This window comes from Anopheles coustani, chromosome 3 (assembly GCF_943734705.1).
Source record: "Anopheles coustani chromosome 3, idAnoCousDA_361_x.2, whole genome shotgun sequence".
Classification (NCBI taxonomy): Eukaryota; Metazoa; Arthropoda; class Insecta; order Diptera; family Culicidae; genus Anopheles; species Anopheles coustani.
Window position 1 is genome coordinate 11,823,844 of NC_071288.1, and position 489,775 is coordinate 12,313,618.

The 489,775-nt window shown below is 45.6% G+C and overlaps 47 protein-coding genes and 1 non-coding gene across 56 annotated transcripts; 26 read left to right on the top strand and 22 right to left on the bottom strand.

Annotated features, from left to right (window-relative positions):
* The first annotated feature begins 33,871 nt into the window (after positions 1-33,871).
* LOC131260195 (tyrosine-protein phosphatase 99A) lies at positions 33,872-72,601 on the top strand. Of its 2 annotated transcripts, XM_058261875.1 has the most exons (16): positions 33,872-33,968; positions 43,994-44,160; positions 46,468-46,594; positions 47,591-47,714; positions 51,007-51,188; positions 53,696-53,883; positions 56,480-56,594; positions 63,860-64,066; positions 64,152-64,429; positions 64,527-64,643; positions 64,758-64,900; positions 68,880-69,172; positions 69,257-70,023; positions 70,104-70,400; positions 70,483-70,751; positions 70,824-72,601. In XM_058261875.1, exons 1-16 carry the CDS (start codon positions 33,872-33,874, stop codon positions 71,449-71,451), a joined length of 3,999 nt encoding a protein of 1,332 aa, XP_058117858.1. In that variant the 3' UTR covers positions 71,452-72,601. The 2 variants fall into 2 exon arrangements, with proteins under 2 accessions (XP_058117858.1, XP_058117866.1); XM_058261883.1 differs by lacking the exons at positions 33,872-33,968; positions 43,994-44,160; positions 46,468-46,594; ... (2 more) ...; positions 53,696-53,883; positions 56,480-56,594 and adding an exon at positions 61,708-62,989.
* Positions 50,164-187,853, top strand: LOC131260251 (mediator of RNA polymerase II transcription subunit 7). Its single transcript, XM_058261931.1, has 3 exons — positions 50,164-50,174; positions 186,929-186,949; positions 187,034-187,853. Exon 3 carries the CDS (start codon positions 187,074-187,076, stop codon positions 187,731-187,733), a length of 660 nt encoding a protein of 219 aa, XP_058117914.1. The 5' UTR covers positions 50,164-50,174; positions 186,929-186,949; positions 187,034-187,073; the 3' UTR covers positions 187,734-187,853.
* On the bottom strand, positions 75,198-76,457 carry LOC131260237 (probable methyltransferase-like protein 15 homolog). Its single transcript, XM_058261927.1, has one exon. It carries the CDS (start codon positions 76,455-76,457, stop codon positions 75,324-75,326), a length of 1,134 nt encoding a protein of 377 aa, XP_058117910.1. The 3' UTR covers positions 75,198-75,323.
* On the bottom strand, positions 76,467-76,946 carry LOC131260262 (ubiquinol-cytochrome-c reductase complex assembly factor 2). Its single transcript, XM_058261942.1, has 2 exons — positions 76,870-76,946; positions 76,467-76,806 (listed from the first exon to the last, which is right to left on the bottom strand). Exon 2 carries the CDS (start codon positions 76,773-76,775, stop codon positions 76,467-76,469), a length of 309 nt encoding a protein of 102 aa, XP_058117925.1. The 5' UTR covers positions 76,776-76,806; positions 76,870-76,946.
* Positions 77,792-86,435, top strand: LOC131260210 (C-1-tetrahydrofolate synthase, cytoplasmic). The gene is made up of 9 exons (XM_058261896.1): positions 77,792-77,881; positions 79,307-79,542; positions 79,619-79,829; positions 82,009-82,133; positions 82,196-82,542; positions 82,854-83,085; positions 83,170-83,343; positions 84,476-85,913; positions 85,971-86,435. Exons 2-9 carry the CDS (start codon positions 79,499-79,501, stop codon positions 86,211-86,213), a joined length of 2,814 nt encoding a protein of 937 aa, XP_058117879.1. The 5' UTR covers positions 77,792-77,881; positions 79,307-79,498; the 3' UTR covers positions 86,214-86,435.
* LOC131260184 (probable ATP-dependent RNA helicase spindle-E) lies at positions 86,620-92,271 on the bottom strand. Its single transcript, XM_058261863.1, has 6 exons — positions 92,043-92,271; positions 90,802-91,960; positions 88,191-90,697; positions 87,759-87,880; positions 87,467-87,688; positions 86,620-87,377 (listed from the first exon to the last, which is right to left on the bottom strand). The coding sequence occupies exons 1-6, from the start codon at positions 92,235-92,237 to the stop codon at positions 87,245-87,247; spliced, it is 4,338 nt and encodes a 1,445-aa protein (XP_058117846.1). The 5' UTR covers positions 92,238-92,271; the 3' UTR covers positions 86,620-87,244.
* Positions 94,878-104,953, bottom strand: LOC131260175 (protocadherin Fat 4-like). The gene is made up of 20 exons (XM_058261852.1): positions 104,771-104,953; positions 103,473-103,662; positions 102,961-103,405; positions 101,904-102,169; positions 101,046-101,140; positions 100,153-100,977; positions 99,732-99,919; positions 99,303-99,644; positions 98,751-99,238; positions 98,473-98,685; positions 98,280-98,389; positions 98,045-98,202; positions 97,846-97,973; positions 97,624-97,733; positions 97,414-97,534; positions 96,733-96,840; positions 96,051-96,655; positions 95,215-95,762; positions 95,089-95,152; positions 94,878-95,006 (listed from the first exon to the last, which is right to left on the bottom strand). The coding sequence occupies exons 1-20, from the start codon at positions 104,801-104,803 to the stop codon at positions 94,878-94,880; spliced, it is 5,166 nt and encodes a 1,721-aa protein (XP_058117835.1). The 5' UTR covers positions 104,804-104,953.
* On the bottom strand, positions 108,516-120,582 carry LOC131260860 (uncharacterized). Its single transcript, XM_058262697.1, has 11 exons — positions 120,495-120,582; positions 118,732-118,932; positions 118,431-118,593; positions 116,368-116,549; positions 112,648-112,829; positions 112,302-112,504; positions 111,978-112,224; positions 111,758-111,869; positions 109,157-109,316; positions 108,902-109,029; positions 108,516-108,776 (listed from the first exon to the last, which is right to left on the bottom strand). The coding sequence occupies exons 1-11, from the start codon at positions 120,580-120,582 to the stop codon at positions 108,721-108,723; spliced, it is 1,722 nt and encodes a 573-aa protein (XP_058118680.1). The 3' UTR covers positions 108,516-108,720.
* On the bottom strand, positions 127,199-174,994 carry LOC131260226 (tachykinin-like peptides receptor 86C). The gene is made up of 10 exons (XM_058261920.1): positions 174,801-174,994; positions 169,927-170,072; positions 164,734-164,947; positions 150,512-150,646; positions 149,861-149,941; positions 142,653-142,803; positions 132,309-132,505; positions 132,094-132,230; positions 129,092-129,440; positions 127,199-127,879 (listed from the first exon to the last, which is right to left on the bottom strand). The coding sequence occupies exons 1-9, from the start codon at positions 174,992-174,994 to the stop codon at positions 129,190-129,192; spliced, it is 1,506 nt and encodes a 501-aa protein (XP_058117903.1). The 3' UTR covers positions 127,199-127,879; positions 129,092-129,189.
* Positions 153,663-163,396, top strand: LOC131260219 (phenoloxidase 2). Its single transcript, XM_058261908.1, has 5 exons — positions 153,663-153,960; positions 158,348-159,030; positions 159,392-159,831; positions 162,682-162,863; positions 162,948-163,396. Exons 1-5 carry the CDS (start codon positions 153,663-153,665, stop codon positions 163,394-163,396), a joined length of 2,052 nt encoding a protein of 683 aa, XP_058117891.1.
* Positions 187,854-188,395: 542 nt separating the features above from the next.
* Positions 188,396-192,832, top strand: LOC131261302 (uncharacterized). The gene is made up of 4 exons (XM_058263304.1): positions 188,396-188,535; positions 188,635-190,345; positions 190,410-190,530; positions 190,605-192,832. Exons 1-4 carry the CDS (start codon positions 188,528-188,530, stop codon positions 191,966-191,968), a joined length of 3,204 nt encoding a protein of 1,067 aa, XP_058119287.1. The 5' UTR covers positions 188,396-188,527; the 3' UTR covers positions 191,969-192,832.
* LOC131261303 (TM2 domain-containing protein CG11103) lies at positions 192,690-193,597 on the bottom strand. The gene is made up of 2 exons (XM_058263305.1): positions 193,002-193,597; positions 192,690-192,934 (listed from the first exon to the last, which is right to left on the bottom strand). The coding sequence occupies exon 1, from the start codon at positions 193,564-193,566 to the stop codon at positions 193,015-193,017; it is 552 nt and encodes a 183-aa protein (XP_058119288.1). The 5' UTR covers positions 193,567-193,597; the 3' UTR covers positions 192,690-192,934; positions 193,002-193,014.
* Positions 193,598-193,779: 182 nt separating this feature from the next.
* LOC131258571 (uncharacterized) lies at positions 193,780-195,669 on the bottom strand. Its single transcript, XM_058259920.1, has 5 exons — positions 194,917-195,669; positions 194,721-194,856; positions 194,506-194,650; positions 194,248-194,440; positions 193,780-194,174 (listed from the first exon to the last, which is right to left on the bottom strand). The coding sequence occupies exons 1-5, from the start codon at positions 195,631-195,633 to the stop codon at positions 193,818-193,820; spliced, it is 1,548 nt and encodes a 515-aa protein (XP_058115903.1). The 5' UTR covers positions 195,634-195,669; the 3' UTR covers positions 193,780-193,817.
* Positions 195,670-196,334: 665 nt separating this feature from the next.
* Positions 196,335-198,675, top strand: LOC131260611 (DEAD-box helicase Dbp80). Its single transcript, XM_058262420.1, has 6 exons — positions 196,335-196,681; positions 196,754-196,914; positions 196,981-197,839; positions 197,905-198,067; positions 198,148-198,261; positions 198,336-198,675. Exons 1-6 carry the CDS (start codon positions 196,577-196,579, stop codon positions 198,473-198,475), a joined length of 1,542 nt encoding a protein of 513 aa, XP_058118403.1. The 5' UTR covers positions 196,335-196,576; the 3' UTR covers positions 198,476-198,675.
* Positions 198,676-199,351: 676 nt separating this feature from the next.
* Positions 199,352-202,169, top strand: LOC131271365 (inorganic pyrophosphatase). Of its 2 annotated transcripts, none has more exons than XM_058272771.1 (4): positions 199,352-199,670; positions 200,424-201,090; positions 201,156-201,265; positions 201,815-202,169. In XM_058272771.1, exons 1-4 carry the CDS (start codon positions 199,376-199,378, stop codon positions 201,844-201,846), a joined length of 1,104 nt encoding a protein of 367 aa, XP_058128754.1. In that variant the 5' UTR covers positions 199,352-199,375; the 3' UTR covers positions 201,847-202,169. The 2 variants fall into 2 exon arrangements, with proteins under 2 accessions (XP_058128754.1, XP_058128753.1); XM_058272770.1 differs by lacking the exon at positions 201,815-202,169 and adding an exon at positions 201,485-201,684.
* A 1,312-nt stretch (positions 202,170-203,481) lies between these two features.
* On the top strand, positions 203,482-284,471 carry LOC131260826 (proteoglycan Cow). The gene is made up of 11 exons (XM_058262656.1): positions 203,482-203,610; positions 253,955-254,066; positions 261,564-261,666; positions 264,087-264,119; positions 264,981-265,486; positions 270,718-270,853; positions 276,485-276,620; positions 277,159-277,387; positions 281,136-281,525; positions 281,600-281,737; positions 282,229-284,471. The coding sequence occupies exons 1-11, from the start codon at positions 203,482-203,484 to the stop codon at positions 282,339-282,341; spliced, it is 2,025 nt and encodes a 674-aa protein (XP_058118639.1). The 3' UTR covers positions 282,342-284,471.
* A 1,169-nt stretch (positions 284,472-285,640) lies between these two features.
* Positions 285,641-286,822, bottom strand: LOC131259276 (cilia- and flagella-associated protein 36). Its single transcript, XM_058260729.1, has 3 exons — positions 286,720-286,822; positions 285,965-286,641; positions 285,641-285,904 (listed from the first exon to the last, which is right to left on the bottom strand). The coding sequence occupies exons 1-3, from the start codon at positions 286,820-286,822 to the stop codon at positions 285,641-285,643; spliced, it is 1,044 nt and encodes a 347-aa protein (XP_058116712.1).
* A 2,950-nt stretch (positions 286,823-289,772) lies between these two features.
* LOC131261154 (serine/threonine-protein phosphatase 4 regulatory subunit 3) lies at positions 289,773-299,818 on the bottom strand. The gene is made up of 11 exons (XM_058263086.1): positions 299,299-299,818; positions 296,734-296,839; positions 295,780-296,518; positions 295,512-295,699; positions 294,093-295,034; positions 293,822-294,008; positions 293,462-293,717; positions 293,070-293,336; positions 292,845-292,954; positions 291,366-292,603; positions 289,773-290,629 (listed from the first exon to the last, which is right to left on the bottom strand). Exons 2-11 carry the CDS (start codon positions 296,746-296,748, stop codon positions 290,537-290,539), a joined length of 4,035 nt encoding a protein of 1,344 aa, XP_058119069.1. The 5' UTR covers positions 296,749-296,839; positions 299,299-299,818; the 3' UTR covers positions 289,773-290,536.
* Positions 299,819-300,194: 376 nt separating this feature from the next.
* LOC131272638 (uncharacterized) lies at positions 300,195-300,998 on the top strand. 2 transcript variants are annotated; one of them, XM_058274454.1, is made up of 3 exons: positions 300,195-300,647; positions 300,709-300,786; positions 300,858-300,998. In XM_058274454.1, the coding sequence occupies exons 1-3, from the start codon at positions 300,267-300,269 to the stop codon at positions 300,933-300,935; spliced, it is 537 nt and encodes a 178-aa protein (XP_058130437.1). In that variant the 5' UTR covers positions 300,195-300,266; the 3' UTR covers positions 300,936-300,998. The 2 variants fall into 2 exon arrangements, with proteins under 2 accessions (XP_058130437.1, XP_058130438.1); XM_058274455.1 differs by having other exon boundaries at positions 300,195-300,635.
* Positions 300,950-301,472, bottom strand: LOC131272639 (uncharacterized). The gene is made up of 3 exons (XM_058274456.1): positions 301,379-301,472; positions 301,186-301,313; positions 300,950-301,114 (listed from the first exon to the last, which is right to left on the bottom strand). The coding sequence occupies exons 1-3, from the start codon at positions 301,380-301,382 to the stop codon at positions 300,950-300,952; spliced, it is 297 nt and encodes a 98-aa protein (XP_058130439.1). The 5' UTR covers positions 301,383-301,472.
* A 2,079-nt stretch (positions 301,473-303,551) lies between these two features.
* Positions 303,552-315,072, top strand: LOC131261036 (adenylosuccinate synthetase). The gene is made up of 8 exons (XM_058262923.1): positions 303,552-304,310; positions 308,496-308,598; positions 312,940-313,219; positions 313,400-313,474; positions 313,644-313,774; positions 313,869-314,023; positions 314,108-314,292; positions 314,370-315,072. The coding sequence occupies exons 1-8, from the start codon at positions 304,077-304,079 to the stop codon at positions 314,611-314,613; spliced, it is 1,407 nt and encodes a 468-aa protein (XP_058118906.1). The 5' UTR covers positions 303,552-304,076; the 3' UTR covers positions 314,614-315,072.
* Positions 315,073-317,026: 1,954 nt separating this feature from the next.
* Positions 317,027-317,857, bottom strand: LOC131259584 (homeobox protein MSH-D). The gene is made up of 2 exons (XM_058261110.1): positions 317,503-317,857; positions 317,027-317,424 (listed from the first exon to the last, which is right to left on the bottom strand). Exons 1-2 carry the CDS (start codon positions 317,855-317,857, stop codon positions 317,027-317,029), a joined length of 753 nt encoding a protein of 250 aa, XP_058117093.1.
* A 3,562-nt stretch (positions 317,858-321,419) lies between these two features.
* Positions 321,420-321,491, top strand: Trnaa-cgc (transfer RNA alanine (anticodon CGC)). The gene has a single exon. It is a non-coding gene; the product is annotated as a tRNA-Ala (tRNA).
* A 2,823-nt stretch (positions 321,492-324,314) lies between these two features.
* Positions 324,315-327,591, top strand: LOC131261534 (1,5-anhydro-D-fructose reductase). The gene is made up of 7 exons (XM_058263595.1): positions 324,315-324,581; positions 324,735-324,915; positions 325,026-325,210; positions 326,544-326,660; positions 326,808-326,923; positions 326,989-327,240; positions 327,325-327,591. The coding sequence occupies exons 1-7, from the start codon at positions 324,507-324,509 to the stop codon at positions 327,365-327,367; spliced, it is 969 nt and encodes a 322-aa protein (XP_058119578.1). The 5' UTR covers positions 324,315-324,506; the 3' UTR covers positions 327,368-327,591.
* Positions 327,592-328,116: 525 nt separating this feature from the next.
* On the bottom strand, positions 328,117-332,418 carry LOC131261533 (transmembrane protein 245). Its single transcript, XM_058263594.1, has 7 exons — positions 330,858-332,418; positions 330,528-330,779; positions 330,276-330,454; positions 329,803-330,203; positions 329,584-329,745; positions 329,401-329,448; positions 328,117-328,380 (listed from the first exon to the last, which is right to left on the bottom strand). The coding sequence occupies exons 1-7, from the start codon at positions 332,302-332,304 to the stop codon at positions 328,248-328,250; spliced, it is 2,622 nt and encodes an 873-aa protein (XP_058119577.1). The 5' UTR covers positions 332,305-332,418; the 3' UTR covers positions 328,117-328,247.
* A 398-nt stretch (positions 332,419-332,816) lies between these two features.
* On the top strand, positions 332,817-333,661 carry LOC131271672 (protein lin-37 homolog). Its single transcript, XM_058273177.1, has 2 exons — positions 332,817-332,917; positions 332,988-333,661. The coding sequence occupies exons 1-2, from the start codon at positions 332,875-332,877 to the stop codon at positions 333,593-333,595; spliced, it is 651 nt and encodes a 216-aa protein (XP_058129160.1). The 5' UTR covers positions 332,817-332,874; the 3' UTR covers positions 333,596-333,661.
* A 128-nt stretch (positions 333,662-333,789) lies between these two features.
* Positions 333,790-335,364, bottom strand: LOC131271671 (uncharacterized). Its single transcript, XM_058273176.1, has 3 exons — positions 335,231-335,364; positions 334,721-335,167; positions 333,790-334,656 (listed from the first exon to the last, which is right to left on the bottom strand). Exons 1-3 carry the CDS (start codon positions 335,263-335,265, stop codon positions 333,918-333,920), a joined length of 1,221 nt encoding a protein of 406 aa, XP_058129159.1. The 5' UTR covers positions 335,266-335,364; the 3' UTR covers positions 333,790-333,917.
* A 301-nt stretch (positions 335,365-335,665) lies between these two features.
* Positions 335,666-336,227, bottom strand: LOC131272735 (small ribosomal subunit protein eS28). The gene is made up of 2 exons (XM_058274570.1): positions 335,889-336,227; positions 335,666-335,810 (listed from the first exon to the last, which is right to left on the bottom strand). The coding sequence occupies exon 1, from the start codon at positions 336,139-336,141 to the stop codon at positions 335,944-335,946; it is 198 nt and encodes a 65-aa protein (XP_058130553.1). The 5' UTR covers positions 336,142-336,227; the 3' UTR covers positions 335,666-335,810; positions 335,889-335,943.
* A 341-nt stretch (positions 336,228-336,568) lies between these two features.
* On the top strand, positions 336,569-337,980 carry LOC131261164 (alanyl-tRNA editing protein Aarsd1). Its single transcript, XM_058263099.1, has one exon. The coding sequence runs from the start codon at positions 336,609-336,611 to the stop codon at positions 337,842-337,844; it is 1,236 nt and encodes a 411-aa protein (XP_058119082.1). The 5' UTR covers positions 336,569-336,608; the 3' UTR covers positions 337,845-337,980.
* Positions 337,895-339,094, bottom strand: LOC131261166 (3-hydroxyacyl-CoA dehydrogenase type-2). Its single transcript, XM_058263100.1, has 2 exons — positions 338,962-339,094; positions 337,895-338,889 (listed from the first exon to the last, which is right to left on the bottom strand). Exon 2 carries the CDS (start codon positions 338,820-338,822, stop codon positions 338,055-338,057), a length of 768 nt encoding a protein of 255 aa, XP_058119083.1. The 5' UTR covers positions 338,823-338,889; positions 338,962-339,094; the 3' UTR covers positions 337,895-338,054.
* A 271-nt stretch (positions 339,095-339,365) lies between these two features.
* Positions 339,366-340,526, top strand: LOC131263233 (glutaredoxin-3). Its single transcript, XM_058265776.1, has 3 exons — positions 339,366-339,503; positions 339,564-339,995; positions 340,071-340,526. Exons 1-3 carry the CDS (start codon positions 339,454-339,456, stop codon positions 340,246-340,248), a joined length of 660 nt encoding a protein of 219 aa, XP_058121759.1. The 5' UTR covers positions 339,366-339,453; the 3' UTR covers positions 340,249-340,526.
* Positions 340,382-341,412, bottom strand: LOC131264236 (probable prefoldin subunit 5). The gene is made up of 4 exons (XM_058266845.1): positions 341,139-341,412; positions 340,949-341,079; positions 340,792-340,870; positions 340,382-340,728 (listed from the first exon to the last, which is right to left on the bottom strand). The coding sequence occupies exons 1-4, from the start codon at positions 341,238-341,240 to the stop codon at positions 340,546-340,548; spliced, it is 495 nt and encodes a 164-aa protein (XP_058122828.1). The 5' UTR covers positions 341,241-341,412; the 3' UTR covers positions 340,382-340,545.
* Positions 341,413-345,421: 4,009 nt separating this feature from the next.
* LOC131258558 (TBC1 domain family member 5) lies at positions 345,422-361,600 on the bottom strand. Of its 4 annotated transcripts, none has more exons than XM_058259902.1 (7): positions 361,504-361,600; positions 347,558-348,094; positions 347,435-347,485; positions 347,096-347,368; positions 346,890-347,032; positions 346,323-346,810; positions 345,422-346,176 (listed from the first exon to the last, which is right to left on the bottom strand). In XM_058259902.1, the coding sequence occupies exons 1-7, from the start codon at positions 361,515-361,517 to the stop codon at positions 345,577-345,579; spliced, it is 2,106 nt and encodes a 701-aa protein (XP_058115885.1). In that variant the 5' UTR covers positions 361,518-361,600; the 3' UTR covers positions 345,422-345,576. The 4 variants fall into 4 exon arrangements, with proteins under 4 accessions (XP_058115885.1, XP_058115888.1, XP_058115887.1 ...); XM_058259905.1 differs by having other exon boundaries at positions 347,558-348,089; positions 361,504-361,524; XM_058259904.1 differs by lacking the exon at positions 361,504-361,600 and adding an exon at positions 348,251-348,652 and having other exon boundaries at positions 347,558-348,089.
* Positions 359,629-365,078, top strand: LOC131258562 (acyl-CoA Delta-9 desaturase). Its single transcript, XM_058259911.1, has 4 exons — positions 359,629-359,802; positions 359,883-360,057; positions 364,076-364,598; positions 364,691-365,078. Exons 1-4 carry the CDS (start codon positions 359,629-359,631, stop codon positions 365,076-365,078), a joined length of 1,260 nt encoding a protein of 419 aa, XP_058115894.1.
* A 798-nt stretch (positions 365,079-365,876) lies between these two features.
* Positions 365,877-366,746, bottom strand: LOC131260863 (uncharacterized). Its single transcript, XM_058262700.1, has 2 exons — positions 366,664-366,746; positions 365,877-366,579 (listed from the first exon to the last, which is right to left on the bottom strand). The coding sequence occupies exons 1-2, from the start codon at positions 366,744-366,746 to the stop codon at positions 365,877-365,879; spliced, it is 786 nt and encodes a 261-aa protein (XP_058118683.1).
* A 3,450-nt stretch (positions 366,747-370,196) lies between these two features.
* Positions 370,197-371,680, top strand: LOC131258566 (protein apnoia). The gene is made up of 3 exons (XM_058259914.1): positions 370,197-370,317; positions 371,324-371,457; positions 371,549-371,680. Exons 1-3 carry the CDS (start codon positions 370,197-370,199, stop codon positions 371,678-371,680), a joined length of 387 nt encoding a protein of 128 aa, XP_058115897.1.
* A 1,549-nt stretch (positions 371,681-373,229) lies between these two features.
* LOC131260870 (uncharacterized) lies at positions 373,230-374,422 on the top strand. The gene is made up of 2 exons (XM_058262709.1): positions 373,230-374,019; positions 374,112-374,422. The coding sequence occupies exons 1-2, from the start codon at positions 373,230-373,232 to the stop codon at positions 374,420-374,422; spliced, it is 1,101 nt and encodes a 366-aa protein (XP_058118692.1).
* Positions 374,423-377,806: 3,384 nt separating this feature from the next.
* LOC131258557 (endoplasmic reticulum metallopeptidase 1-like) lies at positions 377,807-381,502 on the top strand. Its single transcript, XM_058259900.1, has 4 exons — positions 377,807-379,643; positions 379,757-380,281; positions 380,358-380,566; positions 380,637-381,502. Exons 1-4 carry the CDS (start codon positions 378,156-378,158, stop codon positions 381,115-381,117), a joined length of 2,703 nt encoding a protein of 900 aa, XP_058115883.1. The 5' UTR covers positions 377,807-378,155; the 3' UTR covers positions 381,118-381,502.
* Positions 381,503-381,938: 436 nt separating this feature from the next.
* LOC131258555 (exocyst complex component 2) lies at positions 381,939-385,293 on the top strand. Its single transcript, XM_058259899.1, has 5 exons — positions 381,939-382,124; positions 382,189-383,018; positions 383,086-384,725; positions 384,793-384,849; positions 384,918-385,293. Exons 1-5 carry the CDS (start codon positions 382,016-382,018, stop codon positions 384,991-384,993), a joined length of 2,712 nt encoding a protein of 903 aa, XP_058115882.1. The 5' UTR covers positions 381,939-382,015; the 3' UTR covers positions 384,994-385,293.
* Positions 385,294-385,595: 302 nt separating this feature from the next.
* On the top strand, positions 385,596-388,481 carry LOC131258559 (nicastrin). Of its 2 annotated transcripts, XM_058259906.1 has the most exons (4): positions 385,596-385,762; positions 385,842-385,937; positions 386,005-387,958; positions 388,192-388,481. In XM_058259906.1, exons 1-4 carry the CDS (start codon positions 385,675-385,677, stop codon positions 388,217-388,219), a joined length of 2,166 nt encoding a protein of 721 aa, XP_058115889.1. In that variant the 5' UTR covers positions 385,596-385,674; the 3' UTR covers positions 388,220-388,481. The 2 variants fall into 2 exon arrangements, with proteins under 2 accessions (XP_058115889.1, XP_058115890.1); XM_058259907.1 differs by lacking the exon at positions 385,842-385,937.
* A 127-nt stretch (positions 388,482-388,608) lies between these two features.
* LOC131258564 (RIB43A-like with coiled-coils protein 2) lies at positions 388,609-389,857 on the bottom strand. The gene is made up of 2 exons (XM_058259912.1): positions 389,735-389,857; positions 388,609-389,631 (listed from the first exon to the last, which is right to left on the bottom strand). Exons 1-2 carry the CDS (start codon positions 389,855-389,857, stop codon positions 388,609-388,611), a joined length of 1,146 nt encoding a protein of 381 aa, XP_058115895.1.
* A 236-nt stretch (positions 389,858-390,093) lies between these two features.
* LOC131258560 (adenylyltransferase and sulfurtransferase MOCS3) lies at positions 390,094-395,998 on the bottom strand. 2 transcript variants are annotated; one of them, XM_058259908.1, is made up of 6 exons: positions 395,898-395,998; positions 395,685-395,822; positions 395,015-395,401; positions 391,213-391,425; positions 390,659-391,131; positions 390,094-390,581 (listed from the first exon to the last, which is right to left on the bottom strand). In XM_058259908.1, exons 2-6 carry the CDS (start codon positions 395,802-395,804, stop codon positions 390,311-390,313), a joined length of 1,464 nt encoding a protein of 487 aa, XP_058115891.1. In that variant the 5' UTR covers positions 395,805-395,822; positions 395,898-395,998; the 3' UTR covers positions 390,094-390,310. The 2 variants fall into 2 exon arrangements, with proteins under 2 accessions (XP_058115891.1, XP_058115892.1); XM_058259909.1 differs by lacking the exons at positions 390,094-390,581; positions 390,659-391,131; positions 391,213-391,425 and having other exon boundaries at positions 394,069-395,401.
* Positions 392,155-393,992, top strand: LOC131258561 (inactive peptidyl-prolyl cis-trans isomerase shutdown-like). The gene is made up of 2 exons (XM_058259910.1): positions 392,155-392,330; positions 392,393-393,992. Exons 1-2 carry the CDS (start codon positions 392,290-392,292, stop codon positions 393,675-393,677), a joined length of 1,326 nt encoding a protein of 441 aa, XP_058115893.1. The 5' UTR covers positions 392,155-392,289; the 3' UTR covers positions 393,678-393,992.
* Positions 395,999-396,322: 324 nt separating the features above from the next.
* On the top strand, positions 396,323-397,729 carry LOC131258565 (large ribosomal subunit protein uL1). The gene is made up of 3 exons (XM_058259913.1): positions 396,323-396,594; positions 396,678-397,296; positions 397,371-397,729. Exons 1-3 carry the CDS (start codon positions 396,398-396,400, stop codon positions 397,650-397,652), a joined length of 1,098 nt encoding a protein of 365 aa, XP_058115896.1. The 5' UTR covers positions 396,323-396,397; the 3' UTR covers positions 397,653-397,729.
* Positions 397,730-398,486: 757 nt separating this feature from the next.
* Positions 398,487-418,042, top strand: LOC131259722 (uncharacterized). Its single transcript, XM_058261295.1, has 12 exons — positions 398,487-398,642; positions 400,288-401,042; positions 401,126-401,283; positions 401,370-401,609; positions 401,690-401,877; positions 411,768-411,883; positions 412,027-413,194; positions 413,272-413,402; positions 413,496-413,655; positions 413,724-414,134; positions 414,207-414,531; positions 414,597-418,042. The coding sequence occupies exons 2-12, from the start codon at positions 400,392-400,394 to the stop codon at positions 417,568-417,570; spliced, it is 6,522 nt and encodes a 2,173-aa protein (XP_058117278.1). The 5' UTR covers positions 398,487-398,642; positions 400,288-400,391; the 3' UTR covers positions 417,571-418,042.
* A 21,578-nt stretch (positions 418,043-439,620) lies between these two features.
* On the top strand, positions 439,621-440,226 carry LOC131260878 (twist-related protein-like). The gene has a single exon (XM_058262721.1). It carries the CDS (start codon positions 439,621-439,623, stop codon positions 440,224-440,226), a length of 606 nt encoding a protein of 201 aa, XP_058118704.1.
* A 22,775-nt stretch (positions 440,227-463,001) lies between these two features.
* Positions 463,002-463,967, bottom strand: LOC131259726 (protein atonal-like). The gene is made up of 2 exons (XM_058261300.1): positions 463,487-463,967; positions 463,002-463,447 (listed from the first exon to the last, which is right to left on the bottom strand). Exons 1-2 carry the CDS (start codon positions 463,965-463,967, stop codon positions 463,002-463,004), a joined length of 927 nt encoding a protein of 308 aa, XP_058117283.1.
* Positions 463,968-469,101: 5,134 nt separating this feature from the next.
* Positions 469,102-473,100, top strand: LOC131260884 (uncharacterized). Its single transcript, XM_058262728.1, has 5 exons — positions 469,102-469,237; positions 471,094-471,256; positions 471,332-471,474; positions 472,327-472,468; positions 472,610-473,100. Exons 1-5 carry the CDS (start codon positions 469,102-469,104, stop codon positions 472,848-472,850), a joined length of 825 nt encoding a protein of 274 aa, XP_058118711.1. The 3' UTR covers positions 472,851-473,100.
* The last annotated feature ends 16,675 nt before the right edge of the window (positions 473,101-489,775 follow it).

Consider the following 489,775-nt stretch of genomic DNA (forward strand, 5'->3'; position numbering starts at 1 on the left):
GTAATACTGTCGTAAACAACAAAATCCCCCACCGGTGCAGTGAAAAGATAAATTCCTCCATCGTCGAAATGTACGTCTGTAGGTATGTGTGAGTGTGTGGATATGAGAAGCGAAATAAATCCTCCCCGAAAGGTGGTAATGCACAATTGTACCGGGTTTTCCTTTCCAGCAAGTGCCAGTGCGCCAGCATTCGAGTGCAGCGAAAAATCAGCCTGGGGGGGTAGCAAAAAAAAGAAAGGAAGACAAATAGAATAAATGGACAGTAAAAACGACGAAGCCCATCTCGCTGGGTTGGCCAGGACCTGCCAGGCATACGACGAGACCCTCGCGTGAAGTCGGCCCGGCAGGAGGACGCTGCCGCTGGCTGCCTCCGGGGCAACCGGGTCGGCCGTGTCTATGGTCGAGAAGAAACCATAAATTATGCTTCCACCAGCAGCATCGTCCACCGGTGTGGTCTCGCTGCACTTAACCGAGCGAGACTTTTGCAGGAGACCCCCGGCTCCATCGGTGCAAAATCTCGCGGACAGCCTCGAGTCGTTGGGTTCCGGTTTGGACGAAGCGCCTCCGAGAGGGGGCGGAAAAATGTAAAACATTTCTTAAAACACAGCAGCAAACGGTGGGCATGTTCGGCATCACAGAAGCCGGGCGGCGTGCGGTACAGATTACGCAGGAGTAATTTATTTGTTTCACCTTCGTGCACTGGCCGGGAAACATTATTTAGCATCTGTGATTTAACGTGTCGGGGCCGGTGATGGGGAAGCAGCTCCGTGCCTCGAGGGTGTGACCGGCGGGGGAGGAGGGAGCCGTTTGTGTTGACGGGAAAATCGGGAGCCTTAGAGCTGCGAGTGGAAAAATACAATCCACTTCCATTCCAACGCGTTCGTTTCGCGCGGGATTGTTGTTTGTCCGATTTGTGTTGCTCCGTTTGTGGCTCCAGAGGGTCCGGAGGGTGGTGCCGGGTGAAAAAAGCATAACAAACATGAAATCAGTATCGCCCTACCCGACGTGCCCTAGGCCTCGGCACACTGGTTGGCTGTGTTTTGTAAATTAACTGTTTCAATTAACGACTTCCCCGAGCGGGTGTTCGTTCCCTCTGGCCTCCCTGGAACTGGTGTTCGCACGTGTGTTAGGCCACAGCGTCTGTATTTGTGCCGCCAGAACACCCGGCAAGCTGCTCCAGGTGATGATGATGATGATGATGCTGATGACGATGCCGATAATGATCACGATGATAATGATGAAAACACTCGTATGCCACTGCATTTCGTTTCGGAGGAGCGAAACCACAAGTAGAGCCACGAAGAGTTTGTGCCCCTAATATATCGCAGGACACTAGTGATAGTAGTGGTGGTAGTAGTTGTAGTCGATGGTTCGAGCCCGCGGCCCCACTAACGGTAAGCTAATTTATGAGAATAGTAATTATCTGTCAGTACAGTAATGGTTAGGAATAGGCAATTTAACGTCTGCGGTCGATAGCGCCAATAATGAGCATTTGATGAGATCGGCATCGATCGGATTAGGCGCGCAGCCCGCGGTTTGCAGCCAGTGTGATCGCGTGTGTTTGTGGCTTTGTTCGTGTCGGCACGCCCGGTGACTCCACAATCGATGCGGATTTACGGAAAGTGGAGCGTAAATAAACACAACGTTCTAGCGGTTCGTTTTCCCCGATTGGGGACCGGCTTAGCTGCGGATAGACTGAGTGCATAACATATCTTAATTTCGGTGCCCCTCGGAACACTAACCGAATGGAGCTGTGTGCAGGACAATAGAAATGTGACACCCGGCAAAGCAACTTATCGTTCAATTGCTGCCAGAATGTGTTAGGCGCTTGAAGCAAGCAGTTGCGACTTAAATTGTTTTGCTGAAATGAAAGCATATAGTTAAATTTGGTCTAGATGGAACATGCAATTTTATATAAGATCAAAGTTGTTTATATAGTTGAACAGTTTTCCTTCAATTACCATATTTTTACGTGAACTTATTACCCTTCTATTTTTTAACCGCTTTGGTGTGTAGTACAAACAATTATAAAAATAATTTCTTCGATTTGAGAAATGATATTATTAAGGATAAGGAATCCTTAGTAGTTGCAGTGTCAATAATCTTAATTACATGGTCATTTTTATCATATCTATGATACCTAGATTTTACAACTTATTTAATGTTAGGATATTTTTTCTAATTTAAGTGTTTTAAGTGATTAAGATTTTTTCTAATATAGGTTTTGGTTCTCTATGTTTACAATCCGTTCGTGCCACTAGACTACAAAAGTATAAATTTTCTAGTTTTCTACAACTTGAATTTTCGACAAACAGATCCCACAAGAATACGATAAGTTTCGTGAAAAAAAAAGAAAAGAAAAATGGCGCGAAAAAAGAGTTACATTTTATTACGTGGATGCAAAGGAGCAAACTGAATGTTGCATGAGTAAATTGAAACACTTTAGGCTCATTTATTGGGATGCCCGTCTACTGTAGCAAAGCTGCTACCACAGAAATTGGGGCGAATTAGTGACCTCAAAGACTTTCAGCGTAAGCGCATTAGCGTTGGTAGGGAAAGCCTTTCGAACCGGCGAAAAGTTCCGGCCAGGAAGCGGCCCATCTTTTCCCGTATACGATCCCTCCCTCGCTCTCGCTCCCGCTAGAATCCACGTGTTACCGTGGGTTCAAGAAACCAGCGCACCCCGAATTAGTCATCTAGGCAATTTGATCGAATTTGAATTCACTCACGGGGTCGAAAAATGGGGCTTCACGACCGAATTCATTATTCATGACGATTCGCATGCGGTGGGGCAAGGCGGGCAGAGGAATCCAGGCCGAGAGCGTATTGATTTTGATGGCCTTTCCAACTCCCACCCGCCACTTCCACGTTGTCCACGGGTTTGGTCCGGGGCGCAAAAGGGAAAAAGTCATTAGTCAATAATTAGCATCGATAAAAGCGGTCCATTTGGAGCAAATCTGGTAAAGGAAAGTTTTCCTCCCCCCCGGGTGGACGGATGATAGGTCAGGGCAGCCCGGAGCGTAATGGAGCGTGAGGGCAAAGTCTGCGACGGCGAACGGTGCTTAAACGGTTCGGAATCGTGCGGAAAAGGGAAAAAGTTTTATCCTCGAATTCGAATATTGATTTCGGCCGGCAGGAGGATAATCGCGCCGCCGGTCGAATTTGCTTTCGCCTCGTTCGGTTTCCTTTTCGACGCGTTTGTTTCGGAAATGCAAATAAAGCGAGCCCGGTAATTTTGTATCCTGCCAGGGCGAGCGGACCAGCCGGAGCGCTTGCCATCGATCTCAACGGGTCAAACAACTTGACCGGATCTCGAAGGCCAGAAGGATCATCGAAGGAAGGAGAAAAATAAACCCGAATCAAGTACGCCGGGCCTTGAAAGACGCTGTCGGATCGTATTGCCATGTGCCATGGATTATAGTATATTTATTTGGTCTTCGCTTTCGGAACCGGGGCATCAACTATTCTCAAGTGGATCACTGTGGTTTCTCTTTTCCACCCAATAACAGGTAAAAATATTATAATTTATTTTTAAGAGAATGAGAACAGTTTGGTATTTAAAAATTATTTGGCTCGAAGAACAAAACAGTTTGGAACAACAACTAAATGATTTTATTTTGTTAGACTAATATCATTTGCTTTGATTTAGATCAAAAGGCCTTCTACTCGACAAACACCTTAAACAAATTGGAGAATTATAAGCTCGTATTTTGCCTTTCCAAAACTGTCCAATAACTTACGTGGCAGGGGTAAAAGGAGGTCGTAATTGAAATAAAATACACAGCAGCCCACCACCGCACACATCTTTGTAAAATCCACCTGTCAACCGAACGAACCGGTATTTGCAGCAACCAAATCCGCCGTGAATAGTTCATCATGTGCGCAGTTTGCAATATTTAATGCATCGATCGTTGATTTAATTACATTAAATTTTCACCAGCGGGTTCCGGAAGACTCGAGGACATTCGGTCGGCTCGGTTGGGAAATGGTTTTCCCTTCGCTGGGGCAACGCTTTTCCGGACCGGGCGAGGAAGGGAGGATAGCAACAGTCCGGCGTGGCGACGCTACTATTCAATTAGCGCCCACGTAAAGCATGATAAACGGGAGCGTCGATTTATGATAGCCGACGTTCTGGCGGCTACTGATGGTTGTTAATTTTCGGTTTACAGAAGCCCGGAAAAGAAAGGGGGAAAAAAGCAATATACTAGGCTGCATGGATGGATGTTTTCAAACGCAACCGATACACTGTAAACAATCTCTTTTTCGAGAGGATCGGGCGAACAAACGGAGGCTTTTGAAAAAGGAATTATCCTCTGTTTGACTCCACCGTGCCGTGTAATCCTTTACACGCAATACGGAATAAAACTCCCGTTCGGCCGTGAATGGGTGAATGGGAAGTGGGAAAAATAAACCTATCATCAACCGGTTCCGCTTCGGTAGGCTCGCGAGACGTTACGATCACTTGCACTCCCGGTAGGGGCCCCACGCTTAGGCTGGCCGAAACGCAAACACTTTCGACGATTTCGAATTTTACAACCATAACCACAGTCGGGTGGTGAGCCGTGTTTTTCCGGGCGCAACCTACTGCAGACACGGGCAGGCGGGAGAGCGCTTTTCAGCGTGCTTTTGCTGCACACCCGGCCGCTTTTCGAACCGTGCACAAAATTGTGCAGCACCGTCGACGCGCCCGGGCTTTCAACACAAAACACTCCATAATTCATTCTTCGCCTTGGAATTATCGTTCCGGCTGGAAAAGCCCGAAGATATGCGCACGGGGAAATCCTATTAAACTTTTCTCCATAAATATGAATTAATGCATGGAAATTCAACAAATTCATTTGCCATTTTGCGTTTCCATTTGAACTAGTTTAGCTCGTGCGGAGTGAGTGAGGGGAAATGGAAGGGGGAGGGTTGGAAAAGGGATATAAATTCCGTCGATGAGTGTATGTGTGCGTGTGTGTGCAGGCACGTGTGTTTGAGGGCTTTTCGAGAGGTATTCAAACTTATTGGAGTGAGAAAATCGAAGCTCGCCTAAGAATCGACAAGAACGAATTTCGTTCGCAATGGAGGCGCCTGGTGGCGTACGTGGTTTTTGTGGTGGAAAGAGATTGAGGGGTGGAGGGGTGTGTGTTTCAGCATGCGGAAGGAAAAGTGCTTGCAACCCCCAATCAGGCCTAGTACCGAGCACCCCATGGGTTAGTTTTTCCTAGGTGATGTCTTTTCTATGCACTGCTGCTGAGTCTACCCGAGTGTGCGTGTGTGTGTGTGTGCTCCAATAAGTATGTAGCACCCGATTCGTAGCGCCATTCCGATCGGTTGTGGCGATATGGGTGGAACATGCGAACCTGCTATGCAAACTTGCATAACCCGAGCCGATTTAATTGTGAATGCCATTCCACGCTGTTGCGTCTTGTGCTGGGCCAAGCGTAAGAAATGCACCAGGTCTTCCTGCGAATGGCTCCTGGGAAGTGAGCGAAGCATGAAGCAGTATCTCACCGGCGGTGAGTAAAAAGGTCGTAACCGCACCGTATAAAGCAAACCGCACGTACATGGTATAGGTAGTTTCTTTTTGTTGTATTCCGATTAACAAAAGCTCACTTTCGAAATAGCCTACAATGAGTTACAATAAGAGGTTGGCGTAATTACGATTCAAATGAGAGAAATTACTTTCTTTTCGGTTGGATGGTTGTGTTGTGGTGTTTGAAATTCAAACCAAAAACGAACAATCTATTATTTCACATCACGTCAATGGTTTACGCTCTGTTAAATACAAAAGCTTGAATGGAGTATTGGTTTTTCCTCCCATTTCGATATTGATAACGTGAACTTCCAGCTAAATAAGATGGTGCAAGTGTGCAACTGACATGCCTGTCCTATCTCAAGTCAAGCCGATACCTTGTCAGTGCGCCTTTTCACTCTTGATCGCACAACATGTGTTACATCATTAAATTAATGCACTATGGTAAAGGGGCGTTTAAAGCTATTGATCCATTTCTAAATGAACCCCGCCGACAGTGGGACTTATTCATGTCAATAAATTGAGATCAATAATGCGTGTCTAGTGAATTTTTTTCACCGAACAAAATCGACATCGTGGTCCCCCTTGGATTTGTTTTGTTTAAAATGAAATTATTATACTCGACCATAGCAGTTGCAAAACGAAACCAAATGTGTCGCTGCTCGTAGGCTGGAAGAGTTGCTGCGTGAGGAGCGGGGCATAACCATGCCGGGTTGCCACCGAATCAATATGCAGTTGCAATCAAGATTGATTCACTCTGATTCAATTACGATCGTATCTCCAATCACCACCAATCGATCCGTTCCTATTTTAATGAACGCATCAACCCAAACGTCGGCCTAACGCTGTTTCCGGGGGGCCTTCGTCCAAGCCCCCCCCCTCCGTCCGGACGACAATCGAAAGTTAAACGAGCGAAGGACGCTCAGCCGAACCCACTTGCGTTGGTTTCCTTGTCTGTTGTGTCGCCCTGCGCCATTCTTTTCTGGTTTATTTCCACTCTCGCCCGACGCGGTTTTGCGTGCTTTGTATGGTTTTAGTTATTTTCTGTTTTAACCCTATTTTGTTGCTACGTTCTCAAATCCGGTGCTCCTCGTTCGCTGCAACCGGGGCCGTTGTTCGGGTAAGGTTTGTGCAATGAATATGATTAAACATGACGCACCGCGCGGTGGATTGCAGCCGAAAAACTATTTTCCACGCCACGGGGCCGCAATATGCCGCCCGGTGGTGGTGAAATGCTGCAAAACCGTGCCACGAAAGTTACTTTTTCGTTCTGAAACAATATTTGGCCTTTTCCACCCCCGGCGGTTGGCATCCGAGTGTGTGTGTGTGTGTGTGTATGTGTGGGTGGGTGAATGTGTAGAGATGGCGATGGTGGGGCAGCGCAGCCAAAGCAAATGAAGAAAGCATAACAAAAATGGGAAAATTCCGAAAATAAATAAAAACAAAATGTCACCCCGAGCCATTCTTCGGCGGAGCGTGAAAATGAGATAAAGTGCAGCGGGAAGGGATGTGTAGCGGAGGGAGTGGAAAGGGTGCGAGGGGTGATGCAAACTAAACCACTACAGGTCTCCCCACAGCTACCACCAAGCCGTCGCCAAGCCTCCGACGCCAACTCTGGCGCCCAACAGTTGCAAATAAACATACGAATTCCCCGAACGTCCGAAAGCCCGCAAAAACCGACCGTCCGCCAAACAAAGGCGCCTGCCGCACACTGTTGCGTTCCCCGCCGCGTGTGTGTGTGCTTGTGTGTTTGTGTGCACTTGTGTTCCATTCGTTCGTAGTGCGCTTTTTCGCTTTTTTCGTCTCTCCCCTTCCGCGCTGTTATTTTATTTCGTCTCCTCGCGCAACCATGGCGGAGCGATAAATTCATTCCCGGCGCGCCACGGGAGAGTACGCGGCTAGCCCTGAAAACCCCGAAAACCATGGCCGAAAACCAGTGCCCGGGCTTCATCATGGGGAACAATTTTGAATATTTTATTGGATTTATTTTCGCTTATACGGTTCGCCTGCTGCTGCTTTTGCGTTTGCGAGGCGATGCTTGGGCCAGATGCAGCCGATGGTGAAATTAGGAATCGCATCGCTGGCAGCCTCGGTGGCATGCAAGATGAATGGCTCTAAAGTGTTTGAAAAGTTTTAAAACTTGCCGCACAAAACGGCGAAAACAATGGCGCCAGCGGGAATGGGGATGGGGTGGTCCGTTCCTTTTTTTTGTGTTCTCTAATCATGCATTTGTAAGTAGCTGCCACTCTCGCGGCTTCACGGACTGCAAAAAAAAAAAAGAAAAAAACAGGTCCATTTGCGGTATGGCGACCTTTACGTAAGCGTTGTAATGCATTTTCGTTGCACCAGAAGAAAAAAAACTCAATGCATTATTAAACTTGCATAACCTGTAGATGCGGCCCCGTTGAAGTGCGAAGCAGTTTAAAGTTTTCAATCTTGATGAAAAAAGGGGGTAAAGTTGGTTGGTTGGCGCAATAATGCCAGCTATTTTGGGCTGCAAGTTTTTATTTTGCCCCGCCAGACACAATTTGCGAAAAACGAGTAACGTTAAACGTTCGGGCGTTCCATGGTTAGAATGTAAGCATAAGGACTGGTATCGCTGGTGTTTATCAAACCAATTTAATTGGACCAATATTATACCGATTGTTGCTTTCGGTCGTGGTTACAATCATTTAATTACCCTGCTTGATCTGTACTTTGAAATAGCATTTTGATTATTTCCTTTCAACTTCATTGGTGTTTGCTTGCCCTGTACTGTATCAACTGTTTTTACATTTGAATTAAATATGAACAAAAGTTTTTCACAAGCATTTTAGATGTCTGGGTATGAAAATTTAAAAACCAATGCTTCGCTCCACCATTAAAGAAGAAAAGTGTCTGTAAATTCTTTTTCGACGATGGTGTGGCGAACAATCGTTCCCAACAAAACTCTGGCCCATCGTTAGCGACGAGGGAAATCTTTATAGTGATCTATCTTCCTGCACAGCGGAAGCTGTATGCGACAATTCCCCGATGACGTTCGTGCGAAACTATTTTGGGGGAGGCTAGTTTGCATGATTTAAGTGATGGATCACCGCGGAGACCTGTTGCAGATTGATTGATGCGGCGCGTGACATGATGAAGAGCGAAATGAGTAGAAAAGTGCCGTTGGCAGACTTTGGGCATTGAAGTTTCGAAAAAGAGACCAACGAAACCAGTTTGTGTACTTGATTCACGTGTAGTTTAAAGAGACGGTCGATAGAGTTCTCGAAAGTCAGCGAACATGCATATGATGACAAATAGGGTGATGTAATGGAGCCGCCCGGTACTTCTCACAATTTCAAAAAATGACATCTCCATCGTCATGCTTCTTGATAAAGCGCCTCGCTACGAAAAACACGGGTTTAAACTTATCTTTATAATTAAGCATCGTTTCAAAGTTTGCTTGCTTCTACCTGGTAGCGGTGAATCACACACGTTGAAATGACGAACCGGGTGCGTTTTAACCATTTCCTTTTGTTTGCTCAAAGCCAGTGCATATGCGGAAAAGGAATGTGTTTACCTAGGATGTTTGTAAGTTGAGTAGTGCTTGCAATGAAGCTCCTAGACGCTCGTTTGCTTCGTTTGCTGAGAAGTTTCATATTTAAGTTGATCCTGCTTCTTTTCAAATAAGTGAAGTGGGTGTCATTCCATTAACAGTGTCCGATGGTTGCCACATCTGCAGCTCCGAATCAGCTCAACCATTTGCAAACAGTTTCCCTCATGTCAAATATTTACCCAGTACATGGTAATGCGAGCACAGGTGGACGATATTGAATTGCTTTCAACTTGAATTGTTTGAAAAGAGCTCGTTCGGCAGATGCGAACCGCAGTTCGCACAAAGGCTTGAAAGAGTTCCTTCAAGCAAGTAAAAACCTCGCTAGTGGTTTCATTTGCGATGTCTTATTGAAGAAACACCGTCGAGCGGGGGCGATTGAAACCGGTACCTTTCTGCAAGACTCGTCACGTCTATTGGACAGCTTTTCTTCGGTTGCTTCATTGGCTTTGGCCAATGCTTCCCTCTTCCGCGCGGTTCGATTGCATCGTCGTCTCCAAAGTTGTTGAAAGTTTCTAATGAAAGTTTATCGAGACTTTTTCATTAGCGTGTGTCCACTTGCCGCACACTACAGTTGGTTGTCCGAGCGACGAGTGGTTTTGTGCTTTCTCCGTTTTGTTATCTGTTGCGATGAAAGTTGCTATCGGTTTTCTTCCGGCACGGGATCTGCAGCGACGGCAGCCTTGGTACCTGGGAATGCTTGACGCTCGAATAAGTACGGGGAAAGTTAAACAAAGCGAAAAAGGGACCAACAAAACAGTTTTAAATTCCTGTCCAGGGATACACTCGCTGTCTAATTGAGCGTGTGTGTTTTAGCTTGCACTGAAAACTAAACATATCATGGCACAGGAGATGCAATCGGAGAACTCAGAAATAAAAGATACTGCTGGAAGAAAAGATGGCGTTGGCAGTGGGGGAGGGTAGAACGAAGAGGGGAAAAAAGAAAAGCAGCGAAAGACGAAGTAGTTGCACTTATAACAGGGAAGTTCTTTTTTGGTTGAGTTGATCCGGGCATTAGATCGGCTTTTCTTTAAACGTAATTATCACTGATGGGATACTTTTAGAAGTGGGTACAATAGTTCGGCATGGAACATAAAGCTGTTTTCCGGAAAAATTTTCAACGAAGGTTGTCACTGTTGTATATTTTGTCGTCTTTAAATTTTTATTTCCATTTTTTTTGCTGCCTGTATCACTATACACATTTTATTGTTTTTAGAAAACAATTCACTCATATTACTGATGGCAAAACTAAGAAAATTTGGTGATTGGTTTGGTGAAAAGCACAAAACAAATATTGGAAAAATTAAGATATTGTTTACCTAAGGCTTTGCTCACATTTCTTTGTTATTGTGTTATCGTAATGTTTATGATACGATTTATTGGTTGTTCGCGTCTTACCGAATAAAGAAGTTCTGCAATAGTTTGCTACCCACTTAATATTTGCCGCTCAATCGCGATCGTCCGTATGGCGCGGGAGAGATTCTTTTCGACTATCAAAACAAACTGCTTGACCAGTTCTCACGGCAAACAAAGCCCGTGATATTCCGCGTGAAGGGCAGGAAGCGTGCCGTCCGGAAGTGTTTGTCCCAACATTGTTGCTGGGAGCGGAACGGATGAAGTGGGTTAACCGATGATGGACCGGAGCTGGGTGGAAGAATTGCCCCTGAAAAGAAAACAGAGAGTCTGGCTTTTCTTTTTGTTTTTTTAGACGCTAGCCAACGTTGGGAAAGGAATCGCATGTTGAGAGCTTCGGTGCAGGTGAGTAGAACATCCTTTTCTGGAGAAGGTAGCACACGAGTACTAGCGGAGCGAGAGAAAGAAAAGCTTCGAAAGAGAGCTAGCAAGAGAGGGCATATGTGGAAAGCAATGGAAATCAGAGAGTCAAAGGAGGATTCCGTTCGCTCAACTGCTCGAATCGGCCCGACGACGCCGGAACAGTTTTATTTCCCAGCTGTGCAGCAAACATGTTGTGAGTGGTAACGGTCGATTTTTCTCCAACTGCTTCCACCGCTTCGCCCGCCAACCCACCCACCCGCTGGGGGGGAGAACGGTGGTACACACAAATTGCCCGGCATAAATCGGATAGTACATAAATCGGGCTGCATCAATCAACCACCGGATGGGTGTTAATTAATAATAACATCGTAAAAATTTGCTCCGACATACATTCCCATTAACGAGGCGAGTTTGCTTCTTGGATGTTGGGTTTTTTTTACGACCGCTCGGAACAACTTCTTGCTTCCTGACCCGGGACAGGCGTTCGCGTTTAAAGGGAGCCCGCTCGGTACCGGGGTTTAACGAATAACATTGGCCGAAAGTACTTAATTTATTGGTCGAAGTACCTTGGAAACACGATTATGGTCGGTTGCGTCCGGCGGGAGTCGGATCGGTCGGAATGAAAACTCCCAAATTAATTAGCAAGCAACCATCGTCTACGCCGGTCCAGTTTCATTTGAGAGTTGGCCGCAAATGGCATGTAAAATGGAAAGGCAAAGAGAAAATAATATCAACACCTTCAATTTATGCCCCGCTGTTTCGGTTGGCGGTGGGAGGAAGTGGAGCGGGATCTTGTCCGGAGGCAGTTTTCCCCCAAGGGGGCGAATGACACCATTTTTGGGGTGAAAACAATTTTTCAATTAAGATCTGGCCCCCTTCTTTGACAATCCTTTCCGTTTGGAGTTTTTTGGGAAGAGAACAAATAATGGAGTTTTTCTTCTTCTTTCCCTGTTCTTGCATCGGGCCCCTTTTTCCATTTACTGGAGAAAACATGTATTTATTGTATTCGTATTGGAATTTGGCTGCTGGCAATATTCACTCACTACAACTGCACAGCACTCCTACAGCTTCGAATACATCATTTCAATTTAAATTAATACACACCTACAGCGTCTCGTTTGATCTCGTGCACCCCTTTTCCTCAGTGCTGTTTGGCGAGTGAAGAAAAATGGTTCACAAAAATGTTTTCCACTCTCATCATGATGGACCAAAGTACAATTACTTCCGACCGTGTTTCCCTTTTCCCTCGTTGCGCAAAACCTTCAGCAACGATACCCAGCACGGATGCATGCGATGGTAGTGAACGCTGTTGTTAGCGGACGGCCTGCTTACTCCGGGCCAAGGGACCGGCGGTCCCCGGTGGGGGGGAGAAAAATGATCTGTTGGATTAAATATTCAACAAGCTGCATACACTGCCCGAACCCGATTGCCCACGTTCGCCTTCCCGGAAGACGGATGGTCGCCGTCTCGGGCGGTTCGGGGTGAGATTCTCGATCTTCCAAGGAATGCACACCGGATTTATTTCATCGTTCGTCTTCGCCGCGATACGGGTGGGGGTGGCGGGTGTAGAAGGATGGTAGAAGGCACATTCCTGCACGAAACCGTACCAATGCGGACTTCGGTGACCGGCGGCTATTGGGATGACACTGTGGACCGTGATTCCCACCTGGTTTCGGAGCCAGGAACAGGGGGTCGGTAATTGATGGTCAGCGCACGGAGAGACAAACTCACCGGTACCGGCTTTATCGACAGCACCGGGTCGAGCCGGAACATTCGGAGCCGGAAGGGTTTGTTCGAGAGCGTACATAATCGGGTGATTAATCTCGAGCAAAACCGGTAAGTTATACTGATCCAACTAAACTACCTTGCTAATTGGCAGAGTTTATTGGGCGTACATTCCACCGGAGTCGGATTCTTTTATTTGCACTACCAGATCACAGATGTTTAGTTTAGGTACTTACGTAGCAGCCCCATTAGATGATCTTATCAGTTTCTTTCTCCATTCATTGGTAAATATTCCATATTATAAGCACTGGAATCCATATTTCTTTCACGTAAGCGCACTGCAAACAGTAATGGCAATCTACAGGGTTCAGTTTCTTGGTTCTTGGATGAGTTTTGAGTAGTTGGAAGAATCAATCATCTTTTGTTAAAAGCATCGACCTCCTATTCATCACCCAACCTCCTCTCTGTACGGCGCATGTTACCTTCAGTCCGGAGAAAGGCAAAGATGTATGACATTAAATAAGAATCAAGCTTAAGATTTTTCAACGAATGCTCGCATGAGCGCCCTCGGTAGAGTTGATAATGCAGTTGATTAGGATTTCTTTGCATCTAAGTGCTTCAGCTCAGCTTTCTCGATAGGAGCTCTATTTGATCAACAATGATAGTTCTGAAAATAAAAAAATACATAAATGAATAAATAAAATGGCATGGGCTCATCCGCTGGGGGGAAAACCTTTCTTCTTTGGCCCTCGCCTTGAGGCAAATTAGTCCGGTCGGTGGGCTTCCGGGCGCTTTCGGAAAAGGTATTATTTCGGAGTAAGTCAACGTTCCATCGCTCTGCGATAGCCCCGGGCCCATCGGCTGGCCGGAAACGGGGCATTATATATAGCCAGCGTCAGTAGAATTTATTGTGCCAATCCGAATTCGAAGCGCACGACCCGGAAGACAACCAGGTTCGCTAAGCCAGCAGAGGACCGGGTCGAAAGATTCGCCTCACTCTTTTGGCCCGACGATTGATGGACATCATTTGCATTGATTGCCATGGATCGCTCGCGCTCGGGAAACCCCGGTTTACTAGCCGGCCCCCAATGTCCCGATGGCAGCGTTTTCCATGGAACGTACCCGGGCGGCTAGGAGGCGGATTGTTCAGTCCGTTCGGTATTCCGGAGTATGGATTGACTGACCCCCCATCGCCGAATCCGAAAACGCCGAACCGATATTTCGATTCGATGGCAGCCGTCGCCGTCGTCGCAATATCCGCGCTGCGCGTTTCCGGCTCGGCAGGAGTGACCGGAAAATCGCCGTGCCGTCTTTGGCGACCGGTGGCGGTGGTCACCAATCGATAAATTAGATAAGCGAGCAAAAAGGGTCCCCCTCCCGTTCATTCGCAATAATTTAATGTGGCCGAGTTACGTAAACAAATTCCGTATTGATTTGATTTTATCGCGTCGCTACGGACACGCATTGGTGTGGGTTGGGGTTGGGGGCCGCGAGAAGGGACGGGGGACGCCCCAATGCGCCAGTTTTATCGTGCTCAGTATCTATGATGGAATGTAGTACCGGTCAGTGCCTACGGGGCGGCATGCATCCGAAGGCTTAGCAGCAATGATTCGATGTGGATTTTTGTCTAATGAAAACATCGACATGAAATCCTGCGCCACAATTTATGTCGTAGTATTTTTCTACACACTCCATGTTTTCCATGTTTTCTATGAACCTGACAGACTATGCGATACGCATGTTGTTTTCGGTGTTTAAAAATGTCTCTAATGGTAACACATTTTTGCTACCAGTTTTAATTTATTAAATAAGCGAAACATTACCATACATTGCGGATTATTGAAGGTCGTTCTCGGTTAAGATTGGCTTTCTCGATAAGGTTTGAAAATCCTTTTAGTTTAACCTAATATATGAACATATAAAAAAATTAAAATTTGTTAATAAACAGGCGTGAACTGTCGAGAAAACTAATACCTATTCGTAATTAAATTCGATTGATACTGAAGTATTTACACCATCGATATTTGAACTATAAACCTCAAATAATTATTCAGCACTACCGGGAACTTTCGGACTCACATCCACGATAATTAACTTTTTGCTTTCATTCATTTCAACTCATTACAATTTCGATTGACAGTCGGCGGTTGAATGCTCGAAAATTGGATAGCTCCGGTTAATCCCCGCGTCAAGCTACTGACCCGCCAAGTCAAAATAGTAAAACGATGGACGAAAAATTATTATTCCCAGAACTTCAAACAATTAAAGTGATACCAGGCCCGATATCCGACACCGGGACGCGTGCCCCCGGGGAAGTCGGCTTCTGAAGGCTACAGGTTTGGTCGGCCCATTTATGAAAATCCCGGTGTTAGCCCATTCCGGGCGACCGGATGGTCTGGTGGGACGCGGCAATTGGCAGCTTTTCGGTGGATTATCACCGGACCGAACCGCCGAAGCGGCGTGTCATAAAATTATATTACACCCCGGGTGGCCAGTCTGCGACCAGAGTTCGCCGGCTCGAAGCGGGCTTTTCGATTGAAGCCCGCGCCAAACGACGACCCACTGTGGTGCAGCTGAGCCCGCTTAGCAGCTCGCCGACGGGTTTTCCATTTACAACGTTTTATCCGTTTGGTTTTTTTTTTTGCTGCTCCTGTCTCGGTTAGTTCATTACTTACCGGGATGCACTTAATTAAGTGATAATGCATACCGGGAAGCTGGCGAGCAGGAGCTGTGTGGGCCTGGTGAGTGATAAACGCGACCAGACTGCCTGGACGGAACAGCGATAGACGCAGCTGCACGAATGCGAGCCCCACAAATGGCTGCTCGTTCGGATAAGCTGTCGAGTGGCAGTTTCGGACATTGATACACAATAATTGCACAGCCGGCGGCATGCCAGCCCATACGCATAAGATTTTAGTTGCTCATGAGTTCATAATGTCGTGCAGTCAGACAGCAAATTTTTTTATTCTCCAAAGTTTTACAAACAATAGAGAACGATGTGATTTTCTCTGTACATGTCACAAAAAATAAGTTTAATTCAATTTTCCAAATAAAATCTCGGAATCACATGCTTCATTTCGACGAATCCATATTATTTTAATCATCATTGTGGATTTTCCATGAATCTATGCTGTCCAATTAATTTCCATGAATCTATGCTCATTCAACACACATGGTTTGAGGAGAATATCAACAGGAGCTCTGAATTTGTAGGATTTCTGATTTATCCAAATGAATAATAGTGTTTTCCATTGAATGCACGTATTTTCATGTTTTCGGAAATGTGGTTTGGTATTCAAAACAGAGTTAAAAAACAGCATTCGGGCACCCACGGCTTTTTTGTGGTGTTGTTGCTCGGGAGAACTAACGCTAGAAAATGTCACAACGAAATTGACATACGAACAATGAGGTGGTAACCATGGCTGCCGCTTATCGCTATGAATACGATAAGTTGTATTATTGAGCGAAAATGTTGTCATGGAGCTGGTACGATTGGAAAGGATATTCCCACACAGCCAGCTCCGTGGTGCCTGTTTCACCCGGCCACCGGGTGAGGTACGTTGAGAATATGTAAATCGTTTAATCCCTTCAATGCACTCAATGAGTCAAACTATTTCCGAGCAACTATCGCACCGTTCGTGGTCCGACCGGTAAGAGGCTTCCGTATCAACCGCCATTAACCGAGTGACATTTGCGGTAGCTCTAATTACTTTGGCTTGCAAGACGTAAGCCGGATGTTTTACACCCTCGATGCACTCGAGCGCACTGTTCTGCCCCTTTGGTGAGTGGCATACAAAACTCAGCCGTCGGATTTGCAGCTATCGCCGATGACACGGTCTCGGCCCCGTCGGAGAGAGCCCCCTATTGGAGTAAGGACATCAGCAACAACGAAAACTAACTGCAAACTGCCAAAGCCGACGCAGACGGTCGCGATTCTTCGAGGTTCGAGCAAGCGCCTGGAGGTATGCAGTTGCCGTGCCGTCCGCAAAAGACGTGTGGAAAGGTCCTTGGAAGCACGCACTCCGCTATTCTTGGGGCCCGTGAAGACGACTCCAAGCAGCGCGTCACTGAGCGTTTCTCGAAGGTGCACATCGATTGCAGCCACCGGGAAGGGCGCCAATGTTGGCTCCATTCCGAGGCGCCAGGGTGCTTCGGTATCCCGTTCGGGCTTTCCCGGGAAAGGCGAAGGGCAGGGCTGCCGGGGGGCCGGCTGCTCAGAGGCGCTTGTTTGTAAAACTATTTCAATTTGCCTGCTCCGACAACCGGTGTTGCATTCCCGAGTGTCAAGCGGTGTTGCATCCCGGTGAGTGAAATTGAGCCAGTCGAATTGAAAAGCGGCCGCAGCTGGCAGACGCTCCACTCCAAGGACGGACCTTCCGAGCAAAACAACCCTAGAGAGTGAAAGAGAAGGAGAGAGAGAGGCTGGGAAAGTGAGTGCAGGAAGAGGTAGACATGGAGTACCGGATAGAAAGGCGAATCGGTTGATGGGGAAAGAGTTTTCCGCGGTGGCGATCGGAGAAAGCTGGGGGAGGAATAATGGCCCATAGTCGGCTTGGCAGCGCGTTTGGCGAAAGTTTCCCACATTCATGCCGTTGCCGCCCAGCTCGATGGCAATACAATCGTGTCGAGGCGTCGTTGAGTGGTAATGAACTTTCTGCCAGCCAGTCCACCGGAAACCGACCGGAATATGGAGAGTGTTGGTGGCGTTGCGTTTTCCCAGGCGCTGCAGCGTGGTCGTGGTTCCGTTGGACCGATGGTGGCAAAGCGCATACGGAGTGGTAGAGTTTCCCATCATCTATTACTAATTCATTCCGGATGCACTCCGGTGAGCTTGTTTGCTTATACGGAGTGTGTTTGCGTTGGCTCTTGCGGTGCTGGAGTAGCATTTCGAGACCGACTATTAAGGGTGGCATACACTTTTGATTGATCGAACTCATTGTTGCACTATACGCTGTTGATCTAGAGACAAAGAAGCTGGATCTGTCATGCAATTTTCTCATTTCCTGTTTGTTTAGGAAAATTTTGCTTTAATTATCCACTTATTTTATTCTCTCTTGTTTAATAAACTGCTGGAGAATGATCCTTCTTTGACAAAACAAGTCTCGTTGAATTTTTAATTGTAGTTACTTTAAAATACCCAAAAATGTTATACTTAAATTTTAACTTTTTTTTCACCAACTTTTCGACACACCACGAAGAAGAGTAGCAAAATCCTTCCCAAACGCGGTGCCAACCAATCAAATCGCCGCAACGTCCGGTGACCGCCATTGGAAGGATGTGACAAATAAAAACAATATCGAAGGATACAAAGGCTACATTTATCGCACAGATGCAACCGGCCGCATGCAATTGCATTTGCATTCGGGTCGGTTCCCGTTCACCGTCTGCGGTCGGTTCGGGTTCTCCGGTACAGCGCGCGCGTTCCAAACCGACTGGCTTTCATTTTGTTTCAATAAATAATGAAGTATCGCTTCTTGTCGTCCCGGTTTGGCCCGGCTGACGCGGGGCGAAAACGTAGCCGTCCGCAACCGGTGGCGTAAGTTGGCTGTGGTGCGGGTGCGATAATCCATTGTCCTTACCGTCATTGAAGGGAAAGTGAGAGAATCCGTAGGGAAAAACTAGAAAGGAAAACGACTCGGATGGAGGGTCGTTCTGGCGGGAACGTGGAAAAGGGCCCACGCGCCTGTCAGCGGCTTTGGCTCGTTATATCAAATCCGTTGCCCTTGTGGAAGTTTTCGCGCGGGCCGCTCTTTTGCGTCAGAGGAAAACGGAGTCCCGCTCGGGGAGAGATAAGTTCGGTTGTTTGGGTGGGTAACGGTGTGGGCTTTCCATCGAACGGAACAATGGCTGGTGCACGATTCGGTCGTGCAACAATGTGTTGATCCTTCCCCGAATGGCGTTGGTCCGAATGTTCAAAGTGTGTTAAAAATATATCCCTTATGGCTCTGCTAGTTTCACACTGGGCAGATGTTAAACAGTAAGTTAACGTGGTGTTTCAATCATTCCAGCAATCAATTACTTCGATATTGAGCTCAAAATGAACCCTTAAAAACACACACTCGGTTATAAAACGCATTGGGACAAACGTCAAGCATGATACAAAACAAACAAACATAACAAATCCTCTACCCAAAAAAAAAAAAGGAACATACCCACCCCTTTTCCCAACATTTTATTCGTGCGAGCCTCCCATCGGAGCGATACGGGGAATGAATGATGAATTAATTATATCCTTCTGAACATTGATATGTCGGGGAATTTATGGAGTTTGTTTATCGTGCAGATATTATGCATCGATTACGGTATGCCGGGGGACGACGACGATTCGGTGCGCTTTTATTTTCCGATCGCTCTGATGGCCAATAAACGCGGGACGTGACTGAAATAACGGATGGAAGAATTTGTTGCCGCCCCGGAGCCCGTCGAGTGTTTTCTCGTGCCTCGCTGCTGGAAGGTGCATTTTGGGCTATCGACGAGCCCCGTGTGCATCTTTGTGTGGAGCGAGAGGGAAGTGGGTTGGAGGACGGTATAAAAATGCACATTCCAGAGTATTTTTTTATGTAGGAAGCAGGATTTTCCTCTTTTTATCGTACTTTTGCCTCGAGGGGTGTTTATTGTTCTGTTTTATGTTGTTTAAGTATATTAAATGTCCGGAAAATAGTTGTTAACATGAGATACACTAGAGATCCAGCGAAAAGATCTATTCAACCTCATTACATTTCTTGTAGTGCATTAGAATTCGATTAAATGCAGTTTTGGTTTTGGAAAATACGTTTTCATAAAAAACTTTTATGCACATTTCGTTGCCGTATTTTGTGTCTATAGTCTCGCAAAAGAATGGAAGATAATACCGATAAAAACCGTATGCACATCCCTGCAATTTTTTGGGGAGATATACAATCGTAATGCAAGTGCATGAATTATCCGAAAAGAAAATCGTACCAACATGCACCAAACTCCGGGCAAAGGAAACTCTGTTTGCGTAAGCAAAATACACGTGCATTTCCGGTTAAGATATTGCATTTTTATGCAGATGCAAACAACGCGCCGGTTGCGATAGGGCAATCATGATAATTATTAGTTATTTAAGGTAGCTCCCGAAGCGAAACTGTAGCACAATTTTGTGCACATTTAATCGACGACTCTCAGTTTTCCGTATCGAAAAGGCGTAAATGATCTTTCCGTTCATAAACAAAGGTAAAACATACTGCATTTGCTGGTAGAAAATGTTCCGGATTGGTTTTGATTAGTGTTGTGCTTAATGAATCTTTTGGCGAGATTCATTCATATGAATCTTTTACCTAAGATTCATTCAGATGGATTCATGAATCTTTGCGGATTCAAATATTCAAAGCTTAATGAATTTTTCGAAACCTTAATGAATCTTCATGAATCTTTCATGGTTCTGTCATGAATCTCCCCGATTCTGTCGTAGGCGTGGACAATGAGACCAAAAAAAAAAAAAAAAAGGTGGTCCCTCAACCGACTTTTGGTTGGTGACTTTACATCATTTGGTGTGTCTTTGGGATTCATGAATCTCGCGGCGAAAGATTCATGAATCCCTTATAAGGCAGAGATTCATTCAGATTCATGAATCTGAATCCGATTTACACAACTCTAGTTTTGATAGATCATCGAGCCATTTTATGATTAGATATTTGATCAAATTCTTTATCCTAATTATTAAAAAATGGATAACCAAGGATAGGAGTAAGCAAACTGTGCATCAATTAAAGCTAGCGATTTTTGTTTCGAAGATCGGCGCTTGCGGTTTGATGTAGTTTAAAGGGCTGTTATTATACCTTCAACCGCAACTGTTGGCAAGTAAACGGTCTATGGAAAACTGTCAATCGATTTCGTTTCGATCGCTATAAACCCTTTCCCGCCCACCCCTGCGGTATGCGAAAAACGCATCGTTTTCCGCGCACGAGAAATTATTTATGCTCATCGGTTTGGTAGTTTTAGTTGTGCGGTTCGATGAGCGCGCTAAACTTTTATCGCAAATTTACTGGTGACTTCCTGGGTGCGCTCGCGCGCTGCCCCAGCTGCAACAGCTGCACAGCCGATTGCTGCCTTCCGGTCGCTTCCGGTGGGGTTCGAGCAGGCGAGAGAAATACGACCCGATCGTTGATCGAAGTCGTTTGGTCGCTGCCGAAGAGGAACAAGTTGTGCGGTCCCGCATCAAGAATATTTACTCGTTCGACGCCGTCCAAGCGTTCCCAGGGTTCGTAAGAAACTTTCCGAATTCCGCAATGGTTTCGACATGTGTCGGTGTAGTTTTCCTCATGGAAAGCCACCGCCGTCTTGGATACCTGTGTGGTCGAAAAATGATACAGTACAGCGTATAATTCGGTTGCACGCTGGGACCACTTTCCCGAGAAATACATTCAGATTCAGGTGCTGCAGGTTTCTATTGGCGAACAAAGTTTCCGGTCCGTGTCCGTGCCACTCGTTCATCGGTAGTCGAGGCTTTTTCGAGAGACTTTTCCCTTCGTTACAAGAGCCAACACCGTTGTAACCATCGTCTTATGCCAACGACGCCGGATAACCCGGGCTAATCTCCTGAAGCACAGCCGAGGGTATGGCTTCTGCAAAGACGAACGAAAGTTTATTCGGTGTTGACACAGGAGATTAGTTGTGATCAGATAATTGTTTGAAAACGGTGAGCCACCCGGGTTTTTGCGGAAAATGCATCCGGCTAGCGAGGACACAACAAAGCAGTGAGATGGAAAGAAACTGACGTTCGCCTTTTCGTTGGAAAGGTAAGGAAACAGAAGATCCCGCGCTATTATCGGAGTTGTAAAGTGAACAGTAATCGGTGGAAGAGTAAACACAGTCAGATTAGTGAGCAGAAGATTCGTATTTTGATTAGAAAGATCAACATTAGTAGTTTTCCGCTTACAACTTACAAGGTTCGCTTACAACTTGAAGATTGCTTACAAAGTACATAAATTCATTTATATTGTATCGCTTTCGTTTCGTTGAAGAAGGAAAGTTTTACGAAGCCTCCGATCGGTGCAAATATTGGAAATATTTTTATAAAAATTTATATTGAGAGCCAATTCAAAATGTAAAACTGTTCCAGTTAGTGGCTCATGAGTTTTTACTATTATTGTTATTTCGGATTTACAAGAAAAATGCAATTAGACGAAAAGTAACGGTTAGAAAATAGAATGGCTTGTAATTTTTAGTTTCTGTTTTTAAAATTACCTTTGAATGTTTTCAATTTCTATCTTGCTGGCTTATTGATTACATATTGCATCTTTGTATTTGGAAAGCGACACTTTCGTTTGCAATGGAAATTTAATCGAACTATATCCTGTTCCTGCCACCCACGAAGTAGTGAACCGTTGGTATTACTGTTTCAATATTGTCCCCCACTGTTGCCCCCCCCCCCCCCTCTCCACCTTGCTAGCCACAATTGTGCCACCGCATAGGTTGCTGGTTTGTGGAGCAAATCGTTGTCTTATGAATTTTAAATCTTCGAAAATGCATCCTCAACGAACGTCGTCCCGAACCGGAATGGTATGCAGATCACGGACCCTCCACCCCACCATGATGCATTCCAATCGTGTTGCCCGACACCGACAGTAGTCAGTGTTCTACGGGAGGGTAACGAGATCGAAAAACTTCCACAGTGTTACTTCTACTATGCGTGCTAAAAGTGGGGTTTAAAAAAAATCAAACTCACCCTCTTTCGTGAGCGTGAGGCAATCACCACGGACGGCAAAGAAGATGTAGTGTTAGAGGCATAAATCCGTGGCAAGAGTTCGGGCCCGTACGTGACTAGTGGAGGTCGGGCATCTGCGCCCGGCGAGGCGGAACGGAATCGAACGGAAGCAAACGGAAGGTAACTTTTCCGCTCATCTCCTTTCCGGTCACACACAGTGCTTGCCAAATTGAGTATTAGCGATGGACGAAGGACATGAAGGGGAGCGAAAGGTAGGGTCGAAGTTTTACACAAATCTTCAAATTAGATTGCAGCGATGGCGCTTCCCTGCGAATGTGGGAGGTTCGTTAAGACGTGGAAACTTTTTCATTCCATCGCTAATAATATCCGTAATAATCGCCTCCGACTTCAGAAGGATGGAATGCTCTGAAGCTGCGCAATTTTGGTGGATTTACACCAGCTTTGCATGTTTTCGCAAACTTCTCCAGGGTTTCTTAAAAGTCCGTGAAGTAAATGGGCTATTTTTATCACTTTACTGTCACCCGGCTCGAAGGTAAACACATAAAGCAAAACCCTTCCTTCTGGGTCGGTTCTGGTGACACTCTAGCGCCAGCCCGATACCGTCCAGTACCGTTCTGAAAGTCGAACTCCGGGCTGTGTCTATGCTATACCTAAAAGAACAACTCGATTGAAAAAATGCAAAGATAGAAAGAATAAACGAACGAAAGATTGCTTCCATCGTCGCCGCTTTAATTAAAGAAGCTGCCAAAGTTTATCGTTCGCCCGAGCGCCGCTCGTGTGCAAGGATTATCTTGTTTTGAGTTTTCGCGTCAATTAAATTAGGAAAAGTTTCGCCTCCTCTAGCGCGACGTAACCGCGAGCCGGGCGATCATCTTGATCGCGGGATTGTTAGTTGTTGTTTTTTCCCTCTCTCTCACTCTAGTAAGTTGGTGTGTGTGTGTGTCTCCGCCAATGGTCGCTCGGTTCAATTTCAAAGAACCTGTCACTCGTTCACCACCCTTTTCCTTTATACCGGAAGAGGATCGCGACAGAGAGGGAAAAGCAAGGTTTGCAATTTCTATTTTCGTTAGCTTTGCCCCCCGTGTCGGCGCGCGAAACGAACTTCGTCCCCGACCACGTTCACCTTTACAGAGTTTTAAATCATCAAACGGGGCAAGCAAACGTAATCGGCACGGTTCGTTGCTGTTTGTGGAGCTTTCCGTTCCGAGCTGACCAGCGGCGCTAAGGAAGCGGATTTAAATGTAACCAGGCAGCCAAAGCATATCTTACAGTACGGCTGGGATCGGTTTAATTAATTTTCTGATTAAATAATGTCTCACTGCCCTCGGTGAGATGAAAAGCAGAAAGGTGTTACACTGAAGCTGGTTAGTTTTCGGTAACTACTGGACAAATTTTAACCGAGCTGATTGCTAGAATCAAGGCGAAAAAGTGTTTTAATTCTGGACAAACTTTTATGTTGAGTTCCGAGTTATCTTTTACTTTCTCAAAGGTAATTATTTTCATCAAATCAAACATTTTAAGATAAACAACGTTGACCTAAAAAATGATGAAACTAAAAAGAAATTTCCGAAAAATATTTTTGAAATTCCAGATATTTTCCATGGGCTTTTATACCCAATGAGGCTACATTTCTTTCTTCTACTGGTGTACAAAAAACACTGACACAAATTCCTTAATGCTTTCCGATGCCGCACTGAGCTTCGAGTGAACGAGTCCGAAATATGCGCAATATTAAAAAAGGTACGGACAGGATTCTATTGAAAATAAGCTCAATCGACCGCGATACACAAACATCATGCTCAATGTCACCATTCGTTTCGTTGTTTTTCGTTCAAAAGCAACCATCCGCTTTATGTCTGGCATATTTTACGGATTCTGCAGAATGTGCTCTTGTTGTTTCTCTTGGGAAAGTTATGCATACAAATTTTGATGTATTCTTTGCGGCCGCACAATTCATCACTTGTGGTCGATTTTCACAGGCCGCTTTTCGGTTGCACACGTATACATGGTGTCGGCATTGTCTTTAAAAGTGAAAAAAGGTACAGTAACAAGAGTTCTTGTACAACTCTTTCCCCCTGCGGCCATCTTGCCAGTTCCCCGAAAAGGATATGTTGCATCGTGCAGATAGTGTTGTTTTACAATTAATTCCTGCTAAGATGAGATCAAAGCGGGAACGTTTTTCCCGAGCAGCGCCGAACGCACGGCGTGAAAAATTCGCATGCCAAGCGAGGTGGCCCGCAACTGCGGGAAAATGTGTTCCATTGAAGGATATTGCTTTGAGTGGCATCGTTCCGTGACACGCTTTACATCGATGGGATCCGTCCAGTGCGGGCTCGAGTCGCATCCGCTCGGTCGCACGTGTGTCGTAGCCATGCGTTTCCGAGGAAAACTACCCTTTTTCCAACGGCCCGTGCGCACGCGGGCTGATTATTGTCCGTCTGTGTTGCAACATCCGTAACGCCACTTCGGGCAGACCGAAGGACGATCGCCAACGCCATGTTACGCCTACGGGGGAACCCTACTCGCTTTGGTTGGATCGGTTTGAAGAAGCGGTCACTCGTGTTTCACATAAAAATAAAATAAATAATTGCCTAATAAAAGCAGTAATTGGCTTTTTGGGATAAAAACTTTCTTTTTAATTCCTCCCGATTCCAGCCAGCTACCAATGTTATGCGTGATTAGGTTGGAAATTTTGGCCGCTAACCGTTGTTTTTGTTTTTCTCTCTCCACCCCAACGCACGAGGAAAATACGGAAGCAATTTCCCAGGTTCATTAGAACGTGACCGCCGGGCTGGAACGTGTTGTTCTAATCCAGCGATGGATCTCGCGTGCACCAATTCACGCATGAAGCCTGCACACAGGCTAATCCAATTAACTGCACACTGCCATAATTGTGCACGCCTCAGCTGGCCACCTTTCTATGGCGGTTTTCCATGAATGCCACCTTTTCTATAAAGCTAATGATAAGGCACCTTTGCATACATTCTACCAAAGCGGTTCGATTCGTTGGAAAAACCGCCAGTTTTCGCTGCCCATTCTAATCGCCGCTTCGCGGAAAGGAATCGATGCCGGAAGTTATGAGCCCTGAATGTAGGCAAATCCGTGTTGTGCGGGAAAATGTTAAGGATAACGATTACAAACTGCTCACAAAGAGAGAAACGTTTCGTGGAACCGGATTTTTGATTTGCTGTACAGTTTTTTTTTTCGTTCCTTCATCTTCGGGCCACTCGAAGTGACGGTGGAAATGAACGATTGAATCGGATTGTAGCTTGCTCAACAAGTTTCGTTTCGTTTTACCACAGGATTTGAATAAAATTCTCCACAACAGTGCGCGCGCCTTACATTTGCTGCCGCTCGGCCAGTTTGCCGTCGAAGCGGGACGAATCGTTCATCTCTCCCTACCCTCCTCCACTCCTTGCGTCTTTCTACACAACCGAATCACCACCAAGCACCTGAAACGACGGACACAGCGGACGAGTGGAGTAACAAAACTCCCGACAAAGTCATCTCTCTTTAATTATGGAATAAATTTAAATAAATTGCCCACTGCGTACGAATGCGTCCAACGCCCCTCGCTCTCCCCCCTTCTCTTGGTGAAACTCTGGCGGGCCCCTTAAACTCCACCCCAACGCATCCGGTTTGCGTAATGGGCGAAACGAAACTTCATTACCCCAGGCGTCGGGTTTCCCGCGACGGTTTCGCCACGTTTTCGGGGCGCATCAAGTGAAACTAGCACGAAAAAGATATATTGCTTAAGTTAATTGTTGGCAAATTATTCTATAACCATTCTCGGCCCTCGTCCCCGACGCACTCGATCGGCGGAAGTAAGACCCCAACATTCCGCTCAGCTGGTGATGGTTGTGGGTGTGTTGGTGTGTGTGTGTGCACGTGCCGAGAGAAAAGGGAAAACAGGATACGGATACGGGGGAGCGTATGGAAATTATTCATTAGGATACCTTCCCACGCTCTCCGCGCGCGCTCGAGATCACATTTAGTACTTAAATTTACATTTTGTTTACGCCACACCGGAGGAAATCTGTAGCAAAGTGATGTCTAGATTTCAACACACACCGCACAAGAGTTCCCGGTTTTCCCTCTTCCCGCCCTGGACCTGGTTTTGGCTACGCCTTGCCTGTGTCCTTTTGGGGATTCCTTCGGCACCGCGGTATCCAATCCAGGATATAGGAAAATAAAGAATTAGAAAAAGAAAAACACGAGCAAGCAGGGTTTCCCCGGGAAGCCTCGGTAACCCATATGATGTTTTAAATATTTTAGTATCAGAACCTAGCAGAAATATGCACACTCTGGGCCGCGCTAGGGGCCATTTTTGGATGGGAGGGACGAGAGCGGGGGTGGTTTGGGAGGGTAAACATTTACCCACGGCCTCTTCAGCCAGCCCACTTGGACCGATATCCGCCCTGTAACTGGGTGTATGTTCGTCCCCTCCTCCCCCCATCCTTCTTGCGGCTCAAACCGGTCGCTCATCACATTCTGGCCATTAATAATGTACACCTTTGGTTCCCATCGGAAGGGAGCTAGAAATATTTTAAGGATACGCGGCGCCGTCCCAGGTAGTCCGAGGGAGCGGGGGGATACGAGGAGGATCGGTATGTTTTTCTCTCTTTTTTTTCTACCTTTGTCTTGTGTCCGTCTTCGATGTACGCGCTTCTATTTTTTGGGAAAGTTTGTCCCAGTGACCACTCTTTCCGATTCCTGTTCTTGAACATCATAAACGATGGGGAGGGCAAGGACGGGAGGGGTCTTTGAAGCTAAAAATAACAAGAACCGAGGGAAAGAAAAACAAAGTATTGAAAAAACACACACACACACACACACACACACACACACACACACTCGGACACCAAAATACAACATCACAAGATATTCGCATCTTGGGGTGGCTTTTTGAGGGTAGGGAACTAGGCCAACATCGATGGGCCGAATAAGGGATGAATAAATTACTGAAATTATTCTCAGAACACAAACAAGAAAGCAAAAGAAAGCATGGCCGTTGCGCTAAGTCGAGAACACAGGTAGTGCGAACAGACAAACATTGAGAGAGAGAGAGAGAAAGAGAGAAACTGAAAGATAGGGAGGCGTGCTAGTATGGTAGCGTCACTTCACTTGACTCATGCTATTTTTGCCAACCGAATGCTCGGTATTACGATTTCATAATCGTTTTTCGGGCATGCTGGAAGACCAAGCTGGGGGACAAATGCAAATGATACTAACGGATCCTCTTCCTGTTTTTCATTCACGAGTAAGATGTCGGATGAAAACTACATGGTTTGGTCCTTGGCAGGGAGTGTCTCGGTGTAGCGGGTGTTCATCCCGATAATGAGGAAAAATGATTATATAATTGAAAAAAAAACGAAAAGAATAATGAACATTCCATCGAGCTGCTCGTTGGACGGGAAGTTTACCGTGTGTTTACTTTTGATCAAGAGATGTTCGCTTGTTTAGTTTTTTATATGTATTTCAGGGGAAAAAAATAATATTCGAAGGCAGTCTGTTGTTGCGACATATCTTTGGAATGGACAAAAAGAAAATGAAAGTTTTCTTTTCTCTATCAGATTTTAACTTTTTTCACATCACTATTCATAACACTATTCATATCAGTAAGCGCATCCTTTGCGTCTTGATACTGCTGTTTTTATTGCTAACCAAAGTGATCCGACAGCTAAAACCAGATCCATTAGGTTTAGCTAATCATAAACTAGAAGAAAATTGCATTAAAATACTCTCCCAGAGCTGCTCCAGCAAAACTGCCGTAAACTACTGCAGCCTGCCACGCTGGAAAACGCGCCGTATGGGTCACACTCCAGCAAGTTTAGCAGAAGACCCGCTCGATGGCTTTTGTCGCTCGGGATCAAAGGTGTATCGCGTGTGGGCCGTGACAGGGCACCACCTAAACACTCAGGACGCAACCGTGACAGAGCGACAGGAACAGCCAACGACATCGCAAGAGAGCGTAAATGATTGCGTGCCGTGCATTTGGGATGAAGCATTCAACGACAGGTACTACGACGAGGGTAAATTTATATCGATCATGATAACAGGCCCCACTAATGGTTATTACCTAACGAACCAGTCTGCACGGGGCAATGCGTTCGGATTACCCAGCTCAACCGATGCGAGATTGAGGAACCGAAGGCTCTTGATACCGGTTAAGGATGCTATTAGTTTGATGCAATTTAATTTTCCATCGTGGGAAGGCGTTGTTTATACGGGTTTACGTTTGTGTGAGACGTAAAGAAAGGGTTTGTTGTTGAATATATGATAATGAAGAAAGGTTGTTTCCATGAATCAATGAAAAATGGTCTTTTAATCCAATTCAACTTCAACCCATTATGTTGCGCGAAACATTAGTACTGTACCAAACTAAAGATAGAACCAATTTCCCAAAGGTGCTGTGTAGGAGAAGTTCCATGGCAATTATTCAAAGAAAAACCAATTTTCTTTAAGGGTGCAAAGATAAAATATAGTTTTTCACCCCTAGATATCGTACTCTTTAGTAGTATGTTATCTGATACCGTTGTTGGATTGAGATTTGACCTAGTGTTAGAATTCATAGTTTGAAAATGGAGAAATATATATTTTAATTTATTTGCTTGTGAAATTAATTAGCCGGTTTCAGAGTAAGCAATAGACGATACATTTAAGTCACGAAATTGTGTGCAATCGTGTGCAACCATAATGAAATGCAACCAATCCAAAAGAGTTACTACTTATCATGATATTCTTCTCGCTTACTCTCCTTTCCTTTGTCGCGGTTGTGATACTCTTGTTTGCGTATATATTTTTATGTGTGTTTTTTTCATGTTTTTTATTTGCCACAGTTATACTTATCCTCGAAGCAGAGAAATGTGGAAGTAAAAATGCAACACAATAATTTTACTAAACTCCGAGGGTTGCCTTTTAAGTTTCGGAATTTGGAAAAACAGGTAATGCAATCTGTTAATTAACAATTTTCTCGTAAAATTTGCCTTTTTTGAGGTTATACGTTCTCAGAACGTTTTGACATACGAACGCTATTTGTATTGTTCAAAAAAATGTTTAATGTTTCATCTCCACCAAATACGTAATGTTTAAAAAAAACAAATTGTATACCTGGTGTTAAGTGATTGATTCCTGTATTCATCCAAAAATCAAGCTATTCAAAATGCTTCAAAAATAAAAAAAAATCCGGTAAATCGCTGCAAGCACCGTTTAACAATCATTAAGGTTTTTGTACACGTTTCATCAAAGGCCGAACCTTGTATGAGTGCATGCGTGTTCGACAAGAGCACCAATTAAATATGTATGTTAACACGAGTAAAAGGTGGAAATTTCCTGCTACTTAAGTAGCAAAACAGCGCCTTTGTTCAAAAGAGGAAAAAGTGTTGCACCCTTTAATTTGCTGATTGACTTCATCCCTTCGGGTGGCACTTACGCTTAATGTAATCTTTCGGAGGGGGAGGAACAACCATGCTTCTGACAATTGTCTCCCTGGTATGGGAGACACTCGAGTGCGAGTAATTACAACGCCAAGGTGATCAATTATCACTCCGCCTGGTAGTATCAAACGCGCACGTTTCGGTCGAGCTCAAGCCGCAACGATCCAACATGGCCGCGGCATCTGAGAAGAAGACAACTACCATCCGGCCGGAGTCACTCACACTCGCAGGTATCACTGCAGTTACCGGGATGACACTGTCCGGTCCCCAAGAGAAGGATGCGTGAGCGTATGTGTGTGTGTGTGTCTGTGTTGGCGTGTGGCAGTAGACAAGAAATCACGTTTTCAAGATTAATCACTCAGCAGCTCGTCCGCCGGACGTTGAAGGACCTCAGGTGGCGGAGGAGGGGTGTGTTTATACTTAACAACAATTACGTATTCTGCTACAAGGTAAACATTGTTCCAGTGATGATGACAGTGACCACAAAGACCACGCCGACCACCGACGAGCTGGCTCACGCGATACGGAAGGACAGTCCGGAAGTATCCCTCCCCTGCGCCAGCCTCTCAGTGGTCCACTTGACCTCACAGTAAACAGCACGGATTTCGCAGTCGGATAGCAATCAACACGGTCCGCTCGTGGGGGCATGTCTGCTTATCGCGTGGTCCACGGGGCAGGAAAAACCACCACCGGCTACGATAATGCTGATGGACAGCATCCGTCTTCGTTACAGCGGGCGGGTGAGACACAAACGAGCCGGTGCTGCCTGGTCCGTGCGTCGCCAGCATCAGCGCCTCCTGCGTTGTTGAATATTTAATCAAATAGATCATTTTCCGGGCTTTTCCGCTCGTACTCGTTGCGCGAGCCAGTCGTTCGTCCAGGGCGCCGAGATTACGGAACATCAAGCACCAGCAGATGATCCCTGCCAAAGGCTGGTGTGGCGACGGGGTCGTGTGTGTGTGTGTGTGTATAAGGTGGAGGAAGAAAGGCGGATTAAAAGAACAACAACCGTGGTGACCGAGCATCGGCTCGTGATGTAAAATGTTGACGAATATTTTCGTATTTGCGCCCCCGGAAAAGCCGGAACCGAAGCGGTCGAGCTGCGGATCGTGCTTAACTTGTGTATTACGATGAATATTTGTGTGCCATTCCGGTGCGCAACATGTAACGAGGTCGCTTCCGCACAGGAACCGGCGGACCGGCAATGTGAACGATTTCGTACCGGAAAGGACCCCGTCCGGGTTGGAGAGAAAAATTCGTCTCGCCTCCAGCCGCGTCCCAGATCAGGCCCACTCATCGGACAAACCAGCCAGAAAACTGGCGGCAAAATGTATGGGTGTGTGTGTGTGCGTATGGAACAACGGTCCACCTTTTCGCTCAGCTTTTCACAACTGTGCTGTCCAACATTTTTCCTCGACTTCCACCTTAGTGGGAGAACACAGTAACATAACACCCGACCAGGGCCGAACAAGGTTCCCCGCCGATTGGGCCTAATTGAAAGCAGTGAAAATTATTCGGCATACCGAAATGTTGTCGCACAACGAACAGGCGACGCCTGGGTGCGGAGTGGAGAGGGGGAGAAATAATTAGCATCTGATTCTGTGTACACACGTTTCGGCTCATATTGTAACCATGTTTGCAATAAGCGGAACATGGGCAGTGTTTTCGATGTTTGCTTGCGGTGTGTTATTGCATTTGGCCGGAAAACCCGAAATTCCTTCCAGTTCCGTTCAATTCTGGCCACTTTTCCCCTTTTTCGAAATTCAAAATTGTGGTTTCGCATGGTTTCAAGTAGGAGAGGCAAAAAAAAAAATCGCAAGTGATGCGAACTGGATCAACGGGAGAAGGGAATTCTGATTAAAGTCCCAATACTGATCTGAGTGAAAATTGGTCAAACAAACGCTTGTTGTTTGTCTTTCATTAACATTTTTCATTTAACTTTTCACTGATTTTAACTCAACCAACCGTGTGACGAACTATCTTGGGAAGTGTTGAATATTTCTTTTTTTTTACTGATCTAAACATGGATACAAATGATCATTTAACATATTTTTCGAATACTCTCACCACGACTTACTTCATTTTTTTCTTTTCCAGTGTAGTCTAGTGTTGTTTTACGCTTTATTGACATTTTAATCAAGTTGAGTGTATATTCTTATTTATAGACAGGATCACGATCGTGAACCTTTTTATTTATCTTATGTTTATATTATCTCCACAATTTGCTGGCTTATAAATGTAGAGTAGATATTTTGAAAAGATTTTTTTTCAGTATTTGTTTTCTAGTTTTTTGAAGCAGACACTATCTTTCTTAATACTGGAATTTAAATAAGTAAAATTGGATGCAACAACTCTCGTCACTTTAATGTGTTTAAAGGTAATTTTCCACCAAAGTCCATGAGATAAAAGCATACAGAACTGCCCTGTATCTAATCGAGAAGCTCTCGGTTAGGCGCCACCCGCCTTTATATACTTTTCCATTTTCAAGTTCGCGCTGTAGACTACTGGAGCAAAATAGCATATAAATAAAGAGGGAAACCCTCGCCGAGCGTCACTCACGCAATTTTCCATGTGTTGTGGAGCAATTCGAGCAGTCGAGTATCCTTTCGCTCGCAAACGATAAAAAGAGAGAGACAGAGAGTGTGGCCAACTCTCGCAATCGGCGCAGAAAAATGGAGACCATCCTCTGCGAGCCCACGAAGCCAGATGTCGATGCTTCGACGGCGCTTCCGGAAGCGAACCAAGTTCAGTCCCGTGCTATCCTTGAGCGTGCTCGCGTCAACCGTCCGCGGAGTGTTTCCCATCGCGTTGTGGGTGTGTGTATGTACGAACGAGAAAGCGTCGATCCTGGTTGGCCCATTTCCTGGCCGCTTGTTCCACATCCGCCCAAGCCCCGGTGTCCCGTGCTTCCCGACCGATGATCACGTGTCGTGGCGGCTGGAAAAGTTCGACCCACCGCACGGCGTGCCAATAAATAGTGTGACAAGCGGAAAGCAAAACAATAAGTGAGGCGAAGCAACAAAAAAACACAAACCCCGGTGACAGCTCACACTTTCGCTGGTGAAATCAAAACGCAACCAATGTCAACAGTGCCGATGTTGGGCGAGTTCGGGCGGAAAACGTTCGAGCTGCGGCCGCGGTAGGTGCGTGCGTGTGCGTGTGGGTGGGTGGGAGTGTGAGTGTATGCTTGTTTGTCACCACTGCTGTGTCGTTCCAGTCGGGCAGCACTTTTCCGACGCGCGACCAAACATAGTCAGGTAAACAAAGGCGCTAGTCAGTGCTCGGAAACGGAAATGGCTGCCGCCAGCCTCCCGGAATGGGAAGGAAAGTGCTCGGAAGGCGATATGAGGGTGGTCTGAAGTGTGCGGAAGGAAAAATGTGATAAATTACCAACTACTTGAGAGGACTGCAAAACCTCTGTGTCAATAGGAGTATCCGCGCAAGAGTGCAGTGGAATATTGGAGAAGAATATCTTGGCGAAAGGAAAGCGGGTCAAGTGTGTGTTTCACGAGCTTTCACGGGCCAACATAAGCAAGTGGAAAAATGATACAAGAAATCCAAATCCCCCACCGAATGCGTGCAAATGAGCATCGATTCTAGCGATGCGGTTTCAAACGGTGTCGACGGTGTTCGAATGGTGTCGAATTCCTTCCGACTGAAGCGGTTCGTCGTGCCAAGGATAGCGAGGATGATGTCGCACACCGTGCTGTCTGTGTGCGGGGGCCCATCAAGGGCAGACATTGCGCACGGTGCGGAAGCGAAAATTGTCCCCCGACAATAATAGATCAGTGCGAGTTCGAATTAGCATAATAATTCACCCATTCTGCCGAAGAAAAACCCCCGGAAACGAGGCCGAGGTGGAATTGTTCATCGCGCGGGGCAAATAAAGAAAAGGGTTTCCCCACTCCGGCGTGGGGGGTTGGGAGCGGGGTTGAGTGGGGAGAGGATGTTGGTGGCAGTGACTGGCAGTGTATGAAATATTGGCCACATTACCCGTTAATGGTGCTGCCGGAACGGGGCGCCGGAGTTGGAGCCGAAACCGGTGCGCCGGAAGCTGGCGGAAGACGCCTTCGTCGGCCTGCCGGGCCCCCCTTGGATGCGCACAAACAAGCACCGTACCGATCCGCCCGACGGCCACCGGTCCCGTAACCATGAGTTATTCCATCGTGGCCAAGTGGAAATTTATCGTCTGTGGATTAATTTTTGCAGCAACCTTCATTACCGGATCCGGCACGACGAGAATATTCGGTAAGCGGTAGGGGGGCGGGGTGACACAGGGTACTATTCTTTTCACAGCCACTGTGGGAGAAAAAAAATGAAAGAAAAGGAAAAACTAGCAGTTCCAGGTCCCGGTTCCCTGGGAAACGTCGGCCAACAGTAGCAGTTCGGTTGATAAAACGGAGAAAAAGCTCATAATACATTTACCCACTTCACTTACCATTTATTGTACTTTCTTTCACGGGCGAGAGTTGCGGTTCCAGCGCGCTAGGGAGCACAAAGAACCTGCAGAGTTAAAGAGCTGCTTGAAACGCATAGGCACTATCTGTTTTTATGTTTAGTTTTCCTTCGTTCTCCATTTCAGACGAACTTTTATATCCTCCTGCGGTGGACGGTTTATAGCGGGCGTTCATTTCGGTACTACCTTCACTCGAGAAGCGTCTCCTGCCAGCTGCCCACCCCACGCCAAATGAACGTTACCTAGGGACCCCGTCCCCCCTCCGGAGCTGTTGAGCTTTATTGGATTTTTATTAAACGTTCCCTTTAACTTTGAAGGATCTTCCAAACGTTATTACGCGCATCATCTTGAAAGGGATAAGGGTGAAACCCACCCGGGGCTAAGATGTTCCCTCGATGCCGGTGCCAGCTGCTAACATCCCCATCGCCGTTCGTCTGCTTGGTTAGCTCTACCGAAGGTTTTCCCCGTACTTTAACTTCACTCCTCCGAACGGGATGGAGTGGAACCTTTTCACCTCTCGCAGCAAGCAAACCCGGTGTTACAAAGAGCGGCACGGAGGTTCTCGGGGCTCCTGCGGTCTCTGGCATACCACGATCGCATCTTCAGGCAAGATTTTATGAGTTTTATCGATCGTTAATTATCGGCTGCCGTCGATGGAAACCGAATTAGCCTAGAAGTGCACTGATTGCCGGTTGGGTCGATTTGAAAGTAAAATGAAACCAGAGGCCCCCGGTGTTTGGAGCTGGTAGACCGGGCCAGGGCGTTTTCCCGGTACCTCCGCTTGACTTCTGGTATTTGTTTTACAAATACACCGGCGTTTGCGAGCACTCGTCGACTACAGAGTGGAGTTGATGTTCGATATCGCTACGGGTAGAAATACATTCACTGAAAAATATTTACTGTAACATTGAGCAAATATTTTTGCACAATAAAATATTCTACCGCAACTCTTTCTTGTACCGGGAAATCGATTTCCAACACAATAGCGTTTATGTGCACAGAGCTCTGCAGGTCGCGGGTCGTTGTTCATCAGTCATAGTTTTTTTCTGTTCATAGGAACAAAACCCAGGTCACACAATTTCAATCGATTGTCGTTTGAAATGATGTGAAAATGTTGTAATTGATTTCAACTGGCCAATAAAAACTCACCCAGAGCAAAGGTGTAAACAAATGATGGCCAAATATGACACTCGACATTGACGAAGTATCTATTAAAGGGTGCAGTGCTTTGTTTACATATCGACCGAATCAAAATGTGTTGTTTGGCAAAAAAACATTTATCTCAAACAATGAACATCACTCATCCTCTACCAAAGAGGGGGTTGTGTTTAAATTTTCAATCAACGCTGCTCGGAATCGGAAAACAATATGTAATTGAGGATCATTTTCACTAGTTCTACAGCTTTTTTTTCCTTTTAGTTTATGTAGCGGAGTGGATGCTGTGAAATGTGAATTTGTATTACAAATTAAACAGGAAAAAAAAACTTCTGTTGTTACGTACTTTTAATTGGCGATATCAAAATTACGTGTTTAAAAGGAGTTCAATAGAACTGGGTCAACTGTAGTGATTGGCTTTTTCTCTAAAAAATATGCTACAATTAATTTGAAAGGTAAAACATCACAAGAGCGGACTATAGAATACACCAGTAAAGTCAGTAGACAGAAGACTAAAACAGAAACAAAAGCTATTGGCTTTGTGAGGATCAATTATTTAAAAGAAGTAAATATGCAGGACTGTTCTTTGAGCTATTCACTGCATTCATTATTGAAATGGTCTCAGTTGATGTCACAAGACCTCAAAGAACCACCAAAAACAAAGCAAAAGCTAAATACAATACCAAACATGATTTGAAACATTGTACTGTGTACTCACTTTTTTTGGTGCGTGCCCAGGGTGTCACGGCATAATTTAGGGCATATCTCGGAGAACCAAACTCGTATCGCGGCCAAATGAGCACCAAAATGAAGAGGATAGTGAAAAGAGCAATCCCTCATTTTTACTTTTCTAAAATAATTGATCCCCACAAAGCAAATGGCTTCGGTTTCTGTTTTAGCCTGCTGTGTACTGACTTTATTGGTGTAGTGTATTGTTGTCAAGTTGCGAACCACATTAGTCAACGAGGTCCCACTGTAAAGCAAACGATCCAAACGAACAAATTTCATTTGCAACAAATCGATCCAAGAGCCCCAGAGTGCGTTTGATAGCATCGCTACAATTTAACAACCATTTTCGGGGCATTATAAACAACGGCGTCGTTGATGTACTCCCATCGGTTTAATATTTCACTATTAGCAACCGCGTACACAAACACACTCACCCACACGCCGGCAACCGCCACAAAGTACAACCAGTTGACGCACCGGTTGGGGATTTGTAGGCAGAATCAATTGCTACCGAACCGATCCGAGGAACCGGTTGCCGGTTCCCGCCAGGCACTGTCGGGCGGAAAAATTGGCCCCAGACCGAAACGACGATGTACCCGAAAAGATGAAACACATCATCAAACCCCCCTCCAACTCCATCGCCATTGCCAGAAGCAGGCGAGTGGAGGCGTCTGGTACAACAACGGCGCACATCAGCCCGAACCGGGGGGAAAAGCGATACATCCTTGTCAATATTAGCAATTTAAATACACATTGCCTCGGTTGAGTGCGGCGATGGTAACATTTGGATTGGCAAGGGGGTGGGGGGGGAGAGTTTGGGATGTCGGTGCTGCTGCCGACGAGTGGCAGCCAAGCGCGAATGATACGCAACCAGTCACACGTGGGCGTTTTTGGGGGCCACTTTTCGCATCCGAAAGGGTGTAGCAGACGAACAGCTGGATACAATCCTTCGGCATGCTCTTCAAAACCCGAACCCCGCACTTGTGCAAGCCGGCGTTGTCTTTCGCTTCAGCCCGTGCCACCCCTCCACCCTCCCCCTCCACGCCCACACCCCATAACAGCGAAACGGCTGGTGGCCAGAAGTTTGCTCCGGACATTTAAAGAATGCTCCAGCCGACCGTGGTCGTTCGCATTTTCCGACTCGAATGCTACGACAATTTATTCGGTGCGATACATTACAAATGATTGATTTCGGGAAGGGACGGTGTTCCGATTTCGGGCAGGGCGTCGAAAAAGGGCGGCGAATAAAAAAAAAAAAAACTGGTTCAAAAAAAAGCCCGACCCTTGCGTACCCTTTCGGACCAACTTCAGGCAAACAAATCACGGTGGAATTAGGATGAATGGTGAAGTATTTGGTTGAATTATGGGCGCACAAGTTGTGGGCGTTGGACACAACTGCCCTGGGGAGGGAGGTGTGCGCAAGAGAAAGTGATTGTAAAAATCCTACGATCGATTGCTGTGGTGCTGCGAAATATTGGAACCACGAAATACTAAATGCTTTTTGTCCACCCAATTATTTCGTGAATTTGATGGCTTCGGGTGTAAGTAATTTACGCCAGCTATTACTTTCTACTGCAAACGATATAAATATATTTTGCTTTTCGATTTTTTTTTTGCTTGTTCACTTGATTTTATTTTACGAAGTGACGAAAACTTCTGGCAAAAAGTGTCGAAATAGCGAGTCAACAAATATCTGATTGGTGCAGAGTGAAACATTAATTGCGACCACTCTTTTTCAATGTAACTGTTTCATTATTCTACGAAGCCATTTTTGTCCTCATGATTGCAGCATGTCCACAACATCTGTGTAAATAAAATTCGACCACCAATTTTAAATAAAAGACGTTCTGTATTTACCGTTCAGCAATTTATAACACATCAAAGGTAAGGTTTGCAAATTAAACCAAAAAGCAATTACCGGTAGCTTTGCACACTTTCGATAAAATTATTTCCCAGCCCATCAGAAGACAGACAACTTTGAGGCCAGATGTAATCAATCCGGTTTAGAGCCCAGTTGTCGCAGTTCTTTAGCAACAATCCGTACCGATTGGCAGTGAGTTATCTCGGTAATCTTATTTTACGAGGAAGCAGCTACTCGTTGGGCCAGGTTGTTCTAAGTAAAGCATTCCAGTTAATCCGTTTAGTGATTGACAATGACAAGATAATTCTAAGGGTAGTGATTCGAAGCTTCCTCCGAAAGTTGGTCTATAATATCATGCAACATCACGATACATCCATCGAGTTTTATTTTGAAAAGAAATATATTTCTTAGAAGAAGTTACAATATGGTATTAATTAAAAATAGCAGTTTTTTACCGTCATAGAGCATGTTTGTTGGTTCAGAGAAGAACTCAGGGATGAAGAAAAATATTACAATAAAGTTGTAACCCAAATACCTTCCCATACCAGATTATGTATTCAAAGCGTGTGCGTTCCATATGATGGGAGGGGAATGTAAAAACATCATTTGGTTTAAAACCCTATAGTTTGTGGTTTAATGCACCAAATATATCATGAACTTTGAAGTAAATATCAAATCCCCTTAGTGGCAGAAAAGGTTATCACTATCCCAACTACCACCTAATGGTTTAACGGCACACTTCAATGCTTTCACTTCACGTCAGTGCTTCTTAATAGCGAAGCTGTGTGCTAATGGTTTGCCTCTGGCCATGATTTAATGTACATAAACATTGAGTTGGACCCACGGAAAGAGAAAGAGAAGGCTAGAGGCAGATTGAAGGTTCCCACAGCCCAAAACAAACAGCGTACTGCTGTGGTAACAATTAAATATTATCTTTCGGGACGAAAACAAGCGGTCAGTGGGCGGGAGAGACCCCTTTTCGAAGGATGTAGCGTCCGGGCGGGTATCGATTCCTTTCCGTCCTTCGCCAAACCCCGATACACACGCTCATTATCGTTAATATGCGTCCCTTTTTGTCGTGCGGCGGGTCGGCACATAATTGACGAATGACGACAGGAGGGCCCATTGTACACAAAGCCCGAACCGCCTCCCATTTACACCTTCGTAATAATCCAATTAACCGGGCGGCGAAGAAGAGGTTGTTGAGGCAAACGAGATTATCCTTAAACCGAAACGGCCCATTCGCTCCCCCCCCCCTCTCCCCCCTGCCCGCCTGCTCCGGGTGGTGACTGTCGGATATGATTTCGTAATTTGATTCAGCGAAAGCTTCCACGGCTTGTTGTGGCCGCAGCCACCCGCTTGACGCACGCGGGAGTTGATACTTTCCGGTTTTTAGAGACGAGACAACAGCGGCGAACGATTGGCTGTCGGGGTTTTTGGCACCCAGTGCCGGTCTTTATCACATCCGATTCAATCCTTCGGTCCTTTTTGGTTCTCCCATTCTACGGTACGATATGGATATGAAGCTGCCAACCGCCCAAATGAGCCGCTTTCTTAGAAACGATTCACCCTTAAATATGCCGCCGCTCGTCAGCCTATTTTGAATGGCTGCAAATGGCATCGGCCTCGGGCCGATCAAGCCCCGATCCCTTCCGAGACCTGGTCTACGAACGGTGCTGGAGATCCACAAACTGTAACACAGCAAACGCGTTGGAGAACGCTCGCACAGTGGGAGTTTCGGGTGGCCTGCAAAGGGTTGAAACTTTCGAAAAATGTGTGAAACAGATCAAATTTACAGCATTTCCCGGCTTTTTATTCCAAAGTCCCATCAAAACACTAACAAGTGCCAGGTTTCACCTGACACGTTGCGCTCTATAACAGCATCAACGCATCATTGATGGCATGGCAACATTACCGTTCTATAAACCAACATTCAATATCTAACATGCTTCATCTCGCTGTCGATGTGCGTCCAGTAGGCGACGAAGCCCGAAATCAAGGTTTGAGAGCTGTCAAATCGTCAAGCGAAATGAAACATGATATTGAATGTGGCTTTGCAGAACGGTAATGTTACCATGCCATAGATGATGCGTTGTTTTCATTATAGAGCGCAACTTGTCAGATGAAACCTGGTACTTGTTAGTGTTTTGACGGGACTTTGGAATAAAAAGCCGGGAAATGCTGAAAGCAAGTATTAAAAGTTCTTCATAATGAAAAAAAAAACAATTTATTAGGAATGAAATTTGATTGTAAAAATAGTTGCCTAGACGCAGAAAGTATAAATAAAAAAAAACTAATTGAAAGTTAATAGAACCCTCAAGTTGTTTATACTTTGTTTTTTTTTTTTTAACTTTACAACAAAAGCCTTTTAAACGGCTTCACTATGACACAGTGCATCTTTTTTGCTCGTGGGTTAAACAATCTGTGCAGATTGCGAAAGCAGTATTTTTATTCCTCTTCCCATTTTTCCTCTTCCTCTTCCTGTGACTTTCTTTCGCACTTTCTTTTTTTCCCTCGTTTTACTTTGATTAACCACTCCAGCGAACTGTAGCACGGTGTTCTGCATTCGACAGGTTCGGTTCTGCAACGTCGCGTTCGCCAGCGGATTTGGGGTAACATCTTGAGTTGTGCGAGAACAGGGCACCGCTTCAAGGTGACAACTTACTTCCTTTTTTTCGCAAGTTGAGTAACTCGAAAAAGAAAGGAAGAGAGAGAATAAAAACTCACGATAGAAAAAAAATGTGAGCAGTGGGATGTCGCGAACAGTTGATGCCACAAATCTGGCGCTTACATTTGTCTACGTGTGTGTGTGTGTTTGTTGTAGTTTGCCTTTTTTGGTGTATCTACTTCTTTCCCGAAGTTGTTCGCTGGCATTCTATCCACCTACCGAGAGTGGGAAAGCGATTCGGAAAAACTGATAAAACTACCGTACCGCGTGGCGCTGCGAAAGGAGAAAGTTTTCTTTGAGGAAATAAGAATTTTTCCCGCAACCACGGTTCGCGTCCGATCTGGTTGATCGGGGAAAATCTCTGCTCGCACGCAGTAAGGTACCGCGCACGACGAAAGGTGAACCACGGATGGGTTTTCCGGAAGCGGGTCTCTTCTTCCCCTTGTCGGTGGAGGCGGTCGTGGCGGTGTGGTGGCGCGCGAAAAGATTAGTTTCACTTCAAACAAGTTTGGCGAGCAACTCAATCAACCGGTTAAATGAAACCTTTCCACTCCAGCACGCGGGCGAAGTCAGTTGTGCAGCGGAAAGCTGTTTTCGAGTGACTGAGCATTCGCGTACGGTATATGTTGTGTGTTATTGAAGCTTACCCGTAAACTTTCCCCGGCGCTTGGCGGTGGCTTACCTTATCGAACAATTATCTGATCCTCTTCCTAATCGCGGCGACCGAAAGTGCACGGAAACTTCGGCGCTACACGTCGGCGCACTGATTTAGTGTTTGTCCCCTTTGGCGTTGGCGAAGAAAGTTGCGTGAATTGAAATTCGGTGCCCGGGGAAGATTTTCGGTACGGTAAAGTTATGGCCTCGCCGGGATTTTTCGCCGTTGACTTCACCGCTGCCAATCCGTCTTCGGGGACGAATTGAAGCCGGGTTTTGCGTCGCTATCGCAAACGGAAACGTGATAGATTTAACATTAAACTCTCGCTCTCTAAAGCCGGTAGATTTGGGTTTGTTTCGCTTTTCTTTTACACCCAAACCCATCAACTTGAAAGTTGTATTGTGAATCGAATGATTTTTTATTTCATTGAACTTTCTTGTCAGCAATATCTGTGACGCTTGGCATCCGTTCGTCCCCTTTTCGACCTGTCTATATGGATCGGTAATTTATATTCTTTCTCCATGGGGCGATACACGGGGCGTGGCGCTTCGGGAGAACAGCACATTGATTTGCTTTTTTATGTTTGTTGGCATGCCTTGGGGAGTGGAAGAACAACACCCACATACAGCCAGAAATGTTTGTTATTGAATGAAGCTTTCATGTTTAATAACATCATATTGATATTTGTGGAACAACTCAATCAAAAATACTAAGAAAAAAGGAAGATTACGCATGAATCTTTTAGTCATTGCACATAAGGTTTAGAAATAGGGAACAAACATCCCCCCAAAGTATAATTTTTAAGAAATATTTTAAAAAATTTATTATATTCCGTACCGCATGCAGCACTCACGATATCTTATCATTATTTGGTAGCATTAATTGGGTATTACCTTTAAATTGCTCGGCAAACTTTTCACAAAAATGATTGTGTACCCAACAATACACCATCCTGTAATTGCTCCCACTTCGAAGAAGTTATAATCTAAAATGAGCTTACAGAACCACAAATTTCCCCCCTCATTGTGGTACGGCCCGTTACGCAATTGATCGGAAAGCGCTTTCCATCGGCCATGCTTCCCTTGCAAACGATCTCCCTGTGCGGTGCTTTTATAAACAATTTAATTTAGGTTTCTCTTCGGGCCAACAAACTATCTCCAGCCCGCCACCTCATGCTTGGGGCGGTCTGTGCCCGACCATTGAAGCATTGTGCTGTTTGCTGTGTTTTGAAAAACTATTTCAATTAATCCCAAAGTTATCAGTCATCAAATAGCTATGGCCGAAGGCGTTGGAAGTTGCGGCCCTACCGTCGTCCTCACACGGGGGGAGTGGGACAAACTTTGCGCTGTAACTTTCTGGGGCCGCAGCAGGCTCTGCCCCGACAATGGCCGCACGACATGGGGCGGACAATCGTCCGGTCCGGAATGGCAACCATTGAGTGTTTTTGTTACGTTTCGTTTCGTTTGCGTTCGGAAGGTTGGGTGGACGAGCTGAGTGTGGCGAGAGGCGGGCGAGGGGAAATAAAAAACAGGCACCAAACACACACGCAAACTTACTAGACCTCCCACTTCCGGGAGGACCTCCCAGTAACATATCTTTCCCCGCCGGCCATCGCCGTCGTCATCCGTTGCCGTGCGAGCTCGAGCCGATCCGATCAGAAAGCTACAATATTTCCTCCCGTTCAAAATTAGGTACGATCTGTTGCAAAAACAAACGCTACAGGAGGGCGGCAGCAGGAACGACCGAAGGGTGGTGGTAAAGGGCGGGGAAGAGGGAATATGTTGCGTGTGTTTTCGCTGATAATAGTTTCCCGACGCCAGTGGACGCACACTTCTCCGCAGGGTAGCATATTGTTTACGAACATAACTTTCGCCCGCACGAAAACGGCGCAACATGGGCGGCGCTTTTGCCCTGTGCCACTTTTAATCGATTCGAGCAAACCCCAATCCCTCCCCGGTGGGTTTTGGTGGTGGTGGGTGGTTCGGGGAATCCAACGGAATCATGTCCAGAGCTCCCGTAGCGGCCTTAGATTTGGGTTGCGTTAATTCGAGCAATTATAGAAATATGGCACCACATGCTTGGGGAGAGGTTCGAGTTTGACCGAAGGAGTGCGAAGAGCTAAATGATGCTTGTAGAGTAAATAACATGCTGTGATAGGGACAATCTAAAAGGATACCTTCGCTATTATCATTTCAATAACAAATTTAACATTGTATTCTACCACATTGGGAAGAACACACATATAAGAAAAATGCTCCAACTGTTTTCCAAATTTAATGTTAATAATAAATGTTTAAACGGTCACTTTCCGGAAGAAATATGTTTACCAAGTTCATCACATTCATGGCCTTCATCAAACATCCTCCAAATGGCCCGACGCACCGGGTTGACCCGCTAAATTATGTATCGATAGGGCTCGGCTTTAAAATTTACGCATGTTTGGTGTCAGGAAAACATGGAAAAACGGCATTCCGCAGGTCAGGAGTGCAGCACATTTACGCCCGCGGCCATTAATCATCGTCGACGGGGCATCCTCGGTGAAGGCAGGCGCGGGAGATGCTGGAGGATGCGAACTAGAGACGAACGGCGGTATAGAACAACGCGCTCGCGCCCTGTAATGGACATCATCATTTTTCATCGTTTGCTTTCCTTCAGCGGTGCTTTGCTGGCTATTTTATTTCCGTTGCCTTTTCGAAATCATTCCGCAAACAGTGCGTAACTCGTGTTTTCCGTCTCCGTTCCGTTGCAGATATCGAAAACATTGCCGTGGTCAAGTACGTGGCGGTCGCCGGCAGAAACATTACGCTCGATTGTCCGGGCGTTAACGAGCGCTCGCTGGTGGAGACGCTGGTCTGGCGGACGAGCCACACCATCGCCGAGTACATCAACGGTTTGCCCCTGGTCAGCAATCCGCGGGTAAGTTGTGTTGGCGAAGTTGTTTATCGTGTGTCTATTGCTCCGCAAGGGGAGATGGGGGAGAGGGCTGCCGAAGGGGACGCCGAACGCCGGACGCCGGGCGAGCGAGCATCATTACTGTAATGAAAATTGCGGATCATCTCCGTAATCTGCTTTGGGCGATAAGAAGCAAGGTTAATACAATAATGTGCTGATGGGGCTGAACAATCCGCGAACGGTCGAGTGCAGCCGGGCCGGGCGAAATTAAATTTGCCAGCAGCGGGGGAAAAAGAATCTCCACAACATAAACCCAAACACAAGCATACACACACTCACACAAACATAAACATACCCGAGTCCGACTCACTTCGCGCGCCCGGTGGCACAACATTAAGGCCATCACATTTTCCTCCCATTTCATTATGGCGATGTTTTCCATTTATTTCGTATGCATCTTGAATTTTCTTCACTTCGCTTCTGCCATCATCGCTTGGAAGAGTTCCAAGTCGGCAAGGCAACGTGGAAATTCCTCTCGAAACATTATGCAACCTTTGATGACTTTTCGTGTAGGTCAGTCAAGCGCACTATTAACTACATGGATTTATTTCCCAGAATGCGAAGCAAAACAGAAATAATGTAGTAAGTAATGAATTCGTACTTGCTTGGGACTTTCTATTTTGATACCTCAAGCATGACAACGGTGGTATGGATTTCGAGCATCTTTATGCTTTTTAGTGCACCGAATGGTTGAAATATTCTTCTTTGGTTAAATTCATTTAATTTTTGAAGATTTATTTAGATATATTTTATCTACATCTTATGTACAACATTAGTTCAAAAACAAATTTGTTATAGAAACAAAGTCAAACAGTTAATTCGATATTTTCAATATTTATAGAAACAACTTACAAAAGCAACATGCTCTTCCATTCTGTGAGGATATACCTTATGTTCCGTAGTAGTTAACTCGCGAATAATATGTCTATCCTCGAGCATATTTTATTCTTTATATAATTGTTCAGAATTTTATAAGAATAAGGTTTACAAGATCAAATTCCAAGAGAAATTTACCCAGATAAACAAAATGTTGTCGGTCAGCGCTTTTTATCAGGCTCCATAAATTTGGTAATTTCGTATCTCACAAATTTGTGGTTGGAAAGTAACCATTTATTCGGTTGGAAAATGTGTGCTATAAGCTAATCAATTTAGGTTTCCATTCGTTAAACATTCATTTACATAAAAATCCTTAGACATTGTTGTTGAACTATTGTTATGATTTATAAAAATGATTTTATTTTGTAACCTTAACGGTTAGAAATAAAAAGTAACCACTAAACCGCTTTACTAAAGACCACTATTGAGCAAACCACGAACAACGTTCCTTTCATCAACGATAAGAGACCTTTCCCCGGGTGTCTTTTTACAACTCACCAGGCGCCTCCATTCATCACCGCACCAGGCGCCTCCATTCATGCGCAACTGTGTAGGATGAGTACAAGCGTGTAATTATCTCTTCGTTTGTTGCTGCCCGGCTGTTGGTTCGTGAGGATGCTCCTGCCACACACTCTCCCTAAGTGCACTCCCCGAGCCGTTTTAGCATAGTCGATTTCGCTCCGTTTGCAAAAGATCCTAATGAATGGAATTAGCCCAATCGTGGCGCATTCCGTTCACACCCGTGTATCGTTTTTCTTACCTCGAAGATGGGTTCTTGGTTGACGGGTAGGGCGGGGTGGAGTGGGGGGAGTGTGTACTTGCTCAAATCCAAACGCTGCCATTGGCCCGAAGCACCCATTCATTACCGGTAAGCTGGTGTCCGGTAGCTCCGGTCCCGTGTCCTTTGACCCGCTCTGATGCTCCCTTCGGGGTGGAGAAAATAATCTTCACTCGAAGAAATAATGATGTAACTCATTTGGCGTCACATTTTTCTTGCCCTCCCCGGGGCCCGTGTCTTTCCGTCGTGCAAATGGCATGGCGGCCGAATCGAACAAAGAATCTCACTTAGCGTGTACGGTGTGTAATGATGATGTCGGCGAGTACTATAATTATCATCAGCTTTATCGACACATTTCGACACAGTCCGTCCTCCGCATGGAATGCTTTCAGCCGGTCGCTCGGTGACTTTGCAGGTGTTACGGAGGTATCAGGGTTCTTTTTTTCATTCACTACCTCCCTTCCTCCCTCCGTCGCTCCCTTTGTCGCACTCTTTCGGGTTGGTGTCACCGTCAGGTTGCCATTTGACGATCATCGGGATCTCCCCCGGAGGCGGCACCAGGCACACTAATTACTACTGGCTCGTTGTTATTACATCGCTTTCCTCTTTCGCCGCAGCTCACACTCATACCCGACAACTTCAGCCTGCACCTGAGCCCCGCCGCTTCCTCCGACACGGCCGAGTACAGCTGCCTGCTGAACGACCGGCACAGCCCGGAAGCCATCGTTGACCTGCTGGTACAAGGTGAGTACAAGGCCAGTGCTTCGCAACCCGGGCTCCACCAGGGCTGACCCGGTTTAGTAATCGGCAAGACGAACGAGGCTCGTCGTAAGAATCAGAACAAAGCTAGTAAGCACTATATTTATTAAGCTGCAGCTTAAATAAACCCTTTTCAATCCGGAGATATTCAATATCTAACAAACGTGAGACCTTTGGGGGTTTCCCCTCATATAATGATGAGAAAGACGATACCTTCTATTTGAAGATGTTTGGATCAGTGTCTTTCTTGAGTTTAGTTAAGAAATATCATAAGAAACAATTACTTTAAAACGTGTGCGATACCTTTTTGATTGATTTTATTTTTCCCTAAATTCCTTCATGATGTTGCTTTCTATTCTAGCTCATTGAATTTTCCTTTTCCTGAAATATTTCCTCTGCAATTACTTCATTATAATTAAGCTCAATTCGCTTTAAATTATTTAATCACATAAAAGGTCACTAGAATTTGATTTGTTTTTGACGATTTAGGTTATGTCATTCTCTACGGTAGAAAAAAAGGAAAAATACTAAAAAGTAATATGAAATACATAACCCGTGAAGTGGAAATATTTGATTTTAATGAAGACACGACTCACAAAAATAAAAGACACAAGTTTGATATATGTGAATACAGATTTTGAATAGTGTAAAACACTTAATAAAGCTCGTGCAAAGCAAAGCAACGATTGAAAGACACTGCTCCAGAAGACTACCGTTATAACGAGTGCACGAACGAGTGACATACCCACACTTCTCCGTGTCGTGTTGATGCACGAACAGTACGAAAGGTTTGCAGTAAATTTTCTCAAGTCGATCCCAACCGCTCCGGCGCACGGCATACCGCCACCGGAAGTGAAAGAGATTGAGCGTTTCCATGGCCACACGGTCTGACAAGAGCATGTATCATCCCACCGCAAAAGGCTCCGCCTTTCTTGTGCTCCCTGCCACTACCGGTCGTTCTTCCGCTCTTCCCGCTTGCAGATGTGCCCGATCCGCCCGGACGTCCGCTGGTCGTAAGCTTCACGTCACGTTCGGTCGATTTATCCTGGGCCCACTCGCAGGACCCCCGAAATGCACCGGTTACAAATTTCATCATCGAAACACGGTAAGCGCACCGGCGAACCATTTCACCGACATTATGTTTAGATTTACACCACCAGCATCCGGCTGGCGGGGGGGTTTTCCCGGCCGCCCGGGCAGGTAGTGGTGGCAGTTCGGCTGGGTTTTTGTTTTCAGGTTTCCTCACATCTCCACATCCATCACCCTTGCTTCCCTTCGCCATCGGCAACGAAGGAGTATCGTTTCCGGCGCGCGGTGAACACGGTTCGGCTGAGGGGAATATTTATTTTACAACCATTCCACCCGCCCTCCTTTACTTCCTCCGCCCGGTTCCTTGAGGACGAATCTCGGGGAAACCTCGTCGGCAGATGCCTTCGCAAACAACGAGTTAAGTGTAAGATAAATTGATTCCACCGGCACTTGCGCTTCGGATGCCGCGCGCCCTTGAAGCGCGATAAATTTCCTTTCGGTATTGATTTAGGCGACCGGAATGTAGAGAATTTAAGGCCTTCCATCGAAAGAGTTGTCTTGGCCGTCAACGGCGGTCGTGCCGGCGCTGCAGAGGCCGGATCAATAGCCGGGCGTAAACACTTTGGCGCAAATGAGGATGAATTTAAATGTATTCCCCTTGGCACGTTCGGGACTTCCGAGGATGGTTTCAGTTCGTTCTCGGTAAAAAATGAAGTCTTTACCTGGGTGGAAATGGCAAATTGGGAGCATAGCGACGGCATAAATTCTCCTCAAATTGGAGCGTGGTTTGTAACTGTAAATTATTGATCGAATATCCGACGACTCAGCGATTGCTAATTCGACAAAACAGGAGGAAGTGAATGTAACACATGGAAAAAATGGGTTTCATAGGTTAATTCGTGATGCTCTATATCACTTTTTTTTTAATTAGGAGATCTTACCTGAAAGTAAACTTCTTTTGAACACCAAGAAGATGACGCTAAGAAAACTTGACTATTCTAATGAATTTATAATTCTATGAATGAAGAACTTGACTATTCTAATGAATTTATAATGATTGAACTTTATAATTTAATTAAAGTTGATTTGATGATTGGGATCGATAAATATCAAATCTTTTATGAAACGAATAAACATAGAATGGTTGTGTGAAAATTGATTATTCCAGATTCAGCGTTTAATTGCTTATCTAATCTTTATCTTATCTTTATTTGTTATCTTACTGTCGCCTGTCGGTTCTGCAATATGAAAATCGTTTATCAATCATAGAATGCTCATAAAATAGTTACGAGAATCCTGAGATGTTTCTTCCAGAAAAGCCTAGAAACCGATCTTTACCGATGAAAGGTGCGGCTATAAAACGCTTTAGAAGACATTTCATTGTACAAACATCTTGACTAACAGTCGACGATCCAATGCACACGTACAGCCTTTGTTATGTTCCTCAAATAACGCCGGTCTGATGTAGAGAAATTATGAGTAGGTGTTTGCACCGTCCCAAGCAGATGCTAAGTTGTGTAACGAGCCAGCGAAGCTGCGGGTTTTTGTTTATGTGCAACATTTTCCTTGTGCTAAATCCAAAGCAAAATAAAAGAAATTGTAAAACAAAAGCGTGAGCCGACTGCTCTCGTACCTGTTTTAATCCGCATCAGCTCCGCCAGCTTCGGAAACTTGACGGGTTCGCCCGAGCCTGAGAAGTTTTAGTAATTCCTCTTCGCCGCGCTTCGATGTAGAAAAACAGGCAACAAAACCATGCAAACAGCTTTCGTGAAATGTATTCCGACGTGCAGCCCCACCAGTACGCATTGGGTAAGCCGCCACACGTCCTCGAGCGGCAACCGTGATGCGCGATGGTTCTTAAAATGGAATTATCAAACATTCTCAAGGCAAGGTCGGGTATCGGTTTGCGAAAACTTATCCCACACTCGAAGCCGCGGAAACGGAAACATTTAGCCCGTCCCCTTGCGGAATATATCCGGGTCAAAACCGCAGAGAAGCGGTGTAGGACAAAATAGGGTGGGGGTAGGCGGAGGGTGTAGGAAGCTGGAGAGAAATTTTTAATCTTCGCATAATACTTCTACTGCGCCTTACTTCGCAACGAGGTAGGCCTGCTCGCTGGTTTCGTTAAGTTTTTCACTCAGTTTTTCATTTTGCTTTATTTATTTGACGTATGTTTACTTGCCGCACGCGCGCGCACCAACGGGAAATGTGGAAAATTTGTATTTCAGCCGTTTGGTTTTTTTTTGCCCCTCGTTCGCTACTTCCGAGCTCGTGTGTACGGAAGGGATCTGCGGTTTTCCTGGTAACGGTCCGGATGAAAACAACGGGCCGTGTTCAGAGCAAACACTTACAAACGGGAGCACGTGGTGCGATTTTTTCCCGCCCACCAGCCCTACGCAGAATCCAGCCGACATGGTTTTCCACCGCAGAAGGGAAATATGATCGTTGGCATCATTTCCGTTGAGGCAGACGTGTGTGTGTGAGGTTTAAAATAAAAACAAGTCTGTATGAAATATAAAACCAATCATTCATCCTGGAAACTTGGAGATGCTTTGAGTAACAAACTTTTCATATGGGTTGAATTTTCTAAGATTGTAGGCATGTATTAATTACATATAATCGATTTCGTATTAAATTGTTTCAAACCATGCGATGTTAACACGATTTTCGTATTCGTTGTCGGTTTTAGATATAAACACTTGCGCAAGTTTAATACTCAACGAAACATTTTTGCGAAAAGATTACATAAGCTTTCCTTTTTGTTCAGTTCTAAAATTTGCTTACATTTCCTTTAACAAAAAGTCGTTAAATATTGAAACGGGGTTTTTTCTTGGAAATAAGGAAATTTGTGGATGCTCAAAGAATGTTTGATTCAAGTTTTTTTTATTATGTTTTAATATTTTGGAACCAGCTTGGAAACCTCTGTATGGGTTGTTTATTTTGCATACCGTTAGTGTTCGTTGCAAAACCGAAAGACCAGAAGCAAAAGCAGGGAGATACATATTGAAATCCCATACTCAAGCCGGCATTCCGGGTTCCGGCAGATCGTTGAGGAGGGATATTTTACAAGTTCTTTGATATTTCCGAGCGCGCGGGGAAACGATTTTCCGAACGTATTTATTTGTGTCCTCCCATACCACCTCCCCCCCACTCCCCACCCCTCGGCAATTCCACGCCCTCGAGGGCAAATGGAATGGAAGGAATTTTATTTGATTTCAGCTTTACCTGCTTAGGCAGCATCCGGGTGGAACTGCTGTTACTGCCTCTCGAGGGTGAAAATAAATCGTCCAACGATATGCCGCGACTGATGGTTTTTTTTTCTGCGCTTTCTTTTTTCTTCTTTCTTCTCGCACCGCCGCCCCGAATAGCATCGGCGAGAATGGCGACTGGGAGCAGGAGCCACCGATCCACACCAAGAGCAGCCAGGCGTCGTACCAGGTGACAGGACTGCAGCCATTCACCGTCTACAGCTTTCGCGTCATCGCCGTCAATCAGCTCGGCCAGAGTCAGCCGTCGAAGGAGTCGTACTACTTCGTAACGCTGCGCGAAGGTAGGCGATGTCGTAGGATCGCGACCTCGATTTGAGCACCGGGTCGTATTTTCGCCGAGTTGGCACCAAATTTCCCCTTGCCCCAATTTTGCGCCCCATTCCCAGCGCCCGGCCGGCGGTGCGTCCATGGCGATCCAATTAAGCTGTTCCAATTTGCGAGCACCTTCCCGCGCGGTCTCCTCCCCCCCCGGTGGTGGCCCAGTTTGGGCCCGGTTCGTTCACAATTAATCTGCCGAAAAGATCGTCACCCTCGTGCGGGCAAAGTGGTTCGTGGAAACGGCGTCCACAAACCGCACCGTGGGTTCCAGCCCGAAATGGACCACCCCACCACTGGGCTGGGTCCAAGGGGATGCGAAGTATCCGCTCGGTGGGAGGGCGGGGGGGGGGAGGGAGAAAGAATAAAACACCTCCAGAACCACCGGCCGTTGTCGTTGTCGATTACTGGCCGATCCTGAAGGGGGCGTAATTGTTGAATAAATTTAAATACATTCAACGGTGGCTGCGTTCGGCATGGTGGGAGAGCGGAAAAACCCGGCCCAGCTCAACAGCGGCCCCGAATCGAATCGAATGCTTTCGTCCGTGGGAGATCGTCGCGGCCAGAAGGCGTGAAATTCTCGCCCAACGTCGTTGCGTTCTGCCGGCAAACAAGTGTTGGAGCTCGCGAATGTTCGGATCGCCGGGAATCCAGGAATGCGGCGATTGTTTGGCGTGAAAATCAATTAACGTAACGAGACGGGCGGGAAACGAATGGACCATCGTCCCGCTGGGCGAACGGTGCGTTTCGTTCGACTTTGGGGACGGATGGCGATGCGATGAGACTGTGCGAGTGTGGTCCGTATCTTGGCGCCTCCGAACGGAAGATGACTGACGTTCAGGGTAGGCATCGTGCTGTGCTGAAGACACGAAAATACATAAACATGAAAGTGTGAGCATTGATGAGGTAGCATGAGCCAGGAAACATCTAGAGGGCATAAGAAATAAATCTAAACGATCTAAAAGAAAAACGAATTATTTAAACATGCTGGCCATCCTGTGGAACAAGCAATCTTCAACATCGCATGTTTATTAAGAATAGGTAAAAGTACTAGTATGTATATTATGTTACTAACTTCTAACAGCTAATCCATCGAAAGCAATAACATTTGGTAGGTTGCTGTTATATTTTGCACGAGGTGCAAAGAGGAGTTTCTTTTTCCTCAAAAAGTTTTTTTTAATAGTTTAGGTCCTATACTTTCCATCATTTTACTTCAAATCATCTACAAAAGATTATCCCGAATTTAAGGTAACAAATTTGTTATTGAGATCGCCTTAAAATACGGTTGATATAGAATTATTAAAAAGTGTCGGGAAATAGAAACAGCATCAACATATTAAGATATTTAAACGAACAGAAAATCCATCTAAAATAACACTATAAGAACGGATGCATAAACGACGGACTCGTTTTGAAGATATACAGTTATTCGATGCAGTCCATCCAGTTTCTTGACCAAATACACCGACTGTTTGACTTCTTATTAGTCAAGGTAGAAAGTATTATTTTTAGTTATCTAGAAGTTTAGAGTCTAAAGAAATGGCAGTAACAACTTAATGTCACTGTTTAACATAAAACGGCCGATAAAACTTTGATTTAAACAACTGCTGATGTCAGAATCCTCATTATTTTCACATGTTGCAAGGAACATCAAGAGCGGAAAGCTGATGAATTCGATGGAAACCCTCATGCTAAGGCCTAGTACGCTATATTCTGTGAATGTTCGTGGGTACATCTTGGCTTATTGCTTACATAAGACATCTGTTGAATTCGTCAAATCATACTTAGGTCAAATATTCACTGCGATATTAGGGTTAGAAGATAAAATTGTTAACTGTACGGATACGGATGTATGAAATGGAATTCTGTGTGGGTTTATCCCAAACGAGTTTTAATTAAACTAAGAAAAGTTTTTACGGAGTTTTAGTTACCATAAGTTTACCGGTTCTGTAACGTAAAATGTACTACGACTATCCTGCTTTGATTTTATATTGCTAGAAAAAATGGTCGGTCACATTTCAAACCAATTTCGATAACTCAAGCGCGATAGAGATGGATACATGTTTCAACTCAGCAAAGTTTATTTTTAATTGACCATTCCAGGGCGTTGTGATGGCGTTTTTGCAGGTCATTTTAGATTAATTTTTTTTCCCCGAGGGCCGTAAGAAACAACTTCCAAACTAGCGGAAGCGCACTAGACATCTAGCTGGTCCGGCGGGGCTTCACCGAATGACCAAAGTTCGCTGATACCATTACATGCACTGCCGCACGTGGTTGTTCCGCTCGTCCGTTGACGTCCGGTTTTTCGCCCGCGATATGGATTTCCGCCGCCGCCGCCGCCAGTCGTGACTTACCGCCGTCAACTGCACTTTGTACACGTGTTTCAATCTTCCATTTTTCATTAATGCTACCTTCTTCGTTTTCTTTTGTCTCTGTCTCTCTGTCTCTCTTTTTTTCTCTCTTCCACGTACAGCCCCGACGGGAAAACCGGTAACGACGATCGCGCACAACACTTCCGCCACCTCTGTATATATTTCGTGGAAGGCGCCACCACCGGAGTCGATCCTGGGCGAGTTCCTCGGCTACCGGATAACGTTCCGGGCGCGGGACCACCACTCGGACGACGTCAAGGAGATCTACATCCGCGATAGTACCGTCGAGGTGAGGACGACCAAATTCGATTTGCTCTCGCCAGTCGCGTCCGGCGCCAGTCGGGCGTCCGCGTTCTAGCAGGGTGGAAGGGGAGCGGAACGAAGGGATGGGGAACCCATAGGAGAAGTGTACACCGTCCGGCGTTAGCGTCGCAGTTTCGCGTGGAACGCCAGCTGCGGTGCTGCGGTGCATTAGCCGCTCGGATCGGATCGACCCTTCGAATGGCTGCAGTTTGCGCCGTTGAACACATGGTCCTGGGAAATGCAACTGGCTCCTACTACCACCCGCACACCAGTGCACAGTTCAGCACAGTTCAGTAAATTATCCAATTTACAACTGGGACCCCAACTCGGCTGGCATGCCGGAAAGTGGAAAGTTTGCCGAGGAAATCAAATTAAATTGTGATAGAAATTATCGCTGTTTCCCTTAGTTATGACATGAGTGTAAGGAATTGCCCCCTTCAGCTCACATGTCTGTATGTGTTCTAACTTGTTTGCAAAAAAAAGGCGCACATTTTGCCGGTCAATGTTTGCCAGAATTCACCATACACCGTCGGAAATTTAGCGCAAACGAGAAAATGATCACTAATGTAAAGTGATGGTCATCCGTTAATGGATCTGTGATACCGGTTTCCGCTGCGTCGCTGGAAAAACAAGGTATTGGCCGTTTTCCTTTGAGATGAGTTATGCCCAAGATAATCTGCATGATGGGTCTAATGTGTAGGTAGCATTACATAAGTTACATTCGGGATTTTTCGTTACCCTTTTTCACTTGCTAATTTGTGCAATATCTATTTGGGGCTTCAATTTAGACCAGGTTAATATTGTAGGGGTTCATGGAAACCACTTCGTAATCCAACGAGTTCGTTTGAGTAGCCTTTCAACTGAATGTTTCCTGTAAAAATATTACAACTATATGCCTTAAATATAACCAACGCAGCAAATAACCCTGTAACGGTGGTGAGGGGGTGGACTATACAGAAGTTTTTTGAAATTAAATGTGAATTACTAGAAACGTAGATATTAAATTTTGAGAATGCAATCACATTGTCAAAGGGTTTCAATATAACGCTACAGTTGGACCACATCAAATGGAGAACTTTGCTTCGAGGGAATTTTCATAAACAAATAGTTTCGATGACTATATTGCATCTCATTGTTCCTCGGTCAAGAGTTCAAATATAGTTATAATTATATTTTTACAAAAAAAAAATATAATGGAATATGTCACCCAATCCAAGCACAGCATGTTGCGTACTATTTTGCTGGGAAAGCAGAGCTATTTTCTATTATGTGTTCTCAAGCATCCACCACAAAGTGTTGAAGGGAAAAAAGGGTCAGAGAAACAGGGGTAGATGGTATTCCTGGCCCTAGGAAACAATGACACACTGCTGGGAACGACGGAAAAGTCACGAAATTCAATTAAATTTTTCCCTCTCTCTCCCGCGATTTGCGATCATTCATTGTTAGTTGTGCATTATTTGCACAATTTCACTATTCATAGTTGTCGTTCCGTTGTTCCCCCGCACCACTCCGTCATGGTTCGTATGGTACGGCCGTGCAAAGTAACGCCATTTACCGGACATCGTGCTCTCGAAGGCTACCAGACGAATTCGGGCCCGGTCCGGAAAGTATGCGCCCCAGAATTGATAACCCGCTGGCTTCCCGAAAAACCCGACTTCCCTTGTCAGCAAACAATGCATAATAATTTTGTTTACACGCGTAAATGCACTCCGGCACTGGTTCGGATCACTTGACTGACTTCGGGGACCAGGCCCGTGGGGCCGTGTTGCACCGTCTTCGCCGAAGCGGACCTCCGGGCGTGCTACTGGAAAACCCGGTAAAGTGCGCTGAAATGCAAAGCAGTGCCGTTATGTGCGCGGTGACTCGTCTTCGGCGTCGTCGTCGTCGTTGGCCCGCAAAACCCTTTTCGAAAAGCGTCCCCCGGGACAGACGGCAGGACGATCGCAAGAATCGCAGAATCCTTCGGTCCTCCTTTCTGCCGAGTTTCCCAGCGTGGCACGATCCGTGTGTTTTATGGTTTAATAGCATCCGGTTCGGGCCGAGTGGAAAGTCATGTTTTTGCAAATTTTCCGAGCGCATGATTACTTGCGCACACTATCCCCTCGGTGTCGATGGGAAGGCACAGAAGGTAGGTTATGCAAAGTACAGGTGGAAGCGGCGGGTGGGGTGGAGGGGGCATAATTACCACTAATTTAATGGTGAAAATTCTAACCATCCGAAGGAACGTTCTCGGTACCGCACGAGTACTCCACTCTGGAGTTACTAGGAACGTCCACCCTCTTCCTCTCCGTGCCTGCCGTTCCTTCGCTATCTATTCGTCTGGTTCAACCCACAGCCAGCCAAAAAGAAAAAGGGTCTTTCAAACATTCAATTCTCTAAACCTTACCCGGGACGAGTTTGGGGTTATTTTTTCAGAGGAACTAACCTCTCGAAAACAACCGGAAGGGAACCTGAACGAGCTCCTACCCGTTACTTCCTCGGTGAAGCTTACGGTGGCTGGCATACTTATTCACTCTTCTCTACCTCTCTCTTTCTCTCTTTTTCTTTTCTATTGCTTCCTTTTTCCCCGGGACACACTGCAGAACCATGAAATTCATAACCTCGAAACGTACACGCAGTATCTGGTCTCGATACAAGTGTTCAACCCGGAAGGATTAGGACCGCCGACGACCGTGCTGGTTATGACAGATGAAGGAGGTAAGTGTGGCCATGGTTCGGTGGACCATTTGTTTTTTTTTGTTTCCACTCTCCTGCTTTCTCCCGTTGTTGTTCCGTGCGTTGTTTCGCCGTCCTGTACCCTCGAGCGGCCCGAGGACGGATTATCACGAACCACTAACCGGTTCCTAAGTGGTTCCCGCGTTCTGGGCCGGAAAACTCGGGACCGGGCCGGTCGTGGTTCCGCTCCGGGTGGAGGCTACCCGGGAGTCGGCGCGGGGGAAATGAACAGACACTCGGCAAAGGACGGTGTCCTCTACTTCCCCCCCTCACACACATCTTTTCCCTCGAGAACCCCAAAGGCATGCATTTACAATTTGGCATTTTCCCACCGGAAAGAACCCGGAAAAATGGGAAAATACTTTACCTCGTTTTAAGGGACGTTCGGTGTGTGTGTTTTTTTCTTGTTTTCTTTCCCGTTCACCGGGATACATATTTTCCACCGGTGGTGGGAATTAATGAAAAAATAAAGGTAAACGGGGTTGAAAGCGGATCCCGCCATGGGACGAACGAAAGTTTCGGGTTTGCTTTGTTTGTTTATTATTTTTGTGTATTTTTTTCCGGCGAAATATCATCATTGGAATAATTTGGTTTAGAAATCTGTCACATGAGCTTGGTTTTTCATTCCGTTGTGCTCATGTGAGTGCTTTTTCCCCCACCAACATCGACACTAACGGAACGGATGTGTATGTCTGGCTTGTTTTTTGTCCGCTTACATGTATGTATATCTTTGCTACCATACCAACATTTTTTTTTCTTAACTCCACATACCACCCGATATCTGCACATATGACATTCTAGGATTGGAATATCATATCAAATGTTTCGAAAAAAAGTATGAAAAAAAAAAATGCGCATCTGTTTTTCCTGCTGCGAACGAGTGGTCGTTTCGGAATAAATGAAAATCCTTTTTGGCCCGACGATGGCCCCTGTTGGGCCGGCCAAAGTACGCTTGATCTCGGTTCAGAGATAGCTCGGCCAAACGATCGACTGGTGTCGTGTTTTACACCACCATTCGCTGCCGGTGGATGGGGGGGGGGAAAAAATAAAACATCCAGCCTTTATGCGGTTCACACACATTCCCGAGAAGCGGAGAAATCTATCGGAAAAGTGTCAATGAAAATAGGGAAAGCGCTAAATTAAAAACGGGATCAAAAAAGGCAGGTGTCTAGCTCACGATCCACGGGCCGTATCTTGTCATGCTTTCCCGGGACCGTTTATCCGTTTGTGGATGTTGTTTTTCTGTAACCTCCTCCTGCCGGACGGCTTATTGATGCCCGTACAGGGAATTTACAATTTTATGCAATCCGTACCGTTCCCACCGAAGACCACGTGAAATATCAAACGACGTACGATGATGGGTAATATCAAACCCCGCTCGGTTGGGACCATTCCAGGAAACTTTGCAGACGATCTCATCGGCCTGCGGTCGTGTAACGGTGGACGAAGATTCCACGGTTCAATGGAAAGCGCAAACGGAACGGGCCGTCGTTTCTTTTTACGAAAATCCGTCGAACCCACCCGTCACAATCCCGGCCGAAGGGTGTTTTATTTTTAATTTTCCCATTCGTTGCCACCTCCCTGCCGGACGCGTGCATTCTTGGAAAAGCATTGCCACCTTTACTCGCCACTCGTGAACGCCCCGAGGTGTCGCCGGCAAGAATAGCTGAGAGCTGTCAGACCGGCTTTTACACCGGAACGGAACATCGGTGCATACGGTTGTTACGCAATGGCGCACATCCCGTAGATGATGTCGCTCCGTGCAGTTACATTTATTATGCCGTTTTGTCCGGCACGAAACGCAATCATCGCCGTGCGAACGATGTTGGCTTATGGTAAGCAAACCGTATACCGTGTTTGGTGTTTTTATTTCCCGCGCTAGTTCTTTCAGTTCATTGCAGTTTGCATGGAAATGGGGATGGTTTGAGCACTAAAAATAGAACACTGGAAGACAGTGTCACCGGGAAGGATATGCGAACGAATCGAGATGAAGAAAGAAAAACATTACTTGAACAACACACATACATACACGAATCAGTTAAATGGCAATGCCGTGTGAGGAAAAGCTCCGCATTGTATTCTCCGTTTTCGAAACAACTGCAACTCTTCCCTGGCGATGGCTCTGTGTGGCCCCATTCTAATTGTACCGCCGCAGATCCTCCGGTTAAAATTATGTCACGGCAGTAAAACATGAAAGTAAAATCTTCCGCGGTATTAATCCTGCGACATATTGCAACGTGCAGAAGATGTCGGCGTACCGATCCCGAGTACCTGGTGGGTGGAGAAATATGCTGCAAGAGGCTAAACCCCCCCCCCCCCCCCCCCCCATCCCTCCCAGCCACTCCATCCCGTGTGCATGAACAGCCGCCTACAAAGGGATCCACCGGACAAAGAGGATGCTTTACCCTTTTAGCGCGTATCCCCGCGGAGGAAATGCTTTATGGACTCGTTTTTTTTTCTCCTGTGATGAGGTGGAGGAAAAGCTGTCGTGGGAGTGTTGATAGGCAGGTTTGAGAGTCCTGCGAGTAGGAGTACAGGGGTCGAGTAGCTTGGATAAAGTCGAGTCGCTCGAGGTTGTATAAATGGTTCATCATTAGCAAAGTACATCTGCACGATGCAGGAACAAAAAAAAAATCACACAGAAAAGCGAGCACAAAATAAACGACATAAAAATGTGACTCGTGAAGATGCTTCTTGGCGTCTGTCTTGGACCATTCAACTTCATCTCGCCCGTACACCCGGGATGGGTCGTCCCGACAGTGAGCAACAAAGGAAAAGGAGGTTGGAAAAGAGCACCGGGAGTAGTACTAAAATAAAGGAAAAATACCTCCAAGGTGCAAGCGGACCGTCATGTTCGGGACGGGGATGAAAAACGGGATTACGGAGGACTCCTCATTGCCCCACTTGTCGGCAAGCCACCTCCGGTACCTCCTCGCGGAGCACACGGGCATAAGGATGATGCGCCCGGGTAATGCTCGTCCCAGTCCTGACACCGTTTTTTGAAGTGGCTGAAGTGGGAGAAAAAATGACATCCATATAATGAGCTTTGTTTCCCATTTTAACTATGATTGCAACGGCTCCATCTTCAGTTTGCCAACCGGTTGGGATTTGCCCTGTATCCGTACCGTGCTCGGTACACGCCATTTTCCGGTCTGTTTACTGCGTCCCCTGCACGAAGACGAAGATTCTGTCCAGTTCGATGAGGAATTTGAAAGAGATTTACGCTTTCCGCCTTCGCACTGTAGTGTTGAAATAATGGTGAAAGCAAGCGGATTGTTTTAGCTTAATTATTTCCTCATCCTTGGAAAGGGAGTTACAACAGTTTCGCGACTATAATCTGACAGAAGATGGGATGGCGCCGCTCATCGGGGAATCACTTTTTTTTAAACCACCCAGAAAAACAGACATACAACTCGGAATGTTTGCATTGGAATGACCATACGGAACGTTACGTATGCTTTCGATTGAGGTGACTAAAAACGGGGACGAAAAAAGGAATGACCCGCACGGAACCTAGACTCGATGGCTACTTCTGCAGGCGATTCGATTCCACTTTCGTACTGTCGGCTTCCTAATAGGATTACCGAGATGGTTCGTGGCGAAATTGGACCGGGGTAAAAAGTGGGCTCGAATCGACACCGGACACCTTTCCGAGCTCCATTGCGGAGGCCACAATTTGAGGGAGGTGTCTGTTGAGCACCCGGGAATGGTGGTGGAATTATGCCGAACTGCCTCGGGATGCTCATTTTCCAGCGAGAAAAACTTTCCACCGGGTCGGCCCAAAAGGCCCATTCTAGAGCTTGCGGTGGTGGCCAGTGGGCAACTTCTCGACGAATTTTGATTACCCCCCCTTATCCCACCGCTCTCTCTCGTTGGCACGCACACACGCTAGCATGGCACTTGGTGCTCAGGGGCTGGTCATTCAATTATAAAAGAAATTATCGAATTTTCACATCTCTGCCAAAGGCGGACCACCGACCGGTGGCGTAGCGTAGGATAGCTTTCATCAAAGCTCTTGCCTAATTATTATAATCCTTTATTCGCTTTTGATTACTTCTCTCTCGAGCATCATCAGCAATTCTCGGCCCACACGGGAATTGCAAACGAGCGCAACCAAGTGAAATTACGACAATTCAATCCAGAAAAAAATACATTGAGCCAATGGAGTTTCTGTTATAGACAATGGAGCGACGTTTACCAAAATAAGAAAAGTTTCTCATAGTGTATATTATGTTATATGTGTAATATTTAAATATGCAGGAAGTCTACGCAAAGACGGATTTTGCATATTGTGATTGAATAACCTATCGTTTATGTTCTGTACGAGTTTTAAAGCGAGCTTTAATTTTTCCCTCAATCGGTAGAACATATGTGGTTTGAAATTCCAACGGTTTTCCCAGTCGTTTCAACTTCTTCTAATGAGCATACAACCACTAGGCACACATGGAAATCTCAAAATTGAGAAATTCTGTCTCTTATCTTTTTCGCTCTTTCGGAGATTAAAATACTTTTTCCCTCTCTCGAAATACCAAATCCTCTCATTTTACACCTTTTTCTTCTCTCAAATTGAAAATTTCCGGGAGAGGAAAATCTAGCATTTGTCATTGACTGGCGAACCGGTAAACACTGATTACCGAACCGGTAATTACCGATTCTGCAGTATTCCGCGAAGTTTTGTGCCTGGAAGGTCAGCGAATCAGTATTTAGAGGTCACTCGGGAGGGAGAGTCTGGATAGGCGTATGAATGTATTGTAGGACTATTTGCACCGTTGTGGAAGTATTAGTGAGACAATTTATTTTCTCCAAAACGAGCAAAGATGGTTAAAAGTTAGCCGCGTTAAAGTTGTGGGTCTTAGAAAACCCTTTCATTTGAGGGGTCTATTGTAAAAATTGGTTCAGCGAGTAAAAAGTTACACACGAATCGGCTGTTCCAGTGAGCTCGGGAGCGTCCGATGCATATGCAGAAAAAAGCGAGCTTCTCCGGATCTCCAGCTGTCAAAATTAGCCTTCATCTCTCGCGTCGTCTCACTCCGCCGTGCAAGCAATATTTACGGTTCGGACACCTAAAAGGTGTGGACTTTCGCGTTCCCGTTGTCCAAATTGGTTTGTTTTTTCCACGCTGCTGCCGTGTCGTGAAACAAAGTGCAGTGAAAATACAGCCAGCCGTGGACGGGTTCGGCAAGGGGCACCTTTGGAGAAAACGTTAAATCGATCGCGAAATCCGGATCCCGCGGACGGGGAAAAGTTTTGCGTCAGGCCTTTTGCTGCTACTACGAAATCGGCTCGCCGCCGAACGCCTAGCCTTCAATTGACCGTAATTGATGCGGTGAGCGAAGCATCCGCCGCGGATTATTGGAGCGGGAACTTAACTGACCTTTCCCCTGCAATTGACTTTTTAGTGTTTCCCGGGTGTTGTGAGGACAGGCCGTGCGTTGTACGGTTGGTGAAGGCAAGGGGCAAGGAAGCGGTGATTCCTGTGATTGCTGTGTTATCCCAATTGCGTTCACACTGCGTGCATGTGTCACGAATCGCGCAATGGAGACTAGATTATCGAGTTTTTCTTGGAAAAGTGACGTCCCAGCAGCAGCAGCAGCAGCAGGAGCAGTGCGTCCAATGTAGAACCCAGCCCATTGGAAGAAAGCAAAAAAGAAAAACGCACAGTAAAAGCTGCTGCTCGGAGAGGAATCAGTGAAGCGCGTTCCGGGGGTTTAGTTATTCGGTCCGCGATTTGTGCAGCACCACGAAAAAGGGATTTCGGTGATGGTGTAAGTGTGTGTCCCAGTGTGTGTGCGTGTGTGTTTGAAATTGGCATCCCGTAGGTCCGGCGGGGTACAACTTCCTCTTCCGCCAACCTTCTGGTGCCTACCACGGTTTTGTATACAGCGCGTAAGAACAAAAGAACGAGATTCTCCCATAGCTGGGCTGAGTCACGATGGCATCCTCTTCCCGAAACGGACTTCTGCCGGTGGTGCTCCTGTTGGTGCTCGCTTTGAACAACCTGGTTCGAGTTCATGGGCTTCCAACAACGGAACATACTGTACGCACAACAACGAGTGACGACCCCGTTTCGTCGATGGTTTCCCCCACACAAGCAATAGAAAGTACGCTGCCTCCCCCAACGGATGGGGCAGCCAACGGTGGCGTTGGGCCACCCGTACTCCTGCTTCCGTACGATGCCGACGACGGCCAGGTGGATGCACTCGGGCAGGAAGAGGAAGAGGAGTTCGAGGAACCCCGTGTCCTTCCGCTGAAATCGTCCTCCGCGTCCGCTTCCACACCCGCGCTCGTCCGGGTGGTACCGATCGATGCGGCCGCAAGCAACGACGAACCACACACTTCCACCCACGATCCAACGTTTTCCGCCGACGATGACATTGGTAAAGACTGTGGGTGGCCTGGGAAAATAGGTGTTGTTGGGGGTGGGATGTAGTTCGGTGCAGGAGAGAAATGCACGAATCATAATTCCGCGTTTGCAATTTGGAGCGGAATATGATCGCTATTACTTAATGTTAATGCAACGTGTAACGTTATTTTGAAATAGATTTTTGTTTGTCCTTTTAGTAGAAAAGCTTAACGACGGGACTATACATGAGTTGAGCACAATTTTATGAACTGTTTACCACAGCTAGAGCAAATATTCATGTGTCCAAAACAAAAACACTTGAACATTAATAGGATGTTATCGGAAAAAGTTCTTGATACTTTAAAACCACTTCAAAGTTCTGAAACAAAATGTAAACATTTGTACTGTTTTTATTGACATTTCATTGATAACATTATTGACGTAGTACAATACGGCCTGGCCGTCTAAATATATATATTTTAAAAAAATTATTGACCTGACATAAAATGTTTTCAATCAATTGAGCACTTGGTACTACTAGTAATATTTATTTTCAAATTTCGTGAAAGCATCAATATGGAAAAACACATTCGTAAACACAAATACTGCATTCAAAAGCAAATTGGCAAATATGTGTTTATTGAACCTCAATCGATCGTCTTGGAGGGCATCGGTAATCTAAGGGTATGATCTGTTCGGACGATTGTAGACATAATAAATTCTGGTTCGATCTGTATGCTTTTAAAATATTGTGCTCAAAACATTTTAAAATAAATGTATATGCATCGATTTATAACCGAAGTCGTAGGTTTTGATATTGTTGTTTAAGGACAACATAAAATGAACACACTCTTGTGCAGTTAAACAGTGTTACTAACGGGAATCCATTTACTTCAATTCGCAGAACCAAGTCCACCACAAAATCTCACCGTGCTGGAGGTGACGTCCACCACGATCAAGCTGACCTGGCGCGAGCCGGAAAAAGCAAACGGGGCCATCCACGGCTACCGGGTGTACTACATCCACCAAAACCAAACCGACCTGCACATGCCGATACTGAAGCTGAACGAAATGCAGAACTCGGTCTACCACTACACGTTATCGAATTTGAGTGAGTGTTAAAATTTCATTTCTTCCATGCTCGAGGGTCGAAGGATACGAACAATCCGGTATTCATTTTCAACCCCAAACCACAGAACCGTTCACGGAGTACCGCATTTTGGTGACGGCGTTTACGAAGAAGCACGACGGCAAACCGTCCGAGGTGTCACAGCGAACCGATGTCGCCGGACCGAGCGCCCCCAAGGTGGTCAACCTTACCTGCCACTCGCACAACTCGCTCTACTACGGTTGGCGCATTCCGCAGACGTTCTACAATACGATCGATTTGTACATTATCAGCTATCGAAATATCGCGTACCACGAGTTCCGCGAGATACGCATCACGGTGAACGCCTCCATTATGGAGACATCGGTAAGTGATTCCGATCTATCGACGCAGGATTAGGACCGGCATGAAAACCGAAGGCCACATTTCTCATTTATTTGTTACCTATTCCCCTCGTCCCTAGCTGATCATCCCCAACCTTACCTCCAATTCCGTGTACGAGGTGAAGGTGCGCGCTGCATCGGCGAGTGTGATTAACCCGAAGCAAATTATCCTCGGTTCATACTCGGAACCGCGAAAGGTAGGGTAACGTTGTGCTAAAGCTCGAAACACTGACCGCAGTTCCATACGGTGGAGTCGGGTAGAATTCGTTTATCTCACATCGATGTCATTTTCATTGCAACCACTCACTCAGATCTCCCTCCAACCGAACTGCGAGAAGGCTCCGCTGACGTCCCAGAGGCAGGGGTACGATGACTACAATCTGGCCGTTATGGCCGGCATCGTGTTTAGCTGTTTCGTCCTGCTGCTCATCGTGTTGGCGCTCATCCTGTGGAAGTAAGTGCTAAAACCATAATTTTTATACGATTCCAATTAAATTGCCTAACGTACAAGCACCCCGTGCGTAATGGCCCACATCTACTGCCATTGGTTCACATTTCTACCAGGAAGTCGGACTCTGTATTCTGTTGCATTGTGCCCATGTCACATCGCAACACTTTCCTATACCGCTGTACTCCCGACTTTATCGGCGACGCCTTTTGTTTGATGATAACATCCTATCAAGGGGTTCGCTAGTTCGACAGACGGCCGGCCGGTCGGTGTGAAACCTAAACGAACCAAATGGAGTGTTTCGATTGCGTGACCATTTTGGCAACAACGTGCTGCATCGTGCCGCGTGCCATCGCAAGTTCCGGCGTCGATTCCGATGCTCTGTACAGTGGCAGGGTACTCAGCGGTTGGCTTATCGTTGTGCGAACAAATTAAACGATGCATTGCTGCACAAATTGATGAAGCGAGCGGGGAGCGGTTTTAAGGTGCGAAAAACCTCCTCCCCATTTGAAACGGGACAAGAATGTATAGGAACAATTTCCTCCAGTTTCCAACCAATTGAGAATTAAATTGTCACGTTCGTAGAGTCGGAATGAAAAGATTCGAATGAAATGGAGTTCTAATGAGCAATGCCGTGAAATATACAAAGCTTACTATCGGTCAAATCCAGCTGCAGTTGGTGTGGTTGTAAGTATATCCAATACACGTTGTAAGTGTATACAATTTCACCGTTTGATAGTAGAGGAACCTCTAGGAGCGTGTGTACTATCGAGAAGGAGGCAGATGATTGATGACCGTTGAAACAATCTACCTAGGAGGGTGCCAACAGATTTCTTAGCCGTTTTTCAGTCAGTTTCAAGAACCAGAAACAAATGCAATTTGCTGTGTGAGGAACAACTATTTACCAAAGTAAAAGTGGGGGAATGTTGTATCCACTGTTCACTGCATATTGAAGCACACTTGGATACGATAAGTGTGAAAGGGGCAGAGAAATTCACAGAACTCTCGCCAAAGTTAAGCACATATGTTGGGCTCAGCATCCAAATCCTCTTAATCATGCACCTCGTATGGTAAAATGATCGGTCCTTGATAAATTTTCAACACGGTTTTCCTCGTCTAAACCACTGGAAGAACAATTGACTCACAAAGAAAATGGCATTAGCTGCTGTTTCAGCCTGCCTTTTACTGCCCTTAGCGATGTAATGTCTCCAATAAATAGCAAACATATTTAAATTTTGATTACAAAAGGAATCATTTGTTATACAATACCCAAATCAATTGCGCAGCGATCGTGACGCTTTTCATCTACGAGGTTCAGAAAATGATACCGTTCGCAACAACCGTCAAACAACGATATCCCCACTGCGTTTATGTTTCCGATATCTCGGAGACGTCCGGCTCTGCGGCGGCCAAGCAACGAGCAGGTTGCTCAGTTTTTGTTTTGCTCTCGCCGTGCACTCCGCGAGATGACGCTGCGCGCGCGCGGATTCGTCGCGTCGAAAACGTAGGAAAACCGGTCAAACGTGCCAGAAACAGTGTCGTTAAACAGCGCCCACTTAGCGACGCCACACGCGCCGATGGCCAGCGACAAGGACGATCTCGTTCCATAGTACGGATCGTCATTTCGTTCCCTAGCGACGACGCATACCGTTACTAGACGCGCTGTTGTGGTTGTTGATGCTGCGCGAATCAATGTTCAACAGCTGCGAAAAGGTGCAGGTGTGTCTCGCGTGAACAAGGCAGCAGCAGCCACGATTAGTTGGTCGTTTGAAGTTTCGGAAAGCTGCAAGAGTGTGGAATTTTATGTTGTGGTGTGGAAGAAAATTGAGTCACATACCGTGACGGAAAGATTCTATCGAAAACGGACACGAAACCGTGCATAACTTTGCACGTGGTAAACATGCTGGACCTATGGCGTGGAAAAATCTAACTTTCGGGCTATGCGTTTAAATTGTGTTTCCTGTTTGGGGATGGTTGCTGCGATTCCGAGAGTATTACTTTAGCGAAACCTGATACGATTGGTGCCAGATGAATCACGCCTCAACATTCGCGTGCTCGTTTGGAGCATATTTTTGTGTGCTTGTGGTTCGCAAACTGTTTTATACTGGTCCAAGAAGTAGGTGAGAGTGTTGTTCTTTTAAACATTTGCCAGCGATTGTTTCCAGCACACAATAATGCCACCTTGGTGCGGCTGGATGAGGTGAGTGGGGAAATTTTCAAGACAGGCCGAAAACTTGTAGTGATTTTCAAAGCGAAAGCTAACTCTATTAATATTTTACGTCGAAGAATACGTCCATATCATGAGATTAGTTGAGTCAGAAAAAAACTCACAATATGTGTTTCCTACACATTAAATTTTAATTTCCTACGATAGTTTTTCTGCTTAAAGGTCTCTTTAAACAGACAAAGGTTACTCACTGATTGATATAATTGCCTTCCTGTGTAAACGATCAGATTCTACGTCGGAAAAATATTTCAACGCCTTGCATCAGCCAAGCCTTACCCGGTGATAAACGATTTGTCAACATCGCGGCAGAAGTGTCGATGTTTTATAAGTTCTGTTCCACGGAAAGCGATTTGAGGGAGCACCGGTTGGAATTCGCCGGCCCGGTTTCCGGTTGTCACACGTCAATTATCGAGATTACATTGCTGCATCCTACCTCTCCTCGGGGTGGGGTGCATTCATTAATATCGTGGTTTTTGTGATTCATCCATCAACGGAATTGGCCAAATGGGTGCTAATGCGATTATATAACGCTATTGCACTGTTCGTTCATGCGAACGAAAGGTAAATGGGTCGGAGGAAGGAGCGGGTTAGAAATTAGCGTACAAAAAGGGAAAAACAATTACCGCCGGTCTGTGTAATGTCGTTCTCCGTAAATGATCGTCCCCAGACATCGCACACCGGCGACATTTATGGGCCATACTTATGTAATTTTTATACCAAATACAGCGGGGTGTTGTTTGCGTGTTGGCGTTGGAGGGGCTTTGATTTATGGGCCGTTGTCGTGGCCCTTTACCCATCTTGGAGATTGGTGGGCCAGGCCAGATCATACGTCACCGCAAAAGATATTTATCATTCTAAAAAGAGTGTTATCGGGCGCGATATGTTTGGTACACGATCTGTTATCATGCCCTGTCCCACTGTGCAGCGATCTGTACCGGGACCGTGTCCAAATTGGCTGCCGATGGCGGCGATGTAGTTGAGGGTTTTGTTTATCGTATTGGCAGCCGCGATCGTTTGGAAGCAATCAGCAACCCTTGTTGTCCAGCGCTGAAAGATGTCCGCGATATTTTCAGTATTCGGAAGGTCAAGGATATGTATCTTTTTAATTACGCTGATATATGTTATTGCCGTCGTGGGGCGAGAAACTTCCTGGCGCGTGATAAGGGCTGTTGCAAAAACAACCAGCTGTGTAGATATCTAGTGATGTCTGTCTGGTTGAATAGAAATCGTAGCATTAAACGGGTACATTTACAATGCTTAAATTGTTTATTACACCAATTTCCCTTCTAGAATGTTTACTTGAACCTCTTTCGTCAGGCAAGGCACTTTGAAAAAACAGAATTAACATTTTCGTGCTTTGAGATGGTCCAAGGGCCTACATAAGGTGTATAAAATATCTACATCAGTTCTTAACGTTTATAATAAATTAATGGTATTGGGAACTATTATCAAGCTTCAGCATTATATACTTTTTTTTGGAATTTGATTGTTTTAAAATAAAGGAAAAGTTTGTAAATGATGGTTTTCTACAAAAAACAGCTTTTTTAAGTTTTAGTAGTTACCTGAGGGTCAAACTAATCCGACCTGGTCTAAAACATGTCCTATAAAATGAACTCCTTTTGTGTTTAACAAATAAATCTTGTCCTATTTTATGTACATTCACTATTTGACGAATCGGTAACTTTTAGAGTCTTTCGCTTAGTTATGAAAAATTTTCGTAAACAATTTCATTTGAAATACCCTTCAAATCAATTTTAGGAAATGTTTCCACGCCGCCTACTACTACCTGGATGATCCACAGCCCTGCCAGGGTTCGCAGGCTGGCCTGATCGATTGGGAAGGCCCGAGCGAGGTAGGTGGTGAGGTACGCTGTCCGGTGCCCGTTTCGGAGTTTGCCAAGCATGTCGCTCAGCTGCATGCCGACGGGGATATCGGCTTCAGCAAGGAATACGAAGCCATCCAGGGTGAGGCGTTGAACGACGAGTACCCCTCGGAGAACTCACAGCATCCGGAAAACAAGGGCAAGAATCGGTATCTGAACGTGATCGCATGTAAGTGAAAACAAGATCCAACTGAACCGTTGGAAGGGGGATGTATAGATATATTTTAATGCGTTTCATCGATTCCCCCATCAGACGATCATTCCAGGGTACACTTGCGCCAGACTCCAGGACAGAAGAAACATCTTGACTATATCAACGCAAATTTCATCGATGGGTACCAGAAGCCGCGGGCTTTCATCGGTACGCAGGGCCCACTGCCCGGCACATTCGACTGTTTTTGGCGCATGATTTGGGAGCAGCGCGTGGCCGTGATTGTTATGATCACCAACCTGGTCGAGCGGGGCCGCCGAAAGTGTGACATGTACTGGCCGAAGGATGGCACCGAAACGTACGGCATCATCCAAGTGCGGCTGGTGAAGGAGGACGTGATGGCCACGTACACCGTGCGCACGCTGCACATCAAGCACTTGAAACTGAAGAAGAAGAAGCAGTCGCAGATGGAAAAGACGGTCTACCAGTATCACTACACGAACTGGCCCGACCACGGTACGCCCGACCACCCGCTGCCGGTGATAAACTTTGTGAAAAAGTCCACCACGGCGAACCCGACCGATGGTGGGCCGATCGTGGTGCATTGTTCGGCCGGTGTTGGCCGCACCGGGACGTTCATCGTGCTCGATGCGATGCTGAAGCAGATCGAGACGAAGGGCTCGCTGAACGTGTTCGGCTTTCTGCGGTACATTCGCGCCCAGCGTAACTATCTGGTGCAGACGGAGGAACAGTACATTTTCATACACGACGCACTGGTGGAAGCCATCGCCAGCGGAGAGACAAACGTCAAGATGGACACGATCGGTGGACTGGTGAACCATCTGGACTTTATTGATGGGCAATATAAGGTAATAAATAATTGTCGCTGAGCAATTCCAACCACACTCGCTCACGGTTAATCATGCTGTATTAATTTCTGCTTCTCTAGCTTATTGTGAGTTATCAACCGAAAGAGATTAACCTAACGTCGTCGCTGAAATCGGTGAATGCAATCAAAAATCGCAGCTCGTTGGTCCCACTCGAGGGCAGCCGGGTGCATCTTACACCCAAACCGGGCGTCGAGGGCAGTGACTACATCAACGCCACCTGGTTGCACGGTTTTCGCCGACTACGGGACTTTATCGTTACGCAGCATCCGCTGATTGAAACGTTCAAAGACTTCTGGCAGATGGTGTGGGACCACAACGCGCAGACAGTGGTACTTCTGTCGTCGGTTGACAATATGGTAAGGACAATTGATGGGAACGGCTGAAGCTCAGTGAGTTTTGCTAACCATTTGACTATTCCTTTTCGTCGTTGCCTTTTAGTCTTTCCTCCAATTTTGGCCCAACGAGTCGGAACCAATCGAAAGTGACTACTACCGCATCCGGATGGTGTCGGAGACGTCGGAGGATAACTATATCGTGAGGAGCTTTGTCATTCAGTCGATACAGGACGACTACGAGCTGAACGTGAAAATGTACGAAAATCCCGCCTGGCCCGATATGAACAATACCCGCTCGATATTCGATTTTGTTCTACGCGTGCACGAACGCTGCAACGAGTACCGCAACGGTCCGATCGTCGTCGTGGATAGGTGAGTTGGGAGTGTGTGTTTGTATAGTGCGAATAGAAAAAAATAAGGATTTATTGTCTACGTCCCTGATAGATACGGCGGATTCCAGGCGTGCCAGTTCTGCTGTGTCAGTTCACTCGCAATGCAGCTCGAGTACGACCAGACGGCCAATGTTTACACCTACGCGAAGCTGTACCACAACAAGCGGCCCGGCATCTGGACGTCGTACGACGATATCCGGCAGATCTACCGAATACTGTCCCACATGCCGAGGGATCTCGGGCTGCTTAAGTGCACCGAGCTGCGAACCGAGTTTGACGATGCCGCTATGATGACCGCCACCCCGGACCTGTACAGCAAAATCTGCAGCAATGGTAGCATCAACAATCAGCTTACCGGTGGCACACCGCCGGTCGATGGTATCGGTATGGGCAATGGTACGACGACAACGACTACGGCGTCGACGACGACGTCCGGCAATCCACCCTCGGGCATGACGTTACCCGGTGTTGTTGTCGGTACACCGAACTCGATCGGTCCCAGCCCGATGGGGGGCCCCGGTGGAACAACGCCACCACCGCCGGGTGTGATGACCACGGCTGCCACACTCCAAAACGGTGGCACGGTTATCGTGAAAATGAACGGCGACGATAACGACGAGCTTTCGGTCGTGGTGGCCACCGGCAACCACCATCTGAACCTCGACCACAATCAGGCGTAATTCCTCCTCCGCATGAAGGAAGGTTCAAAAAGTGTCCCTCACCACATGTAGCGCGGTGTATTTATTTGCATTTACCATTCGACCAACGACGATGCCGCCAACCACACTATGTGAGGTTTTTTTCGAGAGTTTTTTCCGTTTGCCACAGGCACAGGCAATCTCTAACCCTCATCGATATGTGTGCGTGTGTGTGTTTTTTTATGTCGGTATATTCTGAACCTACTTTATATATATGATCCTTTATCAATCGACCAATTTACGCAATAAGTTTAAGGTAATATTTAGTACGTAACGATGCAACCCGCCCGCTGATTCTGCACGCGGCGGCGGCACACTAGCTGTGAGATATTACCATTTAGTTCTCGTTAACCCCTGTTTGGGTGCAAAAGAAAAGCCGCAGTTCGACGAAAGCGAAACACCTCTCAAATCTAGTCGTCAAAAATCGCGAAAAAACAACAACCAGTTAGCAGTTTCATCATGCTTGTTCATACGTAGTTGTCCTCCCTCACTGTTTGGGATCTTCCTACAGAGCCGATCTGCCATGTGTCGTTCACATCGTTTAATGTTAAAGCATTTTGCCATCCCGAGGGAAGATTCATCCAGACTTAATCATATTGATTATGATTCCATTACCAATTATGCTAGCTGTAAAGTATAAGCAATCTTTCTGTGGATAACCTTTCTACATTTTCATACGGTCATCGATACCATTCAATTGCTTTCCGGTTGGGTTTCGTTTTGTTCTGGTTTCATCGCACTGCGGAAAATGTCGGCTAAAAAGAAAACGGAGGAGGAGGACTCGTACCATAATTGTAGCACATCCTTAAACAATTTCTTTAGGCTTGGTAAGCGTACAATTTCTTCTGTAAATATTAATTAGCGTAATGGATTTGAGATTAATTGTGTCCTATTGGTATAATTGCGTTTGTTTCCGGCTGGTGTACTACAGCTTCCCTAAAGTAGTGTAGTAGTGATAAGATCGGTTTATCTCTTCGGTTGTGTCGCATTGTTTTGTGCGGTTTACATAACTTTTGCAACGCATAGTACCATTGATGCTTGTGGCTCTTTTTTTTATGTGTAACTTACCTCCAACCTTTTGGTTGTGTAGAAAAGCGATTGCGATTGAAAAAAGACTCGGGAAAATATGGAATGAATGCATTATTTTTTTTAATGATCATTTTCGTGATCTCAATAGATTGACTTTGATGAAGGTGATGATAGGTGAAAAGGGGACGTTTCTATTGGAGCGACTGTTTTGCACGTAGTTGTACCGGATAAATAGTGCTCAGATTGTACGAACAGAACATAACGGCCCCGCGGCAGAGGATCCATTAACGGGTTGTTGAAACGCAGCGCAGACGAACGAAGGGAATGATTCAATCATAGGCCATACATTATTTCCCATTGTGCGCAATGTGCGAAGTTACCGGGAACGCACATTCCCAACAAGGGAAGGGCAAGAAGGAATGTTACGACGCACACGGAACAACACACAGGCGAAACGATGAGATAAAGACTGGTTTTCTATGTTTCTTACTATCGAAATCAGATAAGTGAATCTTGAAAACAGACGAAACAGCACAAAACAAACGTAGCAGGTGAAAACTACAATTCGGCCCAGAGGAGGAGGCACGTTTGGGTTCGCAATCTACAGCATCTCACGAAGAGCCAAGCAAAGTTGTTCAAATTGTGTCCGCTACAGCGGGCCCTCAAATGTACCAACATGTCACATGTAGCTGTCGGGATACAAAAAGCAGCCAACAGAGCTACCGGTCCTAGCACAAAAAGAACCAGCCGTGTTTTTTTCTTATTTCCGGAAAAGAATCACCAGACTAGGCTGACGATGGCCATACGAAGAGAGTGACACGAACAAAAACTTTAAGCATACGAAGGAGCTTAGATCTTGGAATGTTTCCAATTCCATTCCTCTGTGCGTAGGGTACAGGATGCGACTGACGTGCCAAAATGGAAAATAGCGCCATGTTGTGACGGATACTGTTGTCTCTGGGTAAAAGATGATCGTAGCAGTCCTTGGGAATTAACTTCTTCTCACCGAAACTTCAATCGAATAGTCAGCAACAGTAGAACTTAGGTAAGACCGAAAGGAAGCGTAGAAACAAACTGCAATTTCAATTTCATTCCATAGCACACTACTACTATTGACTACTTCCTTCAATAACCCTAAACATAGATGGAGTACTATCCACTGAGTACTTTGATAACAGAGCCCCGTTTGGCAGAGTACCAGCGTGTGTGAAGCGAAGCATGTGAATTGTACGTTATAAAATGTGATGAAAACTAGTTCGTAGGAATATCAAAAGAATTTGGAAACAGGTTGAAGCTACCGAGTCTCAGCCCACGGTGAAATCCGTTTTCTATTGCACCAACAATACGGTCGAAGAATTCCGATGCATAGTTCACAACCTTTCCCCACTTTTTTTTATTATGGCTGGTTCCCATCGCAAATGAAGGAAACAAGATACATATAGGTACAGATAACAATAGAGCGAAAGGATACGTAGAATATTTTAGGAAATATTCACCATCCATACAATCCTCCTAGTGAAAGGAATAACATAACTGCATAATCAAACGGTAAACTGTCATCCATCCAATCTCGCTCTCGTAAAAGACCTCCCAGGGTTAAATCGTTGCAGACAAACCATGCACCAGTCTGCCATTATAGTTCCTTGTTAGCAATGTCCGTGTTTGCAACCATGGCCAAACTCCAAATCTATTAGTTGGTGCAGTCGAAACGACAAGGTCTATCATCCATCCCTTCACTTTCTTGCGCCCAGGTTGGCGTCATCATCCATTCCGGGACGAATAATTGGTTAAGACAGTATTATTACGATTCCTACTGCATCAGTATTCGATCGAAAAACATTGTAGAAAGATCAGAAAACGGGCACTTGAGTAGTTGAAAAAGGGAAAAAAAAATACCCGAATTACAGTTACTTCGAAAACAGAAACGGTGGCGTATTAGCTAAATTCGGTACTCGTCGGAAGCTAGGCAAATTTACATTTGGTAAACAATTACCAGCACAGTGGGGATGACTCGTACATTCTATAAGTGCGTGTTGCGCTGTCGTACTGCGTGAATGAAAATAAAACCAAAATTTAAATTAGGCTTGAAATTAAATAAGTAATAAATGATGAAACGGAAACACGTTTTGATGAATAAGATCAAGAGAGGTGTGTGAAGTACGGATGATAGAGCCACTGGAAATGGAAGGAAAATATCCATCGGGGAGGGTAAAAAAAAGCTATAACCTTTCCAATCTAGCATGTAATCCGTAGCGCAGGTAGAGTGTTTTTAAAGAAAGTGTGGAAAAGCCATTTCATTGTAACAACGGGCAACGAACAAATTGAATGCTAACTAGATCGGTAGAAATAACGCAGAGGGAGGGAAAGAGTAAGATGGTGTAGATGAAAAATAAAAGAAAGGAAGTAAGCAAGAAGTTAATCGCCTAGACTAGATTAGATGAACTATGGGCAAGAACCATGCCTGGATGAGCACGGGCAGTGCAGCAACAACGTGATTTTGAACGGTAAATTATTGTCCAAATGACTCGACTGCTGCACGAGTCGCGCCAGAGCGACGGACCCGAGAGCAACGTAGGGCAGGAGCTGTTCGAGGGGAACGAAATAAATACATGTAATATTTTATGTGAAAATTAAAACAAAACTGATAATATAAATCGTAGCTATGGGAGTATTTCCTTCATTTCGGTCGTTTTCGGGCTTTGATTGTTAGTTGGATTACATTTTTAATGTTTTTACATTATTTATTTGCTTTTAATTAATTTAAAAGCTCTACTACTAAATCTCTCTTTTATAGTACACAAACTGGAGGGTATGCGTTTTGGAGCTCAACTCAACCGTACCGCCGCTCTTAGCTTAGCCGATCGACTTCTTGGGTTTTCGGCCACCTCGTCATCCGATGGAACGACCACGTGCTTGGTCATTTGCCTCCAGTTCGGTTTCATCACCTCCTGCATCGTGTCGGTTTCGTGCGCCAGCGTATGACTAATGAGCTGCAGTGGCACCCGGCTGGCCACGTCGTCTACAACGTGTCCCGTGAGGTGCCGCTTGACGATCGTGTCCTCGAGCGAATGAAATGCGATTGTGACGAGCTTTCCGCCGGTCCGGAGTAGATGTTTCGCCAGCACCATCCCGTAGTTGATCTCGTTCAGCTCGTTGTTGACGAAGATGCGTAGCGCTTGGAACGTTTTCGTGGCCACGTGGGCCGGTCGGCGTAGTTTATCTTGCCGGTACTCGAAAGCGGCCGGGCCAGGCTCACCTTGGCTGAGACAGTGCGCTACAATGCTGGCCAGTTCCGCCGTCGTTTCGATGCGCTTCACCGTGAGCCGTGCGTTGACGATGGCACGGGCGATCTTTTTCGACTGTTTCTCCTCACCGTACACCTTAAGAATGCGGGCGAGGTCCTGCTCTTGGATTCGGGCGAGCACTTCCGCGGCCGACAGTTGCTCCGGGCAGCGATCCTTGTCCATGCGCATGTCGAGCGGACTGTCGTGCGCGATCGAAAAGCCCCGAGAAGCTTCATCGAACTGCATTGACGAGCAGCCGAAATCGAACAGAATGCCGTTGAAGAATCGCTGCCGGTCGTACCCGTCGAGGGTACGTAAGAGCGAGGGTAGCTCGGAGAACCTACCCAACACCGGGATGAGGCGGCCGGGGTACTCTTCCGCCATGGTACACGCTAACTGGTGCGCATGAGGATCACGGTCCAGGGCAACCACGGTCACGCCAGGGGACGCCTCGAGGAGGGCGCGTGTGTGCCCACCAGCGCCAAACGTCATATCGATAAACACTTCATCTTTCTTTGGCTCTAGAAACTGAATCGTCTCCGTGGTCATCACCGGGAGATGGGGTGCCAGCTGTTTTTGCCGGGTTGCTTTCGATCTACCACTCGAATAACATCTTTCTAAATCTATCTTACTAACTAAAGCCGATCGTGTTCGGCACAATGACAGCCTAAGCATCGTCCAACACTAGTTTTTCTTCTGCAGGATCTGCAAAAACTCTGTGGACAACACTTCGCGACACTGCTCGCCGCTTAAACCAGTGGCGGTCGAGTTCAGTGTCCGAGGATGGCGCTTCGCGTGCACGTCGTTTACGATGTTTTCCAGCGAACGAAACTGTCGATTCAGCCGTTCGTCCTTTACGGCGATGATATTCGACGTGCCGAGGACTGCCGACAGCTGGTCACGCAGATACTGTCCTAAATCACGTCCCACCTTGCTCTTATCCAACGGCCACCGCTCCAAAAGACTAAGGAATTTTTTATAGTGCTGGGACATAGTTTTACGGGCACCAGCGTGCGAAGTAAATCTGGTTAATGGAGAAAAATGTTAAACGGGTCCACGAAGATAACGATTTAATACGGATAAATACCTTTTTCTACGCTACTTTCGAGAATTCATCAGAAGTTAGCTCTGCCTGAAACGATTACGCCAGATATGTAATTTGCACCACTTTTTTTATCGAAAGTCAATGTGTTGTTTGTTTTGATGCTTGACAACTGCTTGTTTACTATACGAAGAATTATTGCATTTTGAATTTGTTTTAAAAAATCCGGTTACTGCAGACGTTTCACCAAGTACATAATTTAAATTCAATGAATGCAGTCAAACGTAATCCTTAGTAAAATTTAACCCAGGTTTTCCATGTGATAATTATAGGCCAAAATAACAAATGTCTTCATAGGTTATTTCAGTTTGAAATCTTTTAATTTACTTCGACACCAGAAACGTGTTTATTTACAACGATGTGACACGCTATCGGTTCTATTTTGGAAACCAACCCGAAATACGATCGCCTAGCGAACGAAATATGCGTCTGTTAGATCCATTATCAAAAGCGACATCCGATCGCATGATCCCATTCCCACCCCTTTTCCCCTCAAGGGGAGCTTGTAATCTTTCATCCATATCGGATCCCTGGACATCGTCAACGGTCCTTTGGCTAGCCGGACGGCTCTGGCTACCCGCCAGAGGCCATGTGTTAAGTAATATCCTTTGCTACCATGCTCTTTTAGCCGATTTTGAACAGTTGGTGGTTCGATTGGACAGGCCATGATGACGGTACCTGTCAGCCAAAGCGATTTTTCATGCCGAAATCCTTCGGGTACTATAATCCGGTGGGGAAAACGTTGACGACCGTTTTTGTTGGTTACAGAATCGCCCTCGTTCCGAAAGGGTTGCAGGTACGAACATCTGCTGTTGTACGGTGTACTGGAAATGATTCATTCATAGATTCCACTGTATGCCATCATGCAAACAAAAGCGCGCGAAATGTTGACAGTTCCCTCGAGGGGTGCATCGGAACAGGAAGCCTCGTTTCGTTTATCGTTTTACAATGTGGTTATTTTGTGATAGTGTTATATAAGATTATAATAAGTTTAAAAGTAAGTACTCTAGCTATCCTTTTACAAATCAGTTTAACTGAATCCTTCAGCTATCGAGCCGTACTCCGCAGCGGAGTGCATACTAAGTTGACGGAAACACTTTGCTATCATTTCCTTCATACCACAGCTGTATCTGATAACATAAAACGTTCACCGCATGTGGAAGAATCTTTGCTTCATGCTATCACCACCGGTATGCACTTGGGTGCCCGGTTTTATGTTCGGATACCATAAAGTGTGTTCCAGAGTCCGTTATTTGTTTACATTATTTCATTTATGTTGGTTGCATTTTAGTTCTATTTAAGTCACTCCAAAATTGTACCGTAATTTCTTTTTATCAAACATATGTTTACTTTTGCGCGTTTGAAGCTCGTTTCTATTTTTTTTTAAATAGATTGTCAAGTTATATTTTTTGGAGGGGTTTTGGTTTGGTTTTTTTTTAAATTTTACATATTCATTAATACACTTTCACTTAAAAAAGTTTAGAGTAATTGGTTTTTTGAGTATGTACATACAATATTGGCAAAAAAACACATTAGCACGAAAATAGGAATTATTTGCATTTTCGACCACCCCGGTTTTTCGACGACCTTTCCTGCCTCGCTCTGTGACCAGAATTCATAATCAAATTATCATTTCTATCATGCCCGGGGGTTATGCGACGGGGGCCGACCACATCCAAGGCTTAAGGTGACTTCCTGCGCTCGCATTTGGCCCGCTGGCTCTCTGGAATCAATGTCGCAATGCCGCGCGAAGGCGAACGGTGCAAGATTAATGCATCGCGCGTCATCGCACCTAGAGCGGCATGTCACAATTCGTCGAGCTCACCGTCGAATTGATTAATTAACCGTTTGCACCGGCACACTCCAAATCCCTGCCATCCCCTCTGGTACGTTCGGTTCCAAAAGGATAGGCCGGGGTGATGATTTCGATTGAACTAATTTTAACCGCAACCCGTCGAACGATCGCCCCAATCTGTCCCGATGCATTATTGTAGTTGCCCGGTGCGGAGACCGTTTTCGAAGTATGTCGTGTGCGGCAGTCGACTGGGGTGTTAGCGGTTCCAATAAATATTGGTCCCTACGTAGGGATCAGGGACGAAACAGTGCGGTGCCGTGTGCTGTTGCCTAGCGAATCTATCCCGGGATGCTACTTCTTTCACTCGCACACACGGCCTGAGCTGGTCAAGGGTGTTCGATTCATCCCCTTCCCGATGACCCCTTGCCAGTGGTCCTTTCCCGCTGCCCCTTTAACCGTGAGTGCGCACAAATCGAAATCAGCGGACGCGATAAAGCGATGATTGCGGACGTCGTCCGGCCGCGATCCTGTAGTGCGCACAATCGAGGTTGCGCGATCGTGATGCTCCGGCGCCGGTGTCCACTGGCAGCAACATCGACCCTAACCCGAGCACTGGTTGAGTTTCAGTTTCATCCTCGATCAGCCCGAGCACGGACTCCTAACGGGACGACATCCAGTACCAGTCCAACCCTGATCGAGAGCGAAGCGACACTACGAGCATCAGTGCCCCGGAAGTTGCTGGAACTACTCCGTCGAAAGCTCGCTGATCTACAAGGATACGCACCGGCCATACGCATCAGCACAGAATACGGTGACAACATGCTCAGTGGTGCGAAAATACTGTCCGGCACGGATGTAGCCAAGTGAGTTCTTTCGATCCTTACGGTTCTTCCAAAATCTGACTTTGATTAAGCGTGCGTGTTCTCAACTATCTTCCAGAGAAATCCGTGAGAAGCTCAAAAAGGATGTGGCCGATATCCGGCGCCAGGTGCCAACGCTCGTGCCCGGACTGGCGATCGTGCAGGTTGGTGGGCGCGAGGACTCGAACGTGTACATCCGAATGAAGATCAAGGCGGCCGAAGAGATCGGCATCTACGCCGAGCACGTCCAGCTACCGCGCACGACCACGCAGGACGAGCTGTTGGCAACGGTATGTACCGGCCTTCCGGGCTGATAAGGGAAAACATGTTTTCAAAACAACTCACCGAAAGGGGTTGGCGTGGCAATGACTAAGTTGAGCTATTCGAATGGTTTTGAGTTTCACTCGCGTTTCACACAGGAAGCGCTTACGGGCCTTCACACTCCGTTGCGCCAATTTCCCGCGTAACGGGAGCGTGCATTAATTTGTAGGAAAATCAGCTGGCACTTCCCTACGCTCCGCTCGTGTTCACCATGCCCTGGGCCAACGATCTTTTCGGAATCTTCCATGCGGAAAACAGTCCATCAATGTGATGGCAAAGGTGTGCACAGATGCACCCATGATGCTTGGATTGGGTACATCCTATGATCTTTGAAGTGGACGCAACGGTGGGAGCCCTGTTGATCGATCGAACATACATTCGAACGGGGGGAAACCATCTCACGGGTTTTTCCTTTCCACCAATGCTGCGGCAGGGATTACTTATCGTAAGCAGCAATTCGTTTTGGCCCGTTGTCAAGAGTGATTCGTTAACCTGACGCCCGGTTTGGCGTGTTCGTTTTATTTTTCGGTATGTCGACAGGCGCAAAAGTATGTTTTACCAGCGTGCGACAAGCGGAAAGAGCAACCATTAATCGGTCAGTTGACATCACGATTGCTGGTAATCCTGCATCTACCGACTAGATCGACCGATTGGCAATGCTTGTCGAAATACTGAACGCGGCTAATCTGCCGCCGTTCTGCATTCTAACGGCAACATTGTATCTGTTACCCTGGTAACCGATCGCATCAGCTGGAGCTGGTGTTGATCACGTATGAGTTACGTTTTTCCTCTCAACGCAGTCGGTCTACCAACGTATGGCAAAACAACAACAAATGTTATATGTTTTTCTGATAACGTTTCAGCTTTTTTCCCCTTTCTTGTGTCGTTCAGAATGTACAAAAAAATGTAGAAGTTAAACATTAACATGAAAGTGAAACTTGTCAATTATTTTGAGACTCATGCGATGTGAGTCTGTCAACAGTAATGTTTTATACTACAATACAATAACTTATTTTTCAGTTTTGTTGATAAGATCTCTATAGATTTTATATTCACTTAGTAGTTTGATTGACCCACCAATTGTAAGCTAAATGTTTTAAAATATTTTGCTTTGCTTCTGCACCGTTAACTATTTCATGGGGATTAACTAGGTGGTACAAACTTTGATAATGAAGATAATGTGGCGTGGGGGTCCGCGACAGCCGAGCGGTAGCGCCGGTTAGAAAATCGGCCCATGAGCGCCGGGGCTCACCACCTCGACGGCGTGGGTTCGAATCCCAACCGAGACCGGACCCTCCCCTATACGAGAGGACTGACTATCCACGTACACATAGGGTAAAAAGTCTTGTAAGCCCTTAACGGACAGGCATGACCAACAAGGTCGTTACGCGAAGTAGAAGAAAAAGAATGTGGCGTGGATTCGCTTTTCGTACCAGTCGTACGCAGATGACTGCTCTAAGCACGTTCTTTTTGGCTTTAAGTGTTGTAAGGCATTAATTTACATTACATTTGGCAAATCATTCTATTTCAACTAAATTTCAACTGTTTGAAGCGGAATTCATTTTGGGAAATTCCAGCTCACACGAGGGTCACACTTTTATGGTCTGTTTATTGTTCGAAGTACGTTCATGGACATTTGTTCCTAATGTTATTTGATGATAAATATCAAAACACGATCAACACTATCTTTCCCAAAACGAATAAACCAGTCACATGAATCGGCGCTAAAGATGAACGTAAATTGTCCAGAGAACTAGCATCACACATGAACTAGTCATATGGGGAATGTTACGGCCACCCCTCGCACTCCGCCGTTGAGGTCTGAACGATCGTTCGAAAATAACGGCATCATAAACTTGTACTACCCGGTGACAGTTGCCACGGTGCCAAAAAGATTCTAACACTTGTCGTGTGTCCGAAACGGGGTTGCTACTCATATATTTACAACATTCCATACGTCGGGGGTGCATCCACCTGATTGATGGTTAATGGTTCAATGTAATGGCGCTACGGAAAAATGATCATAACATGTGAAAGTACCGTTTGCAGTCTTATCGATGGGCAGATCGTAGGACCACGACTGACGTCAAGGTCGTTGCCGATAGGAATTAACCATGGGGTTTGTTTTTCCCTTCCACCCATCGGTAGGTCAAACGACTTAACGAGGATCCCTGCTTCCACGGCATCATCGTGCAGATGCCGCTGGATTCGGACACACCGATTGATGCGCATCTCATCACGGACGCCGTTTCGCCCGAAAAGGACGTCGATGGGTAAGTGGTGAGGGAGGGAAATTGATCGACATTTGTCATCACACATGGTTGCCTGATTTCAGCCTCAACACGATCAACGAAGGACGTGTCGCAACGGGGGACATGTCCGGATTTCTACCCTGCACACCGAACGGATGCATGGAGCTGATCAAGCGGACGGGGACACCGATCGCCGGCTCGTACGCAGTCGTCATCGGCCGTAGCAAGATCGTCGGTACGCCCATGTCGGAGTTGCTCAAGTGGCACGACGCCACCGTCACCGTGTGCCACTCGAAGACGAAGAATCTTAACCTGCTGATCAAGAAGGCGGACATTCTGGTGGTCGCAGTCGGCCGGCCCGAGATGGTCCGGGGTGCCTGGATCAAGCCCGGTGCCGTCGTGATCGATTGTGGCATCAACTCCATCCCGGGTAAGCTGGACGGAGTAAACAAAAACACGATTAGATTCGAAGCGCAACAGTACCGGCTCAAATATGGATGATTAGAGTGTGTTATCACTCGGTTGAGTCCTTACCAACCGCGAGCCTTTCACTCTTTCCTGTGGTACGATCATCCGTACTCACTCTTGCATTCGGTAGAGTGATCATTATTCGGTTGCTTTCAATTTCGGCAACTTCCAATCCATCCAATGAGCCTTTTGTAGACTAATCAGTCGCTAGCAGTCCATTCGCTTGACTACCATTCGCCGTTCACACGTTCACCAACTCACTCTTCACCGCAGATCCAACGAAGAAGAGCGGCCAGCGGCTGGTCGGGGACGTGAAGTACGAGGAGGCGCTGCCCGTCGCCGCACACGTCACACCGGTCCCGGGCGGTGTCGGGCCGATGACGGTCGCGATGCTGATGCAAAACACCGTTCAGTCTGCCCAGAGAGTCGCTCGGAGATTGATCGAAATGGAGTTCCGCTGGTGTCTGAAGCCGCTGCCCCTGAAGCTCACCGAACCGGTTCCGAGGTAACGTCGCGGGCGCCGTGTGTAGAACCTTTTCGGCCGTGTTCTGAACTTTTGTTTTTTTTTTTCGTCCGTTCTGCCCCACAGTGATATTGACATTGCGCGCGCCCAAGAGCCGAAAGATGTGACCGTGCTGGCGCAGGAGATCGGACTCATACCGTCCGAGGTTTCGCTGTACGGCACGAAGAAGGCAAAGGTGTCCTTGAAGGTGCTCGAGCGGCTGCAGTACGAGGACAATGGCAAATACATCGTCGTCGCCGGGTACGTAACCTTGGGCTCTCTGGCTTCCTTTAATTGCTAAGTCACGGGCATCGTTTGTGCTCGTTATCGTCTTCGGGAGCCGTATTAAGGCATCATTCGATTCCGTTGAACCCTACAATCGCTTTTTGGTTATCAGAAGATGCGCCACAGTCAGTGTTTCGTGGTGCGTCGTTCTTGGCTAATAGAATGAAGAACTCTCTTTCCGAGCTATATTTAAACTTCCCCACGAATAGGGAACATTAAAAAGCTTTGTTTTGAGATTTACTCAAGAAGAATTTAGGAACATAAGCTCCATCGCGAATAGTAATTTCTTCTTAATGGAGGGACACATTCTACTTCTATACTTGCATAATTTAATTACTATACTGCTTTAATACATTGCATATACCTAATTTTAGCTTCAATTAAATTAGAGCGTCACGTGTTTCATGTTAAAATTGAAAAAATATCAAGAGTCGCAACATCAAGATATCAAGACAGAATCAAATGATGCGAGTTATTTATGGTTTTGCGCTTGCATACCTAAGAAATAGACACAAAGATGCTGTGTTTGGATTGGAATTTCAATTACATTGTTGACTTTCTTCAGAAAACTAATTAAAGTGGACTCATTGCGCCTAATTTCAATGTTGTATCTTAACCGTTTCTCAGCTAACTAGATGAGACAAACATACAGTCACTGAAATTAATCGGCATCATTGATAGATTCGCTCATTAAAGTGTTTTTTTAATTTTGTTGTTAGTCATTCGTTATATAACCGGGTCCTTGAAAAACAAAAAGAGCAAGTCATTAAAATATTCTACCAACCGCAGAGAGTTTCTGCGACGGTCACTTACGTAATTTCTTGCAACTCAAAGGAGATATGCCAGCTGGGATCGTTTGCGCCCACTTAGCGATAATAGGGGTGCGCAAAGTGGTCGACTTTACTTTTTGCACACCCTACGCCAAGTCTAAGATCGAACGAATCGGTTGATTTCATACCTTGAATGTACTTGTTATCGCTAAGTATACCAGAGAGAGTTTTGAAAGGTTTTCCGCCATAGCTTTTGGATTTATGCCATTCAATTACAAATGGATTTTGGTTTAACTTGTATTGTTTTGTGATTTAATTCCATCGTCCTCTGCCGATAGAATCACGCCGACACCGCTCGGGGAGGGTAAGAGTACCACGTTGGTCGGTTTGGTGCAGGCGCTGACGGCGCACAAGCGCTGCAACTCGATCGCCTGCCTGCGCCAGCCCTCGCAAGGGCCGACGTTCGGCATCAAGGGTGGAGCGGCCGGCGGTGGCTACTCGCAGGTGATCCCGATGGAGGACTTCAACCTGCATCTGACCGGCGACATTCACGCGGTGACGGCCGCGAACAATCTGCTGGCGGCCCAGCTGGACGCACGCATCTTCCACGAGGCCACGCAGACCGATCAAGCCCTGTACGAGCGGCTCGTGCCGGCCATCAAGGGGTCGCGCAAGTTCGCCCCGATTCAGCTGCGCCGCCTGAAGCGGCTCGGCATCGAGAAGACGGACCCGTACACGCTGACGGTGGATGAGATCCGGCGCTTCGCCCGGCTCAACATCGATCCGCACAACGTCGTGTGGACGCGCGTGCTGGACGTGAACGATCGGTATCTGCGCAAGATCACGATCGGCCTGTCGCCGACGGAGAAGAATCTGACGCGCGACACCAGCTTCGCGATTTCGGTGTCGAGCGAGATCATGGCCATCCTGGCGCTGGCGACCAGCCTCGAGGACATGAAGCAGCGGCTGGCGAAGATGGTGGTGGCGTTCGATAAGACGGGCAATCCGGTTACGGCCGACGATCTCGGTGTGACCGGGTCGATGATGGTGCTGCTGAAGGACGCGATCGAGCCGACGCTGATGCAGACGCTCGAGGGCACCCCGGTGCTGGTGCATGCCGGTCCGTTCGCCAACATCGCCCACGGTTGTTCGTCGATCGTGGCGGACGATATCGGGATGAAGCTGGTCGGAAAGCGGGGCTACGTGGTGACGGAGGCTGGCTTCGGGTCCGACATCGGCATGGAGAAGTTCTTCAACATCAAGTGCCGCGCGTCCGGCAAGGTACCGAACGCGGTTGTCCTCGTGACGACGGTGCGCGCCTTGAAGATGCACGGCGGTGGTCCGATCGTAACCGCCGGTGCACCGCTGCGTCGTGAGTACGTTACCGAGAACCTGGAGCTGCTCGAGCGGGGCCTGCCGAACCTGCTGAAGCACATCGAGAACGGGTTGAAGTATGGTGTCCCGGTTGTGGTTGCGATCAACGCGCACAGTAGCGATACGCCGGCCGAACATGAGCTGGTCCGCATGGCCGCCAAGGGTGTCGGGGCGTTCGACGCAATCGTGTCGAACCACTGGGCAAAGGGCGGCGAAGGGGCTGCTGAGCTGGCGCAGGCCGTCATCGATGCTTGCAACCGGCCAGCCGAGTTCAAGCTGCTCTACGAGCTGGACCTTTCGATCGAGGATAAGATCACGAAGATCGCCAAGGAGATGTATGGCGCCGGTACGATCGAGCTGAACAGCAAGGTCCGCGATGCCATTCGACTCTACACCGAGAAGGTAACCATTCAGCCGCCGTGATCAATGTCCTTTATTAACACATTCTCGTTACTTCAGGGCTTCGGTAAGCTGCCGATCTGCATGGCGAAAACGTCGATGTCGCTGACGGGTGATGCCAGCGTCAAGGGGGCCCCGAAGGATTTCAAGCTGGTCATCAACGATATCTGCCTGTCGGCCGGTGCTGGTTTCATCGTACCGATGTGTGGCGAAATCTCCAAGATGCCCGGCCTTCCGACCCGCCCGTCTATCTTCGACATTGACCTCAACACCGAAACGGGCGAGATCGAGGGCTTATTTTAGTGCCTGTTCCGCCTCCGTGCCCAGCTCATCCTGACAAAAAGATTAGAGAAGCGCCATGTCGTAGCACCATACGTGACCATCCCCTTCTATCCCTATTGCCCCTACGGGTCAGAAAGCAAATCTTTCAATGGTTTATTTTATCTACAAGTGCTTTTATACGTTAGTGCTCTGCCTGTTTCATAACTACGGCATGCTTAATAAACAGTTTTTGTGTTAATCGGACAGATGATAATCGATTTTTTTTTTCATATATGTATCACACAACTCATGTTCCCATGAGATTCCAGATTTGATTGGTTTGATTTTTCTCCTACTGTCGGTATTCCTAAAGTAAACTGCTTTAAAAACATATATAATCTTCGCAACCGGTATATTTTCTTTCATTCCAAGAAAGGGAAATGTGTAATTTAACAAAAAAAAATCTTTACTTCACTCAACACATTTGATTTCACTTGGTTTGATACCGGCGCTTCTTGGTGAATTTAATTCATTTTGGAATCGCTTAAGTAATCAATATAACAATAACAGTATTTGGGGGAAAAAAATTGTCTATCAAGCGCCACAACAATTCACAGTTTTGCTTATTCGAAATTCCAATCACATCGTTTCATCCTATTTGCTTATAGGAGCATAGAATTGTACTAAACGTTGTTCACGTTTAACAGAAGGTCTGCATACTGAATAAAGCGGTTATAGAAATGAAAAAATCGGCCTATCGGTCAGGTCATAATATCAAAGAGTTTTGTAAAATGGGCAAACTTTTAAAGTGATCTCATTTGCAACTTATTTGAGTAATATAAATGTTATCCATAAAAATAAATTCATAGCTTCATGGTTGAAGCCAATTGTTTGATGTTCGTTAGAGTAAATTAAATTCATTTCATGTCAGTTGCGTTATTCTAAGGAGCACTTTCAGTAGGCAATGAAGAAAGATATGAAAATATGATGAAACTTAGAAGTCAATTGAGAGTGGAATGAAAAAATACCTTCACTAGGTAGTCAAAGGAAACAAAAAAGAAAGTAATCAAAATTCAACGGTACATGATCTTCTTCTCCTTCTCGAGGTGCACTTGAGTGAGCAGATGCAGCCGCAACATTTGGTTTTTTCCGAGCGTCAGCATGCACAGCTGACAGCGAATTCCACCCTCCGGGAACGGTGTCTCACTGGAAAGAAAGGCAAGAAGCAAAGGTGAGACACACGAAGCAAATCACCCTACCCGGTGGTACGGGATACATCAGTTTGGGGTACTTACGAGGCGGCCAACCTGTGCAGCTCCGAACAGTGCAGCCGCTGGTACTCGTCTCGACCGGAAAGTACCAGCGTGTCATGCAGGGGAAAGATCGCCTTGCTGTAAATGTCGTTCTTCACTTTCTTTGCGCTCGGTCCGGGGCCTCCGCCCGTCGGCTCGGTCCAATGGAAGTCGTGCGCCATGCTTTCATGGCCGGTGATGATGTTGCGTTCCCGTTCGAGGATTCTGCCGTAAAGAGAAGACAAAAAAATTAGCTGCTGCGTATGTCAAGCACGAAAGGCTACTTTGATCGTACTTGATGAGGTACTCTTTCACTTTCACCATGAGCGCTTCCACGCTGAATTCGCTCAGCAGCTGGGTGTCTTCATTGCGTCCGCTTTGAAGGATCGAGTCCATGGAGTACCGGAGGGAATTAATCTAGCGATTAGTTAGAGAAAGTAAAACAAAAAAAAATTAGATTTCGTCAGAACAGACAGAAAATTAAGGTCATTGCAAACACGGCTTGCCAAATTCCCATACACAAATTAAACGAGAACTGAACCCGTCTTTTTTACCGAGCATCGTTGTATCCGCGAAGAAACCGAAAATTTGTCGTGATTTCGTCGCCAAGTTTTTCTCGTTTTACAACATGTTATTTACTTTTTATGTGGGATTTAGACAAGCAACGTCTAGTAGAACCGTGTCGTCGGTATGACCTTAAATGTTTCTCTTTTTGTTCAATGCTTACGTCGGCAATATCCTCTGTGGTAATGTCAACTTCCGCCGCCAGCGAGAGATCGTGCTCGGGATAAATCGACACGCCTTGCTCCGGGTGAAGGCCGAGCCCTGCCAGCACTCCGGTGACACGGGTGTCCTTCTTGTTCTTCTTGAGCAGACAGGTGGGAGCAAAGATCAGCGTCATCAGCAGTGAAATGCCGGGAATGTTCGGCATCACGGTGGTATTGCGAGTGATCAACCGTCGTCCACCGCTCTCGTTGACACAAGCGGCAATCAGCATCTTGCTGTGAGTGTCCTGCGGGCTCGGATCGAGCAGTACCGAGTTTATGGATTCGGACTCGATGGTTACCACTTTGTCGTAGCCGGAAAAGAGCGCCGACGTGCAGCCCATCACTAGTGGGCTGTGTGGGCCGTGGAGGGACAACCGAAGGCGCAGCAGTTCCGGTGGTAGCTCGAAATTCTGCTCATCGTCGTCGATAAAGCGCAGCAGCTCGGAATCGTCGTTCTCGATGCTCTTCCGAAAGTGCGGATTGAACGAAATTTCCCGCTGGATGCGAACGCGCTTCTGGTGGTTTAGCTTCGAGAGATACGTCTCCTCCGAGGGTTGCGCGTCCCGGGAGGCGACCAGCATCTGATTGATGCTCAGCCCATCAGGATCCTCGGTGCGGCGCAGCACGACCGATGCGACCTGGTTGACGACGGAGTAAATCTCTACCAGCAGCGTCGATCTGTTGCCTACCAGCTGCTGGAATTTCTGGGTGCTTTCCACCGACCAGAAGCCGCGCGGTGAGTTGAAGGCAGCCGACTGTACCTCGGCTAGCGCTGCCTGAAAAACGCGCCCCGGAAGCGTGGCCAGTGTGCCGAGCACTGGGCCGGACAGCTGACGGAAGACGCGGATCGGCAGGACGGCGCTAAGGCCGTAATCGATAAAGTCAACCTCCCAGCCGGCCGAACCCGCAACGTACTGCTTGGTAAGAAGCTGCACACGCCCATATCGTTGGCTACCGGGCGCTAACGGGGCGGCCACAATCTGTCGCGCTTGAAACACGGCGGTCGAATCAAAAGGCAGCAGCTGGACACCGCCGTTCAGTTTTTCTTCAATATTCTGAAAAATCCTCGCGTTAGCCTCGTCGAGTGGCCGCACAAAGAAACGCCCCGGGTGTTCCACGTGCGCGATGATGGCGCGCACTCGGGGGCAGTGGATCGGTGGCACTACCGTGAGCCGCGCGTTGGGAATTTCGATGCGACGCGGATTCCACTGGTTGTCCTCCCATGTGCCCAGGTTGTGGCGCGTCGCAAACTCGATCGCCTCCTTCTGGTGCATGACGCGTAGTTCGAAGGCACGCTTGAGCTGGTGCTGCTTGACGGCAATGTACACGCCTTCGTGGATGCGACTTGCCGAATCGTTCGCTCGGCGTTGGTCCGTGAAACGAATGTACACGCGGTTGGTGTTGTCCTCAAAGTCAACCTTGATAGACCCATGCTTGGACGTGTCGCCGTCGGAGATGTAGTGCTTGATTTGGTCTCGATACAGCGGACCAATGTACTTGCGGTTGTCGAAGCCGGTGAGGAAGACCGTGCGGAACGGATCCCGCCCGCCCACCTCCATGTACACGCGCCGTTCACCCTTGTCCGGCTCGACCATCGTCGTCGTGGTGAAGTAGTTCGGGTAAAATGCGCCCGCCATCACCACCTTCAACACGACCGTCTTCTCCCGTTCCGACCAGATGACGCGCTTCGCTCCGGCCACCTCGCGCACGTTTGCATACTCCAAACGCAGCTTTAACTCGTGCACCAGCTCCGCCATCTCCGCCAGCGACTTGCGGTCCAGCTGCGCCCGATGGCACCACGCTACCGCATTCCCTCCCGTACCCTGCTCCATCGTCGTGCGCCACATGGTATACGCTATCAGTATGGCGATGCCGTCCGAGCAGGACCCGTCGCTCCAACGTAACTTCCGCGCGTACGACCCAACCGTGCGCAGTTGATAGAAAATGTTCTTCACGTTCATGCCCGCCGCGATGATAATCGATTCCTGCAGCACCGAAAAGACGTACCCGAGCACGATCAACTTTGCCAGCGACAGATCGATCGGCAGATGGCTCATCAGCTTGCCCATGTAGGTTAAATCACCGTCAAACGGATCATACACGCCGTTCACGGTACGCAGCAGGGCACCCATCTCCTTCAGCTGCAACACGGTGTTCGTTATGTCGGTCAAGTTCGGTGGCGACAGGGCCATGGCAAGAATCTCCTTCGGTGAGCCGAAACCGAGCAGCTTCGATTTTAATACCACGCTCCCGAGGGGGCAGCGGATCATCTCCGGTAAGGTCGATTGGCTCATGCCTTGTTCGTAGAAGTTCTGATGAACCAGACGATAGACGCGCCCGTTCATGACACGTCCGACACGACCGGCCCGCTGGATGCAGTTGTTCTTTGAGGCCCACTGCAGCCGGAGCGCGGTAAAGTTATTGGCCGCATCGGTGACGAGAATTCGCTGGAGACAAAAGTCAATCACTGAAAGATGCAGAATTTGAGAAGAGAAATGAAAAAACACTAATCTCAAATCTAAAAAAAAACTACTAATTACAAACAAAATAGCCACACTGGCCATCACTTACCATATTTAACGTCCGGAATGGTAACGGAACTTTCGGCTATGTTGGTCGACAGGATAACCTTCCGCAAACCGGGCGCCGGTCTCATAAACACCCTAGCCTGTTCCTCCGAGGTCAACATGGAGTGCAGCTTCAGAATGGTGAACTCCGTCTTTTCCTCCATCGTGCCCTGCATGCTGATCAGATTTTGCAATTCCTCCGCCATCCGATCGATCTCGTTTATACCAGGCAGGAACACTATTATCGATGGCTTATAGTCGAGGTTCGTTGAAGCGGCCGTCTCATACTTGTCCGTTACGCGATCCAAGCAGATGGCCAGCCGCCCGGCGACGGTGTACATGTCACGGCAGATCTCCGGTTTGTCGTAGTTCAGCTTGAAGTTGATCTGCAACTGATCGATCTGATCCAGATAGTGCAAACGCACATCGAACTTGGAGCTGCTGGCAACGGACAGCATCGGTGCGAGCAGGCTTCCCGGGCGAGGAATCTTGAAATACTGTGAAAATTCCGACCCATCGATGGTGGCCGACATTAGGATGACCTTTGTGTTGGACGAATTGGTCGCCAGCAACCGGCGCACGATGATGAGCAGAAAGTCCATGTCCACCTCACGCTCGTGCACTTCGTCTAGAATGACGTGCGTGAAGCGTTTCATCGATTGATCCTTGATCAGCCATTGCAGGAGCACGCCCGTTGTCACGTACGTCAGCCGCGTGTCGGGGCTGAGCTTTTCTTTTAGACCCACCTTGAACCCAACCAGCGAGCCCAACTCGCTCGACCGTTCCTCGGAAACCCGCTTCGCGATCGAAATGGCAGCGATTTTGCGTGGTTGCGTGACGACGATGTTACAGTACTCTTTTCGCATAAACGCATCCTCTAGCAAGTACTGGGGCACTTGAGTCGTTTTACCGCAACCCGTTCGCCCTTCCAGGATGACGACCGGATTTGTGCGAATCTCTTCCAATATTTTCGACTTCGACTCGTTGATGAGCAGTTGCTTTGAGTCAACGATGAAATTGTACTTGGAGAACAGTGGTTCCATCAGCTGCTTTCCCCGTATTTGGCGCAAATGCTCAGCATCATCTGCTGCCACCGAGGACATATCATCAACTTCGTCCAGTCGCGAGGTTTCCGCTTTATCGTAGACATCCTCGCTGAATGCCTACCAAGCAAGCAAATGGTTGGGTTTAGGTTATGTTGATGGTGGCAAACAAAACCATACAGTATTTCTATTGTTGTCTTACCTTTATGAGACGCTCCTCTTCCTTCTTTGCGTAGCTCGCACTGTATTCAGTGCCCTCGTGGACCCTTTTTGGAAGTTGCTGTGTGTTCAGTTCTGCTGTGGCTACCGTACCATTGCAATACCCTCCAGAGATTACCTTTCTTTCGAACGGTCGGGAAAAGTCGAAGAACTCCATGACATCGTCGCCGCCGTCCATTTTACCTAATTTTACTATGTAACGTTCACGTTTGTACTTTAAGTGCACTTGTTTTGGGGTTTTCTTTGAAACGCGGTTTCGGTGCAGCAGCTGCTTTAGTTATCTGATAAAGGTTTTGCGTATCAAAATGAAGAATCGCGTTCGCGGATCAGAAAACAATAATCCTGCGGACCGCGAAACGCGTCGTTTCGAGACGTGACGAGAAATGTCATTTGACCGTGGTTATGTTTACAAGGGGGGGTTACCAAAAAATTGGATCTTGAATTACAAAATATTCGTTTTTATTTCTCACAAAAATTATAATGGCAACTTTCATTTGATATTGAAACTTGAAATTTATTGTATTCAAAATTGATTGGGTTAGTATACTGAAAGGATAATTAAACATCAATAATAAACCAACAGAAATACTTTCCACTCAGTAATATAAACATGTTCAGCTGATTTGAAACGAGCTGCAGTTAGCACCAGCTACGAAATCATGAGCAAACACGTGGGGAATTTGAAATCAATAATCGATTTCAAATTTGCAGTGAAGATACTTGAGGATGTTTGTGAGGAAATATTGTATAATTTTTATAATTTTCAACATTCATTAAATATATTAATTTGAGGTTCCAAAAACTTTTACCCTGCAAATCTACAACATAAACCTTCGTAGTTACACACACACAACATTTTACGTAGGAGTTTGCATTTTCTGTGTGTTTTGTGTGCATAACTTTGATCTTTGAAACTGAATTACTTGAAATTTTCTGAAGTTTATTCAAAAATGTTGTACAAATGCTAAAATCAAATAGGATTGTCTTACTAGGAACAGCATTTCCGACTACAAAAGAATAAAGTGAAGGACAAAGCTCTGTTCCCAGTTGAAGTGCAGCAGAATACTACGATAGCATGAAGCGACTGAAAGTTTATTAGTGTTTACAATATTTTATGTAACTTTCAAAAAATTTCAAGTAGTTGAGTATCTACGACGAAAGATATCAGTACTAAAATATAGAAAATGCAAATTTCTATGTAAAATATATGAACTACACAGGTAGATGGTTCCCAGTTTTGTATTAATTAGGCTGCCTGTTTCCATTGAAAAGTGTGTATTAACTATGTAATGGACTATATGTAATAGCTCGCCATGACCAACAAGCTATATCGTCTTTTGAAGGCTTCTGTTCAAAGCTGGTCTATGTACTGTAAAATACGGATTTTTCATTCTTCTTTTAAATCAAACACTGGCAAAAGAAAATATGTTTTGCTTTATGCTCCGGTTAGAAAATCGGCCCATATGCGCTGGGGCTCAGCTCACCACCTCGACAGCGTGGGTTCGAATCCCTACCGAGCCCGGACCATGCCCTCGTAATCCCATAACGGCCAGGCATGACCATCAAGGTCGTTACACCAAAAAGAAGTAGATCAATAACAATTCCTTTTCACAGTTTTGGGAAAGAATGCCGTTGGGTTATTTTAAAATCCTCCGGCGGATATGAACATTGAACAACTTCTTCGGAATAATTTAGAAATAATTGTCAATATAAAAATTAGGAACTACCAGTGTTTATAAATTTGCAAATGATTAATTTATTCATCTTATCTTATCCGATAAACTCCTCATCGTACGGGAGGCGATTTTATACGAGTAGTTGAATGAGTTATATGAAAATCGATTGCTTCGGTAGTCACCAGATAACTGCTTGCTAATTCTGCTCTCACCCCTCCGGGTATGAGCAGCAGCAGCAGCATAAAAGTGTTGAATTTTACGAGTGTGTTTTAATATCTTCAGCGCACTTGGGTTGGAAAAATGTGGTATGACAATGCCATAAAACAACCTTTCGCCCGGAAACCTTATCATCATCGCACAGTTGTTTATTATGCTGTTCTGTCTCTTTAACGTCCCGTTTGCTCCCAATGTGTCTCCTTTTCGATGGTGAAAAAGTAGCATTTCATTTCCATCGGGTAGTGTTTTTTTTTGTTATTATTTATTATTATTATCGGGAAGGATTGGGTTATGCTTGGGATCGCTAGCTCCAGCTGGAATCCGTATCACCAGGATATGCCGTGCCGTGTGATCCAATCCATATTTTATTTCCTAGTTCGTACAAAGTATCAGTTTTAATTTACATAAATTTATGATTCCCATCGCCGATGCCACGGACAGTCACGGACTTTGCGGCTCGAAAGCAATCGGGAAAAAGGGTAAACCAGAGCAGCCGTTGCCAGATTGTGGGACGAAGAAAAATCTCATCAACCTAAACCACCGAGCAAGGTGGAAGGATGTGGTTTTTGTTCAACTCTCTTGATTGTGAGTCTGTGTGTCCAATCTGGCAACAATCTAGTAGCAGGAAAAAATGGGTCACAGTTGGTCGCATGCAGGATTTGTCCACAAGGAAGGCTTTTATGTATGGCTTGTCTGTTTAAATTGTCAAAGCAGATGCTTGTTTTTTTACTAGGTTTTAACTGTTTGAAACTCCTTCATCACGTACAAATTTACTGACCATCGAAAGGTGTACCCTGTCCTGCTCAGCGAATGGGAATCTTGATTCCTTACACAAAGTTAGTATGTACTATAGCAATTAGCGCAATTATATCTTACATTCTTTAACTGTACAAGTTATATTTTACCCACAACAAGTGTGATTCATGTTAGAACCGGTGTGACAATTCGTCCTCGGTTTCATCCACCTTTTTGTGGTCATCATCGACCTTCCCGTTGGCCAGCGGATTTAGCGAGCGCTGGCGAATGTGTTCCATGAAGGCAGGATTGACACTTTCCTGGAAAACGGCGATCGGTGTTTGTCACGAATCTTGTTTTGTTTTTTTTTTCAAACCCAACCCCTTCCGGTGAGACACCTACCTTCTTCGTTGTCGCAAACAGGTCCTTATCCATGTCCCGGAAGTCCGAAACGTCCGATTGGAGGCTGTGGATGAGAAAGTTATGATGGTGGCTTTCGTTTCTAGTATCTGCCACGAAAAGACTTACCTTAGGTCGTCGTCGTACACACCACCGCCACCCATCCGGGCGAACTCATTATCGTTCAGCACCGGGTTGGAGCCCTCGATCGAGAAGATGTTGGTGGTGGGTACATTGCGCGTGGGTTTACCGTTCAGATCGGATGCGATGGAACCAAAGTCTGTCGCCGACAGCGCCTTCAGCTGCCGGTTAAGGCTGCGGATCTTGACGAAGAACGCGCCGAACAGAATGACGCACAGCAGGGCCAGAGCAGCCGCAACCACGATCAGGATGGTTTGCAGCGTGTCATCAGCTTCGGTAATGTCCTCAGGTGTCGGAGGTACGTCTTGTAGGTAAAGGTCGCTAGAGCGCAGTGAAGCCTTCAGCTCGGTCACGAAGGTGCGGTTGGAAGAGCGCTGTTGGACCACCGTCGCTTCCACTGCCTGGTTGTCTAGGATGAAGTGGGTTCGCACGTCGGTCAGTGCGGTGCTAGAACCGGTCTGTCGTCCCTCCAAGCTCTGGTCGATATCGTCAATGTTGCACTCCATGTCGTACGACGCGGATAACTGCTTGGCCAACTGCGGAAGAATGAAGACAGATATGACGGATCACACGGCTTATTAACTGATATCCTAATAAACATACTCGCTGCTTATTATGCTAGTCAAAATTCATTTTCTAATCCAATGTATTGTTGTGAACCAACAATAGGGAATTAATGCTTCATGATATTTGGGAACACCGTTGTAGAAATTGCACACTTTTGTCTTACAGGTGTAATCGCATCTTTGCGTCAGAATCAGTTTTGGTAAATTCCGTTTGATGTTACACATATTGATTCGACCACCTTGGGTGTCTCTACTTACAAAGTCCCGTACGGCCGGTTTGTCAATCTCTTCGACACTGTTTAAAAACACGAAAGTCACCCGGTTCGACTCGGACACGATGTAGACCTTGGCCGGAACCGTATCGTTGTGCGTGTCGTCCCGATCGAATGCGATCAAGGTGAACTGGTAGTAGCCCTTCTGGTTCGGTTGCACCTTAATCGTCAGTGTCAGTTCACCGCTGTCCGGATCCAGTCGGAAGGGTAGATCTCCAACGATCAGGTTCTCGCCGACCGCTTCTATCGACTCTGGTACCACCTCGTACCGGATCACCTCATCCTCGTCCGGATCCTCGGCATACACCCGGAACAGTGGCTTCTGCACGCGGTCGTTCGTAGTGATACCGGCCGCGTAGAACCGCTGCTGGAACACCGGCGGGTTGTCGTTGACGTCGTTCACCTTAATGCGCACGATCAGCAGAGCCGTAGACGAATCGACGATGGTGGCCGGCGGACCGTTCTCGTTGTTTGTCGCCACGATGCGCAGCTCGTGGGACGGAATTTCCTCTCGGTCCAGTAGGACCGCCAACCGCAGCACGTTATTGACGGGGTCAAGGGCAAATAGGTGACTGGCGTTGCCATACGTTCCTGCAAGAGAATACCACGGTGGATAAGTTGTGCACGATGGTAATCCTTTAATTATGGGGTTCGAATAGGCTACTTACTATCGATGAAGTAGAATACATTTGTTTGAGCACCCTCAGGTAGACCGACGTTCTTCGGATCGACGGCTAACGGTAGCTGACGACGCTCATCTCGGCCTTCTTCATTCTCTGTAGAATGTAGAAGAAGTTAATGCAAGTTAATTGCCTTCAACACCCTCATAGACATGTGCTACAATTTGATTATTATCAAACATTGGTCACACAGCCCATGGTCGCTATTACAAACAATTATGTAAATTAATTTGTGTTCCTAATTTACACTTACATAATGATATAAATCAAATCAATAGCAATCATAATAAATTGATAACTAATTTAATAACAGATAATAGAAAAATTCAATTATTATAGAATTTAAAAAATCTTGAATTTAATTTCAATCCTTTTGGGATGCTGAAACCCCTCATTAAGCCGTTTTATCGGAATGGAACAATGGAACATGGGATGTTGGCAACTAGTTTCAGTCAGTTTTTGAATTTCGCGGCCCAGAAATGAAGCACTATTGTTGCAGGAATGAAGCACTATTGTTGCATTTGCAAAAAAAATGCAGTATTCAGCTGATTTAATATGATGTGCCGTAATAGGACACCGTTAAGCAGTTAATAGGAACAGGACCTAACTTTCCATCAGTATACGGTATTCCTGATATTTGGTAGCCTGTGAAATGCTGTTTACCATTACCTGTAAAATCGGTATTGAATGTCGGTTCCTGGAAGGCCGGTTCACCGGACATGTCGACGAACACGATGTAAATGGGTACCTCCGACTGTTTTTCGCCACCGTCCCTAGCGATAACCGTGACCTAAAAGAGCAGCCAACACGAGAAGGATCATTAGTTTGGGCGGTCGTATTACATATGCTGAAATACTGCTGGTGCGAAGCTTTACGTACGCTGTAGTTTTTGGGATACGGCATCACGGCAAGCGCATTCTCCAGGACCAGCTGTCCCGTTTTCTGATCAACTTTATCCACCCGGAACACTTCGTGGTCTTTTTCATCATCTGAAATGTAAAAACTGGGTTACAATTATGATGGTTTAGAAAAACCACTCATTAAGGTGAATTATGAGCGGATTTTCGTGTCGTGTCCCATCAGTGCTAGGTTGTTCTTTACCGTTGGTGCTTCTAAGCGAAAAGGTGACATCGCCGAAAATCCCCCCATCGTCATCGATGGCGATGAAGTTCTGGATCGTTGAGCCATTCGTGTCGTTCAGTGGACGTCCGTTGTATAGTGATTCGTACCTTAAATGGATAAAATATGATATATTTTCTCGTACACACAGTGCGAAGAGTGCTCCCACAACCGGGCTTACTTCAATCGCAATTGGGTATTTCGGGTAGGATAGCTAATAGCGGGAGTGTTGTAGTTATACGGATTGACGCGCAATTCGTAATCCCGCGTTCTACAGTTGTTTACGGGTGGTTCAGGAAGTTCTAAGACTGGCTTGTACTCACTGCCACGATCGCATGCCTAAAGGATAAAAAAGATATACCAGAATTTGTGCCATATTTTCGTAATCGATTCTAATTTAATCTTGGAAGCCTTACCTCGATTGTTAGTGTTCTAGTGCCATAGAAACCTTTTAAGTCTACGCCTACTCTTAGTGTAGCATTGTATTCGTTGGTATTTTCCAGGTCAAATAACGACACCTCTTGCTCTGAAAGAAGTTAATGCACGCAGTGCAAATCTTGGAAATCAATTGTGAAATGTTAAGATTATCCTGTTGAGGCTACTATGTACCAGGAAGCATCTGCTGAATGCGGTAGATAATTTTAGCATTCGGAGTAAGTCTGTCGTCTAGGTCGACTGCAACGAAATCCGCCTTGATGACAAAGCCCTGCTTCGCGTCCTCCGAAATCTCAGTTTCATCAGCAGTGAGTGCGGGCAGCTCTGGGTAGTGGTCGTTGATATCCAGCAGGGTAAGGTAAATGTTCGTTTCGTTACGATTTTGAACTGTTTTCGAAAAGTGACAGATTTTCAGAAGTGATATTTTGCATAACCCGGAAGATCTTCCTTACCGTCATACCCGCCCGCATTGTCCACCATTACCACATTGATCATGATGCTCTCCAAGCCGGCGTCCCGATCAAGGGGCTCGTTGTTTTCCTTTACGGAAACCAGCCCGGTGCTGCCGGACACCTCGAAGTATCGCTGCAGCTGCGGGAAGTTTCGGTAGTTAATCTCGTACGACACGGTGTGGTACGGTGTATCCCGATCCTGGTCTTTTCCCTCCACCTGCAGAATCGGTGTCGCGGATTTTATTTTCTCGAACTTGTACACCCGACCGTCGTCCGGGAAGGATTCGTGGTACGGTACTTTGTTGTTCGTATCGATCAGGACGATTTCGAAGACATGACTGGTATTCCACTTCCAGTCGGCTATAGTTATATTCTGAAGCACCACATCCGTCGGTGGTGTGTCGCAGTCAATTTTCCTATCGGCCGCCACTCGGATGATGCCGGTCTGGTCGATCTCCATCCAGCCTTCATGGGCGGGATTCATGGGTCTGTCGGAGAGGTATGTTTTTGTACAGAAAATGTCTATCAAAACCTGCGCTGGCTTGAACTTACACCATAGAGTACGTGATTTCATTGTTTCCCGGGCCGTCGATGTCGTAGGCTATGATATTACCGATGTTAACACCCTGCTCGGACTGCTCCTTGACCGATCGTACCACCGTCAGCGTACCTTCGTCGAACACTGGTGCATTGTCGTTTTCATCGTCGATCTGTATTGCTACCACTGCCACGGCATCGTTGGGCATGATCGTTTGATTCCGATCGACCAGCCGAATCGTTAAGAACAGCGTGTCGTACATCTCGTGGTCCACTTGGCGGGTAAATTCCGGGTTCACTCGTATGGTTCCGATCGTCCGCTGGCGACCGAACTTTTCTTCGCCAATGTAGAAACAGCTAAAAGTAAAAAGGATACAACAGACATCGAAAATGTATGCAAAGTAAATAGTTAGTTCCCCAAAGAGTTTTGCGGTATGGCAATACTTTTCATAGGTTTCCGGTGCAGCACGGATGCCACTCTTCGTGCCATAGCTGCTGGACCAGACGATGATAAACTGCAGGTCTGCTTCCGTGTCCGGATCGGTACCGATGATTTCGGCCACGTCTGTCTCTCCGATGAGGACCGCACTATCCGCCACCGAGTTCTCCGCTATATGCAACGAGCCGCGTGGCTACAAAAAGAACGCACAAGAAACTTTAATGTTAGTTTGATAGAGAAAAGAATGAAGAAGTCGGAGAGATGTCAACAGGATTCTCTCTTTCTTATCACTAGGAATTTAATCATAAGGTAAACTTGAGGCTGATCAGTCATCGAATAGCAATAATGTGTTGTAAATATCTAGTGTAAAGACTCCTGTCATCAATGGTCTAGAATATTGGCCAAACCTTTATAACTGTTGCTTACCAGCGTAATTTGAGGGGGCTTGTTATTGACGTCGATTACCATCACGATCATCTGCGCAAAGATCGGATGTAGTGGTTCGTTCTTATCCGTCTGTAGCTGATCGACGGCCTGCAGCTGCACAATCACCTCCTCAGCAATGTCATAGTCGAAGATATTGTCCACTTTTGTGCGAATCTCGAATGGATAGCTCGGCAAACCCGATTCGTCCACTACCTTATCCAGCGCGATCACCTGCAGGTTCGATGATAAGCGACCCAGGACCGTCAACAGTATTCCATCATCGATGTCACGATCGGTTACGGTAACCTTCGTAAGCAGCTCGTTTGCCCCTATCGTTTCGAGGATGCTGGTCTCATAATCAACCTTGTCGAATTTTGGAACCTCATCGTTCCAGTTCCGCAGGTTAATAGTAATAGGCTGGGTGCGAACGTGCGTTGGCTCGATTGGTTCGTGAGCGGTGACGTGAAGTAGGAAACTTTGTCGGACCGGAATTTCGTAGTCCAGCTTTAGCGGATTGAGGATGTTGATAGTGAACGTTCCCCGCTGGTAGCCACTCGACGGGATGATGGTAAACGAGTCCGTAAGGACCTGGTCCGCATCCCCCACCGTTTCCCAGAGTTCCACCTCGTACCGTGCGTGCTCCCCAAGATCGCGATCCTCGATGACGAACTGCTCGAACGCCAGCTCCATGACGGTGTTCTCCCAGAATTCCAGCTCGATCGGTTTCACGTCGATCTCCGGATAGCAATCGTTCTTGTCCTCTAGAATGATTGCACTGTCGATGGTGGTACTGAACGAATTATTGTGGCACTTGTACGCCGTTATCTGCATGTGAGGAATAAATGCTTCCTTAGAATTACTTAGTTATGGTCGAAAAACGGATATATGCCTACCGTGAACGGATACAACTCGTTCTCTTCAGTGTCTCGGTCGATCGGATGCACGACGAGCTCCCCGGTCGTTTCCCCAATTTCAAAGTACTTTTGGTCTATAGGAAACAGAAGGGAAAGAGAAAGGTCGATTACACTAAACCTATCACCGTCATGCCAATACAAGAGACGCATGTATGCAGAAGCGGATCAATCCATTCCGGGGCCCCAAGCGGTTGGATAATCGGGGCCCTCCAGACATTTCCATTGCTCAAAATGTTTCTATAGCTATGGCCAAAATTGGACTTATATTTTAGAACAGCTTGCAATCCTTTGTACATATTTTCAACATATTGTCTCCATGATTTGTCGATAGGTAAAAATTCTTCAAATCTTTTCGTTATTACCCATGACTTCGTCACATATCTTAAATACTAATTCGAAGAATCTAAAATAAATTTTCGCATTTTTTTTTTTGGCACAATTTGATTATTTGATGAAATCAGATGTCAAATCTTCATTATCTGGTTTTTTAAATCGCCCTCAAATTGTTAAATCTTTTTATACATTTAACAGCGAATATAAAAGGGTAATAATCCATTTTGCTGGTGGACCGTAAATTGAGAGCATTTTAAGTCAAACGGACATTATTAGATGAGAAAGAAGATTCATGAAAACATATTCTGCCAAGGCTTTAAGTGAAAATTATCTGTAATAACTTTGATCAAAGTATGTATACCACTGCGAGAATAAATAAAATCGGTAGTTGCTTTTGCGATCTGAGGATTTCATCACGGGGCCCCCTTAAGCTCGGGGCCCCCCGCGGCCGCTCAGTCCGCTCATAGGTAGATCCGCCTCTGCATGTATGCATGGGAAACTTACGAGACGAGTTGGCCGTCTTCAGCTCGTAGCAGATGGGTTTGTTCAGCTCCGTATCGCCATCGATGGCTGTGACCGTGGTACTAAAGTCTTCCTTCTCCATAATGCGTTGTGTGGCAAAGGGCCGAATGAACCGTGGCGGACGGCTTTCAACGTTGCGCACCTTCACGATGGTGTTCATCTTGAACGAATGCGTCTTGTCCAGATCGTACACGGTGGTGATAAAGTTAAACAGGGCCCTCATCTCGTAGTTCAGCGCTTCCAGCACCCTAACGGGCCGAAAAAGGGATAAGCAGGTAAGTGGTAACTATTTTACATGTTAGTTCAAAGTAATAATATTTGTTATTGAAACTTGCATGTTCTTTTTTAATGTAGGAATAGGAATGTTAATCTTTGAGGAATCAAAAAGTCTTGCTAACATCTTATTTTTACTGCTACTGTACACTAATTCTTTCATTGAAATGCCACACTAAATATGGGTTCATCGAGATTCTTGGTCATGTTTAAATTGAAATCCTGGGTCTGGAATTTTCCCAGCTTGGCCAACATTTGGTTCATAAGAATTCAACTTTAAACCGGAGCCTCTCGAATATACTTTTCAAATTTAACGCACTATAAGTTATTAAATCAACAATCAAGAAAATATGATTCTATTTGTTGGGCTTAACATATCTACAGCATACAAGAACTTAGCATTCCAAAATGGTTCTTTACTAGAGGAATACTTCTGAACCACTTGACTTGGCGCTTGGCTTGGCTTCAATTCGCATCTCCCAAACGAAGGAAGGTCACAACTTTTTGTTTACCACATTTCCAGCTAGTGCGATGGAAACATGCGTTCAAACCATGTGCCAACCGAGATTCGATCAAACAAGGGCGCGCGTGAGTCAATGGTAACGCCAATGACTATCTCAAAATGACGTTCGAGTGTACTTATCTCACGGGCCGGTACACAAAACGACAGAGAAAAATTCCCAGCTATCTGGAGATTGGTCTGTCAACATCAATTCGCTATCTTCCGTCGGAAAGTTCGATGCTTTTACCGGTGCCCGATACTCACCGGAGATTGTACAGTCGGTTGTAGGCGGCTTCGGCTGGCGTCTGGTTGGACGGATCGAAGCGAAAGTGGACACCGGCCCCGCTCGCATCGTCTATCTCGAACGTCAGCTCGTTCGTGCTGGAGTTGCGAATGCCGTTCTCCTCGAACCCGTCCGCATGGTACACGCTGAACAGACAGTCCGAGACGAAGCTCGAGCGCAGCTCCTCGATCTCGCAGTTATTCACGCTCGCCATGATCGGCTCGTTGTCGAGGATGTTCACGAGGTGCACCGCGATGGTGTACGGGTCCCGCGAGTCTTCGATCGACATCAGGATCAGCTGGTACCGCTGCGCCGGTACCTCGTAGTCCTGCGTGCGGCCGATGGTGATGCGCCAGCGATCAGTGTCCTTTTCCAGCGTCGCGCCGAGGCTGGCCGGAGCCAAGCTGATGGTTGGCGTTGCCGTGCCTGCGAAAGGATCGAAGTGGCTCGAAAGTGTTGACGGTCCACCTGAAGGTCATACCGGCCGGCTTACCCTGGTAATTGATGTAGACCAGCACGTACCCGGGTTGCTTCTCCTCGAGCATCCACACGTCTAGCTGCTTTATGTTTTCCTGGTACGCCCCGAGCGAGATGTCCTCGTTATTTCCCGCCTCGAACATTGGCACGCCCCACTGGGCGGCACAGTGGGTCGTCAGGAGAACTACCCCGAGCAGCATAGGCCACTATAGCAAAGAGCATAAAATCAACAGACTTTGATGAACGAGGAACCAATGAGCAGTTTCTGGTCTACCAATTTTAGAATACATTAACGTTATTCTGTTATGTGATTAAGATGCATCGCTAAACGTTACTATAAATTTTACACTTCGCCTAAATCTCTTATTTGCAAAGTACTACAATTTTATAATATTTGAACCATAACAACGGTTGTTTTATTCCAAAATTGGATTAATCAACCTGGTAAAAAAATCAGGAAAAAGGAGTGTTTGTAAACACCTCATGTTCACTTCTTATGTTTTTTTTACCCAATTGGGATACCCTTTTGGGCGTAAGCCATTCCAGGAAGCGAAACCACCAAACAAACGCACCGGGCCGCGTGCGGTTTCATCAATCAACATTCAGCGTGACACCTGACATCGAAATTATGGGTCGTTTGTGGCGTTCTGTCAAGATACACTCCTGTAGTGTCATGTAAACGAGCCGCAAGTGGGTCTTTCTTTCAGTCTCGCTGCTTGGCTGTTTGCGAAATGACGCCTGCAAAAATGCACTTCGTCTTCGTCTTCGCCGTGACGCGGGCGGAAGCGAACAATCGTAAAGATAGCTGTCAATGGCGACCGACGGTGGTGTCGATAAGGGCTGCGCATTTATCAGCAGCCCCAATCCGAAGTGTCCCTCCTACGACCGGATTAGTCACCCGGATCTCTGTTTGCGACGATTGTCCACCAACGACCAACGGTTCAATTATTTCTTTGAAGTCCGATTTCCGTCAATCGGTTGTTATATTGGAATATCTGTTTTTACTTTTCTTTTCGTTCAATTTAAGCATTAAATGCCGTTCACTAGGGTTTGATTTCAATTAATTTGTTGCCGTGGGAGATATTTTTTCGAATCAATTACAGTAGTGCACATTGAGTTGATCATTTTTCCATCCAAAAATCGCCTCCACTATATCGAAATTAACTGCTACCACAATCGATGCGCAATTTTCAGCCTATTTTTATTCATTCACGTCTTTTCTGCATATGACTTTTTCATTTTTTAAGTGCTACCCACACAAAGATACACACACACACACACCACGTCTATGTAAAAAACCACCAATCAAATTACCATCACTGAATCGTATGGCCTTGAATATGCCATTTTTTTCACTTTTCCTTCTACCCTTCACCCGGGTGTTTCCACTGTGGCAACGCTTCCGTATCACTGACGGTGGTAATGAATGAATCGCACGGAACGGAAACAGTTTTCACGCGCTTTTCCGGCGGTTCGATGAAGCGTGCACCTGCAGCGGGCCGGTTTCCGATGGCAACTGCCGCGAATGGTCACTCGATTGGCATCGATAGTGGCCCACAAGCAATAGATAACCTGGTGCATGATAACAGCTGCCAATTGCTCTCCTCTATTCACGGAACAAGCCCGAGTGCGGCCGATAAGATAACCCCGGGGGGAACCAGCTTTCATGGGCTCGTGCTGACCGTGATGCTGATGGGTTGGGGGAAGTGAGCGCCACAGCTTCAACATATCGATCAACAACGCGCCGATCAGTTTCTTTCCATAATAAGAGCGTCCTTTACTGCTTTGGTTTTCTTTTTAAATTAGATAAAATCAACATAACTTTTCAAAGCTGTAAGATCTTAAGGAATTCATTTTTATTTTATTTTATTTATTGAGGTATTGCCAAAGAATTTACATTGCCAATTTTTTTCTTTTGGTACGTTGGGAGCTGTTTTTTAAAATTGTTTATAACTTCTTAGCTATATTTTTTCTAAAAAAATTGAAATAAAATTTTTTAGTTCAAATTCAAATCCCGGTTGTCAAAACTCATCGCATTCCTCCTCGCATTTGACCTAGAAGGCAATTTAGTAACTTTTTGCATCAATTTAAATGCACAAATTTTTATTTTTCGTTCGTTTTTAAATTGATTTGGTTTTAAATCATTTTATGAAAAATATAACAACTGTACATTTATGCGTTTGGATCTCTGTTTTCAATCGTTGATTCTACTTGTCATGGTTAAAAACAATCTCCAACAATGTAGCGTACATAAGTAAATGATTGAGCATCGTCATTTATGCAGCGATTCAATTTTAACATTCCAATTATCTTTCATTGTTTTGTGTATGACATGCGTTTCATGGCAATAATCATGTACAAAGTGAATCGTATATGAAGAACAGAAGGTGGCGACGTACCGTAATTTATACTCGTTGGCTTTCCAAATGTATGGCACGCAAAACGTTATGCTTCTCTACTCCTACCGTATTTTATCGCAAGCCATACACATGTTTCATACGCTTATACACATTCTTCAACCATCCTGTAACTTTTCCTGTAAAATGTCTTATAGCTTTGCCTCTCCTATTCATGTCTTAGCTCCCGGCCATTAATCACATCTGTCTTCGAAGTACCTCATCTTCTACGGCATCAGATGATTTGGAAAAGCATTGCTGCATCGCTACAATGTGCGATGCAACGAGCGTGAAAATCCACAAAGTGATTTCCAATCCCTTCACAGCACGAACTAAATGGACTAATTAAATGTCGACGGTTTGCGTTTCCGGTCGGAATACAGAAGGGGCGGAGGAGGATCTTTATCGTAACTGATGATGGAATTTGCCTATAATCGTTTTAACCGCGAATACATCGCGCTTCACATGTGTTGCTGCATGTAATTGTTGAAAATAGCTTATGACTAACCTATTCTATCGTCTCATACTAAAATCCATCTTAATTTCCTATTTGATGAGGGCTCACGCTCGTCCCAAACTTCAGCTAATGATATAAGTAACTATGCTGCAAGTGAAAACAACGTTACAAGCCCTAGTTTCATACACTTTCCGCCAGAGAAGGGCAAGTTTTCTGCTCGTATCCGTCGCAGACGGAACCCGACATTATCACAACTTTCTGATTACCATGCAATCATACGAAAACACAACTCCTCCGCCCGCAACCGTAGGCAAACTTTTGTGCCCTGCTTAGTGTTCGATTGAAAGAACGATGATTGAGCATCAAGAAAGCCGGAAACGGAAAGTTTCTCCCATGGGAGTTGTTTGTTTCCCGAAATAAACGTCATCCACTGAAGCTTACTTAAGCGACCCGAGGGGGTGTGAAAGTTCGAGATGTTTTAGTGATATGAATTGGTTTCCTTAACTATTAGAGAAGTTTATCGAAGCTAATGAAAAAAATAACGAAATTCACTTACGGGTTTAAAAATTGACTAACGCTAGGCAAATTTCTTCAAATTTGATTTTATCATTTAATTAAAATTGTTTTTCAATTCTGCGTTCCTCAAATCGCTAGTTCGCACAACTTGAAAACTAGCCGCTAGAGTATGGAGAGAAAGTCCACGTCGCTTGATCCATTGTCATCTTCCACCACAACTAACCACCGCCACTTTTTCCCGACGGGCAAGAAAAGTAAACCTTGTCACCGGAAGTTCCTGGTGCAAGAATTAATTGGATCTCATTATCTGATTATTAGATTTTGTCACAATTTTATGCACCCCGAAGCGCGGTTTAAAACAACTCAACGAAGGGAGTGAATATCGACGGAGCAGAAGAAAGTTTCCCGGTTTCTTTCTTTACCTTTTTTTTTGCTTTCTTGAGCACGCCAACATTCATCCTATTTTAATCTCGAACCCGACGAGTTTGCTTCCGTTCGTCGCCCTCGGAATCATGCATTCTCCGCAGTCTCAGTGAATTAATCTCAAGCATTCGATTAATTTGATTACGTTCACTCTTTGTCTTCGCCACTTGAAGTCTGCCATGCCGTCAGCGACGTGATGGATTGCCGGAACATCCTTCCTAAGGTTCTGCCACACATCGGCAGAGAAGATTTCGCCGCCCATGCTTCATTCTTTAAAATCGAATGGCTTTTCGAAATGAATAGCTTTCCAGTTGGTGCATACGTCCGACGGTAGGAGAGGGTGGTGGGAAGGTGAGCTGAGCGGCGACGGAAAATCTGAAGCGAGAGAACATTCCTTGCCCTGTACGCACTCCGCCAGTTCTAGGCCTCGAAAGTCCTTGTGTACATTCCAATTAGGCCCGTAAATTGAAGAACGAGTCCGGAAGACTTGCGGCATCCCCGGCGGCACCGGGGCTCGAAGGTGGTATGGAAAAGTTTTCCCAAGGAAAAAAACTAGCCTCGTTGAAGAATTTTCGTCAAGGGTCGCGGTCCTCCGGTTTGTCCTAGACCGACGGGCTCGAACAAGTTGGCCCGGCTTGTCGCATAGTTTTGTCGAGTCGCAAACGCCGACTCCAAGCGACTGACAGTCCCGACACGTCCCCCCCCCCCCTCGCCTAACCGACGGTACCTTTTCATCTTCAACCAACCATCCCGAAACGACTTGCGGTGATATTTCTAATAATGTGTAAGACGCACGGGGGAACGCTTCGGTATACCCTGCGAGGCATGTCGGAGATAATGAAAATGATAAACGATAAAGTTCTCGTCGGCTCGGCGTTGGCGGCGCTTGGTGAGGGTCAAATCCATCCCGAGAGATCGGTGGCGACAAAAGCGCCAGCTATTTTATCGCACCCCCATTTGGGGGCCCGGGAAAGCGGGGGCGGCGTTGGCTGATCTCGGCGCTTGAGTGGCTGTCTTGGGCTTTTGTCGAGCCTTTTCCCGAGCCTCATCGAGTGCTATGGAGAACGCCCAACTGCAGAAGCCAACAGCCGACGCTCGTGTTGGGCTTGACGGAGGCGAAAACAATGGGTATGACAACGGACGGTTTGACAGAAAATTAAAGTCATCGTTTAAACAATGTCACTCGCGGTGATGAGCCACTTGACCCACCCACTTACATGCCACCGGATTTATTTGTTTGTAGTAATTTATTTCGGACTCTTTTTAAACCGAACCGTGGATCGGCCGACCGCCGTTGTCCCTAATTGGGGTCATTTATAGCGCGCTTCGGGTGGATGGTTTCCGGCTTGGGCTGTGTGATTCCATTAATTAGTTTTCCACGCTCCAGCAGCACACGCCGGTTTTAATATTGATTAAGCAATTATGGGCACGACCAGGAAGCTGGATCCGACGGGTTGCGGGGGTGGGTGGTGCTATTGAAGCGGTTTTTTCACCGTCCTCGGCAGCAACCGGGAAACCACGGCGACAGCTGCATCGGATTCGCACGATTTTCCAACGTTCCAACCGGAAGGAGAAAGTGAAAGAGAGAGAGAGAGAGAGTTAGCGTGGGGAGTTTGGCAAAGGCACACACATGCTTCCGGGCGCACTGCTCACCAATCACAATCGCTCCGATCATCACGAAGGGCGGCAGACACCCGAGCGCCATCAGATACGGGAACCCCACGTTGCCGATGATGGACCCGGTGCGGCCGAACATCATCGTCAGCGAGACCACCATCGTTCTGCAGGGAGGTGGACATCCGGGGGGGAAAAAAAGAAGGAAAAACTCACAATGAGAACAAGAAGCAACACACTCAACCCATTTGGTTCCCATTAGGCGCATGGGTGTTGGCCAGGACGGATACTGACCGCATCGAGGTGGGGAACATGGCGACGACGGCGCCGACCAGGGCCGTTGATGCGATGCTGCAGATAGTGATGTAGCAGGACGACAGGATGAGGGTGACGAGGGAGCTGCGGGCCCAGTAGAGGGCGGTTCCGCTCGTTCCGGCCAGCAGCAGTCCGTACACTGAGGGAGAGGGAAAGAGGGAGGAGGGCGAACGTGAGGGCAGATGAGTTGCGGCCGAGATGTCTTCGGTAGATGTTAATAGCGGCACTAAATCACACGACTTCTTCCTTTCGCTCGCTGCATTTCGGCCGGATTCGGAATAAATCAACCCGCAGCGTGATCCGAGCGGATCAGAGGTCTCCTGCTGGAACCATGTGGATGACGCAATGATGCACGGCTCATTGCGCCAGGAAACGGGGGCCGGTTGTGCCCAACTTTCTCACGGATATACCAACTTTCTCATTTTCTGCTAGCTTCACGTGTGTTCGCAAGAAAAACTGACGGACGGGAAGGCTAGCGTTAAAGTACAAGCATGCGTTGAAATACAAGTTTGTTAATGTTCCGAAGGGCTTTGTTCAAGCAGGCGTGCTTCTGGGGAAAATTGCTGCTGGTGTGGAAAATTCCACGGACAGAATCTCGTTTACGCGCGGCAGTAGCTTCATCGAAACTGTCTGCTTTCGCAGAAGCAGATGACGTGCCTGTTTGAGGTGTTGGATATGCGTGGAATCTCTTTTTTTTATCTCGGTTGTCCTATTTTGAGCCTAAAAGTGAAACAAACACAGCGTGTGAGCTGAAAGTGAGCGGTACATTCGTAAGTTTGTTTCGCAGTTTGATAACATAATAACGCATTTAATTATCTCATGTAAACGAAGGGCTGGGAAGACACGAGGAATTATTTTTGGAATAAGAGGATTATACAAAATAGATGAGAAAAATGTGTATTGAAGTTAAACGATCGATTCCGATTTCTTCTGTACCATTTCTTGCATTTAAGATGTGAGGCTTGAGGTGTGATAATTTTTTGCTATTCTTTAAGGAATTTATATAATTTTATGGTGGCATTTTCAGTAATCACGATTTTCCTTCATCGTATATGGAATATCGTGAGTTTTGACGATTTTTTGCAGTTTTTGTTAACATTTTTGTAGAGGCTTTGCTTTAATATGTGTCCCTCTTAAGTTTGTTACGAGGAGTCGATCTCCTTTTGGTTTTCTTCGTATTGAGCTTTACGAGTTTATTATTTTGTGCTTCTAGGGAACAGTTTACCACTTTTACGATTGGGGTCAATTTTATCGAATGTTATCTACATCCATCAAAGGCCGCCTTTATGTCAGGGAAGAGGAAAATTTGGGAAAACTTTAAATGATACGGCTATTAAATTAACTTTAAAAATGTTTTTAAGGAGTGTGCATTAACGACGAAAATTACGACGGGTGAATATTTTGGAGATTTTAAAAAGAACGTTTAATCGCAGCGCATAATAAACTCCGATGTGTAAAATTGATGAAAACCAAACAGATGAAGGAAAATAAACTTAAAAACGTCGGCCAATCGATAAGGAATGTTTATGCGAAGCACCGGACCGGACGAATTAAGAAGAGAAGTGTGCCCGTTAGAGATTAATTTCAGTTTTAATTTACCGATGACAAACGGCCACGGGCTGGTGTTTGTTTATCGTTTGTTCAATTCCTTTTTCGCCAGCCCAGAATTCCCAGAGACTGCGCGGATAATTAATGCCACGCCGCACGGGGAAACTCCAATTCATTCAGTCCGGAGCAACGAAGCTTAATGTGGTAGGCCGTTTTTTATCCTCGTGTTTTCCGGTTGACCCGTGACCTTGACAGCAAAGTGGTCGGAACGGACTTTCCGTTTCAGCTTTATCAGAGAACCCCGGACGATTTGTTACTATTAAATGGCGAACCCATTTCGAGCGCTCACTAGTGATGGATTTTTGTTTTCCGAGCGTTTTTGAGTGGACATATTTCTCCGGACGGCAATTTCGGCTTGATGGATGGGCTTCAAACGCCTTGCCTAGCGGACGCCAATTCGCGATTCTAAACTCTCCCCGGATGGTTTAAGCTGTTAAAACGGATCACGGGATTCTCTTTTCATCCGATCATCCGAAGACAAATTGTTTGTCTGGCGGCATGCTGGTCTCCGAGTCACCGGAAGCGAAGCCAACGGCGCTTAAAAGACCCATCTAAAAGACTTCACCAACCTCTCACCGTACGGCGAAATATGGTCCACTCTTAGACGTTTAAGTTACTCCCGACGAACCGGGGTTGTTTTTTGCTATGCTGGCGTTGCAAGAAATGGCATCCGTTTCATTACCGGCACGTAATGGTGCCAGTCAGCAGCCGGACCGCATCGCCAGCCGGAATGGAGCAGTTGCGCTAAATCAAGCACATCATGCAAAGCACACACCCCCGGCCATGTTGGTCGTTCGGCAAAGCGAACATGGCGGACGGATGAGCAGCAGCAACGTCGCGGTTATTCGATAGCCCTCCGCTCCTTGCGGGTGGACGATAAACGATGTTGCTCCGATCTTTGTCTCGAGCTGACCCGGAACGCACAACACCGGCCGAATTGAGGTTAGGAACGGACCATCGTCACGCACTTACCGAGTATGTTCCGATTGCCGATGGAATTAATCATGAGCGTCGTAACGCCGTACGCACCGATGCCGACGCACCCGATGATTAATGAGTACAGATAGATCCGACCTTCCGTTGTCTGTGCGCCGTTGTGGTTCCGGTTTCGCCCAGCATGCAATGAGGGAAATAAAGGGAAAGCAAAATAAATCCGCCCCAGCTGCAGAGATGACAGGGCCTGTGGACTTACGGCCGTGCACTTGAGGATGTCGCTGAGCGGCTCGACGCCAGCCGGTTCCGGCCCGTGGAGGGCCCGAGCAACGTCACGCTCTAGCCACTGCTCCTGCATGTGCTGCGTCTTGTTGACCTTGTAGGCGAGCATCTCGCAGAGTGTGGCCTGCGAGGACGATGCGTCGAGATGCGTGAGATGCTGCTCGTGTTCGAACTCCTCGATGATGGTGAAAAGCTGCGGCACCCACAGGCGGAAGGTGTTTAACCTAGGACCGGAGCGAACGAAACCGGATCAATTCACGAAACCATGATAGCGCTAGGTCGTTGGCGCGGTTTTGCCTACCCCAGCAGAATCCCAAACTGTATGCCGTACACCAGGCAAGCGTTCTTCAGATGTGGCTTCCGGAACATGATGCCCAGCTGGCGGAAGCCTTCGCCGAGCCCGGTGCCGGCGACCGGCTTGTCTCCGCCCGCGTTCGACCCCGCCAGCTTGCCGGGTGTTGATTCGGTGCTCGTTGCTGCCAGCTCGTTGATTAGCTCCTTAATCTAATCCAGCAGCAGGGGGACCGGTGGACATGACATCAACCATTACGTGCAGTTTGCAGGCGCGGGAAAACGAGAAAATACAAGAGAAGAAACCAAGGAGGTGACGGGTTGGCGCCGCCGTACAGTTGCAGTCGCTAATTTACCGGAAACTGCTCTCGGCCGCGGGTATTGATGGCGTGCAGCCACCGGAAGACGGCGAGCGCACGCTCGTTCTGCCCCTTCGACATCAGGAACTTGGGGCTCTCGGGGAGAAACATCATACTGAGGCCGCTCAGCACAGCGGGCAGGCAGCTGACCGCCAGGAAGATCTGCCACGAGTGGATCTCTGCAACGAGGCCGGGCGAAAAACGGTTATAAGTCGTTGAAGGCACCGGTGCCGGATAACAATCGAAAGATCTGTCACGCCATCTGTGTCGTGCCATCAAATGACCATCAGGGTTCGTTCTCGGTGAGCGTCCAGTTTGATTACCACCGGCACCACCCGACGATGCTGACGATATAATGCGGGTGTGTGCAAGTATCCACCGGAAAGGAACACAGATCAATAGCATCATCCAGAGGCAGGAAATTCAATCGATTGCGTCCCGTGAAGTTAAATTAAATATTCGCCTTTCCAACAGGCTTTTCTCCCTGCTCCTGCAAGGAGGGTATGTGTGCACAAATGACCAGGAGCAATTCAATTTGCATCCTAATGGTCGACGAATTGTTCATCAACCCTGCTCGCTATCACATTGCCAGTGAGGTGTTAGATTACGACCAGGGAAAGGTGGCACGGCTTAGATCAGTGATGTCAAACTCGTTTGACCTCGCGGCCCGCATTTCCTCCCAAAATAGGTTCGCAGGCCAAAACGTATAATTGATTGGAATGATGAAATTATGTTCTTATCAGTGTTCAACACTATTGTGCATTATGGTACAGATTTTAGAAATGTAAAGGTGTATTATTACCATAGCTAACTTATTGCCCCGCATCTGTTATTTTATTTAGAATGCTCTTGTAGTTCATCATGTTTGTGTTCTATGAACACTATTTATTCGCTTGTCTTGAACAATTTATGTAAAACCTGTGCTCTTGTCAACCGCTATATATCGCCGTAATGTGGATCAAAGTCGTATATCACTTTCTTACAGAAGTTTTTAAAATTGGCATTGTTTCAGTTCTCTTCCAATTCGCAGTTCGCGAACCAATCACAAACAAATTGTTTGCTATTCAAACGTAAGCCAATACTCAAGGATTTTTTTTTATTGTTTCAAAGGGGTCGCGGGCCGCATCCAATGTTCTTGCGGGACGCATGTGGCCAGCATGTTTGACATCCCTGGCTTAGATCCCTTCTGACGGGAGAATGCGGCCGAAGCAATCAATACTAATTAGGGGGGAGGGGCAAGTAGGTTCCACCCTACCGTTTTTCGAAAGCTTTCATTGACATTCCTGCTTCCGGGAAGGGAATGGAAAGATTGGAAACACTCACACAAAACTAGGGGAGCGCATTCGCTGGAAGTCGTCGACACAGATTTCTTGTGACGCTATTTTTGGCAGATGACGAGTTTTCGCTTCCAAGAGTTTGATCAAAGGTGTCATTGATAAAATTGGTGAGAAAAAGCAGTAAATAGTTTTTCGCTTGGTTAGAAAAACAAACAGTGTGATTCTGGAGGAAGCAATCTAAGAAATTTCTTTTAGTAAAATATAATATATTTTCATTGTACACATTTTCATAACAAATGATGGATGGGGACTTAAACGATTAGTAAGAAGGTAATAAGGGAATGTCCTGTATAAAATTACAACAAAAGATCGTGTGATTTCATTTGACGTTGGTAAAAACCAAAACTTCGTTAAAACGCCTTAATTGAACTAATATCCAACGCTAACTATTGGAAAAAACTGTTTACAAAGAAATCGTAACATTTGATGACAACAAGACAAAAAAATCAGTAAGTCTCTCCGTGTAAATTTGTATCCGTGCGATCAAATCAGTTTTCACTGTCACATCATAGGTCCAATTCTTGTAAAGTAATATAGGCCTTTGACTCCGTTGTATTTCCATGTTTAGGATCATTACTGTGACGACCCCAGTTACACAATCTGGTAATGATCAAATACAGTCTGCGCTCATTGCACGGAGAGTTTCGTTTCGAGCGAAAAAGCTTATTATTTGCCTGTTACAACCACCATTAACTGCTTATAATAATCCTTCAATCCCCGTCGGGAACACATGGAGCAAACCGACAGAACCTTCAACGACACGAGAAGAACGAGACGGTTTAGGAGAATGCTCGAAAATTCAATTTATCCGTTGCCAGGCGACGGTTCGACGAATTTTGCGCCTGAATCGGTGCCGGCCGGGTGCTGAGCCTTTTCCACCGAACGCCTCGGCGAACCACTTGATTGGTTATTTGACTCGTTTCATTAGCGCCAGCGACAGCACTGGTAGCTCCCGGCAAGTGTGCCTCGGCCGTTTTATCTTCATTTCGATATTAAACTTTTCCTTTTCCCCCTGTTTAATGCGATCGATTCGCCATTACAGAATCAACGTGTCGGTGCTATGAGGCACAGGGTTTACCATTTTTTTCTGTCTGTTCATTACTCCAACGAGGTGTGAATTGGAAGTGGGTGGTGGCATCTCGAACTGGTGTCGTCGATTTTTATTAACGTTGATTCTTTTATTCGTCGCCATAAAGTTTTTTCGAACCCCATTATCGTTGTCGCGAGTCTTTTCAATTCGACAGAATGTCCACGAGTCCTTCGCTTCCCGTGAGATGCTTGGTGAATGCTTTTGGAGGTAAACATACTTCAGTCTTACCGGTACGCAGTTTCCGGTTGTTCCAGGTAAAGTAATTAAAATTTGTTGCATCCCTTTTCCTATGTTTTTGCGAAAATAAAACATGGTTCAGAGAAAATATCTTACTAAACACGAGACTGGGTATTAATACACTTCAGCGATTTCTTTTCCTACTAAGACCGATGATTGGATTTTGCTCATTACACTGTACAACCACTCAATAATTTAACGCCCCCTTAAACATGTTTATACAAAATGTGCAAAGGTGGTTATTCAAATGGAATCAACAATTATGACGTTCATTAACAAACCATCAATCTATTCCGGTTCGAATTTAATTCATTGGATATAAAATTTAATAAAGTGAAAATTATACCCACACTGCGCACAATAGCAAGAGAAAACTATTCAGAATCGCTTTAAGTATCGAATGGCAGCAAAAAGCATTTTCAAGAGTAAACAGCACTCAAAAATTTGCCAGCAATTTCTAGGCTCATGTTACCTAACGTGTTTGCTTATCTGTTCTTCCCAGCTAAGCTTTTATTCCTTTTTAAACTATTCGAGCATAAAAAGTGAAAATTACATAACCCTTCGAATGTGACTAACTTAAAGGATCGGTTCAGGCTAAATCACAGCCTCCAACAGAACGTAAAACAGCCTAGCTATCCTAAAAGCTCTTGAAAAATCGCTTTTCGATCTCTTCAATTTAACATTTTCCGTTCACGGACTATCGGCGTAGCAAGTGTTCGCGTGCATAATGCAACCGGGGGCTGGCTTGCATAAGTTGCAATTTTCGCCCATTCACAAGGGATTAGGCAAACATTATTCCTTCCCCGGAAATAATGCCGGAATCGACGCAGGAGAACGTTTCCGTCCAAGCGGACAATGGATGCGAATGATTCCGCCTGCGATTGACCGACGGCAGTCGCTGGAGCTGACAGATAAATCAGGTTCCGTTAATGCAGCCTTCGGTTCGTCGAAGCCAAACTGTCTCGGGGCTGCGTGAATTCGCTATCGAAATGCAAAGTACGTCCTGTCGGTATGTGTCGATGTTGGCTGCCGGGGTTTTTCGAAAGTACTTACCGAACATTCCGTTGCCAATCACCAGATTCCACGACTGTGGAATTATCAGCCAGGCAAGGGCGGGTAGCAGCATGTTGGCGGCACTGTAGAACACACCCAGCACGATCATCACCCGGGAGCGGTGCTGCAGACTGTGGAACTCGGACAGGTACGCCATCAGCACGGCAAACGGTCCGCAGATGCTGTAAACGTATGCCAAGGAGTACAAGATCTGTTAAATCTTCAGCATATCACAGCGATGAGGCACGCATTTAAATCGACAACCAATCGACGGTTCGATCTAAATCACGCAAACGCATAAAGTTTTATTTTCCTACTTCGTTAGGAGCGAGTAGAGAGGACTTTCAAAAGTTTCTTCCATCCGATTATTGATTCCTCGTCCCGCAGAATTCGCGACGTTTATTTTCGTCGGTTCAATGGTCGGCGTTCGAAGTTGCTGCAAGTCAAACAAATCAGACCCGGAAGTGTGTGTGTGTGTGTGTTTGTCTGTGGCTCAATCTCGTCACGTCGCATACCGGAAAGGCGAACATCAAACGAAACGCTGCCAGTTTCCGGGCGAAATGAGACAGATTTAATACGTTTTCCCAGCTCCTCGTCGTTGTCTACCATTTCCGGAGTTTAATGATCGATGCCGGAATTGGGACACACGCCATCTGCACCCTCCCTCCGTTCACCTCTCACCCGCTGCAATGAGTTCTAATTCTGGTTTCTACTGCTTCATCCGACCGACGTGTGGAAGATACAGTGAATGGAAAGTGGTTTAATCTAGTGATGAGAATAACAACACTTTTAAAAGATTTGAACCAGAGTGACCAATTGTCACGAGAATTTGAATCTTTAAGTCTCTTTTTTGTGATTTGAAGCGTGTAAAATTAGTTATTAGAGATTCAAATCTTTGACAGGAATTCAAATTCGAAAATAATGAATGAGTGAGTAAACGAGTTGCACGAAGAGTTTCGAATTCCAAGGGTGAAGAAAAGAGTTACTAGTCGCCAAAGAGAGTCGAATCCCAAACTGAGATTCGAATCTCAAATAAGGATTCAAATCTCAAACTGTATATGTATTCATATAAAGTTCGTATGTAAAGTACCAGTTTGAGATTCGAATCCCAATTCGAGATTTGAATTCCAGTTTGAGATTCGATTCTCTTTGGCGACTAGTAACTCTTTTGCTGACTCATTCACTTTTTTGCGATTCGAATCCCTTGAAGGATTCAATTCAAAACGGAGTAATAAAAACAACCGTTAGGATTTAAATCAATCGTTTAATAGTAAGATTCAACTCAATCACCCATCCTTACTCTGTACGTACATCACTAGTTCATCATCGTTTCAGATTAAATTGTAATTGTAGCATGTTTCGTTCGCAATATCTCCTTAATATTTTGAAAAATCAACGATTCGTTACGAATTCGTTTTGCCAAGTTTTGTTTCGAACGTCAGTACTACGATTACCATTAAATTAATCCTAATGCACTCGAATAATACTCTGTTTCTCATAAAAAACCTCTTTTTTGTTGTCCCTAAACTTGCTGACCGCGCATCCATTTCCCTGTCATTTCGCAACGGTGCAAATATTTGAACAGCACGAAGCCACCGAGCACATGCAAAACGTTTTCCCACGATCAACGGAAACGTTTTCACTTCGCACATTGCACAAGGATTATCAATATAATCATTCGCAAACATCGTGCGAACTGCAGCACCGAAAGCTACTGAAACGTCCTGTGGCCCGAAAGAGTTCCTGTTCCCCTCTTCGGTAAGGCATGCGGTACGCCAGGAAAGCTGACCAGAACAAGTGAAAGCAATTTCTGCTATCCCGGGGCTAACAAACCGTCACTAATCGTGGACACACATATACACACACACACACAAACAACCGCACACTGGGGAACCGAGGGAACCGGAATGCACTGGAATCAACCCTGGCCCAGTCCGAGTGCATCCATAATTTGGCCAATTTCCATATCGTCGGCTAATCTCTAAAGGGGGCACACACACACACACATACACAAACACCGTGGTAGAGATTTCCGGTGGCAAGGTCCCGCTTGCGCTACTTACACGAAGCCACCCATAAATTTGAAAACCATTATGGTCGCCATATTCTGGCTGAGGGCGCACAGGACGTTGAAGGTACTGTCCAGCAGGAAGCCGACCACGAGCAGCCGCTTCCGGCCGTACGTGTCGGACAGGAAGCCCCAGAGGAAGGCGGATGTTATCATACCTTGTAGGTTGGAGGGAGAGAGAGAGAGACAGAAAGGTTGTGTTACTTGTTGCCAAATGGAAAAGACTTTGCCGGACACTGAATAGGGTCGCTCGACGGTGACGTCGTTCCGGTTGCGGCTCGGGTGCAGCTGCTTACCGGTGTAGGTGATGGCGTTCAGCATGCCCTTGTCGGCCAGCGAGAGGTTCAGGTCGCACTCGGCGCTCGGCAGCACGTACGACATGGTGGTCGTTTCGAAGACGGTCGTCATGCAGCAGGGCATCGCCACCAGCAGCAGGATGTAGTTGAAGCGCCCGTAGCCCGTGGCGGCGATGGCCGTCTCGAAGTCAGCCGGACCTACTGTAGGGGCAAGGGGGAAGGAAGCGAGGAGCTTTTCATAATATAAGCAGTTTATGAAGCCGCGTCCTCCGTTCGGCTCGAGGAGGAGCTTACGCTCAAAGATGCTGGTATTTAAATTAATTTATTGTATACCTTCTGGCATGCCGGTTCTCGTACAACGAGAGGGAGATAGAGAAAGGGGGAGAGAGACTGTCCGAGGTTGCTATCGTTACGCTACGCGTTTAAATGAACTCTAGCTCATGGTGCATCCCAAAGGATATCGAGCTCGTTAAAATTGAAACACACGTCATCGACGTTCATTTGAAGCACGTAACGATGATTGCAAGAATCTGTTTTAAGGACCTATTTATCGAAAGTGTGCGTTATTATTAGAGCTTTTTTTTCAAAAATGCATGGACGATACCAATTGACTTTAGATACCCTTTTTTTATTTATAAAGACAGTTAGATCTAAATTTTAAATAAAAAAACTGGATTTTGTGTAGTTCACTTGTAAACCAATTGAGCTTTCATTCAATTACATAAATAAAATAGAACGTATTTTTAGCAGCAGACTAACTTTGGCATACTTACTTGCCGAGTGTTAGAAATACTGCCCTACTGATTTTATTGCCATAAATGCCGGTACAAATGCTTAAAAGTGATATCAACGATGCACTTAAAACATGAAAACTCAACTAGATGTTGCTTCTTTTGGATCATAATAATACGTAGGTATAATTTTCTACGAAGCAACGAAAGAATCAAAGCTATTTAGAGCAAAACCGATGAAATGTATCGTTTTGGTGGTTCGGGTCTAGAAGTCATATGAGAACAAAATAAAAAAAAGTTTATAATTAACATGCTTGAAACATGGCATGAAATTTCGAGTGGGTTGTACATTTCTACGAAACACTCACCACGCCTACCTTCCCAACCAAATGTAGGTCGACCGGTGACTGATTGAATTACCTTTAAATGTAAAACCAACATGGTATTTACATGTTACTCAGTTCAGCAGAACTGAGTATGTGATTTTTTTGTTGGATTTCCCAACGGTGTTTACTCGATCAAAATTCACGAACCATGATAGAACAACAGTGAAATCTTTTCCACCATCAAAAACTGTACAACCCCGTTCGAGGGGAAATTTCAATTATTCAACAGATGCCTCCGAGTCGTCGCTTCGGATCACCAACCATCGCTGGTGGCTGCACGCGTTTCAATGCGATTTTGTGTGGATCATTAGGCTTTCCCGCGCGGCCCTTTAACGTCCCTAATAATTGCCCTCGGTTCGAATAAAACCGACCGAACGACATCCAAACGGCTCCGACGGTTCGCGCGCTTCCACCGTCGCCCGAACCACGTGCCGACGACGTGCCCGGCTTCGCTTTATGACACGCTACACTAGATGGTTTAATTTTACGATTATGATCGACTTGGCGACATCCGCCATTTTCGGAGCGCAGCCCATTTTCCCGATGTGGCAGCGCCGAGTGGCTCGAATGGGCAAAAAACGAACGCGACAACGCCATCTCACAGGCCGTCGGCATCCTCCCCGCCGCTCCCCGCACGTCAGCTCACCTTCGCCCGCTTCTGGTGGCTCATTGATTGCTATTGTTTTGGTGTGTTTATCCGTCACGGGTTTCTCCGTCGTCGCCGGTCGGTCCATGGTGCTGGCGGCCAGTTTTCCGGTTGCACGTATCGAGGAGAGCGTTCCGTTCGCTGATCCTGCTCCGGTTCGATTGAGCTATGATCGACCGGACGTCGCGCTGTACGCTGTGGGACGGTGTGGGAAATTGATTTCCGGCGCACGACGACGGCTACGTGCGCTCCGTTGGGAATGACCTGCGCTTTCCTTTTTTCACTGAACCTCAGCTACGCGTCGCGTTTGCGATGGGCACTATAATCACCTGCCCGTAGGCGACACACATGGCTCTGGCGAAGAGGGACGAAATTGTGCACCGTCCAGCGCACCTCGGGGACTACTGGAAACCGCAGCGGTGATTGCAGTCGATCTTACCCACCGAGATCTCGTATCGCACACGCCGCCGTTATCTCGCTAAGCCCGTGGTGATGGTGTGATATTTCCCTGCTCAAACAGTCACTGAGATGTTGTGATGATGCTTCGCGCCATATTTATCCACCGATATTTTTATCCACCGTTGCCAGCGATTTTGTTTCGGTGTGGACCGGAACGGGTGGGATCTGGTGGGAAAGTTGGATCTCCCAAACATGCGCCCGGAGGCTGATAAGCGTGCCGGGTGTGTACCGGACAACAACAAACGTCTTTCTCCTAATCTGGCTCGTTTTTGTTTCCTACAGCACGGGCGTGATCATGCATTGATTTGCAACTGCCGGATAAATGCGCTCATTAATTATTAGGAAGCCTTTAGGTCGGATTATTTAACGCATTCGTTAAGTACTATTGGTGCAAAATATTACAAATGGATTCAACGAAGGATACAATATTGTTTGTGAACAATTTTCTCGAGAGTTTCTTACAGATTCAACGTTTTAACGACGAACAAGAAACAAGATATGGAAAAATACTCTGAGGAAATTTGCTTTCTTGGATTATGAAGCGAGATTTCTCTTTTGGAGTAATTTATTCAAAAATATTTTATGAAATTCTGACACATTGAAGCATGGTTTTGTTTTTTGTCTTGAACCTTTCTTCTCTTGTACATAAAACAAATGCGTTTTATCTCTTTTTCGATTATACGAAGCGTTCAATTACAATGCATACTTAACATTTTAGTCTGAATTTGAGTTAACTTATGAAACAAACTGTTACTTTGGTGTGTTTGAATGCAAACCGCACTATGGATTTTATTAGTTTAGATGCACTTTTCATAATTTAAAAGAATTTACTACGCGAACGTTTTCGAAGTAACTCCTCATATCGATGAGCTATGTCGATTCGCTATTTTAGTTGTGTTTTATAGTGAAAAATCTGTGACTTTTCAAAACAAAAAAGGGATAATTTAATCTTTCTGCAGTGCTACTAATATGTTTCTATAAGGTGAAATACTTAGCTTTTGAACGGGACATGGTTCAACGTGGTTTGAGTATATAACAGTAGTGCTTCAAACTGCCTTGAAATAAATGCGAACTCTGTTTAAAACACTCGTGCTCTTCATTTTAAAGAAACTTGATATGCATTTTACATGTAACACTATTTTGTGCCAAGTAATGAATGAAGTGCCCCATAAGGATTCTCCGCATTTGTGATACCCATAGCCATAGCAATAGGCTTATTTATACTTACATGAGATTCAATTCTAAACATGGTTTTCAATTCTATTCTAATATTTCCAATGGTGCTGCGGCCGGTTGGGAGCGCTTTCCATTGGGCGGTCTGCCGGTGGGTGATTTCAATCTGCTGCAAGCTTTCAGCACGTTGCGTGATGCTATCAGCTCAAGGTGAACCCGTGGAACGCTGTGCGCACGTTGGCGGTACGACGGAAAAGTACCCCGGCTTGGCTTTTGTTTTGACAGCGGATTTTCTCCGGCGCAGTGGCGCGTATTTACAAAACACCAACAAAGGGGCACCCGTACGCGTGTGTTTTCGAGCGGAGTGGAGCTAGGGCTTTATGTACGCTGGCTCCTGTGAGTGGGCTGTGACGCGCACCTCATTCACCCATTCGAGCCAACGGGCGCTATCAGGTTACGGCCAATCTTGCACGCACAAAAGTGGTGAACATACACACCGGGCCCGGTTGCCAGGCGGTTCCTTCAGCCAGCCAGGGGCCAAACAAGAGCAGTTTCGACTGGCGGTGGTTTCTCGGTCAAGACGTCGTTTCGGATGGTTCTCGAGAGACTTGCACGTTGAAGTACGGTGTGCATCCCTCCCTGGCGAACGCTCAAATCAAGCGGTTCCACAAGCGGGTCAGTGCTCGTTTCGGAGCTCGGATACCAGGGTCAGTTTAAAGAAGGATTCGCTGGTCCACTTCTCTTCACCAAAGGGTACGGTGTACTTCCGACGATGAAGTCATCGCCTACTCAAACCCCGTGCTTGCATTATTCAACCGTGCGCCGGATGCGATGATGGCGAATTTGATGCTCGCACCGGTCATGTCGTCGTTGCACGAGCAAAACCCCTTGGCACAATAGGGGAGGGTAGCTTAAGAAAAGTTTTCCCATCCATTCGTCCCGGTGTTCCGAGCCAAATGCTTATCATCAAGTTGCAACGGGGAGGGAACCGTTTCGTCAGCTTGCATTTGACTCGTTTCTTTATTTTCATCTTTCCGTCCGCTTGTCTGGGAAAAGAACACACTGTCGCTGCAATAGCCTTTCTTTCCCACTCGTCCAATCCGGTACCGAGTGCGAGGTCCAGTGCGAGGAACGATGCCATGTGGGCAACCCTGCGAGGAAGCACCTGACCTGGCAGCCGGCCAACAGGGGATAAAGCACTCCAATTTGATTGTGTCTACCGGCACGTGCCCTGCCATCCACCGGTCATGCTCCTGGCAAAAGTGGCATATTTTCGTATGCAAAAGCGGTGGGGAAGAAACCGAATGGGGGGGGAAAGAAAAAATCAAGCAGAATGCAGAAGCGGCTCAGCGACAAATACAAAGTCGAAAGATGTGGTGGCTCTTAGTGACGGCCCTAGCGGCAAGCGGCTTTATCCGTCCTCGGAAGAGCATTGTTGCGTTTGATGGGATGCAACAGCTGGGAAATTACTTTCCCTGGCTACTCAGCACAGGCGCCCCCGCCACCCCGTAGAGCTCGACAATGCCCCGCCGGAACGTGAGACAGTCGGGCACGAAACGAAGAACATCGCTCCCGGGAAAACAGCGCTCGGATGCCGCATAAATCTTAAATCCGCCCGCAGAGCGATTGATCATTTGCCGTGACGCATTGGGACGCGAAACTTCGCTACAAATCGGGGAAATCGCTACCGTGTTCTCCTGAATCTTAGCTTTGTTTTGTTTGGCCCTTTTTGTTCGGTGTCGGATAACGTTTCATACCGTGGCAGCATCGTACATCTACACGTTTCGAAACAAGTTGCGGACATCTTGTGAAAAGCAACGGTCCGCTCGTCGATATGCGTGCGAATTGCTTCATCGTCTGACCGAAGCCAGAGGATGGCGGACGTGTCATTGTGACCAATCTGGCCCGAGCGTTCCGTTTGGACAGAACAAAACGCCATGCCACGGTAACTGATCTTCTACATCAACACCTACCGTTAATGGAATTAGGTGCAACTTGCTGGCGGAAAAATGGTGCCCGTTCCTCGCTGCCTCGTTTGTTCACACTTTCCTGCGAAACGGCATCCGTTCGATCGAAGCTTTAGTTTCAGTACGAGCGGTTTGTTTGTAGCAAAGTATGTTCGAAAGGAAAATGAAATGAAATGATAGAACAAGGGACTTATTTATGAAGCCAAATGAAGGAAAGCTTGTGTAAAAATTTATTAAAAACCATACCCAATGTTTTCTATGTTTTTAACACTTATTCATTTTCACTCATATCGATTCTGTCTAATACAACCTAAGTATGTTTGATCGATTTTTATAACAACACCCTTTTCTACAACGCATTCGAGAAAACTATCGATAATTTATAGTAGAAATTTAGTTAAATATCATAGAACAAACAAAATAACTGTCAAAGTTATGTGAATTGTTTTACCAAACTTTTTTAAAGTAAAACCGGTTGAAAAAGGTGGCATTACACATACATTTGCACAATTATGAGTTTCATAGGAATATCTGTTGCGGCAAGATGTCCTTTATCAATATCTTGGTTGGATGCTAATGCATTGACTCTGTCCTCATGAAAGAACATCGCCAAATTATTTTTGTTTTACTTAGTTATGCAAAAATTTACAACATCCTGTATAAAAACTCTCAATTCGTACATCCAATATTGGCTTCTGCTGTAATCGTTTCCCGTTTCCGCACAGTATAACTGAGCTCGTTGAATTCTTATTTCCATTTCGGACCTATCCTACGTGCAAAAGGCATATGTGTAAATATTTACGAAATAATACAGGTAACCGCAGGCTTCGTGGGAAGGGAGGTGCGTGCCTTTCTTGATTTGATGTTTTTTTTTCCTCCTTCATATCTCTATTTTTGCTTTGCTTCGAAACGCTGGCCTAAATGGCCGAGTGGCATCGCAAAATGGGCAAGTCATGCGAACAAACATCACCAGCACGGCCTACTGGACGACCTTTACCGAGAATACCCGAGCTGGCGTGGGTGAAAAGTGGACTGACGGTGCAAAGTTTGCGAACGTTACCGACCGGAAGCGAACTGATGGCTTTCCGATTATCGCTCTCCAAACAGCAACGCACGACGGTTGGCAGTGTGTAGGTGTTGGTGTGAGGCACACATGGTACACACCACCATCAAGCAGAAAACATACACACACTTACACGCCGTCGGAAGTGTCCTTTCAGGGCAGGTGGAGGCAAAAATGCTGTCGAAGATTGGTTGTCTCGCCGGCCGGTGCTGGCCTACGATAACGAAACATTTGATTGTTATCTACCGCTAACCCACTTACGCCGGCCGGCCGAGATCGTCGCCAACCCCAACGGCCACTTAGTTTTTTTTAACTCGGGGGTCTTTATCTGGCCCATGTGATGACGCCTCACCCGGTGTGATTTGCATATTCCATCTTGCCGAAAAGGAAGGTGAGAAGAATGGGTTTGCTGTATCCTCCGGATCGGTTTCTGCGGGTTTTTGATTTTGTTGTTTTTTTGGGACGCGTACGATGGGACAGAGGCCGGCCAGAAAAAAAAGGCTCGAAAAAGGTCGACCTTCTTTAACTTTTTAATTATATTTCGTGTCTTTACCATAATTGATATTATACGCCGCTAGCTTGCAAAACCGGTCGCAAACAAGGGGGGTTTTAATTCCAGAGGAAAATGTTTCTCACGTGTGACCACTTTGACACGTTGAGCGGACCTCGCCAAAAAGGTAACGTGACAAATAAACTATTTCTATAGTTGAAAACATCAGATCATATTTTGTAGCTAATGTCGAGTGACGGTGTGTTAATTTTTTGCGTGTGCTTTTAAAGATAATTAAAAGAAAAACCCTACACCTTACACCACTCTTGCTGTTTGTCCGCATGCTGCTGCGGTCCTGTCTTACTGTGCACTTGGTTTGTTTGGGGAAAAAGGTGGCCGAAACCCCACCGTGACGCATTGATGAGTTTTGCCGGCTACCATGGCGACGAACCGTACCCTCGTTACGCAATCTAAACGCTAAACAGGACGCGCGGGAAGTCCAGGAAATGTGCGCTTGGCCCTTTTCCTCGCTTCACGCCGTGCACCGCCCAACAGTTTCGTTTATAACGAATGAGTGGAATTTGGTGCTGTCAGTAGTTTGGTGGGTTCGTTGTCCACTCTTCTCGGTCGTTTTGTGTCAATCTAATAAAAAATGTATTAGGCGAGGTGAGCTTTTAATAGTGTGAACTTACGGTGATACACCCTGCTGATACGGACTAGTTCGATGAAAATATAGTTTCATTGTTCGACCCCTCTACGATGGCCAAATTTATCTCTGTACGTTAATTTGGGATGGTATTGCGCCCGGTTGGACTGATTTCGGTACCGTTCAATGGGGCGTAATTGACCAAGGGATTACGAAGAAGACGTCGAATCATAAAAACATAACCACACAAAAGCAAAGTCCAATTGAAAGGGGCCCGGTGGGTCCCCGTTAACAGCTAATGTATAATAAACCTGGGGACAATAGATAAGAACGCACAGTGTACGACCCATTATCGATACTAAAAGTGACAGCGGGATTGATGTGAATATTAATGGAAGTTATTTTCGGTAATCTCGCCCAGACTATTATCCAGGGGTTCTAGCGGCAACAGGAAGAGAGAAACCGAAGGTACAAATTATCAACAAGTACTCTAATGACGCTTCGTTTGTGTACAATATTTTTTGTGACGGTGAGATTGCCGATAAGAAGAGAAAGCACTGCAATCATCATAAATCAATTATGGTGGCAGAAATGTTTGATGGAGGCGCCTGATGTTTCACAGCGCGCACGTGCTATGAAGCATAAAGGCGAGTCTAATGTCAATCATAAAAATACAATAACAGAATAAGCCTATGGATAATGCAAACAAAATTGAAAGTAACCTACTTCACCTCGGTTAGTCAATATAATAAGTTGAAAATAAATTTGAAAATAAACCTAAATATTTATTTATATCATTTGATTAAGCTTAACTGCTTTGAAATATTGCGGGATGTACCACTTTCGGATTCATTTTGAGGCATGAATAATAAGACAGTCTCTAGCAAGTTATCAAATCATCAGGCTCTTCTGTATTTCAAGAATATTCTCATAGTTTAAACTTCCTTGGCTTCCACTTCGTCGTTTCTAGACATCATCATCATCTGAAATTCGTCCCGTTGCACTTTGTACCTTTTCCTTGAGCCTTAATTCGTGGATACCGTGCCACACTAGTGTTCCGATAGTTTTATCTCAGGACCCGACCACAGGGAACTCTCTAGGGATAGCGTTACTAAATAAACTGTCTCTGGTTTAAATAGTTATTCGTTTTATTCTTCCTTTAATTCTCTATAAACTCTGGCAAACAGAATCGATCAACATGATCTAAATTGGGGGCTTGGGGTTTTCTTTCTAGTGTAGGTTTTTCTTCTCCGTCTAACTCCGTCGCCTCTGTTATCCTTTCCTCCATTTAGTAGAAGCACCAGCAACATGAAATCACGTTCAAATATGTACGTTAAATATGGTCTCCTAATTCACTCGCCGTTTCCGTTCCTCCGTCTAATCTCATCTTTTACGCTAGAAACTGATCCTTCCGGGTAGCAACCGCCCGTGTTTGCTTTAGCTGTCGAGCAGAATGTCGTCGAATGTCGGCCTGATTTGCCGGACGCAGTGCGAAGGAGTCGAACCGGTCGAGTTTCACCGCTTTCCCTCGGAGTGGAAGAGTGCACAAATCTCTGTCTGCCCGGCGCTAGGACAGCTCTCCGGAGGCTGAAATAAATAGACAGGAGGAGGAGAAGAAAAGACTGCATAAATACGAGATTATTTGTCCCCGGGTTCGCAGTCCCCCCCCCCCCCAAACAAGCAACCGGTTGGGTGACCAATTCATTAGAAAGGCTGGCTGTCTGCTGAAACCTAATTTTGTAGACACAACTTTAATGCTGTCGATTGTTCTGTGTTTTCTTATCTTTGCAAAAGTTATCGCTTCGAGAAGAGGTTCGTCATGGAAACGTCCTTAAACTGATGGCTGGACAGCGTTGCTAATGGCTGCCACTGGGAGAGTGGATCGGTATTTTATTTTATCGTTGAAAAAGCATGTTTGTAAACAGTTTAAATTGAGCCTCGTGGGCACAAACTGTCAACTCATCTTTATATCGTGTTGATTTTTCAAAGAAGTTTGTTTGTGATTGGTAGTCTCGTTGTTTTTTTCCCAGACTATTGCAAGCAAAAGTTCAATCTAAATCTAATCTATCCAAATCTAGTACGGAGTAGGAGCTCGAGTTCATTGCTTTTACCAGCAAGACCTCGAATTGATTAAATGTGATCCATAGAACGAGACGAAGTTGAGCGATACGCAGAACGACATCGCCTGATTGTCATGGGATCAATCACATTCGGCCTGCTTAGTTCTGTCGAATTCGAATATAGCTCCCAAGGCATCCATCGTCCGGTCGAGTCTTCGCTTTGATGGCTACCCGAGCAATCCCATCGTATTTGGGAGGTACAAGAAATTTCCATTTTCCAATCGACACTTATATTCGGCAGTATCGAATGGTGTTATCCAATCATCACCGACGGACGTTGATATGCGTAGGCAATGATGGCTTCGAAAAGAGTTGTTCAAAGTTCTGTCCGATCGTTGTTTTTTTTTCTTTTTTGTAATAAATTGCTTAACACGAACCGCCATTTGTGTAGCGATATGAATATTGAGTGAAGCAGAAAATTAACTGCACAGCGTACCACCGGGAATGTTCTACCGGTGGGTAAGGTTTTCGGCGAAAGCCGCCGTAACGAGAATGCCACCATCGAATTGGGGTTGATGGCTTGTAGTTATTTATTTGTTTTATATCTTTCAAGTCGAAGCTTCATGGCATGTGATGCGACGCCGGCATCCGATATGAAATATCAAGCTGGGCAGCCAAGCGTCGCGTTCGGTGACCGGAAAATTCCTGACCGATGCGTAACGCAGCGCATCGAACTCACCTTATTTGGGGGCGGCCAGCTTCCCGGACCGGCCGTTCCGCATCGGTTCCGCCACCGACTCAGACGCCGGTCTCGGTGGCTTAATCGTACTGCGGATGTCAGGAGAACTCGTGGCTGTTGGAGGAGCTGTGCTTCAGCTCGTTCGAGTTGTGGCTCAGGTGCAGGAAGTTGATGGTCTGCAGCTCGGCGATATCGGCCACCGCCGGCTGCTTGTCCGCCGGGCCCGCCCCGTTGGCCGCATTGTCTATCACGTTCACGCTCAGGTGCACCGGACGGGGCATTCCGGTGCGCATCCGGTACTCCTCCGTGCTCGGCGGGCGCCATCGCACCGAGACGGATCGCTGTCGATCTGCGGGAGAGGAAAGTGAGAAATAAATGAAGTCTTGTTTCAGAGAAAAATCCTGTGTGAAATAAATGAAGTCACAATCGGAGAATGTAACGAATTATTCTTTACCAAACAAATAATATTCAATTTGAAAAATAAATCATGCATTTTCATTCATAACTTCCAAATAAAATTATAAAAAATTGTTTGTAACTAGTAATACAGGACGAATAAAATATGATCCCCCACACGGAACATTTATAGAGTTGCTGCAAAATCCGTTAACACCAACGGAGTGAAACGTACGAGTGAATCAACAAAGAAAACGAATCAAACGAACACCAACGACACGAAAGCGGAAGTAGAAAGCCAAGTAGAAACGGCCCCAATCCCATCCCAATAGCTTCCGGTCGATCGCATTTCGCAAACCGTTCAACACAATAGCCGAAAATCAGCACATCCAAGTGTGCTTTAAGATCTTCATAACGACCACACGTTGTTAAAGTATCGGCCCAACTAAAGGAGAACCTTTGCGAGGTGTGCTTCAAAATATGGTAGATTTTTGTGCCCCTACCACTTCATTCTATGCGCTTTCCTGATAGCAGATATATCGTTCTATTTCCTTCGGGTGCTGTTTTTCCTTTCTCCGGACTCGGGTTCGTCAGTTTCTGGCCTTTATTTCCGTCGCTTAATCGCGCCGATGGGATGTCATATTTTTCTTTCCCCCGACCAAGCATTCTGATCGACCCCGCCCCAGCGCAGTGAAACTCTTAATCGCCCCACAAAGGTTGATTAATGACGGGAAACTTAAAGTCAAAACATCCATTATCGATTACGGTCAATAGACCCAATTTTTGGCATCATTCTGTCTCCTTTATCTTAAGCAACATCTCTGAAACGAGAAAAAAGGCAACAACGTGGGATATTGAATGCGGCATAAAAGGAATCAAAGTTTGCAACCTCAAAAAGTTATACCCTCTTTAACGAACTGATACTTATTTGCATCCTTTTCAACGGGCTCGATTAGAAATGATAAATAGTTTTCGTAGTGAATGTAATAAATATCATTCAAGAAAGAATGAAATAAATCTATAACCGTTGGCAGTTTGAAGGATTTTTCAATCGTTCAGAAAACCCCCATGATAAACGTTTCAGGTACTTTACAAAAATAAAGCATATTAATTTCCCATCCAATTGCTTCAGAATCGATTAAACACGAGTTAACTTAAATGCATTCAGCTGAAATGATTATACCATCATTTAAAATGGAAAACAGTTGATAATAATTGATATTGGAAAATACCGCACAGCTCTCGTACGCTTCTGCCGCTTGAAAAGCTAATTGAACTCCTTTCCCTTGCACAAAACCTGACGGCCCAATATATTTCCACGTATGTTTCTTTGCTGACCCGTGCGCGTTAAAACTTATGTAGGGTCGCTCTTTAAAAACGATGCTGCCCTTTTCGATCGTTTTCGTCTAATGCTTTCAATAAACGGACCAAAGTGGGTTTTATTTGCTACCTCGTGCGATAGCAATTTTCCCCCAAATGCACCCTTGCGATCTATTATTCATTGATAGTTCAACACCTTCATAAACAACGGCCCGAAATGACCGTCCGAGGTCAAGCTCTTTATCTGCCTTCGCGAAACTCAGGTTGCGCCCATCGTCCCGCCGTTCTAGTATGGCCATATTTGTTCGAGGAACAAAAATAAAAATACCGCCCCGGAACCCGGAAACCAATCGCTCTCAAAGCTGAATGATGCATTTCCCCGAATGTGGCGGGCCAGTTCCGGGAAGGGTTTCCGTTTGATAAACTTTCAGTTGATTGGATGGCTGATTTCAATGGTCGGGCAAAACGAAGGCGTGAAAATTGACAACATCCGTGATCACAGACATCCGTGATGAAGTTCGCAAAAACAAAACGTGTATAGTGAGGTTATTGTTGACCTTTTGTAAAAGAAAGAGTCCCAAAAGAAGAGCTGTTTTTTTTTTTTTCAATTCAAAACACAGGGTGAGTTAAGCTCCATGCCTCTCATTCCTACGAAATTACACATTCATTTTGTGTGTGTGCAGTGACATCCATAGATTGGCGTTAGGGAACAGTAACGGACCCGTCCTTCATCCAGTCTCCGGGGAAACGGAAGAAAAACCGTCCTTCCGGGACCTAGCATTGCCCCCATTCCGTTGGCAACGGTACACGATGCAATTTAGGTGAAGTGAAACTTGAAATCTGTTGTCAGGGCCGGGCTTCGTTTCGGAAATGGCCGGAGAAAATTAACGACAGGTTGATTTCAACCGTCGGTCCTTCCATAAATTATCCCAAGCGAACGGCTAAGCTGTCCCAAAAACGTGGGAAAGGACAAGCGGGCCAAACGGATCGCTGTAAAATATGCTCCGGCAAGACAAAAGGTTACCGTCATAAGTATCAATTCCAGGCGAGGTGAGGCCAGCTTGCGAGAAGATTCGACGGAATTTAAAAAACAAGATGGAAACTCCCCCCAATCCGACGTTTATTAGCCTTGGGGGCGAACTTCCGCTGGGTTTCGGGCCGGGAAAATGTGGTTATTTTCGTTCCTGATTCACGCAGCTAATCGTGAGATTTGTGTGACGCGAAAGAATTCAAGGTGAATTTTGTTCCCTTCCCGCTTCCCCTGGCGCTAAGCGGCCATTACTTACAGGACCGGTACCGGCCAAGCTCGGAGTTGTTGGAATTCTTGTTGAGCAGCACGCCCTTCGGAACGCCGTCCCGCATCCGCGAGTTAATGAACTGCAGGCAGCAGAAGCAGATGATCTCCTGGAAGTACACCCGGAAGCTGAGACGGAAGAAAACGGAATGATTATTAAACTCCCGGGAGGTTGTCCGCTTTCCGCGGGCTTCGGGCCCTCCTTACCGGCCGTTCATCCAGTAGTAGATGATGGGATTGACCATCGCGTTCGACATCGCGAGCCAGTAGAAGCCCAGGTAGAGCTGCTGCACGTAGCTCGAGGACGTCATCTGGTTGTTGTGGTACGCGTAGACGAAGAACAGATGGTATGGCAGCCAGCAGATGGCGAATATCGTCACCACGATGATGAACATCCTCACAACCTGAGAAAGAAAGCGGCAATGAAAAACATTCGATGACTTTCTTTTTTCCAGTCCTCCAGTGGCGATGAATAAATTTGATAACACTTGAAAGTTGCTTTTTGAAAATTGATTTATTAATTTTTCTTTTCTTTCGGGTTCTCCATGTTGCAAGAGTTTTGCTTTTATTTGGCGGTTGAGATCTTTCCGATGCAAAATTATTTTACCGAACCAGAAGAAAAACTATCGGGACAATGGGACTAATGCAAGCACCGACTGAATCCAACCCATCTCATTTCCATTGAATGCAATCTAAATCACCCATCAAACCTATCCATTCCCGTTTCACATTGACTAAAGCGAGCGCCGAGGACGCCACTGTTGTATACACTTTTTACCATAAGCCATTCCAGCGGAACAACATTGCAAAATAAGTGACCATACATTTTTGCTGCGATCCAACTACAATTCTAACTGGGTCGCAGCAGATGTTCGCTCAATGCCGACGACATCCATTCCGTCGTCGGACCGCAGTTTCTTTATGCAAAGAAAATGTCACGGAATCGTACGGGATGGGTTTCCGGATGGCGCGCTCCGCATGCAATATTTCGAACGCAAAACTGTCAACGCTGGCGGCGCGAAGCAGCGAAGCGCAAAGAAAGCTAAGAATAGAGGCATTCCGATGTCGTCCGCATTCCCGTGCCGTTTCTGTGAAGCATTTTCCCGGGAATGATGGACACCAAAACCCGAATGCCCGACCACCGTTCCGGTGAGTTTCCAGGAGCAGAAAAAGGATGCTCGAACGCCGGCTTCACTGTCAGCCGGCTGGTGGCATACTGCCGCCCACTCGCTCCCCGCCCCTGTTCCCACGGAGCTTTGGTTGCTACTCCCGGATCATTTCCATCACAATTTGCTCGACGAAATGACGCAACGGAATGCAAATTTTGCAGCTTCCGGCAATTGGAAGAGGTAGATAAGAAAGATTACCGTGCGTAGCGGGGCGCGTGGAACGACCGTTGGCTGTGTCAATATTTTTCCCCCGGAAGTGTTGTAAAGCCCCGGGTCGGGAAGGTGCCAAAAAGTGGGGGCGAGAAAAAATAATCAAAACCCGAGTAAGCAAAACCGGGAGGGATTGAGTTAACAGATATAAAAAGAACCAAAAAGAACTCTCGCACACTTTCCGCCATTCGGAAGCTCGTCACGAAACTCGTATGGCGGGGGAGGGGCGCTCTGGTCGGAAGCTGCCGAAAACCAACGCAGCAAACCCGGCCCGGGGTCTACATTAACGCGTTCTGCTGTGCGTATACGAAAGCATTTTTTTTTCTCTCTACCCGGCACGGAGGAAAAACTGGGGGAAATAGATGGATCTAAACCAACCACGACACGACAGAAAAACGTCAAGCGCACGTGCCGCTGGTAAATGGTTGGCTTATGGGGAACTAATTTTCATACGAAACCCATTAGTGGGTTACATTTTTGGTTACCGCGAAACGGGCCAAAAGCGGCTCCACCAAACGGACGGGGGTGGAAGGTAAACGAGGCCAAAATAGCAGAAAACCCCGTCACGGGGATCGCATTTCAAAGAGGAATCCGGATAAGTGAACACTCTCTAGCTTAGGCGAAAAAAGGATTATCCGCGAGCGCATGAAATGCGCATCGAAATTATTCAATTATCGCAAATTTCAAACATTTCAACCTCCCAGCAAACTGATATTTACAGCAATCGACTAAGCTTCAGTGAGAGGCTTTCAAGTCACCAAAGTGTAAACAATTCAATCAGCGGAATAAAAATCCGCTTTACATACATTCATTTTTAATTATTTTCAACTGTTTTTTGTTTCAAAACATGATAAATTAGACATTTAATGGTACAATTACAGGCTGGCCCCAGTTTTCGTAGACTTTGATCTACGTCGTTTGAAATTAATTCGAAATTAGTGTACAATAACGTGCTCTGTTCTTTACTCATACATTGTTTCATGTTTTAATATAAACACTGAATGTATTATTGTAAACCTACACGGCATAGAAACCAAGTAAGTTAAACAGAGTATAAAACGATTGATGGCCATCGATTTGATGGTAAACACACACATTTTGTTTTCTTCAAAAAACCCAATTATATCTACCGCTGAAAATTCGGATGAGATAAATGTACACAAATAACGTTTGATCTGTGTCTGTAAAGTTTTGAGTAGGTATTATAAACTTAGGAAACATGGAAATTTTACATAAATTTTCGGACGCTAGCTCCGGTTTTCGTCGCTGTCAAAGTCCCATTTGATGACGAAAACCGGAGACAGCCTGTACTGATGGTACAAAATTACTTAATACAAATATTTATTGTTTAACTCTTATAAAGATTAAATTAGTTTGCTCGCAGCATTAAAGTCATCTGAAGGTGTCGCCCTACATTTACAGACTACCTTTTCCTTGGGTAGGTCGTTACAAAATTAAATTCCTCCGGCCGCACAATCGGTAGCGATACACAGGTAGCGGGAGGCCTAAAATATGGCTTTTCATAATTCCAATATTCCTTTCAGCGCGCGTTTGCCTGCTGGCGGTGTTAAAGTTTTCCATTTTACGCCCGCAGCCGACCCGAAGCGGACGGAAATCCTCCCTTTGGCCGATCCAGCCTCCAGCTCACTGATTGCTAATAAACACAAAGGACTAACCACATTTATCACGCTTTATATTTCTGCTCAGTCGTATCGTGCTCGTGGACGGCGGCACTTTACGACCGGTGCCAGAATAAACTTCCATCACGATCCTTTCCCCCCGGAACTTAACTCTTGACATCCGGTGGCGTGTTAGATTTGCTCGATTGTCTTGTAAGGAAGTCGAGCTGTAGCTGTGTGTGTATGTTTGATTGTAGTCACGCCCGCACACACCTTCATTATCTCGAGGAACAAGAAATCTCTCACACTGGGAGCACAAATGAGGACATCACACGGGCAGGACACTTTTCCGACAGCGAGTGCGCCGAGATGCTGATGGAAGTTGTTCGGGCAGAAGTTCATAAACTACCGAACAAACTTCTGCCGGGAACGGGATAAACCGCGCGAAAAAGTGCTCCATTACGCGATGGAGCAAACGGCATTATCGGTTTCCTATCCCGTCCCCGTTTTATTTGTTGCCGGTATCGTTCTCCCCGATCCGCACCGGATGCAATATTAATGCTATCTGGGGAGTTGGTCGCAACTGTCTTCCGATCTGCCGGTGACAAGACGAGACGAGAAAACGAAAGGAAACAGGAAAACACGGAAAGATGCTGCTACAAATAATCTACCGTCCGGGAGGCAAAACCGGTGCACAACACTTCACCGACATTGTGTGTTGGGTGTGTGTGTGTGTCTCGGGAGTGACATGTTCAGGCCACGGGGGGAAACGAAAAACAAAGCTATGGTCAAACCCGGGCAACACGAAATTTCCGATAAGGAAGCGCGATGGTCGCTGACGGCATTTTGTTGGCAGTAAAAGTTCGAGCCCCCGCCGGCCGGGCATGCCGATAAACTGCCAATCGTATTGAGCTAGTGTTTCCAGTCGGAAGGAAATCGTTTGTATCCAACGTACGATAGAAGCAAGTTTTTGTTTGTGCGATTTAAATCACTGTGCGAATGGTTGACCTGACGTTATTTAGATGGGGTTTTTAACGACCTTGGTTAAGCTGCGGAAATTAACATTCCATTCTCAGATTTTGCTTCGCTTTTAAATTCGAGGAATTTTAGTAGGCATCTCCTTTTTGTACGCCAGAATAAATCTCTCCTCTTTAAACTCAATTAAAATGTTGGAGTTCTTATAAACTTTACGCAATAAACAACTTAGGCCTAGAGTGATTCAATTACAAAAACCATCCTGTGAACAAAACTCCCGATCATCAGACCGGTTTTTGTTGAATTGAAAAACGTTGTGCTTGTTAACGTTTTAATTAAAAACAAAACAAACATTTTAATTGACAAGTGAATGATAAAAAAAATCGGCTGATACTTTCGTTTGTTTTGGAACATTACGAAGCACGATACATATGAAACCGTGTGTTCAAATCGTTTTAACATCGATCTTTTTAAGGTTCAACAACTAATGTATCACCGCTTCTCTCGCCTTTCCTTTCGGTGGAAACGAGGTATACCAACAACAAACGTATTAATTGGGATCGACGGGACTATCATCAAAGAAAACCACCCCTATCGGCAACACACGAAACACTTGGCACAAACTTGTGAGTTCGATTATTGCTTGCCGGTGTTGTGTCAAAGGGGAAAACAAAACAAATCGAAAAGAAATCGGAAGCACATCGTTTCCGTGGTCACTTTTTCCCGAGCCCAGTGTGGAGAGGGGCACGACCGGTCAAACTCCTATCGTGTTCGGAGCATCTTTGGGTTGTGGCCATTAATTGGCAGCATGTTGCAATAACTAGCGCCATTCTCTCGCACAAAGGCGGTTCTAAATCTTCGTTTTGCTTTTCTCTCCCCCTCCCCAAACCATACGATCCTACCTACCTCTGCGGGGAAAACAATGCTCGCTTAGATGGTGAGGTGGGTGGGAAGGAGGAGGAGGAGGGAGCAAAGTATTAATTATACAACAGTTACCGTCGGTCTTTTACCAGAGATGGTATGCGTTAGTGCGAGAAAAACAAGCTTTATTTTTGCTGGCAGGCAAACAACCACTGACCGTAACAGGCCACTTAGGCCACATTGCACACAGCGCGTGGGAGGGAAAAAGAAACACGACTGTGTGCTTGTCTGACCAGCGCCCAAGCTGCGCGGAATAAATAATTAGAAAAGTTTTATAACACAAGACCCTTTTCCCTTCGCTTTTCTTCCGTCCCGTGTCTTTTCTATTTCCGCTCGCATTACCAAGACTTTAAGTAATATTGTTCTGACCCGGGTGGATTTTTTTCCGATGTTTCCCGGGCGTCTCAATTCGCTTCTACGGGTACCTGAATCAAAATAGATTGCAAAGATTCTCTCCGTAGTGTCGTAGAGGCGACAAGAGGTTCTATGTTTTAAAACGACAAATAGTCTTTCTACTACAACTTCCTCACCTTGTGGGTCGTTTGGAGAAATGGAAAGTGTTTACATTATTCGTCATTTTCTCTTTCACTAGCTTTTGTGTTCTTTTACCTGCCCATGGTCGTTTGGAGCGATTTTCATGCAAAGTTGGTGGAAAATCAGCATCGGGTCTTTCCGGGTACACAGCTTACGGTGAGGCGCCAACAGAGAAGCTGCCAGTGTCCTGTTTATGCCGTGTGCAGTCACCCGCGACGAGCTGGTCGAGGTGCTCCGTGCATTTATGCTAATTTCCAACATCGTGAAATGATTTCTTTACGCTTGTATCATTTTTGTTTTTCCCGATTTCTCTTACTTTTCCACAGTTTACGGTGCAGGCGAGAGGTGAAAATAGCTCCCATCTGCTTGTCAATCCTTATTCACCCACTGCGCTAAGGGTTGTTTTCAATGGAACTGTCTTCGGCAGGTGCTAGTGTTCTAAAACCATTGCAGCTGGACCGGGATCCACACCAGGCAAGTGCTTCCAAAATTCAACCGTCGGTTGAAGCACTTCCCGCACTTCATTCGAATGCCAAACACGTTTCCTGCCACGCTGATCTCGTGTTTTTCACATTTTCCTTCCCAACGATGCGGGGTTTATGTTTTCATCTCAAAGTTGGCGCACCGGAAAACTTTTCCGCCCCTACCCAGCCCAACGCGGGCTCGCGCGGGTTGGAAGCCTTGAAAAAACCACAAAATTTTCTCCGATCTCGTCGACTGTGGCTGTGGTTTTTAAGCAGCGGTTGTCCGAGGGGTTTTGTTTTTGTTTTGGCTCGTTTTGTGGCGTTAGTGCCGTAAAGCTAACCGTCTTCAAGAAAATTCATTCGAGTGGCATCACCGCCCGAAAGCTATAAATACTGGCACTTCTTCACACTTGCCTCATATTTCCGAGCGATTGCAACGTGGAAAAGCACTTCTCCGTAAACGGTTCTAGAGTGGAAGAGGAAGAACACGAAGGCACCAAAAATGTGTTAACTGCAACATGGCTTTTTACAAGCCTAACAAGCTTAGTGATTTAGGAGGGACGTGCTTTGTGATTTAACAACAACAAAAAATGTGTCTAAAGGATCCTTGTCAACCGCAAAGTTGGGATGCAATTAAAAAATAGCAACAATAACGGTACCCTTCGGAGCATCGTTGATACGAGCACCGTTGTCAGCAACCTTCCGCAGGGTTGCTTCTTTTCATTCCCCTTTGGAACATTGGACCGACTGGACGCTTCGGAAATTCCAAGAAATAGCACGGAGCGTTTTCCGAACCGAACATGGCACCCTACAACACAGACACGCACCGTAAGCATCCGGTTCTGCTTTGCAAACCGGCGGGCATTGGCGAATACAAACATTGGGCCGTTTTAATGCGCACATTTTGACTTCTGCCTGAGATGGTGTCCCGTTTTCATCCGTTCGGACCGGGTCTCCCGAACGTTGACAAGTCTCCTAGGTAGGGTGAAGGTTGCCCGAGTTGAATACGACCCTGTCAGTCAGTGCTCGAAGGACACAATGTCCATCAACACGCCTACCTCAGGGCTCTACCAGTCGGATGGGCCGAACATAGTAGTGAACAGTCGGCTGAAACTAGCTTGCGGTACGCTTTTATGAACTTTCCCATCCGATACGGAAGCAATGGCCGTTCACTGAGTGTTTTCGCTCGAAGATGTTCCCTTGGTAACCCGTAAGTAGGCAGTAAACAGCTTTCACTAGGAACTCCGGGGTTGGGGGTGTTCTAGAGCCAATCACTGTCAAAGGCAATTTGGAACAGCTGAAACCAGGGTTAGAAGCAGGGGACAGACTGTTACATCAACGCTTACGGTTCGGCCTAACTTGAGTGAGCATGATCCTTGGGCATGATTTACCGAGCGTCCACAAAAACTGCTGACTGTTTCTTTAGCAATCTATTTGACGCTAGGTTGTGTGTGTGCTCAAGACCTATGTGTTGAAAAGGAAGACATGTCTCTAGAATTTAAAACCACACACGCTGCAGGATGTTTTTCCTGTCAATCTCGGTAGAAAAGGACAGTAGTGTCCATGTTTTCCAGTATTATTCCGAGCGACTTCGAAACATGGTCAACTTTATCGAAACTTCTCTATTATAACCAGTGAAAGTACATTTTCTCTATCGTAATACTTTTTTTCTGCTAATGCCAACTGTCTTGCTGTTTTACTTGAGACTTATTCCATTTAGTACAAAAATTACCCATTTGTAAACTATATGTATTGCTTACTCATCCTGGTACGTTTTAAAATGGGCTTCTCGGAACGAAACATGTTCTGAGAATTTAAATTCATCAAATCATTGCGGTATCATTTCAACTTCATTGTAAATACTGTTGCTATAAATGAAATGACCCTACAAACGGATGCGATCAAATCAAATAACCAAAAGTAGAAGCAGGACCGTTAATGACCTCATTTTCAACCACCGGTTCTGGAGCTCGCTCAGCAGTCAACACACGCAGGTAGCTGCGTACCGAACCTTTATTCGCAGAATCTGTTTGAAATAAGTGCGACCCTTGGCCAGGAGAGAAATTGATGCTACATTGTAGCGCCAGAATAAATATGATTGATACGATTGATGGGTCATCCTCGACGCCAGGTGGCCTAAGGGAATTCTTATCGGGTGTTTATTTACCCGTGGGCCGAGTGTTGGCAGGTCCGGTGGAGGTTACTCCTCGTCGATTAATTTATCTCATCTGACGACCGAGAGCGGGCGACACGGGCGAGGAGGCAGGTGAGGAATTCTAACTGATGAAGATTGTCACGTACCGGAGCGAAAGCAAAGCGGTCCGTGTCGGATCCACCGACGATTGATCGGCGCCAGATGTAATTGATTGGCTCGCGGTCGGCCTCGGTGTCATCGTATCCCAAGGGACGAGAATTGACTCAACATAATTTCGAGGGTGAATCCAATTTCTTTTCTTTTCTAAGAAGCACCCCCACGACAGACGCCTAGTTTTTTTCTTTGGCGATGATTTGCTGTGTAAGAAAGGATGGGCAAACCGATGGCGTTCAGCTTCTGGGAAAGTCGGTTTTCTTTCGACCCAGTGGACCATCGGATCGTGATTGACAGCCGGGTGTAGTGGCTGATTAATCGATTTCGGTCACTGTTTATCCCACGATGAGCCCATTTGAAAGCGACCCGTTAGCATCCAGTGAAAATACTTGTTAGCGACACTTTAATGTAAAATTAATCAATTTAAGGTAATATAAATGATTAACTTTATTCTTCGTACATTTCTTTACATCCAAAATGTTTCATCGTATCTGACAACACCATCATTGCTCTTGTTACGCTCTTGCGCTTATTAAAATAATTAAAAAAATCCCACAGGCCGCGCAAAGCACAACCGTACACGAGAAAACATTACAATGTGAAAAATCAACCCACAATATTCTACCCACTTCATTCTCGCGCGTGTTGTTCCCCGGAAAACACTCAACACTTCGGTAGCAAATAAAGCTGTACACCCTTCAAACTTGTTACCATGCAATGGAAGCAACGCCCTCTGACTTGCTGCCTCTTGACCCTTCAAACAAACCTCGCAAATTAGAAGCATCTACTAGAGATGAAGTGTCTTTAAAAATTGAATTTTAATTTCCAACAAGGTTACGTAACGATTCTGCCAAGAGCAAGGCGGTTTCAAACGGAACCGACCACGCGAACGTTCGTGGGCAACGATTACGATTTTGTCGAATTAAAATTCGTTCCGGAAATAATTTCACTTAATTCATCGTGCACACCCGGCACCACTTGCCTAAACCTCTCTTCCATCTCCCTCTCTCGCTGCCTCTCCCTACAACAAATTGATTCACAAAGGAAGCGAGGAAAAATTGGTCAGCCTCAACCCCGCTGAGCTCGAGTTAATTTTACTTTTGTAAATGTTCTTGGCCGAGTCCAAGCGTGAAAATTACCAGCGGCCGATTGCAATAAATTCCAAAGGTATGGAAATAATAAACTAAGATATTTAATGAGTTTTGCGCCACCGGAGATCACACATATTTTGTTTTCACATCTCTTTCATAGTAGTGGTTTTTCAATGACGTATACTTTTCAAATCCGGCTCGGTAGGATAAATACATTTTTAAATTTAATATGTTGTATTTAACTTCAATTTCTTTATGGTAAATTTCAGTAGTAAATGAAATTTAAAAAGTAAGTACTTTATCGTATTATAAAACAATGGTTGTACCTTACGGAATCAGTTGTAGAGAAAAGCATATAAATTTAAGCTATTAAAATATTTCGATCAAAGTAACATCCTTTTTCTCATGAAATTAAATGGAATCTGAAGAAATTCCCACAAATGTGTGCGCTTCTTTTGTACTGATGTTAAGAGGGCGTTACTGCAGTGAACTGAGACGTTTGAAGTTGTTTGCTTGACGCCTTCCAGTGAAACATTATTGTTTTTCAATCAAACAAATATTGGGTTCGGATACAAACCAAATATAAGATTCAATCGAGTAACGATGTTTACCCTGTATACTTTTCCCGTTCACTACTCGTTCGTTTTTCAAGCAGATCATCCATCGAAAACGTGTTGAAGTATCCAACCATTTTTCCTACTTTATGCTTAATCGATCGTAAATAGTAGTCGTTGTCGTTGTGCCTGAGCTGCAGGAATGCTACAGTCGTGCGATGAGAGCCCAGTTTGTTCGGTTTAGTGTTTGGATGCATTTTTTAGCAACGTATTGCAGGGTTGTCGAACACGATTCAGATTCATTGATGTTGGAAGAGTCGTCAATATTTGCTTGGTTAGACTTCTTTTAAAAGGGGTGTTGTAATAAGACTAAGAGCCTTGGCCCATGATGCCAAAGTAGAATTATTTACCCGTACCATCTGGATTAATGATTTCACAGCCCTGACGTGTACGAACGGTTGGGATATACCGACCATAAAACGGATGCATTTGACTGGAAACTCGGTGTAAATAGAGAGCACCAGGTACCGGGCGCCTCCACCGATTGCCCCGCCGGGAGAGCCTGGGCACGTTTGTTCCATCTAGTCGGACGGAAAAATAGCTCAATGTGCAGTTCTTTGAGTCGAGAATTGTGGAGCAAAACGAGGGTAGAAGGGAAAAAACAAAACACACTGAAACGGAAGCTCAACGTTTCCGACGGACTTACCTTCTTTTTCGATTTCATCGATTCCAGCTGGCGCTCGGTGTGCTCCCCGATCGAACGGCTGCCCCACAGCTCCCGGCCCATCAGCGAGTAGCACACGATCATGATCAGCATCGGAATGCCGTAGGTGAGTATCAGGAACACCAGGTTGTAGCTGCCATCGGCGAACGGTGCGGGAAAAAGGGCGAGAAAAGAAAATGGCATCAGTGTCGGTGCTACACCTCACAGGCGAACGGCGGCTAATTGAGTTATTGTGTGGATGCTCACTTCTAATTGAAAATCCATCCCCACCCCGCCTTTCCTTTCTCCCATACGAGCGAGAACAAAAAAAAATACAGAAATCAGAAATATCAAGACTCTCATCCACTTTCCGTGGCAAGCTTGCAGTGTCGGTTGTTTTCCATCGTGACGTGAGACGATGACTTCCTCGAAATGTGCTTACGTGGTGTTCGAAATTACATTAGGAGGACGGTAGTGCTGAAGAGAAAATTCATTATGCTTGTGTAAGTGCTTTCGCACAGCAGAGCCCTTCCCTGTCCGGATTGGCCTAGTTATTGAGTTAGAATCCGGGAAATATCTACGCCTTCGGCCTATCTTTGGCGGGTTCACCTTGCCAAACATAACTGGACCTTCCAGGCAAACAGTTATTCCTTTGAAAAACACATTACTCATTCAATTGAGAAAGAAAGAGGAAAATGTATGGTAAAGTTTATGGTTCTATGATTTGTGCTCGTCAAACATAAATAGAATCGCATAAATCAACAACCATCGCAATACTAAATCCATCATAACCCTTGGTTGTTCGTTAATTATTCTCTCAACAATAGAGTTGCCAACAAGCTACAACCGAGATAAATATTTGCTGTTGGGCGATAAATACACCAACGAAATGAATTCAATTCAATTTGAAAACGGAGGGTTTTATTTTCATTGCTTAAAAAATACTATTGATATTAATATCCTAGTTATTTAACTTTTTAATTATTCATTTATATTTTTATAACATTTTGGTTTAAATTATGATGTGTTTTATTGATAGCGAAATCAATTTAAGCTGCATAATAGAGTGTTTTTCCATCTTGCCACGAGCAATTTTAATTAGAAAGTGCGGCCAGCTCCACTTGAGTCAAAAAACCACGGGAGAAAAATGATCAAGTTAATATGGAACAGTCCGATGCAGTTTAATGAGCCACCTCGAGTCGCCTTCAATCTCGCATGGACACTTCGCCTACCGTTCATTGTAGACATTTTCAATTAGGTGACTTCGTTCGCGAACCCAGCGCTCGACAGCCTGGCTGGTGTTGGTTTAGTAATTAGTGTTGCCACTGCTTGTGAGCTTTATTCAATTTCAGCTCCCATCAGGGTGCGCGCACTCTAGCAACGCGTTCTGCGCGCCGAAAGCCGGAAGTGAGCAGAGCGAATACGGCCGGCCATTAATTACCAGCGGCATGGAGTTCCGTTTTGGGGAAAATGGCCAACTTTTGCAACGAGTGCGACGTAATCCGAGCGATCCGGAGATCAGGTTAACACCAGCCAACAGCGGGTGGGTGGGTGGTTAAACAAAGATTTCTGGAATAATGGGTTTCGAAGCGTGCGGAAAAATATATTCTTTCCAAAGGAAACCAACCGCCAAGATGGTGCCCGGGTTGATGAATATTCATCCGGCGGGGATGGAGAGATAGCCCCGGTGGTAGTTTGGAAACGGGAAACTTGTGGGCAGCAATAATTATCGCTGAAATTCCCCGCACGAACCCGGATTCCAGCTTACCCGGAAGTGCCCGAACCACACACCATTTTGCGCTGCGTATCAGCGAAATTTCAGTGGAAAAATATTACCGAACCCGGAAGGGAAACAATCATATCGGTTTCTTTTCGCCTATATTTTGGCTTGAAAGTACAACGAAAAGCAATCGCTTGGAAAACGATCGAAGCAACTTTTCCGTTTGATCTCTGGTTGGACAACTGGGCGAAGTTGGAAAGCTAAACATAAATTGTGGGTAGCAATGTTTTTAGTTAATCTTCAATGGTTGTTTTGATGGAAACATTAAAAAAAACAAAGCGAAAGGATTACGGATCTTTATTGATTTGTAGAAATTTCATTATTGGTGTGATAATAAATGTAAGTGGAAGTATTTATCCATTATATTTTTTGCGAATATTTACAAACACTCCATTCGAAGTACTTCCTTACTGGGAAAATAATTAATCCTTCAGCTAGCGTGCGTTTGCGGTATTCGATCAGACTTCACTCACGTTCCGCAATTCCCCATAAATATAAAAGTCCGGCTTAAACATTGATCGCATTTATTAAACGATTTTCGACGATACCGAACCGCATCCGTTTACCACATTAAAAGCTAATGCGATTTCTGGCGTTTTCACCGCTAGCCGCCTCTTGCCACAGCGAGTGTTTGCGTACGGGGGTGGCTGTTTCATTCATTAATTGGCATTGATGTGGCACCACGGCATTTGCGGTCGCAACCCTGGAGCGGTCGCTTCAGATGAACCAACAGTCAAAACGGGGGAAAACCACCACTACTTAATTCGACGATCAACGCTGAAAGTCAAAACATAACGTTGCTGTCCCAAACTCCGGACGTTTATGGTGAACTCATTCCTTTCCGGACTTGCTATTTCAGGCGCTGTTTGCCTCCGGGGAATACTTGCCACGAAGTTGCGCCTTTGTGCCTAAGAATCTTAAAGTTGCTTGAGTGATGAAACATTCATTCTGCCACCGCAGGGAAAACGAAACTTGGCAAACTTTTCTCGCCGATAAACTTCTGTTGTGAGCACGTCTAATGCACAAAAGTGAGGTCTCGAAATTTGGTGTTCTTATTTAGTGCGGTCCGGCTGGTTTATTTCCTGCGGAACATGTACGCATAGAAATTGTGTTGATTGAAGAAATCACTGAAACTTTCCATTCATAAAATACGGAAGAACACCCGGTTGTATCCTATTGCACACCGATGGGTGCCAACGGATTGTACAATTTGTGGACAAAGCACTAGATAAAGCTGGTCCGAGATTCATTTGCAGCCATATGCTTTAGTCACACAAACATTCGGTCACGTCCGACTCCTGACATCCGGTTTGCGCGGAGCCACCTTGCGTCCGAAAATGAAGCTGTCAACGATGTCGACAAATGATTGATACCGTCGAACGCATCCATAGTGTTGGCAGTCGATTCGTTCATCGCTTTAAATTGGAACACGCGAAAAAATATGAGCGTATTCTCATCATACACTTTCCCCACTCGTAGAGTGTGTGACTGTGTTGTCAGTTTTCCGTTTGTATGAAGGAATATTTTTCAAAACAGCCTACTGAGTCGTACCGATTTTTGTTACGCAACACTTGTATGCATTTCTCGATGGTGCACACGAATACTGAACTGCAAAAACGATTCATATTTTATTCACTTTTCCGCACGATGCCTAAAATTGTATTTCCACAAAAAATCAGCGTCACACCTAGCAACAATTCCGCCATGTTGGATTCATCTTTTGAAACCCATTTCATTCGTTTCAATCTGGTTAATCCATTGAACATGAAACGGCAGGTGAGGGAACAATATAATGTATCACAACGTGACGTAATTTGAGGCCGATTAGGACTCCCTGTGATGGGTGTTGTGCGTAAGCACTTCAAGACAAACGCCGACGAACTGACGTCAGCACGACATACCAATTCGCACCCTCAGATGTACGTACAGCCAAATAAAATGTTTCTCGAGAAGCGTCATTTAGACATCGTCTGAGCATATTGTAGTAGAAGTAAAAAAATACGAAGATCAAACATTGACATCTACCCTCGGGCGGGGTCAGCATCATTTCTGTGTGCTTAGGACAATATCTTGAAAATAAATACCTTGCCAGACGTAACGTCATCTAGAAAATGGGTCGTGTTTGACTTATATTTCAATGTAACTTGCAACTGAACGAAAACAAACCGTAAATTGTGTTATAAAAAATCCCTTTTACTAAAAACGATAAAAAAAGGAATATGCAATTTTTACTTAACTTATATCACGCTTGATGTACTGCTTGTCGGGCTTTTTCAGATATTGTTCAAATTATTTATTTCGTCCATTTCTACGAAAACTCCCACCCAGGTCTGTCGGTTTGTCCCCCAGTCCCTCGAGGGATACGTATTTCTACGAAATCCGATAGCTTCCGTGTTCCAAAAGCTCGGTTCATTTCGTTTCGGTATCATCTGAAATTGAGTTACCCCGAGGACTTACCGTCAGTCTTAACTGAATTACAACTCCTTGAGCCGCACGCCGGAAAACGGGAATGCGTGCCCTAGCCAAACTGCTTATATTCCATTATCCGGCAGGATTATATTGACTGAGCTACTCGGTGGCGCCTGGAACCGGCGGTGACGTCGATTTGCTGCTGCAAACATAAATGTAGCCAAACAAATCACGCCACCCGCGGCCGAATAATGAAGATCGGATCATGTACTTAATGCTCTCACTTCGTACGCAAAATTAGCCACCTTCTTCGGGTGGTTGTCGGGCTGAAAACTTAATCTGTTGCTTGCCCACGGCTTCGATGCGCGCGGAAAATCACGAAACAAAGGTGGGCCTGTTACAACGCTACTGGCTGGCGACGAGCAAGTCAAATCCGAACGGATGAGACGTGATTGTCATTGATGCTTTTGTTGTGATTTGACGAGGCCAAGTTTGCTTCGATAAAGTTGCTTCTACCACCTACACTAGCTCTTTGTTCTGATCTCGCTTCTACGCCTCGATGACGAGCGAATAAATTTCGCAGATTTTCGCGCAGGGTAAATCTGTGCCTACCACATCCATCCCAAGGTCGTAAGGTTTAACTACAGCCCACTCTCTTCATTAAATCGCACGTAAATAAACACTACTAGTGAACTTTCGTTGAATTACAACTTTGAAAAGAGCAACAATTCGAGGCTGTGAAAGTAAAACTAATAATTTAATTTAAAAGCATATTTTAGAATTATTACATATTTGTAATCGTAAAAGAAGATTCATTTATAAGCAATAAAATTTGGCTCCCGTTGCATTTGGTTCGTTCTAACCCACAACGTTTACCTTCAATAAATTGCAAGGATGCAGCCAACCTGTTTTGTTATCCATGACCACAAAGAATAAATAAAACCATGTCGCTGAGCCACGGTAGTGATTAATGGTGAAAAAGTTTTGGGATATTCTCCAAGGTATCCAATGAATAATATCACCGGCTTAAATAACATCCAAGGATGGACACAGCCGGAAAGAAGTATGAAGGGTAGCATGAATATTTTTTCGACATTGTTGCCTTAACACAGAAAACTTTTCTCATAGCGTGGTAACGTTTTGAGCATATTCCTTTGTAAAATTATTGGATTTCGCCATTTTGCCGTTTTATATCATCTCAAAATGATAACTTGTTTTTATAGTTAATAGTTCAATTAGTCATCAGAAACGTGTATCCATGCGCAATGCATCCGTTTAAAAGCATCGGTTCTCACAATTTTGCCATATATGTTTTTTTCGCACGACATCGAAATGAATGAAGCATCGGAAAACAGGTCCCACACACAGCAACGAAAATTGAACTTTCCTTTAGCACTTCTACCAGGTTTTAAAAGGAAGAAACCCTTAACTACTTCGCCCACGTTTAACATGGAAGAAAACATCTTTTCCCTTGGCAAACTTCCTTTTACAACGTATAATTTTCTACCTCCCAAAGGCGATCTACGGGTTCTTCTGGGAACATGGACACACCGCCTGCAGCTTTTTCCGCAAGCAAAACTGGAATGATTCCACTGACTACTCGTCAAACTCGGCTAGTGTTAAACTGCTCCATTTCCAAGCCACACCTCATCCCGCCGGAGGTGTTTTGCCAAGAGTATGTTTTCCTTCCCGATGAGCAAACACAGGTCGGTTAAACGTGGAGGTGGTGAGTGTGTGCATGTTTTTTTCCGAAACTCCCTAGAACCCACTTTTTCTCGGGAGTTTCTAGCCTCCGCCTCTGGCACTGGACGGTAATTTATTTTGTAAAGTTTACCCCTCCCGAGGATATAGTTTCCCATTCGGGCATCATTACAGCCAAAACTTTCCGCAGTCTGTCCGGAAAGATTTCAACTGCGGAACCCCCAACGAGTCCTGCACTGGCTAGCTGACTTGTGTAGCATTTGAAGGACCGTTTTCCGGCAGCTGCTTGTTTGTAATGAAAAATAAAAAAACGGACTCTCCTCATCAATCCCCCTGGTCGGGCATCTTTTCGGACCCGTATTGATACGAAAATTCAATTATTACCATTCGCAGGATTTACGCACGCGACATGCCGCATCGTTGCGTGCCAGGACCTGGAATGCCAACCAGTCTGGTTCAAAGGCACGCCAAATTTCCCCTGCATTCAAGAACTTTCAAAACTCTCTCCTCGGGGACCGAAGCAGGGACACGAGGCAGCCGGCTGTTGTCCTTATTTATTGCGATCCTTAGTTTCCTTCCCCGAAGGAATCCTAAAGAGCGGTTCGAAATGCTGCTGCCTTCGCTCGCTTCCACTTTGTTCCATTTCAACGCGTCGGCGGGCGCTGTTCGAGCGGAAAAATCACACGGCATTCGCCAAACGATGACCGTTGACTTGGGTTGCCTTGGTGGCCCCTTCGGGTTGTCCCGAGTTTCCGGTCGTCAGCCGTCACTCGGAGCTTCCAGATCGTTGTGCAAATTTCGACCGAGCCTTGGTATGAATAATTCGTTTATCTTTCGGTTGCCAAGCGGACACGCCCAAAAGGCAGGAAATGAGCAACGACCAGAGGGGCGTGGGGTAGTTACTTTTGTAATGCTTCAAAATTTTTGGCTGATGAAATAGAAGAAGTTGCATCATTTTCGGGCCCTTGTACCATTTCACTAGGACGACGTAAGAGGCATACTTGACGTTCCTGCTTTCTGTGCGATACAATTAGGCTGACATAAACGTCATCTCTGTCGACAGCAGAGCCCCATATTCAGAGCCGATTTACATGTTTCATTAATTCAACAAAAAGAATGGTTTCCCGATAGGCTCGCTTTTCACGTTGAAAGTATGCGCCTGGAACAAAGCTTTTCTTTATGTTTTTATTGCAATCGAACGGAATAATGAATGACAATTGAAATTAATTCATGCGGTTTCATTCATTGATGCACAAATTATGGAGGAAACGAAGTGAGGGATTTTGGGAAATTAAAATTCAAACGTAAGGAAAATACTTACATGTAATCTGCCATCGACGTCGGGTAGCGTCCGTCGGGCCACAGCATGTAGCATACGGTGCGTGTTTTGCCATTGTTGTATCTATCGAAACGGAGAAACACAATTTAATTTCGTCGATGTACAAAATATACTGGCAATTCATTGTACGCGAACAAAGAAAACGGAAGAAACATCGATTTATTCGACATGTTACAGAAGCTTAAAAACATGAATCAGACTTTATAAACATGGCTTCGGTGTTAGTGTTTACATAAACGGCTATACTTTTTGCGTATATGTATGTTATGAACCAAATACGATTAAAGTCTCTAAAACTGAAGATTCAATTGCAATCAACGGTTGAAGAAAAAAATAGTGTCCCTGAAAACTTTACTTTTGATTGATTTGAAATTAAAGTTTTAGGTGTGCGGTTATCTGAAAAACTTCGTATTAATTACTCTTGCTCGTTATAAAGACAGCTACCGAGAAAAACTCCAATTTTATTTAGAAAAAAAGCTCAAAACCCTTTTTGATGTAAAGTGTTTGCTTTCAAGATTTTTAATCGGTTTCTTGCTGCTATTTGCCTTTGCAACGCGGTATCGTAGCATCGAATTGCTTCCTCCCGGCGAAGCTCAGCTTCTCTACCGCCCCGAGCCACTCCCACATACTTACCGCTTCGTCATGACAGTCGAGTACATCAGGCACGGTGCAGCGAGCACGCAACTCAACGCCCAGATGATTAAAAGGAAGATCCGGGCCTTCTTGCGCGACGTCCGGTGCCGCAGGGGATGCACGATCGCAATGTACCTGGCAAAGGCAAACAAAACGGATCAGGGCAGGCGGGAACGGGTATGCGGAGCTGGAACGGGAAAGTCGAACCGGGGCCTGGAGAGTTTCCGTGTGCAGCTATCAAAAATCCACAATCGGGAAAAACGATTACGGAATCGTCAAATTGTCGGTGGAGTTAAATCTTCTGTCGGTTTCATTTTGCTTCGTTTCATTTTCGTTGGTTCCTTTCCCGTAGTATATGCGGAACGGAGTCCACTTCGCTGCTATTCTGTCATTGGACTCGCCCGTCGTTATTGCAGTGGCAGAAAAAAACAAAACAAAATGCTGATGCTGATGAACATTTCTCGGAAGTGATTTTACTCAAGAGATCAAAGTAGTTACCCAGCGTCCAAAATAGTGTCATGCTTGTTTTACTAGTTTTTGTACATCGGAGCATTCAATGCACTTTGGATCCTATTTCGTGGGAAGTACAAAACATTTACGCTTGAACCTTTTATCACTAGCCGACCAATAAGGGGCAGCTTGAATGAATTTTGAAGTACTTTTCATATCCTTTAAACTCGATTGCAGTAAAGACGAAAGTTTACACTGTTTTAAAAGATCGAAATTCTCATTAAATTTGTAAGGGTCTCCTGACCTATTGAAATTCAGATTAAAAGCAAACACCACATTGTCTATGGGCTATTCAAATTCAATTTTAATTTCTATAGAAGAATTAAAGTGTTTATGAGTTAGTTAGAATGCTTTCGGATCCATCCCAACTAATAAATACTGCTGTTAGTCACTCATTCGCCAACGTTAAGCACACATTCTTCAGCTCAAACTCAACACGTTTACGAAACGGATTCAGTTAGACTGCAGATTTCGTAATGACTTCTCTTGCTTTCTCTGTGATTCAGTTCAACTCCTCATACATTTGGACATGAAATTCTAAATTGAGTGTACTTAAATTTAGTGAGTCACGTGAAGTTGTTGAGCCGGATCCAAAAACATTGTAAAATTATTCTATAGCCGAAAATTGATAAACTTTTCGAAATCACTCATAAACTCCAGACAAAGAAAGCTTAAAATAAAACAATATGAATGGAACAGTCAGCATTTTTTAAACATCCCTAATATGTAGTATTTGAGCCTCAAAGGCAAAAATAACGACGTTACAAACATGTGACCGTACGGCGATGAAGCAACTCCAATCTAACAGTAATGTTAGACAAAAATTTCGTTCCTAACACCAGCTGTCAATTCAGCTCAATAAAGATAGCCCGATAGATAACGTCAACACCAAAAGGGGCAACTTCAGAGGAAGTCTGGGAAAAATCGGTCTGTCGCGATAAAAATTTAAGTGGAAATAAAGGCTAAGTTGTTGGTTCGCACCAGTAAGCGTCTCCATTACTCCTTTAGGACGAATTTTGCGCTAGTTAAGACGAAATCTAATAAGTTACACTCAATGAATTCAAAATTCGTAACAGTTACATTAGATAAAAGAATTTTCACAGAAAATAAATCCGTTTCCCGTAATAATGTCAACATTCGAAAAGGGCACAATTATTGCAATCGTCGCATAGATACCATACCGTTTAAAAATCGCAAAAGTCTCATGATACACATAGAAGAAAAAGGTTAAACCGATCGAAATATTGCAAAGGGAAAAATAAATCACAATCAAATGTCTATATTTGATTACTGAAAAATAATATGGATGAGCAGACATCGTTCGACAGATAATGTATAGAAGTTTCCTTATTTCGTTCGACGAGGTTCGCGAACATTTCGTCCCTGATGATTTACTGGAAGCGGCCGGTAATAGCCTCCACGTGTTCCATAAAATCGGCATCATCTTCCCGTACGTGTTGCCAGTGCTTAAGAAATCAATTTTCCGTACTGCTGTTCATCGTTCCTGCTCAACGAGCAACAGTTCACCCGGCCCAGCCAGTCCCCGGGATCCCTCACCCACGCTACACAGTCGATAAAAAGTCCTTCCGTTCCGGTTTTCTGCGAATGGCGCACAATACTCAGACTCACCGCTTCCCATCAACGTTACCGATCAACTCCATTACGCGCGAAACGCGCCTAACGGCCCACGTGAAAGGTAGCACATTCGTGCTGAATGTGTATGGGTGGGGCGTGAAAATCGAGCAAATCTATCATGACGAATCGGATGCATGGCTGGACCACGATAAGCACTCCATCCAACACACTCCCCTCCCTCACCACCTCACGTAGCACCCAACGCGACTTCGTGACGGAAGAAAGCCTACTTCCGTTTTCTCGGAACACTCCCCACCATCCTGCCGTACTGCGCACTCTCCGGAGGCTGCGTGTGACGAATGACTTGGGAAAAGGAAAAAATCATATCATCGTTTCGATAAATCGTCCACCGTCACGTCACCGTCTCCCAGCTAACCGCATACCGTTGGCGCTATCACGCGTACTCCGTTGCTTCTGCCATCATATCTGCGACCATGCGGAGCACGCACTCATTCGTAAGCGGGCAAGGGAGGGTGGCAGGAGGTGGCCTGCGGTGTACGGTTCTTCACGGCTCACGCCTAACCATGACCTAGGCGGGACATGATAGAACCTCTTGGGAGCAACTTGGGTCCGTCTGTTTGCGGTTAGCGCTTACCGCAGGGCGCGATGTTAATGAACTTCAGAAAAGGCACCGTGTTTCGCTCCGTTTCTGCGTGATACTTATTTCTGCCTCCTTATCATGTTCGTCTCGCGTACGCATCTCGCACGAAAGAGAATCCGATCCCGCACCCGCGCAAGGGGGAATTATCAGAGATGTTTGAGGTTTGTGCACCCACGGTATCAAATCCTGCCTGCCCAAAACAATGCCGTCCGTTTCATTGACCTTTCGGCTTCGGGTTTTTGGGGCGGACGTGTTGGCAGAACTATAAAAAGCCCGGCTCCTGCGAGCGGCGACTACATAAAGTGTAACTACTTCCAGTGTGTCGGTTGCTTCCAGGCGTGACTTCCGTGAACTCTGTGTGCTGTGAGAGACAGTGTGCTGTTGTGAAACTCGACGTCCGCCACGATGGTGTTCGACAAGAAGCACTTGCTGCTCCTGCTGGACCGACCCCGCGAGCCCGTGTTCATGGGCAAGGGTCGCGTAGTGTTCGACGTGCCGGATAACTACCTCACCGACCGGTACCGGCCGATCGGCACCGAAATCCAGAACCGCTTCGGCGAGAGCGCCGAGGAGCGGGTGACGGTGCGCAGCATCGCCCTGCCGGATCTCCGCATCCCGATGTCGCTCGGGCGGCAGGAGCAGTTTTCGCTCTTCATTCCTCGGCACCGGAAAATAGCCGCACGGCTGATTGACATCTTCATGGGTAGGTACCGGGAGGGGCTTCCAAAGGCAGGCCCCTCGAACGACATGTCATAAAATATACGACCCTCCCACGGGCCACACCAAACCCCATCCCCCATTTCAACCCGTTTCGGAATCGGAAGCTGAACGCTGCAGCAAATCGGAAAAAGCAATGGACAACAAATTAAGATAAATTGCCTCATAGTATTGCGCTACAAATGGACATCGCTGTCACATGCGGCGCTGTCAAACGTGTCAGAGCGGACGGTAAAATTGCCTTCGCTTGCCATCCCACCCTTGGGGTGGATTTCCTCCACGGTCGATGTTGGCGTCGAGAAGAAAAATGTTGACATTCTCGGCAGGCCCACCTGAACGTTCTTTCGCAGAAAAAAAAACCATTGTTTGAACCGGTTTGGATGCTTCTGCCAGAAGCACAGTGTTCACGCTTTTGCTAACATTCCATCCGCGTCCGGCTGTCTGGCTCAGCAGAAATTTAATATTTCTAGCAACCAGTTTCGGAGGAATTCATTCGCACATAATTCATCAGTTCCGCAGGAAAGTTGGGTTTACGTTTATATTGGCAGCAAAAATGTTTTCAAAAGGTGCGATGTTTTTCGGAGCCAAAAATAAATCACGTCCAATATGGGTAAACATTAAGTCTGCAGCAAAGCCTCGTTTAACACCGCAATGTTTCGGCTGTAGCGCTCCTGTCGATGCCAATGGCGGTTCTAAACAAACTTTAATCATAATTGAAACGAATTCTCGTACGCCTTGCCTATACCCAACGGGGCGAGATTAAAGATATTCGGAATTCTCCGAATTGATTGAATCACTTTTCAATATCATAAAGAAACGATGAAACTTAATGAAAAATAAAAGGTGTTTTGCAAGTAGAAACTCTTCATTCCCTAGAACCTATAATAAATAATTCAAGTATCCCTCAGCTATAATACTCAACTCGAGAAAAATGATTTTCAAGTTGAAAATCGTGTGCCGTACTTGCCAACTTAAGCCCTTTCTGTGTTCGAATAATCTAACTTAGTTTCGCAGAGCAAATACTTTTGCCTCCAGAAATGCTCAAATCCCGCGAAAAATGCTTCGGGGAATATTCTCTAAGCGACTCTAAGCGTTCCAGAAACTACCTCTAGCGCTATGACCAGAAATGCCTGTAATCCGATTTGTATCTTAAGTGTAGTCTGCTGCTGCATACCATTAGCCAATGCATTGGAACTCACGACTCAATTGTTGGTCCTAAAACGTCCTTGCCAAAGGGACTCGCTTTTTTACTAGCGAAATGTGCACCTTACACATTTTAGTTTCCCTCGTGCCTACGTGTTTGTTACGTGACAAAGGGGAAAGAGAGTACACCGGAAATACTTTAAACCCGGCAACGATTCTAGCAATCAACAGTCGTCTGGTAGGACTTGTCGTTGCACTGGAGATGTGCGACATACCGCTACAGTTCTGGACATTCGACACTTGCTTCTGAAACTCGATAAAAATCACGTTTCTTTGCTACGTAACTTCGGTGCCTCACGACGCCCAGGATGCTCCAAAGACGCCCAGGATGGCGTTAACAAATATCAATTCCGATAAATTATGCAGATACCTCGTACTATCGGCAACGGGTGAATCAATTTTCGCTACGTGAGCTTTCCAGACGACTTATTGCACGTTGTGTCGCCGGTCTTGGAACTTCGTTCGGAAAATGCTACTATTGTTCCGAACACCCGCCTACCGTACCGTGTTGATGGCGGTCGACATACTGCTGCCGGTTTGGGAACCGGCGTGGCGATACGGGCAACAGCAGTACGTCTCCTCACCGAACAATTCATTTCCCTCGGTGACACTGTAATGTTTCTCCAGGCGCCGACAAAGTGATAATGTATGCAAACCACGGCAAGTTTGGTGCTGTGTCGGAGCGAATGTCGACTTTCGTTACGGCTCGGAAAAAGCCAGACGGTGGCACGAATCGATTGCAAGTTTCCAGCTGCTTGTCACACTGCCGACAACATGTTGGCGCAAGGTAGACAGGAAAACTCACCCATTACGCACATATTCGGCGTAAAGACACCACAAAGAGCGACAACATTATTCGGAACTAATCAATTGAACCGTCTGAAAGGGTGTTTAATGTAGGACACACATTATGGTATAGGCTTTGCCGGGATAAGCAAATTTCTCCTTCGGTAAGATCAGAACGTTACTATAGTGAAACTGTCAGTAAAATCGGCAGCACACCAACCGTCTCGCATGAGCACGTGCTCATCAAGCCGCCGAAGATGTTGGAACATCAAAGCATAACATTAAACAAGTGGAAAGACACTGTCGTCAACGATGCATCTTCCTACCGAGGGCTGGCAAGATTTTCAAGGCCTACATTGCGGTGCTATAACGGTGTTTGCGTAATCTACGACAACGACGGCGTATCGAATATGCTATGATTGATCAAAGTTGCCGGATGTTGAAAGCTCCTTGGTAAGCAAGGTGAAAAGTGTACTTGTATGGGCTCGATATATTGCCCACCCTTCAACGACACGAGTTGGTGTTTGCTGTTCAGCTTCCAACAACATCCGACTCATCTGAGCCACGTTTTCGTTACATAACCATACCCTACACATGAAAAAAGAACAGAAAAAGAGGTTTATAAACAGGAACAACAAATAACAAAACTCGACTCTAGAGCAAATCTTCTCGGAATTCTTCTAGTACAACAAAATCAAATTAATTCCGAACGTTTATCAAAAGCAAAAGCCACATGATTTGATTGCAACCACACACCGAAAATATTCAAACAAAGTAAATGTTTAAAGCTCCGGCATCATTTTTTGTTGTTCTTTTGTTCATCGTCCAAATATTCTAGGAAACGTTCAGTGAAGCAAGTACACTCTTAAAGACACCGATATTATTAGATTACAAAGATTATTTCTTCAACAATAACGTTTCAATCCAATATCACTGACGGAGCGGCAACAGCCTACCGAAAGGTTGGGCCTTCGGATTCCCCGAAGTAATTTTAATCCTCAAAGCTTCTCTGCCGTACTCCATCATAGCTGGAAAAGTGATTTGTTTCAGGTGCTCGGAAAAAATACAAGTACTATAAAAGGTAACCCGACAGAAAAAACAGACCTCTGCAGAACTCATCGCAAAAATGCTGACTAGAGTTCTCCGCTGCGTGCCCAGCGTGATTTGTTCGTGGAAAAAGAATGGTGCCAAATCAAGACGGACTAACTTTTTCGCATCACTGATTTATTTCGGCGGAACGACGGAGGCGTCGTCAATCGAATTATAGCTTACGCACAGACTCCCACCCCGCAATGACCGTGTCAATTTTTCATTTGTTGACAATTTAATCTTTGCACCTTGGGTAAACTTCTTTGCCATCTCGAAACTAATTTAGTTACATCAAGAAATGTACCTAGCTCAACGGGAAACAATTTCGACGCCGTGCAAAGTAAGCAACAGCAGTGGTATACCTTTCAAAATTAAAAAAAAAATGTACAACGTCTGTCAATATACTTTTTGCTGCGAACAGTAGCGACAAGTGCGTGTTTTAACTTGGGCGACAAGAAAATAATTTTGGAACAGTACACTTTCAGCGAGTATCTCTTAGGCAGTGTTTGTCGTCCTTTTATAAATGGATTAGAACGTTTATGCATTTGTGTTTGCTGTCTGCAAAAGCTTTTTAACTCGGGAAAGTAGAATGCTTTATCCAATTCCCTTTCATACACAGGGAAAGCTTACACACAAAGTATCCAATTGTTTGGGGAAAAACATAAAATTTGCTTTATCAAACAATTTTCTTGAATAAAATCTTTGTATAAAATCTAAGTTGTCTCAAGAGGGTGTTGCAAAGGAGAAAGGCCATACCAGTTTATCAGGTTTTGAACTCACAACGAAAACACCGCTGAAGGACAATGACTCTACTATCGGAACTCTCTCAAACCTTCTCCTTAATTCTCACTGGCATTCAATATAAAATGTTTCACCAGACGACTTTCTGTTGTGAATTTTGTTTGCTTTGCTTTGCATAAATTTAAACCATATTCTTTAACTCCCAATGGAGCACTTCGAATGTCTCACGCGTTGGTTTAGTTCTATGAAAGGTTATATGTTCTCCTAAAAAGAAATGCTATAGGAACACAGAAAAGCACCAATCTTGTAGAACAGACAGTGCTGTCATCATCCATGTATCTCGCAAGAAACTTGATTTTATTCATGTTTCCCAAGAGTCTAAGACATTGCTTGAGTGTAAGACATCGCCTTGGAGTTAGAAGGCAAAAGCAAATGCAAAGTATTTGAATGAGTGGTTTTGCATGGCAAGGCAGCGTCTTGAGAAAACAACATCCTCGCGAGTTCATCCATGGCTGCTTCAACATTCCAGTACACTTGTTTTCGTGCTCCCGCAGGAATGCGCAATGTCGAGGACTTGCAGAGCTGTGCCGTGTTTGCACGCGACCGCATCAATCCGTACCTCTTCAACTACGCCCTCTCGGTGGCGCTGTTGCACCGGAAGGACACGCACGACCTGGACCTGCCGACCATCATCGAGGTCTTCCCGGACAAGTACGTCGACTCGAAGGTGTTCTCGCAGATACGCGAGGAGGCGACGGTGGTGCCCGAGGACATGCGTATGCCGATCGTCATCCCGAAGGACTACACCGCCTCCGACCTGGACGAGGAGCACCGGCTGTGGTACTTCCGGGAGGACATCGGCGTCAACCTGCACCACTGGCACTGGCATCTGGTCTACCCGTTCGACGCGTCCAACCGCGCCATCGTGGACAAGGACCGGCGGGGTGAGCTGTTCTACTACATGCACCAGCAGCTGGTGGCGCGCTACAACTTCGAGCGCTTCAGCAACCGACTGCAGCGCGTCAAGCGGCTGAACAACCTGCGCGAGCCCATCGGCGAGGGGTACTTCCCGAAGCTGGACTCGCTCGTCGCTAGCCGCGCCTGGCCGGGCCGGGTCGACACGGCTGTGCTGAAGGACCTGAACCGCGAGGCGGACCAGATCAAGCAGGACGTGGCCGACCTGGAGCGCTGGATCGACCGCATCTACGAGGCGATTCATCAGGGATTCGTCGTGGACGTAAGTACTACACACATTCGGGGATTTTGGGAACTTGATTTGGAGTTGATAGCTTGAGCTAATTGCAAACTATGACCTTTCACTTCCATACAAACCATTTCTTGTCATGGATTCTCTGATAAAATTTGCCAGAGTTTCTAGAAACTGTAAAACTCTCGTGTGTGGTTTTGAGTTAAGTATTGTATGCTCCTAATGCATCCGATATGCAGTACTTAATCCAGAATACAATCGATGCAAAAGAAGAAGTTAGTTTTCCACTTTGTGTGATGAAGACTGCTGAGAAACGACCGCTGAATGTCGACCTGCTACAAGAACCTCAGTGTCTATAACTGTGTCCTCTTCGGCGCTTTTCCCCGACTAGGAATCCGGCAACCGCATCCCGCTCGACGAGGAGAAGGGCATCGACCACCTCGGCAACATCATCGAGTCGTCCATCCTGTCGCCGAACCGGCAGCTGTACGGTGACATGCACAACATGGGCCACGTCTTTATCTCGTACGCGCACGACCCGGACCACCGTCACCTGGAGTCGTTCGGCGTCATGGGCGACGTCGCGACGGCCATGCGTGACCCGGTGTTCTACCGCTGGCACTCGTACATCGACGACATCTTCCAGGAGCACAAGAACAAGCTGACGCCGTACTCGCGCGGTCAGCTCACCTTCGACGGCATTTCCATCACCGGCATCACGGTGCAGCCGGAGGACGGCCCGGTCAACACGTTCCAGACGTTCTGGCAGCAGTCGGACGTGGACCTGTCGCGCGGCATGGACTTTGTACCCCGGGGCAATGTGTTTGCGAGGTAAGTTTGATGACGCTTCGCTCTTTCCGCTGCTTGACGACCCTGTTTCAGTGTTAGTCGGGTCAGTTTAGGCGAGTGGGGAAACTTATTTCCTCTGTGGAATTTTACCTGTTCATGAAACCGTTTGTTTTGCTTCGAATAGTTGGATAGCATTAATATTCAGAAAACACATTTTAAAACTATCCACAGTCCGCGTTCCTTCCCGCTAGGAAAGTCGGCTTTCAATCGTCCTGCTTGCATCAATAGTTCGCAAAACAGTTGCTGGCAATACAACTCTGCTAAAAAACATCCGCAACAACATTCCGTCCATCCGGAACAATACAATGAAACATGGAAAACAGGACACGTAATAATTTTCAGTGAAACAATATTCTCTGTAATCTGTCCACTGACACAACTCGACCTTTTTCTCCGTCGTCATTTTCAGTTTAGCTTCATTTGCCCATCTTGATCGGCTTGATTTGCAGCGATACCACTTTTTGTCTGTTTGCTGACATGTCCGATGTTCATGCCCGGTACGGTATGCGCTTGTTTGATTGCATTTTAATTGCATTTATACGTCATCGTTTTTCCCCGGGGGCCACCGAATCCGTCCCGGGGCATGGGATTCATGGGCAGGAAAGGAAGGGAAATTATGTGCGAATAGTTAAAACAACACTTTGTTGAGCATGTTCCACACATTTGCCTCCGAAACCTTCGAGCACGTTCCGCTTGCCGAACTGTTGCGCAGTTGATTTTTTTAATGTTTTGAGTAAACCGTTTATTTACACATGATCATGGAAGCGTGTACTGCGACAGTGTGTACCTATCAAAGTATTGACCCGGAGACCGGAAGCGGACGAGGTATGTTTGTGATAACTCGGTGCCTCGTGTTTTTTTTTAGAGTAATATTAACGATATAAAAAGCAATTTGTTCCACTCCCGTTCGCTCCTTCCAGCGATAATTTGCCACTCGTTACACAAACAAACATGGAAGTACGTAAAAGTGTCGTTTGTGGCGGTTGTCCAATAATCCGCGTCAAGGTCTACTCCAGCCTAACCGTGGTTAATATATTCACAATCAATCAACCAATCAATCAACCAATCACCAGAGAGAGGGGCAGAGAACGAACACGAAAACCTCCGTCAAAAATCAAACCAAACACATCTAACGTGTTTACTCTCTTTAAATATAGAATAAGTTATGTAAATGTAGGCAAATTCATACATAATATATTTGAACCGAAGGGCATTGTGACAAGAAAAAAGTAAAGCGAACAGATCAACATGCCGTTTCACTGGCATGTGCTAGATCTACAATGTTGTGGTTGTGGATAAATATCAATTAAGGTTATTACGCGAAAACAAATGCATAACCTTTGTAGCTTGTGGTTTTTAGACCATCACTTATTATGAAATGATTGTGTCTAAAATAGGCACTCTTTCATATTGGGAAAAGTGGTATAAAAACATTAAAATACTCTCTTTTGTACATTGAACGCGTCATTAATCAAACGTATCAAATATTCAATTTTCGTGGTACACCACAACAGAACGAAACGCATGATAGATTCAGTAATTAGTAATTTCATGAGTAGTTAAAGAAATCAAACGATACCCTGCGGCCACCTCATTAAAGCACAGAGTGCACTCATGTAGCAATAATACACCCTTAGTAATAGGATGCAGCCATAATGCATAACACACCGCGTAGATAACTCGTCATTCAGCAGGCAAGTTACCACGTTCCGTGCATTAAAGACGAAGTTTGACCCTTCACGAGCTTCGTACGTATTCTTCGTATTCCTACAATAGGATCCATTCTCGTTACATAAACGACAGCAGAAACATATCCCGTGCTGGGAACGAGACCGGAAACTACTCAACTGAATCACATTCCATCGCATAATGGGCAGCCACATGTTCGATGGAGCAGTGTGTGTGTGTGTGTTTCTTTTTACACTGCAAACAATGCGATCGTTCGCATAGAATCACTAGACGAGCTGAAGTTCCGGCCAAAGTTTTCTCTCTTACGGTTCTTCCTCACCATCCGGTTTCTTTTGCCGAAAGGGATGGAAATTGAGTCGGTAAAGTAATTTGCCCCGAAACGCAACGAAACGCCATTCAGAACGGTAAAGTTTTTCGTTTTAATTACTGCCACTAAAAACCGAAAAAAACGTACACCCCACACATACAAACTCGCATGAGGAAAACGGCCCCACGGGAAAACCCTCGAGGCCAGAAATGGCGCACCATAAACATGGCTCTTTGTGTGTAATTGTTCACTGCTCGGTTTGGAACACTTCCGGTATGCGCAGCTTTAATGGCAAATAGTTCATCAACTATCTATTTTTCATGTTCACTATTATGCCATAATTTTACGAAGCACAGGGCTAGAAATGTTTATAGTAGCGAAGAGACGTGGGTGTTAGCTTGAAGGGAACTTTCTTTGTAATAAATGCTCGTGCTTTCATAACGTATACACTTATCTGCAAGCTCGAAGCATTTTTTTAGTTGATCGAATGTTTGGCATCGACCCACACACAGTCGGGGTTTGCCATCCATGCTGTTGAAACTTTTTTACGAGACGCAAAATAGAATAGAAGAAAAATGCTCCAAACAATAGGTACCGTTAATAAAATCCCTCCTCACAGATTTTTTTTTTTTACTTTTGAGGAATGGGCATACTTAGTCCGCGTAACGTTGCCCTTCAAGACAACTTTCCCGCCAAGTGGCTCTTCAAGGGCCCACATGTTGGCAGCATAATTGGTTTCGCCATTATTCGCTGCGAAGAAGAATGACTAATGGTGGTATTTTATTTTGCCCCCCACCTCCCTTTTTGATGATGTATGTTTTCCCACACCTACACAGATTCACCCACCTGCAGCACTCTCCGTTCGTGTACACCATCATGATCGAGAACGACTCGGACGCGCAGCGGATGGCGTTCGTTCGCATTTTCCTCGCGCCGAAGAACGACGAACGCGGCACGCCGATGGTTTTCCGCGACCAGCGCCTGTTCATGGTCGAGCTGGACAAGTTCCTCGTCGCACGTGAGTTCTCCCTTCGCGCACATTTGTGCCGATTGTGTCGTTTTAAATATCCCCCCTCATCTACCGGGTTTCATCTTCTGACAGTTCGTCCTGGCGCGAACCGTATTCGGCGGCGCTCGAAGGAATCCACCGTCACCATCCCGTTCGAGCGCACGTTCCGCAACCTGGACCAAAACCGGCCGGCCCAGGATACGCCGCAGGAGGCCGAGTTCAACTTCTGCGGCTGCGGCTGGCCGGCGCACATGCTCGTGCCGAAGGGGCTGCCCGAGGGCCTGCCGGCGGACCTGTTCATCATGGTGTCCAACTACGAGGAGGACCGCGTCGTGCAGGACCTGGTCGGCACGTGCAACGATGCCGCCTCGTACTGCGGCGTCCGCGATCGGCTCTACCCGGACCGGAAGGCGATGGGCTACCCGTTCGACCGGGCCGCCCGCAGCGGCGTGGACCGGCTGGCCAACTTCCTGACGCCCAACATGGCCGTGCAGTCGATCATGGTCGTGCACAACGACCGAACGGTCAACCGGACCGGGTAGGGAGACTCGCCCCGCAATGTACTAGCGCACAATATTTTCTTTTCTCTGCATCTACAAATGAATTGTGAAAAATAAATCACTCTTTACACGTACTGTTTCATTTCGGTTCTATATTTTACAATCAAATCTCATGAATACCACCCATTTCAACCAAAGTACTGTTTGCCCTAGCTTCAAGTGGGTTTGCGAAATGGATTCCTTGATTGAATGCAATCGATGAACCCTTTGGAAAGTTCATAAACCAAAATGGCATAAACCGCTCCTTTTTTGGCGAACAGTAAAAAGTTACTCGTGCTCCGCAAGAGCACAGCATCCGAATGCAATGGCAACGAGTTACACGAGCCACGTTACAGAAACACATTTCGATTTGCTTGTTTTTCCCCATTTCGCCGTGCTCTTATCAACCTCGCGGCGGCATGGCTTCGGACGCTTCGGGGGATTTGATTTCTGTAAGTAAAACACCATCAATATTCATAACATTATCGAACCGTCGATCTCTTCGCCGCTCGTCAAACGGGCTGAAGATAATGCAGCATGTCTATCGGACGCTTCAGCAGCGCTTTTTTCGATTGCTCCTCGGGAAATGTGTTTGCGTCAAACTTAGCGATCGGAAAAACTTCGCCACCGAAAAACAAAAACCGAAGTGGAGAGGATAAAAATTGGATAAAGCCAACTCGGAGATGCCTGTCGCTCACCGAAACGGCCACCGATTTCTCGACGATCCCGGGCGGGGAGAAAATAAATAAAAGTGCCAATGGTGACATGAAAGTGCCCACCCGCCCAACGTTTGGGTGAGAGTGATAGCAGTACGTATACATTTCACCCACGGTATGGGTGACGCTAACTTGAAACTCGTTTACTTCGGCGATCAAATCACATTTCACATTCGATCCGGCGCCGGTGCTGGGATGATTCCAACTTTTCCCAGCCAGTCCGAGGGCGGAACAGTTTTCAATTTAATTTCGTACGTACACAAACAGCGGGTGGAAACTTTAACGTCCACAGTACACCAATGCGGGCGGAGAACTATGGCCTACGGGGGCTAACATCAGTTACAACAGCAAGGACCGGAAGAAAATGAACCTGCATGACTCGGCTTTGGTGCAATGTGCAAACAGTATCATGATCAACGCTATAGTTACGAACTCAAAAGAAAAAGTATTCCTTCGTAGTTGCTTTTTAATCCATGTACTAAGCGAACAGGAAGGCTTTGGGTAACTTATCGCATCTTTAATAAACCGCCGTGACGCAGATAACTCCTACCATACCTAAACTGGTTATGAAGGGAAACGAACTCCGGCTTGAAAATCTCTCTTTATCACACAGCAAGTACTTACCGATCGAACGATATGGCGACGAGCGTGAACACGGACGAGGCGACCGACATGTTCGCCATGAAGTTGTTTATCGTGCAGTACACCGAACCGAACGGCCAGTCCGAGTTGAGCATGAAGATGAAGTTAAACGAGCAGTTCAGCGACGACATCAGCAGATCGGCCACGCTCAGGTTCAGCAGGAAGTAGTTCGTCACGGTTCGCATTCGCCGGTGGGCTGTAAGAAAGCGATTGGGAGCTATGATGCAAAACAGTGGCTTCAGAGGGACACGACAACGATAAATGTCTGTTAAAACTAAATAAGAAAGTGACAGGAACAAGTTACTCCCGAAATTTGTTGAAGATAAACGAAACTGTACCAAAAACTAGAAAACTTTTTTTTCGTTGAGGAAAAACGAAACTATACCAGTAGCAATGTGAAGTTGAGAAGGACATGTCCCAACGGTACGCGTAGAAACGGATGTCCTCTAAAACAAAATATATAAAATAACCCTTGGCCCTTAAATACAAATATCAAACAGTTTTTCAAGACCATAATCGAACAAAAAAAAAGAAACTGAAAAACAGAAACGTTTCGTTTCCAGCACCGGCGTTTTGCTTTTAACGGAATTATTTTAGATCTGGTGATGTTTTCAGGCAAAACTGGAACACATGCACTTCAATATTAAACTGCAGCGGTGGAGGCTTGTTTGTTCGTGGAAAAATCCAACCAGTATATGGTGCCGTATGCATTTTGTGAAAGCAAACATGTGCCGCATAGTCGGGTCAAAAAAGAAAAACGAGGAATTTTAGGCAGAAATGCGTCTGACCATCAGTTATGATGAGTGCAATATATTCACCATCATCGCACCGTACGCCTTCGTTGAACTTTTGTCCAGCAGCAGCAGCAGCAGCTTTTGTGCACCGTTTATTCAACGGTAAAAGGTAGCAGAAAATCCTCGCTTTTGTTTTACATTTATTTCCGGGAAATATGCTTACCAAGGATGTCGAGCACAACATAGTTGCCCTTGCGCGTTTTGCATCCTGCGGTGCGATGCGTAGAACGTGCTACCTCGGGGTGCCAATAAATTAAATAAACCACGCAGCGAACCAACGCCAACACAACTCTGCTGGTTCTTTGATCTGTGATCTCTTGTACAGATTCATTTTTTGGTTTCCGCTTCTCGTCATATGGTCAGCGCTCACGTTTGCTGGTGTTATGTTAGCCTTATTTTATGATGGCCACACGGATGAGAGGGTTTTATGGGGCTACAATGCTGGCGAACGGATAGCGGGAGCTATTAACGAAGCACAATACAAACTTCAGCGAATGAGGTAGAGAAGACGAACTGTCTCGACGGATGATATTGTTTGATTGCGTAGTCAGTAAGCTACATCAAAGCTAAACCCTATCTACAATCACTGCGATTCAGGTTTGACCTTGTAGTTCCATGGAAATTCGAAGGAATGCGAATGTGCAGAATAAATATTTGTTGCTTTCTGCATTCTAACATTCCAGCGATGAAAAACATTTGAATAAGAATTTTTTGCTACTATCTACTCGTATAGTTTAAAGTTTATAAAATTAAAATTAAATTTGGACACAATAAAAAGCCATTTGGAATGACCTACCGAAGGTCGCCTGATCCGTTATCTGTAAACGGCATCAACGTCTGCCTTTGGCATTTGACTTGTTTTTTTTTATGACTACCAACATTCACCATGCGGAGCGAAAACTCTTCCTTAACGAACCGAAAATTCCACAACTTCCTGGCGCACCTTCCTGGCTCGGAACAGGTCGGACAAAATGGCGAAGCTTCGTTAGACGCTATCTATCGTCAATCAAAATTTGACACGAGTTTATCATACTTTTGGCGTGGCTTTCTTTTCTTTATACGCTTGCAACCTCCAACTGTCAGACAGGTGGAATGATTGCTTCAGCACAGGCGGCAAATAATGGAAAGCAGTGGTTTGAAAACTGATTGAATTTGTAGGAAAATTGATTGAGTTTGGAAAGATAGGCAGCACGGCTGGATGATAGATCATGCTTAACGTTATGCTGTTGTACAGGGGGGAGTGAGATGCGGCTGCAATAAATAATCTTTTCTCAATCTTGTTATACTTTACATGATTCTAAACATTTCCTATCAATGTATATAAACAGTTCAATTCACTGATTTCCGCGGACATAAACCCCTCTCAAACGGGTTTGTTTTGCGAAGGTTATTTACCTTTGTTTTCGTTATTTACTTTTTTTCTGAATACCGTTGCGCGTTAAGCGACTAATTAAGAAAGTCATCACCTTCCAAAAATCCTCCTTACGAAAACAAGGGGCCCGAAGTATGCCTCCGGACAATTAAGATTGATGGTTTCGTTATCCTTCGTCAACTTTGCGCCCCGTGAGCATGCGATACGATGCGCCTTATTTCCTCGCGCTGCCAGTGTGTTGATTACAATAATCCAATTTAATACTCCTGCCAGCGCCAGAAAAAACGAAGCTTACAATCAACCAAAATGGTGTAAGAGGCCCTTTTTGTCGGAGGAAAATTAAGATGCAAATCATCACCCTACTAATCGATTGACAGCTTAAATTAATAGTAGAATGTAAAATAGGTTCCTTAAAGGTGTTTCTTATTCAACTTGCGCAAGCTAATATTTAAGAATTTGGTTACCCTACAGTTATTGAATTCAGCTAGAAAGTATTTACAGTAGTTTAATCTTTCTATACAAAAGCATTCTTTCATCAGTTGATCTATGGAATATTTTGTTGTATATCTCCCATGTCCCGTATCGTTTAACGATAGAATAATTTTCAAAGAAAATTTCTATTCTAAAAGTTTCCCTCTACTCGTGAAGTAAAACGGCGATAGCAACTTCAAAGAGGTAGTTTTTCAACCTATCTATCCTTAAGCTAGCTACCCTCGGACGGATCATCTTTGGACTAAATTATATTTGTTTTATCAGGAGACATCCACACAAACGTCCCCATATTTTCTTACCTGTCCCTGACAGGGTTGACCCTTAAGTTCGTCTTGGCGAGCGCTTTGAAACGATGCTACTATACGCTACTAGATTATAGACTGTCCGTAATTTCGACCGAACCGATAGCAAGGCTTGCTTTCAGTAAACTTTTGCCATCCCAATATCCCTGACCGGAAGCTCACCCGGGAAGGGTGGACCGAATCATTGATGTTGAAGGAGTTGGTCCGCAACCCAAGTCAATTATGTGTGAAATGGAAATTGTTTCAATTTTCCAACATTTTCCTTCATGAACCTTTATTAGGGATGAGCAGATGAGGTTTTTTTATATCTATGTAAAACGGTGATCAGGACATTGTTTTTTTTATCGTACTTTCAACATAAAAATATCCCTAAAACCTAACGTAACAAACTGCAAAAGGAAATGTAACAGAACGTTCCACATGGGAACGTGGTTGTCTTTAAATCCAACAAAATGGCAAACTCCGAATGCATCATTAGCATGCATGAGTGTCGAATAAATTTCACCAGCAATTGGAGAAATTTGGTAGTGCTGATGCCGGCACAGTGTAAACCGAAACCACATTTCACGCAACTTGATAAATCGCTTTGCTCCAGCGCCTATCGCGATCGCTTTTCCTCCCTTTTCCCAAAGGAGCAAGGGCTCGTTACGTAAAACCACATTACCGCAGCATAGGAACACACGCACCGTTCGACCCACTTCCGATTGTCACCCGATAGAGACATTAACTATGCATTTGCACGGTCAGCGAGTAATTATGTATCGATTATATTCAATTTGACCCATTATCTCCGATCTGCAGTTGACATTCGGCCGCCAAACCCAATTAAACGGAGCGCAACCTATGTGGAACAGATGGGTGGGTGAGAAGGAGGGAGGGAAGGAAGGGGGGCGCTAACAACGACCGCGACAGAGCGAGCACTTCGAAGCATTCGATTCGCTTCAGTTGCGTTAAATAATGGTTTATCTCTTTTATCGTGAGGCGCAAGGCCGGCAAAAAGGGATAATGTCACGGGCTAGTTAGGTATCTAAAAAAATAATAGATTGGCCGGGAAACTAACGAATAAAAAGTATATAACTTATGTTTGGAAGAGCCCAATCTTCAAATAATAGTTTTTCAGGCCTAGAAGCAATGAGGTAAAGTAACAAAATAAAACTAGGTTTCATCGGCGATAAGAGAAAAACTCCCCAAGATAATTAACCCAAAATGTAATGTAAATTAAACATGCCTCCCTATACGCTACATGTATTGAAGCGTGTTTTTTATAAGTCGTTGCCGTATACCTTCAAAACCAAGATCCAATCAATCAAGCAATAGCAACATCCATGATTGTTGCTATGTCACGATTCCCCGAAAATATGTTTCACCAGACCATTTAGTTGTTTTTAGTTGAGTAGATGGTTTCGATCGGCGATTCTGTATAGCAATGCTTTGCTATGTTTTTTGGTCTATTTGGTCAGTTAAACCGGCCTTTTGTCGCAAAGAACGGAATGATAAAAGCATTTTTCCTTCTCCCTGTCGCTTCGGCATCTGTTACACATTGCACACTACAGCACAGTCCGTGGCCGGAACAAGGCTTCCACATAATGTTTTAACCTTTCGCAGTGAGAAACAAAATATTAAATTAGCTATGGTACAGCGGACACAAAGTGTCGCACCACATCACTTATATTCACTCCACGATTAAGCGAAAGAATCGTGTTAAAAGCTGTTTTGATAACGCTGTTAAACTTGTTGAACTCAATAGAAATCCTATTTTAGATTATGCTTCTTAAAGAGAGCACTAGCGTTCCTCATTTTTTCATGAAGAATTGTTGAAATTAGTCATTTGTTTTATAAAATCTAAAACTGCTTCCATACGTGCTGTTCAAGCAGAGTGTTAATGGAAGTCATTATCAACCACTCTATTACATTGCAAATTTCATCCTAACAAGGAACTGATTCCTCCAAAGTATCCCATTTGGAGGGTTCCTTAAAAAATGGAGCCCTAATCTAAACCTATTAAACACGAAACATATAACATTGCAGCAGAGATTTGCGCACAGCGCCGGCATGGAACAGTTTGCGGTCCCACTGGAAAATATTACCCGCAGCAGGGCCAGCCTCCAGTTGATTAGATTGATGCCGTCTAATTACTTGTCCATCCAAACGCGACAGACGCAATTAATACTCCCGATAAGACGCCACGCGGACATCCACGACGAAATCCACTTACCGAGCACGATCCACAGGACGATACAGTTGCCGGTGATGGCCACCAGCAGCATCGCGCCAAACACCACGCCCCAGGCGGTCTTCAGCTGCCAGGGCAGCTCGTACGGGCTTTTGGTGGTCGGGAACAGACACTCCGTGATGAACTCCCTGCGAACGAACGAGAAGGAGAAAGCGTATTGAGCAAGGCGAATTCTTACTTCCACCGCCCAGAACGCCTTGGTGTGGGTGTGTTGTGGGCGTGCGATTTTGGAAGAACAAATTTCGGATAAAATTCGACCAGCACCGGCGAGCCTGCGGGGAAATTAATCATCACTTTGCACCATCCGGGAGACAGGTTTGTCGTCGGCGTTTGAGCGTCGACGGCCTTGAATGCAGCGCAAGGACGCTACAATGGTTCGGAATGGCGATGTTGTGGCAGGCCGCAATCACTCCGATTACATCCCAAAGACTTTGGTGAACAGGCGCGATTCGTTTTACGATTTGTCTTGCTCAGCCGAGACACGTGACACGTTGGCGGTTCCGCAAAGCGAATGGGGACGGTTCCCAAAGACCGAAAAGCTGGGCTGAAATTCGACATCAACACGAAGTACGCTATGTTTGCCGTGTTCAGGCCCGGGAGCTCTGGAGCAACCCATGTGCAACCACGTCCGAGCCCGATGACGCAGCACAATTAATTTCCGTTCAGGGCGGCTTTGCGTGCCTTAAGTTATACACGGCCGATAGGTACGCGAACCGATCGATAGTATTAATAAAATCAACCAAACACAATCCAAGGATAGCGATACGCACGGAACCGTCGGTAAAGCTGGGATTTTCTTCGCTCGCAACTCACCTCTGAGTACGCGTTTTTGAGGAGATTTTGTTTGCCTCAAACTTTTCAAAATAGGCTCTTTGCAGGGGCTTAGGACGTCCTAAGGTGAAATCTATTTTCTCAATTATGCTCGTAAGCACAGCACGTGTTGTGATGCAATGGAAGGAGAAAAAGGCACCTGCCTACCTTTACGCAAGACGATAAGGTACGAAATTTGATACATTTGCTTTTAGACTGCTGGTTTCAGTGTCGATAACTGGAAGATTTAAATCAAGGAGAGAATTGAAGCAAAAGAAAAATCACTTAAAATGATTTCAGCGAAAGCAAGCACGATGGATGATTTTATTCAAATTAAATAGAAGGACTGTAGTGACGGCGGTAATTGAAAAATATCAACAGTGACATTTGAATTAATTGTGTGTGAAGCGATGAGAAGTATCAAAATCTATTAAAAATCAATCAAGAAATTGCAAACAACAGAATGTATCACCAGTGGTGGATTTAACGGTGAGCGGACTGAGCGGCCGCGGGGGCCCCGTGCTCGCAACAACCACGTTCGTAAAATTTATACTTTAACAAATTTTATATTGAGTTAATCGATTTTCTTTAATGACCGACAAGTAATAAATTGTAACCGGTCAGGAATGGATAAGTTTACCGCATCCTACAAAAATTAGTGCAAAGAACTATAACGAAATAATGAAAGGAAGGTTTGGTTAATAATTCGAGTTGAAGAGCAACAAAAAAAAATGTTTTAAAGTTTGTTAATTGGAAACAAACATATATTTGCAAGATTGTAAAACAACAAGATTTTCAAATATATCAAGGATAGAATTAAAATAATGCGTTGAAAAACTTAAACAGTTTCAATGCAAGCAATGAGTTTTTGACATATCCTGTTAGATGTTGCCATACATTTGAAAAAGCTGCATACCATTTTTTAAAGTAGGCATTACTTCCAAATATAGGGAAGGTTATACACAAACGAAGCCCTACACACAACAGAATGCTTTTATATTATTTCAATGTCAGTTATCAGGCCATTCCCGATACATTAGTTTGCAATCCTATTGGAAAACCAAATTCGATACGGTATTCCTCCGTTTTCCTCTGCATTGGAAGCGGTAAGTTATTCAATAAATTTGGATGCGAAGGAAAATATCAATAATCGTTAAAGAATTTTTCCCCGAATCACCCGCTCACGGGCTGTGTGTGTGTGGTGTGGGAAAGGTAGGGTTCAATTGAATTACATTCACATCCACGCAGCTCATCGATCGCCTACATTCTGGCCTGAGTCGAAACCGTAAGCATTTTTTTTTTTTTCAATATGTCAGACTCTTTTTTCTGTTCTTTGAAACGAATGTTAATCGAAATAATACCGCAAAATTCCAGCTAGGAAATATGCTATCGAGAAAAAGTGATTGTTAGAAGCAAATAGAAGCCTTTAAAACTCGTTGGCTGCATGAAACCGAAGAGCGTAGTTAGATGATGTTTCAGGACAAAAAACAAACGAACTAAACAGCGTTGTGACGTTTCGATACATTTTGAATGTTAACGACAGGATGAGTACATTTGGAGACTCCATGCGCTCTCTATAGACAAAGTTCGGTACACCGCAAACATCCCACGGGGGTAGCTTTCTTGTCGGTAAATTTACATATGTCAGGGTTTTCAACGAACCCCTCGGTGAGGATGGTTTGGTACGCAGCGGAACGCACCACTTGTTACAATTAGTCAGCGAAGGCTCCGGTCGCTCAACAGAGCTGATCTGCATAATGCATGCTCTTCGGCATGACTTTTCCTGAACGCCACAACGGTCGAACCATCCATTTGCCTCCTGGGAGCACGTGTTTACTGCACTAACTCGACCAACGGTCCCGGCGTTTACCATTCCCGGACGAGCAGCCAACACAATCGTTTCTCCTGTATCGATCGACCGGAACGGTAAGCGATGGAGGCGCCCGGTAGAAACTGTCAAACGATCGAACCTTGAGTGTTCCATTCGAGCATGGGTCGAACGTTAAACATACGCTGAACCATGGCCACTTACTTTGTTTGTTTTACACAATGGCCGTCCGTTGGCCGATACGAGGCGCTACAATTGTCTTCACCCAGTTGTTGGACTTACTTTTGCACACGGATACTCCATTTTCAACAGGCTGGTGCATTCAACCCACTCTGTGGGACGAAGGTGACCGCTCAGGTGCACCAAAGTCAACGTAACGAACCGTTAATCCTTTGAACTGCCCGCCGTTTGTAGTTTCGAAGCTGTTTCCGAAGCGATACATTTTATGTGTGTGTGTGTATATGTTCATTAAGTCGGCTGAAGTTTCGAACGCAACGACTTGGAATCAAAGACTCTCGACAAATAGGCGAAACATAGAAACGTTTTCACGCTTTTGCACTTAACAAATTGAGCGGTTGTGGGAAAATGAGCACAGCAATTGACACAAAGCAGGAGCCTTTTCAAATGCGTTCGCCTCTCGGGTGGAATGTTTCTTCAAACAACTCAGCAAGCTGTAGTCAGCGTCGATTTGCAGCCCTCGGGTCGGAGTTTATGGAAAGGACAAAACATGTTTCTTATGTCGACTACACCGAAAACCGCTCCACCGTTTCGGCGCAACACACGATTCGCACGTTCCAGCTCAACCGGAAAACAATAACAGCTAATACGGCGAACGTGGGACAAGAAACCGTCTCGACAGCCGTTCCGCGCCCCCGTAACATGCCGAACTTCGAAGCATGCGGTCCAAACTTGACGAAACAGTCGCCAAACCCAAATTGCCCTCACGCAGGGACATGACAGTTGGTTTCGTCGTTTCTCACTGCCTCTGTATACATAATTGATCACTGCCTACTTGTTTGCTTTCATTTTGCCGACCGCATTCCGGTGAGTGTTTTTTCGCCCGAAACACATTTCTTGCCCAAGAACGCGTGAACCGTAACTTGGCGGAAGAAAAGAAAATCGTTTCAGTCAACGCTACCTGAACCGGCAGCGAACAGATTCGATAGCATTGCGAGCAGACGATGTCCAAAAAAGCGATCGAACGGAAAGCCCTACGCCGGGGAAACGAGAAATAACTTGTCACCCTGGGGTCCTTTTTGCCCTTGGTTCATTGTAAAAACGTGAGCGGACTCTTTTATGTTGTGCGATTGGAACGTGAGCAAACTGTGCGGAATGGATCCCCATCGTCGCCATAACTCACGCAACCAGCTTTTTGGACCGGTGCTTAATTGAGAAAACTACCGCCGAACGTGTTTACGGCGGAGAAATATGGATAGAAATATTAATCACGACATAAATAGCGTTAGCACCGGCACAAAAGGAATGCTGCAGTGGCGATTTTCAGATGGAACAGAAACGCGTGCTTGCTTTTGCTTTATTTGTACACTTAATTTAATAACTTAAAGACGATCGTGGAAGAACAAGTTGAACGACTTCACCCATTAAAAGATACGCCAATAACATTTGTTCCTTACGCTGTGTGAAAAGCAAAAGAACAGTTTTTTCTTTTCAAGCAACTGTTGAAGAATTGCCATAAATACGAATGGTACTTCAGGAAAACATGACGTTACATGTTGTAAAATAAAGATCGAGTGTTAGAAAACACGTCCCGACGAAGGGATATTCTAAATTCTGATTTGCTGATATAATGGTGGCGACTAAAGCGTGAACTAAAGGCTGTTGATTAATATCGAATTTTGTGGGCGCGAGCAATTACTGAACTCGTGCGACGACGAAGTACGGAATGCTGATGAGCTCGACTCGATGCGGCCTTTTCGAGGGCGGAGTTGATGTTTGTTTGGCATGAAAGTGTCCTGCAAGCGTTCCGTTGCTGCCACCGGGCGCTTATGGAAGTAACATTAGACAAACATTGCGCCGAGGGTGGATTCCGGACGAGTAAACAATTTAGCATAATTTCAACCGTTGTTCGGTAAATTTGCAATAAATTATTCAGCGTCAATATCCACACCCCCGCTCCCGCCACACGCTCGATCGTGGTCAGGCCGGGTGACCACCGGTTCCGCTTTTTTCCCACACCCCGCGACCCCGGTTGACATACCTGAGCGTCAGCAGATCGCCCGACTTCGGCACGTAGCCACGACTTTTGGTAATCATCTCGCCCAGCACGTCGAGGATTTCCGTTCGATTCAGCTCGCTGATCACGGTCGTATTGTAGTCCGTTGACCAGGGAAACCGCTGAATGGTCGCCTGGGTGCAATTTATCAGCAGCTCCATCTCGACGGACTCACTCATGTTGATGGCGTTGTGCTTGCTGTCGGTCGGACTTGCTCCCGAAGCGCTACCCGAGCGCACTCACGCTGCAAAACTTCCGGAACACACAAGGGGACACTCCCTCTCACACAAACACACACACACACACACCAACAAACAAACCTTAGCACACGGGCCGTGGCAGGGACCGGACCGACACCAAGCTTTTCCGAAGCATGTGTTCAGCGGCACAGGTTGACCGCTCCGGGGGACAAATCACATCACCGGAACGTTGTTTTCCACCAGCTTTTACTCCACTTTAGGCGAAGAGAAAAGATACACCACGTACCGATTTTACGGCGAGGTTCAAACCGCACCCGTTTGGCATTGCACGCACGAACCCACCACACGACGCACACTCGCGCGCACACGGGCACACTCTTTAGCTGTCACAGTCGACTAAGACCCGACGACACTCGGCTGAAACGAGAAATACTTTTCGAATTGCATTATCTCCGCGGCGTGTCGAAAGCACTGCACGAAAGCACTTGGACACTATCTCAACCGAACGCTGCGCACGTCAGCATGTTTCCACCAACACACAATATCGTATCGTTTTTCGCGGAAAACTTTCCACCCAGCCAGCAGCTACTCTGTCAATGATCGCACTCTAACTCGGAAGGCTACTGAACGCTAACACTAACCGCTGGCACTGGTAGGGGAAAGGAGTACGGTATTGTGAGGCAATATGCACCCTTTCAGCGAAAAACACTAACGTCTTTCAGTTCGTTCAAGACACGTTGCTCAACAATTTCACATTTTGGTTCACAAGCATCTGTTCTGTTATCATTGTCATGAAAAAGCTCAAACGGAGACTATTTAGGTTTTCAACATGACTCTTGTCATCGCGTCTTTGAAAATTGAGGACATATTGGTCCGAACTTCTAGAGGTAGAATTGAACTAGGAATATTTTTATAATTATTTTTTTTTAACATCCATAATTCCAAAACATAATTGGCCATCTTAATAAAAAAATTAAAACTAAAATTAAATTTACCTCCAACTAATTCGCTTTGTCTAAAATTCACGTATTGTGTGAATTAATTTCAGTGTTCGTTTAAAAATATGTTTCGGTACTTCTTGAGTTAATGTTCGATTTCTATGTCTAATTGGAGCACCTAGTACGACATAAAACATGGCGACGAAATTGTAATTTTTGTATTTACATTGAATTGTAAAGTCAAATTGTTTATTTCCTTTACTCCATGAAACATTGACGCAAAGCCGTAAAACTTACTCAGCATGTATTTAAGAAACAAGATAAAGCACATATTCTATTTCTTTCTGATTATTTTAAAATTACATAATTCAGCAAAAAACATTAAGGTCTACTAAGCTACGTCTCATCGTACCGGGAAGGATCGTGTTGACACTCCAGAGCGTATGTCACCACATAAGTTAAATAATGCCAGAGGTCTTTCGCTCTATCCACATTAGTCAACCGTTACGTCTTCCAAAGAGAGGTTTGTTTTGGTCCTTGCCTTTTCGATCTTCGAAAGACGGTTCCCCTCTTTCAGCTCGGAATCAATCGATGGTCCGGCGAAGCAACAACACCGGGACAACAATGGCAGAGGAAAAGAAAAGCCCACACCCCCTCCATTTCCCTTCAACGTTCGATTCTGCCGTCCTGCGTTTCCTTGTCATACAGCTCCTTTTTGATAACGAGGCGAGGCACGTTTGATACGAGTAAATATCAATGTTTGCGTGTGTGGTTCGATTGAAAGCTTATCCCTGGATCTTGTTGCAAAACGTTCAACTACAAAAATCATATCATATAGGAAGCTCGAACAGCAAGCTTCCTTACTCTTTCTCTCTCCTTTTTACTATAATTGCCCACGAGAAAAGGCTGCAAAATAAGGATTGCCTATGTTGTAGTTGATGAGCAAAGGGACACTAGCTTCAAATGGATAATTGGTCATTAAATAGCTCCCAGGAGTAAGATGTGAGCATGTGTGTGTATTTCGATTTGGTCCGCCGTTTGCCCCAGCCGCTTTCCCGCATGACTACCGTGCCCCAGCGTTCGTTTGTTGCTAGCTGCCAGCTTCCCAATAATTGTATCAAGGCGTCGAGGTTGTTAGACGTATTTTTTAAACAATTTCGTACGCTTTAAGTACTTCCTCGGAAGCACTCATCCGCTCGAGCGACTCACCCAATCATGATGGTGGCTGGTCGCTTCCAGTTGTGCTTAATAAAAGTAAAATCAAATAACGACATAACGATGGTGGAAAGCTACTTAACTTAGTTTGACATTCATTACGAAATTCGCCGAAATAGAACGAATTATCAATACTGTAGCGCGCACTCTCGCATATGTCGTTTTTTTTCTAGCAATTTTAACATCCAATAGTTTTGTTGCACACATTTCCTAAAATGAGATTGTCAAAAGAAGCATAGTCACACGAACCAAGTAACTAGAAAAAAAAATAAAATTGTCTAAGTAAAGTAAGTATAGGAAATATAACACAGAAGCCATAATTCGCACATTTTGCTTCACTAAAGAACGCTCTTTTAACCATTCCCGATTATTCATACCGAATTTACGGGTAAACAAAGTGTGAGCTATAACCACCAACAAACATTTCGGCTCGGGTACTTGTGCCTACACCGCTTGCGCTTAGGTTTCGAAACTTTCCCCATTTCGCACTGCCGATTGTTTGCCTACTACGCACTCACGTGGCACTCGCGGAAACGCTCACAATGAATCCGCCAATGTTTACCGTGACATCGGTATATAACGTATTCCTGATCCCAGCGGCACAGCCCGCGTTAGTGGAGGCGTCATTTTCCTCCCAAACCGAATGCACCGCGGGCGAACTTTTGGTAAGTAAACAACAGCAGGGGGTGTCGGTGTTTTCTCGATAAAAAAAAACCCGTCCTCGTGACGAAACCATTTGCGAACCATGAATGCTTCAATGGTATTCGAGCTAACCACTAAAAGACTCCGTTACCGCAGGTGAGCCTATAGGCATGGCCAAACCTTACGACCCGATTTGTTGAACGATCACTGCTCGAGCACGTGAAAAATCGAACAACGCTTCCGTATGCTAATAGGATGAAACGGTAGGAAAAAAAAACGAACACGACACCCGGAAAAGGGACTTTCCGACCTAGTCGGGTGGTTCATAGCGTCACCCAATTTATTTACCAACGAAGCACCTCGGCCCCCGGGATGGGATCTGGGTCGTAAATATAAAGGGTCCCGGTGATGATAGTGAACGTAAACCCATCGGCATGATTGAGCTCGCCGATAAGTGGCATCGGTGCTGTGCGATCCAAGGAAGGAATCACGCACGTGTAACCGTAGAGGTCCAGCTTCGAAGCGCCCGATGGTATTGATTTATGGGTACTGTTTGCCCACATCTTGACGGAGCGTTATTTTCCCCATTTTCTAAACGGTTCACTCGAGAAACTCGGCACCGCGTCCGCAATCGTTTGTTTGAGAAGCAACGGTACGGGCACTTAATTTTTATGACCCTCGGAAAGCTTAGGACCTTCGCCTCCACACGCGGTTCGGAAGAAGGTAGAGGCCGGCTCTTCTTGGTCATATTTTTATGCGTTTAACGCAGCGCAAGGTTGTGCCAACTTTAATCGCAAATATCACCTCCCTCCCGGTGCTCGCCCGCCTTCGTCCGGTGACGCTTCCCAGCAACCGTGGGGTTTTTTGTTGTTTAATCACATTTTATCAACCAACTCCATCCCGTACGGGGGCACGGGGTGACGGTGGGTGGTTGCGGGCAGCAAAACTTCAGACTCCAGCAAGTCTTAACCCGCAACGCCTTAATGCACCGGCGGTTTTCATGGCCTGTGCTGCGCCGCCCGCGATAAGAAAGAAGACGGTTGAAGAAACTTTATTTAACGCACTTTATGATGTGTTTTTTCATCTTCATTTTCTTTATTTATTTCATTCGGCTGATGCCAGTGACACAAACACCCGTCCAACCCGCGTGATACACTCATCGATGCTCGGTTTATGCTGCTACCAACGGGTCATCCTAGCCGATGGGTGGGAGGAGGAGGGGGTAATGAAATTTAGTTGTTATGCGACTGATGTAAAACTCAATTATTTATCCTTTTTCTTTTTTTTTTCTCCCCCACCATCATTCCTCGCTCCCACCCCGGCCATGTAAATAGTACCGAGCCGGGTAAAGGTACTGTGGGAAAATTTTCCTTTCGGTTAATGTGTTTATCTTTTCCAGCCGGTTGATAAACTTCGCAAGGGTCCTCCCAAAATGGTGAGGGATATCTTTTACCTGCACCTGCGAACGGCTAGAGGTAGAATACTTTCCCTCGAGGTGGTGTCCAATTTTGGTAGAAAGAAGAAAAAATAAAAGAACACGTACTTGCAAACAAGTTGATTCGTTCGTTAGCAGCAAACCAAATTAGCATAGAATATCAAATAACCGGTTTTTTTTTTTTTGAAACTCAGCTGCACACGACGCTGAACTTTTCAAACGACTTATTTCATATTTTCCAGCCAGCCCGTTATCGGATTGGGATGAAATATCAAGTTTGTTTCTTTGCATTTTTTTTTCTTTTCTTTCTCACCCTCACCGCAAGGCTTTCGGAAGATTAAAATCTACAAAATGCTCCCCGGAAAAAAAACAACCCCTCCTCCAGCTGACAACCACAAACAGCAACTAAAAGGAAAAGAAGGGGCTATTTTACCATGCAGCCTGTTCCTGCTAGTCAAGCTTATTTGCACGCCGCAAGGGACGGCTGGACGCGCTATCAAAAATTCACGATCGAAAAATATGCATCATAAAATCAAACCCATCAGCTAGCGGCACCGTAACGGTTCCCTTCGCTCCGGAATCGGTGCGAAATCCTCAAACATCAATCAAATCCGCTTGTATCCGACCATCCGCCCGACTTCATGGTAGAAGGGAGAGGGAAGTGTTGATGTGCCGAAAGCATATCCCTGTTTGCGGCCGCAATCAGTTTGCACCGACCGACCCCAGTTACGGTTTGCAAACACACACACACTTTTTTAACGACGCTAGGGCTCCGGAGAGCGGTGAAGAAGAGGGTACATCGGATGGCGTAACGAATATAAATACAAATCTCCGACAGACGTGCATAAAGACATTTTCACAGCCTTTTCAACGGGAAAACCCCATCGGCAGTTGCAGGCAGCTGCGCTGCCCACCGGAGCTCGAAATCGATCGAGCCGGCCAGTCGGAACGCTTATCTTCCGTGAGGTTTGGTTTTCGGTCGGTAAACAAGATTTTTGGTCATAAAGAAAGAAAAACACCAGCTCGTACCTCTTCCAGCCGAACGACCAATCGTTTTCATGTTTATGAGTTAGTCGGAAAAGCGAAGCACGGGTTGGGTGTTGACAAAAGGCGTAAAGGATCAAAAGAAAAAGAACGAGGCCACCATCGGACATGACTCGTCCGAGTTTCCAGCTGGCTGGAGCAGGCCTTCGCAGACATTCACGACGATCCGGCGAGATATGATCCGGATTCGCCGCGCATCACGTCACATGTTGGTTCGGTTGCATGGGAAATGCAAAAATGGAATCAAAAACCAAAACCATCATGGTTTTATCGCCCATCGAGCGTTTGGCTTGTGCACTGCGTGGTGGATTTTATTCACTCCCCCGGTCGGGGGAGGGAAGTTTATCCGCCTGCCGGACCGGGGTGAAGGTTGGCCAAATCCCTTTTCCCGCGCTCCCGTCCGGGTCGTCATCGTCACATCGTGGAGTGTATGTACGCAATTTCACCCTGCGACCGTTCGGTGGCAGATGTCATTCGTTCACATTTCTTCGCATGAAGCCATTTCGGTTCGGTTTACCGGCCATTTCTACGATTGGGAGGAGGGGGTCAATTCTGGCCAGGAGATAATTCCATTTCGTACCGGCTCGTAATCCCGGTCCGGTTCGGAGAGTTTGGGGAAGCAAAATCTCTGCCCGGCATGGGCTCCATTTCGTGTAGCCATATTTCATGGATGATGCCCATTTATGCTCACAACGCCGTTGAACCCGATCCCGACCTAGAAGGCACATGTTATATGTGCATGTATATGTGTGTGTGTGTGTGAGTGTGGACAAGACAGGGCAAATGGAATGAAGAAAAGCAAACCCTGCATAATATCGCTCAGTATTCATAGGTTTTTCGTTTAGCTCACCCAAACCGACGGATGGCATTAATTATCGAAGCACGCATGCGACTGGAACGTTTTCCCTTCCCTCCCCAGTGGATTGAACTGCGAGCAGTTGGAAGATGATATGCAAATAAAAATTTGTTGAAAATTATTCATAGCCACGTGAAGCACCAGGCGTCTCCATCGTCTTGCAAAACTCTCGAGCCTATTTTTAAACCACGAAACGAAGTTCGCTCGAAACTGCTCGTCATACTTGGAAAACTTTTAGCCCCGACCAGCCATCGGAATGGGCCTGTCGAAATGGTCGTGGTGCAGCTCCACGAAAAACCGACAGCTCCCAACCAGGTAGGAAAGTAATCTCTCCACGGTGTGGCCAAACAAATTGGCTGCCATTCGTTTGCATGAAGCTTTGAAGGCACAAACATCGGGCACCAGAAAAGAAAATGATAATAATACCAAGAACGAAGTGAAATACAGCACAACTCTGTTCGGCGACTTCACGATGGAAATCTGCATGCGCTGGGAAGAAACCACTCGGCAGCTTTGTGGAGCGTGTCTCTACCCGTTCGGTGTGGCCTCTAATGGCTCGCTGGCTGGCTTCATTAAAGTTTAATTTATACATCATCCACCTAGGATGCGCAACCTGACTACATTTGCGGGGCGCAAAACGAGCTGTTCACGGGCAATTTGCACTCCACTAATGTGCCTCGAAACGGCCGTGGGAAATTCAAATTTCAAAAATATGGCGCTGTTTGCCACTTTATTTGACTTCCGTTTCATTCCGCGGCTTTTCACGGTGGGCAACAGACGGGCAGAGGCCGAGCGTAGGAGCACGCTAGAAACTTTCTTTCGAGTTTTATATTATCTTTTTCTTGCCGAAAAATAATTACTCCTGGCTGTCGGCATTAATGTCAAACATTTATAACGGGAGAGTTCGCATCGAGGTGAGTTTTGTAGGTGGGACTTTCTTTAGTCGCCATTTATGGCTCTGACAGTGATTACAGAATTTCTCATCTAGGACATCTAGTCAGTAGCATTAATAGAGTTAAATTAATTTTTGGTCTAATAAAATCGTATGAGCTTTACGGGAAATAGTTGCAAGAAACCTACAATATTTTTTTGTATTACCTGTACTTCAACTAACATCATTAGAACGATATGAGCTAGTGAATTTATTCTTTTCATTTTAAGGACGTGAGTAACGACCATAACGGGGCTATCAATCACTTCAACGCAAAACAAATGTGACGCTATTTTCCTGATTTGTTACTACGTTTGAAGAGAATGCACATGCGTACCATCCAAGGCAAGTAGTTTTGTTTCCTTTTATTTACCACTTGCATAATCAATCATGGACTTTTTTCGTTTATTTCTTTGATTTTCTTCATCGCACCCTAACACCGCAAAGTCAGTGAAACAGAAATGATTGTTTTGTTTTGATATCGCTATTTCGATTGTATTTTCCTGTTGTGACTTACTTTCCGGACAGTTAAAAACCGTCGGCACAACACGTCGGTCTTTTTAAATACTAGCCATAAAATTCAGTGTAAAAAATAAATTTGATTTGAATTTAAAGCGTCAGTTTAAAATCGACAGAACCATATCAGCAGTCATTCAGAATCCAAGCACGAACGAAACGAGTATAAGACAACAGGTTTAACGTCGTTTAACATATGTTGCCTCTGTTGGAACTAGTCCAACAGCCATTATACACTCTACAGAAGACCCCATCCAAAAACTGATACGTAATTTTCTAGACCATATGAACGATGGAATACCTAATCCCATCATTTGGCCGCCCGGGAGCATATTCAGCAAAATCTCTATCATGCACTCCATCATCCACGATGGAAATGGAACAAATAAAAACGAGAATTTATGGTCGTGGCCAATGCCAAAGCCTAGACACCGCACAGCATCCCAGATTTATGGCTTTTAACCGGTTCAAGTCACACAACGCAGCAGAACCCGATGCCGACGTGCCGGGCTCGGATTGATGAAGTTTTACTGCCCGAGGCTTCCGGGGGGTAAATTTGAGTACACTTTCACCAGCTTACACGCCGAGGACGGCTTATCAGACCGGAAACCCCAACATACCCGCTAGATAGCACTAGACCAATAGAGTTGCAAGTCCATGACTTCGGTGGGTTTGCTTGGGGAAGACAATTACACACGACATAGAAAAAATCTAATTAAACTTTTACGGACATAAGTCAGCACCATACACTCATTTACCCACACAACGGGCACACACGTCCACACTTTGCACGACTCTGCAGTTGGTCTGGAATCCTTTCAGTGATTGCCCACCCTTGCAATGCTGCACGGTACGCGACACAAATCCCAGGGAATGGGATAAGTTTAACAAGTTTTATATCCATTTTCACTGCTCTGCTTTCCTCACCACATGTGTGTGTGTGTGTGTGTGGGAGGGGGGGGGGGGGGATGTGAAAGAATTTGAAACTCAAGTCACTAGCCCAAACGAAATAAAAATAAAATCAGGACACACTCAAACCAAATGCTGCGTGCTGCACACCATTTGTATATGAAAAGCGAGCATTGAGGGGTTTGATCGTGGGGGATGGAGAAAGGCGACGAAAACCAAAAAGCTTCAAGCAAAATGGAGTTCCCGGGTTGAGGATGACAAATAGGTTCACAATTTGTCCTGCCGCTCCACCGTTTCAATTAATCTTTCTTCAACTTTGGGCTTTTTTATTTGTTCGCTCACTCATGCTAATCCTTTGCTTCTTGTTACACGTTTCTCTTCCCCCCCCCCCCCCCCTCTTCTTCTATCACCTCCCTACCAACTCGAGTTTCCCACCCGATGATGATTGAGCTAAGGGATCCATTTTTCTCACCAACCTCAAGGAGAGGCGGAGGTACAAGCTCGATGATCGATAGAACTACAGCAAGGGAAAAAAACATGAGAAAAGCTTTCTCAAATAAATAAGCACATATAACAAACCAACAAAAAAGCCTCTCTAACCTCTTTACTCTCATAACCCCCTTCAAAGGGGGTAAATCAACGCGAAAGAAATCGATCGTGATTTATTCCACTGCCGCCGGCAATCATTTGTCTCATGCTGGCGAAACCAATATTTGTACACGCTTCAGGGGTTTTTTCACACTTGCAGGCATCAAACACATCACTTGTCGTTTCACTTCATTAATTTAGAATTTTTCGTAACACTGAAACACCAGGCCTATCCCGCGCGCCAGGCGTTAATTCTCAATTGATTAATGAATGCTCCGTGTGGTTTTCTTTGGGTTTGGAGTTTGCGATGGAATTAACTGACGAAATTTCGGCGCGAATGCGTAGTGAAAACCCCTTCGATATCCCCCAACACTCTACCGAACGGAGGAAATGGAACGATCAAACACCATTCACAGCACGACGGCAGACGCAATGCTGGCATATATGCTTCCCGGCGGAAGACAACCACCGTCGCCGACAGCTACCGCGTGACTGAGCATTTGCATTTGGCCTCGAAACCCACCGAGGCTCCGATCAGTCAAATACAGCATCCTGTTGCTTTGGCATCACAGACCCACGTGGACACTCGGCTTTCCGTTCGGCGACGAGTTCGGGAAACGTCCCGCGGCACATGCGCCATTCCCGTGGTACTTCGCTTTGGAACAGGGCATAGGCTTATGAATGGACACACAAAACGATGGTTGGCGTATGAGTAGTGCATGGAAATAAAGAAGTGGATGGTGGAATAACGTAAGACAATGCCTCGGAATGGCACCTAACGGGCAATGGTGATTAAAGTCATCATACTTTTGACACGGAGAGATAACGAGCGCGGCACGACGCGGGTTGCAATACAGGTGCTGCAAATTCACATGGTTGATGAATGGAAAAACCGATTATGCCGACGGTCACCGCACTGGGATGGTAGATTTGTCTGTTTGTGGCCAACACGTTTGTCCGGGATAAGGAAGCGGTAGTGCCTGAAGATGGAAAAAAGTAATGGAAGATTTGATTGATCAAACTACTGGTCAACGTTGATTATATATGGCGAGATAAACAATTAAATGTTCATTTAATTATTTCGAAACTAAATTAGACTGAACAAGCCGTGTAGATTCACAAGAAGCAAGACGGTTAAAAACAACCATGTATGGAAAACTCATTTGTTCGCCTTGGTTGTTTGTCTTCAAAAAGCATTTCATTCGAGGGGTCATATTTCCAATTCAATTCAGGGACTTGAAAGTTATTTGCGAATTGGGAATTTTTACCTAAGTCGATGCCGGCGGCCGTCTACCTTGTACGATTAAATTCGAGTGGAATCATATATATATATGATAGCAGCAGATAAATCCGAATGTGTTTTATGTAAATCAACTATTATTTCAAAGTTCAAATTTGAATTAAAATTTGTCGACAAGTTTCGATATTCGCTATGTCGACCGACTTGTAGTCCAGCATTCTGTCTAGTGATGGGGGAACTGAATCCCTACAGGGATTCGAATCTTTCGATTCAAATCCATTCTGAGATCCGGATCTTCGAACCCGAATCCCAATCCGTCAGAGTTGGATGCGATTGTTCTGGAGAGTATTGCCCGGATGCCCCCTCGTTTGATGACTTATATTTAATATCGCAAGATACTTTCGTCCCTCTCAAACCTATGTAGGGGTAAGCGGTGAGACTCATCATCATCATCGTCATGACGTAAACAAATCAATGTCGGTCTGGTAATTGTGTATCCTAATCTGAATCCCCAGAATCCAATTCAGAATCCGGTAAAAATGGTCTGGTCCTGATGAAATGGGTTTGGTTGGGTAGAACAACTCGGATAATGGACATTCTACTGTATTTCTTTCTAAAAAATAGGTTCCAGGATTTTTTCTAGAGCCTAACTTGCAAATCGCGCAAAAAACTCAATCTATGTCCATTGGACATTCTACCCAGCGTTCGATTTGAGTAAACTTAAATCAATTACATTGTCTCTAGATCGACTCGTTGTGTGACTAATTCGACTCAAATCATTGTGAGTCGATTCAAACAGTTTAGGCTCAAGTCAGAATCGAATCAAATCGAGTCCCAAACCCAAGGTTACTAAACACTAGACAGGTTGCGACAGAGCAGTTTTGCTCGGAACCATTTTGGATATCTTGTTTACAACTTGGCTGTCAATAGTGTTGTGGTTTGCAGGAATGATGGAAATTATCTAGTGGCTCGCGTAAAAATACTTCTCTTTTAATCTTCTTTTGGTTTGCTTGGACCATGGCCATATAGGCTGTGATATGCGTAAGATGTGAGAAACAACATTGCTCTAAATCGTAGAATCGGAGGAAGGACCCAATGTGTACAATGAGTTGATCTTGAAGAATGATATGAACTTCATCCATTTGTACGTCCCCAGTAAAAATCGTTTACTAAGTTTATCGAGGATTTAGCCCGGCTACAGGCACACCGGTACTCAAAGATAGTGTTCAATAGATTTCGAGTTCTCTTAACGCCTGCTCTCGTGGAACTGTGAATCTGTCCCTCCGCTAACTTTAATAATCTGGTTAAAGCCTTCTTTGATTGAAAATAGCAGCGCAACAAACCATTCCAACTTGTTTGTCAAATTTTTCTTTCATTTTTTTATCGTCAACCGGTAAAAATGTTCTGCTTGTCGCAACCTGTCTAGTGTTTAGTAATCTTGCCCAAACCAATCAAATCTGATTCGAATCCTTATCGAATCAAATCTTTAGAATCTGTCAGATGGGATTCGAATCTTTACAATCCGTCTAGGGATCGAATCTTCGAATCTTCCGAATCCCGATTCTGTCAACACTAATTCTGTCAACATTCTTAGCCCGAGAAAAACGCAGCTCCGAAGAAGTACGTAGGTTTCATTTTGTGTTCCCGTTCAATGTTTCTGTATTTTTAACGAATATACACTTTCCTATGTAACTACCGTTTCAGTTTTGTAACACTACATAGTGAGAATCGTTGATCCTGCAAGATGGCAAACGCGGAAGCAATACAGGTCAGCTCGCTTCCATTACCCCCGGCGCAGTACATCAATCTGTACACGGATGAAAACATTCGAAAGAATCGTGCCCCAAAACCTCCGGCGCCAATGCAGGACTCCTACAACATGTTCGGGGGAACGTTCAGCAATGATGATAACATTATCCGCCCGCTCGAAACACAAGGCTTCAAACGGCTCTACCCACTACACTTCGATCGCCGGAAGGAACTGAAAAAGCTGAACCACTCGTTGCTCGTCAACTTCCTCGATCTGATCGACCTGCTGGTCCACTATCCAGACAGCCCCAGGCGAGCGGAAAAGATCGAAGACCTCAGCCTGCTGTTCGTACACATTCACCATCTGCTGAACGAGTTCCGGCCCCATCAGGCGCGGGAAACGCTGCGCGTTATGATGGAACTGCAAAAGCGCCAGAGGATAGAAACTGCACAGCGTTTTCAGAATCATTTGGAAAAAGTGCGCGAAATGGTTAAAAACGCGTTCGCCTCCTTGCCGGACCTGACCGATGCAGACCGGCTCGCTGGGGGGCTAGAACCGATGGACACTGGTGAATCTGGTGACATGGCAGGAGGTCGGGGCGAAGGTTGCCATCCCCTTGATAGGTTAATGTGCGAAATCGTTGATATGATGTGAGATGGCTGTACAAAGTTAGGCGGCCATTAATTTGATAATGCAGGAGTTACTTTATTTCATTTCTGATTTGTTTTGTATTCGTACTCCTCTCATAAGAGCAAAATATAGTAAATTATTCTTAAAACAGCTGAATTTGGGTTAAACCATGTTCCGAACGTATATAATCGGGCATTTATGTGCCCCAATCACAAACAATTGGTTTGAAAAATTTATGAGCTTGCTACTCTACGTACGAAGAAGCAAGAAGAGTTTGTAATTAATGTTAACGTTTGCGTATTTGGTCTCACGAGATTGAAACCAATATTCAAACACTGTAGCACAAAACAAGAAGTAAATATGTTTTGACCTACTGTGCAGGGCTGCTTCGAACGCGTGGTTGACCGAAGTGGACCGGTAGCTACCGATCAACTAAAAATAGATAAAATAAACAAACTCAGATAGATTTGGACCAAATTTGAATCTAATAAAATCCATTAGTTTTTGTTTTGGTCAAAATTTATCAAATCTAATAAATACTAGCAAATCAAATGTGATCCGAATCTGTCAAATAGGATCTATTCTTTAGAATCCGTCAATGGATCGAGTGCTCGAATCTTCCGAATTCCGATTCGGCCAACACTACTTACCGATCTGCAAGTTTACTAAAAAGAAGATGGCGGATCTAGCAACTACAACAAGAGATTTGTTATTGTTTTGCTATCGATGCCGCTCAGAAATAAAAGTATTCACGTTGTTGTTATCATTGTAACATTGTTTGTACCGTGCTGGATTATGGTAAATGTTGAAACAGCAAAATGAGCAGGTCAGTACACCCCAAATTCACGTGTTAACTTTCACCCTCAAGTAGGGGGAGGGCAGTCCCATTAATTGTTTTGATGTGCTTCCCCATAATTTCCCACAGAAAAAATCGAAAGATTCACGAGTTATCGAATACCGCGGATGGTGCCGGTGGTACAACTACACAATTATTATACGACGCACGCCGTGCACAGCTTCCATCATTATCAACTTCCAGTGCTACCCACGTTGCTACCCCTGCCCCACGAAATGGCGCTCGGAATGTTGCAAACGATCAAACAGAACGCGCAACGATTCATACTCCTGAGGCGATTGCGAGCTTTCTTATGCAGGTAACAGAAAAAAAGGATCGATGCATAGATTTTGACCTGCAGTACTGGTTGACGAAATATGTAAGCACTCGCACGGAGGCAAACTTCCCCGTGGCGGGCATGTTGATTAACTGTGCGGCACACATTTACGGCCGAAAGGTGGACTACCTGAGCGACATCGTGATACACATGAACGATAATCAGAAATCGCGCGAAGAAAAACAGGTGTCCGAAGAAAACGGCGAGAATTCGGAAGAGCCCGCCCAAAACACGAGCACGGTGCGAAAACGGACCGGCCGTTTTAATCCCGAATCACTGTCGGACTGTTTCAGTGATTTGGAGTTTACGTGCAACGATAAAAAGCTACTAAAGATTGATGATTTGATCAACCCACCCGTACCGGTCGAAGTGGACCGTCGGACAAAGGTTGAGCAGATGATGGATCTCTGCCGGGAACTGCGCGCCAATCCCACCCGGCAGCGACGTCAGGAGCTGCTCAATCGGCTGCGGGATGACGCGAACATTGCCCCGATGCTATCCAGCAACGGTGTGGCTAGGAGGAATCAAATATTGGACCTAGAATCGGGTGAAACGATCGGCACCCGGTACGACTACCAGACGCACCTAAACTACATCGACGGGCGGACGGGTTCGCTTAGGGCCGAGCACGATTTGAAGCGGTTCTTTCAGCGCTGCGACGTCATCGACTTCTTATCCGAGCAGTCCGATTTGGAGCGAGAACGTTGCACCCGTCTAGGTATGGCCGCGCCGGTCGATCTGCTTTCGGCGAAGGCGCGCGAGCTAAAAATCTTCATGCCTCCCGAGTACCTGAAGGACCACTACCGCATTAACGTTAACGATACGTCCGATTTTGACAATGCGCTTATACAAGCACGTGTTACCAACTACAGCTCAGATCCCATTCTAGCGTTGATGAACGCTGAAGAGAGGGAAAAGCGGTACAAACAGATTGAACAAGAGGAAGAGCACGACACATCAGTTACAGTAAATGAAACGAATAATGACTCCGGTTATGGCAATGATTCCGCCATAACTGAAGATCCTTCATTCAAAGAAGTACTATCTTCATCATTGCTTAACGAAACACAACACAACAATACTAGCGCATCGCAACACGACACGGAAAATTCCACCATCCAAACGTCCACCGAAGAAAATCCCCTGGAATCGGAACTGCTAGCCTTGGAAGCGAATACTTCATCCCAGGCCAACGGTGAAGGAGAAAAACCGACCGGTACCGCTTCCCGATTGAGCGTGGACGAGGGCATCGGGGTGGACCATGAGTCGCCGACACGCTCTCCTTCAGCGACGCTAGAGATGGGTAATAAAGTACTATTCACCAGCGGAAACATCATTCCCCGGCAAATGTATAAACCACCGAACGAGAAGCTGCTCCTAAATCTGTTCGGTTTGCCGGAGAAAACCATCAAAAAGTCCTCCATATTCGCCTTACCAGTGGAATATCGAAAATTGAAAGCGGACGTAAGTTTGAACATACAATTGGGTTTAACGCATAGAGAACTAATAAGCTTGATGTTGGTTTCAGTTGACACGAAGACGCAAACAACAGGCAATTGTTTCTAGCGAGATAGTGTTGCACAGTCTTCATCCGGATGCTCCAAGAAATTCACTCTGGGTCGAACGTCCATCTACCCCTGATCTGGAGGGTTGGTATTTTTTTGGCTCATCGGTTTACCGATCGCAATCTAATCTTAACTTTCTTTTTCTTCTCTTTTTATAGATTTTTTGGGTTTCGATGACGATGAAGCACCGGATGTGGGCAAACACGCTGTAAAAAAATCCAACAAGTTTGATCGACCATCGACACCGGAGTGTGACTTCCCCGGTTTTACGGAGGAAGAAGTTGCCATCGGTCATAGAAACGCTCCAGCGACACTAGCGCTCGCCGCGAAAGACGTTGTAAACCTTTCGAGTCCAACTCGATCGCCCGGCAAGCAGCGGCAAACCGGTGACGGTACGTCATCACAGCCCGTCACCCCGTCCCGTACACTGTCGTGCGATTCCGGCATATCCGATACGGCCCCGGCTGAACGGGGGAAAGATACTTCGGCCGGAAACTCCGGTCTCGAACCGATCATGAGCGAGCATGAAGACGGCGGCTTCGACAGTTCAGATCCCGATCCGGAAACGACCGACGGGAGACCGCTCAAGGAGCATACGGACGCTTCGAATGCCCGCATCCAGCACAGCGTCGCCGAGGCCAAGGAACGGATCGAGAAGGTAAACGCGTGGCATAAAAAATTGAAACCAATTTTGATCGAATCGGAACAACGGAACCATTTCGACATCCACGCCTACGGAACGGAAATAATCGAAACGTTCGATGCGACGGAAGTTCAGGCGAACCCCGGTGACCTACACCGGCCGACGATAACGCTCGCGACGGTGCTACAAAACAAACCCGCCCACAGTACGGCACGGTATTTCCTGTCCATGCTAATGCTGGCCAACACTAACAACGTTGAAATAACGAATAAAAACAGCGAGCCGTTACGAATATCGACCGCGGAAGAAATAGAGCTGCGTCTGCTCAGCAGAAAGCGACACCATCAGCAGATGATGGCACGGAAGCGCAAATTGATGTCGAGTGCAGGTCAGGAAGCGACGGACGAGCCAGAAGCGAACACAACACCACAGGTAGCTTTCCGGCCGGATCCGATGGAAAGACTTGCACCAGACACTGCCACCGTCGGTAACTTCATGGATAGCGTGGAGCAAGTGTACTCCGCCCTCAACAGTGAGGAATCGAAGCGGAAACGGTTAGCGTTCCGTCGAGGCATGCGGAATCGTGCGTACGGGATCCAGGAGGAAAAGGAGGGCGAAGCAACGTCATCTGGGACCTCGACAAAAAAACCACGAACGGGTGAACCACCACCCCCTCCTCCTCCTCTCGTAGCGAAACCGCAACCTGCACCACCGCCAGACAACATCGAACCCTTCGTGGAAGACGAAATTCTACAGGTTGATTTGTCCACACATCACGCAATGTTCATATCCGGACAACGAGAGTCTCACGATGGGTGTGCACAAAGTGTGTTCTCATTCGCAGAATCTGGGTACGAGTCGATGATAAGTGATAAGTGAGTTTGCTGGCAACAGGCGAGTTTTAAACCAGTGCACAGTAGTATAATTACACCTGTACAAAGCGTATAATAAGATAGTACGAAACAGAGAGATAGAGAGAGATGCGCATTGGCTCGGGCAGTTCTAAGTGCATTATAGTAGGAACTATATTTAACCCACAGAATGTGGGTAACGCGCTCGATACAAAGTTTATAACTCTACTAGACACATGGAGATTCCTTCATTGCCGTATTGATGGCAAACCTGAGGCTCCGAACCGGAGGCAACGATACACATCTTAGCTTGTTTCCTTCGACGACTAAAGTACAAAGTGTCATCCGATCACTATTTTCATCATCCATAAAATTAGTCTTACGCAACACATGCTGCTGCAGTGGAATCGGTAAACGAATGCCAGTTTTTTTCCTCCACTTACAACCAGTGCAACCGATCGCACTTACAGGGGATTCAATTTTTTGTCGAAACTCGAATCTAGCATTTTTTATTCTATTCTGTTATACCCTAGCTGTATTTTTAGTAATCGCATGGCGATAAACGATAAGGTTAAATTCAGCATAATGAAGGAAACTAAATTTTCACAGTTTTCGTATCACAATATTTTCCTTTCAACATACAATCGAGGAGCGTAAGGTTTTTTATAGTTTTTTTTTATATTGGAGACGAGTGCAAACAAAATTTAAAAATTAAAGTACTAGTTTTTATTGCAACACATAGGACATACTTATTCTCGAAACTTATGTATTTTGTATGCGTTCATTTTTCTTAAGCTTAATTAATTTCACTCATTGCTGAGTACAAGGAAACCGCGTCCTGTAAATATATAGTTTTATAGATAATTTAATGTTGTTTTTCTAATGATCAACTAATGGAATACAATCTATATTTTAACAACCGATCAGCCTTCGTTTATTCAATATAATCTGCTGACCTCCCAGAGGGAAGGTATAACACGTTCGACCATCTATCCTACAATGAAAGCGAATGGAGAAATGTAAGCTTCCAGAGAAAAAGATGTAAGCTGCAGTGGTAATACTTCGTAAGCTGCTTCAAACTTTCGTATTCCAGTTGCTGCCATCTTCGGGTAACAAATTGTTCGTGATCAACAAGACGATATCCACGATCCACCAAATGCCAATACCGCCCAGGGTTAGCAGCTTTCCCACGGCCGTACCGGTCTGCCCTAGGCAGAACCGATCCATGCCCAGGAAACCGAGCAGAATGCTGTACAGCAGTGTCGTTACGAAGTAGTGATCCGTGTACTTCACGCAGGGAAATCCATCACGCCAAAATTCCCGTGGACCAAAACACTCGATATTTTCGAACACGACACACTTCACCTTCGTCACTTCGACCTCGTCATAGTAGACGCCGCCGATTTTCACACATCCGTAGCCAAGCTCCTCCTTGGCCGTACGGTTTCCTTTATGGTTGTACGGTTCTTCGCAGTCCAGGAACTCCTCGGGAAGAAAGGAACAATTCACCAGCGCACTGTGCGGGTTGAACGTTGTCGACTGATTGGGCGCTGCGGAATCTTTGTCTTTTGTTATCTGGGCAGTTTCGACGAAGAAAACTGCCGAAAATAAAAGTAAAATCAACATTGCAACCACTGCAAGAGGTGGTCCGGTAAGAATACCCGTAGATTTTGTTTTGGTTCGCTGGAGATCGAGTATGTAAACAAAAGGCCTTTTTTCTTGAGCCTTTTCTTGACCTGTCAGCTACCCATAGTAAACGTAAACGAAAAAAAAATGTGAATTAAAAAAAGCGATTGCATACCATAATTTCGTTTTCACAAAAAATTCTTTTAATTTTCTATTAATTCAAAACTCCCGTATGTATTCTAGTGTTCGTTTTATTCTTTGGTTTTCGCACTGGGCGCAGTCCACTCATCCGGTTGAATCGAAGACACCAATTCACCCTTGATCAAGCTGGTAAAAAATTGGCCTACCGTTTTCGTAGCATGGTGGTTGGACTCCCAACGTATTGGATCAGTGCTGGTATCGCGAAACCAAAACGAGGCTGCCCTTGGCGCTACGTACGTAATAGTAACATTTTCCTTCGCAATCGAGCCGATGTTGTAGATTTCTAAGCTTTCCAAGTTGGTGTATACTCCCCTTACCCATCGGATCATTGCATTGAACGGGAAATGCAAGATTGTTCGACGGATCGTCATCAAACCGTAAGAAAGGCAGTATATTGCGAATCGGAGCTGAACGGTGGATAAAGAAATGAGATTAGCTCGTTATGGAAGAAAAAAAGCTCCACTAGCATTTTTAACATACCGATGCAAACACGATGTAGTAGAAAAGGATTGTTGGAAGCAGAAAGAGTAGCACTGTGAACGATAGCGTGGCAAGGAATAGTTGCCGGTTCATGTAATCATGTGCCTCCACTCGGTCCCGCAGGACGTTGTGCTTTTTTCCCAACACTGTGCGGTACAGAGCTTTCAGTCCACCAACTTCAATGCGATAAAGGCTGTATAATTGACAAAATAGTTTAAAATCGTTCTTGAAATCATTAAAAAAAATAAAATTACTCACACAGCTACATAGATGTAGAAACAGTGCGCATGTAGGCTTATGAGGACAATCAAATCTGAAAGCATTGCAACTTGGAATGATAACCCGAACAGACCCAAAACCGACAATGGAATGAAGAGAAATTGAATAGCTGGCGAAAGTATTACTGAAAGTATAGAAAATTAAATTAAAATAAGAATTTGGAGCCCACTAGTATTAAACAGGTGAAGTAATACTTAAGAACATCCACCAGAGATCAACTTGGTAGCTGAAACAGCTGAAGAAAAACTCGTTCAAAGACCCGTTCAGTTTCAGCCCAATCGGATTGCCTCGAAGAGTTTGAAGAAGCTTGAGGAGACTGTCCACTATGACCTAAAACATAGCAATATAAATTTTAGTGTACCCTTTGGTAGAATATAGTTCATGCCAAACCTCTGCAAACTGCATAAACCGGGTACCAGGGTTTCCAAACCAAAGTATCAAACTTAAAACTGCTACACCAAACCCGATGTCCATCAGCAGCGTCCATTTTACAGCGTTCTGATCTTTCTGCTGGACACACTCCACCCACTCTGACCAGTGATAGTATAGGGCCGTTTTGCGAAATATCATCCCCATCACTTTGCCGATGGGACGTAAAGCACAAAGAAACCTCTGCACCGGATCAAACTCTGCCAGTGCTTGCAGTTTCTCCACTATGCCGGCCGGTTCCGTTTTGGTCGCCTTAATTAACCGTGCCAGATGCAATAACGCATTATCACAGTCAACAGCAGTCAAGTCATTCTCTGCCAAATTGTTGAATCCCTTCTCGTCATAGATTATCAGCAGCTTATTTAACGACTCTATGGTGACGCCTTTTACCTTGGCCATCACATGCTTGATACGGCCGCTGTTTGAGATCGCCAGGCGGAGAAAGTTATCTTCCCTAGCCAGCTGTTCTCGGAGTGTTTTATCGTTCTGGGCCGCTCGAAACTGGACATAATCGGCTACGCTGCAAATCTTCCCAATCGGTTCCGTATAGCCCGGTATCGGCTCATCGTCCAGCACGGTGAATCTGATTTCGTCGCGTAAATCTTCAACCAATCCGTAAAGATCGCAGAATGTAAATTTCTCTATCAATTTGGAGGAAAGATAAATTTTAATGATCATTTGCGTTTCTTTTCGTAAACCACCGTAGTGCACCACTCGGTTGTTGACTGCAAAAATAATGTAAACAATTTGTTGTAAACAATTGGTTTTTTGTTGCTCTGCTGCAAAAGACACACCGCTGACAGTCCAGTAGTGGTGGGTATTGATGTTCCGGGAGCGATTCAAAAGCGGCCAGTCGATCATTCATTTCCTTTCCACTGCAAATTACCATTGGAGCAATGATCTTGATCTGCAAATTACCATTGGAGCAATGATTGGAGCAATGATCTTGTGGTTGGGGGTGCCCATGGCGCAGCGGTAGCGCGAGGAAACACCACACCACAGGTGTGGGATCGAATCTCGAGTCTGGCACCCTCCGGTATTACGAACGGCTGACCACCGATCTATAATATACCGTCTTTCGGTCACACAAACTCTCTTCGGAGAGAGGCCTTGTCCCACTAGGGGATGTCGTGCCACATAAAAAAAAAAAAAAAAAAATGATCTTGTTCATAATACCTGACTGACAAATATGTCTAAGTACCAATGGTGACTACTCTTATAAAGTCAATACAAAATATATCCTCATCCATGTGGCAGGAGGAGCTAATTAGGCCGGAGGCGGATTGGATCCTCCTTTTGGAGATCGGATTATACCAGTCCATCCAGCTCAGACCTCGCATCACTAGTTAGACGTCAAACATTCCTACGGCGGCCAAAAGACGCGTTTTCCATTCCTTCGCTGTGCGTTCGCGTTCGCAAAAGAAAACTTTTTCCAATAGAAACGCTCTTTCGCAGTAAACCATAACCTTCTATCCCCACCGGAAGGAGACGCCAGACGTGGTTGCGGTCAGCTCAGTCCCAACGTTACATCAACGCACCAGACGCCCGGAGTCTTGCACCGGTAGTGCACAACGTTCGAAGAAGCGAATAAGAGCAGCATTCCTTGAACCGACCAACAGAAATGGCGGAATCCACTATCGAAAGTAATAATGCCTCCGCTGCGACCGCCGCAGCTGGTGCTGAAAATTGGGTAAAAAAGGTTGAAGACCAAGAAATCTCCAATATGGTAAGCGAATGTGACCATTGTTCTTGTGCTTTGTGACAAATCTGAAGTTTTGCATCTCGTTTTTTCATGCAGGTTGACGGGTTGAAGCTTGAAAAGGGTAATGGTCTAGTTGGAGCGCAAACGGATGACCCGAGTACATCAGCGCCGGTCGTTGGAAATGGAACAGGGGCTGTCACCCCTGCAGTACCACCAACAGCACCACCAACCGGCGAGGAAGAAATTGAAAATGCCAAGTGAGTTCCTGATAGTGTGCGGTGTATGGAAGTTTTATTGTTTGTATCCCCTCTCGTTTAACACAGTCCGGCTGATGCAAGTTTGCTAATGAAGATTATTCGCAAGGGTTTGGTAGAGTCCAAGCTGGATTTGGAGGTGCAGCGGCGGGATCCAACGTCGCCATTGCATTCGGTGAAGTCGTTCGAGGCGCTGCATTTGAAGCCAGAGCTGCTGCAAGGTGTTTATGCCATGGGCTTCAATGCACCGTCAAAGATTCAGGAGACAGCCCTGCCGACTCTGTTAGCCGATCCGCCGCAAAACATGATTGCCCAGAGTCAGTCCGGAACGGGCAAGACGGCGGCATTCGTACTGGCAATGTTGAGCCGTGTCGATACGACCAAAAACTATCCACAGGTGCTCTGCCTGTCGCCCACGTACGAGTTGGCTATTCAGACGGGCGAGGTGGCGGCCAAGATGTCGAAATATTGCCACGACGTGAAGCTGCGCTATGCCGTCCGTGGGGAAGAGTTGGCGAAAGGCGCGAAGATCACCGATCACATTATCATCGGCACACCGGGCAAGCTTCTGGACTGGGGCCTTAAGTTCCGGGCGTTCGATCTGCGTAAAATTACGGTGTTTGTACTGGATGAAGCCGATGTGATGATTGCTACCCAGGGGCACCAGGACCAGTGCATTCGAATCCATAAACAACTTCCTCCCACCTGTCAGATGATGTTCTTTTCGGCGACATATGAGAAGGACGTTATGGAGTTTGCCGAATACATCGTTCCGAAACCAATCGTCATTCGACTGGCACGCGAGCAGGAATCGCTGGATAACATCAAGCAGTACTATGTAAGGTGTAAGGATCAGAACGAAAAATATCAAGCCATTTCGAACATCTATGGGGTTATTACCGTTGGCCAGGCCATCATTTTTTGTCACGTAAGTATGGTCTTCTACGCTACATATTCGTAACGTCTTACTGGACCTTTTGTATTGTCGAGTAGACTCGTCGTACTGCTTCGTGGCTATCTGGAAAATTGTCCAAGGATGGACATTCCGTGGCAGTTCTCTCCGGTGAACTGACCGTAGAGCAGCGACTGGCCGTCTTGGATCGATTCCGTGCTGGGATGGAGAAGGTGTTGATCACTACGAATGTTCTATCGCGCGGTAAGTGGATTCAGCTACCGCCCGCTGTAGAGGTACTAAAGCAATTTGTTTTTTTTTTTTGCATATTTTCCATCTTTCAGGAATCGATGTGGAACAGGTGACAATTGTGGTAAATTTCGATTTACCTATGTTCCAGGACGGCCGAGCGGATTGTGAAACTTATTTGCATCGCATCGGTCGAACCGGCCGTTTTGGTAAGTATGATAAACATTTCCAGCAGCAAATGAACAAGACTGATATGTGATATTTTATTTGTAAACTCCTACAGGAAAGAACGGTATTGCAATCAATCTCGTGGATAGCGAGCACAGTATGAAAATCTGTAAAACCATTGAGTCGCACTTCCAGAAGAAAATTCAGCTTCTCGATGCAGAGAACTCCGACGAGATCGAAAAAATTGGATCCTAGATGTGCGTACCAGAGGAGCTAAGCGTTGTTTATAATTTACTTTTTTTTTTTACTCATAAAAGCTTCATGAATATGAGATTTTAATTGATCGTTTTACAAACGGTTAACTACCTTAAAATACAATGATGCATTGGACCCAGACGAATGGAGATATTGATTGAGATGACTTATGGTTTATTAAAGAATACGAATTAATCGAGTCACTTGGTGCTATGTGTGTCCCATACTCATTTCCGAAAGGTTGCAACTGAAAAATGGTTAATTGTTCGTCGAAAATGATTTAGGATTGAGTATCTTTGAAATCCGATAAGTAATTCGAGGTTAGTTTAATACATTTTAACGAAGCATCAGCCAATTCACAATTCATTCAATTTAATCATATTTACAAACATGTTACTGGAACTCTGAAATTATAATCTCAGCAATGACTTTGTGGTATTTTCGATTTTATTTATTTTCTAGGTTTCTGAACAAAACGCGGATTCTTTTTAAAACGTGTTTTGTTTAGCGCACACAAGCTGAAGATTTTCAAACATGAAAACATGAATCCGCTTCGACTCGATCGATTCGATATAAACCGAAGTTAGAGATGGAGACAAGGCGAATACAATATTAAAGGTGAGTTTATAATCTCGTCTTGGCAGCCATATTTAATTGTATTTGCATAACAATCACCATGTTAAAACGAGAGGATTTCTCCGTTTGAACATGTTATTAACTATTAACCGCTCTCAGCGTTCGTTGAAGGTCCTAGTTCCTGAAGTTATTTTTCAACGAAACCAAAGACCTCACCTGGTGTACTGTAGACACCGTGGCGATTTTCTTAGCGCGTGACTGAGCTGTCAGTGCGGCGAAGCCTAGTACCACATAGGAAAACGGGGAACGCGGGGAAAAGAGAACATGCAATCGACGGCGTGGCGGTGTTGTGCGAGTCGTATTCCTGTCGTCCTTTCAACACGTTGTCATTCGTTCCTTGCGGCAGCTAGAGTTGAGCAGCGTTTTCTTATTTCGCGCGACATCCATTCCGGTCCGAACAACAAACGGCGACCGCATCTAGTGGCGTTTTCTACACCTACCGGCCGAGTTATCTCTTGCAGTCGAAGTTTTGTACACAGCGCATCGAATATGACGGCCAGCAAGTATCAAATCGCAGAGCGTGGCGCCCCGAACTCCACGGACTACCGGGTGTACTTTAGTGAGTATTTTTGTATCGTAGCTGACACGACACCAGTCTCCTTGGACCTCCGTCAACGTGTTCCGCATCGTAACAACGAGTGCATTGTCGGAAGTATTCCATTAGTCAATTAGCTGCATTGTTTGCAGTAGGTTGTCTTTTATTCACAACGTCATATTGATCCAGCGAAGCTCGCTGCATGTGCTGAACGGTTCGTTTCATGGCACCGAATTGCATAACCTAGACGTTTCAACCGATCTTGTACGGCGCCTAAGCTTACAATTGTAACCGGAGCTCCGCTAAACTATCGTCAGCGATTGGCATGTGTTTCGCGACCGAGAACTTGACTCACGTTTAATTGTTGTTACTTTGCCCCCGCGGAAGTGCTGACCTCCGCGGTGTTTTGCCAAGCTTTACGTTATCGCCTGATAAGGGCAGCGTTTATTTAGAAATTTGTAGAATTAGAAGTACAGTTAACTCCCTTCTATGAATTGTAGCGTACAGCAGTTCTTGATATCTTGTACAGATTACTACGTCCACTTATCAGGTGGCGGTATAATGAAAGTGCTACCTTGAGTAGATAACCTGATAACTATCGGTGGTGCTTCTTCCGATGGACAGGTTAATTACTTTCTGATACATCTACACGCGACCAATGTAAAGTCGACGGTCTTCTATTGCAATTAGTGCAGTTGGAAACAAGCATATCCTATCGAAAGTGGTATCGATTTTACCATTTTCTTTTTCATTGCATTTTTTCTTTCTTTACCGCAGAGAACGAAAACGGCCAATCTATTTCCCCCCTGCACGACATTCCACTTTATGCGAACGATGCTAAGACGGTCTACAACATGGTGGTGGAGGTTCCCCGGTGGACGAACGCAAAAATGGAAATTAGTCTGTCCGAAGGGCTGAATCCGATCAAGCAGGACGTGAAGAAGGGCAAGCTACGTTTCGTAGCCAACTGCTTCCCGCACCACGGTTACATCTGGAACTACGGTGCATTCCCGCAAACATGGGAAAATCCCGACCACCTCGACGCGGATACCGGCTGCAAGGGCGATAACGATCCCATCGACGTGCTGGAGATCGGCTCGCGAGTGGCCAAGCGGGGTGAGGTGCTGCAGGTGAAAATCCTCGGCACCATTGCACTAATCGACGAGGGCGAGACGGACTGGAAGATCATCACGATCAGCGTAAACGACCCGGTCGCCGATCAGGTGAACGACATCAACGACGTGGAGACCGTGTTCCCCGGCTTGCTGAAAGCTTCGGTCGAGTGGTTCAAGATCTACAAGATTCCGGACGGCAAGCCCGAGAACCAGTTCGCATTCAACGGCGAGGCCAAGGATGCTGCGTTTGCCACCAAGACGGTGGAGGAGACCCATCGGTTCTGGCAGCAGCTGGTGAACAAGGAGGTCGACGATAATGGAATTTCCTGGTACGTTACACTGAAGTTTTTCTCCACAAGCAACAGGAACATTTTATCTCTATATTTTATTGTAGCCTCAACACCACTGTAGATGGATCGCCATTTCTGGTTGCAAACGATGCCGCCGATGAGGTGTTTGCCAGGAGCTCAACTGGTGGTAATTCCGAGCCCGTTAGTGAGACACGTAAGTTATTACTACATTATTTTGCATGTTTTGCTATTGTGTATCTTCTTCTGCTAAAACAAATAAATTCGTTGGTCGCCTCAGTACCTGCAACTAGCAAAATGTGTATATAAAGTCTTCAAAAGACTAAGTGACAATGGCTCTAGTTGTAGTTTAACAAGCTCAGCCAATACTAATGTATTGTATTATTCTTCCTCATCTCACCTTCTCCTTCTCCAGTTAACAAATGGCACTTCCGTCAAGAAAATACTTACGCCAAGCTGTAGGCCGCCAAATAGATGTAGCTGTATCACAAAAACGCGCAATAGTTTTAGATGCTTCTAAGTAGTAGAGGGTGTTTGTTAACGGTTTTATGATTGCAATTTAGTTTTATTAATAAGATACCTTCAAATAAATGAACTTTCACCTGGCAGAAGCGCTAATAATTTTTTAGTTCTTGTAATTTTTGTTCAAATAATATTTTTCATGTATAAACCCATTTTCGTACTTATTTACTAATGATTGCAAACGTTTGCATGAACCTCTTTTTCATTCTTTATCCCCACGCAGTCGATAAGTGGCACTACATTACGTTGAAGTAGACCGCAACACAGGCCAACAGAACTGATCAACTGCAATAACACTAACGGATCGCTACCGAACAACGCTGCATGATAATGATGTGTATTTTTACTTAAACATATGATAGCAAGCAAGTATCAGCACAGAAAGTGTTTCCTTGAGACACTGCACTCGACTTATTCGAATCCTCCCGCGTTTGGGAACGAAAGTTTATTTATTGACATCGCACATCAACATCGTATGGACACACGAGTTGGCCGGAAGAAAGCCATGGTGTAGTTTAAGTAACAACGAAAGTGTTGCAGCATTTAATAAAATGTGTTACCTACGAATCAATGAAATCGTTTGTGTTTTTTACATCTTTGCCGCAGTTTCAGGCTCACTCTGTCCGAATATGTTAGCATCTTCTTACTGAACTCTCTTAAATTAATTAGCACGATTTTGCTACTGATTAACAATCTGATGGGAATACGGAATCCATCGTAGTTGGTCGCCTAACGGCATCGAATAGGTTATCGGCCTCCAATTCAAAAGTGGTTCCTTTCCAGACAGGGCTGTGTCATAAGGAACCATAGCTACATTCCCGGAACGGATCTCATGGGCGAATGTCACTTCCTGCAGTGGTTCGAATTGCGCCTGCGCCAAGGTCCGCGGGATTCAGGATGGAGGAGTAAAAAGGACATGGTACGGTGGTATGGGCGCATTCGCGGTCCGTAGAGTTTGGTGTGGATGTGACCTGAAGGGGGGATCGGGGAGAGCAGCGATCCATTGCAGACGACCGTTGGACGACAAGGACGGCATGCTGGACTCTTCATCGGTTTGGGGGTAATTCACTGGATCACTGGTGGCACACTTTTCAATCGGAATCGTGCGTTTCGTCGTTTCGGAAGTGTGGTAAGCGTCCGGTTGCCTCTAGGCAGGCTATTATTGTGAATCATTACGCAGGCAGTGTGTGTGTTTTTTAGTGCAATTTAGTGTCTCAATCATTCGTGTTGTTGAAAAGGTGTGTATCCAGCAAAATCTATTATCTTACAATCGACGTGCGTAAGGTGCGCCCGAGGACCCTTTTTCCGTGTTTAGCGTCCATCATTGCGACATTCCAAAACATCGTCAAAGGTGGTACTACAAAGGAGTTGTGTGTAGCGCTATTTCGGAAGGAAGCTTCGGAGGGGTAGCGAGGAATATCACGGCCGTCAACCGAATGCAGGAGTGTTATGCCAGCGGCGCAAGTGCGAGACGAAGGTCTGCAAAAAGGGAAAACAGTGACAAATCAGCCGTCTTTGCGAGCAGCTACCGTAGCGTAGCTAGCGAACCCGGAAGGTTTTCCTTCGCCATTCTTATCGCTGTCGCGTAAATCATAGTAGCCATTGGCACCGACAGGATACGCGTTACAAAAGTATTAGTGCGCTCGATACTTCTTGGTTTCCCGCACCGTGCGGTCGTGCTTTCTCAGTTCTCTGCTACGCATAAATAAAAACACCCCTCGGAAGCCCTTCTAGTTCTATCGGCAACATTAGTTCTCGACCGTCTAGGTGGAAGTGACTTGTGACACATCCTTTATCCTTACCGTTCTTTTCATTACCAGCGCAACCGTTTTACGGCAGGATTGTAGTGCGCCTCTCTTCGGCAACAGCAGGATTGGAGTACGCGGCAAGATGAATAAGTTCGTGTTTAGCTTCACCGTGATCCTGGTGCTGGCCACGTTTGGCTCGCTGGAGGTGAATGCGAAGAAAAAGCTCCCGAACAACAAGTATGGCGATGGTGACTTTGAGTTCATCGATGAGGTAAGTAATGGAAACACATAACCCAATCTCATGATGATAAAGTCAGTTTATGGTTAAGGTGTTAAATACGAGAGATTCTAGATATTCTGGGCATAATCACTGACAAGAGTTCATTTGATTATAATATGTATAAAACTTCATTTAACTTTATATTCTAAAATACTCTGTTTCACTGTAATTACTCAATCAGAATGTCCACGACATAACCTTTTATGGAGCCTGAGAAGTTTGTTAGCGTTCGTGCTCGATTTTTCAAGGTTTTCAGAAATTTCAAACTCCAATTCTTCGTCTACGGTAACTCCGAGGATTACTCTACATGAGTCGAATAAACTTTCTATGGACTTACTTATGGGAATTTCTAAAAATGGACTAATGAAGTCAAAAACTCAGCTTCTTGGGCATAGCGACGAGTTCTCAATCCGTTCCACCCTAAGAATCGCGTCCATGCCAATATGTGTGTTATGTTAATTGTATGGCGAAATTAGCATATTCTTTCGCTATCGCTCTGATAATCCTATCGAATGCGATTTCCCAAGTTCATTTGATTTTGACGGATTAATTTGCGATAACGTCGATCCGGTTCGAGCTTCGCATTATGCAGAAGACGTGCACCATAATTAGCAAAACGACAGCCCGAAACAGTTATGGCGAGGCAGGGTAACAACACCGCTGCTGTTGTTGCCACACCTGGCGCAATATTATTCCACCTGCGGCCGTGTTTTGTAATTATATTTATATAACCACCGTCGGCTCATGGATGGGCATTGTCGGAGCTGGTGCCGTGATGTCGTTGTGGTAGCAACCGTTGCTCGACGTTACTTTAATTACGGTGGCCTTCGGACTTTGGAGGGCTCGGCGGGTGTATCCTTAAAGGTTCACCATTCAACTGAACTGTATAAAATACTACAAAAACCCGCTAAAGAGCGAGGATTAGAGCAACAGGATCTTTGTTGTATCGTGGGCGAATGGTTGTGAGTTATCTCAATTACATTTTTCCTCCACGCCAACGCCTTTGCTTCAACCCCGTGGGACCTTCTCGGACGAAGGAATCAACGAACCACGACGAAAAACTGTGTGTGAACACTGGAGTAGAGAGGCATGGCGGGTGCTTATGCCCCGTATGTGCTGTCTTGATTCTCGTCCGGCGAGGATTTACGTCTCTGCATCGTTACGGTCCGCCGGAGCGTGTGCACGTTTTCCTACGTGTGCATGTGTGCGCCAGCGTTGCCACTGCCCGTTGAATCCACCCGGGTGCTTCTTTGGAGGACCCGGGAGAAACGGGCCGTCCGGACGGCACAAAAGGCGTACAAATGGTTTAATTAAGTTACGCGACAAATATGTTGTATGGTTGTGTGCACCCCGGATCGGAAAGGTTTCAGGTTGCAACTCCGGGAACCCTGCACTGGAAGACACCACCCGGAGAGTCGGTCAGCTAATGAGAAGTTCGACCTGGAGGACCTGGAGAAACCCATCACCGTTGGAAGCTTGGGATCATGATGGCGATGGTTCGGTTTCAGGATCGCAGGCGAGTCCTCAAGCCAAACACTTCACCCGAACCGACCGGACGCGATGACAGACCATTGAAATTAATTAGCATGTCATAATCTGGTCGTTATGACTGGAGAGGACCTAGCCATACACGGTACGGTGTCCGGTCGCTAAGATTATTATTCGACGCCCTCGTCCGGAAGTCCGTCCACCGACGGACGGGCGAGAAAGCGATCCAGATTTTGCGATCCTTGGTGACGATGGTGGACGATGAAGTTGATAATGAGCATTTGATCTACCCGGTCATTGCGTCGTGTGTCGCGATGCCTGGTCGTGGGGTGTCGAGTGGATTTCACCGACGTTTTAGATAGTGTCGTCAAGGATCGTTCCGACCGCCGGTTGTCCATTATGCGTGGCAGAAGTATCCATGGAATCGAACCCCTCGGGAGTGCCGGATGGTGACTTATCGAAGTGTTCAAATCCCTCCCATATATCCAATAATCATCCTGTTTGCACATCCCCGTCAAAGAGATATACTGGCATCGGTACATCACAAATAAAATGTCACAAAGGGACCAGGACAAAAAAAAGAAAGAATCGATTGGAAAGTAAGTGTACTGAGGGTACGTTCAAGGAGTGGACGAAACCGATGTCGTGGTGAAATTCAATTGCATTGGGCGGAAAAGCGGTGTAAAGCAGATTTTCCGCTAAGCTCGTCGGGACCGACTTCGAGAAGGGTGCCAAAAAGCATTTTGCCTCTGCCCTCAAGCTGGAGCCCTGCTTAAAGCCAATCGCTTTGGCGTCGACCGGCATCGGACGGAAATTGATTGTTTGCCCCGTTCGATTTGCAGGAAGTTCCAGGGGGAATCTTCTCGCGCCTTGACGGAAGACGCAGAGCGAGTAAAAATACCAACAGACACACACCGGAAAGGCAGAAGCTATAGGGATAAGAAAATCAACATGTTTTCCGTTTATTTCGCTTTCCGCGTCACCTCGCGCCTGTTCCGACTCTCGCGCTCCCACGCTCAGTTGGGGGAGGCGAAGATTTACGAGGCAAAAACGACGTTACCGGTTCGCTCCTTTCGGTAGAAAACAAACATTGGAAATTATTTTTCCTTATCTTCAAGCCATTCCAATGCGATCGAGCTAGTAGGATAGTAGCTTCTATCCTCAAGGGATAACAAGGCTGAGGACGTGGAGACGGTAGAGCGTGGCTGAAATTGAATGGTTCGACAGATTAATTTCACTTCACCCCTGGTGCCTGGTGAATCCCTAACTAGCCCTAGGTTCCTTCGGGTTCCTCAGGCTTACCGGCTAAACGGCTTGTTAAAACAAACAAACAGGCCTTTGGGCCTAGGGACTACGAGACGAACGTACGGTAGGAGTGCCGGGGAAAGCTTTCTTCCTCATCCTACCAAAAAACCAGCCGGAGCGATCCTAACCGAAGCAAAAAAAAGGGACGTCCCAACGAGCAGTTTTCGGATAATCCGGGCTGAATGCGAAATTTGCGTTTTGCGGTGAGCAATTAGGTCTTATCAAAAGTTTCTTCACCGACTGCTGCTGGCACAATGTTCGATTTTTATACGGTTGTAGATGGCCCTTATATGAGGCATTAAGCAGTGCGGCTGGGATTTTCTCCGGTCTGGTGGGGGAAAAAGGGTTCACAGCTACAACGAACGAACGGACGGTTCAAGATGAGCCTGATGTTTAATTTCATTTCGATTTCCTTCGTCCGAATGGCCCCCAGTGCGGTGATGGTTGATTATGGTTTATGGAAGCGTTGACCTGCTTTTGGTAGGTTCAATAGCTTTAGTATAATTTTTATTCGCAATCCTTTTTACAGTAGGATAATGGCATGGATAGTTTCCCGGCAGGCCACCGTTGCGGAACGGTGGGGAAATACATTCCCCGCGAAGTAAGGAGTGTCAATAAAATCCAATTACGTAGGTCTCTGGCGCTGGGAGTGGGTTTTATGACATGGGACGGAAAAAGATAGACCCAAGTTATCGTCCACTTTCCACAACCAGCACCGAATAAACTCTTAACGATTTTTTCCGCACGCTATTTTGCTAATGGTTGTGGCGATGAGTTCTATCGCATTGGTTGGATGTTATGATTGTTTTTTTTTTAAGTTTATGGTTTCATGTTCACATCGGCATCATGAATTTCACTTTTGAAATCGATAAACTCCCATCCAGCGAACGTTTACGATGATGAATCATTTCTACAATGAGTTTGATTAAGCATGTCATCTACATTTTGCAGATCATGATTAATAGTTTAAAAAAATGCATATGTTTTTTTAAAAATTATTGTGTTTGATTGATTTATTAATTAACTTTCTTTTCATAAAATATAAAACTATTCGAACTTAATTTTATATAATACCTTGAACACGCTTAGAATTAAAACTTAATTCCATTTCAATGCTTCATGTCATCTTCATGGTCGTCGAATTATCAACAGCTATAAAAAGTAAACATGTACACTGTATGTAGTGTGTGTAATTTGAAACAACTATATGAGATAAAACTTATAATACAGATGGAAAATGGCTTGTGCGTTTTACAGATTGTATCGACAAATTTTTACTATATTTGAACATGTAAACAAAACCTCAAGATCTGCCTCAATCATCCCTATGTCGTAAATTCCACAAACCACAGGTATTCCCAAAACGTACAAACATCCTCACCTCGCGGTAGCAAAGCGTCGACATATTCGCACCACTTCAATTGCATCATTGCAATTGTGCGGACACTTTTTCGCTTCATCGTCTGGGCTTGCAATGAAAAAATAAAATATAGTTTACATAAAGGGCGCCGCTTTGGCATCGATGTCGAGCTCCCATCCCGGAGCGATATCGGATGCGTCTCAGACGGACAGACAGACCGATAAAAAGGAAAAGCCCTGGCGCCAGTCGGGCTGCACAGCATCTAGCATTTCGTAACCTTTTCAGTTTCACCGCTGGTCGTTGTGTTCTCCGAGTTCTCTGGATGTGGTTTTTTGTGTGTGCGTGTTTTCCGTTGTTGTACGAAATGGCGATAGCATCCGGTGGAATGTTTTCCGTAAGCATGTTTTTTCCACAACTCGATGTAGCATTTTTTTTATGTTATTATGTTCGTTCGGCTCGAAGTTTGCTTTTCCGTTTCGCAGAATCACTGCCGTGGAACGTGCGGATTTTTCTTTTTTCTAGCGTTTTCTGGAAGGGAATATTCGCGTCTGTTTATGGGCTGCTTGCGTACAACTCGCATTACTTCTTGCAAATGTAAGAAAAAAACTCAAACAGAAAAATCAGCTAGTGATTAGAGATCTTGCTTGGTGACAAGTCAATGATATTGGAAATTTTATATTTATAATAATAACCGTGGTAGGACTTTTTTATGTTAATATTTTCATTGTTCTCCTGTTTCGTTGTATCCGTTGTATTTTATCCGGAACTAACAAGACTCAAAGTTTGCAATACTACATATAAAACAATTTCATCTTTACGGTCCATTTTATGTTACATTCATTGAAGTCGATAGCCTGAGTAAAATCCTGTTTTTTTTAATTCAGTGTACGTGACGCGAGCATATGACACCGAGTGAGGTACATAAGGAACAAACTCACAAAATGTTGACCGAAATGTCGGTGGCAAATGGCAAAATTGCTGCTAAAATCACACCTAACGAACGGAAACTTTAGCTATTTGCAATGTACCGAAGCACACCTTAAGTATCTGCACTGAAGGACTCGCTAGGATTGGTATGAGTGTCCCCCTTCCTCCCACCCTCCCTCTTTCACCACCTTACACTCTATCAGTAATCTGCTGCCATAGTTTTCCCTTCGGGACAAACAGATAAAGAACGCCCCAAAGTGCAGCAACTTTCAGCACAGCATATCCCGCCGACGTGTCTGCATCAAAGCTGGAAAACTGTCCGGTAATCCCGAAACGGCGCCCGATGAGCGTCGTAAAAGCATTTTGGAGCAGTGGCAAAAAAAAAAACCGCCCGGTAAACATGAAAATTGTCATAGCAATGGCGAAGGGGCTCGAGACGGTAAGAGCAGTGGCTTTGCCATAAAATGAAGCCTTCAAGTGGCGCAGCAGTGGAGTTGCAACAGCGTCCACGCCACTTCGTGGTTTCAACCTTTCTGGGAAGTTGCAGCTGAAAAGGGAGCAAAAAAGACGTTGGTGGGAAAAACTAGTAGAAGAATCCGCTTTACCTTTTCCTCCCGACACAAGGGAAACATAAATGGCGGAACCTTTGCGCGGCCATTATGGCAGTAGAGAGTGGCTCCAAAAAAGCTTCCTTCCAGGACATTTGCATACACAAAAATGTAAGGAGTGCCTCCACCGATGCTTTCGGTTAGCTTGAGGGTTGGTTTCGCTAAACGGAAAAGAGAACGGCGGAGAATAAACATAACTTAACGCCGTCGCCATAAGCGAGCGAAACGAATGAAACACAAATCTGAACCATATCTCATGCTGTGGGCGAGAACAAATGGAAGCAACATTTATCATTTCGAGGAATAACCCATTTCTTACCTCCCATGTACACACACACGTACACATATTTGGATGATTTAAATAGTCTCCAGGTAACCGTTACCGGGCCATCCTTCACCCACCCACCGCTCTCCCTATTGAGCTCCCATTTAGTGTCAATAGCATTTATCACTTCCGCACACCGCGAAACCGCTCCAGCTTGGCCTGGAAACCGGGGAGTTTGTCCTGTTTTCATTTTTATGGCGTCGCAGAAGAAAAATATAAACGGAAAATGGTGGCACTGATAAGAGGCCACGACTGTGTGTCGAGTGGATCAGCGGAAGTACTGACTTGCCGATGATGATGACGATGACAACGACAAACGGAGATGGAAACAGTCTTTGCAGGGCGAGTGGCGGGAGGCTGAGCTAGCGGGGGAAAAAAGTAAGATAAATACAAGAAAAGGAAAACCCATTTGCAACTGGGAAATGAATTTTTAAATCCCAATTTGCACTGGCGCCAACCCGCTCCCATGTTTTTTCGTTCCACGCCATCAACGCTTTCCCGAGGTTTTCCGGTTCTTCATGGTTAAGGGACAACTCGAGATGGGATGCTTGTTTCGGTTTCTACACACACACATACACACTAAGATACACACGCGTCTAAGAACAACCTCTCCGCCGAGCCTTAAGGACGCGGAACTGGAGAAATGCTTGTGGTTCGTGTTGTGCGGGAAACGTGAGATGAGCGGCTCAAAACAAGAAATGTAAACCGAACGGGCCCCCACTGCTCTCACCCGCGTGCCCACTGTGGTTTGGTTAGGCAGCGGTCCAATCCCCTTCCGCTTCAACCCCTCGGGGGCGAAGCCTAGGCTAAGATATTCCACCTTGCCGGTGAAAAACGAGGTCAGAGCATTATTGGTGGGCGCTTGTGATTGAGGTTTGCGTGTTCGGTTCATTTGGGGGGAGAGGGGTCAGAGAAAGCAACGAGCCTTCTCGTCATGGGGTTGTGGCCATCGACAACTTACCTGAGCGGACGTCCTCGTCGATGCCAGTCGGAAGATACCATCATTTCCTGCTTAGGCTGGCCAAACTTTTCCCAAGGTTTCATTCTCCACCGGACGGCGTGATGGGGAGGTTTGACGGGGAGAAATCAAATTTTGAATATTTCATCCAAACTGGAGCTCCAGAGTCGGGTGAACCAGTCGAAGGGGGTGACTTCTTGGTGGTTTCGCCCGTTAGAAGACTTTTACCCTCGCTGACCCTTTGGACGTTCTTGAACTGTAGGGGAAAGTGTTCCAATATAGGTTGTCTTGCAAGAGCTTCGCCTTGTTCCCAAATGCTTCCATTCGTTGACATTTATTTTATCGAAAATATCAAATACTAGAAACTATGCTTTACACTCCTGTTTGCTACTTGATGTAGGTTATCACACTTTATACATGCTGTATGTATATGCTGCATTGAAAATAGTGGCATTAAATGAGGGCAGCTGAAATAGACTCTGAAGAAAGAAGTTCTTAGTATTTTACTGATTAATTTCATTTCTGATTCAAAATTAAACGTTAAAAGAATTTGAAAAACTCATATGAAAATACCATGGTCTCATTCGAAAACAGCTAAACTAAGCGTGATTTCCTTTGCCCCTGCCCGGTGTGTATTGGAACACTCTCACCTACCGAACCATTCTTTACCGTTGGTTGGTCTGCGCTGCTCGAGGAAAAGAAAACCGTCCTTCATTCATTCCATGGCCTTTCCCCTCACGACCGTTCGGGCTCAAGAGAAGAAGTTTCGACTCGCTTTGCATTAAAACTCCATTTCTGTAGCGGCCAGCCGACCCATACCGTTCTGACCCCCCATTCCCACCGTCCCGGGCACGAAACGGACGTCACGAAGCTGAGGTTGAGGTATTTCGAAGTGTTTCTTCCGAAATTGCCGAATGCAAAAATCCCTCGTCCAAGAGTTCCCTGGTCCTGGGGCTGGAGGGTCCAGGGGGGGAGGGAATGAATGAAGGGTGCTTAATTTGAGCCTTTGTTTTAGTTTTCCTTGAGGAACATTTTCCGCCCTTAGCGGATGCACGGACGCAAACGACCGGAACCGGGGGTTTCGCCGCGTAAACCCTGCCCGTCACAATTCCATCCATCGAATTTGCGCGCTCGGGGACGGGGAAGAGGGAGGGTGGAGTGGGAAAAGTTGCTAAAGAGGGAGACCGTGAAACATCAAGAGAAAAGGCGTGCGAGTGCGCAAAACTTTCGCAGCGGGACGTACTGGCAAAACTTTGCTTCGCCGAAAATTTCCCCCATTTTCATTGCGATACGAATCACGATCCCCGGTTTGTGACCTGAGTTCGCTGGACGAGAGGTTTTCCTTCCGCTCACCACAAGAACCGGGGTGGGGCGGGGGCATACATCCGCGTACCCAGAAATGGACTTTCTTTTCTTTGAAGCTTTGGCCCGGTTTGATTTTTGGCATGTTCGCTGAAAACGCCATCCGGGGATGTGTCCGACGTTATCGATTGATTGTTCTTTTAAATTTGTTGGCGAAAATCGTAACCGGGTTTACCGGCGCCGAAGCCAGCTGGGAATTTTTACCTTTTGGCGTCGAAAATATAACGAACAAATCAAAAAACGTTTCAAGAGTTGTTCAATTTCCTCGCAAAAGCCATCACAGGACTCGGCCGGAAAGTGCTTGAGTTTGTAGTTTGGCAGCGGTCTCACTTTTCCCCTCACCGTTCTCCTGCGCGTTCCGTTCGGAGACACAAAGCGGTTTGACTGCTTCGTCTACAAGTTTTCCCCCTTCATAAAAATACTCATCGAATGGCGCGCCGCGAGGAAAGCGATAAATTCTCGTTTCGCTGCCGGGGTGTGTAGGCAGCAAAAGCACATGATTGGGAATGTGCTTGTAGATGTCAAATCAATTTCTTCTAATGGTACTTGATGCTTTGCTCATCGTGATTCCCGGAGGTTCTTTTTGTGAGATTTCTTTTCTTGCTTTATCTTGTTGTGCCGCGCAAAAGTTCTTTCACCCGGTGACGTTTGAGGGGTTGAAGGCGGTGGTGGAAATTCTTCCACGCCGCAAATCGAAAGTACCGAAGGGGAGGAGAGAGAGAGTGAAGGATTTGGCAAAGGGGAAGTGAAACCGGACGAGTTCTCCGGTAAACCGCGTGAATCGATTTGCGTCCGATTTCGGCAAGAATGTTTAATGCAAATTCAATGCAAAATCGTTTCCATCCCAACAATGAGCCCCAATCGCGCACTTTTGGGGACTGGCAGTGCTCACTTCGAATCCGTTTTGGCTTTTCCACCCTTCGGTTGGTGCCCCAGCCACCGAGCATGCCAGCATTCCGGCCGGCCCGAAAGCGAACCGAACGGGCGGATGCGAAATGAAATATTCAATATTCGCCCGCGAGACGTGAAAATCGGCAGAATTTCACCCAAAAGATTATTCCAACCCGCTCCGGCACTGGATTCGGGGGAGGGTGGAAATTCTCGATGGGCGTGGAAAAGGGCAGACAAGTACGAGGCGGTACTTTTGTCGGACCGGGCTCGCATCCGCATTCGCTCAGGGACACGGAATGGAACACGATTGCACTCGATGCCGGAAGTCGTACAAAATTGATCATACATGCGCTGTAGGGCGGTTTATGGCACGAAGAATCCATTCAAACCGGAAGCAAATGGGCTAATCGAAGCGAACCACTACAAGGGGGCTGAAATTTGATGGCCCCAGGTTCGGTTGTACCGTTCCGGAGGGCATTACTGTTGCGTTTTTCCACAGCACCGCCAAAGCCATTCACAAACAGTGCACGAAAAGATCAAGAGATTTGCCATGCGGGAATAGGAAGCTAATTTTCTTTTATAACTCTACATCGGAAGCTTTTACTTCCTCCGGAATGTTTTTTAATCTATGAGAGGGAGAGGCTGTTATTTTTTCCATTTTTTTTTTTCCAACAACAATAATATACTTTATCTGATAACTAATGGAAAGCTTAGTTTAGCAAAACCTCCCGAAGTGTTTTCTTCAAATTTTTGCGATTGATAGTTTCCTCCGAAGACCGCAAAATAGAATGTTTGTGTTCATAGAAATAAATAGAACATTTTTCTTCATAGAATAAAATATAACTAATGTAGCACGATACGCACCTTTTTTCTACCCATGTTGGTGTATATTCCTTCCAACCAAAACCCTGTTTGTTGCCGCAAACCAGTTTCGTGTGGATTCTGGATGAGATGAAATTCAATTAGTTTGGAATCAATTTCCCCGTCGGAAGCCCAACAACAATGTTCAAATGAATTTTTGATTGTTCGTGCTTGACCTTCCCGATTCTGGCGTTCCCCGAGAATAGCCTTCGGAAATCAATTGAGATAAGTCCCGGAGCGGATGGACACTGCTTGATTATTCCATTCACGGTCAACTCTTTTCACCTTCCGCCAGAACTTTCTATTGATTTGAGACGGTGTGATTTGCCGCCAGCAACGACGCTACGGCGTCGTCGACAAACAGCTTGTTTTCGGAATCGAATTCACTCGAAGCGGCGAACAATATAATCTATTAATTCTACACGACAGATAGCAGCTACCAGCATTAGTCATTACCCAGCGTGTGATACTGGGAATTGTTCCCAAGCAAGGTAGCGAACCGGACGGAAGAGTTCTCCGTAGATAATCTCTTGCACACATTAGACCTCAACCGACTGATGGACATGGTACAGGATCTCATTTACCTTCTACTGCACTCGGCCGAGCAGAAGGGCCAAAGGCCAACGCAGATAACTTTTCGTTGCTTCCGGTCCGGTGTTTTTCGTCACCATCTTTCATCGGATACGATAACTCTTTTCACACCTTCACTCAGTGCCAGCGGGCCGGAAGTCTTTCGAGGTGCCAAAGGCCAAGAAAGCAGCATGCTGGAGGATATTTCTGGATACACGGTACGTTTATTGTTTCGTTCTCCCGTCACAAACCCCACGAGGCAACCGGGAGGAGCGGAAGCTGGCGAAGGTTTGAAAGCCGGAACTAAAGGCGAAAACTTTGTCTGTTTGTCTTTCCAAAAGTTGACTGGTCGTCAACTTCACCCCGACGCCTCGGAGTCGAGTAGAGGCTTCGGGATCTGAAACAGGGGTGTAAAAAGTTTGAAATCACTCCCCCCCCCTCCCCCCCCCCCCCCCTCGTCACCCGGCATCCGTTTCGTGTGGATTAAAGGCGGGAGTGAGATGATAGGATGGCCATCATCACCCACTTTTTGCCGAGATTATCTGGCGCCCTCTATCCTGGTGCACACATCAAGCGGAAGGGGGGCATCATTAGCATAAACTCAAAGTCAGAGCAACGGACGGTCGGCTTAGAATTTTTCTTTCCACTTTGTTGCGTGCGTTCATTTTTTTTTTCTACCCTCCAGCAGACCGTGCTTAAGTCATTTGGATGAAAGTTGAAAAGCTAGCAGTTGCCGCCAGGCAGGGGATGAAAAAAACGCAGAAAAACTCCCTCCCAATCGCAAACCCAACCTCTCCCAACGTGTCTGTTGTGGATGGTTCGAATGACATTCTGCTTTTGTTTTGTGCTGCCATTCTTCGTGTCTCTCTTGATCGTTGTGTAGATTTATTTCTTGGTAAGAATCTGCGAACGTAGCGGAGTGGAAAGTGGTGACGATAGAAAGTAGAAGCGACTCCATCGAAAATGGCGAGCAATGATATCTTTGATGTGATGTTTATATACCTTTCTTTTTTGATGCTCGTTTTCGTTTAACACAACTGTGCACCATAAAGCGCTTCATTATTTTCAAATTGAATGTTGACTTAAATATTGTCTAAACATTTGAAGAAGACTGTTTTGTTGTTAAATATGTTCTGTTTATTTTGTTTGTTAAATTATTTAAACAAATATGCGTGCAATAAGCAACACGTCTTCGTTGGAATAGGTTTAGCTTATTTGTTTGGATCCTCAACCCACTGTCCCTCTCGTGGAAAGTCTTCAATTGATTCACGATAGCCTTCTTCTTGATAGCCAAGGGTTTTTTTCTCTCGCGGTTTTGCGTCTATTTTACGATCGCAAATAGGGAAGATAGAATCTAGCAAAACTTCAGTTGACTGATTTATTTTGTTCACACTTTTTCCTTCGTCCCGGAATCGTCCACGGAAACCCTTTTTTCGCACGCCATCCTTCTTAGGGGATGCTCGCGCATCCCTAGCACTGATTACAATCTCAAAATGCGTGTGAATGTGAGTTTTTGTGTGCCGCCTGACCTTTCGGCAGAATTTTGTACGTTGTTATTTTTCCAAAGTGACCCTACTAGAGCACTAGAAAAAGTTACGCTAGTGTTGAGCGTGTTTTTTTTTGTGGAGCATATTTCATCCCATCGTGAAGATGGAAAACAAGTTTCCCAAACTTCCTTACAAGCCGACTTCCGACAGCTTGGATTTGAATTTCCACACATCGTTTCCCGCATCAGGTTTCGCATCAGGGTGCTTACAGCGACAGATTTTCAAACCCAACCGAAGAAAAGGGAGGGAAGAAACACGAGGAGAAGGGGAACGGAGGGTGCGTGTTAGGTGCGTGCAAACAAAGTTGATTGATGTTGCTAATGGACCTCCAATGGGCCGTACCGTTGGCCGCACCGAGCCGTGAAAGTAAAACCAACTAATACCCCTAAGCCCCTGGGGGGACCTTTTCCGGAGTTCCGACATCGGAATGTACGCATCATCCAGCACCCGACGTGCGTATGATTTAGTAGTGGTGGGCGCGGCTGGTCAGTTGTCTTAGACACCTCGCCCGCACGAGGATAAAAAGGTCCACCGATAGACACTAACGCCTTGCCCATCCACTAACGCCTCTTTACATCCACTTCCGGCTAGATTCCGCCCGGGAAGAATCACGGAGGAGTGTGTTAGGAAATGGTTGGGCCGCTGGGTGCCTTCTCCCGATGAACTAAGCTTAATTTATATCCCATTTTATGTAAATAATATCATCTGACCGGTGGCCACCGCACCAAAAAACCGGTCGTCGATGAAGTTAGACACTCCGAAATCAGCTACTCGGACTCGAAAGGGTCGGCAAAAGGTCTACCCGGAGGCCCGATAAGAGTTTCTGAAAATCTCGACATAAATAAGGATAAACGGGGAAAACGGGAATAAATAGCCAGCCATTATTGGCCTCTACCCCGGCCGCATTCCTCTGTTCCCGATCGGGATATGGGATAGAGTTTTAGAATTGAGGGACTAGCACTTTTCCACAACTTAAATCCGTACACCGTCTATCCTCCTCGTACGGGAGGTTATTTGTGATGAGAAGCCCCACATCCCAGCTGGGTGTCCCAAGGGTGGCCGGTTGCCGTTGCTGGCTAGTGACCAGAAATCAATATTCATAAACACCCGCTGGGTCCGGCAGGTTGCGACTCCACCGTCCTTGGTTCCGTGCGCCACTAATCGCTGGTCCGATCCGAAAGCAAACCTAGAGAACGCTACCAACGTACCAGTGGCCAACCATCGGGGTTTCGGTGTAGCGTGTGTTTGCTCACAGGATTGCACCATCGTTGGCTACATCTCGTGGCCGCTCCACGGCGCAAGCTGCCCGAAACGTGGGCTGTATTAACAAATTTACTTGAAAACCCAGCCATCCTTGAACGTTCGTCGGGAGTTGCACCAGGGAACCAGGGGGTTCGCTCGGCTAAGGGATGGACGCTTCCCAGCTACTGTTTCTACCCTCATTCGTCCGTTCTAGCGGTGCAGACGTTAATTTTTGTTCGAAAAAACGACTGAAAACGATTATAGTTTCGCCTTGGCGAACACACCGGGGAGTCGGTGTAGGGGGAACAAGAGCAGGACGTGATGATGGAAAATGTGCAGAGTGCAGTCCCGCTAGCGACGATGGCCGCATGTGTTGGCAGAACGAAATTGGAGCTGTTCGAGTATTCCACTCCTCCCGCATTGCTCCCCCTCTGGCGCACTGGAAGATTCATTGAAAGATTACGTGCGCTTTTTAGCCCCCGAAATGAAAGTCATTTACATAAGCGAACGACGGTGGGGAAGTTCTTCGCCTTCGTGTGTGTTTGTGAATGCAATTCCTGTGGTTTCGGGCCGCACGTCCAGCGAGAACGCTCTCAAGGGCACGCCGGGAAAGATCTGGTCGGTGAAAATTGAAATCCGAATCCCGCCGGGCGCTTTTCCGACAGGTTGCATTCCATGAAACCCCGTTTTCGGCGGCATAATAAGTAAATTCAATTAATCATACGTACATCCAATTCGTTCAGGCATCTTCATACCGTCGCAATTGCGGAATTTTCAATCGCTTGTTCCCGTTCGGCTGGACTTGGCAAGGGTAGGAAACATACGTCGGTACTGAAGGCATCCTATTCAAGTCTGGATTGGCAAAATGAAAGGGATTTTGAAGCGAGCGTTATCCAATACGCCCTTTCGGACCGTTTCCATCCGTTCCAGGAGCTCGATGCAATATGTGTTTGAGATTCGATTGCGATGCGTTCGAGCACTCCGACATTCCCTTTCGACTTCCACAAAATCGAGCGATCTGAACAACATACGTCGGTGGTTATCTATTATCGCTGTAAAATCCATTCGCATGTAAAATGTGCATGCATGTGACGCTTACTAATTCGCCTCAATCGCTTAATATGTTTGCAAACGGTCATAGAATCGTGGTTTAATTTTCAAATTCCTAGATGTTTGAGTCACAATCAAAGGGAAATGCAATAACGAATCGCTATATCGCCCATAAATCTACAAACCCCACAGCTATATCACAGTTCAAACCAGATATTGGTTTCACTTTCGGAGAACCAAAGTTTTCCGGTAATTGAACAACATGTTTTGTTACGATGAAGTAAATTTTCAGAGGGCCAAACGGTAAGGTGTGATATAAGGAAGTAGGAAAGCATAAGCATAATAAATGTTGAATTTGATTCCTTAAAATACCTAATAATTTGATTCTCTCACATTTTGAACAGCTTTACAAGCTTTGTAAGTGACGCTTTGATATTGTTTGCACAACTATCGCACACATTTTTCATATATTTTCATTTGGGCATCAGAGACAAACCAGGTCGTAAAAAACTAAGTCGAATAGACGCCGTCTGGCTCCGCTTTATACCATCGGACAAGCGTAATTTGCGCTATCGATTGCTGGTATCTAGATTGTCTGGTTGGGAAACTTGCTCGATCTTGTCCGTCTCGCAATTGCTGATCGACGGTCGGGGCCGACGGAGCAGAATTCCCCGCAGGAAGTGTCAGCCGCGTTTGGCACGGTGCCAGGGTTTCCGGGTGCGCTTCGACAAGGATCAGGACGGCCGGGGAGTGTGTAAGCCTCCGTGAGCGAAACTGCGTGCTACGGACAGTTCACAAAACCCGTCCCTTCCGGAGCGCCGGCCAATGTCGGCTAACGATGATGTTAATCTGTCAAAATATTGCATAAAGCCGGCGGTGGTGCACTTGGCAAGAAGGTTGCGGTTCCGTTTCCGGAAGGGCCGAAACTAAGCTATCTACAGGCGCCGAGCTTAGGCGGCAGGGTCATTCTATGCACTATTTATAGGTCGGTTCGGTTGTCGTGATTTCATCAACCTATCGCCGCCGAGGGATAGAGTTTGGTCCCACGCTGGGAAAATGGGGCCGGATCCCATGAATATCGCGCACTGAACCTGTTTTCGATCGCTGCGGGATCCTATTTGTTCGTGGGGAAGTGGTTACAGTTTCCACCGAGTGATCCAATATTTTCATGTTTTCGAAGCGCAAATCGAATCCACTCCCATCCAGCGAGGGCCAGCGTGTGGTATCGACAAATTTTTCCCAATCGATTTTCCGATACCGACCAAGGTTTCCGAGCGTCCGGTGGTTCGTTTTTCCACCGCTCACGGATAGTTCTCTGTAGTGTTGCTTACTGCGACGTTGATTGTGATTCCTATCGATTACCGAACGCCAAACTAAACCCGATAGGAATTGCCGGTGTCCCCGCTGGGATTACACGACAAATGATTATGCCTGCAACAAGGATAGGGTGGGTGGCGGAGGAAGATTGTGGGAGGGGGGGTGGGGGCTCGACGTGGTGCAACACATTTAAAAACCAATCACCCTGCGGGAGACTGCACTCCGGACTCAGGACGACGTTGGCGGATGTGAAAGAAACGAAATCGAAAAAGGAAAAACCAGCGAAAAGGGGGGAGAAAACGGTAAAGTCGGATCCGGAAAGAGCCCCGGTTTGGATTATGACCCTCTTTCGCGGCAGCAAAATCCATTTCGCAACGGAAAATGCGAGGCGCCGGTTACGTTTGTCCGTGCTTAATCGAATGTCGTTCGCAAACCGATAATCGTTGACATCGTTTGTCCGACGATTTGACTTTCCCTTCTTGGCTTCCATCAGTAGATCGATTTTTCACCCTGATTTTGAAACTGGAAGCTCCACAAACCCGCTCATTATTCCCCCCCGGTGCGCTCCGTCCCGCCGAAGGATTGCTTCGCTCTTCGTAATAGTCACTTGTGTAAACTTTTCTCCTCGGATTTCCTTCCGACGCTAATTGAATTACTTCCGCGCCGTCGAACGCTGTCGACGGGGCTGAAATGGCTTCATTGCGAAGGACGGTATCGGGGAGGGGGAGGGAAAAACTCCGGATCAGGCCGAAGTACCGCGCAGCTCTTGTGTTCAATCCCGGGAGCCTAAGCCCGTCCCTTTCCCTTTCCAGAAGGTTGACGTAGAAAATCTCATTACCCATCATGATACACGGGTGAGGGAAAAGGAAAAAGATGAGATGAAAAAAAACAACATGAAAAGATAAAGCAGGATTTAACGAATTCTCTTCCTCTTCTTTCTGCTTTTGCGGGTGGCAAAATCGAAACAGGTTACCATAACTGCGTGGAGCTCGAGATAATATTCTACTTATCACTTATTCAGTTAGCATAGAGCGAACCAACCCAGCCTGGGTTGCATTGGGGAGGAAAGGAGCTAGATTTACCAAAACAAAAAAGAAAGAAACGGTGGAAAAAACGCTACGGAAAAGTTTTCCGCCGTTAACTTCGATCAACCCTCTCAAAGAAAGAATAAAAACAAAATTTCCACGAATCGAAGTAACGAAGGACTACGTCGTCTAGAACCGAGTCCATTAAAATTTTTAACCAATTTGTCATCAAGAATCCAATTTAATGTTTACGCATTGCTGCACCGTTGTTTTTTGCCCCTTTAGCGCGCCCCAAATTAGTGCTCCTCCTATTTTGGCACATTTTGTTCTAATTTGAAAGTGGAACTGGAAGAAAAACGTCAGAACGCGAAGCTATCCGACTCTCGTGCGCCCGTCGCATAAATTAGTCCGCCAAACAAATGGCCAAGCGAATGAAAGTGAAAGGTTGCAAATTTATCATCCCATGAAAAACGCGCGCGTTCCAGTGGCGTCGCCATGGGGAAGTTATTTAGAAAATAAAAAGACGCACTGCCTAACGTCGCGATTGCATGCGCTTTGAATTAGAACTCGTGCGAGTTTGCATCAACTTCAAAGAGAGAGGAGTGCCAAGTTCGGTTTGTTTTGGAAAGGAAAGGATAAAGCGCTTTCGGTTGAGTATTTTCATGCTTCAAACCCACTCAAATTCTCGCCAGAAAGGAGAAACGACGAGTCCTTTGTCGATGGATTCAATTCTTCTAACACAAGAAGCACGCAGTGAAGGAATCTTTCGTGCGAATTTGGCAAACGTGTGTTGTTGATCGTGCCACCTGCCGACTTCGCGTCGTGTTCCGGGAAAGGCACGGGAATATAAATATACGCTTTAGCGAACCGTCCTTCCCCCGAGGATAGAAATGCAATATTGAGCGTTGGCTGGGGGGGAGTTGCGAAAAGTTGGATTAAATTTTTGCAACGAAATAAATTAGTTTGAATAATTTATGGAATTTCTTCAGGGTTGCGCTACCGGAAGTGCGGCTCTTGGCAGCCGAACAGCGCTGCGTCCTGCGCGTATCCTTTCCCCGCGCTCTCCACTTCGCGAGCCAAGGAAAAGTGCTGGCTGCTGGGAATGTTGTCCGCTTTTGGCGAGTGCTGCATGTGCAACCCCCGTACGCTTCAGGTGAAGCTGATGTTATTTGGGTCACCGTCAAGCACCGACTCAACGGTCCGGCACATTGCTGGCGTGGTTGATGTTGTGCGGATATGTTATTGTTTAGTGCTCACCGCTCACCGGCATTCTGCTGGCAGCCTTTTGGAAGCCGTTCCATCGACCCGGATGAAGGCCGGGTCTGCATGTTCAAAATAAAATCAAATTTATTTTAACATCTTGAGCATCTGCGTTTTTCATTGGCAATGATGGCTTCTTTCACTGCCGTTGTGCTGCGATGAGTGTTTTAAACGCAAAAATTAGTAAGCACATGCTTTAAAGTTGCATGAAATAACACAAACAATTTCTGCACGTTTGGTGTTTGCCAATTTTGGTTTTTAATTCAAAGTGAAGTAAGCAGTTTTTCTTAAAACAATCGTTGACTCAATGTCGCTTCCTTTCGATTCTTGGCGACAATAAATGGCTATGTGAATGAGAATCAATGCTGCCTCTCCATTTTATGTTTCTGGCACAAAAAAGTACTCTCGGTCCGTTACTTTCGAAAGGCAGACACTCTTTTTTGATACAAAATACATTGACCAACGGACAAAAGCATTCCCTCAAGGGGCCACAACATCGCATTTGACACCATTCTCTTTACATATATGTGCCCTTAATGGTGCACGTATCGCAGTAAACATTGCACAAGACGACAAGGGGAACGATCGGCGCAAAGATGTGCCCGAAATGTGACGATAAATAACATCATTTGATAGCTTTGAAGTGCATCTGAATCAATTTGGGAACCGTTTATGATTATCATAAGTATATCTTCCTTTCCTACCTCCTGGCGCTGCTATCGATTTCCTGATGATGGCATGTGTTTTTTTTTCGGTATCCCGAGACGAAAACGGACGGGATACCACTCGTAAACAACGCAATCAACCCGCGTGGCAGGGAGAGGGGGAACCGCGGGGATGATGTACTTTATTTTCAATTTCAAAAGCCATTTCCCTTCCCCCCAATATTCGAGCCATCGGGCATGTTAGTTGTTTTGGACGCGCGCAGCATATGGTGATCTTTCCTCTGCCTTCGCCCTTCGTGAACTGGCTCACATACGTACTAACGAGTGTTGTTTTTCGTGTGTTCCGTCACCGATGGGGTAGGAAAATGATGTGCGGAACACCCCGGGCGGCTCAGGTTGGGTATCGTAAACAGCAAAATCGGCAGCCGAAATCGCTGGAAGTCAAACCCAGCGCACCGAAAATGCGCCGTAAACGATCCGCTCGTGTAATGAACGCTCGTTTAGTGAACGCACCGTAGGAAGCATAAATAAAAACTCCTTCCCGACGACCTTCGGCGAGTCCGGCAGCGAGGGAAACACGCAAAAAAGTTGTGATAAATGTCCAACTACCGCCCGGGACAAAACTTGCACGACATAAAATTGCATGTGACGACTCATCGGCCGGTTCGGCTCATAGGCCGATAATCCGAAAAGGGCATATTAGGGACAGGGCAGTGTGTTTAGGGCGCTCGTAGGCGGAAATGAGCTTTTCCAGCCTTTTCCTTTTTTTGCTGTACCGGTTTAACTACTACGGCGATACTACGCCCCGCACGTACGGTTTGGTTTATGGTGCGTCCGAACTTGGAAATAACGTTAGCGCTGGACCGCTTGGCGTGGCGACAGGAATAGACCATCACTCAACGATCGCGACCGAGGGGAAATTGGGTGCAGGTCGTGGAAAGCTTGGAATGGGCGGGGGAAGGAAAAATAAGTGAAAACAAAAGATGTTCGTCATAAATTTCCCCCTTCCATTGACTTTTCTCCGACGTGTGTATGCTCTCTAGTATGGCTGGTGATAAAAATGTAGTTTATTTCCCCGTTTATAACATACACCCTGGAGTTTTGGAATTTAGTTGCAGGAAAAAGGACTTTATAAGTAAAAATCAAGAATAAGAAAAAGATACGGTGCAAACCAAAGACAAACAATCATAATTATTTATGGACGTTGTCATCAAACTCGAGTTCATTCACTTCAAAAATATCAGATTTTTTTAAAACGCTTGAGGATCCACTCTTTTTGTGAGCTGAAAAGTAATGATTTCCGTGTATAAGATACGGCTCTTATTTTAAACTCCTTTTGTTTGTACAAAAAGGTGCATCTTACTCACGAGGAAATACGGTATTTGGGCTTGGAAGTTAAATAAAGTTTGTGCAAAATGATCAATTGTAACTAAAGCTAACACCAAACGGTTATCTAAATGTTTAAAACCGCTAAAAATTAAATAGAACCACCAATTAGCTGCTAGAATAATGTTTCTATGAATATTTAATGAAAGCTTTGCAAAACTCGAAAAGCTAATCTGGGGAAGTGTAGATACCAAGAATATAAATTGCCTTTGTAAGTTAAACAAACGCGATTTTTTCATTCTTATTCAAATATTTCCCAGATCAGCTTTCATAAAATAATACAAAACATGGCTTTGCTCCCTTAAGCGTTCGCCAGAATTGGCTCCTTATCTTGCAACCCAACAGCGACTTACTTTCCAAACTGCCCTATGCTGCAAAAGTTCACAAACGATGGGCACGAAATATTGTGTTAACTTCGCATTTTGCCACCCGATAATAAGCACGCACACCACGGAGGAGATGTTACACACACCCCCTTTCGGCGTTTCCCCTTGTCCCTGTAGCTATAGCTGAGTCGGAATGTACTTGTTAACCGGTTCGCAGAACCGATTGAGTGCAAGAACGCCGACGAATCGCGCCTTTGGGCCGGCAGCATGTGCGAGCTATAAAGCAGTGGAAAAATCCACTCATACTCTCCCTTCTTTTTGTTATGCATACCCGAGCAACTGAAAGGGAAGGGTTTTTCCCGTTTTTCCCCGCTTTTACTCCCTGCCATGGATGGTGTTTATTTTTATTCGACCTCTGGCCTGAAGGAGGACAAGCGAGCCGTCACTGTTGCCCTTTTGGCGGGGACCTGCAGGCCCGATATAAAAGAGTAGTCGAATAAACCAACACGAACTACACGTACGTAAAACCGCGCCCTAATATCCTTTGACCTTTCGCCACCTTATCCCTCCTGCCCCCCTCCCAGGGGTTCGTTAACTGGAATGGTTATTTTTCCCGGCTCGTTTTTCCTCACTCATTCCACGCGGCACGTCGCCCGCGTCGGTAAATATGGTCCCATTTTTATAGTCACCTAAGCAACGGTAGCCTAATTCGAGATCGATTTTTATGTTTATATTGTGCTCGGTTCCGGCACAATTCCGAGGATTGGATGCCAATGGACCCCGGTTCGGCACATCAGTAACAATAGCTAGTTTCGATAGTATCCTTCCGGAGCGTCGAAAAATGAACCGTATGGGCTGTAAATGCGAACGGCCTTGCAGCTGAAGGTCGTCAAGGTAAGGCAGCCGACAATGACGTTTCGAATTGAAATTGTAACGAACGCGCCATAAACAATCCGGTTCGGTTCTTTTGGGCGGTAAAGGAAACGGTTTCGCTGTCAAACGCCAGCGAAGGGGTTGGGAAAAAGGGGGGTTTTGTAACAACAGCCCAACGTCGAGGCGTGGCGCGAACAATCATTCAAGGAGCTTCGGGTGGTCCGTGCGTCCGTGGTAAAGGTTTTCCATGTTTTTCGTAAACCCTTTGGTGGGGTTTTTATTCTTTTTTTGTGTTTCACGGACATATTCTCGCTACCAAAAACGGTCCGTGCCTGACCTTAACGGCAGTCCGTGAACCACGTTCCACGATGCGACCTTCTTTCGCGCCATGGTGGACCAACGGACTGCGTCCGGAGGAAAAGTTTTCCACCCAGCGTCTGCCAGCCGGCCACGATACGAATGATTTATGTTCGTTTCGGTGGCCGGAGAACCTGTTCGGTCGAACGAGGGAGTGTTTTGCATGGAAATCATAGTGCACAGTGGGCAAGATGCGTTGACATGGGAAAATGCGTTCGGAACATTTCGTGGGTAGCAAAACTCTGCCAATGTTCGTCTAATAGCAATATACCGAAGATGCGAAGGAAATTCATGGAGCAATAATACTATTATGTAGCTAGTAATTAAGTCAGACAGATACGACTGGAACCAGTACAACAATCAGTTAGCTTAATTAGAGATGAATAATCCTAATCGGAAGTACAAGCGTAGCTCATCAGCGGCCGATATTCGATCGAATTTTCCCATGCAGTCGAAGATCTTTCGTCTTGGCTCCAGTATCTAATTATTTCGACCGAACCGTACAAACGATGGGCTACACTGTGCCTGGTCAGGAATGTCATTAAGCAGGACCCGTACAACCGCGATGGTTTGAAATGGTTTGCCAAAGCACAAACAACGGGCCGGGAAACGTAAGTGGCACTTTACAAATGATGCCTCCACCTTCGGCAGCGGAAGTGGAAGTGGAAGTCAAACTTAGACGCCCTCTCGGAGGGGTGGTGGCTTGGTGGCGCGGAGAGTTGGCGAAAGTGTATAATTACTTAATTTTAATTATTATCAGTTCGTGACTTGCCAGCAGCCGGCTCTGGCACTGGCTCCATTTTTGCGGCCCCACCATTAAACAAACACAAGCACGCACACACACATACACACATACATTTACAAGGTGGAAAAAAGTGACGCCGGCGGCATCATTAACATTAGCCTTCGAAGCATGTAACGGCATGGCAAAACGATGAAACGGAACGGGATTATCCGGCATTACCGGATACGGATCGGGGCGTAGTGGAGTTCATTTTTCATTCGCTTTAATTGCCGGAAGTGGTCGGAGTGATTATCATTTGCCTGGTTTTTTTTTTTATGAACCACAGACAAGAAGCGTTACTGCAGGGACCCCATTTTCTCGCCCCACTCAGGTAGGTTAGGCACTCTCGCCATTTTTTATGATGGCCGCTTGTCACTCTTTTGTTTATCACTTGTCAGGGCAAAAACTGGTGCTCCCCGACTCCATTCCGATTTATATCCTTAATCGAGCAGTTTAAGCTCCCCGCTGTTTTCCACAGGAACGGGAAAAACAGGTTCCCTTCCCGATGGTGATAAAGTGGTTTCTCTATTTTTCTTCAGATTTATCGTGAATGTGCAAAATCTTAAAGACTCTCGACGCTGTAGGGCTGCGGCCGTAGATATTACAATGGATCGTGGACTCGTGGACTCTCGCTTGCGGGGTAGGGAGAGGGCAGAATGGCAAGCGGGAGGTGGGAGGTGAACAAAGAACAACAAGCCTCCATTTTACTAACGAGTTCACGTCTTGTTTTCCCGTGACACTCGCGTCTGGTGCGCCGTGTACGGGGCCCACTTTACGTGGCGCTAAAGTGGAAAACACTCTGCACAAGCAGTTCGACGTAAAGGGCGGCCCTGCACTCTTGCGGCTGTAGCCATGGCAACTATTGCTCTTTTCGGCTCCGTTTTGCCATTGTTTGCCGCGGTTTGCGGTTGCCGCCTCCGGCAGGCGAAGGTTCGCGTGCCATGTTTTGGTTCGTCTGCTTCGTGCCGGAAAACAGTCTTCCATGATGATATGTTGCTGCTTCGGGCGGGTTGAACGCTAGCGGATAATAAATCCATCCTAAGGTAAGTTAGAGTCGGCAAAGCTAGATACAATTGATGCGATCCTTTCAGCGTAAGAATATTTGCCGCAATACGATGAAAACCCATTTATCTACCGACGGTCAAATATTTTCGAGACATGCAAAACCTACCAAAAATGGTAAAAGGAATACACCGTGAAAGTTGTTTCGGTGTCACTTTTTGTTTGACGAATATTTAAAAGAGTAGCCAGAGTCTTTCCTTCCTTAGAAACCCTTTTTTCTTACTTGTACGGCTTGTAAACACTCGTTCGAGTTAAGAATTTTCATGAGAACGACTCTTAGGGCATGATAGCACTCCAGAAATCTGCATAGATTCTAATTTGTTTACTACAAGTTCATCTTCACCTTCATCTACTTCAGCAATATCTTCGACACCTTTTGGTAAACACTTGAAATATACTTGGGAAAATGCTTGAGTATACAAGTACAGTAAGTACACGGTTGAGCAGAACGAAGGCGAAGCTAAAGAAGTTTCTGTCGAAAACCCATAAAACTTTGAGGCCTCTGTTAGAACGATGTTTCTAACCAGTTCTAACCTCTCATTCGCATTATCTATTATGATCACATCTTCCAGCATATGCGATTACCTTCATACTACTTTTGAAACTCAAAGGAACACTGCTTAGTCTTCAACGAATATTGCTTGCTCCTCAAACGTACCAGGAAAGGAGCTTATGCTCAAGGATTTAAGTTGAAAAGGTTTTTTTCCTTCTAAGGTCTTTTTCCACGTGAGAGAAAAGTGCATCCGTAGCATATTCGATGAACAAAACGACGGTTCTGGTCTTAAATTGTTCGTCAAAAAAAAGTACCAGCTTATTTGTCGCAGCTCAGGGTTCTTACCATACAAAACCTACACACATACACGCACGTGCACTCACTCAAACACATCGAAAACACCTAAAGAGGGATGAATTCGTGGAAGCTGTCGTCCAGGCGAAACGTCGTCCGTTGGGATCGTTAAGCTTTTTTGAACCAAACGAAGCGGATCGATTGAAATGCAGTCAACAACATGGGACGGTGATGCAGCTGGCACGTGGCGGGGAAAAGCCCTCAATAAAACATCCGAATAAACGAAGGCCAAAACCGAAAGAAAAACAACCCCCGGAAAACTCGGAAACCCACAAACCCAAAGAACTGCAGCCCAATTCCTTCGGTAAGCCAGTTGGGCCAAACATTGGGAAACGAACGAACGAGATTATAATCCCGCTGCAGCTGCCCTGGTTTCTTGTCCCCTACCTCCCTCTCCCATCCTTGGTTTTTGTATGGTTTTTCTTGATCCCTTCCCACTGCCCGACCACGGTTAGGGTCCATGGGGTCCTCCCTCCGGTGGAAAAACCAGGAATTGCAGCGTGGCGCTGCCATGAATTGCACAAACGAGGGTCATACATTTTGTAAATACATTATCCCCGGCCGCGCGGCAGCGGCCCGTTAAGGAAATGGTTTCGGCTTGCGCTTCGTGCGGCGATGCTTTTCCGGCGTGGAAAAAGGCAGCGGCAGAGTTATCACATAAAAAAAAAAATTTCCACCGACGGCGAGATGGGGATAGAAGTGTGAGCCCCGCGCTCACAGAAAACTTTACCCATATTTTGATTCGCTTGCTGCGGCTGGTCCTTCAGTTCCCCTTCGGTTGCTGGGCCCGGGAAAAGTTTACTCCTGCGGGGATTGCCCCGGTAGGTTGTGTTTGTTTTTAATTTCGCTACCCGGATGGAGTGGGCTGGAACCTGTGGCCAATGAAATATGGACATTTATTTTCACCGCTCGTGTGGACCAGAAAGAATGGCCGGCTTTTCCAGCTGACCGATGGCCGAAGTTTTCCCCCGTGCGCTTCTGCGCGAGAATCTATCGGGGAAAATGTCGGAAAACTCTCAATGGATGAACCCGTATGAGCAACACGGCCATCACAGATCGGTCTCGTGAGGACTCGTGATCGCCAAGAGAACCAAGCGAGCGGAATGCTGGCGGAAGAATGCGTGGCAGTCTTTCCTAATTTCCACAGAGCGGGAGCTAACCTTTAGGCTACTTCCTATGACTTTGCCGTACCACTTCCGGTGGGGTGGCACTCGTGACGGCAGGAAGGCACCGAAACTAGCCGTTTAAACCCCAGCCTTCGGTATTTCGGGTAGCCGACACGTGAAACCGGTCGTAGCCAAAGTTTCGCAATCACCGGTACGCTCCGGTATCTCCGGTGCCGCCGGGCACTGTTCGGTAGCGCTTTTTGGCTACAAAGTTGTCGAATCACTTGCGTATAGTTTTCATTTACCTTTGCCCTCGTTCGCCGCAAGCGAATGCTCCCTTCCGGAGGAGAGCCGCATTCGAATTGCTCTATGATTAATGATGTTTCTAACGCGGCAAGTACGGCTTTGGTTTTTGGTTGATGGAACGAGCCTTATTTTCGACACATGAACACCAGTTTTGAACTTTGCTACAGGCTTTAATTTTGATAGCCTTCCACACCCACCATCTGAATCACCTCACTTCATCAAACTCCTTGCTCCGATCGAAGTTTCCTCACGAACGGAATCATTTTCTTGTTCTTGTTTCGACAAATCGGCTTGCCCTTATCTGAGACACACCTTTCTTTCGCCATTCCTCGGCTGACCCGGAAAGCCGGACCTCGACCGATCGATCCAAGGTTTCAACAAAATTGTTCATGGTGAAGACATGTGAGAAGTAGTTTTCGTGTAAAATTTACATATGACTTCTAACGTGATTGAGCGTTTCACTTGCATATTTGATTTGTGTTATATTCGTGTCTAGCTAACGGTTCTCTTCTTATAGTTGTACCGATTGTGCCGGTACGCTGGCTTATTTGACCATCAGTTTGCAGTATACATCACTAAATGTCTTTAAAAGTTAAACTATCTTAACAATTAAAATCTAGTTAATGTTGAAATATTTTTTCTTAATCCATTTCTGGAGGACCTACTACGAATACGACGAGGTACGAATTGAGAAGCGGAATCAATAAACTGATGTTTATAACCACAAAACTTTCCGCAAGGATAATTTTCCCTACAATTTTGCTTTACGGACAAGGCGGAAAGATGGAACAATGCTTCATTTACTTGTTGTTTGACAGGTAGGTCCTTATTTAACGTGGAACAAAACGCTCCCCATCATCACAGCAAAGGTGTATTGTTCTTCCGGTTAGTATTGACTGTGGGGGAAATTGAATTTACACTACCTACAATGCGCTGCGGGAAACTGCTAATGCTAATACTCATAGAAGAGCCTTAAAAGCTTCCGAAAGGCGGCTCTTACAAGACTTGCACAAAAGGAAGCACAAAAGACTCGACCATCGTCCCTGGGATAATCCAATCGTCGCCACATTGGGATGGATGGTACAGTTGACCGTACTCATTTCCAATAGACTACCTTTGCCTTTCGTCGTTCGCCGAAAGGAAAACGTCCGGAAACCTGTCGCTCAACCCGTTGAGCGAAAGAAAAGTCCGGGCCGGGTTCGTTCCGGTGGAGGCGGTAGTCGTGGCCGGAGGCAGAAATTAAACGTCAGCTTGGCAGGACCATCGGCAAGCACCGCCACCCACCGGCCCCCTCCGCTTCCGGTCATGGGATGGAGATAAATCTCCTTTTATGATCGTGCCCGCTTTTCCAACCGGCGCTGAATGGTTTCCTGTATTGCTTTCTTCATTTGTGTGTGTGTGTGTGTGTTGGTCGCTACCAACGATCGTATTCCACGGTGCGAGTTCTTACCGACAGTGGCGTTGCGTGGGCAACGATATGCTTCTTAGATTCCAAGATAATACCCTGGCAAAGGGGCGGAAAAAAGAAATACCAACGGCGAGTGTATGAAAATGTCGACCGGAAATGGTGCGCGGTAACAGCGAACCGGGGACCTCGGCCATCCACTGGGGGTGGTTCGTTTTGCGTGCCCGGAAGCAGGCTAAACCTACGGAAAAGGGTGAGTTTTCTTTTTTACATCCACGCCTCACCTTCTCGGCCCGAGCTCGTATTTTCTGTGAGGATGGAATAAAAACCCAAATCGACATAACAGATGGCTTTCGGAGGATATCGCCACCATTCGGACGATAGTTGGCAAATGGCGGAACATATCGCCCTCGGCAAATTGCGAAAATGGCTCGTGGAATCACCGTTTCATTTGTCCTCGTTTGGCGTTTTCTTTCCCTCCCCAAAGAAGGTGGAATGATGTTGTACATCACCGGGAAGACGCCCTAGGGCGGCCTACTTCTTCTTTTTTTTGTGTGGACCAACATAACGAATAAGAAAAGGGGTAGACCGGAAATCACTTTCCCCGAATGCGTTTGTGCTCGAAGGTGAAATGACGACATAAACCTATACACATACACACACACACACACACACACACACATCCTCGCGCACGACCAAACGGCCATGTCCTGGTTCTTTGTCCTAAAGTCCGACATGAGAACCCATTCGTCACAGGTGTCGGAGCACGTAACGCACCTTGGAGCGAACGGTTCGCGTTGCGTTTCCATCCTCCATGACAGTGTCGGGAAAATTCGCATTCGAGAAAATCAATCCATCCTACCGACGGTATAAACCCGGTTTTCTTTGACCGACCATGAACCTCTGCCTTTCTCCAGAAAGCACGACTCGTCCGGAGAAGTCGCACTCGATCGGAAATCGGATGATCCTGCCAAATCTTGGGTAATATCGCGTGAAAATGGGTTTTTGCTGTAGGTTATTAATTTTTTATCACGTCTGTGACACCGGGAGGCACGAAGCGTTCGATTACGCTTCGCTCGGCTGACGTTCTCGTCTCGTCTGCTCGGTTGGAAAGTTGCCACTGCTCCTTGGAAGAGTATACCTGTGCGCACGTTCGTCCCTTCGGGGTACATCAAGGCACACATACGTCCTTACATGTGGAAATTTCTCTCTTTTTTACCTTTTTTTTATATCTCCTCCAATCCATTGCTGTCCCCGTGAAAACGGTACGCTCCGGTAATGGCCGCTTTGACAGCCGCGTCTCGTTCCTAATTCATGATTACGGACCGAATATTTCGGACCATCGCTTGTCGTCGAACCGGCGGCGCTTTTACCGACCTCGAACCACGGAAGCGGAACCGAGCTTCGGCGGCGGTGACGTGGGACGACCCGGAATAAAAAGCTCCCCCAAATGACGTTCTAAATGGAAATGGCAAAACCTCCGCCCCATAAAAGCCACGGCGGGAAGTCGGCTGGCTTGTGCCATCCCATTGTGGTGTTGGTTTGGGGCAACCCCCGTTCACGGTGTTTACCTGTAGCTTCGTAGCAAAATAGCCACCGTCAATGGTAGCGATTGGGCAGCACTTTGTCTAATCAGTTGACTCGATTCGATGCTTTGAGCTGGATTGGGTTGATGCGGAATGAATCGACCGAATCAATTTGGTTTCGTCGTAATTTCGATAGTAGACTTCCTAGAAGGGGAAAATCAATCGTAATTTGTTTCCCGATAAAAGAACTAAAGTTCATTCAGTGAAAAATATATTTTACCAATAGCAGTGTATTCCAACACCCTTCACCGAATGTCACTTTATGTGGATTCTCAATTTGCCGCTTTTATTTCACGGCCTTCTTTGTAAAAACGGAAAGTATCCGAAGTTGAATATAGAAGAGTGCTTGAAAGGATATTTATTGTGAAGCGCAAAATCGATCTACTTTGCTTGCAGGTCATTGATTATTTTTCACTGGAAATTACCATGACTATAACGGCAATTGTTTTTCCGACATCGCAAAAATCCTCAGTATTATAAGTGACCGACTTTTGGAACAGAACGTTTGGTGGCGTAACACTTTGACGTGCACACAATTCAAGGTGTCACAACGCTTAACTACCGGCGCAGATACACTAATTCCTCCGCACCTGGCCACCCTGTTTATGCCCTTTATTCCTTTTTTTATTCGAATATAAATACTTACATACAGCAACGCGCCCTGTGAAGTTTGTTTACCTACTATTTGATGTTTGGTTACCTTTATTATACTTAGTAAGATGTGCCGGGCGTCAGATGACAGCGTTGACAGCACACCAAAATGATGTGATCGGATTAATGTGATACACGTTGTAGCCGGACGGCAAAGTGTTAATTATCTTAGAGTACATTTCAGACTAGTACATATTTTAGTATTCAATAAACAGCTGTTGTATATTGACATGTTTGACTACTTAGTGCTTCGATTGAAACATCATTGTCTCATGTAATAGTTATGACTTCATCGATTCTAAGTATTCAGGGAATTGAAGAATGAAAATTAAGAAAAGTTATTTTAAACTCTATGTGACTAATTTCCTACATGTACACATTTTAATCCTTTTCGATTTTGGCCTTAAACCTAAAACTTGAACCAAGTTATTAGCTAAATATCTGTTAAAGGTATTTAATTTTACCGGTTTAAGGACTAGGAACAAAACAGCAGCAAACGATGGCCATTAGCTGGCAGATAAAATAACGCTAGTGCATAAAGGCGGCAAGGCTCAACAAGTGCCGCGACTTGCACAGCGCGTACGTCGCCAGCCATAAATTACTGCCTTTTATTTACCACACTCATGCACGCACATGGGTGCCATTTAGTACTTTGTGCGCTCCCTTTGCTGGCTTCAGAAAACAAGCTCTCGCCTGCTATCGGCGCAGTTTAATTGAATTATGGCGATTGGAAAGATAAACCACGCTTTTCGGTAGGACATCAAAAGCATTGCCGCGTAACGATGGCGAATGGGATAAATGAATTTTTCTATTCAAAGCCCCCTTTTTTTTTGGGGCAGTTCGCTCTTTGCGCTTTTGATTAGACTTTGGAAATCGTCCATTTTCGCTGGAAGCGCTAACGAGAAGGACTAGTTCGTAATCCCTTCGTCGCATGTCGCTTCGGGAAACTGCAATTGATTAGGCTTCGAACCAGGCCAACGAAGCACACGCCGGGGCTAATTAATTATAAATATCCGCCAACACACCGTAGCATAGTTTGGTGCTGGTGCGTTAGTTTTCCACCTTTGGCCGGATTCTGCAGTTCATTGATTTTCCACCGCTCGTCCTCTTCACCGAGGACCGGCGGGTCGGTTGCAAAAGCTTCAATCCGTTGACGCCATTTCCACCGCCGGGCGAAGAGAAGGGATCAAACTTCCCTTTTCCGGCATCGTTTTTCCGGCCCCCGTCGTGGCCAGCGCTCGTGTTAATTCATTTGCAAATACTTGCTACCGCGAACACGGTATTTATTTGCTGCCCGGATTGGGTATAATTTGTGCAAATATGCCACCCGTCCCCCGGTCCGGACACCCCCGTTCGCCATCGTTCATTCCCACGCGCTTGATTGTTGATTCGATGCCATTCGAAGAGGGGGAGGGAGAAAAATCACGCCCCACCGTTGCACTTCTCATGCGTCCGTTTGCTGCATTTCGATGCACTTTGATGTTCGATGTTTCGGACCGCACCATCACTTCGCACATCGTTCTAGCGAGCGGTTAATTATCGAGCAGCAGGGCACAAACAAATCCACCGACCGGCGTGGAAAACTGCAAGCTACAAACATGAAAAACCAAAACCGGCTACAACCAAGCAATTGCATTCAGCTCCGTTTTACGGGTGGAAAAATAATACAGAATAGTGTTTTACTTTTTATTTTTAATCAAACCACGACTGGCCCGGGGAACCATAAAATGGGAAAGTTTCGGGCTGACTTTCCACGCAGAAAGGGGCGTAGGAGGGAGGAGGGGGGGGGGGGTTATAAGGGGGAGACAAACATAAAGCTCAGCGAATGCGAAACACGTCTCCTCAACAGCATAACTGATGCTCTTCTCGTGCCGCCAGGCCGTCCTGGAAAGGTCTCGGGCGGGGCTGCGAAGGACGCGGTGCGGGAAATAAAATATGTTCACACCGACTAGACCGATTTCCACCACGCACATACACACACACACACCACCCGTTGGTGGCGTCAAAGTGCTTTGCCCCCTGCTGCGTTTGCTGGCGTCCACATTTCCTCACCCTTCGCGCCTTGAGCCAGCAAATATGGCCTCGCCGGTATTATTAATATTATTCATCTTGTTGTTGTTGTTGCTGTCAAACGAGCGTGAATTATTGCCATTTTGAAATTGCGTAACACGCGCGTGTGGAACGCGACGAGAAAAAGCATCCGCGTGCGTCAATTAACCCCTTCACGCTCGGCTCCGATTCATTCCGGGTGCTATTTGTTTGGATGCATTTGTTGGTTTATTCCACGAAATGGTACACACAAATGTTCCATCTTCAAATATGCTTTGCTGACCGTACGATTGACGCAACTCGTTAGCTAATTGGCAAACAACAACTTTTTGTGCAGTTTGTTACCGTTTTCAAAGCAACTTGGTTGGAAATGTAGAGTTAAATGTAAATTTAAATAAATCGTATTATACGACACCACTAAAACTCCTCTTCGTAAACAGCAATTTTCCAATATTCCGAGGAAATGCACACCACACCCAAGGGTTCGAAAGACCTCGTTTTGTCGAAAGAACAGTGGGGCTGGACGAGCGAGGCGCCGCCATCGGTGGAACGAGGCGCCTTTTTGAATTAATGACTGTAGCGATCGAACCCTTCGAAGCGCGACTTTGCGGTGGTTTCCGGTTTGCGGAAATCACACGTACACGTCGGTAGCGAGCAGCACTCGTGTGCCTCCGATTGGCTGGGATTAGGTAGAATTTTGTGCAAATGCCCACCATCCGCCTGCGGTGTGTGCCATCCGCTTTCCGTGTGGAATATGATAAATGATTTATTACTTATAATCAGATTACCTGAAACATCTGTTCCCCCCCTTGGTGCTTTATCAATCTCCAGCGGTTTGCGGAGGGCTCGAACATCGAACGGTTTGGAGGGTGCGCATTTTAGATGCTTCCCGGATGATTATGTCGGCCCTTTTCACATCTAGTTCTTAGTTCTTAGGTGAACTAACGGAAGACTTTATACTTTGCAATGGGTTTAGATCGAGATGTTTATAGCGGTTCCGCGCCACGTAGAACCATCGCAGATGCTGCCAGTGTTGGACAGCTCGGAGGAGTAATGCAGCCGTTAAAGACCCTGCTGAGTCTTCGTACATTTCCACCTCATTTATGCTGCCGCCAGTGAGTGACGCTCGGAGTGGCTGGGTTCTAATCACACTTAACCTCACTTTACTAATTGCACTGATCCGGTAGCTGCCTGCAGCTGACGACAATTTTCCGACTGCAGCCAACGATGCAGCCGAGGATATTCCTCGGCCTGAACGCCAACTGATACCGGTAGTATTCGTTGTACTGTGGAGGAACATCGTAAAGCAAGGCTTACGACGTCATCCCGGGCTGATATATTATAAATTGATTATGATAATATAGTCCACCCTGTCCGATGTAGTGCTTCTATCGTTCGCTCGCTGTGGATGTCCCGGCTCGGAACGGCCGCTCAGGAACGGACCCTTTATGGTAAGGCAACAGTGGCGAGTGTCATTCATCCGCTGTTGATGCAGCCTCCCAATGCGGTGACGCGTGCATCCATGATCCATTCTATGCTGCATGCTGCAATTGTGCACCGTTTGCCCCTTTTTCCCTGTGCACCTACAGCTGATGCAGTTCCTCCTCCGATGGTGTCGGGGCTCTGGCACGTCGGACGCTAGTACTAATTATGAGACTGGGATAAAGGTGCCGACTCGGCCGACAGGCGCATGCGGATCTTCCGGCTATTCAGCAGTTCGTCCACCACAACGTCAACCACAGTGACGGAGGGGCGCGTGAGCAGGGTGCGGGCCACGGTCAATCAGAAACCGCAACGCAGTCCGGGGGGAGAACGCAGGAATGCACCGCGCGGAACTGGGCAAAACTGTTGCGAACTCATCGTTCTGCTGCATAGGCGAAATTTTGGCGACCATGTTTTCGGCACAGGGAGCGCGCTCTGCAACAGCGTGGTGCGGTGCATGGTAAGGCAATGGCTTCATTGTGCGGTCCCTGCCGTGCGAGCCTGTTGGGAAATTAGAGTCATGCGGTGAACACCCTTGTAATTACTGTCCATCAGCAGCTGCCAAAACGAGGCGAAGGGGACCAGGAGACGAACCTAAAACCGTGCGACCAACATTTGGCGCGCAGGACACCGCAGTGACTTGCTTAAATGATTCTACCTCAAATGGTGTTCGTTGAAATAACGTTTTTGATTCCCGAACCAAAAAACACCGCATCGTTCGCTTGCGTTGTAGGTAAATTAAACAAATTGATTAATTGTGGGTTGGCTACGACTTTGACATCGGTGTGTCGTTAGATAATGTTTGATTTTCACCCGATTTCTTCCGTTGTCGTCTATTTTGCTGCACTGCAAAACTTCTGAGAATCCATTATCCAACGCCAGGGAGGAAAAGATGACGTGGGACAAGAAAACATACACAACCATTATTTTATCCTGTTGCCAATTCGGCGCCGCCTCCGCCGTTCGGCTGTGCGGTGAGGCATGCAACCTGATATTTTATTTTCTTCACAAACATAAACGTACACTAACTGTACTGTACGAGTTCGCTTCAAGTTGCTGCAACACACGAGTGGTTGCACAAACAATCGACCTGCGAGTGCTTTACGGGCTCGGGCTCGAAAAGCTTCCAACCGACAGGCTGCTGCGTGCGTATGTTAGTGAAAACACAGAGAAAAAGAAAGGTATCTTATGTTGCCCAAAGACGTGATACTTGGCTGTGGTTTACCCCCTTACGGTGGCGTATTTTCGGTTCGGTTTTTGCAGAAGATTTTTCTCGCCATCTTGTGGCAACTATTGAGAAAAACTTATCGCCGAAGAAGCAACGAGCGATCCTTGATCGAAAGGAGTACGGGAAGTTGGAGTGTTTTTGGCCACCCCCCGGGAGGCTTCAGATAGCATGAAATAACCGGTTCGGTTGGTTCATATGTAGTGCCGTATATCGATCGATTCGTCGGTCGCATCACACAGCCCTGCGAGGCTGATGAAGTTTTCTGCGAAACGACGGTAGACACAAAAGTCAATCCGATGGGGGAAAATGAGTTGCAAAAAGGGAAAAGGGGAAAAAAAACGATAACCACCGCAATACGAGCTGTCCGATGGACCGAAATTAATTTCCCAACCGTGTCGGCGAGCCGGAGTTTTTAGTTTGCCGCTTCGTTCGGGCCAACGAAATGATGAATCGCTTCACAGCCCGTCTGGCGCCTACGTGTCTGTCTGCACTGGAGCGTATCAAGATGATGCTGATAATGATAACGATGATGACGATGATGTCGGTGATTGCGCGCTGGCGGGGGAAGTGTATGTCTCCGTATCGTTTGCCACCATTTTGGTGGCAAACCAAAAACGCATTTCGTTGTTAATCAGCCGCCCCAATCCATTCCGGTCGATGATACTCTTCTGGTTGGGAAAAATCTTTCTCCTTTTTCCTTTTGTGATTGTTGGCTCAAACTTTGCCCCGGCGGCAGCAGCAGCAGCAGCAATTGGAGCGGAACCACAGAAATAGATATACGCTCGAGACTTCGAGACAGGCAGTCAGGGTGGTTTTCTTTTTTCCAAGCCGAGTCGAAAAGTGCCACGGAAAAACCATTCCACCCGTGTGTACCGTTCGACGAATCGTTCCGGAGTCGTTGTGCTTTTATTGTGCATTTGAGGTTGCAGCCAACGTGGCACCATGCGGTACACCCGCTGTTTTGGCTTCCGCTCCGTTCCGTCGTCCTTCGTCGGAGACTCTTTGGCATTCTTCTGCCACTGTTGAGGGTGGGTGCAGAACAAAAGCAGAACACCAGAAGCTCCTTTAATCCCTCTTTTCTTGGCTGGTGATTGTTCTGTCAGGTTATGTCTCCTCTCGAGTCGCGCCAAAGCTATTGCGTGCGAAATGTTTGCGCCCGAATTTTTGCACTCAAATTCATCCGTTGGCGAACCGTTCGCTTTTTTCTACCGAATGTCTTGAATCGTTTGGCTATTTGTTTTTCATAAAATTGTGTTGAAGTTGAGATCTCTTTGCTAGAAGAAAAAAACCATGGGGACAACCTATAATGATAAGAAATAATGTAAATAAGAAAAATAAAAAGAAGTATGCGGCATTTAGCTAAAAAAATTGTATGGTCATTGATATTATTTGAAAAGATTTCAGTCGGCTTTAAGGACAATTCAGTGAATCTTTGTAATATTCTCTTAGTTCTTCAACATTCAGATTTTCGTCTGTTCTTCGTCTCAACTTCTTGATCTTTCGTCAGTAGATGTTTCTTGAGTCAACTGTTAAAGCGTTTGACGGCGCGCGAACTGCGAATTTATTCACCAAATTTGTTGAATAAATCTTCCCCGAAACTGGGCGACGCCTTCGAGAGCTCGCGTTTGACGGTTCGGTCGTTGTCGGGAGCAACGTTAAACTTCCCCCGAAAAGTACCAATCGGCGGACCCGACTCCGGAGCGACTCATTCGCCAAAGCGCTTGTCGCCTGCCCACATCGTCATGAATATTATACGTTACGGCTGGCAGATTAGCATTAGCGTACCCCGGAACCCGCGCGCCGAGTTGGAGAGTAATTTGATTACGGACCCGGTTGATGCTGCCCGCTGCCCGGTTCCTCCCAGCCCCCCTGCCCACCATATCGGCGGGTCAGAGGGTACCGAGAAGAGAACACGGAACGGTTCCTTTCGCGCCGGTTCCGTTCCGCTCCGTTCTGGTTGTTGCGCTTTTGTTTTGAATTTCGGCATGAAATTTAATTGGATTTGGCTTGGCTCACACAGGGTCGCACCAGGCACCAACGTCTCGGCAATACTGGGTGGTTTCCGCGAAATAACGGCAACGAAAAGCAAAAGAAAACGATCAAAATCATCAGGACACAGCCCAGAGCTTAGGCCCACGTAGACAATATAGTCTTGAAGCCGGGGTTTGGCAGCTAAACAAATGGTTTTCGCAACGGCACCTAGGAGTGGCATGTGTTTGTGCCGGTACATGCCACTCCCGGTGTTGTTGCCAGGGTCGGAAATATCATGCCTTAGATGTGCTTTTCCTCGAACTCATTCTCCGACACGAGAGTTGGATTGTTTTTACTCTTTTGCCGTGCTTCCGTTTCCGACCTTGCAGCTAACAGTAGAGGCTAAGCTTTAAATGTAATTGCGCTATCAGTATGTCCTGAATCATCACGCTCCCATCCAAATGAGACGATCATACTTGGCTTGATTGTTCATTTATATTTTATTCCTAAGCTTTCCCTTCGCCATGACAAATAATTAAAATATATTTAATCATTATAAATGAATTACATATCAAGTTAGTTATTGAATACACATCAAACTGTTTTCATTATCTGGATAAACTTATGTTTCATGGTTTCAACTAACATTCAATGATAGGCGACACGTAACTAAAAATGGTTCCCTTTTCGTTTCAGGTAAGGGAAAATCACCGCTGGTAAATATTGTTATCACTACGCAGAACAATGCAAATAGCTGGCATGGAGTGTGTTTGCGAAACCAGATGACTGAAAACCGACCAGCAGCAGCTAGTAAGTTGTTGGCAAATTGGTAAATTTCTATTTACCCACCGGAGCGTAACGAAAACAAACCTGCACAAAACAATCGGCCTAACTTCGGAGGAACACCAGTTTAAAGTACGTGTGTCACTTTCAGCAGCATGTCTGCCAAACTCCGGGCTACAATTCCAGGAGAAGTTGGATGGAAGGCTCCCGAAACCTCGAAAGGTAAACCGGGAAGGTTTCTTTCAAAGGTATTTAATTAATTTATCCAACCCGTCGAGAAACCGGTGCGGTTTCGTGCGACTGCAGTCACTTTGTTCGGTTCGCCAGAAAGGGCGTCCGGGAAGGATTATGCCGACGACAAGGGACGTTTTCATTCGAAACCCGTACCTTAGGAGCTGGTTGTGTGGTACCATTTTCCACAAATTACTCCCTCAGTGTTGGAAGTGTTTTGCACTCGCTTTCGGATAGGACTTCCGGAACGTGGTTCGTGTGTAAAGCGTGTAAAAAAGGCGCTCCGTTAGCTAAACCCGGCAAGCAGCCACGTTTAAATGGTGCACGGTTGGACGCGTTGGCGTAATTGAAAATTACACCTGCTAGTTCCGAGGAAGCGTCGTCCGTCGGCGGGCCAGCGTTTCCCGCGGCCTACCGGAAATACTACATCCCGCTCGAAGCAAATGGGGAAATTGTTCGAATGCACACGGGTGGACAAAACGCCGGAGCAACAACTCGGTGTCAACCGTGACACGCGCGCACCCACTGGGCCGTGGAAAATGGAAATTTAATATACCCTTCGGTAGGAAAAAGCTGTACGACTGGGAGACAGGGCAAAAACAAACCAACGATAGACGTGAGCCGCAACTAGTGTGGGCTCGGTTTGGAGCACAACAGTTGGTGAAATATTGGCATATGATGGTAGTACGACAACTACAACCCGTGGTTCTGAAGCTTACCCGGAAGGGCATAGAACATTATTTTGTTCGTCCATCGCATCTCTCACCCGTAGCAACCGCAGTCAAGCATGCCGGGAAAACCAGGGCCGGGAAAATAAAAACACCACTCCCACCACTGACAGCGTTGAAATGTAAACCATCAAACTGTGCATAAATATCCACATTATATTTGTCGCTTGACACGGCCGGTTTTTGGATTGCTTTACACGCTTAACGAGCAGTTGAGATTTTTCCATCCAGAAATTGTTGCATGATTTTATTTTTTAAATACCTGCATCTGAACAAAATCAACAAACATGGCAGGCAGATCGTGGTATTTGCACAATGACAATGTTCAAATAAATAAAAAAGGAAACTTGTTCACTTTAAAAGCTCACGGTACAACTGTTCAACGCGGTGCAGCTGTTGGTTCTTGTAGGGCAGCTTTATTATAAAGGATCTTTTTATTGTTGTTTTAGTCTGATCTGTTTTTTTTTTCAATTCGTACCCATTAACATGCATTTTGCAGCCAGCGAGGCATATGGATAAAAATAGCTACGCGTTATTAAAATATGTGGAGTGGGTGTATTAATTTTAATAATCTGTTTTTCCAACCGAGCGGGAACATGCGGACGAACTCTGAGAAACGATGCTTCATTATAATAGTTTTCCTCAGGAAAGAAACAAGCAGGTATAGGAGTAAGTGTTTCAGTGTATTATAATGATGGATTTCTTCTTCTCTTCTTGGATTCTAATGATGAACTTCTCTTCGAACTTTGCCTGGATCGGTTTTTTTTTCAAACCCAAATCTGCATGACTTACTACATCTAACTAACCTTGTACGAAGGGCAAATTATGTGCAACACGCTTGACTAGTCCGGTAAACCCTAGAGCGTTACGAGCTTTAGCCGCCAAGAAATCCTGTTCTTTATCGCAGGAGCTTATCCGAAGAACCGGCGTAACTTATTTCTTGCGCTGCCATTAACCCTGGTTTATGACTGTATGTTGTGCCAGATCAACGATTAGTTACGCAATGGATGGCTGTGAATATTGTCCCAAGTTTAATCCGTGTGTCTTTGCTACGAAGTACTGAGATTTGAATCGCAGTTTTTAAATGTTTCGATTGTACAACCTGTGCTATTTTATTGTTGGATTAAACTTCTTCCAACTTTGCCACACATATTAAAGTTACAAACACGCTTTAAAATGTGTTCTTATACAACCAGAGTATAGGTTTTCCAATTATCTTCTCTCTGGGTACGTTTTTAGTTGTACGTTTTAATGTTGCAAATTACTTAAAATACGCTCTTGATTCAGTTGGAATTTGAACCAAGTGGTTTACCATTTATGTCAATTTGATAAATGTCTCTACGTCGGCTCGACCCTTTCATACCGTAACATAATTTATACAAATATCTGCCGTTAACCTTGGACCCTTGCGAAACATTACTTAGGCGTTTCACAATTCAGTAAAACATCCCCCACTTCCGGAAGAGAGACGCATCATACCGTTGGAAATGAATTAATCTAATAAATTTACGGGCGATTAACCATCAGCATGATTGATTCTTCCTCACGTGCGCACATGCCATCGGCAACGGGATTTATGATGAAGATATTATAATCCACCATCTGGCACTGGTGCCCCAGTACTCCTTCCCCCGCCCCCCACTTGATAACCTTGTGTCGCACACCACCACGCAACCGCACGGCTTCGACGAAATATCCTATTGATTAACGTTTCCTGCCGAAGGCTTCTGCTCAGGAAACCGGATCGGAACGGTTCAATGCGATTGTTTCTCGCTTCTGGCAGCATTGAGAAACTATTCTGGAACTTGTCATCGTATGTGTGTGTCTATGTGTGGCACAGCTGTGACAGCCGGTGCTGACGGTTCGTCACGGTCCGTGGTGCCTTTCGTCACTATCTTCATCTCGATTCCTGCCGATGTAAGTTGCCGTTCATTCGACTGTTCGACATCGTATTCGAAGAACGATAACAGTTCCATTACGAGTTCCTCGCACAACGAATACATTGAGCACAGGCACGCATTGTCTCGAGGGAAAACCGCCCGAAATGTCCCCATTACACGAGGCCACATTTTATCCGTCATGCTACGTAACACAAACACAAGCACACAAAGTCATACACAGCGAAACATATTGAGTCACTCGCCAAACATAAAAAATGGATACAAAAGCCTGATTCTGTTTCGAAATTGTAGAGGCAACGAAGGTCCGGTAGACAGTGGTAGCATTTGGATGCTCTGTGGTGGTGGTGGTGGTGGTGTGTGGCATATTCCGGATTCTGGCCACCGCCTGTTGTGTAATCCGAAACGCGAAGAACGGACGCTCCGGGGGCTGATCGTTGAATTCCAGCAGCACGACTCATCCGTTTCGTGAGACGATAACGAATCCACCGGAGACCAGTGGGTCGGGAAAGGAGGCATCGAAATTTTGGACGCACACATACACATCCACCGGCTGGTTGTAGGTTGATTTAAGCTTTTTCTCCATTTTTTCATGCCCATACCTTACCTTTTTTTTTTGTTTTGGCCATCCAACCACCTTGCCGTGAACCACCGTGCGCCTCCATCCGCCCCCATTACGTCGTACGCGCGGTCCAAGAAGCGTTGAAGTCTATGAAAAAATTATGATGCTACATCGGAAAATAACCATTTGCATGCAAAAAGTCCGCCCGCCTCGGTTTGGGGAGGTTTGCCAGACCCATGGTTTAGGTCCGGAATGGTGGCCAGTCGGTGCGCGGGGCGGGGTAAAATAAAACAAACAAAATGTCCTCATCTGCATGCGCGGTCGCTTCGGTTCGGCTTACGATTTTTTGATGTCGCTCCCGCAGGCCGGCGGGCGGCATGGGTACCACTTTTTTGCTTTCAATTTTGCCACTCGAATCAACATAATCCTTCATGCTCGTTCGCCGCCGAATTGGCTTTTGCGGCCGGGATTTCCGAGCGGTATGGTGGAAAGGGCGACGCTTACGGGGGGAGGGATGCTGGATCGATAGGCGTACGGGGAAATTCTTGGTTTTTTCTTTTCTCGGGGTTAGTTTTTTGGTTTTACACTTTCGTTGAAAGGTTCCTTCGTTGGGTAAAGCTTGTGAAACAATCCTGTACGAAAATAAGTCCATACAAGACTCGTTCGTCTCAAAACAAATTTGATAAACAAATTTACAACTCCAGATATTCAAAATCAAATTTAGTTGGTAGGTCAAAGTATGATGGGATTTTCATAAAATTGTGTTTGCCTGCGTCTTTTTACTACCTTTATTCATATAATGTTTCTCAGCTGTAAGTTCATTTATTCCCCTTTTTTTGTTGTTGAAGCAAACAGGTATCCTTTTAAAATGCTTTTTAACTTTTTATTGCCTTAATTGCTTTGCCTTTTTTTACATTTTTCATAATGAACATTCATGAACATAATGCTTATGAAAATCATTTGATGCTACGTTTCTTTGCACATTACTGTGCCGGTGGGTTTTTTACCCACTTTCGAAAAAGTACCGGCGCGTGCTAACACCTACCTTACGGGCCCCGTAGACCCCGTTGGTGAAGTGGAATTGGTAAATAACAATAAAAGGATATGTGCATGTTTATGAATTTCATTCCCCTACCCTCATCGGATCGCGCGATCCCCGAGTGGGTTTAGAATGCCCCGGGCTTTGGCGAGGTCGAGGTCGAGGCCACCCTTAATCCTTGCCCCGGCCTGCAGTACGCCGTGCCGACCGGCGGCTTTTATCTTTCCCGCACACGACCACATCGGGCTCGTGACGCGGTGACAACGCTATGGTACCATTATTGCGCCGGGCCGGGTTCAATTTCGTTCAATTCGTTCGCTGTCATTTACATTTTTTTAAAGAGAACGCAGAAGGCCGACGGAGGAACGTTCCTAATCCGTTTTTGGCTTAGCTGGCGAGGTTTATGCTTGCGCCCCGTGCGTGGATGATATCCGGTTCGATCGGCAGGGGCTGGCGTTCAAATCGAACGCGAACGTGCCCTTCGGAACGGAAGCGGAGCTTTCACTTAATCTATGGTGTGCGCGCCGTAAAATTTTATTTCACTACCACCGTTTCGGGTGGCGTTTAAGAAGAGGTTGAAACTAATGCATGCGCAAAAAGGGAAGAAAAATGAACCCCACGTAAAATGAGCTAACTTTTGCCTTCCGGTGGCTTTTTTTCGCGTATACTATCCTTTTTTCTTACTTTTTCCAACCCCCGGACGCCTTCCCGCTCGTTGATGGTTTTTTAAATGAGGTTTCACATTACCTTTTTTATCGACCAAAAAGAGAGAGGGAGAGAGAGAGCGAGCATGGGGGAGAGAAAGGTAGGAAGCAGAAAGGAGGCCTTCATGGAGTTAAAAAATAAAACACCAACCCTGAAACCGCTTCACAGGCAATTTCCCAAAATATCCGACGGCGTTCGTGGGCTTTACCATGGTTTTCTGTCCCCTTTTAGCGCTCTATATCTTTTTCGGTTCCTTCACGCCCGTCAATCGTCGTTTGGGTGAAATTGTGCGCCGAAGCTCGTAATAAAGTAATGAAAGTTTTGAGCGGTCTCGAAAGGCGGGAAGTCAAAAAATAGTTAAATAAAAATAGCGCTGGTTGGGGATAATTATAAAATTCAAATTTTATTCATGTACCCTGCACCCTGTTTAATGTCCCTACGTGCTTATATCGAGACGGTTCGGTTCGGCGCAGGGGAGAAGGGTGCGGGCAAAAAAAAAGGGTCCACTCCCAGGGCCGGAGTGACTCATCGCTATCCTCATCATCGCCCTCATCATCATCATCATCATTGGGTACGAGGTACTGTTCTGTTCCATTTAAAGTGCTGCCGTCCTTCGCTGGCGGAAGTTTAATTATTTGCGTTTCCATTCCAGCGTACTTAAGGACCTATTTTACATGCGTTACTGGTGCCGTTACACATTGAAAAAAATAGCCCAATTAAAGCGTCGGGAAAGCGGGAAAAGGATCCTCAAGCGCACGACACTGCAATTTGCAATCAGCTACAATACGAATTCATGGTTTCACTTCCCACGCGGTTCGGTTTGATTTCGATTTTGCCATTCGACAAAACGGAGTGGGCAACTTCCGAGTCGTTGTTGGCCGCTCTTTGCATATCATTCCATCGATGATGGTGATAAATAGTAATTAACTCATTATTTGAATATGCACCGAAAACAAACGCTTACGGATGGGGAAAGAATCGAGAAATATATCAGCAGAAAATAATTCAACCGCCTTATTGGTTTCACTTTGCTGACTATGAGGTTCTTTTGAATGGGTTTCCATCAATGAAGCCAGTCAAGCCTTTGTTTGGAGTTTAACTTATATCACGTGAAGTGGCCTCTATTGGTGAGAGCTTGCATTTTTTCACTCGTGAAATTGAAGATTGAATATAGTTTCAAGGACTCTTTCAATTATTTATCTTGTATTTGTAAATGAACATCACTTCATCTTTCTTTTTCATGTATTTTTCTTTACGTATACGTAACATCTGCTACGTATATCCACATTAATTTGCTTGAAATTATGTTTGAAAAGGTTACAATTTGCCTATTTAAAAGTTTAATTTCTATTATACTTTTGAATTTTTGAATAATCACCAGCTGCTTTTAGTTATGGCTCATTTGTTTACATTATTGATCCACTGAAAAAATGATCGGCCTGTTATAGGAAGGCTCGAGTTTAAGCTTTTCCAACTATTACTACCAGCATGTTGCATAGTAATGGTATTATTTAAGGAGCAACATCAATCGAAGTTAAGCATTCTCTGCCGAGGTTAAAGAGGAACTACTTGGAGCATAAACAGTATCGGTTACTTCTATAGACCAATTTTGTTGAAGATCGTCACTCCAAACAGCCACCTCGAAATCACATCGTGCTATTCAACTGATCCCAATAAATCCTTCTTCTTTTTTGTGAGGCAAACTTTCAATAGTTTAGAACTACTACATTCCGACTAGATCATGCACGATTCAAACGTTGGTGAAATTTCACGACCGTTTACCAGGATTCTAGATTTTCTGGCTGCCTGCTGCCGCAGGCAAAGTCCTCGCTCGGAAGGGCCCAATTTGGATCCTTCGTGACATCCGGTCAAATGCCGTGAACGGTTACGCTGAATCCATTGCCATGCCGTTTGGGCGCGTTTGGGGGAAATAAAAAAGGCACGCCATGGAATGGCGATACAGGGCACATGTTTCAGAACATCGAGCTGGCGAAGCCGCCGGTTTTGACGAAAGTGCACTATTTTGTACGTACACTTCGCGTCGTTGCAACGCTGTCCTGGAACGTGAACCGGATTTTTGGAAACGTCCACGGCTGGTAGCGTTTAGGAGGATCTTCTTGTTCCTTTTCGGCGCATCCGACACCCCCTCCAGCTCGGAACCTATGCCGTTTCGCGGAACCTATCCAATTCCATCTGTTAGATGCTTGCGTCATCGGAACGGGGAAAACGGTTCCACTCTTTGCACTCTCGCGTAAAGGTTGGAAGTCACATCGATGAGTAGATGATAACGATACGCTTTTGGAGCTCATGCCTTCACCGTTATCCAACAGCAACTGTGCATTGCACACAGAGCCGAACGATACGTTCAAGTGAATGCCTTTATGTAGTGGACGAACGGGCGCCGAACGAAATTCAAGCAGTCTTCTGTGTAGCATACTATGCGTAACTAGCAAGAATTTTTTTTCTCCTCTCCTGTTGTGTTTTTATATCGGTTGGGTTTTTTTATTGCATTCCAAATCTAGGACACTTGGACTCGGTTCGTTGTGGGCGTTCGAATGAAGCGTGTCGTAGAAACAGATCGCTCGCCGATGTCCTCCACAGAGTTCCGGCGATTTCTATGACCCGGTGACGCCTGTTGAAGGAAACACATCTGTCAAAACATTTGTCTCCGGTGGGTTCACCCCACCCGAAAGAGTCACAACTCTACCGCAGTCAGACTTTCGAAGCATTCCAAAATGCCGCCAGTGCGGTAGGGAAAAGAAAATGATTCCCACATCAAAGCAGTCGCTGGATGAATGCAAATATTCTGCCTAGCGTGCCAGAGGTGGGAAAGAAAATTTACTTTAATTGCATTAAACGCCCAGCCGGTGTACACAGTTGTGCCCCTGTGACCCTGTCCCCCGATGCAATTGGATTAGCAAAACGCCTCAGTGTCCTTGCGACGCTCCATGGAGTGACGCGGAGAGGTCCTGCCCGGTGGAGGTAGACGAGATCCGGACGAAGTGTGCGCTAGATATAATTGAAGATAAACAGAAATACCGCAGCTACAGGCGCTGGTCCTTAATGAAGTTACCAATTTTCCCTCGACACACCCCATCGCCAGCCCAAGAAACCCGGCGGGGTGGCTTTCTGGTGTAACCCCATTTGCTAATGGGTTTGTGTTTACCGTTGGGGTAACCGCTATGAACACACACGCACACACGCAAGTACAATGGAACTTGGGCTCTCAGTCGCTGGCGATGACAGCCTTAAGACCCCGTTTGTCTGCCTTTTGTACGACGCAGACGGAGAACTAATACGTTACGACAATAATCATACGCCATTGGCATGCCCCATTTGGCCCGGTGACGCACCGGCATTGGAACGCCTCGATGGTTTTGCCCCCCCCCACTCCTTCTGAAGCTCCCTGCCACCCATCTGCATATGGTGGAACGGTTTAGCAAATATGGCAAGCAATAGCGTTCTCGCCTCGTAGGTATTGCAACGAAAACAGGAAGTACCGTTAGTCAACAAACCGGTACGATGGGTTAGTGGGGCAAACGAGCCAGAAAGTTGGAGAGATAAGAGATTGATCAGTGACACGTACCTAGGATTGTCGAACCACAGCTGTAGATCCTCGTTGAAACAATATTTCAATCCGCAAACAAATCCAACCCAATGGAGTACATCCGAGTTAATGAATAGGGAAGCGATTTGTTTACATTGAATGCTGGCAATGCATCACATGTCGACAACTGTTACTAAGTATTTCACTACTTTTCAATAAGTAACCTAAAGGTCAACGCTGTGTGGTAATCGTAACACATTGATTAATATCTTACAATAAAATAATCACCGTCGGCATGAAATTCCAAACTCAAGACGCATTCCTCAACTGTCCGGTCCGTCATCGCAAGACACCGCAATTGTGATGCCTTTTTACCTTTCATAATCACAGCCCACGACCAACGCTGCGAGGCAAAAAGGTCAGAAATGGCACAGCTTAATCTTTGCCCACTTAAGGGGCCAAGACAAACACGACGGTGTACTTTTTCAACGCTTATGCAGAGCACCACGGCCATGGCTTTTTTGGGCGGTAGCTCGCTTAAAAACCAATTTATTTAATCTCTTCACAATCGTGTCTTGCTGTCATTCGCTTTGTCGTCATTCCGTCGGTCCGTTGGCTACGACTCCGCCAGACATTCTTCAGTGGCGTTGAATCATTTATCTTCATAAGGCCAACGGGTCGGCCAGAGATGTACAACACAAATAGTATTAGGGCAGTAGGAAAGAATTTAATTCACTAGGGAAAATTTTAGAATTTGTTCGAAATAAATCCTCAATTTGGGGGCTCACCGGAGATAAATTTGTTATCGGATGTTTGTTACTGTTTACTTTACTAGTTTAAATTCATGTCTTTTAGCTACCCAGTACAACCAACCCTCAAGAGGTATTTTGCTAATTTGAAGCTACGTCCTTTTGCTAAAATATTTTCACATAACAACACTTTCAACAAGATTCGGCTTTCACTTTTCAATACCAAAAGAGCACCCCCAAGGCCGGGATTGGAAGGATTTACCCGGCGTCCGAAATTCGGCGAAGTAAAACCCAACCGCCCATTTCCTCGCCCCAAAAAAACCCTCCTCCCTGCTTAGCTGATCCTTTCCGTAATGATTTATGATGCATGGAGCAAAGAGGGGAAATTATGAGTTGCTCATAAATTATCGTCCCACTCCGCATAATCCTTCGCTCGAAGCGCGTTACCCGAGACGGAGCCTGCCCGGGCCCGTTCGATCGGCGGGGCAAAGAAGAGGTCCGGGGCGGGTCGGACAGGGGCGGGTGGGTTGGTAAAATTTGTCCCAATTTTCCTCGTAACCTTTTACGCTCGCTCACCCCGCTCGGGCGGCAGCGATGGCAAGGACCCCAAAACACGTTTCTGTTCGCTCGACGTGGGTTAAAATTGGGCAAGTAAAATGCATGACTTTGACACTTCGTTTCGCGCTATCGTTTGGTTGGCGTACGGTTGGCGATGGTGGGACGTAATTAATTTCGCATAAAAATAAGATACGCACGTGCGTAGGACTTGCAGCGTACTGATGCTCACGGTGGGGAAATCTTGAAAACTGCCTCGAATTTTCTCGAAGCAAATCTCAACGATCAACTTCACTCCGTCGGGAATGTACGAAAGGAATGTACTCTTGGATGTGACGGTTGTGGTTGATGTTTATCATTTTCCTATTCGCTTCCGACAATCAGTTGGAGTTTGATGTCTTTGATCCCGTTTCTTTCTTAAAAATAAGATTACGAACTGATCTTTGGAGTGTTTGATAAATGGGACGAAATATCCATCAGCAAAACCGCAAACATCCTCCGGCTTAATGGAAGTAAGCAAGGTTAACCACTGCCATAACCACATGTTTGTTAATTACTCTTCGCCCTCTCATAAGCATCTGATTTTAATTGCTCCGAACGTCAACCAACCACTTGCAGCATTTGCGCGAACAATGGCGGGGTCGTATCATTCAATTAATAATGATGAAACAAAAATTTTAAATAAACGAAGCGGAAGTAATTCATCATTTGCCCTCGCTGCCTCCGCCACTTTCCCACCGACATGACGTCAGCTTGCAGCTGTCTCCCTTCCCATACCCTTCCCCAATGAAAAATATAGTGTCAGCTGTGCGACGACATATTGGCGAATAAATTGTCTATCGACGCGCCGCCCCTTCTTGGGCTAGAAGCAACTCCTTGTCAGCGTTGCCCCTGCACAGCTGCTGGACCTGTCTCCGAGGGCCGAGCGGGAAAAGGGCAATTTCAATGGCAATTATGATTAATTCCCATTCACAATATTGCAATAATTTCAATCAGCGAATCCCCCCGGCACCATCGCTATCGCCATTGGTATGCAATGCTGGAAAGGTACGCATCATGCGAGTGTTTATCAGTTTTGTTTTTCTGTTTTTAAAGTTCCGAAGCATAAATCAATTGGGTATTAATTTTTAATTTCACCCCTGTGGGAACGTGGCATCGTTTCGCACTCGCGCCATCTGGTGTATGTGTTTTCCGTGCAATCGTTGATGAATATTGCAGCCTTCGTCGGCGGAGGTTTAAGATTTAATTAATTGCAACGAATGGAATGACAACAAGCGTCCGTCTGCTGAAGGCACACCAGGGAATTAAGTAGAATCGTTTTGTGTTTGACGCGAAATGAATTGAATTTATTAAAATACCACAATACACAACTCACTCTTCCTGTTAACTTAAATTTGTTTGTTTTTTAAGCACAATCTTGAATTAGTGCATCGGACCATGATGCTTATTTTCCCATCTGCACTGACCGAACTAACATTACAATGCGGTCACGTGTGTCACACTGACGATTTCTTTCTCCCAACAGTTCGTTAGTTGCGGTGGCTTACGATGGTCGTCAGGATAACAGGTTGCAGGATGTTCTTATCCGTCGTTCGTCCTGGACTAAAGCTGCGAGTCGTTGCGCTGACGTGAGTGAATCCCCGCCGGTATGGAAAGAGATCATCAGTTTCCGCAGTGAAATGGTGGCTTCATTTTTCTCCCGTCATGCAGGAAAGGAAAAAAAATGGCTCCGCAATGAAACCCACACCCGAACCGAGTGCATTGCATTGTGCATGCACCGATCTCAATTTTCCATCCACCATGACAACGTACGTGGTGCTTTATTTTCTCAGCCGGTCGAGCAAATGCGCACGATAAACCAAATGGCTTTGTTGAACTTGCGTCGATTTCCCTAATGGTGTAACGGATACAGGGAAACGCTATGTCATCCCAGAAAGAAAAAAAAACGGAAAGTACAAATAGTGTATCGAAAGTTGTCCGGTGATCTTGATGTTTCTTTGTACGCTGTACGCGTCCTTAATTGCGCTCCGATTCTGTTACTTTTACATGCTGTTTTGGACGGTTGCCAGCGTAATAACCATGGTTTTACTAGTGTTTTATCTGAGCACCATCATGGCTGCAAATGGGATTTTCATATGGTTGGATTTTTTTGTTTTCATTTTCATGATTTTTTTATAACAATTTGTCACATTAATTTATGGACCGTACACCAGAAAACATGAAGAAGGCAGTTTTTACTTAAACGATTTAAATGAAAGTCAAGAAACATGTCGGCGAAAATCGGAGTCAAATCGACTGCAGTTTAAAAATGGATCCCCTTCGAGGTAACATTACCCGCAGGGCTACATTATAGTACTTTAATTTCACATCAACTTCAACGTCCATTGTCCTTATCTCACCGGGTGGATCACTAGTCGGATGCGACAACGCGTGAGAAATAACTTTCTGCTCCCCCGTTCCAAATAAAGTACGGAACAGTTTCCACTCGAGCATTTGTAGAACGCACGAGGAACAAACACCGAGCAGTAATGAACGGAAAAGCTGTCAAGCAGCAGAAGGAAATCTCCAGTCGAACCATTTCATTCGGAAAAAGTCACAATTTCCTGGCTCGCCAACTCTCATCAACTTCGGCAGCCCACCGTATCCCCAGTGCAAAGTATTTTCCCTCGCCCCCCTCCTCCCCCCGCCAGGCGGAGAATGGAAATGAAGAGAAACGAAATTACTGCCACAAAGGAATGATTAAAATCGCTTCTTAACTCAATATTGGACGGGCTTGCGGGGGTGGAAACTGTAGAGCGTGTTTGGGTCCTTCTTTCGATTCGAATTTCTTGTGCTGCGAAATCGGTGAAAAAATCTTCCACCATCCCGTGCTTTCGTCCGGCTGACCGGAGGGCCCAGTGCCGTGAGTTTTATTCCGGCACGAAATGGACGCGTCGAGGGAAAAGTTAATTTCAGGAATGTTTTCACATTTCTCTTCGGCAAGAATTTCGACGCGAATGGTTCATTTGCTTTTCTCCGTGGAATAATTCGATGTCATTGGGTTTGACCGTTTCCGTTCCTACGGCGTTCGCACGCGACGAGATGTTTTTGTCTTTCCAGTGAAGGTTTCAATAGCCACGGTTCACTTACTAGAATTGATCTAGTTCAGAAACGATGAGAAAACAACGATTGGTTCGCGTTGTAGGTAGTTTCGAAAGCGATTTGTGATGTTTCCGACACACACAGGAATGCAAATCAATCTTTAGCTTTGATCACTTACAATTTCCAGAAACAATCACTCCATAGAAGTGGTATTAAAATAATTGGTTTTCTCTATTTTCTTCTCGGTTTCGTCTGCAATTATGAAAAACCACCACAGGATGATAAGAGCAGCCAACAGCAACAGATGGATCCCGCGGCCGCATTGCAGCTGAAGCAGGATCAACAGCAAATGATTCCAGAGAAGAAGAAGTGGATTCACGACCCTTCAAGTAAGTGTATAGAACTGTCAAGCTTTTCAATCCAGAATTCCTTCAGTTTTATCTAGACCAAGTTTTATATTATTATTTTTCTTTACACTTCGTTTAATTCGAATACCACTACGAAGGTTCATTTGATTTTTGACTTTTGGTTGTGACTTTTTTATAAGACCAAACAGACGCTGCATTGCGGAGGCCAAAAATTCTTCCAAATGTTCTATTTATACTAGCACAAATCCCATTCACCTAATGGCCATTTTGTTACTTCGTTTTGTTTTACTTTCCTCATCTACCATTTTTTCCCCCTGCTTGAGGACGCCCGCAGGCTTCCCGAGCTATTTTCGTCACCGGGGAAAACTGATTTCTCTTTTATTTCCTCGCACCGCAAACGACGTGCGCCAGTTGGCACCCGAACCCGCCCCAGGCTGGACCATGGTTGAATGGGTCGGTATTGATTTTATTTATTCGATTAAACGACACGTTCCCTCGAGGACCTGAGGGCTCTGTTTCGATCGATGACGGTTTTGTCTTCCACGTTTCACGTTGCCGCTGCCGGGCCCGGAACAAAGCAAAACGAAAGTGACATAAAACTGGTGGAGGAAAAAAAAAACGCGTCGAACTCCCATGGCGAGGCCAGCTGCGACCTGTCCACCCCGGGGTTCACAATTTATGCAACATCCTAATCCGCTTACGGTCACCACCAACGGCGTGTCGCGCCGTGCTCGCTCTCTCTCTCTCTCTTGGACTTTTTCCACGGTAAGCCGGCCGTACGGAAAGAATGGGCCCGGAGCAAGAATTAAGCCGTGTTAATTATGGTGTTATTGTGCACGGAAAGTAACGATCCTTACGGTGGTTCGTCCGCCCTTTTGGGAGGCCGATGCAGTGGCAGAAACCATGCCCCGGTCGATGTCGATAATTAAATGCGGTCAAAACGGAGGTATCGCAGATGGAACTCGGGCAAACAAGTACTCCGGTTGAAAATGGGGAATAAACCTGGCTTACCGCAGCACGAACGCGAAGCGAAATGGCTAGAACCGGGCGAGGGAAAAACCAGATGCTAAAGGTCGAAAACGTGAAACCGTTCGAAAAACGGCCTAAACGCCGGTAGCTTTTAACAACCAATTAAAGAATTACTGAAGCACACCCCGCTCCCACTTTCCATCCAATCGAGTTTTTAGTACCGTTCGATCCACAAATGCCGAAAGGTTGGCGCTTTCATGGTGGGATTGCTTTTTTCCATCAATAATCGGTCGATTAGCTGTGGCAACCGGAGCCGAGTTTACATTCTTTCCTATTTATAATAACCTGATACTGCGCCAATATTGGACACCGTTGGGTCGTAGGGCGATGTAAATCACATTGCATTTCATTAAGGTTTCCTCGAGCACAATTGTTTGGCGGTACAATATACGATTGGTTTGGTTTATGGGCGAGTGTTTGGATGCTATAAATAAGTGGACCAATAACGCCCACGAACCGTTCGATGTTAAAGAACCGTCACTGGAGTTTTGGCATTAAGCTGGAATAACTCGTTGTGATGGAATACATTTTACTTAACAAACATAAATGCGTTTGCCTGTAATCCCTGCCAAGGGTTGTAGGTTCAATTTGCATCAAATTCGGGTTGTTTGCGTCTTGAGTGCGCCGCCCGATTGCCAGCATGTTAACTCAACTATTCAATCTCATCTTACATCGGGAGCTTACATTTACAATTCCCCTGCCCGGGCGCCACGCTTTGTGCAGAGTGCTGCGTCGTTTGTCGACGAAAATCAGCTGCACAATTCGTTCGCTTTCTAGTCCTTTCGGGCCACGGCACGACACGGGGCTACATCAACTTTAAATCGCTCCATTGCTCAACCGTTGTACTTTTGCCGCAGTTCTCCAGCCCTCCGACTCCACCCGTCGGAGCGTACCGTCGCCAGGTTTTGCCAAAGTTGCGCATAACTAAGGCATCACGGTGCTGACACACATATTCACTCGCACCGGTTGCCAAGGGCCACGATGGAAAGTTCCCGCGAGTCTCCCTTGGGGGGGAGCGCTGGGCGTGATAGTGCCATAACGGTACATATGTATGGCTATCCGGTTCGGCGAGCACACCGACACACGGTCGTCCTTCCGGTGCATATCGCGCTCGGATGCCGTAAAATCAAAACTCAACAAGCGAAACCGTATACGGTACGCGGGGGCAACAAAGTTGGGCCGAAATTATCCACCAGAGTGCACTACAAACGATGCGATGGCTGCCATTGTGCGGAAGGTCGGCGAAAACGCATGAAACGGCACGGCACAACGGGAAGGAGCGGACATCCGAGCATGCTAAGGGATTGGTTTTATCTCACAGTGTTTATAGAAAACGTGTTAAAATTTAGATTGGCCGCTATCGAAAGCTTGTTCGGCGGATCGTCGAGGTGTAATCGGGAACATGCAACCGTTGACCCGCCCTCTTTGGGCTTTTGCAGCGGTCGATGTTAATGGCGGCAAGGAATAGAGCAGCTACTTTACGGGCGAGCGCACGGTGGAACAAAAGGTGGACAAACAAAGTGAATGTCTTCCATTTTTCTACCCATTAATCTATGGGATTACACTGTCGTTCCATTGCAGTAATGTGTTGTTGAAAAAGAAGCTGTGAAACATTGAATAGGTGGAGGATAGGAGAATTAAAATATAGTCCTTCAAATAAAATTCCAAATGTCAACAATTTTACTTCAACGTATGACATGGCTGCAAAAAAAGACCTTCCTGTTGCCACCATATGGATTAAATTGTGTTAAACCGTTTCATTCTCCCCTTCATTCATATGGGTTTCTCTTTCTTCTTCTTCTTCTTCTTCCTTTTCTTCTTCATATTCTTCTTCTTCTTCTTTTTCATGTTCTTCTTCTTCTTTCGTTACGTTCACGAATTTGAAAAAGCAAACAATGGACTTTCTGCATATGAATTTTTCGTATAGTCACTGAGAAACTATGTTTCCAACTTTTAGTTTGTTAGAATTTTCCAAACAAAATAAAATTCTAAACAAATTTAGAATAACAAATTCATTCGATTGTTTATTAATTCATCTAAATGTAACGGACTCTGCCGTATGGTCAGTACCCAAATGCACTGAGAGATTTTTGGACTTACAAGCAGTTCTTTTTCCTTTTTCGTAGTTTGTTGGGTTAGTTATCCTTCATGCTAGAGTGATTATCAAAATATCAATCATTTCATTGAAAAAGTACTGTGACTTATTGCCACTGCTTCCAATGAACACATCACACTGTGCGCCTTTATGGTTCATGCAAGGTATGCCATCACTTGGGCATCATTAATGCAGGCGCACCCTGCGAAACCCGTAGAAATATGAGAAAGTTCTCAAACATGCGCCAGTCGTCCCGTTTTCAGCACAGTCCCCTCTCCCCCTTCTCCTCACCGGGAGGGCTGGGGCTTTCACGCCGGCCTCTAGCCTCGCATATACCACCGATAAAATTATGTCCATTAAAACGGGTAGTAAGTTTTCGCCAAGTGCCGTTTGTCCGACATCATCCAGCATCCGGCGCGTTGTCGAAGCAGGGGAGTTGTCGGATCGTCGTTGAAAGTTTAACCTTCCCTTCCCTCCGACCCGCTTCGGTATTCTGTAAGACTTCGCGCACCGGCGTGTTATGCTTGGTGTTGCTTTCTCATTTTTCCTTTAGTGTCAGGGTGACTCGAAGTTTAGTAGTTACGAAAACTAAGGAACTCCACCGAAACGGACTCCCCCGTGAAGGGGGGGAGGATACGGAAGATGCACGATAGCGTCATCGTTACGCTGGCAGCGAGCGCTAGAATACCATACAAGACGATGCGGTACCTTTGCAACCTTTCCCGATTGGCACGAAACACGGGTGCGCTAAGTACTCGAGAGAATTTCGTCCGCCTTTCGCTCGCTAGCTGAGGCGGGCTGGGACTCACTCCGTGTGGGTCATAAATTTACGAGATAAATATGATTATTATGTAACGTTATTGCTTCGCCAGCGCAGTGTGCAACGGTGCCGAACTTACGATGCGCGCCCTCCGGAAGTGGATGTGGTGACCTACGACCGATATTGATGCCAACGTTCTCGAGTGGGACGAACAACGTTTCATCGGAGTGGTGGATTTTCGTCAGGCGTCCGTGTCCTTCGAACCGAAAAAAAGCGTCCGTGCCCGACGGTGGAACGAACGAATGTTGCTGGAATACCACGACAAACATGCCCCTGCGATCTGGTCTTCTGCCTTCGCGAGCACCTAAAAATCCGATACAACTCCGGCCCGTTACTGGGTTACATTTTCCCGATGCATTCCGTTCGGCGCAACTTTGCCGGGCTCCCGACCAAAAATGGAGACGAAATGCTGATCCAGCGAAACGGTCGAAGCCGATGAAGCAAAAGTTTTTGCATAATTCTTTCCGGATGGATGGCCCATTCCGGTGCGCTTACCGTTTCTTCCCGTTCGCCACGTGTCCGCCCATCTGTTGCGGTAGGGGCTCTCTTTTTCATACCTTTTTTTTGCTGACGTCTTACCCACACCGTACAGCCGGAAACATTCGACGAAATTTACGAGATCATTTTCAAGTTTTCTCTTCCGGCGCCGGCGACTCCAACCGGTCGATAAGCTTGGTCCCTTCCCCGGGAAGTAAAAACTTACCCACCTGCGAGCATGAACGACATCCCTTCGTACATGCAGTAAGTCGTTTCAGCTTTCTTCGTTGAAGCCCAGTTGGACCTCGAGACTCCACACCACCGTTCCCCCTTAGTCGTGACCGAGTCGAGCATGGCGTAAAAGTAGTAAAGTTTGTCATCAAGTTGAGTCGACAGTAATTTGGACTGTGACTGAAATTTTAACGTGATGTGAATGCCGAAAATCGTGCTCCGTGCCAGGTGCACCGTACGGTTGCAGCCGGCTGCAAGCTGTCGGGCGTGTTTTTCGTGCCCTGACCCAGTGAAACCGTATGCCACATAAAGAGCCTAATGACGTCCGTAAACCTCGGGGGAAAATTCCACGTGGCATTGATGATGATGTAAGTTGACAGAAAAACCTTTCGGGAGGCGGTAGGTTGCATTGAACGGGGTGCGATCCTCAATTGTTGAGCATTGGATATGGTTGAAGTGTAATGTGGCAATAAAATGCTGTGTTTTGAAGTGTAATGTGGCAAGCCATTAGAGATTCATAGAAAATTAAATGGAATAACGAAATAATATGCACCAGTATTTGTTCTCCTAATGGGAATGAAAATAATCACTACTCCAACAAATACTTGTGATAACTTTTCATGTATGTTAAGCTATCATTGATTTCGCATGGTGCCTTTCGTTTGATGGAGGCGCCTGGTGGTTTATTATTTATCACTTTGCACCGTGTTCGATGCATTTATTTTCTCTATTTAAAATCGGAAAAAAACTCACTGTAAGTTGAAAGAAAAGCCTTTTGAGGGGTTTTAAGTTGGATTGAACGGAGTGCGATCGTCAATTGGAGAGCATTGGAGATGGTTGAAGTGTAATAGGACAATTAAAAAGCCGTTAGAGATCCATTGAAAATTTAGTGGAATAACGAAATAATATTTATCACTACTTGTTTTCTCTATGAAAATGAAAATAATCGCTACTCCAACAAACACTACTTTTCAGGTATGTTAAGTTATCATTGATTTCGCATGGTGCTTCTCATTTGATGGAGACGCCTGGTGGTTTGTTGTTTATCACTAATGATTTCTTATACCATCATTACATGCCTTGTTGTTCATGTTCATCACAATCTTAACAAAGCTCGACTAGCTGACCTGAAACAGTATAGTCTTAAATGTAAACTGTCTGTGCATTTTATCTCTTAATATGTTCCCATATCTGACCTGAAATGAACCCAAAGCAACAACAAAAACCTGATCAGCTCAAAATCAATTTAGCACCGTGTTTGGTGCGTTTGTTTTCTCTATTTAAGATTGAATCCCACGATAGTTCCCAACGGACCGCTTGCGTTCGATCTCCCAAACGGCTCAATTTTCATCTCATGAAATACGTTCCGGTGCTATTGAAAATGTTTTCTTTTGGCGAACAAGCTCGCCATTACGGGTGACTACATAATGAACAGCGACGCGCACTGGCGAATGCCTCATCCCGGTGGTTTTTGGCAACCACGCAAGCAGTGGCCCGCAAAGCACTTCGTATGGCGCCGTGGCAACATCGTTCGTTCGTGTGCGCTCGGTTATTATGAATAAATTTACATAATGCCACGCCACGAAACCACCCTGCCCCCGATGATGCACTCCGACCAGCAAAGAAACCAGATCCAATCGCACTGAAGCGCCTGAGCCTCCCGCTGGCCACGCGCTCGAAACAATGTACGAACGGAATCAGGTGGAATGGTTCCCGGTGGCGAGGGCTTCCCGGAGGCCCGGATGGTATCGCGATGGCCTTATTTTGCATGGCCCACGACGTAGCCTCGCATTTGGTGACACACCATTGTTGCCCTTGAAATGATCGCGAAGGCGTGGAAAAACGGGAGTTAAAAGTTTCACCACCATCGCTGTTGGTGACAAAAGCGAACAGAAATAGAAAATAGAATTGAATGGCAAAGAACCTTGTAGCGTGGACGTGCAGCTGTTTTCATGTCAAATGAACCATTTCATTGCCACTCGGTGGTACCTCGTTTTATTTGTTGAGTCAGCCAGCACACCACAATAACAGTCACCTTGCGCCACCATATCGGCTGCTTGAACGCAGACAATAGAAAGGTGTACGTCGGTACGGTGGGACATTTCGTACTGAAATCACTCCAATTGCTTTGACGATTGTGACTGCTGCAGTAGGGTCAGGAATGTAAGGTCAGAGCGCTGTAAAGAGAACGAAAAATAAAGGGTCACAAAAAAAACAAGACTTTCGACCGCCATTTGTTGCACGACACAATGTTCGCTCGTGTTGCTGCATTTGTGCTTATTTCTAAGAATTGAGAAACGTTTTCATTTGACATGCTTTTCTTGGCGTGTTGCTCATGTACTTCGTAAATTTTCAAATGGAGGCGCCTGGTCTTTACTCATCAACAATTCTTTTTTGTAAATCAACAACTTCATTAACATTAGTTATTAAGTATAATATACCGTGAAATGGCCCAACATATATGGTTAACATGGCAAATTCGGATTGTTTGTGTGAATTTAATTTTGTTCGTAATGCATATTAATGTTATGTTTTTGGCTTGGCAAGCTTACAATTAGTACACACAAATCACTTATGGCGTACTGCTTTTAGATCAGAGACTGCAAATAGTACGTATATAGACAAACATTCTCGATTAATTTTCATATTTCAAAAAGTACCCAGTTGATTCTATTTTTTTTATCACACTCCTCAAATTGCAATATGGCAAATTTGACTTCAATATAACACTCGTGCAAACTGCTAAAGCTCATCACTCTTACCGAGAATCCTTTGATGGTTCCATTTCGCAAAATTCCAGTAATCTCGAAAACATTTCATTATTATTCATCTCCTTTTTCCTTTTTTTTCTACTTTCCAATTTTAGGTGACCTTTGCAAACCACTCAACTGCAAGAAGAAAGAACTCTGCCTACTGGAGGACGCCTATACCGCCGTTTGCGTCTCGAAAAAGGAGCTCCATAAGAACAAGTAAGTCTAGCACGACATGCTTACGCTTGGCGTTTTTATTTACCTTTCATTTTTTTTTTTGCCATTGCGAAGCATACACTTTACATGCTTCAAGCCCCCGCTGGCAACACCCTTACCACCCAACACGCTTTGCCAGTCGCATCTCGAGGACAATGTAACCGTTTCCTGGAAATTTGTGGTTTTGCTGTCGTTGTTATTTGTACATTTTAGTTGTGCGTTTACTTTCACTCTAGGACTCTCCCTTCCGCGCCCACCCATCATCCCACCTCACTCCACAGGTTTGAAAGCAGCATACGCCTGTTGCGGAATGTTGTTTCGTATACATTTTTGTTTTGTTGTGCTATTTCACACGAATCGTACACACTCCGAAAGCCTCGCCTACTTTGCTGTTTCACCGTATCGTGTGTGGTTGTGCCTCGCTAGGCTTCAAGTCGTCATTCCACAGCCAGGCATTCCTTCACGCCATTGCTCAGTTCCGATGCTCGGTGGTTCCGTCTGTCAGAAGCAATCTGTAGAAATGGCTTACCACCTGGTGATTTCATGGCGGTTTTCTGTTTGTTTCGTTCCGTTTCAATTTTCTCGCAATGTTTTCATTCGTTCACTCTCCCTTCTCTTGTGAGTCTTTCGAACACTGCACCACAGACGTACGCAGCACTGGGGTGGACGGTAAAAGCAGAGAAGGCAGGGAAGGCGCCACGGGCCCAAAACAAAGAAGGAAAAGTAATACGACCCGCGGGAAAAATCCATTACTATTTCCTACAGCTCATCTATTTGGATACCCACGGTTTTCTCGGTTTTTTTCTGATGAAATCGTTCCCTTACAAAGGTGCTGTACTTTATTTTCCGATAGCAATCCTTTTTATTTTAGTATTTCACTTTTTTTTTATTCAACTAAACCAACCGAATTCGTACATCAAACTGGGAACCACATTAATTCGAAAACACAATTGTTTCGTAAACTGTTATGGAGTTTAACTTTTAATTTGAACGTAAACTCACCTTCGTACACCCAACTACATCAAATTATGCTAGCACAAGCCACCCACTCGCGCAACAGCTTCACTCCACACCCAGACGTCGAGACCCGTGTAATTCCAAGTGTCAAAACGCCATACACAATAATTACGAGGCGAGGAGCAATCTGCTCAGGTTGGACGCATGCAAGCCGGTGGTCGGTGGAAAGGTGTCCAGATGAAAAACTTACCAAACAATTTGTGTTTCGCTCATTCTCCCTGACGGTTGTTTTGTTTTCGGTTTGTGCCTCGGGCAAACTTTAATCGAAACATGTTTCCATCGGGTAGTAAACCTGTCGGGCCAGGTAACAGGCAGACCAGACGGGCGATTGGCGGTACCGACCCGTCACGAGCAGCGGACCAATGCAAGTTCATTATCTCACTTTCCAATGCTAATGCCAAAGTTTGGGTGGCCCCTTTTGTGATGTGAGCCGACGAGTGCGAAACAACGAAAACTGATTAAAGAAAACAGACATTTAAAAGGGCGACACCCCGTCCGAAGGTGCGCACAAAGCGACGGTTTTCACTGGAGTGAAATTTTGAAGGTGCATTTTCACCTCTCCAAGGGTAGCTATGAAAGAAGAGAAACAAGACTGACGAAGAAAAAGGTTGGAGCTTCACAGCGCCAGCATCGCAATGCAAATGGAGTTTGAGCAGGTGTAGGAAAATTGGCGCTGATTGAGTTTGTGCTTTGGCGGGGGCCATTTGTTCACTTTTTCCCATTTCCCAACAAAACACAGAACCAACTGTTTGTGCAACAGGGCTCGCACGACACAGTCGCATTGCTTTCGGAAATTTTTCTTATTTCTCTTCGGGTTAGTAGTGTCACGTGGTTGTGCTATCTGCGATGCTTCTTAATGCATCCACCGTGAGCGTAAATCAGATTCCAAAGCATCTCGCTGCAGCACAGGACTGCGTTGCAAATGCGTTGGAAAAAGAAGAAAATGTGTGTAACTAAAATTGATGTGTTAGGCCCGTCTACCTTTTCGTGTATCAAATATCAAATGATCATTTATATGATTTCCTTTTTACCACCTTTGACCTAAAAAAACTCTATCAACATGTGACTGTTTTGTACATAAAATCTTTGTTTTGAGCATGATAGGGTCCAAACCCCACAGAATAAACCTTGATGGGAATTACCATAACTGACATGAAAAGTGTGTGCGAATTGAAATAAGTTTATCATTGTTGTTGAAGCAATCAAGTTGGGCGTTTGCATGAATAAAATTATAAATTCATTTCTTAACAGTGTTTGTACTTTCGTTGATATAATAACTTCTCTCCCCTTTGTTGGTTTTGAATTGTCGAGTGTTGTCTTGCAAGAAGTGGTGGTGCCGAGCCATAAATTTTATCCTGCAACATGTGGCCTCTATCTTTTCTATCTCGTTCTCTTACTTTTTTCAGATTCATCAGCAGCTACAATTCACTTGCAAACAGGTGCAAATCTTGAACAGTATTTACTTTCCCTCACGTTTGCTTTTTCTGCATTTTTTTATGCGTTCGAATTGGCATTGTTCAAATTACACGTGTTTGTTCATCTTTTTTGTGCATGTATAATTTCTGGTCAGTGAAAAAAAAATATTACGAATCGGTTATTTTGTATATAAGCTTTGGAGTTTTTATTTATGTTTTGATAAACGTATGCATTTGTTTATAATTTTCATAATAACATGTATCCCCATAGAATTTTGCATTGCTTTTGTACTTTATGAACATTTTATAATACTGTATATTATTTTTATTATTCGATACTTCTATACAAACATTTCTACAACTCGAAAACAAACTCATTTCTACCTAAGATTCCTTTTATTAAATTGTTAACAAAAATCACGGCATAATGTAGTGTGCCAATGTAAATACTTTTGTTGATATGTTAACACTATGTTAGCAAAGTTCAGTACTAATGATAGCTTTCAATTTCATGCTTATTATACGTCTATCGCTATTTCCTCCTTCCTTAACATTCCCGACCGAAGTTAAGGGATGCAGAGTCCAAAGCTTCCAGCATCAACCTTCATAGCATGGTGCGTGTTTCCCCCTCCTAACTCCTCCTAAGGCAATGTTCTTATGGTTTGCATGATCGCATGGATTTTACTCTTTTCTCATCTTTCAATAAACTTGGCTTTCAGTGCAACTCGTTCCGATGCGTCATGAAACGACGGCCCAAGTGAAGCAATGCTCCACCATGATCAATCACCCCGGAACGCGTGGTGCGATTGAATTCGTTCCACTCTCGCTTATAATCATGCGTTTCCTTGTTTTTCTCCTTGCACGCCACCCGCCACACCCCCCCAGGGAAGAGATCATCACCAAGAGCAAATACTTTGAGCAGGAGGAAGCGAAGCGCAAGGCCGAAGTGGACGCAGAAGCAGCGGCAGCTGCTGCAGCCGCCGCCGCCGCCGCCGCCGCCTCCTCATCCTCCTCCTCCTCCGCCGCCGGCAGCAACATCAATGCGAACAGCGGCGTGGGCGGTGGAGCGCCCGATGGCGGGGCCAGCATGACACTGATGGCGGCCAGCGGAGACAGCAGCACCGGAAGCAATGGAAACGATGGAACCAGCAGCGGGCTGGAGCAGGAGGAGCGCGAGGATGACGAGAGCTCGTCGCAGGATGACGACGTGTTCTACGACAGCGAGGGTGGCGAGAAGGAGGAGGACTGCAAGCCCTGTCCGGTGGTGAAGCCTACGTTCCTGTGCGGCAGCGACAACCGGACGTACTCGTCGCTCTGCCGGCTCGAGTACCACAACTGCATCCACGTTAGCGAGGTTAAAGTGAGCTGCAAGGGCTTCTGTCCATGCAAAGGTAAGCGCAAGGTAGGGGACATAGAGGATGAGCGAGGGGGAGCAAATACTAGCGGTTGCTAAGCCACCCATCCCCCGGAACTGTCGACGTCGGCAATCCGCAGCGGAATGCGCTCTTTCACGCGAAAATGCGATACGAGCTGTAAGGACGATTTCATGCGAAGCATTCAATTGCATAGCTTCAGGCGCCTATGGGGGGAATTCGCTAACAACTCCATATCGTGCCAGCGATTCAAAGCGATTCCGCGGAAACCGTACGGAATTCCCAGTGTGTTGTAGTTTTTCATGTCGAAGCGGAAATTTGAAAAAGTCCATAAATCGATGAATTAATCCCCAATAAACCAATAATCCCTCTATTTGACACAATCAATTAAACACAATGTCGCTCGGGGGTGCTGGTATTTCACCATTTTGCCATTATTGCAACCTATCATAAGTAATAACTGTGGTGGGAGAAACATAATGATGGAGGGATCGAAATTATCAAATTATACCCTTGAAATGTCTAATGAGGATACATTATTGCACATTTTCCCATCCCGTTTGTATCGAGGCCACGTATGCTAATTGGCTAAAGCTGATTTAATCAGTCAATACAAAAAATTCTCTGCAAACAACACGTGTTAATATGGAAAAACGATTTCCGCTTTTTTCAACCATCGATCTATTTAAACTCGTAATCTTACACTTCATATCTCCTCCACCAGAATAAAACATGTGAAAAGTTCTGCAATCGTTTCGGTTCTGTAGCCACAGAACTTCTCAAGAGTGGACATTATTAACCGAAGCCATCAACACCCCATCTGCTACTGATGCCGGATTAGGTTCTTTCGGTATTTGCTCGTTACAATCCAGTTTAGTAAATACCCTGCCAAGCACAGGCTGCCGCATACACGTTACATGTAACCGGACGCGGACCGATTCCTCGCCGTAAAACCCAAACCCCCTGCGAGCGTAATTGCCGTGTTTGCTTGCTTTTAATTAACTTCGATTAACGGGCCACGCGCTTGTTTTCATTTTTAATTTCATGTCAACCGTTAATAAACTACCCTCTGCTGCATGCTCGTGCAACCGTGGCGGCGTTTCATGTCGGGCAAGTGTATTTCGTTCTTTTTTAAATGTTTCCGTTCGGCTCCCTATCTACCGGTTCGGTTTTTCGAGCTGCTCCAGGCGGAATCGCGTGAGCACACCGTATCTGTCGGGCCGGGAGTCGCGTTTTCCAACGACGTCCCTGCGGATGGCAACATTAAACGATACCCCCGCCATTTCGGGCCCGAAGTGCTCCGAGAACGAGTGGTTCCTGGGAATGGAGCATGGAACCGTTGCCTGCTAGCGCAAGGTATATTAATTCAAGACGACGTATCGGAGCATTTCCTTCCATCGTCCCGAAAAAAGGCAACTTCGGGAGGAAGCACATTAAAGTCGCAATTAGATAATCTGGATTCATTAACTCCATAAGAGTAATATTTAAATATTCAATCCATTGAAAACACTCAAGAGTGAATTGTTATTCTTCCAATATTTATCAATTTAAAAAAATTGTTTTTATTAGCTCCTTCAAAAAAGCTCCATGTCAACTAGCTCTTCAACCTTTCTACTTTCTTCCAAACCCAACGCAAGGAAACTTAACAACTTTTTCCAAATTTATTACAACTACCTTTTGTCTGGTCGTTTTGCGCGTTTCATTGGAACAAAACCAACCCAGATGTGTTGCGATTTAATTCTACTCTCTATTGCTCCGTTCGCCGTTGTCGCTTGCGAGGACAAAATTTATGTCACGAACATGCTAGCGAAATTCATAAATTCCGAAAACTGCCTCCGGAAGGTGCGGGCTGATCAGGACCTCGCACAGATACACGGACTGGTGCTTACGCCCAGCACTTTCCACGACCATACCCTCTAAAAAATGCTTGTGTGTGTGTGAGTCTGTGTGTATGTGGCACGAGAGAAGCTTTTCGTTTCCTAAGAACGTGTAACTGTTCCGAGGAAAAAAAAAAGGTGGTTGGAAAAACAACAAACCCGGTAACGAAGGAGATAGCTACGGAAACTACAGGTTGCGAGCGTCGAGCAGAAAAAGCAATTTAAATTATGTTTACTTGCCCTACCTCCTCGCCGGTGTCCCCGGCCCTTCAGTTCGCCAGCTCTGTTGTGCGCATCCTGCGGAACCGGGAAGCGCAAGCCTTCGTCTGCTACTCGCGTCGCCCGACGCAACCGGACAATCCGACTGTTTGTCAGCATTATTTTGTGTGTACGAAATTCAGTTCCATCACGGCGACGAACATTTCACCCCGCTCCCGGTACCGGAAGAGGGAGAGGCATATTTTTTAAGTCAGCTTTTTGGTTGTCCTCCGTCATCCCCATTACGGTTACTTCCCAGCCTGTACCTTTTCTTCGTAGCCGTAAGACCGTTTCAAGTGGTCGGGACGGACGGCTTCCACTTGAACCATACATCACCGTTGTTTGTAGTTGTTCTTCCCCTGTTTCTCCCCCGGCAACCTCTGGCCAGGTGCCAGAACCGTTTCCGATGTTGATGATGCACTCCACCATGTTCCCCCGGTCCGATGATGGCGATGACGTGGAAGGGAAGGAACGGTGGAAGGGTGCGGTCTGCCTTTCTCCAACACTACAGGATACTTTTTAGTTATAGTCTTACAGCACAGTTTGGTAGTTCCGTGGCCGGACGGGGGCTCGGAACGTGCCCAAGGAAAGCAAGTTCATTTTCAGCCGACAGTTATGCGACGTTCATCCTAGTTACGGGCGAGGATCAGCCACTTGTGTTGCTGTGGGTGTAAAAACTACGGGAACGGTATGGTGCTTCCCGGGGGCGCTCGTTCAATATGCAGTCTGTGGAGTCTCGGGGATGCTCGGTTGGTTGGTTGGTGTGCGGCGCATGTTTTATGGTTGGAACAAGTGAGAAACATTTTTAATTTCCACTCCAGCAACTCGCGCCAACCACCACCGCTGGCCATGTGCAGGTTCCGGAGCGCTGGCGCCTTTGGAGAACTGCATTCCACAGGCGTCTCCATGCTGAGAACAAAACTCTACAACCTCGACGCAAGGAAGCCTGTTGAGTTGCAATTGCGACAACTTGTACCGTGTCTTGATGCGCTTGCTTCACCATCAATCATTCCGTACAGGGTGCACCACAAGATTGTCCGAAGTCAGGTGAAAAATAAATTATTATTTCTCATTTATTATAACTTCATATCCTATACAAATCCTAAATCAGTTTCACCAAAGGATTTTGTAATAAAACATTTGTATAAATAAAATAAAAATAATTATTTTTAGTCTCACCCTGTACTAGATGAATAATCTATTACGCCCAAGATATATGAAGAGACATACGTTCTCTTTATTCATCTTTTTCATTATGCAAAGGTTATGCATTGAAAAACGCAATACACTCTTCTACGTGCAAACTCTGGTATCAAAAGCTTCTCCTGCACCCCTTCGCGTTCATTTGTTTTCCCCTATAATGAAACGATCTCTCCGACACGCCCTGATAAGGTAGAGAAAGACACGTAGTTGTCACTAATTGATGATCCACATATGTCTACTGCAGCGAAGCCAGCCAGCCAGCCAGCCAGTCGGGGTGATCCTTTGGTGGCCAAAGAAAAACACCACCCGTCAGAAAAAGACACCCTTCCATTCCATCCCGCACATGTTCGGGAAAAAACCATTTCGGTTATCCAGCATCATCGATTCGGCACCCTGATGGATAGCAAATGTCCGTTTGTACGAACAATGAGTTCATCGGAGTGGAACTGTGCGGCTTACTGGGTGGACACTGGGTGGAGTCTTTTTCTTTTCGTTCCTCCCTATCCCTGCTGTTCTGTCATCCTTCCCTCTAATTGCCCATAAATTCCGACCGATTGCACAAATTCCCTTTTGATGAGCTGATTGATGGAAGAAGCGGTGGTCGCTCCGGCTCGAGTCGTGGCCCGTTGGGTGCGTCAGCCGGATAAGGATGGTCCTGCTCGGACTCGGTGGTCGAACGGGATCCCGAAAGCAAAAGCACTTTAATCTAATTATTTACACACTTATGTACGGAAACCTAGGGACGAGCATATGAGTGTACGATTGCGTCATGGAGCGATAAGTTTGTGGAACGTTTCGGGATAAAGAATGAAATGTATGGTTATAACTTTGGAACTTGCAAGGGAATAATCTTTTGATTCAAACGGTAATAAACGTATGTTTTTTTAACCCCAAGAAAACTATTTCAAGATGCCGACACAAATTAATCATATTTGAATACGCCATAAAGAAACAATTGCAAATAAAAAGTCTTATAATTTTCTCTTATAGATTGAACGTTGAGAATTATCTTGCAAATTTTCTTAATAACCTATTTGAACACCAACCAAAAGACACGTATTACCAAAGTGTTAAAGCAAGTTTCTGAAATTTGTCAACATGGCATAATTCCCATCATTCTCATTCAAGTGAACTTATTTCATGTTGGGTAGACTTTATGGATAAGTGTAACCCAAAAACTATGGCCAGGATGGATGCCAAGGCCACAAACCCATACACACACTCTCACACACACAGCACATAGAGTTGCAAAAAAAACGAAAAGCAACACGCAACCAAACACTCGATTGCGATGATGATCTCGCCGTCGCTGGAAAATACGAGCAAAAAGTAAAGTGAAAATCAGCAATCAGTTTTTTTTTCTCCTTTTCATTCCCCATTTTTTCCGTCCATTTCTCATTTTCTCTCTTTTTCTTTTTCCATCTTCTCTAACGCTCCAAATTCGATTCGGAAAATGGCACAGTTCATATTAGAAAAAAAAGGTTCGACCATGTAGAATCCGCAAAACGGGGGAAAAAAGCAGAACCCATCGAAACAGGAAGACCGATTCTGCCTCCAGGGCCAGCAAACAGAGAAGGTTGTGGGTGGATGCAATTTAGCCACCCACCGCCAACTCCGCTCATCCCGGCTCTAGATATTTTTTTTTTCAATTTCAATTCTCTCTCCAGGCCGTGTTCGGTTTTATTTCCTTCCATTCCATTTCACTGCCAGCGACTTGCCAAACGCGCGCACGTATAGCTTCCGTACGTACGCACACGATGCCAGGGACTGGTCCTTTCCGGTGTCCGCCCGATTGCCGATGTGTTTATATCCTTATGTGCGACCGAGCGCGTCTCACGCTCGTTACGTTTATCTGCACACATTTTTGCCTTCTGTCTTCTCATTCTCGTTCTTTCTCTCCCCCCACCGCAGCCAACAACCTGCTGCAGGACCTGCGAAAACAGCAGCGGATGGCCGAGCGGATGAGCGCGTTCAACGCCAAGTACCAGCGGACGCTCGACAGCAATGACATCAACGCAGACAACCTCATTCCATCGGAAAAGGTAAGGGGGGGGCAGGAGGGCGAAGGGCGGACGTAAGGTTGATGGATTGGCGGTCCCCTCCGAGGCCGAGATGCAGCGGGTAGTGAAGCGTATGTGGAGCGTACTGCTGTGCGCAAGATGATATTGATTTTTCCACCCAACGCCCGGACGCTTTCCTTCCACTTCGTCGCTCGCTTCGGGCGCTAACACTTCGAAGCCACCGTCCCGAGGTGCTTCCTTCCTTCCCGTGCGTGGTGTTTTTATTTGCTTTTGTGCCTCCACGCGCCTCCAGCTTTAAACCGAGAAACGGTATCGGACCAAGCACACCGCCGTAACGCCATCCATCAATGTATTTCAATTTTCCGCATTACGGCGCATCATTTGCTCGACGTTTGCTGACCATCGGCCGGAAATGGTACGCCATGGCATCGAACGAGCTGCGAAATGATTTAGTTTCCACTTCCAGCTTAATTTTTGTGATTTTTTTTTTTCATCCATATCCTTGCAGTCATTATCATGGTTTCGTTATCCATGAATTTAATTCCGAGTGCTTCATGTTGCAAGCTGCGCGTTATTGGGTCGTAAATTTCACTTACATTCTTCTGATTTCATCGTTATATTTTGCTTCCGTTTCTCGTATTCTCGCTATCACATCTTCCTCGTTTGTTTGAAACACTTTCGAACAAAACAAAAAACAAAACACACTTTGTTTTACGTTCGATACATTATCTGCTGCAGCTTTCACAAATTTACAATCCATTGCGGCTCCGCATCGCTTTCGATTCGGATCCGGTGGTAGCACGAAAGAATGCCAAAAATAAAACACTCGAATTTAAGCGAGCCCAACGTTATGGTCGAACAGATTAACCCCAGGGGGAAAATTGCCACACTGTACAGGGCGGAGAAAAAAATAAAACCCTTCCCACCAGTGGAAAACTGCACCGTTTCGTGGAATGCACGGATGGAAACGGAGTAAAAGCTGAACAAACGCCAACATGGAATCCCGCAGGAAGAAAGGCCGACGTAAACCGGCATGCAATGGCCACAAAAGCAACGGGAGAGGAGAGCGAAGGGGCTGCGAACACATCGGACGATCGGTAGTGACCATGCCCGGCAACCACAATCGGAGCTTAAAGCATCAGACACGCTTTCCGGGCATGAGGAAGCGGGGAGGGGGAGGGAATGTAAATAAATAAACCACCATACATCAATGGCAAGCGATTGAACCGTTCGCATTCGCACCAGTTTTCCCCGAGGGACGGACGCAACTGACAGGCAATCTGTTGGGATCTATAAACTAGCATAACTCGTGCCATTTGCCTGATCTCTCGTCGCCTACCCATTGCCAACGGATCGCTTTCCACCCGGTCGGCCGGCTCGAATCAAAACAAACCGATCCCGGGGGAAATGCAGGTCAAACATTCTGTTGAAAACGGAACCCTAACCCTATCGCATAGCATCGATTATTTAAAGTGCAAAAATCTACTTCAACTTCAAAGCTTCTTTTTCATTTGCGAGATCTGTAGGTTTTCCCGCATGTTGAGCAATTTTATGGTCCTTCTTAACAAAATATGTAAAGGCCGGTCCACACACTCCGTTTTGCACAACGTTTTACGTTTGCGCAGTTTTAAGACGGTATGAAAACGTTGCAATTGTGAGCGACCAGACGGTTCAGTCTTATTTGTGCTTTTACTCAGTTTTTGATGATATCGCAATGGAGGAGGTTCTCCTGTGGTCAACTTTTGCGTGTTGGTTTGTTTAAAAACAAAAAAGATTGGAATATCCCAAAAGAACCGGCGTGACTTTTCCCATACTAGATTATTGCGTGAATTACACTATGAACCTTATGACTGGTAAAACTACTTGAGAATGGACTTTTTCACATTTGTGTCTCTATTGGCAGTTGCATCAATTTCCTTGTATTTTTCCACTAATTTTTCGTAGGCTTCTCCCTTTTTCTCCCTGTTACTGTGATCTGTCGATATTACACGTCAAACACAAGGAGAGCTTTGTTAACGTGCAGTAAATTGCGTTAGAAATTCTCGAAAACATTGCCAAAGGTCAGCCATTGCCGCGTTATTAGCAAAAACTGTCAAAAATCGAACAAATTTCCTCCGAACAGGTTGAATAAAGCATCAAATTCCATCGACATGTTCGTACAGCCCGGTTGAGTCATGAAGTTTGCGCAGTTTTCAAAGCAATTTTGTTCATAATATCGTTGCAACTGTGCAGTTCTCCGGTCAAGCTAAAAACTGTGCAGTTTTCCTGTCCACACGCAACGTTTTACCTGCTACGTTTTGAACTGCTCAGGTAAAACGTTGTGAAAAACGGAGCGTGTGGACCGGCCTTTACTAAGCATTTACTTGTAAAATCCTTTAACACGGTGTGTACCACGTCAATCAAAAGTGGGTGACAGCAGCAACTAGTTCAAAAAAGTTTGTGACCCATAAATAAATGAAAATGCAACATAAAAGCTATACTAATACATGTACGTGTATTAAAAATAAGTTATTTAGGAGGCTAAGTCTTTGCTTGGGCTTCGAAAACCACCGGTTTAACAAATGCAACAAAATTTATTAAAGAAGATTAAACTAAAAAAGTGTGCTCAAAACACTTGGTGTACAATTACAACGTGTAAAGTATAATTTAATTAAATTTCGTTATAAAAAGATCTTATTTTCAAAGCATTAAATATTTCCTTCAACTTAATGTTGTTACAACCACTTCCGAACTGCTTGGTTTTGGATTACCTTTTAGTTTTTCTTAGACATTCTCAGACTTTCTTTTAGACCTTTCTCAATAAACCCTTTTATTATTAACGCTCTTCCATTTTTATGAACCACCATCAATTTACGTGCAAACATCTTAAAAGTATGTCAACAATTGTCATCTTGCGATATTACTGGAAACGTAATTTATTTTCTTTGCTTCCATCTTCCCGCTTCGAATTCCATGATTAACAAACTAGAGAAAAATGCGATTTCATTGAATTATATCCCTAAAAAAGCTTACTCTTTATGATAAGAATAAAACTGGCTGCAAAGTAAAGAATGGCAACTTGCAACGAAAGTTGGCTGGCGGACAAGTCTAAATCATTAACGGCCACTGAAGCAAGCCGCGGGTCGGCGACGTTCGCGCCCCATCAGTCAAGGCAAATAGCTGCACAAGTTGCAGTTTTCGTGCTGATTTGGATTTGTTGTTCTACTACATTTTTCGCTCCTTCTTTTGCTTCTTTTTACGCATCTGTGATAACTTCTCAAATGGAAGAAGTTTTGTGCACGGTAAGAAAAAAAAAACCCTCGGTTGCCCCGCCCAACAGCGTATTATCGGCGGTATTCTTCAGTTCCATTTGTCTTTTTTTTTCTTTTGTTATTTATTTCACTTCCACGAAGAAAAGTTCGCGGTCCGTTCGTTGTGTCCTACAGCGGTGTACGCGAGAAAAGTTTCAATTGCGAATTTCCAACCGCGTTTCATTTTATTCTTTTCTATTTTACTATCCCCCCCTTCCATCCTTTTTACTTTTCACCTGACTCACCGTGGCGCTTTCCTTCCTTGCCCACTTGCGTGCAGTTACGCGGCCATTGCTCGGGAGCAGTTTTAATATTATTTACAGCCAAAAGCAATTCAACTCTAATTAAGCTTTTCGCACAATAGAAAAAAAGGCTCGAGGGTCGGTGGTTCATGGTAGCGAAACCGTAGCAAAAGCACAACATTTTACACAACCCTCGGATGGACGCTGGCAATGGCAGGGATAAGCCGGATCCGGCGGATGTTCCGAGCACCGCACCGGAAACCTTCACCCTATAAGACGTCAATGGGCGTGATGAGCATGTCCTCCATGTGTGGGAGGCGAGAGACGTGTATGAATTGTAAGAAAAACAAAGCCCTCGAAAGAATTGCTCGGAGGTAGTCTTTATTCAGCTGCGTTCAAGGTAGCGTCCTTTTGTTGATGCCATTATTTGTGGTTGCTAAATGAAATGGTTTTTTTAGCAAAGCCAGTTTTTTTTTAATAACGTATTGTTAATTGGAAACGCAAACAAAATCTCAACTTTATAGGGTTTGCTCAACGCTGGCGCAGATGCATCTTCACAGCGGTTGTAACGCCAATCGATGGTCGTGATGAAAGCAACCGAAACTCAAACCAACATAGACATAGCGAGATAATCTCCAAAACAAAGTAAAGCGACCCGCCGTAAATTAACGATAAACCCCCGGGTTAATTAAGGGACAAAAAATTTGCGGGAATACTAAAACGGTTCCGATTCCTCCCGAACGGAAACCCCAGAGAATCCATATCGTCGGAATAAACGAACAAAGAACACAGAAGGCGAAAAAGATCAACACAACGTGCCATGAGCTTACGCTTCAAGACACTACAGTGTGGAGTGTGTTGAGGAAAAAAACCTTGCTGTAAACCTCGTTTCCCTTGCACGGGCCACATTTCCTTGGCTCGTAAAAAGAGATGATCCCATTGCGAGCAGGAAACCATACCGTTCGGCAAGACACGCGAGCGAGGGCTTTTCAAACTCCCAAACCCACTCCCGGCCCCGGATATCTGCTCCAAGATGGTGTTCACCAAAAAACATACCATTCCATAAATCATGCATTAGCCGAACTTGAGCAACCCCCGACACGCTTCGCCATGGCCCGATAAGCAGCGCCACCAGCGCCCTATCGGTTCCGATCTTGGCGTTCCCGTGCAGGATGTACTTGAAGAGGGTGGCCGCTTGGGCAAACATTTCTCGCTCCTTTCCCCGTTGATTAGATCGCCCGGGATAGCGCCCTCCGGGAAACACGTTTCGATACTCGAAAAACCTCGCGCCGTGATAAAGTCGTCATCGCGGTGCCGCTCGCCGATTGACAGGATGCATCCTTTTTTCTTCCTTTTCGTTCCCTGTTTTTCTATGTTCTAAATTTTTTTCTCCGAACAGCTCCATCGTTTGGTTAGGCGTTAAGCATGAAATGAAAAGCGATGGATATCAAAATCCTGGGATGGATAGTCTTAAAGGTCGCTGAAGTTTTCTGCCGACTGCTACAGGGTTGGCTCGTTGGAAATGGAAACCCTATAGGCTCACCACGACAAGTGCCTTCACGAGCCGCCCGGAAGTAAACGGCATTTAAAAATGGGAATTAAGGGGATGCGAAAAAAACGGCTTCGAATAAAGGCATTTCATTAGGTTGAGCAAACACATAATTCTCCGGGCGACTGATGAAAGATTGCGTGTTTTCGTTTTGATGACTACAAAAAATGGGTTGCCAGTTTACTTTTTACTATTTTTTTTAAATAAAGTTCTTCTAGTTTTTGATGGATAAAATCATTCTCCTTTTCTTCCGTCAAATATCTCTGTTGTTAAATTTGAGAGTATTCGTATTAAATGGTAGGAATTAAAGCTTCTTCAAAATCCGTAAACATCCTCCGTATTACGATACATTTCTTGACGTCGTTGCAAAAGAGGCACAGTTGTTTAGTGTGTTGCTCTTTCCTTCTCGTCGGCCTCTTAATTAAGAGCCGACCACGAACACACATGCACCAGCACTATCGACAGGCAAAATCACAACACTCGGATAGTAAAATCACAAAATGGACGATGGGCTGGCGAGTCGTTGGGACGTTTTCCAGGTTTGCTTATGCGGATTAAATATTCTTCTCGTTTTTCACAACAGCAGCAGCTGAAGGAGGAAAAGAACCGGCACTACAACCACATCAACTCGCAGTACACATTCACGCCGGAGGAGATCAAGTACGACAACAAGCACTACAAGTACATTAAGTACACGACGTACAAGGGCAAGGTAGGTCGGTATGAGTGAGTGTATGCGTGTGTGCACTGTAGGACAAGAATGTCCAATTCATCTATGGAAAGCTTTTCGTGAAGATTTATTATTTATGTTTGCTGAATTGATATGTTTTGTGATCATCTGATGTTCATTTGAGATTAATTCCTTGTTGTCAGATTTAGTTTTCGTATGACTTTTGACAAACTTTTGTGACCATACAATATTAAAAACTGCGTTTTCAAATTATCGTATATTTCGAAAAAAATAATTATTCAGGTTGAATTAAACTTGTCAGCTGATTTACTTATCTTTCAACCAAGAGATTGGCTCTTGGAAAACGAGTTCGACTGCCCTGACAACCGAAGAGGAACACAACCGTGCGCACCCGTAACACGCCTACTACGGTGGAGACGGTGCTTGTAGCACGGGAAAATATTCATTACCATAACATTACTCATTTCGGATTTTTGTTTCCCTGCGCGTTATCCGACACGCCTTGCCGTTGTGCCTTTTCTGTGCCCTCACGTTCACCATTTATCTTCCCATCGCGTAGCCTTCAGCGCAGACAGCTCGTCAGTCCGGTGGCGGCCAGTACGATGGCTACGGTGCCCCGAACGGGGGCTCGGCCCGTTCCGCCGGCGAGGACAAGCACAAAATCCGAGGCTACAACGAGGTCCTCGACAAGTCGTCCGGCAGCAGCGGAAGTAGCGGCAGCAGCAGTAGCATCACCAACATCAATAATGGGAACATCAAGCCATCTAAATTGTCCGGCAGCTCGGCACGTAAGTAGTACTTGCACAGAAGACGCCCGTCCTGAGGAAGCGGGGGGGGTGAGGAGGGAGTGATGAGGTCCATTTAGCGCCAGTCACCTTCACCGTGCACCTTCACCGGTGACGCAGCTAGCGGCACCCAAAGCCAGGCCGTTCCGATTACTGTCAGCCGAGCATTGGAGGAGTCTTAATTTGACTTTCGAAACACGAAACACACTCCGTCGACTCGGGGCTTCCGTTCGCATGCTGCCACGCGTCAAATCTTTGCACGGCGCCTGAGCGCTTCCCGGTTCCGGTTTACCCAACACTGGTACTGGATACGGTGGGGTCTGTTTTTGAAATGAACAATCATTGTGCCGTGCGCACTGGCGGATCAAAGACGGTTTTACTTACGCAGTGCCCCGCGCGGATTGATAAGTTTCCCGAAGGAGCCCGTGCAAAGATACAAACTAATCATTACAGAATACACCAAATCTCCGTAATCTATGTAAGCAGGGAACATTCCTATATCATTCACCGAAAGAACGATTTCATTCAGTTTGCGATCGAATCCGATACAACACAGTGGAGAACAATGTTGAAAAAACAACAATTTCTGAATTTGTTCGCACACTTTTTTCTTTTCAATATGAGTTCTAATACTCGAACCTTTCCTTCCTTTTTTATGGCATTTTGTCAACAAAATAAATGACCATTTAACTAACCATGTAATCGCTTGAGAGTAGATTTGTGTAAACATGCAACCTATTCAAAAAACAATACTATTTCCAATTTGCTGAATCAAAATCATCCAGACATGAAAACAAATGGCATTACATTGAAAGGCAATAGAAAACAAGCTATGCCAGAAAACGGATGTGAATTCGATTTTTAGATTCATTCCCCGAGTTATGAGTTTGACACCACTGCACTAAGCCATCGATCGATCTCAAACCTATAAACAGGTATTTGTTTTTGAGTATAAAAAACCCTGTTTACTTAAACCCAATGTAACCGATTTTAACTTCCATTTATTAGTAGTTGATTCAACTAAAACGCTTTTTAAATCTGAAACCAGCTGCTGTAAACGCCATTTGCTATAGCAACGTGAAACGTTTGAGTAATTGGCATCATGTTACATATATTTTGATTATATTCTAGTTGCTATCATTTATGTTTGGCTTTACACTTAGTTGTTAACAGCTCAAATATGATAAAGAAGGAAAAAACAGCTTGTTTTTAAAATAATTTATAAGAATTTACATATTTTGTTGGTAAGATACCATCAAGCGATACCACAAAAAATGTACCATCTCTAGCGTTTGCTGGCACTTATCAATCAACGCGTTCGAGCTAGCGATTGCACTTGTTCCTACTTCCGGGGCCAAAGCCCGACGCTACGCTGATCCGCACCGTTTATCTAATCGAGAAACAGTACACCCGCAGCATACTGATGATGCACCCGCGTCAACCGTTACTGGCCTGGCCTGCCACGGAAACGCCACGGTGTGCGAGCGCCTGAAAGCTATTTGAAAACCTTTCGACGCACACAGAACCCTTCAGACAGTGGAGGATATTAAAAATCGCACCCTCGGTGCTCCAGCGGAACTCCACCTTCATGTGGGCCACCCTATGCGCGTCTCTGCGTGTGTGTGTGTGTGTTTGTGTGTGTCAAGAAGATGAACATGAAATTATACCGCGTATAATCATGACAACTCCCATCAGTTTTCCATGTTTTTGCACCGTTCTAACGCGCACCTCCCCACGGTGCGTTGTCTCGTATCCTTCTTTTCCTTTTTTACTCTCCCCCCTCCCATCCTTAGATCCTTGCCGGAAAAGCTAACGGTGCCTGTTCGTACCGGTTCCTACCTGCCCAAAACCACCCACGCTCCACAACTCGTGAGTTCTCCACGAACGAAAGCATCGACCGAGACCGTTAGCATGGATGTCCCCCTCTCTATTTCCCCCCCCCCCCCCTCCCCCCACACCAGGTGCGGACGCAAACGGGCCCAAGATTTATGGCAATTAAGCATTGTTTAACCTTCTGTTCCACGAGGCAGATCTGGAACCCTTGGGGATGCCGGTTTCGGGGGCCGCCGGAGCAGCACCGCGGGCGAATGAGGCTCGAAATTCCCTTCTCGCTACATGACACTAACATGCCATCACTGTCTTGTAGCAAACGGGTGAGAGGTAGAGGAGGAGGAGGAGGAGGAGGAGGAGGAGGAGGAGGAGGAGGAGGAGGAGGAGGAGGAGGAGGAGGAGGGAGAGGAAGGGTTCTTTCAGGCGCGAGGAAAGAAAGTCGCACGCCAAAGGAGCACCATCTTCTAGCGATCGAAGTCGTGTCGCACGTTCCATGAAATCGATACGTTGTTAAAACGTACAGGATGTTTTTCTTTCACCTCACCTTACATGTGTGTGTGTGTGTGGATGTGTGCGTGAGATGATGTGATCCCTGGCTTACCTTGGCAATGGCTTCGAAGGGCCGCAGGGATTGTGAACCGGAGCAGAATATGTTTTCCATGGCGTTCGCTCTGTGCCTGACTTGACGTTGTTCTTATTGTGTGCTTCGAGGGGTCTGTCAGGTGACCCAAAACACAACACTGCACGTTAGTAGACTTTAATATCAAGTCGCCGTTTGGATAGTGAGGGGGAGAGGAGGGAGAGAATTGATCAATAGCAACGTTAAAGGTAAATGTGTTCAATCCACTTCACGCAACGATAATGTCAATCGAAACGTGCACAGTAAGGAGTTTTATATTGGAAAACATTCTTAACCTAAAGTTTATTGGATTAGGTTTAAGATTACAAGGAGATGTGTTTTCCAAGATTAGTTGATATTACAATTTAATGTTGAAATAATAATAAGCTAAATTGATCAATATGCTTAAAATCGAATACAACTGGCGTCGCATTGAGTTTATAGCTTTTCTTCAAAAACGTTTACAGTGTTTTATTTTATAAATAAGAATCTTAGAAACTGCAGAAACTACATAAAACTGAAAACAATTAATTTGCCACGAGCAGTTTTTAAAGAGTATCATTTTTCGTTAGGAATACTTTTTAAATTTAACATGCAATGAACTTTTGTGGGTTCAAAAGTAAGCAATTAAATCAAATAGCGCCACTTGCCATTTAAGACCGACAGCCATTGGTGTGCCGCATCCAAGTGCCCGCTGCCAATCAGCTTAATTGAAGATTTTGGATTCGTTTGTCCCGGACTATTTTCGGAAACGGTCATCAATTCATCGTCGATGCGCGAAAAGTAAAAGCGTGGCCCCAAGGCATACGCAGCTCATCCCTGATGCCACGCTGGACAAATTTATTCTGCCCAATCCAACATGGTTGGATTATTGCCAGCAGGGGTCCTTTCCGGCCCCAGTTTCCACGAAGAGCGTCAACTGTGGAAGGGAAATGTTCCCATCCGTTCGATTCATTGCGTACGCAATTTTTTGCATTTGAAAGTTTCCACCGGACTGGGGTGAGCTGCGTTAGCGTTGTGCTGTTCTGCCCTCCTTCCCGTCGATCTGGTGTTCGGTATGTTCCTCCCCTGCCTCTTCGGAAGCGGAACAATTCGAACGACATCGTCTAATTAACGATGGTGATTAGCAAATCAACGCAATAACTCTTCGCGTGCACGGTAAAGTTTAATCCCATCATCAACCTCATCTCAGACCGACCCCATCGGCCCCCGCAAAACCCCCCTCGGCCACAGTGATTGATTGAAACGCAAAGTTTAATCAACGCTTCCTTTCCGCTTCTCTGCACCCGCGGCGTCGCACAGGGTACGCGATGAAATCGAGCGAATGTAAACCGCAGCAGCTGACGGCCATCGGCAACCGGCTGCTCGACTGGTTCTCGGTCATCATGGCGGACAGCAAGAAGCGGCGCCAGCACCAGCAGCAGAAGAACAAGGTGCACTTCCCGGCCGCCTGCAAGCTGGAGGCGCGCTGGATGTTCGGCCACCTCGACCTGAACAACGACGGCGAGCTGTCGACGCAGGAGCTGTACGATCTCGAGCACGACCAGAACGAGCGCTGCATCAAACCGTTCATCGACACGTGCGACCTCGACCAGGACGGGACGATCGATCCGCGCGAGTGGTGCCGCTGCTTCGAGAAGACCGACCGTCCGTGTGCCGCGGTCCGGCGGCGTCTCGGCAACGATCTCAGTGGTAAGTTGTTGGAGTCCCCGGTTGGGTGGAAGGCGAACGGAGAGTGCAGCTGCTTTTTTTTTCCCCTCCGCTAGGTTCGTACGCGCCGGATTGTGACAGCCAAGGGTTCTACAAGCCAACCCAATGCCACCAGGCCGTCGGGGTGTGCTGGTGTGTGGATGAACACGGGGTGGAGTTTGCCAACACGCGCACCCGGGGCAAGCCAAACTGCGGTAGGTTAAAATCAAAATTACTTCCATTTTACCAGGCTTGTTCCAAAACTACGTTCATTGGAACGATTAGATTAATTTGAATGAAACCGCATTTGCCAACCGAATTTTCTACAAAACACCATGCGCCTCCATCATGGATGAGCTACCAGGCGTCTCCATTTTATGTAAATTGAATATTGACGAATCAGTTGAGTGTTTGTTTACGACTTTTTTAAGGTGTATTTTGAATAATTTTATCCATATACCATGCGCATAAAATATTTGAAAATGGAGATAGGGATCCAAAGTATCCACGAGTAAAACACAGAATATAAATTGTTTTGAATCGCATAAAATAATATTAATTTAACTTCAAATAAAATTGCTGTGGAACATAATAAAATAACTTTTGTGAATAGCCTAAACAGTTGTTAGTTCTGTATCACTAAAGAATAGAATTATTAAGGAAAAATATTAATTAATTATTTGTTCCATCCATCTCTCACACACAGAAGAAATCATCAACAACGCCACCACTCTGAACTCGGACGACGAGGACACGGAAGACTCGGACGACGATGACGACAGCCAGGAGGGAAGTGCCGACCGCTTGCTGGTGTTCTAAGGGAACGAAAGCGCACCAAGACACGAGCGTGGCCACGCCGTTACCCCGAGAGGTTCACCTTCCGTAGCTATTTCTTTTCACCCAAACCGTCATTCGGTGCGCCACTTCGGTGCGGGCGGCGATTTTCCAAAGCGTTCGGCGACGGAGCGATGAGCCGGAAAACGCCCACCACGCGTGGACCAGGTGACGCATCACGGTACGTCAACGTATGCATCTTCTTATGTTCATCGCGTTTAATGCAACCGATAAGCAACATGGATTAGACAAATCATCTTTCCTAACTTCCCGTCCCAGAAAAGTCCACCAAAGTGTGGTGGTGTTGGTGGTGAATCGAGATACATTTTCACGTTTGAATGAATGAACACATTGTTACCAGGTGGGCGCGATCCCTCTGTTAATCTCTCTTTCGCTCTCCGTCGGTCGTGCGTACGAAACACTTCTTGCACGTTTCTACAGCAATGCTGCTCCCGTCCTTTGCATAGCTCGTACGTTTTATGTAGAAATTGCAAAACCTTGCTGAAACACTTTAAAGGCACATCCGACTAATGCTAGAAATGGTCAGCGAGTAAGAACTGTTCCACAGACCACCACAACTCTTTTAAACAAGCGTCGAGAGAGAACCGAAACAAAGATCGGAAGAAAAACGCGGAAGGAGAAAGCAGAGGCAGAGGATAGAAAAATAAACTTAACTCTTAGATACTAAGAAAAGCTAAACAAAGTAATAATTTTCTTTAGTGCTATCCGTCTTTACTGCTGAAACGCAAAAAAAAACTGGTGAGTGAGTGTTACGATACGTGGCAGCAAAGCAGAGGAGAAAAACTTGAAGAAAAAACCGGCCAAGAACGACACAAGCGAGTGTCTGCGTGTGTGTGTATGCGTGTATTACTGTTAGTAACTCCATTTGAAGGAAAAAAGCAAAGGTTTGCTGACCGTCAGCACTGTAGCCGAATGCAATCTCTAGAACAAATTTCTCAGCGAACAAGAACCAAAGACAAACGGAAGTAATCAAAACGCTGAAGCTTTTTTCATCCAAGCCAGTGTGTGTATGTGTATATGTGTGCTGTTTATGGACCTGTACACCTACGATCAATGTTCCGTCACATGTTTCTTGTACATTTCATTTTGTAGCAATAAAAAATATTCACAAATTATTCGAAATGAAACAATCAAATTCAATTGTTTTAATGTAAGATTATTCGGTCACTATTTTGAGAAGAAAAGCAAATTTTCAAACACAAAGACACGTTATTCATACGACGAAAAATAACTGCATGGGTACATCACTGTTGGTTTAGTCAGTCGGCCATTAATTCTGTAAGCCCATTCGGATGACAGCGTCAGCTTACAACAAGTAGGCATCGATGGGGAAAAACATATGATAAAACAAACCAATCCTAGCATCCCTTGCGCACGTTCAACTCGCTGTCACCAATGTCAAACGTAGTACATACTGTGGGTTTGTAATTTGTTCTGTTCGAATGTGATGCTATGAGTAGAGCAATTTCTAGCAAATGAAAGCCGATTGAAAATTTAAAACTGACGATAAAATCAATGCACTGAGCTTTTATTGTTCCATAGAACGCAAGTGAAAGGACGCCTAGGCCCGGTTGCATGCAAACGAAAGCTACCAATTACTACTATTAACTACTACTACTAACACTACTACTACTACTATTACTACTACTTATACAACTACCTACCGCTACCCACAGCACTTACACACCAAAGCCACCAGCTAACGTACCGCTAGTAGCAAAAGAAACTGACTCCTAGAGGAAAAATCCATAGCATGCTGCAATTTCCGGCAAAAGCAAACGAGGTATGGAGAAAGGTGAAGGAATAAAATTACGAGCGTTTAGATGAAATTTCAGCATTAAAACTTCAAAAACGTTTGTCAGGCAAGGGATGTGTAATGTACCGCAAGTGGGGGACAAAACCAGGCTACAAATGAAAAATCAAACACTTAATACGAAACGAAATGGTCAATCAGGATAAAAAATATGCAAACAAACACATGATTATGATTTCGATGAAACGTAAACTAGGTAATAAAAAAAAAAAAAACAAAACGTAGAACTAGATCGCAAAACCAATGTGTGCTACAAGAATGTGCTGCAGAGTTGTTTAGAAGTGTACCACGGAGCGTGAAGAAAAGAAAAAACCTAGAGATGCAAAAGTGTATTCTAGCATCCACAGCAGTCGTAGTATAAACGTGAACTAAACTTAAAACAGAAGGTACAGAACGTAAAACACCGCAGATACTTATGGTGGTGCGATGTGAGTGTATGTGTGTATGGCACATGGCTTCATTGCAGCTGACACGTTCGATTGCAAGTGAACATTCCTTTTCATTTATCTGGTTTGGCTATTATCGTCCTACCGAAGCGACAACATGCATACGAAAAAAAGACCCATATGATCATTCCATACAGCATTTTTATTAAACGTAATTAAACTGAACATTCCAACACACATTCGACAAGATGATTGAGAAAGAAGAGAAGTGTTTAAACAGTGGATGACAGACACGAATGTTGTATTATTAGATTGAAGTAAAACAAAACCATAAAAACAACTAAAAACATCTTGATTTCCGGTAACAGAAAAGCAAACTTCTAGACCGTAAAACACACATACATAATACACACCAACCAGATGCAAGAAGGAAACCAGGAACTAAGGCGAACAGTCGGCATGTTTATAAGCCTCTTCTTGTGTGGTAAGCCCGTCGTTTGCCACCCGAGCAGCACTACACCACTGAAGATGGTCACTTTACGCTCGATGGGTCCTTCCTTACTCTAATATAGTGTAAGTGCGACGGCCATTACGCCGACCGTTTAATGGATAGAAAAGCGAAAACCTTTTATGAAGCATACCAGTGCGTTTTAGTGGAGAGATAAGAAAAAATAACACGAGAAACAAATAATGGCATTCTTCTATAACTAAACCTATTTGTTTGCACAGGAAGCTGTAAGAACGTAGACATGATCTGAATAATTAAATAAAAAAAAACGGAGAAACACAGACACACAAATAAAACCAGTACAGTATGACGGATCTTTGGAAAGAGAACATCCCCCGCGTGTTTATTTTATTCGTTCCATTCGTATTGGGGTTTGGGGGAAAGAAATAAAACATTTACAGCAAATACATTGCACAAAGACGACATTTATTGTTGGAAAAGAAACAGTACGTCAATTGCAGCCTTCATCGTTGCCTTTTTTTTCAGCAATATATTAGTTCTGTAAAGTAAATTGATTCATTTAGATAACCAACCAGGTGCTCTAAAGCAGGTGTGTTCACTCCTTCTCCACCGCAACTTCCTCCCGGAGACGTTGGGCGAGCATTTTGCGCAGCTGCAACGAACCTTCCGGTGGTTCGACCGGGACCACCTCACCGTCTCCGTCCATAATCTTCTGGGCCACCTGTGCCGACGTTGGCCGCTCGTTTTTGCGAATCGTTTCGTTGAGCTGGCGGGCTCGGGCCTTCTTCTTCAGGTGCAGTATCTTGTCCCGCTGTGCCCGAAGGTATTCCTGCCGTGCTTTCATATCCTCGGTGTTGATCTGAAACATGGAACCGTCGAGCAAACGTTTTCTTTCCCGAGTGTCTACCTAATGGCCTACCTTTTCCTGGTCGAAGAATAGATTCAATCGCTGAAACTTATCGCTTCCACCAGCGGCTGACTCTCCTTCCAGGGGATCGTCCACAATGGGACGACCTCCACTAAGCCGGACGCGCATCGCTGCCGTTTCCGGATCTTTCCGCAGTTCGTTCTCGACCGACTTTAGAATATCGCGCTCCAGTTCACCCTCCGAAGAGCTTGCTTCACCGCCAGCCTCATCCGCCTGCTCCGGTAATGTCACTCTCGGTGATTGCCGTTCCGCTTCCTCCTGACTCCCGTCGTCCCTTTCGGTCGACTTGGACAAGCTTTGCGAACGGCGCTCGATCAGGTCGAGTGCCTGCAGTTGCAGTTCCACATTCCGCTGTACCATCATGCGGATGAAGATGCGTATGTCGTTCGCGGCCCAGATCTGCTGGAACAGACCCTGATGGAACGAGAACGTGTTGCGGTCGTCACCCTCGGAGGTGGCGGCGGATGCGGACGAAGCGCGCGGTGCCCCACCCGCACCAAGGTTTGCCACATGCCGACCCTCGAGGCAGGCAAACTCGAACTGCTCGGGCGTTATCTGCATCTCCTCCATGAACGAACCGAGCATATAATCGACCAGATTCTTGTACTCATCGTGCACCTTCCGGAACTCGGGATTGCTTTCGTCCGGCTGCAGGTTTGGATCGAAGACTGCCGAGGAGGAAAGGAGCGAAAAATTACGCATCAACAACCATTTGCGGCTGCAGCACTTCCTATATTAACACCTACTTATCGATTTATCCTCGATGAACGTCTGCAGTGGAGCATTCCAGACAGGGCCGTGCAGAAAGCAAACCAGCGAATCGAAAACCCACGAGTTATCGTCCGCCATCGTCGTCAGTCAGTATCTGTTGTTAAGCTGATTTTTCGGAAAAAACACACAAGTGCACAACCGGATATCGTTCCTATGTTGCCTTTTTTGTGCCAACAAGTAAGTTTAAAAAATCTTTACTATACTCCCAATTTGGTAGCAAACCAATCACATCGACTTTTAAATCGGAAACAACATTGCTTTACGAAACGAACGCAGGCACTGCACATTCGGTTCCCTTTGAGTGTGATACAGAGTCGATTTGTTTTCTTTCCGAGCGTTGCCATAGGGATAAACGATTTTACGCGGACCCTGTTGCAGCATTGCAGTTGGCCACTACAAAGCTGTCATGTCGTTGTTTAAGGTTAAAGGTGAGCAGGTTTCTCAATTAGAATGAAAACAAAGTTGTAAAAATTCTTGTACCCCAAGGCGTTATTGATGGTTAGGTTAGTTTTCAGTCCCGTTTCAATTAAATAATAAATCACTCAACAGTTTTACAAATGTGTCAAGTGTTCAGGAACAGTTTCTTTCACACCGATTGATCGAGGGAAAGCACGAAATGTTTCACGGAAAAGGGACAAATGTACCTAGAGGAGAAGGTTTACATTAATAAATCAAAACTCAATTCGAATAATTTTTCATTTCCATGTGTTTGTATTGTTTTTCGGTGTTTTTGTTTGTTTGTTTTGTTGCTTCCTCTCTTCATTGTTTCTTTTCTTTTATCTTTAAACCTCCTGTATTGTTTATTCCGCTGCCGCGGGTTGTCGCCTATCTCGGACGCGCTACCTCCACGTGCATCCAAATACTACATTATATCATCATAGTTTTAATTTCATTTTTTTTTGTAATTTCCTTTTTGTTTGACATTTTTCATCCGCCACTTCACACGCGCACGCAACCTGTCTTGTGTTTTGACCGTAAGTTTTTTTTTTCTCTCTTTACAGCAAACTGATAGGTACACGCACACACTACACGACACGACACCTTATGTGGCCGTGGGGCATGGTTTCTGCCACCACCAGAATATTCACGGTCGTCGCCGATATCTCCATCGACAACACCACCAACATCATCACAATCATCATCATCGTAGTAATCGTCATTCAATCAGCGTTCGTTTTACATGATTCCATAATCGAGAGTATACGGGATAGGGAGGGGAAACCAAAGCCTACCACTCGCGGTCAGCGCAGTTTCCGGTCTCCAGCGTTACTTCCAATAGTTGAATCAAGTTCCCACCACAGTGACTTTTTGTCCAGAGTTGTTAAACTGCTTTTTACACATTATACATAAATATAATGTTTTTTTTTAGATTGTTTTATGTCGAATTTCATATCCCTCGCGTCTTAGTCCGATGTTTAGCGAGCAAAAAATTTTATTTTTTGTCGTGTTTTACTCAGTTCTCTCGTTCTCTGATTCTCATTCTCGACGCATTCATTTACTTAAATTATCCTCACGTCTGCTAATGTTTTTATTTTATTCTCTCCTTTTTTTTATTCACGTCACTCCCAGTTCTCTCACCTCACCCACTCTAGTTACAATCTCTAGTTGGGATGTATTATTCAATTTGTTCTTTATCATATGCCTACTACTATAATCCACCTTTCCTCTGCGTCACTCCTTTGTGTATCTGCCTTTAGCGTCGTGGATTCTTCGCATCGAAGTATGCCGTTGCGCTTGAAAGATCGTCGTGCGCTTGCTTTTATCATCAATCGCTTCTACCGACTAAAGATCACCGGAAAGAGCTGCTTTGCGTGCAGTTTATCATCTTAATGTTCGATAATTTCTACCCCCCCTGCTTGTGTCCCCTATATTATCTGCTTCTGCTACAAGGTTTTCGTAACTGAAAAACAGCAGTGGCGTTTCGCCCGAGCAATTTGCTGCTCTCCAGTTAGGAAACACCACAAAATTGATTCAGAGTTCGCAAACGGAACGGACTGCTGGAAACGTTTTGAAGCAAAACCTGCGGCCATACCGAGCAGATACCTGCACAGTTCTTTATAATCTATTTCTGTGCCACCCGGCCTATGTTTTTCAGCAAACTATTTTCAAAGCTTCGCCACCAAAACCACGGTTAATAGTTCCTTCGAACCAAAGCGCAATGTATTGATGTTTCGATCGGGAAGCTTTGTTGCCTTGTTGGTTACCTTTTTTTTGTATAAAATAAGTAAAGCAAATCTTTCCGGTAATGTATGTGTCAACTTCCATCATTAATCATGGAGGGTAGAGAGCGAGTGTTGTAAAATCGTGCAAACAGTGCAAATGTTTCAAACTCCTTTTCGTCAACGAATTGTATATCGACTAAAATTCTGCCCTATGGTCACATACTCCAATATTCTTCCAAATCGGTCAAAGTTTCCCTCTTCCGGATACGGAAACGATCATCAAAATTCCCTAACACCTAACACATCTAGCTCTAGGATCAAATGAAAGCTTAGAATATCTCGCTCCTCCCTGACCGATGGCGATGGTCCATGATGAATTGCTGTATCCATCTGTTACACCATTGCATTGAATGGAAGCATAACTGCTGACGTTGCGCGCGACACAACATCAATGTAGGTCCACTCACTGCTGTGCTCCATTGAAGCAGTTTGCTTCTAACGGATGTTCGAATATATGTATAATTCATATTAAAAAAAAATAAAAATATTTTATGTTTCGTAACGATATACACGTATGTACTAGGTCATAAGTGTTTCCCTCTCTTGTCACAAATCAAACACCGTACACGTGTTTTTTTTTTAAATTTATCGATAGCTAAACCATCGCCACCGATTGAAATGATAATTTAATGATGTCTCACGAAGGATATCGACTTGATTGAACAATTGCTGTACAAAAAAAAGCTTGAAAAGCAGAAGAAATTATGAGCAGTAACTAGCACAGGGCTAGCAGCGAACTTCCAACAGGACAACTTATACCGAAATGTTACTGCATTGTTTGCATACAGATAGTTTCGCCTTTAGTCTACTCATTCCGATAAAAGTATTTTATTCTGCGTACAAGACTAAAAACAGTATACGACGGAGGACCGAAAACACAAAGAACGTTCAAAACGTCGCGGTTACGTGCGCATCCCATTTAAAGGTGGTAGTGGTTGTTCTTTGTTTTGTTTTCTAACGGCATACAAACGTTGTTCATATTATGTATATGTAATGTATGAGATGAAAAATTAAATTTACAAACCAACCAACTGTTCGGCAGTACAAACCAACCCCCGTCGACTCAGTAGCTCTGAGATGGGCATCAAACGATGGAGTGGCAGTGGCCAGCAGAGCGACCTCACGCTGTCGATAATGGATTGGTAGAGTCAAGTTCCTTAACGCTTGAACAATCGGCCGACGGATCACTGATTGCGTCGTTACCGTCACTACCTTCTCGCATCGTCGTTATGTCCTGCTGCTGCTGCTGCTGCTGGTGCTCTTCCTCTGCTAATGGAGCCGAGGATGAAATAGAATCGATGGGAGCCACGGAACTTAGAACGGATGGAAGGAGGCCAACGGTGATGGTGGCGTTGGGCTTGCTGTCAGAGGCAGTCACGTTCCTCTCTACTTCCGCACCAGTAGTGGAAGTAGTAGTAGTAGTAGTAGTAGTTATAGTATTTGAAGTTGTAGTAAAATTAGTTATAGTAGTGTTGCAACCCGTCGCCGCCGCTGTTGATGTGGATGTTGTTGTTGATTGATGGCGTTGCTGATACGGACATTTGGCGGAGAACGGTGGTGCCGTAACGTGCTATGCTATTCTCGCCTTTTTCTGTGCCGGGCTGCTGTCTGTGTCATCGTCGTCGTCCTCGTCATCGGAATCACCCTCGTAGTCGACGAGCCCCTGACGGAATAGTAACCAATGGAATCAAAACGAAGGCACAGTTTAGGCGCACATGCACTTACAAAATAAACTAGACAAACTTGCCACTAAACGCAAACATCTTCGAAAGCAGAAGGTGTTGTCTCGAAGGTACCAAGTTTTGAAATAGCTGAATTTTTCTCTAATTCTTCCGACTCATCTGAGTCTTTTTGTTTGTGCATTTCTTAACTCACACAGAAGCGGTAAATTCAGGGATTCACTTATTTTCATTTTCCAATTTTGGTCAGTATTAAGCTTTAAATTTATTAACACGTTAACCGCCCAGCCTATTTTGTGACACTTTTCGTTTACACCACTCGGTCTTCAATTTCGTTCGATGTTAGTCACTGGCACGATAAGCACCGGTGAAACAAAACGAAGTGGAAAGAAAGAAACGAAGAGAGTGCATGAAAATGAAGCACATTGGCGGACTGACACGGACGGACCGGTACTGGCGGACTGACACTGATCGACCGACGCGACTCATGGATTCGTCAGTCCCAAGGGACCGACGTGACGTGAACGGAAACTTCACCGGCAGTCCCCAGGGACTGACAGGGCGTTTAACGTGTTAAAGAAGAAGACAAAATCAGATGACCAAAACAAAAAACATCAGATGAGACTAAAGCTGAGAGCATAAGTTGATGCGCTATTTCAATCATGGATGAGTAAGAAACACATGGACAGGTGGCATTGACTGTAATTCCAATTCACCTACCTTTTTCAGGCCACCCACAACGGAAGAAGTGGATGCACTTGTTGAACCCATTGAGGAGGAAGAAGTAGCCTGCGGTGTATCTTCCAAAGCCGACACGTTCGGTTCGTCGACGGCGGGAGCAGAGTCTAGCACGGGGGATACTACCAAGGACGTCGTAGAGGTGGTACTCACTTCATCGCCATTCTCGTTGCTGTCCAATGCTCGCTTTCGATTTTCTCGACTACCCTCACTATCGTCGGAAACGGTCGGTTTAGCATCGCCGGAGGTGCTGTTGCTGATACTGCTTCCTGCCGGGGCATCAGCGCTAATATCAGTATTCATCATCATCTCCGTGGACGTAACTACCGCTGACGCAGCATCTGACGTCGTGCCATGAACTCTTCCAGCAGCCGACGCTGACAACTGCGTGGAAGTTTCCACCTCTCCACCAAGAAGAGATTCATCAGCTGCGGGGTTCAGCGTTTTGATGGCGCTGACGGGGGGATCACTACTGACGCTGCAGCTCGCTCCATCGTCGATGTTTGTGGAAGCTACTGGTACTGCGCTACTATGCTCCGCAGGAACAACGACCGCCAACCCATTGAGACACGCATCACCGGTGGCCGGAATGGACGATGTAGAAGGAGCAACAGCAGTAACTTCATCACCGGAGCTGCTGCTACTGCTGGCGGGTGACTCGACAGTGGCAGGATATTTGTCAATTTTGGCAGTAGACGGTTGCAGCTGGTACACCGACGATAGGTCGCTCTCGCCGAGTGCACTCACGACAAGGCTGTTGGCGTCCTCCAGCGCCGACTCCTCCGCCGGGGTCAAACTAGCCGAACTGACGACCGGACCACCATGACCCAACACATGAGAATGATGCTGTTTTAGGTGGTGATTCACATCCAAGGAACTGCCGCTCTCCACTGCTACCGACGACGACTGAAGGCCATTGTTGCTCGCAATCGCGTGCGACAGACTACTGCTCGGCTCCAACGATGTGGACTGCAGATCGCCACCGCTGTGTTCGCCACCAGCGACAGAAGGGGTGGGCACGAGGCCACCGCCGCTACCGGTAACATCAGCACCATCGGTACCGTTGTTGATGGTCAGCATGTTCGCCGTTTCAGATTCGTCGGCGGATGTAGCTGTCGCAGTGACCGTCGTGTGGAGGAGCGGATGTGAAGGCCCACCGCCATACTTCGGCCCATTTAGGCTGCTTGTTGTGTCCATAGCTTTTTTGTCGAACATTTTACCTGAAATGTAAGTTCAAGGTAATCAAACCCCATTTCATTCAAGCCAAGCACCAATCTCAGCCAACAAAAAATAACTTTACAGATTTTAGAGGAAATTGACAGGAAAAGTCAAACATCGAAAGGATCTTTAATTTGATTTTACTGAACGGCTGACGGTCCAAAACATAGCACAATAGTTTATTTTCGCAGTCAATTGTAATACTCCGCAAAAAACAAAAAATGTTAGCTCATTCAACATTACCTGCGCCCTCAGGGTAATCCTCGTCCTCGTTGAACCATATTTCCTCCTCGGCCTCCATTTGTCGCTGATCCCTCCGGTAACGATTACTATTCCGCAAAATTGAGGGTACACTATGGGGGATGGTAATGACGAGTTCAGGTTGAGACAAAATTTTAAAAATAAAATAAATAAAATTGTACAGAGTTTACTACCACACCATACTGCCACTGAGGCATACACACTTACCTATCCAAGTTAACCTTCTCCTTCTCCTTCAACCGATCCTGCTGCTGATCGTACTTGCTTCGGAGTGTCTTGAACGTTTGCACATACTGCACGTCTTCGAAATTTTGTCCGAAATTTTCCACGAAGTACGTATACAGCGACTTTATGTCCTCCAGCTTGATGAACTCGAACAGCTCCAGTATCGCCGATTCGAGCAGATTGTACCTACTATTGTTACGGATGAACGCCTCCACGACGGGTTTGAACAGATTACCCTTTACAATGTGCCTGTGACGAAATGCGAAAGAAATGCAACGAAAAGGGTTCGTCAGTGACATGGGAAAAATGTCGTCAACGTGTTTCGTGACATTCAGCTGAAATGTTCAATTTCAACACCACCACACACTACTCGCCTGTTGTAAAATTCATCCTTCAGAGCCACTATTTTACGCAAAAATCGAAGTGCTCCCAGCACGAGGAAAGTGTGTCGGCTGCTCATCAGCACGAGAATACGCCGCAGTAGATCCTTATTGATGATACAATTCTTGATGTGGTAGGTGTGATGTTCCACGCAGAAAGCAAGCAGTTCCAAGACCAACCCCAACAGCTGCACCGAATGGTAGTCCTCCCTGACGGGTTTCTCGGTTTGTGTTTGCCGTAGAAGAGGGGCTGAATTGAAACATAAAGGAGAAACGAGGCCCACGGTACAATGAGACAAATGGCACCAGTCTAATGCAAACAATGTGTTTGCATATCTTCTCTTCACTACTCACCAATCAGTGTCTGTATGCTGTGTTTGTAGAAGAAGTTGAGAAAATCAGACTTCTCCGACTTGTTCGACGAACTCAGCATATTTTCCGGATCCAACAAGATTCGCAGCACACCCATCAGCTGAACAGCGCCACCAAGCTCTGGCTCGGAATCCGACAGCATTTGCTCGATGGAAATGTTGATCAGCGTCTGATCCTGCAGAAAAAAAGGTACGAAATAATGCCAACCGCCAATAATCTCCACAAAACGCTCATCGTTCCCCTGATCACATACCTCATCACTGTCCGAGTTGTTGAACTGCTGCAGCGTATAGTCACGCACGATCGAAGGCGAATACTCAACAATCGTGATCAGTATGTCGATGGACGCCTCCTTCGTTTTCTTGTCGTTGATTGCGAGTGTTATCTCCAGTGCCGGCAGCACACCGAGGCTGATCAGCGTCTTGTAAAAGGTTTCCTTGCCTTGCGGCTGCAGGAACTGGGCGAAGTTGCAGAACTCCTTCAGGAACAGTATACTGTCTCGACGCTTCGAGTCCGGCGTTTGCGGATCGGTCAGCATCGTAAACAGATCGTCCAGGAACTTTTCGTCCTCCTGGATGAGCGTTACAATCTCCACCTTGTTGAAGAAGATGAACGAGGACAGCGTGTTCAGCATGTTATCCTCGAACACGGACGGCGCCGGCAGCACAATGTCCTGTATGTACTGCACCCGGTACGTCTGGTGTATCTTCGCCAGCAGGTCCGTGTTCCGGATCGGTATCGCCTCCCGGAACTTGACCAGCTTCTTCAGATACTGGCGATGGTTCTTCGGCGGGTTGCCGGACGGATCGTACTCGAGGCAACCAACGACATCGAAGATCGTATCCTCGGCGAACATGATCTCGAACAAACCGTTTTTGTTCAACAGGAAGATGTTCTTAAAAATCTCGTACAAATAGTGCAGCCCTTCCTGATTGTCCAGGTCCTCGCAGATGTGAAACAGGCCCAGCAACTTTTTGATATAGTTTTCCGACTCGATAGCCATAGCCAGTTTATCTTTTCGGTTTGCTGTTGTTAGTCCACTGGCAATTACCTCCGAAATGTCCTCCAAGCGTGATAGCTCACACGGTGGCAGTTCGATCGGCGGCGCCGAATCGGACATGTCCTCGAAACGCTCATCTTCTGATTCTTCTACTACGTCCTGTGTTATTTCCACCGACGGATCTTTTCCTTGTACCTGTATTTTTTATAAGATTCAATATGAGTATACTAGCTAAATAAATATAAATTAACTAAATATTGTATTTTTTATACATAATCAATCCATGCATCACAATTATGCTTTATACCACCAAACAGAAAAAAATGTTTCTATTAAATAACAAGGAGAATGTGAAAAGTGATGTTGTACAATTGTAAAATAAAAAAATCGATGCAAATCGGAGCAAAAAGTTGTAAAGAGAACAATTGTTTATCTTATAGAAGACATTTCTATATCGTTCAAAATCAGGTAATCAAAACATCTTAGCACGGTTTGCTCTTCCCATTGTAGATCCAAAATAAGGCACGCTTGGCTTAACATTTGTATTTGTCCTTTCATAACCTCTTGGACATTCTATATCTAATGATTTACAAGTTGGATGAAATCTTTTTGATTTTATTTTTTATTTTATAACGGACCAACACACCTTAGTGAAGGTTCGTCTTAACTTACCTGGCAAATCTTTTCCCATATTTCATCGCAACCCGCCTTCTCCTGAAAGCTGAGCGCCAGATCAAAATTATCGCCCTCACTCCACACAATCAATGTGTCCTGTTGCTTGTGGTAGATTGTGTCGGAATGAATCTTGCTTTCCAGCAGCATCGAACCGTCGTTCTCTGCATGCACGAGAAGTGATACACCTAGAATCGTAATACGAACAGCGTTGATATATCGAAAACACAGACACAAATGGACAAGGACAAAAGAAGCGGAACATTACCTTTTACACGGTCTACATAGCTGGATGTGACGTGACCGGTTCCTCGATCGTCCCACTGGCGGTCTGCATTCAGGGCGTACAGCTTGACGCGTCGTCTAGTGTCGGTCGTCATGTTGCGTCGACTGCCGTTAGCACTGACGACGCCGGAACCGATACTATTGTTCCTGCTGTTTCCGCAGCAACTCGTTGTTGTCGCTCCTGAAACGGGCGCCTGCCGCTGGTTCCGGCCGCGTTTGCTGCTGTTGGTGCTGCAACCACTACTACCAGCACCACCAATTTGCTTCCGATCGTCGCTGTGGTACGCACCAACTCGTTCGACTGCCCGGTGCCGGCGTTGTAACTGTTCACGTGCGCGCAACTGCTTTTTCGAAGGATTGTGCTGCGGTGGTGGCCGGTAGCGTTGTTGGTGCTGTTGTAGCAGCGACGGTCTCTGCTGTTGCTGTACCTGTTCTTGGCCTATCGCTCGAAAACCAAGGATGGAGGAAGAAGAGTGTTTTTTCCTTCGTTTCTTCAGTATTTTGTAAGCAGATTTTTCCTCGCTGTACTCAATTGTCGCCGTTTCGGAGGCTGATTGATTCCGAGTGAGACTGCGAGTTCGCTCTTCACGTACCACAGCAACCGTGTAATGAGCAACGGCAACAGGATATCGTTGCGACGATCTAAAAAAGCTGGTGGATTTTCGGTTGTTTGTTGCACTCAAAAGTTCACTTTTCCGTAGGCCTCGCTTAGCACTGCGCCTCTAGCACAAACAGAACATAAACTAGTTTCCTACAGTTAGAAGCGACTTTTTGTGAAAACGGTGCGGAAACTAGCAATAGGGCTAATGAAGTCCTACTTTGATGGTTTTTTCTTAACACAAATCCAATACGAGATCCTTATTAAGCTGCACGTTTGGGAACTAACACAATTTAATATCCACTTGTAAGATGATTAAATAGTTGGAAATGTTCGTACTACACTATAATTCATCCCCAAAACACACTTTCGTTGGTTCTGTCACTAGTTTTCTTTGAGATATGAATGCACATCGACTTTAACGTTGAATATACAGATGATCGTCCTGTAAGAAAAATATTTGAAAATATTAGTCGCGTATGACCAATTTAACGTACTATATTGATTATTTATTCTATTTAGGCTTCATGAAAGGCAGTAGAAATTAAATGACATTCCCCGTGAATCTTTAAGCGCCTAAATTATTAAACATTGGACGTTGTTCCATGTTCTTCCTAACGAAATTTGTTTTGTGACCAATGTTTGTTTCTCACGTTTCGACAATCGCAATTCCTTCAAAGTGCCGTGACCTCTATGCGAAAGGCGCATGCCTCGGCGTGTGTTCGATGTAGAAATTGTAATGGGCTTCTCGCTTGCTTGCTTACTATACCGGATAGATTGTAAACAGATAGCGCACCACATGCCGACGTTTATCTCCGCTGATAACGTACCGGGAGTTCCCCCCTCATCCGATCTTTCAATGTTACGCTTTGAAGCAACACACGACATACGTCATCATGGAAATAATGGCAGTTCAAGGTAAGATTTGTAAGACTGGATACATTCATTACTTTTCAGGCATGGATGAATGATCCTATCCATGTAAAACATGTTCCAAGTGGACGTTGAACTGGACAAAATTATAGCTATACATTGCAAAATTACTATCGAAAGGATTATGTATCCGCTGGTTGGATCGCAGTCAAAGAATGGATGGGTGCTTCGAAGAACCAACCCTCACCAGATCATAATCTCCCCCGTAATCAGCCCAATCCAACCCACCGCGCCGACTGACCTTCAGCGCGATAAACAACGTCAAAACAAGATGGCAACACTTGCAGCAGCAATCCGGCAACTCTCACATCGCCTCATCAACATCAACTAAGCATCTCTTCTGCCTCAGCTCCCTTCTTACGAACAACCACCACCCGTTTCCAAGCCCCGATCCAGTCACACTTCGGCATCGCCGGTCACGCACACATTCAAACATTCTGCCGCTGTTACTCGAAACTCGCAGCACTCGTACTCCATCTCTTTCTCACCGTTTGGTCGGATGATTCATCAAGTCATCATCGCAGTAGGACGATGAGGTTTCGGCAAAGGAGCTGATGAAACTTCTGACGTACGGTACAGCAGCACCAGGAGCAGCAGCAACCCAGCAGACTTCATGACTTGCCGTGCAAGACGCAAGAATTCGGAAGACAAGACGCGTCTAGCTTTTTTAACGCCAAAATACCCACACTAATACCCATTGGCGACTGGTCAGTCAGCTTTCTTCTTCTGGCAAGGCAACCAAGTAGACATTAGTTATCCAACTCCTAGCAGGAAACGTTACATTTAGAACGTTCCACGGGTACGAAGGATCACCCGGAAGAAACTATGGAAGCTTTCGATTATTGTTTAGCCGCCCTGCAAAGTCTTGGGAAGTCAAAAATCCCATAACATTTTTTCCTGCTATCCGCAAGCGAATGTGTGTACGTGTGCGCGGGCGCGTACTTCGTTCGAAAACACCACAGTTTACTTTTCGAGTGGGTTTCGAGAAGTAAATTTAACCGTGTGAAGAACTGAAAGAACTGCGACTCAGGTGAATGTGACTGGAAAGGCAAACTGGAACCAAAAACGAAGAATAATCCACCGCCCAAACCACGTCACGGTAGGTCATTTGCGTAAAATTTACACATTCCAGCTTACGTAGAGCGCCGATGGTTTCTTTCGCCTCTAAGGTGGAATGTAGCAATAAAGTACCACCAGTGCACCGCCGCACGGTAGGACAAAGTGCAAAAATCGAGATCGCATGCATCGTCACTACCGCCGTTCCTCCAGGAACTTGGACAGTCTGGATTGCCTCACACACATTCACAAGCGTGAAGCATTTTTCTCACGTACACAATCATGCTTTAGAATTGATCACAATTTCACGGCTTCATTCGCCGCGAAAGTGTTGTTTCGGACGAAACAAGAAGTTGGTTTTCATAGCATAATATCGAAGCAATGCTCTTTTCACAATGAAGTATTAAAAACGCAAAAGAAACTCTCAATCAAGCATCCTTCCCGTTCTGCTGGAAACCGCGGTGATGCACACAGGGCTGCAATACTCGGACGCTCATTTCTATCTCGCTCTCACACTTCACGTATCGAGTCCCGTAGCGGCCTCAAACACACACACACATTCATATTCACAGGCACCACGGTCCGCGAGACGAGTTGTTCTTGTTCATCGCACGGTATTCTTCTTTCTCACGCACTGCTGGAGGAACGAGAATTGAAACGCGAAAAACCAAGCGAATTCTTCATTCGCCAAGCTAAGGGTTATTTAGCTTTCAACATCTGATCTGAAACATCTCAACCACCAAATCTTTGATTTTATCCAACACTAAACAATGCTAAAGCTTGAATAACGCATTGAAATGCATTGTCATAACTACACACGGGTTCATGCCATCGAGCAGAATGCTTCGATGCGATCGATCGAAGGAAACGGAACAATCGGACTGTAAAAAATATGACACCATTTTTCTTACCAACCTTCTATCCTGTGGACCACCAAACCAAAGGAAAGGAAATTCGGGAAAAGAAAATCAACTCACACTGTACCGTACTTCGGCCGCCGCAGACGGACGCTCCCGGACAAGCCCGGCCGCTGTCCTCAAACCGGCCGTTTCTCTTCAGGTGCACTCGTATCGTCCATCAACCAATTGGTCACTATCGGTTTGATTGCGTTTCACACGATGCGCTTTTAGCAGTTGACAAATACACGAATGAAAATTTTGTCCTACCACAGCTACGCCGAATCGTAACACATATGCAAAAAACCTCGTTTTGTCTGCTCCACAGTTTGGCTTTTGCTTACCGTAACCAGACTTGGCTAGGATCGGAAATGGTTCTACTTTTCCGGGCACAAAATGCGTTCCGTACGACTGTACTCGTATTTTATCGCTTTCCCCTATGCTTCTGCCGTTCAATGAATCGATTTTACGAAGCCAATTGGATGCCGTACCTTTCCTTTACGGGTTTTCGACGAGCACTCGCAAAACTGGCTATCACAACATTTACACCGCCATATTGGATTTTTTCCGTTTTCTCTTCGCTACAGTGTTGCCAGAATCGGGATTCGGAAGATTCGAAGATTCGATCCCCCCACTAGAATCTAAAGGATCCGATCCCGTTTGACGGATTTAAATCAGATTTGATTCATTTGAGATTCGAATTAGCTTTGATTTGTCTGGGATTTGATTGATTGTTTTACAACAAAGCCATTCAAACCTCCTCAATACTTATGATAAAATGTACGCATTAAACAGTTTCATACCGCATTCAACATTTTGAATAATGTTTTTATGGTAACGTATTTTTGTTGATTAACGTTCCACACAGCCCTGCTCTCTATCAAAACTTGAGGAAATGTCACGTCCCATCACATCTGTTCCGAAAACTATAAACAAATAGAAAATCGAAATTTAGGCCAAATCAAATGTTAAAAATTGTACAACAAGATGGGTTATCTCTGGACGAGCACAGGGAAACAAGTTCACGTTAAAATAGTTCATAAATCGGCGAATGTGTTACATCTCTGTATAGAAAATGTGGAAGCAAACGCGGCAAGACGCAGGCTTCTTGTCCTTCAGCTGGGATCACTGTTCTGTTTTGCTGTTAGTGCATTCATTTTTAAGCTGAATGTACTAAATACATGTTTTCTCTTACCAATCATCGTACTAGGGTATTTGTATAGCAATGTAGTAAAGTCTGAGAATTTAGTTTTGGTTAAAGATTTCGCCCTGCAGTGCTCGACAACGTTTGCGAATGGCACTGTACGTAATACTCTAATTCCGATCGAATACATACAGGATGTAGTTATTAACGAGGTATTTTACAACGTAAGTTTGGGGAAAAAACATTCGAGAGAATAGCATTTGATTTTATTCTTTATTATTACAGCTGAAAGTCATATACGTATTGCAAGTCCTAACCAAAGGAAATCTATTCCGGAGAAAGCCAGTTATAACATTGCTAAATGTAAATGCAACTTTAATATTTCCTGTTTGAACCCACAGTAATCGTGCATGTCGATTTGACTCTCTCTACAGCAACTTAAGCCTGGACTGACCTGTTTGAAAATCATCTACGAAGAATTACATTCTACATTAGAGCTAGGGGACTGCTGATTTGATCTGGCTTTTCAACGTCTGCTAATCGGGAACAGCTTATCTAAAACGTTCAACATTTGATGTACTTCTTGCACTTCCTGTGCAGCGCTTCGAAGCGGTAGTTCTTGTCGTTGAATTCGTTCCAGCTTGTTTAATTCGTGAATCGGTTGTTTCGGTACACAGATGTCTGTGTCAACCTGAAAGATCATTGAAAACCAAAGATTGATTAGTACAAATAAAGAAAAGGGGCATGTCCAGTCTTACATACAATTTTTTGATGTTCCAATTCACACTCCTTCAAAAGCAACTTCTTGTAGATGGCAGGAATATTCATTCGCAATGTTACTGTCGTATCCTGCAGTTTGCGAATATCATCCGGGGCTGGCGTTGTAGCATCTAAATTTGACTATGTTCATTAGAATGAAAGAAACTTTGAGTGCTAATCCAAATACCATTCTTACCCATGTTCTTCGCGTCGTAAAACAGACAAGAAAATGCAGCTTCCAATGATAAAATGCATCAAGCACAGGCGTTTCAAAACATAAACATTCTACCTCAAACGGCCAACTATGTCAATGGCACTGTATTTGTTTATAACTCATAGTTGAAGCACACTCACGATCGATTTCAAACTGAAATCCCGTTTTCTTTGTAAACAAAAGTCATTTCAAGAGTTCCGTTCAAGGTCCCTAGTGGAAGGTCTAGTCAGGAGCGTTTTTTATTTCGTTATGGTGGGTTGACTGTTGTTTAAGTAAATAGACCGGTTTTTCTGCAAATGTTTGTGATAAAGGTTAAATGTATACAATTTCGCTATTTTTTGTGTGTTAAGCTATCGATAGTCAAAGTTCTCTCGTTTACTACCTATTTTGCTGGTTATGTATCCTTGGGCGTGGTTACTCCCTCGGTGGAAGTTACTAGTTCTAGTAGTAAACAATCGTGAAAATCGATTGAAAGAATCAATAGTTTTTAGGGCCTATTCCGAACGAAGTCGTGAAAGGTAAACGATCGTTAAACCAAACATAAACGATCGTTTTGAGTGTTAACCTGTGGTCACAGCTTTCCGCAACCGCATGCGGTTGCGTTTTTGATCTGTCAAACGAGCACAGCTTTTTGCCAAAAATAATACTTTAATGTTTGAATATACCACTTATATGAGCATACAATCTCATTAAAGTCTACTAGGAACAAAATTTACTGTTGACATATAAAAACGCAAGAGTCTGCGGCAAGAATCAAACTCGTTTGATTTTTTAGTACAGCAACCGCAAGGTCTTGCGTCTGCGGTGACAGCCCATGACAGCTCCTATCTCTCCCATGGGAAAAAACGCAACCGCATGCGGTTGCGCAAAGCTGTGACCAGGGGTTTAACGGTTGCAAACCAATCCTATATACAGTCTGTTCCCGAGTTACGCGGATAATGGGGACCAGAGAAATCCGCGTATCTCGAATATTGCTTGACACATAGTTTATACTGGGAGTTAAGAGATCGAGCTCTTGTGTACATGTATCATAGAATATTCAAAAAATTTCTTTGTTCATTAAAATGAATGCAATGCAAGCGTATTCAAACAACATAAATTGCAACAAACGAAATAAAAAGCGTAAGTTATGCAAATGTGTAATTTACATATTTATTCGAGTGGTTGTACATCTCAGGAATTTAAATCGATGTAATAAACCCAATCTACTGTCAAATTTTGAAAACCGCGTATCTCCGAATCCGCGTAAGTCGAGAACCGCGTAACTCGAGAACAGACTGTACCTTCGTCCCATTCAATTGTTTATTTCGCAAACCTCGTTTTGAGGTTGAATCTTTATTGTATCAAATGGTTTGCCTTCATAAGACCTTTTATTTGAGGGGTCTGGTGATAAAATTGGTCAAGCCATTAAAAAGTTATTAACAAATTAGCTATTTCAGTCATTTCAAGCTGTGGCCAAGGTTTTGATGTCAGTTTGGCGCGCTGCCGTTTCGTTCTAGTGGTGGGTACATCGAATCCCCAAATCCGAATCCCAATCCATCAAACAGCCGTGAGACGAGGTAAACCAATTAATGCAGGTCTGGAAATCATTTATCCTAATCTGAATCCCCATCAAATCACAACTGATAACTCGCTTTTCTGTAATAAAAATATGCCACATATTTCCGAAATGTGTTTCGCCACTGTAAGTAGTTCTGTTGATGTTGAAAATCAACTAACCAGCACAGCAATTTTTGAATGCAACGCTGAATCATTGTCACTTCTGGGTATTCGTATTCGTTCTACTGTATTTCTAACCTGAGTTAAATCGTGCAAAAACCTTTATCACATTGTCTTTAGATCTACTAATTCAACTCACCTCGTGTCTAGATCGAGTCATATCAAATTCTAATAGATTGGGATCAATTCAGAACCAAATCAAGTCGAGTCCCAAACAAATCAAATCTGATTCGAGTCCCAAACAAATCAAATCTGATTCGAATCCCAATCGAATCAAATCTTCAGAATCCGTCAAATGGGATCTAAATCTTTAGAATCCATGAAATGGGATTCGAATCTTTTGAATCCGTCCACCACCAACCTGGTCCCGCGTGTTTTTAATGTCTGATCACCCACTATCAGCGCTGTCAGTCGAATTTTCGCTCCCGCACGAGGCTCGTGTGCATTTCCTCCGGCGTTTCGCGCACGGTGGCGAAGACTGCTTGGCGGTGTAGTTAAAATTTTTCGGTCGCGGACCTTCAACATCCGGTGGTAGGATCTCGTTGATCGTCGAGGAAGAAGGATTACCTTCTTTTCTCCCTCGAAAGCTACCGTTGCGTACGCTTTCATCGTTCCTGTTTCATCATCCATTTCCTCGTGGTCACGTTTTTTTTTTTCTTTCTGCCCTAAACTCTACGTGTGGGGCATCGTGTGGTGTACTAGCGTGTAGTGTATACGGCAACAATCTGGTCCAGTAACGCAGTGCGTGCGCTGCAAGTTTTGGCTTCTGTACCGGAAGTGGGTTGTGTAATCAAGTTTTTTGCCAAGTGTTTTGTAGTCGGCTGCCGAGCGGCTGCTGTTTCCTTATCCGGATTCTTCCGAACGACGTCGAAAGAACGCCCCACGCGAGCAACATCTGCGGAGTGTGATTCGCACAACACTGCAAAACACGTTAACCAAAAGCGAGGAACAACAGAAATTCATGGCCAGTATGTCAGCGGAACACCAAGTGGCTGTGAACGGCACCGAAAACCATCACAATAGCAGTGCCAATCACGCCACAGGGCAGAACACGCACGAACAGATGTGTCACCGCCGTCACAACCTTTACCGGACCAAGGTGATTGTAGTCCTTGGCGCTCAGTGGGGCGATGAGGGCAAGGGCAAGGTGGTCGATATGTTGGCCGCTGACGCGGACATTGTATGCCGTTGCCAGGTAAGTGTGGAGATATTCCTGTTGTGCAGAAAATCAACGCTTGCTATTTTTTTTATGTTGTGTGTTTGGTCATTTTCGTTTGATACATTCTCTTATTTCTTTAAGCAGTTACTAAACGTGTCATGTGCCATTAGGAAGTTTGGACAAGCGGATTTAGCTGTAATAGAAATTGCTCGTTATACAAAACCATTCCTAAACACACTGCTAAACATGCAATGCATCCGTCGTTTAGTTCCTGTTCCTATGGCATTAACATAACGCGATTGAAGACATTGCTTCATTTTCTGGTTCTTGGCGGCGACGTAAGCAATAAAACCATCGCAATTTTATTGCTGCAAATTTTATTTATTTTTATCTCCATCTACCCACCACTTTATGATGGATGCATTTTCAATCTAACGCCACTTCCTGCGTCAATGAAGCAATCGAATCAGCCGTGTCAATGCAGTTGCGGTTGCTGATTGAAATCATGTGACGAACGGTTTGTATCGATTGCTATTGGATGTTGGCAGTGTAGTCCCGTTTCTCACAGCTTCGTTTTGTAACGAGATGCTCCAGACAGCTTACTGCGTGTTCTTATCACAGTTGCTGCTGACCGTCAGTTTTGTATCGTTTACTCTGGATCTGGATATCGAACAACCGATAAGATAACTTTTTTGTTTGATCGTCGACGCTAAAAGCATTTTCCCGAAAAGGCACTCCTACTTCAAGACCCAACCCCATAACTCCGTAGAGTGTACGCCGATATGGTCGAAAGTGGCGCACTATGTTGGCTCGATCGATCATGTGGCGTATGATCACACGTCAGACGCGCGCACTGCCACTTCTCACGGTCAATGAAGCTGCTGGGCACGCGAGAAATACTGAGTAAATTTGATGGCGTATGGCGCGAACCTAATCGAACCTCATGCTCAGGTCATTGATAAGATTAATAAGTGTTTAATCATCCACCTTGAACTACGTCCAACTCACACGCACACAAACCCCCCGACTTCATCTCTTCCGGGATGTATGAACATTTGTTGTTATTTCCATTTTTTTCGTTGATTCGTCCTTCCTTGATGAGCTGAGGGCTCGTCCGTCGGTGACGTTCGAAAGACGTCGGTACTACGTCGTGCAATAACCGTCTGGGTGTATTATTGCTAATAAATGGAAATTGAAAAGTAAAACGCAGCTCTGTTACAGATAAGAAGTCATTAAGGTTGATGATACGAAATAAATTGTTTAAATGGGCATGTGCGGCGGTAGAACATGAAATTTAAATACAATACAATAACACCTCGTGACCCGCGATGATGTAATTAACATTTTTCATATGGTGAACAATATATTGGTCGGTGTATAAGGTTCAGTTCTAGTGTCCTACTGACCACTGCCTGTCACTAGTTGAATAATTTATTGTATTTTAAGGCTGACGAAACAAAACACTGCCCGTCAAGGCTGCAAAAAATGTAACGTTATGGGAGAATAATGTGCTAAAAGGATCTCAGCTACGACAAATTTGACCATCATTCGTGGAAAGCACCCGCACAGGGCACGTCCGAGCGGAGAATGACTGTTGGGCGACGTTTAACAACACCACCAGGTCCACCTGACCCCCACAGCGCGCGCTACACACTTGACGTTGCAGGCGACCACCACAATCACATGGCCGCATGTTAACACATTCGATAAGAATAGCTCTGAACAGACGGAATAGCTCTGAAGATAGATGAAAGGAGAGGCGCGGGTGTACTGGCGACGAAAGGGGGGAAAACAGGGATGAGCCAAGGTGGCCATCAGCAGCTTTCGCGGTAGGCGGGTGGGATTTAGGAGTTCGCTCATGTCGGTCGGTTTTACTCGCGTTTGTTCACGCTGCTGCCCCGGTCCACCCCGCGAACTGACCGCAGAGCGCAGACGCGTGACGCTATCTTCGGCGGTGTGCACTTGAAATCCCCGGCCCAAGCTGGTTTATCTTTCTACCGCCTGGCCATCGTAGGGGTTCACAGTTTTCGCTGCCACAGAGCTGGGGCTTGGTTTTGCTCAATGACTGAACAATGTTTTTATCACTAACATAAGGGGAGTTATTTACATCTGTTCGTTGGCAAACCTTCCCTACCAGCTTTACCAGGCCCCCAAAAATAAAAAAAAGGTGATAATTATTGAAATGTATTAACTTTTTATCTGATGGAGCAAGAGTTTTATAATATTTTTTAAATAAGAGATTTAAAAATATTCTCTATTCGTCCACTTCTCCCTGAAAATTTGTCGTTACATATTGAAAAGCATTTGTCATAAAATTAATTTAAATTATGTAGCTTTCTTGTTGGTGACATTATTGGATGATCATGGACATAGATTGTTACATGCATTATCTTGAAAGCGTAAATATTACATTGTATATTACAAATAATATGGAGAACGTTTTTTTAACATACACTTGCAAGTTCTGAGTTTTTTTTCGGAGGATTATTTGCATAGCCATCAGATTTTTTGAATGTATCAACGATTCAATGCTTCGGAAAACTACTGGCTCCATTCTCTTAATTTGTCAGTGTAGTACAAGGGTCGGCAAAGTCCGGCCCGCCAACTGATTTTATCCGGCCCGTAATAAAATTTAGGTGTTTAATACAAAAAAACCTACCCAATTTTTATAAGATTTGTCTACAGGTTCAGTCAGGTTTGTTTTCTTCCCAAAAATGAAGATTAATATTGATCAACGAGATGTTCCTGTTATATGTTAAAAAACCATCAAAATACAACGAAAATAGAACGAAAATATTGAAAAACAAGTTTAATGATAAAACTTCAAATATTTTATCTTACCACTTGTTATGTAACTTTACTATTTAAAAAGATGATACTCCATTAAAAAGGGTACTACTTAGAAAAAAATAAGTCATTGTTTAAGGTATCCGGCCCGTGGTTTCGGTTTTCTATTAATCATCTGGCCCTTTTTTTAAGAAATGTATGCCGATCCCTGGTGTAGTATCATTAAGTGTAGTTCCATTAAGTTGTTGTTAAATAAATGTACTGCACCGGTAGACATAATCATTTTAAAAGCTGGCTAGGTTATCTTTTTTCGCGTAAATATTGATGCGTAAGCAAGGATGGCGTTTCCAATATAGTAAATATTAATGTTATTAAATTAAATTAAATTAAATAACTGAGGATGAAATTTTCGTCAAAGTCAAAGTAATTTTGAAAACGGCGAAATATGGTAATGGATTTATAAAAAATAGCCATCATCTGTTGCGGAATTCAAGTGCAGATGAAATTAACCCGTTGTTCTGCAACCATTCAAAAACTTGAAAGTCAACAATCAGTATTAAAGAACGTCTCTTGCTGTTGAGCCACCCGCGCACGAGCATCGGACGGCCAACCGCAACGAGAGTTTGTACAGGCTGGTCAAGAATGAAACTAAGATGCTTTTAGCAGTCGCGGAACGACGTCAACCATCGGCCCGGGTGGGAGAGGCCGTAGAAGGTAGAGTGCTGCACTGCAGCCATCACCCGGTGTGTGCTTGGGTAACAACGCGCTGCGATCGTTCGGAGCTGGCTGTTGGCCAAAAATATCGCTGCCAAAAACTCATGACCGAACATCCAAGTGAACCCCCGGTTACCAACGAGGTGGAAAGGATGGGATGATGGTGGTCGGGGAGGTTGTGGACAGTCACGCTGATGCGCATTGTGGCCATCTGATGCTCTACGTCGGGGGTTTTTTTAATGTTTATTTTTACTGCTTTTCCTCACCTTAGGGTTCGGTGCAGCATGGTTGTTTACTAATAAAAGCAGAACAAGAAAATAACCAAATCCAACCAGAAAAGCGAGTGTATTCGATGGTGATCGGATTATCTCGCGGATGACGCATCTAATGTTGATGTTAATTATTATTGATGTGGTTTGAGTTTATGGCAAAGTGTTATACAAACAGCTTCTAACGGATTCCTATTTTCCATCATTTCATTCCCCTGTTTTTAGTCTTAGTTTTACGATCATCCGATATTTAGGTTGTTTATTGCCGTATAAAATGGCTGTAAATTAATATCTTTGAATCTTGCGCGAGTTCGCGTTTTTCGTTCCAAATATAACTGAATGTATGAAAATGTGAACCAACGTAAACTAACCAAATGATATAATAATTGAATAATCAATTCTCATGCAATGTTTGATCATGTCGTTCCCAATTTTTTTTCTTTCTTCTCAGGGTGGCAACAATGCTGGCCATACGGTGGTGGTCGAAGGGAAGGATTTCGATTTCCATCTCCTACCCAGCGGCATCATTCACGAGAAGTGTGTCTCTGTGATCGGTAAGTTAGGGAGTGATTTTTTTTCATTTTATTTTTAGCTAGAATTAAAAAACCGGGTTCTCCTATCACCACCTGTTAGCCAAGATGCCAGGGAGTCAATCCGGGAGCGATGTTCATGCCAACTGAAATGAATGAATGAAATGATTGCCTTAAACATACGTCCCTCCATTTTCCTGACGTACAGGGAACGTATCTTAGAACGCGATCGTTTGGGAAATGGCCTGACAAACTTTCGGTGCATATTCGTTTTCATCTCCAAACCGGTTGCGTGTGCTCCGCTGACGCAACAACAGATAAATGGCGTTATCAGCTGTGGTAGCTTACAGAACGAACGGGGCACGTTCGTACCTTAATGATGGGATGTGCGAATTGATGCGCGAAACGGGTTTTCACAGAACAACATTATATTCGGTTTTATCACCATCCTTGAGCGCAAGTCATTTATACCCATTTGCCATCGTAAAACGATTATTTTGATCGTTGCTATTTCATTATCTCTGGTATAATGATCAACAACGCGAAACGCCCCCAAGGACTTTGTTTAATGGGTTGAAATAAAAAAATAATTTAAATGAAAATAAATGCTAACAAACATCAATATATAAACTGCCAACATTGATCAGCATACCGCTTCAGGGAGACGCATCCTCCCCCCCGCACGGACGGACACAAAGTTTCAAGGCGTAAGGTCAGGCCACCGTCGAACGAAGGGCATGTTAGTTTCTGAGCTGGCCGAAATTCAAGTGCAAAATGCGACCCACTGCCCTTGAAAGCCCTAGCGAATGCGTTTTTCCTAACTCATTTTGCCACGAGGATACCGAAGGTGGGTACCGGTGCTTGTCTGCACTCTCGGTCTTGTTCTCGCCCTCTCGCTCTCTTGCGGTTTATTTCGTGACAGCCTCCAAAGATGTGTGATGGGAGACGGGGAGACTCGTGGTGATGGGTTGTGGGGTTGTCTTATCTTGTTGACACCAGTTCGTTGTTGGCATGACAAACGTGTGTGGTGGCGGTGCTGAACTCATCCCTCGTCACCCACCGTCACATGGTCATGTGTAGTGTTCGTGATTTGGTCCCTCGTTCGGGGGAGCAATTGGTGGGCGGTAAGACAAGCAACCAGAGGCCATTATTTGGCAACGTTCTAAGCAGTGCTTCACAGTGCGCTGTTCGTCTACTTTAGAGCCGGCTAATGATCCAGTTAATGATATTTTTCATCGATGATGACATCGTTTGAAATATTATACAATAAGTTCATTCCGAGCTCTTGCAGTTTTTGGGGGAATGATGTATGATCAAAGAATTCGAAGGTGAGGGTTTTAAATGTTTCTGAAAGTTAGAGAGACACATTATTTCACTAGCCAGAACAGTGTCACGTGTTGCTAAAATGGCTCACAAATTCGAACGACAATGTTGTATCCAATTACCGACGACAGGGTTTATTTTAATTTAAACAAACAGTCGCCCTTCGTGCTGCAAAACCATAGCCTCGTACAAACTGTCACATAATCGGCTGTTTCAGCATCGTTTACCATTATGGCTTTCGATCGTGCGTGGAACTAATAATGCTTTTCTGTGTTTCGTTCGTTCGGCTAAACATGTCCCCAACTTTGTACGCGCGGCCGGCAGAGTTTATGACCAAACGCCACGGTTACAAACTTCGGCTGTCAAACGGATTCTCAAACCGTTTTGTCGAAAAATATAACTACCCGTCGCTAGAGTTGGTTCTGGTGGCCCTTGTTAGCCCAAGCGACCGGCGGTGGTCCGAAGTGCGGGTTTACAAAACAATTAATCACCCATTTCCCGTGCGCCATCATCGACGGTAAAACTTTGTCATTGTAGTATGATTTTTCGTCCGCACCATAAAAATCGCAACCAAGCAAAGGGAAGTGATCGGGGCGACGGATATGCTTCCTTGCAGTGCAACACGAACGCCGAGTGGAAACCTTGGGTTAGTTCTTGGCTCGAGTCAAGGCCAGCGAAACTCTAAACGACGACGATAGTTTGTTTATCAACGTTTTGGTGGATATCCCGATTTTGGGGCTTTGGTTTGGTTTGGTCCGCTTCCACTGGCCGGTGACGATAGGTTGGGGACGATAGCAAGCCATCTTTGGCTTGGGGGATTTTCAGAACCAGAAACAAAGTATAAAGGAAAGGGCTGCACGGAAATCATGTTTATCGATCAAATGTTTGGTTTGATGGTGGATAAGTTTGATAAAGTACCTGGAGCTGTAATGACATAACAGCAACATCAAGTTTTCTGAAACAATATTTATTTGTTATCTTTTGTTAATCTAGGCTTCTTAATGTAGATTGGCTCCATTAGGCAGCTTTTGATTATAACTTCCTTCAGTGACTCCAGAGTTTATATTTGAATAAAAACACATGTTTGAGAAAACGAAGAAACTAAAGCATGTTAAAATAACTCTCAACTCCGGTGGTAGACCTCACATGTACTCCAGCCATCAGCAAATTTTTCAACACTACCGCTAGAGTTTGAGGACAGGAAGGAGATCTTATTTCTGTGCAGATGGAAGCTCACCCTCAAGCAATCCGATATAAACGATCGTTCAACGGAAACGTCGTACAGAATTGTGTCGCCGTAAAGAAAGTTAAGATAAGCAGTAGGCGGGGGATCTTATGGTGTCCGATTTTTTGCTTCGAATTTTTACCCAGTCTACTATGAGTGAATGTTATGTTTGTTTTATTTTCCATTTTGAAATATTTGCCAACACAAAGTGTATCTCATGTGGCATAACGGAAATACGTACTCACTGGAGCAATAATAGTTCAAGATCTATTAGCTGTTCCGGGCCATCGGAGCACTTGTTAAAACAAGGAAATACTGCCTCCTGAAGCCAGCCAATCTCGTCACGTGGAAAAACGGCTCCCTTATCGAACAACATGCTGATGACATTCGACTGTGTGAGGAATCCAAGCGCCACACGTGTTGCCCAACTGCTGCTTGCCGGTACATTTCTCCACCTACAATGTTTTAATTCGGATCCATTGTAACTAACTAGATGAAGCAGTTCCTTCTTTTGCTAGGAAACATTTCAATTACGATGGATTATACCATTCCGATCGTGTCTCTGGTAAAAGAAGTTAAAAAAAATCTGGTGTCACCGTTGGAAAGTGCATATTCACGATAGGGTTCTTTTTTAAAAATACCCTTTTCATGCGTCTCGTATCGCTTAGTTTCAAAAGTCGCTGCCAGAATCGTTGTCATGTCGTTGCATCAAGGTTAACACAACGGAATCGATAATAACAAATGAAATAAAAGTGGAAAAATCATAGCCATAAAGTGAAATACATGTTTGTGCAGCTATCTGATAAAGGACTGGGTGGTTGATGCTTGAAACACAATCCAGTGAAGCACGCTATAATCGATTGCTTGCCTATTAGTTTCGTCACGGCATGGTCCTGCGGCCCGTGTGTGTGTGGTCTAAGGGTGGTTTGTTTTCCTTTTTTCTCTTTTACCATTGGTGCCCGGAAGGTGGATCCTCAATTATGGATATGAAGGTTCATTATTCCATGTATCCTGTTTCAACTTGAATCGTGATTCAGTACCAGGAGTATGCCATGTAATTGTCCAATCGTCATAATTAAAATAAAGTTCAAAGAGAGAGAGGAGAAAAAGAGGAAAAAAGTAAATGAATATCGTGAGCCAATTTGCCTTCGTTATATGTATGTAAAATACAGTGTTCTGCTCGAATCACGTTCAAGATCACGTGCTATAGTGATTCACAAACAACACACTACGTCACGTGTAGAAGTATAGTTAAAATATATACAACTATGATTCTGACCAGCAGTCTTTTGGTTTTTAAAACAAAATAAAAGTATTTATTTCAACATATTTCAGACTTAGAACTTATTGTAATACTGACCGGAGATTTATCAGATCGGATCGTAAGATTCAGAAGACACACATTTTTTACTGCATATGTAGGGCATGCTCGCTACCGATCCAATAATCGAGATGTCTTTGGATAGCTTCCACTTGGGTTCTTTCTTGGGGGCTTCTGAAACCTTCAGGCTATCAGACGGTTGTTGTGTCTTTCCTCTTTCCGTGAGGTTATTCGATGCGTCTCCGATGTCTTTTCTAGACGAAAGATTGTATGTCTAATCGTCATGGCTCATGTTGTGTCTACGGTGCATCCGCTGGGTTGATCGGAATGTTCCTGATACGGCGCTAACACTCTGAAAGATCTGGTAGATCTAAAAGAATCCTCTGAGGCAAGAAACGTTTGTTTTTAATAATTGAAAATAATAAAGTAGTTTAGCCTCACGGTGTACAAAGCTTTATTTCTAATGTGTAAAATTTTTTAATCAACTCTCTTGCAGGAAACGGTGTCGTCGTTCATTTACCGGGCCTGTTCGATGAGCTCGCCAAGAACGAGGCCAAAGGCCTGAAGCACTGGGAAAAGCGGCTGATCATCTCGAACCGTGCCCACTTGGTGCTGGATCTGCACCAGCAGGTGGATGGCCTGCAGGAGGCGGAGAAGGGCGGCAAATCGCTCGGCACCACGAAGAAGGGCATCGGTCCGTGCTACTCCAGCAAGGCGACCCGCAACGGTATTCGCGTGTCCGATCTACTCGGTGACTTCAAAGTGTTCAGCGAGAAGTAAGATTCGAGATTCACAAGAAACGGAGAAGCTCTAGCTTTGAGAGCGCCGTCTGTTTATGCCTCTGGACAAAGACACTAACGTACGCTTCGTGCGTTTCCTTTCTTTCTCGGGAATCCGCGTCCCCGCTCGGTACGCTTTCTTCCGTACGTGTTCGGCACATCGGGACATTTCGGCAGGTTTGAAGCCCTGGTTGCGATGTACAAACGGCTCTATCCCGACTTCTCGGTGGACGTGAACGCGGAGCTTGCACGGTAAGTACCGCCGGTGGCCAAACGCACGTCCGTCTTCCTCCCACTGCCTCTTGCGATCGTCAACGGCGGCAAGGGCATCGTGTTGACGACGGTGTGAGACGGTCGGATGACGGAGGCGGCGGCATCTGTTGGACTTGTGTTGGACCTTTGCTTCTTACCACGTTACTAGATATCGCGAGTATGCCGAACGGTTGCGGCCGTTGGTGCGCGACTCGGTGTCGTTCTTGCACGCGGCGCTCAAGGAGGGCAAGAGCGTACTGGTCGAGGGAGCGAACGCTGCCATGCTGGACATTGACTTTGGTAGGTATCGGCCGGCGGTCGATTGGCGGGGGAATTCGGTTTTGATCCTGGGACTGACTGACCGTGGGTGGTGTTATCCACTGTTTACTTCCAGGCACCTACCCGTACGTAACGAGCAGTAACTGCAGTATCGGTGGCGTCCTGACGGGGTTGGGCCTACCACCGCAAGCGATCGGCGAAGTGATTGGTGTCGTGAAAGCCTACACTACCCGCGTCGGTGACGGTCCGTTCCCGAGCGAACTGCACGATGTAAGTATCGATGGGAAGCATTTTCTTTCCCTTTTAAAGAAGATCAGCTTGACATGTGTTGTTCGATATCCTTCCACCCATTAGGAAATTGGATCATTTTTGCAAAAGCGTGGCGGTGAGGTCGGTGTCACAACGCTACGAATCCGCCGATGCGGATGGCTCGATCTCGCCCTGCTCCGCTATACCTCCATGGTCAACGGCTACACTGCACTCTGTTTGACCAAGTTGGATATTTTGGATACGCTGAAGGAGATCAAGGTTGCCGTCAGGTACGTCCCACGCTCGTAATCAAAATTGGGGAAATATAATTGGTATAATATGTAATTTTATTGATTACCTTTTGCAGCTACAATCTGAACGGTAAAAAGATTGACTACTTCCCTGGTTCCATCACCGATCTGGGCCAGGTGGAGGTGAACTACATCACCGTACCCGGCTGGCTGCAGTCGACGGAGAACGTGCGCGACTTTGGTGAACTGCCGCCGCAGGCCCAGGACTACATTCGGCTAATCGAGAACGAGCTGGATGTACCGGTTAAGTGGATCGGTGTCGGCAAGGGTCGAGAGTCGATCATCTGCGTGAAGGATTAAGTTCCAGACAGCCTGAGGAACTTCGAATGGCGCGGGCGCACTACCAACACCTTTTCCGAGAGCCTTCGAGCGCAGCCGCGCCCTCCTTGTTCATCGTCAATTTGGATCCATTCTCTCCCAACCCGCGCGCTCACTACGGAAGCGAGAAGCTGCTAGGGCACAGTACAGTCATGCATACATACATACAAAACGCCAATGGAAGGAAACTTTTACGGGAAACTATTTCCTGTACCATTCCGAAGAAAGCCTACGCACAATGTGAACCTCTTCTGGTGGGAAGTCTGTCCTGTAAACTGCCGAGGCTGACCGGATGTTGGGGCGAGAATGAGTGAAAGCTATTGATGGTCGTAACAAAATCAATGCCCTAAATATTTTGCAATGAAGTGTGAAATATGTTTTACCAACAGAGAATTACCGATCGCAAAACTATCCCTATTAAATGTCCTAAAACTTAAGCAAGGATGAGCTAAGTAAATTAGCCTCTCTCTCATGCATAAAAAACACATACACAAACAAACAAACCCATAAAGGCTTTTACGACGCTTCCTAACACACACATACACACCACGTTGAACTTATGACCGAAAGGTGAGTGTATGATCGAGGGTGAAAGTTATCGAAAAAGAGAACAAGATAGATGAAAAACAAAAGATGAGATAGAGGTAGACAGAGTTAAAAGATGGTGAAAGTGGTGTCTATTTAAAACATAAGAAAAATTAAATGCACATACTGCAGCTAAAAGAGAGGACAATGGTGTATCGTAACCGGTACAAACATTCAAACACCCAGCTCAGTAGGCTAGGCATGTTTGTGCTATCCGATTGATGTCCGATAGGTGTTGTTCGAGCTATTAGAGCCGCAGAGCGCCCAGGCGCATAGTTAGGATAGAATCACAATGATGGTGCTGCAATGAGGGAAACTATTGTTTTTGGAAAGGCTAAAAGGCTATAAACAAAACTTTGACACGCTTGGTGTGGGATTTGAATTGAAGTTCGGAGTTCAATGTCGCGAACCATGCTTAGTATTCGCACGTCCGAACTCGCTGTTTCTTTTTGGGCCGCTGCGTAGCCCTGGGCTGCAGGAGCAGTGCGGAGGGCGTTTGTAATGAAGTAACTGAAATCTATTATAAATGCTAGCATCAATGGATGAACGTGGCTTCGCCCGAGCAAAGATGTAGAGTAGGTCATTACTTAAAGTAATATAAAGTAGGAGCGAGACGTGAAAGACGGTTTTGCCTAGGTGTAATTTAGTTAAGCAAGCGTTTTTAAAAATTAATTTTGCTATTTCTACATTTTTTAGATTTCTTTCAATCTTCCTCGCTTGCGCAGAGGTTATAATTAGTCGCCATATACATTTTTTTAAATCCCTTGCCTCATGCCTCTCCTTTTAGTTTTCACTCAATTGTTGTACAAAATATGTTGCCAGAACGTCCCCCACAGTCCCACAAAGGGACCGTTAGTGGTTCCTTTTCACAAACTTTAGGTTTTTCGTTTTATTACAGATATATTCAATCCCCTTTTTTACATTGTAATAAAGCTTTGATGAATGGATTCCAAAATACAGAATGAGCAATAAGAATTAAATTCATTTTGATTTGTCTTTTTTCTATGATGACACTAGGCGTGCTACACATTTTCATCTTTTTCTTTGCTCCTTATACCTTACACGACGCATCGGATAAGATAAGCTGGGACTTTTTTTATTTAAGTTTCAAGCTTATGTTTCTCGGAAATGGAATAAAAAGGGAAAAGGATGTCCTGTGGGCAGCAGGTCACACAGATTTCAGACCCCAAATTTTAATAAATTTTGAAATTTGTTTACCTACTGTCCACAGAAACTGGTAAACTTAAATCGCCGATAACACCCGAAATAACAAAGATTTTTGAAATATTTTACCACGACCCGCGTTCAAAAACACATCGCCAATCGGTTCCAGGTGTGATGGTCAAGGAAATAGATTGCTTTTTACAGTTGCGTTCTTTGCTTTATAATATTAATCTTCGATTTTATACAAAACACTTTGCACATACAGTGTTTCAGTTTTTTGTATTTATGAATATTGAATAAATCATATCGTTACTCGTTGTTTGAGGCATGTAAATGTGTAAATATTTATTCGTCGTTTACGTCGGGTCATATTAGCGCCGTTACTGGTGTTTTTCTCACTTACTTTTCTTGATTAATTCATCACTTACATTCTGACGGTTACGCACTTTGGGAATGGAAACGAGTATCCTTAATTATTTCTAAATGTTCGTCGATGATTTACGCTATATGTACAAATATGAAATTATTTTACAAGTAAAATACACTATCAAACTCCATATCACAAGACCTTTCGCAACGATTGATTGCCCTTTTCCGCTCACAGCTCACAACACGGCGGTTCCCTTTTTTCCCCCCGGACCTCGGTTTAATAGTTTCGATCCGTGGTAGGACTCCTGCTTTGCCGACTTCCACCCCCTTCCGTGCTGGACGGCGACGAAGGATGACTGCGGAGACGAGACGCGATCGGCACTCCCGTCGAATTTCCACCGGTGTAGAGCGGAATCGGTCCGAGTGGATCCGCACCAGCGCCGATCAGTTGAGCCTCACGCTTTTCTCTTCGATCCCGCGCCCGTCGGTTCTGGAACCAAATTTTAACGCGCGTGTTCGTGAGATCTAGACTGTAGGCGAGCTGGTTGGCTTCTTCCGAGCTGAGATAGGTGGACACTTTGTACGCGTCCTCGAGTGCACTGAGCTGGGCTGGCGTAAATGGGACGCGCGGTAACCGGCCGGGAGTACGTTTCACAGGCCCGGCCTTGGCAGGTCCTGGAAGAGCAGACCGAAGGTAGATCGTTAGGACACGAAGCCCGAAGCGATCATGGAGGGGATATGATTTTTACTTACTCGGAAGTTTCGGCGGATGGTAGCGTGTGTAGTAAAGCCAATCGAACGCCGGTGCACCACATCCCGAACCCGTCGGAACAAATCGTCGTTCCACCGTCGCGTGCTTTGCCGGATGTCCCACATCCAGCCCGTCGTCAAGCTCGATTCGTGCCACCGATCTGGACCGTTCGGCGTCTTCCACCTCCAGATCACTGTTCGCCTCACTTCCGGGGCTACTGGTGTAGCAACTTCGACACTGTTCCTCCTCGGATCGACGTCGCCTCTCGAACCGTTCACCCGCCCGCGTAAGGATATGTTCGATGCTAAAATCACTCTGCCGCAACGGGGCCACACTTTTACAGCTCGACGCCGCCATAATGAACGCACAAGAACACTCTCCGGCAAGGCACCTCGTCAACAACCACGACCGCGTTCTGGCCGGTCCAACAGCACACTGAGCGCCGGTAAACACCGATCGTATCCTTTTTATTTTCTTCCTTCCCTACTGCGTCCGTGTCTCTCGGAAAAGCATCCCATTGTTTTCCCGAAATTGAATCCCTGTCCAAATATTGACTTGTTCTTCTCATTTTCTCTTCCAGTGCTGCCGGGCAAGGATCGTCAGAACTCCAGACTCCTCCCACTTTGCTGAACACGTCCTTGCCGATTCCCCTTTTCACCCTCCTAGGGAAGGTGCGCCGTGAACGAGGAAAATGAAGGATGCTTCAAAACGAGGAGGGATAAGAATCAACATCATGCCAGAGGCACATGAGAACTAGCCTAGACGGACACGATTTTTTTTTATTTTTCATTTGGGAAAACCGGAATTCCCGATGCCGAGATCACTCGAGAAAATTTCGGGTGCGGTTTCACATCACTTGGTAGTTGGTAATTAAATTACAATTGCGCCAAGGACGGTTGTCACCGCAGCGGCGAGGACAATTAAGATGGATTAGCAAGGAGCGGAAAGATTCTAGCTGACGATTGAACAATCCTTGGCCTATTACGTACGATGCGATTGCGCCGATAAATGGATTGTAAACGATCTTCGCCCGAAACCACCGGTGAAGGACAGGAAATATCAGTGAGGTTTGTGTTTTTTGTCCCTGTTGAGAAAATATTTCTAATAACGATGTGTAGCAAAATGGATAATAAAGGTATCGCGTTATTAGATTATAGTGTTGACACATTTTTTTCGAATTATGGTTGTTACACTATTAAGAATGATGGAGATTGCTACTGTTTAATAATGGTTTCCGCAATGAAATGTTCATTAACGAGCATAACCTTCCTTATTCCTGGTGTTAAAGTTCCTCATTTCAAGAAGTTCCAATTTTATCTTGTTTCATTTTAAGCGGTGGAATATTTCAATGCTTTTTTGCATCAAACTTTTTTTTTAAATAATTTGTGTAAGTTTTTGTTGGTACAAGTATAATATTTTATATAAATTGCATTTTGAAAGTTCATGCTAATCCTGGTTGACTGCTTTCTCTACTAAATTCCTCTGGTTAAAAGAATCCCGTTTAAAAGAATTTGTTCAAAAAGCCAACGTAAATGTAAAATAATAATTCAAATATTCTTATTTAAAGTAACTATATTATGTGATTTTATCCTTATGCAAATTTTTAATTTGTTTGTGAATCATGACATAACATTTTTTATTTGATTAGGTACATGGCTACGTATGTAATTCCTTTCACAAGCCCTTAATGAATGAGTTCTTTTTTTTTTGTAATAGCTAACGGCTTATACTTCGACTATTTTGAACAAAACTTACCAAAAAGTCAATGCATTAAAATGAAATTATTTGACATTGATGATTATTTTTCTTTACATTATTTATCACCTTCTTTACATTATTCATATTATTTATCTTGCAAAATTTTCATAATCGATTCCGATAAAGAATATAATCAGCAGATTTATTGTCTTCAATTTTATTTAATTAATTCAAGTAAATTAAAGACTATTTTATTTAAGTAAATTCAAGACAAATGTTCTTATTTGAATGTAATGAGGTGCTTGAAAAAGAAACATCCAATGTTCATTATTATTTCTCAATCTAGAAAAAGTGCATATTTTTGCAAAGATGCAAAGATCAAAAAGATGCCGCCCATGAGATAGAAAACTATCCTACTCAGGTGGTTTGGCCAATTCGTACAAACTTCATCATCAAAAAGTCTCCCGCAGAAGGATACTAATTCTAATCTTTATTACATAATGCGCCGCTGTTCAAGCGATCCAGACAAGCTTTTCTATAAGAAAATCCAAAAGAGAGAAAAAGCAGTAGCTTGCAGGACGTGCAACTGGCCACCCGAAGTACCCGTGTGGGTATCAGATGGTCAGCAAATGCGGCGCATGGCGAAAAACGAATCTTAACCGTGGCTCGTTTCAATCGCGGCAAAGCCGGTTGCTGTTTTTCTTGGCTCAGGATTATCTCCACGGGATGTTGCTGGCCTCTTGAAAGCTTACACACGCACTCCATTACACGCACGAACTCGGTGATCCGTGCGTGCCTCCCGGTGTGCTAGCGAATTGAGATCTCCTTTTGGGCTCGGAACGGACACGTCCCGATGGGAAAAACAAATTGGAATAATTCCTCTTCGGCTTTGCGAGGCGCACACTTGAAAAGACTAATGAATTGCATACGCTCGGGATCGCCCTGTGCGGGTTTCCTTCTCCAGCACTCCAGGGCTTTGCTTCTCACCGATCCCACTTACGCCCGACCTCGGGATAATCTGCTCCCGGAAACCCCGGGATGGTTCTGTTTGCGGTGCTTAGTGTGGTTTGTTTTGCAAGTGATCCTTGTAATCGTTAGAAACATTGCCACCCGTCTGGCCAGTCGGACCACAACAGGGTCTGCCGAGGATAGGCTAAGCTAAAGCTGGACGATGGATTTGGCAGAGGTTTACTTACCATCGCTCAAAACCGCCACGATCCTCGGGTATGCACGAGTCTGCAAGCTGAGGCCTACTCAAGAAAAGGGTAAACTACACACCCAGCACCTTGTTTACGATTGTTTTGATTTACTTTTGCTGGCTTTAGCGAATTCTGCTCCACTTTCGAGGTAAACAGTGTCCTGGCCTATCGGGAAATGATACGGTGAAAGCAGCGGGCAAGGATAGCCCGATACCGCCATACCTTACAAGAAAGATCTTACAGTAGCATCTTCTTCTAGGCCTGCAATGTCTCCAGTAAAAGAAAGGATGAATGGCAGATTAAACTGTTACCCGGGGCCGATGGACAATGGCAAACTCCTTCGTGCGTTATTTTGTGTAGCATTTATTTGTCCTTTTCTTCGGTTCCTTTACGCTTCGCCCGAAGGCTTCACAATCACGTCTCAAGACGATCGTAGCGCACTCAAGCGTAGGATTGTCTTTTGTTCGCTGAAGTGGCAAAGCGGATGTGTACGGTGTTTGGGCTTTATTTCCAGCGTGCATCGTTCGCTAGGCAGCGCTTTTCCGATCACTTCCTTTCACTTCCAAAAGCAGTCCATTGATCTTCGCTTCTAACGATCGTCGGCGCTGGCGTTTTACTCAATGGGCCATTTTTGTTGGCTTTCTTAAGCGTGGTTTGTGTTTTCCAATCGCTTATCCGGTTTTGGGCAAGCGGGTTGATGAAAAGTACAACTAGTTCTCTACACTCATTAGATTTGCCTCATATTCCACTATTTAAAGTACTTTTGAAGTACATTTTTAATAGGTTGGCAGACAAGAAAATTATGAAGAAAATCATTCAAATCAATCGATAAATCAATCCCTCAGCATTACGTTCAAATCACTTCTTTTCAATTTAGCTTGAAGTTTTAATCATCTTTATCAGTAACCAGAAATAGTACATAGCAGCCTCAACATACCCAAAAAAATAATAAAGATAACACAACATGTTTTAAGCAACTATTCCCCCAAATCCGGCACAAAAACGCAATCTCTGCGCCACAAGGGGATGTAGCTCAGTGGTAGAGCGCTCGCTTCGCATGTGAGAAGTCCCGGGTTCAATCCCCGGCATCTCCAATAGTACCTTTTTATAATGTAATTGAATGGTAGAAAAATACAAAAATTCAATAAGCATAGTTTTATGGAGTTGAAGTTAATAGTTTAATGAATACACCCTAATAAAAATCATTGGTACAACTTTTAACCAACATGGTCATCCTTTGTAATATGCCACAAATTTGGCCATTTGATTTGTTTGCACGTTTGTTTCAACAAATTTTAATAATTTTATAATATCGGTAGACCAACGTTGGATTTAACAAAAAGGCCTAAGAACTTTACCGCAATATCCCACAAAGTATTGGGATCATTATCTTATTGTTTGCTTGGAATACTTTTAAAGTGCTCTTTTAGTTCCACGAGTGCGTTCAAGGCAAGTGATCGATTATCATCAGCACCGTTGCTTATCGGGTGTTCGGAGAAGAGGATGTAATGAATATCTTTCGTGTGCTTGTTTTTGCCAAAACCGAGTTGTCCCCGTAAATCCTGCAGTATCGGTGCATGGTCGGTGCAGGGATATTACCTTTAAAATAAAGGTGAAACTTTTGACAGACTCGTTGCCAAATACGTTGTCGGTAAAACATCTCACAACCCGGGTCATCCCCCGGAGGCATCTCTCCTTCCGTCCATTACGGGCAGATGCGGAAGGATTATCGTTGCAGATGCCACCAAGGGCACCTCAGGTATAGACAATTACACCTCAATAGAGACAAACTGACTGTCCATAGTCGTCGAGATTGCCGTAATGGGAGAGCTGTGGCGACCGGAAGAGCGTGGTACCAGGCAGGAAGCTCTACAGGCGGGAACCCGTTGGGATTGGTTTATGATCATCAACGAAACGAAAATTTAATTAAACTCCCAACAAACCGGCAAAGGTTAGCGAGGCAGTTTATTATTTAAACCATTTATTGCCCTCGCGCAATGCATGCCTCAGAAGTTTTCCATCATGCCAAACGCAGCCAACCGTCGTTGTGCTCGGGGAAAGGAAAAACGGAAAACAAGTCCTACCCCTCGCTACGGATAGGTATTACATTAAAGTTTGATTAAAACGTCTCGTATTACGCACAGATCGGCGGCCATTTGTATTGGCTCGGTTGGTCGTAGGGAAATTACGGTTCACGGCTGGTGAAAATGGATGATACCAGAATAGAACGCCGCCCTCTTTGGAAACCCCAAGCGAAATAACGATTGTCGAGGGTTAGGGAAATGTATGTCGGCCATGTTCTGAAGGTTAGTACTGGCTCCCTTTATTCTTCCCCTTCGTTCACAGGGGATGATGACGATGATCGTGACAGTTGATACTGTTTGCCAGGATTGCTGACGGTTTGTTCATCTTCCACCCTGTTTGTGATGGGTTGCTTTGATTGTTTGCTGATGTTTATTTCAATTTATCAAATAGAGGACTATTCGGTTAGTATGGTGGCTTTCCGGTTTTGATTCTCCAGGACCAGCTGCTGCACAATACTCTCTCTTTGATGTGTCTCTCCCCTAGTAGTACACGGTACAAAAAAAGTTGGCGATAAGTGTGGTTTTTCGAGGGATAAATAGCAATTACATCGTTTCTTCAATGCACTGTTTAGGCAATGTTTCAGTAATAAAAGTATTTGCCTTGAAAAAACTAATTACGCTTTCACATTCGACAATTCTGTAATTGAACGTGTGCAAAAATCACTATACTTTTTAATACCGAAATATTGATTGTAAGTGCATTTGAAAAATATTCCATCATCATGAGGGTTATGTTAAAAAAAGCCTCTAAAATGAAAAAAGGACTTAGTTAATTTCATGAAAACGGCGATTTAATACCCATTTAAAGTACTACTTCTATATTTTGCAAAAAAAAATATTTTCTTTATACATATATTTACTTAGCCTAAGCGTGGTTTAGCGAGCGTAAAAATCAATAAAAAAAATTTCGTTTATGAACATTTGTATTTTTATACACATTTGCGCTAGATTACATAAGTGGTCAAAATGATTTTATAAGGCTCCAAGTAGTAACTTATTTGTGAGGTTGAGTGTGTTACTTCCAGTAGCTTAAATCAGTTCAAAAGTATAATAACAAAATACGCGAAAACTTTTATGCTTATTCAGTTTGAGCACTTAGTGCAAAAGAACATTATCCTTCGAAGAGCAAAATGTTTTTTGAACCATACCATAAGCTAATAACTTCACAGTCGCTTTTATCATCTTGCATGATCTCCTTTCGTTCGGTCGTTACAGCTTCCTTGCATTTTCATGTCGGAAGCGTACTGTAAATACACATTTGCCGACAGTGCTATCTAGGGAGAAAATGCATTACATAGCGAGTCACGCAAACATGGTCTTGTACACAGACAAAGTGCTTTTATAGAAGCAGTGCGGTCATATTTGTACTTGGTGCATCTTGGTATTCTATTGGCAAAGTTTTGCTCTGTAAGAACCGTATTCTGAACATTTCGCTGGGGAGAGGAAGAAGCTTTATAAAAATAAGCTATTGAAGTTTAATATCTACCACATTCGTTTTGTTTCAACATTGGTTTATTATTGAATAATTTAATGAAAGTAAATTATCAATATTTTTAAACTTATTGATGTCCGAGCATAATTTGATTTTTCCCATTTATGTTATTGTTTGATTTTAAAAATATTTCAATGAAATCTGTGTGTCATATATGCAAAACGTACTGGAAAGAATGTGCATACAGCTCTTAACCATCGCGCAATTGCAAATGCTCCCGGACAATCTAGATAGCAATGAAGTGAAACAGTCCTATGCGAAGGGCCGGCGAGCCGGATGAAACAAGTGACCCACGGATTGCACTTTCACGATCACTCGAACCGATCGCGACCGGTTTTACTGCGGTTCGCCTTTGCGGAGCGAGGCGGTATTTGTTTGGGGACGGCGTGTGGGGAACAGTGTGCGATCGTCGTGGGACAAAAACGGCACCCGATCGCATCCAGGCACGCAGTCGACGGACAACCACGCTACGGTGAGGTTTTGGTGTAATCTTTTGTGCGCTTTTAAATTGTTCGTCATTAAAACCCACGGCGATGGCGGCTTGCAAGATTGATCTGACGCTCGAGAACGGCTACAAGATGCCGGCGCTGGGATTTGGAACTTGGCGGGTAAGTGAGTGTTGGGGGGTTTAGATAACCGAACGGTTAGGAGGAGAGGAACGGGTGTACATGGAGATCCGTACATTCCGAACGTGAATAGTGTCAAGTACTTAATAGATTGTTCGTTCGTTTTACATCTCCTGTTTTGTGTCCCGAAAACAGGCTCCGGACGATGAAGTGGAGAAAGCGCTAAATGAAGCCCTCGAAGCAGGATACCGACACATCGATTGTGCACCGGTGTACCTAAATGAGCCCACGATCGGACGAGTGCTGCGCCAGTGGCTCGACAGCGGCCGGGTAACGCGCGACGAGCTGTTCATCGTTACCAAGCTGCCCCCACACGGTACGGTACTTAAAAGGTTTTTGTTGGTGTCAGCCATTTCTTGCGACGTTTCGGCACCGAGCAATTTGTTGATTATACATAAACATATATTTAATGACGTTCTTCAACAGGCACTCGAGCGGCGACGGTTGAAAAGTTTCTCAAACGATCGTTGACCGATCTTCAGCTCGATTACGTCGATCTCTACCTGGTGCATGTGCCGTTCACCGTGCCCGAAGTGGACGGACCCTTCCTGACCGACGCCAACGGGGAGCTGGTGCTCGAAACAACGACGGACCATGTTGCCCTGTGGAAGGTACGTACCAACCGCGCCGCTTATTAACATCACATTCGAACCCGTTCGGTCGGTTCGGCGTTTCACCCAAATTCGTTATTCAAATTTTTACTTCCTCTCGCTGGTTTTTGGAAGATGATTTCGTACCCTTGGGTACGAATGGGTACGATTTCCGCCTGTCTCGAACTAATTAAAACGGTGCTTTCACTGATTATTATAAAAATGAAAAGGAATTCATATTGGACATCTATAAAAGAAAAAGTGCAATGAACCCATTTTGGGTTTGCTAGCCGTTTCGGTTGAATGGAACTGATATAACATTCGGTCAAACTTTCTATTAGCAAATCATTTTAGACAAGACCGTCATCGGTAAATTAAATTGTGACCCCAGGATTAGAGATAACCTTGAGGGATGAATGTCACCCTGACGATGCAAACACCCTTCAAAATTAAAGAAAAAGGAAGTCAAACGTGATTATCGGTTCTAAAACGACCCACCAGAGCTGTTGTACAGTGCCGGCATTTGGACAATCTTTGTGCTCACAGATCATAATTGTGACAACATATTTAATGTTAGCAAATCATTAAAATTACTATATATTATAACCGAATTGCAACAAATATGATACACAATATGTTTTTCATTTGAATTGGGAAACACTGCAAACGTAGGATAAAGGCGTTAATAATTAATTTTACAACAGACAATCAAAACATATCAATTGTACCGTCTTACACCAACCCAAAAGACGTCGGTCCCTTCCGGTCGTTCTCGAGGGATACACGTTACAAACCCAACGCACCTCCTTCAATCAACGCAACTATTAACAAATCCCATCGGTTTCGGCTTACACAAGCTGCAACGGGAACGCCCTAGGGTTTGGCAAACGGTCCGGTACACGGTTCTCATCCCTAGCTGCCCTAGCAAGAAGCAGCGTGCTCGTTTCAGTCTCGTTTGATCTCGTTTACTTCCGGAACAATTTGACTCGCCCGGTAAATGATACCTCCGCCGGTGCACTTTGGGAATCTCCCCTTGAGTTTGCCAATCCGTGCATCGTGCAGGAACTGGAAAGCGTTCCTACATCAAAAAAGTCAATCTGAGTCGGGATGAGTCCCGACCGGCGAACAAATACCAAACCGACAACAAACAGACAACACAACCGCCCTGCGTACCCGGAACGTGCGTCTTAAGAAGGGTGCGTTACCGCAAACAATAAACAATCATCATTGTAGCAGCCACTTTGGCGTGTCCCTGTTTTTCCATTTTCCTATTTTCGCCATTTTGTCCCCTGTTTCGCTCTCGAAAACCTTCTCCACATATCTTCCTAACATCTACCGCATCTTCTTTCGCCAGAGCATGGAAGCGGTCGCCGATGCCGGTCTCGCACGCAGCATAGGCGTATCGAATTTCAACCAGCGGCAACTACAGAGAGTGCTGGATAATTGCCGAATTAAGCCGGCCAACTTGCAGGTAAGACAGGGAGCTCCAGCGGTGATCAGCAGTTCGCTACTGTTAAATCCGAGCGGATGAGCTTTTTGAGCCACAGCTCTTGGCCATGTGGTCGATGCGGGAAAATTTTACGAGTGGATGGACAATTCTTTGCCTCTCTTTTCGCAGATCGAAAACCACATCTATCTGCAGCAGAACGAGCTGGTGAAGTTTTGCAAGGCGAACGGAGTTACTGTGACCGCGTACTCACCGCTCGGTTCGAAGGGAATTGAAAAGCTGCTAAAGTGAGTATTTACCAGCAAAGTTTGCATGAGCCTAGAAACGCTTACTTTCTTTTCTTTTGCTGTAGCCGCGAGGTACCGGACTTGCTGGACAATCCGGCGGTCAAGGAAATCGCCCAGCGAACAGGGAAAACTGCTGCTCAAGTGCTGCTGCGTCATTTGCTTCAGCGCGGCATAGCGACGATCCCGAAGAGTACCAACGCGGACCGGTTGCGCCAGAACATTGCGCTGTTTGATTTTGAGCTGTCTAGCGACGACATGGTGAAGTTGAACGGGCTTGATCAGAACATACGCATCTGCGATTTTGGATTCTTCCCGGGGTAAGACACGGAAGAGAGGAGAGAGGGAGGGGCTTCCATCGTGCGGCACATTATGATCGATGCTTTTTCTTTTCTTTCCAACAGCATCACCAAGCATCCCGAGTTCCCGTTCATAGTTGCATCTTGAAGCCAACGAGGCGTATCTTTTTTTTATTATTATCCGCTAATCATACACTAATGTTAGTAGTAACAATATAAATTCGCTTTGGATAAGAAAACTTAATACCACCTAAGCCTGCTTATCGCGCCAGACGCGAATCAACTTGCGAGCGTGCAAAAATTTGCCGCACAGCTCCTGACAAGAGGAATATGACATAAATACATTTCGTTCTGTGAGTAGTTCAACTTTTATCACACCGAGTTATCTTTTTTAGTAGCTTGCCCTATCATATTTTGCTTTCTATCACCACATATCTGAGAGTTAATAGTTGAAAATAAATATAATAAGCAAAAGGGGGGGATTGTATCGCCGAGTTATACTTCATTCGAGTGAAGTGGTTCCTCCTCGACGGACCGAGACACGGCAGCAAACCGTCCAAGGCGGCCGAATGTACTCAGGGAGCTGCTCCGATGGCACCCGCCGTCGGTACTGTTGCTCCTGGCCCGCTCGATCCGTCCACACTCATTTGCTCTTGAAAGGCCGCGTACCGGAAGTTGTTGCTGTTCCGATCGTGATCGTGATGGCGCGGGTTGGAAGTTGCGTAAACGAGGAAGGGGAAAACATAGAAACACGGTAGATGATATGGCTACTACTACTAGCTTCTGGGTGGTTTTGGTTAGAGACAAGAGATAAAACAGGATCGAAGAACAGGGTTAAAAAGAGATTTTTTCCAACATCAAGGGTACCAATGTTTTAGTTTAAAAAAATAATGAAGATGGTATAGTATTGTTTGCTATATTTACAATCTGAAATGATATGCTCTAAGTTAATGAAAAATAAAAACCACAGGATGCGGAGAAACTCGTTTCACAGCAGATGCTTGCGCAGCGACAAGCGCAGGTTAGAGTTAGACAAGCGGTGTGCCACGGAGAGTCATGCACGTGGGTGATGCGGTGCAGTTCATGGCCAGCGGAGAGTTTAGAAACTTGCCATCTTTCGTTCGAATCAAATAGCCAGCAGACGGTCCGATAGTTTTCTTGCTATGAATGACAATGATGAGAATCGATGATGATGAACACATGATATGCTTTATGATCCGTAGGAGCACAAGAATGCCAGCTACAATTTCCCGGCACTAAGAATAATTCGCACAACAGCAAGATACGAACAGTACAAACCAGACGGGGGGAGAACATGTGATGAGTAAGGGCTACTCGCTCACTACTATATCGAAAAAAAGGAAACTACCTACAACTCCCGCCAACCGACAACGGATAGGTGTCTACGTATACGCTTTGAAATGGGAAGGTAGGAGGAAAGGTAGAGCAACTAATCTAGCCTACGCGGCTACTTACTTCCCCGTTGCGAAGGAACTGTTGCCATTCGCGACACAAACTGCCCAAATATTTTGTGGTAACGATTTCGGGTTCGTTGCCGATGTTAGAGATCAATTTGGTGGTATTTGATTGTAAGATCGGTTTAGTATGGTGACGAGTTTTGACGGGTTTTTTTTGTTTGTTTTACCATTTAAGAGCAAGCAAACGAAATGACACAAAACAAATCGGAAAAAGAAAGAAAGAAAATTGCTAAAATTGAAATAATTGACTGATTCATCAAGTTACAGTACAAGCTAATCTTTGCAAACCAATTGACAACGATATAACTAAAATCACTAACATCCTGATCCATTGTTACCTGTGACCTAACCAGGACTAATTTGAAATAAAATTTTTCTAACGGACCTTTAGGTCATACCCTTTTCGCAATGTTACCGATAATAACTTTACAATCATGTAATCTGCAGAATGAATAATTCAAGTTCTATTCTCTATATTCTTTTTGAAAAAAAAGGTTACCAAAATAAAAAAACGGTTCCAATATAAATCAAAAAGATCAATAAATTGAAAACGTGAAATAATTTGGAATCCTTGAATTGCACCAATCAGGAAATGTCTACGCAACAAACAAACCTCCTGGAGGACTTTTAATATAAATTATCACACTACAAACAATTACACTATATCTACGTTGATGCCCAAGACAGTGTTCCTTTTACTTACGTCGTAGCGGGTGAATAAATATCGTTGTTCGTATCTAGGCTGGATTTTCTGAGGTCAAGAAAATCATTCGTTATTGTTTTAGTCCATTTAGAAGCAATTGTAAGTTTCGATGTTAGTTGATGGAAATGGAATGAGAACTGATGTTAAACTAACATAAAATTAAATGTTTGCTTAATCGCTTACCTGGTCTGTGGTGTGGTTGGGCTATCTCGGATAGCACTGATGGTCACTTCAAAAAGCACCACCAACAGGCACAGTAGCAAAGGTCCAAGCAAAGCTCCCTCTAGGCCGAACAAATACATGCCCCCAGCAATCGACAGACCAGTCAGGTACGGATGGCCTCCACTGTAACGACAATTCACTGTTAATCACACGTATCGCGACCAATCAAAATTAACCTACCCCTTGATCTCCGAATGAATGATCGGATTAAAATTGGACGGAACGATAAAGTGTATCATCACCAGTATGACACCGAGCCAGAAGCGATCCTGTGAGAGCCACAGGTCCAGAAAAGCGGGCACACTGCACCAGTACGTCTCGAGGAACGGCGCCGCCGCTAGGATGGATGCAAGCACGGCCGGCAGGTACACGATATGTGCTCCGAAGACGGTGTGCGTTAGCCAGGTAAAAAGCCCATGGAACAGGGCCAGCTTTAGGGTCGCTACCACCACACTCGAGATGGAATCCTCCAAGGCTTGAATGATACGCGGGCCCCAGGAGTTGTTGATGGTGACGGCTGTCGGCGAGTAGCGATCCTGGCTGCTTTGCAGCAAATAAAATAATGTCGTGAAGAAAATAATCTATGGGGAAAAAGTAAAAGATTGTAACGGTTAAATGATCGGAATTCCGAGGTCAGAGTATTCCCGACTCACCGTGTGGAATAAAAATTTCAAAACTGCATGACCACCGCCAAGGATTGCCGATACCAATGTACCGACGGCGGATAGCAGCAGGGTCAGATTTGTACGTAGCAGCATCCACAAGGAATCAGCGACCTCCCAGAGCATGCCAAAATTACTTTTTATAAAACCAATAAGTCCAGCTTTAGTTACTAGAAATAGTTAAAAAAACATGATGAATACACTAATCTCTCGCTTACTTTCAGTTATAGATTTCTCGCATACTTGGATTTATAAAAATCTCATCTATCGTCATACGGATAGCTTGGGCAGGCACTCTTGGACCGACCATTCCTTCGGCATTGTTTCGATCCATCCAGCTTTGTATCAAACGGTCCCAAACGCTAAGTATTTGCATTTTCAGCTTGATTGCCTGCGTGGGATCTGTGTCGTTGAAAATACCATCTACATATTGCTCAATATGCGATCGTCCATATTTGTACGCGTTGTCGATAATGTTATCCATCGATTGCATATCTGGAAAGTGTGAGGAAAAAAGGTAAATTTTTAAAGTGTCCCTAATCATGGAAGAAGGCTCTTGAAAATTATTCTTACCGATGGGTAGCATTTCAATCAATTCCGGTCGATGGATGAGCGTTCGATTGACCAGATTAGAGCCAAGCTGGGCCACCGCGATCGCTTCGGAATAGATTTGCGTGAAGGCGAACACACTGATCAGCATGACGAGCACGATCAGAAAGCCGATCATCACGATCGAGCAAATGTCGTCGATATAGGAGCGCAGTTTGGCACATGCGTAGCGATGGATGTTCGTGTTTAGCCGCAGAATCCCCGGCAAACAGAGTGGCAAGAGTGCGGAGTGACGCGGAAAAAGCCATGCTTTCAGCGTATGCCAGTAGTGCTGAATCTTCTGCGATACGTACGACACAATGCCCAGAAATTCGGCCGCCCGCCGCACGATGTGCGCGCAAATGGGGATGAAGCCCAGAAACAGAAGCCACGTGTGCGTCCAAACGAGCGTGGCACCGCACGCGTAAAACAACAAACGGAAGTACAGGTCGCTTTCAAGTGCTTCCGCGTTGTTTAGCATGCTTGCCGGGTAGGTGGTGCTGACACCAGACGCATCATTCATCGTGCTGGAAAGCTGCGGCGTTGCGGTGACGTCGAGCTGTAGCTTCGATTTTATCTCTTCGATCCGCGACGTTTCACCGGTCGTTGTTACGTTTGGTGCAGCCATGGAATCCTCTAGCCGGTAGCTTGTGACGTCGAGTAGGCTATGCCATTTATCAATAAAGCGAATGTTGCGTTCATCTTTCTGTAAATTATACACCAAACCGATGGCGCCGTACGTAAGCAGTGCTAAAAAAACGGGAACCTGCAGAGCACCGAGGAAGCTGCTCCCGTAGCCAACGATCACCATCCACAGGACCTGCCCGATCACCAGGAACGGCGTAGAATGGTCTGGCGTCCAGAGAAAGTATACGCTTACGACGTAAACGATCAATATGACGACGACCATTTGAAGGGAAAGCGAACTGAGCAGCGACCGGAACAGCGAGTGGTTCCACACGATAAAGTTCCATATCGAGAAAAATACCTCCGTCGGTGTAAGCCACAATATGAACCGCAGCAACATGAGGCCCCCAAGAGTCACGGCAATAATCTTCAGATGTTTCCGCAGCCAGCTGGTAAGAAATTCCCCTAGCGAATCCACCCAGCAAACCGGTGCACTAAGCACACCGAGCAACAGGTACTTATCATCCTTCTCAATCCGTCCAATCCATCGGTTCAGCGACTCGGAGAGACGTTTCTTCGCTGGAAACAGGACGGCCCCGAACAGGAACGCCCACAGGAGCGGTTTGAAAAAAGGTGCCAGCACCAAAATCACGCCGATCACCACCGCTATTACACCGACGACGAGCACATTGTACAGGGCATTTCGCAGCGGTTTCTCGTGGCCTTGGTTCCGAAGATTGAGCCAAACGTTGAACAATCCGTCAATCGAACGCTTGAACGGAGCAGGGCTTGGCCGGGTACTCATTTTTCACTCGGTCGCAGCAAACGTTGAACTAATGCTATCGTGTTTTCCGCTCGGCATCACCTCAAATAACACCGATCGGGTGTAAATGATATTTTTTGTTTTTGCTTCCACCAGAGCGTGCCTTATTTGATTATTTCATGGTTGGCTACTACGCTCATAAGGAAAACGGTACGACTAAAACCTGCACAAATTCGTCATACTGCGCCTTCGAGCTAGAGACCGCTAGACTGCATATTTTTAGCGATGAAATCATAAACAAACCAATGTCAAACTGGTTAGGGTTACCAGACCACCCTATTGCTGTTTCCAAAAGAATGCATTTATAGAATTATCGGTTCAATTTGAGTGTTTTGTGAGTTTATTAAATGTCGAAAACATTTTCAAATTTTATTTTAGCAAAAACTTGCATCGTACTCAATGAGATTACCATTTTTACTATTCACATTTGCTGCATCGGTTCATCATTCAATGCTGGCAGTATTCTGTCAGTTTACGGTTTAATGTCAAATACAAAACAGACGCAGTTTGGGCTTCACTTTTAGTTCGTAAACAAACTTTCTGGTCTGGAAAATGCTTCCCAAAAGAAGAATGCTGTTGAATTCCGACGAAAAGCGTATGTAACTAAGAGAAACACTTTTGAATGTAGTTCTTGTCTAACAAATTTGTTTCCATCTGACCACTAGGCAAAACGCTTCAAAATGTTGCAATGGCGAGAGGCCGTTTGAAAGGCGCTTTGAAGCACAAAAACGTATCGTCTGGCGACAACTCCGAGTCGGATGAGAGCATCGAAGAGAAGCTGACGAAAAAACAAAAATATGAAGCATCCCCAAGCCATCAGCCGTACATCATGAAACTGTTTGATCGCAATATCGATCTGGCTCGATTCAGGGAGAACTCACCCCTGTACCCGTTGTGTCGCGCATGGTTAAAGAACCAACCCCGATCGAAGGAGGGCACCGAGGCTGAACCTAAAATAACACGGTCCGCTGTCAAACGTGAATACAACCCCGATATCGTCGAACAGTTCATGAATGGTGATCTTAGTGAAATAACTGAAATGCCGCGTCCGGAACCTGCAGGTGACATGCAGCCCTACCTGTTAGAAAAGCCGGAACCCGTGGAAGACATCGATCTTAATGAATCATCGTTGGATAAAGACGAATTACTTAATGAGCATCGTGAAAGATGGAAAAAGATACGTGAAAATTGGATATCCCACCGTAAAAACTACGAAACGAAGCGGTACGCGACAAGCTTCAAACTGCTCGAAGCTCTTCACAGGGAAGATTAACCATTGGTTGCTTTAGAACTAGGAGATATTCACCCTTTATTAATAAACGAGTATAAACTACCTTAAGACAGCTTTAATCATTCTTCAAATTGCAGTCAAACCTAAACAAGACTGACTAAAGCCGAAAATAATTTTGTTTCTATCATACAAAAATCTATCGTAATAAAGGTACTGACCCAAAAACACAAATTTTGAATCGAGAATTGCTATACGTTCTATCCGAATTATCTTCCATAGGAGCCAATCTAGGCTATAAATACAAGGCCAAGCGCCCTCCACGTGCCGGCTCGTTTGTAGATATCATGCCAAAAAATAACTGTTTCTATAGCGTTAACAAACTAACATCCAGTTTTTTTACCGCTACGAAACAAGGTTTGCAAACTGCTGGTTTGTTACTGAGCTCAGAATTAACTTCGCCGAGTTCAGGACGTGTGTCCGTTGTACTATTTAGGAGAGGATTTGCTGTCTTCAAGCATGGCTCAGCCGATGTATCGGGGTTTACTTCCGAACTAATTTTAACAGCGGCAGTTACTGTCTGCAAGCATGCTTCGGGGGATGTTTCGGCGTTCACTTCCGATCCAAGATTAACAGCTGCATTTCCTGTCTGCAAGCATGTTTCGGGGGATGTTTCGACGGTCACTTCCGATCTAAGATTAACAGCTGCAGTTGCTGTCTGCAAGCATGCCTCCGGGGATATTTCGCCGTTTACTTCCGACCTAAGAATTACAGCTGCAGGTGCTGCTGGCAAGCATGCTTCGGGGTATGTTTCGACGTTTACTTCCGATCCAAGATTTTCAGCTGCAGGTACTGCTGGCAAGCATGCTTCGGGGGATGTTTCAACATTTACTTCCGATCCAAGATTTTCAGCTACATCCACGCATGCAGCGGGCGATGTCTCAGTGTTTGCTTCTGGCCTACTCTTAACACTCGCCCTTCGCATGAGGACTCGGATATGATTTCCTTTTCCTTGAAGGCGTTCTTCGGTGTGTTTCATCTTCTTGGATTGTTGAACATGAGAACCGATGCCTGATGATTCTGGTTGGCGACGTTTTTGTCTGGGGCTGACAAGATCAAGGAACGGATTGTTAAAAAATCACAAATAATTTTGCGCTAAGAATATGTTACCATTCAACTGTTGGTGTGGAAGGTATGTCTGCAGTGACGGGTGATGGAACGCATTGTTCAAAAGTGGCATCTTCTGAAGTAATGATAGGTGCTTGATGGTTTATAGTCGTTGTTTCTAATGCGACTGCTGTAGAAACATCTTCTAACACTGATTCTTGTAAAAAGGAGTGCAAATGTTCCATCACTCGATGGAAATGTCTCGATTCTCGCACTGCTTCATGGTGTTTCCGGCAGCACTCTCGAAACGCGATACAGAATGCTATCGCATCGATGCAGCTCCTACACAGCGTGAAGTTAGTATCATTTTCGGATGAAAGTTGAACGCCGATGAAAGTATCGATGAAGCTCGTCATATCGGGACGAATGTATTGCTCGAATGGAAACAAGAGCAACAGATTTTCAGACGAGAAACAAAAATGACAATATTCATTTTCATTCGCAGAAGGTCTGGAAGAAACGAAATTTAATAATATGAAGCAACATTTACACTACACTGTTTCAGAAACTTACACTTTTAAGCCACTATCGCCCGGCGTATTTAGCATAGTTTACTAATTCTCAATGTCGGCTAGTTCTTTAACAAAAGAAGTAGGACATAAAGTAAACATACGTACTCAAACTGGCGTCCCTGTTTGGATTTCCGCTCAAACCAAGCACAGCGTTTCTCTAACGACAAACGTCAAATGAATGTCAAAAAGGCATTCAGGATCTTCATCAGTTTGGAATTACAAGCAGAAGGTCCAGTTCCAAATTGATCCTGTTACATTAGCGTAATTTAACCGCTTAATAGGTTTTTTCATCTACCCACACTTCCCATTCTGTATGTGAACACAATTTCTAACTTGTTAACTAATGACTTTACAAGTTTTTAATATTTCGCTTGGAACGTGCTCTGTTCAGAGCTATCAAAACTATGTTCGGATATCTATTTACAATGATCATATCTTTAGTAGAGCATTCAATTCTTATATTTTACTTCCACAAGCATAATGGTTTTGCTGGATACATTCATTTTTTCCTGCCCATCAATCCCTTGCCAATGGTTGTCGTATGCAACATTTCACCAGCGTACACGGGTAGAAAACATAACCTAGAAAAAGAGATAACATTGGTTAGGCCGCTAATTTCGAACACACCGGCACTAAACGATTGAAAAGCTCGAACCTACCTGATGGGGGTGTGAATGTCCTTTTCGTGGAAGCAAAACCAAGGCCCTATTAGATTTACCGCAGTCTTCTTGCCTCACGTTCAGACTCCAGCAGGGTCAGGATATCTCCCTCGCGGACGGGGCCCTTTACGTTGCGGATGATCTGTCGGTTTTGCTCGTTCAGGAACTCAACCTTCACCTGGGTACACTGTCCCTGGGAACCGGTACGACCCAGGACCTTCGTAACGCGTGCGAGCACAAACGACTTGTCCATGATTAGTTTTGTTGAACAATTTTCGGTATTTTCGGACCGATTATCTGAACTAGCGAGCGACCTGCGTGAGGCAAAACACGAGAAAGAAAGAAGCCTGTCATAATATGAAACGTCGTCTGTCAACAGTTTGCTTTTGACATTGCAGGGGAAGTGACCCAGTGCAAATGCTACGCATTATTGTTGTGAGTCAGACAACACGCCGAGTTCAACATTTCCACAAAATTTATCATAGAATTAAGAAAATTGGATAAAATCGTTTTTGTTTTATGATCGTTTGTGTTTTTTTATACTTTTAATAAATAGAAGACAGGTGCAAGAAAAATCAACGTTTATTTAAATTGTCCATCATGTGACACCGAAAAGGCTGAATTTCGGTACCAGGAGATTTGACATAACAATAAATCTTTTTTTAGTTCCATTCTAGTCCTCACTGCAGAATAAAACTGTTTGTGGAATACCGATAAAATATGGTTTTCAAATGCCAGGAGGATAGTTTCCTCAAAGAATTTAAAACAAAAGTTGTATCATGCGAAAAAATCAAGGGAGGTTTCAACGTGGTTCTTGAAGATACCGTACTGTTTCCGGAAGGAGGCGGCCAACCATCGGACCACGGAAGAGTAAATGATCGGCTGGTAAAATCGGTTATCCGAAAGGGAGCTCAAGCGGTTCACTTCATTGAGGATGAAACTGAATCGCCCCCGTTTACCGTTGGCGAAGAGGTCAGCCAGTCTGTTGACTGGGACCGAAGATTTGATCATATGCAACAACACTCCGGTCAACACTTGATAACGGCTATATTTGATCGCGAGTTTCAACTCAATACCAAATCCTGGTGGCTGGGCACCGACAGTTCTTACATAGTTCTCGATGCAAAAGACGTTACCCGGGAGCAGGTGGAAAGAGTGGAAAAAATCTGCAACCAACTGATCATCGATTGTACACCGGTTGGAGTCAAGGTTTATGAACCCAATGACCCGGCACTTCAATCAGATGTTACACGGGCAACCCGTGGTCTTCCCGAAGATGTCACCGGGCCGCTGAGGGTTGTGACCATTGAGGGCGTCGAAAGCAATATGTGCTGTGGAACACACGTGCGTAACCTGGGCCAGCTACAGGCGGTAAAACTTCTTAGCGTCGAGAAAGCGAAAAACAAATGCCTTGTCCATTTCCTCGTTGGAGGCAGGGTGTTGCGGAAACTATCCGAGTGCTACGAGAGAGAAGTTCAATTTAATTCCCTGCTGAACGGAGGCCCCCTCGCACACGTGGATTTGATCAAGAAGCTTCAAGCTACCGTTCGTGGTACGCAACGTGTCGCTAAAAAGCTTAGTACTGAGCTGGCCGCTGCCGAAGCAGAGCGATTGAATAAACTACAAGAAAATCCTCCAAAATATGTATTCTTACATCGTTGCGATGGGCCGGATTCCGATTTCGTTAACACCTTCCTACGTTTGTCGAAACTTCCAGAGAGCTTCATTTTTCTGACGAACGGTGATACGGATAGTAATGGCAAGGGGCAAATGGTACTGTTAGGAAAACAGGAAGATATTGCTAAGCTTGGACCGGAAATGTGCTCCCTTCTGGAGGGCAAGGGGAATGGAAAAGGTACTCGGTTTAATGCGAAGGTTAATAAGCTTAAGAATGTGGGACTATGTGAAAAATTAGTTCAAAGCCATTTTTCCGAAGAAGGTCTAGCTGAAAAGTAAGCGAAATCAAGTACGGTACACTGAAATTGAAATAAAAAGGACATGCACTATGCAATATATAGGAAATTTATTTTGATTTTCTCGTCATGCATTGAAAATGCCCTGAGAAAAGGAATCGTTTAACGATTTTTAACATGTATCCCACCGAGGTACTAAATAAATGCATCCGTTATGACCCATCGGAGTTTACATCTTCCACAGGGGTAGAGTTTATGGCATCATTCGAAGAGCGCCGTCCAGGCGAATTACTTCTCCGTTCAGAAGCGGATTATCGACGATGCTTTGAACAAGCTGGGCGTATTCAGCTGGCTCACCCAAACGCTGCGGAAATGGTATGGTCTTGGCCAAGAAGGCACGAACCTTCTCTGGCAATGCTTGCAGCATCGGGGTATTGAACAGTCCCGGGGCAATAGTCACAATCCGTATACCTTGCGTGCTGAGGTCTCTAGCAATGGGGAGCGTCATTCCGACGACAGCCGCTTTCGATGCCGAGTAGGCTGCTTGTCCAATCTGCCCGTCATACGCCGCCACCGATGCCGTATTAACAATCACACCACGCTGACCATCGGCGTTCGGTTCATTCTCGCCCATCAATCCAGCCGACAGACGGATGACGTTAAACGTACCGGCCGTGTTCACCAGGAGAACGCGTTGAAAATCCTCCAGTTTGTGTGCGACCTTCTTGTTGAAATTGTACGTCTTTACGGCCACCGCAATGCCGGCACAGTTGACCGACACGTCTAGGCGCCCAAATTTACTCTTGGCCACCTCCAGCGCACCGGTTACGTCTTTCTCCGATAGCACATCGACGGGAACGTACACCACTTTGTCCCCAATTTCCTTGGCAACTTCGTTGCCTTTCGAGGTTGGTAAATCACAAAGTAGAACATTGTAGCCGGCACGGGCAAAGCGCTCCACCGTAGCACGTCCAAGTCCCGAGGCTCCACCGGTCACCAAAGCAACAGCGTTCTTCAGCATTTTGATGGTGGAATGTAGTCTTTCCAGTGGATCCGATGTTGCTTTGCCGATCACTGATAAACGATCTCTATTATGTAATCAAGATAACACGGAGATGAGACAGTGACCTTGTAACAACACATAATCCGTGAAAAATTACCGTTCAAATAACTCTTTCTATTGCACTAAAGTTATAAAAGCATAAACTAATAACTAAATTGCTGGAAAAAGACGATCAACAAAAAAGCGTACAAATACAGAATAAAAAATAAACAAGTGGGATCAATTGACAGTTAAAGATTCGGCAAAATGAGATATCCTGCCGGAAATCGACAATCTTCGACGGGAGAAAATAATATGATTTAGAAATTAATGAATGATTATAAAATTTCCAATGGTTATCGACAATGAGTCACAACAAATGCTCAAATTTTATTATCGTTTGGAATACTTTTCAGCGACAAAACATTTTTTGAGCAATTATTTGATTCTACAATAGTGTATAATATTTCCACCGGGTGAAACTGATTTGAAGGCAGGACCGCTGCAGCAGTGACAGCTGCCGGATTTCGAGACCGCAATCACCTTTCCGACCGAGCGAAGCAGTTGTTGGAAGATTACCGCTGTACAGAGATCATCCGGGCTGACTAAGATGGTTATCACGAAAGTTTCTACAGAAGAACAGTACAAGCAGCTTATTGGGTAAGGCTGTTTAGTGCATTAATTTTCGTATGCTGATAACCATTTTTTCCCATTCATCAGCGCTGCCGGTGTATCGTTGGTGCTTTTTTCCGCGGAATGGGCAGAACAGTGTAAACAAATTACCGATGTGATGAATGAGCTCGCTAAACAACCCGAATTTAAGGCGATCCAGTTTCTCGACGTTCCTGCGGAGGACTTGTCGCAAGTATCGCTGCATCATCAGATAGACTCGGTCCCGACTGTTCTGTTTTTCCGTGCCGGTACCGCTCTCGATCGTATCGACGGCGTTGATGTTGGTTCGCTGACGCAAAAAGTGAAGAAATATGCCTCCGCCCCAGCGTCTCCATTAAGTTCGAGCGCCAGTTCAAACCTCGAAGAGAGGTTGAAGGCACTCATCAATCGCTCGAAAGTGATGATCTTCATGAAAGGGGACCGCAATACACCTCGTTGTGGCTTCTCAAAGCAACTGATAGCGATCGTCAATGATACAGGGTATGCTAGAAGACACACACCGCCGCCACATTGTGATTCTAATGAGCATCCATTCAATTGTTACTATGCTTTCAGAGTCGAGTACGATACGTTCGATATACTAACCGACGAGGCAGTCCGGCAAGGGTTAAAAACGTTCTCCAACTGGCCCACTTATCCCCAGGTGTATGTAAATGGTGAACTTATCGGTGGACTGGACATCATCAAAGAGCTGCTAGAGGGTGGCGAACTGAAGGAAACCTTGAACGCTTAGGGCGTAACACACTTCAATAGTAGTTTTACGCCTGTTTTGTGCGGTTTTTTTTTCGTTTGGTTAATTTATTTTTGCGTAAATGCAGTGTCAGACTCCGACATTCACTACAGCAGAATGAAGAATGTTATTTGGGTGTAATTAATGATCCGACGAAGATACGAACCGGCTTTCCGGGGAGAAACGATCAGCCTTTGGTTGCCTCTGTTATGAATAGACGATTGGTGACGTGGTTTTACTATTTTTTCTGAGGTATAATAAACCGTTTTCCATAAAGCGGAGCTAACAAACGAGTTTTATCTATGATTCTGCCTCACGCTTCTTTTGCATTTCTTTACTGAATAAAGCCAGCTTCATCTCCATAACCTCACGGATCGCTTCGCGAATTTTGGATTTCTCAATCCCGATGGATTCAATTTTTTCCAACTGTTCCTGCACGTACTCAACGCGCCGTTTGAAGAAGGCCTTCGCACTCTCGAGATCCTGGAAATGTGAGATTCACTTTTATCGTTGGCAAAAGAAATGTATCTAGATTGTGCGCCTTACATTTTCTACGTAATATCCAGTTCCAACTTCAATGATGACATTGTTAGCATCCTTTATCGTACCCGGGACGTACATGCTTCTGCAATTAAGTAAAAATTTGGCTTAATGAAACGAATCGGAAGGCACTACCGCTTTGTAAATACACTACGCAACTTACCCTGTCAGGGGCACCAGTATTTGTTTATCGTTCCAATCGGCTTTAAACTTTTCCAGTGCTTCTTTCGATGCCGAGTATTTCGATCTAGCCATTTTGATACTATTGAGAGAATCTTGAAACAGATTCAGTTCCTGCAAAGGTGGAAGAGCATTATAGAGTCGATCGTAGGCGTACTGCCGATTCATCGTACCTGATCTAGTTGATTTTTCAGCTGAGTCAATTGTTGCAAATTGAGGGTGTTGAGATCGATCTGCTGCATCTGCGGCTTTTCGCTGGCTGAAATTTGCGCCATCTTTACAATTGATCTCGATGGGTTTGTTCTAAGGAATCTAGCGGAGGTGAAATAGATGAACAACAATCCTAATTGAATTGATAATTTCCCGTTAAGGGAAAATTCTTTCTTCTTTTGTTGCTGCTGCGATCCTGCACGACACAGTTAGCGACTAGAAACCATCGAATAGCCATTTATGTCAAAATTTCCTGCATGCGCTTCGAATATAGCAGTGCAACCAGTAGATACGTTAATGTTGGACCGGAAAGATCCGTAAAGTAAAGACCAGGTAATGTACATACGAGTTAGCAGTACAAATAAATTTCAACATGTTTGTGCAAAACTCTGAACCAACTCTTAACCATAGATAACTATAAAAATTATAAATCACATAATCATATTCGTGCACAAAATGGAATTGATTGCCAACACTGGTTTCTCTTCGTCGACAGCCGTGTCAAAGCTGTCATCCGTGACAGTGACCCAAAATGCCGCTAAAATAGCGCGTTTGCCAATACATTTGTGTTGTAGAAACTGTTTGATTCGTTTGGATTGATCAACAGCTTTAATTTTCTGTAATAATGGCACATCAGGCTAATGTTAAAAGAGCTCGGGGGAAGCGGTCGGTAGAATGTGAACCCGTTCCAGTGGCATCTTTACCAAAAACACGATACAACCTTAGAAGCCAAGGTAGAAATCCCCAGGCGGACACTCGGATATAATAAAATCAACCCGTTTGCTCTTCAATTGCAGGTCCACCGAACTACGCACAGTTTGCAGACCAGGAATGCCCGATATGCCTTGAAGAGTATTCATCACCGATAACTATAGTTAATTGTGGACATTCTTTCTGTAGCGAATGCATTAAGAAGTGTATCGAAAAAGGAAGTTCCAAAACATGTCCAGTTTGTAAGAAACGCCTCGTAAATTCACTGTTCATCAGCTGTGAAGATTTCACAAAGCGAGTAGCAAAAAAATACTCAACCTCAAATAGACACAGTACAGTCAGTAGAGGAAAAAAATTCGAAGCATACCAGGCACAGCAAAGAAAAACCATCATTTAGCAACGTGTCTTTAAATTTGGGTAAAGAAGTTAGTTTAGGGTGAAGTAACGATTTCCGATATTTGTGATGAGAAGGAATTAGGACCTGATTAGGGTTAGTGAACTACAGATGCTCGATTATAAACCTGTGTTCTTTACCATTACATTGTAAATGGAAAATGGAAATTATGCTGAGGTAATAGAAAACTAAGAAACATTCATTATTACACTCAGTACAATTATCTTTCACCGTCATTCAAATCATTCAACAAGTGCCAAAATGATGTGATAGCATTTGTTGTCGTTTCTTGAATGTTATACTTACCTTTGTTTTTTAGTCTTAAGCAAATATATGCTCAATTGTGCAAACGATTGTACAGTAGTGACAAGAAGGTAACGAAATGAGGACCAACGTGGAATTCTACCTGCCAGTACCTCACTTGCTCACGTCCAATATAGCAGAACCGTGCAGTGACACAAACATAACAACGAAAAATATATAATTGAACTTCCCAAAATGAATTGCCATATGTGGCTGCTAGTAGCTTTGGTGTTCGTGTTATTCTTGCAAACGGAAGGATGCATTGATAATATCGTCTGCGTGGTGAGATGTGCAGTGCTCAAAGGCCGACGTGGAGCTTGCGTAGATGGCATTTGCGCTTGTGGTGTTACAAACGGCTAAATACATTCTTCAAAAATTGTTCGAAGTAACACCTTTCACTACTTTCTTGTTGTAGTTTTTTTTCTATGTTAAATCCGAAATGATTTAAACCGTATACACTTTCGAGAAAATTAATTAAAAAAATCATAAATGATCGCAATTCTTTTCTGTCCCATATGCAGATTAAATGATAAAAAGAAAACTGTTCAAAATAGCGTAATTCAAATAAAGTGTTACTACATTGTTGCCGTATTTGTTTGGTCTCCAAATTTATTTTTCGCATCTCAAACCCTGATTCTTCTCATTTACGATTTGGCCACCTTCACAATCTGCAGTCCCCGCTTTCTTAATTTAAGCCTACAAGAACGATTTACTAAATTTACCATTTTGCACTTTTGAACTACAAAGCCAGGCAAAGGGACTATGAATTTACAGCTTGTCAGCGTACTCACTTGCTGCGTACAACGAACCACAGATTGCATTGCATTGATAAAAATAACAACGAAAAATCTTAAATAAACGAAAAATGGTTGCCACGTGTTTGGAGTAGGATGACTCAGAAATTGTTGCCACATATTTCTGGTTTGTCCCCATGGCATTTGTGTCGTTTGCACGTTGTATAATCAGTTGTGTAAACGACTGGACAAATTTCTAAAAATCCAATTGGTAGGTATCAGATCAGTGAAAACGTAGAATTCTGTCCGCCAGTGCCTCACTTCCTGCGTACAACGAACCACAGAACCGTGCATTGATTTAAAAAATAACAACGAAAATTCTTATACAATGGAATTTTCCAGAAGAAAGATCCATTTGTGGCTGCTCGTCACTTTTGTACTCATTTTGGCGACAATACGATGCAAAATAAATTCAGAATGTAAGAATACTTGTGGAGGCCTAGGTGTTTGCACCAGAGGTGTTTGTTCATGCCCATTTTGAATAAAGAATTCTTAACAATTGTTAACAGCCAGTTGACTGTCTGAGCCAACAGTCAGAATTATTTTCACTACCGATTACGTGTGTGTGTTTTTTAATACTGGATCCGAATAAACTATGCATAATGAGCGCATAAGAGATTATTGGGATTAACCCAAGTTTACTATCAAATAGAACATTAGTAGGACATTTTAAGCAATGTATGCACGATGTTTGAATTATGTTTAAAAAACGGTTTGGACACGTGTTAGGAGCACGATGCCTCAGAAACTGATGCCACGTGTTTCTGATGCGTCTGCTTTGCATTTGTGTCGTCTGCACAATGTATAATCAGTTGTGTAAACGCCTGATCTGAAGGTGTATTTTGGATCGAGTCTCGCTCTCTTATTTATCACTTCAACCTACAAGGACGCTTTATTTTACGCGTTGGAAAACATAAAATGATGAAAAATGAATGTTTCGTGGCATGGTGCTTCTAATATTATTATTGCTTGAGTTTTTTTTAAATTACATAGTTTAGTTACATAGGGTTTGGTTTTTAAACACGTTTTACGCTGTGCTTTAAATGGACTTTGATAGATAGCTGAAATATGCTTTCGTAATCAGCGGCCCATGAGCGCCGAGGCTTACCACCTCGACGGCGTGGGTTTGAATCCCATCCGAAACTGGATGCTCCCCTGTACGAAAGGACTCCACGTGACCAGGCATTGGAGCAGGCATGACCAACGGCTTTCGTAATGGTGGAACTTGCTTTCGACGTCTTCAATAAATATATGAAATAGGATTTATTTGCGATTTAGCTGCTGAGAAAATCTCACTCCGTTGATCCAAACTATCTTTATCTTTTGGTTGCAACATTGTTTCTCTCCCTTAAATCTCCACAATTGTCTATGGATGATGACTTTATTTTATGTTCATTCAATTCTGTTTTTTTTTTATTTATGTTAAACGACTTCAACGTGGCCTTCATTCCACGATCTATAAATTGCGTCTTTTTAAAAAGCTAAATTTATTTTCTGTAGATCGTGTATTTTTGTCAATTTTGATTGGCTATGTCTTGTTTTTGATGAAACGAATCAACATTGCTAGACAGCTGGAGCACATTCGACATCATACGTATCAACTGAGCAAATAATTGATATAGAATGGATCATTTTCCGTAAGACGCCATTCGTACTTTACGACCAAACGGAAACGGTTGGAGGACGTTTTGTGCAATGGGCCTATTTGGAAGAGACATTCGTTTGAGCTTGATGGTAGTTTGCTTATTGATGCTGTTCATCCAGGTGGAAGGTCAATGTGATTGGATACAATGTTTCGTAAATTGTGCTTTCTTTAGAAAAGTACGAGGTACTTGCGTCAATGATTCTTGTATTTGCAAAGGATCACTCAATTCCTGACTAAAAAAAGATCGACCCAGAATGTTTGGAACAACCATGTTGGTGAGCTAGTGGTTTGGTTCTGACTGTTTTCCATGCACCATGTGCACAGGCTTCGAGCATTGATGTAAAATTTTGGCGTAATAAAAAAATGAATATCGAAATAAACGAGCGTTTTTCATTGTTTTAACCATAAACAATCTCTATCCAAATGCATTTATTTATCGTAATAATATTAGCATGCGGATACTTGACATTAAACTTGCGGGGTAAGGCGTGATAAAAGCATACGAAAAAATGTATCCGCATAAAACTATTCACTTGTTCAGCTTTTGAGATCCGTCATTCCAAGCATTCGTCGTGACCGAGTGGGTTCGCATTGGGCAGATCCTTGTCATCGAAACGGCGGTGAGGGTTGGAGAAATCTTTCGAAAACACGTTCATTTCCACCTCTTTCCGGTTGGCAAGCTTCTTCGTCGCAATTCTACTGTACCGATCTTCGGGGATTTCGTACTGCGCGAACGGTTGCGAGGCACTGTTCCTCCGACAGTCCAGATCGTAGTTGTACGATCGGGATAAGTTTAAACTGTTCGGTGGTGTTTGCGTTCGCTGCGCGTTGCTGTGCTGTTCCATCCGACCGGGAATGGTCCGTGGTTGCGATGGATGCTGCTGGGATTGCGCATGCTTTGCTGCTTTTTGCGGCTCCTCGTTTGCTTCCGTTGCGGCATCGATTGGTGCCGGTACGCGAAAAACCGTATCGTAGCGTGGTTTAAGAAGCGAACAGATCTCTTCGATTCCTTCGAGGGACTGTTGCACTTCCCCGTGTGGATTGGTTGGACGAATGTTGCGCCGAAGGATGGACAAATACTGTAGAAGTTTGGTGCGACCCACCGACATTATGTTGTATGTGTTTTGCAGTTCAATGCGAAGCAACTCGGGGTCCTTTGGATGAAACAGTTGTGGATAAGTAAGTTGGTTGAATTTTACACAAAAATTATATTAAAATAAAATGATCTTCAAAAATGAAATGATATTTAACGAGAACGAGCAAATTGCAAGTAATGTTCTGTTCGAATGAGTACACTCACATCTTCGCGATAACCATCGCTTACAGCTGGATCACGCACATCTGATTGACCTGAGTCTGCAATGGCTTTTTTGGTGGCCATACATGCAGCCTGACGTAGCTCGACTGCCGTAGCCTTTCGTAGCGTACCATTGTCGCGTGGCAATGAGCTGGTACGCTGCCGATCGTCGTAGGTGGTGACTACCGAAGACGATCGACTTTGCAGGGGATGATGATCGTCTACCGCAAGCTGTGCACGACGCTGATGTATCGCAGGAAGTGTGGAGTACTTGAGCTGACCCGACTCAACGGCCTTTGAGCGTGTCGCGGGTGGCTGCTGTTGATTCGGTTGGTGTTTCGGTGACGATAGGAAGATCATTGCGCCCGCCGGGCGTTCGTATACTTTGGGGGATTTCATGTGCAGCGCATGACGTATCACTAGCGCGATGTCAATGTTCGTAGGATATCGCATCAGGTAAGATAGGCAGGTGGTGTAGTCACTGTAAATTACTGTCAATGAAGGAAATCACAAATGCTTCGCATCAGTACGGCATCATCCCTGATTTGTCTTCTGCTTCTCTGGACTTACATTTGTCTCTTATTCGTATCAGCATCGCAACGACGATGTAGTTGATGAGACCAAGGTCATTGCCTTCACCAAATATTGCATCCCAGAGCAAGAGCAGATCCTGCAGCGCAAACTCACGGCCGAAAAGTAACCGAAGCCATCGGCTGGAAAAAATACGCATATGAACAAATCATTCGTATGTCAGCCACATCGCTCCTTTAACTTACATGCCAAAAATGGCCAGTGGAATGTCCAGCTTGAGTAGATGGTTGTGCAGATGGAGATCTTCTTTGATAAGAATTTTATCCTTTATATAGTTTAGCTGTTCGACAACTTCCACCTCGGGCTTCCGTTTGCTAGAACCGACTGCATCTGGACTAGCAGTGGCATTTGACGGACTACCGGAGGTTTGCACAGGGAAGTAACCAGTCGCCGAAGGAACCATATCGTTGATCCGGTAGAATGATTCAATCTGAGACATTATTTTTGCAAATATTGCGCTGCAAGGAAAGCCGGTAACTGTAACAACATTTCGATTGACAGCAATAACAGCTTGAGATGCTTACTAGGAATCTTCTTCCAGATACTCCGGGTTCAAAATCTCTAGGAGTTGCCGGCTGCAAAAAAAAGCCAAAGAACATACGGTTATACTTATGGCTACGTGCTAAGATTGGCAGTATGTGGCGTACTCAATGTCTGGATTTAGTTCATGTATGTGCGCCAGGGCCTGTTGGTCGCTGTGGATCACAAATATAAGTGGAGCCAATATTTCGTGCATACCCTGCCGGTAGCACATGGCAGGAAACTGGCGAGCGTAGCAAAAGAGAATGTTTGTCATCAGTTCCTGTATTGCGGGTTTGCGGAAAAAATCAACACCCGGGAAGGTGCGGACCACGTCCTGTTTTATCACAGCGCATAGTTCTTGATCACAGAAGTGTTGGTTCCAGAGGCTCTGCTTCGATTGCGATAGCGGATCGTCCCTGGTGTCCGTGGTCTGTTGGTGCGGATTCTGTACGAATTGATCCTTAAGGCGTTGATAGTGATGTCGCGCGGCCGTACGCTGCTGTTGCCAAGTTTCCGAGCCAGGAGTTTTCAGTACATCCAGAAAAACCGCCCAGCACACGCTTCGGAATGGGGATGCCCGAAGGTCCCCTCGCACAGCCTGCTGTCGTAAATCCATCAGGTTCTCCTCGTTTGCAATCGCCATTATATTCTTCCATTCTAATCTGCAAAACGAGAAGTGACGATTACACATTTGTCACCTTATGGGGAATAATCTACACAACAAAGAACAATCACGGTAATGCACTGGTTTCTTATCAAAGCAAACTGGAGTGGAACCGACACGATCATCATGATCAAATATTGGCTCGATACTTTACTCGTACTTAACTACCCCGGATCGACTGTGGACAGCTGTCACCGCCGCCGACGGTTCCGCTTCCTGCACATCGAGGTCAACACCCATTGTGGGCGATAGAGGACAGTTTGATCAGGGTGCTTCGAAGAAAGATCACTTGCAATCCGATTCGATTGACCGAAATCGAACCAGCTTACGTACGAGGTTAATTGCACTTTTTGAGATTCACTTCAACACTTTCAACAAACCGTGATCCTAGCAAAACACACGGGGCGTTTACTTGTTCTGTACTTCTGAAAGCACATTTAGGAAATATCCGATGACCTCATTCTCGGTTGATAATATTCTTTAGCCCTTTACTTAGGACGATAAAACACTACAATATACTGGAGGAGTTAAAATCCGACAGTCACCCTTATCAAAGGAGAAGGGAAGGGATCGACAACAGATTTGTTGGCGGCTGTGAAAATAACAAAAACATTATCCGCCACTTCAAAGTGCAGAAACGTCAGAAAATTTTATACGTTTATAATCTCAAGCTCGAATCTTCCCGTTCACCATTGTGGTGGAACTTTTAGTACTGGAGTAAGATTTTAGTACATTTTAAAATGACGGTTGAAAGAACATGCTTTCAATTTGGAAAGGTTTTTTTGAAATGGAAACAAAAAATAGATTTAAATGAGGATACATCGAACATTAAACTGACACACGGGAATGTTCAGAGTTCTTTTTAAACTTTTCGATTTGTGTCTAGTTTATTGAGAGGAAGAGAATGCAACACACGACAGGCAACACGTGCTTAATTTTAAGTCCTACCAACTGATTGAATGTTACATTACAAATGTTTCGTACAAACTTTTTCTTACTTTAATGTTGGTATAAGATAGAAACTCTCATTGGTAGTAACAGTTAGGAATTTGATTTTTTTACTAAAACAAAAGTTTTTTATTTGGTTATGTTTTTCTTTTGGTCAACATTTTGCACAAATTGATCAATTTTTGCAGTCACACATGGCATGAATGGATGAATACATAATGAAAACTAGTAATACTAGTCAACTGAACTGAGCTGCAGGCTACAACGAAATGATGGAATACTTATCCACTAATTAAAAGTACGAAGTTTATGAAAAACAATGCATATTCAATTTTGCGACTAGTGGTAGTGATTTGTTTGAATAAAAGTTCATCATTTTAGCTAATTCAGCACTCACAGCAAACTAGAATGGATTTTTGGCAAGACCAACTGCGTTTCCTGTCTTATTCATATCCAGATCCAATCCAGATTTGTCCACTCATCACATCGTCGTCGAACATGATCAGAATGGCCGAACTGTAATCTGCTGCAATTCGCTCAGCTGCTATGAACCGTTCAACTACTAATATTGCCGCCGCATGACGACGCGATAGTAAACAGCACTTTTTGCCATACTGGATCTCTACAAACATCTACCCAAGCGTACTCCGTGTGACAATCGAGCAACCGGAGGTCGCCGCGAATTGCGTTTGACGAACGCAAGATGTTCTTAACTCTCCGCTCGATTAGGTGGAAATAATATCCATGTCCAAGTGCTCACGAGCGAGCCTACAACCTTCACTTATGCCACGAAAGCTTCAAGGGTAGAATGTGCACATTCAATCAAAACCACTAAAAACGATCTCTCCTACTTCAACCTCTCAATGTGTAGACCCATATTTTCCGACTGGAAGTCAGCCTCGTAGAAAATTGTTAATAACTAGAGTAATCTTTGCATCAACTACAAAAGTCACTCCGTGTTTATACGTAAGCCACCTCGTGGGAAACAGTCATAGCTGAATAACATCCGATGTTACCACTGGTAACAATTTAGGAGAGTAGAAAAAACGTTTTTGAAACATCCCGCTTAGTCACATTGTCTGTGGGTAAGTGCATTGGGGCTGGATGAGACTGTAAGTATATCCAGACAAAGAGGGTGAAAGAGTGTGTTGACTCCAAAAATAGGTGTCTTACAATATAAGGCGAAACATTTTGCTGCGCTAATGTCCGCGCGTCCCTCTAGGTCAGGGATCGGCACACGTTTCTTAAAAGGGGCCAGATGATTACAAACTAGCCCGCAACCGCGGCCCCATCACCTAAAACGATATATTAATTTTTCGAAAATTTCATTAAACACTTTTTGAATGTAGTACACATTTTCTAATGCGGAAAGTAATATACACACAAGAAATAATGTATTAAAGTTTTACATTTACCAATTAATGTTGATAACTACTTTTGTTGAATTTGTGTACTTTTTCAACATCCTGTTCGTTTGTTATTTAATTTCAACATGTATTTGTATTGTTCATATGTTATTTATAATTGAATTAATCACAGGGAAATTAATTAAGGAAATCAAACTTAGATTATTTTGTTGAATGTAGTTATTTTACAACCAATAGTAAAACTGCAATTGTAAAAATCTTAATCTCTCTTAAAATCTATATAAAAGTATATGTGGAAGGCTTCTGGTGTTGGACACTTTGTTCAATGTTATCAAAGTATCTATGGTTAAACAAGAGTGATATCGTGACCAATTCCTACAAAAATTGAGATGAGACTTTATTAAGGGTGGGGAAAATAGCTGGCGGACGGGACTTTGGCGACCCCAGCTCTAGATCGTCCCCGCAGCGCGTGTGCAAAGGTAATTAAGCTCGAGTGGACTCTCAGCAGAGGAAGGACCAGCAGGCACAGGTCGCTGTTGATACTGATCCACGTCAAGGCGTAGACTGACGTCAAGCAACTTTTTCCCCCGATGGCATTTCGCTGGGAAGAACTGGGAAAAAGTTTATCGCCAGACCTTCCTGGCAGGCAGCGATCGTGCCCTTCTTCACGCAAGCGCGTGAGTTTGTTTGCAACGAAAGGTCCAGCTAACACACCGCTTTGTTCGTTGCATACAACTCGGATGGGATGCACCGTATGCACGGCTGGAATACGTACTCAGTAAGGGTCACAATATTAAATTCTGTTTTTCTGGCGTTCCGACGAAGGTGTGAAATTTCACACAGGAACGAATGCCTTCGACCGCGCGCTCATCGAAAGGGAAAATCCGCGCCAGCGAATTATGCGAGAATTTCGATACGCTGGTACCAAGCGGAGTGATATCCGAGCACGTTAGGTGGAAGCTTGTAGCTTAGTGGGGTCAACAAAGTGTTAAATGCCAACAAATCGATCTATTCTCAGAACTTCATCTAATGTTAAGCTAAAATTTACTATGACTGTGTACCTATTAACCCGATGTGGTTACCGATCAAAGTATTAATGGGCTGTTATGACAGAAACTATCATTAATTATTTAATGAGTAATTTGGAAAAGTTGCAAAAACGTCTAAGTTGTTTGAGGAGTCTCAATTAAACGATCAAACCATGAAAGTTGTCAACTATATTCTTAAAAAAATGTTTTGCTCATAAACATAATAGTAAAACGACTGTAGTGGAAAATGTTTGTGAAGTAAAACGACTGTGGATCTGGAAATATATTCGCCGAGAAAACGATAACAATCATATATATCCAGCAAAGCCGAAATACAATTGTCAAGGTATTTTCTGATAGTGTATAACATCAATCAAAATAACAAATTTGATATACAAGTTCAAGCTAATTTTAAAGAAACAAAAGGTATTTTTAAAGATTTAGATCAAAAATTGAAAAACAGTTCTACTGAACTGAACTGAACTGAATTACAAAAGATACAGTTCTAAAACTAGCTAGGCGTTGGATATCGATCGATTGCTATACTTCGAAAATTTTCCTGAATTGCCACAAGATAGTGAAGGACACAAAATACACAATTTTCGGGTATATTTCAAACCATAAAAGCAAACTAAATTACAAACAGTTTTACTGACAGATTTACTAAAATAGAAACTAGGAAAGTTAAATGGGAAAAAATAACCTAAATGCATCTTTAAAACGTGCTTAACGATGCACAAAATATACAAAACCATACTAACCATGCCAAATATTCATTATAATGGACAAAAAAAATCGCAATCAATCGTTGGTCCCCCGTCACACATCTCCATCTCACTATTGCGCAGGAGGTTAAGTAGGGTTAGTACGAACCAAGGAATCAATCATGCAAAAAATCGTTATTGCCTTCAATGTCGAAATTGGAAAAAGTATCCTTTTTTGCGATAGATCTAAGGTTCGATCTTCCTTTCTGACTGTGACTCGTCTGCGTAAATGATCCCCCTGTTGCAGTATTAGTGGTTGTGCTTTATGTCGCACTTCCGATGCATGTCTTGTACGTACTGGCGACAGCAAACCTTACCAGTTGCGGAACACCGAAACTGAGGTCAGAGTTAGGACTTTAAGATGCTTTGCTCGAATCCAGCTGATAAGGAAGAGGGCAGTCCAATGCGTCACCTGTCCCCTCGGGTGGGAAACGATGGGTGGTACGTGCCGGTCCGATCGTCCAGAATGGTGACATCCAGCCGATCGCGGGCGCGCTTTGTGACACCGTTTTCTTGCTGGTTTTAGGGGATGTGCAATAGTGAGGGCGAGACGCACGGTAGGACGCAAGGCATCGCGAAGAACAAGTGCAGACCCTCAAAGTACGCGCCGGAGCAATTGCAAGAAAGAGAGACAGCGAGTACGACGAAACGGCGAGAGCGAGCGATGGACGATCGGACGGAAGAAGTGTTCGCTGAGGCGCTATTAAAGGTTGCCCGGGTCCGGCTGGAGGGGGTGGGTGGTGGTCTCCGGTTTGCGACGCGGTGAAAATTTGCCACGGCCCGACACCGAAGGGCCCACACGTCGGTGGTGATGGTGGTGGTGGCGACGAGCGGTCGGTACCGATTTGGCCGGGTCAGACGCGCGACGGCTCCGGACCCTGGGTTAAAGGGAAATTTTTATAAAAGAGCCTCGCCAGCACCGATCGTCGTTTACTTCGCTGACTGATCGCATACCGAGCGGTTCGTAGCGGTACAACATCTGAACATCAGCTCCTGCTCGCCCGTTTTGCACCGGCAGTTTTTGGCCTCCACCGAATTGTCCTGCTACCGAGTTACATTGTGCGTGTTCCGGTGTGGTGCGCGTACTTAATTTTGAGAGTGTGTGTGTTTGTGTGCAAATTAACTGTTCAGTGAAAACTATCTGACCAACGCGACCGTGGAAAATTTCCCCGTGCCGACCCGGCTTTCCCGAAGCATCGCTTCCGCCCAGTGTCCGGAAGGAGTTTGCGTTCGTTTGGGGGAAAAAAGAAAGGAACAGCAGTTTGCGTCCTGGTGAGTGGCTAACTTATGTAGTGTAATATTACCGGATGGTGATGAAGTTTAGACAAACTCCAAGAAACAAGGATCGATATCAAGTAAAATGTGTCAACGCACATGTACTGAAAGCTTGAAGGGCAAAGGATCCGTTCGGAACAGTGATCGTTACAAGTGGCCAATCACACTTTCCCCAAAAGTACAGCACAGTAGGTAAACGCAGTGACTAACCCGGGGCGCAATGTAGCCATACCGGGCATACGGCGACCCAAAACGGCACCAAATCGATCGAACGTCGCATCGGTGGCGTAGAAATTTATGCCCACTATGGCACTTTTGGGTTCCAATCATGGTTTTTTTTTATCCTTCGCTCAGCAAAATGTTGTATCGCTAGCTCTATTCGCCCCGGTCCAACTGCAACCGCCTTTTATGTGTTTATATCTTTTTTCCGTCGGTTCTGCACTGCTCGGTTACTCCCGGGGAAGGCTTGGCTTGATTACGAATTTTGAGTGAGCACGCGGATGTGGAAGTGTTGCTGTTACACTTTGTTATTGGTACCGGTAGCAATAACTGACCGGAATTGGCCACCCATCCGTGTCATCGCAGATGGGCAGCAAGTTGGGAAGGGTACCTACCGAGCCATTGCATCCTGCTGGTCTGTTCCTTCATTAGAAATAAATAGCTGATCACTGTTTTGACCTTCCATTACTACAAAAACAGGCTGTCAATGTATGTGATAAATTAATTTGGGGAAAACATTGGCTTGCGCAAGGATATATCTGAACGCGAGTACGTGACACAAGGACTACCACATGGTTCGATTCTGGATTCACAAAAGACGCTTCGAAGCATTGTTTATAGCCATTTGGTATCATCAACTACCATCCAGGCTAGTGTTACAGAATCACCCATTGCTCAACTTTTGGGGGGACAATAAGTGAACCATTTATCTGCCCTCCGACATAACGCCGAAAAGACACGTCTATCGCCGTCAATCACGTCCAGCGGGCGAAAATGTTTTGCGTCCGTCTGAGTGTGTTTGGTAAACGCGCTCGGTACGGTGCACCGAAAAGACGAACTTTATGGCGAGTACATACTTATAACCCTGGCCGGTGCTGGCTGGTTATCACACCCAGCGGGCACATTGACATTGAACTTCGCGCGATTGCGCTTCGGCTTTCGCTACGCGACACTGTGGATAAGCGGTGTCCAGCCAGCCCCCGGTTGAAGCCAACCAACGGGAGGGTTATGAAATTGCTATTTATATAATGTCTACACACACGTGGACACACCGTTCGGGATAAATGGTAGATTATGCCGCATGATGTGATCTGTGCACCTTCAGCGAGTTCCAGGAGGAGCCGGTGAATTCTCAACTCAACGGACATGAAAACGTCCACCTCGTGGGACGTGGCAACAGCAGAAGGAGGGGGAGGGGATAAAAAGGGCACAAGAATAAGCAGGGTCAGTTGCCAAGGTCTACCAGTTCATCTGCCATGCTGGTTGCGGGTCACCGTGTAAGGATCCTGGCATGATCCCAACCACAAACGGGCGCGGGTCCTTGGGTGCCCTGTGACCCGAAACCTGTTTGACCGTCTTTGCCGGGTGTCCTTGTGCGTCGCGCACCAGAATGGTGGACGGATGAATGGGCCAGTCTGTACTTTGGGTTTGCTCCAGCCAACGCTCCAGCGTGGCATTTTCCTAACCACCTGCATCCTCCAACGGGCTCCACTTAACGCCTTTACTGTGTCAAGTTAAACGGGCGTCTTTAGACGGTGACGCAGGACCAACGCCTGGGTCTGACCTTCTGGTGTTGCGGTGGAAGCATGTATTTTGCTTCACCCACCCGTCCAACTAGCCTAAACCTCGGGTGATGCTTGAGGGTAATTTTAATTTTATTACTTATTTTATTACGGTTATGTGGCCCAAAACTGACACATCTCGGTGAGTCACCGTTAGATGTCTTGTTTGTTTGAACAACGCGTGTCTTTAGGAGCATTTATGCTCCCGCTGTTTGTCGCCCTTCACCATTTGTTTGTCGCGTACCGTGACCATTTGTTTTAAGTTTGTTGGAAATTACGTTCATAAATCACTGTAGTGTCGTGTATTAATGGTTTCACCCATTTGCACCGTTTGAATAAAATGTCTTTCAACTAATTGAAGGGGGTGTACAAAATGTGGTGTTTTACATCGACGATTCGCTTTGATCTTCGAGTAAAACCCAAGCTAAGGTCGTCAAAGCGGGTGTTCCCTGTCGTAGGGGTGTTCCCCGCCAGAGTTTATTAAAATTTCAATTAATTTACCCAAGCGCCTTGCCGCCGTCGAGGTGCAATAGAACCAATGCAAAGCGGCGATGCTTTCTTTTTCTTTACCAAGCCGTTTTCAAAAAGCCAAGCCAATGCGTCGCCAAACGTTTTTAGCATTGCTGATGAGCCACCAGCGGGGAAAAAGTAGCTTTCGGTGGGGCCATTAAAATGAAATCAACCTGCCGCGCACGGTCGCACACAGTCGTTCTTTGCGTACGAGAGCACTAATTAGCAGGCCAATTGCAGACTCGACCCGGGGTTGGTGTGTCGGTGTAGTCTTGGCGCACACTGAACCTTGGCCACACGGTGGACCGCAAAAGGGAACATACTGTGCATCCTTGAACTTCAGGTAAAGCGCGGTACGCCGCCGCACGTGCTGAAGAAAGGCACGTTAGGGAAAGGCTTCCGGGGAAAGTGAGTCCGTCCACAGGCAGAGGCGCGAATTCTAGTTCTTCCGCGGCGGATGGATAACTTCAAAATACACAGACAACTGGGCAGTGACGCATCGATCAAGCGTTTGATGTAAAAATAAACCTACGATCGTTAACGTCCCGATCGCTTGGTCAGCTCCCGAAGTGTGGCTCCACGGCCGTGCCGGTGGTCACGTATCAAAATTAGCCGGTGACCGGTTCTGTCTGGATTCGAGGTGACCTTTCCTGTGCGCACCCTGTTGAGGCAGGTTAGCCCCGTCCCTTCCCAAACAGGTCGCATACTCCGCACCGGCAACGATGTGGGCTAACCGGTTGGGGGAATTTCCGACAGACTTTCTTCCGTTTCGGAAGAGGAAGAGTCTGCCGAGCGAGGGAAAGAACTTGACGCATGCGCACACCCGCCTAGAATTCCACCAGCGAGTGAAAGTGCATACCGAGGCGTTACATATGCGGCGGCACCGTATGTTATGCTAATCGCCGATACACACTGTCGAAGGGTGTAACCTTCCGGTGCCGTGCGAAAGGCCATCATGCATCGTGTGCCGTTCGCTGAATCAAAACGTTCGCGGGCAGGAAAGGAGAGCAACACAAACTCTTAACCGGTCGATGCGCCGACTGTTACCGCATGTTTGTCGTCTAGGCTAGTGTGGTCAAGCCGTCGTGGGAGCATACCTATGTCTTGCTGCACGTGCCTCATTGCCTTTTTTTATCCAGCTGCCCCCAATACATTGCAATAGGATGGATGATGGTCAAGATCAAGTCTACCCGCTGGCAATGGTTAACTTGAGCGCGGTTTGAGCGCGAGCTTGGAACGCTTGGTGACCGGTGAAACAGGCCACAAACATTGAATCTAAGTACAACCGTATTTTTTGTACCCACTGCTACATAAATCACAATTGCTACTGAAAGGTGGTTTTTATACGCGTCGTAAAATGGGTTGAGACCTCGCACATTTGATCTGGGAGGTACAATCTCCGGCAAACGGCGAAACGAAGGAAGAAAAAAAAAGACACCCACAAGCTCGCACTGAATGCCATCGAGGTTGTAACGGGCGCTTTATAACGCTTGGTCGTATTTGGTGGGCCACAGTAAACGTTTTCCTGTACGGGGGTCTAAGCAATGTTATGCAATAAGAAGAACCTTTTTCGACCTTAACAAAAGTGAAAATAACAGCCGGTTTGTAGACCTTCCTCAATTACTAATAAAACAATTTATAAAAAAAAACCGGTACAGAAAGATGAGCAATTAAACTAAAAACAACAGAAATAAATAAATCGAATCGGTGACCGGCTTCAAGTGACCTCAAAATTACATGACAATTTGCGTGAGGGATTGCGTAGTGCAAACAAAAGGCTCCGGGACCCTTAAAACAAAAAGAAAGACGTTCTGCAATCGCCCAAATTGATCGCCACTTGAGACGGACAGGTAAATCTAACGAACGTGGACAAATTATACCGAGTGAAAAGCAATACCGGCTGGCTGCGCTGTCAAGAGTGTAGATAAGAAACTCAACAGCATCACCGGTGTGGGGACGCTGTTTCTGCCCTCCCCCAGGGGTGGTCGAGAGGCGTTGTGTTCTGAACTAGCGGGTTCGTGGCTTGTGTTGAAGTTGTTTGTTTCTTCGGATGGGTAGCAAACGTGTACCTTCTACATCGCAGTGCGTACTTGGGATTATTGGGCAGGGAGAGAGAGAGTGAAAAAAAGGTATAGTTGACACACCAAAGCCATTTAAATCGGGTGGTCAAAAGTACACAATACACACAAATTCAGGTGGGAGATCCTTGGAAAATGGTGTGGCAAACATTTTACGCAAAAACAAATACTCGATAATATTACACTGGGGATGATGCGGTTACGTATGAGTGACAGCAAACGTTTTATCATTGTCATTAAAAATTAAAAGTAATTGTTTTTGTTTACCAGTACCGAGTATTATTTGTGGGGTTTAACGTTTTTTTTTGTTCTTTTTTTGTTCACTTCATTCTATTACCGTGCACAAAATGCCACGTTCAACGTTTTCCGTCGTGTTTGCTCAGCACTCGCTGGCCGCGCGACAAAAAGGCTTTATTTTCCGTAAGAAGTACTCGCTACCAAGCAATCAAAGCTCTGATCTGTGCGACCCCGTGAATCGGGCGTGATTGGTGATTAATTTTTTTTTGTATGTCACTTATCGGAGGGGTACGGGAACTTGCACATTTTAGAGGACACAGCAAGAGTGATTCATTGTTCGCATCCCTTAGAGCTGCCGGAGTTACACGGGGCCGAGCACCGAATATCTATTCTTGCACGGTGCTCATCGTTAAACTCCAAAGCGCCAAATGTAACGGATAAGTCGTAAAAAGTAATCCCCCGGTCAGGTCCCGGGGTGCCTATAAGGAGACATTCGGAGACAAAATGTGGTCAACTCACACCGACGTTCGTCCAAAAGTGTAACCAGCGGCCAACACTAAGGGGACTGGCCGCTGTGGCAAGACAAGGCGACGGGGGACGGATTGAGCGAACTGGGGGAAGGAATCACCGGCACCGACCGAATTCGCATATATTAATCCTAATTATCGCGCCCAAGAATACCAATGAATTATGCCCTAAAGTATCGGCAGCTAGAGAAGTAGTGGACACTTCCAGTCGGATCGGTCGGGCAATCGCGAAGCGTACTGGAAATACCCCACGACATAAATAAAGCGCTAGAGGCTAAAGTTTTCGATAGTGCCCAGCATAAAGAAACGGATCGTTACACGGCAAAAATAGAACTGCCTATACGTACCGAACCCCACGGATACGTTCTTGCGAAGGGACGTGATTATAATGGATAACTGGGGGGCGCGAATGAACCTAACAGACACGTTGGAGTTTGGATACCTTGTACGAATTTGTTCCGCATTGCATTGGGAACCCTTTTTCGTAACAAGCGTTGAAGCTAGCGAAGAACTGACGCACGCCCGGGAAGTGAACCAGCAAAAAGAACTGACGCACTAACTGGACGTGATGCCAATTATGCTTCCAAATCGTTACACTCCATTAGGGCCTTGTAATATTTTTTTTTCTGCCCTCGGTTTGTGAACCAATCCATCCTCCCAGTGTAATTATTCGCCGTGAGTATAAACACAACACGAGCAATACGCGAAACATATAACCGGTTCAGAGGTTACGTGTCACAGGGTTGGTAATACTTTCTCCGCTTCGGCAACTCCTCAACTGGAGACGCGGATCAGTCCGGCTTTCGATTCCTTTTGCTCCGTTTTCATCCGCATCCTTGCGTTTTTGGGCGTGGAAAGCGAAATTTCTCCTCGAGACTGCAGAGGATGCGGAGATTCAATTTCACCGAAAAACGGACCGTTAAGATATGATGACGGGTTGCAGTAAATGAGTTTCTCTTTCGATCCCCGTCGGCAGGTACGTGACAGAGGAAGGACAGTTGCATACCCTGCGCCACAATGGCACCGAACGTGCTCGGTAATACGATATTGCTCGCGGAAGCGTGCATCGAGCAGGAGGACCGCAACAACAACAACGCTCCGGTCGGCACTCCGTACAAGAGCAAATCCATCCTGAACGTACCCATCACCATCACCACCAGTGCGTCGACGACGATTTTGGAGGAGTCCAAGGTAGGTGCCGGTTGTGTGGTTGTTCTTTACCGTGTAACATTTGCTAATTGCATACGTTCCATCCCAACAATCGCTTGCAGAAGAAAGATATCATCCACCAGGCTGAGGCTGTCCGACCAGCGGCGACTCCCAAACGACAGTACCACCACGTGTACGTGTGGCGAAACATTATAGCGTTCGTCTATCTCCATCTTGGCTTTCTGTACGGCAGCTACCTGCTGGTGACATCGGCGAAATGGAGCACATTTTTCTTAGGTAAGTGGGAGGGTGCAAAACATGGGAAACAATTTGCCAATCCAGTTTGGGATGGAAAGTCTGAATCCATTTAAATAGTTCGTAAGAACGGGCCAAACGGGGTGTGCAGTACCTTTGAATGCTTCGCGACTTTTTTGGGCCACAAATATGTTGATCATGTGATAGGTCCGGGTAGAAAACGTTGCAGAATCAATCAACGAAACATGATGCCAAAAATATTCGAAACAGAGAGGTTCAAAGTGACGGTTTGCATGCGAAAAATAGTATTAAATATATCTTTCTTGTAAAAGATCAGTAATAAATACAATCAATAGGGAAAAAAGCTCAAACTAACACACTAAGTATTACAGTCGAAGGAAAATTTCCCATTTACAATTCAGCGATTCCTGCTGGGTAGGGTTTCGAACACACATAAATATCGTTTTATTGCAACAATTTACGTGCCGTGCCGGTAAACCATTCGAAATGCAACTGTTTCATGATAACGTTAAATTAAGTGTCGCGCAGTTTGTGCTTTGTTTGTCAGGTGGCTCTTGCGTGATTTATCATCCGCACACACCAATGGTACGCCATTTGGTAAGCCGGTCTGGCATTTGTTTGATGGCCCGATAATGAGCTCGATCGGAAGCGTTGCGTTACGTTGTTTACGACCATTTCCTGATACGCATTCTTGGCCCGTTCCCTCGGTTTGAATGCAAAAAATTCAAGAATATAAGTAACCGTGGAAAGGAAATCCACCAAATACACCCACGTATGGGGCTGCAAAAGAAGAGAGATGTTTGTGGTCCTTTCAATCGCGATCGGGCGATCTGCCGAGTTCGGTCCCGTGACGGACGAGCTTTGATTTATTCCACCAGCGTCATCGTAGGCAGAGACTTCGATCGGAGAGACAATGTCCAGCGACGTGACGGAAATATCCGATCGATTCATATGGCACCCGCCGTTCCCCGGGTTCCCGACATTCCTCCCGCGGTCCCTGGCTGTGGCATCGTTTGCGTGGTCATTGTTCCAAGCACCTAACAAACCGAACGCAAGCTGATGACCGGACCGAAAGCGAGTTTCGCAACCGGCTACAAAGGGTTTTACGGAGGGCGACAACTCGCGTCAAGACATTGACGCTGGCGTTCTTTATTTGCTCGTTTCATTTTCCTTCATTTTCCCCACCCCGAAAACCGGAACTGCAACGGACGCGTTATGCAAAGGCAAAAGGGCATCGGTGGGAACGATTTCAATACGCGAAAGAGAAAGTTTGCGCTATGTTTTGCGTTTTCCTTTTCCGGATGCCACAGGACCGGCCAGCATGTCCCAGGTCACGGTCCCTTCCGAAGCGCCGCTCAGCTGAGCTGTACTCGATCGGTAGACTGAGTGGGGTGGCTCAAAAGGGGGAGGGTATGCATATAGCGAAAGTCCAAATAAAAAGGGCTCCTGGTGTCAAGTGCATCTCACTTGTGCAGTTGCATTACGCTTTGGCTTTGTCGCCTTCGATGATTGATCTACCGAGCGGCATCCAGGGTGAGGTGTTGCGGCGTTGAGGCTGAAGTGGGGCTGCAAATAGAATGAATGGGAAGAAAGTGCAAGCTTTAGAGGCGCTTTTGATTTGCACTCTCCACCCGGGCGCGAAAATGCGACGATGCAACCCCCGGTGGAGTTGTGCAGCTGCGATAATTGTCGATCGGTCAACAATAAGCGAGAAAGTACCCTTTTGGATGAGGCTGAAGAAAGGGATGAAAGGAAAACTCATTATCGTTTTCACCGGCGATTGGGGCAGGACATAAAACGTTGAGCACAAAAACGTACTTATGCAATTCGTCAAAGTCGTTGATTGTGATTAGCTTTCCCGTTGGACAAAATGGCACCCGTTGTCGTTGCCGGTTGGTGGATGCAGCAAAGTCTGAATGCATGCACATTTTCCTCCCGATTCTTTACCGTTCCAGACGGTGGTGTACACGTCACGCAACAGCCGTGAGCTTGAAATCTTGACTTCGAACGGCTAATCGAACAAGCTGGCGTGCACAATTTCGCATGCAAAGCATGCCGGCCATTGCGCGATTAGCGTCATACGTCGGGGTTTGGTTTTTCGACCCGACCATTCGCCGCTGCAACGGCGAGCGATGGCACGCCGGTTGGGAATGTAGAAGCCAATGGCTCGAACCAGCACACCGGGCAAGTAGAACGAATGCTAATGACGTGTTTCGAGGCGGGTTTGGGAGTCGCAAAATTCGGCCAGTTGATCGCCAGTTTGCAGCGGCCTGTTGCCATGTGCGTCACGGGTTCGATTTGCCCGACGCGGTTATGCACGGCACGGATAACGACCCCATCCTGACATCCGTCCACCGCCTTCGCCTGCTTGTCCGCATGGCCGCGTGCTAACGATGCTCGATGCGTGGACATGCGATCATGTGCGATCGGCCGAGGCATTTGATAAAAAGTCCCGTGGTCGTTGATTGATTGGGCCGAAGGCACGTCGTTTTCTCAGGCCAGTGGTGCACGTGACTCACCCCTCCCCATGGCCAAGGTGACCCAAGTGGTGCCGTGCGTAAATGGCTTCCGGAAGTTGGTGGTGGTAGTATGTAAAATTGGAGGTTGTTTACACGATTAGGCGTGTTTTTTTTCTCTTCTTTCTCCAAGATAAGCCACGACAGCACGCCTTATTAGATGCGTTAAACAGCTCGCATTACCACCGCACGAGCCTCAAAGTAATAAATCGACATTACAAGCGTATTTAGGAGCAATACATTTGAGGGGGAAAAAATCCACTCACCTAAAAGTAATTATTGACGTAGAAGACAACGAAATGGTCGCCCTAAAATTGTCCAAAGCGTGCTGCGATACTTCGGTATCGATCGGACTACAAGATTAGCCTCGCGATCACGGATGCAAAAGTGGTGGTTTCTTTCCGATGGCGGGGCTTCTTTTTTTATCACTTGCGGCCACTCGTTCGATTTCGTGATAAATAGAGTTTCCCCCATTTCACGCGTTTTCAGCAGCGGGCGTTAAGAGTACGAGATCGAGCACCGAAAATTCAATCCCAACTCCGTTCCGTGCCGTTCGGTGGGGATTTTAATTGCAAAAATTGAACGATCATGCTAGTAAACGATACGATATCATGCTTCCGACGTGTGATGGGGTAAGGGTTCTTTTTACACGATTAGGCTGATCATTGTCCGTAATTCGCAATTGGGGATCGTAACTCGGTTCGTGCAGGTTTTTATTTTCTTGCTTTTTTCGCGCGATAATCACGCGTCAAGTGGGACCGTGGACACGTGGAATGTTTTTGGGGGTTGAGGGATAAACCATATGTTCAGGGTTTATTTATAGCGGGATTATAAGTCATGCATCCAATCGCCCTTGAGCAATGGAAAAGACGGTCACTTGAATTACATGCCAATATTGTACATACTAGCTCAGCTAGTTTTTCTTTAAGAGTAATTAGACATGTTTGTCCATAAGGGTTAGATAAATAATTCATTTGTTTTTTGTTTAACTCATGACATTCTATAAGTTTGTAAATGCTAGCATTGATTGCATTTGACATTTGATGTTTGTTAGTTTAATGGGTTTTTTTGTTTATGTTTTCTTTAACTTTTCCCCATTGCCTTATTTCAATGAAAATCAGATTCATCTGATTACCAATATTTCTAAATACTGATTCAGAAAGAGTCCGTAAAACCAGCAAGCTATCTCGGAAGTTAATTATAATAAGTAAGTGCGATAATCAGCTTTAAAAACATTCATAATTTGCACCTTTTGTGCTTAATTTTTTGTGAAAAAATATACGGGTGCTTGTTAGTAGTAGCTCAATATTAAATAGGTTCTGCTAGCCTTTTCTGTCTAAGCACATACTGAATGCCAAAGTTTGGGTTTATAAGTTCATAGAGCAACGGAAATTTCAAACTTGGTTGATTGTGGTTTCTTTTTGTACAACACTATTTTAAAAAGAAGGATTTAGCTTGTGCTTTCAATTTCTTATTCGTTGATTAATATTTTTTTTATATTCTTGATCATTGCAAATTTCTAGCTTTAGCGTTGGGCTCCTGCGGAGCACTGGGCATCACGGCCGGAGCGCACCGGCTCTGGTCGCACCGGGCGTACAAGGCCAAGTGGCCGCTGCGCCTATTCCTGATGCTAGCGCAGACGCTAGCGTTCCAGAACAGCGTCTACGAGTGGGTGCGCGACCACCGGGTGCACCACAAGTTCACCGACACCGACGCCGACCCGCACAACGCGACGCGCGGCTTCTTCTTCTCGCACATCGGCTGGCTGATGGTGAAGAAGCATCCGGACGTGAAGGCGCGCGGCCGGGCCGTGGACATGAGCGACCTGGAGCAGGACGGAATCATCATGTTCCAGCGGCGCTACTACGCGCTGCTGATGCCACTGTGCTGCTTCGTCATACCGACCTTCCTGGCGTACTACTTCCTGGACGAGACGTTCTCCAACTCCTGGTACGTGGTGGCCATCTTCCGCTACGTGCTGTCGCTCAACGCGACCTGGCTGGTGAACAGTGCCGCCCACATCTGGGGCACGAAGCCGTACGACCGGTAAGAACCGACCGTTTGTTTGTCCTAACCTCTGCAAACGATTCCTAAACCTTCCTTTCGCTTCGATTTCCGTCCTGTCACCCTTCTTCCAGTAACATCTCCCCGACGAACAACACGTTCGTGGCGATCGCCGCGTACGGCGAAGGCTGGCACAACTACCACCACGTGTTCCCGTGGGACTACAAGACGTCCGAGCTCGGCACGTACAGCACCAACTTCACGACGGCGGCCATCGACTTCTTCGCCCGCATCGGCTGGGCGTACGATCTGAAGTCGGTATCGGACGATCTGATCCGCAAGCGCGTCCTGCGCACCGGCGACGGCTCGCACCAGTACAGCGAGAGCGAACTGCACGCCAAGATGGTGGACTACGTCAACACGCTCGACCACGAGTCCGAGCAGGCCGTCTGGGGCTGGGACGACAAGGACATGAACGAGCAGGACCGCAAGGACGCCACCGTGAAGAACAAGTGCGACTAGGCTGCTGCCGTAGGACCGTAAGAGGGATGGAGGTGTTCCGGTGGGACTGGGGCGGGACTCCGGCGGGGGAACGTGGGATAGTATGCGCTCGATGAACGCATGGCCACTTAAAGGACGAACAAAGCGAGGGGGTGTCCACAAGGGGGGGGATAAAACAAAACAATATTCTAGGGAGGTGTTACGTTTGTTATCATATTTTCTGTCTTTCGCGCTCTCTCTCTCTCTCACTCTCTCTTATATCTCTGTAAGAATTTCCACACATCTGAGCTGATGCACAACTACTTTTGGCTTAAAACTTTGGCCTCTGCAAAGCGTAGCATTAAGTCATTTCAAGTCCATGCCAAGTAAACACACAAGGGTAGTAAAAGTAATAGCACGACTCGGCGGCCAGTGTTTTGGCAATTGTTGGTCAGGAGTAATCAATCGACGAGTGGCCAGCTGCATAAATCATCTGCCACTCGAGCAACATAACGACAACCAATGAGAAACAAAAAACGAAAAAGCGCACACAGTATGAAGTGGGAGAAGGTTGGAGCTTAAACGGACCGAGAAGATCGATTCTAGCACAAAAACGAGGAAAGACAACGCACCAAGAAAGTGTCGTGTTTATTTATTTTTCTATCTCTATCTTAGTACTAGCTTAAGTTGGATTTAAATAAAAGACCACAAACAGAGGAGAGACGTGTTGTATTCGGGTTTTGTTTGGGCGCACCTCGGGTTCAGGTTTGGAAAGTGGGAAGGTTTATTTGGTTCAGGCAGTACAGTCCGGTCAACTAGCGGTTCCTTCCGAGAGCCGGGTCAGTTGTAGCCGGCGTTAAAGTAGACCGTCTGCTTGCTCTCCTGTTCGGCCGCGTGCTGCTTTGCCAAGTACATGATGGCCGCTGCCAAGGCCGCGTGGTTCACGATGCTGGAAAAGATGGTGGCAAACTTGAGCACGGGCAGGATCATCGGTAGCACGCCAGCAAGCAGCATCGAGGGAAGTAGAATCAACGGCACGCTAAACTGAAGCACCGTCTTGAGTCCCTTCTTTGCCTTGTCGCGCCCAACTTCGCCATCCGCAACGGCCACATCCTTGCGGACGGAAAATTCGAGCTGGTTGGAGTCGCTCGGCGTCAGTCGCACGGACACACCCGGCACCAGCGTCAAATCGACGATGCGCTGGTGGAGCATCAGGCGCAGGCCACGACCAAGCCGCTGGTTCACGTCGGTTCCGTTCAGTGCCAACAGCTTGTCGCTGAAGAGTTTATTGTCCGCGGCTCGATAGCCGGGCAGTAGCAGCTGCTGGATGTCGTGCGTGAGGTTGCCGGTGTTGGCGAAACGGTAACTTTTCGCTTCCATATTCTGCAGCAGGTACAGCTTGCCACAGTCCAGCAGCGAAGCGTGCTCCAGGCAGTCCAGGACGCGCAACGGGATCGATTTCATGTAGGCTTCGCGGGACACCACGTCGGTTACCACCCGGTGACTCGCACTGATCGAGAAGCGGCTGTGGAACTGCTTCTTGCGTGTTTCAAGCGGGACGAAGCTTTTACCTCGCTTTAAGTTTCCGCCGGCGGCTGCTGTTTTGTTCGTAGGCGATGGTTCGCCGGTTTCACACCTAGATGGCGCTAGCATCGCGATGACGACAAGTAACAACACAACGGACAGCGACGATCCTTTACAGTCAAACATTTTTCCGTACATTCCTAATTATCACACACTTTTGAGAAGAATGTTTTTCAACACAACCCTAAGGGTTCACGATGTCACGAAAATATGTATCTGAAGGTTTAAGAGCTCCAAAAGCTCCGCAAAATGTACTTCCAGCGTAACCGTTCGGATGCTAACAGAGGCGCGCGGTCTTTACTCGATCGATGCTGAGCGGCAACTGAGCGCCAGCGGCATCTGCCAGCCGAGCCTTGTTCTCGGCGATCGGCGAAAGAAAGTGGAAAAACTACTCCCCGCGCGAGATGTACCGCAAGTTTTCCCTGCGACCCAGTAGTGCCTTCGCGTTTTCCGGTGCTGCCTCCTCCGTTTTTCCCGCTACAAACATTAATCCCTCGCTCGTCGCTTGTAGATCCCAGCCGGTGCTGGGGGGACAATGCTGCTGATCAGATAGAGAAATCAATCGCTTCAGCACCACCGGGACAGACTATTCGCCGACTGGTTAGAATATGGATCACTTTCCTTTGCTACACTCGTTGCTACTCTACTTCCTGGCACCCCACCTGCTACACCGACTGGCCGACTGCGGAATCGGGTTTGAGCCGTCCTGCTTCCGGTGCGGTTCCGAATCTAGGTCTTGGCAGTCGGTCATCAATTTCGCGGGCACGATGCCAGTGCGCGCAGCATTGCGTTCCATTTCCGTCCGTCGAAGGCTGTTCCAAAACAAGTTCCCCGCTGGCTTCTGTCGGTGGGTTCCCGAACATTCCCGCTCGGCGACGACAGGTGAAACGAAGAAAACATGCCCAGCGCGGTTACGGTTAACTCGAGTGGAGCGCTTTATGAGCTAGCCATTTTCAAGGGGCTTAAGAGAGACGATAATTTTAAGATTTATCGACACCGGTTGAGGCACAATCTGATCTTCGAGAATAAGGGAAGTACTCAGGAGTCAGGTACCGCATGTGGGAAGGGATCTAGCGCGCGGGGATCGGCAAAAACTAGAAACGATGTCTGCCAGGTGACGCTCGACGTGGCTGACGGTATTTTTTCTTCCCTACCATACAACCATTTAACTGCGGTGGAAATACCCGGTTGGATATGAAAGAGTGACAGCGCCTAATCGAATCAGATTATAGCGGGAACAACGCGGCAATCGGAGGCAGGGGGGACGAGCGGGGGCATCGTTTATTAACGGTAAGTAATCTGTTACACAGCAATTTACTTTCTTCACACATCGTCACAACGCTTCTCGACTACATGCGCTGATGGAAAGGAAACTTGAGCGCAAGAACTATTTCTCACGCAAGAACTATTATTTTCAGCATAATAGATATTTTTCTCATGATTCTTCTTTGCAGTCATTAGGTATTTGTTTAATGATATCAGGCTGAAGTTTTGGACAGTTTGTTTAATCATTATTAATTACTGTTTATTCATTTCGATACGTTGGATTCCGTGTGCTATATTCTTTTCATCATTGAGTACTGTACATATTTAAGAAGCTTACGCTCTGCAGAACTTGTTGCCTCATACATAGCTGTATAATATTGTTTGGGGTTTTGTTCTAAATGAATTTTCTTTTTTTCTGATTCTAAAGTAATTTACGCTGATCTTGAAACCTCGGACTGAGCTAATACAAGGAACCCGAATTTTATGCTAATTCGGTGTAATAAAATACATATAACTTTAGCAACTTAATTAGCATATAAAATAAAATAAAATTCGTAAGTGTAAAAAATAGTGCATTAAATTCAACGCTGAAATTTGGAACAAATGAAGTGAATCTACAATACCACTTATTATCATTGATCAGTCAAGACGAGAAAAAGTTTGAACGAAGTTAGTCAAAACCACATGGTTGATTTCTTCATTAAAATGTGAATAATCTTTAAAGCGAGCTATAGCTTCTATTTCTTATAAGTTGATAGTACAATGTTGCAAAATGACCTTATTTTATTTGTTTCTGTGCAATTAATGCAACGATTTGTTGTCCACTGGGAAGATGGAACATGCTCCGATTCGAAATGCATCGATGCGCGTCCAGGCAAGTTTGATAAAACCGCCATAAACGACCGTCCGAGGGAGACAATTATCAATTTTCCCTTCTCTTAGGCGAAACGTAAAAATTGATATCGACTGAACAAGTTAATGAAATAAAATTACCCCACACCGTAGGGGGGGTGCTGAAATGGTCGGAAAAGTCGATTGAAAAGTGAAACTATACGTAGCAGAACATAATAACTGACGACAGGTTGTGCGGTGCTGTGAGTTTTCCAGAAGGAAATCTCAACCCTCCTCCCAATGGGGGCTTCTGTACGGTCTGCACAGCACCATGAGGAAAGTGCCCTTGAAAGTGGTCCCATATCCCGTTCAGTCCAGGGGGTCACTAGCAGCACGATGGAAAACTCACCCAGGTAATTACACCGGCTGCGCGTCCAGCCTGCAATTAACCGCTTAGTCCGGGGCTCCGTGTCCGCAATGCGGATGCATCGAGATGGAAAAGGCTGTCCGGTCCGCACGATCCAGATCCGTTCATTCCGGTTGATGGAATCCTTTACTGTGTCACGGTTTCACCGACGTCCAGCGGAGAAATGATAGCGTGCGGCTGAACCGGAACGACCCGGGCGTCGCACTGACTATGTTGACTCACTGTCGCTGCCGTTCTTATCAGCCGAGCACGGTGAAGACATAATCGTCTGCCTAATGGCGGTCAACGGCTGCTGATAAGGCGATTTGCATCCGGTAGCGCTCGGCGGAAGCTTTTCCCTTTTACGGGCGCCGAAGGAAAGTGATCGAAAGGGAGAGTTTTCCCGCACGCGGTTATGGTGGCGGGTGAAATCGATCGCCATTTTTATTTATACTTCGATACTAAGCTGCAAACTGTCCACCCGGCAATGGAATAGCATTCCACCAGCTGATCCGGCAATGGTTTAGCCGTTAGGTGGTGATGGTTCCTCCCAAAATGGGACAATATGGCCGCCCCGAAAACGTTTGCCCTAGTGCGTCACAGGCCCATCAGCTTCTGGGTGTGAACTTTTGCGGCATACGGGAGCGGAAGAAGTGTCTTTCATGGCCGGACCCCACTCCGGGAGAGTGATCCGTCGTCGTGGTATCGAAGGGGTCGAGGAAAGTTCCTTCCCGTATTGCCCCGTGCGTACAATGGAGTCGTGCAGTTGTTGTCGTTTTGGTTTTTTGGACGTTGGAATGTAGCACCGCCAAAGGTGCGTGCCTTTATTCCTTCCCATTTTTACCCCCGTCCGATCGTCACGAGTTTAGCGGGTGCATGGTGTGGGTGTACGTGGTCAATTATTTAAATACGATACTACCGGAATTTCGGGAGTACAGTCCGTTGCCGATCGTTCGCCTAAGTGCAGTGTAGTGTCCGCTGGGTGCGTGTTGTAAACGATTTAGCTAAAAGAACCCCAAAGCCACCTTACCTTCGGCGTCGAACCAAGTTCTAATCACAGAATCTCACTAAAAATGGCTGCCTTCGATCGTGCGATTGTCATCGGTGTCGTGGTACTCTGTTCTGTACTGTGCATGGCCTACGCTGCCGAAACGGCGAGCGATGTGAACAACAACTTTGACGGTGACCTGACAGGTTAGTGCAATTAGCGAAGTAAAAACTCGACCGATCGCTGATCGGTTATTAGAAAGATCAGCCGACGATTCCGAGATGAACTTCAATACGCAATCAGGCGTGCAGCCACTGAAATGGGGTCAATGCTTCTTCTAGTTGAGCCCTTTGGAGCAGAACAAATTTATCACTTCATTGTGTGGTCGCCGTCGCATTGTCAACAATCGCTAGCTCGAACGAGTTACGGCAATGCATGAATCATTCGGAAACCAATTGCGGTTCGAAATCTGCTACGACATGCGTTTGCTCTAGTTGCTTTTTTGTCTTGTTGATTGTGGTGCAAATTATGGTCCTTGTTGTCGGCTGGCTTACGGAGGTTTCTGGTCCAGTGACATCCACGATACAAGTAGGGAGAGGAGGAAAAGAAACGATTGATCCGATGTCAGACCTCGAAAGTACATGGAAATTATCATTAATTAGTCGAGTGAAAGTGATATTTACATCGTTTAACTCCTAAACCGTGCTGTCTTAGTACAACAGTGTAAGCATTAATGCACATAAACTGTATCGAGCGCATAAAATGATTCAGGATGTGACTGAAAGCTAAATCGTAGTAAATGATTTTTAAAGTCATTTGAGGATAGTAGTGGGTCAAATCGATTCGTGTAAAAAAATCTTGGCGATAAACAATAAGTTGGTCATCGACATGTCTTGGAGATATCCCTTGGATTTTTTATAAAGAGAACAGTTGCTCATTTAGAACTTTAGTATTTCAATAACAGAAGATGTTATAACAATTATTAAAACCACGGGTTTTAAAAAAAACAAGGAAAAACCGAAAGGATTTATCTTTGCACTTACTAAAGATATTGTGTATGTGAGTGTCATTCATGTTTCCATAATATCATTTTGAAACAAAAATTCCAAACGAAAATGATAGACGATAACCATGGCAGCTATCGAGTTAAGGGATGAAAATAACTCCAAAAAGATCCCCGTTTTACATCGCTACCGTACTTTTCCTTTCCAGAGGGACGCACTTTTGGGCATCACTTCCTGAAGCGCATCAGTTTTGCCATGATTCCGGCTGCGTTCGTCGTCGGCGTTATCACCACCCTGCTGTCCGCCCTGACCGTCGTCTCGATGAAGGGCCTGGGAGTAGGAGTAAGTAGACTTTCTAGTCCTTCGTGTTTCCCTCAGAACTGCTTTGGGAACGGTTGAACCGGAAGCTCACCTTCGCTTTTTTACTACACAGGTTATCCTGCTGGTGCTCACGATCTCGCAAGTGATCGCCCGTAGCTTCCCAGCACCTCTGCCCCCTCCGGTCCCGGTGGCTTACAGCGCACCGGCACCCGCCCCCATTCCGCTGGTCTACAAGGACTGGTGAACGGTTTGGCGCCACGGCACCCACCTACCCCATTAAACGATAGTAATTTATTTATTTTATAATAATTTATTTTCCAATTTGCGAACGTGCGCCCCAATCCATGTGGCTTACACAAACCAAAGAACGCACCAAGGTGGGCCAGGTTTCGCACGATCGAAGGGGGGCCAAAGGGAGAGGCAAACGATGCCACCCCCTATAGCGCCGCATCCGACAGGCGAACAGAGTTTTCGAGAGTTTGTGACAATAAATTTCACCGAAATTATAAATTCTGGTCTCGCTTCTTAATTGAGTTTTCAGTTTATGATGACCCATCGAACGAACGGTGTGTTGATGTGCATGGCGTCGCATCAACATTCGCAAGCAACGCGCGTGCCCCTTCTTTTAATTGTCCATCCAACCCAAACCGATCACCAGCGTCACGCGGAAACATAGTCACGATGGTCACGACGCGTCGCAATGGTTGCACGCGGGGCCAACTCGAGGAAGCCCGGATGGGGAGAACGGTCGGCGACACAGCCAGAAAAGGGAACCTGATCTAGATCTGGAGCGTACGTACCCGGTACCGGGTGTCCTCATTCGAATCCGAATCCGCTCGCGCAATGTGTCACTCTTTGCGGAAGACATACACGCGCGCTGTGCCACATGCCCATCGTCCATGGGAGGCGTGTTAGGGTTCGCCTTTCCGGCCATCGTCGGTACGGAGACTTTTCGCGGATTTTCCCGCGGTACCTCGGCTGTGTTCCCGCCAGTGCAACGCACTTTTCAAAACGCTCCGCTTGCGAACCCGCCGCTGACGCTGGAATTTGGCGACGCATTTCACTTTCGTCGGGCGCTAATTCACGCACACCGGTGGCAAATTATCATAAAACGGTAACAACACCTGCACCGTGTGATTGCGTCGCAAGCGCGGTGGGTGTGATTTGTAAGATAAAGCAGCAAACGCATAATTATCATCTGGGATTGTCGGTGGCTTACGCCGTTCGCCGGGAGGTTTTGGTCTGGAGTGCTCGGAGTGCTGAGCTGCTTGCGTGAGGCCCGCGATGCGACACACATCTGGCGGGGATAGGAAAATGGGAAAAGACTCGTCGAAAAACTGGCTCGGAGGTAAAACCGGCCTTCTACATCGAAAGTGCGGCTGGGAGGATGCGAGACGAAACGAGTTGATCGTACAGACGCGACCGTTGGATGTGGAAACGAAGAAATTGCATCAAAGCTCTTGCCAGTGCGTGCAAGGGGGCAAGCATTATACCGCCGACAAAGGGGGAAAGAAAGGAAAAGCGCAGAAGAAAGCACCGAGCAAGAACAAGAAAGGAAAACTGCGGCGCTGCTTTTCAATAAAATATAATCTTGGGGCAGGCAACGGTTTTCGCCATTCCGTCGAGAGGCGTCCGATCGTTGAGACGAGCCGCTTTTCACGTTTCCGTTCCGCGCTTTCCGGCGAAGAGTGTTGTGTGCATAAAGTTCATCTTTTGTACGGCATTCGTCTCGTGAACCAGGCATTGTTGTGCGTGTTGTTCGCTAGTATTGTTGTGTTTTATCTGCTACCGCGATGAACTTGTACCGAAAATATCGACCTTCCGTGTCCTGTTTGGCATTGATACTAGTTTTCCTCCTGGCGATCGTCCCGATGTCCCGCGGGGAGATGCGTAAATCTTGGCAGGCGAAGAGTGCCAACGTACAGATACAGCTTCTGAAGGCTGCCCGGCTCGACGAGCCACCAAGTGAACCGAAACCGCCAGAAACGGTGCCGATCGTCGACGAGGAGGAACGTACCATACCTCAACCGTCGGTCACCGAAGAGTTGTCAACAACGGAAGCTCAGACGCCTAAAACGGCGGCCGAGGTGCCCGGTATTAAGTCGGCTCAGTTTAGTAGTCGAGTGCGGACCAAGTATGGTGGGGTGGTGAAACCGGTGAAACCGATCGAAGCGGACGCAGCACCAACTCCGGAAGTACGCGATCGGGCTGAACCGCTTTGGAGTTTGGAACCAAACCCGAACGAGATCCAGATCGACGACGCCACGGTTCAGGATGACGACGACGAAGAGGAGGACGATGAGGATGACGATCTGCTCGGATGGAGTGCGCAAGCCGGGAAGCATGGCAAAGAGTTTGACCTAATCGAGAATATCCTGGAGGAGGTGGAAGGAAGGGTGAAGCAGGAAAAGCGGCCGAAGGGGCAATCGCAGAGTGCCCTACCGAGTGAGACTAAGGAACAAACTGTTGAGAAAATCAAGGAGTACACGTTCCCTCCCGTCCTCAATATGACGATAGACGAGCCGAACAACATTGTGCGGGTCAAGCTGAACCAGGATGCCGTCCGTGACATGCTGAGCACTGGTGAGTCACATCGTACCATATAACGTAAAAAATTAAGGAGATTCATGATTCTCATAATCCACACCCTCACTCTATATTTTTCTCGTACAAAGGTCGCGATGGTGGTGGCGGTATCGGCGGCAAGAAAATGCTACGCTACATCCTGCCCCTGTTCATACTGCCCTTCCTGATCCAGTCCGCCGTCATACCGTTCATGCTGACGGCCGTGAAGCTGTTCCTGCTTAAGTCACTGATGGCGGGCAAGGTGGCGATCTTCCTGCTGTTGCTGGGTGCCTTTAAGAACTTTACCAAAAAGGAGTCCCGGGACGTGTACGTGAAGGACGTCCCGGACCGGCGGTACGAACCGTCCAGCGAAGGCTTCGCCTATCTGGCCGAGGGCCGTCCGAGCAATTGGGTCAACTAGGCGAGGGCGCACGCAAACAGCTAATGAAGGGGCTATTTATTTATTTCACTGTAGATGAGGCGTAGATGAGCGTTCGTGTAGCTTTAGGAGAGAATATAGACGAAGGCTCCAACATGGGCCGGTACAAACAAATAAACAAGAATTCAAATCGTTGGTTTGTGTGTGTGTGTGTGTGTGTTTTTGTGTCTGTGGGTACTTGTAAAACAAATAGGAAATGGACGAAAACAACGGCAACCGAAGCCGTTAGAAGCACGCTATAGGCGCCACAGGCTCGCTTTCGAGTTAAGTGGGTTTGCCGATTTGGGTCGACCGCGGGGGAACCACTGGAAGCAGAACCAGTCTAATGTAATTGAGTAATAGTGAAGCCTATTTTTTCTCCCTATTTCACACATCATTCATTGTGACTATGAGCAACCGCTGGGTTGATTGTTACGGATTGGAAAGATTGAATTTCAATGCCATGTTTTAGTCGTGTAAAATTTCCATTATCAGATTTATCAGGTAAACGGTGTTTTGAACTAGAGATGTAGTTTTTTATAATTAATTATGGAATATTTTTAAGTTAAAAAGAAGAACGTTCAAATCATAGGTCCTAAGTGTTCTATTAGAAATCAGATTCATACATCATTTTAATTTCATGAGCAAACTTTGCGCCTGAGTTTCGTTCTCTAAAGACGACATTATTCAGTGATCTGTTTATAAAGAATATTGCTGTGTACCTTTCTTCATCCCCTAATTTGAAAACTCACGAAAATGGTTATCCATCATCTCTGATGAGTTTAGAAAACGGTTACTCACATCCCATGACGCTTTGAGTAACACTTTATTACGCTGTACTTCAATCACTCCTTTCGACAAATCTTCCTGTGATAGGCTACATCTAACGATTTCCCATGATATCGTAATGCAGAATGATTGGTGGCTTGATGCTGGTTGTATGAATACCTTGCTTTACACATCATCCAGTATATCGCAATAAACCCAATATAAGTACAAGGTTTATGCTCGTTCTATGTTCAGGCACGCTCTATGTTCCGGCGTGCTGCAACCAGGTGTCATAAAAAAGGGGATGTACTGGTTTGTTTGCACAAAGGGTAAGTCACATGGGGCAGGAATGTTATCAAGCTGTTTTGTAGGAAACTGTTTTTTCACCCACAAAACCCTACACCACTACCAATGGAATGTGGGTCGAGTGAGTCAGAAACCTCTCAACCTCGGCACGCTCTTGAACGCTGCTGGGCAGGTGGACCTGATAGCAGTGATAGCTATTGGTGTGAAATATGTTTCATCTTATTCCCCTCCCCGCACAGAAACGGTTTCCATAGAAATGGGAATAAATCTGGCACTGGGCGTGATATCGGTGCCGCCGTGGAGCTATTGGAACTGCCACGGCAAACCCAAAAATGCTTGCTACACAAATAAGACAAGGTCTAAAGTAAGCACATTTTCTCTAAATCTGCTCGCGTATCTAGCAGAGCGACTATGGATCGATCGGTGTAGTTCTTATCTGCAAGGGTGATATGATGTCTTATCAGCGGGTGTATTACGGCGATAGTACGCCATACCCGACGAAAAGAGCACCTGTAGCTCGTGGATACCGGATAGGCCGTGGTATTCGTAACCGTGCCACTTTGCTGAAAAGGTTAAACAACGCCCAACGGAGTAAAATAATTTCACTTCTTGTAAAAACTGCTTTGATTTGAGAGTTTTAACGGTGGAGCGAGCGCTATTGAAAGTCACAAATATTCTACTAAGCAAAAGCTTGTAAACGATCATTCAAGATGGGTTGTAGTGAAATCATGAGCAATATTGGTGGTAAGTTTGGCAGAGTCTTTCCGTGCTGGGTCGGAATTAATCGTGGGAAGCGATAGGGAAATTCACCTTCTTTCTACACGCTTTCAGGACTCATCATGGACAACAAACTACTCACCTTCCTGAGTGTGGCTTTGTTCGCGTTCGTGATCACCGTGATAGCGCTGGCAGTGTCGAACAATAATAATGCGAGCGATCTGGAGGAATGCCAGGCGCGAGTCAGTTTCTTGCTAAGTCAAACATCAACGACGCTAGCCACTACGCTCGACCCAGTGACGGTTTCACCCACGACGGAAGTTCCAGCGCAACCGGGAAAATGATTGGCTATTTTATGAGATCAATAGAAATCTCAATGTTAATCCAAGGAGCAAGTTTTTCTTAAAAGTATACGGTAATAAATTAACCATAAGACACCCGGTCACAAACCTCTACCACTAGTGCACCAATTACCTGGATCTGTCTGCGCAACTTCATAGTCGAGTGATACCAAATACTGGCCACCAGCGTGTACCGAGACTTTAACGGTGTTGCACATGTTCAAAACGATTCGAACACTATCAGCATGATCGAAAAACTGCATCCTGCTCGCGCCCACGGTGGACTGGCGCAATTAATCTTGATACCCCAAAGCATCATCGACGTGCCTGAACACGCATTCACTCACAAATAGCCAGAGATAATAGATTGGAGCTTATCATGAAATTCGCATGATTAATTGTTTCTACCGGAGGGTCCAATATGTTATTCCTTTTGTCCCGGTAGGATTTACCTTGTTTGCCATCGATATGTACATGTGAGTTGGTAGGAACCCCATTGATGTATCCGGTAAGAAGGAGTGGTGTCTGAAAAATAAATAAAAATAATTAAAATAAACTGACTGTTTAGAAATAAAGCAGCAGCATCTCAAGGTTTCATACTGCAGCTATATATGAGAAAACAACACATTAGTTTTTTTTATTAAATCCTGGTTAATAGGTGCAATAACTAATCTAGTGTTTAAGTATCCGTTGGAATCTTGTATACAATAAAAAGCTCACGAAACTTTTCCAAAGATGAAGCTTTTACTGCTTCAAAGAGCAGAGATTCCAAATGGTAATTTAATTTTGCAGAATCTGGATAGTTTATTTAATTTTGCAGAATCTTGTCATGATAGTAATTAGTTTCACCATCATGTAAGTGATGGATGTGGACATTCAACAAGAATTAATCATGCAGTAAAGAAGGAATTACAAAGTTAAGTCTACCATCATTTCAAATGTAGTAGAATTTAAATCACAAATGTACGATCAAGAAGAAAAAAAAGTAAAAACTGAGTTAAATTGTTGAATTAAGTATACAATAAATCCTTTTACACGTGTAAATGGCGGAGTAAAAAATATTATTTTTTCCAAACACAATTTACACTAAGGTAACCTACTGTTGAAAACCTGTTGCATTGCCTAGAACGCAAACATCACGATCCGAACCGGTTCCTCCGTTTAATTCTATTCTGGTTCCCAGTACTAACACAACAGCAGTGACTCTGTGATGATTCTGTTTGAGCTGTTTGCGTCCCATATTACGCTCCGGCTCGTCTCGATGCCTATAAGATTATTCAGCATCGGGCGGCCGAGGCGAAAGGTACAGATACTGCGCATACAATGCGATTAATTGTGGTCAAGTTGAAGAAACGCGTTGATTAGGCAATAAACAAGAAATGATATGGCCACAGTGCAGTCGACCCAACGGTAGAGGTAAAGTGTTGAGGTGTCTGATAACGGGGCAGTACAACTGATAGCGCCTTCCCGAATAATCGTACATCAAATTTATCTCGAGTGGCTTCAGATGAGACGTACCCGGTTTTGGACCGCGGCTATCTTCCTCCGTCCGTTCGGTCTGGACTCAGTTTAAGCCGCTGCACGACGCTGTAAAGATCGGCAGTATGGCTGGTGGTGACGAAACTCAGTCGAAAGCGAAGGTAAAACCAGTGGAAACTTTCCCGACGGTCCCCCCGGCAAAGGATGCTACAGTCGACGGTAACCTTCACCAGCTGGAAGCACAGCACGGAATACTCGGAATAGTACTGCTGCTCTTCTGCGGCACGGTGTCCAGCTACCTTTGCACATACCTTCCGGATGCACTGACGGTGGCGGATTTGGCTAGCCATCCGACAGCGTTTATAGCCGAACGGGCGTGGGACAATCTGCAGGTGTTGAACGATTTCGGTCCCAAACCGACCGGTTCGCGAGCGAATGAACTTGACGCAGCTGATTTTCTTCGTCGCGAAATAGAAAAGGTAAAGGCGACGAAGCATGCAGCTCAGCGAGTGGAAACGGAGCATCAGATCGTTTCGGGCGCGTACCCGATCGTGTTTATGGGCAATCCGCTGACGAGTGTGTACCGGAATGCGCAGAACATCGTCGTAAAACTGGCCGGTAGCGACGATGTCGGCAATGCGCTCATGCTCAACTGCCACTACGACACGGTGGCAAGCAGTCCGGGGGCGAGTGACGATGGCGGCAGCTGTGTGGTGATGCTGGAAATACTACGCGTCCTATCGCGTGCTCCCGAACGCACCAAACACTCGATTGTGTTCCTATTCAATGGTGCTGAGGAAACGCCACTGCAGGCGGCTCACGGATTTGTCAGTCAGCATCGGTGGGCGAAGGAAGTTCGCGCTTTTCTCAACCTCGAATCGGCTGGGTCCGGTGGAAAGGAGCAGCTGTTCCAAAGTGGTCCCCAGCATCCGTGGTTGGTGGCAGCATATGGACGTGCAGTACGCCACCCGGCCGCACAGACCGCTTCGGAAGAGATCTTCCAGTCCGGGCTCATTCCGTCCGATACGGATTTTCGCATCTTCCGCGACTTTGGCCACGTTCCCGGGATGGACTTTGCTCACACGATCAACGGGTATCGGTATCATACGCGCTATGATAATATTGACTATCTCACGCTACCGGTTCTACAGCGAACGGGGGATAATATTCTTGCACTCACTCGGGAGCTGGCCAACAGTGAGGAACTGGCCCGGGTGGGCGTTGACCCGACTCTTTCACAAGGCTACAGTGTGTACTTCGATTTCTTGGGATTTTTCTTCTTCCATTACTCCGCTGCAACCGGAAAAGCTCTTAATTTGGCAGTGGCGATTCTTTCGTTAGTCGTGCCATTCGTAGAGCTTCGCAGCACGGTTAAGCGAATAGGCGAACGAAGCATCGTACGCGAGACATTGGTCGGTCTGCTTGGGACCGCCTGTGGAACGGTGGGAAGTCTTGGAACGGTGCTGCTGATCGCGAATCGTTTGGATGCGTCCGGACGGGCGATGTCATGGTTTTCGACCCCGTACCTTATTCTGGGACTTTACGGTTGCCCTGTACTCCTAGTGCACTGTTTCAGTCATCGCTTATGCAACCATTTGCTGGAGGTTAAAAAGGTAACACAAATATTTATTCGGATACTCCATTAGTAATGATAGATACTAGCGGAGAACACCATTTAAAAATACGCAAAGTTATTACTATTTCAAATCCATTCCTTTCTCTGCAGACTCCACTCAATCTGACCCAAACTATACGTTCACGTCTGATCGGAGTAAACTTGTTCTGGGCGTTACTGATCGTCGCTCTTACGCTAACTAACATTCGGAGCGCATACATCTTCACGGTGATTCTACTGTTTTCGCTTCTCTCCACCATTCTGACCTCGGTGCTTGGTTATCAGCGAAAAATGCTTCGCTGGCTCGCCGTACACCTGGCCTTCCAGGTGCTGGCCATGCTATGGGCGACAAAGTTTTACCACCTTCTGCTGAAACTGTTCGTCCCCATCACTGGCCGCATGGGTGCAGGCACGAATCCTGATTACCTTATTGGGCTGCTTGTCGCATGCCTTGGCATTCTATGTACCAGCTATCTTTTCCCGCTCGTTGGCCTACTGAAACAGGCTTCGGAACTTACGGCACGCTTGATCGTTTTTGCATTGATCGCCTTTCTGCTCGCTTGCTGCACGCAGGTTGGTTTCCCTTACAGGGACGAAAGCAACGGAGATCCATCTGTACAAAGGCACTACGTAACGGTAGGTTGAAGGCGTTAGAAAAATGCAGCTTTGAGAAGCCAAAAATTATAAATCCAATTCTTTCACTCTCTTCCAGCACACACTTCAAGTGGCACATGGTGGCACTGGGAATCAGGTTGAAAAGTCAGGATTTCTACTAAGAGAAATGGATCGCAATGCTCTGCGCGTAATACGAGGTGTTGCTAAGCCGGAAGAAGTTACCCCAATGCGCCAAATGGACACCTGCCGCACTATGCTGTTCTGCGGTGTACCGTTCTACTCAATCTGGCATCAAATTCGATTCAAGTAAGTGAAGCTTCAAATGGCAGCTGAATATTGCGATATGTTAACCACTTGTTTCGCATTGATATGTTAGCAACTACTGGTTAGACGGACCTCCACCTGCCCTGGAAAAGTCCTCCTTGCCAACATTTGAGCTCCAAAGAGTGACTCAACTAACCAGCTCATCCCGCCAGTATACATTTAGTATCAGACATCGTCATCAAATATCGGTCCAGTCAGCGCTTATAATCGCTCCCAAAGCCGGAGTACGTCTTATAAAGTGGAGCGTGATGGCAACCGTACCGGATATGGTAGAATTCAACGGACAGCGTGCTCATTTTGTATTGATCACGTACGGGCTTGCGAACCAGCCGGATTGGGAAGTTACGTTAGATTTTGGATATGATCTCGATAACGTTCAGGAAGCGGACAACTTGTTCGACGTCAACTGGATTAATACATACTGGGAGTATAAGGATCATCATACGGAACAGTTCGATGAGCTTATCGAAAAGTTCCCTGAGTGGGCGCACGTTATCCCATCGGTTGCCGTTGTCAATATGACTTCCTACTGATGTTGTAGGCGGATGGAAAGGACAAAAGAGACTTGGGAAGGGAAACTAAGAGATAAACAGAGCAGACAGCAAAATACCATCCTCGTGGAAAACGATAGTTTCTACTTTATCTTAGTTTCTGGGAGTGAAAAATTACACAAACTTTGAAAAAGTGCCAAAAGACAAATTTGCGTAACAAATAGGAATCGTACATTCTTGTTAATTGTTAATAAAATATTGAAATTTTTAATTTTGACCTGTTTCAGGCGGTATAAAATGTACACTGTCGAGAGCTTACCAAACTGGATTCCTCGATTATTTTTTTCCATGACCAATTTTCAGCATCAATCGTCACATTGTGGCTTCGGGAAACAACAAACCTTACCTGAAAGAATAGATAAAATAAACACGTTGTTACTTTGTTTTGCAAGTTATTACAAAATATTTAATCAATTCAAAAACATACAAACCTGAACAACATAATTAATTTTTGTACATTCACTTTGTGATCGTACGATCACCACACAAAAGACAGAAATGACTAAATATGTGAATCACTGACCGACAACTTTACACTAAAGACAACTTTAATGAACTGTTTGTGTTTGTTATTTTGCATGTTGTGTTGAATGTTCTTAACTGATCATGTTGTAAAAATCACATCCTTTTCGCGATGGGGAAAAAACGATGCTGAGTGCAATAAAAGTGCAACATAAACTGCCGGCAGTTTACGTTTTGCTTTGACAGCAACTGTCATTCGTCGACTGCAGCAGGGGTTTGTTTATGTTTCAGCGAAGGGCAACACTCCCACTTTTGGTGATTGTGTTTTCCTACGAAAATCAACGAAGGGCCAAATTTAACGGCGAAAGAGTAGTCCTTTTTGTGTCAATAAGGAAGGTTTTACTAATCGTGTTAAACAATGGTGAAAAGTCCCGCCGTTACAGGCATATCGCCGAAGGAAGGTCCTCCGGGAACCCGTGTTACGATACGTGGCGAATTTCTTGGCAACAAAGCTACAGATCTCGTCGGTATGTCGAAACAGGTCGCACTTCGTTGCAATTTATTAAGCACCTTTGTCCCGTTTGTGTCTAGGTCTAACAATTTGCGGATGCGATTGTCTACTGTCGGCCGAATGGAAGTCGGATAAAAAAATCATAGCCCGTACCGGGGCGGCTAAAGGGAAGGGTGATATAATTGTCACCACTCGCGCGGGTGGCACGGGCACCTGCACGGTGCAATTTCGTGCGTACTATGAAACGATTGGTCCGATGAAAGAATCCGCAGTATGGATCGAAGAATCGCCGATGCAGTCGTTAGCCTGGGGACGTCGCACACTGGCACCGACCGGTTACACTCAAGAAGACCCGCTTGGACTTTCCAATGAGGGCAATGAGAAAAAGTTTCCCGATGATTTACGTGACCTATTTCCGGATGGATCGGGTGATTTGTCGCAGGAGAATTTCATGCCTGGTTGGTTCCTGTTGGAAAACCATCACGCTACCTCCTTCGAGGATCTGAAAGCGGGTCTATCGTATCTGCGCCGGCGGGTGGAAAGTCAGAAGGAGGGCCAGCTTTCCTTTCTCAAGTCTAACGCCGGATCGGTGATCGATCAGCTCGATACGCTGATGACGCTGCGCGATCGTATCACGCAAGACAATAAAATGCACGGGAAGGAACCGGTTCGCCACCTGGATGTAGCTATACGTAGCTCGATCGATGCTTCGCATGAGTTGTTCAAGGATGTGCTGGTGCGAAAGGAAAAAGCCGATGCAACGCGAGCTGCTCTTTCTGCTATATCGCGTTATAAGTTCCTTTTCTGCTTACCGAATACGGTTGAAAAAGCGGCACTGAAGAACGAGTTTGATATAGTTGTAAATGATTACGCACGTGTGAAAAATTTGTTTGGAAAAACTGAAGTTCCGGTAAGAAAAAAAATGGTGATGGAGTAGAATTATATTCTTAAAATATTTTATGGTGCTGCTTTTACAGATCTTTCGAAAAGTGCTCGAGGAAGTGGACATCAAAATTCTTGCCATTCGGCAGCAGTTGCATGGGAAAATCAAAGTAATGCCCCAGGGAGTGGAGCAGCAGAAAAAGATGATTAAAGCTCTGATCAGCTTGGAAGCCCAACAAGCCGGCACGAGTGTAGCGGGAAAGTTGAAAATAGAGGATCCCGCCTGGGACGCGATCGAAGCCCGCGCCAAGCACCTCGAAGAAACGTTCCTCAAGGCCTACGAACAGCACACAGGAAAGGAGTCGACGCACGGCAGTGACTCGAAGTCACGCACCGATCCTTCAGTCACGCCGGTGCGGGTGCAATTTTGCGAAGAAATGACCGAGATAGCCGCCAGTCAATTCCCAGATTTATGGCGCCTCGGGCAGGCTTATTTTACTGGTGAACTGCGTGGTGCATCCCAACCCAAACCGGGCAACTTTAAACGAATCATTCTGACGGCTATTGAGCAGTTTTGTTGTTATTTGCGATCAGCATTGCTCGCTTCGAGTAGTTCCCATCGGTCGTTAGCTGCGTCGGTGACTGCGGTGAAGGGTCTACCAGCTTGGCCCTCTGCAAGCCCTTCGTTGAACTTCCTCATAACATGGCTTCCGCACTGCTTGCGATATGTACGCGTGTCGTACGCCACTCTGATCCGTTTGGATCTACCGAACGAAGCGCTGGACATAGTTCTGAAGTTCATCGATGAACTGCGGCTCTATTGTATGTCAACGATCCTGAAGAAGGCAAACGAACGAGTGAAGAAATTGCACGAGAAGGAAATGTGGGAACTAACGGTGGCGGAGTTTGCCGGTGCAACCAGTTTACCTGCAAAGCTGGAGGAAATTTTGATCGAAGTAATCGACGATGCACAGGTCGCTTGCTTGACACCTGAAGTGAGAGAATCGACCCTGCTCGAGCCACAATCGGATGGCCAACGCGAACTTTCCAAACGCTTTCAGGAAATTCTAAGCTCCTTCTGCACCGTTATCGAAACACTGGCCTTGCAACGGTCTGACGAAGATCCGCAGCAGGCACCGATGCTGTCACAACTGATCGGATTTCCCGCCGCACTACTCCAGCAACAGATGAGCACCGGGGACAAACGCGAATGGGGCAGCCCTTCGATTACGTGGGAGCAACGGTTGCTATGCTGTCTGTCTAACTGCATCTATTGCAACCGTATTTTCTTCCCCAAGTTGGGTGATCTTTTCACACGCCACAGTTTTCCCGTGCCAACGCTGGCCATCGAGAACTCTCGTTCGACTGTTAACGCGCTGTTCGGAAGTCTACTCGATATGTACGTAGAGCACAAGAGTGACCCACTGGTTGGTACGATCGAGCCGTCGATGTATCTCGGCCGGTTCCAGTGGGATCTGGTGGGACCATCGGAGAAGCTTAGCCCGTACGCACACGAATGCCTCGACAATCTGGTGTCGGTGTACTCGGAGATTTTTGCTATTTCACCATTTCTACTAAGGCCGATCCTCGAACCGATCGTGCAAACGGTGGCAGAGGAACTGGCTCGCCTGATGACTTGTGTACAGAAATTTAACATCCATGGAGCAATGCAAGCAACGGTGGATATTCACGTCATACGGGATGCTGTGCGTGTTTACAGCAACGAGACGGCCAAGTAATATTTTTACGACCGACCCACCTAGAAAACGTGGTGATATTAAAAGATTTCTTCTCTTTTTTAGATCATTCTTTGTAGAAGCATTGGATGCTATACCACCAGTGTCTGAAAGCGAGAAGAAGTATGTAAAGAAGATTACACCCTTCAAAGTAATTATTTACTTACTATCATCGTTCTGTATCATTGCAGGATCTCAGAAACGGTCAAGACGATCAAAAACAACATCCGTTTGCAGATCATGTGCCTGCAGGTGGTGGATCCTTGATTGGATGCCTTCATATGGATTTCATATCGTACGAAAAAGAAATCCATAGCGAGAAAAACGGAACCAGCCAAGATTAAGAACACCCAGTAAAATATCATAAGCTATTGCCTTCGTTACCGGCGTATCAACATCTATTGCACTGTAGAAATGTATAATCTAAAAGGAACTATACTTTATGGTTAGACATTCTAAATATCTGATCGTTTTTATAATATGGCCAGTGACGCTTTTAGCTGTTTAATTATAAAAATAACATATTAATGTATACTGCTGTTTCAAAAATATATAAAAGAAAAGATAATATTCCAATGAAGTTTGTTTTGCCGGTTTTTGTATTTGAACTTAAAAAGCTATTGTCAATCTTGTATTTGATTTCGACCTTTATTTCTAATCGTTTGAGGGGTTTTTATTATTTTTGGCCGGATTGAGATAAAAAAATGAACCGTAGTGAATTGCGCGATTTGAAAATTTTCAAAATCCAACCTGATGAATAAACTCCCCTTGATTTTTACAGCTGACAGCTGTCAACCATTTAAAAAAAATGAGCTTCATCAGATTGTAAACAACCAGAACAAGAAAAGTTTTCTTGGTTCGTTGTAGATAGAAGTGTTCCTGAGAAATTTTAGTAGAGAAATTTCTTTCGAAAATCGGTGGAAAGGGTTTTAAGACGATCATCCCAACATGTCTTCTGCAAGACGATGGATTGGCGTAGTAAAATGGTATTACTGTGGATTTATCGCAGTTTTCCTATTAGTTCAGCTGGGCGGCGGTGAGTCAGCAGAGCAGTCATACTATGGCGGAAGCTTATCAATTTTTCGCATTTTACTTTTCTTCGAATGATCATGTAGCGCACGGTCAGCGAATGAAGGATAATATGTACACATCGGTTAGCGGTGCTCATTGCTTTCGCCGTTTAAACGGAACACACGTAACGGGTTGTAGCTGTAAGTGTACAAGTGGCATAAAGAATTTGGTGCAGTAGAGTAATGATACGTGTTTAATATATTTCAGCAAATAATGGCGGTTCGGTTGGTGTGTTGCACGTTATAAACAGCCAGGAAGACATTGACTTTATCGTCCATAAACATCCATCACCACCGTACGCACCGATATTACCGCCGGCACTCTACACCCGAGAAAATGTTCTCAGGCTGAGGGACGAAGCCGGTCCGTATGTGTCAGTACTCGTGCTGATGAATAACGCAAGCGGACTTGAACAGTTCAGTCAAGAATCACGCTGCCCTAATCAGTACAGTGGGCTAGCCTCGGTGATGAGCCCGGATAGTGATACCAACGATCAGCAAAGCTGTAGTGTTGATCGTGCCGAGGACAGCTGGAACCCTTGGGGGAGCGGTTTGCTGCAACAAGACTTCCCGTTTCCCATATACTATGTGGCGGATGTTTCCGAGATGGATAAGCTTGTAGAATGTTACGAAAAGTTTAATGGATATGACCTCGATCGACAGCACCAACGCAGTTTGTGCAGCATTGAGGTGAAAGCGTTCATGGCGGCGGCAGTCAGTACGGCGATGTGCATCCGACGGTCGAATTCCCACAGTTCGCTGTTTCCCGCCACCAAATACTGCGATCCGCTGCAGGGCAAAAATGTATACGCGACACTATTTCCACGACCAGCGGTACCAGAAGAGCAACGGAATGCAAAACCGGAACGTATAGTGCTCGTTTCGACACGCACCGATACGACTACTATGTTCGATGGAGTAGGAATCGGTGCGATGGATTCCGTCGTCCCCTTTACCGTGCTCGTCTCCGTAGCGCATTTTCTGTCGAAAGCGTTGCCTAGCAATGACCGAAATGTGTTGTTTGTTTTCTTCAACGGGGAGTCCTACGACTACATCGGTTCGCAGCGATTCGTTTATGATCTCCAGACGGGAGCATTCCCATCGAGGGGCACCCAAACGAAGCCAATCTCGTTAGAAAACATTGAACTGATGATCGACATCGGCACGTTGGATAATTTAACCGATTTACACGTTTACCACGCGGCGCCTCAACCGATGGCGATAAAGGTATCTGAGTTGCTGCGTAAAATAAACCTCTCTCATAACTTCGGTATCCAGTCTGGGCTGCCGGTTCTAACCACCAATCTTCCCCCGGTATCAGCCCAATCGTTTTTACGGGAAAACATTTCCTTCCCGGCCGTAATCATTACGTCCAAGCCGGGTAATCGATTCTACCACTCAATCTACGACGATCAGGAAAACCTACGATACAAATACGGCAATCATTCGAAGAAGTACGATTTCACTGAACTGGAGGACCTCACGCTTGGCGATCGTCGGGAGATGTATGGGCCGGATTCGCTCCAGATGCGCATACGTAACGCGTCCACCCTGATTGGTATGAGCATCTATGAGCTGCTGGTTGGCCGGGCCTATGATAAACAAAATGGTACGAACAGTGTGCTGATCGACGAGTTCCTGCATTGCTTCCTAGAATCAGCCGATTGCCCACTGTTTCGAGCGACGGTAAAACCGGAAACACCGCGCGTTTATCCTGCACCACCGTCTCGGTACATCAGTGTTCATTCGACGCTTACCGCCGATTCCACCGGGTGGACGTACCGGGTGCTGGGACTGCTTCTGGGGCAGAAGATAGAAAATGTCACAAAAGTTGAATGCTTGGCCATGCATTTACCGTTCCAGTGGATGGCCGGGTATGGTGGGACTGGTGAATGTCGCCGAACCACGCAGAACATGAGTCTCGCCCTTTCTCCTGCGTTCCTTAACGAGACATATGACTTCACATCCTATCGCTACTCGACCTGGACCGAGTCAACATGGTCGGAGATGTCGGCACGCATTTTCCTGCGACCATCGCCATCGCACGAAACGCTGACGCTCTCTATCGGGATAGTGGTGATGGTGATTTCTTTCGTGCTGGTGTTTCTGGTCAACAGTAGATCGGATGTGCTTTTCAATCAGGGATCAACATCTTCGATACCGTAAGTTTTGAACAATTATTTACTTCATGCATGGAGTTCTAGTTTTTTTGTTTGCAATAAGCAATAAAAACATCTTTTCCCCCTACTCATTATGTGGTCATACTGTTCTTGTACTTAACCTTCTTTGATATGAACAAATGAATACCTTTGCTTACTTCCCTCGCCAAAAATGTGTTTACGTTTCCATGGAAACCTTGTGTTGTGAATTTAAATTTTTTCTTTTGTAATTACAGCATCGCTACCCAGCCGACACAGTGTTAAAGACCCGGACGCAGTTCCATCCGATCAAATCCATCCGACATCACGATGATGTCTCGCTAAAGATAACTCGTGTGACCATTCTGGTACGTCTACAATGGGTGAACTCGTATCCCCGTGGCAGTCCTACTATTCCATCAAATTTTAGATTACTTAAACAAATGAAACTAATTATAGTACTACCTATGATAATGTCCATAATACAACTCATATTTATAACAACTTGTTTGTGATAAGGAATTTGTGATTGTGAAAAATATTAACCCATCGGAAGTTTATTTCACACCATTCATTTGATTTGTTACATTGCAAAAATAGTTCACACATTATTTTGAAAAATTCTTATAAAAATACGGAAGTGGCCTCTCATCTAAAAGGCAGAGCAACGCAAATTAGCGGGAGCAAGTGTTGAATTGGTCAAAGTATGCTTGCGTGGGTCTATTCTGATACACAACTTTGTCCAAGTGATCGAGCTTTCGCTGCTGGTCCATCGAAAGCTGTAGATTTTCTTGGCGTATCTGTTCGGACAGTGCATGCCGTCTACGCATTAGCTCTTTCTCTTTCATTGTCACGGCCCGGTCGAAATCGATGGCTAGACGGTCCCAGGCTTCTCGCTTGTTGGCCTCTTCCTGCCGCTTACACCTCAGCTCCTCCAGCTGTAGCCCCTGAGTTCGCCGTATCTGTTCGATTTCCTCCGGAGACATTCCTTTGTACTGCGCGGTTATGACCCGGTTTGGTCCAAAGCTGCTTTTCGCCACATCCGGGTTCTCGGTCAATATGTCACTGGTGAGGTTGTTATAGATTTCGGCCAGGTTGTCTTCCTGTTCCTCACGCTCCCGGCGCGTACGTTGCTGCTCCTGTTCGTTCATCAGCCGGTGATTAAACTCGTTGACCGCTTGTTGAATTTTACCTCTAGCGTACTGCTCCTGAGAGGCAAGCTGGTGAAGGCGTCTTTCCCGGGACATTAACGCATCCTCGAGGAATGTTTCCGCCGCCCGTCGATCAATCTCTGCCTGGCGCTTCTCGCGTATCTGCTGCTCCAACCAGGAACGCTGTTGTTCTTTCTGCACCTTCCGGCGATGGCGCTCTTCAAGATCTTCACCGTCAAACACCTGTGCACCAGACACGCTCAAGCGTGGATCGTCATCACCGACCCGAGCGGGAAGGGATTTTTTCAGTCCGTTCGGATCGAATAGATCAAAATCGCGCGATTGTTCGGGCCGTTGGTTGGAAGCCCGGAACCGGTTGAGCTCGTTCTCGAGACGTATACGCTCCTGGCGTTGTTCCCGTTGCTTTAGCAGCAACACATGTTCCTGGCGCCGAATTTCTTCCGAAAGCTTTCGCCGCTGTTCAGCTTCCGACTGCTCAATCTCCTTCTTTTCCTGCACTTGATACCCGAGGGCGTCGGTATCGACCTATACGGAGGCAGTAAAAAATAAAAGGAGTGTTTTAAATCCACCGAGCCTGGAGGAAACTAACATTCGTGTCTTTAGATACTATTTTTGTTTAATTTCATACCCCAATAACACGACGTCTAGCGTTGAAGATGCGTTGCTTTCTTGCTTCTTCGAACCGTCTCCTTCGTTCGATAGCAAGGGCCTCTTTCTGATCCTGATGGTTGATAAAAAGAGAATTTAACATCTTGACTTGTCCGGAAACACCACACCACTAACGAAGCAAATGGCAACTGATACATGGTATCTACGATTCGAATTGGTTCTTCAAACAAACTTAACGCCTTGCCATGGCAACGTCCCACGGAGCTGTGAGTTTGTGAGAATGTAGCATAAAAATGTCAGAAATTACTTGAGTTCAGTTCGGCTTATTTTCTGCATTTTTTTATTGAAAGCATAGTGAAATAGGTACAGAAGACGCGAAGTTGTGTAAGTTTGTTTTTATTTTAGCATTACAAATTGATTAACTATGGCATACGAGCATATCATTGAGTGTACATACACATACGTCTGATTAAAATAGATCTTGACATTTTAACACTAAGGAGCACCTTTGAATTGGAACATTTTTAAGTACATATAGCATCACATATAGGTTTTTTTTCTCGAAAGCGATTTGAAGCCCGGGTTCCGGTAAGTATTATTGCACCGTTGGGAGCAAAGCTTTATCGCGTAAATTGATGATAGAATTTGCAATGACACGTGCCGAGCTACGTAAATAACCACCACTCAGCAGCATTACCAAAGGGATGGACCGCTCCATAGCCGCCCGGAAAACAATCTCATCTCGTTCTATCACACCTTCCGGCGTAATGTCCAGCAGCCCTAGGGGATCACCTTTCAGCACGTCGGTGCCCGCATTGTAGATGATAAAGTTTGGCTCAAATTCCGCAAGCGATTGCTGCAAACATCTGTAATAGCATTCAAAAACAGTGAAGGTTCATTGTAAGGTAATATTTTTGTATGAACCACTGGATGTGTAACCCACTTTCGCAACTTCCTTAGATACTCTTCATCGTCCGTGTGTGGTTTCAGCTCAACCGCACGTCGGATGGCCAGCTTGGCCGGGTGATCGCGCGGATAGATGTGATAGTTGTACATGTCCATAATAAACACACCCGCATCGTCCATTAGGTCTCGCTCGTAACCATTGCCCTGATGGGCATCCAGGTCTACTATCAGTATGCGCTCGACTCCTTTGCCGCTCCCCTGCAGCATCCGTACGGTTAGAGTGATGTCCGCGTATGGACAGAAGCCTCCTCCACGATCGGCGCTGCAGTGATGAAAACCGCCACCTAAATTTATTGCCCATCCAAGACCAGACTCGAGAGCGGCACGAGCTGCCAGTATTGACCCGGCGGTTTGGTAGCGCATAGGCCGAAGATAACTACGCTGCACGAAACAATTCGGTACAAATATCAACGGTGGGATTTCCGCTATTTTAGCCACATTTAGGCTCCACTAAAAAATTGAAAAAAAAAAAATATACGAAATATGAACAACAAATGACAAATTAAATATGAACAGAAAATAGCCCTTCACCTTCAAGCTTTCAATGTAACGTTTCGTGTGCACGTCCAGCAGTTCCTCAAGAGTAATTTCGTTCGGAGCGTAAATATCGTCATCGTTTTGGACGAGTCCATTCCCCTTCAGCAATCGATAAATGTTACCTCCTTTGGCTGCATCGAAGGGATGCAGCTTCTGTAACCCACAGAACCGCACCCCGTACTCTGGTCGATAGACGATAGGAATGCGCTCACGACTAATAGGAACCACGATCGAACGTCCACCTATGGCTATGACTGGTTGGGATGGAACCGAATCGTGTTCTATTTCCTCCTCACTGCTGCTATCCATCGAACATTCCGTAGCGCTAGGGCTGACTCTCAAACACATTTTTCAGTTAGTCCTTTACCCAGCTGATCCTTCCTGCGAACTCATATCAGCTGATACGCACTTTTCCATCGAAATCAACAAAACAAGCTTTTCAAGGTCACCAATTTGTTATGATAGGTATCTGAAGCCTAGTCCAGAGCTACGTGCCAAGGTTACTGTATCGTCTGGACAGGCAATTTTCACAGGTTGTCGATAGAAAAAATGGCACACAAATTAAAATGGTTTGTTCAAATTGCAATTATGTCGACGATAAATAGAGATAGGAATCCGTGTCGCAAATTTAAAATTTTTTGACGATTATGCTTTTTTCGGCTTACGTTTTGCCTTTTCTGTCGAATCTTTTGCGAAATGCAATTGTTCAGTTGGTAAGCGCCCTAAAATGTAATGAAAGGTGTTTAATATCTGATGAACATAGTGGAAGATGTACAGATGTAGATGTGTAGATGATACCGCAAAACGATCTCCTGCGTTCTGCTGACCGGCGTTATTTTGACGGACACATTGTAAACAACATAAGTATCCAGAATGGTTCTCAGCAGAATCGCTTTGTCGTGACCTGGTCAAGTGTATATTCGTCTTGACAAAACCAGCACGTGCGTTTGCATATTGTGACAACCGGCTTGAGGATAAAAGGCGCATTATCGATTCACTAGTTTTATCATCTATTATCCTTGCTACTGCAGTGTCCGTGCAACATAAATTAGACCGCATAAAGGAATTACCATGGCAAGGCAAAATGTGTTGAAACAACCCGTGGGACTTGAGTAAGAACCGTGTAACTTGTAATCGGAAAAGCAACAATCTAATAACATGGCGCCTTTTCCAGGGAACTGATCAATGGCGGTGCATCGTTCAGCGTGGACACAGAATTGATGGAGGATAATAAAGGCTCTGAAAACTTCATGGAGGACGAATACGGCAGTGCAACCGACGACGATGAAGATTATAAGCTAATGATCTCCCCGTGGGACGGTAGCTTTGACGAGTTGCGCGGACAAATGGATAAGATTTCGGAATATATTTATAAGCGTATTAAGTGTAAAGGTGTCGGCGAACCGTTTCCGGAAGACGGTAACTTTCGTGTGATGATCCAGTACAACGCTTTCCAGGAGAAGATAAGAAGACCGTTTGATTCCACCACTTTGCGGTCTTCTCCGTGCCAGTTCCTGCTGGGTGACGCCAATGTACTTCCTGGGTTGGATGCTGCGGTGCGGACGATGCGCGTTTCCGAAGAGTCCGAGTTTGTTATTTCCTATAAGCTGCTCTTCGGCGAGCTAGGATGCCTGGATCGCATTGGGCCGAAATCTGATTGCCTGTATGTAATCAGACTGATCAGAGCGGAGGATGTTGGCGACTGTGATGCGCTCACAAAGCTCGTTGACACGGACCGTCGGTCGTACTCGAAAGTAAAGGAGAGAGTGACACAGATTCGCACCTACGCGAAGGATTGCTTCAAGCGTAAGTTATTGTCGAATGCGATAGTCAAATACTTGGAAGCTGTAGAAGCCCTTCACTTGTGCCAATTGGACGATGCAGATGAAGAGAACGAGCTGAAGGATACTATGATCGCACTGTACACCAGTTTGGCTGTGTGTTACAACCAAAAAGATCAACCGAAGGACGCCCATCGAATGTTGAACGAATTACGTCGCTATTGCGACCTAACGCAGAACGCTAAAGCGCTCTACCAGGAAGGCAAGGCCTTGCACAAGCTGGGAGAGTTTTCGAACGCCAGAAACTCCCTGAATCGGGCACTTGTGCTTCAACCCAACGACAAGAATATCCAAGCGGCACTCAAAGAGCTAGAAGCCACTGTGGTGAAGAATCGACGCGATGAGAAAAATATGTGGTCCCGTGCATTTGGCATGCCCGGACCAGAACAACAAGAGAAGATCGCCGAGCAAAATAGTGATTTCCGGCAGGCTGCTAATACTTCGGTGCTAACATTCGTCGACGATGAGAATCTCGATACCTTTTATCTACCAAATACGCTGTCGGAAACGGAACTGTCAATATTGAAGGAGCTGTGTGAGCAGTATAAGCTGAAGCTATCATTCGACATGGATAATAACAAGAAACGTTATAAGTTACAAAAGAAGTCTGCACCGTAAGACCATAATATTTTTATTCATTCATCAAATCATTCTTGTTTTCATTTTGTTATTACCAGCTGTATTAATCAACATTCTATTCCTAGAACTTCCCAGACAGACATTCGTATCGTATCTCTAATCATTAACGAAACAGACACTCGTATCTTATCTTCAACATTAATATGTCTGCTGATCTGGAGGAGGGCAGCTCTGAATTTTCAAAACATCGTTTAATTGAATTGCAACTCGCTCACGAAATTGTTCTTACGCTCCGTTGAAATTATTGATTGAATTAAAATAAAACTTGACGATATTTGGTCGTTTCAGCCAGTAGCAGCGATATTCTAGTTTTGTTTTTAACCTTAACCATTAAACGTTAGTTCACTGAATAAGATGATGTAGTTTAGTGATGAAATGGCGAAATAAAATCGTTTTATGTGTATTTACAAAGAAAAAAATAAACGCTAGCATCGAGGCTACTTTTTATTAAAAATCCAAAATGCAACAATCATATAAGATAGCCTGGAAACATCGTCTCAGTAGATAGGAAAGTTGGGATCAACAGTTTTTGTCCAGGCGTGCAATCCTCCACTCAGGTCACGTGGTGGGGCCAGATTCCTGGTTCGAAACAATGGCTCAAGATGGCGCACAGCTAGCTGGGAATCGTTACCACGACGACACACAACGTAAACCGGAACGGGCGAGCGCTCCAGCTTGGATAGAATTTCGTCCGTGCGCTTACCGCTCAGTATGTCTTCGATGGGAATATTGATCGGTGTGCCCGGCAATTGACACATCTCGAATTGGTTTGCTCCGCGAACATCGATCAGCAGATGCGGTTGGCCGGTCGCGACCCACTGGTCGTGATATTCGCGTACCGAAATCCGCTCACTTGGTGCCAACAGGCTAAGGGCGGTATCTTTATCGGTCGCCTTCATCCGGCAGAACTGCTCGTAGTCGACCAGCTTTGTAACCGTAGGCGTGTCGGAGCAGACAGCACAGGTTGGCTTCTTCGGGCGCAACTTCAGATTGCGGAAGGCACTCTGCTGCCCGTCGAACAGCAGCAACCGTCCACTGAGGACACCCTCGTTCGACAGGACGATTTTGATTGTTTCCAGTGCCTGCAATGCTCCGATTACACCGGTGATGGCTCCGAGAACGCCTCCGTCCCCACAATTCGTCACGGATTCGGGTGGAGGTGGTGTAGGAAAAAGGCATCGATAGCACGGTCCGCCACGGTAGTTGTACACCGTCAGCTGGCCCTCGAGCTGCAGCGCGCTTCCCGACACGAGTGGCTTACCGAGCATCACACAAGCGTCGTTGAGCAGATAGCGAGTTGCCACATTATCCGTTGCATCGACAATCACATCGTACTGCTCGAGAATGACGATGGCGTTGTCGCTCGTCAGCTGGGTGTGATGGGTTTGAATTTCTATCTGAGAGTTCAATTGTTCCAGCTGGGCCTGTACCGAATCCACCTTCGTTAGGCCGATTGTGGCCTCCGTGTGGAGCAGCTGGCGATGGAGATTAGTTAGTTCCACCTCATCGTAATCCAGTACTCCGATGCGTCCTATCCCGGCTCCGGCCAGATAGAGCGCCGAAGGACATCCAAGCCCGCCGGCACCGACCACCAAAACCGATGCTTTCTTTAGCTTCAGCTGTCCTTGTACGCCAATATCCGATAGAATGATCTGACGACTATATCTTGCGATCTCGTCATTGTTCAACTTGGTGATACAATTCTGTAGAGAAAAGAGAAAAGGCCATTTTATTTCTACTAAGAGCATCGCAAGTTCATATGTTCTACCACGTAGGCAATAGTAAGTTTACCAAACTCATAGATACGCGAATCAGCTTCTCTAGGCCAGATGTCGCAAGACTCTTGGCCAAGAAGAGCCGCTGTTTTGCAACCGTGCCATAACGTCATAGTGGAGATCACAGCACACCCATACACCCATTCATCTAACATCAAGGGGACCGCGTGATGCCCGTGCGCTGTGGTTCTGTGGCAATCATGTTACTTACTTTCTGAAAATGTTTTTTCAAGGTCTTCAGCTGCTGAACCTTCTCGCGTAGCAGCTTTCGCAATGTTCGTATGTCATTCTCCAGCACCTCGATCTCCATTTCGCCATTCGATTCGCCCATGCTCTATCCGTTGTTTCGCTGCAACCAAGAACGAACTGCTAATGTTTTGAAATTAACACAATAATAAATTTAACTAAACTGAATTATACATACGATTTTACGGACAGTACCGCCACGGTCCTTTTGGAACCGTCGTTATTGTTTCTGTGTGTTTACAATGTTGACACAATGCTTTGGCAGCTGATTTCGTCCGCAGTTGTTTTTGGTGGGGAGCAGGGTATGTATAACGTGGAACATATGATATGATATGTGCACCTTGGGCCAATTTTGAATTTTGTTGTTAAATACCATGGATTGTTACATTAATTTTTCGTCTCTTCGAACCGGTTTAGCAGATTGGCAAATATCTATCTACATCATCGAAAAAGGATAATGAATTACAAGAACTGTCCACGCGGTTTGAAACCGATTTATTGTTTTTTATTGCGAAGGAAATTTGTTCAAAATGGCTTGACCTGCTCAGCGTAGAATGACGTTGGTTCGGCTACTACTTTCTTACGTCAAAACAAGAACGCCGGGAACAGCAAGTGCATGTTGTTTATGGTTATTCAATAATTCTTTCGTTTTTCGTGAGATTGCAAACATCCTACAAAATGCTATCAGTGACCAGTGTTGGTTTTATTCGATGGTCAACGTCCCCTCTTCTCATCGGCGGTGGCAGGTTACTTCATACGACATCGATGGATCTGGCCGCCCGTAAGGGTACACGAGAGAAGGCACGCAAGGCAAAAGTGAAAAAGGTCGTAGAAAAGGTGGGATTCATCCGACATGATCTAAGGAAAAAGGGAAAGTATGTGCTGCGTCGTTTTCGTTGGTGTTCCATAAGGGATTCAGTGCGTTAACCACTTCTGGTTTCTTTCGTTATCATTCCAGGCTAAATCTGAACGTAGCTAACAAACACATCGACGATAGCTGGAAGCAGGAATCAAAGGATGATTGTTGGGTAAGCAAGTACTACAAGTGGCGTGTGTATTCGGTCGAGGAAGCGGTACATTGCCATCGAGAAACGCACCATCCGACGGTGTATAACCTACCGAACGCCCCGCTGTTCGCCCATGTGGAACTGAACATGCAGGCGGAAAAGGCAACGCGGTTCGTTGACAACTTTCAGCGGATGGTGGCCGTACCGCATCGTTTCGAGCACGGTGAGAACCGCAACATTATCGTTTTCGCTAAGGGACAAGATCCGCTGAAGGAAGCCAAAGATGCAGGCGCTTCACTGGTCGGTGGGATGGAGCTGATAAAAGAAATCCAAAATGGAGATCTGCAGCTCTCGGAGTATCCGTTCGTGCTGGCACATCCAAATATACTGCCCGAGCTCGTGGTCATCCGTGGGTTGCTGAAGAAGAACAAATTTCCCAATCCACGTTCCGGCACGCTGGGTGTGAATTTGGCGGAGATGATAGAAAAGTATGCCCACGGCATTAACTATGCCGCCGCCAAGGACGAGCAGCAGAAAGATTTCGGGTCGATTGTCGCCTGCATCGGCACGGTAGGTCGATAAGAGCTCGGTCGGAATTGTTTGATGTGTTTTAATGGAATTGGCGGCGGCGTTTGTCTTTGTAGCTACAAATGGAAACGAAACACCTGGAAAGCAATCTAGCAGCGCTGCTGCAGGACGTAAACACGATGCGGCCAAAGCGCGAGGGAAAGTTCGTAACGCGGGTGCTGCTAAAGAGTCCACCGTCGGGCGAGAATTTAAAAATCGATCCGTTCATTTACATCCCGGAGGAGGGCACGTTGGGCAAAAAATCGTCGAAGGCCAACCAGTCGGATGCGGGCATTGAGGAAGACGATGAGCAGGAGGAAGAACCAAAAGCTGCGGCGGCTGTAGGTGGTGCATCGTGATCGGACGTAGGGTTTTAGCTGGCAGTATCCAACACTGTTGTAAAATCGTTTAGAGATTAATAAAGATGAAAATCACACACCTACACATGCGCACTCGAAATGGCAAAGAATCGTGGAAGGCAGCCGTTTTTCCGGCCAGACAGGCCCGCCAACATTGTATGGGTGAAAATTTTCACAAATTTTCCTTACCGCAGTGCAGAGCGCTGGGTGGTTTTCACACCCATGCTCGGTCGGTCAGTCGATCGAGAACGTTTGCGATGTGAAGTCGCACCGCGTGAGCTGCGTCCCTGCGCCGAAAGGGGACTACCGTGGTGGCCTGTTTTAAGTGGAAAGATTCAATATTATTTATCTCCCAAACGCACTTCCGGGTCAGCTTTTTGAAGAGGTTTCGTCCCCGTTCGTTCGCTTCAAATTTCGATCCGAAAAATGACCCACAGGTGAACCCGCGTTCACTTTTCACCCAAAGCAAAGCAAAGCAGAGCAAAAAAAACGGAAAACCTTTCGCGATCGTGACACTACCATCAGCATTCTCACCTTCGATCGCCGGCACGATCACCATAGAGAAGTGCAGACGAGAGCGCGTCGTGGCGCGTGCGCGGTCACATTTCACGCAGCGCGGTCAATTGTCGACATCGTCGGCGGAACGTCCGCTGCGCTGCTGTTCGGTTCAAGCACTCGCGCTGCAAACACGGGCGTCCGCCATCGAGCACCTCGAGACGATATCTGCTGGTGCTACGGTTCCGATCAATTCCAATGCTGACACCTCCGGCGCACGAGATGTGTTCCGGCAGCGATCCGACCACGCAGTTCGCAGCGCAACTCCAGTGCGGAAAACGTCAACGCGCGATCGATACGTAACGTCCGGTCGAAAATGGTGCAGTGATTTTTTTTTCGGTTCTATCATTTCGTGCAATATTCTCCTAGAAATAAATCTCCAGTGTGCTACGATTGAAAACAAAGAAAAGGAAAAATAAAATTCAAAAATTCAAGGTGAGAAAGTGAGCTGATTTGCAGGACCTTCCCGCACACGTGTGGTCCCTCTTTAAGTTCTCCCAAAAGTTCACTTACCATTTCAAGCAGTGTGCCGCTAATTTGTCGTTCAACATACGAAGGTGGTCGTACTTTCCCTCCTCCTGTCGTTTTCGATACGTCGCAGCAACTTGTAGCAACAAATGATCGTTCTCGCGATCAAGTGGTTCCGTGTGCAGGCGTCTGGCCGTGGCCAGAGAGAAAAACGGCATGTTTACAGAGACAGTTTGGCGAGCTGCCGCCAACCGACCGAGTGTGGGCCGTGCAGGTATATGTGAGTGAGTGTGTGTGTACGTATGTGTGTGTGTGTGTGTGAGTGTCTGTGTGTGTGTCAGCGGTCGATAAAAGTCGCCATGGTTTCAGACAACTGTTCGCAAGAAACATGCTCAAGGAGGCAGCAGCAAAACGAAAAAAGGAAACCTCATCTATGACGATCTCGTCGACCTTAATGCTGGCTTCCGTTGTGGGTAGCGGCGGAAAACTGTGCGGAAACGGCCACCGAATGATCATTCAGCAATCTCTGGTCGAAGGGATGACCGAAGCTTCCGAAATGTTCAATGTGGGAAAATGGCCAATGGCCGGGAAATATCATATGGTGATTCGGGCTTCGGACACGTTCCTTCAAAGGTCATGGAGAAGCCTGGTGTTTTGATGGTTTGCCAGGCTTGGTTGAGAGATTAAAAAAATAATAAGCAAATATTCTACAACATCGAAAGCGGATTTAATGAGATTCATTACACGGATCATCCGGTTGCATGGCAGGATATGGTTTTCCCCTCATGGTGGAGTTTAATTTTTTTTGGACGTTAGAAGACCCGGTGCGTGTGGTTATATTGAAGCGCACAGACATTAGTTTCCTTCTGGTATGGTATACTTGGCACAGAATGTGAGTAATTTGCATTCTTCAGAAGCGTTGATTCAGTACCGCCTTGGAAACCCAGACGGTAATTGTAACCAACTGGCTAGCGGCAGACGACTTCCGTTGTTGTTTTCTTTTAGAGAGTTCGATACGAACGATGCGGTTGGTATGTTGCGGTGTGTCACAGTAGTTAGCTGACAGTGAACGACCGTAATTCATTCGATCGAGCAACGAACCATCCATGACTTACACTCTATCGGAACGGTCTTGGAATGTAAACTTAGTGGAGAGGGGAGAGGGTTTGTCTGGGGACTTCATACACAAGCATACATAAGTACCAGATTTAGAACAGCACGTCCGAGGTAAGCGAAGTACCGGGATGGCCATCCGAATCCAAAACAAACGAGGGATTTGCTGACATTGAGTTTCGTCAGCTACTCGCCAGCGGTTTTGTTCTATCTTCATGTCCGTTTAAAAAAAAGGGGGGAACGATAAGATTCTTATTTGTGGTGAAACCCACGTTGAGTTCAAGAGGATTCGTTTCGTATTTTATTTCATCTTTGCCATGTTGGTGATTGCACTCCGTTACCTGGTGTTGTGCTTAAGTCATCTCCGTCGGTTGGAGAAACTGTTTGTTTCCATCCAGAATGGATGCATTTCTTTCGAGACCGGTGTTGCGTTCCATCGAGCCATATGGAGTCGTTTTACGAATTAACGATGACTGTGAATTTCCCATCTTCCGTCCAGCGTAGTCCCGCCTGAGAGAATTGAAAGGAAGTGAAGTTGAGTGATACAGATTGTGGTGTGGAAAGCAGTGCAAACGCAGTGTGATAAGTTGTGTTCTTTTCTCTATGGAGAGAAAGGAGGAACGGGAGAAGGAAAAGGTGAAAGCACATCGCAAACGTTCCGGGGAGCATCCCCAGCATTCGGTACGGCGCGACCTCCCGACGCCACCGCCGGATCCCACGATCGACAGACATGCGCCGGGCACGGTGCCGCCGGGTGCGGAGGTAGTCCCGGACACTGCTGAGGACGTCTTCCGCACCGGCAGCTACCAGGAGACGGACCCATTTAAGCGGCTGTTTACGTATAAGGAGCGTGAGGCACAGTTCCTACGGTTGCTCTGCGAAGGTGGTGGTGACAGCGGAGGTCCGAGCGGTGGGAATCGGAAGTCCACCACGGCATCCACCATAGGCCCTCTCCAGTCCGCCACGGTTGGTGATCCATCGTCAAAGGATGCGGTGGGTGCAACGGGAGGTGGCAGCTCACGCACCGTTCCGGCCGAGCCGGGGTTTGAGTCGGCCAACGAGTTCCTGATGCTGCTGAACCGTGCTGGACCATCGGTGGCCGCGGCTCTCTCGACGAAGGACGCGATCGATCAGCTGGATCGGTTGCATGAGCTGATCGAGCAATTTCTGACGCTGCAGGAGCAGAACATGCGAATGCACTGGCAGCTGCGTAATGTGGAAACACTGCGAAAGCTAAAGCTGATGCAAATAGCGGTAAGTCTTGTTGGGTAATCCAAAATTCAGCAGATGGACTTCTCCTCACAATACTTTATCTCCCATCTGCTTCCCTGTGTCAGATTGCCAAAGATCCCGAAGGGTTCGTGGCAAGTGCCATTCCGGAAGACACGTCGGACAACGATCTGCTGGACAACGAGATCGAACAGAATCTGGCACTGCTTGAAACGATCCTCGCCGCTGGCAACACTGCCAGCAGTAAACGAAGCAGCTCGAAACGGTAAGAACTTCCGCTGTGAACTCGATAACGCATTCCGGAGTTTAATCGGATCGCGTTGTTATGTCCCTTCCCCCCATTTCGTGCAGGGAACGTAGCAAGTCGGTGATCAACGATGAAATCGGAAACTTCCAGCTGCTCCGGAAGGAGAGCAGCGGCCGCAACTACCCACTCCGTCGCCAGAGTGCCATCTCCGACTTCAAGCCGAAGGTGTCCAAATGGACAAAGGTGAAGGCGGCGTTCAAGTGGGAGAAGACCAGTGCGCTCCCATCGAACGAGATCAAGAGCTCGGAAGCGATGATGATTCCCGTGAACAACGAAGTTGCCAGGTAGGTTGGTTGGTTGGTTGCTTGCCCGCGATATGTCTGTGCGGATGGCTGATCCCCAGGCGTCTATGTTTATCCCACAGATACCTTCGAGTGCCATCGATACCCTGCGTGGGGAGCTCGGGAGATTCCGTGTTCAGCTCGTCCTCTGGGATCGTCGTCAGCGGAGGGTCGGCACCGGGGACACCGGGCGAGAACAGTTTGGCCAGCTCGGCAGAAAACCTAACCGACATGAACGAACCGGATCCCAGCACCGGGGGCCGCGAGAGACGTAAGTGGAATAGACAAAAGAAACAAAGTTTACGATAAGTTCTTCCATCCAGCCTCCGGCTGTGCGGAATGCCATGCACGAGAGGCGTAAGAGGGATATTTTTGCTTACATTTCTCGCACACTTGGGTTCGGGTATTCGGTTTCCGATGAAAGCCAACTTTGCAAACAATCGCCTGCTCCCGCATTCCGTTTCCGAGGAGCGATGCAGGCTGGAAGATGGCAAACCGAATACCCTCTGCTGGAGCATATTTTTAGAAAGACATAACTGCATTCGCACGTAATATTGCGAGCGTCTCGAAAGCAAGCGTTTCACGAATTTCAAATTCCTGGATTCTAGAACACAGGCTGTTAACTATTTTTGTTTTCTCGTTACATCATTTGTTGATGAAAACAATATCGTGGTGCTACACGCTGAGTAGGCCATTGCAAAAACGTGAGATCCTGTTTATTTTTCAACGATCATATCAGATTCTTATACTTCTCGATTCTTATGACATCTACAAGGGCAAGGGGTAAATATTTTAAATATCCCAGCGACAAACCTCCGTTTTTGCTTTAAATAAAATATAGCAGATTTTATGGAGACACTACGCAACCCTTTGCGATGGTTTATGTAGACAATCCAGTCGTTAGCTTACGCTTGTAGGTACTTTTGAAACTGTTTCCTTGCAAAATAAGTGTACGTTTTGACGGACTGACAAGATTTGCGTACTGAGTAGTGGTATAAAAATCCTGCCTCTAATCTGCACTTTGAGCGAGCCCATCCCACTCCGCAATCGCAAAATCTGGAGCGCTTCATTCGTTCTGCGTCGATTTGTTTAGAGCGTAACTGGCGGGATGGGATGATGATGGTTACCTGGCGCCAGCCAGCACGCGCCAATCCACCGCACTGGACACCCCGCGAGCTTTAACCGTGCACTTTCGGGGTGTGATTTGCGTCAAAAGCGAATGATGATACTATAAACATGGCGCCGCCCCACGGAAGACTGGGTACGCGCAATGAACACTAGAAAGTATCACTCCTTGCTGCGAAGAGGTTGATAGTGTGAGAGGGGGAAGTGAACTCGAATTGCTTCCCTCACGCTACTTCCTGCCAGCAGCAAGCGGAAGATTAAACCGTCATGGAGCTAAACTTAGTACTCGGGAGCTCGGTTTCGGCTGTGCCGATTTGCTCGCGATGAGATTATGACTTCATGGGGGCAGGAAAAACAAACAGATCTGAGGAAAAACCAAATGTTCGATGTACTTACGGTCATTGCACAACTTATCCGGAACTTAAATAACTCAAGTACCTTCCGGGCAGGGCCACCCGAGCGCCAGTTAACCGACGGCGTTCCGAATCCTTCCACCATACTACTTAGCCGATGCACTTGAGTGCTTCACTTTCTTATCCTTTCGAAGCTGCGACCGACTGCTGTGGTTTGTGTCTGCCAGCGTGTTTGGGTGCTAACGCCTCTCCCTGCTCCGGGACCGACCCCGCATGTCGTGTGAAGTAACCGCTACCCCGCACAAAACGCGACAAGATTCCGCTCAAATACCGGCCCCGACCCGTACGAAAATACCAGCCCTGAATGGAGCGTGGAAGGAATTTGGGGTTATTTTTAAAACTCTTTCTCCCGGCGTGCTGAACACCACACCTGTAGAGCGGTTATGGACCGGCCGCGGACAGCACCGTACCGTGCTATTCCCTTTGCTCTTTTTGTCTGTGTGTCTCTATTACACTCTCCCCGGTGAATTCTAATCCAATCCATGTACCGACGCGGCGGGAAAATGGGGGCACGGTTGATGGTTTTTCGGCCCGTTTGTGACCCCAAAAAGGGGGTAGATTTTTTTTCATTGAGTTACAGTTTACGTGTGGGACAGGGATACTGCACTGTGACATGGTGGAATTTTTCCCCTTTTTGGACCACGATGTCGCATTTGGATGGCGTTCATACGGTTGGTTGAGAGGAATATATTTTCCAATTGTATTTGAACTTTTTTTTTACGAATGGATGGCAACCAGGAAAATGATTCGTTTAAGGTTTCTTGGTATTATTTTCGCATTAAAACAAATCACGATCGTTCAATAGCACGATCTATTTTTCGCTGCATCGAAAAAGCACAGCCTCAGTATTGGAAAATGCCATGTCCATTCGGCAGAGTGTTGGTAACACGTGCTCCAAAACACCGGAGCAGGCGTTTGTTATCTAAACGTGGCAAACAAGGGTAACACAATCGTCGCAACATGAAGCTTATCTATTTGGCACAGCGGAACAGGTTTTCAGACTAGCCGTATCTTAAACAAACAGTGCGCAAAAGAGAAATGTGGCATAAGAACCACAAACATGTTAAGAAATTGTGTTGACTAAACAGCATTTGAAACGGTTCTACATCGGTTGTTATGTTACGTTGTCAACTTGCGCGAAAATAATATCAATTGGGGTTTGTTTTGTCGTTTGTTTCGGTTCGTAAATGGGTAGGATCTGTGCCACCAAATCGTCTTTTTTCCCCTCCCCGCGGCGGACGGCATTGACCGGGCACTCCGGGGATGCTGATGACGCTCGAGATACCCGAATGCAACATTTGCCATCCCCCCTCCTAAGCGTTTCTCCTGCGAAAGGGTTTGTGGAGTTGCGGTTTAAAAATAATTACCCGTCGGTCGGTGCACGGTGGGGACGCATGGTGCCGCATGGCTTTACCGTATCTTTGCACTGAGCAAAGGAGGGTGAAGGGGGGGGGGGGGGGGGGCTGAATTCTGTGGTGCATCGGAGCGAAGGAGATGGTTGAAGAAAATCACGAAAAGCGGTAGACACTTTGCATTCCCGTGGTACGCCCGTGGGTTCCGGGTTCAAATGAGATCGCACGGGATGTGTTCGGAACGCCAGGGATGAGGAAAGCGCCACCGCCACTGGCGTGCATGTGTGCGTGTGTGTGTGTGTATGAGGAGGATAAAGAAAAACACCCGATGCAGTACGTATTCGGCGGTTTCGGTTCAACGCAAGCTGCACGCAACCAACGGCTCCGGCAGCCGCTTTGGAAGCCGCTTCTCCCGTCGAAACCCGAGAGCTTAAAGATATGCTATGACATAATCGTTCTATTTTGGGTTCGACGCTGCGCTGCGCGATTCGCACCCGATTCACCGCTCGTCGGTCCGTTTCCTAGCGGCGTTGGGCTGTCGGCACTAGCGCGCCCCGTTTCGCATACTTTCACCGTACCTCCTGCTCATCCTGTCCCGAGAGCGGCGGGAGAAATCCCGTTTCAGCTTTCCCACCACCCTGCGTTCACCCTTCCAGCTGACAGTTTTTCCGATGAGCACGAGCGGACTATGTTCGGCCTGCAGGAGGGCAAATAGGGGGACACATGAACATATTTGAGGCGGAGATCCAAGCCCTACGACACCATACGGGCCGCAAGCAGAAGGATCGTATCTGTGTGCTTGTTTGTACGGTTGTGTGCATGTGTGAGGGGGGAAATTGATGAGATTTGTAGCGCGGAAAAGGAGTAGGTAGGCCTCGTCTTCGCGTGGGAAACAGGTGATTTTACTTTCAATTGACACACCCGAGACGGCTGGCCGATCATTAGTGTAAAGTAGGTCAAACGCGTCGCCGTCGGTGGTTTCCTCCCAAAAGAAAAATAAAAACTAAACGATACCGGTACCGGTTCAAAATTCATTGGCCATTGGTGCGTTTGTATTGGGGGGGTGGGTGGACTATGTTTCGAACGCCCAGGATCCGCTCCACGAGATCGAGTGATCGTAATCGTCGAACCGTTTGGAGGTCTTCCATCTTGCGTTCGATCGTGTCGATAGGGATTTCCAGACGTTCCCTTTCGCTTTCGCGCTACCTCACCCCGCACACGGGCCCGCCTTTCCCTGGAGCCGACAACAATAAACAAACTTAAAATAATCTCGAGCCAAAAGCGCTATCATCGGCTCGCACCCGCGGTTCGAACGGTTTCGGGTGCTCTGGTTTGTGTCAGCTCGCACCCGCGCGCAACCACCGGACTTTTCGGCCCAGTTCCCGAGTTCCCGAGTGCGCCTGTCGGCATATAAGTTTTCCCTGGATGGACTGGAATGTTTACACAAATAAAAAAAAAAAAAAACAAAGAGAAAAAAGGAATTTGATATCCACAAAAAAGTGACTGCCAGCATAAGAACAATAGACCAAATTAGTGCGATTTTATATGGTTGCATTTGGAAGTGTTTGGTAAATTTTAACACCGAATTTGATTTTCGAACTTATTCGAAGCAGAATTTAGTTTGAAAGTTTTCAACCGAGTCAACATTTTAACGCTTTTATTTCCGCTTTTCCAAACTAACCCAGCGAAACAAAGGCCTCCGGGCCCGAAACGCAAAACGAACGGTTGGCGGAGAGGCGTTGAAGTGTTTGCCGATCGTTATTATTTATGATCCCGCGGGACGCGGGTGCTTTCCTTTTATTTATTTCTTCATTTCGGCGAGTGAAGCAACACACGCACACACATACATACAGATTTCGCGTCCTCGCAGCGGTGTCGATGAAAAGGCTTTTCCGGTAGCAGTGTATTCGCGGCGAGGCATCTTTCCCGTGCGGTGACGGAAACCAACTGTTTCTCGGGTCGCGATGGGATTTAAATTTGTTTGCTTGATCCAACAGGCAGTAAGTGGAAAAACTCCATTGCAAAAGCCGACCGGTATATTTATGTTTGCAGCAAAAACTCACGTTCATCATAGATTATGACATCAGCAGCATTTGACAAAAGATGAAAAGAAATCACATAAAAATTGTCGAAACTTGTTTGCTTGATGGAGTTGTGGAAACATTCCGAGGAAGCTGGCCTCATGTTTTGTTCAGACATTACTTTATTAGGCAAACAATATACCACCCCAAAACAGTTTCCACTGCCTGTTCCAAGGCCTTACGGATCCCAACCTTGGTCGCGATCGTTACGTTTTGCCAAAATAGTAAATCAACACGGGCAGCAGCGTGTTCCAGGTCCTTCCTTAGTTTACTTCCTTCACCCTTTCGGCACCCGCCAGATACGCCACCCAGTGGTGCGCGGAAAAAACTTCGGTGCGAGCCGAAACGTGCGAAAAATTAAACGCCAAAAGGCGGGAAAGAAATGGGGAAAAGCAAGTGGCATAAATGATGATCGTTTCCCCTGATCCCGCACCGTTTTCTTCCGCTCCCTGCGTTCCGTTCGCAAAGACTGCACCCAAACAGTCCTTCCGAGCGAGTCCTCCCAGTGGAGCTCGTAAATCAAAACGCTGAATGGGTCCTCCGCTCCGGGAGGAAATATTTTCCCTCCGGACCTGGGATGGGGAGGGAGGGGGAGGTGGCGATAAATAATGGCTCCACGGCCGGACACCACGGGCGGTCGGAAAATCGCAAAACTGCAACACCAATGCGTGCGTATTTTCACGGATCGTGCCCTTGTGCACGCGTGCGCACATGTAGTTGTGTGTGTGTGTGTATGTGTGTTTTTGTGTTGTGATTTTCTTCTGTAAACACGCCCAAACATGCCCCTGGGTTCTGCTGCGCATTCGATGAAGTGGGCAGCTCGGCTCGCAGTGGGACTTCTCAAGTGGTGTTTTTATTCGTATTTGCATTTAGCTTCTTTAGTCATTTTTCCACTCTGCCCCTTCACTCCCCTACCCCTCTAAAAAGTCCCGTAAATGTCTTGGGCGAGGGTGGAATACTTCTGGTAAAGGTTCCGTGTTGCAAACGCAGTTTAGTGTTGTTGATTGTTTAGGATTCCGTTAAAAAAAAGATAAAGTTTCAATTTCAACCGCTATAACGCATATTCGAGGTGAACTTCTTTCGGGGGATGCAAACGTGACATATTCTCTCCTCTGATCCTGTTTGATGTGATACGCAAATGATGACTAATTCGTTCTATCAAATAACTTGCACCACGATGGCCTTGTTTGCGGGCAAATAACATCAATTCTTCCGACCGGAAAAGACCAGCTACGCACGTTCCACATCAACCCGCGCGGACTCGACGCCATCGACGACGGCGGCCAACCGTTGGACACTTTTTCGACAGACAGTGAGTCGAGACATGTTTATGTTTATTTATTTTTCACACCACACCGTAGTTCCGCCATCGCGCATTTTTTCTTTCTTTTCCACCGGTTGGGTTTTGTTCTTTCGTCGATCTCGGCCGGCCCCAAGTGTGTGTTCCCCGGTTGGCGTGGACAACATCATCACGTTTGTTTCGCTTTGGAGCCGCGCGCGTAGGCGGTTGGCTATTGGGTTTGTCGCGGAAAACTCACCCGCCGTGTCTACCCGGTGTGGGACGGTTGCGAAATTTCTTTCGGCGTGTCGCGTTTTGGAACCGGGAAGAAGGGTGCGAACCTTGGCGGAAACTGGTTGTGATTGCGTTTGGTTTTTTTTTTTGTGAATCCCCTGATTTTCCTGGTTTTCCCCGTTGACCTTCAGTCGGGATTGCGTTTGGGGCACGGGTCGTTGGAGCTGGGTCGTTTACCTTGCGCTCGTTTTATGCTCTAAATTTGGTCCAATTTATTTTTCCTTTCCGATCCCAGGTTTTGTTTTCCGCTGTTTCTTTTGACATCACGCAAATGAGAATGATCGTGCTTAGACTGTTTTGTAGAAAAATTTCAATTTCAAATTTCAATCTCTGAAAGATGGAGACGCCATTATGCTTGAAACATATTTGTTAATTTGAAAATCTAGATTTTGCGAATAACTAAATAGATTAATTTATACATTTTTATGCTTTCTTATTCATTTTCATCCATCAAACCAAAGCGTCCTGTTTGCATCCACATACTTACTGTTGATCACTGGATTGCACGAGCCAGAGAAAAAGGAACAATATTTGGCACGGTCAAAACGCCAAGAACCGCGCCCTTCCGAGCCAAATCCGTCCAACGTACGCCATTCGTGCGGCCCCCAGCTAAACGCACGCGAAACAATTAATATAATTGTTTTTGCTGATTTGTTGATTCGCGACTGTTTATTTAATGTTCCTTGCCCCTGCGATCGATGCATCCATTTGCGTCCGGCTTGGTTCGTGTCAAACGCTTAACGTACGATCGAAGAAACGATGGTGGGGGGATGGGTTCGATCAATAAATAAATTGAGGAAAAGCTCACTTTGAAAGACCGTTTGATCGATGCCCTACAATCGATGGGCTTGGAAAGGGGAGGGTAAGGGAAGTGCGATGGTAAGGGAAAGGGTTCTAATGTGGTAAGGCCTGTTCCGTCCATCTTTTGTGGGGTCTATGTTTTTTTTGTGTTTTCTACTGGGTGGTCGCACGTCACAACGCACTAATTTGCTCTAGATGTCATGTAAAAATAGTAGCGTCTTTAAGACGCAAAACGAAACGTTGCAATAAGCACGCGATGTTTCACGCACGCAGGCGAAAGTGCAAGGACCGGCCATAGGATAAAAGTAACGGGGGGCATGTTAGTGGCCCACGTTCGGAAAAAACGTACTGCTGGTAGGTAAATCAAAAGCAGCGTGCCCACATCTGACGAATCGACCCTTGGATTGCGCCTTGGCCCGGGCACAATGCCACCGAGAGTTGAACGAAACTATTCGTAACTGCATTGCTTACGCACATGCAGCATGCATCGTACCGTTGATCACGTTTTTCACAATCTGCACTCGGCTTGCTAAAGGAAATCCGTCGAAGCTGCACTTGGTTCACTTTGGAAATGAATTGTTAACTGAACCAGAAACACGATCCCATTCCGAAGAGTATTAGCTGGGTGTGAAAACAGTGTTGTCCGTTTCCTCATAGCCCTTCGGAATGTGCCCTCCATGGGATAGGCATTCGGTTTAAAGAGTGCGGCGGGTATTCCTCGAAGAAATAAAAACCCCTTCCCTCTATGGATTTACTTCCAGCGTACGCGCTCCGTGCGCGAGGACGGGAAAATAAATATGACGATCGGTTGTACGCAATTGGCAGTGGTCGAAAGTAGCGCGCACCGACGGACCGTAGTGGACTTCAAAGAGCTCCGGTTTGGGCGGAAATTGATGAAAATCTTCACTTTTCCAACGGCAATCGAAGGACTGGCGAACGGAGTCAGTTTTACGATTTCAGTCGAGAAATGTACAAATATTGATCAAGGGTATGTTTTTTGGGAAGGAGCGAAATCTTGAGGATTGTTTTTTCAGTCATGGGTCAGGGTTGGAGCATAGCTGCCCTTATAGATTATCCCAGTTTTCGGTCTAGGTCGTTTCCTAGTATTTATTTAAATCGTACCATTTTAGAGTTATTGACTTGTCAAAAAGTGTTCTAATAGTATAGTTCTAATACACAGGGAGTCATTTTTACTTGTTTCGTATAAGATTTATATCATATAAATGGATCGGATTAAAAGCGAGTTTAAATTATTTAACCGCGCATATTGAATCCGAGTAAGTTTTAAACTACTGAATTTTGCAGACAGAAATCTATTCAAACTACCAACATTTTAAACTAGCTGATAACAATTTGAGGCCTGGTAAGGCCTCAAAACAGATCAAATTTATTGACTTCTCTAATAAAATTCAGATCTTCTTAGACAAAACGTAGAACCATCAAATTATTGTGTTCATTCTGATTAAAACAAAGTTGAAATGATGGTTTTAAAAATTTACTCTGATTGTTCTGTTTTGTTTTTCGGGATCGATCAACAGGACATTTCTAGACGAAAAAAAATTGGTAGTGCATACGGATTGAAAAGATAAATTTTTAAAATGTTAAAGTTTGCTGCATGAAGTTCGAAAATTTGAAAACACACTGAAATACTGAAAAAAGGGCGTTAAAAGATAAGAAGCCAAGGTTTGTGCCGTAAAATCCGGCATCCAGCGAGAATGATCATTTAATCACACTAAAATCGGACACATACGGGCGCACCCGGGGCACATAAACACCAACACATTAAAACAGTTTAAGCGCAAAGTAAACAAGTCGTAAAATGTGGCGAGGGATGAAAGGGGGAGAGGGGGTGAGGGGGGAATGGAGAATCAAACCGTGAAACACATCCTCTCATTTTTCACCCCTTTTTCGCGTGGTAGTATTTTTTTTTTTCTTATGTGGGGTGGAATTTTCGCGCTCGCCGTTCGCGCGGTTTTTTGGGGGAAAGGAAGTCCATCGGTGTGGCGCGCAAGCTGCCGCAAAGATGCCGCAAACATTGACCAGGCAAAAGAAAAAAAAACACCCGTCGGTGGGAACGGCCAGAGGGCAGGAGGGTGATCGTGAGTCGTGGCAGTCGCAGTCGATTTCGAAAGTGAAAACATATGGTCCCGAGGGGAGGGGGAGAGGAATGGATGACGCCGTTCGCCGACGATGCGCCACTCCGCCAGGCCGAAGAAGTTCTTGGAATTCGGAGATACCGTTCGATTGAAGGGTGGTGGTACTTCGGCTGCGGGCGAAGATTGAAGCGCAACCAGTCCCATTTCCACTGCCAGTTCCCGTTTGGAGTTCATCGGAGCCAGCTTTTGGGAGACGTTTCTGTTGTTTCTGTTGCCTGTTCCGGTTGGAGTTACGCCACCCGTAGACTCGGGGGTAGCTTAGGCCGGGGTGGGAGGTGCCTGGAGCGGGAGTGAGCGAAGATGCGTTGGATTCGATAAAAATATGTCGATCCGGCTAAATATAGCGCGGGCGGTCTGTAACACCCGCACGTTTTCACGATCAGCGAAGACAGAACGTCGCATTTGGTGTCGGCGGACGGGGGAGTTCCGTTGGCATGGGGTGTCATTGGGACACTGGCCGATGCGAGGTCGAACCGACATCACCACTACCAACTAAGCAATCAACCAACCGACCAACCGGTGCCGATGATCGTCAATTTAGTTAATTGTTTACGGAGACGAATCGATTCGTCAGCGTGGCCCGGAGATGGCCGGACGCTGCGATGCCGTGTTCGCAGACAAACTGGTGTCATGCTGTCTCCGCTCGTTCTGCTCTTTCAGATGGCAAACGGGACTCGGTGAAGAGCACGGACCGGGGCAGCCAGGAGGAGGATGCACGCCGTTCCCGGTCGCTCGATGGTGAGGCAATTCTCGAACCAATCCGCCAGATGGATAAGGTAAGTGTAGCGCAGGAGCGGAGTAGGCCAATGTGTGGGTGTGTGTGTCACATCTCAACCCATGGTCGTGGATCATTAGATTACTGTTCGTCTTTGGAGAGGCTGCTCGCATAACATACTCTTTTCGTTTTTTTTTCAAGCAGAATAAAAACAAATCGGCCTGGAGCAAAGTGAAGGGCATCGTGAAGAACCATCGTGGCTCGTTGAAGTCGAACGAGTCGCGCCGAAATGCGACCAAACCATCGAACAGCGTGGGCTGCAGCCGGGAGGCAAGTCCCTGCGAGTCGATGGACGCGTGCGAGATGGCACAACATCAACACCGGGAGCGCTCGGATTCGTTCTCCTCCAGCCAAACATCGCCCGGGCATCGGTCGGCGGCGGTTACACCGACCTTTTTGCTTCTGCCGGCATCGACGGGGGCCACCACCGCGGGGGATAGCAGTGGTGGGGCGCAGAGTGGTCCCAACTCACCGTGCGGATCGGTACCGACGACGCAGGGCACATTTTCCAGCGGCGACGATGCTGACTGGCGACCATCTAGTGTGACCGAGTACCGAACGGTGCGAAGTGGCAGTGGTGATAAGGGAGTCGCGGCCGGAGGATTGTTGGTGGCAGCGCAATCGAGTGTTGGAACAGCCACCAACGTCACTACGGTCACTAGTAGCACCAGTAGCAGTGCGACTACCAGAAGTTCCCGCAAGAGCAAACACATACCTGATATTGAATCCGTACCTGAGGGAGTCCCGATCGAAACGAGACCACACGGCGGTGGTGGTGGTGGTGTCACACAGTTGGTGCCAGCGGCCAGTAGCAATGCCAGTAGCAGTAGCAGCAGTATTAGTAAGCTAAGAAAATCTCCCCCAAAGCCACTCAGCCTTAGCCGGCAGCAGGAGTCGATCGATGTGTCCGTGTCGGACCAGGGGGACAGTGCCGGGATGTCGCTGTCCTCCTCGCCCGGTCCCAAGCACTCTCCGAAGCGCAAAAGCTACGCAGGCCTTTCGGTTGAACCGGACTCGGGTTCGCTGCCCGCCAGTCCGTCCGGCAAGCAGTTCACTTTCTTCGGTGGCAGCGCGGGTCCGTCGGAACGTGTGGCCGAAATCGTCGAGGCGGACTACTCGAGCGGGGACGTGTCGGATCAGAACACTCCGAAGCGGAGACCATCGCCCAAACATCGCACCCTGCAGCGCCAACGGGAAGAGATCGAGCGGCGTTATCAGGAGCTGCAACTGAAGTTACAGCGCGAGTTCGACGCCAAGCAGCAGGAATGGGAGCGGATGCGACCGGCGGCCTTGCTGATGAACAATAGCCCCCGTAAGTATCGCCTAGCGTCGAGCGAACGATGGTGGCTCTGGAACCACTGAAATTGTAGCGGTTGGTATATTCCAAAGTATTGCTTCTAGTAAACCAGCTGTTGAAGGAAGACTCGAGCAGTCCATCCAGTAAGGCTCAACCGCCGCCAATCGTAGAGGATAACCTGACGCCGGACTTTAAGAAGAAGCTGACCGAATGGCGCTCGAAGGTAACCCGGGGGTCTCTCTAGTTCTCAAAGCAGAGTTTTTGAAAGTGCACTGGAAACTAATCGTTTCAACTAATCTTGCTTCAATGTCCACAGCAACATCAACCGCACTCGTCGAAAGATGTGGCAGACTCGAAGAAGAAACCCATCACCGACTGGCAGCTGTGGAAGACGGGACAGATCAAGCTGGAGGGTCAGGGATTGAAGCAGTTACCGGATGCCAAAGATCTGCCGGAAGATTTCCAGAAAAAGTTATGTGAGTACAACTTTTTAGTTGCCATTTTGATGCAATGTAATCAATGTTTGTATTTACGCCTCAACCAGCGGAATGGAAACAGATGAAGGCAGCGAACAAAGTCCCTCCCTACTCGAGCCAAACGTCCCAGGTAGGTGGCGGTGAGGCGAGTACGTCAATGAAACGCCAGCAGCCCCCGAAAGGCTCCGCCGGTGCGGTCAAGAAGTCCAAGACATCCGACGAACTCGAGAAGCACAAGACGGAAGGGTTGTCCAAGCTGAAGGCGCTGGTGGGAAGCGAAGCACCCAAAAAGGAACTGGTGGTGCAGACAACGAAGGGTTTCATCAAGTTCGAAGGCATCTCGCGAAAGTTTACCCGCAAGCTGTTCGAGTGGGAAAAGGCAAAGGGCATTGGACCGGAGGCGTCCACCATTGCGCTGTTACATCCGGGATACGCACCGGTTGTGGTCGAAAACCGTGGTGTCGTGGTGGAAACAAAACGTACGTTGGCTTATAGAAGTTGTCGGAAACATTCCAGTGAACCAGGGGTTCTTAATCTTTTGTTTTTTGCAGGAGAAAAGTCACCAGGACTTGCCCGATCGCTGTCTATGGATAGTATTGCGCCAAACCCTTCCGCTTCGTCCATTTCCCATCAGCCATCAAGCCTGTCACTCAATGATGCAGATGAGTTGAAGGACGTCGATAAGGATAGTGGCTCGAACCGAAGAGTTTCCTCAAACCCGGAGCTCGAGCTAGCGCCGGAAAGGGAAGAACCAGGTGCCGTTTTGGTGGAGGTCGAGGATGAGGTGTTGGAGGTGGTGGATCCACTGCTACCGGTACTTCCCGGGGACGAACGGAGACAATCGACAACGCTCAGTGTAAACCAGAAAGCTAAAGAGTAAGAAATTGTTTATCGGGTTCCCGCTTTGACGAGTGATTTGATAAATTTCGTTTCTTTTGTAGCCCTGGCTATACGTCGAGACCTTCGAGTAATAGCAGCACGATTCTTAAAGACTCCACCAAGCTACTCATACGGCTGAGCGAACAGGATTCGGTCGATCGGGACGAGGTGCGCCGGTTGAAGATAGTACTGCGCGCACTCATCGCAACCCTGCCGGAGTTTGTGGAAACCGGCTCGCGCAACAGTATTGCATTTTTCGTCTACATGAAGGACCTCGCCCTGGACGTGCTTCGCCATTTGCACCGCTTTGACGATGGTTCACTCGCTGGGGATGCGGGCACCGTGCTGGCCAACGTACAGACCATCAATGGGCTGGTTGCGGAGCTGAAGAAGTCGCTCCATTCGTACATGAAGTACGCCACCGGAAACGCCAACGGTCGAACGAAGGACGAGGACATCCCACAGATCAGTATTACGCCCGCACTCGGGGCACAGGCGACGAGCTCGATCCAGCGCACGGAAGACTCGTTGCGCAGTATGGCAACCATCAACGTGACACCGACGTTCGTGTGCAACGCCGTACGGGTCAATACGGTCGAACTGGTGCAACCGACCCCCTCTTCCCGTCGGTTTCCCGTGAGCTCGGAATCTGAGCCAGCCCCACTAACCTCACAATCGCCCGATTCGTCCGCTCACACGCCCGACCCGGCGGCAGTGGAAGTACCTTCCGCCACGACACGTAAGGATTCCCCCGAGAAGGACGGGGGAGCGGGCAAAAAGTTACAGCGGAATCTAAGCAACGGAAGCCGGCGGAAGACACGCATCAAACGGATGGGTTCGCGGCAAAGTAGCAAGACCGAAAGCGACAGCGACGACAATCCGCAAAACTACGTGCTTGATGTGCCTCGAAAGACAAAACGCAAGACAAGCCGAGCGAAGAAACCGTCCTCAGATTCGCTGGAAAAGCTGACCCCCGGCCCAGAGCGTGTCGTGGACGACGTGGTGTACGTGCTGAAGATACGACCCGGGCAGAAGATTGAGCAGGTGGAGCGTCCACAGCCTCAGAACGCTTCGCTCAGCTGTGTGTCACAGGGTGCTGGAGATGACGTGCTCATATCACCGCAGGAAACGTGCGTGGAACTACTAGAGGCACCTCCCAATCCGACAGTTACCACAAGCGTGCTGGTAAAAACGAAGCGTAAACTCTTCACGGCGGTTGACAGTGAGGGAGCAGCGGCGTTGGGTAGTTCCGGGAGCATCAATCAAACGGTCGCCATCAGCCATGAGCTCGAGTCAAGTTCCGGTAACGACCCGGAGACGGTGGTGAACGTCGTCCTTGCACCCAGTCCCCAGGAACAGCAGAAGCTGGTGACGAACCTTCCCCCACTGCCACAGTCTCCAGGTATGCAGCGAAGGGTGGACCACTCGAAGGCACCGGCGAAGGAGCTTTCACCCAACATTCGACTCATGATCGCCAAGTACAATCAGCGGCTCACGACGGAGAAAGCCGGAGGCACTTCACCACACAGCTCGGGGTCCTGCTCGCCCGTTGCCTGGCGATCGCCGGTGCTCGATCGACGAGTCAGAAAGCAGACGGAGAAGTATCAGGAGACCATCCAGCTATCTAAGTCGGCAAGTGCCGGCAGTTTGCGCAAATCGCTCCGACAACTAGAGGCGGCACAGCAATCGTTCGACATGGCGGGAAAGGCTGGAACTGGAGACAGCTTGGTGGTTATGAAATCGTCCAGTACCAGCAAGATTGAAGGTGCCCGGCAAGCGGAACTGCCGATGCCAAGGGAACAGTGTTTGGAGCCCGATGGGGCGAGGGAACAAGAATCTTCAGAGCTGGGCACCTTCCCGGCGTACGATAGTCTACGGCGGCGTGACACACTGTCCAGGCTGGAGAGGAGCAGGGCACTAGCAGGCAGAGACCAGCAGCCTACAGACACGGGGAACGAGTCCTCCACAAGTACAACGAAGGGATCGACGACGAGTACGGGAACGATCAAGAAGGAACGGCTGTACAAGAAACGTACCGAATCTCCTATCGCCAGCGGGACAACTAGTGCGACAGTTGGTGGCAGCGGTGGAAAGAAGGTAGCGACACGCGGTGACAAATATGCCCGGTGCCGATCCGTTCCGAATGAGGAGTGCACGGTGGAGGTTTCGATTTCCTCGAAAGCTCTAAAGCCGCCCAGCCCTCGATTGATCGCTCGTCGGCGGCTCAACCTCGAGCAGCAGCACCGGGTAGAATGCTCTCGATCGGCTCCGACGACACCACTCGACGAAAACCGGACCATTCTGACGGTGCCGATGAGTCAGCGGGCTCTCAAGCTGAAGAAAGCTAAGGAAGAGTTTCTGCGCGCTCCTAGTCATTTGGATCGAACAGGACCTCGAACCTCCCCCGCCGAGGATCAACTCGCCTGGAGCAATCGCATCAGCCAGATCAGTGCCACCAGTACGGCGTCCTCCAGTCTACTGGAGAGTGATCTGATGCTGATGAAGAGTGCCAGTGCCGGCGTGATCGGCACGATGGGATCGTCGATCGCCGATGAGTCGGAGTTGCTGGCGGCACAATTGCGTCGCAACGAGTCCGGTTCCTCGTGCACCGGGGCAACATCACGCCACAGTATCAGCACAATCGGTGAGCAGAGAGGTTCGACTACCACGGCCAGTACCTCCGGAGCGGGTCGTTTCGGCGGGCTTTCGAATCTTGCGTCGAAGCTGCGCAAGGTGAAGCTACGGCGCAGCAGCAAGGATCTCAGCCGGATGCACGCCATCTCGACCCTCTGCCGGCAGAGTCTCATGGTGGATATTAGTGGCGAGGCGGCGCGCAAAATGGGAAGCGCCCAGAGCCTCGGGCAGGGACAGGCCGATGCCGGCAGCCGGCGTGACGGGGACAGTGAGCCGCTGAAGAAATCTGGCAGCGTGCAGGCAATTTGCAATCGTTTCCGTCGTAGCGGTGAGCGCAACGAGGAGCTAAAGAAAAGCCGCAGCCTGGGCTTCCTCGAGCCCGACCGGAAGGGATCGGGATGATGATGATGATGATGGGTCACGTGCAAAACTGCACTTGTGTATTTCGCTTCGCTTTAGTAAGTGTGACCGCCGGTGTCCGTAGTTGGTTGTAAAACTTTCCGTTCGGTAAAAAACCAGTAAACAGATGCAGTGCAAAAATGGCCGTACGTTGTGTTGTGAAAAATTCTTACCCAAACTCGGGACTTGGGCGCGGTTGTTATTCGTCCGGAGAATTCGGTAGTAAGGCCACTCGTATTATGTTAGTCTAGTCCAGCTCGTTCTTCCGCCCCCTTCCGTCGGTAGGATACGCACGCTATGTAAGCTTTAGCAGAAATTGGAGATTTTCCTTCCCCAAGGCAGGACGCAACGTCAGGTATGATCAAGTCAGTCAGTATGTTCCGTCGTTAATTGTGTCACCATCCTTCCACCCCACCCCTTCGTTCTACGCCTCATACTGTTCATGTTTTTTTCATGCTCTTCCGAAGAGCAGAGTATTGATGTCTTTTTTCCTTCGAATGGAAAATGAAATAAATATGAAATGATGAATCACAATGGATGTTTTATTTTTCCTACAGCAAAATGGAATGGCGGTCCGTGCAGCTATATGGGTATATATCATCAACTGACCGCGTATCAGCCCATTGTAATCTGTTGATGGATGAACGTGCAGTTTCCTAAGGAGAAGTTGTGTGCCGTCGATTCACGTTGTTTCTAGCGCTTATCAACTGTTGTCATAGTCCAAACTCGATAGGTCATGCGTCTTATCTATTGAAGTACATCTGAGGTGTACATCTTCTGAGCGTGGCCCTCGAGTTCGTGGGGGAATTTTTCAATCGTGGCCGGATCTGTGCAATAATTTATTTGTTTCAACCATCCCATTTGGAAGGTTGGCTGGAGGAGAAATGGATGGGTAAGTTTCGCCGAGCGAAGTAATCGTTATGGCAAGCGATGGCAGGTGAGATCCACCGGTTCGTCGGCGAAAAGCGACGTTGCGCCAGAGCAGTGTCGGGCATATGTCTGGATGCGTTATGCTCGCATTGCAACACGTTTTCCGGATACAGTGTGTTGTCACGCGGGGTTTGAAAGCTTATCAGTTGGCATGCGGCCGGTACCAGCGATGGGTTACATTCTCACGGCGAATCCCTTCCGGCCGAAGCCATACACAGAACATTTACCATTTCGTCATGCGTGGTTAGATGTGGAAACCTGTGCTGAGTCAGAATGTGATGGCTGTACCTGTAATTGCAATAGGAGTTTTGTTTTGCTCTAGTTTTGGCATTGTATTGGGTATATTTCTCAAAGGCTAATACATTTGAATGGCCGTATGTTCACTTTAAATTACGTTTGTTTTACAAGGATAACTGACTAGTAAAATATGTCACTTTGTCGCGAAATGGAACAAAGACACAATCTTTAGGATACAATTATGGAATTTCATAAGCTCGTTATCAAGTTTAGCTCATTTTGAAAACTTTTATTACGATTGACAAATATTAGACTCGTTTTATTTGGTCGAAAGTCTTCGCTAAACGTTTTCTAAGTAGATCAAGGCACAAGCAAACGCGTCCATTGATTTGTGATTAGCTATCTTATCAGCAGTGGTACCACAATTAATCCACTCATAAAACCACGCGGAGCACACGGTTTCGGATAGCGACTGGAGGGTATGTGAGTTGTGAAAAATAAAATTCCGTGTACTAAATATAACCATGTACCGAATGGGGTTTAGTACAACCCCCACCATAGTTGGATGGTTGGATTAAAGGGATGCTAGTAAATGAAGGATGATAAAATTAAATCTCAGTTCCTTTTGATGCAAGGATTAACGGAACCCTTAAGTGTACAAGGCGTGCAAATAGAGGCCGGCATTGAATCCTACGTCCGGAAGGCGCAAGAGCTGGAGTTTCCCTCGACGCCGTTCGACTGTATCTATGCTGTGCCCCTTCTGACGCCCCAGGCCGTTTCTTTCGGGCCGGTAAACCTGGCGGACGCTCTCGTCACGCGTTCGTTCGTCAGTCGCACGAAATAAAAACATGAAGAAACAAACCCCGGCCAGTGGCCTTATCTTATCAGGGTTTGAGCCTCAGGTACCTGGTCCTTGTTTACCTAAGGTGAAAGGCAACCGACGGTACCGAAGCGGCTGACCCGGTGAAGGGAAAGTCGCTGGGAGAGCCGGCTGCGCAATACAGACAAACGGAACAGTGGCCAACCCGGGCCGGTTGGATGAGGCAGAGGGCGGTAGACAAGGTGGTAGCACGCTGTGTATCAATCATTCTGTGGCTCGATAAGGAAATTCCATATTTGATACGAATGCGATCGAGAAGCTGCCGAGAAGAGCCAAGCACGGTGATCAAACAGCCTGCGATGGATTTTCCTTCATGAACTCGTCGAAAAGTGTGCAACAGAATGATGTAATGCTGAGAAATTAACTCACTCGAAGGTTAACATGCACGTTACATCTTTATTAACCAACAAAATTCTTCGATAATAACGCTTTTACTTTTTTCTGTTTGATTTTACATCGTTACAACGGTTCATGTCCATCAGGATCAAAAGAAAACATGTTTTGGTGTATTTGAATTTGTGTGCCGTGAAAGAATTGTTCTTTTCCCCTATTTTTCTTTCTATAGTCTTCAAGAAATGCACTAAACTATTATAATTGTTATCTTGGGTCTAAGAGTACTTCATAAAAATCAATTGAATACTACTGTAACCACTGAATAATGAGTGGAATTAATAAATGTTGTTCTATATTGACATGTTTGTGATGATATTATATAACTATTATGCAAGTTAATCACTAATTTAGTAATAGTTCTTGTGCAGCTGGTCCATCAAGAACACAATAATTACGTAACTTATTATTTGTAATAAATGTTTTAGGTGGTACTTTTACGATCTTAAACGATCTAGGTTAGATGATTGCAATTAGATTGAATGCACTTGTCATGCCAGCTTACTTCAAAAATTTTTCATGATTCCTACAGTATTTTTATGGATTAAAAATGGATGTTGCTCAATTTGTGCCAACTCACAACCTGTAACCAATTTTGTCATAGATTATAAATCTCCAAGAAGCGAGTGATAAGAAGTTACTTGGATTTCTCGGTCCAATTTCACACCTCGTCTTTTGAGTTGATTCCGAAAAACCACCTGAACGACAAAGCCTACGCCTCGGTAGAGATTAGCGTCCTTATCGAACCCAAACGTTAATGCCCAAGGGGATTCCGAAAAGACTGACCGGTCGGTGGTGACTTTCTTGACGCATTGAGTGAATTCTTATTAGCTGCCGTGGACCATCCCGTCTCTGTTCTTCTCGGTCGTTTCTAGGAAAGCAGAAAGAACCAATGCGCTGAAATCGTCAAAATCGATAAGTCTCCCCAGGCGTTTCCTGTCGCCCCAAATAAGCTACGAATTATCGTCAATCCTAGGGGGGAACCTGCCAACGTGGGTCCGACCGTGGAGTTGTGCAATGTCGTCATGGCATTGTGGCCGTTTTTCCAACCCCTCGATACCCTCGCTTAAGATACGCACTTTTCTTACTCGCGAATAAGAAGGATCTGAGTTTGTCGACTAATCTGCTGAAGTGTGTATCCTGATACCGATTCGGTACCGCATTTTCATAGTGCCACTGTATGAGGTTTGTATGTGTGTGTGGATGTAACCTTCTAAAGGTGCAACTCATGGGGCGCAACCGCGATCGACTCCAGGGCCCCCGATATTTTCGATCTCCCGATAAAACCGGTGCTTAATTTCGCAATGCCCGAATGCCGACGTGAGCTGGTTCTGGGGTAAGCGTCATTTTGGACGTTGGGTGTCTTACTGCCTCGGTTTAATCAGTGCCATAAAAAACCCACACAGTTGTGGCCGTTGTGGCCCGCGCTTATCATCGATAGTTCTCCCTTGATATGGTGAGGACACTGGTAAGGCGTTACCGGTGTGTTGGTAACGTGAGTTTGAGTCGGAAATCGTCACACGATCGAGGCACCAGGGGTTGAGGAAGTGTCAAATAAAAGATCAAAAAGAAAGAAAAACATATCGCACCAGGCGGGACGTGGGTCGGGTTGGGTGGAAACCGGGTAGGACGCGATTTTCCTTATCAGCGATTTCGGAACCGGATGGATCGGGGGACAGGTGAGCGCTTGCGTTGCGCTTGCGTGGCCAGGGTTGTGGTTGGCGAGGGCATATAAATACGAACGACACGGTCCCGTACGACCGTCGTGTGTGTCGTTTATCTATTGGCCGTGCAAGGCGCGAACCGAACACATACCCGCGAGACCCCAAAACGCTATCACCATCGCGGAGGTAACGTCGTGTTTGATTCCGAAGTCACGGGAAGTGGAATCGATAAGCGGATGGGGATCGGTCCCGTTCGCACACATCGATATCGATTCTCCTGGAGCCGATATTAGGGCTGTGTCGAGGCCCTCCGATGCCCACCAACACACACGTACACTTATACTTACGGGGACACATTTGGCCGTGTCGCACCAGTCCGGGGTTCGGTTATCGGTAACCGTGCTTATAAAAGCTGTGTAAAATTTAAAATTTCTCTTATAACAGTTCATCGCTCGGTGCGGAGTGGATCGGTATCGCAGGAAAGGCGTGTCTTTGCTTGCCAACGTGGCAGCCATTTTGGGCTGTCTAGCTTCACCTCAGTCCACACAGGATTCGCGTTAATCAGCTTCCGTTCAATAAAACGAACCGATTTATCCGTGCGTTACGCGTTACGCCAGGATGCGCGCAGGAACTCGCAAAAGTGTTTAAAGTGTGCGCAAGTGAGGTAACCTACGCCGTTTTGTGCTAGTGAATTAGTGAATTTACGGCTTTCCGTGGTCCATTCATCTGGTTCTACTGGTTTCGCCGGGCGTTTCGCGTTACGATCGTGGGTATTTTAGATCATGGACAGACACGTCTGCGCTGCGGGCGCTCGGTGGAGCAGCAGGGATGGGCCGCGCTGGCCGCTGCCGTCTCTGCTCCCACCGGCGCGCGATTCTTTTCCGATGCTGTCAGATCTACTTCATACCCATGAATGGTGGCGTGATGCAACGACAGAGCGACGGCATGATTCATTCGAGTGTCGAGTTTTCTGAGCGCAACCTCGCTTTTGCACCGGAAATCACGATGGTGGACGCACCCCTATCACGATATGGAATAAGTGGAGTAGTGGTCTCATCGCTTAGTTTCAGAAAAGTGAGATTCTACTTCTCCGACTTAATTCATATCTAGTTGAATCAACGGTCCATCGAAGCAATCAAGGAACGCCCCTGGATGTAGGCAACAAGCGTTGCACGTAATCGAGTCGAAATTCCGTAGTGAAGAACGTTTGAATTTCGGGTCCGGTTTTCAATCATTTTCTTTGTGCTTCGTGTGTTTTCGCTTGTTTTCAGCTCTTTTTTTCCACATACTGTAGGCCGAACGCATTTTTGGACTATTTTCCTCCAATACCTCCAGAATAAAGAAGAAAGAAACTGCATGCTTAAATTAAAAAATGCCATTGGAAACGGAATTGGTGCGCGTCAGAACATACCACGACGTGGTTGGAAGCAACATCTTGACGTTGATGATGCCAATTGATAGGTACACGTGCCTAAGTGACACCTTGGGGAATTGCCGATGGCCTTACGTCGAACTTGTAGCCCTTGTTACTTTATCCTTAGCCTAACAAGACCCTCCGGGGGGTTGGGTTAGAATAAGTTTGTTTGTTTGTTTGCTCAATTAAAAGATGGGCACGAAGTTAGAGAGCTGTGCAAATGATTTTCGCATCGCCGGAGGTTCGCCAGCGTGGGGTAATATTTTAACGATCGTCGCAAGATTTCGAACCTGAACGCGTTGCGTTGCAGCACGTGGAGCGTCCTTTCGTGTGGGCCTGTAAAGGACACGTCAGACGGCGCTGCCATATGCAGGAGAGATGGCAAACATAGGGACACTGATAATTACAGGGTTTGTACCGCGACGCGCCGCATAGTGCGATAAAAGCTGGCGCGTTGCGTGGCGCAGTAATCGTTTCGGGACCCGCCGACGATGGTTTTGTTAATATTTCTTTTGGAAAATAAAAATAAACATTCCAGCCACCGCCGGTTCCCGCAGCACAACCGGGCGCATCGCTCATCTCCGCCGGCTTTGAGATGTTTGAGTTGCGTAAGATTAATAACTCAGCGTTTACGATCGACCGAAGGATCCCGAAGGAAGACGGCCGAAAAGGGGTGAGGCAACTAGGACCTCAAGGCAGGGACCAAAAACAAAAAAGGATACCGTGCTGCGATCCCGTGCATTTGATCGCCGTCCGATGCTGTCGGTGGGTGTGTTTCGACAAATTAAGGGAAGCCGATAAAAATAAAATTTCAATACCTTCGATTCTATTGCATACACATAATCACCGCATGAACTGCAGGACCTTCGATGGCGCAAATGCAAAGGGATTTAAGGGAAGGATTTAGGAGAAAGTTTTAGAGTGTGTTTAAAGTAAGTTCGTGACCGGTTCGATCAAACCCGGTGGTCCGGGAAAAAGTCCTTTGGTATGACCGGCGCTTGGGGAAAATCAAACGAAGGACGCGTTGCGGCCGCCGTTTAAATTAGAAAGCATCGACGTCCTGTAATGGTCGTGTGAAATTGTTAATAGTTTCGGCTTCGGCTCTGAGGGCGAGCTTTTTTTTAAACCTTGGAGCGCCATTGATCCTTGGGAGGATGGTGAATGGACACGGGTCGATCGAGTTGGTCGTTAGATTGATTTATCAAAAAGCGTCCTTTCGGGTTGGGCCATGTTGGCAATGCAAAGAATCAATAAACAAGTCTATAAAACATTTTAAATGGGTGTCTTTTATTTGATGGTAATAAAAAAAAGGATATCTTTTTTATGAAGAAATCATGTAAGCGATATGTATGGAGATGAAATAAACATTAATAAATTATTGAAGAACAAGTGTATATACTTGTAAAGTTCTCATATTTAAAATATGTACTGCATTCATTTAACATTTTTAGAACGCCCCAATGATTTTAAAATGGAAAAGTTTTGCACACTCTCTTAACTGCATTAAAGTTTGATTGAATCCGAAATCGATCGACATTTCAAATGTTCAATCTATCTCCAATGTTTAACTCATTCTGAGGCTGCCCGTTAGCCATGAGAAAAAGGTGCACCAAATGCATCGACCCCACCCAAAATTTTTGCTGAGAGAACGCGGGACGAGGTGCCGCAGTGTCAAGTTACAGATAAACTGTGTGTGGTTTAGATCGTTAAGCTGCCAACCGGGACGTCACTAATTCAGTGATCAAACTGGTGGCTTAGCGCACAACGTAGACGGTGGCAGAAAGCGGTATCTTTTTGGGTTTGTTTCGTTTTTATGATGCCACAAATAAGAGGACTTCTTCGTTTTGGCTACTGCGTCGAAATCCCACTCGGGTTTTTGTTTTCCAGACCGTTGCTAACGTGTCTGAGGATGCTATCTTCACAAACGCGCATTGTCATCAATCATGCTGGCGAATCGGGTGGTTTAGCTGCGAGCGACTTGTAATCATGGCCACGTTAGGATTCGGTGGTGTGAAATTGTCGGATTTGTTGCGTTTAGGTGGCCGCTACAATGTTGCGCATTCGGTAATGGATCGCTGCCTACCAGGGACACTAATAATGCGTCAAAGTTGGCCACCACTAGCACGCGCCCCGTGACGGGGAAAACAGTGTCCCGCTGGGGGTCCGAACGTTGCATCGAGGCACAGGTGGTCGGTTGGCTGTTAGAAAATCCGTAATTGGAGTTTAATGTTTCGCGTGCGCTGGCTTGCAACGGGGCGGTTCGAACAGTGAGCGAAGTGCGCATGCAGTTAAAGGACAATTTTTTTTTTGCTCGCACGCCCTTAACGTCTTTCAAATAAGATAGCAAATTAAACAAACAAAAAATATCCATGCGCTCGGTCGTGTTTTACAGGAGCCGAGCCGAGTTCACGAACGACGAATGGAAGACAAAAAAGTCAACAGTAAATAAAGCAAACAAAAAAAATGAACAAGTCAAATTCAGATACAAGAGATAAAAAAAGTAGCGTGCTCACGTCTGGTAGAACGCGGGGTGAAGTTACGAAAAATCGATCAAATTTCAGCTACTCCAGTATGGCACACTAACACACCAACACCGCGATTGCTACGGCGTTTGAAAGGACCCCCGAACGAAGGCCCAGGGTGCAAGGGGCGGGACGTAGTCTTTTCCGCTTGAGTAGCAGCAAAACATAACAGGAAAAAATTGCGTATCCGAGTGAGTCTTCTTGTCCGGTTAAAACAACGTCATCGGTGCGGTTAGCGGGAGGGATCTGGTTCCTGGAGAGGTGCATTTCCAGGAAACCTCGTTGCCCACCGCCCACCTAGCACCTTTCGTTTCCTCCTTTCTGGCTGGTCAATTTTCATCCGAAGGAACTAACAACTCGTGCAACTCGGGAGTGGCAAAAAGGCATTCGAAAAAGGGCACGAAGGACACGACCTAGGATGTGGGATCTAGCAACCCTAGACGCGTCGCAACACCTCACGCAGTATCACAGAGCGACGGCAGGATCGCAGTAGTCACCGAGACGAAAAAGGGTGAAGTTCGGTTGTAGCCAAGTTTGACAGCTTCCCGAAACGGGCAGCACTTTCGCGCGAGGCCATGTCGGAGCAGAAGCTGAAAACCGATAAGGATGGAATACCGATCGATGATCCGTCGATACGCGGGTGGTCCCGATATTTTAACAACTGCACGATACGTGGACGGGCGAATGTAAGTATCGCATGGTGCGTTGCCAGTTTTGTGTTTACCGACTGACCATCCAACATTGCAGGTTGCCAAGGCAACGTTGGCGCTGATGGTGGTGGGAACCGTCTACTACCGGTACTTTCGCCCGAAGGGCCCGGATATCTCCGAAACTGACGCGTCGGTAGCTAAAGCGTGAGCTTGATCGGGATGAACCAAAGATGACCAGCGGCCATCTGGCATCGGTGCGACGTTTGGTATGAATTCTTCGGAGCATTGGATCTAATAAAAAAATCTCAAGTCCTCGTCGAGTGCAATCACGCACGATTCCGTCCAAGTTCTAGATCGAATGTAAGAAATAGCCAGAGGACGGTCAGACCTGGAAGGCTCATCAAAACCGGGTTTTGGCTTTGCTTCTGCTTCTATTCTTCGTACACGGCTGGCTGAAGAGGCCAACCGTACCGTAACGCTCGATTCGGGGCCGAAATCATGGTTTGTGGTTCGAGAGCCCTTCAGCTGCTGCTTGGGCCAGCGGCGGATACCTCCGACACTCTCGATCGGGCGTAGGCTCACGTTTGATTCGGACCGGTAACGCCCGGTCCGGGTGTATTTCGGAGCCGCGGGAACTTCGGCACGGCCGAACTGTCTGATTCACTTTCATTACGTATGCAAATCATCCAACGCAGTGCCTGGGAAAGGTGGCCTCCATTAAGGTTTGCGTGTGCGGTGCGAAACTGTGTCTATCGCCACGTTCGTGTGAGATGCTTCAAGGTGGAGTTCTGACCGAGGCACGCTGTGGAGTGTTTTAGAAATCCGCAAATTCTACCAGCTACAGCACGGGCTGTTCGCTCCTTGGCATCACGCACCTAAAAACCGGCTAAACAAACAGCCTCCGGATATCCTGACGATGTTCCGGGCGTCGAACGGAAGGATCTTCACTTCTTACTAAATTGCTAGCGTTGCGTCGCTTGCGGCGTAAATATGCAACGTACGAGGAACCGGAGATGACCGGGTGTCGGGGATAATGTTAAAATTGGAATCAATTTGCACACACCGCGCAAACCCCGCCAGCGTGTTGTGTTCCTGTGTTCTGAAAACAATGTTGAACCGCCCGCGGACGTCTACAGAGCGAGATCTTGTTCGCTCCTTGGATCTTCTTTTCCCTCTCCATCCATCGCCCTATCGACGAATTTTTCGGACAATTTTCAGAGTGGCCACGGCCTGGAACGCCGACCGGGCCATCAAGTATGTCGGATGCCGATGGTAAGAAGTGACGAAGAACGCTGACGTTAAACGCGCGACGAAGTCCCAGAATCGTCTAGGCGGGATGCGCAATCCAGGCAACAGGAGCGACGTGGATTCCATAGAGTTCAAGTAGCGAACGAGCGCGGCCAACGCCATGGGAGTGAAACTTCTACTTGGGTTTGGGTAAGGTTGGCGGTGGAGGCGACGGAGGAAGCGACGGTAACCCGGTAAGAGCGCTGCTCACGGTGAGTATGTAAACGAGCACCCACTAGAGCAGGATTTTGTTTGATTCGTACGTCGTTTCTCCCGATGGCCGAACGGCGGGTCCCAGAGTCCGGGCCAAGTGGATCGATGGAGATCTGCTCGATTGTGATGGGACTACTTCTCGAGGAAATTCTCGACTTCTTTCCCCCCCCCCCCCCCCCCCCCCCCCTCCTGCTTGCCGTTATGGTTAGAATAACAATAAAATAATCATAACAAAACGCCCCATACCCCGCCGGGAATGCGTCCTCCTGCGCCGCTTTCGTTGGACGCGGGAAGATGGACGTCGGGAAAGCGATTAATCATCTCCATCATCGCATCGTCATCACCACCGCACACCGAAGAGGCCTCGATAGATCGTCCTCCAGCTCTTCCCGCGCTCGCTGTGGACCCATTGAGATTATGTAAATTCATGCTGCCCAGCTCGGCCCGGTGAGCGTCGGGCTGTTTGGATAACACTTTTCGGGCGATTCCCGTTTTCGGGCAGGGCTTTCATCATCCAGCCTTCGATGGAGGCTCGATACTGACCACCGGTGAGATCGGTCACAATAGAATCCGGGAGACATGAGCTCGTGACGAGCGCTTCCAAACGGTTCGGGTGGATCGAAGGTGGGTTGTTTAGGAAGCTGTTTCGGGTTGGTTCGGGAGCTGAGAACGTGTCAGTCGTAATTGCTCCAATAAACTGATCCCATTGTGTGTGGCGTGAACATTGAATTGGGGGCATTTATCCACTCATTTGGGTAGCTTCTGAAGCGGTAGCTGAGATCGACATGATCCCTGGAGTGGCACTTGGGCCTGTTTGGAAAGAGCTCGTGCTCTACATGTTTAATCTTTTGATACCCTTTTGATACGCAATCCGAGATCTGAATTCAAAACGACCATTGGCTTCTTTTTCTTGTGCGTCCCGAGAACATCCAACACTTTCACTGCGATGCGAGTGTAAAATATGTATGCGCGTGTTTTTCTTTCCGCTATCATCGATCTTTCTTCAATTTGTTACAATCGATCGACTCGAGGAGCTTCCGGGAAGGTGCCTGCGACACTTGATCGCTTTCATCGGCCCCTCGGACGCCTCGATCGGTGCGAAAAGATAGCGTCAGGGAATCGAACGCCGAAAAACGGTTGGCGCTAGGGGTAGCCGGAACAAATGAGCTACCATTTGTCACTTTAATCTTTTTTTAATTCATACACCCCTACGCCCCCTTTGGGGAGAGCGGAAAGCGGGGCGGAAAGTACATACCGCACGTAACAAGGGTGTCGAGGGTAAAAGGGTTCCGGTGGATTGTCGTGCTTGTGTTCAGTTTTTTTTACGAAACTGTCCGTGAAATTATGTCTTCACTTTCACTCGCTGACAGCTTTCCCCTTGAGCGCATTGTTTTCGGACCTCTTTGGCACCCGTGGTTTGACAAATATTGTCGCACTGTCCGTAGGGTCCTGCGGTCTGCTTCCCCATGTTGCCTTTTCCAAGGTAGGGAAATAGGTTTTTTTTTATCCACGATAAACACCTTTGAAAGGAAATGCCCTTGCAAAGCCCTACAACAGGTAGAAGCCCCGATCGAGCGAGGATGGCAAAGGCAAGGTTTAACAAATTGTCAAGCGAATATCCTTTTTCCACCGGGGTTTCGCAGTAGCCGAATCAAGACCAGCCACGCAGTACCGTTTATGAGCGCTGATGTTCGTGCGGTAGTACCGGAAGCTTAATCTGTTTTTTTCTTCTATGCGCCATGTGCAAACAGCAAACGGAGGAAAAGAAAGAGAAACGTGGAGGAGACGTGATTAATAAGTGGAAAATTTGATTTCCGTTTTCCGTGTTGCCCTCGGTGCCCTGGAACCGTTCGAGGGCAGGATTAATTATGGTAAGGCAAATTAATATGGTACGGTTTTGCTTGCATACATCGAGGAAGCCTTCGCAAGTCTGGCGTGCATCCTCAAGACGCTAACGGATGAAATGATGGTCCTTTTCTTTAACAACATGGAATCGGAAGGCGCACTCCATAAATCGAATACCGTTAGTGGAAAGGAAAGAATCAGGCTTCCTTTGCAACCGTGAAATCAATTGGTAACATATCGCACCCTGTTATCCTACAGGAACTGTGGTCTATGGGCGAACGGTGCAGGAAGGTCCTGGTACCGGAAGTTTACCGGTTGCTTGAGTGGCTTGTTGCTGAAATGTGGATACAGTTAATTATGAGTCCTTAGGCACGGTTTGGGTTTGAAAAATCACGGTCGGTATAATTATTATCATTCTTATAAGCAGTACCGTTTTTAAAATTCAGAAAGGGGAAAGACTACCGTTTCTTATTTGTAGCAATTATTTTCAGTTGTTGAGGTTTTAAATATTCTTATTTATTGAAATTTTTTTCAATGTTCTTCTTTAGCCGGGATTCAAGCAAGCCTTTAACACTGATCAAGCGATCTTTCCACGGCTTCTGTTTTTAGGACGCCTCAAGCGTGAAGTAGAGCCTTTTTTCGGATCCTTGTTCGGTGTGTTTGTCTACTTCCTGGTTCCGAAAGTTTATTTTTTCTCCATATCTTCGGCATGTGCCAGCAGTCGAAGGACTCGTGGACGCGCTAGAAGGAAAGGCAGATGTTACGATCGGTTGGTGCAGACGCTGCACTGGATAGTTTTTTCGTTGTTTTAACATTCGGTAAAAAACATGGATTTGATCCTTTCAAAGTGGAATTAGGCTTACAACATAAGAGTCGCAAAAACTATGCTTTCAAATGAGTGTCGAATGAGAGAATATAAAAAAACCGTTTCACGTGAAGCCCCGCAAGAGTTCGGTGCTTCTTGTTACTAAAATTTCTTAGAATACAACGTGGACTCAACAGTCTTGTTTTTTTTTTTGGGTTGGAGCCAGTTCGCGATTGCTTGCTCGTGTGGCGTATTCGTTTATCTTTTCTTTTAAGGCCAAAAACAAAAAACCTAAACGCCACATTTAGAGTGAAAATGCACCGAAAGATAACCCGTTACCTTCAGGGAAGTGCTTCGGGCTGGAGCAGGGTCAAGATCCTTGGGCTCCAAATTAGAAGGCGTTAAACAAACAACTCATCGCGAAAATCGTGCCGGTTTTTGGAAACGCCGGTGCGACGCTTTGAGCTCGAAACGAAACGGGCCGCACACTGACGCGCTAATTAATGGGCACCGGCAGCCGCGTGAGTTATGAGTGATGCTGCGTTCGCACTGGTTTGGTTTCGCGGGTTGACGACGATCGTGGAAGAAGGCTTAAGATACTGGCTAGGTTTCCCTAAGGCTAGTCCTGTCTGTCCTATTAGCGCCCTTTGATGTCTTCATTTAGAAAGAATCCATTATTAAAGTGGATCGAAAAACAAGATCAACGAATATAACTTGATTGACCTGTCCGTTTCGAATAGTTTTAAATGTGTAGAGTTGATTTGTTTATACAAGTAAGCAAGCGAATATCGGTAATATTCTCTGCATCAATAATAGGATTCAAATTTCGAACCATTTAGTACGTGAGGATCCTTTTAAAATAACTCTTTTCTTCATAATTGAAGCTGCTATTTATTATTGATCCTGTGAGTGTCGAAAGGATTGAACCCAAGCGAAAGTGCACCCTTCCCTAAACTAATGCTCTTTTTGAGAAAAAATCAAGGCCCCAACAAGAACGTAGTTTAGCAAGATTTATCACTTCTGACCCATTGAAAGTGGTCGCACCTTTTATGCACCCGATTGGAGTTGCTTCACCAAATTTTCCACTGTTCCCGATCCCGATCATCAGCAAGGTTTGTGTTTCTTAAATTCGCATTTGGTGCAAAAAGGGAGCCAAAGATTTCGTGTTACTCTGGCAGACCGGTGCCCACTATCGAATTAATCAAATTAAATCGGTCCGGCTTTTCAATGGGCAAAATGGATGCGCCCCGCGGGAATGGGGCTTCTGGATCTTCTGAGAATCCCATTGATCGCGGGTTCTCACACAACCGATCGATCGAAGGGGAGGAGAAGGCAAAAAAAAACGAAAGAAATACATGGAAGCTGCGTTTACATTCAGGAGGAAAACGATCGCGCGATCGTGAAAACGGAAATGGTCGTGAAATAAAAATCGAAAAGCATGAATGAAACCCCCAGCCTTACCGCTGCTGCTGTCAGTAAAAGTGTTTTCTGAATGAATTGTTTTTCTACCGGACTGTAAAAGTAAAAGTCGCTCCTGAGCGATAGATTTACACTTTTATTGCACATTAAGTACAGCTGCTGCGGTTGATTTTTATCGAGTTCTCTAACTCGTTTGCGCCGCCGTGGGAAGAACACTGGTTTTGTCACTTGCTACATAACGACACGGGAAAAGGATAACACACAGCCATTGAGTGACATCCTCACGCCCTCGCCAAGTTATCACCGTTAAACATCGAGCACAAAGGAATCGAAAAGCCGGTGCGGGTTTTGTTTTCCCGTGTGATAAAACCAACCATTCTACAACACACCCTTCATGGGCGTTGCTGTCATTTGACTTTTCTGTTGCCGTCCTCACTTCGGGACGCTGTTGTATCTATCCCACCACGTTGTCGGACAAGTATCCTTTTGTTATCCTTTCGCTACCTGTCTACCAGTCCCTGGGGGCGTCTTTAATAGCGCCGAAAAACAGCAGACTCCGGAATTGGAAAGGGGTTCGTCGCTTGTTGGATCGGGCATGTCTTTCGTTCAATGAATCTCGCTTTGAATAAAACGCATTAGCAGAGTAATAATAGTGGGATGGTCTCAGTGTGAACGCCTCCGGGTGAAGAAAATACACTACTTCTAAAGAACCCACCCAAAAATACCGTTCTTTTGCCTCAAATATCAAACCAAATCTTTCGCGGCGCAAAACACCGCTTCAGCAAACAAGGATCCGTGAACTTGTTTGAGGTTTTCGATCATTTTTCTATCATGGTACCTTGTTGTGGGAAACAAAATCTCTATCCATGCCGTCAGAGAAATATTAAAAAAAAGCTCGTCAAAACGCATCGGAAAATTGGTAACAGTCCCACCGATTGCGGTGAATAGAACGAAAATTGGAAGTTCCGCCATCCTTCAAATGAAAATTCGAGCAGGTTCTATCACTTCGAAGCTAGTTGGCTTCTTCCCACTGTCCTTGCGAGAAGTGATTGCGTGCTGACGAGGGAACGCAACCCGGCAAACATCGACCTCTCCAAAAAGCGTTCCCTTGCCCGAGGAAGAGTCCTTTTGCCACCGAATGGTAACAAGTGTTGGGAAATGGAAACAAGGATAACGCCAGAAAAAATCTCATAGGTGATAGAAACAAAATAGAAAAAAAGGCTCAGGTAGAAGTTGTTGCCAAGGGGATAACGTTGGGATTTGTGTTCGAAGAGAGATTTTTTTCTGTTAAATGCACCTTCGTCCGGCAGGTACACCAACGTCTTCCCAAACAAAGCGCAACGCAAACGAAACATGCCCGAATTTATTTGAAAATAATTGTTTCAGCTATTGTGCTGTGAATTGGATTGAGGTTTTCCTGGCTCTGCTCGGAAGAAATCGTAGTCTGCGTCGGCTCCGGAGATTATTGCGAGGCGGAAGAAAAGCAGATCACTTGAGCACTTCAGGAAGTGGAAGATTGCTCTTTGGCAAACGGCACACCAGGGACCAGAAATCTACTCCCAAACAGGAGCTCCTTCAGAAATTCCTCTAGTAATGTAGGGAAAAAAGAAAAACTCCACCGAGCCCGGACGTAAACATTCAAGCACCGGACCAGAAATTGATTTATAATTACAGTCTCCGATCATGTCCTCGTCCTCGTAGCGAACTTCGAGGACTACGCCAGGCCAATCAAAACCAGTGTCTTCTGGCTGTTGTTTGGAGTTTGGGTGCATCGGCGCACGCACTTCCTCGGCCGGCGTAATTGGCGCTATTGTTTCGCTAATCATAGTTTATGCGTCGGAAAGTAGTCCATGTCAGCCCATCAAATTTCGGTCACGATGCCCACCCGGAAGTAGAGTTGGAGTGGAAAATTGATTTCGTCCAAATTTGTCCACACGGTGCGCGCCGTTCCTGGTGCTGAAGAAGCTACCGTCTGCAGAACCAATCGATCCCTCGAGGATGTCCTTATGGCTCAACAGAAGTCATCCTGCAGGAGACGTGAAAATGGTGCAACTTGAGCTGATAAAAAATAAGTCGTTTTTTCAACTGCGTCTGGCGATCACTCGTTGGCAGCATGCGTTATTTGTGTTGATTAAATAAAGTGCAAAAAATCTCTTCTTTAGAACACAAAAAAAGGCTTTGAACGCAACATCGTTTAATTATGGTCATAAATGTTTTAACCAGAAAAACCGCACACACGTTCTGTCGCTCACGTTTCAGGGAGGCGTTTGTGTAAGCCGCAAAGTTGCAGTCGGGCGGAAAAAGCCGTAAACCACCAGAATCACAAGCCACACATATTAGGCAAGAGCTGTTCGAGCCGGTCAGGACACAGCTCAGGCTCGTAGTGTGTGGGGTCTTGCTATGGAAAAAAGCTAACAGAATATTGCGAAACAAGTGTAACATGAGATGTCCTTTGCTCGGGGGCAATTTCTCGTCGGACCGAATGCACCCTTTTCCATGAAGGAGAAGAAGACGATGATCGAGGGAGGTAAGCACGAAGTGAGGGCGAAAGGCAAACTGTCACAAAATTCTGCCACTTCTCGGGTTCTTCCCTGCAAAGTCGCCCAAGAACTTGCTCTTGAAACGGGAAGCAAAACAAAAAAATCTTTCCCAAAACTGGGAGAAAAGTTGGTACCAAGGACCGGTCTTCGCAGTCGCGGGCCCAGGAAAGGCACCCGGAGACGGCACATCACCCCAATATCGGAAGATGGGACTTTAATGTTCCATCCACCCGGTGCGCATAGAGCTTGACTTCCTGTGCTTAACTTTTTCCCACCACCGGACGGAAGTTTCATCTGAGCGTAAATCCCCCCGGTTTCGGCTTGGCCATGGCCTAAGAAAGCCTTGAAGCGGTCGTCGATGAAACGCAAAAACGCCGCGCTTGACCCTGGGCGGGCCCAGTCCAAGGCGATCCTCCCGCAAAGAGGAACACGGTACGGTTTCGACCTCATTCTGAAGGTTCCTTTCTGGGAAGGCGCCGACGGTGCCAGGGTTCTACCGCCGCTAGAACCGTTAGCGAAAGGATTCGATTACCATGCGTCGGCAATGATTAGTTATTCTAGAGTAAGAAAAACAAACCAACACGCACACACACCACACAGTAAAAGAACTAGCTTTACGCACCGCCGACACGCACGAATGCGTATGGGTGCGTCGGGCGCTCACCGACAAGGCCTTGTATTTTGGTGCGGAATTTTACGCTTTGCTGAAAGTGTTGGAACGGATCAAAACAAAAGCTAATCAATTAGTTTGGCAGGCAAATGTGGTCGGGATGGAGATGGAAAGGATCGTCTCGGGGCTTCGGTTGGCAGATTATGTCAGAAGACGAACGGTAAAAAGGTTCCGCATGCACAGTGATGGGCAAACAAATACGTTTATCCTACTTGAATTATTGAGATAAGCGCCGAAAGAACGGAACTCGTTTCGGAAATAATTTTAGGTAGTTTGTAATGTTTATTACAATTCATATAATTTATTTTCTAGAAAGAATGTATAATCCAAAATTTACTTAAATGAAACTAAACTTAACTTTTTTAATGACTTAACGACTTTTTACTTACTATTTCTTATACTTTAACATATTTGGTTGAAGTAATCATGTCTTTTCAAAGTAATATAGCGATGGAAGTTAAATTGTTTGGACATTTAAAAATTAAAGGTAATTTTAAATTTTGATTTTCAGCATTATGAGGATCATAGTAAAAATAATTTAAACGTTCTTTCGATAAGCACGAAAGAAAATAATAATTTTCCCTCGCTTCGTTACTTGCATCCATCACTGTAGAGTGGGTTCTAAGCGCCTTACGTGGTTGCGCTTGGGTCAAGGGTATTGAATAACACAAAATCTGTCTCTAATCCTTTCCCGGAGCCGGCGCACTCGTGGGTGGCATTCGATGTCGGGTCCGGAGCTTCTGCTTTCCATCCAGGCGACTCTGCTTCTTGCAATAAATTCTGGGAAACGAGTTGTCCCACTTGTTTCGTGCGGGATGCTGTGCAAAGCAAGACAGTGGGACAAGGTTAGTTTCTGCTTTGTCTTGAGGGAGGATACCGAAACGGTGGCGCCACGGTAGTCGTTCCCTTGTGCTGTACACCACATTCGTCAAACCGCCAACGACCCGGGGTTGCGTTTGAGTTTTATTGGATTTTAATTTGACGCAAGCCGCCTCCGGCAATCGTCCCGGTGTCCTTTGCCGTTTGTCATTCGGCCCGTCGGCAGATCTCCGCCCCGGTAGGACAATCGCCAAACAAACACACCCCCTCTCGGTGTCTGCCGATCGGGGTTGGGCTCATAAATAAGGCAGCTACCTTTCTGTCACCCGGTTCGGTTCGAAGTACCCGATGTTCGGCGGTTGCTTCAAGGATTGGCAGGTTTTCGGAGTTTGCACGTCGGCGGTCGCATTCATTCATTCATTCATTCGCGAGACATGATTCACCTGCTCACCCGGTGTGGGAATTCCTGGAGCGCAATGAATTTCAGGCTTGTCTCGTCGCCCCCGATGACATGCAGATTGCAACCGCGGACAGAACAATGCCCCCCGGAGTCGATGGCCGTGGACCTGCTGCACGCCGTCAAAACCGATACTATAGAGACATAAAGCAAACGGCGAAAAATATGTACCCACCCGTATGTCCGAGCGAATGTATGATCGGGACCCTTTCGAAGCGAGTTCGATGCGCACGACCCGGAACGGGACAAATTGAAGGATATTTTGTCAAATCGATAACCATAAAATTATAATCCTCCCGAAGCGTATCGGTATCAAAGTATCGCCACCGGGACGGCTGCACGGACAAATGTTCTGGCGAAAGAGCACCGGGAAATGGGTGTGTGTCCTTTTAGGCGTTTCCTTTCTTTCTTTTGCAGTCCCTTGACGCCCGAAAGCCGCTTTGGAATGTCGATTTTCCGCACAAGATAGCGTTGGGGTGGTAATGCAGAATGACCCCTAGGAAAGCAAGCGAGTACGGCGATGGTGAAGATTTGCATTTTCCGTTAGCCTTAAAAACACCTGCCCTTGCGCCGGGTCGTTGGGTGATCTTCACCGGGAAAGATCAAACGCTCGGCAATTGGCAATTGTAGAAACGAAAGGTTGGGTCTCCGAGCGGACGGGAGGAACTTCTGGTTCCTAGAGCAGATATAGCCAAACATTCTCGAAAGGATTACACAAAGAAAGCTAAAATGGATGGCGTTCAGAAAAACGAAGGAACGAAGCTCGGGGTTAATCTCCCTGCGCCATCGACGAACGGGAAATTAGTGGCACCGGTTTAATTTCCGCCAGCGCCATCGGAAGGGTATTTATCGATTAGCGATCGAGGTAAACGCGGCAAGCGTAGCGGTACGGGTAGTGTTGTGTCAAGTAGCTCTTTTCATTGAGCAGAGCAGAGCCTGCTCGCTCAATTAGATGAGCAGAGCGAGCCACCTAGCTCAGCTGCTCAGCTTGCTACTGAGCTGAGCTGTTGTTACTGAGGTGGCTCACCTGCTGAGGTGGCTCACCAACTGAGCTTGCTCACCTACTGAGGTGGCTCACCTACTGAGGTGGCTCACCAACTGAGCTTGCTCACCTACTGAGGTGGCTCACCTACTGAGGTGGCTCACCTACTGAGGTGGCTCACCTACTGAGGTGGCTCACCTACTGGTGGCTCATCAAACTCAGTTGTGCGGTGGCTCAGTAAACTCAGTTGTGCTGGTGGCTCATCAAACTCAGTTGTGCGGTGGCTCAGTAAACTCAGTTGTGCTGGTGGCTCAGCAAACTCAATTGTACTGGTGGCTCTTCAAACTCATTTGTACCGGTGGCTCAGTAAACACAGTATGTTTTATGTCCATGAACCGACAGTTGAGTAACATTGTAAAACTGATAAGTTAGATGGTCAAACATGTTCGTTTAATGCGGTTGGTAACACGTTAACCGCCATGTCAGTCCCTGGGGACTGACCGTTTCCGTTGGGTGAAGTTTTCGTTCACGTCACGTCGGTCCCTTGGGACTGACAAATCTATGAGTCGTGTCGGTCCGCCAGTGTCGGTCCACCGGTGTCGGTCCGCCAGTGTCAGTCCGCCGGTGTCGGTCCACCGGTGTCGGTCCGCCAGTGTCGGTCCGCCAGTGTCGGTCCGCCGGTGTCAGTCCGCCGGCGTCGGTCCACCGGTGTCGGTCCGCCAGTGAAAGAGATAGCGACATACGGTCTTAGGCAAAGTGGAAGGGTACGATTTTCCCCTTCGTGCCCTACTTCTTGTCTCGTCCTTCGTTTTTGCAGGCTGTTTGCTCTGAGCGAGGTGCGGATATCGCGGCGCGTTTGGGTTATGTTCTTTCTTTTGCTTTTATTCTCTTTGTCGCACTTGCACGGATTGCATGCGCGTATGTGTGATTGTGCACGGGTCTATTGGACCCGTTATTTTTTGCAGGCCGTTTGCAGGCTTATCAGTTTTACAATGTTACTCAACTGTCGGTTCATGGACATAAAACATACTGTGTTTACTGAGCCACCGGTACAAATGAGTTTGAAGAGCCACCAGTACAATTGAGTTTGATGAGCCACCGCACAATTGAGTTTGCTGAGCCACCAGCACAACTGAGTTTACTGAGCCACCGCACAACTGAGTTTGATGAGCCACCAGTAGGTGAGCCACCTCAGTAGGTGAGCCACCTCAGTAGGTGAGCCACCTCAGTAGGTGAGCCACCTCAGTAGGTGAGCAAGCTCAGTTGGTGAGCCACCTCAGTTTTTGTTTCAGAGAGGTAGCTCTCTGCTCAGTGAGGTGAGCAGAGCGGCTCAGGTAGCTCATCTGCTCACTACACAACACTAGGTACGGGTCGGGTTTTCTTCGACGAAAAGTTATCCACAGGACCGCCTCCCTATTAAGTAGCTCGCACGAAATCAAATTTAATTTTCGGGAAGTGATCCAATACCGATCGGATGGATTCCCGAGAGTGGCTCGCGAAGTCAGGGTCAAAGGGAAAATGATCGAAACAAATGCGGGCGAGAAAGAAAGAGCTTCCTCAACCGGTGGTCGTGGGAATTTCTCCGGCAGAAGCAGCGAGTGACGGAAGGTTTTTGGGCGGATTGGCGTTTGCGCGCATTCCTTCATTTTCCTGCTCGACCCGGTGCAGTGGACGGTAGTAACCGCACGGAAGCCGATGAAATCTCGGGCTCACCTTCGCCGCTGAGTGGCCTTTCCGGTCCTTTGGCGTCTCGTGGGAAAGTGAATTAATTAAAAACGGTTGCGAAACACAACGCAAACGTAAACAGTGAACGGCGTCGGCTTCAACTCCACGAAACGGGGAGGGTAAACAAGGGTGAGATGGCCATCCATCCTTCGCTAGGGGTTTCGCCTTCCATGTAGCCGCCGGGTGCGAGGAACTCCACGGAAGGGGAACGCACTGCATGTCCTGCGCACTAGCTCGGATGCGGTTGCGAAGCTGATGATTGGTTCCCTGGCATGGCACGCGTGTCCTGAGGTGTTTATTTTTTATTCCTCTCCACCGTCGAGCGGGACGAAACGGCACGAAGTGATGTCAAAAGCGGAGAGAAGATTCAGCATCGAAGTAAAGGTCGAAAACAACGAACGAGAACATGTTTTTCTTCAGTTCTGTTTTCCACGCCGTTCCCGAGGGTGCTTTTGGTCGAAGACGAAGTGAAGTTGAACGAAGCCACCCGAAGTGATGGCCGGGGTTGGTAAGGTATAAAAAGGCGCTGCACCAGGAAGCGGACAGATCAGTTTGGAAGAAACCTCTTAACGGAGCAGAAACAGTTTGAAGCAGCTCGGTCAGAATGAGTGCGACGGAAGTTTTCTACTACCATCAACAAAGTTATCCGGCGTACTGCGGACATCAAGCGGATCCACAGCAACAGTTGCACAACTTTCCGAACTCCTTCGGCCATGGAAACGTGGATGGATACTTCACCGGAGCCGGGTGGTTCTATCCTCCGGTGGAAGCGAGCAGTGACGAGTACGACCCCTGTGCGAATGGGGACATTTTCCCGCCCAGCCCACAGTCGACCGGTGGCGAAAGTGTCGAAAGCATCGCCACGCCCGACAGCTACTCAACGGTCGAGGTCCGTTTGAATACGCCGGTCAGCACAACGTCGGACGGAGCTAGCACCTCCGACAGTGATATCCAGAGTCCTGCCGATCCGCTGCCGAAGGTGACGAAGGGGAAAGGCAAACGGGGTGGCGCCGTGCCGACGGTGGTGCGACGGAAGCGACGCCTGGCGGCCAACGCGCGCGAACGGAAGCGGATGCAGGGGCTGAACGAGGCGTTCGATCGGTTGCGCCAGTATCTGCCCTCGCTCGGCAACGATCGACAGTTTTCCAAGCACGAAACGCTGCAAATGGCTCAGTCGTACATCGGTGCGCTGGTGGAGCTGCTGGATTAATTGCGGAGAAGGTGCGGAGAACGGTGCCGGGAGCAATAGTTAATTTATTGATTGTTTTTACTTATGTACAGTTCGTTAGCATTTATAGTTATTAAGGATCTGTAAGACTTGTTAAAATAAATCAATATTTAAAGAATAATATAACAAACATGATTGTTTTCTTATTTGTTGATCGCAGTTGTTCGTTACTATGAAAAACATTAAGAATTTTTGGAGGGACGGTAGTGGACCCAAAGGAATCCTATTAAAATTCAAATGTATTCTTTTTAAAGTCTTTTTTACAGTAACCAATCAACTTTAAGTTATGGTTAGATAATGCGGTTCTTTCATATGAAATGAATCCGAAAACAAAAAAATTTTATTCTAACAATTTCAAAGGGATGCCTTTGTTTTATGATTTTCGAATACACAAATTAGTAAGGATGCAAATAGAACACAAAAAAAATAACAAAGGAAGTTTTATTTTTTTAAATTAATTTTGAGTAACGAAAATTTGTATTGGAAAAAGCGAAACATAAATTTATCTTAAAAACAACTTTTCTTAAACTCTCATTGAAATTGACATTGACCATTCTTCACGTAGAAAGATATAATATTCGTCTAAGCTGAGGGTTTCTACAAGGCTCGTGAACCGTTCTTGCATTTCGGTTGGTTTTGTCCCCTTATTTACAACTTTATTTAAAACTTGTTCATCAGTATCGTTAGTTACAAACAAACCTACAGTGTGTATATTCATGCTGGATAACAAAATTTCTTTGATATTCGAATTTACTTTATCCTTCTTAGCTTTGATGAATTTCTTTCGCAAGACGCGAGGACGCGTTGGCTGTTATGTTATGCTTTTAATATTTAGGTCCCTTTTGTAAATTAATTTATCAACAACTCATGAATTGAGATAAAAACAATGGAGTTCGTTAAAAAATCTGTTGTTTCTGTACGAATCATAATAAAATCCAATTATACTGCTTAATACCATTTGTGTTTACTCATTTGCCAATTTCTCCTTCCGCTAAAAGTGGAATATATGTGCATTTCACTTTATTTGATATCGTCGATTGCGAGTGAGTCCTTTCCGCAACCCATATGTAAGGTGCCAAAACGATAATTCATTCCGTCTCCCGTTTACCCTCCGTCAGCTCGCACTTTTTCCCTGGGCCAGCCGGCAAAATCCGGCCTGCGCACAAAGCGGTCGACCCGAAGCACGTGGGTGTGATGTGCGTTTGGGCAGATTTTAACAAAACAAACACACAACAACCGTAACGCTGGGACCCGTCTCCGCCATATGGCCATAGTAGTCCGGGGCAGCAAGTGAGATTGGAAGGAATAGTGTTTGTGGCTTTTCCGATCGAGAAGATCGCACAGGTTCAGGAAAAAAAGCCTGCGTTCTAGGTACCGGATAAGATAAGGAGCCATTAGGTAGCATCATGGGTTGCAGGAGAAGTTTGCCAAATGTTCCTTCTAGGCGAACTAACACGTGATGTTGGCGATTGAAAGGGAACGACGAAGGATACTGGAACTAATGTGACGTAACGCGCCGTATACGCAGATGTTAGACGTAGGATCGTGGGCAAGGAAAGCTAGCCGGTGCTGAAAATCACGTCAATCAAAATGGAAATGGAAATTGCAAGCAGAAGTGAATCCTGCGCACGCGTTAGAGTTGATCGGCGCGCAGGCACGAGCACGCTTAATTTGTGTCTGATCAGCCCCAAAACCGCAAACATTCAGGGCGCACGAGCAGAATCGCCGAAAATTAGTGCCATAATTTTCTGGCACGCAATATGAGCATCACGGAGACGATCGTGGGCCATATTCTCTCGCTTCCAAGCCAAGTCCAACCAATGTTAGGTTAGTCCTCGTAGGAACCAACCGTACCGCTCGCCCTCCGCGTTCCGGAAGTGGCCATTAAAGGAAGACGCTGAAAGGCACGAACCCTTGCATCCATTGTCAACTGGTGCTTCCTTCATCTTGAATTTTTTTCGTAGTTTCGTCCTTACTACCGGCCTGTCGACAGCATAAGGCGTCACTTGTTCGTTGGCCGTGATGTGTGTTTGTGTTTTTCCCCCATTCCAACCCGGCCTGCAACCGCCACGTCCGTACGCCAAGCCACATCCGAAATGGCAACATATGTTGCCTTTAACATCCTGATGAGTTTTCCTTTGCGCTACGGTCATGTTTTCGTACCTTCGTGTTCTTTCGAACCACACTCACCAACACACACACACGCGCACGCTGAGGAAAGGAAACTGAGAAACTGTAGGTTTGATCCCCTCCGCCACCTCGTTTCCCCACCGGACAGCCCGCAACGGTGTGGCGTGAATATCCTTTGTGTGGTTTCCTTCAACGTGACGCGCAACTCCAACTGACTCACTCCGGATCGGCAGAACAGTTTCCTCAACCGGAATAGGAAAAAAAACGACAACGTCAAGCTGAAGCACACATAGACGACATGAAAGCGAAGAAACAAGCTCAACCACAACACCGTGCACTCCCCGGAGGGGGATGAAAGAAGATCCTTTGGCACGTCCTGCGTGTGTGTGCGAGAAAGTAAGTTTCTGCGCATGTGGCTTACGATCGCCCATTTATTTGTGCCGGCCGATGTCCAGGAGGAGCGATGCTCACGCTTGGCTGCGTTTCGTGCAGTGAAGTTGTGGGTTGTGGTTTGCTTGTCGGTGGTAATTGTATTGTGTTACCGGCAGCGTGTGCCAGTCGCGTGGCATTCTCGTAAACAAAAAATGGAGGGTTGCTAGTAGATCTTAGCATAAGAAAGAAAATGTATATAAGATATGAACAAACTTGGAAAAGTTATACTAAGAATGAGTGTAGAATGTTCTGATTTTGAGTACTGATCTCTTAAGGAAGAACAGAACATATGAATTTTATGGTGAGTTGTCCTTGTTTTTTATTTTAAACAAGAAAACGTAATAAAAATCACTATATGAAGGTCTAATGAATTTATTCATCATAGTTGAAAAAAGGTTTTTCCAAAAATGCTACTTCAACTCTGTCAAGACATTAACATTATTAGTTAATTTTCATTAAAATAACTTGAAGTCCTTAATTAGTAACTGATTAGCCTAACTTAGTAAAACTAAGCCAATTTTATCTCTCCCACTGTTATTTTTATTTGTATGTAACGCAGGCATTTAAATGTTTCTCAGAATTACTAAGTCCGTAAATGTCTCCAACTTTCAGGTCATAACAGTACAGTATATTTTAATCAATAATGTATTACAGTATTTTAAAAATGAATAAGTTTTATTCTAATTTAAAAAGAGAAAGGATTTGCAAACTAACATCAGCGTACTTAATTTGAGATTTATTAATATTAATATAATTCTTTGAACAATCAGATTCAACAACTTAGACCAAGTGAAGAGAATAATAAAACTTTATTGTAAAAGAATTTCCTTCAGTTCAAACCTTTCTATTTCTATTTGGCCGTTAGGGAATCAGAAGATTATACAACAATGCGAAAAAGCCTGTGTTGAAATTGGTTTTTCAATTTAAATCAATCAACGAATAGAAAACTTCGTGCATTTCTAAAGATACATACCCATAATGATAAACTACATATACTCGCAGTCAATCTCTCTTCATCGGTCCGGATAAAGAGTCCGGTCGTCCATGTGTTTGTCGTTTGAACCGACCGGGCCAGAATGTCTGGTAGAGCACCGCGCTAGAACAAACAAAAAATTCGCGAATTTCCCACTGTTTGCCCAGCGCAAACACACCACATCAACTCGCCGGAGGAAAACGCCGTCCATGGACACCGTATTCTCGACCGGGGCCGCTTTTCTATCCGATCCCTCCGGATCGAATCTGCTCTCTAGAGACCGGTTCGGTTCTGGGTGGCGATGGACGACGGATTACGTGGCAGCGCGAAAACGGCTCGCCATGATTGACGCATTAATTGGATCAAATGCAATGGCCCGCCGTGACCGGGCGCTCGCTGGGTTTCGGTTTCACTTGACTTTCTGAACCCTTTCGGGTATCACCGTCGGCCCTATAAAATCCATCTCTCTCGCTTTGTGGGCCACTGTCGGTGTAACAATTAGTGACGATTACGCCACGGTTCAGGTTTGGCGAACGGAATTGCATCACTGCACGGCGTTGTGCTTCCAGTCGGCAAACATGGAAGCACATATTATTTATTTGAAAAGTTTTCCCACCCACCCTGGGGATGGGCTGGATGGATATCCTGTGAATGAGCTGAACCGAACCACCGGACAGGGTGGGGGGTGAGGATGCAATTTTTATTGTGATTTCAATTTGACGGAAATGATATTTATCTCATAAATGATGCGCACACGCGGAGAACGTACGGAGAAGCTGGACGGGAACAAAAGGCTGCCCGGGAGAACAAACGGGGAAAAAGGGAATATCAACACGCATGAAGAGCGGACTCCTGCTCGGCAAGAGGAAGTCAAGTGGATGGCATAATACTACCGGGCCCTCTTCGGTTGCATACGGACGATTAAGCATCGTTGAGCTGCGTCCGTCCACTTGAGGGTTGGGAAAATAGTAGGCCATCGCGTTGCTGTTAGAGTCTAGGTCTGGACCGAGGAAGTATCCCCGGGAAACTGGGAGAAAAAGAGAGGTTGTTTCGCTTTCTCCACATTGACCCCTTTTGTCCGGTTCGCTTCAAATCACTGTCAAATAACTGTCATAATAAACAGTGCAAATCGCTCGCGGGAAAAGGAAGCAAAAGGGTGATTTTGGGAACGAGATTCGAAACATTCTGCAAAGCTTAGGCCTTGGGGTTTTTGCGTGCGCGTCACATTAGAGGCTGGTCACCTATCGATCTTACTTCATCGGTTTAGAGGGAAGGCTCCAAAAACTGGTGGAAATTTAAACTGAAATGGACCGAGTTGGACGACCGGTGTTGGTTTGTACCGTGTTTCATACAGGACCTTTCCCCTTCGAGCTCGTGCTCGTGGTTTAGGAGCTGGACAAACCTATAATTATCCTTGGCGGCCACAACTTTGTAGCGCATTAAGGGGGAAAACAATAAAAAAAAAACATCGTTGGCGTAGTGCGTGCGCGCTCCGGTCCACGGACCATCCTTTCCGAGGATCGGGCGTTGGGTCGAAAAATATTTCCGAGGATCGGTTCTAAGAATTTTGAAAAAACACGACCGGTCCACCGAATACGATGTATAATTTTAATGTGAGGGATAGAAGTGGGGAAGTGGGACGAAATGAAGTCGCGACTTACCGATCCGCGGGTTGCGTGCGATGAAGACGTCCCGAACCGAAACGCAGAAAGGACACAAGAAATTCAAATGTGCCAAGAAAAAAAGGATAAGAATTTTGGATCGCGTCGGTGCGTATGATTATCGCAGCGTGCGTCCGACGATGAGGCTGGAAAGAGCGGTATGATGAAATTGATTGAACTGGACGCGTACGCACCGCCTCGAAGGGTAGCATTAGGGTTGCGGTTTGGTTCTGTTTGGACGCTGCAGACGATAAACACGCCCCGACGTCCGCGGTATGTAAACAAACCGGGCACCCGATCGAACCCCGGTTGCCTGGATTGTTTTATCGCGAGGGAAAATTAATTCATCTTAGCTGCCAAAGGATTCAAAGGGACTGAGCTTTGAGCAATGTTTTGCTTCAGGTAAAGCCCGCAATAGTCGGCAATCATCGGCTTTTGATTTTGTGTAACGAGCTAGGTACGTCACTCGGCGAAACGCGTTGGAGTGTGAAGAATGACGAGTGATTGAAGCGATGGGAAGCGTCTGGAAATTGAGTCCTCGCAGCTTTCGGCATGCCTGTCAAGACAGCATAATAGGGTGCACTGTGGGTCGGCTTCTCGATTTCGGCAGAAAACGTGTTCCGGAACGGCTTGGGATTGGACTGAGGACGTGACTTGGTGAAAATAGATTCATGCTAGGGACCGTCAAAGAAAGGATTAGATTGATGGGAAAGGATATAGAGCGATGTTATTTTAAAAAAATGAGTTCAAATTTAAGCTTTGCGGCATTTTTAAACTAAAGCACTTAATAAAGTAAACAAAAATACGGTAGTTTTATTTTGTCGTCCTGGTTTCTATACATTTGCTTTATTTCACACATACTTTCATCATTGTAATAAGAATTTATTTGTGATAACATTTTTATCTTTTGTATTTACTGATTTGTAACGTGTGTTTGAAGTGTTATTTAATAAAATGAAATCACGATATTTCAAATGATAGTATTATGAACGTAGTATTAATTGAAATAAACCTTTCTTTTCGTTGAAAACATTGATCGTGTCGTTTTTTCTTAAGCGAAGCAAAACAACGTTTCATATTTTTTCGTTTAATGTTCTTTTTTTGGGAAATATGATTATAAGACATCTGAAGAAATTTGTTTAATTGGTCTATTGGTAATTGGTATTTTAAATTGGTCACGCGCAAAAATTTCCTATAATTTAGTTACTAAAGAAAACTTACTTCAATTTAGTACCGCTTTTTATAAAATCTTTGACTTAAATTAGGTAGAAAGAAATGAGAAATAACAGTAAATGAAAACAACAGCTCGTGTGATGAAATAACTGCCATCATGGTCTTGTTATTATTACAGCAATCTTTCAGAAAAAATGTTGCTACATAAATATTTATTCTAATTGCTGGATTTCAAAATTACCCTTTCGAATGTGCCGTTTATCCACACCCACATCTCGACGATAATTGCGGAAACAGAAAAATACCCAAAAGGTGTATACGAGTACCTTTTCATATCAAAGGGATTGAAAAATCAAATCGCACCACTTTCAGCCATTTAATAAAAACAACAAACCGCTTCTAATTGTCTCCATCTAATTGGCACCTTTCGGCAGAATCCTTTTGGCGTTTGGCGACCGAACCGACTAGATTACCCGCGGGAAGGAGCGGTTCGTTTTTTAACGTACGCAGTTTCTTCTTACTTTTGTCTTGCTGATGATAGTCATTAAGTCACCCTGACGCGTCGATCAAACTGGGTCAAAAATCGATTTCCGGTTTCGGGTCAATTAGAAACTCTCCGGCAGAGGGAATGGTTTTGAAAGGAGTCGAAAATTGTTAGCTGACATCAGCCCGGCACTAGAGTGGCGTTGGCTCGAGTGGCGAAAACCATCGGCGAGGACTACGCAGTCCCATTCGGGCGAGCGACGCGTTACGCCTTCGATTGATACAATAAAGAAAAGGATTCACCGAAATAGGAAACATTAATTTGATTCATAGTTCCGAAAATGCATTCCCTCGCACCGAATCCTTTCTTTAGCCCGTCGTTTCGGGAGAAAAAGGAAAAAAAGAAACACAGCCTCTCGAGGACGCGATCCCAGCGTGATAACAGATGTTGGAGTGTTGCTCGGGTGTTACGAAGCTGACATCAAAGACGGGAAAATCGGAGATCAGTCGAAAAGGAGGACGCTCCTCGCCGGCGAAAGGATCTTTAGGCAGCGGGGAAATAAATGTTGCCCCGTCACGGCGTGACGATCCGGAGCGGCGATCGAGCCGAGAGCGGACGTCAGTTTCCACCGGCATCGGAGGATATGTTACGCCGGATTATATTCCGATTGGTATCCTTCACCCTTTTTATTTGCTGCCGAGTCTAGTGCAGCGATTATTTATTACTTCCGAGTTTTGTTTTTTGGGTTATCCCTGGGGAAGAGAAAGTACGACGCGGAAGTAGAGTCCACACGCGTGGCGCTGCACCGGAAATCGATTATGTAAATCTTGCCCCTTCCCATGGAGTGGGAATTGGTCGAAAATCTCTCCTCCGTAGCTCTATACTCAGATTAGCTGGACCCCTTGTGGTGCAATGGAAATGATCTGCAGGGCATTTTTTGGTTTGTTTTTGCAGAGGTCCATGTTTCTTGAAGAGGATTATTCTCCCTCAGCAGCTGGTTGTGAATCCGGCACTACTTCCGACAGCACGTTTCTGCTGATCCTCCAGACCGGAAGGAAACTCTTGCGAAAATTGCGAAAGCAGTCCGTTTTGGGCATGGTTTTCGGTAATGCAAGTGTAATGCTGGTCCAAAGAAGCAGTCGAGGGTAGTTTTGTCGGAGGAAATCGGCGGTACGTCAAGGTCCACCGTGGAATCCTTCATGCCAGCTGAGCGATTGACGGAGAAGGATTACTTTTCCCGACGTTGTTGCACTGACACCAACTGATGGTAAGGACTGCACCGAGAAGTGGATGAAAAAATCCGAGAGACAGGGCGAGAGAGAGAGAGAGTTGCAGAAGGCATGGAACAGCAGTGGCAACAATGTACCTTAAGACTGACGTGCGGACTCCGACTCAGTGTGGCCACGTGTGCACCTAAGGGTATCCGGGCACTGGTCATTAGATTGCTATCGGGCTGCGTGAAGCAGCACAAGACGCTGGCCTAGATCACTTTACCATCACTCTTCCTTTCCTCCCCCCTCCACCGTTCCGTCGCGCTTGGCGGTCATCCTTATGTTGCTCTTAATTTTTCTATTTTCTCTTGCGCACCCGCACGTGCTGCCATATGTTTGATGGTTTTTATTTGTTTTCACCCTCCAACCGCATCCATCGTCGTAATTAGTGCGCGGTACCAGAAACCGAAAAGCGGCCCGGTTCAGTTGTTGGAGTCCACCGGCGGATCATCGGACGATCGTACACCGATCGCATTTGCAGTCGCTCGAGGAAAAGGATCTGGCGTCGTCTCTAAAGTATCACTTACAAGTAACCGAACCGAGTATCGATTGTCCTTGGACGGTATCCGGTATGAAATCGTCCTCGAGAGGAAAACGTTCGCACGCACATGCTTGGGAGGGTAATTTAGTTTTTCAAACATACCGCCAGCCTTTGGCCTGTCAGTGAAGGCGCCTCGCAATTATTGGCGGCGGGTCGAAGGTGTGCTGATTGTGATTAAGTATGACAGGCGTTGAGTGGCGATCCCTCCAAACACTGACTGATTGTCGGCACATTTATTTTGATCTAGTTTCATCGTGAGTTTTATTTGACGCCGGCTCGGTGAGGTATCAAATCAGAAATTCAATTTGAGAGTAAAAAAATTATGTACCAGAATTGGTTAGGTACGATCCATATCGTACAAGGATAGAGGATTTTTTCCGGTTTTGTTAACTATCATAACAACGAACGGTGATACCTTCCTTTTATATCGTTTTGATAACTTAAAATTTTTTTAAAAATTAAAATATTGTTTGTTCTTTCACTTTTCTATCTGTTTTTTGCCTATTCTGTTGTTCTATTCCTCTAATTCATTTCTGTGTTTGACGTTCCTACGTAAATATCATTCGAATAGAACCTTTTAAAAGATTCCTTAAAACTAACAACTGTTAAAAAAGCATAAATGCTATTTGATCATGATATTAATCTAGAGAAAAGGAAAATTACTGTCCGCTCGTTTTATTTACTTTGCCCAGATTTAACCATTGATCCGAAGCTATCCTTCAACCGCCCACTCGAGCTGATTAGGTCGGCTCAATCCTGTGATCATTTTCCTCGGCGCACGTTAGCGTCAGCCTTGAAGATGACATCTTTGCGAGCCAAAACTGCAACGGCATCGCCTACTGCTCACTAATTAGACCTCAAAGCGACCGAAAAACCGACCCAACCGAAGCGCTCGACGGACGTACTTCAAACGAATGTCGCTCACTGGGGGAAAAATAAACTACTTAGAAGGCGGTCAGGTCTTCCCTTGCGGCCACTTCCGAATTCCGACGGAAACGCCCGCAACGGGCAGCGGAGTGTTGTTTTAACAAATTGCCTCCGTACCTGCCGCCATTCCCGAGGGTTGCGCAAAAATAATCCACCATCGCTACCGTAATGAGAGGGTGGAAAAGGACCGCTCTCGTCCTTCCGGTGCAGCACGGCGTAGGGTAAAGGGACTTTTCCGGCTGGTATCGTTGGTGTAAATCTTTCATCTTACCGTCGGCTGCTTTCTTGTACGGCGTTGTGCATTGGTAAACTAAGGCCAGGTAACGCGAGGAAGGAGCGTTGGATTTGCGGGCCACTTGCGGCAGATCGGAAGGTGTGAAAATATCCTCAACAACAATGGAAGCCACTTTTCCAGGGCCAGCGAAGGGTGAGCGTAGGTGAAAAGAAGCGTGTCATTCGAACGGATCGATGACTCCGTAACCGTCTTGGAACGAATTCATGAATGCTCGGACTCTTCGATCGGTAGACCACCGGGTTCGTTTTGGGATCTTCCGAAGCAACGGCAAAAACTCGATAAAATTTATCGATGGCCTCCATTCGAAAACAGACCACCTTTGGCCGATTTCTACCCAGACCGGGCTCGGAATCCTTGGGGTGGATCGATAGAGTTATAAATCACGGCAATAAGGATGCTTACTTTTGGGTTCGTCGGGTCAGTGTTTCGGTCCTGTCTATTCGACCGGTAAGAGGAACGCGGTTTTGACCCGTTGGGGGCGTTTTTTGGGTTGGATCTATTTTCTCTCGATTAATTTCGGATTAAAACTATTTTGGAACAGTTCCTTTTTGTTAAGAATCGAAACGGATGAACCGAATTCAATATACTCGATATTGAACAAACCGTTGGATTGGGTTCCTTTCAAATAACGGGATATGCTCAAGGATGTAATTGTGGTTGAGCTGAGTGCATTATTAAAATACATTCATGTTTTTTTTTCTCATTTTCAAGCTGTCCTGCATTCCCTATGAAATAAAAGATTCTTAAAGTTGTCGTCTAGAAGCTTATAATTTTCTTGTTGAAGTATTTAGAAGTAATTACATCAACAAGCATGAAATTTGTTCGGCATCGGTCAGTGATGTCATAAAATTTCAAATCAAAATAATCGGAAAGAAAATCAATTAAATTGATCCAATAATCGATACAAACTTTATAAAAAGTTCTGAAAATTAGACATGAAAGTAATATAAGTAAATCTTTGCAATGAATTAGTATAAGTATGACTGTTAAAAAACTATACTCTACAATGCAAGTGATTGTTTTTGATTTAAATGTTAATTCTCACTGAAAAGACCGGATAACCATAACATTTTAATGATTTCGGAAGAGGGCTGCTTTCGACAAAAACCCAGCGTCCTATCCCGGGCGCCATAAGACACGGCTCATCTCGACGGTGTATAATTTACCGTTTTGCTCAATCACCCCCTGGTGCCGGGTAGTTTATTAAGCTAATCATAATCCTCACATCCTGTCAATCGCGCCTCGGGACGCGCTGCTACATCCTCGGGGTCCAACAAATCCGCTCCGGGGTCGCTGCCGTATAAGCGTTTCTTTGGCGCGACCTGCCAATTTTCTGCCCAGAAGGCAACCATCAATGGGAAACCCCAATTCGGTTTGCACTCTGGTCTCGATCAGCACTCCGGAGCACCGTTCAACCGGATCGCTTATCTCGTGATCGTGGTTGTGTTGTTAATTTCTGTTTGCTTTACCCTTCATCAGGTGGTTTTGTTTGTTTAAAGCCAGCAAGGGTTTGGCGAAAAGAAAAAAAAATGGAAAAGGGAAAAACGACCAACAAACCCGCCGCGATAACCCTTTGGTTCCTTCAATTTGGACCCGTCGCCGCACGGCCATTTACGGGTGCGATATGTTCTCGCCGAATTCGGCACCAGAGCTGACGAAAGTGCCGCGAAGTTTCACGCCGAGATTCGGCCTGCGGAAGGTAATCGGCCGATGGGTGCGGGGCAGGACGCGAAGGTAACGTGTAAAGGGCTCGTTTAATCGATTACTCGAAAGGGGCGCCTTCGAGCGATCGGACGTCGTTGCACGACGCTGAAGATGATGGAAGCGATGGAAATCTAAGAAGCTTGATGAAAGGGTGATGAATTGGTGTTTTATGTGTTTTTTTCCTCTCCCCGATGGAAAAACAAACAAAATTGAGACATTATGAAGTAGGTCCACTTGAACCGTGGAGTGTTGTTTTCCTTCGTTGGATTTGGAGGTAGATTGATAGGAAGGAAACCGGATTAAAATGCAGCCGCACTGGAAATGAATTGTTGTTCTTGAGGTTAAGAATAAAATCAGAACCATTAAAAAGGTTCAAAATATGAACGAACACCAGCAATCCAGCAATAATATTGATGACGTGATAATGATCTGATTCGCAGTAACAAAACCCAAGACTTAAAGACTTTCGACTTGCAGTAAACTTCTACCGAAAGAACCCGATGCCCATCTTTGCGAGAAACCACTCTATAAAGCCTCATGCATTACTTTCTTCACCACCGCAAACACCATTGCTTTTACCAAGGAGTCGCATTTCGGCTGTCATCATTCACTTTTCCTCTAACGAGCGCCAGATGAAAGGTTCCGGCGGAAGATAAAATCTGTTCGGCAAGGATCCTCCCAACGCGCACCGACCACTGCTCGATCGCCGGCAATCAGGATCCGAACCCTCCGATACGCTTGCCAGAGATCGAATTCGATCACTTTTCGACGAGGTCACTCACTTGCCAAACGTTTGCTAACTGCCGGTTAATTGCTGGGTTGTGGTTGCAGCCCGGTTCGGTGTTCTGATTTGATGGACTGGATTCAGAGGTAAAAAACTGGTCAACAGTTCCTGGTACATGTGGCCCTGGCACGCACTATGCGTTGTTTTTTACCTGCCGCCTTAAACATGGCGACATGGCGTGCAGTAGCTCGTGTCCAGGCAGCACACAGTTCGTCAGGTTCGTCGTCGACTGTCTGCATATATTCTGCGTTATCGGTATGCGGCACAAAGTATGATTGATGGCTCTATATTTAGGAAGTGGAAACACACAATCGGCCAGCCTGTGCTATCACTGCATGCAATGTCGGCGTTTGCAAGAGCGGCTGGCCGAATGGTGAGACCCACCGGTTGCCGACTGTCGAATTGAACAAATTAAAAGATAATTTAACACCTTTCTTCCTCGGTATCACATGTTCGTATGTTAGCTTTGCCTGGGTGTTTCTTGCCGTTGCTCAAACTTAAAAAGCTCCCGGAGTGGGATGTCTTTTTTTTCTAATGACGATTTTGCACTTTTCGGTTACAAAATCTCTTCCAGAGACCCGACCCGACTGCATGCCCAGCCTCGGGAAATCGATCGATGGGCGGGGGAAGATCACTTAAGGGGGCGCATATCAACGCACGCCATCGCCGTACCTGCCAAAGACTTCAGAACTCTCGAGCGGCTAGGTGGGATTCTTCAGAAGAAAGAAATTTGAAGCAGCCGAACGTCTTCCGCGCCGCTTCTTTGACTTCGGTTTCGATTCGGGGTCAAAACGTCGAGCTGGTGCGGGAGGGTGGGGAGGTTCAGGGTTTGCTGCAAATGGAGGCTGGACACACATTTAGAAGCCATTATGCTAAACAGTGCACACGCACAATCACACGTTGGCTTGGAGCGGTTGATCCACCGCCAGACATTCCTGTCATTCCAGGCGTCTTGAAAGAAGCATCCAAACTATTTCGAGTGCGCACTCAGAGGTATTTGAAGTGGAGACGATTTGGAAAGGCTTCATTGTGACATTGTAGAGAAGGTAGGAGAGTATTCAATATTTCATTAGAACTAAATATAATGTGCATTCCCGTTTTTGGCAAAATTTATTCTGTTTAGTCATTTCACTCTTGTTTCATATTTAATTTTTATAAATTATAATCAAATCTGTTACATCATGTCATAAGAGTAAACAGTGTTAACACTCTGGCGACCAGCTAGGTTAGATTAGGGGACAAATTTGTTCCCGCGAAGTTTGCCTACAACAGAACTAACAAATCACCAGTCCAATTAATCTCCCATCAGCGTTTGCCAAATAAAACCGTCATTGGAAGAGGGTTTTGCAAACACCCTTGAGGTGTACAGTCTTCATCGTGACTTCCCCTTTCCCACCAGAAGGGGGACGTTTAGTCCCCTCGTCCTGTTTTTGGTACTACCTGCAGGCCTTCAAAAACAAGTGTATTGAGTAATTACCTCTGCAACACCCTCGGGAAGGAAAGAATGTTTAAAACACATGTAACTCCTTAGAAGCTGCATTCTCTTACATCGCCTTGGGCGTAGGAACGGGCACAAGTCCAACGACGCAGACCGCGCTCCGAGCTGTTTAACGCAATTTGGAAGGATTGGATTACGTTTTGCTTTATGCACCCCTTGCTTTTTGTTGCATCATCGCACCCTTTTTTCGACGGAATGAACACAATTATGCTTCCCCGCAGCGAATTTACCGAATATAGCCAAGGTTGTGCCTACCAAAAACCGACCGCTTTGTTCTAGCTAATATTTGGACGCACGTTCCTTCGAGCGTCTCGGTTTTTTTTTCGTTGTTTCGTGACCGGATCGCGTTATCATAGTGTGTGACCAGCGGGACGTTTCGCTGCCTTGTCGGGGGAAAAACGGGAAAAGTGTCCAACCGAGAAACAAGACCGCGAACCATTCCGTCCTGGCGGTGGTCCTTCTTTGAACCGGTATCGGAAGACGAGTGCGGCCCGTTCCAAAATGCTCCACGATGCGCCCACGGTGCGTCTAATAAAGCGATAAAATTTTCCACGGTTGCACGGTCGGGGAGACGATTAATAATTTTCCGTTTTTTCCGTTCGGCCCGGTCGTGGCGCATACCGTGCGCTCGATCGGCAAAAGAGGTCCTTGCAACAATGCCGCCGCGAACAATGCTGGGGTGGGCTTGGGAACAAAACACAAAAACGCTGCGTGACCGAGAGAAGGATGCGGCAGGTTCGGGAAGGTCCTCAGGCCGCCAGCGAAGAAATCGAGGGCTGGTCTTTGTTGTGATTTACGCATGGGGAGAAATTTTCTCACTTAATAAATTTGTTTGACACAAAGTGCCACCCGCCAACAAAACGGTAAAAGGGACCGCCAGGAAAACAATACCAAGGGCCGGTAACGATTAGCATGGAGGATCTGAAACCGAATGCGTTGTTGGATTCAGAGTGTAGGAATTTGAACAATTATTATCAGAACCAACCATTAGTATTTGGGAAATCCAGACTTACATTTGGAAAAGGTTAACAAGCCAATGCGTGATGAAGCTTCCGACAAACTTTGTGCAGATTACTTTGGCTTAATTCTGGGATGACCGTGTGAGACGATGTGAACCAAAATGGACAAGATCCGAACCCCTTTTTTCTGCGTACTCGAAGGTGTTGTTGACCTAAACGAGGTACGTAAACGATTTAACGCTCGTTGACCAGGCTCGTCTTCAACGGTGTCTTAAAACCGGTCGAACCCTTGTAAAATCTGCAGATCCTTCCCGAATCGACCCGATCAACCAACAACTACGACGCAAAAAGGGACGGTGAATGCCCGGTGAGGGTGCAATAAGTCAAATTGGGTGTAATTTAATCCTCCTCGGTGCTCCACTCGAGCAGGGCTCGTTTTTCTCCCACGGCTAACGGAACGCGTACTCGAGGGCGTACAGACAGGGATGGCTGAAGCCGAGGAGTGCATCAGCGAGCGATCGTCTTTTATCAGCTCGATGCTGGCTGATTTTCCTAGTGGTCCTTCGGTACCGTTTTGGGAACAGGGACCCGCTCGAAATCGATCACCCAACGATCCAAAGCAACGGTACGCCGTCTCGGATGAGCGAACGTCGAGCCGAGGGAATACGAGCTGCACGAAGTCGAGGTGCAAACTAAGGATTATGGAAGGAGACCTGCACGGGGGATCCTAACGATCCTAATCATCATCTCCAGAAGAGGACAAGATCGTCACATCGCCCACCAGGTTCAACACGAGCAGCTTCTTTCCGCACTCATCATCATTAGCAGCGAATCATCGGACGAACGGTAAGATGCGTTTAATTGCCGGTGCATCGGTGGCCTTAATTAATTTCGTCCTTTTGATGCGCGTCGGTGTTGCGGCGTTAAAAGACCACCGTCGTAGAGTAAACAGAGAGCGACACCTGAGGGCGGGAGTGGAAAATTGATGATCCTCGAGGGCGGAAAATCAGATCCGTTTCCGACCGGATCTGTTTTCGGCAGAATCATTAAAGAGCACGTAGAATCGAGTAGAATTCGGTCGAATTGTTCAGGGCTAGGGAAGGATATCATTAGACAGCTTTTCCCTAGTCCTTTATCATGCGAGGACCAGTTCTGCTCCAGTCCAACCAAGCGACGTTGTGGTCGCCAGCGACGATGTCCCGCTGGACAGTTGTTGTTCACGGATTCGTTTTGCTGTTAGTCTGATTAATACGTGCCCTACAACACCCTTTTTACGGCGATTTAGTGACGCCGCGGGGTTTGTGACGGTTTCGTACCCAGAGGACACGATTTCGACGCACCTTTAAGAGGATCCATGACTCTTGAAGACTTCCTACCGGGCGGCAGTGTCGTGTGAAGTCCCACCGCCCGCCGTCAGTACTTTATTCTAATTCCTTGGTGCCAACGAAAGCCACTAACAATGACCATCATTAGGCAGCCAGCATCCATGTCATGTCGGGCCTGGCACAAGCAAAATTGGACCTCCAAGTTTTTGTTTTCAGCCTCCCTTAGAGCTCCTTACGCCCTTTGGTCTGGGGTCGTAACTGCCGGCCTAATTTGCTCTATCGATTTGGGCACGCACGCCCAGACACGCTCGGCACACGCGACTCTACGATAATTTAGAGCGTTCAAATTACAAAGTAATATTCATGAGCGGATGCTCCCTAATCCAGGGGTCTCTGGCGGATGAATGCCGTTTATTGTAGGCTGCATTTAGAAGCGCCAACTTACAGTCCCCAGGAAGTTGTTTGCAAACGAATGCTTAGGTTCTTAACAAGGACCCAGGGGCTGCTTGGTACTAGGTGCGTTTTAGAGGATCGCTGTGCGAACTCCCATTACTCTTCCGTGAGACGGACAAGTGATCCCATTAAAGCTAATGCTGTCCCTAGGACGTCCCTCGGCGTCTTTAAAAATGCAACCGGCTCAAAATTGGAATCTCATTAGCCTAACAAGGTCCCGGTGACTTGGAGTGTGGACAAATCCTCCGGAACGTGTTTGTCTTTAAGCATCGCGTCTTCATTTAGAGACTTACGTTCAACATCCTCAAGGGTTCTTTGGGGAACCTTTCCGTGTTTTTACTGAACACGCTGTTCACTGAGTTTTGCGGACCCTTAGATCGCTTCAGAACATCTTAAAATGGATCGCGAATGAAGTTCTCACGCCGTCGATGTCGAATGTTTTTCCTTTTTTGTCTTTGAGACACTCCGTTCGCGAGCGGAGATTTAGCCGATCGGATCAAATTATCTCCTCCGAAGCGAGGCGTCGACCTTCGAATCCACCATCGGTACATTCCCACAGCTCCCGTTAACGGACCTCCCACCGTCCTTTCGCTCCCCACGTTTGGCTCGCTGTTGATCCTTTCGGGATGGGTTTTCTGATCCTGTCGCAATGTTTAATGCTAGCTATCGTGTCGTTAATTTTACCTGCTTTTCGACCCTCGGGAGAAAAGAAGGAAATGCGGTAAGCTAACGTGAAACGCAAGGTGCAGATCAGCCCAATCGGTTGCATTTAACTCTTTCACCGTGAAATAATACCACACGGCCCAAAGTGAACCTTCCGAAATCTACCGAAAATTCACACCGAAGCTCGGAATGAGCGAGTAAGACGCGCCACGCCAAGGGTAATTTTATTTCCGATACATCCGTGGTCCTACGCGTGAGCATTAAGATTTCCTTTGGGCCTTGCCCGTGGAAAGCCAACGGGTCGTAGATTACCCGTTCATCCCCGTTGCTTCTGCAGAAGGATGCCAGGCTACTCACTTCCTTCCCTTCCTGGGCAGGGAAACCTACGACGCAACGACGATTACCGATAATCGCTTGCCGAAAAAGTCAGAAATGTTCGGACAACGCTCGGCCCACGGCCTTCTTCAGAGCGTCGCGAGCGGAAGCGAGTTTGCTTCCTTCTCCGGTGCGTCCTGCGGAGATTGCCGGGAGGTTTGGGTGTCGAGGTCCTCTCGAGAGAGGAACCGCTTGGCCTGCGTCTGACAGGCAAATTAGGGCCTGCGGTGTTCTCGAGTTTTTGGCTGGAACCCCTCGGGGGCCATAATTGCTGGCCTGTGCCCCGAGAGTGCCATACCGAACGATCACACGGGATCGTCCGGGAGGATGCGTTTTCGGGACTACATTAGGGCACCGGCGGGGATCGCGTAACCGAACCTGGCGTGTGAGTGGATTTTAATTTTATTTCCTCATTCAGGAACAAGCAATTCGAATAATTCACCAGGAAACCGGGAAACAAGCTAGCCGAAACGCTCTTCCTTACTTGATTACCTACTTTACATAAATTATCGGACCATTCACTTCTTTCCTGCTTTGTTGTTTTAGTATAATGGATTCAACTTTTTGTTTTTAATTCGCCATGAAAGCACATTAATCAAATACGTAGTTTTTTTTTGACGAAGTTTTTCTTCTTTGAAGATTTAATATTTTCTATTTCTTTAAATTATAAGTAATGTAAGTTACAGTTGCACAAAATTAGCCAAAAGATTGGCCAACATACAGGTTATAAAACTAGAACGGTCAGAAGACATTTGTGAAATGAATCATTTTCAAGTTTAAATTTAAATTAATCTTGTCTCGATCGGCTTAGCAAAAAGCCCTTGAAAAATGGGTAAAACCTCATCTATTCAACCCTCGGCCGAGGTGTTCCTGCCGCCCGGGACAACATGTGGCATCCTAGGCACCCCGAACACGACGCACGTGTTGCGTAAAGGTTGAAGAGCTACAAAGTGTATCAACAACAACAACAGGGAGAACGAAAAAAGGAAGTAAACTGAAAATCTACAACCCTAAAAGCATAAAACTATTTAAAAAAAAGGTGTAGTGTGCCACCAAGTGTGCATATGGTGTAGAAAATCAGAAGTTTCATAACAGAAAAGAGGAATAACGCGGGATTCAATCGAATCGAAATGCAGCAGAAGAAAAAGGGTTAATTATCGATCAACATAATATCAATACTTATCGAAACGGTTACCTTGCGTTCGGAACTCGAAAGGGCGCCATAAATCGAACCATGGGTTTGCTGTTGTTTTGATCGGAGGTGTTGTTACAATTTTCTTTCCTACTGAGTGTACAAGTGCATCGCTATGTCGTTTTTGGTGAAGGAGACCATCACATCTGGAGCAATAGAATTTTCAAAGCGGCAAAAATCAATCAATGTGAACCACCAGCATACACTTTGAACGGTAGCTCCGTATCTGGCAAGCTACTGACCACCATCGGGAAAAGTTTGGAACACATTCGCAGCATGAGGGCAACCTTCGGACGGAGGTCCTTTATATGGCCGGCCGATTCGGTCCTGGCGCGGAAGCATGGCAAAATGGACCTACAAAATGGATGCATTGCTTTTGTCCTTCCCGAATACCACCCGCCATGCGGTTTTTGGTCTATTTCTTTTTGCGTCGTATTGTTCAATCAGTATCCTTGTTCTTTTGTCGACTGAACTCGATATCTTCCGTCAAATTATGGTGGTCAGTGAGGTTATGGATCTAGTATGCCGCATTTTTCATACTGCTGCTCGTCAAATCATAAGCGCCTTCCATTGTACGCTGATGGCTTTAGACAAATGGCACGGAAAATTATAATTTTGATCACACAAAGCGGCATAAAAAAAAATGCCAGTAGCAATTATTTCAGCTTCCTGAAGATTTGGCGCAGTTAAGGGATCTCTTTCCTTTTTCTTGATTTATATTTTTCTAGATGGGTTTTTTCCTACTCTGGTCCGAGGCGCACCAAAGCAGACGAACGGTCGGAAAGGGACGAACATCTAATACAAAAGTAACATGTGCGTGACTTTGTTTCGTATCTGCATGATGTTGCTCTACGGCCGTTCGGAAACAGGAACAGGCATCGGCCCACAAACATGAATCGAAAAGATCCTGGGCACACGCCAGCGAGATGGGTTTTTTTGGTTAGCTTTTATTTCGATCGAAGCCTTCGAGCTTTGGCTTAGGCAAAATAAAACGACTAACTTCTGCTGCCGTTTTCCGAAGGTAACAGCTGTTGTCGTGTTCACGCGCACGCCCGGCAAAGGTCCTTTGGAGTGGTTCAGTCGGTTAAGCGTATGGCTGCACAATTATAGAATCATGATCGGAAGCTAAAGCTCACTGGCAACAGATTGGTGATCTATTATTCGTGCGCCACCTCAACTCATCCGCCCGAAGTTTCTGAACAATCCTGACACATGAGGATCAAGAAATATGAAATGGTAGAGCATTCTATGGCTTGCGATGATCATGCAAAACTATTTCAAGTTTATTTTCGTAGATCAAAAAATCTCACGAACATGAAAATCCTAAGGCTTCCCAAAAATGATATGCTCCTGTCAGATCGGACAATGGGCAGGCGAAATATTGCACACTGAAGTGAGGATAAGACTTTCTCAGCCGCAGTGAAAACGTACAGAATAATCCCTTTTGTCCGGGAGTGCCATTTCCCGGAACGCTCACCGACAGCGAACAAAAGACGCACCGTCCGACGGTGAGTGTTGTTCCCGAAAAGATCCTTTCCGATTTCATTTGATGTTTTTTGACTTCTGAGTATGCTAATCTTGTGAATGGATTTCTGGCCGAAAAGATCATTGGAAGGAGTCCTGTTTCCATCCCTCGCTACTCGGTGTATAATTTCTTTTGCAACTCAAGAGCGGCTTCAGAGTGAATGAGCCCGAAGGGACTGCTGCCGGTTCATTACCGGTCAGTCAAACGGCAACGTAGGGTCGTATCCTCCCACATCCTGTCGTTAAGGACGAACTGAAGTCCTACTTTCTCCCTAGTCATGCTTCTGTTTGCAGGTCATTAGCGGAGTCGAGGTGCGCCTTGTTGAAAGCGATCCCTGCCCGAAGGAGGCTAGGACATCGGGCTCGGTATCGCTCCAAGGTTCGGGGCATTCTGGAGGCGCCAGTCCAAACGGGGCGCCAAATATCGAGCAAATATTGACTTCTCACGGACCTGGGCAAGGGGATGGTCGAGCCTGGGCAAGGGCCAAGCTCAAACGGAACCGCAAAACTATAATTTGTGCCCTCTGACGGGGCAGTTTTATTGCGCAAAAACTCCTATCGGCCGAATTTCGGAACCGAGCTAACGAGCGGAGGCGCGGGATAATTTATGAAGTTCGCAGACGCAACTGCAGCAACCCGCAAGTCTGTAAGGATCAATGGAAACGCGTGTCGCTTTGGATGCGTGCCGTCACTGGCGCCATCGTAACCGAACGGCAGTTCGAACTCTGCTGAAACCGATCCTTCCGGAGTGCCTTTTGTCGGTGCGGACAAGGTGCGGTACACCAAAGAGGGCAAGGATCGTAAGCCACCAGAAATCAGGAACCACCCGAAAAGGATATTGTCAACGAGCGGTCTGAGGTCAAAGAGGTCCTGGTGATCCTGCTGAGAGGTGATGACGAGTTCTGCGGTCCTTTTGTTATGGCTGGTAATGCTTTTGTTTGACAACGTTTGCCACTTGTGTTGCCGTTGACAGTTTAGCACACTTGAAGAAACAATTGTTTTTCACCATCTTTGAACATGTTCACTTTGCATGGGAATTTTATTTATTCAACCATTTTCTAAATATCAAAAACTCATTCAATCATTTTGTAACGGCAAAAGTAACTCATATCGAGATCAATGTTGCTTGAATGGAAAACGATAAACTTTGATCGTCACTGTTTATTTTATTGGCGGTTTTTGTTTATATTATCTCTTTCAAAGAAATTTTATTCGATTCTTTTTTGTTGCCTCGGGATTTTTTCAGCATTGGCTTCTTTTAATCTTCAAAACAGATTGGATGTCACTTATTCTCAAATTTAAATAAAAAAAGTTTTGTTCTATACCTTAATACGTAATTTGATTTTAGTATGATTTTTTCTTTACCACCTTAATGCACATTTTTTTTAGTTTGATTTTTAACTTTATCAGAATTATAAAAATAAAATAAAAATAAAACTATAAAATAAGTGATAACTTATAACCCTAATGCTAATTTGCTTTGCATTTCAATACATTGTCGCATCTCATTTATAAGCAACAACAGAAAAAAAGGAAAAAGAACAAGATAAGATATTTAAACACATTCGAACGAAATAAAGATCCCTAACGGCAACTCTCTTAAGCATCGAACAAACTTTGTGGATGAAAGCAAAACAAGTGCTATAGGCGCATAGCACAAAGTTTAAAATTCATTCAGCCCTTGGCTGATGCTGAAGAACCCTTGCCCGTACGGGTTCTTGTGGCTTCTTTTTATTCGCTGCAAGCATTCCGCCAAACCGGTGGAAATGTTGATCGATAGCGGTATCGGCCGCCCCTCTGCACCCCAAAGCCGTGGGAAAGTTTCGATCGTTTGGACCAACGGTGCACGGGGAACGATGGAGTGGCAATGGTGTGCAATGAACGAGTGACTAATGGAAAATATTTAAAGCAGTATGCAAATAAACAAAATACATAAAAGTCATCGAGAAGTGAACAAAATAAAATGCAAACACAATGCGTTGATTTCGCAATTAGATAAATTTATTTATTTCATAAGAACAAATAATAATAATATTACTACCAGTGATAACAGTATGACAAATAATTTAATCTCTTTTTGTACAGTTCAAACTTAACTATAAAAGTGTGCCGCGATTCCGCATGGGGGAATCATTCGTAGTGAAAATATGTTGCGATGGCAAACGGAAGAAGACGTTGGGCTCCTTGGCGGGGCGGTTAGACACCACCCTCACCATCGAGCTGCGAAGAGAAGTAGCCTCGTTTTAGGTTTTGTCCGCTGTATAGTAAACACTGTCCGCATGCTGCGCTTCCGGTTTCTGTACAATGGCAGCGCATCGGTGCTCTGGGTTTTGGATCGGTTTTGTAGATTTCGCTAGCCTAAACATTAGTCAACTAGTAGCCGCCGGAGCAGCTCATTGTAGCAGTTCGCAGAGTGCGGTAATGTAGGTCTGTGCCATCTGAAGCGTTTCGTGCTTGGACAGCTGCCGATCGTTGCCGAGCGACGGCAGGTATTGCCGGAGCCGATCGAAGGCATCGTTGAGATTTTGCATTCGCTTGCGTTCGCGTGCGTTCGCCGCCAGACGGCGCTTCTTCTTGATCTGCAGAGGAACTTGCTTGCGCTTCCGCTTGCCCATGGTGCTTCCGGTGGCGGGACAAGGGTTGGCGGGTAAGACAACGGTCGGCAGAGCGGACTCGCACGGTTTGAGGAACGGTTTGGGCAACGACGGGCAGGAGAGTGCCGCTGGCGAGGTAGCGTTAGTTTCGTCGAGGAGCTCCGGCTGCATTTCCGGCTTGACCTTCGGTTTCCGATTGTACTGGCGTTTTTTCACGGGCAACGCGGCTCCGGTGGAGCCTGCTCCTGCCAAAAGCGACACCGAGGGTTGGCGTACAGCGTTACCGGACTGGGAGGGGGGCATCTGAACGTTAGCAAGCGGTGGCGAAAGAGGTAATGCTGCTTGTGTCAGTGCTGGGGCGGTTGGCTGGGATGTCTGTTGCATGACTACTAGGTTTTCCTTGTACTCCTCGACGTCGATGAAGTGGCGCTGAGGCGAGCTGGCTAGGGAGTAGTAGTCGGGACTCTCGGAGCCGAAGCTGGACGGGCTGGGAGTCATCCAGCTGTCCGGGTAGTTGTCCATGAACCCCGGCAGCATCACCACATTAGGAGCGTTGGCGGAAACTTGCGGCGACATGGAGGTCGCGCTCGGGACGCCAAATCCATATCCGGTTGATACGCCGAGGTAACTCTGCCCATCGGCTTGTGCCAGCGGTAGCTCCAACTGCTCCATTTTGACGTTCACACCAGCACCGGCACTGCACGCGGACACCGGCTCGTGGCCGTAATAGTAGAACGGATGCTGCCGGCTAAAGTCACTGGACATTGTGGAGTTCTGTTTGAAGTGCTCCAAAATCAGGGTAGGTTCACTTGCGTTCACTGAATTTCACAACTTCAGATTAATCGTTCTTTTGCGTGCTATCTCTAAACAGCAAACAATGTTTCTAACACCTCGTCTCGATTGAAGGCACCGAGTAGCCACGTCTTCCGTACGATTTGTAGGTAAGTTCGTATTAAACTAAACTCCTTTCGGGACTCGCCGGTTGTATTTATACGCTTCCCATCTACCTGTTCTTCTGATCCTGAACAACCGATCTTCACCGAATCGGAAACTTCATCCCCACCCCGGTTCGAGTTCGGTTCGCTGGACTGAGATGAGTCGGAACAGGTTGAGAAATGGAACGAACAAACGTACGAACGAATCGGAGCAGGTTCCCAACCCGGCAAAGGAAGCCGGTGATGAAGGACGGGAGGAAACGAACGGTCGGAAAACGCAAGCACGTGCCAGCCGACCAATCAGAGAATGGCGACCGGAACCTGATGCGGCCGACCGGTTTTCCAATGCTTGTGCGGGACAATTCTGACGACTGTGGCAACATTTCCAAGGGGTTCTATAATTGTAATCCTTTCAACAAACCCCTCGAAGCAAGTGCCTTAAGGTGCGGAATTGGCAAGCAAGGTGGTTAATGCTTGTGCAGAAGGAATTAATTTGAAAGGAAGTGGAGGAAGAAAAACACAAACTTTGCAAAAGCTGGAAGGTAACGAAAATTTGCGAAGGGGCAAGCAAGACCGACTACTTTTTTAAAGCCGGAACCATCCAGTACTTCCTCCTCACAAGGAAGCGCGTGGTCAGTGACGGTCCTTTCGCTCGAAGGATGCAGATGACGCGCGTCGGTGTTCGAAAGCGTAAACGATTACGATTGATGCGTTCCGGGAATCCTGTCGTGGTCTACACCGGGGGGTGAGGGGGGACCCACGGAAAGCGTTGGTCACGGTTGGCACCCCAACGAGGACGAGGAAGTGCATTTACGTTCCGAGGATCCTCCGGCAAGAGCGAAACAGACCGAGCAGGACCCTCTGTTAGAGAGAGGAATGAAAGAAATGAAATATAATAAAATGGACAACAAAAATAAGCTCGATCCTCGCTGAACACGATCGCTCTCTAATTTCGGAAGGAGACACTCAAGCCATCTGGCACGCGTCGGCATCATGCTCATCATCAGCATCGTTCGGCTCGATGTAGGGAAGGAACATTTGAACACATGTTAGGGTTTCAACCTTGTTGCTCGCGCCTCGAAGGATGATTGTAGCATAACAGTTTTCTTAAGGAAGCGTACAAAAAGTAAAATAACCGCTTGGATCAAGGAAGTTTTATTAAAAGTGAACTTTTATTGAGTACGCCTCTAAAGAGATCCTTTTACTGATAGCATTCACCGTAGGATCCTAACAGGACAACAGTAATAAAAATGTCAATAAAATTACCTGTACATCCTCTATGTTCAACATGCATTTGATAGTTTTGAAGAAATATACTCTCATTTTTATACACATTTGAAATCCTCATTCACTGTTTAGTGCTTGAACCAGTAGAAAATTTTGAACCAAATCTAAGTTTGATCTTTTCGCACAAAAGCACTAATGATGTCGATCCGGCAGTGCACATATCGTATTTAATATAACAATAAATCAAATTGATTACAAATCATTTTTAACTTTCCTTTTAGTAGTAAGAGTATGTTTCAAAAATAATTCCAAATACATAAAAAAAAGTTACTTTTCGATTATAAATTTAGATCCCAGTTCGAATTTCGGTCAAATCTTGCACACAACTATTGCATGCTGTGGAGCATAGCTTTCATAGTAGCTTGTGTGAAAGCTTGTTTGATAGGTTGAAATTGTTTGCCAGATTTCAGGATTCCACCGATAGGACGAATTCTCTCTTTGCTACCGATTTTATCTATTTTTTTCTGTTATTATTAGACCAATTCAGGGTAAATCGTGAATTACGTGGAATATAATGATCCTTAAATTGGGGCATCAACATTTTGTTAGCAAAAGAAAAATTTCGCACTCAAACTTTCACTGTAAAGTTTAATGTAACTCTGTTTTTTTAACAACCCATACTTCCGGAACCATAAACATATTGAAAGCAAACGGAACAAAGGCAACTATCGATAGCATTGTTAGTGATAAGGGAATGTGTTCGCCTTTTACAAAGAGCCATGCCAAACGGCACGAGCTGTGCCTGAGGACGTTTTAGGATACTCGTAACTTCAAACGTCCGAAACAGTGCTGGATGACTATCTTCAGTCATAAATTGTGAAAACATACGGCCGTTGTGCTAGGCTGAAGTCTATGAATGGGAACACTATTGAGCACACTCGAATGTGCGACACAATAGCTAGGTACATACAAGCGAAGCGAGCTCAGGCGATGGCTTAAGGCAGTAGGATTTGCAGTATGTAACAGCATATTCCTAGCATATCTGCTCGTTAACAAAGGGCTTCTAAGGAATCTGAAAATATTCATCAGGAGCATTCATGGTTACGGATTATCGAGACAGTTATCATGTCAACGGTATCGATGCACAATATGCATCGGCCTGATTGAATAGGCATAAATAGCACAATATAGAGATTTCATGGAGCAATAATAGAGAGGAATTATGCTTATGAATTGAAAAAATTGTTCATAAATATCTTAATACTCCCCTGAATTCAATAATCTTAAAACTGAATAAAACCAAAATTAAATTACAACGAAGTTCCTGCTTACTCAAAGGCCAGTCACATTCACCATTTCATCAGCCCACTCGTCACATCATGCTGCCAATGCCAAACATTCGGCATGTAATTTCAACCATACTGTCTTTCAGCTAAAAATAAAATATGTTTTGATATTATCGAAGGATTTTCGACGAAACGCTAAAGCAAAAATCTGCTGATAAGCGATGTAATTTTTCCTTTCTCAATAAATGATTTCGAAATCGGCTCTCTACTCGATTAAGCGGAGGGCAATAATTTCGTGGAAAACTCGTTCGTAACGTGATCCTGATTGACAATCGATTGACAGTGGCATGCAAGGATGTCACTTGACTTCCCTTCGAATGGCGTCCGTCGGTGTGGGACGAGGAACTGTAGACACTGTTGAGTTTTTTTTTCTTACGTTTTGGAATTCCGTGGAGAAATATTAACATTCTCTACCAAGTTCTATTAAACACTCCGTGGTAGTCGAGTTCGGTACAAAATATGGTTTTTGAAGCTCTTTGAGGCCAACGACACGGAAATTCATACGTAGGTGTTGGTCCTATGTTGAACATTTTAGGCTAACAAAAAGACAGCTTTATCTTGAAACGATGCGTTGCCGTTGGATGAAAAACGTATAGTTGGAGTCGTTTCGTGGATAAAAGCAGCTTGATGAAATCGCTACAATAAAAACCAGTGTACGAAGGGACGACATCAACTTGAACCTAAAACTTTGATGTTGAAAATAAAATTTGTCAAAAGACCCGTGTCAAGTGTAACCCATCGTAAACGTGTTCACATCTTTCTCCGCGAGCCCGTTTGTGCGTAAAAATAAACTTTTCAAACAACCACAACACCAGGCGAAGATTACGATGGCGCTGAGCACGTGGACAGTTGTTTGATTGCTGTTTTTCTTCCCTCCCGTCGTTCGCTAGCGCCAAGTAACCGAATAAACACCCAACAGGCTGTCAATAAACGCCCCCAGTCGGAGGTTGCAACACCAGCCGGTGGAAGGATTTTCTGCCAAAGTGCTAAAATAATGTGCGGTTTGCAGGCGAGAAGCCCCTCGTTGGTCAGTGATGGTATCTTCCTCTTGCCGGAATTGAATTTATCGACGGCTGATATCGGCACCGTTGTTTGCCCGCAAGTGAGATGGTGAAGAATTCGCAATATTGATGAGTGGAATGTTCAGGAAAAGGGCATGCTGTGGAGGTTTGTCCAGACGCAAAACAGCCAAGCCTCCGTTGTCATATCAATTAAGCTACAACCGCCCCCGGGCATTTGCGATTGAGCACGTTTGCGATGAAATTGTATCATTTGCGAAAATATTGAAATGAAAGATAAGAAATAATAAGCAAGAAACCATCGTTAGAGAGTATGAACACGTGATGGGCTGGCGGATGGCGTGGGACACGAAAAAGCACCGACCAAACGCGAATAGAAATAAACTCCATGAAAGGCCACATTTCAATAGAATACAAATGGCGTATGAAATGCACGATAATAGGTAAAGTTGAATTACATTTAGTTGCTGTATGGCAAACATTTTAGCTGAAGCCATTAGCTAATGGGAAAGCGTAAATTAATTTTCCACTGATTAGACTGATTTCGGAATGCATTACTCGTGCTTTTCATTTTGTGTTCAAAATAAACTATATTTGAACAAATTTAGGATCATTTTCCAAACGCATTGTTGAGGTTTACAGAGAACTAGTAAAAAACACAACTGGAAATAATTAAATGTTGAGTATGCATTATTCACTGGACACTTTTGGGGCTTATAGTTCCATTACTACCAGAGTGGCAGCGTGCAATGCAATTATTCGAAACAGAGCAGTTAAAGACGAAAATATTAGGAAAAATATATTAGTCGATGGTAAATAAGAAGCACTTTAACAAGTCCATTCTTACAACCCAAAAAAAAAACATTTAAAAAAAAACAACTATTAGCAACACGTGCGCGGCAGGCAGAGATACTATGAGTGCCACGTAATTTGAGAGCCTTCGGGAAATCCCGAATACTACCGAATGTAGCATCGACCGTTGCGTGCACCGGTCGTGAGTGCCTTTAAATAAGCAGCATCCTTGCACGGCGAAGATCAGTCGTTGCCCGCGATTCTCACTAACATTTCGTCCAGATGGAATACTTAGTTGCCAGCCGTCGACAGTGGAACGCTTACGAAGAATTGGATGACATACCGCGCGAAGGGGTGCGATAAGCTGTCACGATGACCACAGTGTCAGTGCTGTTTGATGTGATTTATGCTAAAAGGTGCAAGTAATTAAGAACTCTAACTGGCTGAAGTGTCCAACGGCCAACGGTGTGTAAGCAAAATGTAGAAAGTGGGATCAAACAAGGACTGTCCGGGCTAACGCTGAAAGCTGCTAATTGTAGCAACGTAAATCATATCGTGTTTTGAAAAACATACCCCAACAATGTGTGCCAACTCAACCAACCGTGACGTGTACATGATCTTCAGTGCCGCTTGGAGCACGGAGTCGGCAAGGGTGGAGTGGAGAAGGATTTTAAAAATTTACATTTACACTTTTATGCTAGCGTCGGTGTGTTGCGGTAAGTTTGTCGTAGATCTAGGTTGTGAAAAATGAAATGAAAGGTAAAAAATGGAACTACTATACTTCTTTGATTAATTGGGCAGCAAGATATTTCAAAGGGTGATTGCTAAAATACCAACAAATCCTTTAAACGAAGTAAGTAGGCTTCCGTACCGAAGTGGAAAATAAGCCGATTATGAAGAGTACTTTAATTGGACTTTAAGAAGAAAGAGATGATATCAAATGCAAACAAAGTAGGAGGAATGAAATGTTGACAAATAATCATCCACAATGGCTAATTTTCCTACTACGTTTTCGTTGGAACCAGCTAGATTCATTGAAATCTTTGACCTGAAGAATACGGATTCGACTAAGCCTAGCAATCGTTGCCATCGGTCACAGCCATTTGTTGAGCTGGAGAAAAAAAAAAGAAATATAGCCTATATAACGCCCGACCCTTTAAGGTGTGGTTTTCTTTTTCCAAACTGTCCGCAAACATTACTTCGCCAGATTCTGAGAAAGTGAGCCGGGATAAATTGACAAAGCAACCGAAGGTCAAAAGACAGTCGATTGGAAACGTTGACGTATATGTAGGTTGGTACATAATTTAGTAACCACGCACGCTGGCCCGGACGAACCAACGGTTTATAAATCATTTACCTTAGATCAGAAGCCTTACGATTACCGAAGAGTAAAACAGACATGTCAAAGTCAGTCAAAGCAGGAGCGTCATGGTTGCTTCAAGTGCGGTAACTTGGTATTAAGAAACGAGCTAAATTCATCCCTCCTCCCACATACACCTCACCTACCCGCCTGCTAAGTATGAAACCTCAATACTAAGCTACAATAAATTTGGGTATAAATATTTGATCCAAAGTTTAACCCAAACTGGGTGCTAATCCCTGTGGGTTCAGAAATATCTGTGCCTTAATGAGGTCTCGTTAATTTAGTTTTATGGTACTTCAAACGCTATCGTCAGATTTTGGGACACAATTCGTAGCCTGTGTGCCTGCAGAGACATTCCGGTGAGAATATGATACTGATTCAGCCCCTTCGGTCCCAATGTCGAAGGGTTTTAACTAACCCTAATTGGTCGTTTAGATAATTCTTGAAAATAGTTTAAATTAACTGGGGATTAAACTTGCAACCGATTTAGCTGAGTAAACCTAAGATTTTTGATAAACGTTTGTAGATGCGATACGAAAGCGTAAGGCATTGTCAATATGTAAAATTCTGTAAGAGAAGCGAAGGGAGACCGGATGGTTGTTTACCATCAGCTCGTAGAAACTTTGACGACCGTGCCAATATGTTGTTTGCAAATATCAGGCAGCCGAATTATGGCAAACTCTTGGTAACTCATTAAAACTCCCAGAGCTTATGTCGATCATATTCGGTGGGGTTTAGGTTGGTTGAGGTCGAAATTGAGGTACGACAATAGAACCAGTATAGGATTATGTTGTGTTATTTCTTGTAAAGTAAATTTGTTTATTTCATAACATTTACTGTGGTAATATTTGCATTATCTGGCGGGTTGAGTGTCGGTTGTTTAATTGGTAGATAATTAAATGATTTCGACAAACATGTGAATGTGAATGTGAAAAGTTATGTGAAAACATAACTTTTAGTATATTATCTGGAAGCATAGTCTCATCGTTGATTTTCCCTTACGTACAGAAGCAAGTTGTATTTTATTTCGTACCCAGAGCAGCACAACTGCTGTGCGAAAATGAATTTATGACCAGCGAGTGGCGTTAGTATCCTGCCGCCGCAGGGAAGTCTTTAACAGATAATGAATTTCCGATTCCACCCTCCACTGGTCTCCAGCATTCAATTTTAAATGCCCCCACCTTAAGTATTCCTTCCCCGTCGTTGCAGAGTCCGCACAGCAATCGTTGGGTGCCCTGCCGGAGCCGGTCTGTGGCCAAATCTCGCAGATGCTGGACAGCTGCTTCCGCAACTCGTCGCCCACGATCGCCGTCGAGCTGCTGTACTCCGTCAAGATCCCGGACTCGGTGGAGGAGATAAGTGACCGGTGCCTGTAGGTTACGACTCCCACTCCCCCCCGGCACCCGCCATGAATGTACAATTTTCCGACCCCACTCCTTTTCCACAGGCTGTTCAACCGGGGCATGGAGTGTGTGCAGCACTACTTGAACGTGTGCGTCGACCAGAAGGAGCGGAAGATCATCGAGAACGAGGTGTACGGAGCGAAGCGGCTGTACGAGTTCCTCTGCCGGGACCGCTCCTACCAGCAGGGTAAGCAGTGGGCGGGACGGTGGGGATCGTTCTGGGTATTCCGTGTTTTTCTTTCTTCATTGCCAGCCCCTTCCGGGCGGTTTCGGGCTTGCAGTAATATTTTAAACTCCAAGCGAGGCAAACAGCACGCGCACGAAACGAGGGGCTTTATCATTTTGCGTGCTGCCAGACGCAAGCATGGGTTCTCGTGCGCGCAATCGTAGCTCATCCGATGGAAAGTTCCGGTGCACGCTGATCCTTTTCAATTTACCGGAGCTTATAGAAGTATCCTTTTACCACGAATGAGTAATAATTGCAATGGAAAATATAATTCAAAAAGTTTCCCGTCCGACTTGGAACTGAAACATTTTACATGTTGATTGGAACAATCGTGTAACATTGTTATAAGAATAAGTTTTGTAAAGTTTTGTGTGAGCGAGCGATCTTTTTGTGATTTAAAAAATTTCCTAAAAAGACAGTCTTGTAAAATTTGGAAAAACAGTGTTCAAAACAATGCGAAAAGTTGAATGAAAAATGCTGTACGTTTACTGCCCAATTGTAATGCAAACGGGTTTTTCTGGGGTACGGGTAAAGTTTTCTGACAGTGAGCGATCTTAATGTAATATAAAATTTATAAGTCATGTAAAAAGTGGAAAAAACAATGTTCAAAACAATGCGAAAAATTGAAAAGTTTGTACTACAAAATTTTCCACTTTAAACAGTCATGTAAAACATGTTAAAACAGTGTTGAAAATAATCCGTCAAGTTGATTGAAAGCTGCGATGCAATGAATGTGGAATTGAACACTCCATAGGTGTTGTAGGTCGCATTCCAGTGCAGCCATTACGATCCCACCCGCTTTTCCATTTGCAGAATTCCTACGACACAAGACGTGCTTCTACCACGTGCATCACGACTGGGACGCCTGTTCGAGCAAATTCATCGGCATCCTGAAGGAGGAAATGACCAAAACGACGAAGCACTCGGTCAACGTGCAGTATATGCAGTTTTGCTGGTAGGTGAACGAACAAAATGGTACTTTCTTGCCGATAATTCGCCTTCCGGGATGTAATCAATCGGTTCCGCTCCGATGACCGCTCAATGATGACTTGGTTTTCCTATCGTCGTATGTTTTTCCCCCCCCCCGTCCCCCCAGCGCCCGGTACGGCTACGAGAACTGCGTCGCGAACAGCGCCCGGCACAAGTGTCGGCCCGACTCGGCCCTCTTCCTGCGTACCGTCGCCAGGCTGCTGTCCACCGACCGGCACTTCCTGAACTGTGATAAAATCGAACACGAGGTGTGCTCGTCCGGAACGAAGGCAGCCGGGTGGGGGGTTCCGTTGGCGGCTACGTTGGCATTCCTGCTGGCCGCGATCCGGCGAACTTCGACACTCTAGACAACGCGACGATCTTCGAGGAAGGCGTGTGAGCGTTGAAATCCGAACCGAGTGTTGAGGATAAAGCCGAAACAAGAATAATATACCAAGGGATAATAGACGCTCGGTTGGCTTTGGTCATCCACGCCAAAGAAAGGCTTCGGTCGACGAGCAGAACAACGGATCAGTACGCCATTCGAGCGTTCCTTCCGGCGAGCGAAATAGTGGTTTCAGCTACCCAACTAAAACATTAGTACCACATGCTATAAGAGCCCAGATTAGGATTGTCGGGTCGGGTCGGGTAGGGAATGATTTCAGAGTTTATCGTTAACCAACGAACGATCACATTTATAGGGACGAATTTGTACTTAAAAAGCCAGTTGTCTGTAGTCATAGCGAACAAGGTGTCTCGATGTCGGCTAGCCATTTGCAAAAGTGATGACGAGCAAGGTGGAGTCCGGTCGCTGCCGGAACAAGGATGAACTTTTCAACGATTCTATCCCACAGCGTGTTGTGATACGAAACTGCATACTAACTGTTAAATATTTGAACACGTTTGGCTTACTGATAAATAAATAAATGTCATAAAATGTTACTAAACGCTTTTTTTTTCTTTTTACTGTTTCATTTGAGAAAATTTTGAATTTCTTCCTTCGAAAAAATACAGTATAACTGTACAAGAAAAGGTAGGATTTTACAAAAACCTTTAATTTCATTTGTCTGACATATTTAATTGACATCAATAATACATTTCCATTGCATCGCATTGCAAAAAGCATTCCATACTTTTTTCCCTATGTTAGGATTCGAACCCACACCGTCGAGGTGGTGAGCCTCGAGATTCATGAATCTGATTGGTTCTTTGCGTTTTAGAAATTCATGAATCTTTAAATGAGAGATTCATTAATCCCAAAGATTCATCGAATATGAAAACTTATGAGCAAAAATGGGTAGAGGGGCCCCTTTTTTGTCACATGATCCTCCTCAACGAAAGAATCATGGAGATGCGTGAAAGTTCCATGAAGGATTCATGAAAATTTATTAAGGTTTTGGACGATTTATAAACGTTTTAAGATTCGAATCCCAATAGATTCATGAATCCATCTGAATGAAACTTTGGTGAAAGTTTCATATGAATGAATCTCGCCAAAAGATTCATAAGGCTGTGCTACCGCTTGGGTGTCGCGGACCCTCATCAAACCTGTAATCAATTTATAAAAAGCTTTTCTGTGAATCATAAAATTCCATTTGTTTTTTGTTTGCTGCTAGTCAATCATTCTTTATGACTGTGGAGTAGGAATCTCATTTCAGTTGAAATGAACAGTTGATAGATTGGATTAGGGCTCACTCTGGAGCTGCTGAAGGGTTTTGCTATTGGCTGTCTTCGTTGGCTTTTATCTACGTTGGCATTGCTATCTCACATTGTTGCGGTACACTACGGTGTTGTTGGCCCATGTCCATTTCGTATAAGCGTTCCCTCATTCAAAACCACTTGATCGAACCTTCCTAGAGGATGATTCGGTTTACGTGCGGAACCCGTTCATCGCCAATGTGGAGGTAATCAATTTCGTTCGTTCCGAGCAAGTTTATTTTAAATTGGGTGCGAATACCTCAGCAGGTTGAACATAACAGCGCCCAGTCTATATCTATCCTCCAACGCTGCAGACGAGCTTTTCCGACCACTAAAGCCAACGGCGATTGATTGGCCGGCATTCGCTGTCGGCTTATGCATTGTTTCCGTTGGCAACGCTGGTTCCGTTAAACGAGATGAAAACTCCAGACTATAGCTGGAACACCTGTTACGGATCCCCAAAACATTCACCACTCAGTTCGATAGGAAAATACAAGAGTGGTTTGGCCAATTTATGAGATTTCCAACTCTAGTGCTAACCAAACTGCTGTGCTCGGTACTCTAACCCAGGGGTCGGCAAAGTTCGGCCCGCCAACTGACTTTATCCGCGCCGTAAAAAAATGTTAATGCTTCACACAAAAATCGTTCTAAAATTTTTCTAGTGTCGCGAGTCTTGTCAGAAATCCGAAATCTCGTGTACTTTATTCATATTCATACCCATTAGGTTTAGTTCGTAGGGCTCACAATATTGAAAACTTATCGTAGTTGAGCTATATTTGTTACTCATAGAGTACGCCAGTTAAACTAAGATATTTTAGAATAATTTATGTACAGGATTAATTTCAAACACAATTTAAAAAGCAATTAAAATGAAACTTTTTAAAAAACATTGTCGATACAATTTCGAATATTTTAGCTTATATCACTGTTTATGCTACTTTGCTGTTTAGAAAACTGATACTCTATTCAAAAGGGTTTAGGAGTACTTTGAAAACATTAAATAATCGTTTAACGTATCCTGCCCTTGCTTTCGGTTTATCTTTAATCATCTGGCCCTTTTCAGAAATCGTGTACCGACCCCTGCTCTAACCGCTTGCATCGATGTGCAATTTGAACAGCCGGGAAATGGCAGTAAAATCTACTTCCACAAGTAGTACATTGGAAAATTGTGGTGCACTGTGTTGAGTGGATAGGTCGTGGTCAACCATAATTGATACTGTGAATTCAGATACATTAGCAAAGTAGAGCGGATGCTTTCTGTGATTGTTGATTTAGGGATTCGTCGAATAATTTCACGCTCTTGGACGAACATAACACAAGTGTCGAGAGTTGATAACCTAAGTGTTTTTTTGGAAAGCAATTTCCAGCAATGATTTCATTTATTCCTGGAATCATTGATCTAAATTTATGATTTTCATATTTAGGTTACGATTCTGAGGACTATATACGATTAATTCCGTTAAACATCGATAACAATATCGTTATTAGGTTACAACACAGTTGTTTTTTTCAATTCCACTTTATTCAAATTAAATCACATTTATTCGACGAAATAAATTTTAATCATTGCACGTTAAGTTAGCGTACTAAAACTAAATGATGATAGATTTCTATGCTTTCCACATAGCCAGCTGGTAAAGCTGTAAGAAGCATCTTTCCAATGAATCAGGAAAGTGATCGATTAACATAAATCAATAGCATTTTTCTGCATTTTTATATATTGTTATGGACTTAAATACTTCAAAAACGGTAACATTTGTATCTTTTATCAAACCTCACCATAGTATGAGAAAGCAATTCCAAGCTTTTTCTGCAGTCCAGAGTCCTAGAATGCGACTTCTAACTATTGGTTGGTTCTTAATGGCAGTACTAATGCTAATTTGCATAACACCACATTGGCAAGAACGGAACACATGTGAACGGCATTCAAATGGACCATCGTGTTAACAGGGGCTCGGGGAACACCGCCTACAATGCCACAATTCAGTTCGCGGGACTCTAGACAGTGTAATAGCCTGCCATTCTCGACGAATTCATTACTTCGCCGGCGTATGATCGACGGTTGATTAGTCAATTTCGCCAAAAGTGAAATCCCTCCAGACGGCGGAACGGAACTCGGTGCTTGGAATGTTAATTTCGACGTATCTGGACCAATTCATCATTTGTTTCAGCATGTCGCGCCCAATTGCACCTGGCCCTTCAGCAGGCGAGGTCCTTCGGCGCCCGGCTAGTCGCAGTTTCGACGATTCATTATGGCGCACTGCTCGTCTCGTGACATTCGCGAGTCCAATTTGTCATTCGCAGAGGAAAGTTCGCGAGCGATTGGCTTCGTTGCGCCGGCGGGATGTCGCACTGGTCCGCGCCCTCGACCGGTGTTAGTGTTGTTGGGAAGTGGTTGCATGGCCATTGTTAGAACCGCTCCCAGTTGAGCGGAGTGATGCGGAGTGGCATCATTAGTATTTGCGAACTTTTGAACCACCATTCGCAGATATTGGATTAGTGTGAACCGGTGCCTCTTTTGGGCCAATTCTAATTGGATTTGCGAATAGTTCCCGGCAGCATCATGTGCACAACTGTTTAACGCATTGTTTTGAGATGTCAACTTGATTTATGGCGGAGGTGCATTCAGTTGTATTTATATCTTACCGCTAGAATGGGCGTAGGCAATACAATTTATCTTGTTTGTTTGATGTGCGAAAAACAATTGAATCCGTGAGAATGATAAAACACGCGTCGAAAAGTTTGTGTTTACATGGGCATTAACATGTTTTGAATGTTCTTCTCCAATTTTACAGGTGTCCGCGTTTCCAGCCTTGGGTCACTCAACTATTGCAGGATGTCATAACTAACCAAATCCCCCGGAAACACTAATTTAATCGAATATGAAACCCTAAATTTAGAACACTTTTGATTCCGTAATTGTTCCCAGTTCCAACATAATGGATGTTGTGTAATTTTTTTCGTGCCACAGGGCGCTCAGAAACTCACGCAGGAAAAACTGAATAAATGGGAAAGTTCGTTGAAAATAAAGTGCGTCCGTGAGGGCAAATGGGAAATTTTGCATGCCTCACTGCACTGGCCAGGACGATCGGGGCGCGCAGATAGCTAGTAACGGCCTCCATCGGTCTCCCGGCGTCCGGTGGACAATAAAGCATAACATTCAGCAGCAATCAGCGCACACACAGGATATCGTTGGCCGAAGGTAAATAATATTGCTTCCTGTTGCCCGTGAAACCCATTTCAACCGAAGGAGGGGGAGCGGGTTTATGTTCGTGGCACAATTTTATTCCTTTCACTGCCGGACAGGAAATTGAGCGACATATAATTCAGTTTTGTACCATTTTCCACCGGATGGAAGGTCGAGCTATTGAAGAGATGGAGCAGAGTGTACTTTAACGCCCTAAACGCTTTAAGTGATATGTTTCTCAACGGATTTCGTTGAGTAAGAAAACTCACGAAGATTGAAATATATACTTATATTATGCATATTGTGTCATTTGATTTTCTAATGTGTATAAAGAAAAATCAGTATAAATATGTAAATTGTAATTTAACTTTTACTTCTAGATGACTAAATTTCCTGTGCATATTTGTTTTTACCAACCGTTACCAGACAAACCTATTTTTGTGGACAACACAATAAAGTGTTGATGTAATTAAACAACATTCAGTATGCTTTTTCTGTATCACACTTTGGACAACCGATCAAATTTATCTGACATCCGCTAGTCAGCATCGTTTTGGTGTAGAGAAAAGTTGATCCACCGTTCCACGAAGCCAGATCTGATAATGAAATGACAATTATTACTGTACTGGCTCGATTTCACCAGAAACCTTATCTTTGCTCTGGTGCGTTTTGGAAAAATACGTGGGCAAAAATTAACGATGATTTTCACTAATGTGTTTTTCATTGACGATCATCAGAAGAGGAGAGACGATAATACAATTGCAGTGGAAAACCGCAAGGAAAGTGGTGTGTGTGAGTGAACGTTGGTGGGTGGAAAGTAAAATCAATTTAGTGCAACCCGTCTCATTACTTTCGAAGCCATCGATAGCCTGTTTTTCCTTGTCGTGTTCCTGTACTCTCAATCATTTCGCGGCTCATCCGTGGGTAGTAACATAAATTGAATTAATAAAATTATATTTCAAATTGTACCAGCGCAGTAATGTAGTTTTTTTTTAAGGGATAACATATACACTCCATCAAATAGGTGTTTTATAATTATTTTTCACGCTTTAAATACGTTTAAATGCTCGCGAAAAAAAGCGGCAAACAACAGTACGAGCAAAGTGAAAGTGCAAACGCGTTTTATAATTCAGCTCCCCTTAAGTGCAACATTAGCTCTCGTGTAGATATGAGCCAAATAACCATTATTTGCTTCGCCACCCAAAACAACAAATGGTGGTTCACCATTTTCGACTGCTGAAACGAAAACATCCTTCGGCAACGAAACAGTAGAGAAGCATTTGGCGCCATCGGGAGCATTATCATAAAGCTCTCCAAAACGAGCCACAAAAACAACGAACGGATGTCGCCTCTGTAAGGTGCTGTTCTCAACACTTTTTCGTGGGTTACACCATGTGTTGTGGTGGTTGGGTTGGTTCAAACTCTGGGTACCATGTTTGCCAGGGCGGGTTCTCCAAATTACGTGTGTCACCAATGTGGTTGTGGTGGAGCACGGGAGATTTAAAGAGATTGCACCTTTGTAATATTTCATTTGCCCCAAAACATTCCCTCATATATTCAATGAAAAGTGAAGAAGTTTTACAATGCGTTTTGTGCAACATACCTACCTACAGAAACTTGGCCATAGAAATATATCAAATCATAGCAATTGCTGAAAGAATCGCGAAAATCAAGCACTTCTGCCATATAAGTTTTCCTTTGGAAAGAAACCTTTTTCAAAGCACCGTTGTAAAAGGTTACTGTTGATTGAATTGGCTTGAAGACGTAAGGGTTCCACCCGTTAACTTCGAGCCTCACCGTTGCTCGAATAAGAAAATGGAACAAGACGTACGGAGTTGAGGAAGACGTACGCGAGGGAAATAAAAAGGTCTTGACCCCTAGGGTCATCCTTTTTGATGAAAAGCATCCACCGCAGTAAAGCAGTCCAATTTCATGGTTTTATTTTAAAATGGTTCCCTGTTTGAAACTTTTCTCAATCATTTTCCGTTTCACAGAGGTTGAAAAGATCCTTTCTAAATAAAGTAAAGAAGCCTATCTAAATAATGTCTATTTTTTCATGTTTGTAGATGAAAGCAAGGAACTAGCTGTTTGGAATTTTTAAAACAAGGCTTGTTGACTGGAGTGGAAGGTTGGGGAACCACCGAAATGTTCCCGTTATTTTCGCAGCCTTGACGAAGCATTTCATACAAACTTAAACCTATGTGAACGGTTACATTAAACATCGCATCAATCCCATGTGTGATTATCGGTCGGGGAAAAGGATAGGTTCGGCTTCTGGGAAATTGTGCTTTGCCGTGATTGGGCAGAATGACTCATATTTCTTCAACCGAACATTTTCAATATAATGGGACGGTTAGAAATATAAGCTCCCAACATACCATGTTCCTTTGTGTCTGCAATCCTCGGGCTTTTGCAGTTTTCAAGGGGTTAAAATTAAATTTATGTCAACGAATGATGCACATCCTTCCGCCGTTCACGCGTTGAAGCGTCGTTGGATCTTCCGCTTTGCCAGCTCTTCCCTTCCTTATTCTCCTTGTTTCTCTCTCTCTCTCTGTCTCTGTCTCCGTACTTAAGTGATTCACAGTATGTCTTTATCCTTTCAACCTGAACCGCTGAAAAGTGACAGGAAGTGAATAAATCTACCAGTATTCCGTCTCGTTCGGCCGCGATTGGTTGCAATGAAAATTGATGCAAGGTGCAGCTTGGCCCTCAGGGGAAACTAGGGACAACCATCACCGATGCACGTGTGTTGAAGCGAATGGAGTGAAGAAAACGGGAAAATTCTACCAAACAAAGAAACCCATTTAAACCAAACGGTGGCCTCCGACCGAATCGAGTTGGCAAACCCCGGTGAACCCGGTGTGCCCCGAATGAACCGAAACCACCGGCCGGAAAAGTTTTCGTACCGCAAACCGGTAGGAAAGGCATTTTCGTGAGTGTTCCGCACCTCCGGGCCCGTTGTTTTCCCCCAAACGTAAACGCAATTTATGGTCTCCTGCGTTCACGTTTCGCTTCCGGCGGTGAAAAAAAAAAGAACCGAGCAAGCGAAACAAAAAAACATTAAAAGAAACCGACCGCGGCTTACCGTGTGAAGCGTTGGAAACAAACGTTCCGACATAATGGAAAAGTAACATTAAAAGCATTCGCTGCAGGACGACCGTGTGGGGTTCACGCGCATTTGAGGGAAGCTGAGATTCTTTCCGTTGTCGCTTTTCCGTTTGCCCTCCAAACGGAATCTCTAATCTCTTTTAACCGCTATTAGGAAAACTTATTGCACTTCTAGGCTTGGGGAAGGTTAATACAGCAACACAGCAGTTTTGCTTTATTGGACGCTATCAGATCCGGTGGCCCTCGGGCGGCACATTATCCTTCCCACGGCGCTGGATGGGCGATGGAAAATTGAATTAAAAGTACGCGAAGAATCTAGCTTCATCATCACAAACTTTTTCGCCCTTCTAGACGTTTACAAGCGACCAAAATCATCGCTCGTTTCCCACCTCCCCCTCTCACCACTAATCCCTCCATAATTTTCCCGGCTTGAATTGGTAGCGGGGTTTCGTTCTCGATAAGCCGTAGTTGTTCGTGCTCCACACTTTGTTTGTAGTCCCGTGTACGCACGGTAATATCTAGCGAAATAAATTCAATTCAATTTCGCATTTGTAAATACTAATGATGTTTTAAAATGCCGTGCCGAGCATAAATAAAAACAACGCCACCGGTAGGGCGTTTAATGATTTGCCAACCGGGGCCAGGAAAACGTTGGCCGCTGTTTCACCTGAATTTTTATTATGATTTCCGTGGAAGGCATTACCATATACGTGTTTTTTCAACGCCTATGTAATTTGGTTGAAAATAGAAATGTGTTTTTTTTTTAAATGCCCGTTTTGCTTGGCTTCTTCGTAAAATATAACTTTAGGTAAAATATTCTATTTTCAATCAATTCATTCAACAAAACAGTTTCCAAAAAAGCAACCGGTGAAACATAATTTGGATTGTAAAAGATTAGTGAAACAATGTCCATAAGTTCAATTTATTTAAAGCCCTCCCAAGAACATTATTTCGGACTCTTAAAGCTTCTGCTAGCCGGCTGAAACACGATACGCGATCGATATGATAAATGAGTTTTCCCGGCATGCTAATTAATCACCTCAACGATTTGGCATGTTCATTCTTCTGGCAAGTGAAATAAAAAAGCACATCCATACAAACAGTCGGTTGGCGTTTCGAGCTAACTCCGGCCAGTAACTTTTGTTGAATGATCTGGCGATTTGTATCGGCCATTGTTTAGCAGTCCAACTGAGAGGTTTTTGCAGCAGTAGCATCAAAGAAATCGGATTGGCAGTTAATTTCAATGTATTGTATTTGATGCGTACCGAGAAAGTTTCTCTCTATTCGGGTCCATCTCTTTATTCGGGAATGGTACCAGCGAAGAGATTAAGTTTTACGTGAATTAAAATTCTTGAGTTTTGATAGAACGTTTACTTCCCAGCCAAATGCCAGCTTAATCATGGCCATGAGATCACGCACCAGCGCAGTTTATCGCTGAAATTCTTCGCTGCTTGCGGAGATTTTCGGAGAAAAACTACAAGAAAAAAGGAACACCGCTCCAGACAAACACAAACTTTCGCTGCCAAGTTAGGCCAAAATGGGATAAGCGAAACAAAAAAGGGTCGTAATATTCCCAACGGAAATTTTATTCACGCCGCGGAATATACCCATCGCAGTGCAGTGACCGGTAATGGAGATCCGGATGTACTACCTGAAGAGATGGATGCGCATTAGGGCCTTTATTTTGAAATAAACGAATTTAAGCATCGGATGGTTTGCTTCATTAATTAAATTAACCAAGGAGAAAATGTAAAATACGAACATATTTTATTTTTGGTTTAAGTTTCAATTTCAAAGGAGTTAAATTTTAAACTCATTACGGATAAGATGTAATTTCCTGCTCGATGGAGGCGCATGGTCATTTGTAGCATTGAATTACAGCATTTTCCGGCTTTTTATTCCAAAGTCTAACTAACAAGTGCAAGTGAAGCATGTTAGATATTGAATGTTGGTTTGTAGAACGGTAATGTTGCCATGCCATCGATGATGCGTTGTTGCCATGATAGAGCGCAACTTGTCAGATGAAACCTGAAACTTGTTAGTGTTTTGATGGGACTTTGGAATAAAAATCCGGGAAATGCTGTATTTACTCAATAGCATGACGCCTCGGTGGGGCTCGAAGGGGTGAAGAAAAGAGTTATGATTTTACTTTTTACTTGAGGGTTATGTGGTAATGCTTATCCAACAGTTATGCATCCACTTTTTCCGACAAAACTTTATTTGAAACGCTCCCAGGAAGCATTGGTCGAAATCCCGTTCTTGATGTAACTTTCTTTTTTATGAGATTTAGTGGTTTTGAGATATTTAATGTAATAGTTATAATTGTAGCATATTTTAAATGATTGATAGTTCATTGATTCCCTCTATAACATATGATGAATACATCTTGACATACATCAACTTCTGGACGGTTTAGTATTGGTTGAGTTTTTAGTGTACACAATAAAAAACACAGGTAAAATATAAAATTGATCAATTTTCAGCAATTAAAATTGGCGTACGTGAAAATTTATGATGTTTCATAAATATTTGAGTTTTTCATAATGTACAATAAAGTATGTGTATTTGAGTTTTCCATGATGTACTGTAATAAATCTTTTTAAAACTGTGTCAAGAATTTTCTGTAATTTCAAGCTCAGGCATCACTAGGGAAATTCCAACATCAACGAGCGGAATAACCAAACAGTGCTGGAAAAATTTCAATTTCACAGAAGGAACCAATATCGTGCGTCCATCTTCTGCAAAACCCTTCTCCAGGTCTTTGCTTCAATGTCTTTTCTTCAACCGCACTCTTCCTACTGTTTCTCACTTTCGAGCGTTGTGTCAACACACGTTTCGGGAGAAAAAAAAGGAACATTGACCGCAGTACGTCGTCCGTATTACTTAGGGCACTCTACAGCACGCGGTCGTCTTGCGTTTCGCCGAACGTTTCTGGACGACAGCTGTTGAATCGATAACAGTTCAAACACAGCCCAGAGTCTTTCGTGTGAAATCAGAGCGAAATCACATTTGTGGCCCAACGAGATTAACACCTCGGGCCAGATGGCGTCGACCGGATGGCGCCACAACGAACTACCAAACCCCTCGCTGGTGAATCCCTTCTTACATGAACCCTCCTGGAAACACACACACACACAAAAGTCGAGTGCACACTAGCACAAACCGTGGTGTCCCAAATGGTGCTAATTTATCGTTACGCTTTTGCATCGATACCACACTCCAAGACCGGAACGGTTCGGATTTGGAAGCTTTTTCGGTCCTTGGGACGGTTGCCACGCGCCGGTAAGATTCATTTTATCTTCGTTTGTTCTCCGCGGAATGCTACCACGGGGTAGAGGGAAATACTGGGCTTCAAATGCCCAAGAACGACCGTTTGAAAGAAACATCACATTCGAACGAGCGCTGAGCTGAGCATTCGGCCGAAAAAGTCAATGGAAAATATAATAAATTTAATCAATCGACGTCTTTTGTGTTGAACACAACCTAACGCCCATGCCTCCCACCCTTAAAGTTCCATCCATGCGGCCAAATCCTTATCGAACGTAATTGCAAATGGTTTCTCGATCGCCGCCCACGATTCATCGTACGACAAAAACATGGCTAAAGAAACAACTTCCAGCAAGCGGACCGTAAGGAAACCGCACGATCAGCATAATGGGTTTTCCGGGCAGTCAATGGATCGATTTTAATTACAACATTGTTACGGCTAATATTTGCCACCAGCTCGCCATAAGCTTTTCGGCAGTTTCTAGTTATCATGGCGATTGCATTCCATTATCGGCCGGGATCTACGAAAGTTTTGAGTAATGGATTCGCCTGTAGCATTTACGCTGGAAATAGTAAGTTATTTCATTTAATTTTTTTTTAAAATACGTATTATTTCAAAGGATATGGTTTTTCCATAAATTTTATGTTGATTTAAAGGGCGCAAGCATATTTATAAATTCTATACAATTGTTTGCGAAAAATTATATCACGTGTTGAAAATTAAAAACCGTAGAAAAAGAATAAATTTTAAACAAACTATACTAGAATCACAAAAATGATTGCAATGTAACTCTAAATTCATCAACAAATGGAACCCTGGCTAAGTGGGCTATTAAAAGGGATTAATATACGCAAAGTATATGTGTGTTAAACTAATGAAAGTGGTCGATTGTAAAATCAAAACTATGATATCAATCTGGCTTAAAGCATGCAATTACATGCTTTTTCAGTTCTTTCAAAACCTTACGATTTCTCAGCTGCTAGTAAAACTTATTTCAATTCCAGTAATGCATCGATTCCAACGCTGGATTGGGTACACAAAAAGGTAAACTAGCTAGCAGTGCGCGCTTTTTCGAATGCCCGCAGGAATTTCCATTCCCAGCAGCACTAATCGGCACTGCAGCAACGGCATCCCTGCGAACGGAAAACGACTCATTGTCGTTCTGCGGCACGAGTATGCTGATACTTGTGAGAGCCTTTTCCCAAGCGGCCAAGTCCGGTCATCGCCATCTTCGATCGGCACGGCAGGCATCGGTCTAGGGTTGGGGTTTAAGAGGAGCGTATTAAAATGCTAATTTGCCTTTACATGCTGCCGTGATTGCAGCGAAGGTCTTGGGCGGATGTCTGGGTGCTGCATGTTCATGTTCGCTTTCAACGGGTGCATTGGGTGCCGGAACTCTGCGTTGCGTGTTGTTGTCTGGCATTTTGGTGCTGAACAGAGGTGTAGATGTTGTTACATCAGGTTGCGGAGCGAGGTTTTCGGTATCGCTGACTGTGGTAATTTGTTGTAAGAGACTATGCATCTGTCTGTTTACTACCGAAGCAGTTTCTAAAAAGCTCGAAGAAAGATTACATGTGGCGTAAACATGGAACGTAAACATCAAGCGATCAACATTGAATGCAGTGGAAAGCATTAAACGTGCAAAAATCAATTCGCACCCATTAAGCCCAGGGAAAACTGGTATGAACGTTGTATGAGCCTCTTGTTTTTGTATTATTTTAACAAGCTTAGATGAGCAGCCCTAGTGCATCATTTCTTCAATGTTTTGCACAAGTTCAAACATGTATTGAGATGTTATGATTCATGTAATGCTATAATTATAAGGTTAAAATTGTGCCAAATTTATTAGAAAATTAATTTCCTCTTAAATTTTATTTTTAAAGTAATAAATTTGCCTTGACATTCACTTACAGTACATCACGCCCAACCAAAAACGTTTGATAAAACATTGAAAGCCCAAGCAAAGATTGTCCGGTTACTACAAGACCACTTAATACAGCCCCCTTTGAGGCGATTTGACGCCATCTCAAGCTTGTGTAGGTATAGGTATAATAGTTTTCAGAGTTTTAGAAGGATAAAGGTTCGCCTAACATGTCGAAAATGGACGTTCATGCTCCGGTGATGGTTGCATATTATGTGATATTTATATAAACACATCCAACGAGTTTTCTCCCACGCAAAAAGTGTTCAATACACCGCACGCTGATGATACCGGATAATACCTCTACGGGATCGTCCTCTTTGCTCACGGAGGGCGCCAACGAGTTCGTAGTCTGCGTCATAGATGAACCACGAGCTAGCTGAGCTGTATGACGAGCCGGACATTCTGACGGTGTCGAAAGCCGAAAGGATCCGTTGGTTAGGGCATGGCATGAGGATGCCGGACTTATGCCCCACCAAGAAGGGGTTCACCGGGTCGCTGGTCCAGCACGAAACGACGAGGAGCCCAGCGAGATCGGTGGATGAGGGGGCAGAGGGCGACGATGGAGACCTACTGCCATGGACCGAGTATTCTGAGGAACGATTGGTGAGTGGGCCAGACAAGAAGAAGAACAAGACATCCAACTCAATATCCTCAAAGAATTAAGACGTAATTATTGCCCTTAGTTCTATAGCACTTGGACAAAGTGTATTGATTACCATTTTATATCAACAGAACTTTAATTAAGCGCATTAAGCTTCGCTTAAGCGAACTTTCTTTTTGTGCAATAATTATACGGTGTGCTATGGCAACATCCCTTCAACAGAGATCTATTGTTTCATAGCTGATTACATCAAAGGCTTTATCGAAGGCATGAAAAGCCTTCAATGACATTTATTTCTCATTTTAAGCCGCTCGCTATTTCATTCCATTTAATCTAGATCATTTCGAATGCACGCTTTGAACTATTGTGGTTATTGTTGCGATGAGAAACAAAGCTTCTATATGTGACAATTTCTTCGAAAAACACTCATCCTAGAGTTTCGTTATTCAAACGGTCGCGAACAAAGTAAGCTTTAACCCCAAACAAGTGCTAGTGACTGCCGTTGACAGCAGCGAGCAAAGATTTCCATCCCTTGCCAGGCGTGCAAAGCCTACTCGACAGCGACTTTTGCGACAGTCTGAAGACAGCAGCCTCGGAGCAGTGCTTGAAGGTATTAGTCAATGTAGGCGGCATCAAGTGATCTCGACAGAAGCTCCTGCATGCAAGGAAACCTTGGTGGGTTGGCAATAGCAAGCGAAGGTGCTTGTGGTGCCTCTTTTCCATGGCACTAACAACCGCTTCGGATGGTTGATTCTCCCACGAGTAGCTCTCGTTATTGGCGGGAGTTCTATGGAACTACTTGGGCTTACAGTTGAGACAGAAAAATAAAAATAAAACAAAAAATGGTAATAAAGTTACCACTTTAACTGTTTTTAGTGACACTTCTCATGACACGTGCAGGCGGTCACCACTTTCCTTTTCCCACACATCGCTACATTGTAACGTACTGTGTGAATAACTTTTCATGGCATGACTTTGGGCACTCCAAGCACCTGGTTGTCCTTATGCTCACATCAAACACCCACATCTGTTAGCAGGAATGTAAATCCCATTCGAGCGTCTCTTCATTTGCGAATATCTTAACTATTTTAATAAAAAATTGTTCCGGATGACATCTGCAACCATACTATATGCACTGTGTTCACCGGTGTGCAATCTAGAACATTTACCTGAGCAACCTTTGAACTGCAGATAAACCCAACTTTATGCAAAATGCCATATAATGCATTATTCACGTCATGGGAAAATACCGGAAACCGGCGGTATTTAAGATTTACCCACAAGATTCCGGAATAAACCCTTTTTGGAAACTTTTTCATATTCATATGCACCGGAAACATCTTTATACAACAAACATTACTTCTAATTGACAGTATTAAATGTAAGAAAAGATGCGAAAATTATTATCAACTAAGCATTCAAATCAATTGAACCAAAATGATGTTATTTTTTGTAATTATGCTTGTTTCTTGGAAACATTTCTATATCGAACAGATCGTTGCAAAGAGATTTGTTAGCATAGATTTAGAATAAAATATTTCCAAAGATAAGGTATAAATATGTTTTCAACACAAAATAATAAGTTCATACAGGCAGAATCAGAAATAAATTCAAAATCGAGTTTATAATCCACTATCACACTTAAGGTACACCATTGGAATAATTTACGAATTGACTACATCCTATGTAAAAGATAAAACGTTGTTCACCATCTGAACATCACCCGCAAGGTTAAGCAAAGGGGAGGGTGGCAATGGAGAAATATGTAAATACGCCAATCCTGAGTGGTTTACTTATTACTTTTCCGAACGATTTTCGACGGGTGAAAAGTGCCAGACAAATCTGGAACAAATTGAAAATGCTTGAATGGGATTTTCCACAACTCGTTGCGAAGGGGCGACACAGGCGAATTCCGACTACATTTAAACTGAATCCCGATCGACCCATAGAAACGGGCAATGAATATTTATACCCGACGAGAAGATACACCCTGCCGAATATACTCTTTGATTTATGCCAACCGGCGGGATTTGTTGGGTCGGACAACGAATTTATGCTCACCTCGGAATGTTCCATTCGGCACGGGTTTCGTATGAGCAGCGATAACTTTGACACTTTCGGACACATTTAATATTACAATTTGAAGGATGATTAAACAAAAAGTTGAATATGGACGATTTTTCATTTAAAGCGAAACACACTTGTAGTCCGTTGTGAACCCCCGCCTGTCTGGCAGGATGCGGTGCATTCTGGACCCGGTTAAGAGTACTTTGAACGCTTTCAGGTGTTAATGGGTGATAGTATGAATTCCTAATGAACCAATCTAAATTCAAATTACTTCTACATGACCAACACTCTGGTTGCAGTTTCCGCCTTACCGCATCACTAACGACTTCAACGTTCCACTATGCACGTGCAAGGATGCAATTTAATGGAGTGTTTATTGACAACTTTGTGTACGGTTTTATTTTCATCGACATGTTTGTTGAGACGGAATCTAGAAGTCCAGGATGCAGATCCAGAACACGTCAACATGTGCTGTTCAGTAAACTGACATGAATACGGATCGATGAATCGGTTTTCACCAAAAATCGGTATAGAAACGGGAGGTCCCGTTCTACTTTCGAGTTGTAAATTTGACTTGACTTCAACTTGTTTCCAAATGGAATTGAGGGTTTCCATTTCCAATCATTGTTGCATAGGGCTTCCATAGTGTGCTTTTGTTACGCCCAATGTTGCGCAGGGATGCTAAAAATAACTGACTCCGGTTTTGTTTATCATCCCCGCGAAACGGGTTTCCAGGTTTGATGTTTTGATAGAGTTAGAAGAATAACAAAACAAAAAACAATTCCTTACCTTTCGAATGCCTCCAATCGGAGGCTCCGTTCGGCTCCAACGCTTCCAAGGATTTGATGCTTAACGATGCAGCCCAGGTTGACCTTAAATTAGACGAAACATCAGTGTTTTGCATTCTGATTCGTTACATTGCAAAATGGGAAAAATTATATTAAAGACATCTTGTATCTCCAGCCAAACGAGAGGTAAGCTTTTCTGAAGTAGTCTAGTTTACGTTTCCAGCAAAAAAAAAAATGCAATTCCAAATATAACAATTTAAAGTCAACCGATTGGCCAACATTCACGAAGGTTTTCTCGTAGATAGTGATAGTCACCTACGGTACGCTGGACAACCTTTCTGCTTTACTTGCCACGAAGTGAACTCTACCTACCTGCAACTATCTTGTCGACTCACTTTCTCGTAACACTATGCATGAATGTTACATGTCTGATTTGCGTCAATAACGGCAAATGTCTTTCGACAGAACGCTTGGCCATGGCTGGTGTACCGTTCGTGCCATCTGTGACCAGCTTCATGGCAAGCGGAAAGAAAAACTAACCATAAACACGTGCCATGACTATTTCCTCGAAGGACCCCAGAAGCCACCGGAACAACGTTTACCGAAGAGGTCGTTAAACCAACCAACCACTCGTTAGGCATCAGCTGCGAAA

Bases quoted from the DNA above. Each gene is read 5' to 3' on its own strand.
- LOC131260195 (XM_058261875.1), top strand. From the start codon at position 33,872: ATGAGTTATTCCATCGTGGCCAAGTGGAAATTTATCGTCTGTGGATTA. The intron at 53,884-56,479 runs GTGAGGACGACC...GACACACTGCAG, and splicing joins TCCGCGATAGTACCGTCGAG to AACCATGAAATTCATAACCT. The intron at 64,067-64,151 runs GTGAGTGTTAAA...CCCAAACCACAG, and splicing joins CTACACGTTATCGAATTTGA to AACCGTTCACGGAGTACCGC.
- LOC131260237 (XM_058261927.1), bottom strand. From the start codon at position 76,457: ATGCTTAGGCTGTCATTGTGCCGAACACGATCGGCTTTAGTTAGTAAG.
- LOC131260262 (XM_058261942.1), bottom strand. From the start codon at position 76,775: ATGTCCCAGCACTATAAAAAATTCCTTAGTCTTTTGGAGCGGTGGCCG.
- LOC131260210 (XM_058261896.1), top strand. From the start codon at position 79,499: ATGCTCAGTGGTGCGAAAATACTGTCCGGCACGGATGTAGCCAA. The intron at 82,543-82,853 runs GTAAGCTGGACG...TCTTCACCGCAG, and splicing joins TGGCATCAACTCCATCCCGG to ATCCAACGAAGAAGAGCGGC. The intron at 85,914-85,970 runs GTAACCATTCAG...TCGTTACTTCAG, and splicing joins TTCGACTCTACACCGAGAAG to GGCTTCGGTAAGCTGCCGAT.
- LOC131260184 (XM_058261863.1), bottom strand. From the start codon at position 92,237: ATGGACGGCGGCGACGATGTCATGGAGTTCTTCGACTTTTCCCGACCG. The intron at 91,961-92,042 runs GTAAGACAACAA...CTTGCTTGGTAG, and splicing joins AAGAGGAGCGTCTCATAAAG to GCATTCAGCGAGGATGTCTA. The intron at 90,698-90,801 runs GTAAGTGATGGC...TGCATCTTTCAG, and splicing joins CATTCCGGACGTTAAATATG to TGATTGACTTTTGTCTCCAG.
- LOC131260175 (XM_058261852.1), bottom strand. From the start codon at position 104,803: ATGGCATATTCAAGGCCATACGATTCAGTGATG. The intron at 100,978-101,045 runs GTAGGCATATAT...CCTCACATGCAG, and splicing joins ACGAGTTGTATCCGTTCACG to ATAACGGCGTACAAGTGCCA. The intron at 98,203-98,279 runs GTAAGGCTTCCA...TTTATCCTTTAG, and splicing joins CTAGAACACTAACAATCGAG to GCATGCGATCGTGGCAGTGA.
- LOC131260860 (XM_058262697.1), bottom strand. From the start codon at position 120,582: ATGGACCGACCGGCGACGACGGAGAAACCCGTGACGGATAAACACACC. The intron at 112,830-116,367 runs GTAAGTACTTTC...GCCTCGTTGCAG, and splicing joins GATTGGCAACGGAATGTTCG to AGATCCACTCGTGGCAGATC. The intron at 111,870-111,977 runs GTAAGTCCACAG...AACGGCGCACAG, and splicing joins ACATCCTCAAGTGCACGGCC to ACAACGGAAGGTCGGATCTA.
- LOC131260219 (XM_058261908.1), top strand. From the start codon at position 153,663: ATGGTGTTCGACAAGAAGCACTTGCTGCTCCTGCTGGACCGACCCCGC. The intron at 153,961-158,347 runs GTAGGTACCGGG...GTGCTCCCGCAG, and splicing joins GCTGATTGACATCTTCATGG to GAATGCGCAATGTCGAGGAC. The intron at 159,832-162,681 runs GTAAGTTTGATG...ACACCTACACAG, and splicing joins CGGGGCAATGTGTTTGCGAG to ATTCACCCACCTGCAGCACT.
- LOC131260226 (XM_058261920.1), bottom strand. From the start codon at position 174,994: ATGAGTGAGTCCGTCGAGATGGAGCTGCTGATAAATTGCACCCAGGCG. The intron at 164,948-169,926 runs GTAAGTGGATTT...GCTTTCTTACAG, and splicing joins CGTCCTGTGGATCGTGCTCG to CCCACCGGCGAATGCGAACC. The intron at 142,804-149,860 runs GTAAGTATTTTC...CGCCGATGGCAG, and splicing joins ACGTCGATGGCAGATTACAT to CTACAACCTGGTGTTCCTGA.
- LOC131260251 (XM_058261931.1), top strand. From the start codon at position 187,074: ATGGCAAACGCGGAAGCAATACAGGTCAGCTCGCTTCCATTACCCCCG.
- LOC131261302 (XM_058263304.1), top strand. The intron at 190,346-190,409 runs GTAAGTTTGAAC...TGTTGGTTTCAG, and splicing joins ATCGAAAATTGAAAGCGGAC to TTGACACGAAGACGCAAACA. The intron at 190,531-190,604 runs GTTGGTATTTTT...CTCTTTTTATAG, and splicing joins ATCTACCCCTGATCTGGAGG to ATTTTTTGGGTTTCGATGAC.
- LOC131261303 (XM_058263305.1), bottom strand. From the start codon at position 193,566: ATGTTGATTTTACTTTTATTTTCGGCAGTTTTCTTCGTCGAAACTGCC.
- LOC131258571 (XM_058259920.1), bottom strand. From the start codon at position 195,633: ATGATCATTAAAATTTATCTTTCCTCCAAATTGATAGAGAAATTTACA. The intron at 194,857-194,916 runs GTTTGGCATGAA...GCTATGTTTTAG, and splicing joins GGTTTATGCAGTTTGCAGAG to GTCATAGTGGACAGTCTCCT. The intron at 194,441-194,505 runs GTGAGTAATTTT...TCAATTATACAG, and splicing joins TTCTACATCTATGTAGCTGT to CCTTTATCGCATTGAAGTTG.
- LOC131260611 (XM_058262420.1), top strand. From the start codon at position 196,577: ATGGCGGAATCCACTATCGAAAGTAATAATGCCTCCGCTGCGACCGCC. The intron at 196,915-196,980 runs GTGAGTTCCTGA...CGTTTAACACAG, and splicing joins GAAGAAATTGAAAATGCCAA to TCCGGCTGATGCAAGTTTGC. The intron at 198,068-198,147 runs GTAAGTGGATTC...TCCATCTTTCAG, and splicing joins TACGAATGTTCTATCGCGCG to GAATCGATGTGGAACAGGTG.
- LOC131271365 (XM_058272770.1), top strand. From the start codon at position 199,376: ATGCAATCGACGGCGTGGCGGTGTTGTGCGAGTCGTATTCCTGTCGTC. The intron at 199,671-200,423 runs GTGAGTATTTTT...TCTTTACCGCAG, and splicing joins GGACTACCGGGTGTACTTTA to AGAACGAAAACGGCCAATCT. The intron at 201,091-201,155 runs GTACGTTACACT...ATTTTATTGTAG, and splicing joins GACGATAATGGAATTTCCTG to CCTCAACACCACTGTAGATG.
- LOC131260826 (XM_058262656.1), top strand. From the start codon at position 203,482: ATGAATAAGTTCGTGTTTAGCTTCACCGTGATCCTGGTGCTGGCCACG. The intron at 276,621-277,158 runs GTAGGTCGGTAT...CCCATCGCGTAG, and splicing joins ACACGACGTACAAGGGCAAG to CCTTCAGCGCAGACAGCTCG. The intron at 281,526-281,599 runs GTAAGTTGTTGG...CCCCTCCGCTAG, and splicing joins TCTCGGCAACGATCTCAGTG to GTTCGTACGCGCCGGATTGT.
- LOC131259276 (XM_058260729.1), bottom strand. From the start codon at position 286,822: ATGGCGGACGATAACTCGTGGGTTTTCGATTCGCTGGTTTGCTTTCTG. The intron at 286,642-286,719 runs GTAGGTGTTAAT...CCTCCTCGGCAG, and splicing joins CATCGAGGATAAATCGATAA to TCTTCGATCCAAACCTGCAG. The intron at 285,905-285,964 runs GTAGGCCATTAG...TCCATGTTTCAG, and splicing joins TATTCTTCGACCAGGAAAAG to ATCAACACCGAGGATATGAA.
- LOC131261154 (XM_058263086.1), bottom strand. The intron at 295,700-295,779 runs GTAATGTTCCGC...TTACGATTCTAG, and splicing joins CTATGTAGACCGTGTAAAAG to GTGTATCACTTCTCGTGCAT. The intron at 292,955-293,069 runs GTAAGTGTGTAT...CATCCCCCATAG, and splicing joins GAGAAGGTTAACTTGGATAG to TGTACCCTCAATTTTGCGGA.
- LOC131272638 (XM_058274454.1), top strand. From the start codon at position 300,267: ATGGGTTATCTCTGGACGAGCACAGGGAAACAAGTTCACGTTAAAATA. The intron at 300,648-300,708 runs GTAAGTTTGGGG...TTATTATTACAG, and splicing joins TTAACGAGGTATTTTACAAC to CTGAAAGTCATATACGTATT. The intron at 300,787-300,857 runs GTAAATGCAACT...CTCTCTCTACAG, and splicing joins CAGTTATAACATTGCTAAAT to CAACTTAAGCCTGGACTGAC.
- LOC131272639 (XM_058274456.1), bottom strand. The intron at 301,115-301,185 runs GTATGTAAGACT...ATGATCTTTCAG, and splicing joins AATTGGAACATCAAAAAATT to GTTGACACAGACATCTGTGT.
- LOC131261036 (XM_058262923.1), top strand. From the start codon at position 304,077: ATGGCCAGTATGTCAGCGGAACACCAAGTGGCTGTGAACGGCACCGAA. The intron at 308,599-312,939 runs GTAAGTTAGGGA...ACTCTCTTGCAG, and splicing joins GAAGTGTGTCTCTGTGATCG to GAAACGGTGTCGTCGTTCAT. The intron at 313,775-313,868 runs GTAGGTATCGGC...GTTTACTTCCAG, and splicing joins CATGCTGGACATTGACTTTG to GCACCTACCCGTACGTAACG.
- LOC131259584 (XM_058261110.1), bottom strand. From the start codon at position 317,857: ATGGCGGCGTCGAGCTGTAAAAGTGTGGCCCCGTTGCGGCAGAGTGAT. The intron at 317,425-317,502 runs GTAAGTAAAAAT...CTGCTCTTCCAG, and splicing joins CCATCCGCCGAAACTTCCGA to GACCTGCCAAGGCCGGGCCT.
- LOC131261534 (XM_058263595.1), top strand. From the start codon at position 324,507: ATGGCGGCTTGCAAGATTGATCTGACGCTCGAGAACGGCTACAAGATG. The intron at 325,211-326,543 runs GTACGTACCAAC...TTCTTTCGCCAG, and splicing joins ACCATGTTGCCCTGTGGAAG to AGCATGGAAGCGGTCGCCGA. The intron at 326,924-326,988 runs GTGAGTATTTAC...CTTTTGCTGTAG, and splicing joins GGAATTGAAAAGCTGCTAAA to CCGCGAGGTACCGGACTTGC.
- LOC131261533 (XM_058263594.1), bottom strand. From the start codon at position 332,304: ATGAGTACCCGGCCAAGCCCTGCTCCGTTCAAGCGTTCGATTGACGGA. The intron at 330,455-330,527 runs GTATGCGAGAAA...AACTATTTCTAG, and splicing joins TGAGATTTTTATAAATCCAA to TAACTAAAGCTGGACTTATT. The intron at 328,381-329,400 runs GTAAGTAAAAGG...TGTCATTCATAG, and splicing joins ATTTATTCACCCGCTACGAC to CAAGAAAACTATCGGACCGT.
- LOC131271672 (XM_058273177.1), top strand. From the start codon at position 332,875: ATGCTTCCCAAAAGAAGAATGCTGTTGAATTCCGACGAAAAGC. The intron at 332,918-332,987 runs GTATGTAACTAA...TCTGACCACTAG, and splicing joins GTTGAATTCCGACGAAAAGC to GCAAAACGCTTCAAAATGTT.
- LOC131271671 (XM_058273176.1), bottom strand. From the start codon at position 335,265: ATGCTAAATACGCCGGGCGATAGTGGCTTAAAAGT. The intron at 335,168-335,230 runs GTAAGTTTCTGA...CGTTTCTTCCAG, and splicing joins GGCGATAGTGGCTTAAAAGT to ACCTTCTGCGAATGAAAATG. The intron at 334,657-334,720 runs GTAACATATTCT...TGATCTTGTCAG, and splicing joins TCCACACCAACAGTTGAATG to CCCCAGACAAAAACGTCGCC.
- LOC131272735 (XM_058274570.1), bottom strand. From the start codon at position 336,141: ATGGACAAGTCGTTTGTGCTCGCACGCGTTACGAAGGTCCTGGGTCGT.
- LOC131261164 (XM_058263099.1), top strand. From the start codon at position 336,609: ATGGTTTTCAAATGCCAGGAGGATAGTTTCCTCAAAGAATTTAAAACA.
- LOC131261166 (XM_058263100.1), bottom strand. From the start codon at position 338,822: ATGCTGAAGAACGCTGTTGCTTTGGTGACCGGTGGAGCCTCGGGACTT.
- LOC131263233 (XM_058265776.1), top strand. From the start codon at position 339,454: ATGGTTATCACGAAAGTTTCTACAGAAGAACAGTACAAGCAGCTTATT. The intron at 339,504-339,563 runs GTAAGGCTGTTT...CCCATTCATCAG, and splicing joins CAGTACAAGCAGCTTATTGG to CGCTGCCGGTGTATCGTTGG. The intron at 339,996-340,070 runs GTATGCTAGAAG...CTATGCTTTCAG, and splicing joins GCGATCGTCAATGATACAGG to AGTCGAGTACGATACGTTCG.
- LOC131264236 (XM_058266845.1), bottom strand. From the start codon at position 341,240: ATGGCGCAAATTTCAGCCAGCGAAAAGCCGCAGATGCAGCAGATCGAT. The intron at 340,871-340,948 runs GTAAGTTGCGTA...ACTTAATTGCAG, and splicing joins ATACTGGTGCCCCTGACAGG to AAGCATGTACGTCCCGGGTA. The intron at 340,729-340,791 runs GTAAGGCGCACA...TCACATTTCCAG, and splicing joins CTGGATATTACGTAGAAAAT to GATCTCGAGAGTGCGAAGGC.
- LOC131258558 (XM_058259901.1), bottom strand. From the start codon at position 348,336: ATGGGTGTTGACCTCGATGTGCAGGAAGCGGAACCGTCGGCGGCGGTG. The intron at 347,033-347,095 runs GTAAGTTAAAGG...TATTTTTTCCAG, and splicing joins CCACTGGCCATTTTTGGCAT to CCGATGGCTTCGGTTACTTT. The intron at 346,177-346,322 runs GTGAGTGTACTC...TTTCATCCAAAG, and splicing joins GCGATGGTTATCGCGAAGAT to GACCCCGAGTTGCTTCGCAT.
- LOC131258562 (XM_058259911.1), top strand. From the start codon at position 359,629: ATGGCACCGAACGTGCTCGGTAATACGATATTGCTCGCGGAAGCGTGC. The intron at 360,058-364,075 runs GTAAGTGGGAGG...GCAAATTTCTAG, and splicing joins ATGGAGCACATTTTTCTTAG to CTTTAGCGTTGGGCTCCTGC. The intron at 364,599-364,690 runs GTAAGAACCGAC...CCCTTCTTCCAG, and splicing joins GGCACGAAGCCGTACGACCG to TAACATCTCCCCGACGAACA.
- LOC131260863 (XM_058262700.1), bottom strand. From the start codon at position 366,746: ATGTTTGACTGTAAAGGATCGTCGCTGTCCGTTGTGTTGTTACTTGTC. The intron at 366,580-366,663 runs CGGCGAACCATC...GCTTGAAACACG, and splicing joins GCGCCATCTAGGTGTGAAAC to CAAGAAGCAGTTCCACAGCC.
- LOC131258566 (XM_058259914.1), top strand. From the start codon at position 370,197: ATGGCTGCCTTCGATCGTGCGATTGTCATCGGTGTCGTGGTACTCTGT. The intron at 370,318-371,323 runs GTTAGTGCAATT...TTTCCTTTCCAG, and splicing joins CTTTGACGGTGACCTGACAG to AGGGACGCACTTTTGGGCAT. The intron at 371,458-371,548 runs GTAAGTAGACTT...TTTACTACACAG, and splicing joins TGAAGGGCCTGGGAGTAGGA to GTTATCCTGCTGGTGCTCAC.
- LOC131260870 (XM_058262709.1), top strand. From the start codon at position 373,230: ATGAACTTGTACCGAAAATATCGACCTTCCGTGTCCTGTTTGGCATTG. The intron at 374,020-374,111 runs GTGAGTCACATC...TCTCGTACAAAG, and splicing joins CCGTGACATGCTGAGCACTG to GTCGCGATGGTGGTGGCGGT.
- LOC131258557 (XM_058259900.1), top strand. From the start codon at position 378,156: ATGGCTGGTGGTGACGAAACTCAGTCGAAAGCGAAGGTAAAACCAGTG. The intron at 379,644-379,756 runs GTAACACAAATA...CTTTCTCTGCAG, and splicing joins ATTTGCTGGAGGTTAAAAAG to ACTCCACTCAATCTGACCCA. The intron at 380,567-380,636 runs GTAAGTGAAGCT...TTGATATGTTAG, and splicing joins TGGCATCAAATTCGATTCAA to CAACTACTGGTTAGACGGAC.
- LOC131258555 (XM_058259899.1), top strand. From the start codon at position 382,016: ATGGTGAAAAGTCCCGCCGTTACAGGCATATCGCCGAAGGAAGGTCCT. The intron at 384,726-384,792 runs GTAATATTTTTA...TCTCTTTTTTAG, and splicing joins TACAGCAACGAGACGGCCAA to ATCATTCTTTGTAGAAGCAT. The intron at 384,850-384,917 runs GTATGTAAAGAA...GTATCATTGCAG, and splicing joins GTGTCTGAAAGCGAGAAGAA to GATCTCAGAAACGGTCAAGA.
- LOC131258559 (XM_058259906.1), top strand. From the start codon at position 385,675: ATGTCTTCTGCAAGACGATGGATTGGCGTAGTAAAATGGTATTACTGT. The intron at 385,938-386,004 runs GTAAGTGTACAA...AATATATTTCAG, and splicing joins ACACGTAACGGGTTGTAGCT to CAAATAATGGCGGTTCGGTT. The intron at 387,959-388,191 runs GTAAGTTTTGAA...TTGTAATTACAG, and splicing joins GGATCAACATCTTCGATACC to CATCGCTACCCAGCCGACAC.
- LOC131258564 (XM_058259912.1), bottom strand. From the start codon at position 389,857: ATGTTAAATTCTCTTTTTATCAACCATCAGGATCAGAAAGAGGCCCTT. The intron at 389,632-389,734 runs GTATGAAATTAA...GCCTCCGTATAG, and splicing joins CTAGACGTCGTGTTATTGGG to GTCGATACCGACGCCCTCGG.
- LOC131258561 (XM_058259910.1), top strand. From the start codon at position 392,290: ATGGCAAGGCAAAATGTGTTGAAACAACCCGTGGGACTTGA. The intron at 392,331-392,392 runs GTAAGAACCGTG...CGCCTTTTCCAG, and splicing joins AAACAACCCGTGGGACTTGA to GGAACTGATCAATGGCGGTG.
- LOC131258560 (XM_058259908.1), bottom strand. From the start codon at position 395,804: ATGGGCGAATCGAATGGCGAAATGGAGATCGAGGTGCTGGAGAATGAC. The intron at 391,132-391,212 runs GTGAAGGGCTAT...TCAATTTTTTAG, and splicing joins GTTACATTGAAAGCTTGAAG to TGGAGCCTAAATGTGGCTAA. The intron at 390,582-390,658 runs GTGGGTTACACA...ATGCTATTACAG, and splicing joins TATCTAAGGAAGTTGCGAAA to ATGTTTGCAGCAATCGCTTG.
- LOC131258565 (XM_058259913.1), top strand. From the start codon at position 396,398: ATGCTATCAGTGACCAGTGTTGGTTTTATTCGATGGTCAACGTCCCCT. The intron at 396,595-396,677 runs GTATGTGCTGCG...TTATCATTCCAG, and splicing joins GATCTAAGGAAAAAGGGAAA to GCTAAATCTGAACGTAGCTA. The intron at 397,297-397,370 runs GTAGGTCGATAA...TTGTCTTTGTAG, and splicing joins TTGTCGCCTGCATCGGCACG to CTACAAATGGAAACGAAACA.
- LOC131259722 (XM_058261295.1), top strand. From the start codon at position 400,392: ATGGAGAGAAAGGAGGAACGGGAGAAGGAAAAGGTGAAAGCACATCGC. The intron at 401,043-401,125 runs GTAAGTCTTGTT...TCCCTGTGTCAG, and splicing joins TAAAGCTGATGCAAATAGCG to ATTGCCAAAGATCCCGAAGG. The intron at 414,135-414,206 runs GTACGTTGGCTT...TGTTTTTTGCAG, and splicing joins TGTCGTGGTGGAAACAAAAC to GAGAAAAGTCACCAGGACTT.
- LOC131260878 (XM_058262721.1), top strand. From the start codon at position 439,621: ATGAGTGCGACGGAAGTTTTCTACTACCATCAACAAAGTTATCCGGCG.
- LOC131259726 (XM_058261300.1), bottom strand. From the start codon at position 463,967: ATGTCCAGTGACTTTAGCCGGCAGCATCCGTTCTACTATTACGGCCAC. The intron at 463,448-463,486 runs GTAACGCTGTAC...CGCTTTTGGCAG, and splicing joins GATGCCCCCCTCCCAGTCCG to GAGCAGGCTCCACCGGAGCC.
- LOC131260884 (XM_058262728.1), top strand. From the start codon at position 469,102: ATGTGTGCCAACTCAACCAACCGTGACGTGTACATGATCTTCAGTGCC. The intron at 469,238-471,093 runs GTAAGTTTGTCG...CCGTCGTTGCAG, and splicing joins GCTAGCGTCGGTGTGTTGCG to AGTCCGCACAGCAATCGTTG. The intron at 471,475-472,326 runs GTAAGCAGTGGG...TTCCATTTGCAG, and splicing joins GGACCGCTCCTACCAGCAGG to AATTCCTACGACACAAGACG.